The 576,716-nt window shown below is 40.7% G+C and overlaps 4 protein-coding genes and 2 long non-coding RNA genes across 13 annotated transcripts; 2 read left to right on the forward strand and 4 right to left on the reverse strand.

Annotated features, from left to right (window-relative positions):
- Positions 1–6,573: 6,573 nt before the first annotated feature.
- nin (ninein (GSK3B interacting protein)) lies at positions 6,574–155,722 on the reverse strand. Of its 5 annotated transcripts, none has more exons than XM_073039825.1 (29): positions 155,466–155,721; positions 139,012–139,218; positions 115,763–115,856; positions 97,826–97,983; positions 78,178–78,220; positions 76,826–77,016; positions 72,177–72,317; positions 68,338–68,505; positions 67,989–68,125; positions 66,138–66,278; positions 63,828–64,002; positions 62,436–62,546; positions 58,461–58,550; positions 48,720–48,858; positions 48,274–48,395; positions 46,764–47,302; positions 43,923–45,605; positions 41,660–41,785; positions 38,118–38,187; positions 28,649–28,852; positions 24,616–24,729; positions 24,400–24,513; positions 23,833–23,979; positions 23,101–23,280; positions 22,032–22,172; positions 19,633–19,746; positions 14,728–14,928; positions 10,222–10,335; positions 6,574–9,891 (listed from the first exon to the last, which is right to left on the reverse strand). In XM_073039825.1, the coding sequence occupies exons 2-29, from the start codon at positions 139,192–139,194 to the stop codon at positions 9,679–9,681; spliced, it is 5,853 nt and encodes a 1,950-aa protein (XP_072895926.1). In that variant the 5' UTR covers positions 139,195–139,218; positions 155,466–155,721; the 3' UTR covers positions 6,574–9,678. The 5 variants fall into 5 exon arrangements, 4 of the variants coding, with proteins under 4 accessions (XP_072895926.1, XP_072895925.1, XP_072895928.1 ...); XM_073039824.1 differs by having other exon boundaries at positions 139,012–139,221; XM_073039827.1 differs by lacking the exon at positions 28,649–28,852 and having other exon boundaries at positions 139,012–139,221; positions 155,466–155,722.
- pygl (phosphorylase, glycogen, liver) lies at positions 155,512–291,752 on the reverse strand. The gene is made up of 22 exons (XM_073038980.1): positions 291,516–291,752; positions 274,803–274,904; positions 270,788–270,866; positions 269,888–269,991; positions 261,152–261,283; positions 254,554–254,665; positions 250,981–251,063; positions 238,441–238,584; positions 229,302–229,394; positions 228,700–228,846; positions 226,556–226,719; positions 218,534–218,648; positions 210,645–210,746; positions 210,403–210,550; positions 207,251–207,309; positions 199,208–199,349; positions 185,280–185,487; positions 181,111–181,245; positions 180,347–180,413; positions 178,355–178,504; positions 168,918–169,009; positions 155,512–155,716 (listed from the first exon to the last, which is right to left on the reverse strand). Exons 1-22 carry the CDS (start codon positions 291,747–291,749, stop codon positions 155,512–155,514), a joined length of 2,817 nt encoding a protein of 938 aa, XP_072895081.1. The 5' UTR covers positions 291,750–291,752.
- Positions 291,753–310,442: 18,690 nt separating this feature from the next.
- Positions 310,443–373,141, reverse strand: trim9 (tripartite motif containing 9). Of its 4 annotated transcripts, none has more exons than XM_073039829.1 (11): positions 372,243–373,141; positions 348,539–348,634; positions 347,448–347,570; positions 334,406–334,516; positions 333,960–334,113; positions 329,963–330,120; positions 328,032–328,170; positions 327,544–327,567; positions 316,627–316,930; positions 315,072–315,184; positions 310,443–313,262 (listed from the first exon to the last, which is right to left on the reverse strand). In XM_073039829.1, the coding sequence occupies exons 1-11, from the start codon at positions 373,137–373,139 to the stop codon at positions 313,117–313,119; spliced, it is 2,265 nt and encodes a 754-aa protein (XP_072895930.1). In that variant the 5' UTR covers positions 373,140–373,141; the 3' UTR covers positions 310,443–313,116. The 4 variants fall into 4 exon arrangements, with proteins under 4 accessions (XP_072895930.1, XP_072895931.1, XP_072895932.1 ...); XM_073039830.1 differs by having other exon boundaries at positions 315,022–315,184; XM_073039831.1 differs by lacking the exon at positions 327,544–327,567.
- Positions 373,142–458,310: 85,169 nt separating this feature from the next.
- LOC140724961 (uncharacterized) lies at positions 458,311–484,974 on the forward strand. The gene is made up of 4 exons (XR_012098226.1): positions 458,311–458,441; positions 474,787–474,880; positions 483,553–483,602; positions 484,909–484,974. It is a non-coding gene; the product is annotated as an uncharacterized lncRNA (long non-coding RNA).
- A 5,728-nt stretch (positions 484,975–490,702) lies between these two features.
- On the forward strand, positions 490,703–506,860 carry tmx1 (thioredoxin-related transmembrane protein 1). The gene is made up of 9 exons (XM_073039833.1): positions 490,703–491,572; positions 491,949–492,064; positions 494,035–494,080; positions 496,510–496,638; positions 499,116–499,161; positions 501,545–501,646; positions 501,843–501,912; positions 502,506–502,708; positions 503,335–506,860. The coding sequence occupies exons 1-8, from the start codon at positions 491,409–491,411 to the stop codon at positions 502,682–502,684; spliced, it is 852 nt and encodes a 283-aa protein (XP_072895934.1). The 5' UTR covers positions 490,703–491,408; the 3' UTR covers positions 502,685–502,708; positions 503,335–506,860.
- Positions 506,861–520,223: 13,363 nt separating this feature from the next.
- Positions 520,224–550,386, reverse strand: LOC140724962 (uncharacterized). Its single transcript, XR_012098227.1, has 3 exons — positions 550,341–550,386; positions 526,120–526,192; positions 520,224–520,313 (listed from the first exon to the last, which is right to left on the reverse strand). It is a non-coding gene; the product is annotated as an uncharacterized lncRNA (long non-coding RNA).
- Positions 550,387–576,716: the final 26,330 nt, after the last annotated feature.

Genomic DNA, 576,716 nt, shown 5'->3' on the forward strand with positions numbered 1-576,716 from the left:
AGACTCCAGGTGTGGCCTATTGTTGCTGGTTCTTTTAAACCGTTACAGGTACGTAACAGTCACATTTATCAGTTCATCATATTAGCGGGCACAGAGCGCAGCAGCCAGGCAGTCTTCATAGCCTCAGCACCATGGAGAGAGGAGTGACCATTGCAGAGAACAAGCAAAATCAGCTCTTGCCCTGGATCCCAACACTCCGTCTTTTCAGTCTATCTGGGTCAGTGTTTAAATTGACTAAACAACCGAACAGTAAAAGACTACTGTGCCCTGGAGAGAGGAACGAACACTGGAAAGCAAACAAAATCAGCTTTTGTCTCCAATCTGGGCTAACATTTAAATAGTTTAAACAGTGGATCGTACCTCGCACTGGGACATGGCTGTAGCGAAAGACTCTTGGTCTAGACCACACTACCCAGCGACTCGATCTGGGCCCAGATTTCACTGCCCAACGCAAAGCTGCTCATAAACTCTTCAGATTACTTTGGTGCCCAGAGCAATCCAATCTTGCACCTGGCCAGTTGTAACTGCATCAACTTGTCCAACCTCTTGTCAAAGCACATCTATAATGGGGTGACCAAAACTGTATGCGACCTCAGTAGATTTTTGTAAAGCTGCAACATAGATTCCTGACTTTTGAATTGAATACCTCAACTAATGAAGGCAAGCATGCCATATACCTTCTTAACCACCCTATCAACCTGTGTAGCCACTCTTAGGGAGCTATGGACTTGGATCCCAAGACCCTCTGCTTATCAACACTTTTAAGGGTCTTGCCCTTATCTATGTACTGTGTCTTGACATTTGACCTCCCAAGGTACAACATTTCACATTTGGGTAGGTTTAACTTATGATTGTGCATAGTTCCGGCACAATCCCTGCATTCTTATGTTGCACTTTGTTAGTGGAGGTAGAAAATATGTCTTTTTAAACTACATTATTAACCTGTCCTTTTGACTTAAAGGACCTGTGACATACAGCAAAGTCACCCTGATTCTCCATATCACTCAACACCCTCCAGTAAATGTCATTAAGTTACATTCTCTGGATAATGTTACATTTTATATTTCCAGCCCACCAGACCATCTATATCTGATAAAGCATTTAATTTCATTATCAGTTTCACAAACAATTTTCTCATTCAACAGCAAGCTACTTTATCAGCTTCATATATTTAAGTCTAAGATATTAAATAAATCCATAAAATACTCGGGACTGTGTTTTCAGCCTTGTGGAACTCTGCTGGTAGTAGCCTTCTAGACACAAAGACAACCATCAAAATTACCCTTTTCTTCCTGCCACTAATTTTGGATTCAATTTCCTACTCTCCCTGGAATCCCAGTGTTCGGGATTGTTGGACATGGGCAGCTGAAAATGTGGATAGTAGGCACTTATACAAAGGAGAAGCAATCTTGAAGAACAACTGTTCAAATTAAAGTGCAACCAGTAATCAGTTTTGAAATTAAAAAGCACAGCTTTATAAACAAACAGAGCAACACACACACACAATGCTGGAGGAACTTAGCAGTTTATTCAGCATCTATGGAGAGAAATAAACAGTTAATGTTTCGAGCTGAGATCTTTAATCATGAAGGGTCCCAGACTCATAAGTCAACTGTTTTTTGTCCACTATAGACCTGTTGAGTTCATCCAGCAGTTTGTATGTGTTGAAGATTTCCAGCATCTGCAGCATCTCACCTACAGAACACAGACTACTGGTCACACAGCAGGAAGCTGCTTAAGAGATATAGTTTGCAAATTACATTACCATGAAATATTCTTGTAAGCATCAGCAAACATAGGGTAAACACAAAGTGCACTGCAGATGCTGTGGTCAAAGTCCTGACGAAGGGTTTCGACCCGAAACGTTGACTGCTTCTTTCAACGGTTGCTGCCCGACCTGCTGAGTTCATCTAGCATTTTTGTATGTCTTGAGCAAACATAGGGTAATTGGCCTACATCAAAACAAGTATCTGACATCTTCATGAATTTTGAATCATGGTGACAGAGATCAGGAAAGGTTTCAGACCAAACTTATTTTGTCACTTAGCATATCAGACCTGGTCATAGATGTACTTATTCTGTCAACCATAATTGGTACTTTTATGTACCCAGATAGTTAGCTCCCACCAGTTTTGGGTGACTGGGGTTTACGTTCTCTCAAGCTTTTGGATCATCCACATGAATTACTTTGTCCCTGCTAAGGTATTTAAATATTTAGAGGTGTCTAGTTAGTTACAATGTGCTTCCATTGTAAACTGATGACCTTTTCTAAGATTAAAAATATTGAAGTAAACAATGTTATTGTAGCTATTGAAATGTTATGAATAACTTGCGCTTTTCTTTGTTCTCACGAGCATATAAACAAGTCTTATTTTGAGTTTTGAAAGGTTTTACAGTGATTCTTCCAGGAGCCAGATTTCCACCAGTCTCCCCCGAATGCCAGTTGTTGAGCTGAATAAAGACTATTATGAAGTTTGGTCCACAGTCTTTATTCACATCACAATACCCGCAAGCTTTTACTTTTTTTGGACAGTTTACTAAGTGAGACATTGAGAAATACTTTGCTAAAGTCCATGCAGACTAAATAAAATTTACTGGTCTCATTGACCCTTCTTGTTAAGTTCAAGTTCAAATTTATTGTCATTCAACCGTACACATGCATATAGCTAAGTTAAACAAATGAGTCCAAGATGCAAAATACAGCACATATATCACATACAGCATCTAAAATAATATTAACACAATAATATTGACATAATAAAACTATTCCGTAGATGTATATGTTGATGAAGTGTATTTACGACATACAGTTACTGGCGCTGTTATAAATAATGTGTACTGGGTGTCCTGAAGACTCACAGCCTGGGGGAAGAAGCCCTTAACCAGCCTAACAGTCTTTGTTCTTATACTGTGGTTCCTTGTGCTTGGCAGTAGGAGGTCAAAGAGATTGTGGGATGGTTGTGAGGGGCCTTTGACAATGCTGAGGGTTCTGCAAACAGTGCTTCTGGTATATGTCCTGGACATGGGGGGTTGTGGAGAATGACCCTGATGATTCTCTCAGCTGAACTCACAATCTGTTGCAGGGTCTTGCAGTCAGATGCCTTGCAATTCCCACACCAGATAGCAATACAGCTGGTCAGGACGCTCTCAGTGATGCTGCTGGAAAAATTGTTGGGGGATGGACAGAACCACACTCTCCTCAGAAAGTGGAGGTGCTGCTGTGCTTTCTTGACTAAAGAGGTGGTGTTGAGAGACCAGGTGAGATCATCCATGACAGGCACTCTGAGAAACTCGGTGTTCCTGACTCTCTCCAGGGAGGTGTAAATGATGTGTAGTAGGGAGTGGTCAGTCTGCACCTCTCTGAAATCCATTATCACTTCTGCGGTCTTGAACCACGTTGAGACTCGAGTTGCTATGTTTGCACCAATCCACAAGCCATCCTTTGTTATGTTCACAAAAAATACAGTCTTTGAGTCTGTACAATATTCCCTTATCAGTTTCATTGTGAATGTCCCTGAATTATCTGTGGATTTCTAAATGCAGGTTTGTGCTGTTCCTGAGAATTGATTATAAATCATTTCTCCAACACCAAGACTAAATTAACTAAAAATTAAATAATTATGCATATTATACTATGTTCACTTTTAAAACCATGGTACAATTTCCAATCTCTTGGTACCACTTGTAGCTGAGAGAACGAAAATGATGGATAGCAATTAGAACATAGATCATTGCAGAACAGTACATGCCCTTTAGCCTGTATGCTAACCTACTTTAAGATCATCTAACCCTTCTCTCCCATATATCCTTATAAAGCTTCACATCCTTCTTATAATGAGGTGACCATAACTGAACGCAACACACATAGTAACAGAATTTTATAGAGCCGCAACATTACCTTGTGGCTCTTGAACTCAATCCCCCAATACACCATATACCTTCTTAATTACCCTACGAACTTGGGTAGCAACTTAGAGGGATCTATGGGCCTAGAACCCAAGATCCGTCTGTTCCTCCACACTGCTAGGAACCCTGCTACTAACCCCGTATACTGCCTTCAAATTTGACCTTCCAAAGTGAATTACTTCACACTTTACTGCGTTGAACTCCATCTGCCACTTCTTAGTGCAGCTCTGCATCCCATCAATGTTCCGTTGTAACCTACAGCAATCTTCTACCCTTTCCAAAACAACACCAATCTTCATGTCATCTGCAAACTGACTAACCCACCCTTCCACTTCCTCATCCACAACATTTATAAAGATCACAAAAAGCAGGGTTCCCAGAAGAAATCCCTGCAAAACACGAAAGTTTTACAATTTTTTCTTTGCCTCTTTTACCATCCTATGATATATTTCATGGTAGCCTGTCAATCTATTTTCAAGGATGATAAAGTCTTCAAAACTTCCATTTTTGCTGTTTATCTTATCCATTATTTTAGATTTCTACCTTACCTAAAATGTTGGTACAATCCCTCATATTTGGGAGATCAGTCACAAAATATGCATTAAGAACCTTACTAATATCCTGTCAATATCTTACCCCCCATACATGTTATTTTTTTGGCCCCCGACCCTTTTTTTCCTTGGTTCTACTCTATGCATCTGTAATGTATCTTTGGATCTTATTCTGTTTTAGTTGCCTACATTTGTTAATGCCCTTTCTTTTTTTTCTGATTTTCCTTTTAATTTCACTATTAAATTTTACCAGTTCTTCAAGTCTTTCTGTGGCATGAAGCAGAGATACGGTATTGGTTGTGATAGTGTACCACTTTAAGAATTTAATTAGTATTTGGACTGTGATTGGTTTGCAGCATTGTTCAGGCTGAGGTACCATTACGGTAAATCAATGCTGAGTTCCCTTTAAAATCCCTATATCTTTTCTATGTTGTGGTGCTTAAAACCATTCAAAGTATTTCAGGAACATTCAATGTAGAACTTTGTATAAATGCACCAAACCACTGTTCCCTTGAACTCCACTATACCTACACATCATCTGCATTCCATTAATTTTGTTGTTTATATATCTGAACATGACATTTTGGTGACCCATGTACATAAATCTTCACTTATGTTTCATAGTTATGAGAAGAATGTGAAAGGAGGCTCTCTGATTGACAGTCACAATTGAAAAACAGAGGCCCATTACCCAATTTGTGACAGTAGTGCATCAATATAAATGGATATTTTGGACAATCAATGTGAGTTGAATGGTCACTAGCAAGCTACTGTACAAGTTAGACATTTGATGAAACCTCCTAATAATAGATACAGCTTAACTTTATAACCCTAGTTGTCTTAGAGACAATTAAACAGAAATTATCCACATACATGAATTCACCATTACCAACACCGTTTATTCTTCTATATAACCAGACACGCGTTCTACTGCCTAGTACAACTAACTGTGAAATACTCTGTTGATGGACAAGGCATATAAGGATAATGCAAGCTAATGATATTTCACGTTATGTCAAATCATAATATAAAGGGACTGGAAGCATATCCCTATGAAGATCATGTACAGTAACAGGGTATTGAAACACTGAGAAGTGTTCCCAAACATACAGATCCTGAAATCTAAAATGATTTTGTATTTATATGGCTGCTTTCATAACCTTCAGAATAGTTCATAAGACTTTTGCTAATAATAATTGATTTGCTATGGCATTTCAACCAAGGGTGGACCTCAGGTTACCAGATTGTTATGAATGTACCACAGCTCTGAGGGGCCGAAGGGTGCAGGACCAGCCCCCTCCTTCCGGAGAATCGCAAGATCGCTATTAATTCGGGTCTTGGACCCAGGAAATGAGAGACAATGCAACGGATTTGACCATTGTTCTTAGAGACACCTGTGTGAATTGCAACTCTATAGTACGTGCCAGCTATCAGGGACATGGACACCCTCGGGCAATGTGGGGTGGGGACTGTATCACCCTACCTTGAGTGACATCTACAAATCTGCCAATCACGATAAAAGGAGACTGCAGGAGGCAGTACGCCAGCGGTGCACCAGACGGAGACACCATCGCTCATCGCTCCCGTAAGGACGGGAAGCTGTTCGGGAGCCACGTGTGATTCGGTTTCCCCTAGCTAGGGAATCGAGTGGCTGATAACCCCGAAAAGGATTCCGAACTGACAACGGGGAACTCACGTTCCCGATTCAACGATTTGAGTCCAACAGGCTGGCAAGTTTATTTTCTCTCTCCAACACGTGAGTCCCAGCGGTCTCCGAAAGGCTAAAAGCCTGCATGAACTTCAGAGACTTTGATATTTCCATCGGACAATAGTTTTACCCCTAGAGAAACGATAGAGCTACTTCGTATTGTTGATTATTACCATACCCGTGCTTTAGATTTGAGTATTGACGACGTATATTATCTGAATGTTTGTATTAACCTTACTTTTGTGCTCCTTTATAAATAAAAACGTTTAAAAATAGTACCATCAGACTTCAGCGGACCTCTCTATCTTTGCTGGTAAGTGACCCAGTTATGGGGTTCATAACAAGATCAAATTATGCAATTAGATTAAAAATGCAGACGCAACTCAGTTTTCATTTTGAAGTCATTCATTTTGTTCTCATTTTCATATATTTTAAATACAAATGGAAGGAATTATGTTTCAAAGGACAATTCCATAACTCAAAATATTTTGGGCGCACAATTGCAAAAATTCTTTTTAAACACAACATTTGCAATTTACCATGTGTACACTGCCATTTGACATGGATGCTTCACTCTGTACACCAAATGTTGTACAAAGTAGAGACTTTGTTTTAATAGAGTTATCAGATAAGGGAACAGTCATGAAACTCCATGTTTTCAGCTTTTCATCTGTGTTTTTCTGGGTATGACAAAGGGAAAATGAATAACATAAAGGCAACTCCAAATTACAGCAAATTACTCCAAATGTAAGTGTTTCCAAAATTGTTGTTTCAGCTTCTATCTGAAAAAAAATGAGAACCAAGGAAACATTTCAATTTCATCCAAGACAGGTTTCTCATCCCACTGTTGACCATTGAATGGTTCCCTACTATGATAAAATAAATTGACCTCACAATCTACCTCGTTATGATCTTGCACTTTATTGTTGACCTGCACAGCACTTCCTCTGTAGCTATTATACTTTATTCTGCATTTTGTTATTGTTTTACCTTATTGTGCCTCAATGCACAGTGTAATGATTTGTCTCTGTGTACAGTATACAAAACAAGCTTTTCACTGTATGTCAGTACATGTAACAATAAACCGATTTCAGTTCACCCATGCTCTAACAGCAAAATGGTTCGACATCATTCTTGATCAAGTGCGGATTCCACAGCAACACCTCATAAATCAGAGTGAGCAGGAGCACCCACGCCAAGAATGGGGAATATCTCAAATATATCTCGTCAGGTACCACCTGGGCAGCATTCAATTCCATTTGCCGCCTGACCTGCTGAGTTCCTCCAGCACTTTGTGTGTGTTACACTTAAAATGACCACATTTGTAAACTAAGAAAATCGACCATCTGTCCTAACCATCAATTACCTTTGCAAGATAAAATATACTTTATAATACTTTTTATATATAATACTTTAAAATTCACTGTTCCTGAAACAAAAAGGTAATTTTAAAATATAGGGAAGACGGGCTGTGGCAATGGGTTCATCCTCATTGTTAGCTTTCCTGCTTTTTCTGTCAACCCTTTTAGGTCCCAATTGATTTCCTGCACCTTGTAGCCATTCTATAGGAACGCTGTGAGTAATCATCTTGTTTCCTTGGGGAGACTCTCTGAGTCCGAAATAGTTTTCACATGGTTAATCAAAATTGAAAGAACCGCTCTACATTGGGAGGTGATGGTGGCTCTTACTGTTGAGATACAAGTCTGTGTAAGTGGGTTTCCGATAGACACCATATCTGAGGCTACCAGTTTCCGTCATATTAGAAAGCCCAGGAACGGGAGGCAGTCATTGTTCTCCATCTCCCTTGTGAATTGGATGTTTGGATGTATACTGTTCAGATGGTCGTGGAACAATTGGAGTGCCTGGAGTACCGAGTGGCTGCAAGGTGAAGGAAATCAATCAGGCCCACAAAAGGGCTGACAGAGAAACCAGGACACCAAACAATGAGGAGGGACCTGTTGCCACCACTGGTCTTCCCTACACTTGCATGGTTTCTGGAAGGATCACCAGGATCCTGAAGAAATACCGGATTAATGCCATCCATAAACCCATAAGGAAGCTCAAGTCACAGCTTATGCTGGTCAAAGAAGACCTCGGTCGCAGGTTGCCTGGCGTTTACAGGATTCCCTGCGAATGCAGAGCAAGGTATATTGGCCAGAAAGGAAGCACAGTGGAAAACCACATCAAGGAGCACAGGACGTTCAGGCTACCCGAAAAAATTGGTGGTAGCAGAACACTGCATTCACAATGGCCATAGGATTGACTTTGATGGCACAAAACTACCGTGCCGCAGCAAAGGCTTTTGGTACTGCCTGGTAAAGGAAGCCATTGAAATAAAACTAGATGAGAAGAATTTTAACAAAGATGAAGGTCTCACTCTAAGTAGGAACTGGAATTCAATTGTAAACAAGGTGGGAGAGCGGAAACCTGATTGGATGATGACTAACCAATCAGGAGGGACGGACTATGGGGAAATAAATGCCACTGAACTAGACGTGCCCATTGCTGAGAAGGTGGCAGAGCTTGTCATTGAAACATTGGTTACAAATGATACCTGTATCTGGCTGGAAGCCTGATTCAAGTTGGTTTTTGTGATTCTGAAGAATGCTTGCTTTTATATATCTAAATTACAACAATATTACATTCATGGGAATAATTACTGGTTTAATTTGGTGAGACCGTGTAGGAACATGCACTGGATTTTTAGCAATGCGTGAATGAATTCAATTGCGATGCATAACTTACAACATATTTGCATTGTTCCAGTCAGCATGAAGGAAATATTGTTTTCTGTATGCAATAATGTTTATTTTGTACAAAATTAAATATTAGATAATATGACCCTTATTGAAATTTTACATGTTAATGGGCTTTCCAGAAGATGTTAACATTAATACTTTAACTGGTTTGATTTGATTGTTATGCATAGTATAATTTTAAATATCAATACATACATTTTTTTCCTCAAGAATACATCAACGTCTTCATTGCACCACATTTATATTCTGGTTTACAAACTGTATAAGTTAAAAAAAAATGCATACTTTACATTTAAATTATCACCATTAATACTTTGGATTAAACAAAAGGCAAAGTTGTCCATATTTACAAACACTTTTTTTTTGCCATAGTAAAACAGGTAGTTGCTTTTGATTGGCTCTTCTCTCCCCAGTTACAGTACTTAGTCTTTGGCCTAAAATGTTCGAAAACTAAGCAACTAGATATCCCGCTCACAGACAGCAGTTTTATCCAGAGTCAGTTTATCATTGAATGCAAACTTTCCTTTGGAAATTAAATAATGAAGATTGAAGTATTCCAAACAGTTCAAACAACTGCCACTAGGGCATTATTATGTACGTAATGTTCAGTGCCTTTTCCTTTCTGTAACCCTTAACATAGTGGAGTCCTGGAAAATGTAAGCACTCAATAAATATTCAATCCATAAAGTGCATTAGTGTTCAAGCTTTGTCCTTCTTTGTACTGCAGCTCTTGGTACTTTACTTATAGAAAGCATTAAGATGAATAACAATTCGAGGTTGCAGACAACGATGGTGCAGATAGGTCCTTGATTATTTTATTAAGGCCAGCAATATTTTCTTCAAGCAGGTAGTTTTTCTTCTCTGATGTCTTCTGTCTTTGTTCAGACATTTCAAGGGCCTTGAGGAGTTGGGCATTTTCAATGTACAAATCCTTTACTATTTCATCCGCTTTAATGTTCTTTGACAGCTGGGAATCAACAGATTTTAAAGTTATATTTTCCACTGTTTTTATTGTCTGTTTAAAGAGATGTGCTTGAAACAAGTGGGGGGGGGGGGGATCTTTAATAGACATTTCTTATTTCATCTGTGAAATGCTATTTGATTTGATTAAAATAATAACTTGGTTAATTTAGAATTAAGTTATTGTTTTCCCTCTCTGCATATTTCTTTTCATAAAGTAAGGAATAATGCAAATTATGTTTATAGAGCAGAAATCTTGCACCAATTTGTCTCAGGCTTTATTTGTAATTGGAACAATGAGCAATCTAACCACAACAATAGATCAAACACAACATACTTGTTCCTTTAGTTGATAGACCTTGTCCTGAAGCAGCAACTTAAGGTTTCTTAACTTATTTTCAACATCTTGCATCCTCTCCTCCATCTTTTCTAGCAATTGTTCATACGCCTCCTGAAAGAAGGGATTATAACCATGGATTTACTACTGATCATAAAACAAAAACTTGATGCAATATTCTTATTTTTGAAGTTATAGAGCTATAAGTTACAAAATTTAACTTAAATTTCTTATTTGATAATTTGCTTATGTCATTTTAGTATAAATTGTGAAGGGCTATGGTGATATCGAACACAGGCCTGTTCCTGAGCTATGTAACACAGGAGCCAATCTCTTTTACCTACATAATGTCCATATCAAATTCAGGTTTATTATCACCGGCATGACGTGAAATTTGTTAACTTAGCAGCAGGTCAATGCAATACACAATCTAGCAGAGAACAAAATAATACTAATTAATAAAATAAAAATAATAATAATAACTAAACAAGTACATCAATTATGTATATTGAATAGATTCAAAAAATGTGCAAAAACAGAAATACTGTACAGTCGGCCCTCCTTATCCGTGGGGGATTGGTTCCGGGACCCCCCGCGGATACCAAAAAATGTGGATGCTCAAGTCCATTATTTAACCTGTCTCAGTGCGGTGGACATTAGGACCCAGTGCAGCTCTGAATCTGCAGTGTTTCTGTTCACGAAAATAATGATGATCACGACTGAAAATAAAGTGGAGGTAATAAAGCGATTGGAAAGAGGTGAAATGCCATCGGTCATTGGAAAAGCGTTAGGCTACATTTGGTCAACAATCTGAACAATTTTAATGGAGCATGTGAAAGGTCCTACCCCGATGAAAGCTACAATTATTACTAAGCAATGCAGTGGTTTAATTATTGAAATACATACGTTTCTTAAGTGTTTTATATGCATAGAAAGGTAAAATATATACTATATACTAAGACAAACGTTTGACTAACTGACGCTAAATAATACTGGATGTACCTGTTCCGACTTCAAATCCAACTTAAAGACAGACTCAGGAACGGTACTCATTCATAACCCGGGGACTGCTTGTACTTTAAACTCATCTCTAGATTACCTATAATACCCAATACAATGTAAATGCTATGTAAATAGTTGTTATACTGTATTGTTTAGGGAATAATGACAAGAAAAAAAAGTCTGTACATGCTCAAACAACGAGTACTAGAGAGAGAACTTTTGGGTTTTCCTGATCCGCGGTTGGTTGAATCTGCGCATGCAGAACCCGCGGATAAGGAGGGCCGACTGTATATTAAAAAAAGTGAGGTAGTGTCCAAAGATTCAATGTCCAGTTAGGAATCGGATGGCAGAGGGGAAGAAGCTGTTCCTGAATCGCTGAGTGAGTGCCTTCAGGCTTCTGTATCTCCTACCTGATGGTAACAGTGAGAAAAGGGCATGCCCTGGGTACTGGAGGTCCTTAATAATGGACACTGCCTTGCTGAGACAGGTAGGTGTATCTTTCTCACATACACCTGTCTATCTAAATCGTCCCTTAAATATCTCCAATGTTTTTGCCTTTACCACCAGCCCGGGCAGTATATTCCACACACCCACCATTCTTTGTGTAAAAAAAACTTGTCCTCCACATCACTTTTGAAATTACCCCCTCTCACCTTAAATGCATACCCTCTGGTATTAAACATTTCAGCCCTTGGAAAATGATATTGTTTGTCTACTCTACATCTATGCCTCTCATAATCTTATAAATCTATCAGATATCTCCTCAGACTCCACTGCTCCAAAGTAATCAGCCCAAATTTGTACAACTTCCCGTTATAGCACATCCTCTAATCCAGGCAACATCTTGGTGGATCTTTTCTGCCCCTCTCCAAGCCCCTGACATCACTCCTATAATGAGGCGACTAGAACTGTATGCAAAACTCCAGATGCAAGCTAACTAGAATTTTATATAGCTGCAACATAACTTCCTCACTTTTGAAATCATTGGCCTGAGTAATAAAGGCAAGCACACCACTCTATCAAAGTGTAGCGACTTTCAGGGACCTATGAACCTGGACCCCAAGATCCCTCTGCTCATTAACACTGTTCAGGATCTTGCCCTGAACAGTGCATTGCCTTTTTACTTCTGACCTATCAAGGTGCAACACTTCATATTTGGCCAGGTTAAATTCCATCTGCTATTTCTCTGCCCATATCTGCAATTCCTCTATATCCTATTGTATTCTTTGCCAGTCTTTTACACTATCCACAAAACCACCAATCTCTATAATGTCTGCAAACTTACTAACCCACTATCTACACTTTCATCCAGGTCATTTATATACATAACAAACAGCAAAGATCCCAGTACAGATCCCTGCCAAACACCTCTAATCACAGATCTCCAGCTTGATTATCTATCTTAATGCTCTTTAAGACACCCAATACAACTTTGCTCATTACCTCAAAGTGTCCTAGCATATCAATACACTCAACACTGACATCACTATCCTCCACATTCTTCTCCTTGGTAAATACTGATGTAAAGTACTCATTAAGGACCTTGCCCACATTCAAAGTACATTTATTATCAAAGAATGTATAAATTATACAACCTTGAGATGTGTATCCAAGCAAATGTTTCTCTCTCTCCCCCCCCCCCCCACTTTATCCTTGAGTGGTCCTACCCTCTGCCTAGTTGTTGTTTTGTTCCTGATGTATAGAATGCCTTGGGATTCTCTTTAATCCTGCTTGCCAAGGACTTTTCACGGCCCCTCCTGGCTTTCCTAATTCTTTTCTTGAGTTCTTTTCTGGTTTCTTTATAATCTTCCAGGGCTCTGTTTGATTCTAGCTTCTGAAGCTTTACATACTTTTCCTTTTTCTTCTTGACTAAATTCATCAACTTCCTCAACATCCAAAGTTCACATACCTTGACATCCTTGTCCTTACTTCTGACTGGAACATACCTCCCCTGTACTTTGTCCAGTTGGTCTTTAAACACCTTTCATATTATAGATGTGGACTTGCCCAAAAACAGCTGTTCCCAATTAACTCTCTCTAGTTCCTGTCTAACACTCTTGTAATTTGCCCTGCTCCAATTTAATACTCTCCTGCAAGGTCTGTACTAACCCTAATCTCTAGCTATCTTAAATCTCAAGGAGTTGTGGTCACTGTTCCCTAACTGTTCAGCTGCTGGAAGTTCAGTCACCTGGCCAGACTCATTACATAACATCAGGTCCAGTACAGTCCCACTTCTTGTTGGACTATCTACATATTGATTTAAAAACCCTCCCGGATGCACCTAACAAATTCTACCCCATCCAAATGTTTTGCACTCAGAAGGTCCCAGTTGAAATTAGGGACGTTGAAATCCACCATGACAACAACCCTATTGTTTTTACACCTTTCCTTACTATGCCTACATCTCTGTTCCTCAATGTCCTGGTGGCTGTTTGGGGGGCGGTGTGCGGAATCTGTAGTATAATCACAGAGTGGTTGCATCCTTCCTGCTTTTGAGTTCTACCCATATAGACTTAGTGGACGAGCCCTCCAATATGTCCCCTCTGAAAGCAGCTGTGATATTATACCTGATTAGTAATGCAACTCCTCCACCTCCCTTTCTATCTTTTCTGAAACATCAAAACCCTGGGATATTAAGCATCCACTCATGTCCCTCTCTCAATCAGGTCTCTGTAATGACCAAATAAGATTTTTCGAATGATTTCTCTCAACTATCATATAACTATATTTAAAAGAATACTTTGCAAGTTCTTCAGAAAAAAAGATTTAACAAATCAAATTCCTGCATAAGAAATATAATTTGTATAATTTATAACATGTTCAAAAACATATGCAAATAGTCTGACTTCTGAGAACATTTTCTACCTCTGATAAAAAGCAGTTTACAAATGAAAGCCTTCACAGTACTAATTTTCCTGTAGGTATCAGCATGTACTGCTTCCTGCTTGACATGCAAGAACAGTTTAAAGAATGCAAATGGCACACTTCACCTTATATTTTTTTAAAGGACACAATATTCCACACAACTACAAACAACCACTTCAAATAGTATTATCAACAAATCAGATTAAAAGTACTTTAGAAATTAAAGCCACTAAAAGGAACACAAAAATGGAAAATCATATTGTTGCATTTTGGTGAAAACGTGATCTATTTCCGTGAATGAATAACAAGGCAATCATACTAAGACCCAGCTTAAAACACACAGTTGCTTCTTGGTATGCGAAATGTGATGATTGTAGTGGCAATTCCCATTTAGATCTCCGCCAGGAATTTGCAACAGTGAGTCAAAATACATTTTGCCCACTGATCCAATACAATATACAATTGTATTTAATACTGCCTCACTTATTTCTAAAGTGAATTTGAAGTGATAAGAATTGCTAGTTTGAACAAGATCAGGGATTCCCAACCTGGGGTCCAGGGACCCCTTGTTTAATGGTAGTGGTCAATAACATAAAAAAGGTTGGGAACCCCTGATCTGGATTATCGCTTCATGTTTACCTGCTGAGTATTGCTTTCTGCAGCTTTTGCGTCCAACTGATCTTGCAGTTGATGACACTGAACTTCCTTGAGATTCAGCCATTCCTGAAGTTGTACTAGTTGCTCTTTAGGCACCATGGAGCAGATACGTTCCCGCACTTGTTGAAGTTCTTGAAGATTTTGTGTCTGGCTCAGTGTCAGGTTTGAATTTGATTGTAGCAGCTATGCAGAAAAATGTAATCAGTAAATTAATGATTCACTTATTGTACTATATGCTATAGCTAATTACACTGTGATACTTTGATTCAAGCTCTCCTCTCTCATGCCACCTCAATTCTGTTAAAAATCCAAACTTTCAAAAAGACATGTTAACACAGAAATATCAAAACAATTAGAGGTAAGAAAAAAATTAAAGACCGCACATGAAAGGATGCTCTGCCATAAGGTAAATAAAGGTTTTAACAATTACATAAATTGAGTTATCTTTTATTAGCTGAATTACTGTTTAACTTGATTAATAAAACCATTTCATTTTACCTGCCAAATCCTCATTCCCTTCTGTCATATCATCAATGTAAACAATATTATTATTCACAAGATTCACAATAAATTATATGAAATTAAGTTTGTTTTCAAGAACACTTTAAAAATGAACTCGCTCTTTAAGTCCTTCAGTATTTTTAAGCCTCTATATGATGTGTAGCATTTTTAAAAAAGGTATATCAGTTATAAATGTTTTACCTTCCATGCTTCAAACTGTTTTTGCATGAGATCAAGCTTCCGATTTTTTTTACACTGCCACGTGGCTAAAATTGTGACTATAATAAAAAAAAGAGAACTCCTTCTCAGATACTTCAGCCAATGGTTTTAGCCAAGTCTTACGCACTTACAAATTTCAGCTTCTATTGGAAATGGAAGTATGAGTGTATTGTACACAAACGAGAATACCTTATTTAGTGCTTTGACTTTGGAAAAGGTAGTGTTCTAATTTCCAGGGAATCACCAGAAATCTTACTTGTATTCAGTAATCAAGGACTACTAGTGTGAATGAGGGTTTATTCCCTATAAACCAAAGTGTGACATTGTATAGTTAATAAATCAACTTTAGAATCAACACTAATTCCTTCTCTGAACATTTTCCTTCTACTCCCTCATGGAGTATGGCCATAAAGGTGATGTATTATGTTAGCCAGAAACAAAATAAGAAGGCAAATTTTTACAATGTTTTGCCTTAGTGTTTAAATTTTCAACTATTACTCCGTGACTAGCCAGCAGAATAACACACAACCTGGAAAATTCCTCCAATCGACTCATGTTTATGCTGAGTAAGCTGGTTACAATCAGAGTCATATTTAGAGAACAACTGGTTTCTGGAGTTAGTATGACCAGTGATTTAATGACTCAACAAATCAGGAATGATGAGCACTATGTCACATCCACTTAACTTTGACATGCAATTAAGCATAAGCTCTTTAATCAGTCTGCTAAGTTAGTTCATCATACTTCAACTTATCCTGCAGATTGACCAACATCTCACCTTCTGTCCATCCAGCTGATGTTTACTCAGCTAAAGCTACCATGGGATTGGTGGTGGTGGATAATTAGTCCTGCAAGGTTGTCATGAAGACTGGTTTTTATTGATGGAGGGAGTGGAGGAGTAAGTGTTTGGATATATTTGTCAGATGTGAGGACTAGTTGAGTCAAGATGAGCCTTCCAGTAACAAGACTGCAACGTGCTGTTCTTCCTGACTTGCCTTATTGAAGTAATCAACATTTTCTTATTTATAATACAATTACTTAATTGTTAAATATGTTTTCATAAATAACAAATGGTATTAAAATGTTGAAATAAAGAACATCTGTTGCTAGTTGTAACATAATCAATCAAAATGCTAACTATAATCACAAAATAAAATATTTATTTCTTAAGTTTCTTGAACCTTTGCAAGCACTGTGAGATTGCTAAATTCAATTGCATAGTGTTATGATAAAATACAAATATGCACTGGAAATTAGAGCCTTTTTTCAATAGAACAAATTGTTATGTTTTGGAAATTCCAAAACACAAAACTAACTGAAAGAAAAACACGGGGGAACTGGGATAAATGTGGACTCTTTGTTTTGACTTTTAGCGAGGCAAGCACATATGATGCGGTGGCATAATCACATCCACAGCATAGGAAATTTTAAACTGTCCCATTTAGGTCTAAGGATTTCTTACTCTTGTGGGATAATGTCTTTCCTGACAAGAGGGTGTCACTCTGCTTGACTTGTGGCTGTGAAATAATCTTAGGTTCTGGGGCTTGCTCTGTGGTGGTTGTAGGAGTTGAATCTGGGACTGCAGGAAGTGATTCTGGCAGCTCTACACACCTTTCATCTCCTTTTTTCTTTCTTCTCCAAGATGCTCTTGGTATCTTCTGAACATGCAGTCCATTTATTTTTGTCTGCCCAATATTCTCTTTGTATATGTCCTACTTTGTTATATGTTTTGCAAGTCTTGCCTTTACATCTGCATTGGTCTTGTGTATGGGAGGCCCTGCCACAACAGTAACATAATTTGTTTGGCCAGGCAGATTTCTGTTTTGACTTTGCAATTTTGTTCATTATCACTTTCATTCCTGACTGCAACTCAGTTGTATCTCTGGCTTGCTATTGATACAGCAATTTCAACTGCTCTTTTAAATGTGAGTTGTGATTCAGTTAGGAGCCATTTTTTAATACTTTTTGCAGGATTCCACAAACTAAACAATCTCTCAGCGCATCATTAAGCCCATTCCTGAACTAACAATGCTCAATCTCTTCATTTCAGCTATGTAAGCGGAAATGGGACCCGCTTATGAAACCTGAAGTGTTTTGTAATCAACAATAGTTTTGGTTTAAAATGTTCCTGCATTGCTTTCATGATATCAGCAAAGCTCATTTCAGCTGGTTTGGTTGGAGCAGTGAAATGTCCAAGCCACCTGGATGCTCTTCCAGAATCAGAATTGGGTTTAATATCACCGGCATATGTCGTGAAATGTGTTGTCTTTGCGGCAGCAGTACAATGCAATACATAATAATAGAGAAAAAACATGAATCAGCTGGCAGAGAAGCTATTCCTGAATCACTGAGTGTGTGCCTTCAGGCTTCTGTACCTCCTTCCTGATGGTAGCAATAAGAACAAGGCATGACCTGTGTGATGGGGGCCCTTAATGATGGATGCCACCTTTCTGAGGCATCGCTCTTTGAAGATGTTCTGGATACTACAGAGACAAGTGCCCATGATGGAGCTGACTAAGTTTACAATGTATTGTGGCTTATTTCAATCCTGTGCAGTACCGCCCCCCCCCCCCCCACCCACTCCCACTCCATACAAGATGGTGATGTAGTCAGTTGGAATGCTCTCCATAGTACATCTGTAGAAATTTGGGAGTGTCTTTGGTAACATACCAATCTCCTCAAACTCCTAAAGAAATATAGCTGCTTTGTAGCTGCATCAATATGTTGGGTCTAGAATAGATACTCAGAGATGTTGATACCCAGGAACTTGAAATTGCTCACTCTTTCCACTTCTGATCCCTCAATGAGGACTGGTGTGTGCTCCCTTGTCTTGCCCTTTCTGAAGGCCACAATTGGTTCTTGGTCTTACTGATGTTGAGTGCAAGGTTGTTGCTGCAACACCACTCAACCAGCTGATATAACTCACTTCTGTATGCCCTCTCATCACCATCTGAAATTCTGCCAACACCACCAAAACTGGAATTCGTTTCTCAATGGCTTTAAAAATATCTAAATTTGCTTAGTGGTGTACAATATCCAATTATCCCTTGTTCAGTTAAGTGTGTTTATCTTTCCAATGTAGTTAGCTATTTCTGCAATTTTTAATTATGATTATTATTACCCAGTACTTATTGTTTATAAATCTGTGAGTTTTGTCCATTTTCCATTACATTTTAAAAATCAAATATCTTGCTGTGCTTCCGAAGAGGGGAAAAAGAGGTAAGAAAGAATGTGCTGCTCTTCAACAGGTAGGCAGTCGTCTCAGGTTCACTTTAAAACTTACACATTGCCACTGTTATGTTTTGTAACTCCAAAACATCAAACTTGGGGGGGGAAATGCAAGGAGTCTGGGATAAATGTACATTTTGTTTTTACGTTTAGTAAGACATGCAAATATGGCACTGTGGCGTAATGACGTGTGTCATTCATGTACTTTTACATATAAACTGTAATATTACGTAAACAACAAAGAATGCTTAATCAAACAATACATTTACAATATTGTTCAAATAGTTACTGAGAGTTTAAATACACAATTAGATTATGGGGTGATATGGAAGGGTGGAAAGGGTAGTAAGAAATTCCTTCAGTAGCTGAGAGATTGACAATCACCTCTGTAAATGTACAAGTTGAAAGAAAATTAGAAGTAATGGCATCAGCAATTACTTTAAAAAGTATGTTACGAAGTTGTTGTTTTCAATTACACATTAGTGATTTAGTAGACGCATAATCGATATGCAAAATTAAAAATCAAAACAGAAATTGCTGGAAGCAGTCAACAGGACAGGTAGCATTCATATGGTGAAAAATAGAGTCAACTGATCATTTGTCAATATAAACTGATAAAGAGTCCTTGAACTGAAACACTGATTCAGTTTTTCTTACCACCTGCTTCCTGACCCACTTTATGCTTCTAGAATTTTCTACTTTGATTCAGATTTCCTGAATCTGTTGCTTTTAATTTCAAAATATTCAGGTTTAGATTGGGCAAGTGAGATTAAACTTTAAGAGTAAAACTTGACATAGAATGACTTGTTCCAACATTGTAGATTTAGTTTTTGTAAACAATAGATAATCTGAATAAGGTTTAGAACAGCTTTACCGAGAATCTTTGCACCCATGTTAAAGGATGTAAAATAACTTTGATGTGGTTTTTCTCACGCATACCTTTTCATTAGTCTCCAATAGTTGGCTTTCTAGGGTAGCTTGTTTCTGTCGCAGCATCTCATTTTCTACATTAAGGACTTTCAGTTCATGTTCAAGTGAGGACATCAGACTTGTCTGTTGGGATAATGAGGTCTCTGTGTTACAGCAGAGCAGACCAAGAAATAATTTGAATTTGACTTGGCTTTTAACTGTTGGTTGCCATCAAGATCATAATATGAATATGTGGAGTGCATATCCAAAAGTATTTACAAAGCTTTACACCGTCAAGGCAAACAGCCCGTTTGACTGATATTTTCTCCACCAGCAGAAACTTTCACTTCCTCCATCACTTAAGTACTATGTTCAATAGAAGCACCATACTACCATGAAGAAGGATAAGGGTAGAGGTGATTGGGACAACACATTTCCCTCCAAACCACATCTCATCCAAATTTGTAAATACATCACTGCACCAAATTCAATGCAAAGGTAACCACTCCTCTGGCAATGCCTCTTACCCCTAGACTATCATATTTTTCTCCATTGCTTATGTCCCCATCTGTTTCCAGTAAACCATCTACATTTCCTGCAATGGTTGCAATGCAGTCAGTCCTGTTTATGTCAACCCAATGGTCCATCTTCATCATCCCATATTTCATGTTAACATGCTGATAATCATGATAATGTACATCTACAAAATTGACCTTTTTGGTACCATCTTGAATGTATGATAAATATCATGTATTCTACCCGCTTTTCAAACACAATTTTTCAGGTAGACCAGCACATTGTTCATCATAACATTTAGTTTTTGCTACAAACTTTGGCATCTCAACTGTTGATTATATGATAGATAGATAGATAGATAGATAGATAGATAGATACTTTATTCATCCCCATGGGGAAATTCAACATTTTTTCCAATGTCCCATACACTTGTTGTAGCAAAAACTCATTACATACAATACTTAACTCAGTAATAATATGATATGCATCTAAATCACTAACTCAAAAAGCATTAATAATAGCTTTAAAAAAAAGTTCTTAAGTCCTGGCAGTTGAATTGTAAAGCCTAATGGCATTGGGGAGTATTGACCTCTTCATCCTGTCTGAGGAGCATTGCATCGACAGTAACCTGTCGCTGAAACTGCTTCTCTGTCTCTGGATGGTGCTATGTAGAGGATGTTCAGGGTTTTCCATAATTGACCGTAGCCTACTCAGCGCCCTTCGCTCAGCTACCGATGTTAAACTCTCCAGTACTTTGCCCACGACAGAGCCCGCCTTCCTTATCAGCTTATTAAGACGTGAGGCATCCTTCTTCTTAATGCTTCCTCCCCAACACGCCACCACAAAGAAGAGGGCGCTCTCAACAACTGACCTATAGAACATCTTCAGCATCTCACTGCAGACATTGAATGACGCCAACCTTCTAAGGAAGTACAGTCGACTCTGTGCCTTCCTGCACAAGGCATCTGTGTTGGCAGTCCAGTCTAGCTTCTCGTCCAACTGTACTCCCAGATACTTGTAGGTCTTAACCTGCTCCACACATTCTCCATTAATGATCACTGGCTCCATATGAGGCCTCCATATCTCTGTTCCTGTTTCTGATTTTGGTAAATGGATCACACTAATCCTTGTTTGAGGTTTAAATTTTCAGCTGAGAAGCTTCTCAGTAATATATCAGAGCATTGGCTCTGTTTTCTAAATTCTCGTGGATCATGTCTGTCTTGTTCTCCATTCCACATCTCATCATTCTATTCCTTGCCTCTGCTATCTAAACCTTGAACACTCCACTATGATGCTGTTTTCTTGCTCAGTTCTATCTACTCCTCTGCAAAGTGATTTGGATACATAGTTACATAAAACATTGTAGATATCCAGAGCAAGCTGATTGTTCAGTACCCTATCCATAACCATTCACTCTCTCCACCACCACTGTATTGAGGCAGCTGTTCGTACTATCTACAGAAAGCACTGCAGTAACTCAAGAAAGCTCAGTAATAATGATGACAATAATAATAATAGTAATAATAATTTAATAATAATGACAGTAGCTTTCAAACCCACAACCTCTATAGCAATTAGAAGAGCAAGGTCAGAAACCGTATGGAAATACGACTTCTGGGATTTTGCCCTCCATGCCACACACAGTTCTGATTTAAAAAAACATACTGCCAATCCTTCACAATTACTTGGTCATAACCCGAAATTTCCTCCCTAACAACATTTTGAATATACACAGACATCGAGAAGGCAGCTCACTACCGCCTTCTCAGGCGCAATTAGGCGTGAACAATTAAGTGTTGGCTTCGCCTGTGAAGCCCACATTACTAGAAAGATTTTTTTTTAAAGTCTAAAATGTTGTTCTCTATTGTGATAACATCTTAAAAAGAGTGATTTTGCTTTTTGTCATTACCAACCTTCCTGGCGAGATCTTTCTGAACCTGATCGTATTCTCTCTTCATGCATAGTTTTTCCTGTTCAGCAGCTTTAAGTAAGGTAGACTTTGTGTAGTGTTTCTGGTGTTTCAGTGTTAAAACTGCAGATTCCAGTTGTTTGATCTGTGAAAAGAGAGAAGACCAGCACTCAAGTTTTGAAATGCACAATTCTATCCTATGCAGATTTCAAGCCAGGTCCAACTTGCTCTTAAAGGTACTTGTTTTTGTACAGATGTTTTTCCTGTACTTAATTATTAATGGCTGAAGTGATATAGAGACTGAACTTGTCAGAGTTTTCACAAATTGATCAGTGCTGTGTGGTCCACTTTCAGTAGCAAATTTTGCACTGTTCTCATTTAATAAATAATTGCCACGGTATCCACAATTACAATCAAGCATCCATGTGCAGTCTTTGGATTGACCTCAGCAAAAATGAAAACCCAACAGGACTTTGAACATACACAAGACCAACAACATAGAAAATGCTCAAGCTAGTAATGGTGAAAAGAGAGAACAAAATTGGTGAAAAAGTGATGAGTGAACAAATTGGGTGTTACATAAAATTTCAAAGACAGAGTACAGAGATGAACAAAAGAGTTCATGGAGAGAATCCCAGAAAATCAAGCCAGAACTACAGAAGGCTTTGGGCTAGAAAGTAACTCCTACAATTTTAAGATAAAAGGATGCAATGCTGATGAGACTGTACGTTGCTCTATATGTAAATAATAAAAGGTTTACTCTCTACCTTTTTGCTTTCACTATGCCCTTCAGTTGAAGGGCATATCAAAATATCTCTCTCTGTGCTAAATATCCTTCTTTTTCATTGGCAGGAAATGGATCATTTGAGTTTAAGACTGTTTTATGAATTTCAGTAATGGGTTGGAATGGGGATTATGAAAAATAGGAGAGAAAGGAATTCAAAGGATAAAGCAGACTTTTAGTACTTCTAAAAAGTCTCTTCAATATAATTGAACATTGCTGAAAGAAAAATATCTTGAAAGTTAGCAAGCATATGCCAACTGAGAGGCTGTTTGATTATTTTCTCCATTACCTTCTCCCTGGCAATGTGCAGCTCTTCTTTTATGTGCTGTTCCTCTTTCTGCAGCCTCTCATTTTTGTCCCGCAGTAATCTCTGTTCTTCTTCCACCAGCTGAGCCAGATCATCCTGATAGAACTTTTTCTGCTGGTGTTGGAAATCTGCAGAATGCAAATTAAGCTCCAGCTCCTGATTCTGAAAAGCACAAGAAGAAATCAGTGACTTAATCAAATAATCAGAAATTAAGTCCTTATTGAACGTTTTGCAATAGGCAATTGATTTTGTATTCCTTTCCCTCCTCTATCATACCCATTCCAACCACATAGCATGGGAAGAAGTCCATTAGAACATTCAGTCCTCACTGGATAAAAACTTCCGACACTCCCACCTCCCCACTATTTGTACTTTTGAAGGAATGACATTCGGAATGCACGCCTACGTAGATGTAGGGAAACACCAGCTCTTGTGCACCCATTGGGTTCTGTATGAACTTATTGACAGAGAAGATATGTTTGGCTGTACACCTGATACCAAGAAACTCTAAATAGCAAGGATCAGCTGTTAGTTGAGAAATAGGAAAGGAGAAAGCATGGAACATGGCAAGGGAAGAATAGTGAAAAACGCTATGATTGCACTTTACAGTGAATCTCAGATTAGAGATCAAAATGTATCTATGCACATGATTAACTATAGAAATATTTTAAAATGCTACAGCAGAATTCAGAGAACACTTCAGTGGAGTTATACCTTGTCTTTGGTAGTCTGTAGCTGTTTGTGCAACAACATCACTTCTTTTTTCAATGCCTCCTTTTCCTGTTGAGCTACCCGGAAGTCTGATTTTAGTTTTGCTGTCTGGAGGTTGAAATTTTGTAAACGTTCTTCCAGATTCTGTACCTAAAGTACAAGGCATTTATCTTATTAAACTTATTCTGTTAAATTTAGCAATTAACATTTGAAAGATTATTATAACTGACAACAGATACAATGTATTTCAATGCTTCATTTGCTCCTGACGACGTTACTCTTAACAAAGCTACATCTTAGTGCAATTTCCTATGGATGGTCCCAGTACACAAGGCAAATCTATGCCACCAAATCTGTGTGATCAAAATGCAACAGGCAGTGGGTACGTAAAAAAGGGATTTCTCAATGGGATTGCTGTGAAAGATGACTCAATCCAACTTTCTCATAAATGACATCTCAGAGAAGCTGAGGACATAGCCTGAAAGACAAGCTCCATGTTTGTTATTTTGAATGTAGTACACACGGAGTATAAAAATACTACTTTTTGTTCCCCCAATTCACTTACAATACCTGTTCTTGCGATGCATTTAGCTGGGCAGTTAATTTTTGAACTTCTTGTACTGAATTCTGCCATTCTTGTCTGAAATTTTCAGTCTGCACCTCCACAATGTTCATTTTGGCAATCTGTGTGTAATTATAGGCGTACAGTTACAAATGATTATCCAGACAATTGTAGGCAATTAATGAGCAGCCTCTGATTAGCATCTATCATTAAATATGTCTCACCTTTTCAATGCATCGGTTCACTTCATCGTTCAATGTTTCTTTCTCTCTGATCAACTTTTCATTTTTGTGTCTTAAAGCAGTAACTTCATCTTCCAGTTTGTTATATTTGCAGAACTAGAGTTGTAAAATATACATAGTGATTTTTTTTACAAAATGGACATTTATAAAATTGCAAAGATAGTCTTTGATCAAGAAGCACTTGCTTTAATTATTGACATTTACTTCCATTCCTGAGTCAATGAAAAAATTAAGATACAAAGGCAATTTCAAAGCATTACAGTTCATAGCATCTGTTAATAATAATTTTTACAGCAGGAATTCACGAAGGAAAAGATGTGATGGACTTTATAAAGAAATAAAACATTAACCTAAGACAATATGTGGAAATGCTGTCAGTAGAGGTAAAGTTAGAATAAAATTGGTGGGGTCTAACTTAAAACATCCAAAGCACACAATGAAAGAATGATGTAATGCATTAGAAAGAAGATTTGATAAAAGTACAACACAAAAGCGATAACCTAAAATTGTGACTAATAATGCAGAAGGAAGCTGGGTGATTTAAAAAAATGTGGTATTATGAGAATATAGATCAGGCCTGTTTATTAGGATTTATAAATACATTAAAACTAATAATTATCAATAAGGGTATGGTTACAAAGTTCAAAATAAATTTATCACCAAAGTACGTATATGTCACCAGATACTACCCTGAGATTCATCTTCTTGCAGGCATTCACAGTACAACAAAGAATCGATGAAAATCTACCCACAAAGACTGACAAACAACCAGTGTGCAAAAGAAGATGAACTACACAAATATAAAATAATAACCTCCACCAAATAAATAAACAACACTGAGAATATGAGTTGTAGAGTCTTGGAAAATGAGTCTAAAGTTTGTGGAGTCAGTTCAGTATTTAGGTGGGTAAAGGTATCACGCTAGTTCAGGAGCCTGATAGTTGAAAGGTAATAAATGTCCCTGAACCTGTTGGTGGGGGACTGAAGGCTCCTCTGACTCCTTTCTGATATCAGCAATGATAAAAGAGCATCACCTGGATGGTGGGGAGGCCCTTCACAATGGATATGGTTTTTTATGGCAGCGCTCTTCGCTGATGTGCTTGATGTTGGGGAGAGCTTTACCTGTGATTGACTGGGTTGTATTCACTACTCTTTGTATGCTTTTCCATTCTTGGGCATTAAGGAATGAAGGTGATAACAGAGTAGATAAAGAAAGCATTGGATAAGTAGTTAAGTGGTTGCATCCAGAGGAGTAAATAAAATCTACAGAGTTAATCTAACACATGGAAAAGACCTAACGAAGTAACAAAGGCTAACGAGAATGAAATTTGCAAAGCCATTAATCTAACTAAAGAGCTAATGAGGAAAATAGAAATGAGAAATTCAATATGTCAGCTGTGGCTTATTGACAGCACTCATGTCTGTCACTTGGCTTGTTTTCAGGTCACACTTGACTCTACAGAGATATTCCTGTGAAGAACTGTCCTGCCTTTCAGCTGTAGTGTTAAACTGAGATGCCTCTGCCAGCTCAGGTGGATATAAGAGATCTTTTGCACAGTTTTTAAGATGGGCTGGTATGTTACTTTGACAACCTAGCTAATGTTTACCTCATAATTATTTTTTTTCTGCTCTTCTTTGTGGGATGAAAAAATGAGCTGGAGTAACTCAGAAGCATCAGGAATAGTAGATATAAAGGGTCTCCAGTAAAAACAGCAACTGTCCATTTCCCTCCATTGACAATGAGTTGCTCGAGCAGCTCAGGTTTTCTCTTCATGGTGTAGTTTTTGCCAGGATACTGACTCTCCAGATACAGCTGTATTTTTACTACAATCAGTTGATACACCTCGACTACATACAGGTCTTGAAAAACAGGTCTCTATTTAACTAATTATGTGACTTCTGAAACCAATTGGCTGCACCAGTGATGATTTAGTGTGTCATATAAGGGGGGGGGAATACTTATGCAATCAGTTATTTTGTGTTTTATATTTGTAATTAATTTGGATCACTTTGTAGAGATGTGTTTTCACTTTGACATGAAAGAGTCTTTTTCTGTTGATCAGTGTCAAAAAAGCCAAATTAAATCCACTGTGATCCAATGTTGTAAAACAATAAAACATGAAAACTTCCAAAGGGGTGAGTACTTTTTATAAATACTTTCAAAGTTATTCAATGTGAAAAGAATGGCTTTCAGCAACCTCTAACAGATCGGATAAAAGGATTCAGCTCCAAACATAGATTGTTCATTTCCCTCTACAGATGTGAACTGAGTTGCTGAGTTCCTCTAGCATTTTGTGTGTGTTGTTTTTACAACCTCCGTCATTTTCTTTCTTTTCTAGGTATGGCTGTGGCCTTTGTGGAGTTTTCTTTCTGGACCCCTTTGACTTCTGTTATTCCAGAGTTTCTTTTTGCAACATAGTTAATGTCAGACATTCATTTCTGCACATCTCTTCATATTTCAATTAGGCTGTAATGTGGACAGGAGTCTATTGGTGCTGGTAGAACTGAAACTCAAAGTTCAAAGTAAATTCATTATCAAACTACAAACTGAATGTCAATGATCTGTTAAGTGCCACTCAAAAGCATTGGCATCAATGCATTCAATCTTTTCTTCAGTCATGGGAAGTTCACAGCTTCTAACATTCTGTTTTTCAGAAACTTGCTGTTACATGTTTGGATAAAGTCAAATGCATTTCTCACAAATCATTTCCCCGCACTCCACCCTCTGCCAAGTTCATTCATTTCACACGTGCAGAAGATTTCCTGGCCATCTTGTTGAAACTATTTAAATACAGAGAGGTCTCTCAAATCAGCACCATCCACCAAGCCAAGAAATATCAGATAACTTCTAATGTTTCTTTTATTTTCAAAGCTCTTCTTATAGCTTAATAACTAACAACTGTGACAAGTTCCCCGTGTGTCAACTTATCTGACAGGTTTGACTATTTCGGATTCATTCTCCTTCATTATCATTTTGGAGTGAGGTTTCTACTAGTTTTCCAATTAGCAACATGAAGTCAACTGATCTGCATTTACTTGGTTTAACTTGGCTTATCCCTTTTTAAGGCAGAAGTGCAGCATTCACCATTTTCCAATTCTTGTTTCTAAAGATTTTGTTAAATGCATTAAAAGACCTGCATTTTTCACAGTACTACAAGGTGCTTTGCAGTTAGTGAGAGCCTTTTGAATCATCAACAATTTTGCAATGTAGGAAACAGCAAAATCCTACAAAGAGAGACATTAGAAACTGCAGATGCTATTACACAACGACACCATGCACTGCGGAGATTCACACATTTTTTGGCAGCACTGTGAAACCCGTGACTAGAGGTGTAAGAGCAGTAGACATGGAGTTTGGAGATCCACCAGACATCTGTTGCTGCAGTATCATCCAGCTGGAGTTTTGACTGCTTTGGAGGTTTCCTTTTGTTTTGTCAGTTGTTTATAACCTTTTGCAACTCTTAGGATGGATAGTTCAGATGTTGTCAGGGAAAGTGTAGTGCTGTGAATGGGATTAAGGACACAGTTCCAATAACCATGTCATAGTTCTGGAGTTCTTTAAAGTGCTGCTTCTAACAGATGCTGGCTGCCTCTCTGATCCCGAGTCTCAGCAGGGTAGATCTTTGGGTATTCGGGTTGTAGTTGGTTTTCGAAAACACTGAATGCACCATGTGTACCATGGATATTGGGTGCTTGTTTGACAGCCCAACTCTTTCTATCTATCACTTGTCTCTGATACTGTGTACTCCTTGCTGGACTTTGCCATTCAGATGTCTTTAAATCTGTTTCTAGACTAAGAATGCCTTGCATTAATGATGAACGCAATCATTGCTACTGGCCATTTTCATCAAATCAATCTGATATGGAATATATGAATATATATGAACATATCAATCTCATATGTTTTTTGATATGGAATCCAAGAGTCTTTTATAGATCTAAATTTTAGTGTCAATAAAATGATTGTTATCAAATAACATAAATACAAATGTATTAGTGATCTATGGACCCTTACTTGGTTATTTTCATTTTCTTGCATTAAATAATTTTTTTCATCTTCCTGCTTCTGTAAATTCCCTGCCTTTTTCTCCTTCTGACGAATTAGTTCAGCCAATCTCTGCTTCAGTTCCAGTACGTCAGCTTGATTCTTTGAGTTTTTGTGGCATAGGTCCTCATTCTCAGAGTCCAGCTGCTGGTTCTGGGATGTCAGCTCCAACACCTGATTTGGTGCAAAAAAGAGTTTTCAGTATTTTTTTTTCTGAATGGTAATATGGTAAACTGGACACCAAGGTTTAGGGTGTAGTGGACAGCGAGGAAAGCTGCAGCGGGCTCTGGGCCAGCTGGAAAAACAGCAGATGGAATTTAATAAACACAAGTGTGCATTTTGGGAAGACACCCCAGGATAGGACTTGCATGCAGGGCACTGAGAAGTACGGTAGAACAGAGGGATCTGGGAATACAGATCGATAATTCCTTGAAAGTGGCTTTCAGGTAGATAGGGTTGCATGTTGGCCTTCATAAACCAAAGCATTGAGTACAGCACATTAGGATGAGACTTAATTTGGAGTATTGTACACAGTTCTGGTCACCTATCTACTGGAAAGATGTCAATAAGATTGAAAGAATGCAGAGAAAAATCTACAAGGATGTTGCTGGGACTTGAGGACCTGAGTTACAGGGAAAGTTTGAATAGATTAGGACTTTATTCTCTGGAGCTTAGAAGAATGAGGGGAGATTTAATAGAGGTATACAAGATTATAAGAGCTATAGATAGCATAATAAACAGGCCTTTTTCCACTGAGGTTGTGTGAGACTAGAACTAGAAGTCCTGGGTTAAAGGAGAAGGGTGAAATATCTAAGGGGAACATGAAAAGGAGCTTCTTCACAGTGTGATGAGAGTGTGGAATGAGCTGCCATCAGAAGTGGTAGATACAGGTTCAATTTCAACATTTAAGTGAAATTTGGACAGGTACATGGAAGGGCGGGCTATGGTCCAGGTGCAGGTTGATGGGACTGGGCAGATTAATAGTTTGGCATGGACTAGGTGGGCAGGCAGGCCTGTTTCTGAGCTGTGGTGTTCTAGGATTGCTTGATTCAATGAACTGTTCCCTGAAAGTTGCATTGCAGCTACACAGGGTGGGAAGGTTGCTTTCGGCACGCTGGCCTCTATCGATCAGAACGTTGAGTACAGAAGCTGCGATGTAATGTCACAGTTGTACAAGATGTCGGTGAGGCTACATTTGGAATACTGTATTCAGCTTTGGTCATCATAACATAGGAAAGGTGTCCTCAAATTGGAAAGAGTGCAGAGGATAATAGTGTAGATGCTGCTGGTTTAATCACAGATGTATGAAATTATGAGGGTCAGAGGTAGGGTGAATACATTCAGCCTTTTTCCCTGGGTTGGGAAATCAAGAACTAACAGGGCATAGGTTTTACATGAGACAGAAGAGAATTAATAGGAACCTGAGAAGCAACCTTTTCATCCAGAGGGTGGACTGTCTATGGAATGAGCTGCCATATGAAGTTGTTCAGGCAGGTACATTAATGACACTGAGAAGACACTTGGACAGAGACATGGACACAAACATTTAGAGGGATATGGGTGAAACAGAGAAAATAGGACCGGCTAAGATAGATGTCTTGGTCAACATAGAGCCATTGTTTCTATGATTCCCTGTCAGGAGCAATCACTTTCACAAATTACTACTGCAAAACTCATCTCAGATTGAGAAAGCAGCAATTATTATGTCACACATTGAATAAAAACAAAGATTAAATGCCTAGAACTGAAGTTAAGCATTAAGAATTAGTAGATTATAAGAGTTTTAAAGGTCCCTTCAATTGAAATGTCAGTTTTCAGAATAATTCTCAAAATCTAGCTAATACACTGCAGTATAGATTTGCAACTACTGATTAATATCTTCTTATAAATTCAACTTCTTTATAAGAATACAAGCTGATTTTCCCCCTTTGCTATTTAACATATGCAGAAGCAAAGGACTGCTTTTGCTTATCAATTACAATTTTTAAAAATTCAGAATGTGGTGGAATGATCTGATAAAAAGATAATTGACATATTAACTTGTTTCTGTCTCTGCAGCTGCTGACCAACTTAAATGACTACTTCCAGCATTTGGTCATCAAGCGTTTTTATGTTTTGGATAAACAAATTGACTATAGTCCTTTTTTTAAAATCAACCTTCCAACACACCGACCAGCCTCTACTCACTCTGGGAAATATTATTAAAATACTATTTCATTAAAATAACACACCAAAATGATGGTGGAACACAGCAGGTCAGGCAGCATCTATGACACTTTCATTAAAATAAAATTCACATCTGATCACATTAAACAATGACTGAGTGCTAATTAGCATGCAGTATTTACTATGGGTGATTTATCCGTGGATGCCAATTTATATAATGGAACACTTATTGTACCTCAAAAGTATTTAATTTGCTCTATAGTTATGGAAGGGAGAGTTTCTTTTACTGGCATTAAAAGGCCACAGGTTCATGACTTTGAGGTGGTAGGTTATTGAAACGTCAAAGCTGACTGTCCAGGCAGGCCCACTGTCTCTGCCTACTCCTACCTTACTGAACTTGTGTCCGCATACCTCGACTCCATTCTATCCTTCTTGGTTCAGTTCCTTCCCACCTACATCTGCTGAACTTTACATGCTCTCAACCCCATGCTATACCAGTGACCCCTTCTCGTGTCTCCAACGCTCCTCCTCCTCTTGGACACCCCACTCTGGTTCTCTGCCTTCTCTAGATCTTATCACCTCTAAATGCCAATGACACATCAACCAGCTCAACCTCAGCACTCCTCTCCCCTCCTCAAACCTTAGCCCTTCTGAATGAACACAGCACATTACAGGCCCTTTGGCCCACAATGTTGTGCCGACCATGTAACCTACTCTAGAAGCTGCCCAGAATTTCCCTACCACATACATTTTTCTAAGCTCCATGTACCTATCTAAGTCTCTTAAAAACCCTATTTTATCTGCCTCTACCACTGTCACTGGCAGTGCATTCCATGCACCCATCACTCTCTGTGTGGAAAAACTTACCCCTGACATCCCCCTTGTACTTATTTCCAAGCACCTTAAAATATGCCCCCTCATGTTAGCCATTTCAGCCCTGGGAAAAAGCCTCCGACTATCCACATGGTCAAAGTCTCTCATCATGTTATACACCTCTATCGGGTCACCTCTCATCCTCCAAGGAGAAGAGGCAAAGTTTCCCAACCTGTTCTCATAAGGCATACTCTCCAATCCAGGCAACATCCTTGTACATCTCCTCTGCACTCTTTCTATAGTGTCCACATCCTTCCTGTAGTGAGGTGCCCAGAAATGAACACAGTTAATGCACTGCCCTCTACTCTCTCCATTCCAATTCCAACTTTACCATCAAACCTGCAGACAAAGGGGGTGCTGTTGTAGTGTGGTGGACTGACCTTTAACTTGTTGAGGCCAGGCGGCAACTCAGACACCTCGTCTTGCTTACCCATTGAAAAGTACCCCACTCTGGAGCATTCGAAAATTGCCACAACACTATCACTAATCTCATCAACTATGGAGAACTCCCATATGCTGCCACCAAACTCACAGTTCCCTTACCCTGCACTGCTTGTTTTACCTCCTACCCTACATCTACAAGCCTGACTTTCTGGGTAGGCCCACTGTCTCTGCCTGCTCCTGCTTCACTGAACTTGTGTCCTCATGCCTTGACTCCATTCTATCCCCGTTGGTTCAGTTCCTTCCCACCTACATCCTTGATACTTCACGTGTTCTCAATTTCCTTGACAACCTTCAATTCCCTGGCACTGACCGTCTCATTTTCACAATGGATATCCAGTCCGTAAATACTTCTATCCACCACCAAGAAGGCCTTAAAGCTCTCTGCTTCTTTCTCAACAAATGACCCATCCAGTTCTCCTCCACCACCAGCTTCCTCTGTCTAGCAGAACTGGTTCTCATCCTCAACAATTTCTCATTCTCAGTTCATGTTCCAAGCCTTCCCTGGGAATACTCTTCCTGCACTACACTGCCGACTGCATTGGTGCTGCTTCATACACCATGCTGAGCTCCCCAATTTCATCCCAACCTCCACCGTGCCCTTAACTTCACTTGGTCTATTTCTGACACTTCTCTCCTCTTTCTCGATCTTTGTGTCTCCATCTCTGTCTACTGACATCTTTTATAGACCCACCAATTCCCATGGCTATCTTGACTAGACGGCTCCTGGAAAAATGCTATTCTTGGGAGGGGTGGGGTGATAATGTTTGGGTGCATCTCTTTCATGAATGTGAATTGTACATTTGATACATTTGTTCTGCACTGCACAATTCTCCTTTACACTATGTTCTCTTTATTTAAAAAAAAATAAAATTATTGTCAAGTAAAAAAAACCACTATTCTCTTTTCTCAGTTTCATCATCTCCTGTGCATCTGTTCCCAGGATGAGGCTTCCTTTTCCAGGACATCGGAGATGTCGTCCTTCTTCAAAGAATTATGTTTCCCTTCCTCCACCATTGATACTGCCCTCACCTGTATCTCCTCCTTTTCCCAGATATCCATACTCACCCCATCTTTCCGCTGCCTTAACAGGGATAGAGCTCCTCTTGTCCAACCTACCACTCCATAAACCTCTGCATCCAACACATCATACTCCGCAACCTCCGCCATCTTCAACATGGTTCTACCATCAAACACGCTGTGCTTTCCATAGGGATAACACCCTCAGTGATTCCCCTGTCCATTTGTCCCGCCCCACTAATCTTCCCCCTGGCACATACCCCTGCAAGCAACAGAAAAACTACGTCTGCCAACTCACCACCTCCTTTCAGGGCCCCAAACAGGTGAGGCAACACTTCACTTGTGAGTCTGCTGGGTTCTCCTATTGTATCCAGTGCTCCCGATGTAGCCTTCTCTATATTGGCGAGACCGAATGCAAATCGGGGAACTGCTTTGTTGAGCACCTCCACTTTATCTGCCAAAAGCAGAATTTCCCCGTATCCAACCATTTTAAATCTTATCCCCATTCTTGTTTGAACATATTGATCTATGACCCTCTCTTCTGCCACAACGAGTCCTCTCGCAGGGTGGAGCTTTCAGGTAGCCTCCAAACAGATGGCATGAACAATGATTTCTCCTTCCAGCTATTGTTTTTCTTTGCTCCTCCTTCCCTCTTCTTCTATTTCCCTTTCTGTCCTCTTACCTCTTGTCCTCACCTGCCTATCACCTTCCCCAGTGCCCCTCCTCCTTCCCCTTTCTCCCACAGTTCTCCCTCCTCTCCTATTAGACTCCATCTTCTCCAGTCCCAACCACCTGGCTTCAGTTATCCCCTTCCAGCTGATCGTCCTTCCCCTCCTCCCCACATTTTTTATTCTGGTGTCTCCCTCCCCCCCCCCCCCCCACTTCTGTTCCAGTCCTGAAGAAGGGTCTCGGCCCGAAACGTTGACTGTTTATTCATTTCTATAGACGCTGCCTGACCTGCTGAGTTCCTCCAGCATTTTGTGTATGTTGCTCAGGTTATTGAAGTGATTTAAAAAATGACACATGAACAAAGCCTGCCAATTACAATGGTTCATAGGGAGAGCCAGTTCCAGATTCTCATCACAGGAAAACAAACTGTTGGAGGAAGTCACTGGATCTGTAGAGGCAAAATGATGGTCAATGTTTTGGGTCGTGACCCTGGTCAGGACTCTCCTAAAACATGAAACACTGACCAAGCTTTTGTCTTTAAAGATGCTACTTGACCCACTGAGTTCCTCCAGCAGTTGATTTTTGTTCCAGATTCCAACATCTGCAGTCTCGCGTGTCTCAAGATTTCCAATACCAGCTGTGTGAAGGAGTGTTTCCTGAAGTAGATGTCATATACAATTTACTCCTCCCATCCCACTTCCCCTAGCAGAGGGATATCCCATATATCCCATTGTATATTGTATATCCCATCAGATTCCTAAAACAGAAATTAACCAGCACATCATTTATTTTGAAAGCAAAAGACTAAGCAATGCAATGAGCAAATGAGCAATCTGCTGGAAGAATTTGGTAGGTCAAACAGCATCTGTGGGAGAAAGGAATTGCTAAATGCTGATGTTTTGACTCAAAGTATTGCATTAGGACTAATGCAAGGAAGAAAGGAGATAAAGAGAAGTGGTGGGGAGGGGGAGGTTTGCATATCAAAATGATAACTCAAAAAATTGGTGGAAATCGAAACTTATTCTTATACGACAATCCACTTTGACAATATCAGTGACAGAAATCACCAACACAATGACAGTCCAGGGACAAGGATTCATGTGTTGGCTATCATCAATGCTCAGGATTATATCAGGAGATGTGAAAACATTTCCTGATATAATCCGGTCAAGCAATCCAACCAATATCCAAGTCAGCAAGTTGGCTGCTTCATGTACCAGTGTGAATTCTGAGCCCAACTGCTCGTGGGCCTACATAGTAAACAAAAGGTAGACCACAAGGACACAGCAGTGCGGCTCATCGGTCAGAGAAGCTGCGGAAGAGCCTGGCTTTCGTGGTGTCTCAGACTGCGAGTGGGTCTGCTGGGAATTGGTGGTGGTCAGCGATGTGATAACTCAAGGACAAAGTCCAGGGAGGGCCACATGTTCTGTGCTGCAGTTACAAAACAAAATGACCCAGAAAATATTCCTCCTTTAATTTGAAATCCCAGAAATGACAATGCTCTTTCTGAGCCAACATAAATAATACATAAAACTTCTCTGAGCTTTGCTACGAGTGGCTTCCAGCAGCTGTTCTACAGATTAAGCAAATAAATACTGTATGTGTCACAACTCCATGTTCCAAAACTAACCCAGTAACCCTGATTATATACTTAGAATAAATCAATCAATGGAGAGCTTTGCTCAGATTTATATTATTAATAAATGGGATAAAATATTTAGGTATTAGAGTTGATAATGATGTAAAAAATTTATATAAACAAAATTATTTGCCATTATTAAAAAAAATAAAAGAGGATCTTGATAAATGGATGACGTTACCAATAACATTAATAGGTAGAGTTAATGCTGTAAAAATGAATATATTTCCTAGATTGCAATATTTATTCCAAACTTTACCAATATAATTGCCTCAGAAGTTTTTTCAAGAACTGAATAAATATGTAAGGAAATTTCTTTGGAAAGGAAAGATGTCAAGAATATCATTGGAAAAATTGACATGTAAATTTGATTTAGGAGGGTTACAACTTCCAAATTTTAAGAATTATTATAAAGCAAATCAACTTAGATTTATTGCATCTTTTTTTGATGAAGAAAAACCGGCATGGATTAGAATAGAATTAAATAAGGTAGGAGAAAACATACCAGAAGATTTTATATATAAATGGGAATCCAAATGGATATGGGAAAAAAAAGAATCTCCTATATTAAGACACTTGATTGATTTATGGAATAAGGTAAATCTGCACAATGAGATAAAGAAATCTTTATTAGCAAAAAGAACTTTAATTCAAAATAGGCTTATTCCTTTTACAATGGATAATAAACTTTTACGTAATTGGTTCCAAAAGGGGATTAAATATATAGGTGATTGTTTTGAAGAAGGTATATTGATAGATAGATAGATAGATAGATAGATAGATAGATAGATAGATACTTTATTCATCCCCATGGGGAAATTCAACTTTTTTTCCAATGTCCCATACACTTGTTGTAGCAAAACTAATAACATACAATACTTAACTCAGTAAAAAATATGATATGCATCTAAATCACTATCTCAAAAAGCATTAATAATAGCTTTTAAAAAGTTCTTAAGTCCTGGCGGTTGAATTGTAAAGCCTAATGGCATTGGGGAGTATTGACCTCTTCATCCTGTCTGAGGAGCATTGCATCGATAGTAACCTGTCGCTGAAACTGCTTCTCTGTCTCTGGATGGTGCTATGTAGAGGATGTTCAGAGTTTTCCATAATTGACCGTAGCCTACTCAGTGCCCTTCGCTCAGCTACCGATGTTAAACTCTCCAGTACTTTGCCCACGACAGAGCCCGCCTTCCTTACCAGCTTATTAAGACGTGAGGCGTCCCTCTTCTTAATGCTTCCTCCCCAACACGCCACCACAAAGAAGAGGGCGCTCTCCACAACTGACCTATAGAACATCTTCAGCATCTCACTACAGACACTGAATGACGCCAACCTTCTAAGGAAGTACAGTCGACTCTGTGCCTTCCTGCACAAGGCATCTGTGTTGGCAGTCCAGTCTAGCTTCTCGTCTAACTGTACTCCCAGATACTTGTAGGTCTTAACCTGCTCCACACATTCTCCATTAATGATCACTGGCTCCATATGAGGCCTAGATCTCCTAAAGTCCACCACCATCTCCTTGGTCTTGGTGATACTGAGATATTGATATCGTTTGATCAATTAAAAAATAAATATAAAATATCAAACAACACTCTTCTCTGTTATTTTCAATTAAAGGCTTATTTATGAGAAAAGCTGGGTCAAACAATGTTGATGCCAAAACCTAGTGAAATAGAAATATTAATTCAAAAAGGAAAAATTAAAAAATTTACATCCTGTATGTACAATTTGATTCAAAAACAGACAATTAAATCAGGAATTCATAAATCAAGACAAAAATGGGAATCTGATTTGAATATTAAAATTGATGGAAAAAGCTGGTCAAGATTATGTTCTGATAGTATGATAATTACAATAAATGTTTGACTTAGATTAGTACAATATAATTTTTTACAACAATTATATATAACACCACAGAAAATAAATAGATTAAATTCAAATATGTCTGACCAATGTTTTCGATGTAATCAAGAAATTGGTACATTTTTACATTCTACTTGGTCTTGTTTTAAAATTCAATCATTTTGGATAAATTTAAGACTTTTATTGGAACAAATTACTGGAGTACAACTCCCACATAGTCCAATATTATTTTTATTAGGAGACATTGAAGGGACAATACCGAAACTTAAATTGAATAAGTATCAGAAAAAATTTATAAAAATTGCATTGGCAGTAGCCAAAAAAGTTATCGCAGTTGGAAATCTGATTTATATTTAACTATGGATCATTGAAATAATGAACTATATAGTTGTATTCCACTTGAAAAAATTACATACAATCTAAGAAATTAATATGATGTATCTTTGAAAATTTGGCTCCCATACCTACAAAAGATAGGATTAAATACATAGGTCCTTAGAAGATAAAATTATAAAGTAATTGGGGAAAGTAAAAATTAAAATTAAAATTATTTTGAACTCCATGGAGCATGTGGGGATCCTCCGATATCCAGGCAATCTTTCTCTTCTTTCTTTCTTTTTTTCTTTCTTTAGATAAGGGTTAAGGGGGGAGGGGGGAGGGTTAATACCATTTTTTCTCTTTCTTACTATTTTATCATTGTAATTTTCTAAAAATTTAATAAATAAATTAAAAAGATTTATATTATTATAAGAGATGAGAACATACCTGCTTGTTCAGAACTTCTATCATTTTCTGAGCATTTAGTTTGTCTCCCTTCAAATTCTCCACTTGTTGCCTGTTAGAAAAGTACACATTAGCTCTGTGTTCTACTTTCTATCAGAGAATATACCAGAATTTAGAGCCAATTATTAATATTACCAAAATGCCTGCAGTTTGATCAATATTTTGCTCATGATCATAAGGTCAAAATATGACAGACATCCAAACAAATAACCAGCAAGGGCAAGCATTTTCAGTCAAAAGCGTAAATGTAGCCTACAACAGTCAGACAGGAGAGCACACAAGCTATCTGGTTATGCTCAAGTGGTCTACTGAATTAAATCATTTGCAGGGATGTTATGGATGTTAGCTGATCATTGGAATTTCTGAGATGATGTAAAGCTGTTGTTTGACTTGCCTTAGTTGGTGTGGTAATGGGCTTAATTAAACCTGGTTATTCTCACAGAGATGCCACTTTTCAGTGTGAGAATGAAAACCGTGACTTGAATTACTGTTGATGACATTTGGAAGGGTTTTATGCTCCAAAGAAAAATACGAGAGAAAATGAAAATACTGTATAAACAAAAATCAAGAAAGCAGATCTCCTGACAGTCACTGAGGCACCCAGATATGTGAACAAAATTGCTCTACTTTAACCACAGTTAGGTGAAGAAAACATTTTTTGTTTTAATTTGTACAGCATAAAATTATAAATAATACATTATAATATTCCAATATTGTTCACATCAAGACTACAGAATCTAAGGTTACCTCTTCTATTGCTTGTATTCTAACTATCCAGTGTAAACTCAAACACATTTTATTAGATGTCTACATATTCACTGAACATTGCATCTTAAATTATTTGTGCAACAAATAGCAACATAAAAATGTAAGGAATTTGCATCTTCGTTGGCCACGGCTGAGGTACCAGAAGACTGGAAGATAGCCGATATTGTCACCTTGTTCCAAAAAGACAGTAAGGTTAAGTGTGTAGCCTCCAGGCCGATGAGCTTTATATTTACGGTAGGGACGTTTTTGAAGAAAATTCTGAGGAACAGCATTTATGTTGACTTGGAAAGACAGATTGATTAGGAGGAGCAAGCATGGTTTTGTGAAGAGGAGACTGCACAACCTGACTGAATTTTTTGAGGAGGTGACTGGAAACACTGAGCAGTGTGATAGACATTGTTTACATGGATCTTAGTGAGGCTTTTGACAAGGTCCCACATGGTAGGCCGGTCTAGAAAGTTATGGCACAAGGTATCTTACATATGTTAGCAAACTGAGTGATAGGAATGAGAGGTACTGCTTTTGGGTGTTTTATCTTACCAGGAATGTGTAACAAGTGATGTACCTCAGAGACTGGTGCTAGGATCTTTGTTGTTGTAACATATACATAAACTACTTGAATGAGAGTGTAGTAGATTTGATTAATAAACTTGCAAATAACATGAAAATTGGTGGAGTTGTAGACAGCGTAATTGTAGGGTTGTCTAAGGCTACAGTTGAAAAGTTGGACAGAATAGTAGCAAATGGACTTTTATCCAAATAAATATGAGGTAATGCAAATTCTCATAGTACATTGCAAAAAAATTGCAGATTTATTGTGGAATTCCATAGCTCCCTAAAGGTGACGTCACAAATGAACAGGGTAGTGAAAAGAACATTGGTATGTTTAATCTTTAAAGACCAAGATATTGAATATAAGAGTTGGGACATCATGTTGCAGCTCTACAAAACATTAGTTGGACTGTATTTAGAGTATTTCATCACCGCACTATAGAAAGGAAGTAGTAGCGATAGAGAGAGAGCAGAAGACTCACCAGAATGTTGTTTTGAATGGAAAACTGTAGTCATAGGGCTAAACTGGGTTCATTGCATTTGGAACATAGACTGAGGCATGACCTTATAAGGGTTTATAAAATTATGAGTGATATAAGTTAGTTATATATGTTAGATAGTCAAAAATGTTTTCCTTGAATGGGGGGGGGGGAGGTCTATAATAGTGGTCAGTTTAACAAGTGAGGAGAGAAATGTAAAGATGATCTGAGGGGTATGTTCTTCACACAGAACATGGTGAATACCTGGAATGACCAGCGAAAAGGAGGATGTGAGACAGATATAATTATGATATTTAAAAAGATTTTGGACAGGTGCTCGAAAGAAAAGGCCAGGAGAGATATAGACAAATGGGATTACTGTAGACAGGCACATTGGTCACAGTGGATGAGGTGGATCAAAAGGACCAGTTTGAGTGCTGTACATTACAACGCTTATGTGATTCTAATTAGAATTCAAGTGCAATTGCAAAACAAAGCTCATAAGTAGTCTAAAATAATTATGTACTATTTATTAATATGGTGTAGGATAAAACAAGAAGCTGATGACATTTCCCTGTACAGCAATGTTCAGTATTCCACCTAGTAAACGAGCAACTTGCTGAAAGGTATTCACCAATAATTCTTCAATTATCACCTGATATCATAATCCTAAAGGGCTCTACTGTGGGGACAAAAAGTTGGTGAGACTCCCCAGCAACTCAGACTGGAGTTCATGTCCATTCTGATGGAGAATGGGTATGAGAAACTATTTTACTTGTAAATTTAGATTCTGCATTTTCCAGCATCTGCATAATCTCTTGAGTTTATATTTCACTTGTAAACACTTATTTAAATGTCTTGAAGTATTTAAACAGCTTCATTTTAGGTCATTAAATTTTAATACTCTATTTTTCAGTAGTTTAAAAAATATTTTAATTAATTTTTAAATGTCACCTACACTATAATTTTTTTTAAAGAGGTTTGTCAGTCTGGGACATGGCTTCACCACCTGTCAAAGGGTTTTCTGCAGTGTTGTGACCGGAGCTTGTTCAGACAAGCACTTGATTGCAGGTGCTACAGAAAGTCAGGTCACAGTACAGGGTCTAATTCTTGCAAGTACAATAGCCAATCAGTGGAATCGCAGGAGATACAGAACTCTGCAAAAGTCTAAGGCACGTGTAAAGAAATTCTCTAAAGTGAAGATGCTATCAAAAATAGTGAAATGAAAAGTTTTTAAATATCAAAAACTAACTATAAAGAGCAGTAATCAGTAAAAAAAATCTAAACCAAGTCAATATATGGTGCGACCACCCTTTGCTTTTAAAATTTCATCAATTCTCTCTTAGGTGCACGGTCGTGCAGTTTTGTAAAAAAAAATAAATTGGCTGGCAGATTGTTCCAAGCATCTTGGAGAACTTGCCACAGTTCACCTGCAGATTTTGGCTGTCTCACTCGTTTCTGTCTCTCTAGGTAATCCCAGACAGCCTCGATGTTGAGATCAGGGCTTGTGGAGGTCATACCATCTGAAACCATATAAAAAAAATCTAGGGTGCCCAATACCTTTGCACAGTACTCTAAACGGTAACTTTAATTGTGATTAGTGTTAAAAGTGGCAAGTTTGGTGTTAATCAGAAATTACGTGATTTTTTTGTGTGGTGCTATTATTTTGTATCTAATTTGAAGAGATTAACAGAGAGACATGCTGAAACTTCTGCAGCAGCTTACATTAACTCCTGTTGTGCTTCATTCATTTCTAGGATCTTCGACAGATAGTCTTCTTTGTCCGCCTTTGGTGTGGTCTTTTGATCTTTCCATATATCACTCCTATCGGCGAGTACTTCCAATTCACTACTATGGATTAAATAGGAAAGACTGTAGTTATTTGAGCAACACCACTGAGTTATTGGCAGATGGACAATAAGTAAAGAACTAAACAGAACTTGCGTGAAACTTTTATAAATCACTGGTTGTGCCCCAATTATTTCCTGTGTCCAATTTTGATTTCAAGTTTTTTGGAAGGCTGTCAAGGTCCTTCAAATGGCACCTTGGAAATTGATTTGAAGCCAGGGCCTTCTTTTACTATTACAGAACTGAGGTTTAAGTCTTCACAGCAGAGGAAGTTGAGGGGAAATAGAAGTGTTTAAAACTTACAAGGATTTTTATATTGTAAGTGGAAATAGTATTTCCATGATAGAATATTTGGTAATCAGAAGACAATTTTGAGAGAGTTAGCAAATATAAAGTGTGAAAAAAATTTAATGAGTTGGTATTATCTGGAAAACTTTAGTGGTGATTTTCAAAAGTAATTTGATATTTGCATAAAAAGTAATAAAAAATGCAGGTAAATAGGTAAAGAGCAAGGCTATGGGGCTAATTGGATAACTATTCCAAACAGTTGGTACAGGGAAAATAACATACCTCAGTTCTGCAAGCTTTTATGAAAACATCTTTTGAGCCTACTTAAGAGGGCCCTCAGTGTGCCAGAGAAATAGTTATTTAGATTATGTGCTCAAATATCTGGACCAGGGTTTGAACCTATAACCTTCTGATTGTGAGGCAAGGTTGCTTTTGATAATTTAAAGATGACAGGCATAATAGTGTTTTGAATTTTGTCAACTGCAAACAAATAACAATCGTTCTTGCATTTTAGGTGGGTTTCCACGGACCAATGCAGATGCATTAAAACCGACACAAATACATGAAAAAATGTAAAAGCTAATGTCATAATTTTTTGCCATTTATCTCATAAAGTGCAGTCAGATATTTATCTTTATTTTGGGGGGACAAGATGGGAACATGCAAATGGGTAAAAAGGACAGCATTCAGGGTGATTATACATGCAGTTCTGCATTTCATCAGAGTGCAAGAAGTTAACACATCAACATTCACCTATCAGTCATGCTTTTGAAAAATGAAACAGGGTGATGCAACTTGCATAACATGGTATAGCATCAAGATTTTTAAAAAGAAAATTCTTTTTCACTCATGCTTTGAATGGACATTCAAATTTGTACTTTGTACATTCAAATGGACATTTGTACTTTGTGTCTACAACTGCTTGGGTATTAATAAAAGTTAAAAATTCCAGCCTATTCCAATCAATGTTTAATTTATTTTATAATAAAATATTGGGACAACATTATTCACTATGATATTTGCATATAAACCCTAGGGTTAAATGGTGTCGAGAGTTTATGGATTTTAGGAAACTAGGAATAAACTCTCTCCTAAAGCAAGCAATTTAAGATCAAGGCATCATTAATTTTCAAGTCTAGTTTTCTTATAACTGTTCCTTCATAATTTATGTTTTAACAATGATAGATATAGTGGTTTCTTTTGCCCGTACTGCAAGCATAATTCAGCCTTAATCTTCCTGTTTGAAAAAAATTGTACGTTTCTCCCCCCCCACTCCAATTATCCACTGAGTTTCCAAGATCCTACAAGGGCCTTTCAATTATAAAATGAGAAAGTCATAACAGCAAAAAATCTAAAACCAAAAAAAAAGAAACTTTGTGAAATTATTGATATCTAGATAGAGATACTAATACGGGGCAACAATTTCACTAAAGTAACCATTTGATATATTACAACATGCATGGTTACAATTTTTGAAATTGTCCCACCTCAAAGCAGAATTAGCATTCAAAGGGCATTCACAGCAGTCTATGAGAACAGCACTTTCATACAGCAACAAGTCATGCCTTTAAGGAGGTTAAGCATTCCACTCATTCATAATCAATGGATGAAAAATCTAGCATTACAATCCAGCAGAAATTATGTATAAATGTATCATAACAGAACTTAACCAACAATGCACCACCTTAAACCACTATCGTATCCAGCTTACCACATTTCACAGACGTCAGCTGTCCATGCGTTTTGGGGAAAAAAAGCATTGAAGATGTTTAATTTCACATTTTGATCAAGTGATGTTTATCACGAGGAATGGGAATTTACTAAAATTAAATAAAATCTCCAACATCATTACCTCTGCATTCGAGTATGCAGCTGATCAAGTTGCTCTTGCAGTGTGGAGACAACAACTTTTAATTCAGTATTCTCCTTTTCAATTTGAGAATTTCGATTGTGGAGTTCTGAAGTGGACACAACCTTCTCTTCCAGGTATTTGGTTCTTTCTTGCAGACTTGTGTTCAGAGCCTTTAATCTTACTACTTCTTTCTTGGATACTTCATGTACTCTTTCTAAATCTGCAAGAGCCTTTAATTTGTCCTGTAACAGTTCACCTTTTTCTTTAAGTTCTACACATTCCTTCTCCATTTCCATTTTTTCATTCTTAAGCAACTCAAAAGATTTCTGTAAGTTTGAGAGCTCCAAAGTTTTTTCTTCCAATGCCACTTCACTGTCTTGCAAAGACACAATTTGCGACCTTGCTTCTACTAACTCTTTCTCAGACTCTTCCTGCCCCTTTGTTAGAACTTCTACTCGCTCTTGTAATTGTTCAACTTTTTCTTGAAGTTCCAGCTTTCTGCTTATAATTTCAGTCTTTTCATTCTGAAAGAACTCGATAGTTTTCTGCAAGTCTGAGACATCCAATGCTTTATCCTCTAGTTCCTTTATTCTCTCTTTCAGAACAGAATTTTCTAATCTGATTTCTTTCTCAGAAAGCTTACACACAGCCTCTGAATGTGAAAGAGCTGTAACCTTACCTTGTAGTATCTCAACCTTTTCTTGAAGTTCAATGTTTACCTTCATTAATTCCACCTTTTCTCTCTTAAGTAAGTCATTAGCTTCCTGCAGGCTTAAGCATTCTGCTGCTTCGACTTTTGATTCCTCTATACTTTCCTTTTGTTCCAACAATTCAGTGCTTAACTCTGCATTTTCCGTCCTAATTTCCTCATGTAATACTTTTGACAGAGGCATCCTTTCTTCTTTCAGCTGAGATATCTCCCCTGACTGAGAAATTCTACCTTTCATCTTTTTATCCTCTCCCCCTGTTTCATTATTAACCTGCTGCTCCTCACCAAAGGGGTCTATGATTATTTCCAAATTTCTCTCTTGCAGATCAGAGACTTCAGAAAAACATTCTTTCATTGTTTCAGATTCCTCCTGTGAAATCCCAAGTTGATTAGAAGTCATCCCACTTTTTTCTACCAATTTGACTTTCTCCAATTTCAATATTTTTTCCTCATTCTCAGATTCTACCTTCTCAGAATGTGCCATGGACTGATCTGCCTTCCCTAGAGACATAACCAATTGTTCTTTCTTCTGTAATTGTAATTCCTTCCTTAAGTTGATAATCTCATTTGTCAAAATACTCTCTTTTTTAGAGGCATCATCTTTTAATTCTTCTAGTTCCTTCTGAAGCTGCTGTTGTTTAAAAGCTGATTTATTTAATTCTTCTTTGTAGGTTTTCTCTAATCTGTCTCTCTCCTCAGCTAAAGTCTGAGAAAACAGAGACTTCTCATCTATCAACATTGCCTTAAGTTTTTCTTTTTCTTCTTCATTTTCCTGTAAAAGCTCCTCTTTTTCAAATTCCCACTGGCCTTTCTCTTCATAAAGCTGCTTTTCAAGATCCTGCAGTTCTTGCTGATATTTTTCTCGAAGCTCACAAGTTTCTGCTTTGAGCTTAACTTTGAATGTTTGCTGCTCCTTTGCAAACTGGGCTTCCATCTCAGAAATCCTCTGGTTAAATTCATCTTCTATACTTTTCCTATGTGATAAACAATTAAAACATCAGCCTCAGATAGGAAAACAGAAAGTGAGAGCATCACAATTAGCCTGGGCCTCGATTATAGAAAAGTGAGGAAAATTTCACAGGGAGCCAATTTCTCAGTGCCATCCAATTGTATTAACTCAAACCATGCTTTATAGATAAAACATTACAAGTGATTCCAGTGCAACTACACATAAGCTATATAGTAAAAAGAACATACAGAAAGCTAGAGCTAACACCAAGCTATCCAAAAGCACCCAAGGCCTCTACAACCAAGGAGAATATGGCCAGCAAGAGCATGATAGCAACTGCTTGCAGGTTTCCTCTCCACGTCACATGCTACTCTGACTTGCAAGTATATCACTGATCCTTAACTATCATTTGGTATAAATCTCAGAAATCCCTACCCAATAGTATATGTGAAAGTAACTACATCAAAAACCCTGCAATGCAGAGATTCCTAACCTTTTTTATGACATGGACCCCTATCATTAATTGCATGGTTCAAGGTAATGTCTCACCAACACTTTCTCAAGAGCATCCAAATCCTCAATAAAGCATCATCACAGTTCAGTGCAATGAATGACAAAATTTAAAAACAAGTTTTAATTTAGAAGGTAGAAAATTATCAGAGTCAGAAAAAATATGCAAAACAAATCTGATAATATTAATGTGAAAAGTTCTTAATATGAAATGTTGATACATCTGAGTACTAATAAAATATTTTAATGTTTACACTCAGATCAAACTGAATGCAAAAGCTTATTTTGTTCATGCTAAAAGAACCAGAGATCTTTCCCGAGTACAAAAATATAGTGAAATAAAGAACTTTAAATATGGAATTATAGATCAACATTTTAAATTTCTAAAAAGTTTTGTTGGTTGTAATAAGATTGGATCAAATAAACCTCCATTAATCTGTTTCAAATAAACTCAAATCCAAACAAACCATTGACTATTATATTCTACAAATTATCAAGAAAATTGACTCACCAAAAAGCATAAAAGCTCAAGAATAAGTTCACAATTTAGATCAGAAAGCATTAATAAATCCAAGATTCGGCATGCTTTCCCCTTTCATGATTTTCTCCATGTCCTCCATAGTTTGATCATAGATAACAAATTTTCTGAACCAACCTTTCCCAAAATTCTCACCTTTGCTGCAGCAGCTCATTTTGCTTCTGATGCAGAAGATTCTGTTGTAACCCCTCTTTCTCTTGTTGAAGGTTTTCTGTAATCTCAGAAATTTGTCTGGAGTAGACCTGCTTGAGCTCCATTTTTTCCTTTACAAATGCTTCCTTCAGTTCTCTTCTTTGCGCCTCCATTTGTGCCTCAGTAGTACTCAGCTTACCTAACAATTCTTCCTTCTCTTTGTAGAAAGACTGGATTGCTTCCTCCATTTTGTTCCGGGTTGTTTCTTCATGTTCCTGCTTCAACTGCTTCTCTAACTGTGCTTTCTCTATATTAAATTTATCCAGCAGTTCATTCTTTTCTTGTCTATGTTTACATTCTATTGAATGTTGTAACTTTTGAAGGGTTTCAATTTCTCCTTGAAGATATGAAATATGACTTTTGAGTTCTTTAATTTCTACTTGCATTTTTGAAATCTCTCTGCTGTGCACCTGGTTAACACCCTCTTTCTCTACTTCATATTTTACTTTTGATTCTTCCATTTGTGCCTCATAATAATTTATCTGAAAAGGAGAAGTATCATAGACAATTACTGCACTGTCAATTTTGACACTGATATACTGCATGGACAGGCATGTCTATACAAAGACACAAATGCATGCACTTCCCCCAAATCTTCCCTACCCAAGCCGCCTCTAACTTTCTGAACTCTGTGAAATGTAAGAGCCAGGAAGGACAGCATTCTCATAAAGTTATCATTAATCCCAATAGAGTCATAGAGCACAGAAACAGGCCCTTCAACCTATCTAGTCCATGATACCCTCCCTGGTCCTCAACCCATCTACCTGCACCCAGACCATCACCCTTGATATCTGGCTATTAAAATTCAGGTAGTTGAATATAATATCTTGCAATAACAATCTAGAAACTGAACATATTTTATTCTGATCAGTGAGCTGTTGCACTGTTAGAAATAGTCTCATGTCTCACACTTTTCTGATCGATCTAATTTTGATCAACAAAAATGCTAAATGCCATAAGGTGGAATCTGCCTCAGAATACTATGAGGTACATAATTTTGTTGAAAATTCCATAGAAACATAGAAAGCCTACAGCACAATATAGGTCCTTTGGCCGACAAAGCTGTGCTGCACATGTCCTTAACTTAGAATTTACCTAGGGTTACACGTATCCCTCTATTTTTCTAAGCTCCATGTACTTATCCAGGAGTCTTTTAAAAGACCCTATCGTATCCACCTCCACCACCGTCGCCAGCAGTCCATTTCACACACTCACCACTCTCTGCATTAAAAAAAACTTACCCCTGACATCTTCTCTGTACCTACTTCCAAGCACCTTAAAACTGTGTTAGACACTTCAGCCCTGGGAAAAAGCCTCTGACTATCTACAAGATCAATGCCTTTCATCATCTTATACACCTGTATCAGGTCACCTCTCATCCTCTGTACACCCCTATCAGGTCATCTCTCATCCTCCATGTCAATCTATTCTCAATAACTAGCAGTTCACTTGCCTTTGCTTCTAATTCAGCCTTCAAATTATGAACTGCCTGTTGATGTTGTTCTTTAATTTGTTCAATGGCCATTTCTGCTTCCAAGCTCATGTTTAGTGGATTGCTTTCCTCGGGATCAAAAGCTGAAAAAGAAAGAGACAGGATTTGGCAAGGCAGCCTAACTTGATATAATTATTAGTTTCCTGTCCTTACACAAAAGGACTGGTTTAAAGTGAAGATTCCGAGATGAGTTCAGGACAATGATAAACAACACAAGAGTACTTGTGGTTTCACATTAACGTGATTGAATGACAACAAAGAACTTTAACTGAACCAGAACTAATATTACTTACATGAAAAATTACGTCACTACAGTACTTCCTTAGATCATTAAAATGTGGCTAAAATAAAGAAATTGGAAGAAGCCAAACTGACTTCAGAAAGTCTCCGCAAGCTTGGCACTGTACCTTGATCATAGTCTCCTATTTCATTCTTGCTCTCCATTTCCTCAGACAAAGAACTTCTTAGCAACTGTTTAAAACATTTCCCTTGTGTCTGATATGCTTGTAGTTCTGATTGGAGCTCATCAATCCGGTCCTGGAGCTCCTACATTAAACACAAAAAAGAAATGTGTATCTCTCATTTCATAGTGATGAACATACCTTGAGACTCTAACTATGAAGAAATCAATAACACCTGTTTTTTTAAATGAAAACTTCTTTTAAAATTAGTTTTTTATTTGCCTCTCAATAACGCCATCTATTCCCAAACTGCAAGTGATCATTTATAACCAGTTCTTTAGAAGCTAAGTGAGTGTACAAATCGGTTTCCTTCTCAAAGGGAACTGACACATATATGTTTTGATCTTCAGAGCTTGGCTCATTTGGGGAAGCACAGTGGTACAACTAGTAGCAGCACTAGAGACCTGGCTTTAACCCTGACTCGGAGTGCAGTCTGTGTGGAAGTTGCATGTTCTCAGTGTAACCGAGTGATTTTCCTCAGGGCACTCTGAATTCCTCCCACATCACACATACATGTGGGTTGGTAGATTAACTGGCCACTATATGTTATCTCTAGAGAGTTGTAGAATAGGATGGAGCTGATGAGGATGTGGGGACAATTAAAAATGGGACTAATATAGGATTAGTGTAAATGTGTGGCTAGGGTCAGTGCAGATTTGGTGGTGTGGCTGGGGTCAGTGCAGATTTGGTGGTGTGCTGTGTTCAGTTCTGGTCACCTCACTACAGGAAAGATGTGGATACTGTAGAGAGAGTGCAGAGGAGATTTACAAGGACGTTGCCTGGATTGGAGGGTGTACCTTATGAGAATAGGTTGAGTGAACTCAGCCTTTTCTCCTTGGAGTGATGGGGGATGAGAAGTGACCTGATAGAGGTGTATAAGATGATAAGAGGCATTGATCGTGTGGATAGCCAGAGGCTTTTTCCCAGGACTGAAATGGCTAACACAAGGTGGCATAGTTTTAAGGTGTTTGGAAGTAGGTACAAGGGGGATGTCAGAGGCAAGTTTTTCACAGAGAGAGTGGTGGGTGTGTGGAATACACTGCCAGCGACAGTGGTAGTGGCGGATACAATAGGGTATTTTAAGAGACTCTTAGGTAGGTACACGGAGCTTAGAAAAACAGAGGGCTATGCAGTAGGGAAATTCTAGGCAGTTTCTAGAGTAGGTTACAAAGTTGGCACAACATTGTGGGCCGAAGGGCCTGTAATGTGCTGTAGATTTATGTAATGCCCTGGTTAAGATTTCTACTGCTGTGTCGTGAGATAGTTTAAATTAGCAATTTTCTGTAAAAGCAGCGTGCCATGAGAGAAGGTTCTAGAGAGCTGTGGGGGAAGACTTTTCTGAGGGACAGTAGTCTGATTTTGGGTCTTTTGGCGGGAGCTGCGGAGTGTGGCACAAGCGAAGATGGACCACCAGAATGTCGTTGGAGGGAGAGTCCTCATTGCAAGAAGTGCTTTGTGCAGATGAATGGCTCCAAGGAGGCAGGGCCTATACTCCTGAGAGAGTCAGTTCATTCACCATGTCTTTGGGGGGAGGTTGGAATGTGGTGGATGCTTTCACACAGTCTGTGGGTCCAGTGCATGAGGAAAGAGATACACCCCCAACTACTCCAGTATAAGCTCCAAAGTGGTTTAACTGTAATGGGCCCTTTTATTTTTCTTTTCTTTTACTGTAATCATTTGTTAAAGTTGAAAATTTTGTAAGTACACTTTCTTTATAAGCTGGTGCACGATCTGTCATTTCTGGGCTACCGATATCCGTGTATGGGCAGTATTTACACAGCAGCCACTCAAGTCAAGGTTGTTTGGTTAAACCCCAAATCATGCTGACCCTAGATGCGTAACGTTTATGAAAGCTGGCCTTCTCACTGGCTGTCAGCAGAGTTAGCCAACGAGCCAAGTCTGTGTACGAGCCCGGGTGAGACGGTTACAGTGGGCTGAAAAATCTGTTTTCATGCCATATCTCTAAAACTCTGTGCCTCAAGATACAAGAAAGTTTAATGTCATTTCCAGGACACAAGTGCAAGGGAAAACAAATTAATGATTACTCTGGATCCACTACAGCACAAAACACATACTAAGATAAAGAACTAAAAGATAAAAAAATAAAGAACACAATAAATATGAATACATAAGATGGCTTATACACACAAATTGATTGTATGCCCTTCCTAAGCACAGAAGAGCCTGTACATAAGATGACTCTGACAGGAAATGATAAAGTAGTGGAGGGGTGGGTTAGTGGGTGGAGGTGGCGATCAGCCTCATTGCTTTGGGAAAGTAACTGTTTTTGAGTTTGGTGGTCCTGGCGTGGATGCTACATAGCCTCCTCATGATGGGAGTGGGACAGACAGTCCATGAGCAGGGCGGGTGGGGTCCTTCATGATGTCCCTGGCCCTTTTCTGGCACCTTTCCATATATATCATATGAGGAACATTTGATGGGTCTGGACCTCCACTCACTGGAACTCAGAAGAACGAGGGATGACCTCGCTGAAATCTGTTGAATGGTGAAAAATCTTGATAGAATGGATGTGGAGAGAATGTTTCCTAGGGTGGGAGAGTCTTAAGGGGCATCCTTTCAGAACAGAGATGAAGAGGGATCTCTTTGGCCAGAGTCTGTGGAATTTGTTGCCACAGGTGTCTGTGGAAGCCAAATCATTGAGTATATTTAAGGCAGAGATTGATAGATTCTTGATTAGTCAGGGCATGAAAGGATACGGGGAGAAGGCAGGAGATTGGGGCTGAAAGGGAAAATGGATAAGCCATGATGAAATGGCAGAGAGTCTTGATGGGCTCAATGGCTTAATTCTACTCTTATATCTTATAGTCTTACAGGTCATTGATGGTGCGTAGGCTGGTGCCAGTGATGTGCTGGGAAGTTACAACTACTTGTCGCACAGCCTTCCTGTCTGCTGCCGTGCAGTTCTCACACCACACAGGAATACAGCATGTTAGGATGCTCCCTAGACTGCATCTGTGGAAGGACTGTTTACTTTGCTGATATCATTAATAGGATGGGATCAAAGTCTCTTTCCAACACATTATTTGGCAACACACATAACGCTGGAGGAACTCAGCGGGCCAGGCAGAATCCAGAGAAAAGAAGTACAGTCGACATTTCAGCCCGAAACCCTTTGGCAAGGGTTGTGAACTTTTGCAAACAATTTGACAACTGTTATTCTGGAGCTTTAATCTGCAGCTGTAACAAGTGTTATGAAAGTACCACAGCTCTGAGGGGCCGAAGGGTGCGGGACCAGCCCCCTCCTTCAAGAGAATCGCAAGATCGCTATTAATTTGGGTCTTGGACCCAGGAAATGAGAGACAATGCCACGGAGTTGACCATTGTTCTTAGAGGCACCTGTGTGAATTGCAACTCTATAGTATGTGCCAGATATCAGGGACATGGACACCCTCGGGCAATGGGGTGTGGGGATGGCCTCACCCTACCTTGATTGACATTTACAAAACTGCCAGCCATGATAAAAAGGAGACTGCTGGAGGCGGTACTCCAGCGACGCACTAGACGGAGACCATCGCTCATTCCTCTCGTAATAACGGGAAGATGCTCGGAAGCCACGTGTGATTTGGATCCCCTAGCTAGGGAATCGAGTGGCTAATAACCCCGAAAAGGATTTCGGACTGACAACAAAGAACTCCCGTTCTCGATCTCATGCTTTGTCCAGAAGGCTGGCAAGTTTATTTTCTCTCTCCAACCCGTGAACACCCAGCGGTCCCTCAAGCGGCAAAAAGCCTCCATGAACTGGCGAGACTTTTATATTTCAATTGGACAAATCGTTCAACCCCTAGACAACGATAGAGCTAATTTCTTATTGAGTAGTACTACCCCTGCGCTTTAGATTGAGTATTGACGACGTATGTTATCTGAATGTTTGTATTAACCTTACGTTTGTGCCCCTTTATAAATAAAAACATTTGAAAATGGTACCATCAGACTTCAGCGGACCTCTCTATCTTTGCTGGTAAGTGATCCAGTTACGGGATACGTAACAGCATGGGGCCTCGTCTCGAGATTTCAAACCAAAATTGGGAGGGCAGTGAATTGGGTTTGTAAGTCAAAAAAAAAAAAATAAATTTGGATCTGGTACGCAGGTAGTCAGACGGGAAACCAGCAAAGATGGACGTGGATGAATTTATGAAAAACCTGACTGTAGAGGCGCTAGAGGCGGCCACCAAATCAGACTTGTTAAATTTGGCGAAGGGATTGGACCTCACAGAAGTGAGGTCGTCCATGAAAAAGCGGGAGGTGCGAGGGGCCATAACTCGGTATTACATTGGGAAGAATGTGTTCGAAGCTGAGGTATTGGAAAATATCCCTGAAAAAGTATCAGCGAGTGGAATGGATCAGCTAGAGTTGGAGAGATTAAGGTTGGAACATGAATTTAAAATGAAGCAGCTGGAAGCGGCTGAGAGAGAGAAAGAAAGGGCTGAGAAAGAAAGGGAGCAGGCGTTCCACAAAAGGGAGTTAGAGGTGAAACGGGACCAGGAGCTCCAACTAAAGGCGTTAGAGGTGGAAAAAGAGCGGGACCAAGCTGAAAAGCAAAGACAGCATGAAATTCAGCTAAAAGAGCTAGAAGTAGCCGAGAACGAGAGGGAACGAGCCGAGAACGAGAGAGAGAGAGCTGAAAAGCAAAGAGAGTATGAGGAGAGACGAGAACAGAGGGAACATGACTTGGAGATGGAGAAGTTAAAGAAAGAGCGAAGAGATCTCGGGTTAGATCGAGAGGAAAGGTTTAATGTTAGTCGGGAGTTGAGGGTAGTACCTCCATTTGAAGAGTCGGATGTTGATAGTTATTTCTTGCTTTTTGAAAAGGTGCCAGTAAATCAAAAGTGGCCCAAAAAGCAGTGGGTGGCGTTGTTACAAAGTGTGTTAAAGGGGAAGGCACAACGAGCATATGCAGCCTTGGCCGTCGAGGAAGGGGAAGCGGAGAATTATGCCAAAGTAAAAGAGGCCATTCTCTGGAGTTACGAGCTAGTACCTGAAGCGTATAGACAAAGGTTCAGAAATTTACGGAAAGAGTGGAATCAAACGTATACCGAGCTAGCCTATGAAAAGGGTGTGCTCTTGGACCGTTGGTGCTCTGCGGAACAGGTGGACGGGGATTATGGGCGTATCAGGGAGTTATTTCTGATTGAGGAATTAAAAGGGTGTGTTCCGGAGGAGATCCGGATGTATTTGAATGAGAAGGCGAATAAGTCCATCTCAGAAATTGCTAGGTTCGCAGATGAATATGCCCTAACCCACAGGATAAAGTTTTCCTCGCCAAAAAGTTACCCGAGAGACCGTCGGAACGGTAGGGAAAGCCCGCCGGCGAAGGGAGAAACTCCGCCGGGAGCTAGTAGGAAAAGTGAAGATAGCAGGCAGGAAACCTGGAGATTTCCTGGTTTTACCTGTTTTAATTGTGGGAAGGTGGGACATATTGCATCAAAATGCCCCGCTCCGAGGAAGGAGCCAGAAAAAGGGAAAGCAGCTATCCCTATAGGCTGTATTGCGTTGATCAGAAAATCGACGAGAGGGCCCCAGTTAGATGGAATACAGGAGGGGCGGGAGACGTTTAGTTCCGAAGGAACCGTGTCTTTGAGGGAGGGAGACCCACCAATTCCCGTAAGGATTTGGAGAGACACCGGGGCGGAGCTATCATTAATTAGCGGTAACGTGTTGAAATTCGGGCCTCAGATGGGAGAGGTAGCCCTGAGAGGCATAGGAAAACGGACCTCAGTGGTGGTGAAGGCCCTTATTAAATTCTTTACCACAGTGGGGCTGCCTAAGGAGATACAATCGGACCAGGGAAGTACATTCATGTCTAGCGCATTTCAGCAGATGATGACCCAGTTAGGGGTAAAACAGATTCTGGCCTCTGCGTATCACCCGGAGTCCCAAGGAGCGTTGGAAAGGTTCCACGCTACCCTAAAGACCATGCTTAAAGCTTATTGTCAGGAGAACGTTCGAGACTGGGATGAGGCTTTACCCCTTTTGTTATTTGCCGTAAGGGATACTGTCCAGTGCTCCCTGGGGTTTAGTCCGTTTGAGCTCGTTTTCGGTCACAGGCCCGGGGGACCTCTAACCCTACTGAAAGAAAAGTGGTCTAGCCCGACCGTCCAAGTCAGTGTGATCGACTATGTGCTGAAATTCCGGGAAAGGCTGCATAAAGTATGTGCCTTGGCAAGAGAAAACCTTAAAGACTCTCAGGAAAAAATGAGTCAGTGGTATAACCCGAAAGCGAGAGCCCGAGAGTTTCACGTAGGCGACCAGGTCTTGGTCCTATTCCCGGTAGTTACCCACCCCCTGCAGGCGAGGTTTCAAGGACCATATACAGTGCGTAAGAAAATAGACTCGCTGAATTACGTGATCGAAACCCCCAACCGGCGAAAGCCGACCCAGTTAGTTCACGTGAACATGATAAAAAGGTACCATGAACCCACCCCCGCGGTGGTTGGTGCGGCCATGAAAGCCGATGAGGTAGAGGGGGATGGTAAAGAGGGACCAGAACGGTTTGAAAAGATAGGTATAGTCCCCACCAGATTGGAGAACTCTGTAGTATTGGCAAGCCTTGCGGAGAAAGTTAGCCACTTAAAGCCTGAACAGCGGGAGCAGGTAATACAGCTCATTAACCGGCATGCAGACTTATGTCCAGATGTTCCCCGAAGGTGTAGTGGGACGAAGCATGATGTGATAGTTACTGCAACCCAACCTATAAAACAGGCCCCATACCGGATGAATTCTGAAAAGAGCCAGCTAGTAGAAAAGGAGATTGAACATATGCTAGCTGCTGGGATAATCCGCAAATCCTCTTCCGCGTGGGCTTCTCCTTGCGTGGTTGTCCCAAAGCCGGACGGGACCATAAGATTCTGTACCGATTACCGGAAGGTCAACGCGGTCACCCAGACAGATGCTTACCCTATTCCCTGGGTGGATGATTGCATTGATCAAGTGGGGAAGGCGAGGTACATCACAAAAATTGACTTGTTAAAGGGGTACTGGTGCGTTCCGTTAACGGACAGGGCTTGAGAGATTTCAGCCTTTGTCACTCCGTCCGGGTTGTACGAGTACAACGTTATGCCGTTCGGGATGAAAAATGCCCCAGGGACATTTCAGCAGATGATAAACGCTGTGATAAAGGGGTTAACCCACACCAAGGCTTATCTTGACGATGTGGTGGTTTGGAATGACACCTGGGGGGGAGCACCTGGAGGCTGTAGAAAATCTGTTTACCCGCATGTCGGCAGCCCACCTTACAGTAAACCTCGCAAAGAGTGAATTTGGTCATGCCACGATCACCTATCTGGGGTATGTGGTGGGAGAAGGGCAGTTGGCCCCTGTGCAGGTGAAGGTCCGGGCTATTTCCGAGGTCCCTGTACCCTACAATAAAAGGGCCCTGAGGAGATTTTTGGGCATGGTGGGATACTATCGGAAATTCTGTAAAAATTTCGCGGACATTGCGCTCCCCCTTACAAAACTCCTCCGGAAGGAGGAAAAATTTGAGTGGGGTCATTCTTGTCGGGATGCCTTTGAAAGATTAAAAGCCATATTGTGCCATCACCCTGTGTTAAAAGCACCCGATTTGTTAGCCCCTTTCTCCTTGGCGACGGACGCCAGTGATGAGGCTGCAGGAGCAGTCCTCTTACAGCAAGCCGGGGATGGAGTGGAGCACCCGGTAGCATATTTCTCTCGGAAGTTCAATGTACACCAGAGGAATTACTCTACCGTGGAAAAGGAATTGTTGGCACTTGTGTTGGCGATACAACATTTTGAAGTGTACATTTGTCCAGCGCAAAAACCCCTAGTGGTCTATACCGATCACAACCCGTTGGTATTCCTGGCCAATATGAAAAATAAAAACAGGAGGTTATTAAGCTGGAGTCTGATGCTGCAAGAATTCGATATTAAGATACAGCACATTAAGGGGAGTGATAATGTGCTAGCGGATTGTTTATCTGGATGCTGAATTAAATGTATAACTGAGTAGCTCTGTAGTGAAACGAAAAGCTTGTGTATTGTGTTAGCTTCTAAAAATCCAGTAGGACTCTGTATCACTTCGTTTCCACCACTGGTGAAAACGCTCTGAAGAAAAGGGGTGTTATGAAAGTACCACAGCTCTGAGGGGCCGAAGGGTGCGGGACCAGCCCCCTCCTTCAAGAGAATCGCAAGATCGCTATTAATTCGGGTCTTGGACCCAGGAAATGAGAGACAATGCCACGGATTTGACCATTGTTCTTAGAGGCACCTATGTGAATTGCAACTCTATAGTACGTGCCAGCTATCAGGGACATGGACACCCTCGGGCAATATGGTGTGGGGATGGCCTCACCCTACCTTGATTGACATTTACAAAACTGCCAGCCATGATAAAAAGGAGACTGCTGGAGGCGGTACTCCAGCGACGCACTAGACGGAGACCATCGCTCATTCCTCTCGTAATAACGGGAAGCTGCTCGGATGCCACGTGTGATTTGGATCCCCTAGCTAGGGAATCGAGTGGCTAATAACCCCGAAAAGGATTTCGGACTGACAACGAGGAACTCCCGTTCTCGATCTCACGCTTTGAGTCCAGAAGGCTGGCAAGTTTATTTTCTCTCTCCAACCCGTGAACACCCAGCGGTCCCTCAAGCGGCAAAAAGCCTCCATGAACTGGCGAGACTTTTATATTTCAATTGGACAAATCGTTTAACCCCTAGACAACGACAGAGCTTATTTCTTATTGAGTAGTACTACCCTTGCGCTTTAGATTGAGTATTGACGATGTATGTTATCTGAATGTTTGTATTAACCTTACGTTTGTGCCCCTTTATAAATAAAAACGTTTGAAAATGGTACCATCAGACTTCAGCGGACCTCTCTATCTTTGCTGGTAAGTGATCCAGTTACGGGATACGTAACACAAGATTCCATGAAATTATTTGAATTAAGACGGGAAGTCTTCTCAGCATTTTAAAATTTTACTGCCCCATCCATTAACGATAAACATATTAATGATCAACTGTCCCTTTGATGTTTTATGATCTTGCTGTGAGCAAAGTGGTTGCTATGTTAAATAGAATTACAAGACTCATTGCAATTCAGTTTAATCACTCCAGTGTGCATTCGTCTGGCAAGGGCCTATGTTCTTAATATTTTCCCATGAGCCTTTCTTGTTCTCTATCAGATGCTTCTATAACCTCTCCTTTGACCAAAAATTGCATCACTGGCCCTGATTGCTTCAATCTTTGTAGAGCTTGTTTATTAAATGCTTCAGTAAAATTAACTGGGACATTCTGAGACATTGAAAAGGCTATGGAAATGGAACTTCATGTTGTTAAAAGCAATTCAAATCTTCCCCAGCAACGCATCTCTGCCTGAGAACATTGATCACTCAGTATAGCAGAAGCACTGCCTTCTGTACAGCTTCTGAAACTTAGTTCTATTAAAGTCATTTCCAAAAAGAAAAAAAATAATACTACGCCAAGACTTTAGCATCATTAACCATGACCATCACCAAAGCTGTTACCGAAAGACCTTTCTGAGAAACACAAGAAAATCAAGCTTAAATACTACAGAAACAATAGGACAAATCCACAGAAACACAGAATGGTATACAACACTTTGTCAGCTCATGTATCTAGTTACATCTTTTCTGATTTAGTTTACAAACAAACACTGTTCTTCATCAAGTCCAATTCCTATATTACTTACTCTAAATTGCTGTTCGTATTCTTTTCGTATTCGTGCAAATCTTTCCTCATGCAAGAAGAATTCAGCAGTTGTTGGATCAAGGTCTCCAAACTGTTGACAGGAGATGAGAATATATCATTTCTAATATAACTTAAAAATTGAATCCATCTTTTTACACATGTGCACAGCTTTCATTAACACTTCCATTTTTGTTGAATATGCTCCAGACTTTTATTGCAAGGCTCATATAGTATCTCAAGTAAACATACTTTACTCGAGATATTAATATCTCAAGTAAACCACATCTTGGAGCAATGATGTGGTGGCCATTACAGAGACTTGGGATGGCTCAGGGACAGGAATGGTTACTTCAAGTGCCGGGTTTTAGCTGTTTGAGAAAGGACAGGAGGGAGGCAAAAGATAGTGTCACGGCTGCAGAAAAGGTGGACGCCATGGAGGGATTGTCTACAGAGTCTCTGTGGGTGGAGGTTAGGAACAGGAAGGGGTCAATAACTTTACTGGGTGTTTTTTATAGGCCGCCCAATAGTAACAGGGATATCAAGTAGCAGATAGGGAAACAGATCCTGGAAAGGTGTAATAATAACAGAGTTGTCGTGATGGGAGATTTAAATTTCCCAAATATCGACTGGCATCTCCCTCAAGCAAGGGGTTTAGATGGGGTGGAGTTTGTTAGGTGTGTTCAGGATGGTTTCTTGACACAGTATGTAGATAAGCCTACAAGAGGAGAGGCTGCACTTGATTTGGTATTGGGAAATGAACCTGGTCAGGTGTCAGGTCTCTCAGTGGGAGAGCATTTTGGAGATAGTGATCATAATTCTATCTCCTTTACAGTAGCAATGGAGAGAGAGTGGAACAGACAAGTCAGAAAAGCGTTTAACTGAAGTAAGGGGAATTATGAGGCTATCAGGCAGGAAATTGGAAGCTTAAATTGGGAACAGATGTTCTCAGGGAAAAGTACGGAAGAAATGTGGCAAATTTTCAGGGGATATTTGTGTGGAGTTCTGCATAGGTACGTTCCAATGAGACAGGGAAGTTATGGTAGGGTACAGGAGCCGTGGTGTACAAAGACTGTAATAAATCTAGTCAGGAAGAAAAGTGACAAAAGGTTCAGAGAGCTAAATAATGTTAGAGATCTAGAAGATTAAAAGGCTAACAGGAAGGAGCATAAGGAGGAAATTAGGAGAGCCAGAAGGGGCCATGAGAAGGACTTGGCGGGCAGGATTTAGGAAAACACCAAAGCATTCTGCTCATATGTGAAGAGCAAGAGGATAAGATGTGAAAGAATAGGACCTATCAAGTGTGACAGCTGGAAAGTGTGTACGGAACCGGAGGAAATAGCAGAGGTACTTAATGAATACTGTACCTGAGTATTCACAATGGAAAAGGATCTTGGTGATTGTAGTGATGATTTGCAGCAGACTGAAAAGCTTGAGCATGTAGATACTAAGAAAGAGGATGTGCTGGAGCTTTTGGAAAGCATCAAGTTGGCTAAGTCACCGGAACCGGATGAGGTGTACCCCAGGCTACTGTGGGAAGCGAGCGAGGAGATTGCTGAGCCTCTGGCAATGATCTTTGAATCATCAATTGGGATGGGAGAGATTCCGGAGGGTTGGAGGGTTGGGGATTTTGTTCCTTTATTCAAGAAAGGGAGTAGAGATAGCCCAGGAAATTATAGACCAGTGAGTCTTACTTCAGTGATTGATAAGTTGATGGAAAATTTATGAATATTTGGAGAGGCATAATATAATTAGGAATAGTCAGCATGGCTTTGTTAAGGGCAGGTTGTGCCTTACGAGCCTGATCGAATTTTTTGAGGATGTGACTAAACACATTGATGAAGGAAGAGCAGTAGATGTAGTGTATATGCATGTCAGGAAGACATTGGATAAGGTACCACATACACGGCTTGTTGAGAAAGTAAGGAGGCATGGGATCCAAGGGGACATTGCTTTGTAGATCCAGAACTGGCTTGCCCACAGAAGGCAAAGAGTGATTGTAGAAAGGTCATATTCTGCATGGAGGTCGGTGACCAGTGGTGTGCCTCAGGGATCTGTCCTGGGACCCTTACTCTTTGTGATTTTTATAAATGACCTGGATGAGGAAGTGGAGGGATGGGTTAGTAAGTTTGCTGATGACACAAAGGTTGGAGGTGTTGTGGATAGTGTGGAGGGCTGTCAGAGGTTACAGCAGGACATTAATAGGATGCAAAACTGGGCTGAGAAGTGGCAGATGGAGTTCAACCCAGTTTAGTGTGAGGTGGTTCATTTTGGTAGGTCAAGTATGATGACAGAATGTAGTATTAATGGTAAGACTCTTGGCAGTGTGGAGGATCAGCGGGATCTTGAGGTCCGAATCCATAGGACGCTCAAAGCAGCTGCGCAGATTGACTCTGTGGTTAAGAAGGCATACGGTGTATTGGCCTTCATTACTCGTGGAATTGAATTTAGGAGCCGAGAGGTAATGTTGCAACTACATAGGACCCTGGTCAGACCCCACTTGGAGTACTGTGCTCAGTTCTGGTCGCCTCACTACAGGGAGGATGTGGAAGCCATAGAAAGGGTGCAGAGGAGATTTACAAGGATGTTGCTTGGATTGGGGAGCATGCCTTATGAAAACAGGTTGAGTGATCTTGGCCTTTTCTCCTTGGAGCGACGGAGGATGAGAGGTGACCTGATAGAGGTGTATAAGATGTTGAGAGGCATTGATCGTGTGGATAGTCAGAGGCTTTTTCCCAGGGCTGAAATGGTTGCCACAAGAGGACACAGGTTTAAGGTGCTGGGGAGTAGGTACAGAGGAGATGTCAGGGGTAAGTTTTTTTACTCAGAGAGTGGTGAGTGGGTGGAATGGGCTGCCGGCGACGTTGGTGGAGGCGGATATGATAGGGTCTTTTAAGAGACTTTTGAATAGGTACATGGAGCTTGGTAAAATAGAGGGCTGTGGGTAAGCCTAGTAATTTCTAAGGTAAGGACATGTTCGGCACAACGTTGTGGGCCGAAAGGCCTGTATTGTGCTGTAGATTTTCTATGTTTCTTTTTTTTAAACTTTTATTCACAAAAGGAGCATTTCTTTTTTCTACAAAAAATGCTGGAAATTGAATATTGCAGATTGATAGGTCTTACTGAACAGATACTACACGAATCAACTGAAGCACAGAGCAAAATGTGTAGCTAGGTCTAGACTGTGTTGAGGAAAGGGGTGTGGTGGATAGGTTTTGTGGGAAGCCAAGAGAGGCCTGCATAGGAGCAGATGACAGAAAAGACTGAGATTCAGTAAGAAGAGGGGGTTGACCACTGGACATAGGAGCAGAATTAGGCCACTCAGCCCATCGAGCCTGCTCCACCATTCCATCATGGCTGATTTATTATCCTTCTCAACCCCATTCTGCTGCCTTCTCCCAGTATTCTTTGACGTCCTGACTAACCATAACTGGACTAGAACGTCTAAAGGAGTGTGGGATTCACTGATTACAAGAAGCCTCAATGTTCAGGAATACGCAGCGGGAGGGGTTGGTTGCCATGAACCAGAAATGAAGTTTATGGCTAGGAATTTTAAGTGGGTGGTCAAGGAAAAGCCAGGATGAGGGAAGGATTGGCATCAGTCAGGGAGAAAAGGAGTAGCTGGAACGGGGATACATTTATGGAGATAAGTTTATGGGAATTAGTGGAGGAAGTTGATGTGCAATCATCACTTGGGGTGGGTAAATGGGTTATATCCAGCAGCTCAATAGAGTTGGGCTGAGAGGACAGTAGAGATTTTGCCTTCCTGGACATGGTGTAACTGGACAGGAATAAGAAGACAAGCAAGTTGATAGATGGGTCAGGACAGTGTTGGGGAGAGATGAGTAGGTGTTAGAATGGGTAGGTTGGTGGCATAAAAACTTATAGGCTGGTAGGGAAAACTTTAAGTAAATAATGTAAGACACATTCAATTCTGCATTTCTCCAAAAATGGGCTCAGACAAATCCTGTCCAATTACCTTATCTTTCAAAATGGTGTCCAGATTCTTTTGCAGCTTCTTTGCTAGTTTCTCAGATTCAAACAGCTTCTCTGAATTTTCTAAAAGCTCCTTCTCCAGCCGACTGTTTTCCTTTAAGACATGAAAAGCCACATCAGGTAAAGCAGAGGTCACTGATGTTCAGAAAGAATATCTTAACAAACAATGAAAAGCGCGAAGTGGAAGGTCGTGTTAGCTTTGTGCGGATATTCAGTATTTAAATTCAAAACTGAGAAATTATGATACATGATTGATTAAATGAATTTGATGTTCTTTTTATTGTAGATGAAATATATCATCAGTCAATGCTGACCATCAAACACCTGTTAACAATATTTTGTCCTCCCCACCCATATTCTATCAATTGCCTACACATGCCACATTGTGTAAGGTGTTTTTAATTTCTGCATACTCTAGTTAACAATGCATCACTCATACTCATGTTCTCAGTATTATTTATTATTATTACTATTATTATCATTTGTTTTTATTTGCACAGTTTTGCATAGTGATTGCTTGTCAGACTGTGTGTGGCTCTTCACTGATTCCCTTGCATTTCATTGTTCAACTCTGGGCACATGCAGGGAAATGAATCTCAGGGCAGTATATGATGACATATACTATACATACTTCAATAATAAATTTACTTTGAACTTTGAAGCATATGTGTGAAAATGCTTAGAGGCTCTTCATACCTCTTGTGAAAGATTACAGTCTTCTTTCTGGAGGTAGAACTCCTTCGCGTTCACACCCAGGCAGCACAGTAACGTGGCTGGCAGTTACTTCCTCACCTCTCCAATAACTCAGGCACAACCATGACCAACAGTGCTGCCTGTGTGGCGTTTCTAGCATTGGGACTTCTGGGTGCTTGTTTCCTCTCACATCACTAAGATGTGTAGATTGGTGGGCTAATTCATCACCTCAAATTAACCTTTGTGCGTTGGCTGGTAGAATGTGCGGGGCGGGGAATTAGATGGGAAAGTTGGGAGAATAAAACAGGACGAATGTAGAGTCAGTGTAAACTTCTGTTTGATGCTCAGCAATGTCCAGTGGGCTATTGCGATGTTATATGCCAGACTACAGAGAACGATGGGGAACACAATTTGAATGAACGATATAAAATTCTGAAATTACTACCAATGTTACTAGACTTTAGGGAGGCCAGGGTTTAAAGATGTCTCACAGAGGATAAAGATCTGCAGAATCTACTGTCTGCACATGAACAAAACAGAAACCTAACACAATGTTTCTCAGTTCCAGCAGTTGGCCTTAGCTATTTGGTGTGGCTGAAATGTAGTCCTTTGTAATACAACCCGAGAGGCAGAAATTCTAAAGTGTTTCTCTGAAAGAGGAATCATTACAAAAAAGCTTCACCTTTAGTGTTAGTGTAAGTCGGTCCCTGATGTATCCTTCCTCTGCTTTCACTTTTTCAACCTCTTTTTCAAGTTCTATTCTTTGCTTATTGGCCTGATGAAAAATCTGGTCCTTTTCTTTGGTTAGATCCGTCTTCAGAGCAGCGAGACGATTCTTGTATTCTTGCTCTAATTTACTGAGCAGACAAGAAGACAACAATACAAGTAAGTGCACTCTTTTTTTGTTTGAATTCAGGTGTTTCAGAATGCTAGAGTACTTTTAGACATTTGAAAAATGCACAGACCTATTTACACGCTGAACTTTGAAACTGGCTTCTCCCAGTAGCACTTTAAGAACTTTCCTGAGAGCTTTTGTTACATAAACACAAGAGATTCAGCAGATGCTGGAAATCCAGAGTAACACACACAAAATGCTGTTAGAACTCAGCGGCTTAGGCAGCATCTATGGAGAGGAATACTGTGCACAATTGACATTTCTTGCCAAGACTCTTCATCAGGACAAGAAGAAACTTTTGCTACATGCTGCTCCCAACAGACTTTTATTTTCCTCGCTCCCATGGATATGCAAAAAACAATATTGGAGGCATTTTGTAGAATATCATCTGATGGCCGATCAGAAAAATTGTAGTTTCCACTATTGATGGCAGATTTTCCATTTTCTTTATGCTTCTCAAAGGTCTAACACTAAATGGAAACCTTATGGAAACACTTTTACTCAAAATTAAAATTTAAAATTATTTCATAACTGATGTACTTTTTAAAATTAGGTAAAAAAAGCGATTTGAAAAGGATCTAGTGCCTTCCCGGCGAATATGATAAATGAACTGTTCTCCGGCTTCCAGCTGGGTACAAGTATCAATTTTAACCGATGTTTCATAGAAACATAGAAAACCTACAGCACAATTAGGCCCTTCGGCCCACAAAGTTGTGTCGAACATGTCCCTACCTTAGAAATTACTAGGCTTACCTATAGCCCTCTATTTTACTAAGCTCCATGTATCTATCCAAAAGCCTCTTAAAAGACCCTATTGTATCCGCCTTCACCACCGTTGCCGGCAGCCCATTCCATGCGCTCACCAATCTCTGAGTAAAAAACTTAACCCTGACATCTCCTCTGTACCTACTCCCCAGCACCTTAAACCTGTGTCCTCTTGTGGCAACCATTTCAGCCCTGGGAATAAAGCCTCTGACTATCCACATGATCAATGCCTCTCATCATCTTGTACACCTCTATCAGGTCACCTCTCATCCTCCGTCGCTCCAAGGAGAAAAGGCCAAGTTCACTCAACCTATTCTCTTAAGGCATGCTCCCCAATCCAGGCAACATCCCTGTAAATCTCCTCTGCACCCTTTCTATGGCTTCCACATCCTTCCTGCAGTGAGGCGACTAGAACTGAGCACAGTACTCCAAGTGGGGCCTGACCAGGGTCCTATATAGCTGCAACATTACCTCTCGGCTCCTAAATTCAATCCCACGATTGATGAATGCCAATACACCGCATACCTTCTTAACCACAGAGTCAACCTGTGCAGCAGCTTAGAGTGTCCTATGGACTCGGACCCCAAGATCCCTCTGATCCTCCACACTGTCAAGAGTCTTACCATTAATATTATATTCTGCCATCATATTTGACCTACCAATAATACTCTACCATCTTCATCAGGGATGATGCCTGGACAGGTCTAGTCCAGTGGTATTTGTTTGTACTGTTATTTCAATGGTTTCCTTTACCAGGCATTGCCATTGGTGCGACACAGTAGTTTTGTGCTGTCAAAGTGAATCCTTTGCCATTATGAATGCAATGTTCTGCTACTGCTGATTTCTCTGGGTAACCCAAACTACCGTGCTGTGCTTTTGGGGCCACCTGGTGAAGGAAGCCATTGAAATAAATCTAGAGGGAAAGAATTTTGGCAAAGACAAATGTTTCACTCTAAGTGGGAACTGGAATTTGATAGTAAGCAAGGTGGGACAGTGAAAACCTGACTGGATGAGGACTAACCAATCAGGAGGGACGGATGACGGGGGTATAAATACCACTGTTCTAGACATACCCAGGCATCATCCCTGATGATGAAGGCAGAGTTTGTCATTGAAATGTCGGTTATAATCAATATCTGTACCTGGCTGGAAGCCCGAGAAGAGCTCATTCAAAAAAACAACTTGTTTGCCGTAACTGAAATTATTATAAATCAAAGAGCATCATAGAATGGAAAGTTTAGAAGGTGATGCCATGCCATAATCCATTTATTATCTTGTTAGAGATTTTAATCCAGTATATTCATGTGACAGAGACATGAAGATGTCAAATACCGGAGATTGCATTCATTGAGGTGTTCGATAGCAGCATGGCGGTCGTCCACCTCTGAAGCCATTAGGTTTTTCAACTTCTCAGCCTTTTCTAAATCCGTTCGGAGTTTCTCTTTTTCTCTTAAAACTTGATCAACACGCTCCCTAAAAAAAGAAATAATTGCCAGTTGTTTATTAAAATGAGCTTGATTTTTGAACTTTGGCACAAAAATCATTTTACAGAAAGGAATAATGATTTCATGAAATTAATGGAGTTGTTTATACACGATATATTTCATTTTGCTATATTTAACAAAGAAATGTGTTTTACTGAGAAGAGTGATCACAGTCTCATTATTACATATTTGTTTATTTACAGTTGGATTTTGTGAACATGGTGCTTTGCTCACTTATAGGTCAGGAGACAGACATTCTGTGTAGGATTTCCCTGTATCTTGCATTACACAGCTCTGTTCAAATGACAATACAAAGTAGGACGAGTTTGCCGTAAACTATTACATAGTCAATAGGGAGAAATATCATATTGGCATACAAGGACATTTTCAAAGATTACAGAGATTGGGGCAGTAATTCTGCTTCCAGCTCTATGAATGTTGCCTCAGCTTTGAAGAATCAGATCAGATTAATATATTTATCAAATGTACATTGAAACATGCAGTGAAATTTGTCATTTGCATTAACAATCAACACACCTAAGGATGTGCTAGACGCAGCCCGCAAGTGTCGCCACACATTCCAGCACCATCGTGGCGTGCCCACGTTGCTCAGCAGAACGAACACACACACACACACACATCCCCCCCCACCCTCCAACCCCAGGACTGGACTCTTCATTCCCCGGAATTTGGCCATCAAACTCCAGAATACTAGGGTAATAAATTTAACCTTCTGACGTGCATGTAGACTATGGCATCCCTTTTGGGCAGTTACCCTTGTCCATCAAGATCGAAGAAACTAGAGGTTGAGAAAGTGTGGATGAATGAGTGAATTGCTGTCGTACTTTTTGTAGGTAGTACCTAGGACAGCCACAGGAAAGGGCAGATGGGTGCTTATGGTGGCAGCTATCAGTTAAATGCATTGCTGCATGATTTCAAGCTTTTTGGTTGTACTTGGAGTTGGCACATGTGCAAATGGAGTGCTTTGTCTAGTTAAGATTCTGATCAGTGGTGATTCTTCGGGTGGTTGAGGTCTTTGGCCTCCAGTGACTACACCTACCATTTTGTACTTCAGTGACTGCAGTCAATAAAGAGATTTCTCAGGACTTGGGCATTTGGAATTCACTGTCTGATTAGGTGAAGCAGAAATATCTCATTTAAAATATACTGCATCTACCTGGATGAGCAGTTGGTCTGGAGAAACTATCATTAGAGTTGGGAAATACGATCCAATTAAATTTTATTTGCTGGGACAAAAATAATGGGATGTGTAGTCTCCTTCTATGAACATTGAAGATAAATGACAGCTAACCCTGACCAACACATCACATCTCAAAACTAACTGCAGCAAGATCGGGGTGTACTGTCTCCCTGCACAGAATACTTACTGAATGTAACGCAAGAATATTCCTGGCAGTACACTTAGGCATAATCAGATACTCATAAATTGACATTGTTACTTGTTACTGTCTTAGCATTTTATCTGCCATTTCAAAATTATGGGCCAAAAAATAACTAATAAACTGTATAACTGCTTATCTCTCACATACATATCTAGAAGGCAAAAGCTCGATTACCCTAAAACAATGGGTTTACTGAGCTGCACATGAATTTGAAGAGGTGCAGACACACATTAAAATAAATCCCCACAGATTCTTTAATTCTATTGTTTGAACCAGAAAGGAAGCAATTGACTTACATTAAGTGTCTAATCTCATTTTTGAAGCTGGCCAGAACAGCTCGGTGGATTCCGCTCTTTGTTATCAGAAGCTCGTTCTCCAAAGCCAGGGTAAGTTCTGACAGATTGACCTTCCCATACAGAGCAAAATCCAAGGTCTGTAAACAATGATCATTTATGTTAACTGCCATGCAGTAATGTAGTTGCCTCTACCACTACACCAGGCAATGCATTCCAGGTAATCACATCCCTCACATCCTGTTCATGCACAACCACCACTGGTGAGGTATTTGCAACATTCAAAGGAAAACAGAAACAAGTGAAGATATCTCGGCATGGCCTTCACGCAGAAAAAGATGGCTGCCCGTACCTTTAGAACTTCGAGGCCATTTTCAATTCCTTCATTTTGCCAGGCATCCAAGATCTGATCTGCTGAGGTGTATCCTGTCCCATCATCCAAACACGAAAATAGACGAAGACCAATAGTACTGGTCATGGCAGAGGGGGTAGCAGTGCGCCGTCCACTCTCATCGAAAGGCTTGCACGTGAACAGAGGGAGAAAATTATACAACGACACGGCATCTGATGTGAACTTGAATTGGTGACAAAGCATGCCTTCTTGGATTGCCTATGGGCAGGCAAGCTCTTACTCAATAAATCATAGATTCGGGCTCATTTATAATATTGATCCACGTGCATCACTTACTTAAGTTTTTTCAAAATTATTAGCAAATTCTGTTGTCCAAACTATACCTGAACACCAGAATCAGTCCTCATCGTTCTGGCATTTTATCTGTCATTTCAAATTTATGGGCCAAAAATAACTAACTTATAATTTGTATTACTACATATCTCCCATATACCTTCCCTTATCCTATCACTTTATCAATTAAATAAGATTTGCAGTTTTGTCTCTTGGTGGAGAAGTAGGTAATCCTGTTCAATTGTAAGGATTCCTCTCTCAGACGGAAATGAGTTTCTAATGCCTCAGATCCATCCTCATTTCATGGGGAACTGGATGGTGCATGCATGTGTGTTTTGTGATTTTCCTGTGCAGGCTCAGTTGCTATGTAAATTCAAGGCACAGATTAATGGAATTTGAAGACAGTCAAGTTAGTCTGGGAAGGCAGAGTTGAGGATTGGGATCTGAATGTTACGGTGAGTACAAAGCACCAAATGGTCTAGTTCTTTTTCTTTACTTGTGCACATAGCTTTTGGATTACCTTCTGGTTTGTGTGACTATGCTTACCTGTAGTCGTCCACACAACTTCAGGTTTAACGTGCTGTACTTAGAGCATAGAACAGTACAGCACAGGAACATGCTCTTCAGCCCACAATATTGTGCCAAACCAGCTAAAGAGAAATTTTTAAAAACCCAAAAACTAATCCCTCTTACATACACAATGTCCATCCATATCCCTCTATCTTCCACATATTCACATGCCTTTCTAAATGTCTCTTAAAAGCCTGTAATGTAGTTGCCTCTACCACCACAGCAGGCAGTGCATTCCAGGTAATCACATCCCTCACATCCTGTTTGAACCTAGCCCCTTTCACCTTCAATGTGTGCCCTCTGGTATTAGATATTTCTATCCTGGGAAAAAGATACTCCCTGTCCTCTGTATCTATGCCTCTCTCTAACAGATCTGCCCTCAGACACCGCTGCTTCAAAGAAAACAACCCAGGTTTATCCAGCCTCTCATGATAGCAGACACCCTCTGAACCAGACAGCATCCTGGTAAGCCTCTTCTGCACCCTCTCCAAAGCCTCAACATCCCTCTCATAGTGGAGTGACCAGAACTGTGTGCAAAACTCCAGAGGTGGCCTAAGCAGAGTTTATAAAGTTGCAACATAATCTCTTGACTTTCAAACTCAATGCCTTGACTAATAAAAGCAAGCGTTCCAAAGCAGCATAACTTTAAGAAATGCCCTATTTGTGCATGAATTGTTGGGATCATGTACTCTAAGGTTACATGAGTCACCCAGATCAAATGAACTGCACCCTAGGGTTTTGAAGGATGTAGCGGAAAAGATTGTGGAGAACTAGTAATGATCTTTCAAAAATCATGGGACTCAGGCATGGTGCCAGAGGACTAGAAAATCGCTTTTAAGAAAGGAGGAAGGCAGCAGAAAGGAGATTATAGACCAGTTAGCCTGACCTCAGTAGTTAGGAAGATGTTGGAGTCAATTGTCAAGGATAAAGTTATTGAGTACTTGGTGACACAGGACAAGATAGGGCAAAGTCAGCAAGCATGGTTTCCTTAAGGGAAACTCTTGCTTGACCAACCTAATGGAATTTTTTGAGTAGATTACAAATAGGATAGATAAAAGGGATACAGTGGATGTTGTACAGTTGGACTTACAGAAGGCCTTTGACAAGGCGCCACACACGAAGCTGCTTACCAAGTTAAGAGCTCATGGTATTATGGGAAAGTTACTGGCATGGTTAGAGCATATGGCTGATTGGCAGAGGCAGCGAGTGGGAATAAAAGGATCCTTTCCAGGTCGGCTGCCAGCGACTAGTGGTGTTCCGCAGGAGTCGGTGTTGAGACCACTTCTTTTTATGCTGTTTATCAATGATTTAGATGATGTAATAGATGGCCTGGTTGCCAAGTTTGCAGATGATATAAAGATTGGTGGAGGGGTAGGTAGTGTTAAGGAAACAGGTAGGCTGCAGAAGGACTTAGACAGATTAGGAGAATAGGCAGGAGAGTAGCAAATGAAATACAATATTGGAAAATGCATGGTCCGCATTTTGGCAGTAGAAATAAATGTGCAGATTATTTTCTAAATGGGAAGAAAATACAAACATCTGAGATGCAAAGGGTCTTGGGATTCCTTGTGCAGAACAACCTAAAGGTTGGCTTGCAGATTGAGTTGGTGGTGAGGAAAACAAATGCAATGTTAACATTCATTTCAAGAGGTCTAGAATGTAACAGTAGGGATGTGATGCTGAGGCTTTATAAAGCACTGGTGAGGCCTCACCTTGAGTATTGTGAACAGTTTTGGGCCCCACATCTAAGAAAAGATGTGCTGGCATTGGAGAGGGTTCAGAGGAGGTTCACAAGGATGATTCTGGAAACGAAAGGTGTTCTCATACTACGAACGTCTGGGTCCATACTTGCTGGAATTTAGAAGGATGAAGTGGGATCTCATTGAAACCTTTCAAATGTTGAAAGGCCTAGACAGAGTAGATGCGGAAAGGATGTTTCACATGGTGGGGGAGTCTACGGCAGGAGGACACAACCTCAGGATAGATGGGCATCCATTTAAGAGAAATTTCTTTAGCCAGAGGGTGGTCAACTTGTGGAATTCATTACCACAAGAGAGTTGTGGAGGCCAGGTGTATTTAAGGCAGAGATTAATAGGTTCCTCATTGGACATCAAAGATTACAGAATGAAAACCGGGGAGGGGATAAAAGGATCAGCCATGACTGTCTGGTGGAGCAAACTCAATGGCCAAATGACTTAATTCTGCTCCTATGTCTTATGGTCTTATTATCATGATTTTTAATTGAACAACTTTAGGATACAATATTGAGCTTTAGGTTTACTGCAGCACACAGCTTGAGTGTACAGTTTGATGTTCTATGATATGAACCATGTGTATAATCAGATTTTGAATTCCTAGGCCACCACCTGATACAGTGCATCTAATTTGATAGTAGGAAATATCCAGATTCTTGCATGCTAATTGTAATTGCTGCTTTTAATATTTATCAGCAACTAATGTGGGGTCTGGAATTTGGGCAAGAAATTGATGGGTTTGATCCTTCAAGCAAAGGTATATTCTGGAGAGAGGAATGTTGTCCACTGCTTGTATTGATGCAAATATTCTGCCAATACCTGAAGAAAAGAATATAACAGAAAAACAGAGACATACTTGTATCTTTACCTACCACTTGCTTAACTTTGGAACATGCAATGCAGAATCAATAGCATCATTACAGAAAAAAAGAGGAATCATTGGCAATCATAATTTTAGTGAAATGCCTGCCAATATTTTGGTAAAATTATCAGCACTGAAGAAAACTTTTGAAAAGCTTGATGGAATTACTTTCTGCCAATCTCAATGGACGGAAACTGCAGAATGAACGAGGAGATGATTTTTGTTCTGCTATTTTATATAAAAATAAAGGTTAGAAGTATACTTCAGCATATTGTAGTGAAGCCTGTAGAATAGCACATCATTGTTTGTAGATCCATTACCTGCAAGGAATGATGTCTCTTTAATTGCCTATAAGGAGTAGAAGCAGAAGGTGGTGCTGATTTTTTTAAGATTCCATGAAGAAAATCCTCAAGACGCATTAATCCATCTTCGTCTAGGTTTTGAAATATGTCATCCAGGACCTATTATAAAGAAGTGAGCACTGAAAATCAAATATTAGCATGAACATTAAAACACCCACAGACTCTGCAAACACATAAGACACAGGAGCAGAATTAGGCCATCTGGCCCATCGTCTGCTCTGCCATTCAATCATGGCCGATCCTTTTTTTCTCCTCCTCTTTGAAAATTGAAAACAATTGTTTTCAAGGTATTCTGTAATTTCTAATCTAGTATATTCTCACAAAATTACAGCATCTGATTTTTAGATGTTATATGTGCCCATCTTAGAACTTCCATCAATACAATTGTGAATTTTCATCAGATTGTGCATTTCCTGCCAGTTAATGCTAATGTAGACGTTCTCTGATCATAAATTGGATCAATTGTTCTTGGCAACCTTTACAACAGCTCTTGGGAGCAGATATTAAATTATAACATTATATCATAGGAGCTTTATTGCAGTAGCAAGATCATCCACAGACACTGCAAAATACTTAGCTGTTACTTAGACTGAACATTCATCAGAACACAGCCCCAGACAAAAAGCCCAACTGCAGAGTAATGGAGGAATTGTTCCTGAAAGCTTTGATGTATCATAAAGAACTGCCTCAAAAGAATCAATAACAATTTAAACTCTGCTTGGGAATTTACATCTAGGAGGGTGAGTCTTGAAAAAATTACATATTCCAAATGTAATAGTGCCTTTTCTAACTATGGGGTAACATAAGCACTGATGCACCATTGAATGTGTGAAATGAATGTATTTGACTTCTACTTGCGACCATAAAGCGGAAACTAATAAATTCAATGCTGAAGCCCTGTGCTTACAAACAAACTCATGTGAATGTATATTAATGGGACAACTTCATGGATGGCATTCCTTTCAAATGAATGATAAGAAGAAGAGTTCATGTTGGAACCTAATCCATAGAAAGTGCATAGGTCTTTTAAGAAACAAAATATCTTCATATATCAATGTTATCCTGAAAAGGCAGCATGCTAAATGGTCAGTGTAAGCAGTAAAATATGGTACATCTTTCCAAGCAATATTTATACAAACCACTAGGGGGAGCCAACACCCCTAAGCCAAAAAGAACATTAAGAGGAGAAAATTTAAAGTGCATCATTACTCAGTTGGGAAGGATCTGCCAATACTGTTCTTTGTTTAATTATCTCTGTTTGAATAGGTGAAGCAAATTTAACCTAAGCTGTTTGATAGATTGTTCCAAAAAAAATTTACCCAATACATTAAGCTTGGCCAAATTTCTCAATATGTCAGAAGCAATCTGATTCTAATCCTGGCATCAAGTAGCAGAACGCTGCCCACAATCAGTGATACTCAGATCCATTACCCTCACCAAGTCCCGCAAGTGATCAGAAACTGAACTGGATGAGTCACAAGGCGCCGTTGAGAGTCTGGGTAAGTGACTCACCTCCTGATAACCATCTTCAATCATCTACAAAGCACAATTCAGGAACATGATGGCATACTCTAAATGTCTCTCTAAGTGCATGTAGATCTGTCAACATGCTGACTTGCTTCTCTCTTTGATTTTTAGCTCTTATGGATGTTTGCTGTGGCAAGAGGCTACTGTGGGAGGCGAGGGAGGAGAGTGCTGTGCCTCTGGCAATGATCTTTGCATAAGGTTGGAGGGTTGCGGATGTTGTTCCCTTATTCAAGAAAGGGAGTAGAGATGGCCCAGGAAATTACAGAAAGTGAGTTCTACTTCAGTGGTTGGTAAGTTGATGGAGAAGGTCCTGAGAGGCAGGATTTATAAACATTTGGAGAGGCATAATATGATTAGGAATAGTCAGCATGGCTTTGTCAAAGACAGGTCATGTCTTACGAGCCTGATTGAATTTTTTGAGGATGTGACTAAACACATTGATGAAGGTAGAGCCGTAGTTGTACTGTATATGGATTTCAGTAAGTCATTTGATAAGGTACCCCCATGCAAGGCTTGTTGAGAAAGTAAGGAAGCTTGGGATCCAAGGGGACCTTGCTTTGTGGATCCAGAATTGGCTTGCTCACAGAAGGCAAAGTGTGGTTGTAGACGGGATCATATTCTGCATGGAGGTTAGTGACCAGTGGTTCTGGGACCCCTTCTCTTCATGATTTTTGTAGATGACCTGTATGAGGAAGTGGAGGGATGGGTTAGTAAATTTGCTGATGATGCAAAGGTTGGGGGTGTTGTGGATAGCATGGAGGGCTTTCAGAGTTACAACAGGACATCGATAGGATGCAAAACTGGGCTGAGAAGTGGCAGATGGAGTTCAACCCATTTAAGTGTGAGGTGGTTCATTTTGGTAGGTCAAATATGATGCCAGAATATAGCATTAATGGTAAGACTCTTGGCAGTGTGGAGGATCAGAGGGATCTTGGGGTCCGTGTCCAGAGGACACTCAAAGCTGCTGCACAGGTTGACTCTGTGGTTAAGAGGGCATACAGTGCATTGGCCTTCATCAACTGTGGGATTGAGTTTAAGAGCCGAGAGATAAGGTTACAGCTATATAGGACCCTGGTTAGGCCCCACTTGGAGTACTGTGCTCAGTTTTGGTCGCCTCACTACAGGAAGGATGTGGAAGCCATAGAAAGGGTGCAGAGGAGATTTACAAGGATGTTGCCTGGATTGGGGAGCATGCCTTATGAGAATAGGCATATAACCATATATGGTTATATGGTTAATAGGTTGAGTGAACTCAGCCTTTTCTCCTTGGAGCGGCAGAGGACGAGAGGTGACCTGATAGAGGTGTATAAGATGATGACAGGCATTGATCGTGTGGATAGTCAGAGGTTTTTTCCCAGGGTTGAAATGGCTAACATGATAGGGCACAGTTTTAAGGTTCTTGGAAGAAGGTACGGAGGAGATGTCAAGGAACATTTTTTAATGCTGAGAGTGGTGAGAGCGTGGAATGGGCTGCCAGCGATGGTGGTGGAGGCTGATACAATAGATCTTCTAAGAGACTCCTGGATAGGTACATGGAGCTTAGAAAAATAGAGGGTTATGGGCAACATCAGGTAATTTCTAAGTTAGTACATGTTCAGCACAGCATTGTGTGTTGAAGGGCATGTATTGTATTGTAGGATTTCTGTGTTTCTAGGAGAGGCCAGCATTTGTCATTGAGATGTTGAGGACAAGTGTGTTCCATTACCATCGTACTGATTGTTGCTTTTCTCGAGGCAATTCCAATGCAGTGAAGAAGCAAAGGCAATGAAAAAGGAAGACACATTTCCCGGTGAAGACACTGTGCAGGTATTAAACTACACAGCCGACACATAAAAACTTGTCTCGTTTTTATCATTTTACAGCATAGAAACAGGCTCTTCGGTCCACTGTATCATCAAGTACCATTTACACTAATCCTTCACTAGTGCCATTTTAATTTCCAACATTCTCATCAACCTCTCTGCCCCCCAATCCACCTACACACTAGGATATACTGACAGTGGCCTGTTAACGTCCCAAACTACAGCATATCTTTGGGATATGGGAGCAAAAAGGAAACCTAGAGAAAATACCTTTGGCTTCAGGGAAAAGAGCAAGCTCCACATACAGGACTGAACGCAGGCCACCTCATCTCCACTAGCTCTACATTTGTACGGAATCTGCCTGAACTGAATGAAAGCAGCTCTCTAGGGACAGTGTATTAACGTGAGGCGGTACATCACTTCAATTGTGCAACAAACTGATTTGTACGAATGGGGGGGAGGGGGAAGAGATTAAGAGAGGTTAGCTTTATTTGTCACATGTACATGGAAACATGCAGTGAAATGCGTTTTTTTTTTACATCAATCCAGATCAGTGAAAATTGTGTTGGGGCAGCCTGCAAGTGTTGCCATGCTTCCTGTGCCAATGTAGCATGCCCACAACGTACCGGCCTTAACCCACACGTCTTTGGAATGTGGGAGAAAGCTGGACGATCTAGAGGAAACACACATGGTCAGAGGGAAACAGGCGGCAGTGGGAATTGAACAGTACCTGGTGATCTTTAACAGTGTTACACCAGTCACTATGCTACCGCGTTGCCCTTAAGGTATCACACTGCTGCTTTTAAACAAACCCAGTGCCTCATTTATAGTGGCAAATATAGAATCCTTCTCAGCATAAAGAGAGTTGAGAAGGCACATAGTTTTGCAGTGTGAGTTCACACTCACCTCCAACGTGCTGCCGGAGATGCATTACTAAATAAATAGTAATTTTCTGTTGAGCAAAAGGAAAATGAAGGGGATATGTAGGGTATTGCCAATACTGGTGTGTTGCAAGACTAACTTGCCACTTATAATTTCAAGTTCCACACAATGTGACTTTGGGACAAAAACTGCCTCCCTGATTGTTCCCAGAGCTGAGTCATCAGGAAAATTGGATACACCTTCAGCTCCAAGCGAATTCCTCCAGAATTTGCAAGTGGCTGATGATCATATTACACGGGTATCAGGCTGTCTGCTAGACATGACTTCTTGTTCTGTCTACACCGAATATGGACTGCTGTTCACAGATTAGTTAGAAATGATGTTAAAAGTCATCACCTCTGCATCTACATTCTGAAGCCCACATTGATCACATATGGAAATCAACTCTTTGCTGCTCAGGTAACTGTCTTTGGTGACTCCAAGCTCTTCAGAAACCGTTTGAAGTCGTTCTTCAATCCATTTGGGACCAGCACCAAACACACACTGAGAAGTAGTCACGTCATCTGGGTTCCAAAATCCCAACTGACCTGGAAAACATGTTCACAATGTTTACAGTGGCTTGCGAAAAGGCAGAGTTGATCAGTGGACATTACTCTAAACCAAAATAACCATGAATGAAGGTGAGAGAAACTTGAAATCAAATTTACTACTCAGATCAAATTCTTCATTGCATTTACTATTTTAATAGTTGATATTTACTGCCATTGTGAATAGCAGAAAATTCCCTCATTTGATGCAGTATCTTCTCTTGTGTTCTTCATCAGCTTCTACACACCATACATATGCAGACCACAGCCACTGCTACAACCTGGATATGGAGATATCAGCTGTCTCCAATGAACACTGGCCATTCTTTATATTGAGTACGTCAATGCTACACTGAACATTTCTCAAGTGAATATGATTAGTCTCAGGGGAGTTAATATTCTGGTGGAATGGGTATTTGGTTGTTTCAGAACTTGAGATCAAAGGCAGGCACATCTCACTTATTTATGACATTGCTCAATTGCTCCAAGGGCTTCGCTTCTGTAGCCACACTTAGCAACAGTGCCCATCCTTCCAGTCTGAATGAGTTTATCAACTTCACCTTTGGAAAAGCTACTTGCACTACGGTCAACTTTGCAAAATTCTCTCTACAAACATATGGGTGACTGGGGTCTAACAGACAAGTTGGTCAATAGCCTGATATCCTGAGACACACAATATCATACCTCACAGACAACATACCAACTCCATCTGGCCCATCAAACAGAAAGCAAATCAAGGGTGGAGTAAAGGCAGAATGGAGTAGCCTTGGGAGTCCTGAACACTTATTCCAGACTATATGAAATCTCTTGGCATTAAGTCGCACGCAGCTATGGAAACCCCTTTCTGATTACAACCTAATGTGCATTTCCATCTGATGAATCAGCACTCATCCGCATTGAATAGCACTTGGAAGAACCAGAGAAGGCAATACAGGCAGAGAATGTAGTCAATGTCTTTCGCCAAGCATCACCACTGATTGAACTATCCAAGCCCTTAACCATGTGGCTGGCGTTCCAACTCCGCAGCAAATAATGAGCAAACTAACAGAGAGAACCAACCTACCCCGCATCAACCTTACTAACGTACTTGTCGCAGATGAGTAAGAAATAATGCCTTTCAGTTGTTGAAGAATATTTTCTGAGTTTGTTGATCACTCTTACCTTCAGCTTCGTATTCTTCCCTTTCAGTGGAAGCTTTCCAGTTCTAAATACAGAAACAAACCAGTTTGTTTTAAGCATTAACCAGAAATATATCCGCTATACATGTGGAACACAGTACTTTTCACAAGCTCTCAAAGTGCCATAACCAATGTAGAACAAACTTTAAATATTTTTTTATTTTTATATAATACTTTATAATTGTTGAAAGTTGTTTTTTGTTGCATGCTGCACCAACACACCACAGCAAATTCCTGACACATGTAATGGTGAATGAAGTTGATCCTTCATCCCTGATCCTAGACGTATAGTAAGTTTTACAAATAAGATAGACCAGTTGAGTGCTGCATGGGTTCACTAAATGCACTGGAATTAATGACTGGTTAATCCATGTTCGTGGTGTCGGTTAAGGATGAACTGTTTTCTAAGGTCCAGGGAGACGTACGCTTTCTCCTCCCTGAACTATACCATGGGATCTTTATATCCCTGTGACAACAGGGACAACATTGGGTGACTGCCTTTACTAAATGATATTAATACTGGTGGTGTTGCATTTCTTGGAGTCATGCAACATAAAATCGGGCCCTTTTGGTCATCAAGACCACTGACAATCCAACATCCAGATACACTAATCATACTTTATCATCTCCCCACTTTCTTATCAACTCCCCACAGATTATTCCAATTGTGTGAAGAGTGCCACACTTCTGTTGTTCATCACCACAGGGGTTAATTATCCAGCTCAAACATGTACTTTCAGCATGTAAAAGGATGCAGATGTGCCTCATTTATGAGTCTCCACTTCAGGAAGTTTGCAAGAAGCAGGAAATATGAAGTGATAAAAGGTAATCTAAAGATCACTGAAGGTACAGCAACATTAAAAGTGGATTGGGAGTATATCAATGGCAGGAAACTAGCCTACTTGATATGGTCCAAGAATTACCCTGCACTACATCTGGTTCATTCAATTCAGTTCAACGTCAGCTACGATTTTCAACTGGAACTTTGTAAAGAGACACTCACAAATTTCTACAGGTGTACTGTGGAGAGCATTCTAACTGGTTGTATCACCGGTAAGGAGGGGCCACTGCACAGGGTCGGAGAAAGCTGCAGAAAGCTGCAAATCCAGCCAGCTCCATCCCGGGCACTAGCCTCCCCAGCATCTAGAACACTTTCAAAAAGTGGCATCCATCATGTAGGACACTCATCACCCAGGACATGCCCATTTCTCGTTGCTACCATCAAGGGGGAGGTACATGAGCCTGAAGACACACACTCAATGTTTCAGGAATAGTTTCTTCCCCTCTGCCATTTAGATATCTGAACAGACAATGAACCCATGAATACTACCTCTGTATTACTGTTTTTATTTATATATATAATTTATAGTTTTTATTATTACATATTGCAATGCACTACTGCTGCAAAACAACACATTTCACAACATATACCGGTGATTTTAAACCTGATTCTGATTCCAATTCTGTATACTGTTTATCAATTAATTCTCCAACTCATTTCACTTAAAAGACACTCAAATGCTGTGATTGCTCGGTCCCTCTTTCAACCCTTCTGCAAAAATGTTGCATATTCTTAACAATCTTACCATTCTCTTCTAAAATAAACATGAAAATGCAATTCATAATCCACTGTAAGTTATATTTATACATACTGATTTTCTTAAAGATGTATTTGAAGTATTTTTAATAGAAATAAATGGATCCAATTGTGAACATGATAGAATAAGTAGGTTATTTGCCATTACAAGTGGCCTGATGCACAACAGTTATTCTCTAGAATAATTGTTTGGGGTTTTATCAATTTTCTTTTTGGGATCCAAAGGTCAGAATTTCAAGGGTTCTCCTGTGATGATATTTTAGGGACATGCCTTCTAATGCTAATATGGTTCCTGACCAAATCACTTCACTTTGGTGGTAGCTCAAAACGAAGAGCACCGTCATCAACTGCAACACATTCAGCTTTGATAAGAACGTGCAAAATCCTTAGATTATCACCTGAGTGATGATGCTGATCTGATCAAACAATTTCAAAGTAAGACCTGCTAAATTAACTCTAAGTATCTTACATCCAAATCAGCACTTAACATAATGCAGTGACCTGTGAAATTGTAGCCATAAAATACAGTGGACGGATGCTAATCTAAATGAAAATGGAGGCGCGGTTTCCATAGATACATAGTGGTTTAAAAATTAGAGCAGATGGTGGAGTATTTCAATTACCCTAGAAATTACCTCCGTCATTGAGTATTATCCTAGAAAACAATTTAAAAGTCATACATTCATCTGAGTCCTTGGTACCTTCCTAAACTAATATATACAGTGTTTAATGGAACCATGATCCAGGCCATATTAATTACCTTTAGAAAAGGAATCTTGCTGTGCTTCATAATCCAATGAGGAAATTCCTTTTGTGAACAATGCTTATCTCTATTATGCAGTGCATAGCTAAAGGGTACATGTTCCTTTTGTACACAGCATGGCACAAATAAATAATGCTCCGGAAACAGATTTGATTTGCCAACTAGGCAAAGAAAGCTCCAGATTAGTTCTGAAATTACAAGATTACACAGATCCTCAGCACACTTGATTTCAATTCTAATCCACAGTGAGACAACAAACCTAGTTATAATGTTTATAAAAAGATTGAAATAGAAAAAATATTGAGTAGAACCTTAAGAGGATGAAGTTCAATCAGAAATGTGTTAAGTGATAAACTTTGGATGGTCGAGCTTAAGGACAGGGTACAAGGTTAACAGCAGAATTCTCAGCAGTGTGGAGGAACAGAGGGGTCACTTTGATAGGGTGGTTAAGAAGGCACATGGTGTGTTGGCCGCTGTCAGTAGGGAGATTGAGTTCAAGAGCCATGAGGTCATGTTGCAGCTCTATAAAACTCTGGTTACACCAAACTTACTGTGTTCAATTTTGGACACCTCAATATAGGAAGAATATGAGGCTTTAGAGAGGGAGCAGAGGAAATTTACCTGAATGCCATCTGAATTGGACAGCAGGTATTATAAGGATAGGTTGATCTCCTTGGATCAAAGCAGGATGAGGGGTGAAGAATAGAGATGTACAAAATGATAAGATACATAGATGCGGTGAATAGCCAGAGAATTTTTCACAGGGCAGAAATGGCAAATACGAGGAACTACGGTTTTAAGGTGATTGATGGAAAATATAGGGGGAATGTCAGAAGTAAGTTTTTTTCGGAAAGATGTAGAATCTTTAGAGAGGGAGCAGAGGATATTTACCAAGATGCTGCCTGGATTAGAGAGCATTCTTATGAGGAAAGGTTGAGTGGGCTATGGCTTTTCTCTTTGGGATGAAGGAGGATGAGAGGTGACTTGATAAAGGTGTATAAGATGATAAGAGGCATAGACAGAATACAAGAGGGCATAATTTTAAAGTGACTGGAGGAAAATATGCAGGGGGGGAGGTGAGAGGTAGCTTTTTTACCCTACACAACCGGCAATTATTTACTACTTTAGATGCAAAAAACTGTGATAGTTGCACCACAGCCTGGTATGGAAACACCAATGCCCATGAACCAGAAAGCCTACAAAGAGTAGTGTACAGTACAGGAAAAACCCTCCCCACATTATGCACATCTACAATGCTGCCACAAGAAAGCAACATTCAAGGACACCCACCATCCAGGCCGTGCTTTATTCTCACTGCTGCAATCAGGAAGAAGGTACAGTAGCCTTGGCTCCCACTCCACCAGATTCAGCAACAGTTATTACTCTTCAACCATCAGGATCCTGAACTATAGTGGATAACTTCACTCACCTCAACAGTGACTGATTCTGCAACCTACAGGCTCACTTTCAAGGACACTACAACTCATGTCCTCAATATAATTCTATCTAACTATCTATTTATTTTTCTATTTGCGCAGTTTGCCTTCTTTTCCAGATTCACTGTTGGTCTGTCTTTGTGTAGTTTTTCATTGACTCTTTTGTGTTTCTTTGTATCTACTGTTCATGCCCACTCAGGGAAGTATATGGTGACATATACTCACTTTGATAATGAATCTACTTTGAACTTTGAATGAGCTTACTGACAGATGCAGACAGAGGAAATCCAAAGAGTGCATGTCTGTGCATCTGGGGTTGATATTTCACATTGTACAGGGCAAGATGAATGTGGCCAGATAACTAACTCGCTCTTTTATCTGTACTTTTAAAGCATGGAAAAGTATTTACAGAAATCAGACCCATTATTTTTCCACTGACAGAGATTTCAGGTGGTTTTATTTAGGTAGTTGGTGGTGTTTTCTTATATGCACCATGAACATAAATTGGCTGACTGCTCTCATTCAAAAATGATAATTTCAATAAACACAATGAACAACAGTCAGATCAGCTGAACTGAAATTCTGTACTTGTGGAAATGCTAATGACACAGCAGTGACACTCAATACCACTACTGCTGTTGGGTATTTGGCAAGAAGCATTCAGGCATGCTACACTTGAATTAATACATGACCAGCTATTTCATTATGTAAAGGTAGGTTTTAAAATTCACTGTGCAATGAATGAAGTAGATTTTGCGATCAGGAATGAACCCTTACTGTGTGGGAAGCAAGTGTTCAAATATCACGTAAGGCATGTCATGAACGAATAAATGTATGGTCAGTATTTATTGCAGTCCATGCATTGAATTTATATTATTCAGATCAATACATGCACAGTTGAGCTAAAGAGCAGATGGCACAGTTTAGTATGCTGGACCATATCCTCTGCACTGAAAAAAAGCACATGCTACAATTGACATTGTTTACTTGTCATTGCCTCTCTTAACAATTACACATAAACTGACCAACCTCTTGCACTCCACCATCTGCTTCATAGAACCAGCTCTTTATTCTTAAGTTAGGGATAGCAGACAATCGTTATAAAGAGCTAGCCATTCTCAGCAGCCTATTAACATAACACTACGGTAGCAAAGAGCATTACATGCAGCATTATCACACTGATGTTTGGAGATATGAAGAGAAACTTTTAACTTAGTATTTACTATTTGTAAATAGTTTGATAATGCAAACCTGCACCCTTTAAATCTGTGATAAATTTAGTACTGCAGAATAGCTGTGGATTCCTGTGTGAAAGAAGTTCCTGATGGTCATACAATTTCACTTATACTTAGCAACAATGACCGTGTCATAAACTAGCAAGTTACACCAGCAACCTCTGGTCAGGCTAACTGCAAATTTTACGTTTTCATACTTGAATATCAAGAGATATTTCAAAGGGTCAAAAAGAACATTCAAAAAATTTACAACAATGATGAATATTTCACCACCTCACACAAGCATGATCATCAAATCATAGTATTTATGTATAAACTTAAAGACATGGCTAATATTTATATAAGGACACGGTTTCCTCCATTTCAAGACCAATAATACTTAATATTTACATAGAGCAGAATGAAATCTTGACTTTGCGTGGTCTCTGGCCAGGAATTTCAATGTCCTTCACTAAGAGTGGCCTAGCTGGCAGATTTGGGCCATGAACAAACCAACATGATGCTTAACCCCATTTGACCTCATTCTCACAAACCTGCCTGCAACAGATGCACTTTTCCTTGAAGCCATTGCTCAGGCTTTGGGAAGCCTCCATTTCAAAGACAATATCTCATCTTGTTGCATGCTAGACTGGGCAGAGACAGAATGGTCCTGGCAGCTCAAAAGTGGGCATCCATGAGGTTCAGTGGATCATCAGCAGCAGAACTGTACACCACTACAGTCTGTAAGCTTGTAGTTTTGCATATCTCTCAATTTACCATTATTATCAAAACACAGGGTCAACCCTGGCTCGCTAAGAGGAGTAGAGGTCATTCTGGGAGCAGCACCAGGTACATCCGAGAACGAGCTGCCAACTTTGCAAACTGTACTGCACATACTAAATTGCAAAAACCGCATGCATTAGACAGAACCAAATGATCCCACAAACACAAGGATCAGATCGAAGCTCTGCTATCCTGTAACATTAGTCTTCATTGGTGGTGGACAAATAAAGAGCAAGCAGGTGAGAAACTCTGAAGAATATCCCCATCCTCAGCTGTGGTGGGACTTAGCACATGATTGCCAAAGACAAGGCTGAAGTAAACAGAAACATAATCAGTAAGGGCTGAGTGGATGGCCCACTCTTGTGTCTTCCCAGAATTCCCACCCTCACAGAGATCATTCTTCATCTAATTAGTTTCCCTGCCTGTGAAGTAAAGTGATAGCTGACAGTACAAGATATAGCAACACTTATGAGACCAGACAACATTCTGACCCACAGCACAAATGCAATTAGCTTATTGTTGGGAGAGAAAAACATTCAATTCTCTGTCTGGTTTGCTTTCAACACATGAGTTTTCAGAGTGCATGAGATAAGATTTAAAGACACAATGTGGACTTATTTTTGTGTTTTAATGCCTTTCTGTTTCCAAACCACCTCATTAGCATTTGTAATATATCCTAAGGTGGAGCTTTGATATTGCTGAAGCAGTTGCAAGTTCTTATTTATTTACAAATTGAAAGGGATTCATTAGACATGCTGCTTGCTTACTGATATAGAACGGCACAAAACAAGGTTACCAACAGCTAATTATTATATCATCTTGCTAACCTTCACATATATATTCCCTAATCACATAATTATAAGCACATGCACATCAGCAGTTTCAGAATATATTCTAACCCTTTATAGACCTACAAGAAACCACCACGTACTTATGTCACACACATAATTAGGTCATTACATAACATTTGACTTAATTGACATACAAATATAATCACATTGCTGCACCTAATATTTACTTTTATTAATATAATTGAATCAGCTGTTCTTTGAAGAATCTACGAATGCTTATCTTGAATTTGACCAGGCCTCAGCAATGATACAGTTTTACACTTCTGTCAATTTCACACAATCACAACTTTCACTAATTTGGCTGTAATATTATGTCTTGATAATTTAATCTACTTGGAAAACCACATTATATCTGCTTTGGTTATTCCAATAAGTAATTTTGATAAATTACTAATGTCAGAATAGGCAACTTTGCAAGAAGATATTGAAAATAATACTAAATTAAATGAAAGGAATAATAAAAATGCCAGAAACAACTCCAGGTCTACATCATGGTTGCATTTTGAAACCAGCAGAGGACACAGAAATTAATGCAGAATAAGAAGATGGAAAATAAGAGTAAACTGTAATAACGTAAACACAACCTATTGGAGATTCAACTCATGCATAAAAAAAACTTTGAGGGGCAAATTTGTATTCCTTATAGATAGAAATTTAAGAGTGAGATGGGGATAAAAAAATAGTAGTGAAATTAAACAAATAGTTATGTTTCTTCACAGAGAAAACCTTGCCAGAAATATTAGAGAGCACAGGTCTTGCGAGAACAAATGTTTGTAAAAGTACTAGAGAAGATGGATAAACAACCTATCTGCAAAAGACAACAGATTGTGCAAATACAAAATAATAATAATAATAAACAAATAAATATCAAGAACATGAAATGAGTCCTTGAAAGTGAGTCCATAGATTGTGGGAACAGTTCAGTGTTGCGCAGGGTGATGTTGAGTGAAGTTATCCCCTTTGGTTCAAGAGCCTGATGGTTGAGGGGTAATAACTGCTTATCTACCTGGTTCTTCCTGATGGTAGCAGTGAGAAGAGAGCATGGCCCAGATGGTGAGGGTCCTAGATGTAGGACACTGTTTTCATGCAACAATGCTCCCTTGTAGATGTCGTCAATGGTGAGAAGGAGTTTACCTGTGATGAACTAGGCAATATCCATTTCTTTGGGAAGAGTTTTCCATTCAAGGGCATTGGTGATTCCACAACATATCATGATGCAATCAGTCAAAATACTGTGCACCACATATCTATAGAAGTTTGTCAAAGTTTTAGATGACATACCAAATCTTTGCAAACTTCTAAGAAAGCAGAGGTGTTGTACGGCATTTACGTGCTGGACCCAGGACAGATCCTCTGAAATGATAAAGCTCAGGATTTCAAAGTTGCTGACCCTTTCCACCTCTGATCCTCCAGTGAGAACTGGCTCATGGGCCTTTGGTTTCCTCCTCCTGAAGTCAATATTCAGCTCTTTGGTCTTGCTGCCATTAAGTGAGAGGTTGCTGTTGTGGCACCACTCATGGTGGCTAAATCAAGTTGATCATAAGATTATGTTCTAATCTTGAACTTTCCAAGTTTAAATAAAAACCTAGAATATTTGCTTTGACCCATTTTGAAACATTGTTCTGAAATAGGCAACGTTCATCTTTCTGGAGTTACTTCAGTGCTGTGGTGGATCCTACATTCGATACATCAGCAACAAACAGATAATAAATAGTTTTAAAAAGAAATGTACATCAGTCAAGAAAGAAAATTAACATCTATATTTATGTAACTGTCAAGAACCAAAGCTGCAAACCTGTGCTTGTTAAACATAATTTATCAGCAATATTTGAACATTTATCAATGTGTTTATTACATTTTGGATGAGATATTAGTGAAAATACAGTCTGTGTTAACATCTTGCGTGTACATGGCATTTTCCCCAATTGCTTTTTAATACTGACTCTCTTACCTAAATGTGCTTTGTTGGAGTAAATTTAAATAGATGTGGATTTTGCTTTGGTATGGGAGCATACAGGAGTACGATAGCATTATGAGATATTGTCGTGCAGCGGTCACTTTACTGGATAAGCAGCCAGTCTGGACCATTGGTGAGCTCAAACCCCTTTGCAATAATAACCACAAAATTAAGGGGCTGTCTTAAAAATCCAACTGGTTGGCAAAGGAAGGAAATTGACGTGCAACTCTAGAAAACTAATGTGTTTGATTCTTAGCAGTGTTCTCATGGGCAAAAAAATTGCAGGCATTTCCAATGGCGTCCACACTAATTAAAATAAAACTCAGTTACCACTGCACAGGTGGACCTTTAAACTATTCTTCCACAGGAATACTGTGAAGTTCAAAATAGGAAGCTTGAATAATTTTGTATGTAAATTTGTCCTTTAGGTTTAGTAAACATACCAACTAAGCATGTTGTAAACCGAATTGGGGGGGGGGGGGGGAAGAGGGAGTGGGAGGGACAGGGAGGGCGAGCGGGGGGTGTGGAGTGTGAGAGAAGGTCAAGGGGGAGTGGGAGATGAGAGAGAAAGAATGGGGAGGGGAGAAAGGGACAAAGGAAGGGGGAAAGATGAAAGAGAGTTGGAATGAGGAGAGGGGAGGGAGGGCGTGAGGGGACAAGAGAAGGGGAGAGGAAGAGGTGGAAGGGGGTAGAGAGGGAGAGAAGAGAGGGGGACGGAGGGAAGGGGACAGAGAAGGAGGAAGAGGGTGTTGAGGAGAGAGAAGGGGATGGGGTGAAGGGTGTTGTGGGAGGAAAAGATGGGGGACGGAAGGGAAGAGAGGGGTAAGAGGAGAGAGTGGGGGAAGGGAGAATGGGGGAATTGGGAAGAGAGGAAGGGGAGGGAAGTGGAGAGAAGGGGAGGGGGACAGTGGGGAGAGGGAAGAGAGAGGTTTGAGTAAGGGGGAAAGTGGGGCACAATGGGCAGTGAGAAGGGTAGGTGGAGAGGGGGTGAGAGGCGGAAAGCGGAAGGAGAGATGGAGTAATTTATATAAGGAGCAGAATTTGAGATTGCATTAATTTCAAAGGGGATTCTTGGCCTGTAGACTGGAAGGTAAATTAATGCCTGATTATTCTTTTCACTTTAATTTCTTGTATTATTTATAAATATTTTAGAGTATTTTAATTAACTTCTCTCTGTATTTATCTTTAAAAGCTTTGTGTTTTCTCTATTTGATAACAGATTTACATGTCTCAGCATGTAAAATTTTTTTTGAAAGTTTAAGAAGTTACTTCTTTCGCAAGGAGCAAAGCTCCACCCCTAGATTTCCTTCTCTCAGGAGGCATGCCATGAAACTTGAGAGAGCAGTGGAACTGGAAGATAGTATCTACACATTTGGACTGGAAAATGCACAAATGGGGGAGTGTGGGGGGGGGGGGTGGTGGTGTTGTGAGACACAGAATATGCATCATGGCCTGCTATGGAAACACCAATATCCATTTCCATACAAGGACACTGATGCACCATCAATAACTCTCTCTGAGACGTAAAGGCGAGATATCGGCTTTTATTGACTGGAAGAATGAACAAGCAGTGGTTGACCACCATACTACATCCTGGAGACAGAGAGGCCGGGCTCAGGCCTCAATCGCCTTTATACCGGGGTCTGTGGGAGGAGCCACAGGAGCAGTCAGCGGGGGCGAGTCCAGACAGGTATATGTAGTTCACCACAGACACGGCCCAGTCCATCAAAGGGAAAGTCCTCCCCACCATTGAGCACATCTACTTGGAGTGGTGTCGCATGAAAGATGGCCCATCATCAAGGACTCCCACCATCCAGGTCATGCTCTCTTCTCGCTGCTGCCATCAGTAAAAAGGAACAGGAGCCTCAGGACTCACACCACCAGATTCAGGAACAGTTATTACCCCTCAACCATTTTGAACCAGAAGGGATACATCACTCAACTTCACTCACCCCATTACTGAACTGTTCCCACAGCCTATGGACTCACTTTCAAAGACTCTTCATCTCAGGTTCTCAATATTTATTGCTTATTTAGTTATTTTTAATTATTTCTTGCTGCTCAAGCTAATAAAACCTGAGGTATGGGCACATCCAAGCATGCTGATTTCTCAATTGCTACGTACTTTCGGATTATTCTAGTGGTATTTAGTATTGTGGCTTTCTGGAGATTCACATAAATATTGCTGTGTAGGCCTATTTGTTTAATGCTATTGTGTAGTGTCTCTGGGATGGTTCCAGTTGTAGATATTACTATTGGGACAATGTATACACTGTACATGTTCCAAAATCTTTCAATTTCCTCTTTTAATTCAACATATTTCTGGTGTTTTTCACTTACTGGTTTCTATATGTCGTGTGTTTGGAGTGGCTGAATCTATTAAGCAAATTGCTCTTGCTTGTATATCCTGTAATATTTTATCCAGATTGTCCGATCTGTAATAATGGATCGGTCATAATGTAATTTGTAGGATTCTGACTCTAAAACTCGATCAGGCTTGTATTTATAGTAAGGTATGGTGTCTTTTTTCTAAGTTTGTATTTTAAAGCAAGGTGTTGGTGAATGATGTTCGCCATCTGATTGTGCCTGTATAATTAATCATATTCGGTTAAACTGTTGCAGGATCCTGTAATGTGTTGGATTGTTTCTGATTTCTCTTGATATTTTTGCATTTATTCTCTTGAATTTGTTGGTGTTTTATTATGTATTTTGATATATTTTGGTGTTAACCTGGATCGTCACGAGAACCCCATCTGTTTCTGGCAAGAAGTCTCCAACTCTGAGCCAGGCTTTCGAAGCTTCCTTGTCAACATCTAGTCTGATCAGATCATGTGATAGATAGATAGATAGATAGATACTTTATTCATCCCCATGGGGAAATTCAACTTTTTTTCCAATGTCCCATACACTTGTTGTAGCAAAACTAATAACATACAATACTTAACTCAGTAAAAAATATGATATGCATCTAAATCACTATCTCAAAAAGCATTAATAATAGCTTTTAAAAAGTTCTTAAGTCCTGGCGGTAGAATTGTAAAGCCTAATGGCATTGGGGAGTATTGACCTCTTCATCCTGTCTGAGGAGCATTGCATCGATAGTAACCTGTCGCTGAAACTGCTTCTCTGTCTCTGGATAGTGCTATGTAGAGGATGTTCAGAGTTTTCCATAATTGACTGTAGCCTACTCAGCGCCCTTCGCTCAGCTACCGATGTTAAACTCTCCAGTACTTTGCCCACGACAGAGCCCGCCTTCCTTACCAGCTTATTAAGACGCGAGGCGTCCCTCTTCTTAATGCTTCCTCCCCAACACGCCACCACAAAGAAGAGGGCGCTCTCCACAACTGACCTATAGAACATCTTCAGCATCTCACTACAGACATTGAATGACGCCAACCTTCTAAGGAAGTACAGTTGACTCTGTGCCTTCCTGCACAAGGCATCTGTGTTGGCAGTCCAGTCTAGCTTCTCGTCTAACTGTACTCCCAGAAACTTGTAGGTCTTAACCTGCTCCACACATTCTCCATTAATGATCACTGGCTCCATATGAGGCCTAGATCTCCTAAAGTCCACCACCATCTCCTTGGTCTTGGTGATATTGAGACGCAGGTAGTTTGAGTTGCACCATATCACAAAGTCCTGTATCAGTTTCCTATACTCCTCCTCCTGTCCATTCCTGGACGCCTTCCATGGAGGGTCATGTCCCTCCATTGGTTAACATTTCCTTCTACAGTGATAATTTCTTCATTTTTCTGGGTCGTGCTCACATTTAAGTTTAGTGGTGTGTACGTCTCATCAGAATTGCATACGCTCATGTCAAGTGCTGAATCCTGTTTTCATTTTTAAAAATATATATCCCTAGAAGTCTTATCTGACCGTTGTGTAAATTTTTTAATGTCAGTTATTCCTCTTCCTCCTTCTGTCCTAGGTAGTGTTAATCTAACTGTGTTCGAGTGTACACAGTGTTTTCTAAAATTTGTCATTTCAGTTATTTTTCTTTGCAAAGTTTCTAGCTCAGTTTCAGACCAAGATATTATACCAAAAGAATACACTAATACGGTTATAGCGAAAGTGTTTATTGCCCTTGTTATATTTTTGCAATTGGGCTCTGTTTGGCAGATTTTCTTAAACCTTGAAGTAAATTCTGACAGAAGTTTTTCCTTTATCACACTATGATCTATTTTCTTTGCTGGTTGATATCTCAGATACTTATATATTTCACATTCATCCATCAGTTGTGTTGTATCCGGCTGCTCTGTTTTATATTCCACTAGCTCCATTGCACCTTTCTTTATGTTTAATGTTCTGCACTTATCTACTGCGAAGTTTATATCTACAGGTTTAGAAAACAGTTCTACCATTTGAATTAATTGCTTTAGCTTTATTGATGAAGGAGTGTACAATTTCAAATTGTCCATGTATAATTTGTTTGCTTGTTTCTGACTTGATACCCAATTTTTGTTCGATTCTGCGATTCAGAGAGCGGGGTTAAAGTTCGACAAAGCCACAGTGGGCTTAGTGTCACGCTGGCAAATGCTTCCGTTTATTTGGATATTGGTGGTTGTTCTTTTTTTGTTAATAGATTGGTGTACTATAATCACCCTATGCTTCATCAGATTTCACAAGTATGGGATGTAGTTCATGTATTAACCTGCAGTGTGGGACAGGATCAAATGCTTTTTTGTAGTCAATATAACACATTATATTGTTTTCAGTTCAAGCTGGTAAAACCTGAGGTACAGGTACAGCCAAGCATTTCTCAATTGCTAGGAACTTCTGGACTATTCTATTATTATTATTATTATCACTTTTTTTGTATTTTCACAGTTTGGGTTTTTTTGCACATTGGTCGTTGCCTGTCCTGTTGTTGGGTGTGGTCTTTCTATTGTATTTCTTGTATTTACTGTGATTGCCCACAAGAAGGTGAATTTTATATTATCAAAGTATATACACTTTGATAATAAATTTACTTTGAACTTTGACTCTGGACAGCAGGTCCAATACAGTAGGTTCAGACTTGGAAATATGATCCCACAGTTGTTAGATGCGGATTCTTATCCATTCAACAGTAGTGTCAGCACACATCTTTGTGATTCACCTTCCATCACGGGCAGGAGGGATGGGAAGTGAATGAAGCCACATCTACATCCTGTTAGCAAATAAAATTCTAAACACACACAGGAAGTGTTAGAACACACACAGCAAGATCACTCCCCTCAAAACAAGAAAAATATAACAGGCTGACAAGGTAGAGTGAGACGAGGCATTTGCAGTTTGCATTAGTTATGGAGACTTCTCTGTGGACTGTCACCTTGTCGTGGTGGAGGAGCTTGTGTGGTCCTGAGATCCCGAGAGCGATGCCGTCTGGAGCTCTGCTCCTGGTACGGTCACACATGGTGGTAAGGTCGAGGGTGAGGTCCCTGACAAAGTACAATCCAACCAAGACCTCAACAGTGGAACAGGCAGACGAAGTTACTTTGAACTCAACGGCTGTGAAGGCGGATGAATGCTGCAACAAATCCATCAGCTCCAATCGTCGTGGTTTCCGTGCCATTGGAATCGGTTGGTTGATTTGTGAAGTATCGTGTGCTTCTTGGAGTGCAACATCAAGTACATGTTAAACAAATACACACACAGGCGTCTTCGCTCTGTGAAAAAGGAATGAAGATCATCATCCTTGACCTCGAGGGATAGCCACAACGACAACGAGTTATGGAGAAGTTTGAGGTGTCTTAAAAATAACCTTAAAAATGATTAACTGTTACACTGTGTTCAAGAATGCCTACTGTGCTATTTCATGCCCATATTTTGGAAAGTTGATCGCCTGGCTGTACTTCTACTCCAAGTATAGGCAGAGACTGAAAACTGCAATACCAGTAACGATGACCAAAAAGGTCTGGACCAGGAACACACAGGAGTGCTTTGAATCAGGTGGACTGGACTGTGTTCAGGCAGTCATCTTCAACACTGGATGAGTATGCCACAATTGTCACCAACCATTAAAACCTGCATGGATGAGTGTGTGCCTTCAAAGACTTGCTGTACATTCCCAAATCAAAAGCCATGGATGAACCAGAAGGTTCGTAGTCTGCTGAGGGCTAGACCTGTGGTATACAAGTCCGGCGATCCAGGTCTGTAAATAAAGCCAGGTACGACTTGTGGAAGACCATTTCAAGAGCCAAGAAACAATTCTGGGAGAGGTTGGAAGCAACACTGGATGCATGTCAATTCTGGCAATACTTCCTACAAGTGAAACCTAATAGCATGGATAGCAGCGAAGCTTCACTACCAGACGAGCTCAACACCTTTCATGCTTCCTTTGAAAGGGAGAATAAAACCACAGCTATGAGGATCCCTGCAGCACTCAAGGACCCCGTGATCTGTCTCAGAGGCCGACGTCAGGCTGTTTTTCCAAGAGGGTGAACCCTTGCAAGGCAGCAGGGCCAGATGGAGTACCTGGTAAGGCTCTGAAAACCTGTGCCAACCAACTGGTGGGAGTATTCAAAGACATTTTCAATCTTTCACTGCTATAGTCGGAAGTTCTCACCTGCTTCAAGAAGGCAACAATTATACCAGTGCCTAAGAGCAGGGTGAGCTGCCTCAATGACTACTGCCCAATTGCACTCACATCTACAGTGATGAAATGCTTTGAGCAGTTGGTCGTGACTAGACTGAACTCCTGCCTCAGTAAGGACCTGGACACACTGCAGTTTGCCTATCATCACAATAGGTCTACAGCAGACAATCTCAGTGGCTCTCCATGCAGCCTTGGATCACCTGGACAATGTAAATACCTATGTCAAGGTGCTATTTATTGACTATACTCAGCATTTACCACCATCGTTCCTACAGTCCTGATTGAAAAGCATACAAGAGCAAGGTACACCAGTTAGCCCAGTGGTGTCACAGCGACAACCTTGTCCTCAATGTCAGCAAAACCAATCAGCTGATTGTGGATTTCAGGAAGGGCAAGACGAAGGAACACAAACCAATTCTCAGAGGGATCAGAAGTGGAGAGAGCGAGCAATTTCAAGTTCCTGGAAGGCAAGACAATAGCTATATTTCATTAGGAGTTTTGAGCTGACTTGGTTTGTCAACTAAAACACTCAAAAACATTTACAAATGTACCATGGAGAGCATTCTGACTGGCTGCATCACTGTCTGCTAATGGGGGGGGGGGGGGGGGGTTACTGTACGAGATTGAAATAAAATAAAATTAGTAAAATTAGTCATCTCTATCATAGGTACCAGCCTCTGCTGTATCCAAGACATCCTCCAGGAGCTGTGCCTTCCGAAGGCAGTGTCCATCATTAAGAACCCCCACTACCCACGATATGCCTTCTTCACACTGTTACCATCAGGAAGGAGGTACAGAAGCCTGAAGGCACACACTCAGTGATTCAGAAACAGCTTCTTCCCCTCTGCCATCCGATTTTTAAATGGACATTGAACCCATGAACACTACCTCACTACTTTCCAAATTTCTGTTATTTACACTATTTATTTTATATTAGCTATTTAATAGACATATATACTTGATGTAACTCAGGTTTTTTCCCCTCTATATTTATTTATCATGTATTTTATTGTACGGCTGCTGTAAAATTAACACGTTTCATGACATATGCCAGTGAGCAACAGGTAAAAGAAATGGGTAGAGATTGACCTGTTCTCGCTCCAAATTAGTCTTGTTGGAATTTTTTAAAATCAGTAATGAGATCTCAACACTTACTGGAGGATCTGGAAAGCATGCTGTGTAGCAGCATGTCAGTTGCAAATGCACCATTCAAATAATAAGGGAATACAGTAGATCTGCTGGCTATTCTCAAACCATAAATGGGGAAAATTTATGAATGAATTAACGTACCATGATGAATTCAAAGATAAATCTTCTTCAACTGAGAGGACTATTTTCAACTTGGCTTATCTGGTACAATGCTCTTCAAAATCATAATATTGTATTAAGCCACATATACTGGAGCCAATAAATCTTGTTCACTTCTCAGTTTCATCTCTTTAATGCACTGCATTGTGCTTTCCAATGAAATATTACTCTAATATTTTATCTGGCATCCAGTACATGCAAATGATCCAACAATATCCAAATATTGAATGAAGGTTTAGCAAATTAAAATGCTAGAAATATTCAGCAGGCCGGACAGCATCTGTTGAAAGGGAGAATGAGGAAATATTATCAACCTAAAACATTAGCCATTTATCTGTCAACGGCTGCTGAATGACCTGCTGAGTATTCCCTGCATTTTATGATTTATTTCAAGTTCCTAGCATCTGCAGTGTTTTGCTTTTCCATTGATTGCACTGCTAATTAACATGATTACCCAAGACCAATTTAAATTATTTCTAAATCTCTCCAATGATTTAAACAAAAATGTGCTGACCGACCAACTTGATTTCCAGCATTTACTATTTTTATTTCAGACAGTGAATAAAGCAGTCCGGACATTGACTTGGGCAATTTATTTGTAAAATCAGATTGCCAGAATTTTGTACATCAGATGAGACCTTCACCATTATGTCAGTATGGTGATTACTGAGCTCCAAATTTAATTTCATATTTTAGTATAACCATGCAACCATATCTACAGCCTACCGTTCATGGAGTTTAGATATTAATTAAGAGGTGCCAAGCTTCTAACCAAAAAAAAGCTACAGCAGTGAAGCAACTAGGCAAACACAAAGTGGCACAAGTACACAGCGTTACCACATAGTCCCCTGATAATCTACATGTACTGGTGTCAACTAATTACAGCCAGTGTTGCTTTAACAACCAAGTTGCAACATTTAAGCATCTTATTTCATGCAGGAATTCTAGTTGTCCTTGGTCTCTATTACTGATACAACATCCCTAATGTAGCCCTGTTACAGTGTATGTCTTTATTCACTATCAAGACTTGTTTAAAAGACACATTTGATTCAGACCATTTGGTATCTAGTCCATTCCTAAATTTAAGCACTAAGTAGATCTAACTGCATTTAGTAAAAATCTACACATCTGTTCTTACTGCTGCCAATATTTTGATTGTACAGAAATGATATTCAGTTCCCCCATTGCAGATTCTCATATCCAATTTGATCATGTGGATGGATTCTCGCTACATAAATCTTACTATTACTGTATAATTGGACGGTTCTTAGGACTGTTTCTACAAGTATGCCAGCTGTGATATTCTCTCTGCTATTTCCTTAGTGATGATGGGATGTAGGATGTGGGGTCCACTGGAAAGACCATCACTTGTTGCCCATCTCTGAAACGCTGAGGTCACATGGGTGGTATGGAATCCCTATCTATGGGTAACCCCATTTCACAGCCATCCTGATAACTGAAATTCACCCCTACAGAACTCACAAATCACAAACCAAAAATTTAAGATACGGAATAAAGCTTTTTCTCTTTGAATTTATTTTTATAAAATGTAAATAAACATTTATTCCTAACTTTTATGTCACATTGCATGTGTGGATGATGTGGCTTTGTATTTTGAAAAATCATGATACAGGCTATTTTCTAAGAACACAAAACTCCATCATGTTGGGGGGGGGGGGTCACCTACAGACTAGGTAAGGGCAGCAGCTTTCCTTCTCTTCAGGATACAAGTGAATCAGATGTGTTGGTAACAGTAATCCAATAGTTTAATCATTAACATTATGAAGCTAGCTTAAGGGGGAGGGGGAAGAGTATGGTAGTATAGAGATTAGAATAATGCTGTACAACACCAACTGAAAGATCACAATATAAATTCCTGCTGCTGCCTGTTAGGAGTCTGTACATTCTCCTTGTGACCATGTGGTATTTTCCTCTGGGTGCTCTGGTTTCCTCCCACACTCCAAGCACATAGGGGTTAGGGTTAGTAAGTTGTGTTGGCACCAGAAAGATGTTAACACTTGTGGACCATCCCCAGCACATCATGGACTGTGTTGGTCGTTGATGCAAACAATGCATTTCACTGCATGTTCAATGTACATGTGACAAATAAGGCCAATCTTTAATCTCTTCCAGATGTATTTATTTGAACTTAAATTCCCCAGCTCCCGTGGTGGCACTTAAACCCCCATGTTGCAATCAATATTGCTGAATTCAGTGGCTAGTTCAGTAGGTTATCCATTATGCGAGAAATCTTTTTGCAACATTCAGCAAGATTAATGTTTATTTTCCTTTATTTATTTCCCATTTCCATGTGACATAGGTGGCCTATTGACCCGTCAAATCTATGCTTGCTCACAAGCAATCTCATTTCCTTTTTAATTAACACTGCAACCTTTACTCCTTACGTTCCCATGAAATTTTACCACATGACTATACCACAGGGGTAATTTAGAATGGCCAATTAACATAGTAATATCACTTACCGGTACTTGGAGTTTGGGAAGTGACTACACCACTAGAAGGAAGTTCATGTGGTCACGAGGAGAAAGTGCAAACTGCACTGGAGGTACAAGTTCTGTCACTGTGTTACACTCCATTCCCCCTTTAGTTTATTGCATTCAATCTCTGAAATTCACTTACAAATTGTGGGCTGGCTTACAATTTTAATTCTTCTCCAGGTGGCCTTGTGAAGCCTGGAATCCAGTAGCTAATTTATGACCTAATCAGGGCGCATCAGCTAAGTACTACATGCTGCACCAATCTGTTTTACTTCATAGAACATTTTCTTGTTCCAAAAGAAGTGATCAATGTCATCATTTACAAAGTTTGGAACACGATACAATACTATATTTGATGCAGATGTTCATTTATCCTCGACAAGTACAGTGCTTTTGAGGGGACTTGGAATATAATGTTAAATAAAATTTGGACGGTCACCCTTTGAATGTGAGGCATATTACCAATTTCTGCCAAAACACAGTAGATTCTAAATTAGAAATGTGAGTCTGATAAATTATTTCTTACTTCTTAATCTCAGTCCATTCAGGAAATGGAATGACCTTTGAACATACAAAAGGCATGTTCACAAATAAATTCTGGGCTGAAAATGTAGCTGCAGCACAAATAGGAATTTCAGACATCCCACCTCAATATCATCCCCAGAAGGATTGTGTTCTGGCTGCCGTCCATCGGACTTTGGTGCCGTGCCAGTAACTTCCTCCAGTGAATCCTGAAATTCTGGCGCCGTTCTTCGTCCATATCGTTTTCCATCCTTGACATACTTTGGCTGTACCTCGGTGGAATCTGTAAGCACACAATACAGCTTCATCATCCCAAACCAAATCTTATTATTACAAGTTTTCACTAAAGTCCATGCTTATCCAGATCAATCTCTATTCTGGCCTGAAAGCTATTAATATTCCGTGCAACTACAACAGTTGGACAGAGCCGAATTCTATTCGAAATGCAAGTAAAAACTTCACAGAGAAAATGGATTGTAATTATAAAGACTTGAATATGGTGAGAAGGGAAACCATCTCCAGCCAGCCTTGATGGGACTTAAATCAAATAATATGATTGAAAATGCAAATATTGCTAATTGTATGATCTGCACCTCCAGATGTTACCTCAAAGTAACCAGCCTTTTGGGCTATCCACAATATAGTGAATGTTCCATAGAAATGTCCATTCTTTGAGTAAAACCTGTATCAGAAACAAAAGCCTACAACTTGGCATTTTATTGGCTAGATGTTCAACTGAAGGCACAGTTTATTCATGCGAGTTTGCAGACCATCATCTAAAACTAGAGCAGCTACATTATATGCCGGGAAGATTGATTGTCGAATACATGCAATACTGTTATTTCCACTTTATTACCGAGAGTCACAGAACAGTACAGCACAGAATCAGATCCTTCAACCCATTTAGACTGTGCCAAACTGACTACTCCCTGCACCTGGACCACACCCCTCCATACCCTTATCATCCATGTACCTATCGAAATTTCTCTTAAGTTGAAATCAAATCCACATCCATTGATTTTGCTGGCAGCTTATTCCACACACTCACCACCCTCTGAGGGAAGAAATACCACCTCATATTCCCCTTAAACATTTCACCTTTCACCCTTAACCCATGACCTCCAGTTCTAGTTTCACCCAACCTCAATGGAAAAAGCCTGCTTGCATTTACCCAATCTATACCCTTCATAATTTTATACATCTCAATCAAATATAACTTCATCCTCCTTTGCTCCAGGGAATAAAGTTGTGACCTACTCAGCCGTTCCCTATAACTCAGATCCTCAGGCCCTGGCAACATTCTTGTAAATTTTCTCTGCACTCTTTCAATCTTAGAGTGTTGACCTTATCTGCACATAATACTCCAAATTAGGCCTTGCCAATGTCTTGGCAATGTCGTACCAATCTTGGCATCATCTGCAAATTTGCTGATCTAATTTATCACATTATCATTCGGATTGTAGATGTCGATGACAAACAACAATGGACCCAGCACCAATTCCTATGGCACTCCACTAGTCACAGGTCTCCGGTCAGAGAGCAACCATTGAAGGATAGCGAATGTTATTTTATTGTTTAAGAAAGGCTCCACTCTCTGGCTTCACCTGTGAAGCCAATGTATCATCCAATTTACTATGTCATCTTGAATACCAAGTGACCAAATTTTCTTGACCAACCTCCCATGCAGAACCTTGTTGAAGGCCTTGCTAAAGTTGATGTAAACAATATTCCTGGTAGCTTCCTCGAAAAATAAAAGATTGGTTATACACGACCTACCAGACCCAAAGCCATGCTGACTATCCCTAATCAATCTCTTTCTATCCAAATACTTACATATCCAGTCCCTTAGAATACCTTCCAATAACTTACCTACTATTAATGTCAGGCTCAACAGCCTATAATTATTTTAGAAACTTTCTTAAACAACAAAATGATTTTAGCTGTCCTTCAAACCTCAGCATTTCACCTATGCCCAAGGGCTTTTTAAAATATCTCTGCTAGAACTCCTGTAATTTCTTCACTAGGTTCTGATAGGATCTGAGGAAACACCTCGTCAGGCTCTGGGGATTTATCCACCCTAATTTGCCCCAAGACAGCAAATAAACTCTCCTCTGCAATCTGTAAATGGTGTACGACCTCACTGCTCCTTTGCCTCACTTCTATAGGCTGTCTGTCTCTCAAGTACGTAAATACAGATGTAAAAAATATCCATTTTAGATCTCTCCCCTTCTCTATTGGCTCCATGCACAGATAATCACTCTGGCCCATTTCTTTTAGATCTCTGATCTAAATATAGATTGTGCAGAGAACTCACTTTGCGTGACCAATCTATTGTTAGTTTCAATTATACAGGGAATCGAGAGCTTCAGTCACATGAAGCATTGGTGAGACCGCATTTGGAGTAGTGTACACAGGATTGCTCTCTTAGTTAAGACTGGATGTTAATATATTGTAAACAGTTCTGAGGACGTTAACAGATATAGACAGGTTGTCGTCTGAGGAAAGGTGAGACAGGTTTAGCTTCTTTCTGCTGAGGTTTAGAAAAGTGAAAGAGAGACTTGATTAAACAAGCAATAAATTCTGAGGGGTCTAGAAGTATGTGGATGAACCTGGAACAAGATGTCAACATTTAAAAATAAGGGTCATCCGTTTAATACAAGATGAAGACTTTGGAACTCTCTTCCTCAGAGTGACAAATGTGTCTTGAAATGTTTTAAGACACACGTAGATCATTCCTGATGAGAGTGAAAGGTGAGAATGTGTCCACGTGAATGCAGGGTTGAGGTTACATTCAGGTGAGTTTAAAATGCTAGCGTGGGGAAGGGGTTATGGTAACCATGACAAACGTACGTAACGTTGAATCTTTTACTCCATTTCCTGGCCGGCTGCCATCCAGGTTAAGAGGTCAGTGGCTGTCATGAAGGAAAACTCTCACTGGAAAGCTACTGTCAGTTGTGGGAGAAGAGGTTGAGACAGTCAGGATGGGGATGGTGTTTGATCATTCAAAGAAAGATTGATGGGGGAGTGGGTATATGAGGCTGTCCACGTGCCCCACAAGCAGTACTAGATAGTTAAATAGCCTTCTATTGAAACATAGAGGCTTGTGTCTCTACAGTTGCTAGCTTACCCCAAGCACAGGGAAAACAAGGCTGTAGCTTATCCTAAACCTTGGACATTAATGGAGCAGTCAAAACATAACCCACTCCGCCATCTCTACAACCAATGCTTGGGAATACTCTTTTTGTTAAACGTATTATGTAAATACAAGCAACTTAAAACTTAGGGGGTAATAAAAAGAGCACCTGAAGTGCTATGCTCTCCAGTCCAAGCCTACAAACATTCACAATTCTTAAGAAAGTAGAATTGTGGTGCAATAGTTTGTCCTGCTGCCTGACGCTCCGGGGACCTGGTGTGACACCCGGACCTCGGGAACTTTCAATCACCGTGGCATCTGCACCTTCTCCCTGGGACCACCCGGGTTCTGCTAGGTGCATCTCTCACATCCCAAAGATGAGATGGTGGTCAAATGCTGCTGTAAATTAGTCAAAGTTCAAACAAATTTATTATCAAAGTACATACATGTTACCACATACAACCTGAGGTTCATTTTCTTGTGGGCATACTCATTAAATCCATAATAGAGCAATAACCACAGTAGATTCAATGCAAGACCACACCAACTTGGGCGTTCAACCAGTGTTCAATAAATAAACAGTTCAAATACAAAAATAATTAATAAATAAATAAGCAATAAATATTGAGAACATGAGATGAAGAGTTCTTGAAAGCGAGTCCATGAAAGTGAGTCCATGGGTTGTGGAAACATTTCAATGATGGGGCAAGTGAAGTTGAGTGAAGTTGTCCCTTTTGGTTCAGGAGTCTGATGGGTGAGGGGTAATAATATTCCTGAACCTGGTGGCAGGAATCCCAAGGCTCCTCTACCTTCTCACTGAGAAGAGAGCATGGCCTGAGTGGTGGGGGTCCCTGTTGATGGTTGTTGCTTTCCTGCAACAATGTTTCATGTGTATGTGCTCAATGGTGCTCATGACGGACTGGGCCGTATCCACTACTTTTTGTAGGATTTTTCGTTCAAGAGTTTGATAAGATAATGTCGATGTACCTTTGGGTGACTAACTTACAGCGGCAGAGGAGAGAACAGGACCCTGACGACTATGTGTGCAGGAAGTGTGTCCAGCTGCAGCTTCTGGCAGACCGCATTGAGCGTCTGGAGCTGCGACTGGATTCATACTGGAGCATCCGCGATGCTGAGAAAGTCGTGAATAGCACGTTCAGTGAGTTGGTCACACCGCAGGTAAAGGCTACACAGGCAGAAAGGGAAGGGGTGGCCACTAGACAGCGTAGCAGTAGGCAGGTAGTGCAGGAGTCCCCTGAGGTAATTTCCCTCCGAAATAGATATACTGTTTTGGATACTGTTGGGGGAGATGTCTCATCAGGGGAAGGCAGCAGCAGCCGAGTTCATTGCACCATGGGTGGCTCTGCGGCACAGGAGGGAAGGAAAAGGAGTGGGAGAGCTATCGTGATAGGGGATTCGATTGTAAGGGGAATAGATAGGCATTTCTGCGGCCGCAAACCAGACTCCAGGATGGTATGTTGCCTCCCTGGTGCAAGGGTCAAGGATGTCTCTGAGCGGCTGCAGGACATTCTGGAATGGGAGAGTGAACAGCCAGTGGTCGTGGTGCACATAGGTACCAACGATATAGGTAAAAAATGGGATGAGGTCCTACAGGGTGAATTTAGGGAGTTAGGAGATAAACTAAAAAGTAGGACCACAAAGGTAATAATCTCTGGATTACTACCAGTGCCACGTGCTAGTCAGAGTAGAAATAGGAGGATATTTCCAATAAATACGTGGCTTGAAAAATGGTGCAAGGGGGAGGGATTCAAATTGCTGGGGCAATGGAACGAGTTCTGGGGGAGGTGGGACCGGTATAAACAGGACGGTCTGCACCTGGGCTGGACTGGAACCAATGTCCTAGGGGGAGCGTTTGCTACTGCTGTTCAGGAGGATTTAAACTAATGTGGCAGGGGGATGGGAACAAGTGCAGAGAGACAGAGGGGTATAAAATTAGGGTAGAAGCAAAAAGTAGTAAGGTGAAAAGTAAAAGTGGCAGACAGGCAAACCCAGGGCAAAAAGCAAAAAGGGCCACTTTTCAACATAATTGTATAAGGGCTAAGAGTGTTGTAAAAACAAGCCTGAAGGCTTTGTGTGTCAATGCAAGGAGCATTCGTAACAAGGTGGATGAACTGAATGTGCAGATAGTTATTAATGAATATGATATAGTTGGGATCACAGAGACATGGCTCCAGGGTGACCAAGGATGGGAGCTCAACATCCAGGGATATTCAATATTCAGGAGGGATAGACAGGAAAGAAAAGGAGGTGGGGTAGCATTGTTGGTTAGAGAGGAGATTAACGCAATAGAAAGGAAGGACATTAGCCTGGAGGATGTGGAATCGATATGGGTAGAGCTGCATAACACTAAGGGGCAGAAAACGCTGGTGGGAGTTGTGTACAGGCCACCTAACAGTAGTAGTGAGGTTGGGGATGGCATTAACCAGGAAATTAGAAATGCGTGCAATAAAGGAACAGTAGTTATAATGGGTGACTTCAATCTACATATAGATTGGGTGAACCAAATTGGTAAGGGTGCTGAGGAAGAGGATTTCTTGGAATGTATGCGAGATGGTTTTCTGAACCAACATGTCGAGGAACCAACTAGAGAGCAGGCCATTCTAGATTGGGTATTGAGCAATGAGGAAGGGTTAGTTAGCAATCTTGTTGTGCGAGGCCCCTTGGGTAAGAGTGACCATAATATGGCAGAATTCTTCATTAAGATGGAGAGTGACATAATTAATTCAGAAACAAAGGTTCTGAATTAAAGAAGGGTAACTTTGAAGGTATGAGATGTGAATTAGCTAAGATAGACTGGCAAATGATACTTAAAGGGTTGACGGTGGATATGCAATGGCAAGCATTTAAAGATCGCATGGATGAACTACAACAATTGTTCATCCCAGTTTGGCAAAAGAATAAACCAGGGAAGGTAGTGCACCCGTGGCTGACAAGGGAAATTAGGGATAGTATCAAGTCCAAAGAAGAAACATACAAATTAGCAAAAAAAAAAAGCGGCACACCTGAGGACTAGGAGAAATTCAGAGACCAGCAGAGGAGGACAAAGGGCTTAATTAGGAAAGGGAAAAAAGATTATGAGAGAAAGCTGGCAGGGAACATAAAAACTGACTGTAAAAGCTTTTATAGATACTTGAAAAGAAAAAGATTGGTCAAGACAAATGTAGGTCCTTTACAGTCAGAAACAGGTGAATTGATCATAGGGAACAAAGACATGGCAGACCAATTGAATAACTACTTTGGTTCCGTCTTCACTAAGGAGAACATAAATAATCTTCCGGAAATAGTAAGGGACCGAGGGTCTAGTGAGATGGAGGAACTGAGGGAAATACATGTTAGTAGGGAAGTGGTGTTAGGTAAATTGAAGGGATTAAAGGCAGATAAATCCCCAGGGCCAGATGGTCTGCATCCCAGAATGCTTAAAGAAGTAGCCCAAGAAGTAGTGGATGCATTAGTGATAATTTTTCAAAACTCCTTAGATTCTGGATTAGTTCCTGAGGATTGGAGGGTGGCTAATGTAACCCCACTTTTTAAAAAAAGGAGGGAGAGAGAAACCGGGGAATTATAAACCGGTTAGTCTGACATCGGTGGTGGGGAAAATGCTGGAGTCGGTTATCAAAGATGTGATAACAGCACGTTTGGAAAGAGGTGAAATCATCGGACAAAGTCAGCATGGATTTGTGAAAGGAAAATCATGTCTGACGAATCTTATAGAATTTTTTGAAGATGTATCTAGTAGAGTGGATAGGGGAGAGCCAGTGGATATGGTATATTTAGATTTTCAAAAGGCTTTTGACAAGGTCCCACACAGGAGATTAGTGTACACACTTAAAGCACACGGTATTGGGGGTATGGTATTGATGTGGATAGAGAATTGGTTGGCAGACAGAAAGCAAAGAGTGGGAGTAAATGGGACCTTTTCAGAATGGCAGGCAGTGACTAGTGGGGTACCGCAAGGCACAGTTCTGGGACCCCAGTTGCTTACAATATATATTAATGATTTAGACGAGGGAATTAAATGCAGCATCTCCAAGTTTGTGGATGACATGAAGCTGGGCGGTGGTGTTAGCTGTGAGGAGGATGCTAAGAGGATGCAGGGTGACTTGGATAGGTTAGGCGAATGGGCAAATTCATGGCAGATGCAATTTAATGTGGATAAATGTGAGGTTATCCACTTTGGTTGCAAGAACAGGAAAACAGATTATTATCTGAACGGTGGTCGATTAGGAAAAGGGAAGATGCAACGAGACCTGGGTGTCATTGTACACCGGTCATTGAAGGTGGGCATGCAGGTACAGCAGGCGGTGAAAAAGGCAAATGGTATGTTAGCATTCATAGCAAAAGGATTTGAGTACAGGAGCAGGGAGGTTCTACTGCAGTTGTACAAGGCCTTGGTGAGACTGCACCTAGAGTATTCTGTGAAGTTTTGGTCCACTAATCTGAGGAAAGACATTCTTGCCATAGAGGGAGTACAAAGAAGGTTCACCAGATTGACTCCTGGGATGGCAGGACTTTCATATGAAGAAAGACTGGATCAACTAGGCTTATACTCAATGGAATTTAGAAGACTGAGGGGGGATCTTATTGAAATGTATAAAATTCTAAAGGGATTGGGACAGGTTAGATGCAGGAAAATTGTTTCCGATGTTGGGGAAGTCCAGAACGAGGGGTCACAGTTTAAGGATAAAGGAGAAGCCTTTTAGGACCGAGATGAGGAAAAACTTCTTCACACAGAGAGTGGTGAATCTGTGGAATTCTCTGCCACAGGAAACAGTAGAGGCCAGTTCATTGGCTATATTTAAGAGGAAGTTAGATATGGCCCTTGTGGCTAAAGGGATCAGGGGGTATGGAGAGAAAGCAGGTACAGGGTTCTGAGTTGGATGGTCAGCCATGATCATACCGAATGGCGGTGCAGGCTTGAAGGGCCGAATGGCCTACTCCTGCACCTATTTTCTATGTTTCTCTGCTCAGATGGGAGTCCACTTGGGCTTGGGGCAAATGATCTTCTTCTGTGTTGCCCTAAGTAAGATCTAGCATCTTCGTGGTGCGCAATGCTTTTGTATGGCTTACCTGCTGGCTTGATTGTTTAAGGGAGATACACAGCTCTGGTCGGACAATTGATTCCCAGTAAAAATTTCTGATGGACATAATGTGTGGAGATAGAAGTGGAATGGGTGCAATATCATAAACTGTCTCATACTGATACTTATTAAAAATGTTCCATGGAAGACATGATTGCACACAGGAAGGAAGATGATATGATCTAACATGCTACAAAAATGTAGCTTCCTAAAAAAAGAGGAAGAGGGAGGAAAACATTTATGGCTTGCATAAACATCGATGAGGTATAAATAAAATACTGAAATACTACAAGTAAAATGAAGTTACTTCTGTAAACACAAAAGATTCTGCAGATGTTGGAAATCCAGCAACACAGACAAAATGCTGGAAGCAGTCAGCAGGTCAGACAGGTATGGGGGGGAATAAAGCGTCAACATTTTGGGCTAAGACTCTTCATCGGAAAAGGACGGGGGAAGAAATCAGAATAAGATGGGGGGGGAAGGGAAGGAATACAAGTGGCAGGAGATGTGTGAAACCAGGTGAGGGGGAAGGTGGGTGGGTGAAGGAGGGGACACAGAGAAAGTAGCCAAAAGGTGATAGATAGAACAGGCTGAAGGAGGAATCTGACAGGAGAGGAGAGTGGACCATGGGAGAAAGGGAAGGATGAGCACCAGATGAAAGTGATGGGTAGGTAATTAGAAAAATGGAGCCACAATGGGAATGGAAAAACTGAGAGGGGGAGAGGGGAGAAATTATTAGAAGTTCCAGAAATTGATATTCATATCTTCAGGGTTGAGGCTACCCAGAAGGAATACGAAGTGCTGTTCCTCCAACTTGAGAGTGACCTCATCATGGCAGGAGGGGAGGCGATGTACCAGTATGTCAGAATCGGGATGGGACTAGCGGGAAAACCTGCCTGTTGTGGTGGACTGAGTGGAGGTGCTCGACAAAGCGGTCCACTAATCTACATTGGATCTCACTATTGATTTTACATAAGCCAACATAAATGAAATTAGAATGGGACAAATAATAAAAAAAAGCCAAAATATTAGTGACCTTTCATACATTTCAATTGCAGTTAAGTCTGACATCAGTTTCAGAACACCTTCTTAGATCTAAAGTGGAAGAGGAAGATAGAAAACATGATGTCTCGTTGAGATAGAAAATCCCATTGCTGCAGGCCACTTTCCAGAGAGCGGGGTTATCAAATTACTGGAAGTTGACACTTAGTCAAATGGTACTTCTTTTACTGTCAATAGTACTTTCACTGGTACTCAAAGGGAGGGAACAAATATAGTTCTATAAAGGTAATCCAAAATGTTTTATTTTAGTGCTTTCAAATTAACTAGTCATTCTAATTTGCAATTTAATCTAAAACCTCTGTTAGAAAGTACATTTATTTTCCTATTTAAATTCCAGAAGATTACAAGGGGACTCAGGTTATATCCAGTAAGCCATATAATAAGTAATAGTTAGGTCTTCTCTTCCCTCCCCCTAGATGCTCCCTGATCTGCTGAGTGACTAGAACTTTGTTTCATTTCAGATTTCAGCATCTGCAGCACTTTGTGCTCGGATTGGGGTAACAAGAACAGCAGCATTGTTAAACCCTTGAATAAATACTTCAAAGTCAGCGGTTGGGCAAGGCTCTGTACTTAAATGGCCCTTGAGAGTAGAAATATGTGATGAATAAGATCAAAGTCAGAAAGCATACCAAATGCTCAAGATAGGGGTTCCAACCTTTCTCATGCCATGGACCACTACCATCAAGCAAGGGGTCCTTGCACTCCAGGTTGGGAAACCCTGCTCTAAGACATACTGTCGCTTCTTGATTAAGTGCTATAGGAAGGCAATAAAGCCAAAAATAAACTGTATATGGGCTGTATGCTTTAATAGCCATTCCCACAAGTTATTGTTTAATTGCCAGACAACAGCTGGCAAAGCACCCGAGTTAAGCTGTCTGTACCACCAAGAAACTGCATTAAGTCAGCTAACAAGCACTATGAAGTTAAAACCAAGCGACTTATTTTATACTGTAACATGCTGGTAATTCAGGAATTTTAAAATACAAGTGAAATAATAATCCAAATATTTGGCAGGATTAACATAGTGTGCCCCAGAAGGCCCTAATCTCAAGCGATTACAAAATGCAGGGGTAAAGAGACAGCAAAGCAAGACACCTGTGGTTATTTGTGCGATTTCTGTTAGACCTGAAGGGGTGTGGGGTAGAGTTATTCATGTCTCATCTGATAATTTGGTCACAGGCCCAATACTGAAGAGTTACAAACAACTCTTCAGCAGTAATTGGTCTCACTTGCAAATACAATAGATTCTGGTTAGTTGGGCTATCGGTTAATTGGGGCAGCCATTTATTTGGGACAACTCTTAAAGAAAAAAAAATCAATTGAGAAAGTAGCTGGATTCCCTTTGTTTATTTCAAACACTGTGCCACTTAATCGGGACAGGAGACTGTTGCAGAACAGTTTCTAGGTAGAGTTAGAGCGATCAATTTCCAAATAGTGTCAGGTGTGTGTGCGCGCTTGTGTTCAAAATTAAGCAGTGATGTTTGTCATTGAAAGTTTGTGAGAAATAAGCAGTAAGACAGTTTGGAACTGTTTTTGATCAATGTTTCAAGCATTCAGGCTTGGAGATGCCAGAACCATCTAGGAATAAAAATGAAGCAATTTAATTACTTGAACAAATTAGAAACTAAATTAGAAATCTGAAGGTATCGACAATTATCTTTAATGTTACAATGATGCCTGTGCTGATTTGTTCATGTTTAGTCAATCAAAATAACATGGCAGACGAATTCCTCTGTTGATAACTATTGGGAACTAGTACAGTTTTACAGTACTGTAGTATGATAGTGTGTTAACTTGTTCTGGATTTGATTCAAGTACATAAATTGTACTCAGTTTTCTATACCTTTTCAACTATTTCCATGAAAATTTGGCTAATCGGGACAGCCGCTTAATTGAGCCAAAATGTACAGGTCCCAATGTCTCCCAATTAACTGGAATCCACTTTACTTGAGTCAAATTTGATACAAAATTATCCCTTTCCAGTTTCACTGTCACTCAACGGCAAGGAATATTTAGACAATTTAAATTAGACTTTGTTGGGAGCCAAAATAGATCACGCTTAAAAATAGTGGAGAATTACTTCAAGCCACTCTCAATCTCTATGAAGGATTGAACAACTAGCTAACAATGGGAAATATGTAAGTGTGAAATGGATGAGTCACTGAACATGCTGACAGCTCATAAGGGTAGTCTTTAAATGGACAAAGGTGAAGCTGATGAAAGTAAGGCACCCAAAGTAAATATAAAGGAATAATGCAGATGTAAATGTACAAAATGTGTAAAAAGTAAACAAAGATTAGAAAGAGTAAGAGGAAATATAAATAAAATGACAAAAGTAAGCTACTTTTTTTTAATACATAACATTAAAGGGAATAGGGAAACAATTAAATCACTTAACTCATACATTTAGATAAATCATTGGAGATGATAAATAAACTTAGTATTTCCACTTGCAGGTAAAATTAAATACTCAAAAGGAAACAATTTAAGGAGAATGTTACTAAAAACAGTAATGTCACCAGGCCAAGATGATAAAATATTGGACAGATCTTTATCAGGTCTGTGGGAGTAGAGCAGGGGACAGGAGTCATGAAAGATATTATAGGCTTCACCAAGGATAAGGAGGAAGAGCATGTTGGGTATGGGATATTGTATCAGACAAGTCACTTAAATCTATAGGAGATATAGGAAATGAAAAGAAACCTTCTGGAATAATAGGAACATTGGAAAAGTTTGTAAAATGGTCAACTTAGGAGTCGTACAAATTACAAAAGAATGATGCGAAAATTGGTCAATAGTGGAGGTGGTTTAAAGGTCATGAGCAGAAACAGATCAGGGAAGTGATAAGATTATGGGACATAGTTAGCTGGAGCAGAGATAAACAAACACAGATTGTAATATAGCTTTAGTGCAGGACAGCCAATCATGAGATAAGCAGAGTCACAACAGAAGGGCCACTCATTTGCAGGGAGAATGGGGGTAATGTCTGTCTGGTAAAGGAAGGCAAGGTTCCAGTTTCAGGCAATTAGAGGAAACCCCTCGGAGATATAACAAACAAAGTTCAAATAGGACAAAGAAAAGTGGATTATTGATGAAATTCTGAAATCTGCATATAGTTACATGAATATTGTTACTTTTCATGTAATCGTCATTGGAAAGAGGGGGTTTCACTCAGTTCTATTGCTCGAATAGAAAAGCCAGCGGTGGCTTGCTGCAATGAAAAAGAGCTTTGACCAGCAACCAGTTGGCATTTGGTGTTGATTAGCAAGAACAAATTAAAAGGCGGCGGGGCAAGCACAGCAGCTGTCGTCTGAGTGGTGATTTCGAATCTTCAGCTCTTCGAGGCTTCAGTAAAGAGAAAGCAAAGGGAAGGGAAGAGAAGCAACAGGCTAGTTTTTTTTCTGTCCTCCTTGATACCTGCTCAGCTGGGGCAGTAGAGATGCCAGGCAGGATAGTGGAATGTTCCTCTTGCGGGATAGAAGGTCGGGGGATCTGGTGACTACAGCTGTGAGATGTGCATCCAGATGCAGTTTCTAACAATCCACGTTAAGGAGTTGAAGCTGGAACTGGATGAATTCCGGATCATTCAGGAGGCTGAGTGGGTGATAGATAGGAATATGTAGAGAGGTAGTTACACCCAAGATGCAGGACCCAGGAGAATGTTTACTTAAGACAGAGGTTTAAAGATTCTCAATCTATGAGGTCATGAAGGCATACTGTGAGAAGACAGGAGATTGGGCTGAGAGGAAAACTGAAACAGCCACGATGAAATGACAGAGTAGACTCGATGGACCAAACAGCCTAATTCTGCTGCTACATCTTATGGTCTTATTGTAAACTGCTGGAATTTTTTTGGATTGGGGGAGTAGCTCTGAGCTTGCTCTCTCCTGTGCTCCCCAGCTCTGATTGGTAGATCCTGCCAGTTCTCACTCCATCTCTTTCCTCTAACCTCCCGGTCCAGATGAAGGGTCTTGACCTGAAACATCTGCTGTCCATTTTCACCTGCTGCCTGACCTGCCGAGTTTCTCCAGCCCCTTTGTGTCTTGGCCCACATTTCCAGCATCTCCAATCTGTTGTGTCTCCTTGGAGAACTGTTGGGCCACATGCGCACATACAGGATTAGTGCACATAGGCATTTATGGCCAGCATGGACAAAGTGGTGTCTATTTCTGCATTGTGCATTTCTACAATTCTATGTTAGGAAAGAACTGGCAGAGCCCCCCAACAAAACTTTTACAAAGTCTTTGAGAAACACGAACAGAACCAAAGGATCACGGAATTTGTTTCCCGGATACAAGTGGTTAAGTGCAGGAAAATACTTTAATGTTCAAAAGAGCTGAAAAAGCCCTGCAAAATATACTTGAAGGACCACTTACTGATTATGCTAGTCCCTTGAATTTAACCAAAGATGAAAGTTTTCACAGCAGCCTAGGACTACGCAACAAGATAACAACCAAGGAACAAATCCGCAATGGATAGGTTTGTGAACTTCAATTTAAAAAAAACATGGATCTCTGTTGCATCCAATAAACATGCCCCGTCAACAAATACACGTCTCTAATGTTCCAAAAACATTAACAAGTGTCAGTAAACACTATAAAATGGCTATATATTACAATATCAGCTAACAAAGTACTTCTATTGAACAGACTGATAGGTACAAACGGTGATGGGTTTCGAAATCATTAGGTGCAGCTGTGAGAACAAAGACTGCTCTCTAATAGAGTAGCGCACTGCAGGGAACCACTTGACACAAGTGGTCTGGAAACTGGGTATATTTTTCATTACAGACAATGACTGGCTCCTCACTGAGCACATGTCTAGAGAAGTACTTGTTTGAAAATATTTGAAATGGGGCCTTGGGTTGACCTCCCGGTTAACTGCAAATAATGACGAGCGAGTGTACAGATAGTACATCCAGAGCCAAGACAGCATGGCTTGAGGAGCGTTTGTACAGTTGTCTTGGGTCACCTGCAACTGTGATCTGAAAGTGGAATAGTGACTTACAATGGCCAGAGTATCGATTGCATTTTTGACTGGTATAATACAACTTCAATGATAAAATACTTAGCAAGCCAGGCAACATCTGTGTAGGAAAAAACAGATTTAATGGTTCAGGTCACCAGCCTTAAGGGACCCTAGTTGTCCAACTTGGTGTAAATCACAATTTGCTCTCTTATTTGGAACAGAAGTGTTGGAAAGACTTGGGCTAGAGACTCTGAGCACCAGAAAGTGGAAAGTGTTTCATTCATGGTAAAAGGGAAATGAACGAGGCAATAAATATTATCCATTAATTCCTCCTTCAGATGAAGGGAAACTTTTAAAGCCCATGGCATACAAGTAGTGGCTGAATCAGGAACAAGCAGAAAATGGTTCTGTCGCATCTATAGGGAGAAGCACTGTCGACGTTTTGGGTCGAGACCCTTCATCAGGACTAACAAAAAAGAGATAGTAAGAGATTTGAAAGTGGGAGGGGGAGGGGGAGGGGGAGACCCAAAATGATAGGGGAAGACGGAGGGGGAGGGATGAAGCTAAGAGCTGGGAAGTTGATTGGCAAAAGGGATACAAGGCTGGAGAAGGGGGAAGATCATGGGACGGAAGGCTTGGAAGAAAGAAAGGGGGAGGGGAGCACCAGAGGAAGATGGAGAAAAGGCAAGGAGTGATTGTGAGAGAGAAAAGAAAAAAAAATTAAAATAGGGATGGGGCAAGAAGGGGAGGAGGGGCATTAACGGAAGTTAGAGTAATCAATGTTCAGGCCATCAGGTTGGAGACTACCCAGATGGAATATAAGGTGTTATTCCTCCAACCTGCGTGTGGCTTCATCTTGATAGTAGAGGAGGCCATGAATTGACATATTGGAATGGGAATGGGTCATGGAATTAAAATGTGTGGCCACTGGGAGATCCTGCTTCCTCTGGTAGACAGAGCGTAGGTGTTCAGCGAAACATCCATTCGTCCCCCCATCCCTTCCCACCGATCTCCCTCCTGGCACTTATCCTTGTAAGCAGAACAAGTGCTACACCTGCCCTTACACTTCCTCCCTCACCACCATTCAGGGCCCCAGACAGTCCTTCCAGGTGAGGCGACACTTCACCTGTGAGTCTGCTAGTGTGATATACTGCGTCCGGTACAGCCTTCAATATATTGGTGAGACCCAACGCAGACTGGGAGACCATTTAGCCGAACACCTACACTCTGCCAGAGAAAGCAGGATCTCCCAGTGGCCACACATTTTAATTCCACGTCCCATTCCCATTCTGATATGTCTATCCATGGCCTCCTCTACCGTCAAGATGAGGCCACACTCAGGTTGGAGGGACAACACCTTATATACCGGCTGGGTAGCCTCCAACCTGATGGCATGAACATTGACTTCTCTAACTTCTGTTAATGCCCCTCCTCCCCTTTTTATCCCATCCCTTATTTATTTATCTATGTATTTATTTAGCTATCTATTTATTTATTATTTTCCCCCTTTTTTTCCTCTCACTTTTTTCTCTCTCTTTCCCTCTCACAATCACTCTTTGCCTGCTCTCCATCTCCCTCTGGTGCTCCCCTCCCCCTTACTTTCTCCCTAGGCCTCCCGTCCCATGATTCTCTCCCTTCTCCAGCTGTGTATCCCTTTTGCCAATCACCTTTCCAGCTCTTAGCTTCATTCCTCCCCCTCCTGTCTTCCCCTACCATTTCAGATTTCCCCCTCCCCCTTTCAAATCTCTTACTATCTCTTCTTTCAGTTAGTCCTGACGAAGGGTCTCGACCTGAAACGTTGACTGTACTTCTCCCTATAGATGCTGCCTGGCCTGCTGTGTTCCACCAGCATTTTGTGTGTGTTGCTTGAATTTCCAGCATCTGCAGATTTTTTCGTGTTTGCGTTCAATATTTTGAAGTCCAAGCATATAAGCAATAAAATACCATGTACTCTATAAGCACAGGCTGGGAGAAGGATTATAAACTGCAACATCAGAGGGAACTATAAAAATGTAATAATAAAAGAAAGCAATGTGAATGTTTATAAAACTGATTAGGGAGTAGAAATTGAAATCTGGTCATATAGACAGGATGAATTATTTCAGAGCTTGCTGCTACTGATGATACCTGGGGGGGGGGGGGGGGATCATTTAAGTAACACTGCAGGACAGCACTGATTACATAGACGGCTCATCCAAGGTGCCCCATGGATTTGTTCACTGTTCAGCTATCCCATTTTAGAAGAAGATTACAAAAATGGAAAGCATACAGCCAAGATTTATGGGTTTGAGGTTATAAAAATTAATGCTTCTCAGTAGAATAGTGTTGAAAATTGGAAATATTTTGGCAGGTTGTAAAATAAAGTGGCTGAAATACAGAATGAAAACTACCACGAGAAGTCATAATAAGTGGCGTGACAGTGGGGTGACTGCTGGAGCCCTTGGTTTGTATAATTTATAAAATACAGTGTATTATTTGGATGAAGGCACCAAGATGTAGCTGCTACATTTGCTGATGACAACGATAGGTAGGTTAAGCAAGTTGTTAAGGTGATGTAGGGAGACTGGAAAGCGACATAGGAAACATGAGCAGGCACAGATTAGGCAAATGGAATATATGCTGAAGTGTAAAATTTTCTATTTTGGCAGGAGAAGTGAAAATAGTATATTTTGTAAGTGAGAGATTGCAGAGCTCTGAGTTGTGGAGGGATTTAGTTACTCTAGCATACCATGCACAAAGTCTGGCATGCAGACACAGAAAGTAACTGTGAGAGATAGCAGAATGTTATTGTTTATTGCAGCAGAGTTGAATAATTACACAGGGCACGAGTAATACAGGATATTGGTATCTTTATTTAAGAAAGGCTATTTTTGTTTTGGAAGCAATTTAGATATGGCTTAATTGGAATGGACAGACTGTTTTATGAAGGAGGATTGAACAAACTAGGTTTTATCTGCTAGAGTTTAAATAGGTTCACAGTCTCACACAGCATGGAAACAGACCCTTAGGTCCAGTTTGTCTCTGCCAAACAAGATGATTAAATTAATTATCTAATCTAATTTGATCTGCCCGCATTTGGCTCATGTCCCTCAACACCTTCCCCATCTAAGTACCTGTCCAAACACCTTTTAAGCATTGTAATTGTACCTGCCTCTTCCACCCTCTCTGTGTGGTAAAACTTGCCCACCAAATCCCCCCCTCACAAATTTCTTTTGGGGTAATGTGGATCCTTTGATTCCATATAATAAATTACTGAAATTCTCAAGCTGAGCAGCATTTAAGCCTTCAAATACACACAGAATAAAGTAACTAACAGCAGCAGTTACAGTTCCACTCTCTCCTAGCTTGAAGTCATACTTGGGCAGCAATTCCTTTAATCACTCTGCATCAGAAGAGCTATTTATAATGAAGGAATCATCCGCGTTAATCAGAGACCCAGTGTTAGCAGAATGTGAACATGTTATGGTGCAGGCTGTGTGTCCTTTTCAAACAAACCGCGCGTTGATTGCAATGTGTTGTTAATTTATGTTTCCAAATAAAATATACTTGCTCGCACTCAGAGTAGGTGCTCAGGTGATGTAAGTAACTAAAAGGCTAATACGCTCTGTTTATCAACAAAAATATATTCTGTTTTGATCTTCCCAATACTCGACCTTGTGGAAGGTAACACACTGCAAATGTTGCACTAAGATGATTTCATTCTGACAACACTGCATATGAAATTCTGTAAGCCTGGAACAAAGTCCACGTGTTGAAGATGTGTTTGATGTAGTTTTCTTGTCATCTTTTTATCCACTTACCTAGTTCTTGATAACTGTCATCCCCTGAGAAATTCCCTTCAATAGTAGTCGACAAAATAAAGATCAATGCCTCTTTAAATTGTTCAAAATGTACCTGAAAAACAGGATTGAAACAAAAAAAGGTGTTAAATTGATAATTTAAAAACAATTGCATATTTAAATATGGACCGAGAATGGCACAAAATGACGGATGCATAATGATCATCTTCACCGTTCAAGTTTCCCATGCAATTATATCCCCCAAAATGAAGTCCGCACTTTGTAATTTGGTGGCATGTTCCTTTGGAGGGACAGGTGAAAAATCACAGGGAAAGGAGCTGGTCACCATTGGCAAGATGTAAACAATAATTGCACACTTTTAAAACTTAATTTTAAAAAGACGGAAATAATTGTGACAAGCATTTTACTGTAAATGTTCTACAACTTGAATTTTCTGTCTAATAGACCTTATGAAAGGCCAAATAAGTGCCAATCAGTTTAGAATAATTTCAGACAAGTCATTTTGAAATTAAAATTATACTTATGTACAAGTGAGCAGTTGTGGGTTGCATTTCAAAGGATATGCTGGCATTGGAGGGGGTGCAAAAGGATATTTTTGAGAAATATTTGAGAATTATTCTATGAAAGAATTAACATGAGATTGATTTGTTGGCCCTGTGCCTGTTCTTGCTGGAATTTAGAAGAATGAGGGGATATCCCATTGAAACCTACTGATATTGAAAGGCCTCGATAGGTGGAGTGGATGTGGAGAGGGGTTTCCAATAGCAGGAACGTTTAGTATAATTAAAGAGGGTACCGCCTCAGAATAGAAAGACAATACTTTAGAACAGAGATGAGGAGGACATTCTTTAGCTAGAAAGTGGTGATGCTGTGGAATTCGTTGCCACAGATGACTGTGGAAGCCAAGTCATTGGGTATATTTAAAGTGGAGGTTGATAGGTTCTTGATTAGTAAGGGTGTCAAGGGTTATGGGGAGATGGCAGGAGAATGGGGTTGAGAGGGATAATATATCTGTCACGATCAAATGGCAAAACAGATGTGGTGGGCCAAATTACCTAACTCTGCTTCCATGTCTTAATGCCTTATTGTCTAAGTTGTTTGCTAATATTACTGTTAAAACATCACCACTTGCAGTTTCTTAACCATTAGGTTATGAAATAGCAAGTGCACAATCAGTAGTTCAATTTTGAGCCACGAAGTATTTAGTTACAGTGAACACTGGCTTTTGAGAAGCCAATTTCTAAGAACTATGCTGATATCTTTCATAACAGCAGCTTAGGTAGCTTATGCAATTTATTTTTGTGCAGTGTTCTTATGACACAAACACTTTGCAGTATTCAATACTGACCAACAGAAACCTACGTACTTAAATAAGGAATCTAGAAAGTTAAAAGAGGCTAAAAGCACAGCAGATGGTGATACCTGGAGCAAGAAACACCAAATACTAGAGAACTCACTAGGTCAATATCCTACTGACCAGTGGAGTTTGTCCAGAAGTTTGATTTCTGCTCTGTGAAAGCAAAAGGCTGCAATAAATACTTCATTTCTTTCAGGATAAGTCAACTTTTATTGTCATTTCGACCATAACTGCTGGTACAGTGCATAGTAAAAATGAGACAATGTTTTTCAGGACCATGGTGTTACATGACACAGTACAAAAAACTAGACTGAAATACGTAATAAAACACAGAGAAAGCTACACCAGACTACAGACCTACACTGGACTGCATAAAGTGCACAAAAACAGTGCAGGCATTACAATAAATAATAAACAGGACAGTAGGGCAAGGTGTCAGTCCAGGCTTCGGGTATTGAGGAGTCTGATAGCTTGGGCGAAGAAATTGTTACATAGTCTGGTCGTGAGAGCCCGAATGCTTCGGAGCCTTTTCCCAGATAGCAGGAGGGAGAAGAGATTGTATGAGGGGTGCATGGGGTCCTTCATAATGCTGTTTCCTTTGCAGATGCAGTGTGTAGTATAAATGTCCATGATGGCAGGAACAGAGACCCCAATGATCTTCTCAGCTGACCTCACTATCCGCAGCAGGGTCTTGCGATCCGAGATGGTGCTATTTCTGAACCAGGCAGTAAAGTATGTTGTTAAAGACAGTAATTGTTCTCAAGTCAGAATAGTTGTTTATTCCTTAAAATTCCACTCAAGCACTTTACAGTACAATAAATTAGTGTTTAATTCAAGATATACTCTAAAAGAGTTCAAAATCAAATTCCAAAATAAACAGTGAAATTAATATTTTTATAACATTCAGTGGAAATTAGAACAAATTATTATTCAGATGTCATTTAAGATAGATTATAAAGACACAATTTGATTGAATTTCATTTACAATAGTTTGCTCTGAATGAGTTTAGTGCATAATAGAAAACTGAAGTCAATATTCTGTTTGACAATGATTCCTTAGCAATTCAATACCGATTTAAAATGAGTACCTCTCCATCGCATCATTGGCCTGAAATCCTAGAAAGTTTACCCTTGAAGTTACTGCTGACTACTCTGCAGAACAAGTTTTACAAATATGTTAATAAAGTGAAAGTGGATTTTATTGTCTTAAAAGTAAAATGTAAATTACTCTAGCACACAGCAATTTCTAATGAACCATAGAACATTACAGCACAGAAACAGGCCTTTTGGCCCCTCTTGGCTGTGCCGAACCATTTTCTGCCTAGTCCCACTGACCTGCACCCGAGCCATATCCCTCCAAACCCCTCTCATTCATATACCTGTCCAAGTTTTTCTTAAATGTCAAAAGTGAGCCCGCATTCACCACTTCATCTGGCAGCTCATTCCATTTACCTTGTATGTTCTACCTTGGTTTGACCTTCCGAAGTGCAATACCTCACACTTGTCCGCATTAAACTCCATCTGCCATTTTTCAGCCCATTTCTCCAACTGGTCCAAATCCCCTCTGCAAGCTTTGAAAACCTTCCTCACTGACAACTACACCTCCAATCTTTGTATCATCAGCAAATTTGCTGATCCAATTTCCCACATTATCATCCAGATCATTGATATAGATGACAAATAACAATGGACCTATCACCGATCCCTGTGGCACACCACTAGTCACAGGCCTCCACTCAGAGTAGCTATCCTCCACTACCACTCTCTGGCTTCTTCCATTGAGCCAATGTCTAATCCAATTTACTACCTCTCCATGTATACCTAGCAAATGAATCTTCCTAACTAACCTCCCATGCAGGACCTTGTCAAAGGCCTTACTGAAGTCCATGTATACAACATCCACTGCCTTCCCTTTATCCACTTTCCTTGTAACTTCCTCGAAAAACTTTAATAGATTGGTTAAACATGACCTACCATGCAAAAAGCCATGCTGACTTTTTCTAATAAGTCCCTGTCTATCCAAATACTTGTACATCCTATCTCTTAGTATTCCTTCCAATAATTTACCTACTACCGATGTCAAACTTACCGGCCTATAATTTCCCTGCTTACTTTTTGAGCCTTTTTTAAACAACAGAACTACATGAGCTATCCTCCAATCCTCCGGCACCTGACCCATGGATATCGACATTTTAAATATTTCTGCCAGGGCCCCTGCAATTTCAGCACTAGTCTCCTTCAAGGTCCGACGGAATACCCTGTCAGGTCCTGGGGATTTATCTATTCAGATTTGCCTCAAGACAGCAAGCACCTCCTCCTCTTTAATCTGTATAAGTTCCATGACCTCCCCACTTGTTTGCCTTGTTTCCATAGATTCCATTCCAGTTTCCTTAGTAAACACAGATGCAAAAAACCCATTTATTATCTCTCCCATTTCTTTTGGCTCCATACATAGCCGACCACTCTGATCTTCAAGCGGACCAATTTTAACCCTTACTATCCTTTTGCTCTTAACATAACTGTAGAAGCTCTTAGGATTATCCTTCACCCTTACTGCCAAAGCAACCTCATGTCTTCTTTTAGCTTTCCTGATTTCTTTAAGTATTTTCTTACTCTTTTTATACTCCTCAAGCATCTTATTTCCTTCCTGTTGCCTATACATGTTATATATCTCTCTCTTCTTCTTTATCAGAGTTCCAATATCCCTCGAGAGCCAAGGTTCCTTATTCTTATTCATTTTGCCTTTAACCCTGACAGGAACATACAAACTCTGCACTCTCAGAATTTCTCCTTTGAAGGCCTCCCACTTACTAATCACATCCTTGCCAGAGAACAACCTGTCCCAATCTACGGTTTTTAGATCCTTTCTCATTTCTTCAAATTTGGCCTTTTTCCAGTTTAGTACTTCAACCTGAGGACCAGATCTATCTTTATCCATGATCAAGTTGAAACTAATGACATTATGATCACTGGAACCAAAGTGTTCCCCTACACACACTTCCGTCATCTGCCCTAACTCATTACTTAATAGGAGACCTAATATTGCATCCTCCCTAGTTGGTACATCTATACATCGATTTAGAAAACTTTCCTGAACACATTTCACAAACTCTAACCCATCTAGACCTTTAACAGTATGTGAGTCCCAATCCTAATGTTGCAGACAGTTTGATTTATTTTAACAACTTGGATCAAAGATTGATTTTGCCACAAGAATTAAAATAGATTTGGAATGAGGTTTATTATTACTGACTTAAGTGATTTGAGAGAATCAGGGACAGAAGCAAGTGTCGTAACTATGACCAAAGAAAGTGCTTGGGAAGCTGAAAGATCTGCAGGTAGCTAAGTTGACTGAACTAGTAGGACTACATCCCAGGGTTCTGAAAGAGATAGCTGAAGATATTGGTAGTGATCTTTCACTAATCACTAGATTCTGGAATGGTTCTGGAAGACTTGAAAATTCACAAATTACACTCCACTCCAAGAAGACAGGGAGGCAAAAACACAGGAAGTTAGAGGCCAGTTAGCCTGACTTCAGTAGTTGGCCAGATGTTAAAATCCATTATCAAGGATGAGGTTTCAGGTACTTGGAGGCATGTGATAAAGATAGGCTCAAGTCGTCATGGTTTCCTTAAGGGGAAATCTTACCTGTCAAATCTATTGGAATTCTTTGAGGAAGTAACAGGCAGGATAAAGAAAGGAGAGTCAATGGATGTTGCTTACTTGGATCTTCAGAAGACATTTGACAAGATTTTGCACAAGTTTGCGGATGATACAAATATAGATAGAGGGGTGGGTGGTATTTAGGAAGCAGGGAGTCTGCAGAAGGACTGGGAAAAGGGGCAAAGAAATTGCAGATGGAATACAATGTAGGGAAGTGTATGGTCATGCACTTTGGTAGAAGGAAAATGGTGTAGACTTATTTCTAACTGGGGAGCAAATTCAGAAATTAGAGGTGCAAAAGAACTTGTTTGTCCTGCTGCAGGATTCCTTCAAGTTTAACTTGCAGGTTGAGTTGGTAGTAAAGAAGGCAAATGCAGTATTAACATTCATCTTGAGGGGATTAGTCACGATGTTAAGCTGAGGCTTTACAAGGCATTGGTCAGATCACATTTGGAGTATTATGAGCAGTTCTGGACCCCAAAACTCAACATGGATTTGCTGGCAATGGAGTGCATCCTAAAGAAATTTATGATAATGATCGCAGCAAAGAAAGGGTAAATGTAGGAAGAGTGTTCAAAGGCTCGAGGCTTGTACTTTACTTGCTGGACTTCAGAAGAATGGGGAGGGGAACTCATTGAAAACTACTGTACACTGGAATGTTGGATTGAGTGGAAGTGGAGAGGATGTTACTGATAGCAACAAGAGTCTAGGAACCCAGGGCATAGCCTCAGAATAGAGGGACATTCCTTTAAAACAAAGATGAGGAGGAACCTCTTTAGCCAGACGATGGTAAATCTGTGGAATTCATCACTACAGACTGCTGTGCAGGCCAAGTCATTGGGTATACTTAAATTAAGGGTGACAGAGGTTATGGGGAAAAGGAAGGGGAACAAGTTTGAGGGGGGAAATGAATCAACCATGATCGAATGGCAGAGCAGATGCAGTGGGGTGACTGGCCTAATTCTGCTTCTTTGTCTTAGGGTGAAATTTTTTGATAGCTGGTACCTCTACCAAGACCAAACACAGTTATCTTCCCCAATTACAGTGGCAAAAATAAACTAGTATCACTCACTTCTTTCAAATGCAACACATGCATTAACAGAAATAACACAAACCTGACAAAGTGATGAATCAGTTGAAGTTTGTTTAGAACTACAACAAATCTGCATTGCTTAAAGGTATTAAATGCATACTGAACCAGATATGTATACCATCCCATGATGGCTTATGGCACTGGAAGACAACTGCTCCAATAACCACAAGAGAAAGTTCACCTCCAAGTGCAGTAAAATTAAAGTATATCATTAGATCTCTCCATTATAAGAGTCACACACTTTTAAACTCATGGCAGACACATTACAGAACATATATTGAATACAATAATTCTAGGTTCCAGCGTGTGTTCCACTAGGGTATTAGAACTTCCTTAATGTGGTTTAACAGTTCAGTTAATCATGGACTAGGCTTTTAATCTAGGTTATGGACTGCGAACAAGGTCAATCAACAGAACACAGCCCATGACAACAAATCACTGATCCAATCTTCTTTAGCAACAACAGCAGATGTTGCGTGACCACGGAAAAGAAAATTCTTGAGCAGTATGCCCTTCCCATTGAAAAGGAATACCTATTGTTGGTGAAAATCAGCCCATCTCCCGGGCTTTGCAGTGCATAATTCTGTGTATTCATTGCATAATGTATTCACCCAGTCAGTGCCTGCTTGACCAAAATGTGGGCCTGCAGTAAGAGCAGCTGCACGGCGACAGATGGCTCCTACTTCAACCAGGAACAATTTCAGTAGCATCATTTCAAAATAAACCACACACACGATAAAGGATCTGGCTGAGGAGAATCATGCAGAATTTAAACAAAAAAAAAACCCCCAGATCTTTGCACTTAGTTACAGTTACTGGGTTTTGAACATACAATTACTGCAGAGTACATTTGAATTCCACTGAAAATATCAAAAGTAGTTTCGGGAATCACGTGGTCTCAGTGCAAGGGATATGCCCAAGGATATCTGCTCCTGATTGCCAAGCGGCTGATTCCGACTCTAAAGCACAACAATGTGCAGATCACTCAAAACATGATAGGCAATTCCACAACCAACAGTTTTAACAAAGGCTTATATGTGCACAACCAGGAGTGTATTGAAGCGTCAAACATGTGAATTTTATTTATTGTTAAATACTTTGTGACCTTATTAACCCGATTATTAATGAGAACGTCTTAAATGTCAACTAGCAAGAGTTTATTTTAATCCTAGCATATTATTCCTGTATCTCATATGCTACTTTTCAGAGGGGAAAAAAGAGCAAGACAGCACTTTTGCCAGGGTTAAAATCTGAACCCCATGAATAAAAGAACAGATTTAAGAAGCAGCTAAGCCTTTTTTCGAAGGCTATAACTTCCACCTGGCTTTTTACTGCCTTTTTGTGATTCTGTTTCCCAGCGAGCCAGCTGTTAATGGGGGTTGGGATTTTATGAGAGCAGCTGTCCCCTCAGATATGTCACAATTCTGCCAATGCCATCGGAACACCTTGCAATCTGAAAAAAAGATTCAGAGAGATATTATTGACTGCAACTAAAGCAGAAACCTTTAAAAGGTCATTTGCTAATCGGTCCTCATTCTGATTGCAGGGGACCATCTGCCTTGCACTTCATGCAAATATTTGCTTCAAAAACTTCTCTGCAAAATTTGTTGAAACTAATATTTTGTTATTCATTTTTGAAATAGAATACATGAGAGAATCCAAATCTTCCATCTCAAAGTGTCTGAAAAGTAAGAGCTTTGTATCTGGCACCATCAGAGCAGGTGCCTGCACGAACACCGTGCCTGAAGCATTCATTGGGCAACCCTGATCTATTTGCAAAAATAAAATCCTTGCAAGCACTGTCTCTGGGTGCAAGGAGGATTAAGCAGTGAACTTGTGGCTGTCAGAGAAAAATCAGGACAGAACACAACCAAGTCTTAGGAGGGATGATGGCACCTAACGGCGACTCCTTTGCTTGCATCTTCAGAAACAGATCTATTTTTATCTTCGATATCTCTTTTCTCCCCTCTTTCAAGGTTCTTTTGAAGACACTGACCTGGAGTTACACGCCGACTTCGGTTCTTTATGTAAACGGGACCTGCTCTTGGGGCCTCACGACTGGCCACTTTTTGATATTCCAAGGATGTGACCTGGAGAACTAGCGCGCCTTCAGGGTGCCGGATTTTCGTGGCTCTGGAGGTGAGTGGATTCAAGGCTGGTGCCGCCGCCTGATGCGTCCTGGGAGATTGAAGATCTTAAGCAGCGAGCTAGCTGCGTGCCCAGCGACCCAAGTTCTTTGGGCACAGAACTTGGAAAAACTGATGCAGCAGAATTTTAAACACTATATATCAATGAGTTGCTTTGTTATGTCTCCCCGAGACATCTTTTTCCCTTTTTAGGGAGAGAGAGAGAACCTGTGGCATGTTGAATTACGGGGTGAATGAGTAGTCTTTGGGGTACTGCAAATCTGTGTCTTTATTGATGCTTTGCTGCATGCTTCAGTGCTTGGTGGGGGGGTGCTGATGCTTTTTTGCTGGTGAGGAGGTCATTGCTATGATGCTGCTTCTGTGTGGGAGGGGGGAAAATGGGGGGGTCTTTGATTTCTAACATTTAACTGCCATTCATTCTTTGGGGCACTCCTCTGTTTTCGTGGATGTTTGTGAAGAAAAAGAATTTCAAGACGTACATTGTATACATTTCCCTGACATTAAAAAGTATCTATTGAAGTCAGAAGAGCCATCTGGATATCAGTAGGTTAACCTCTTCACTTCCCTTTCTCCCTATCCTTCAAGTATATTTTATGTAAGAGGGAAGGAATAGGCGATATTTTTAAATTATTAATCTGATGAATAACACTGGTTTCCATTAAATATTTAGACAAAACATAGGAGCAGATTTAGGTCATTTGGTCTGCTCTGACATTTCGTTCTGCAGATCCATTTCCCTCTCAACCCCATTCTCATGCCTTCTCCCCATAACCTTTCATGCCCTGACTAATCATGAACCTATCACCCTCTGCCTTAAATACACCCAATGACGTGGCCTTCACAGCCACCGGTGGGAATGAATTCCAGGGATTTGCCACCCACTAGCTAAAGAAATTTCTCATCTCCATTTTAAATGGATATTCCTCTAGTATGATGCTGGGTCCTCTGGTCCTCGACTCCCCACCAAAGGGAACATGCTCTCAACATCTACTTTATCTAGGTTTTTCAACATTTAATAGGTTTCAATGAGATCCCTCCTCATTCTTCTAAATTCCAGCAAGTAAAGGCCCAGGGTAATCAATTGCTCCTCATGTGACAAGCCCTTCCTTTCCGGAATCATTCTCGTGAACCTCATCTGAAACCTCTCCAATGTCAGTACATCCTTCTCAGATAAGGGCCTAAAACTGATCACAGTATTCCAAGTGAGATCCACCAGAGCCTTATAAAGCCTCTTCATCAAATCCTTGTTCTTATAATCTAGTCCTCTTGGAATGAATGCAAACATTGCATTTCCCTTCTTCACCACAGACTGAACCTGCAAATTAACTTTTAGGAAAACCTGTACAAGGTCTCCCAAGTCAATTTGCACCTTGGATTTTGAATTTTCTATGTTTGAAAAATAGTCTCTGCTTTTATTTCTTCTACCAAAGTGCATGACCATACACTTCCTGACTTTGTATTCCATCTGTCACTTCTTTTTGCCCATTCTCCTAATCTAAGTCCTTCTACATGCTCCCTGCTTCCTCAAAACTACTTGCCCTTCCATCTACCTTCGTATTCTCTACAAACTGCCACAAAACCATCAATTTCATCATCCAAATCATTGATATTCAATGTAAAAAGTTGTCCCAACAGAGTAGTAGTGGCAGAATACCACTACTCGCCAGTAGCCAATCAGAAAATGTTCCCTTTGTTCCCACTCTTTGCCTCTTGCCAATTAGCCAATGCTCTATAGATGATAGCATCTTTCCTGTAATACCATGGGCTCTTATCTTGTTAGGCAGCTTCATATGCGGCACCTTGTCAAAGCCTCTGAAAATCCAAGTATACAACATCCACCGATTACCTTTTGTTATTTCCTGCTTAATATTTCCTCAAAGATTTCCAATAGATTGGTCGGGCAAGATTTTCCCTTAAGGAAACTATCCTGACTATGGTCCGTTTTATCTAGTGCCTCCAAATACCTGGAAACCACATCCTTAACAATCAACTCCCAACCACTGAGGTCAGGCTAACTGGCCTATAATTTCCTTTATTCTGCCTCATTCCCCTCTTGAAGAGTGAAGTGACATTTGCAGTTTTCCAGTCCTCCTGAACCATGCCGGAATCTATTGATTCTTGTAAGATTATTATTAATGCCTCCACAATCACTTCAGCCACCTCTTTCAGAACCCTGGGGTACAGCCCATCTTGTCCAGGTGACTTAATTACCTTCAGACCTTTCAGTTTCACCAAGCACCTCCTCACTAGTAATAGGAACTGCACTCCTGCCCCACTGATACTCTTGCACTTCCAGCATATTGAGAGTGGCTCCCATGGTGAAGACTAAAGCAAAATACTATTCAGTCCAATCCGCCAGTTTCTTGCCCCATGTTACTACCTCTCCAGTATCACTTTCCAGCATCCAATATCTGCTCTCACCTCATTTTATTCATCTGAAAAACATGTCTGGTACCATCTTTGATATTGTTGTCTAGCTTACCTTCATATTTTCATCTTTTCCCTCCTTATGACTTTTCCAGTTGCCTATGTTTCGCAATTCTCTAACGTCCCATTAATTTTTGTTCTATTATATGCCCTCTCTTTTGCTTTGCTGTTGGCTTTGACTTCTCTTGTCAGCCATGTCTTTGCCCTTTCAATCACCCCAGCTTTAAAATACTACTACTTCTTTGGGATGCATCTATCCTGCACCTTCCAAAATGCTCTCAGAAATTCCAGCCACTGCTGCTCTGCTGTCATACCTGATGGTGTCCCCTTTCAATCAACTTTGCCCAGCTCCTTTCTCGTACCTCTAATTCCCTTTACTCCACTGTAATCCTGATATATCTGACTTTAGCTTCTCCCTCTCAAATTGCAGGCTGAATTACTACAATTATGGTTTATCATTGCTCAGAACACCGAAATGTCATTCATATTTAGCATTGCTGATCTCCAATTCTATTCACGAGGTTGCTATCAATCTTGTGCTTCATTTAAAGCAAGTGGAATCATTCAATTCAAGATCAAGTAGAAATATGGTGCATAGCAATAATTATTAAATTGATACAGGATTTCTATATATCACAGTAAGATTTTCATTATGCCAGCAGCACATATAATATGACCTGTAGTGCTTAATACCAGCTGCTGATACAAAACTATTAAGCAAACAAGCTCACCATAACTATGAGGCAAATTGCTCATATTTTTACTTTCAAATTGAGATTCAAATATAATTTATATAACTCCTGAAAATCTTCAATGGTAGAAAAATAGTTAACTATAGCTACATTTTTAAAATATAAACAAAACATTAAAAATGCGATTTGATGCCAGAGTGAAGCCAGCAGCATTCAGGAAATTTTAAAGAGATTACTCTACTGATTTATAGGTAGCTCTGCTCTAGAAATTTAAAATAAACTAATTCAATCTAACGTTGTACACACCAGTACATTCCTGATTTGCACCAGGCATATGGTGAAAAAGTTTTGGGGGATCAGTTAATGAGTCACTTATAGTAGGATTAATCTTCTTTGAACTATTCTTGTAGCCAGATTATTGTTATGCCTGGTCCAGTTACATTTCAGGTCAATGATGGTTGGGAAATTTGCTGATGGCATTGCTTCAGGTAGTCCTCCGAGAAGCAGTGAACCTCTCTTTCTGTGGATTGGTAGTTAACTCGCTACTGTATATTACCTATTACTATGGGTACATAATCCAAGTGGAGTTGTTGGAGTGTATCAGGGTGTACAGGAAACTAAGGGGAACATGGTGTGGATCTAGTGGGCTAGACAGCCTCCAGTGACTTAATATGCAACTTGTATTAGATCTCTCATTGCACTGGAGCAATACAACAATCTTTACCTCTGCAAAGTCTTCCAAATCATTCGGAGAATAGGTTAACTAACGTCAGTGTTCTTTTACAAACTAACTAACACAAGTTCTGATCTTAACCAACCAACACTAGTGGATGGGCTACATTCTCTGCACACTTACCAATTGCCTTCGAGCAGCCAGACTTTGAAGTCTATCGTGGCAAGTCACTTCCAGGAAGAAAGAACTTTGAGGACATTCTCAGAATATCCTTGTAAAAGGGGAATTGGAATATTAATGTCACTTTTCCAGGATACAATGACAAACCTTAGTCTTGGAGGCCATCCGTAAAGATAATTTCAAAAATGCATGTACTTTGAGGTAGTACAATGGAAGAGCACCAACATAATGAAAAATATAAAGTTGGAGTTACAGAGAAGAAAGTACTGTGCAGATAGACCAGGTGAAAGAGCCATGATTAGCTATGTAGTGTTGTTAAGCTTCATCTGCTCAAGAGTCTAACAGCAGCAGGATAGGAGCTGTCACTGAGCCTGCTGGTGCATGCTTTCAAGCTTTTGTTTCCTCTACCCATTGGGGGCGTGGGGAAGGAAGGGAACAGTTAAAATGAGAAAGTTCGGGCTGAGAGTCTTTGGTTACCCCAGCTACTTTTTCTGAGGCAGCATGGTGGAAAAAGATTCCAAGGGAAGGAGGATAGTTTTCATGATGGATTGAATTGTGTCCCAACTCCCCGCAATTTCTTGCAATCTTGGCCAGGACAATAGCCATACCAGGCTGTGATGCATCTGGATAAGTTGCTTTCTAGGGTGTACCCATAAAATTTGGTGAGGATCAATGGGAACATGCAGTACGTCCTTAGCTTTCTGATGAAGTAGGGGTGCTGATATGCTTTCTTGACCAGAACATGGTTGGAGCCGGATGAAATATTGGTGAGGTTTATATCTAGGAAATTGAAGGTCTCGATCATCTCCACCTCAACACCATTGGCACATTTGGGGACAAGTCCACTGCCCTGCTCCCTGATTTGTTAATAATTGCTGACATTGAGGGGAAGATTGTTGTCAATACACCATGTCACTAGGCTCTGTCTCCCTTCCTATATTCTGACTCATCATTGTTAGGATCAGGCCCATTTCGATGGGGTCATCTGTGAAAGTGTAAATGGAGTAAAGCACATTTTGACCATGCATTCATGAGCAAATATGATACAAAGTAGGGGGCTGAGAAGACAGCATTGTGGGTCACTTGTGTTCTGGATAACAGTGGCAGAGATGTCACTAACTCTCTTTATTGTTTGTTAGGAAGACATGGTTCCAGTTGCCAAAAAGGTAACTCATGGAAACGTTTGGCCCAAGGCCCCTCAAAATGTGAGGAGACACCTGGAAAGGTGCTGAAAACTTAGAAACTCTCCTACAAGAGGACATGGAGGCCTAGGGCAAGCAGCAGGAGCAGCCAAGAGCTCAATCAAACCCAGAACCCTGCAGCACATCACCTGTCTCAATGTCTCACTAGCCAGGTCAGTGTGCACAGATGTGAAAGCAAGCCATCCTCAGCCCTGAGAGACTGATGGCTCCAGTGTTAATTGCTATTTATCAGTCTAGTCCTGATCACTGCACATCTTGTTTCATAGCGATAAGGATGGTCTTTTATCTGAGAAACCGCAAATTGGAAATTCAACTGTGCAATCAATAATTAACCCCTCAAGTGCCAACTTTTGGAGATTCAAGTCATTTATATAGCAGGACCCCAATACTATGCTGAGGAAATGGTGCCATGGCTGGGAGAATGGAAACCAGGAGATTAAATCTACTTGTATAATCCTTCTCTGGGAGGGGCTCTGCATTCTTTCTTACTTGCAGTTATTTTTAGCATGACAAATGTCAAGTCGAATTCAAAATGCCTTCAGTATGTCTAAAGGTTCACATCTGAATGGTTGAGTTCAGAGAAGTAATCTGTCTATTTTCAACTCCCCAAAGTCTTCATTGATAAATACCCTTGGTCACAGTTATGTGTACTGAAGATTTGGCAAAAACTACAGTGAGGTTTGCAAATAGGTCAGTATATGCAATGCTTATGTATTTAGAATATTATTTCTTTTAATGTAACTGTTAATGCGAAGCTGGATTAGTGGTAACTGGACTAAGAAAAACAGAACAAATATGTCCTTTTACTCTAAAAATTTATCAGTGTAATTTCCTCGTCATCTCACTTGATGCTCCAGCCAAGTAAGTAACCAGCTGGTAGAGGCAAAGGTGTGTGTGGGTGATTGGGTTGTGATGGTTAGGCCCAACATGCAGATTGAAAATAACTTGCTTCCATTCTGATTTTATGGTTCTGAGGTGGTCTCCAGTTACCCTGGGCTCCTTGCCATTAATCCAGAACTTGTCCTACGAAGCCCATGTGATAGCAAGTATGCAACACCTCTCATATTAAAATACACAACACATAGGCAGCCATGATGGTCAGAGAATGGAATTGCAGCATTTCCAGTGACAAACCTATCATTGCTTGGGAAGTCGGATGCTTTTGGCATTAACATTGCTCATCTTGGACAAGTCTGTGGTTCCCCCATTGAGCTCATCAACCACCTCAGAAAACACAAAATCAAATTGGAAGCGAGTTATCTTTAATCCCGGGGGACTGCCTAAGAAATGTAGCTTGATCAAAAGGGGTCATCTTTTGACTAATAGAGTACAATTCACAACTCGAGTCTGTAGAATAGTGAGTTCAAGCATAGCTTTAAGGATTTAGACTTTCTCTTTGTGTAAGCATGGAAATATATGTTACTTGCTGCATATATTGCCTTTCAGATAAATTGACTGATTGTCACACTCAATCACCATCAGTTAATCCTGGAAAGACCCAGATACAAGGACAGGAAAAACCTCAAGGGTAGAAGAGTTTGGACAAAAGTCAAACGTCTTGTTGTAGCATGCTAAATCTTGCTTACATAACAAATGCAAACTTATTAGATACAGACGATGGGAGCTATTTGGATGAAGCACTGCAGAATTGGTAGAACTTGTAAATAAGTAACATGCACATCTTCAATCTCTGCTGCACATACAAGGAGCTCAAGTGTTGTAAACCATGATTCAGTTATGTGTTGAAGTCTACACAGTTGGTACACTTCCAGCATGAGGCTGTGCATTAGGTATGTGACTAGGTACGGTTTGTCAATACATAACCGAGTATTAAATGTCAGACTTCAAGCACAAAAGGCTGAACAATGATGGTTCTTTAACCCTGAAGGCTCAGAGTTCCTTTGACTAATAGTGAACAAATGCTGAAAGGATTAAGATGTGACAATGCTGTTTACAGACATATGGTGCAGGTAGCTATTTGTTTATGATGGTATCCAGCAAAATCTCCATAGTGATGAGTGGCTTGGTAAACGTCACCCAAGCACAGACATTCACTAGATTTCACATTTCACATTTGACCAAATGGAACTATTTCTTCAACATACATTTGTGAATTGAAACAAGTGTACTACAAGAGGCAAACAAAAATGAAAAACAAAAGACAACTTCCTGCCTTTCATAGTTCATTTTTTAAAAACTGGAATAGCAGCGACCACAGCAAATTACTTACAATAGCAAATAGATAATTATGAGCACAGGGGAAAAGGATAAAAGTGCACAAAAGGACTACCCAATTGAGCATAAACAAACCACTCAATTAAGGATTTATGCAAGTTACTTTGTACCTTCAAAGGCTCCTTAAACAGGTGAAGCATTAATACCAATGTGTGTTTTGTGTACAGAGCCCTCACAAGGGCTAAGGCGACTTCTTAAATGGGATCAGCTTCAGGGACTTTGAATGCTCGAAAGGCCTTTTATGAACCAGCTCTACCATTATAGAGATAGCAGGGGAAACCAGCCAGATCTCAGATCAAATGGAAAATATTTCCCTGGCAGAAAGGATTTAGTCAAGGGGTGTGTTTTGGTGTTAGGGTGAGCTGTCAGGGGGTGTGGGGGAGGTAGTTATTGGGATATTTGTGTACTGCTGGCAGTAAGGGGCAAGTCATTGATATTGGAAAGGGAATGTCTCTGACACAGAAGACACACATTGAGGGACTGGAATTAACAGTGAGGACTATGTTTAAAAGTCATTAAAGAATTTAGCAATAAGATCATTGAAGTATCAACCTCCATGACAAGGTATTGTAGCTGGCTTTGAATTTACATTGATGTGGGCCAGTGCTGAAGCACACTTATGTCTGTGTGCCCTGTGCATGTTACAAGCTATGTACATGCCAGTGCCATAGCGCGTGTCTGGGCAGATCTGTGAACACATACGGAATTCTGAAAGCAACTTAGCACCCTCCCGGAACAGTGCAGTTTGGATTAAGAAATTGATTCTGATTCAAGACTTTGGCATTGGTCTATACAAAAGGATTTCTTGATATTAGACATTCCATTTACCCTGCAAAATGTTTATTGGAGAAATGTAGTGTAAAACAATTTTTCCAAGGTGTCAATGTTTTAATAAATAGACCCATTAAGGCACTGTAACCTAGTTCTTTGTGCTTTACATAAATAAATCATACATAAAACCAATTTTACCCAGATCAAATTGCAGCAGGAAATATTTCTGAACAAAATCATATTCAACGAGAAACTGGATCGAGCAATTCTGCTGACATTTTCCGAACATCACTGGTATACATAACGAAGTCGCAAGTCGTGCACATTCCTCTCCCCCCCACCCTCCCCCCCATTTCTGCTTTAGACTCTCTGTGCACCTCTGACCCAGGTTGAAACCTCTCAGCACAATATGTTAAAGTTTGCCATTAGCTTAAAGCACCAACTCTGTAACATCAACGTTGTCCACATAGCATCTGCCAGTCTGAGATTTCAGTGGTTGGGATAATGGCATCTACATCAGTGATGCTCCCATCCCCATTCAGGGGCTTTGTTCAGATCCGAGCTGCAGGCTAATCACCAGCCCTGCGATCAGCATGCGCCTCGCACTGGCTGGCAGCCCCTCACAGCGTGCGAGATGATCCAGGCAGACCACGCTGTGAGGGCTGCCCAGACGCACAACATTGCAGTGTCCCCGCGCTCCTCAGTTTCCCCCCATCTCCTTGGCAACCTTTGCTGCAGCTGTTCTGCAGCTGCACGAGACCACTTCTTTACAATTCAGAAATATTTCCCTGTGGCCAGCGTAGCAAAGGCATGGAAATGTAAACAAGTCCCATTGGGAACATATTACCACTCATTTTAGAGGAGCACGTTATCTGCAAACTGCCAGATAGTTTCTAGGCTCAGGCTTTTTGACAGGAAATCTGTTCATTTTGCTAAGACTGTCAATCAGGAAATTTCTTCTGTTGAGTACACTGAATTGAAGTGAAATTAGATTAATGCAAGAAATCCAACTGCTGTAAACAGAATCAAGCCATTCTAAAAGTGTAAGGCTACATTCTGCCAGCTTTGCTCCAGAATCATTGTAGCTAGCAGCCCCATGGCTACTTTGGTAAAGTCTGCATGAGACAAAGCAGTATCATTCAGAACATCGGAAGATCACTTCCTCAGCGTTTGTCAGAGTGACCACTGATCTTTCATCAAGTAATTACAGTTCCCATCCATCATCAAGTGTGACTGACACCTCCAACCCCACCTCCTACTCACCACAGGACCTCCTTCATCCATGACTCTGCTTAATTTTAAAGCACATCAGCAAAAAGGGCAGAAGTACTTGAAGTTTTTTTTGTGTGTGGCTGTACTACTGCAGGACTCCAAGTCTTCATGACATTTAAGTAGATAAATGCAGCAAGAAAAGAACATTAACAGCTTTGTTGTGAATAAATAAATGTCACCTCACAGAAGTGTCAATATTCAAGCTTTGGTTTTTAAACACAATAAAAATAACATTTTCCCCAGTAATGTGTCTTTCCTTGCCATCTGTTGCTGTGTTCCCTGTGGAGTTTGAAATGTACAAACAATATACATGCAGGAATTCAAAAACACCTCAAATATAAGTCTGCAGTCCAAACATTTAATGGAGCCAGCAACAAAATTTAGAATATTTCACTTTAAAAACGATGGCTTAGAGTTGCAAGTGGGGTGGGGTGGTTAGCTTGTTGGGTAGTAACATTGTAATATCACAAATGCTGACAAAAATATTAACACTAAGCTGTCGCACTGAACTTTCACACCATGATACAATGCAGGCAGCAAATTCTCAGTCATCTTTACTGTTGCAGGTACATTTTGACTGCCCACACTTCTAGAGCTCTCTAGAGTAGGGCTGCCACATGATTAGAGATTTTTCATTTAGTTAAAGTGCAACATGTTCCATTTTTGAGCAGTGGTCTCATTAATCACTCAGCAGAGCTTGCTATTTCTCCAAACAAGGAATCCAGCCCTTCAGTAATGTATTCTCCTCACTCTCATTTGTCGCCATAGTTCGAGAGATTTATTTGCCTGCAATACTTTGAAAAGCAATATATTGTGTTTAACATCTACTACAACCTAAACATTTCCTCCTGAAAAAAAAATTGTAGATTTGGGATTCTGTTTCTACAAACAGAGATTTTATCCAAGGTCTCATACAGAAAGCTTTTGTTTGTGAAGGCCTTCTGAAATCAGCTTTCTATTGTTATAGTCAAACTTCCTAGGTCAGGATCGTGTGTAGAAAATCCAATGCACGGGGTTTTCTGAACAACACAAATATTCTTCCTTCTGATGAAGGCATCACTCCATTCTCTCGTTATCATTTATCATAAGTACAAATGTTAATATGCCACAATGGCAGAATACAGACTTGTAATGCATTTTATGTCCAAATTCAGCAATGAGTGTCTAGTAACTAACCTTGGACAGCATTGTCATTTTATGACCATGTGAATCAATCATTTTTCCCTCACCGGACTACTAGTTCAGATAAACAATGGACTAATATTGTTTGACAATTGATTTATATTGAAAAGTCAACAACAAACCAACATATTTAATGATGATCTCCAACAAAGGTAAACCTGGCAACTTCATGTTTGTCATCTTCCTTGCATGAGATAGTAGCCTGATCAAAACAAAAAGCTACTTTGTCAAAAGCCTTGCTAAAATCTATGTAGGTTACATAAATATATTGTCATCAACCTTCCTTGATACCTCACAAAACAATTCAATCAAGTTGGTCCAAAATAACATTCCCATAGCAATCCTATGCTAATAGTGCCTTTTTAAATGAAGGTTTCAGCTGTCCATTGGAAAAGTTCCCAATAATCTGGCCACTACCGAAGGTAAACCAAGTTCATCTGTTCTTCTCCTTTTTAAACAAGGTCAGCTGTCCATCAAAAACAAAATGACCACTAATAAAGCCACAGAACAAAGACGATCAGTATCGCTAACAACAGCGCATTGCTTCCTGGGCTTAATGCATTCTGTACTGGTTTGGTCACCAACTAGCCCGACAGTCCGCATAATAAAAAAACTCCACTCACTCCAGATATTCTCTCTTCTTTTCTCCCCTTTTCCATCAGGCAGAAGATAAAAAAGCCTGAACGCACTTGTCACCAGGCTCAAGGACAACGTCTACCCTGCCGTTAGAAGAACTTTGCATGATACCAGATGTCTCGGCTTCACAATCTATCTCAATATATTCTTGCACCTTTTTGTCCACCTGCAGTACTCTTTCTCTGTAGCTGCTACACTTCATTCTGCATTCTGTTATTATTTTACCTCATATATGTCAAACTCAAGGCCCGCGGTGGAATTATCTTTGGCCCGCGAGATAATATCTAATTACTATTAAAGCTGGCACCAGTAGTCGAAGCGCCTATGGCGTATGATATGGCTAATACTGAGTTTATTCAGGTACCAGGTTTTCAGGGTTTTTAGTGTTTATTCGGCAGTCTTGCTCGGCAGTCTTCTTCATAAGAAACGGAATTTGTAAAGTGAAACACTTTGTAGTTATAGCAGAGACTGAGACACATGAGAGCAGGCTGAAAAAACGGAGGCAACGAAGGCTGCGTTCGCACGCGTCCGACTGATCCGGCCCGCATGAAGCTGCATTTTGCTCAATCCGGCCCGTGACCTAAAATGAGTTTGACACCCCTGTTTTACCTTGACTACCTCAATGAACTATGGAATGATTTGATGTCTACGAACAGAATGCAAGGCCATCTCAGTAAATGTGACAAAAATAAGCCGATCCCATTTCCTCTGGCATCATTAGTGTAAACAAGGAGGCCTGAAGATTGTAGCCACAGCTTGCACACCTTCCTCTTCTGTTCCTGTCAGTAGGGTGGGATACATTTCTTTTGGATCTGGTGAATGATGACAGTTCCATCTGTAATTTCACACTCTCTAACTTACTGCAATATTGGCAACAATCCCTCCAATGAAAGTTTTCCCAAATTTCTCCACATGTTGCGTGTCCTAAACAGACCTTGCAACTTTCTTAGTTATTGTCTCACCACCCAAGGAGCTGAGGCCCTGAACTTTTCTTTGTAGGAACACCTTTGGCCTGAGATGAGAAGTTCTTTCCAGTCCACTTTTGGTAGATTATATATTTTTTAAAATCTTTCTCACACTGGTTTTACTTCCATTTAGAACCATTTCGATCACTATGTTGAATATAACTGAATTAGGAAATCTCCCACAAGAGAAGTGATCTCCAAATCAATGACATGCTTCTATTTGTAGGTTCTGATAGGGCTGATGAGGCCTGTGTGGATCGGTGGGATATTTGGGAAGATGTCCTCTTTCCTCATATCCTTCATGTGATGATACTGATAAGTTGGAATGTTTACTACCTTTCCGAATACTTCTCCAAAGCTGAGCAGTTACATACCGGGGGTTTTGATGAATTTGTTTCTTAACCAAATAAAATGTGAGAATATCACCGAGACATTTTCTCAGTTCTGGAAAACTCTTCAGGCTTTGGAATTCAGAGCAGCAAATTAATTTTGTGCTGCTGGTGGCAGCCCGGTGGTTGGATGTGACCCACACTGGAATTGGCTCAGAGTCTAACAGAGCTTTGATGATGGTGTTGCTGGTCTCAAGGAGGACATAGGCATTGATTTGCTCATCTTGCTCATGGGTTGGAAGGATTTTGCAGAGGCAGAATTGGTGGTACTTTTAAAGTGCTTTCAGTACCTGCTGCAGGTCTTTCTCATCCCTGAAGCATCCAGGAGGACAAAAATTCAGTATTTGGTGTCAAATTTGAAGTAATGGATTTCAAACGTTTTTTTTTTCTTACCCCAGTTGGCAAATTGGAGCAGTGGAAAGCTTTGCCTTTAGTTTCAGTTTAAGTGAGTAGTGGTTCCCAAGATACGGAAAGTGGATGCAGCTGTTCCAGGATCTTACAACAGATCTGGATTTTTAGGGGAAGAGTGTTGTGTGGTGGAGTAGTTAGCAGAGAAACTTGCTTTTCCTGATGTTAAGTGTGAGGCCTATTCTCCTGGAAACTTCATTTTAGGGTTTAGACTTCAAATGTACACTTGATGCAGGTTAACAAACTCTACCCAATCTACGATTTTTTACAACTTTACATCCCTCATCTGGTCGGTTCTCAGCCGTTTTCACTTCAGAGAAAACAAACCAAGTCCATTCAACCTTGCCTCATAACTGAAGTCTTTCCGGGCAATTTCCTCATTGAACTCCTGTGCACGGTCTCCAGTGCAACATCATCCTTCCCGTGGTTTGATGCTTAGAACTGTACATTATATTCCAAGTGTAACATAGGCAGTGCTTTGTAAAATTGTAATATAATGTCTTAACCTTCATATTGTGCCTTCCTCACCAACCTGTCTGCTTATGTTTCAGGTCTTGAATTTTTAGGATTCCCTGTTCGGCAGCATTCCTTGGTGCCCTAGCACTTACTGTACATGTCCTACCCGTTTGACTTCTCAAAATGCATTACTGCACACTCGTCAGATTAAATTCCAACTGTCAAGGGTTTGCTTAATTTTTGATCTGGTCTACATCTTGTTGTAGCCTTGTACAACCTTCCTTGCTACCCACAATATCACCAACCATCATGTCATTCACAAGCTTACTAATTGTACCTATGACACTTACATCCAAGTCATTAAAATATATTATGAATAACAAAAGTCCCAGCAACAATACACACAAGTCACAGAACTCCAATTAGAAAGGCATCCTTCAACCTCTATCTTACAACCAAGCCAAATTTGAATCTGATTAGCCAAGACACATTGGTGTGGTAAACTACGTATACCTGTCTGGACATGCCCCTATGCTGACTGCTCCTGTGGCTTCTCCCACAGACCCCTGTATAAAGGCGATTGGGGCACTGCTCCTCCCCTCAGTCTTCAACATGGTCGTGCTCCCTTTTTCCGCTGTTAATAAAAGCCTATTGTTCACTTCCAGTCTCCTAGAGTTATTGATGGTGCATCAATTGGATCCAATGTGCAGCTTTCCTTCTGAACTAGCCCACCACATTGACCTTATCAACTGCCTTACTAGTACTTGATAGCATGGAGCCAAGGACACTCACATCACAAACAGCCTAGGCCGACGAGATAATTGCAATGTTACTTCCAACAAATGCCGCCTGACCGTCTCTCTTCTGATAAAACTTTCCTCCATTCTTGCCTCTCTACAGGTTGTGTCCCGAGATGTCGGAGCTGAAAGTTTTAACATTATCGGAGGAGGAGCACACTTGCTTGGGCTCTTTCCATTCACCATCAGTTCTTTAGGTCACATTTCTTTTTGTTGGATCGTGGCCCTCAATTGCCTGAGCAACTGCTTTCCTTTTTCCCCCTGAGTGACCAGGGCGACAGTGGACTTATCACTAGCAATGCCAAATGGCTACCAAGGACAGGTGGTCAGACTCTTCCTTGTTGGAGACAATCAGGCACGTTTGTGGTCTGAATTTTATGTTATTCAGATCTTGCAGGCATGGAATGCTTCACTTACATCATCCACAATACTACGGACTAAATTAGGCTCTGCTCATTGTGATCATCCAGCAACCTCAAGTATATTACACTATTTTCAGAAAATATATTATAGTAATGATGATCAACATCGAAAATAAGAGTTGAGAAAAATAACATGGTGATTTCAGATAGATAACGATAAGGAAGGAAGTGCAAAACTCCACCAGTAATGTACTCATTCTGAGATGGTAATCTAATCGGGTCAGTTGTAGGAAAGGCTTATAATAACGATGCTGTCACTGCAGAAACAAAACGTGCTCTTACCCTGCCGGAGAGATTTTCTTGAAGGAGGGTCTGCAGCAGCACTGGAGCAACTTCTTGTAACTGCAGCATATGACAGAGGTCAGTCAGCTCCTCGCGGCCCAGTGACCCAGAGCCAATGGTATCGAAGCTGTCAAACACCTCCTTCAGCCTTGCCTCATACTTATCTTGCTCGACTTCATCCATCCCATAGCACACGATGGGCAACACCTGCTGAAAGACGGAACAAAACCTTTAGCCAAACCTTCCCTAAAAGAAAAAGGGGAATGTTTAGCATTCATGTGCCATGGGAATCAAAGGGCAGGTGGTTCATTCATGACTAAAACGAGAGTTAAATAGGGGCAGAGGGAGGCAAGTAACAGAATGCAGAAAGCAAAGCAGAAACAGCAGGGAAAGATTTAAAGAGAGTTATTCAGACTGGCAGACTGCAGGAAATCCCTTTATCAGAATGATGAGGAGTCTTCAACTTGAACTCCATTTCACCTTTTACCAATACTGTCTGAGCTGCTAAGTGCTTTGAGCATCTTTGTTCTTGCTTCTGATTTCTAGCATCTGCATTTTTAAAAAAAATCTTCAGCCATAGGGGGAGGGGGTAGTGTTGTCTGTGTTCCATAAGTTAGTGCTGGGACCACAACTGCTCAAATTGTAGTCTGGCTGTGGCAGATTGAAAACAGGGTAATACAGAGGATGACAGACACCAATGCTCAAGAGGTGAATGGATTCAAGGCTGAGATCAATATTTCCTTGGACTCAGAAGGAAGCAAGTGATACAAGCCTAGAATTAGAATTTTAACTATTATACAATTTCATATATGTACAAGATACACTTTTGAGCAGGCTTTTAAGTATCTGTGGCCGTTTCCTATTGAAGTTCCACCTTTGGGAAATGCCCACCCCAATATATCCCCCGAAGGCCGAATGGTCTACTTCTGCACCTATTGTCTATTGTCTCTAATGGAAACTCCTTCTCCTGTTTCCCTAACATGACAATGTCATTGGCATGGACTACTTAAATCAACCAAAAGTTTGAGAGGTCATCACTTACTGCCTTCATAGTTAACTCTAAATTCAAATAGCCTCAGATGAATAGATTCTGCACCTTTTAAAATATTCCCCATTTTATTATTTTCATGTATGAAAAGAAACAAAATAGAAGTAATTTTAAAATTAAACATAAAGTGCTAGAAAACTTGAGAGGGCCAGCAGCATCTTGGAAAAGGGAAACGGTTAACCTTGTAGGTCCAATATCCTCATCAGAACTTGGCGGGGGGAGAGATGGGGTAGGACAACTTAACTTTTCAGCAGTACAGAAACTGGGGTAGGGATGGGTAGAGCAAAGGAAATATACTTGATCGGATGTGACCATAATAGCTAATACAGCAATGACAGTAGGTGTAGGAATCAGATAATTCTTCTCTGAAAATTTTATTTCATTCCCAGTGGGCTTTTGGTATAAGTCTGTAAACCAATAGCAGAAATCTGAACTGCAGTTATGCAAGCCCAATGCTGTTGATTTTTGGAATCCCCACCAAATAACATCACATTTTTGTGTTTTCTCTTCCCGTTGGCATCATCTTCCTAGCACAGATTTTAAAACTTTTATAAAAAGGGGGTCAACTCATGACATTTGTTTAAAGCAACAATGTCCAAACTTTGGATTTTTTTTTTCTGATGACTTCTGATTTGGTGTTGGTATTAGTGGTAGCCCTTTCTCAGTGAACCAGTCATTTGGGATAATTGTTGTTTGGGCAACAAAACAACTTTTAGGCATAGAATCAGCCAAGATCTTATTAAACAGCAGAGCAGACTTGACAGACCTAATGATATTCCTGCTCCAATTTCTTTTATACAATATGGAGGAATATTAATACATTTCCAGAATGGTTGTTATTGTTAAGGACCATCATTAAGGCCCTCCCATCACCCAGGACATGCCCTTTTCTCTCTGTTACCATCAGCAAAGAGGTACAGAAGCCTGAAGACACACTCAGCGATTCAGGAATGCTTTTTCCCCTCTGTCATCTGACTCCTGAATGGACACTGAACCCATGAACACTACCTCACTTTTATTATTTTTGTTTTTGCACAATTTTTAATTTAACAATTTAATATGCATATTAATATATATTTACTGTAATTAATGTACATTTATTTTTGCTATATTATCATGTATTGCATTGTTGTATTGCTGCTAAGTTAAGAAATTACATGGCAAACGCCAGTGATATTAAACCAGAATCTTATTATTGGCAAACAAAATTTGATGCAAATTTGAGGGGCTATATTTGGTTAATTAGAATTTGAAGATAAATATTCCTTGGAAAATGAATCTGAAAGGACTGAAGATGCACAATGATTTAACAGCAGATCAGTGGTGATGCAGGTTAATAAAGTGTTTCAAAGGGAAAATGAAGCAATTACTGGAAGGACAAAATTTAAAGCTGAAAAGTTACATTATTTTTCTTTAACACAGTGCAGGTTCAAGTACTGTGAACAGTGCAGTAGGGAAATTTGTTGCTGATCACAAATGCACGCAAAGTACCAACAAACATTTGTCACTTCTGCACATGCACAAGTAGATGTCTTCAATGTGAGAACTACAATTAGTGGCTGATGTTTGACTCAGGCAAACAAAGATGAATTACTGTCCCAGGCTTTCTACATTATTAAATACAAAAAGGCTGTGGAGAAGATGCCAAAACAATCTACAAGGCCTATACCAGATCTGAAAGGTCATGCTGCAACGGTACAGGGCACTGGTGAGGCTGCACCTGGAGTACTGCGTGCAGTTCTGGTCTCCTTACATGGGGAAGGATATACTGGCTTTGGAGGCAGTGCAGAGGAGGTTCACCAGCTTGATTCCAGGGATTGAAAGGGGTTAGACTATGAGGAGAGATTGAGTCACCTGGGATTGTACTCACTGGAATTCAGAAGAATGAGAGGAGATCTTATAGAAACATACAAAACTATGAAAGGGACAGATAAGATAGAGGTAGGAATGTTGTTTCCACTTGTAGGTGAGAGTAGAACTAGGGGACATAGCCTCAAGATTCGGGGGAGTAGATTTAGGATGGAGATGAGGAGGAACTGCTTTTTCCAGAGAGTGATGAATCTGAATTTTCTGCCCCATGAAGCAGTGAAGCAAATATATTTTAGGACAAGATTGGAAAGACTTTTGCATAGTAGGGAAATTAAGGGTTATGGGGAAAAAGGCAGGTAGGTGGAGATGAGCCCATGGCCAGGTCAGCCATGATTTTATTGAATGGTGGAGCAGGTCTGACAGACCAGATGGCCTACTCCTGCTCCTATTTCTTATGCTCTTTTGCAAGTCTGTCACAAGCTATTGACCAGATTATGGCTTTTTAAACAAAATAACAAACATTTAAAGCTTTTTGAAGAGTTAATGAGTTTAGAGAAGACATCTCTGCATGGGGATATCAAAACAAGGAGATATTAAGTTGTCTTAAATTACTTAAGCCAATGCAAACAACCAGTTGCTAAATGAAGGATGGAATATCACAACTGAGCCTGCTGAAGATAGTTAGGCTTTCCTGAGGAATTTCTGCTCTGATGTCCTGGGACTGTAATAACCCAAAAAAGGAATTCAGGAGAATATCTTCATCAAAATATTAAAACTCTCTGCCTCAGGGGAAAAATGAGGTGAATAGCAGAGAGACTTACAAGAAGAAGCTGACTAAATATGTATGGGAGCCTGGAAGAAGGAAATGCTCATGCAAGTTATGAAGTATATGAAGTGTGAGGCATGATCTTGATAGCGTCCATTTCTGTGCTACAAATACAATGTAAAAAGTGCTATCTGTTATATTCCCATAAGCTAGGCTAAAAAAGTATCATACACTGCACAAGTTTCAAAGCAAATGGATACAATGTTAATGTTCCAATATTTTCCTGATAAACCATATTGCAGATTCATAGGATCAACCAAATGACAAGGTGGGATTGCTGAAAATATACCACCTGTGGTGTATGTCTGGATAACCAAAACTTTATACACAATAGTATAAACATGGAAACATTAAACTTTAGAAATAAAAGAAAATGAAAGCTCTCTTCATCTTAGAGCAATTACCAACCCAACAAAGTCAAAAATCAGAATCTGAATTCAAATCTTCTCATATGCCAATCATCGATATGCACACATAGCCTAGATTCCAACTTTTTTAAAAAAAAGTTGATCGTCAGCTGTGGTTGTATATTGCCCTGCAGATGTCATTGTCTTATATGATCTGTTGGCTAATGAAAGCCAAGCAGTTCAGATCCAGAGAAAATGCTTAAAGCAGCTCCTTGTAGCATTCAGCTATTGAAGCCCAGCCCTCCATGTTTGGCTGTTTTGAACAGATGCGTTCAACTGGTAGGGAACTACATTGCAAACCTTTATGTTTATAGTCCAGAATGTACCCAATTTGTAATTTCTTTCTTTGTGTAAACCTTCTGTTGCTGCAGCACAGAAGCTACACAGCCGTGCTGGAAACATTTCTGTGGGAATCTTAGCATGAGGCATGCTCAGCTGCAGGTAAAAGTGCCATTAATCGCAATACAAAAAGATTGTCAGCATCAGCAGGACCCAAACTCATTTCTTGCTTGCTGTATTGATAGAATAGACTTAATAGTCATGGCTGCAATTATTAATGTAATCAGGGTTTGAAGAGGTTTCTAAATGACACCAGCTGCAACATAATATAGTGCTGGATACATCTGAACACCCTTCTGAATACATTAGAAGGCTACGTGACTTAAAGTGAGTGGTGTGGGGACAACAAGCTACCGTGCACAATACCACCTCTGTTCCCAATTTCTAATTATAACTGTGCAGGCTTAGCCCAGACAACGGAGTGGAATATTGTAGGACACATACAGATTGTAAATGAAGTGTTGAGGAAATTATTTGGCATACATTAAAAGGGGAATAAGATCAAAGCAACAAAATGAAGTGGCAGCATCCCATTAACCCCATTATAAACTTAGTCATGCCTGTGCACAAGGAGAAACAGAAGCAGAAGGTCATTCAGCCCTTTGTACTTCTCTCCCAGTTAACAGGATTGTGGTGGACCTGCATCTTCAGGTTCATTTTCCTGTACTCATCTACCATTTCTTGTTTTATTTATATCTAAAAATGATTAACATCTGTCCAGGACGTGCTCATGAATGACTCTCCAAAAAGGGAAAGAAACCTAAAGATTTACTGCCATCTGAGGAAATAAACTCTCATCTCAATCTTGAATGGCTGGCCTTTCATTTTGGGATTACAAACTACACTGCTAGACACCTTTACTCGAGGAACATCACTCCAGAATGTAGCTGGTAAGAACTTTATAGGCTTCACTAATATAGCCGGGGGAACAGAGAATTGTGCCTGTTGTTTCTGGCAGGAGGGAAAATAGTGTGGGTCTCCTCCCCCCGCCCATAGCCTTAAAAGTGTGCCCCACATGCTTAGGCAATTGTCTAGTCCATAAGAAGAAGACTATGTAGTCTTTGTGAGAGTCACTGCTTTAACCCTTTTATTTAAGGCCTTTTGCTGAACTTGAGTTTGTGGTACTTGTATGGTTAGTCTCAAATTTCCATGTAAACATGAGGCACTGATGTGCTTTATTATACTGGTGTAGTAACTTTACCTAACACACTTTACTCAGTCTGATGAAAACTCAGGAGCTGTATTTTATGTGAAATTTGACTTGCCTCTCCATGTGCAATGTTCCTAGCAAAACTGCTGCTTGTTCATAAAAGTTGCTATGAACAAACTATCTCATCAGACTGCCTGCCTTGAGGAGGTACAGAACCAGCCTATAATCCCATCTCAGTGGTTACAATAGACTCACCTTTTATTCTTTTAAACTGAAGTATAGATTCATTCCACTTAATCTCTTCTCTTGGGATAAAAAATCTCCAAAAATCAATCTGGCAAATCTTTGCGCTCTTTATTGCAAGTATATCCTCCTATAGGTAGGGAGATGAGGTCTATTCACAATGTGCCGGGGCAGCCTCACTATTCCTCTATAACTCAGCAAAATGTCTGATGAACATTCTTTGTCCCTGAATGTTAATTTGGTTTCTCTATTTTTTGTATATGCTGCCTGACCTGATTGTACTTTCAGTTTTTAAAAAAATTTCAGATTTCCCGTATCTGTTGTTTTGTTTTTGATTTTCATTTGGGAATTATTACACTTGGTTCTGTCATCCAAATCATTGATAAAGATTGTGAACAGCTGGGGCCCCACCATTAATCCTTACAACATCCAATTAGTCACAGCCTCCCAACCTGACAACAATCCCCTTATTCACACTTCTCTGAGTCAGTATATCATCCCCAATCCCATTTACTCTAATTCTGTCCAATTTTATCAAAGGCCTTCTGAAAGTTCAAATGTACCACATACACTGCTTCCCTCTCATCTAATCTGTCAGTTTTAATCTCAAACTCACAATAGATTTGTCATCTTTTCCTCGTTTGTTAACAAACTGTATTTCATCTGTTATATCCTATTAGGATATTTTACCTTTCCTGTTAATCATCAGTTCCAATATTTCCCCCTCTGTTATGCTAATTGACCTATGGCTCTTCATTTGTAGAAACTAATGTAGAACAGATGTAATTTTGGAGAATGACAGCCAATGGATCCACCATCACCATTGTCACCTCTCTCAAAACCTTGTGATGCAGGTCATCAGGTTAGGGGTATTTTATCAGTGATGACTTTCTCCAATATTTTCCACTGATGCCCAATAGGGATTCCTGTAGGTTAACAGTCTTGATTGTATATGTGGATGACTATGGTTTCAAACAGAAGGCAGGGCGCAGACGTGTGCTGTGAACACTAGACCAGACTCCACTTAGGAGATTCAAACTCATTGAAGTTAATTTACCTGAATTTTGATAAGCAGTTTAAAAAATGCACCCATCTTGTTATAACACCATGTGCATAAAACCTGAATTACTACCACTTGGAATCTAAATCTGAATGAAGCACTACCCTGTGAAAAGTCCCAAGTTAAATGTGATCACCCAGGGATACAGTGGTCACCCAGTGTCAGAACTTTATATAAATCACCTTTTTTTTTCCCCTTTCAATTTTCAGGACTTGGTTTGTCAGAGGCAAGCCTGCATTTATTCCCTATCCAAATGATCAAATAAAACCAAAGGTACTCCTTAAATCATATTTTGAAGTGAAGTGGATTGCAAATCAGTTGCAGGAAGTATTCACTTTAAAATAGGAGGGATTTTCATCTTAGTTGATACAGCAGGGTAATTCCAAGATGAATCTATTTTGTTTGAAAAGGAAGGAGCAAAGTTCCATTCTCATCAGAATCTCTTCCTCATTCATACATGAGCTCTCAAGCATTCTCTCCCCCAGTCACACACAGACACTCCGATAAACTGGATAAAGTGAATTTGAAAATAGTCAAAATGGCAAACTCATTTGCCAGTCTAATATCTCTGTCTCATAATTACCACACTGACACACACATAAAAAGATACCCAATGTATAATGTCAGTTAAAGAATTCTTTTGGTGGGCAATCAATCAGTAAGAATGACATTTAATTGAATGTTATCTTTGAATGGGTAAAATGCAATTTTTGAGCCCTATAGCAAGTTCAGACATATCAGACCTACCTCCTGCTAAGAATTTGTACGTCTTTCTCATTATGCATAAATTATTCACAGAGATTAATATGAAATGGAGCATGTCATGCTCTATTAGACTTTCATGAAAATATTAAATAGTAGTGATTATGTCAGTAGACTGGGACATGTAATTGTCCACTAACAAATTTTAAAAAAGAATTCAAAGAAGAAAGCCATGCATTTCAGACAGACAATTGTCATTTAATAGTTGGGGGGGGGGGGGATGGAATTACAGTTTTCCCCCCAACAGTTTGAATTGAAAAATATTAATTTGTTTAAAATAAGCTTATGCAGTAAGATGACCTGAGACTAAGTATTTGCTGGAAATGCCTTTTTTAAAATAAATGCTGCTTTTTGTTCATCTGGTCCATTTAAAAAGACTTTTCTCAAGTCTAGTAAGCAATAAAGGCTCTTCCCGGTATGCCCTTAAAGATAAACTACAGTATTCAGTAGTCTAGATTACTATCATTGTTTACAAGTTTAGTTCATCAATCTGAGCGATCTAAAATCCTGAATATGCTTTTAACTGCTTCTTTAAATTATCTGTTGCTTTCTTTATCAGAATACATTTTGTGCGAGCTGATTACTTTTTACATTAAGAAAACATTTTCCAAATACTGATCTACAAATTCCTTCTTGTAGATTGTTATTTACACATTCTTTTCAAACTCTCACTATTCAGTTGCAAATAAATTTCCAACTGTCCTCACTCTGTACCCTTCGCTACCTCATACCTGTCTACATGACTAAATCAACTTCCTTGTAGTGAGAATATCCACTTCAGCACCAGTGAAATTAATAAATGTTTCCAAAGAGATCCCCTGGTCTTCCAATGATAGAAACATTTTGGGTCATGCTGTGTAGAACGTTGCAATGTCATGTTCAACCAGGAATTACTGCAAATTCACTGGAGTCAGATCAGATTTTCCTTACAACCAGAAACAGGCTCAAATATCAGAACCAATTGGCTTGAATTAGCCGTTGGACCTAATCAACAAAATATTTTTGTAATCCAAACTTAAAATAAAATTTCACAGGTTATTTTGTCAGCACTGTTTTATCAAAAATCACAATATCATTTTACTTACTAATTAGCTTATAGACATAACTAAAATCACACTATAATTTGCTGTCCTTATGGTTTTTGAGCACCGGCAAGATGCTTCTGCATCTTGTTTCAGATGAAAACTAAAATAAAAGATATGGAGTTTAAAAACTTGTGTAAGATGCCTACTGGCATTTCCAAACATTAACTACAACGGGCATGCTCTGTTGGTGCCAGAAGCATGGCAACACTTTCAGGCTTCACAGTATAATCCTCGCCAATCTGATTTGACACAAATGATGTATTTCACTGTATGTTTTGATGCCCGTGTGACAAATAAAGCTAATCTCTTTATCTTCACTGTATATCAATTATCTCCCACAATGAATTTGCTGGAAACTGGTTTTCCTTTGAGATACTGCTTCAAGACCAAGGTAATATTTTTTCTACTGTTTTAAATATTTTCAGTGAAGTGTATAAATCTAGAGAAGTGCTTTAGAGAAGCACACTTTCATAAATGTGCAATGGAACCTGTATCCACCACTTCCACTGGTAGCTCATTTCACACTCACCTGAGGGAAGAAGTTCTTCCTCAAATATTTCACCTTTCACCCTTAACCTCTAGTCTCCCCCAACCTCTACAGAAAAGGCCTGCTTTCGTTTACCTTATCTATACCTCATATAATTTTGTTTACCTCTATCAAATTTTCCCTCATTCTCCTATGCTCCAGGGAATAAAGCCCTCACCTATTCAACCTTTCCCCAAAACTCAGGTCCTCAACTCTCAGCAACATCCAGGCAAATTTTATCTCTACTCTTTCATCATATTGGTACATTTCTGGTAGGTGGGTGACCCGAACTGATATGCATTTAGAAGTGTATGACTCCATTCAATTGGAAAACTGGAAGCGACGAGCATCTGCACTTATGTTTTTACAAATACAGCTGCTGGCCACTTAGGAGATTTGCTTGGAATCAACTCCTGCACTGAACCTGCAGTACTCATTACGGTTGAGGGATAAATATCCTGTAGCAATGCATCTCCACTTATAACATTGTATTCAATGGGAAATAGCATTTTGCATTACAGAAAATTATTTACAGTTTTCTAGGAAGGCTACTCCTCTGTAAAAAGGGGTGCGTCTGTACCAAGTGTTAGGGGAAAAGTTAAAAGATTTGAAAGGAAAGTGTTTTTCTTTAAAAGAAAAATGCCCAGGAATGGCAGGTGCCTGGAATGTGCTGCCAGGTGAGGTGTTAGAAGCAGATATGGCAACAACATTGAGGCTTTAAACAGACCCATGACGTGGTAAAGAATAGAGGGATATGACCCTTGGCAGCAGATACATTTGGTTTAGACTGGTTGGTTGGCAGACACACTGTGCTGAAAGATCTGTTCCTGAGCTAGGCCATTCAACATCTTTGTTTAATTTACTTCATACTTGATTTTAAAGTTTTGTGCACATAAACTTTCTATTGATGCCTCAATGTACAGTAGTTTACAGATTACTTTCACACTAATGACAAGAATGCAATTTAAAAGCACTATTTAGAACATGGTAAAGCTGTTTACAAAAAGAAGTTCTGCATATTTCATCTCATTTAATATGTGTAGCTCATAAAATAAACTGGTTTTATTGGTAAGGATAATGTGAAACTTTGATTTGGGTCACTCAAACACAGCATGAACAGAACAAGCCAAAATGTTTTGTTGCCTCATTTTTTGAAAGCAGTGCTTTGATATAATAAGCAATGGCCAGAGTCATGAAAGTTTTCATCCCTGGATAGTCACAGTTTTGAAAAATATAATTATCCTGACACTCATTACTCCAAACAATGAAGCGTTGATTTATTTGACTGGTTTGTTCCACCTGCAGCTCAAAATGAAATGGCCCTCTAACTAGAAGGGTTATTGTTAGTCAAGTTGAAAATTAGGCCATTTGCCTATTTAGCTTAATCTGTCACAAACAATCTTAGGCTGCATATAACTTGTATTTAACAAATAAACCCACATCTATAACCAACTTGCAGCTTCAATTGATTTTTATTGGTTTTGATTTTCACAGTAATATTTAATTTTAGCACTGATATTTCACCCAGCAAACAGCAGGCATCAACAACACTAGCTGGCCTATTAGCAGGCTTTTGTTGCCTGATGATAAATTGTTGTTTTGACAAGAGTAGCTAGAAAATTAGCACCGCTTCAAGATTTTTATATCTACAAAAAGAGGGTCTCTTTTTATCTTGATTAAATAGAAGAGTCATTCTCACATTTAGGTCAAAGGTTTTGATGCTTTTAAGTCTCAAGGCTGAAATATGCCATTGTAAAACATCTTTCTTCATTATGTTTTGGACCATAGCAACTCAGTGGAATTGTAATGTTTCAATTTGCAGGGTAATTCAAAGATGCTAAATCTCCCACACAGCAGGCTACCCTAAAATGATTTGGTGATGAAAAACTGCAGGTAGAAATTGGTTAATTAGTGACAATTACTAGAAGTGACCAATTTCATGAGGGACGTCGAAGAGCATTTGTTGTATTATTGTTCTCATACAATATGTGGATAACATGGAGGTCTGCCCAAACAGGTGTCAATGCCTTACATATGCTAATAAGGAGTTTTATATCTGATGTCAAAGCCTTTGAGAAATAAAGCTACTGTGAGTGGAAGAGACATCTGTCCGGTCAGTGTTCCTTAGCACAGATGTGGTCTGCTGAATGCCATTTTAGAACAATTAAAATTTATGTGGGGCTAGGAAGAGCTGGAGTCAATGTCAATCCTGTTCTTCTCCTCTCATTCCATTTACTGACATCTGCTGCCAATGTGACCAAATGCCAAGTTCCCGAGCTGAAATGGAAAGCAGTTAATGAAGATGTGATAGGTGCTATCAACCCATTCAAATGGCCTAGACCAGGCCCAGTGACAATATCAATCTGGTCCCATAAATCTCCATTCTGCTGCTATCCATCCAGATTCTGGGTTTGGAAAGGAACCCTTTGAATGAGCAGCTAATTAGTGCATTGAGCTCGCTAAAGTCAAGCTCAACTTAGGAAAAACAATGTTGTTTGGCTGTTGTTTTCAATGGGTGTTTTCACTGCTGCCACAGGATAAGTGAACAGGTTTAACAGCGGATGTGATTTAAATGCTCACAGAACTGTAGTCAGACTTACTCTGGAATAATAACTGGTTTCACATTTTCTCACGTAAAATGAATGACTGCCTTAATGTGTTAACCATCAGTTAGTGGCCATGTTCTTCAGAGCTGTAAGGCTGTTTGAGACACCATTTACATTGCAGCCTTTAGGCCAGCAACATTGGGCTTTTCCAAAAGGTTGTGGGGCTGCAAAAAAAAAAATCATAGGTTTTCTGCGCATGCTTTATATACAATCTTTCATCATTCCTCCTGTCACTATTCCTTTGTTCTCAGTCCCCTTCCCTATGAGTATAGCTCCTTTCCCTTTCATGTTCTTTGCCCTGTTTGCTTAATACACATCTCATCTTCCAACTTAGCCGAAGAGCAATGGTTTAAGTGCCCACATTTTCTTTTTCTTTGCTGTATGCACATTTCATTTGTAATTTGCTGCAAAATGATTTCTGATCTCTCTCACGTTCAACTATAGGAAAAGGAGGATTCCATAGCCAGCAGCAGACATGGGCGAATAGTGCATTCGGACAATGAGGTCTTCTCGACTCGGACAGGACAGTACCAAATCATGGTAAGAACATGAAAACATCAATTGAACCACTGAAAATATTAAAACAGAGCTAGGCAGGGAGAGCAATAAAAACAAGGGCAGTTTATAATTTGTGGAATTAAGAGGAGTGGGAGCTCACTCCTTTGGACCTGCTGATCCGTATACCTCTAGTTTCAATAATATACAGTTCCTCCAACCACTGCGCTAGTGGAACCCCTCCTTGGGAAGAGTGAAAAACAAGTCTGATCTCCAATGCATTTATCATTTGCAAGTATACTAATTACAAACAAGGGTACTAATTAAAAACTGCCTTTGTTTTAAACTTCTACTTGAAGTATAAATAAATGACCCAATTTTAATTACGTTGAAGAGCTAACCCATTTGTGAAATCATCAGGCACACCATCAAACAGTAGCAACAACCTCTCTCAGGAAAAGGAAATATTTCAGTGGGTGACATTTCTCTCAGTAACAGGGCTACTACTTAATATAAAGCAACAGTGACAGCAGCTATGAGGGAAGTAAATGTGACTCGGTCATCTCATTTCTTTCACATGCACCTAAAGCGATAAGAGGAGTGAATGAAACGAATAATTCACATCCAGCAATGGATTTTAGGTTTTTTAAAAAAAAACTGTAAACGTTACTTCTCCTGCTCAGAAAATAACTCAAGAGTAAATGGCACACTGCATATTGCTTCCCACCATTCGGAATGGATTTTGAATTTTAAAAAAATCAAAAGAAAAGCCAGTAACAATGTCCTCGCACGGCATATAAACTAGCAAAAATTTTTTTGAAGTTCAACACACAGAAGAACAAACCATGAAGCATATAGAAGAGGATTAACATGGGAATAATAAAAGCCGTGAGAACAGGTTCCAAAAGCAGTAATCTAAGGCCTACAGTAATGATCTGGAAATGTATAAATCACATCAACAGCAGCTGTTGAATCTAAATTAGTTTAATTAAATAAATTTGGAATAAAATGCTTGTGTCAGTAATGACAATCCTGAAACTACTTGATTGACATTTAAACTTCATTAATGTCATGACAAAATAACAGAGCCTAGCCAAACCAGCAAGGTTCTTCTTTTTAATATTTGGGGACTTTTGTCAAAATTGGCAGAGTTGTCCCACAGACCAATCAATGAAGAGTCGGACCAAGTTGTCGTCAGGTATTGTAGTTTTTAGCCAACATCCCCAACTACTCCAAAACCATCACTGGGTTTTCCCTGTCTCACAGAAGGGCCAGGCCTATTTAAGGCAGCAGTAGACTGCAGTGTCAGGGTGGAGATGTTCCTAGAATGTTCAATATTGATTCCAGATCATATGAAATCCCAGCACATCAGATCAAATTCAGCCAAAGAAAGCTTTCTCCTGACCTTCCTCAATGACGAATTAGCACTTGCCTATAGTGACAGTAACAACAGTGAAAGTGGCAAGGACATGGCACACGAGTGGGGGTCAGCAAAAGATGATCTTTCCAAACCCAGCCTTGAAGACACTGATTTCAAACTACTCCTGTGGCAGATATGGTGGAACTCAATAAGATGAGAAACCTACTTTGACTCTATTCTCACTAATTTGTGGGGTGCACCAGTACCAAGCATTCTGGGAAAAAAAAACTAGATGCCAACCTGAGGAACCTACAACATGCGACCTCAAAAACAAATAAATCAGATTAAAGTCTGCCACGTCCAGTCATGACTAGTAAGCAAGCAATGAGGGGTAGCAGCTCAAAGAGCATCCCCTTTCAATGCAGGCAGAGGCAGCACGTGTATGCAGATTAGAAGTGTGATGTTAACAAGCCTCCACTATAACAGAAGTCCATCCTTAGGAAATACAATTCATTCCTTACAATAATGCCCCACTTGCTTTATCCAGATCAAGATAGAAAACTATATACTCCCCATTATTTTGTACGTTGTAGAAGGGTAATTAAAAAAATTATTGATAAGCCTTAGAAATCAAAGAATAATTTATCTTTCTTGATTTTGGGATATCATGGACCATTTCCAGATAATGAAACCCTGTGAGAAACAACTATTGTACCATAAATCTCTGGAATTCTGTCTTCACAGGTGGTGGAAGCCAGATTTAAAGTTGAGACAGATAAATTTTTGTAAGATTGAGAAACGGAGCCTCAAAGAACTGGCACAAAAGAGTCATTAAGGCCAGCATATATCAGTCATGATCATACTGTACAATGCAACAGTTTTGAAGGGCCGAGTGGCCTATTCCTTCTATTTTTCTTGAGTTCTTCTTATTATATAGAGAAATGTACCAGCCCTTATAAACAGAAATCCTACAAAGACAAACAAGGTATGGCAATTGCCCTTTTAGTGAACTTGATTATGGTTGAATATTGGCAAGAACACAAGGACTTTTTCCAGTTTCTGAGAAGGGGTGAATTTAATTGTTTACAAAATTTTAAAATCAGCTTTGAGAAACAAAACATCCACTGCTCCACTAAGTGATAACAATGGAAAACAAATCCAAAAATATCTTTGAAAGAGGCAAGAAAAAGCAAGCAAAATTTCCCATTCTCCCCACCCCTGCCCAATGGTAGCAATATTACAATCCACTGCCAAGGCAGGTTAGACAAGAGGTTGCACAGACATAAAGATCCTTGAACTAGCAAAATATTCCAAGTCACATCAAGAGAGTACCAGAGATATTGTACTGTACAGTGTTTTAAAAAGAAAACTGATAGATATTCAAAACAGAAAGAAATGTAAAACAACATCCAGATGAATAACCTAGATTGATCAACAACAGGTACCAATGCTTATGGGAACACAAAGAGGTTCTGAATGTTCTTGGCGTCCTCATTTTTAGAAAGAAATTGACATGTGAGCTCATTAAAGGTTAAATTACAGGCTTTATGATCAACAAATGTAGAAAGGAATCCATTTCAGTTCAATACCAGATTTAAATCATAAGCATTGGCCAAGACTCTAGGATTATTTCTCTATTCTTCTTTGAAGTAGAGATTTGGATCCACCCGAGAACAGGCAGGGGTTTCTTGGGTTTGTTGTCTTATCCAGGTTCAGGTGCAAGTTGGTGGAAAGCAAGAGTATAGGCCCAACCCATACTCATCTCAGAAAATGTAAAACTTGACAATTGGTTTCTTGCTCACATAAATTCATCTCAACATTAATGATATATGCACGGGCAGGTTTAAATTTGCCCACAAGCCACCAGTCTTCCCCAGGAGAGGACAGGTCCAGTGCGGCAGCACTCCCTCAGTACTGGAGCGTCAGCCTTGGCTTTGGTGCCCCAGTCTCTAGGGGGGCAATGAACGCGGATTTGAGAGAGTCAGAGGCAAATACTACTCTTGGAGGCTCAGCTGTCAGCTCATTTGTTCATCGAGCGAACTGTGCAACAGTGTGTTTAGCGAACACCTGCAAATCCCATAGCTGCGGTATACAAGAACAGACTGATAAACTGTTACAAATTAGAAACTTGGTCGCTGTATACGGGGTGGAATTTGAGTAAGGGACAATCAAAACAGAAATCATTTTACACGTGAAAGATCTAAATGAAGGTCGTCTGGCAGCGGCTACGGTCTGAACCCGCTTCCAGAAGTTCACCATACAACGACACAGTCGAGCATTGGACCACTCGCAGGAAGGATGATTAATCATATTGGGAGTGCATGGGGGTTGCAACGTCTCCGAAACACAGATGGATGCAGGGAGGGACGCTGAACAAAACTAGCTCGCCCAGAAATGCCGGCTTCAAACAATTCAGCTTCATCATAATTATTTTTAAAAGATATTCCCTGTTTAATCAAGCATACACACAGGAAGCTGCAATCTAGGTCAGCAAATCTAAAGACAACACAATTATCAGTACAAGGTAAACACCATACACCCAATAAAATGTAATAAACTTTAAAGGGGTTACACGCTTTCGCCGAGCGTTGAGAGAAACGCCCTGACTGCCCTTGACGATCCCCACTACCGAAAAGCAATTTCAAATGGACACTTCATGCAGCTGTTGGGGCCGGTAAAAAATGTGCAAAATTCACTCCACGGCTTGAATCTCATTCAGCAGCTAAAACAACGCTTACCAACTGCTCCCAGATTTCACTCTACTTCCCGGCCTTCCCCCGCTTGTCAACCGTCTTCAGCTGGAGGGCAAGAGATGCCTAAACAGTCGGAGCAGTGTCGGGGGCGAGCACTTTCCCGGGCATCAACGCTGGCTTTGACCAGACAGGGAGGCTGATCAACCTCCCGCTCGCTCCCTCTGTGAGATCTGCCCTCGCCTTGCAGCTTTTCAACGGTTTCTGTCAAAGGAGGCGGCTCCTGCATATCCTCTGCGCTTTTCAACGTAAAAGGTCAGGTTTAAGCACTGAACCATGTGACACTCACAGATGGGCTTTTGCAGGCGGGCGGTTTGCTTTAAACAATTTTCGCTTTCTCACTATTTCAGCGCCTTCTGCGGACTGGAAGACCAATGTACTAAATCGAAAGGAATAAGCACAATAAGCTTGTTGTTTTTGTTTCTCTTTCCTATATTATAACGATAATAAACGTATTCTCGACTGAACAGTTTAAGGGAAAGAAAATGATCTTATAAAAATAGATTCATATTATTCCTATGATTGAAACACGTATCAACGACTAGCTCCTCAAATGACTTCGTGTGTGCTTGAAACTTGGCCAATACTGGTCGAGATTACGTTGAATTAGCTGATTGTAGTCAGGTTAAATTCAACACTCTTGTCTGGGGTGGGATGGTGGATACTGTCTGGTGTTGTAGACACAAGGCACTGCAGATATTGTAATCTGGAACATCAAACAATCTGTCCAGATGCCAGGTTTAGACTGTTGACAGTGCCTCCCCTTCACCCCCGCCTCACCCCGCCCACAGATGCGGCTCTCAAATAAGTACCTCCAGCAGACTGTCACTATCTAGTGTTGGCTTCTCATCCAGTAATGCTCAGCTGGAAGTGTGGGTGCTTGACTTTAAACATCTGCAGAATTCACTGGGATAGTTCCCAGCCAGATATGAAGGTACTGTTTCATGAGGAATACAACCAAGTTTGGAGTTAATACTTTGAAGGGAATGAATGGAGAAGAAAAACTTGCAAAATGTTCACCTCATTAGTTTTCCAGAATCGTGACCCAATGTCAACACCTTCTACAAACAAGAGAAAATCTGCGGATGCTAGAAATCTGAGCAACACACATGATATGCTGGAAGAACAGCAGGCCAGGCAGCATCTATGGAAAAGAGTGAACAGTTGACGTTTCGGGCTGAGACCCTTCATCTAGACTGGAGACAAAAAGATGAGGAGTCAGAGTAAGAAGGTGGGGGAGGGGAGGAAGAAGTACAAGGTAGTGTGTGATAGGTGAAACCGGGAGAGGGGGAGGAATGAAGTAAAGAGCTGAGAAGTCAGTTGGTGAGAGATACAGGGCTGGAGAAGGGAGAATCTGATAGGAGAGGACAGAAGGCCATGGAAGAACAAAAAGGGGGAGGAGCACCAGAGGGAGGTGATGGGCAGGTAAGGAGAGAAGTTGAGAGAGGGGAATGGGGAATGGTAAAGAAGAGGAAGATTAGCAGAAGTTCAAGAAATGCCATCAGGTTGGAGTCTGCTGGGATCATCTACTGTATCCGGTGCACCTGGTGTGGCCTCCTGTATGTTGGTGAGACCCACCCAATGCAAATTTGAAGGCCATTTTGCCAAACAGCTATGCTCTGCCTGCCGGAAAAAGTGGGATTTTCCAGAGGCCACCCATTTTAATTCTACTTCCCATTCCCATTCTGACATGTCAGTCCATGGCCTCCTCTACTGCCACTATGAGGCCACACTCAGTTTGGAGGAAAAACACCTTATATTCTGGGTAGCCTCCAATCTGATGGCATGAACATTGATTTCTCAAACTTCCAGTAATGCCACTCCTCCCTTCACCATTCCCCCATTCCCATTTCCCTCTCTCAACTTATCTCCTTCCCTGGACAACACTTCCCTCTGGTGCTCCTCCCCTTCCCTTTCTTCCATGGCCTTCTATCCTCTCCTATCAGGTTCTGCCTTCTCCTGCCCTTTATCTCTTTCACCAATTGACTTCCTAGCTCTTTACTTCATGCCTCCTCTCCCGGTTTCATCTATCACCAACTACCTTGTAATTCTTCCTCCCCTCCCCCACCTTCTTACTCTGACTTCTCATCTTCTTTCTCCCATCCAGATGAAGTGTCTCGGCCCAAAACGTTGACTCTTTTCCACAGATGCTGCCTGGCCTGTGAAGTTTCTCCAGCATTTTGTGTGTGTCAGCACCTTCTTGGTGTTGGGGAAATGGGAAAACAAACCCCTCCAAGAAAGGCAACAGATGTTAGACATTAGCCTTTACTAACTGATCTTTGAAAGTGATCCTCATTGTAGGATGTAAAGATTTGCTTCTCTGAGACTATAGCAGCTGCTAAAGAATAGCGACATGGTACTCTCCATAACTTAATGCTGGTAAACCTACAAAAAAGTAACACTTTCAAGCAGAAAACATTATTTTAGGTCTATTATGATAAAAAGAGAAAGGGGTGAGAGAATGCAGCATATCAGGCAGTAACTGTAGGATGGGTAACGGAGTTGATGTTTCAATTTGAAAATCTTTAATCAGACCTTATTCTGCATGTTTATTTTTACACTGCATTTTTATCTGTTAATATTATCTTATGTGCTAAATGTAAGGTACCTCCTATACCTGATAAAGTGGCCACAGAGTGTATGTTGATGGTCTTCTGCAGCTGTAGTCCACCTACTTCAAGGTTCGGTATCTTGTGCATTCAGAGATGCTCTTCTGCACACCGCTGTTGTAACACATGGTTGTTTGAGTTACTATCGCCTTCCTGTCAGGTTGAACCAGTCTGGCCATTCTCCTCTGATCTTTCTCATTAGCAAAGCATTTTCACCCACAAAACTACAGCTCACTGGATTTTATTTTTTGGTTTTTTTTTGCATCATTCTCTGCAAGTTCTAGAGACTGTTGTGTGTGAAAATCCCAGAAGATCAGCAGTTTCTGAGATACTCAAACCATCCCTTCTGGCCCTGACAATTAGTTCATTCAATTACTTAGAATGTATTTCTTTCCAATTTTGATATTTGGTCTGAACAACAACTGAACCTCTTGACCATGTCTGCATGGTTTTATGCATTGAGTTGCTGCCACATGATTGGCTCATTAGATATTTTTATTAACAAGCAAGTGTACATGTGTACCTAATGAACAGGCCACTGAATGTACTGTGTTTTGTACCTTGGGCCCAGAGGAAAGTTGTTTGGTTAACTGTATACACGTGTACAGTTGAATGACAATAAACTTGAACTTGAAGTTAATCTAATTACCCTACATTCACATTCCATAGAGAGGGATGTACAGAGGCCTGTTTGATGGCAGACATTAGTAGAAATTACAATCTAGTGAGCAATGTCTTGTGTCTGAATTTTTGTTTTAATAACAAAAGTAAAAGCCCTGTCCAGATTTCCTTCTGAACACTAGAACACCAGAATACTATAGCACAGTACAGGCCCTTCAGCCTTTGATGTTGTGCCGACCCATATAATCCTTAAAAAGAAGTACTAAACCCACACTACCCCATAACCCTCTATTTTTCTACCATCCATGTATCTGTCCAAGAGGCTCTTAAATACCCCTAATGTTTTAGCCTCCACCACCATCCCTGGCAAGTCATTCCAGGCACCCACAACCCTCTGTGTAAAAAACTTACCCCTGATGTCTCCCCTAAACTTCCTCCCTTAACTTTCTACATATGCCCTCTGGTGTTTGCTACCCGTACCTGGGAAACGGGTACTGGCTATCTACCTTATCTATGCCTCTCATAATCTTGTAGACCTCTATCAAGTCCCCTCTCATCCTTCTACGCTCCAAAGAGAAAAGTCCCAGCTCTGCTAACCTTGCCTCATAAGACTTGTTTTCCAATCCAGGCAACATCCTGGTAAATCTCCTCTGCACCCTCTCCATAGCTTCCACATCCTTCCTATAATGAGCTGACCAGAACTGAACACAATACTCTAAGTGTGGTCTCACCAGAGATTTGTAGAGTTGCAACATGACCTCTCTATTCTTGAACTCAATCCCCCCTATTAATGAAGCCTAGCATCCCATTGGTCTTCTTAACTACCTTATCACCCTGCGCAGCGACCTTGGATGTATGGATTTGAACCCCAAGGTCCCTCTGTTCATCCACACTCTTCAGTAACTGACCATTAACCCTGTACTCAGCCTTCTGGTTTGTCCTTCCAAAATGCATCACCTCACACTTATCAGGATTGAACTCCATCTGCCACTTTTCTGCCAAACTCTACATCCTGTCTATATCCTCTTGTAATGTTCGACAACCTACAGTTCCATCCACAACTCCAATCTTCGTGTCATCCGCAAACTTACTCACCGATCCTTCCGCCTCTTCATCCAGGTCATTTATAAAAATCACAAAGAGCAGGGGTCCCAGGACAGATCCTTGCAGCACTCCACTAGTCACTGACCTCCAGGCAGAATACTTTCCTTCCACTACTACCCTCTGCTTTCTTCCTAACTGCCAAGGTTCCACTGATCCCGTCCCATGACTTTCTGGATGAGTCTCTCATGGGGGACCTTGTCAAATGCCTTGCTAAAATCAATTTCTTTTGTTACCTCTTCAAAAAACTCAATTAGGCTCGTGAGGCATGACCTTCCCATCACAAAGCCATGTTGACTATCCTTGAATAGACTGTACTTTTCCAAATGCTCGTAGATCCTATCCTTAAGAATCCTTTCCAATAGTTTGCAGACCACTGACGTAAGACTCACCGGTCTATAGTTCCCAGGATTCTCCCTATTACCTTTTTTAAACAAGGGATCTACATTTGCTATCCTCCAATCCTCCGGCACCTCCCCTGCAGCCAAAGAGGATTCAACGATCATTGCTACCGCTCCAGTGATCTCTTCTCTCACTTCCCACAACAACCTGGGTTATATCACGTCTGGCCCTGGGGACTTATCAATCGATGTTTTTAAGAAGATCCAACACTTCTTCTTCCTTAATCTCCACATTGTCCAACACACAGACCTGTTCTATTTTGACCTCACCCTGATCAAGGTCCTTTTCACTTGTGAATACTGAAGCAAAGTATTCATTTAGGACCTCCCCAACCTCCTCCACCTCCAGGCACATGTTGCCCTCTTTATCCTTTAGCAGCTCCACCTTCGTTCTCATCATCCTCCTGTTCTTCACATACGCATAGAACACTTTGGGGTTCTCCTTAATCCTACATGCCAAGGCCTTCTCATGCCCCCTTTGAGCTCTCCTAAGTCCTTGCTTCAGCTCCTTCCTGGTTACCCTATATTTCTCATGAGCTCCTCCTACTTCCTGCTTCTTATATCTAACTTATGCTTCCTTTTTCCTCTTGACGAGTTGCCTCATGTGTTTCGTCAACCATGGTTCCCTTTTCCTACCATTTGATCCTTGTCTCAGTGGGACAAACCTATCTTGAACCCAGCTCAAGTGGTCCCCAAACTTCTCCCACTTTACTTCTGTGCTTTCACCCTTGAACATCAGTTTCCAAATTACTCTCGCTAGTTCCTGCCTCATTCCGTCATAGTTAGCCCTTCCCCAGTTAAGCACTTTCCCATTTTGTCTGTTTTTATCCTTTTCCATAGCTATGCTGAAGCTAAGGGAGTTGTGGTCACTCTCACCAAAATGCTCCCCCACCAAGAGGTCTGCCACCTGACCAGGTTCATTACCCAGAACTAGATCCAATATAACCTCTCCTCTCGTCGGCCGGTCCACATACTGTGTCAGGAATCCTTCTTGAACACACCTGACAAATTCAGCCCCATCTATCTCCCTTGCAGTCAGGAGGTGCCAGTCAATATGACTGCAATAATTCTGTTTGCACTATTCTTACATTTGCTTATGAACTGAAACTGGATAGAATTTTGTGGTGATGCAAAAAGTCTTCAAGGGATTTAAACAAGTTGAGTAGTGGGCAAATACATGGAAGATGCAACACAGAACATGGAACAGTACAGTACAGGAACAGGCCCTTCAGCCACAATGTTGTGCCAAACCAATTAAATTTCTCATGGTCTGGCCCATGAAGTCTGCGTTCCAGTTCACAGTCCGGTCTGTGGACTCCGGGTTTTCTGCCTGTCCGTTGTTTCAGTTGGGCTTAAACACAGGCACCTGATTCTCATACTGGGGCTGGAATATACAAATGTTTGTAAGTGGGCCTGGGTTTGAGTGTGGTGGCTGGTTTGTCTTGCTGGTATCCTGGCCTTGCCTCTGTTGGGTAAGTCAGGCTGTCTTTGCTGTTACCCTGAGGCTGGACTGTTCCCTTCCTTCCCTCTGAAGCCTGACCTCTAGCCCTGCTGGCTACCTACGTCTGCGTCTTTGCCTGAATCGCCATCAAGTTCAGCTGCTAGAATGAGATCAGAGCCTTGCCATGCCAACAGAAGGAACTATCTATTGTTGAGCTCGAAACTGTCTCTTTATGTCCCTGTGCTTAGTGTCTGTGTATGAGTCCTGGCCCTATGTCCTGTCCTCAAGGAGGTGTCCCAACTCTGTGTAAAGCCCCGGCCCTACATCCTTTTCCTAAGGAGGGGTCCCGGCTCTATGTCCCTGTGCTCAAATCCAAGGCTCAGAGGAGGTTCCAGTCCGTGTCCAAGTCATAGCCTAGGCCCTGAGTCTTGGTCTCGTCTAGTGTCTGTGTCCGGCTACACCGCTCCCCGCATCTGCTTAGCTTTCCCTCGACCTAGGCTCTGCATTCCTGCTCTCCCTCGACCTAGGCTCTGCGTTCCTGCTCTCCCTCGACCTAGGCTCTGCGTTCCTGCTCTCCCTCGACCTAGGCTCTGCGTTCCTGCTCTCCCTCGACCTAGGCTCTGCGTTATTGCTCTCCCTCGACCTAGGCTCTGCGTTCCTGCTCTCCCTCGACCTAGGCTCTGCGTTATTGCTCTCCCTCGACCTAGGCTCTGCGTTCCTGCTCTCCCTCGACCTAGGCTCTGCGTTCCTGCTCTCCCTCGACCTAGGCTCTGCATTCCTGCTCTCCCTCGACCTAGACTCTGCGTTATTGCTCTCCCTTGATCAAGACCAAGTCTGAGCTTCATGTCCTCGTCCAGCCCTGGAGTCCCGCGTCCTGCCCCGTGTCCAGTCCTGTTGCCTTGCCACGTCCAGTCCTCGCCTAGATCCGGAGTCTGAGCCCGACACAAGACCCAGGTTCCAGGTCCCTGTCCAGTCTCTGGCTCGGAGTCCTTGTCCAGGTTCCTAGTTCTTCGTCCAGGTCCCACTTTCCTACTCTCCTAGCCCATTGTCCAGGGCCTGTGTCTTGTCCAGCGTTGTTTCTTCCCCACTTCCCTTGCTTTGAGACACCTAGTCCTCTCCCTAGTACGTCAGTGTCTGTGAGTTGCATTTGGGTCCATTCCCAACGCCCAACCTTATGACAAAATTAGTAATTAAATGTCCAACTAAACTATTACCTTCTGCCTACAATATGTCCATATCCTTCCATTTCCCTCATGTTTGTGTGCTTATCCAAATGTCTCTCAAACATAGATAGATAAATGTGAAATTATCCACTTTAATAGACAAAATAGAAAGATGGAGTATTATTCACGTGGTGATAGATTGGGATATGCGAAGGAGAACAAAATAACATTACTATTGATCCAATGCAGCAGAAAAAAACACAGTAAGATAAAGAACACAATAATAAAAAATGCACAATAAATATAAACACATAAGATGGTTTAAATATATATAGATTGATTGTATGTCCATAAAGTGACATTAGGCCCAGGAGTGTCTGTACATAAGGGGACTGACAGGAAATGATAAAGTAGTGGTGGTTTGGAGTGTGGAGGGGTGGGTTAGTGGGTGGAGGTATTGATCTGCCTTACTGCTTGGGGAAAGTAATTATTCTGGTGGTCCTAGTGTGGATGCTACATAGCCTCCTCCCTGATGGGAGTGGGGCAAACTGTCCATGTGCAAGGTGGGTGGGATCTTTCATGATGTTGCTGGTCCTTTCCTGGCATGTTTCCATATTTACGTCCTTGATGGTAGGTAGGCTGGTGCCAGTAATACATTGGGCAGTTCTGACTCCCCATTGTATAGCCGTCCTGTCTGCTGAGTGCAGTTTCTGTACCATGCAGTGATGCAGCCTGTTAGGATACATCTGTGGAATGACGCGAGTATAGATGTGCATAGTACAGCTCTCTTTAGATTCCTCAGAAAGTCGAGGCATTGATTGCGCAGAATGTGTTCTGGGGCCATGAGATGTTGTGTGAGATGTACACTCCTGGGAGTTTGAAACTGCTCGCAGTCTCCACACTGCTGTGCCAGCAATGTAAAGGGGAATGTGAGTTGTGGGTGGTTAAGAAGTATTGAGGTAAGCACGTAGATTGCCGATGCATAGAAAGCAACAGGCTGATACATGGGAATAACATGGAGGTCTGTGTTCCCTGTGTAGGTTTGTGGGCAGAATAACAGTTCAGTATGGACTGGATGGGCCAGTTTCAATGCTGTAGTGCTTTACGACTCTATAAATGGGAATGTATTGATTACCTGGACTGGATGGGCTGAAGAACTTGTTTCTATGCCATATGACTCTATCAATCAGGAAGGTTGTATTAGAAGAGATTGGATCAGGTAGGCCTGTATTCACAGAGCTGGATGTTTCACCTGCCTGGGAAAAGTGCTATAAATAGGGTTCACTATCTTTGGATACCAAATAAGCTGCTTAGGAACAAGATGAGGATTTAAAATTAAATAAAGAAAGTATTTAAAGTAAAAAGCATAATTAAATATTTAAAAACTTTTAAACTATGAAGAGAAAAACAAGAATATCTAATTAAATATTAGCTCTCAACTGCCCCTGAGAGAAACATTGGAAAGGGGGGATAAACAGCAGAAAATGACATTTCCTAGGGAGTTCTGTTTGGTTTGGCTTGAATTGGATTGTTGAAGATTCAAATAAATTTATTGTCAAAATACATATATATTTCCATATACCATTTTGAGATTCATTTTCTTGCAGACAGTTACAGGAATAAAATACAATAGAATTTCAAGAGAAGTTACTCATAGACAGACAAAGACTGACGACCAATGTGCAAAAGACAAACTGTGCAAATAAAAAACAATGCTGAGAACAAGAGTTGTAGTTGAGGAGACAACATAGACACAATTTCTTGGTTTACTTGGGTCTGCAAGAGCACCTATGCACATGCAGAAAAACCTTTAAAATTAGCATTCATATTGAGAGTATGGCTATTGAAAGAAACATTATCTTGGATTTCACTACTAAAGTAAAATATAGTAGCAGAGAGGTTTATGAAATTTATAAGATGCTGTGTAGGTCATAATTGGAGTAATGCACTCAATTCTGGCCATCACATCATGCTCAGAATTTTTAGAGAGAGAAATTATAATTTGTTTTTAGTAAAAAAGTAGAGAACTTGATGTGACAAAATTACAATTGATTTAGAATATTTGATTACCTGGATCCCAAGTTTTTTTTGTGTGGAAATGGCATTGTTCTGAGTGCTGGCATAAACTTAATAGGTCAAATAATCTCTTGCTTTGTTGAAAGGAAATTTGAGCAATGTGGGAAAGAAGTGGCTAGTGAGACAATAGATAATCTGGTTATTATTGTTCCTCAAAATTCCATGAATTCTGGTATGATTCTCACAGACTGGAAAGTAGTAAAACATGTTCCCACTATTAAAAGAAGGGAGAGTGAAAATGTGGTTCCATTGTCCAATTAGTTTGTCATAATTAATAGGAAAATATGTGAGAATCTATTATTAAGGAAGTGGAAGCAGGAGATTTACAAAACAATAATAGGACTGGGTACAGTTAAAGTGGAATTATGTAGTGAAATCATATTTTAAAGAACTATTATACTTTTTGAGATTGTAACAGGCAGAATAGATAAGGGGGAAACTAGTAGGTATGGTATATTTGGACTTTCAGAAGCCCTTCAATAAAGTGCCACAAAATAAGTTACTAAATAAACTTAGAGAATAAAGGTTTTGAAGTAATATAGCAATGTGGACTCAGGGCCCATGACAGGAGTATCACTCCAAGAAAACTCACCATCAAGACACAAACCACAATAAATGCCACTTGGGTAAAATTTTGCAAGTAGATTGTAAGAGTATACTGCAAGAAGGATCAAAAACTTAGGAAAACAGATTATTAACAAGCCCTTCCGTAAGGAGTCTCTGTATGTCCTCCCCGTGAAACGCGTGGGTTTTCTCCAGCTGCTCTGATTTCCTCCCACAGTCCGAAGACTACCGGGTCGGTTAATTGGTCATTGTGTAAGGTTAATCGGGGTTGTCTGGGGTTGCTGAGGTGGAAGGGCTCAAAGAGCCGGAATGGCCTCCTCCACACAGTATCACTAAATAAAAAATTAAAAAACTCAAATAAATTGAGTTTAAAAAGTTTTCTTCCTGTGCCTGAAATATTAACAAGAAATTAAGGAGCCAAGCTTATTAAAATGTGATAATCATCTCCTGCTGGTAACTGAAACCTTAATTATTTATTGTAGTCCCTCTTAGAATTGCACTAAAATATTTCTTGATTCTCAGCTCAGTGAACGAGATGCCTGCTGGTTACTTCAGATCTTGCAGAGTAGAAACTTGGCTTATTTTAGCTCAGTAGCACCACCATGTGTTTAAATGTAAAATTACATTGTACATTTCATTTTGGAGGTTACAAAAACAACTTTGATCAAGTTCAAAGTAAATTTACTATCAAAGTATGTATACCATATACAACCTTAAGATTCATTCTCTTGCAGGCACCCACAGTAAAATAAAGCAACAATGGAATACACGAAAAACTCCAGATATCAATGTGCAAAAGAGGAAAATCATACAAACAAAAACAAATAATAGTCAGGAGCTGTAGAGAAAGTGAGCCCACAGGCTGCGGAGTCACTTCAGTGCTGAGGCAAGTGAAGCCAGGCTAGAAGCCCGATGGCTGCAGGTTAACAGCTGCTCCTGAACCTGGCAGCATGGTACTGTACCCAAAACTCCTGCACCTACCGCCCGATGGTAAAAGCAAAAAGAGAGGGAAATGGGTCAAATGCAGGTAGACGTGATGGGCTCAGGTAGGGTTTCTTGGCTGGCACGGAGTAGTGGGGCTAAGCATTGGTTTGTTTTTGACCCTTGAACCTCAATGGTTTAATCTGGTTCAACACTTTAATCAGTGCTCCCTCTTTCAGCTCTCACTCTCTTGCCATATAAATGCTAATACAGGACATAAACCTTGGCTAAGTTCATCCTTTACTTCTAAATGAATATTATTTATCAACCACCTATGCTATATGTAGCTCATCTAAAATGTCACACATTTATTCAGTTTATGTTCATTTTTACCAGAACTAATATTGAATATGACAAAACAATCTCATATCACTCTAAATGTTGTGGATGTCCACTAAGCCCCATAAATGTACTTAACCCCAACTTGCGGTTATGACATGACAGGATAGTAACTGGAGGTGTTGCACTAAATGCTTTATGTACTTTGAAATAGAGGGAAAAATGCTGATTTGCAAGACCTGACCAACAACTTTGAAAGTCAATACATGCACGAAAAAGTCAACAACTGAAAAGCAGCTTCATTGAGTATTTTGTAACCAGGTATTTCTATAGTCACTAAGTGGTGGCTCTGGCAGTAATCTAGAGATCACTTAAAAGCAACTTGCAGGTGCTATACTCCTTTTCTGCATAGATTGTTAGTACTAATATGGACTACCACCTTTGGCTGTCCAATCTTCTCCTCCAGAACCTTTAATTCTGGTGCCAGGGAGGGAAATGGAACGACTATTGAAATAATCTGCCTACTCGCATATCCACATCATCTCCTACAACTATTGATTTTTCTCTTCCATTATCAGTGAGTCACCATTGAGGTATTGTCTTGCTCTGGCTGCACTCCTTCGGGAAACTCTCCCACCTGTACTTGGAACTAGTTAGACAGCAAGAAGCCCTTGGGGATATTCTGAAATGTTTTGCCTGACAGACAGGATATGGTCTCTCTCAATTGCATACAGTTGATCCGATAAACATGATTGATATTCATGAAAAATAATTTGAGATTTCCAAAAACCATTCCTGCATAATGGCTGAAGCTCAGGTTGCCAGAGCATTGAAACCTGGAAGGAAACAGAACCGGCGGGTACGATGACGATGAATGCCGGAGCTAGGCTGGGGCCGGTGGACGTGACAATGCCAAAGTGTGGGGTGGGTCATAACCGGTGGGGTGGGGCCAGTGGCAGTGGGTAGCAAGGTGGGCTGTGATCAGGGTTGGGTCTCTGCAGGAGGGTATGGCCAGGTATCAGCTCTTTGCCGGGAGGCAGGGCTTCCTCTGTTTAATGAGAGCGACGTTGTTTCATGTATTTTGCGATCTCAATCTTGACCTCCTCTTTTGGGTATGAGGTGCTAGGCTAGGCAATTGCCAGGCTAGCTTGAAGCGGGAGAGAAAGGTCTGCGAAACGCCAAACATGGAAAGCCCTACAGCAACTTCATGAACCCATGGGTACAGGGAGGGTAACCCATCAAAGGAGTTCTTCTTGGTCATTTACCCACTTCCAATATTCCAGAGGAATCTTTCCTGTGGTTCTATTAGCCAGCTCCACTAGCTGTTCTCAGTGTTAACCACTGGTTGATATTGGTAACCCAGCCAATTATAAAACCATAGATATTTGTGGCACAACAGGTCGATTGGCCTATTATAATCATGCTGGTCAAAAATGCAAAATTTTCAGTTTAATCCTGAAAAATAAATTTTAAAAAACTGTTAACAGTGAAATAAAGAGAAAACTCTGGAAATACCAATATATCAGACATCATCTATGGAAAGAGAAACAGGATTATTGTTTTATTTCAGAGACCTTTTTTCAAATATGATTTATCTCATTTTCAAACTCTTGCTCCAAAACCCTGTAAAGCAGGTTTCTGTTTCCACCAATGGATTGCAGGCACTTGTTAACTGCAAAATTCTATGCGCAATTGCCTTGTAAAAATTCTTTATTATGGTATGTAATTTTAAAGTAAATTTTATGTTTACTGTTGTGGCAAGGCCAGCATTTATTTCTTATTCTATGATGCCTATTAAAAAAAATTTACGACAAGTTGTTGTGTTGAACTATCGTAGCCTGTGTGATGAAAATACTCCAGAGTGCTGTTGGTTGGATAATTCCTGTATATTAGAGTGATTTTTGGGTTTACGACATATACATTTAGCAATTGACTTTGCCTACCAGTCTTCACATCTGAAAATGTTGTGGATTTGATTTGGATTGCAGTTCTGAACAATGGGTTCCTAAAAGCAGTGAATCCCAGTCCAGACAATGCTGATTAAAATTTATTTGGATGTCTGTGGTGTAGATGTGAATCAGAAGGCGTGAAGATTGTATGTGATTTCTGTGGTGAACTACATATACCTGTCTGGACACGCCCCCTCTGCTGACTGCTCCTGTGGCTCCTCCCACAGACCCCTGTATAAAGGCGATCGGAGGCACGGCTCCTCCCTCAGTCTCCAGGATGTTGTGTGATGGTCTCTTGCTGCTGACTGCTCTCTTCCAGCAAATAAAATTGATGCATCATCAATAACTCTTGGAGACGTGAGGCGAGATATCCCCGGGGGAAATGGACAGGTGGAGAGGGAGAATGCCACAGTGTGGAAGGCCACATTTTTAGCCCTTAAGTCAAAGGGGTTGCCGGTCTCTCGCTGGCAGGAGGTCCTCCCTGAGGCACTCCACTCTATCCACTCCCTGTTATGCACGTCCACCGATGCCACCCCTCATGAGCGCCTCTTTTCTTTTCCCAGGAAGTCTGCCACTGGGACCACCCTACCGGCTTGGCTGATGTCCCCAGGGCCAGTGCTGCTCTGGAAACATGCGCAGAGCAATAAATACTCCCCGCTGGTCGAGAGGGTTCACCTACTACATGCGAACCCCCAGTATGCCTATCTGGTCTTACCTGATGGGCGGGAGGACACAGTCTCCATCCACGACCTGGCGCCTGCGGGAGCAGCAGACCACCACCCCGAACAATCCAGGGTAACTATGAACCCTGTACCCACCGAGGTGTATACCCACCTGACACTGCGCACACCAAGCCCTACACAGACTCCTCACGACACTCCCATACCGGGCGCCTCGCACATGCATGAGGGATCACTGACGCCTAATGGGCCGACACCTCAAGTCGGGCCAGAACCAGCGCAACCACCGTCTCCAGTGTAAACACCATCGGCACCGGTGCGATCACCACCGGTGCTACGTAGATCGCAGCGACAGATTCGACCACCTGATAGACAACCTGTAAATATACTTGAAAGAAACTTCGCCCCATGGGGACTCTCTTTTAAAACAAAGGGGGGGATGAATGTGGTGAACTACATATACCTGTCTGGACACGCCCCCGATGACTGCTCCTGTGGCTCCTCCCACAGACCCCTGTATAAAGGCAATTGGAGGCACGGCTCCTCCCTCAGTCTCCAGGATGTCGTGTGGGGATCTCTTGCTGCTGACTGCTCTCTTCCAGCGAATAAAAGCCTATATCTCGCCTCAAGTCTCCGAGAGTTATTGATGGTGCATCAGTTTCAAAGAAAGTATTGTCCATACATTGTAAATATGGAGTTGTCCTTTGATGTTTGGCACATAAAGTATCGAGCCCCATGTTGGGCCAGTGAGACCTTTCGACTGAAAGAGTCTCCATATGATGCCTATCTTGTTTTGTCAAATAAAGAAGCTGCTTTGTATCTACCAGTAATTTTCTCTGGTGAATTCATTCATGCAACAACACTGTATTTAGTTGCTACTGACAATAAAGAAATTCAGACATATCTAGGTTATGATGATGTGTGCCTTGCAGAAGAAAGTGCAACTGATGTTGTGACCAAACTACCAATTCCATGTTTTTACTTTGGTGATGGAGGCTGTGTTATTTGAGCGTGGCGGTGGACGAACCCAAGTGCAGAACAAGGGTGTGGAGGCAGAATCGGGAGGCGTTATTAACGTAGCAAGCATGTAGTCGGTATCCAAGAGTGATACTTGACCTAGAACTGGTAGTCCTAAGACACCAGAGTCGACCAATGAACTAGCAGCTCCTTGTTGTGATCACAGGGTTTTTATACTGGATTTGCTGATGGAAAGCAGGTGCTTGTAGTTAGTGGAACCTAGGAATGATTGGAACTAAATGAGGTGATTGAGGCCCAAGTCCTGAGGTAAATAGCCAGGTGGGTGATTGCCAGAAGGGACCCTGATAGGCTGTGGGTTTGGGAGGTGTTCTCAAGTCAATTTTGTAGCTGGTGCTGATTGCAGGCATGGTATTCTGATGGTAGAGGGAGTGAATAGTTTAGATTGTGGATGGACTGCTTTGTCTGGGATGTTGTTCTCTAGGAGCTGCACTTATCCAGAGAAATGTAGATGACTCTATTTCATTCTTGATTTGTGCTTTGTGAATGGTGGAAAGGCTTGGAGAAATTGGAAGGTATCACTCATTGCTGGTTACATAGCCCTGACCTCATCTTTTGAAAAAAAATCTCAAACATATCATTGAATATAGTTTCTTATTGTTAAAGTGTACTTATGTATTCACCCAGGTAATGTTAAAACAGCTGCCTGTGAGTTTAAGAGAAAATGATGATATAATTTTACATAGGTGGTGTAGAAAGAAGAATTGCAAAGTTCAAGAAAGGACATCAAACGCTGGTTGTATGGTGAGGAAAGATTTTCGAGAGTAAGGTAACGGCGCTGGTTAGTGTGGTTGTGTGAAGTCCTGTATTGGCCTAGTAGATTAGTCTTTTGTAATTTAAACTCCAAGGCAATATATTGTAAAAGTTTATTTTTGTCTTTATTGTTTCATGACTGAATTTACATAGCATAAGTAAGGAGAACTTGTTTCGGGATCTAGCTATAGGTGTTTGGAAGTTGAGCATGTGAGTGCCAAACTGAATGTATCTCTCAGTTAAATGAGATGTATGTATTCATTTTTTTAATGTGTATAAAGTATGGGATTGGTGGGATTCTAATGTTGTTTATCTTTTTTAGAATTGCCACCAATATATTGCTTTTGTATATTTTGCTTTATTTATTTTCATACTGCATATGTAACAGGGATGTGGACCAAAATTAAGCTGAAACTGTAACAGCAGGAGCTGTGTTTTAAAAAAAAATCCATTTTGTCATTTTTAATAAGATACCTTCTTTCTGCATTAAACCACCTAAATGAATTAAAGACCCGCAAAAGTATATGTTGTGCATTGCACCCCAGGCTACAAAACACCTATTAACATTTCTTTTATCCCTAGCTGGATTTTCATCAAGTATATACAGTAAGTATGAAATGTTTGATGTATGGAGACTTGAATCACCAGAACACAAGTCACCCAAAATATGTAGTGAGCAGAGTGAACATTTTGAGCTGTCTAACAAATGAACAAAGTTCTGGAGATAGCAATTTAACACTGGTGTTGATAGTAGTTTGTGCAATTTAAGCAGTTTTAGGTGCTATACATCATTTTGAATATATTAAACAGTCCTATTGAATCATAGAACATCGCAGCAGAAATAGGCCCTTCATCTCATTGATAGATAGATAGATACTTTATTCATCCCCATGGGGAAATTCAACTTTTTTTCCAATGTCCCATACACTTGTTGTAGCAAAACTAATTACATACAATACTTAACTCAGTAAAAAAATATGATATGCATCTAAATCTCAAAAAGCATTAATAATAGCTTTTAAAAAGTTCTTAAGTCCTGGTGGTAGAATTGTAAAGCCTAATGGCATTGGGGAGTATTGACCTCTTCATCCTGTCTGAGGAGCATTGCATCGATAGTAACCTGTCACTGAAACTGCTTCTCTGTCTCTGGATGGTGCTATGTAGAGGATGTTCAGAGTTATCCATAATTACCGTAGCCTACTCAGCGCCCTTCGCTCAGCTACCGATGTTAAACTCTCCAGTACTTTGCCCACGACAGAGCCCGCCTTCCTTACCAGCTTATTAAGACGTGAGGCGTCCCTCTTCTTAATGCTTCCTCCCCAACACGCCACCACAAAGAAGAGGGCGCTTTCCACAACTGACCTATAGAACATCTTCAGCATCTCACTACAGACATTGAATGACGCCAACCTTCTTAGGAAGTACATTCGACTCTGTGCCTTCCTGCACAAGGCATCTGTGTTGGCAGTCCAGTCAAGCTTCTCGTCTAACTGTACTCCCAGATACTTGTAGGTCTTAACCTGCTCCACACATTCTCCATTAATGATCACTGGCTCCATATGAGGCCTAGATCTCCTAAAGTCCACCACCATCTCCTTGGTCTTGGTGATATTGAGATGCAGGTAGTTTGAGTTGCACCATATCACAAAGTCCTGTATCAGTTTCCTATACTCCTCCTCCTGTCCATTCCTGACACACCCCACTATGGCCGTGTCATCAGCAAACTTCTGCACATGGCAGGACTCTGAGTTATCTACGTCAAACTATTCTGCCTATAGTCCCATGGATCTACAGCTAGACCATAGATTTCCATACCCTCCCATCCATGTACCTATCCAAATTTCTCTTAAATGTTGAAATCAAACCTACATTCACCACTTCTGCTGGCACCTCATTCCCCATACTCATCACCTTCTGAGTGAAGATGTTGCCCCTAATATTCCCCTTAAACATTTCACTTTATACCCTTAACCCATGACCTCGAGTTCTAGTCTCACCCAACCTCAGTGAAAAAAGCTTGTATACATTTACCCTAACTATACCTTCATAATTTTATATACCGCTATCAAAACTCCCCTCATGAATTCCAGAACGATTCAACCTTTCCCTGTAAGTCGGGTCCTCAAGCCCTGGCAACGTCCTTGTAAATTTTCTATCCACTCTTTCAGTCTTATGACATCTTTCCTGTAGGTACTGCATATAGATATTTGCAGCACAACAGGTCAATTGTCCTTATGATCATTCTGGTCAAAAGTGGACAGCGTTTAATCCTGAAAAATAGATTTTAAGAAACTCCTGTCAGTAAGATAAGGACAAAACCCTGGAAATGCCAATATTTCATGCATCATCTATGGAAAGAGAAACAGGGTTATTATGTCCAGAACTGCCCATAATACTCTAAATTTGGCCTCACCAATGTCTTATGCAACTTCAACATAACATCTCAAATCCTGTACTCAGTACTTTGATTTATGAAAGCCAATGTGTCAAAAGCTCTCTTTACGATCCCAATATGCAGAGCCTATAAAAAAAGTATTCACCCCCCCTTGAAAAACAGATCTCTACAAAGTGATCTAAATTAATTACAAATATAAAGCACAATATAGTTGATTGCGTAAGTATTCACCCCTTTAATATGCCACACCAAATCATCACTGGTATAGCCAATTGGTTTTAGAAGTCACATAATTAGTTAAATAGAGACTGCCTTGTGTAGTCAAGGTGTTTCAATTGATTGTAATAAAAATACATCCGAATCTGCAAAGGTCCAACTGTTGGTCAATCAGTAACCTGGCAAAAACAATTTCATGAAAACAAAAGAACATTCAAAGCAACTGTGCCAAAAGATTATTGAAATGCACAAGTCAGGAGACGGATGCAAGAAAATTTCCAAGTCACTGAATATCCCTTGGAGTACAGTTAAGTCAATCAGCAAGAAATGTAACGAATATGGCACAGCTGTAAATTTGCGTAGAGCAGGCCATCATCAAAACGTGAGTGACCATGCAAGAAGGGAACTAGTGAGGGAGGCCACCAAGAGACCTATGACAGCTCTGAAGGAGTTACAAGCTTCAGTGGCTAAAATGGGAGAGACTATGCATACAACAGTTGTTGCCCAGGTGTTTCACCAGTCACAGCTTTATGGGAGAGTGGCAAAGAGAAAGCCACTGTTGAAAATAATTTCACATGAAATCTTTGCTAGTTTGTTAGAAGGCATGTGGGAAACTATGAAATCAGCTGGAAGAAAGTTCTATGCTCTGATGAAAACAAAATTGAGCTTTTTGGCCAGCAGCTAAATGCTATGTTTCATGTAAACCAAACACTGTGCATCAAAAACACACCATCCCAACTGTAAAGCATAGGTGTGACTACATCATGCTATGAGGATGCTTCAATGCTGCAGGCCCTGGAAGGCTTGTGAAGGTAAAGGGTAAAACGAATGCAGCAAACTACAGAGAAATCCTGGAGGAAAACCTGATGCAGTCTGCAACTTGGGAGATTTGTTTTCCAGCAAGACAATGAATCCAAGCATAAAGTCAATGCTACATAGGAATAGCTCGAAAACAAGAAAGTCAATGTCCTGGAGTGGCCAATTGAGAATCCAATTGAGAATTTGTGGTTGGACTTGAACGGAGCTGTTCACTCACAATCTCCATGCAATCTGAGAGCTTGAGCAGGTTTGTAAAGAAGAAAGGGGAAAATTGCAGTGTCCAGATATGCAAAGCCTATCCACACAGACTCAAGACTGTAATTGCTGCCAAAGGTGCATCTACTAAATACTGACGTGAAGGGGATGAATACTAATGCAATCAACTATTTTGTGTTTTATATTTATAATTAATTTAGATCACTTTGTAAGAGATCTGTTTCCACTTTGACATGAGTCTTTTTCAGTTGATCAGTGCCAAAAAAAGCCAAATTAAATCCACTGTGATTTCATGTTGTAAAACAATAAAACATGAAAACTTCCAAGGGGGCACTATACCTGTGATACTAACTTTGAGGAATTATGGATCTTTATTGCCAGATCACCCTGTTCTATCACACTCCTCAGTGTCCTACTGTTCACCATTTATGTCCTAGCCTGATTTGTCCTCCCAAAGTGCAACATCTTGCACTTACCTGCATTAAATTCCATCTGTCATTTTTTAGTCCATTTCTATAGCTGGTCCAGATCCTGCTGCAAGCTTTAATAGCCTTCCTTGCTGTCCACTACATCCTCAATCTTAATCTGCAAATTTGTTGATCCTGTTTACCACATTATCTCTAGGTCATTGATACAGACAAACTAACAACAGACCCAGTGCTGGTTCCTGTGGAACACACTAGTCACAGGGCTCCAGTCAGAGACGCAACCATCTACTACCTTTCTCTGGCTTCTCTCACAAAGCTGATGTCCACTCCAATTTACTACCTCATCATGCATGTTAAATGATTGAACCTTCTTGATCGATCTCCCATGTGTTCGTTTGTCAAAGGCCTTGCTAAAGTCCATGTTGACAACATCCCCTGCCTTGCCTTCATCAACTTTGCTGGTAACTTCCTCAGTCAGAAAAAACCCACTTTAAAATTGGATATGACCTACCACACACAAAGTTCAAATTTAATTGTCGTTCAACCATAAACGTGTATATAGCTAAATGAAAGTGTTTCTCTGTGGTCAAGTTCCAAAACACAATATATACGTTCACAAACAGGACACAACACATATAGTTCTGACAGCACATTCAGCCACAAAAATAATGTTAGCACAATTTCTTGAGTGGCATTACCTGAGGATTGATGGTGCATGAGATGTTGTCCTGAAGCCATATTTGTGCAAGAATGGGCACACAAAAGTTCCTCAATTTGAGCTGAGTCAGCCTCAGATGTAGGCAATCCAACTTGTTTTCAAGGGAGTGAAGACTGGAGAGCAGCCTTGATGGCGGAGCTGGCCTGCAGGGGGCAGCCCTAAACCAGAATGGATTCCAGCATGCCTTCTGCGCCTCTGTTCTCTCCCATACCACTTGCAGTGCCCCCCCGGGTGTTTGTAACAGGTGACACCATGGCATGAGGGCCTGGTCCGTGCAACCACCAAGGCCATGTTGACTAACACTAGTCAATCTCTGTCTATTCAAATACTTATATATCTTGTCCCTTGGAATATCTTCCAATAACTGATGTCAGGCTCACCGAACTATAATTTCCCTGCTTATTCTTAAAAACTATCTTAAACAATGGAACAACATTAGCTATCCTCCAATCCTCTGGCACCTCACCCATGGCTAAGGAAGTTTTAAATACCTCTGCCAGGGCCCTTGCAATTTCTGCATTAGCTTCCCACAAAGTCCAAGGGAACACCTTATCCATCCGAAATTGTCTCAAACAGTAAACTTTATAAGGTCCTCTGTAATCTGTATATGGTCCATGACTGTTTTGCCTCACTTCTATAGACTGTCTGTCCTCAAAGTAAATACAGATGTAAAAAAATCTATTTAAGATCTCCCACAACTCTTTTGGCTCCATGCATAGATGACCACCCTGATCTTCAAGAGGACTAATTTTATCCCTTTCTAACCTTTTGCTCTTAATATATCTGTGGAAGCCCTTGGGATTCTCCTTTATCTTGTCTGCTGGAGCAATGTCTTACCTTCTTTTAACCCTCCTGATTGCTTGAATCTTAACTGCAGTATTGATGACATACTACAGCAGCACAGATACCATGCTTACTTTATGCCTGCCTTGAGAGAAGAATAAAAATCTTAACCTTGGTTACACATTTGTGCCACATCTGTCTTTTTGCATTGTATAGTTAAATGAATGAGACCAGTCTCATCATTGACTAAGCAAGTTGTTTATTTTTACATCAAATACATGAATGAACAGAGTACAACTTTCACAGATATTTCAAATACAAAAATAAACTGCTTTAGGCCGCTGTTATAATACGCAAAAGCTACTTTGATGTCAACTATTCTATTATCATGTGTCACCTGTAATTGTCACCAGCTTCTCCACCGCCCCTCAATTCTGGATACTTCAGATTGACTGGCCACTGCTGGTGGCAGAAGACACCAGAGAAAAAATAAATTGTATTGCAGACCAGACTCAAGAGCAAAGGGAAAAGCTTGGGGTGAAGGAGGTGCACAGGTAAGGAAGGTTTTCAGGCTCTAGATCAAAGTTTTAGAATTAATGTACTGAAATGTTTGAGAAAGATGACTGTTTGCAGATATTGACATTAGTAAGTTGTTTACAGGCAGTAGAACTTCAAGTCAGTTTCAAGGATGAAACTCGATGAAATGTTTAAGCATCTTAAAGCTATCAAATGTTAGAGGATTTCAATATACTGACCATCACACAAATGCATAAAGCTAATTTTGTAATAGTGGAAACAAGTTTTGTGATAAAGTGGAAGAAGTCAAGTCAAATTTATTAAACCAAATTTGCATATTTTTGCAATCAGTGTAAACAAGAAGCTAATTTAGCAATAACGTGAGGAGAATTTGCTGAAAGTTGAACAGAATCACTTTAATTTTGGTAGTTCTGACTAATGAGCATGGAGTAATGCTTTAACTGATGTATAGTTGTGTTTCTATAAATAAACTACCTCATACATACTTTTCAAAATTTAATGAATATAAGAACAGCATACAACTTACACATCACACCTTGAATCAGATGAAAAATAAAATTAAGGGCAGAAATGGTCATCAAAATAACAAATTCATTAACTGATTAGGAAAAATATTCCTGTAATGTAATGGAGTTTCCCAAATGTTTTCACTTGAGATTATAGAAATATACCATTTACACATGGTGATTGAAAAAATAAATAAAAATCTTTGTCATTCTCCAAATTAGATACTGGATTAATCACCCAGAAATGGTAATTGTTATTTTCTTAGCCATCCATTTACAACTAAACTGTGAAATGTCATGTTTAAACGTTCTTTACAATGAAAATGTTATTTTTTAAAAGGTAAAACTGCATTTAGTAAAAATGCAGCATATGCTTTTTTATGAGATGGTCACAAAAGAAACCTACCTGACAGCTACTAGAAATTAAGTCCTCTAAAAACGAAGTAGTTTCCAACTGTGAATAGCAAACAATCTCAAACATTAAACAAATTCCAACCTTAAAAAGCTATACTTGGTTTTAACAGCTTATAAAAGACAGCGAGGTTGCTGTTATTTCCGCTCTGCACCTTTTAACACAAAATATTCAAGGTTTCAGGAGTTCTAGGTGTCTTTTGGTTTATTAGGAAGAGGGATCTTCAATGCTTTAGGTTCTACACCCCAGATTTCATGTGCATATTCAGTGACAGTACGATCACTAGAGAACTTCCCAGAGGAAGCAATGTTTTTTATAACCATTTTGGTCCATTCTATTGGGTTCTGTAAAGAGATTTTATACATAGACATATTAAAATTGCAATATTTGGTTATGCACTTCAAAAGGGGATATATACGTAAGTATACATTACCAAATCTCCACCCCAATGAGCTGCTCTGCTCATAAATGGCTATGCCCATTACACATGCAGGCTTAATTTGAAAATAAAATAAGATAGGACAGTTGTCTCAATGTTCCTTTCTCAGTTTTCTCCTCATATTTCTAAAGTGTATAAGTAGAACTGTGTGGAATTCATTGCCGTGGATAGCTGTGGAGACCAAGTCAGTGGGTGTATTTGGGGTGAATGTTGGTAGGTTCCATATTATTAATGGCATCAAAGGCTATGAGGCAAAGGCAGGAGAATGGAGTTGAAAGGGAAAATAAATCAGCCATGATTAATATGGAGCAGACTCTATAGGCTAAATGGCCTAATTTGCTCCAATGTCTTATGGTCTAAGTATGAGAACATCAAAAAGCCAAGTGTTGTGGATTTACTTTTTCTTCACCTAGTTAACTGAACTACAGAACAGTAGGTATACACTGAGGGAGAGTTTAGTTAACATCAATAATTACATTCTTCTTAACTTCCTTAGTCCTTAAAAGGGTTGTTCATACAGTCAGCAGGCAGGAATTTTTCAACAAGAAGTAAAATCTTTGATCTAATTAAATATAAACTTTAAAAATTTTTTGCTAGGGTTTGATCACAAACACTCAATTTAAGCAGTTGATTTGATAATATTTGGCCACATTTTTGGTCTTATTGTTGTTAAGACTATTCTTACTGTACTTATTATTTGCTTAAATGAGTTGGAAAGGGGGCAGATATATTGACATTGGAGACACTCAAGATAAATTCACTGTGCTAATGAAAATATTGTCCTAATATGAAAAGTTTAAAAAAATAGATCAATGTTCTTTGGAATTTTGAAGAACTAGAGGTGATCCTATTGAAGCATATAAGATTGTGAAAAGGCTGGAAACAGATGTTACGAAATTTCCACAGGTGGGAGAATCTTGAATGAGGGGATACAGTTATAGAAATAAAGTCTGTTATTTAAAACTAAGGCATTGATGCACCATCAATAACTCTGAGACATGGGTTAAGGTAGGCTTTTATTGGCTGGAAGAAAGCACAAGCAGCAAGTGACTATCACACGATATCCTGGAGACTGAGGAAGGGTCTGTGGCTCCAATCGCCTTTATATCAGGGTCTGTGGGAGGAGCCACAGGAGCAGTCAGCAGGGGGGGGCATGTCCAGACAGGTATACGTAGTTCACCACAGGCATGTAGGAACTTCATCCCACAAATGGTGATGAATCTTCGAGGGTTTTGTAGGCTAGACCATTGCGAATATTTAAATAAGTATAAATTCTTGAAAGTTTAGGAAATTGAAGCTATTGAGAATCGGCACAGAGAAGGAGATAAGGTCTTGGGCAGATTAGCCATGATCATATCAAAGGGTGGGGCAGGATTGAGGGGTCAAGTAACCTACTCTTGCTCCTTTTTAAAATGTTTTTACACACAAAATCCACTCAACAGTGTATTTTGATGCCACCAAACTGGCAATTGTAGCATTATTGATTCGTAATGAGTGAACATTACTCCCTTGCTATATTGGGAGCTTGTGTCTCCATTCTCAACTGAGAAACAAATACGAATTTCAAACCCCACATCCTGTCTTCCCTATTTGGTATAACTACTTAATATATTCCTTTATGACTTGCAACCTGAAAATTTTTCTCTTATCTGGTACTTTGATAAAGATTGAAAACGTGGACTGGAACAGAAGGCTAAAAAATTAAGCCTTACAAAAAAATAAAGACTCAAGAGTAAAATAATCTAACCTGATATAACTGGTTAACTTTCTCCTGAGTTTCCACGTATGACTGAAAATCAGCAAACACTTTGAACCTAGATGTAAAAGAGTAATTAAAGAGTGTTTATTTATCCATATAAGGATAATTGTTAATGAATTAGATTATGAACTAGCTACAATTGTACAGCAATAACTACACTGTACTTGTAACAAGTTGAGGTTGATTCTCCAGTTACTATTGCTGACCATATACTGTACTGTGTTTTGAAAAGAGGGGAATGTTTTAGCAACATTCTTGGATTCAGTTTGCATAATATCAATATTGATATCAATGACATTAATATAATTACATTGATAGTGTCATTGCATGGAAGCTGAGTGACAGATGTAGATACGTGCACGTTTGAGGTTATTTAATATTGGCAGAAATTATGATTGAGTATATATGACAGATCAATTCTTGAGACATGAAATTTGATGATTATTCTTTGACATTAATCACCATGTGCACCTCATCTGTGTTGTTTGTGATGTCAATTCTTCAAAGCTTAAAGCCTTCCATCTCCTGCCCAAGTGGCAGTGGGAAAGGAAGTTAAGTAATCTAAGTTTGGCTTTGGTTAGCGTTGGTTAATTTCAGCTGGAGTTAGCCATGTATGAAACTGGACCCTATGGATAATACCTAAGGCATTGATCAGAATTTGAATCATGATGATGTCATTAAAGCAGAAATGTTGTGTGCATCCTGCACCAGGTGAAAAGGTAGTCAATGATTTTTAAGGTTTCAGTAATTACCTATCATGGTGAAACAGCATAGTCAGAATATCTTTGAAAAGATCAGGCTGATTCGGAGAAAAATATCCACCCGCAATCTGATCGATCACCTGCTTCAATTCTGGAATCTTTTCATAGAACTCTGTGGCATTATATCTGTAAAATTATCAACATAAATTAGGAACATGTGTTCTTGGTAGACATGTGGTAGTAAGGACCAAATATGCCAGACTACTGAAATAATAATCTGAAAAACAGCAGAAATATTAGATTTTTTATGATACTCAATTTTAAGTATATATATTTTTATTTTTCAGCATCAGACTTCCTAATACTATGTATTTATCAGAATTCTATCACCGTAACTAGGAAGGGTTAACAGCAAAACTGGGAGGGAGCTGGGGAAATGAGGCTACAAGGTGAGCCTGGTAAAAAGTGCAGTTAACACAACAAACAAGGCTACTTGTTATTTCCAACTTTAACTTTCCAAAGGGGTACAATAAAATCTACAGCTGCCATAAAATTGCAGTATGTCTAAGCTACTGTCTACAAATTCTGTTTCCAACCTACTTGTGATCTGATTAAGCATTTATTTTTCCATCTTTTAAGAGGAGAAAGGTCATGTAGAGGCATATGAGCAAATCAGGAGGCTGAAAGATACTGTATTAAAATGAGTTTTCTGGACTTAATATAAGGAATCATTGGATAGGGAATAAAGACAAATCATGGAGAATGAAGACACACTATAAATCTGAAATGCTCAGCCTGGAAGAAACATGTGGAGCAAAAAGTTACAACCACATCCTTTGCCATTTTCTCTCTCCTATCTATTGCTTAAGCACCCTATTACCCTGGATAAATTTGAACTAAACCTTTAAAATTAACCTACAAGAGAGAATTATTTATACAGATGATTCCATTTTTTGACTTTGCTTTGTGTGTGTATATATATATACACACACACACACCCTATACTCCCTTTTCCATCTCATTTCCTGTATCCACATATCGTAAGGAATAATGGAAAGTGTATGTAGACTGTGAGGCCTGATGCAATCTCACCAGATTGTTACCATAATATTCACTTTAGATTGGATATTATGCACAAAATGATAAAACATTGGCTCTGTTTTCTCTTTATTTTGGCATTGGACTACATTAAATTGGACTAATTTTGTGTCAACGATATACTCGGCGTGAGTACAGAAACGGACAGAATCCCGGGCACCACCATTCAGCTGATTATTTATGTAACAGATTTTCCCCCAAGCCATCAGACTACCAACCTACTGACCTCTGCTGTGCCTATTGTCTTGTTTATTATTTATTGTAATGCTTGCACCGTTCTGTGTACTTTATGCAGTCTAGACTGCAGTCTGTAGTCTAGTGTAGTTTTTGTGTTGGTTTACATAGTTCAGTGTAGTTTTTGTATTGTTCATGTGGCACCATGGTCCTGAAAAAAGTTGTCTCATTTTTACTGTGTACTGTACCAGCAGTTATGGTCGAAATGACAATAAAAAGCAACTTGACTTGACTTGACTTGATTACCTGACCTGTTGACATTTCTCATAGCTCTGCAATTTGCAACCTTTTTTAGCTCATCGTTTAAATTTTTTTTACCCCAAATCTCAGTATCTTTTTGTGGCACCAATTAACAGTAAAGAGAGGGCATATAATAGAGCAAAAATTAATGGGAGGTTAGAGGATCAGAAAGCTTTTAAAAATCAACAGAAGGCAACTAAAAAAGTACTTAAGAGGGTAAGGATGGAATACGAAAGTAAGCGAGCCAATAATATTAAGAGAATACCCAAAGTTACATAGCGTAAACAAAGGAGAGAGTGGACGTCGGACTACTGGAGAGGTGGTAATGGGGGACAACGAAATGCCAGATGAACTGAATAAGGATTTTGCATCAGTTTTTACTGTGGAAGGCACTAGCAATATGGTGAAAGTTCCAGGTGTCAAGGGGCATAAAGTGTGTGAAACTACCATAACTAGAGAAAAGGTTCTTGGGAAACTGAAAGGTTTGAAGGTAGATAAATCACTTGGACCAGATGGTGTACACCCCAGAGTTCCGAAACTTGTGGCTGAACAGATTATGGAGACGTTAGTAATGATTTTTCAATAATCACTAGATTCTGGAATGGTTTTGCAAGACTGGAAAATTGCAACTATCACTCCACCCTTCAAGAAGGGAGAGAGGCAGAAGAAAGGAAACTATAGGCCAGTTAGTCTGCCCTCAGTGTCTGGGAAGATGTTGGAGTCGATAACAAAGGATGAAGTCTCTGGGTACTTGAAGGCATATGATAAAATAGGCTGTAGTCAGCATGGTTTCCTTGAGGGAAAATCGTGTCTGAAGAAGTAAAAGCAGGATAGACAAAGGAGAATTGGTTGATGTTGTGTACTTGGATTTTCAGTAGAGCTTTTCACAAGATGACACACATGAGGCTGCTTAATAAACTATGAGCCCCTAGTATCACAGGAAATATTCTAGCATGGATAAAGCAGTGGCTGATTGGCAGGAGGCAAAGAGTGGGAATAAAGGGAGACTTCTCTGGCTGGTTGCCACTGACTAGTGGTGTTCCACAGTCTGTGTTAGTACCAGTTCTTTTTATGTTATATGGCAATGGTTTGGATGATGGAATTGATGGCTTTGCAAAGTTTGTAGACAATATGAAGACTGGTGGAGGGGCAGGTAATTTTGTGGAAGTAGAGAGGCTACAGAAGGACGTAGACAGGTTAGGAGAATGGGCAATGAAATGGCAGATGGAATACAGTATCGAGAAGTGTATGGTCATGTACTTTGGTAGAAGAAATGAAAGGGTAGACTATTTTCTAAATGAAGAGAAAATACAAAAAACTGAGGTGCAAAGGGACTTGGGAAGCCTTGTGCAGGATTCCCTAAAGGTTAATTTGCAGGCTGAGTCTATGGTGAGGAAGGCTAGTGCAATGTTGGCACTCATTTCAAGAGGAATAAAATATAAAAATAAGGATGTAACGTTGAGACTTTATAACGCACTGGTGAGGCCTCACTTGGAGTATCGTGAGCAGGTTTGGACTGCTTATCTTAGAAAGGATGTGCTGAAATCTGGAGGGTTCAAAGGGGGTTCCAAAAAGTGATTCCAGGATTGTCATATGAAGAGCGTTTGATGGCTCTAGGCCTGTATTCACTAGAGTTTAGAAGAATGAGGGGTGACCGCAATGAAACCTATGGAATGGCCATGATAGAGTAGATGTAGAGAGGATGTTTCCTATCATGGGAGAATCTAAGACCAGAGAATACAGGCTTAGAATAGAGGGGTGTTCTTTAAGAATGGAAGATTTTTTTTAGCCAGAGAGTGGTGAATCTGTGGAATTCTTTGCCATCGCAGCTGTGGAGACCAAGTCTTCAAGTATATTTAAGGCAAAGGCTGATAGATTCTTGATTGGTCAGGGTATGAAGGGATACGGGGAGAAAGTAGGAGATTGGGGCTGAGAGGACAATTGGATCACCCATGATGAAATGGCAGAGCAGACTTGATGGGCCAAATGGCCTATTTCTACTCCTGTATCTTATGGTCTTATTTGACTGAAAATCTGGACCTATAACTGTCCTAGTAATCCACTGGCAGGATGATTTCTGCAACTTATTCTTGCAGTAATTTTGGTCTCACTACTTCTTTGTCTTTATGATCTAAACTGCCCCTTCACCAACTCCCCTGCTTCTACCTTCTCTGTAATTTGATAGTAACTTGCTTGTCTTTATTCCCCCATTTGAACAATGGGTCTACAACTTGAAATACTAATTCTATTTTCCTTTCCAGATGCTGCCTGACATGTTGAGTATTTCCAGCAGCTTGTTTTTTTTCATTTTGTGTCACGATTAGTACTTGTAAAACACAAAGCTGATGGGTATGTGTAGTCATTAAAATGATGCCTAGTAGGATTATTACTAGCTGATGATGAATAAACAATAACAATGTCAATTTTAGTTAATGGGCTATCAGTCACGTAACTTGTAATGTGGGCTTTATAAACCAGGTTTGAAATGTTAAAAGATTAGTGATTATTTAACTACAGCAAAGGATACTACCATATACATTCACTATTTCACTTGTTTGCAGAGTTATTCATTGTAATAGAATCCAAACAATTTTTCATTCACTACAAATGAAACATGTTAACTCTTACGATTGTTACTGAAAACATACCCCTTCCTGTCCAGTTCCTGTACTTCGTGAATCCTCATGCCAAAAATGAACAAATTGTTTACACCAGCCTCCTCTGCCATTTCCACATTTGCTCCATCCATAGTGCCAATAGTCAAGGCACCATTCAACATGAATTTCATATTCCCTGTGCCAGAAGCCTCTGTGCCAGCTGTTGAGATTTGCTGTGACAGGTCAGTTGCTGGGATGACTGCAAATAAGTCAAATGAAATTGATTTAATGCTAAGGAGGATCAACTTCATTCACCATATACTTACAGTTATTAAGAATTTGCTGTGGTGTGTTACTTCAACAAGCAACAAAAACATACTCAATTACAAAAAATAAAGAATTATATAAAACTAAGGCTAGAGGTTAAAGCATGGATATGGAATAAAATGTGTGTAAATTTCGAGGGATTGATACAGGGGTGGAGTGAAATGATAGCGTTAAACGGCGACTCCTTTGCTTGCATCTTCAGAAACTGCTCTATTTCTATCTTTAATATCTCTTTTTTTCCTTTTCAAGGTTTTTTTGAAGACCCTGACCTGGAGTTACACTCTGACTTTAGTTCTTTGCGGGAATGGGACCTGCTCTCAGGGCCTCACGACCGGCCACTTTTTGATATCCCAAAGCCGCGGCCTGGAAGACTAGTGTGCCTTCAGGGTGCTGAATTTCCATGGCTCTGGAAACAGGCTGATTCAAGGCCAGTGCCTCTGACTGAGGCATCGTGGGAGATCACGGAACATTGGATTATCTGCCGTGGGTTGTATGTCCAGAGACCTGAGTGTTTTTGGGGCCGACTGTCTGGGTGCAGAGCTGGGAAAATGTGATGCAACAGACTTTTAACATTATAAATCAGCGAGTTGTTCGTTATGTCTCCCCTCTTGCTGTGAAACAGGGACACCTCTTTTTCCCTCATTAGGGAGAGAGGGAGCCTGTGATATGTCTAATTACCGGGCGAACAAGTAGTCTGGGGTACTGCAAGTCTGTCTTTATAGATGCTTTGCTGCATGCTTGAGTGCTCGGTGAGGGGGGGGGGGGTCACTGTCTTGCTGCTGCTTGTGCATGGGACGGGGGAGAGGGGGGTCTTTGGGGGTCTAACGTTTTAGTTTCATTCATTCTTTGGGGTACTCCTGTTTTCATGGATGTTTACAAAGAAAAGAATTTCAGGATGTGTATTGCATACATTTATCTGACATTAAATGTACCTATTGAAACCTAAATACCAGCATGTGTTTACAATGTGAACAGCATTATAAAAAGTGACTTCAAGTTTACAGTACAGTGATGAGGGTAACAGATAGAAGGAATGGGAGAGAATGAACTAGATTGGCTTATTAGATTAACTGGTGGGGGAAGAAAGTTTTTAAGATGGAGTGAAGTTTTTGTTTTAATAGCTCTTGGTGTTTTCCAGAAGGGAGCTTTTGGTAAAGGTACTCTGCTGGGGTGGGGGGTAGTGTCTGCAATTTTTTCTGCCTGCTCCTTTGTCCTGGACAGATACCAGTCCTACAATTATGACAATTTGCAGCCAATGACCTTTTCTGGTGACCTGGCAGTTCACTGTAGTTTTTTTATATTGTGAGAAGATGCTTCACCAAAACAGTCAGTAATGGCTGATGCGAGGATGCTTTCTTTGATGGCAGTGTAGAATTGCACCAGCATGCTCTACATAAGATGTACTTCTTGCAGCAGTTGGATAGCTCTTCTGTTAATGAAGGAAATTCTCTCATGAAGGATGGTTCTCCCATAACGACATGCAAAATAATGAGGCTCAGGAATCTGAATGTTGAAATGGTGCTAACTGTAAAGTTGTTGACAAACGGCTGGAGAGGAAACACATTTTTCCTGGAGTCAACATGCAACTCCTTGATTTCGAAGGTGTTCAGTTCCACATTGTTGTGATTGTACCAGGACAACTACCTTGGGGTCTTGGCCCAAAACATTGACTGCTTGTTTCCACGGATACTGCCCGACCTGCTGAGTTCCTCCAGCTTGTTGTACGTGTTGCAGCTACCTTGTTTACTTTCTGGTGGTATTTTGATTTGTCGCCTGTGGTGATTAGTCTGATTACAGTGGTGTTGTCTGCAAACTTTATCAGTTTAACTGATAGATCACTGGAGATTCCGTCATTGGTGGAAGAGAAAATAGGAGAGGGGAGAGAACACATCCCTATGCTGAGAGCTGACTGAGTGAGATGTGGAGATGTGCTTGTCCAGTCTTGCATACTGTCAGAGGGAAAGATTGTAATCCACCTGCAGATGGGTCCTGGTACATTAAGTTGGAGAGTTTCTCTTGCAGAAGGACAGTATTGAAGGCTGAACTGAAATTAACAAAGAGAATCCTGACATGTGTACCGGGGAGGGGGGAGGCAAACTGCTGTAGTATGAAGTCCAGCCCAATGTTAACAGCAGCATCTACAGATCTGCTGTATACAAACTAAAATACATAGTGAAAGGAACTCAAATGTTATCAGAACTAAAGGGAATAATGACTTAGAAATTTAATAGAGCATACCTCTGTTTCTGGCTCTTTGTGGACATCTAAAGCTCACACAGTTTGTGAGATGGAATCTCTGTAAGCTCTTTTAGAACAAATACACTCAGTGGTGAATTTATTAGGTACCTCCTGTTGTAACACGTGGCTAATGGAGTTGCTGTTGATTTTCTGTCAGTTTGAACCAGTCTGGCCATTCTCCTCTGACCTCATTCACAAGGCATTTTTGCCCATAGAACTGCTCACCGTTTGTTTTTTTTTGCACCAATCTCTTTAAACTCTAGAGACTATTGTGCTTGACAATTCCTGGCAATCAGCAGATTCTGAGACACTGAAACCACCCTGTCTGGCACCAATAATTATTAAGTGGTCAAAGTCAGTAAGATCTGATTCCTTCCCCATTAGGATGTTTGTTCTGAACAACTGAACCTTTTGAGCATGTCTGAATGCCTTTGTGCATTGAGTTGCTGTCACATGATTGGCTGATTAAATATTTGCATTAACAAGCAGATATATCTAATGAAGTGGCCACCGAGTATAAAAAGACAATTTTCTAGGCTTTCCTGGCAAAGTGAATGTCTGTTCTTCTTACCTGCTATTTCTTCTAAAATAGTTTACAGGTATTCCATCTCATAATATGTGTGAAGCTTAGATGTCCATGAATGCTTCCTATGCCATTTGAATCATGATAATCCAAGCATGCATTGACAATTTCCTTGTGTCAAAGACTGTACAGTCATATCAGAAGAAGCTTGATGCTTTGATCAGAGTAGATGATACAAGTTCAAAAGGGCACCTCTTTGGATGTAAGCAGTAAAACTTCTGAATCATGTAGTAAATTTAAAAATAGATGCCAAATATTATTACAGACCTCTTTGTGATCCTCAATTTTTATGTGTAGATACTGTACCTTGAAATAGTTAGATACTTTAAAGTGGCAGTAAATTTGGATGGAGAAATCATAAAAGAATTATTTTAATCTTTTTTTTTATCATTTATTGAAGTTGACACTGAGATGCATGTACAGTATATTTAAGAACAGTTACACTCCACGTTTTAGTGAATACCTTTACTGTGCATGCAAATATATGCTACATAGTTAAAGAATGCTAGCCTAGGAAGATGTGCCTTCAATATTTCATTAGGATCATTGTGGGAAGGATTAATATTTATCCATGGCATTATTAACTTTATTCATAAAATGAGCAATTCAAAGATTTCTGTAGGTCAAAACATCCTGACTAGCTTGAATGCTTCATTGATTTTAAAGAGCACAATTAATCAAAATACACTGCACTAAAACACTGATCATCTGGCACACTTAGAACATTAGTGGTATCAAATTTGCAGATTATAATACTGTGTAACCAGCTTAAATGAGTGCAAAAACTATGGTGCTGATAAGTGAAAATCGAAGATGGGAACTAGCGTTTTGGTGAGTTAACCGAGTGTGCTAAACCAGGACTCCAGTGAGTGGCAGTAAAGCATGACAAGTGTTACCTGGTCAGAAATGTAACTTTTCTGACATCGTTAAATGATCATATTTATTTTGGTCACTAAACTGACCAGGTAGTAGGAATTTTCAGTTTTGCTCATCCTGGTATACTCTTGTTGGATTCTGATGCTTTTAGTATAAGGTTTTTCGGAAGTCAGGAAAGAGGTACAAAACATTTGAGTTATTGAGTGTTAGTAGAACAAAGAGTTGAAAAAAAGGACATGATAGAGACCTCCTAATTGAAGAGAGACAAACCTTGAAGCAGCCGTTTTATACTACAAAGATGAAAGTCGACCAATGAGAACACCCCTATTCAAAAATGCAGCACCACAGAAGCTTCCAGAACTTTCTAGGATCATACTAATGTAACCATCAGGAGATACACTGAACAACTGCATATACTGTACATACTGTGACCATTAAGAAGCATACTACACAGTTACATGTATATAAAATACAAGCAGGCAATTAAGGTGAAGCTGCAAAGAACAATCTACTCCTACAAAGTCCCCCCCTTGATTCTAAATCACGTATTTATTATTATTCCCTCTGAAAATTCAAAGGTAGAAAAACTTGAATCTATGTTATGCATAAAATAATCAAAACGAAATATCAAAGGGTATATATTCTTTGTATTCATAAAATTATATCATTGTTAGATACAATAGTAAGCACACTTGCGCGAGTTTGAACTTCTATTAATGATCACCCTTAAACTTCTTTTTCTTCTTCATGTGCCTTGCACGTTACATGCTTGGGTGATCATGGTTCTCCACATCGAACGATCCCTCGCAGGGTCAGTGATACCTTGCACATCTGCTAGTTCTTTCACAGTGTCCATATATTTTCTTCTTTGCCTTCCTCTTCCGCGTTTCCCAGGCATACGGCCTTGTAACGTAAGGCATTCTATTTCTCCCTTTCTGAAGACAAGACCCAGGAACTTAAGTTTCCTCTCATTTAATATTCTCATTAAAGATATTTTTGTGTGGGCACGTTGGAGTACTGTCTCATTAGTTACCCTATCTCTATATATTTTCAGCATTCTTCATTTCTGTTGCTTCTAAGTTTCTTTGGAGTTCTGGTGTTATAGTCCCTGTTTTGGAAGCATACAGTAAGGTTGACCAGATGCAACATTTTAGTCGTCTAAGCCTTGTTGTCATAGAAATGTGTCTGCTGGTAAAAATGGGTTTCAATTTTTGGAAGTTGGTTTTGGCAATGGCAATTCTTCTTTTTATTTCTACTTTACTTCTAGCATCTTGTGATATAAAGCTACCAAGGTAATTAAAGCTGGTCTTTTGTTCAATCTCTTGGTTACCAATGTACAATTAGCAGTTGGGAGTATCCTGCTGTTTTGATACTACCATACATTTGGTTTTTTTACAGTTGATGGTTAGACCAAAATTTGTACTTGTTTGTACTACTTTGTCCAGGAGGATTTGTAGATCTTCTGCGGCAATTGTTATTAGGGTGGTATCGTCTGCATATCTTATATTGTTGATGTTAACACCTCCAATTTTTATCCCATCTAGGTCTTCTATTTCTCTGAGAATCATTTCACTATAGATATTAAATAATTCCAGTGAGGCAACGCATCCCTGTCTCACTCCTCTTTGAATTTTAGTCCAAATGTTTATATTATCATCAATTTTTACCGCCACCATTTGATTCCAATATAAATTTTGAAGCAGTTGTTGGTCCCTTCCACCAATGTTTAGTTTAGTGAGAATTTGAAATAATTTTTCATGTTGCACTTTGCCGAATGCTTTAGTGAAATCAATAAAACTTAAAAGACATCATTTTGATATTCAATTGCCCTTTCTGAAAGCATTCGTAGTATGAAAATTGCATTCCTAGTTCCACTACCCTCAAATTAATAAAGGTAAATTATGATAAGGCATATCAGGACAAATAATATGACTAGTAGCATTGAGTAACCCCAGCTTCAAGGACTTAATCCAATCAAAGAAATCCCATCTATCAAATTGATGTATTTTAGCTGCTTCTTTATGGATAAGATCAGCCAAATCAGCTGTCTTCAGAATCGTCAGGCATTGTATGTAAGTACAACATTCCTTGCCTGGAACTGCACATGTTCCCTGCTTAACTGCTAAAAGATCTAATTCCATGTGATTTTCAAGAACCATCTTGTGCATGACAACCATTTCTGTTGTTACTTTTTCTAAGGCATCAACAGTGTCATTGCTTACTCTTTCTAAAGCTACAGCAACATTTTAATCTCTCTTGTACTCCATGCAACAGCACAACATGGGAATAAAATATATGCAAAATGACCTCTTTCTGAAAAGTCTTGTTTACTTCTAGTCTCAGGAGGTAAAGGTAAGGTAAGGTAAGGTAAGGTTGGTGGTGGTGGTGGTGGTGGTGGTGGTGGGGGGGGGGGGGGGGGGGGGGGGTGTGTGTGTGTGTGTGTGTGTGTGTGTGTGTGTGTGTGTGTGTGTGTGTGTGTGTGTGTGTGTGTGTGTGTGTGTGTGTGTGTGTGTGTGTGTGTGTGTGTGTGTGTGTGTGTGTGTGAAAACATACACCAGGTAACAAGATTCTAACCAATTATGTATCAGAAAGGTATAGATCCTATTCTGCACATTAAATACATGTTATTCTATGAACTTAGACCATTTCTTATTACTAGACAGGAGCTTTGCTTAATTGTAATATTTTTCTAATGGATATTGTCAATGAAAATTCCAGAGTCATTACCCCATTTTGGACAATGTAAAGTGTAACTGTATGAAATATGCCCTATTGGTATGATATCTGAACTGTAGCAAAAGGGAGCTTTTATAGTGAACACACGAAAAGGCTTAGGCTTTTTCATTGAACATTAGATGCTGATACAGAGATATTCCAGGATAAGACACGAATAGGGTCAGAAATGATATGATTCCCTAAATCATGCTGATTATATTTACATAAATGATTCAATTTAATATGGTATGTGGGGGGCATATTGTATATTTATATCTCCCCTGAGAATAATGAACTATTAGCATATTGTCACCATTGCCATTGCTGGATTGTTTAATAAACAGGGCACAAGTTGGTTCTGGATCTGCTGGAATGCCTAATGGTATTTTGAATTCTGTGGTATAATAGCATTGCAAGTTCATGTGATACTCGCAAGTATACGTTATGAGACATTTCAACAGGCACATTGTGAGTAGGAAAAATTGGCAAAAATATAACAACAAATAATATTGGAATCAACTTCATAATGTCCAGTAATTGTTGACTTCGTTTGAGTCTTCTGGCTGGTTAGTGATTTGCTCACTGTAATCCACCAGTGTAGGCACTGGGTCAAGAGGTTACTACTCTAGCATGTTACCCATACATTTATTATACTCGTTGGATACCACTTTAGCTCAGTTGCAGTGGCTGGCATTCATCCACTTCTACCTTCTATTTTCACTGCTGAGTTGGTAATTAACAGCACTTGATTGAGCTCCCAGTGGTTCCTGATGTGGCTTCTTAATCAGGACCCACTCACCAGGAATCAGGGTGTGTCTCTCCAAGCAGCAGAAACCTGCTGAGAAGCAGACTGGATAGCTTGAGTTAATTTCACTTAGTAGCTAACTAAGTTGTTCCTTGATGTGTATGTCAGCCCCTCTGAGACAGAGGGCTCCAAGCAGCAACACAGGACATCCTGTTATCACTTTGAATGGACTTCATTTGGTTTTCTTGTTTTAAATTGTTCTGATGCTACATAAGACCATAGGAAGAGTTGTAGGTCATGGTATACCTTATTTCTGATACTTAGTCTCCGTTTGATGGTTCCATTCATTTGTTTGACTTGTTCTGATGACGCCTGGTGATGTGGACAATGAAAACACCATTCAGTGTTCTTTAGTCAACATGATTCCTGAGCAAACACTCCCAGTGAAATGGGTTCTTTGTCAGATTCAATATGACATGGCAATCTCAATACAGTCCTTGATCAGAGTTTTTGTTGTATGTATGTGGCAATGGCTCTCCTTGCTGGAATAGCTTCCACCAATCTTGAAAACTTGTCCACTAACACTCACAGCCTTGACACTTCTGCAAATAAATATAGTCCACTTGTAAATGTAAACCGGACCAGGTGGGGTAGAAGCACTAAATTGTGGTAACTTTTCTGCTGCTATGTATTTGTTTTCTAACATGTTATGCATCTCTCAAACATTTGTTGACCTTGTGCCGTGATCTTTGGATTCCACCACCACCACTGGGAGAATCTGTCAAAGACTTTTTGCACATCAATATGTCCTAAGAAGTGGATCAGCTGTGCCAGATAAGGAAGCAACATAGTTGGAGTTACTAGTCTATGACTAGTACCACATCTCCAAACCCCATTACTGCTTAACTTTCTCCATTCAAAACCTCTTTTCCTGGTTGGGGCATTGAGCTTGCAATTGTCTGAATATCTTTTATGTATGCTTGTCCAAAATACAGTTTAACATCTTTTCTATAATTCTAGTCGTTGGGTTCTTGGTACTTATTTTATGTTTTTTACTTCTTCCTGTGCAACCCATTTTGCAATTTCATCTGCAAATACATTTCCACAGCTTTCCATTGTAGTTATTTTGGAGTGGCTTTGAGATTTTAACATAACAACTTCTGACACCGGTTGTATGACACCCAATTGTTCATGTACTAGTTGGCCATTCTTGATTGGGGTTCCTACTGCCATAAGCAATCCTGTTTGTCTCTATAAGTTTCCAAAGTTATAAACAACTCCAAAAGCATACCGAGAGTCAGTGTAGGTATTAGCTGATCTTCCTTCTGCCAACTTGTAGGCTTCAATCAAAGCCTTTAGTTCTGCCCGTTGCGCTAAGGTGTCAGGAGCCATGCTTCCTGATGCCAGCACTTCAGTTCCAGAGACTATGGCCCATCCAACCATTCAAATTCCCCTCATTCATTGAGGAACTATAAGACATAGGAGCAGAATTAGGCCATTGGCCCATTGAGTCTGTTCTATCATTCAATTATGGATGATTCTTTCTTTTCCACCTTCCTCAGCCCCATGTCCTGTCCTTCTCCCTGTAACCTGTGATGCCATATCCGATCAAGAACCTAATAAGCTCTGCCTTAAATACACCCAATGGTCTTGCCTCCACAGCTGGCTGTGGTAACAAATTCCACAAATTCACCACCCTCTGGCTAATGAAATTTCTCATTTTGGTTTTAAATGGATGCCCCTCTATCCTGAGACTGTGCCCTTTTGTCCTAGACTCCTCCACCATGGGAAACATCCTTTCCACATCTACTCTGTCTAGGCCTTTCAACATTTGAAAGCTTTCAATGAGATCACCCTTCATCTTTCTAAATTCCAGGAAGTACAGTCTCAGAGCCATCAAATGTTCCTTGTATGATAACCGAAGTCATCCATGTGAACCTCCTCAGAACCCTCTCCAATGCCAGCACATCTTTTCTTAGATGAGGAGCCCACAACTGTTCATAATACTCAAGGTGAGGCCTTACAAGTGCTTTATAAAGCTTTAGCATCACAGCCCTGCTCCTGTATTTTTGACCTCTTGAAATGTATGCTAACATTGCATTTGTGTTCCTCACCACCAACTCAACATGCAGTTAACCATTAGGTTGTTCTGCACGAGGACTCTCAAGTCCTTTTGCATCTCAGATTTTTGGTTTTTCTCCCTGTTTATAAATAGTCTGCACAATTATTTCTACTATAAAATGCATGGCCATGCATTTCCAACATTGCATTTCCTTTGCCACTTTCTAGTCCATTCTCCTAATCTGTCTGTCCTTCTGCAGCCTATCTGTTTCCTCAACACTACTTGTCCTTGTCCAATCTTTGTACCATCTGCAAACTTAGCAAGGAAGCCATCTTTTTCATCATCTAAATAATTGATAAGCAGCACAAATAGAAGTGGTCCCAAAACTGTCCCCTGTGGAACACCACTAGTCACTGGCAGCCAACCAGACAAGGATCCTTTAATTTCCATTTGCTTCCTCCTGCCAATCAGCTAATGCTCTAACCAGGCTAATAACCTTCCTGTAATACATTGAGCTCTTAACTTAGTAAACAACCTCATGTGTGGCACCTTGTCAAATGCCTTCTGAAAGCTCAAATACACAATATCCACTGCATCCCCTTTATCTATCTGACTTGCAGTCTCCTCAGTAAAATTCTAACAGGTTCATCAGACAAAACCTTCCCTTAAGGAAACCATGCTGACTTTGTCCTATCTTGTCCTGAGTCCTCCATAACCTCATCCTTTACAATTGACCCCAACATCTTCCCAACCACTGAGGTCAGGCTATCTGGTCTATAATTTCCTTTTTATTGCCTTCTTCCTTTCTTAGAGTGGAGTGTCATATGGAATTTTCCAGTCCTCTGGCACCATGCCCAAGTCCAATGATCTTTGAAAGATCATTACTAATGCCTCCACAAATTTTACTGCTACCTCTTTCAGAACCTTAGGGTGCAGTTCATCTGGTCTGTGTGTCTTGTGTACCCTTAGGTCTCACATACTCCATTTTGTGCTCCATTGCTTTATTTTTTTTAAAATGCGCTACTAGTTTGCATATTTAATTTGTGCTCTACTGGCTTGCCTGTGGCTCCAGCAGCTTGCATTTTGATTTTACAAATGTTTTTTCTTTTTAAATATTTTTATTGATTTCTTACAAAAAAGAATAGAGTACAGGAGGATATATATCATATATCAATTACAATATATTTGAATCACACTTATAGTCTCATTACCCCATATTCAAGTAAATTAAATTGAATCGTAATATTTTAAAATAATAATTTTATTACAAATGTTTTTTTCAAAATAGCAACACAGTAGTTTCCTCAATCATACTTCTATCTGATGATGTATTGAAGCCAGAACTAGGTTTTCTCTCAGTTTGAAATGGAGGAAGTTCATGCCCCTTTGTGCGCTAAAAATTTCTTACTTTGTCTGCGATTCTTCAAAGTCTTTAAAACTTCATAATTGTGCTTGCCGACTCTACCAATTGTTGGATTCTTAAGTTTTTAATCCAAGGTTCTTTCAGAAGTTAAGAAAAAGGCACAAAGGTTGTTGCTTCACTATCATTTTATTAAGTGTTAACAGAACAAAGAGAGTTGGAAAATGGACAACCTACTAACTGAAGAGAGGGAGAAAAGAAAAAGGCTAAAGACAGAAGACAGCGCTCAATGTGGGGCAGCACACAGTACTGTGCATGCTACATACAATACTATGCAAAAGTCTTAGGCACATATTTATAGCTAGGGTACCTTACAGTGTTGAACAACACTTATACAGTAATTTTATGTATTGTACTATACCACTGCTGCAAAAAAATCATTACGTCTGTGTGTGATGATAAATCTGATTCTGATATGGGTCCCTATTGTGGACTGAGAGTGGGAAGGGGGCAGGGAGATGGGGAATCATGGTTGGGGGAGAGGGGAGAGGGTGGGAAGCACTAGACAGACATTCTGTAATGAATCAGAATCAGGTTTATTATCACCCGCATGTGATGTGAAATTTGTTAACTTAGCAGCAGCAGTTCAATGCAATACATAATCTAGCAGAGAAAGAAAAAAAAATAAAATAAAACATAATAATAAATAAACAAGTAAATCAATAACGTATATTGAATAGATTTTTAAAAAAACGTGCATAAACAAAAATACTGTACATTAGAAAAAGTGAGGTAGTGTCCAAAACTTCAATGTCCATTTAGGAATCGGATGGCAGAGGGGAAGAAGTTGTCCTGAATCGTTGAGTGTGTGCCTTCAGGCTTCTGTATCTCCTACCGGATGGTAACAGTGAGAAAAGGGCATGCCCTGGGTACTGCCTTTCTGAGACACCACTCCTTAAAGATGTCCTGGGTACTTTGTAGGCTAGTGCCCAAGATGGAGTTGACTAGATTTACAACCTTCTGCAGGTTCTTTCAGTCCTGTGCAGTAGCCTCTCCATTCCAGACAGTGATGCAGCCTGTCAGAATGCTGTCCATGGTACAACTATAGAAGTTTTTGAGTGTATTTGTTGACATGCCAAATCTCTTCAAACTCCTAATAAAGTATAGCTGCTGTCTTGCCTTCTTTATAACTACATTGATATGTTGGGACCAGGTTAGATCCTCAGAGATCGTGACACCCAGGAATTTGAAGCTGCTCATTCCCTCCTCTTCTGATCTCTCTGTGAGGATTGGTATGTGTTCCTTTGTCTTACCCTTCCTGAAGTCCACAATCAGCTCTATCGTCTTACTGACGTTGAGGTTGTTGCTGCAGCACCACTCCACTAGTTGGCATATCTCACTCCTGTACGTCCTCTCGTCACCACCTGAGATTCTACAAACAATGGTTGTATTGTCAGCAAATTTGTAGATGGTATTTGAGCTATGCCAACCACACAGTCATGTGTATACAGAGAGAAGAGCAGTGGGCTAAGCACACATCCCTGAGGTGTGCCACTGTTGATCGTCAGCGAAGAGGTTATGTTATCACCAATCCGCACAGACTGTGGTCTTCCGGTTAGGAAGTCGAGGATCCAATTTCAGAGGGAGGTACAGAGGCTCAGGTTCTGCAACTTCTCTATCAGGATTGTGGGAATGATGGTATTAAATGCTGAGTTATAGTCGATGAACAGCATACTGACGTAGGTGTTTGTGTGGTTTAGGTGGTCTAAAGCCATGTGGGGGGCCCTGGAGATTACGTCTGCCGTTGAGCTATTGTGACGATATGCAAATTGCAATGGGTCCTGGTCCTTGCTGAGGCAGGAGTTCAGTCTAGTCATAACCAACCTCTCAAAGCATTTCATCACTGTCGATATGAGTGCAACTGGGCGATCGTCATTAAGGCAGCCCACATTATTCTTCTTTGGTACAATTCTTACCATTTTAAAGCAAGTGGGAACTTCTGCCCGTAGCAGTAAGAGGTCGAAAATGTCCTTGAATACTCCCACTAGTTGATTGGCACATGTTTTCAGAGCCTTTCTATGTATTCCATTGGGACCTACAGCCTTGCAAGGGTTCACTCTCTTAAAAGACAATAAACCAATTGTTTGGAATCTAATGACCATGCCTGGTGTCTCAGGGCTGGGTGTGTCTGTACCCGTGCCATCCCCCTCCCTCCCCCCACCACCCCGTCACTCCCTCCCTGTGTAAATATAAAATATATATATATATATATGTACACATATATATATACACACACACAGCACCTAAGACTTTTGCACAGTATTGTAGATAAGAAAAACTCCATTCAAATGTACAGTCGAATCAATGAATGAGAAAGCCCTATTCAAATAATACAGCATCAGAGAAGCTTCCAGGACATTCTAGGATCATATCAATGTAACCACTAGAGAACACACTGAACAACTGCATATACATACTGTGATCACTAGGAAGTATATAATATACAGTTAGATGTATCTATATAAAGTCAAGCGAATAATTAATGTGAGCTGCAAAGAAAATAAATTAAACAGTCAAAAAGAAAATCTAATTCAACACTCTTGACTCTGTGAATTCAGTGTTCTAAATTTGTGTTTTTTATCGTTTCATTAAAACTCAAGCATTAGAAAACTATGAATAGAGGGTTTGTAACTCAGAAGTCAAATCTTATGTAAGAATAAATAAATGAAATAATAAATCCATTAAAAATTACACATAAAACAAAGGTATGGTTATCAAAGAAAATAAATAGAAATAATATAAAAGAGGAAAGAAAATTCATTTTTGAATGTGATTGTACCAAAGTGATAAAAACACTTCATCAACTCACTTTATCTCAGTTTGGGTCCTTTTTATCTCCCCAAGACCTACTCCTTTTTCTTTCGTGTAGTATACTCCATTCAATATTCAAATAATTCTTGTTGATATTTTCTATGATGAATATACTCTATTCTAGTTGCAAAATATTCTATCACACAACTGAAAAAATTAACAAACAAATGAACAGAAATATAATTTTGCCATTTAGTAGTACCTTTCTCGGCCAGCGAAACTCTGTAGTTTTCCAGAAAAATAACCTTCAACTTCTTGTCAACTACAGGGTCATTGTTCACAACTTGTGCCACAGATGTGATAAGTTTAATAATCAATTTAGCCATATGATAGCCAGGAGCAGCCTAGGAAAGAAAGAAATTCAGTAACATATGAGTCATCAAAAAGTCTGTTTTATTTTAATCTTGAACGGTTGAATTTAATTAATACTAAAAGTTAAGGGAATACTGAATATTTTGTCCACAAAACATTCTAGAATATTCTCTTAATTAGAATATATGTTTTAAAATTCACCAGACAATTTAATAACACTCAAATCTAGTGTGGGATTGTTTCAAGACAGAGAGTAAGCAGAGATAAGGTCTTCCTTCTTCCCCAGTTAAACTCAGTGGCCATAAAGAAAACCGTGATAATACAATTACTTCTGGATGGATTCATATAATTAACTAATAAACTGTAACGAGTACTTGAGGCTATTAATGGACAATGAAATTTGTGAATCAATGATAGAATGATATGATAACTGGAGAAAGATGTTAAGTATGCCAACTGGCACTAGGTTGTCCAGTCAAGGTGTTAGCTTAGTTGAAAGTTCAGACTCGGGTCCATGAGATAAATGGAGTGATTTTGAGTGATCAGTGCAATACAACTGAACAAAAGCAACTTGTCTGTTTAGCTTGTTACAAACAATTTGGGAAATGATTGCATGTAAATACAAGAGATGACCTCAAGTTTGGCAATGGAGATAATAAGTGAAGAAGTTGGAAAAACAAGTACGGATCTGGAAAAGAAGTGGATAGCCTTTTAATTGGTTGTAAATGAAAAATGAGCCATCTGGAGTATATGCAAAAAAAATACAAAGAGACTTTACAACGTATTGCAGCACATCTCCTGACATCAACGATGGCATGGAAGAGGTAATCCTCCATGTTTGCAAAGGGAGTCAGGAAAACCTGACCAGCTTTCAAGTCTGCAGGTAATTAATATCCCAGCTTAATGATACAAAGTAAGTGTAATAGTTCATGTTAAGTGATCAATATATACTAATATCTGTGTTAACATAGTAGCTTGTAAGTGTTGTGAGATAGTGGCAGACAATAAAATCTTGGTCTGATACAGTGAGGGGTGATGTAGCATTAAGTGTTAGTACTTATGAAAGACTGGGCCCCAGTTTTGGACATCTTAATTGTATTGTTACTAGGAGTTACACTGAATGAAACAAGGAAGAGATTGTAAATTTCAAAGCAAAAGCAACAAAGACTCTTAAACTCTTTGCATGTCACTATTCAGCAGAAAAGATCACGTGGAAATACAAACATAAACATAAGATTCTGTAGATGCTGAAGATCTTCAGCAACAGACCCAAATTGTGTTGGGCCACACGTGTGATAACTCTGGTATAGGACTGTTTACTTTCCTTTGTTGCGATACGGAATGTCCACCATTTCCAGCTAATCAGGATAGGTACTTTAGAACCATTGTGCTATGAACTGAAAATACAACGTCTCCTGTCTCTCTTGCTTTGATCACTTCTGCTAGCCAATGATCCCAACCGTTTAACTCTTGCCTTGAAGTTTTATGCTTTGTTGAATTTTTAAACTTCAGTCTATGTAGTAACAAACAAAAAAACTGCTGATACCAAATGAAACTAAACCCTTCTGTTTGAGCATGGTCTGTATCTTTCCATTCCTTGCATATTCATGTGCCTATTTAAGAACCTCTTAAATGCCTTTATTGCATTTTTCTCCACTGCCACCCTACCCTGGCTGTGTATTCCAGGCACCCACTACTGTTTAAAAACAAATGTGCCCTGCCCATCTCCTTTGGATTTACCACTCTTACCTTAAATGCAAGCCCTCTAACATTAGATATTTTGACCCTGGCAAAAAGATACTGGCTGCCCACTATGGCTTTCATAATGTTACAAACTTCTATTGGCCTCCTTTCAGCCTCTGCTGCTTCAAATGAAATAAAAAAACACTAGTTTTTCCAACCTCTCGTTAGAACATGTGCTTTCAAATCCAGGAAGTATCCTGATAAACCACTTTTGCACTCTCTCCGACACCTCCATATCCTTCCTGTAATAGGGTGAACAGAATTGAAGACAATATGCCTGACACAACCGAACCAGAGTTTTATGAATCTGAAATATAACTTCCTGATTCTTGAACTCAGTGCCTCAACTGATAAAGGCAAGCACCTTCACCCACCCTATAATGCCTTTGTGCATCAACAGTCTTGAGAGTTTAGCCATGATCCATACCTTTACACAGGAACTCCTAAACTACAGCACCTCACACCGTAAGACATGGGAGCAGAACTAGGACATTCAGTCTATTGTATCTGCTCTGCCATTTGATCAGGGCTGATTTATTTTCCCTCTCAATCCCTTTCTCCTGCCTTCTCTCCGTAACCTTTGACACCCTTACTAATCAAGAATGTATCAAACTCCACTTTTAATATACCCAATGACTTGGCCTCCAGAGTAATCTGTGGCAATGAATTCCACATATTCAAACTTGCCTAGATTATACTCCATTTGTTATTTCTCTGCCCATATTTGCAACTGATCTATATCCCACTTTGACAATATTCTACACCAGCGTTTCCCAGCTTTTTTTTTGCTAAATGCCCCGCTAAAGCACTTTCATACTTGCCTACACCTCTCTTAGGTACAATATACTTTTTGGCACCCCCATAGTGTAAAAATATGTCTACCATATGGTAACATGAGAAAAATGATTCTGCTTTAAATTTTATTTGTTTTATTCAATATCAATGTGATCCTTGAGCTTGATGGTTTTTAGCAAGAGTTGAAATACTTGGTTCCAGTTGCGACAGCACAAGCCTCAAGTTCCCATGCAAACCAATGTCCAAGCGGTATCTGTTTTTTTGTATGTGGTTCACTGCACTGAAGCCTCTTTCTGATGCACTTTCTGTAGTTTCTGTTTCTTAACAGCTTTAGAATTCAAGGATTCACCACTTTTCAACTCTTAGAGATCGCGCTGTATGTATGTATTTATCCAAAATTAACAGGGCTAAATCAAAATAAAAAATTAACACAAAATAGGAATGCCTATCTGATGTTGACAATGGCAGCAAGTCGGCATGGGTGGAACAATGGTAGTGGTATGAAAAGGAACAGCGATGGGAAGATAAAGACGATAATAGCGTAAATTACATTGACAAGGATTGAGATTGGATTTTAATGTTAGTTGGGATAGAGCTGGTGTTTGGCAGACTAACTTTATACTATACCAGTTAGTTCAATTAACCAGTCACATAAGGTCTCATAATCTTGGATGGTTCTTGGATGTACATATGAAGCCCAAGCTGCTTTGAACAGTTCAAGAGGAATCCTCGGGGTTGGCATGTTTGGCTCTATTTAACCATTTGGGTTTATTTAACCTGCTCTGTACCATTGTGCAATCTGTTTTCTGTAGATCTGCAGAGAACGTTGAGTGGGTGTAATTGACTTACCGACTTTCTATTTATTTATTTACAGGATGTGGGCATCGTCAGTTAAACCAGCATTTATTGCCCATCCCTAGTTGCCCCTGAGAAAGTGGTGATGAACCACTACAGTCCCAGAGGTGTAGCTATACCTACAGTGCTGTCAGGGAGGGAATTCCATGATTCTGACTCGGCAACAATGAAGGAATGGCAATATTTTTCCAAGTCAGGATGGTGAGTGACTTGGAGGGGGATTTTCATATAGTGGTGTTCCCCGGTATCTGCTTTTCTCATCCTTCTAGATCATAGTGTTCGTGGGTCTGGAAGGTGCTGGCTTAGGAACTTTGGTGTGTTGCTGCAGTGCATCTTATAGATAAGTACACACTGCTGCAACTGTTCATTGCTACTGGAGGGATTGGATGCTTGTGGAAGGAGCATAATCAAGTGGGCTGCCTTGTACTGGATGGTGTCAAGCTTCGTAAGTGTTGATGGAACTGCATTCATCCAGGTGAGTGGCGAGTATTCCATTACACACCTGACTTGAGTCTTGTAGATGGTGGACAGGCTTTGGGGAGTCAGGAGAAGAGTTACCCGCCGCAAGATTTCTAGTCTTTGACCTGATCTGATAGCCACAGTGTTTATATGGCTAGACCAGTCAGTTTCCTGTCGATGGTAACCCCCTAGGATGTTGATAGAAGGGGATTCAATGATGGTGAAACTACTGAATGTCAAGGGACGATGGTTAGAGCCTCTTTTGTTGGAGATGGCCATTGTCTGATACTTGTGTGGCTCAAATGTTACTTGCCACTTGTCAGCCCAAGCCTGGATATTGTCCAGCTCCTGCTATATTTAGGTATGAACTGTTTCACTGTCTGAGGAGTCATGAATGGTGCGGAACATTGTGCAGTCATCTACGAACAACCCTGCTTCTGATCTTGTGACGGAAGTAAGGTCATTGAGGAAGTAGCTGAAGATGATTGGACCTAGGACACTTCCCTGAGGATGAGATGATTCACCTCCAACCACCAGAAACATCTTCCTTTGTGTCAAACTGTTAAATTGCATGAACTCGTTCAATGCTGCAAGTCAAGGGGAAACTGATGGGCACCCTGGTTGCTAGATTATGCATTTTCAATAATGTTTGATTGGCTGTAAAGGTCGAATGAGATTACCATGTTTCAGACGTGTTGTGACAATGAATGTTTGCCACCTGTGGAGCTATGGTTCTTCCTGTGTTCCAGTGCCTCATCCTTTTTTTTGCAAGTCCCTGCTCTACTAACAGTAGATCAGGTCTCAAGCCTCATTAGGATGCCGCTTACTGCCTCCCCCCAAGAATCTTGAATGCCCCCCCCCCCGACAACTTCTATTTCCCCTAACACCCCCTTAGGATATGTAACCACCCCAGTTGGGAATCACTGTTCTACACTATTCACAATGTCACCACTTTTGTGTCATCTGTGAACTTACCAACCCAGCAATTCATATTTTCATCCAAATCATTTTATATATAGTAAACATTAAAGGCCCCAGTACAGATCCCTGTGGAAAATCACTAGTCATGGATCTCCAGCTAGAATAAGACCCACAACCACTATCCTGTGATTTACGGGTAGGCCAAATCCGAATCCAAATGTGGAGCCCATGCATCTTAATTTTCTGGAATAGCCCACCATGAGGGACCTTGTTGAATGCCTTACTAAAATGCATGTAAACAACATCCACGGTTCTACCCTCATCACTCATCTTTTGTCACCTTCAGAAACTTAAATCAAGTTAGTAAATCATGCTGACTGTCCTTATTAGGCCAAGATTTCCAAATGCTTATAAACTGCATCCTTAAGAAGCTTCTCCATTAGTTTCCTTATCTCTGACGTGAGACTCGCCCTTCTATAATTTCCAGAATTATCCCCATTTCCTTTCTTGAAGTTTAGCACAATATAGCTTGTTAATAATTTAATCCAATGGAAGTTGGAAATGGTAGTTGAAAATGGTTCATGATTGGACATCGCTGCATTTACACTAGTCTGTCTGTCTGCCCATTATACCACTGGCATTTAGGGCAGCAATGAAGGTCCTCCATCTCTGGCAGTGGTCGGGGGTTCTTTCATCATGTCAGTCGCTTCCTCTTAGTTTTTAGTACTGTCAGTCACGTAAATCCTAGGTGGAGACTTGGGAATACCGTCACACTCAGATGTAGGATCCTTCATTGCTGGTTCTGTAACAATTTTGTTTTACCAGTCAGGGTTGTTAGCCCTGAGCTGAACCCCCAAACCTGGAGAACCGATAGGCCACTTTTAGTCTGGTCTCTACCCATTGAGATGTTTGGCATGGCTGAACCTACCAAATGCCCTGACTCCAGCCAATGTAGCTCTCTGGATCATTGAGACACACAAGCCTTCAAATCACAAGATGTAGCCCTCTTGAAAGATTTGCACTAGTTGCATCAGCCAATATTGACAATCCAGAGAAAGAAAGCCCACTTATTCGTACTACGGGCAAGTAATTAATTCCTCCTGAAAATGTTTTCAGGAACAATATTTGAATTCTGTATTGCAGCTTTAGAAAGAAATCTGCATTTTTTGTTTTGTTTATAGCTTATTGGAATAGAAAATCTTAATATGCAATGTCACATTGAACAAAGAGTAACTGGGTTAAATTTTTCCCTATGGAAAAACCACCTATTCTGATGCGACAAGATGCAGATATTCAGGGAGGAAATTCCATATCTTGGGGACAGAGCACCACAGAGAAAGCTAACTTGGGTACAGCAATAAAATTCAAACATAATTAAGAGGCCAGAATGATAGAATGGCAGATAATTTTGCAGGTTATATGGCTGGATAAAATTAAACATACAAAATTGAAAGCTATTGGTCAGAGAGGGGTTGGTGGTCTGAAAATAAGGGTGAAAATTTAGAATAGAAGCACTGGTTAATTAGGATGTATGTTACCAATGAAAAAGGTAACATGAAGAAAATTCAATGTGATTTAATTTTCTGGATGGCTTAACCTTGAATGAACTCAAAGTTATGGAAAACTGAACTAATAAAGCTGAGCAGAAGTACATTGAAATAGTCACGACTAAGGATATCAACAGCAGAAGAATTGAGGGATTAAATATAGATGAGGGATTAAATATAGAAGCAGGAAGGTATAATGATCGAAACCAAATTTGAACACCAATTTTCAATAGTGTGAGGCATGGACTCAACGGCCACATGAGGGATTGCTGTACAGTTTGGTAGACAGAAAAATGACTCATCAGCCACCAGTGAAGGGAAAACTTCTCTTCACATAATCTCATAAAGAATTCAGTTTACAAGTTGTCTGCGAAGGTCCATCACTATATCTCATTCAATTTCCAAATATTGCATACATGCAAAGAAATAAACTCACAACTCTGTAATCAAAGTAACTTAAATTTTAACAGCATTCACTGGGGCCATAATAAAGTTGTTCATATATAGCATCCCCTTTCTGCCAGATAACTTACAAGTTTTGGGCTACAATTCTTAATGTAGGTTAACTGATCCCTAACAAGAAATAGGTGCCTACAATGATGTTGGTTCTGATCTTCTAACACTACCTTCCAAAATCTTTATTTGCCCCCCATCAAAATAAAAAGCAGCACTTTGCACAGAGTTGTGTATAATTATTAAAACTAAAAGCTTTACATAAACATACACAGAATTTACAATTAATAAACATCAGACATCAGCAGAAGTGCAGGACATAAATCTCTTGTTACAGTAAAGCTTAATAGATAACTTGAAGAACATGGCTTAGTTATCTGGGACCGATTTGGATCAAAATTAATATTAAAGCTGGCTTTTTGGCAGGGCTTGTGTAAAAGTAATACATATGAGAAAGAATTTACATAATAGGTGCATTTGATCATGTGTGGTTTAATGTTGATGACAGCTTTGTAAAATACATTTTATTACCATAAAAACACATTTGTTTCAAAAAAGCATGTCAATATTTTAAAGCAATATAGCTGTAATTTTTAATGAATATTTTGTTTTCCCAGACTATTAAAGATTGGGGAACAAAAGCAAGAACTGTTCTGACAAAGGGTCACAAACCCAGAACAGTCACCATTTTTCTTTTCACATACTTTCTGCTTTGCTGAGTTTTTCCACTACTTTCTGTTTTTGTTTGCTTTTCAGCTCCTACAGTTTTTCTTTGAGTTTCATAAAGATTGGGGAAAGCGCTTAAAGAAAAAAACAAGGATTTTCTCAAAAAATTTCACTTGTAATTTAAGTCTACTCAAGTGTAAATCCTGGTGTGCTACTAAGTCATACATCATGATAAACCCACACCAGATCCCCTGAAGGTGCGAGGTTCTCTGTGCTTTTGAGATAAATAATTTAGTTGGTATAGGAATAATATTTGGCCAAGTAAATTAAATAACATACTTACACTACATCTCTTCCTCTGGTAGAATTTACAGTTTGAGATTAGCATGGAATCTCACAAAGAACCACAACTAATCTAAATAAGTACTTGTTGGAATTGGGGTAAAGAGCTGTGATAGTTGTAGCAGAAAAAAAAATAAAGAAATAAACCTTACCTTGCCCCCTATCATAACAGTTCTTGGAACAAATGCCTTGTTTGGGTCCTTCCTAATTCCTTTATACAAGATATAAATCAATATGAAATGTAAACATAAATAATGTCTCTGTTAGGCTTAAGAATTGTACGTGCATTTAGCAGTTATTATTGGTATAAAATACCATAAAAGAAAAACAATGGAACTGTCTGACCTCCTGTCTTTACTTCTAACCCCAGCCTACAGACCAGCAATAAGGAACGCAAAACCAATAATGAAGTCAGTGACAGTATGGCCTGAGGGAGCTCTATCACTACTTCAGGACTGCTTTGAGTGCACAGACAGGAACCTGTGCATGCCAAGTAATGCATGATTCTGAAATTGACTTAGGAATACTCCATCATGGTCATGCACTATATCAAATACTGTGTAGACCATATTATCTGCAATAAAAACATCTGTGTATTCCTGAATCAGAAGCCATGGATGAACAATGAAGTCCAGAACCTGCTCAGGACTCAGGATTCAGTGATGCTGCAGCATAAGCGAAGCCAGTTCAAACCTTAAAAGAGGCATTAAAACCGCCAAGTAACGATACAAACAACAGATAGAGACATACTTCAATAACACCATCAACCCCTGATGCTCATGGGAAGTCATCAGGTCTATCACTGACTATAAAGAAAAGATCTGGCCTGCAAACAGTGACACCACGCTAGCTGTGCAGCTAAATAACTTCTTTGCTCAGTTTGACAGGGACAACAGTGAACCAGTGATGAAGGCCTTGACACCTGGGGAGGACATAGCGCGGACACTGAGTGCACGAGGTGAGATGTAACCTCCGCTGTATTAACACACGCAGAACAGCAGGATCAGATAGCAAACCAGGGAGGGTCCTCAGAGACTGCACTGACCACTGGCTGAGGTTTTTTACTGGAATCTATAACCTCTCTCTGTTCCTTGCAGTGGCCCCTGCATGCTTCAGTCCTAAAGCAGTCAGCGGCAACATGCCTCAATGACTACAGACCAGTTGCATTCACCCCCACAGACGCCAGGTTGATCTGAACAAAGACAATAAAGTTCTAACTTTATTTATGTTTCTATTCAATACCCACACATGGTACTAATTTTTATATAAAAATTGCACACTAAAATATTATTACAACTTTCTTGAATACAAAAAAATGTGTGGCAACCAATTTAGTTCCAGTGACTTTTGCTTTCTACAATCGATGATAGAAATTTAGATCTCTTCAATTCGTTTTATGTCTAAAAATGGAAAATTGAAAATAAACTTTGTCCCCAAGCTTTTAACAGAAGCAACCAACTAGAGTGTAACAAAAAACTTTAAGGAGAATATTTCAATTCATGTACAGCTTAAGAACAGAATAATTTCAAGCATTTTATATGTATAGTCTCTACATGGAAATAATATAATCTAAATATGGTTTCCACACCGTCACAATATAATTCATTATATAACATATACATTAAGAACTTAAAGTACTGTAGGTCTACACCATCAGCGAGTTGCTTGCTGGTGGAAAATATGAAGGAGCTGTGCAATGTGCCGTGCCTGAGTCAATGGAGGCTTACAGTCAGATAGTGAGCGGCCGTCATGGTCTCTTTACTTTTGACCGCGTGACCCTTTTGGACGTTGCTAACCTGGTATGCCGCAAGTTTGATTCACTCAAGTTTTATTAACTAAGACAGGGTCGGATGGTGGAGGAGCTGTGAGGACTCAGTCACGGCAAAGACTAGGCCACAAGCAGCTGCGGGTCACCTCTTTTGCAGCCACTGGGAGAGAGGCGACTGAGCCGGGCACTCCACCAGGGACAGCATCCAGGCTGAACTCAGGGCCGCCACAGTGTGTGCCTGTGTGAAGACACGCTCTTTTGTGGTCAGCTGCAGATTTTTGGCAGCACTCAAAGGACTCAGGGCCTCAAGCAGCGGGATCACCTGTTTTATAGCCGCTATGTGAGAGATGTCTGGTGCACTCTACCGGGCCGGAGTTGGGGCTACCCTCACAGTGTTCAGTCAGCTGAAGACAAACTTTTTTGTGGTCAACTGAAGATTTCAATGGACTAAGTGTCTGGACTACAGTGCCTATAAAAAGTATTCACCCCCCCCTTGAAGTTTTCTTGTTTTACTGTTTTACAACACTGAATGACTGTGGATTTAATTTGGGTATGTTAACACTGATCAACAGAAAAGACTCTTTTGTGTCAAAGTAAAAACAAATTTCTTCAAATTGGTTGAAATTTATCCCAATTAATAAACACAAAATAATTGCATATGTATTCACTCTCTTCAAGTCAGTATCTAGTAGATGCACCTTTAGCAGCAATTACAGGCTTGGGTCTGTGTGGATTGGTCTCTATCAGCTTTGCACATTGGACACTGTAATTTTCCCCCATTCTTCTTTATAAAACTTTTCAAGCTCTATCAAATTGCATGAGGATTGTGAGTGAACAGCCCTTTTGAAGTCCAGCCAAAAATTCTCAATTGGATTGAGGTCTGGACTCTGACTTGGCCATTCTAGGACATTAACTTTATAGTTTTTAAGCCACTCAAATGTAGCTTTGGCTTGAGGTCATTGTCTTGCTGGAAAACAAATCTTCTCCCAAGTCGCAGTTCTCTTGTAGACTGCATTAGGTTTTCCTCCAGGATTCCCTGTATTTTGCTGCATTCATTTTGCACTCTACCTTCACAAGCCTTTCAGGGTCTGCTGCAGTGAAACGTCCCCACAGCATGATGCAGCCGCCACCAGGTATTGTGGTCAACTGAAGTTTTCATTGGGCTGGGGGTACCTTACTAACAAGTATATTTTGTGTAGATGTATTTTTTTCTGATATTCTACATGGGCTTGCAGTCTTGTATGTGTGTGGTGTGGGCCTCAAGTTGCAATGCTTGGGGGAGGGGGCAGTGGGGCATGGTGTCCAGGCTGGTGGTGTTGGGCTCTATTGTAGTTGACTGTGGATTGATGGCACAAGTTGTTTTTACTCTATTATAATGATTGTGATACTATTTTAATGTGTGCTTTGTATGTGACTGTACTGTGTTTTGCATCCTGATCCCATAGTAATGCTGTTTCAATTGGTTGTATTCCTGTATGGTTGAAATGAGAATTAAACTTGAATTGAATAAACTTGGTTTTGCGATTTCAGACTTACGATTGTACATAACAATAATGTAAAGGCAATTCATGAGTTGTCGTTTGTACTCGTGGATTCGTTTCACATGAACATCAAACATGGAGGATATATCGACTTGAATCCCATAGTTGCTTTCTAGCATGGAAGCAAGTTTTGTTTTATTTGCCTATTGATAAAAGAGTAGAACAGTAAGAACTGTTCCTGTATACACAGAACTAGGTTTACAGAATGCAGAACTTGTACATTTTAAATTTCTATACCTTTTTCACTGATATAACCTCCTGAATGAATTGATCATTATTCACCAAGTTATGCAATTTCTGAAGGTTGCTCAGTTCTTTAATATAGCCCGGTCCTATTTTCTGTAAGATATTAAATGGGTCAAAGTAAATTCACACTTCTCTTATATTTATAACAGATCTATATGTTCCATTGCTTTAAAATGGACTGTTATTAAAAAAGTCTTCACTTAAGTAGAATACATGCAAAATTATATCAAAGCTATAAATAAACATCAAGAAAAACAAACATTTCTTATTTTTGAAGTTTAAGTATGAGCATGATCAGTGTTACTACTTTTAATTCTAAGCACTATCAAAATACACAATAATTTAATAAGTTTATAGATATCATTTTGTTAGCTCTGTAATTCATAATATTTTGAATATCTATATGTTAAAAGAAAAAATAATTGCAGTGATGTCATTCTCCATTGTAAAGTCACCATTAACACTTATTTGAGCTATACTATCCACTCCCCATAGAAAATGTTAAACTACATTCCTAAATGTTTTAGTAAATTTGACCTTCAAGTTGCAGAAAATCATGGGTAATCATTAAAAATGTATCATTTAGAACTTCAACTTGCTTAGCCACAGGTTTTCCCCATATTATTTTAAGCCGCTAAACACAGTGGCTTGCAAATGCAGTTCTATGTAGCTTGAACAATGAAGATCATTTTGCAAAATACTTTGTAGAATCTTGTGAAACACCGGAAATTGTATATTTCTAAACAAGAAATAAATATAGTAGAGAAAGAATGTTCTCTTTCCAGGATGGAGGGACTGCAGCTGCTAACAGTGACCTATTTAAATCTGGTCATGCTCAAGCAATGTTTGATGGGGATACATGGGTTGTCCAAGAAGCTGTGATCCGCCTACATTCAAATACATTTGTTATAAAAGTTGAAAATACATCATTCTGAACTTCTGCTTGCTCAGCCCACAATTTCTTTCCATGTTCAAAATGATCAAACTTGATTACTATGCCCTATTACCCAATCAGTTAAAAATCTAACTACAATGTTTTATTCTGAATGTGCTGGGTTATATATTTATGGCTTATAGTTTCTCATGCATGCTTCGTGTAAATGGCAATCTGCTCCATCTGTCTTTGGCCTTCCATGGTGTTCCAAAGTTCAATGAAAACTTGAGGAATAGTATCTAAGTTTCTGACATGGCATTACTGCATCTTTCAGCACATAATAATGTTCAAAGTACAAAGTAAATTTATTATCAAAGTACATATATGTTACCATATATGACCTTGATATTCTTTTTCTTGCAGGCATTTACAAGAACAAATAAATATAACAGAATTTTATGAAAAACTGTAGATAAACACAAGACTGACAAACAATGTGCAAAAGAAGACAACTGCAAATAAAAACAATATTGAGAACATGAGTGGTAATGAGACCTTGAAAGTGTGTTTATTGGTTGTAGAATCAGTTCATAGTGGTGAATGAAGTTATCCACACTGGTTCAGGAGTTTGATGGTTGTAGGGTAATAACGGTTCCTGAAGCTGGTGGTATAGGACCTAAGGCTTCTGTACTTCCTGTCTGAATGGTAGTAGCAAGAACATGGCATGGCCTGGATGGCAGAGATCTTCGATGATGGCAGAGTTCCATGTAAATATACTCAGTGGTGGGGAGAACCTTGCCTGTGATGGACTGTGCTGTATCTACCACTTTTTGCAGCTCTTTCCTTTCCTGAGTATTGGTATTTCCATACTGGGCCGTAATGCAACCAGTTAGGAAAAACCCCACTGTGCATCTATAAAAGTCTTTTGTGACATGCCAAGTCCATGCAAACTTCTAGGAAAGTAAAGGCTCTATCATGCCTTAAGTGCTGGTCCCAAGACAGATGCTGATATGTTAAAGGCAAGGAATTTAGAACATAGAAATCTACAGGACATTACAGGCCCTTTGGCCCACAATGTTGTGCCAGCCATGTAACCTACTCTAGAAACTGCCTAGAATTACCCTACCACATAACCCTCTATTTTTCTAAGCTCCATGTACCTACCTAAGGGTAATTTAAAAGACCCTATTGTATCTGCCTCCACCACCATCACTGGCAGTGCATTCCACGTACCCACTACTCTCTGTGTGAAAAACTTACCCCTGACATCCCCATTGTACCTACTTCTAAGCACCTTAAAATATGCCCCCTCGTGTTAGCCATTTCAGCCCTGGGGAAAAGCCTCTGGCTATCCACATGATCAATGCCTCTTATCATTTTATACTCTTCTATCAGGTCACCTCTGATCCTCCGTCACTCCAAGGAGAAAAGGCCAGATTCCTCAACCTATTCTCATAAGGCACACTCCCCAATCCACGCAACATTCTTATAAATCTCCTCTGCACTCTTTCTATAGTTTCCACATCCTTTCTGTAGTGAGATGACCAGAACTGAGCACAGTACTCCAAGTGGGGTCTGAACAAGATCTTATATGCTGTAACATTACCTCACGGCTCCTAAACTCAATCCCATGGCTGATGAATGCCAACACAGCGTACACCTTCTAAACAACACTGCCAACCTGTGCAGCAGCTTTGGCACTAACCCTAAGATTTCTCTGATCCTCCACACTGCCAAGAGTCTTACCATTAAAACTATATTCTGTCTTCAAATTTGACCTACCAAAATGAACCACTTCATACTATCTGGGTTGAACACCATTTGCCACTTCTCAGCCCAGTTCTGCATCCTATCAATGTCCTGCCATAACCTGTGACAACCCTCCAGACTATCCACAACACCCCAACCTTTGTGTCATCAGCGAGCTTACTAACCCACCCTTCTACTTCTTCATCCAGATCATTTATAAAAATCACTAAGAGGAGGGGTCCCAGAACAGATCCCTGCGGTACACAGCTGGGAACCAATTTCCATGCAGAATATGAACCCTCTACAACCACCCTTTGCCTTCTGTGTGCAAGCCAATTCTGAATCCACAAAGCAAGGTCTTCTTGGATTCCATGCCTCCTTACTTTCTGATAGAGCCTTGCATGGGGAACTTTATCAAATGCTTTACTGAAATTCATATACTTTACATCCACTGCTCTACCTTCATCAGTGTGTTTTGTTATATCCTCAAAGAATTCAGTCAGGTTTGTAAGGCACAACCTTACAATCTATCCCTAATCTGATTATGTCTCTCTGAATGCTCATAAATCCTGTCTCTCAGGATTTTCTCCAATAACTTGCCCACCACTGAAGTAAGACTCACAGGTCTACAATTTCCTGGGTTATCTCTACTTACTTTCTTGAACAAGAGAACAACATTTGCAATCTTCCAATCCTCTGGTACTTCTCCCATCCCTATTGATGGTACAAAGATTATCACCAAAGGCTCAGCAATCTCCGCCCTCACTTCCCACAGTACCCTGGGGTATATCTCGTCCAGTCTCAGTGAATTATCTAACTTAATGCTTTTCAGAAGCTGCAGCACATCCTCTTTCTTAATGTCAGTATGCTCAAGCGTTTCAGTCTGCTGTAATGTCATTCCCACAATTGCCAAGGTCCTTTTCCCTGGTGAATACCAAAGCATTCATTAAGTACCTCTGCCACCTCCTCCGACTCCATGCACACATTTCCACTATTGCTCTTGATTAGTCCTACTCTCACACGGCTCATCCCCTTGCTCTTCACATACTTGTAGAATGTCTTGGGGGGGGGGGTTTCCTTAATCCTGTTCACTAAGGCCCTCTCTTAGCCCCTTCTAGCTCTCCTAATTTCATTCGTGAGCTCCTTCCTGGCGAACTTGTAATTTTCCAGAACTTTATCAGTACCTAGTTTCTTGAAACTTTCGTAAGCTTTTTTCTTCTTACCTAGATTTTCCATATCCTTTGTATACCATTGTTCTTTTACCCAACCATCCTTTCCCTACCTTAATGGAATATACCTATGCAGAATGCCATGCAAATTTCCCCTGCACATTTGCACATTTCTGCCATGCAGTTCCCTGAGAACATCTGCTCCCAAGTTCCTGCCTAATAGTATATTTCCCTCTACTCCGATTAAATGTTTTCCCAAATTGTCTGCTCCTATCCCTCTCTAGCACTATGGTAAAGGAGATAGAAGTTGTGGTCACTACCTCCAAAATGCTCTCTCATTGAGAGATCTGACACCTGACCAGGTTAATTTCCCAATACCAGATCAAGTACAGCCTCTCCTCTAGTTGGTTTATTTACATATTGCATCAGGAAACCCAACAAACTCCACCCCATCAAAATTGCTTGCTCTAAGGAGATGCCAGTTAATATTAGGAAAGTTAAAATCTCTCATCACAATAACCACATTATTGTTGCACTGTTCCAGACTCTGCCTCCCTATCTGCTCTCGATGTCCCTGTTACTATTGGAGGAATCTTTTAAAAACACCCAGTAGATTTATTGCCCCCTTCCTGTTTCAGACTTCCACCCACAATGACTCAGTAGATAATCCCTCCATGACTTCCTCCTTTTCTGCAGCCATGACACTATCCCTGATTAGCAATGCCACACCCCCGCCTCTTTTGCCTCCCTCCCTGTCCTTTTTAAAACATTTAAAGTCTGGCACACTCAGCAGCCATTCCTGACTCTGAGACATCCAAGATCCTGTAATGGCCACAACGTCATAGTGCCATGTATTGATCATGCTCTAAGTTCATCCGCCTTGTTTATATGATCTTCCTTGCATTAAAATAGACACGTCTCAAACTATCAGGCTGAGTGCATCTTTGCTCTATCATCGGCCTATCCTTTCTCACAAACTCCCTACAAGCTGTCTCTATTTGTGCACCAACTGCCCCATCCTCTGCCTCTTCACTTCGGTTCCCTTCCCGCTGGAAATCTAGGTTAAACCCTCCCCAACAGCACTAGCAAACCTTCCCACCAGGATATTGTTCCCCCTCGGATTCAAGTGCAACCCGTCCTTTTTGTACAGGTCACAGCTGCCCCAGAAGAGGTCCCAATGATACAGAAATCTGAATCCCCACCCCCTGCTCCAATCCTTCAACCACGCATTTATCTGCCACCCCATTCTATTCCTATACTCACTGTCGCGTGGCAGCAATCCCGTGATTACTACCCTTGAGGCCCTGCTTCTCAGCTTCCTTCCTATCTCTCTGTATTCTGCTTTCAGGACCTCCTCCCTTTTTCAATCTATGTCGTTGGTACCAATATGTACCATGACCTCTGGCTGCTCGCCCTCCCATTTCAGGATATTGAAATTGGACACATTTGGAAACATCATGAACCCTGGCACCAGGGAGGCAACCTACCATTCATGTTTCTTTTTTGTGCCCTCAGAATCGCCTATCTGTCCCCCTAACTATATATAGAGTTCCCTTTTACTGCTGCCATCCCCTTCTGAGACACAGGGCTAGAGGCATGGCCACTGTTGCTTTCTCCAGGTAGAACTCCCCCCCCCCCCCAAAAGGAAATAATTTATCATTAAGGCGGATGGCCACAGGGGTGCTCTGCACTATGTGACACTCTCCCTTCCCTCTCCTGACAGTCACCCACTTATCTGTCTCCTGTGGCCCCAGTGTGACAACTTACCTGTAGCTCCAATCGATCACCTCCTCACTTTCCTTAACAAGCCAAAGGTCAGTTCCGTAACTTGGTTTCTAAGAAGATGCAGCTTGATGCACCTGGCACAGATGCGACCATCATGGAGGCTGGAAGTCAGCCGGATATCCCACATCCAACAACCAGAGCAGAAAACTAGCCTCACAGTCATACCCACTATTCTTAAGTTAGAGGAAAAAAGAGATATGAAAGTAATGTACTTCCTTACCTCACTTAGGCCCAACCTCGCTGAAGCCACAATGAGCCAAAGCCCTACTACTCTGCCTCATGCTACTGCGACAACTGCTCCGTTAGGCAGTGTCTCCTTTTTAGCCAGAACCTTCTCAGTGACCTTGCATGATGACGAGCAACTGCGTCTGTGCACTTCACCCAATTGAATCTCGCGCTGAAAGGAACTCCTCACTTCTTAAATCCTCTCAGTGGCCTTGCACAATGACGAGCTACAGTATCTGTGCACCTCACCCAATCGAATCTCCTGCTGAAAGAAACTCCTTGCTTTTTTAATCTTCTCAGCGGCCTTGCGTGATGACGAGCTACTGCATCTACAAACTTCTGCCAATTAAATTTAATGCCAATGACCCTCTCCATATCTGTTCCCTTAATGAGGACTGGCTCATAGAGTTCTAGCTTCTTCCTCCTGCAGTCAATAATAGGTTCCTTGGTTTAGCTGACATTAACTGAGAGGTTGCAGCCATGGCATCACTCAGCCCAGATTTTCAATGATCCTCCAATATGATGATTTGTCATCACCCTTGATTGGGCTAACAGTAGTACTGTCATCAGCAAACTTAAATATGGCATCAGAGCTGTATTTAACCACACAATCTTAATAATGAAGTGAGTAGAGCAGGGGGCTAGGCACAGAGTGCTGAGGAAGACATGTTGTTGTCAATCTGTACTGACTGGGGCCTGCCAGTGAGGAAACTGAAGATCCAGTTGCACAGGGAGGTACAGAAGCTCAGTGATTAGTTTTGAGGGGATGATAGTGTTGAATGCTGAGCTGTAGTCAATGATTAGCATCCTGACATATGCACCTTCATTATCCAGATGTTCCAGAGCTAATGAAATGGCATCTGCTGCTGACTGTTGTGACAGTAGGCAAATTGGAGCAGCTCCAGATGACTCATCAGGTAAGAATTGATATGCTTCATGAGCTGAAAACCTCTCAGAGCACTTCATCGAGTTCAACAATTTCAGATAGCAACACACAAAATGCTGGAGGAACAGTGGGTCAGACAACATCTGTGGAGAGAAATTGACAGTTGACATTTCAGTTCAAGACTCTTCATCCCAGACCTCCATAGATGCTGTCTGATTCACCCAGCATTTTGTGTTGCTCCAGATTTTCAGCATCTGCAGTCTCTCCTCTTTTGACAATTTCAGATACATAGCTTTTCCCATTCAGCACTTATAACGAAACGTACATTAATTCAGTTTATTGTTCCAAGATGTTGCCTAGTCAGTTGAGATTTAGGCATGCAATGATTTTATTTTAGATCTGCAGAGCATTGCTTTCCTTCTTATTTTAATCTCACAATTTCAGCAGTTTTTAAAACATGTTTCTCAGTCCTCTCCTCTACTTTAATCCATCTTTTTCCTGACACAGGTAAGTAATGAGTCTTTACCAGCCTCACAGCTGGCATTACTACCACTTCTGTCATTGAGTCTCTTCTCATCTGCACCAATTTGCATCATTTCCACCTCTTTACCCCTTTTACAACTTCAAACCACTTTGAACTATCTTTGCCAGTGCTGATGAAAACTCGTTGCTCTTGCCATAATGCTCACTCAGTATTTACAGCATTTCTTCAATTTTTTACTAGCAATTTAATTCAACTGAAAGATTGTTTAGGTCACTTCAGTTAAGAGTCAACCACAATTTGTGTGGGTAGAAGCCACAGATTTTTATATCAATCAACCAACCTCCCTGTCAGGGAAATAAAATCAAACGACAAATGATTCCACTATGAAATAAAAACTGAAAATGTTAAGAACATTCAGCATATCAGGCAGCATCTGTAAAAAGAGAAAGCAGTGTTTCAGATCAGAGACCCAATGTGAGAACTCTGATTCTGCCTTATTTGCTGAGTAACCAAACAGATCATAAAAGGACAAAAATCAGCTTTTAACAGATTTCTGAACTCGCTGGACTGGATTGGCTTTACGCTAATTTTTTTGATCACCAGGAGTGAAAAGTATAATTGTGTGAGGTATCTAAAAGGGAGTTTAATTTGTTATCATCTTTATACTGCTGAAACTTACAAATTAAATCTCAGAAATATGTTACATACCTCAGCTATAAGGGCAGCCAACGATGGATTGCAAAGCAAAAGCCATCTCCTTGGAGTGATTCCATTTGTCTTGTTCTGAAATTTTTCTGGTTCAATGTCACTAAAGTCTTTAAAACTAGGTGATAGAAAAAAGACAATAAAAAATCACTAATAAGAAAATATTTAAATCTCAATATTTTAAATTTTAATTTATTTCATAAAGATTTACACAACAATAATAAAGCTGATTGAGATGAAATCAATTAAAGGAATGTTCTGGGATAAGGTTCAATCATGGCTGTATGCTATAGCATTTCTGTAAAAAATATTAAGATAAAACTGAAATGCAGCATATTTCAGAACACTACTACTTGCAGGTTCTTGACACAAGAGATTATCATTTTGTGTCAACTAATGCCAAATGGAAGAGAAAAGGAGAATTTGGTATCTTTGGCAAATACATAAAAACTAAAATTAAAAATGAAAATCAAGGATATATTATATACACAGAAACTGCTAGAAACACCTAGTAGCCAGGTAGCACTTGAAGAAAGACAAAGAGTAAATATTACAGGTTGATGACCTTGAACAGAACTCTGACAAAAGACCGACAACCCATTTCTCTTTCCGTGGTTGCTTTCAAACACAGATTAAGTGACTCAGAGGTAAACATATGTAATTTGGAAGAATGATCACTTAGAACAGATTAATAAATGCCAAATTAGAGAAATAAGACATTGGTTTCAGAAAGAAGTACACACAGAGATAAAAATAGGACAATAAGGAACAGTGAGCAGCAAAGTCATCCAGAGATAGAACATTACACCACAGCACAGGCCCTTTGGCCCAGTGTCGTGCAGACCTTCTAATCTATTCTAAAATCAATCTAACCCTCCCCCCGCTACATAACTCTCCATTTTTCTATCACCTATATGATAGTTTCTCAGATGCACCTAATGTACCTGCTTCTACCACCAACCCTGGCATGACCCAGGGTCATGGACTATATTTTATTGTGTGACTGTACGTTGCTGATATCTAATACACACTTGCTATCATATATGTGCCTTGTGCTATGTGTGACTGCTGGTACTGTATTTTTCACCTTGGCTCTGGAGTAATGCTGTTTCATTTGGCTGTATTCATATATGGTTGAGTGACAACTAAACTTGAATTGAAATGAATAGTATATAAAAAAAACAAGAGTGCAGGTAGATAGTAAGACATAAGATCCTAATGAGTAGATTGTGAGGTTAAGAGTTCATGTCATCATACTAGGGAGCCATTCATTAAAATTATAATAGTGGGATAGAACACACTTTCGGGCTTTTGTATCTTCTTCCCAATGAGAAGGGGGGTGGTGAGGAAGAAAGAATGCCTTGGTTGTATGGGGTTTTTAATTGTTTTGGTCATTTTATTGAAGCAGTTAGAAGTGCTGACAGTGTCCATGGAGGGGAGTCCATTTTCTGTGACGTGCTGAATTGTGTCCACAACACTTTGTAGTTTTTGATGGTTTTCGGGCTGATATGGCACTTTGCTGTCTCCAAGAGAATTCAGTGAGGAATGTACAACTTGGAGACAAGGCGCGATCCCATAATCAACTCCATTTTTCGCTGATTAAGATTGCAAAATTGAAATCAATGAGGATGAGAGCGGGAAGTGAGTGGGTGTCAATTACTGTCTGCCTGTGTTTGATCGGTTCCTCTCTCTCATGCTCAATGCTGTCCAAGTCTTAGGTATTGGGCAAAGTCTAATTGATGTGGTTTGTGGATTGAACTCAGTATTTCATGTTATGTGTGTTCCTGGTTACTCCTTTTCTTATTGTTATTTTGTGCGAGGCAGGCTGGCTCTGCAGCCTGCAGTCAATGAACGACACAGTACTAATTTGAACTGAACATTCCTAGACTGTTTCAATGACTCAGTAGTTTGATGTTTTATATTGTTTTTCACTCATTTCTCTTACTGCATGCACAATTTGTTCTTTTTATTGCAGTATTAAATGTTTTCTTTGAATTGATTGCATGATGTTGCTTTGTTTTGTGGTTGTCTGTAGGAAGACATATCTCAGGGTTGTATATTGCATACATACCTTGAGAATAAATGTTCTTTGACTTTTTGCGGTCATGGGCAGTAGTTATCATACCAAGTCATGACGTATCTGGATAGGATGACTTCCATGGTGCATCAATAAAATTGGTAAGGATCAAAGGGGAATGCCAAATTTCTTTAACTTCCCAAGTAAGTAGAGGCACTGGTGAGCTCTCTTGGTAATGCTCACTCCTAGGAACTTGAAGCTCTTGTACACAGCACGCTGATGTAAACAGCATATGTACTATGCCCGTTCCTGAAGTCAATTATTTGCAAGATGGTGGCGCGAAGCAGCTTGCAGCAGCCACTCCAGAGCTGATTATCTGTTATTTGTGAAGCTGGGTGCCGTGCACAATCATAATTGATTGAAAACGGACATGGGAGCATGGAGGAACATCGGGAAATCTCCAGGAAGACCTTCTTCATTGCTGCTGCTGCTGTGAGGTCCGGGACTCTGCTGGGAAGAACAGGCCCCCAGTCCTCGGGGTCGCATTGCTGATGGCCATTGGTGGGGCCATCTTAATACGCTTGGCAGAGGATGGTGCTCGGAGAAGCTGTGCCGAAGGGGATGGTCATTGGCTCGGAGGTTCGACGGACTTGGAGTCTGCTGCGGTCAGGTCGCTTTCGGTGTGTGCTGCGTCTGCGAGGCTGGGTTCGATGGAGCTTTCATTGTGTGCTGCGTCTGTGAGGCTGAGTCGAGCGGCGCTGTGGAAGTCCATAGTGGGGGTATTCCCTTCTGCTGCCGGCATGGGATGGCGAGTCTGTTGGGACCCTGGGGACTTGTGGAAACTGTGTGGTGATTTCTTTTGAACCTATAGTCCTTTAACATCTTTGGACTATTTTTACTGTGCCCATGGTCTGTTTTTTTTTTATCAATTATGCTATTGTTTGCACTGTTAGAACTATATGTTGTAACTATGTAGTTTTGTGCAGGTCTTGTAGCTTTAGTTTTTGGTCTTGTTTTGTCTGGTGGACTTGGAGCTCCTTTCCGGGAATGTGCTAAGACGGTAGCGCGATATTAATACGCAGCAGCCTCTCCGGACTCTGGATTGGGGATTGCCAAATATTATGTGGATTTTCTGGTGTAGTCAGTTTTGTCATATGCTTTTGTGATATCATTCTGGAGGAATGTTGTCTCATTTTTTAACTGCATTGCATTTGTGGTTTCTAAATGACAATAAACTGAATCTGAATTTAAATCAATGAGTGGCACTTTTGTTGACATTGAAGGGAAGGTTGTTGTCATGACATTGTTACCAAGCTTCCTATCTCTTTCCTGTATTCTAACCTATCATAATTTGGGTTTCGGACCACTATGGTGTTATCATCTGCAAATTCATAGATGGAATTAGAGCACAATGTGTCCACGCAGTCTTGAAGATGATCATGGTGGTGGTGTTGCTGCTTATCTTTAATGGCTGTGATCAGGAAGTCCAGTTGCAAATGAAGGTGTTGAGTCCCAGGTTTAGGACTCTGTCATCCGATTAGGTGCCTCTGTCATCCGATTCCTAAATGGACTTTGAAGCTTTGGACACTACCTCACTTTTTTAATATACATTATTTCTGTTTTTGCACATTTAAAAAAATAATTTATTCAATATATTAATAATTGATATACTTGTTTATTATGTTTTATTTTATTCATTATTATTTAATTCTCTCTCTGCTAGATTATGTATAGCATTGAACTGCTGCTGTTAAGTTAACAAATTTCACATCACATGCTGGTGATAATAAACCTGATTCTGATTCTGAAATGCTGACATCCACGAACTTGAATTTGCTCACCCTTTCCATTGCTAATCACTCAGTGAGGATTGATGGGTTCTCAGTGAGGATTGATGGGTTCTCTGAACTTCCCCTTCCTGAATTCCACAATCAATTCCTTGCTTCTACTGACTTTGAGTGCAAGGTTGTTGTTGAGATACCACTCAACCAGCCAATCTATCTCATTCCTGTACACCTCTTGTCACCTTCTGAGATTCTGCCAATAATAGTGGTGTCAATTACAAATTTATAGTTCTGTAATTGCGGATTCTGAAAGGATTCATTTGAGAATCACACACACTCCAGAGATTGGTACCAGAATAATTCACTGATGTTGGTTCATTTATTTTGCAGAGACAGATTTGCTGATAGGAATAAATAATGCTGAGGGTGTTGCATGACTTCAAATCAAGTCACTTCTATTGTCATTTCTACCATAACTGCTGGTACAGTACATAGTAAAAATGAGACATTTTTCAGGACCATGGTGTTACATGACACAGTACAAAAACTAGACTGAATTACATAAAAAAAACAGAGAAAGCTACACTAAACTACAGACCTACACAGGACTGCGTAAAGTGCACAAAAACAGTGCAGGCATTACAATAAATAATAAACAGGACAATAGGGCAAAGTGTCAGTCCAGGCTCTGGGTATTGAGGAGTCTGTTAGCTTGGGGGAAGAAACTGTTACATAGTCTGGTCGTGACAGCCCAAATGCTTTGGAGCCTTTTCCCAGACGGCAGGAGGGAGAAGAGATTATATGAGGGGTGCATGGGGTCCTTCATAATGCAGTTTCCTTTGCAGATGCAGCGTGTAGTGTAAATGTCCATGATGGCAGGAAGAGAGACCCCGATGATCTTCTCAGCTGACCTCACTATCCGCTGCAGGGTCTTGCGATCCGAGATGGTGCAATTTCCGAACCAGGTAGTGATGCAGCTGCTCAGGATGCTCTCAATACAATACCTGTAGAATGTGATGAGGATGGGGGGGGGGGGTGGTGGGAGATGGACTTTCCTCAGCCTTTGCAGAAAGTAGAGATGCTGCTGGGCTTTCTTTGCTATGGAGCTGGTGTTGAGGGACCAGGTGAGATTTTTCACCAGGTGAACACCAAGAAATTTGGTGCTCTTAACGATCTCTACTGAGGAGCCGTCAATGTTCAGCAGGGAGTGGTCGCTCCATGCCCTCCTGAAGTCAACAACCATCTCTTTTGTTTTGTTCAAATTAAGAGACAGGTTGTTGGCTCTGCACCAGTCTGTTAGTCGCTTCACCTCCTCTCTGTAAGCTGACTTGTCGCTCTTGCTGATGAGACCCACCACAGTTGTGTCATCGGCGAACTTGATGATGTGGTTCGAGCTGTGTGTTGCAGCACACTCTTAAACTTCCAAATACTAATCTCTGTGAACATTAGTTATATCAAGATATGTGAACAGGTAGTAAGTATTAGGTAGCAGTGAGAACACCAATGCAAAACCTGTGTTGCTTCTGGAGTAGACTGAAGGATCACAATAGAATCCTGCAATAGGGTATCAATAAGTCTACCAAAAAGTTGGTAGGCCCTGGAAACACATGCAACAGATTTTGTGTCCGCTTGCTTTGCTTTGGAAAAGAAGGGATAACTGGATACACATACATTGGTGAAATACTGTTCCTTACGAAGGGTCTCAGCCCGAAACGTCGACAGCGCTTCTCACTATAGATGCTGCCTAGCCTGCTGTGTTCTACCAGCATTTTGTGTGTGTTGTTCCTTAATCTTTACATGTTTACAGAACAGCATGGTTTGTACAGGTGGAGAGAGTTTATGGATGTCACACATATGATGATTCTTCTTCCTGCAATAGATTGATCAACACTTCTCCGCTTGACCCAAACATGGACATGTGCAAGTGATTTTTTTGTTCCACAGACAAATGAAACAAACAGCTGCAGCAGCAGATTTCCTGCTTTAAAAAAAGACTGAGTTCTTCAAAGCTTCCCAACTGACAGCCAATGGAGATCTATGGCAAGACTTGTCTAAATGCATCTTGAAATCAGCTGACAGAGTAATTCATCTTATTTATCAATGCAGATGTGGACTTGGAGCCTAATTGAATGGCAATTTGAGTTCCCTGACAAGTACTGCTATCTTTTTGGGCTGTAGCATATGTCAAACGTTTGCTCATGTCCCTTAGTGTGCCATACCAGTGGAATATGGGAATCTCATGATTCTTGAAAGATCACAAAATCTCCACAATCTCTTCAGCTGCCACTTTCAGGAAACTGCTATTCAAAATCCTCAAACATTGTGGCACTTTTTCCCTTTTATTGCTCAGTAGATGGAGTAATCTGGGCACATTCCTAATTCTAGTGAGACATGACAAATCCTGGTTTTCTTGTGGTGCAATGATTACAATCCCTTCTGGTTTTACAGAGGTAGAGCTTTGCTTTACTTTGCGATTGGTGACTTCAAATTACATAGCCCAACAGTAAATCCTCATCACAAAAATTAACTTCACTACAATCTATGGTTCTGCCTATGGAAGTTATATTAGTTTAATAGATAATGGAAATGTTGCATGTGGTATTTCTTAGAAGCCTTGGGCTAGATTTGATTTTTATACAATGACATAGAGATCACATTAACAAGCTGTTTCAATGACACTGAATCTAATTAGTGAACTTCAGAAATCGAATGAAACGCTCAGAAATGGGAGATACAAAAATTAAAGGTGGGCTATGAGGGAGAATGGAAAACAGGCAAGACCATGCAGGAAAACCCAGTTGTTGATATCTACATTATTTTGTGGATCGCAAAAGTACTCTTGCTTCCATTAAATTGAAACAAAATTACCTGTAGGACATTAAAATAAATACCCTATAAATGTAAGGCCATCTTTATTTTTTCTCCAGCTCTGATGTTGGATCATTAGCTTGAAGTATTGACTCTTTTTCTTATTTCACAGTGTAGTCTGACCTGCAGAGGTCAGCTTTTTCCATTATATTTTGGATTTCTATTGTATTTTTCCTTTACATTACCCTGGGGATATTCTTTGGCTGGACAGTTTTGGACAGAGCACAATGCTTGCACTATCATGTATATTTCTAGAATAGCAATCTTGAGCATTTCAAATGATCCAGCAACCAAGTGATTCCCCACAAGTTTATCTTTTAAAGAGATATTTGCCTCTTGTTGCCCTCATCATCAGTAATGCAAGAATGGCATGTCAAACAGTGTCTTTCAAACAAAAACAAATTTGATGACACAAAGGTTGGGGATGTTGTGCATAGTCTGGAGGGTTGTCAGAGGTTTTAGCAGGACATTGATAGGGAGCAGAACTGGGCTGAGAAATAGCAGGTGGAGTTCAACCCAGGTAGGTGTGAAGTGGTTCATTTTGGTAGGTCAAATTTGAAGACAGAATATGGTATTAATGGTAAGACTCTTGGCAGTGTGGAGGATCAGAGATTTCTTGGGGTCCGTGTCCATGCTGTGCAGGTTGACAGTGTTGTTAAGGAGGTGTATGATATGTTGGCATTCATCAACTAAGGAAGTGAGTTCAAGAGCCATGAAGTAATGTTATAGCTGTATAAGACCTTGGTCAGACCTCACTTGGAGTATTGTGTTCCGTTCTGGTCACCGCACTACAAGAAGGATGAGGATACTATAGAAAAAGTGTAGAGGAGATTTACAAGGATGTTGCATGGACTGGGGAGCATGCCTTATGAGAACAGGTTGAGTGAATTTGGCCTTTTCTCCTTGGAGGGACAGAGAATGAGAGGTGACCTGTTAGAGGTGTGTAAGATGATGAGAGGCATTATGTGGATAGCCAGAGTCTTCTTCCCAGGACTAAAATGGCTAAAATGAGAGGGCATAGTTTTAAGGTGCTTGGTAACAGGTATAAAGGGGATGTCAGGGTGGTGGGTACATGGAATGCACTGCTGGTGACGGTGGTGTAGACAGATACAATGGGGTCTTTTAAAAGACTCTTAGACAGGTACATGAAGATTAGAAAAATAGTGGTCTATGCGGTAGGGTAATTCTAGGCAGTTTCTCAAGTAGGTTACATGATCAGCACAACATTGTGGGCCAAAAGGCCTGTAATGTACTTTAAATTTTTATGTTATAGATACTTACAAAGTGATAAAATTACTTTGAAAACCATTGATAGGTTACGGTATATATAAAAAAATTATTCAGGAATATCCTTACACCTGTTCTTTGATGAGTTTGGAATGAATCTTGGCTACACCATTCACTGCATGTGAACCCACAATGCAGAGGTGTGCCATATTTATCTTCTTTTCTGTACCCTCTTCTATCAGACTCATTCGAGTTAAACGCTGGTCATCTCCAGGATAGCGATTTTTGATTTTCTGTAGAAGACAGTTTAAATTGCAGTAAACAGAATACTGTTTGCGAATGAATACAGTCATTAGATTCACACGGCATAGAAACACCCCCTCTGACCTATCACAGAATGCTGGCCATCAATGACCAATCAATACTGATCCCATTCACCAGCACTTGGTCCATACCTTACTATGAGTAACCCCACTTTTCCTTTGGTAATGCATTCAAGTCTTCAACCACTGGATGAAAATACTTTCCTGTAGATCGCTTTAAATCTTTTACTCCCCTTAAACCTGTTTCCTCTGGCCTTCAGCACCTCTGCCATAGGAAAAGTTTCTTACTCTCTAATTATGTATGTAAACCTTTATCAAGGAGCCTAAGAACTACATCTGCCCATCCACTTCCTCCCTCACCTCTATTCTGGGCTCCAATCATTCTTTCCAGGTGAGGCAACACTTCACCTGTAAATTTGCCATTGTCATCTATTGTGTTCGGTGCTCCAGGTGTGGTCTCCTCTACATCGGTGAGGCTGTCATAAGTTGAGAGACCACTTCTCGAGCAACTCCTCACCATCTGCCACAAGTGGGACTTCCCGTTGGCAAAACACTTCAATTCTGATTCCCATTCCTGTTTCAGTGAGGACACCCTCAGGGTGGAGGAGCAACACCTTATATTCCATTCGGTATCCTCCAAACTGATGGTATGAATATCAATTTTCCGGTGAACAAAATTTACTCCCCACTCAAATCTTTTACTTCTTCTCAGCTGCCTATTACGTCCCCCTGGGTCTCCTCCTCTTTCCCTTTCTACTGCTAACCACTTTACTCTCCTATCAGATAATTTCTTCTTCAGCCCTTGACCTTTCCCACCCTTCTGGCTTCATTTATCACCTTCAAGTTGGTGTCTTACCCCTCCCCTGGAACCATTTCATTCAGGCGTCTCCTCCCTTCCTTCGCAGTTCTGAAGAAGGGTCTCAGCCCGAAAAGTCGACTGTTTATTCTTTTCCACAGATGTTGCCTGACCTGCATTTGTGTGTGTTACTGAAACATCTTCACCCTTTCTTCTTTCTTCCTCACTTAGCAGTTTCAGTGTACGCTCTGCTTATTCGCCTCATCTTGTTGCATATTGGGAAACAAACAGCAAGCACGGAAACCTTACAGTTGAGATGTTGCATCATCTGGATGCCTCACCTTAAAAAAAACTATAGAAAGTACAATATACTTGTAGAACCATACCAAGGACCAATCAGCTGAAACCATTAAGAACCAATGCGTAAGTAGCCAATGACTGCTTTAAATAGTGAGTAGCTCTTCCTTGCGATGTTAATTGAGAACACTTCTCAACCCCCTAATTCCATCACGGAGATGGATCAGGACCATAAAATCTATCTTCAAATTAAACATCCTTATATTGCTGTTACCTCAAAAGCAGAAAGATGCAAATTACAAATATTCAAAAATTGGAAATCCAAACAAATTTGATGCTTTGCAAATCCAAATCCACTTCTGGAGACAGTATCAGAGTTAATGCTTCAAATCATACCATTTTCACCGAGATATCAAGCCAAACACACATTCTGCCTGCTGATTGATGATGCTGAGTATTTGTAGCATTTTTTATGTTTGCTTCTTCAGAAGCCTTGAGCTAAAATGTTGGCAACCAAGAACCCGTTAATGAACCGAAGATTATGATAATTCACCACTGCTTTAAACAAGGAACACACATTAAACATGTATAAATAAACATATCTTTCCCGTTAAAATAAAATATAGAATCTATATAAAACAGAAACATTGGAAGTAATGAGGTCTGTGAAAGAAACATACTGTCATTATTTCCATAATATCATTGCCAATATACAAGGGAACAGTCTCCAGCATTAGTAGTAATACTATGCTATCTATTACACTGCCTACATCTGCATTATTCCCCATTTTCCCTCAACAAAGGATTGAAAAACAAAATTAACATATTTATTTAAGCTAGTAGAATCGCACACTTACATCCAGATGCCTTCTGTTAATTTCATATATAATCTCCATGTGCCTAGGTAAGAGTTTCTCAAATAAATGCACAGGCCAACGTTCAAGGGCCTCAGGCAAAACTGTGTGATTAGTATATGCAAATGTACTCTTGGTGATAGTCCAAGCCTGAAAAATAATAAAAATATTTTACTGCTCTATTGATTTCACATTTTAATTCATGGCACTGTACTTAATGTTTAACAAGTTTCAGCATTCAAAGTGCTTTCACCAAAATGTGAATTCTTGTAACTGTATTTTTTCTTGGTAATTTGAACTTTGCCATTTTCAATTTAGGTTGCTCACATTGATCAAATCATGGGATTTACTGTCATAAGGAATTAGATCAACTGAAAATTAAGACTACTGAGATTCTTATATTTTTAGCTTGAATCCAATTCCACTAACTTGGATGAGATAGGATTAATATTGTCACTACCAAGTAAACCATTGAGGAACTTGGTTAACTAAGGAAACTTTCATGTTGAAAGCAAATTGGTGTTTAGGGTCCTTTTGTAGCCACTGGTCTCATATTTTGAAGCTACGAGGCTCTAATACAACTTACGTTGTTTACATGGTCTAACCTGATCCCAATCAAGCTTCTCAAGGTCCAGTAAAATCCTCATTAACTCAGGAATCGCCAAGGCAGGATGGGTATCATTCAGCTGAATTGCCACCTACAAATAATATAAAGGGGAATCATAAACATAACCTTATATTATTCATATCCATCAAGGACAAAATTTTAGTCTTTGTGCAATGCTCAAATTGATTAGAAAAGATTCATTACTGTTCAGGAATAGTACCTCTGTCCAACAAAGCACTGTGTAGTTTCCTGGCAACATTGTGGTTTGCCATTCCGCTCAGTTTGCCCTCTTCAACAGAGCAGGGAGAATATAGGGGATGGAATCAAAATCAGGCTTATTATTATTGAAATGTGTTGTTTTGCGGCAGTAGTACAGTGCAAGCTATATAAATGACTGTAACATGAGTAAGGGCTGGCTATATAGAGTACGCAGGATGAAGATCTCCAATAATAACATAGTTATTAGGCTACATCTGCAACTATGTTTCCATCTTGCTCTTCTTTTACTGTGCTTCATTACATTACCTAGATTTTCCAGCTTTTGCTCCCACTCTGTAACTTTGTTTTAATCTGTCACAATTCTTCTGGAGCATAAACAAAAACTGCAGTGCTGAAAATCTTACATGAAAAACATTCTACAAATTTTGCCAGTACCTTTTGTTTGTGTAATCTCCCTCACTTCCTTCTCCCCTCTGTCCAATCACAATATTCTTTTCCTTGATTCTGACTGGCTTAAAAAGGTTCAGTACGTAAAAGCTCCAGTTTTAAAAGATTAAACTGTTTCCCTCCCCACTGATGTGAGATACCCAGCAGTTCCATCATTTATTCCATATTTCTAAATTGCTCCACTATACTTGATATGATTATTTTTCCTCTCAAGTGCTAAGCAACAGTATAAGCTACCTGTAAACAAATGCTAATGTCACAAAATAGTAAAATAATTAATTGTTGCAGCAGATCAAATGTTTAGGAACACCATATTTACTCAATGGTCACTTTATTAGAATACATCTGCTTGTTAATGTAATTATCCAATCAGCCAATCATGTGACTGTAACTCAATGCATAAAAGCAGATTCAGTTGTTGTTCAGATCAAACATCAGAATGGGGACAAATGTGATCTAAGTGATTTTAACTGTGGAGTGATTGTTGGTGCCAGATGGGATGGTTTGAGAATCTCAGAAACTGCTGATCTCCTGGGATTTTCACACACAGCAGTCTCCAATTTACAGAGAATGATGCAAATAAACAAAAACATCCAGTGAGCAGCAAGTCTGTGGGTGAAAATACCTTGTTAGTGAGAAATGTCAGAGAAGATTAGCCAGACTGGTTCAAGCTGACAGGAAGGCAACAGTAACTCAACCACATGTCTCACCTGAAGAATGCTGCCTCATTTGCCACAATGCTGTTTATTGACTTCAGCTCAGTTTTTAATATGATCATACCTCAGAAGCTGGTGGGTAAACTGTCCTCGTTAGGTCTCAACACCTCTCTCTGTAACTGGATCCTGAACTTCTTGACAGAAAGGCCAGTCAGTCTGTTTTGGCAGAAACATCTCTAGCTCCATCATGCTGAGTACCAGCACCCACTGCAGTTCACACCGCTGACACAAGACTGCATTGCCAGATCGAGTTCAAACCGAATCATCAAGTTTGCTGATGACACAACAGCGGTAGGTCTCATCAACAAGGAGGTAGAACAGCTGATAGAATGGTGTGAGCACAGCAACTTGAGTCTCAATCTGGACAGGACCAAAGAATTGATTGTGGACTTCAGGAAGGTGCAGGCTGAACACTCCTCACTGCACATATATGGCTCCACCATAGAAAGGGTTAGGTGTACCAAGTTTCTGGGAGTGCACATAATGGATGATCTTACCTGGTCCATCAATACCACCTTTTTGATCAAAGAAGCACAGCAGCATCTCCATTTCCTGAGGTGATTGAAGTGAGTGAGGCTCCTCCCCCCAACAATCCCACCCCCCACTTAACTAATTTTTACAGCGCGAGACTGTCCTGACCAGCTGCGTCACCATCTAGTATGAGAATTGCAAGGCATTTGACTGTAAATCCCTACAAAGGATTGCGAGAAGTGCTGAGAAGATCATCAATTGGGTCTCTCTTCCAGCTATTAGAGATATTTATCAGGAGTGTGTGCAGGGCTCTTTGCCAGTAAGCTCTTCCATCTGTCCAACAATTTCTTTGACTCCCTACCATCAAGCAGAAGGTACCGTAGCATTAGGACAAATATGGTAGGTTAAATATGATGGCAGAATATAGCATTAATAGTAAGACTCTTGGCAGTGTGGAGGGTCAGAGGGATCTTGGGGTCTGAGTCCATAGGACACTCAAAGCTATTATGCAGGTTGACTCTGTGGTTAAGAAGGCATATGGAGCATTGGCCTTCATCAATGTGGAATTGAGTTTAAGAGCCGAGAAGTAATGTTGCAGCCGTATAGGACCCTGGTCAGACCCCATGTGGAGTACTGTGCTCAATTCTGGTCACCTCACTACAGGAAGGATGTGGAAACCATAGAAAGGGTGCAGAGGAGATTTACAAGGATGTTGCCTGGATTGGGGATCATGCCTTATGAGAATAGGTTGAGTGAACTTGGCCTTTTCTCCTTGGAGCGACAGAGGATGAGAGGTGACCTGAAACAGGTGTACAAGATAATGAGAGGCACTGATCATGTGGATAGTCAGAGGCTTTTCCCAAGGGCTGAAATGGCTAGCATGAGAGGGCATAGTTTTAAGGTGCTTGGAAGTAGGTACAGATGAGATGTCAGGCGTAAGTTTTTTACACAGAGAGTGGTGAGTGCATGGAATGGGCTGCCAGTGGCGGCGGTAGAGGCAGAAACGATAGGGTCTTTTAAGAGACTCCTGGATGGCTACATGGAGCTTAGAAAAACAGAGGGTTATGGGTAAAGCCTAGGTAGTTCTAAGGTAGGGACATGTTCAGCACAGCTCTCTGGGCCAAAGGGCTTATATTGTGCTGTGTGTTTTCTATGTTTCTAGGACATAAACTGTTAGGATGGAAAACAACTTCTTCACCCAAGCTGTAAGACTACTGAACTCCCTGCAACCATCCAGGTCTGATCACGTATAAAATGTCAGTACTGTTATACTGTTTACTTTATAACTTGTATCATATATGACCTTATTATTTGTTTATTTATTTGCGGTAATATTTATGTTTTGTGTGCGTGAGTTACAGTGTATGTACTGTGTTGTACACCTTGGTCTGGCCTAGAGGAACTGTTTCTCGTTTGTCATATACAGTTGAATGACAATAAACTTGAACTTGTTACAATGGTGGTATGCAGAAGAGCATCTCTGAATGCATGACATGTTGAATCTTGAAGTGAATGGGCTTTAGCAGCCGAAGACCACAAACATACACACAGTGACCACTTTATTAGGTACAAGAGGTACCTAATAAAGTATACTGTGCAACCCAATAAATGTTGGTCACAGCATAAACATCTGCAGATTCCTAACATTAAGGAATTGTTCAAACAATTACAAGGGGCATAGATAGGGTCAACATACATTTTCTTTATTTCGGGAAGGGTATCTAAAAACTAGAGAGCATAGGCTTCAGGGCATGAGTGAAAATTTTAAAAGAGACTGGGGAGGGGGTGGGGGTTGGAATTGTTCACTCAGAGGTTGGTTCATATATGGAATGAACTGCCAGAGAAAATGGTTGAGGCAGGTATGAAAACATCCAAAAGACATTTGGATAAGTACAAGGATATGAGTGATTTAGAGGGATATGGCCAAATATGAGCTTATGGGACTAGCTTGGTGGGACATGGTCGAGTTGGGCTGAGGACCCATTTCAATGTTGTATTTACTCTATGGCTCTAATGCATTTATTAAACATTTTCCAAAGATTTGTAACATTGTGAAGTTTTTGTGAACAAGAGGTTTTCTGAATTCCAGTCAACAATTTTCACTCAAAATATTCAATAAGAAAATATTAGACCTAGAAAGTAGACCTATTTGCAGAAATCAGCACAGGGCCTTTTTCTAGTCCATTCCTTACACTCCACTAACAGTGCTCTAGAGGATAATGTGAGAGGATCGCTCTGTTAACCTCAACTGTCAAATTTCATCCAGTATGCAGAGATCATTTCCATATTTAAAGGCTACTTTTACAACAATACCCAAAACCTATGCCGATTCATCCTATCTTCTTGATAAGTTGGTTTATTATTGTCACATATACTGAGGTACAGTGAGGAACCTGTTTTGTATGCCATCCATACAGATTATTCCATTACAACAATGTATTATTGTAGAATAAGGGAAAACAATAACAGAATGCAGAATAAAGTGTTACAGTTATAGAAAAAGTGTAGTACAGCCAGACAATAAGGTACAAGGTCACACAGAGGTAGATTATGATACTGAGAGCCAAAAGTTACTGCATTTTCTGGTAAAATGAAAGCACCAAGAGTTAAAAGAACCTTATTGTAACAAGGGGGTGATGGCAGCAGGTGAATAGCTGAAGGTATATCAGTATTTTCATTTTCTTCTTTCACGTCAAATTTGAATCATCTATGGAGAAACTAGACTCTTTAAATGGTTTCTCTTGCAAGACCAACTCTTACTATTGAACGATATTGTGCAGACAACATTGTAGACCCTGGCTAGTGTGTTCTGAAGTCTGTGACACGTTTTTTATGTTAAGTGTAGATCAGTAATAACATCTCCTTGTTGACAATCAACATAGGTGAATTTTAGTTCAAAGTAAGTTTATTATCAAACTGCACATAACACCATATACAACCCTGAGATTTGTTTTCTTCTGGACATACATTGTAAATCTAGGAAACCACAATAGAAACCACACCCCTCAGTACGGACGAACAGCCAATGTGAAAAGAAAAACAAACCATGCAAATACAAAAAAGAAAATAATAGATAAATAAATAAACAAACAAACAAGATACAAATATCTCAAACATGAGAAGAAGAATCCCTGATAGTGAGTCTGTGGGTTGTGGGAACAATTCAGTGATGAGGCAAGTGAAGTTATCCCCTCTAGTTCAAGAGCCTGATGGTTGAGGGGTTGAAACAGTTCCTGAACCTGGTGGTGTGGGTCCTGTAGTTCCTGCAACTTCTTCCTGATGGCAGCAGCAAGAAGAGAGCATGACCTGGGGGTCCTCGATGATGGATGCTGCTTTCTTGTCACAGTGCTCCACGTAGCTGAGCTCAGTGGTGAGGAGTGCTTTACCCGTGAAGGACTGGGCTGCATTAACTACTTTTTGTAGTATTTTCTGTATAAAGGCATTGGTGTTTCCATAGCAGGCCATGGTGCAACCAGTCAATACATTCTCTGCCACACATCTATAGATGTTTGTCAAAGTTTTAGATGCATGCTAAATCTTCACAAACACCTAAAGAAGTAGAGGCACTGCTGTGCTTTCTTTGTAATTTCACTTATATGCTGGGCCCACGACAGATCCTCTGAAATGATAACACCGAGAAATTTAAAATCACTGACCCTCTCCACCTCTGATCCTTCAATGAGGATCTCCAGTTTCTTTCTCCTGAACTCAATAATCAACTCCTTGGTCTTGCTGATATTGAGAGAGGTAGTTATGGCACCACTCAGCCAAGTTTTCAATCTCCCTCCTAAATGCTGATTTGTCACCACTTTTGATTCAGCCAACAGCAGTGACTTAAATATGGCACTGGAGCTGTGCTTAGCCTCAGAGTCATAAGTATAAAGTGAGTAGAGCAGGCGACTAAGCCCACAGCCTTGTGGTTCACCTGTGCTGATGAAAATTGTGGAGGAGATGTTGTTGCCAACCTAAACTGACTGGGGTCTGCAAAGGAGGAAATTGAGGATCCAATTGCACAGGGAAGTATTGAGGCCAAGGTCTTGAAGCTTATTGATTAATTCTGAGGGGATGATAATATTGAATCCTGAGCTGTAGTTGATAAAGAGCATCCTGGTGTATGGATCTTTGCTGTCCAAATGTTCCAGTATTGAGTGAAGAGCCAATGAAATGGAATCTGTTGCAGACCTGTTGTGCCAGTAGGCAAATTAGAGTGGATCCAAGTCACTTCTCGGGCAAGCCCAGTTGTTACTTATGTTGTTTGATTTCACTTTGTAAGAGGTAATAGCATTCAAATCCTGTTGAGTATCCTCATGACTCAAGTTTGTCAGGAATTGCCACTTCACACGTGAGATGGCTTTCCAGAGATCTTACCTGGACCTTTGGTACCTTGGTTGCCATACCTGAATGCCACTGACATGCCCTCAGCAGATTGTAGATCTCATGGTCTATCCAGGGCTTCTGAATGGGAAAGTCTCTGAATGATTTTGTGGCTTCACACTCTTCTATAACTGTTCTTATAAAGTCCGTGACAACTGTCGTCTATTCATTCAGATCCTCTGTTAAGTCCTTGAATACAGCCTAGTCCACTGACTCAAAGTAATCCCGTAGCCACCCTCGAACTCCAGCAACCACCTCTTTGTTGTCCTTAACTTTGGAGCCTTGCTCTTTAGCCTCTGCCTGCATTATGGATTCATACTTAGCCACCTGCTCTACTCTCTCTACATTCATGACTGTAGCAAGGCACAGCTCAAATACCATCCATTAATATGCCAATGAGATCACTGCTGTTGGCAGAATCTCAGAAGGTAACATGGAGACATACAGGAAAGAACAAGATAGATTGGCTGGTTGTGTGGTGTTGCAGCAACAACCTTGCACTCAATGTCGGCAAAATCGAGGAACTGATTACGGATTTCAGGAAAGGGAAGAAAATACACTAGTTCTCATTAAGGGGTCAGTGGTGGAAAGGGTGAGTAGCTTCAGGTTCAGAACATAAACATCTCGGCCTATCTATCCTGGGCCCAACAGATTGATGCAATCACAAAGAAGGCATCCTAGCAACTATACTTCATTGGGAGTTTGAGAAAATTTAGTATTTCATCAAACTCATTTGCAAATTTCTATTGTTGTATGATAGAGAGCATTCTGACTGGTTGCATCACTGCCTGGTGTGGAGGCTCCAATGCAAAGGATTGCACTGGAGGCTGCAGAGGGTTGTAGACTCAGCTAGCTCCATCAAGGGCACCTTCAAAAGATGGTGTCTCAAGAAGGTGGCATCCATCATTAAGGACCCTTATCATCCAGGACATGCACTCTTCTCATTACAACCATCAAGGAGGAGGTACAGGTTGAAGACCCACACTCAGCATTTAGGAACAGCTTCTTTCCTTCTGCCATCAGATTACTGAACAGTTCATGAACCCATGAATACCACTTCACTGTTCCTCCCGTATGCACTACTTAATTACATTGCAACTGACAGTAATTTATGTCTTGTATTGTACTAATGCCACAAAACAAACAAATTTCATGACTTATTTCAGGGATAATAAACCTGACTCTGAAAACCTTTCGGCCTGGCACCTATAGTATTTAAGTCCGCTTCAAAATATGGACAGGGTCAGGAATCTGGAGTGCCAAAGGACAACTGCATCATGTGAAGACTGTTTGCATTTGCATATTAATTGCTTAATGAATGGGTTATAAAATTTACCATTCTAGCAAATGGTAATTTGTTAGAAATTTGACACCCACTCATAGTTAGTAGGGAGTTATCTTCAATTTACAGACTGCACCTGGCATAATGGATAATGTCCTACTAGGATAAAAAGGATGTTCTAATTCAAAGAGAACCTGATCATTTGACGTTAACAAATTTTAGAAAACACATTTTCTATTTTTTATCATTTCCTGTTGTGCTCAGATATTCAAAAATAAACTCCCCAGTTAAAAGTTAAAGTACTATCTTGCTTTTGTCAGAATTTATTTCTTCTTCCCCTTCATCACACAGAGGTGCTTAACAAGCCAATACATTATATAACCTTTCTACTTATTCATAATTTGGTTAATGGCTCTTAATTATCCAAAATCAGTCTGCTTCAACAGTAAATGCCTGAGATACCAACTTTCTAACTTCTGGAAACAGTTTCAATAATCCTTGACACTTCTCTTCCCTCATTGGTTTTCCATCCCAAATTGCTGTGACTTGGCATCAAATGTGTCTTTGATATCTCCTGTAAAGTAACTTCCAATACTAACACTAACAGGCATTACATGAGTTGTTGATACTATGGTTCCAATTTTTGATACTCTTTCAGCAAAGAAGGAAATATATTTATATGAAGGCACTGGATCAGTATCGCTAACAGTAATCAACTGATATGTCTACACATTTTTGTTTTCCTGGGTTTATTACCATAAGTTTACATTGATCTTCCAATAACCTTGAAAATTTTCAAAAGGCTTGGGGAATTGAGAGTTGCTAAATGTGAAAATATCAATGCAGGTTAGTAAATATAATAACAAAAGTGCTATTTTGTTTGGCTTTCTTAGATCTTCCCTTTAAAATTAAAAATAATTATTTACCATTTGGCTGGTGAGTAAATCAAAAAATATTTGATATCAGCAGCTGGAGAATTTGAAGAGACCTAGAACTCAGAGTGTGCAAATTGTATAGAATGAAGCAGTAGTTGTGGAAATTTTGATATTTGTTAGACACTGTCCACGTGAATGATCTTTCATACAATGCCAAAGTAGTGACACTCATTTTATCATGACACTTACACAGGGTTCCCAGTTATTCTGGTCGGTGTAGGCTAAAATCAACAAATAATTCCCTAACAGTGGCTATTCCTCTAAATGGAGAAAATAAACAAAGTTCTTTGGAGGTTGAAATAAAATGCATATCAATTGGAACTATAACAAATTTTATATACTTTAATAGATGCTATCAACGCCTGAATAGGCCTTTTAGAAGGATGCAGAAATGTAAATGTGGCATTGTGACTCGTCCAATTTGACATCTGATATCTTTGTCATGTGTGATATATTTTTGTGCTGTGGACATGCACTCACTAAGCTAATGAACTAGCAATAGCAATTTTAATTTTGCATTGCATCGACTCAATCAGAAAAGGATAATACAGTTTACGTTTGGTTCTAGATACCAGGCATGGACATGGTGGGATGAAGGACATATTTCTGACTTGTATTATTCTATAATTCATTCCATCAACTGTTTTCCTTTCAAACAATAAACCAGCTATGTATTGAGTTACCAAAACTCACCTTGTCAGCGAAGGAATCATAACAAATCCTAATATTATCCTCACAACCAAACTTAGAAGACTTGAAACGACGAATAATATCTTGGAGAGAGGCAGCCACGACAAAATACTCCTGCTTCAATCTCAACTCTTTGCCCTCAAAAAACTGAAAACAGAAACAAGAGAAATATATTCATTTGCATAAAATGTAAAAAAATGTATTTAATCCCTTTTTAGATTTCTGTCATTGAACTAAACCTCAATCTCCTTTAAAATTATTAAACTATATTCTTCTTCGCTGCCCTTAAAATGAACAATTATTAAATACGTTGACAACTTTGTAAGTTGAATGTGGTTTGTTCCCAAATATCTCCAACATTACAAATAATTATAAGACTATAACACATAGGAGCAGAATTAGGCCATTTGGCCCATCAAATGTTCTCTGCCTTTCTGACATGCCTGATTGATTAACCCTCTCAACTGCATTCTCCTGCCTTCTTCCTATAAACTTTAATACCATAATGAATCAAACTTTGCTTTAAATATATCCAATGACTTGTCCTCCTCAGCTATCTGTGGCAAAAAATTTCAAAGGCTCGCCAACCTCTGGCTAAAGAAATTCCTCCTTAACTCTATTCAGAATGAATGTCCATCCATTCTGAGATTGTGTCATCTGGTTCGAGAATCCCCACTATAGGGATTTATGCCTATTCTATCTAGGCCTTTCAATATTCAGTAGCTTTCAACAAGATCCTTTCTCATTCTTTTGAACTCCAACAAGTACAGGCCCAGAGCCATCACAAGCTCCTCAGATGTTAAAACAACACACACAAAATGCTGGTGGAACACAGCAGGCCAGGCAGCATCTATAGGAAGAAGCACTGTCGACGTTTCGGGCCGAGACCCTTCATCAGGACCAACTGAAAGGAGAGATACTAAGAGATTTGAAAGTAGTGGGGAAGGGGGAAATGCAAAATGATAGGAGAAGACCGGAGGGGGTGGGATGAAGCTAAGAGCCGGAAAGGTGATTGGCGAAAGTGATACAGAGCTGGAGAAGGGAAAGGATCATGGTACGGGAGGCCTCGGGAGAAAGAAAGGGGGAGGGGGGAGCACCAGAGGGAGATGGAGAACAGGCAGGGTGATGGGCAGAGAGAGAGAAAAAAAAACAAACAACTAAATATCACACACAAAACATTGGTGGAACACAGCAGGCCAGGCAGCATCTAGGCAGGCCAGCACAGGCAGGCCAGACCTGACGAAGGGTCTTGGCCCGAAATGTCGACAGTGCTTCTTCCTATAGATTCTGCCTGGCCTGCTGTGTTCCACCAGCATTTTGTGTGTGTTGTTTGAATTTCCAGCATCTGTAGATTTCCTCATGTTTGCTCCTCAGATGTTAAACCTTTTATCTCTGGGATCATTCTCAAGAACTCATCTGAACCCTCTCCAACAGCAGTACATGGGGCCCAAAGTGCTCACAATACTCCAAATGTGGTCTGACCAATGCATTATAGAACCTCAGAATTAAATCCTTGCTTTTATATTCTAATCCTCTCAAAATGAATGTGAGCATTGCATTTGCCTACTGACTGTTTAACTTAATTACAGCTCTTCATTTTATCTATATGATAAAGAAAAATGAAGAGGTGCAATTAAGTTACACAATCAAAACGAGAAAGAAGATAAATACTACAAAAGAACATATCAAGCTGTTCAAGGTGATCAGTAATCTTTTCTTCTCCAGTTAAAGTTTAACATAATCATTATGAATGAGTTGGTATTTTTGAATTTTTTTCATCATCAACAATCCATTTAAAATTTAAAGTCAGCCAAGGGAAAATAAAGCCCAGATCAACTCAGCATGTTGGCAGCAATGGAAAGTGAACCTTCATCAGAATCTTCTGCCTGAAATGCTAACTCTGTTTCTCTTTCCACAGATATTACCGAACCTGCTGAATGTTTCTAACATGTTTTATTCTGAATTCTGACTTCCTATATTTGCATTTTTTTTTTAACTTTCAAGTGAACATCACGTGCACAGCATTCTGAAGTGGGAGGGTGATCAGCCAGATGTCGTGGTACACATCGGTACCAAAGACATAGGTAGAAAGAGTCAGGAGGTCCTGAAGAGTGAGTACAGAGAGCTTGGTAGGAAGTTGATAAACAGTATCTTGAGGGTAAGAGTAGGATGCTCTAGCAGATGAACACGAGGCTGAGAAACTGGTGTAGGGGGCTGGGTTTCAGATTTCTAGATCATTGAGACCTCTTCTGGGGCAGGTGGGACCTGTACAACAGAGACGGGTTACACCTGAACTACAAGGAGACCAATATACTTGCAGGGAGGTTTGCTAGTGTTATTGGGGAGGGTTTAAACTAGATATGCAGGGGGATGGGAACCCGAGTACCAGAGTAGATAGTGGAATGGGGGTAAAAATAAATGATGTTAATAGTTCATGCAAAGTCACAAATAGTAAGGTTGTGTGTGGTGGTAATAATCTTCTGAGGTGTGTATATTTCAATGCGAGGAGTATTGTGGGAAAGGCAGATGAGCTAAGGGCCTGGATTGACACATGGAATTATGACATCATAGCCATTACTGAAACTTGGCTACAGGAGGGGCAGGATTGGCAGCTCAATGTTCCAGGGTTCTGATGTTTCAGACATGACAGAGCAGGGAAAATATTACAGCAGTGCTTTGGCAGGACAGATTAGAGGGCTTGTCTACTGAGGCCATATAGGTGGAGCTGAGAAACAGGAAAGGTATGACCACATTAATAGGATTGTATTATAGACCACCCAATAGTCAACGAGAATTGGAGGAGCAAATCTGCAGAGAGATAACAGACAACTGCAGGATTGTAGGGGATTTTAATTTTCCACACATTGATTGGAACTCTCATACTGTTAAATGTCTAGATGGGTTAGAGTTTGTGAAATGTGTTCAGGAAAGTTTTCTAAATCAATATATAGATGTACCAACTAGGGAGGATGCAATATCAGATCTCCTATTAGGAAATGAGTTAGGGCAGGTGACGGAAATGTGTGTAGGGGAACACTTTGGTTCCAGTGATCATAATGTCACTAGTTTCAACTTGATTGTGGATAAAGATAGATCTGGTCCTAAACTGTTCTAAAGTTCTAAACTGGAAAAAGGCCAAATTTGAAGAAATGAGAAAGAATCTAAAAAGCGTAGATTGGGACAGGTTGTTCTCTGGCAAGGATGTGATTGGTAAGTGGGAGGACTTCAAAGGAGAAATTTTGAGAGTGCAAAGTTTGTATGTTCCTGTCAGGGTTAAAGGCAAAATGAATAAGAATAAGGAACCTTGGTTCTCGAGGGATATTGTCAATCTGATAAAGAGATGTATAGGCAACAGGGAGGAAATAAGATGCTTGAGGAGTATAAAAAGAGTAAGAAAATACTTAAAGAAATCAGGAGGGCTAAAAGAAGACATGAGGTTGCTTTGGCAGTCAGGGTGAAGGATAATCCTGGTCCTCTTGAAGATCAGAGTGGTCGGCTATGTATGGAACCAAAAGAAATGGGAGAGATATTAAATGGGTTTTTTGCATCTGTATTTACTAAGGAAACTGGAATGGAGTCTATGGAAACAAGTAGGAAGGTCATGGAACTTATACAGATTAAAGAGGAGGTGCTTGCTGTCTTGAGGCAAATCAGAGTAGATAAATCCCCAGGACCTGACAGGATATTCCCTTGGACCTTGAAGGAGCTTAGTGTTGAAATTGCAGGGGCCCTGGCAGAAATATTTAAAATGCCGATATCAACGGGTCAGGTGCTGGAGGATTGGAGGATAGCTCATGTAGTTCTGTTGTTTAAAAAAGGCTCTAAAAGTAAGCTGGGAAATTATAGGCCGGTAAGTTTGACATCAGTAGTAGGTAAATTATTGGAAGGAATACTAAGAGATAGGATGTACAAGTATTTGGATAGACAGGGACTTATTAGAAAAAGTCAGCATGGCTTTGTGTACGGTAGGTCATGTTTAACCAATCTATTAGAGTTTTTCGAGGAAGTTACCAGGAAAGTGGGTGAAGGGAAGGCAGTGGATGTTGTCTACATGGACTTCAGTAAGGCCTTTGACAAGGTCCCGCATGGGAGGTTAGTTAGGAAGATTCAGTCGCTAGGTATACATGGAGAGGTAGTAAAGTGGATTAGACATTGGCTCAATGGAAGAAGCCAGAGAGTGGTAGTGGAGGATAGCTACTCTGAGTGGAGGCCTGTGAGTAGTGGTGGGTCCATTGTTATTTGTCATCTATATCAATGATCTGGATGATCATGTGGCAAATTGGATCAGCAAATTTGCTAATGATACAAAAATTGGAGGTGTAGTGGACAGTGAGGGAGGTTTTCAAAGCTTGCAGAGGGATTTAGACCAGTTGGAGGAATGGGCTGAAAAATGGCAGATGGAGTTTAATGTGGACAAGTGTGAGGTATTGCACTTCGGAAGGTCAAACCAAAGTAGAACATACAAGGTAAATGGTAGGACACTGAGGAGTGCAGTAGAACAGAGGGATCTGGGAGTACAGATACATAATGCCCTAAAAGTGGCGTCACAAGTAGATAGGGTCGTAAAGAGAGCTTTTGGTACATTGGCCTTTATAAATCAAAGTATTAAGTATAAGAGTTGGAATGTAATGGTGAGGTTGTATAAGACATTGGTGAGACCAAATTTGGAGTATTGTGTGCAGTTTTGGTCACCTAATTACAGGAAGTGATATTAATAAGGTTGAAAGAGTGCAGAGAAGGTTTACAAAGATGTTGCCGGGACTTGAGAAACTGAGTTACAGAGAAAGGTTGAATAGGTTAGGACTTTATTCCCTGGAGCGTAGGAGAATGAGGGGTGATTTGATAGAGGTATATAAAATTATAATGGGTATAGATAGAGTGAATGCAAGCAGGCTTTTTCCACTGAGGCTACGGGAGAAAAAAACCAGAAGACATGGGTTAAGGGTGAAGGGGGAAAAGTTTAAAGGGAACACTGGGGGGGGGGGGCTTCTTCTCGCAGAGAGTGGTGGGAGTGTGGAATGAGCTGCCAGATGAAGTGGTGAATACGGGCTCACTTTTGACATTTAAGAAAAACTTGGACAAGTACATGGATGAGAGGGGTATGGAGGGATATGGCCCAGGTGCAGGTCAGTGGGACTAGGCAGAAAAATGGTTCGGCACAGCCTAGGGCCAAAAGGCCTGTTTCTGTGCTGTAATGTTTCTATGGTTCTATGAAGGCAATGTAACTTGGAAGGCAAGTATGTAATAAATGAAATGTCATTTAATCTTTATTAGGTGCATGTGAGGGAGTAAACATTTAATCTTGGCAGATCAAGAGAAATAGAAGAAATCTGAGATTCATCCTCAAAGAACAAGCCTTCAGTTCCCACCCCCACCCAGTTCCTTCATTTTATTTCTCCTTAAGATTTTTATCACTTTATTTTCATATGATTAAAATCACCAGCAGTTGTGATTAGCCTTGTACTCTTTAAGCTGAACTCCCTGTATACAATAAATCATTGGAGTTCACAAATGAATATTCATTTGCTATTGACCCTATGACCAATGTGATCAAGCATAATGATTTCCCATTACATCAAGTTTTCAATTTTATGAAATAAAGAAAATACATGAAACAAAGAGTGCTTCCATGCCTATACAGTAAGATTATACAGTGGAGGATAAATGCGTGGCTGAGGGATTGGAGCAGGGGGCTGGGATTCAAATTTCTGGATCATTGGGACCTCTTTTGGGGCAGGTGTGACCTGTACAAAAAGGACGGGTTGCACTTGAATCCCAGGGGAACCAATATCCTGGTGGGGAGGTTTGCTAAGGCTTTTGGGGAGAGTTTAAACTAGAATTACTGGGGCTGGGAACTGAACTGAAGTGATGGAGGCAAGAGAGATTGGCTCACAAATAGAGAAAGCTTGGAGACAATGCGAAAGGGAGGATAGGCAGGTGATAGAGAAGGGACAAGCTCAGACTGGTGGTTTGAGATGTGTCTCTTTTAATTCGAGGAGTATTATGAATAAAGTGAATGAGCTTAGAGTGTGGATCAGCACTTGGAGCTATGATGTTGTGGCCATTACAGAGACTTGGATGGTGCAGGGGTGGGAATGGCTACTTCAAGTGCCAGGCTTTAGATATTTTAGAAAGGACAGGGAGGGAGGCAAAAGAGGTGGAACTGTTGATTAAGGATAGTGTCACAGCTGCAGAAAAGAAGGAAGTCATGGAGAGGTTGTCTACGGTGTCTCTGTGGATGGAAGTTAGGAATAGGAAAGGGTCAATAACTCTGCTGGGTGTTTTTATAGACCACCCAATAGTAACAGGTACATCAAGGAGCAGATAGGGAGACAGATTTTGCAAAGGTGTAATAATAACAGGGTTGTTGTTGTGGGAGATATTAATTTCCCAAATATTGATTGCCATCTCCCTAGAGTGAGGGGTTTAGAGGGGATGGAGTTTGTTAGGTGTGTTCAGGAAGGTTTCTTGACACAATATGCAGATAAGCCTGCTTGATCTGTACTTGGTCTGGTATTGGGAAATGAACCTGGTCAGGTGTCAGGTCTCTCAGTGGGAGAGCATTTTGGAGATAGTGATCACAATTCTATCTGCTTTACCATAGCATTGGAGAGGGATAGGAACAGACAAGTTAGGGAAACGTTTAATTGGAGTAAGGGGAAATATGAGGCTATCAAGCAGGAACTTGGAAGCATAAATTGGAAACCGATGTTCTCAGGGAAATGTACGGAAGAAATATGGCAAATGTTCAGGGGATATTTGCATGGGGTTCTGCATAGGTACGTTCCAATGAGACAGGGAAGGATGGTAGGGTATAGGAACCGTGGTGTACAAAGGCTTTTGTAAGTCTAGTCAAGAAGAAAAGAAGAGCTTAGGAAAGATTCAAAAAACTAGGTAATGATAGAAATCTAGAAGATTATAAGGCTAGCAGGAAGGAGCTTAAGAATGAAATTAGGAAAGCCAGAAGGGGCCATGAGAAGGCCTTAGTGGACAGGATTAAGGAAAACCCCAAGGCATTCTACAAGTATGTGAAGAGCAAAAGGATAAGACATGAGAGAATAGGAACAATCAAGTGTGACAGTGGAAAAGTGTGTATGGAACTGGAGGAGACAGCAGAGGTACTAATGAATACTTTGTTTCAATATTCACTACTGAAAAGAATCTTGGTGATGGTGGGGATGACTTGCAGTGGACTGAAAAGCTTGAGCATGTAGATATTAAGGAAGAGGATATGCTGGAACTTTTGGAAAGCATCGTTGGATAAGTCACTGGGACCGGATGGGATGTGCCCCAGGCTACTGTGGGAAGCAAGGGAGGAGATTGCTGAGCCTCTGGCGATGATCTTCGCATCATCATCGAGGACAGGACAGGTTCCAGAGGATTGGAGGATTGCGGATGTTGTTCCCTAATTCAAGAAAGGGAGTAGAGATAGCCCAGGAAATTATAGACCAGTGAGTCTTACATCAGTGGTTGGTAAGTTGATGGAGAAGATCCTGAGAGGCAGGATTTATGAATATTTGGAGAGGCATGATATGATTAGGAATAGTCAGCATGGCTTTGTCAAGGGCAGGTCGTGCCTTATGAGCCTGATTTAATTTTTCGAGGATGTGATTAAACACATTGCTGAAGGTAGAGTTGTAGATGTAGTGTATATGGATTTCAGCAAGGTATTTGATAAGGTACCCCATGCAAGGCTTATTGAAAAAGTAAGGAGGCATGGGATCCAAGGGGACATTGTTTTGTGGATCCAGAACTGGCTTGCCCACAGAAGGGAAAGATTGGTTGTAGATGGGTCATATTCTGCATGGAGGTCGGTGACCAGTGGTGTGCCTCAGGGATCTGTCCTGGGACCCCTACTCTTCGTGATTTTTATAAATGACCTGGATGAGGAAGTAGAGGGTTGGGTTAGTAAACTTAATGATGACACAAAGGTTGGGAGTGTTGTGGATAGTGTGGAGGGCTGTCAAAGGTTACAGCGGGACATTGTTAGGATGCAAAACTGGGCTGAGAAGTGGCAGATGGAGTTCAACCCAGATATGTGTGAGGTGGTTCATTTTGGTAGGTCAAATATGATGGCAGAATATAGCACTAATAGTAAGACTCTTGGCAGTGTGGAGGATCAGAGGGATCTTGGGGTCCGAGTCCATAGGACACTCAAAGCTGCTACACAGGTTGACTCTGGTTAAGAAGACATATGGTGCCTTGGCCTTCATCAATCATGGAATTGAATTTAGGAGCTGAGAGGTAATTTTGCAGCTATATAGGACCCTGGTCAGACCCCACTCGGAGTACTGTGCTCAATTCTGGTTGGCTTAATACAGGAAGGACATGGAAACCATAGAAAGGGTGCAGAGGAGATTTACAAGGATGTTGCCTGGATTGGGGAGCACACCTTAAAGGTTGAGTGAACTTGGCCTTTTCTCCTTGGAGTGACAGAGGATGAGAGGTGACCTGATAGAGGCATACAAGATAATGAGAGGCATTGATCGTGTGGATAGTCAGAGGCTTTTTCCAGGGCTGAAGTGGCTAGCATGAGAGGGCATAGTTTTAAGGTGCTTGGAAATAGGTACAGAGGAGATGCCAGGGTTAAGTTTTTTACGCAGAGAGTAGTGAGTGCGTGGAACGGGCTGCCAGTGGAGGCAGAAAAGATAAGGTCTTTTAAAAGACTCCTGGATAGGTACATGGAGCTTAGAAAAATAGAGGGCTATGGGTAAGCCTAGGTAATTCTAAGGTAGGGACAAGTTTGGCACAGCTTTCTGGGCCAAAGAGTCTGTATTGTGCTGTAGGTTTTCTTTGTTTCTATGTTTCTATTACAAACTGTTAGATGGTATTTTATTTTCAAATAATGAATGGTTGTAGATTCCATTGGTAAATCCAATATTTATTTCTCTTGACAAGTTGGGTGACCTGATTTATCTGTGTTATGAAAGTACTCCCAGAGTTTATAATTGAGAATTCCAGGATTTAGGAAAAAGGCAATGATAGATGGCACTGTACTTCCATATCAAAATGCAAGGCAAACTGTAGAGTAACTCGTGATAGTGTTCCAACCTGCCTGCTGTCCTTCTTTACAAGGAAGTTTCATCTTTATTATTTATTATTTATAGATTCAGCACGGTAACAGGCCCTTCTGGTCCAACGAGCCCATGCCTCCCAATTACACTGATGTGACCAATTAACCTCCGAACCTTTGGAATATGTACTGTACATCTTTGGAATATGGAAGAAACCGGAGCACCCGGAGGAAACCGACGTGGTGAATGCGTAAAACACCTTACAGGCAGTTACAAAACATATCTTTTGCCTGGTTATCTGCTGTTCTAACAACAATGAAAAGTGTTGACACTATCTAGAGCAAAGCAAAATGTTTCTCTTCACCCTATCCTTACAATCAACATTCACTTGCTCTGTCATTAGGTACACTGTGACTTCAGTGTACACCATCTGTGAAATGCACTCCAGAAACTTGTCAAAGCTTCTTTGACAGCACAACCTGTTATCTGGAAGAATAAAAGAAGCAGGCAAATGGAAACACCACCACCATCTGTAATTTACATCCAAATCACAGGCTGTTCCAACTGAGTTTATGCATTTTTGATAGGTTAAGCAATACAATATTCTTACGTAAAATCTTTTGGGGTTACCTTCATCATACAGACTAAGTGATTCTACTAAGTGACTCACCACTACCACCTCGAAGCTTATGAAGAGACAGGCATTAAAAGCTCACTCTGTAGTAGATTTTAAAAAAGAAAGTAACCAGATGACAAGGATTCATACTGCACAGGGTAGCAAATCATTTACCTTGGCACATTCATCCTTAATAATATATAAGTAATTATCAAGAGTAACTTTCATGACTTTGCAAACGCATCTTAAGATCATTTCAAAGGATTTCCAAGCTGCTGAATGTGCAATTGGCACACAAATGAAAACAGGCAGCAATTCTCCCCCCCCCCCCCAAGTTACATTTACACCCAGAACAAAGCTGAAAATCTAGTTATCTAGTTTGTGAACTTTGCTGAATGCATATGCATATGGATGCAAGCAGAGATGGCTTAGGGGGTGTTCTGTATCAGTTGAGAGCTGTTGCGTTTGTCAGCTGGAGTCTGTCGCCCTCTAAGAAAAACGATCCCATTTCTGGCATTGAAATGGGCTATGGTGGATCAGTTGAGTGGCTACCTCTATGGTGCCAAGTTTGCAGTGAGGACAGACCCCACTGAGAAGGGCAGTGTTTCAATTCTTGTGGGGGTCTTGTTCGGGACTGGCTGCTGTGTGATTGCCCTGAGCATTGAAACAATCGGTTGTGTGTTTGAGTCAGTGCTGAACAATTGTCCGGTAAAGTGATTGCAGTATGTGGGTATGGATGCTGCTGGGGTTGTGCAGTGGTGTGACTCCACGGGGTTAGGGTAACAAATCTGTGTGTGTTGAGTGGAGTAGGTATTCGCACTCTTGATAAATTGTTAATTCGACTTTTAAGTTCTGTTAAAGCTGTAGGGAAAGTTACCATTGTGGGGCTGAGGTCTGATGAAATGACACGCACAGACTTAGTTTTAGTTCAGACTAGCACTGACGTAACAGCAGTAAAATTGCCTGGTTTTATTGAGGCCCCAGGACAGGGACCGTGGACTGTCCATGCTTTCCAGGAGGAGATTGTGGCAGAGTTGAGAACTGAGATGTCTCGGTTGTTATCAGCTGGTGTGCCCCCCCATCCCCTGTATAATGGAGCTGATAGGGAGGCGGATAAGGGGATGGACTATACAGAGGGCTGCCAATAGCTAGGTCCTGCAAGAAGGGGAGCAGCTGGTATAGTCTGTTATAACTGTGGTGAAGGGGGCACTTCAGGTGGGAGTGTGAACAATGGGAACCCCCTTGGAGAGTGAGCCCCCGGGTACCTAATCAGAGAGAGTCGATGGGAAAACTCAAAAGAGACCCAGTGAGGGGATGGCCTGGTGTATCGGGGGCAACACATTCCCAGCAATATATCTAGGAACGCCCTAAAGCAAAAAACCAAATGTCTGAAGGCTTAGTGGGACCAAACTCCAGTGTATCACTATAGATAGAGGGTGTTTATGCTAGAGCCATACTTGACACAGAGTCACAGGTCACTTTGCTGTACCATTCATTTTACAACCAGTATCTGACGCATTTACCATTGATGCCACTCAGTTCCTTAGAGATCTGGGGTCCTAGTGTGGGTGATCATCCGTATGATGGTGGAGTCAGTGAAGCTGGAGTTTTTAAAGGCTGATGTGAGAGTGGCTGAAGTCCTTGATACATTAGTGCTAGCTCGTCTGGACCCTGTTCAGAGAGAGGTCGCTGCGACTGGCCCCTGCAGAGGTGGACAATGTTCAGCAGCATTTGTGTAAGTTGAAGGAAGCTTGGATCATCACTGAGTCCAGAAGCCCCTATGTGTTCCCAATAGTAGTGGCCAGGAAGAAGAATGGGAAGGTACGGATGTGTGTGGACTATAGAACTCTGAACAGGTGTACCGTCCCCAACCAGTATACAGTCCCAAGGATCAAAGACGCGCTGGCCTGTCTGAGTGGTGTGAAGTGGTTTAGTGTGCTGAACTTGAGGAATGGATATTACCAGATCCCCATGAGTGAGGCTGACAAAGAGAAGAAGGCATTTATATGTCCACTGGGATTCTTCCAGTTTGAAAGGATGCCCCAGGGCACATCGTGAGCCCCTGCGATCCCCCCAGCATGTCATGCAGAAAACAGTGGGGGACATGAACTTGCTTGAGGTATTGATGTATCTGGATGACCTCATAGTGTTTGGGTTATGGTTACAGATAATGGGTGCTTTGGAATGTGAACCGTCTAATGACGGGAGAGTGTTTTCGTGCTGTGTGCCTGACACCAGGGTGATCTGGGACTTTGGTTCGGCAGAAGATGAAGAGAGAAGACGCCGGAGCAGAGCCATGACCTGATGAAGGCCGGGGAGATCGAAGGAGGATTGGCAAAGGGGAAACCGTGAGCTACAACTTGCGCACATTAAACTGTTTCAATAAAATGGCCCTTTTCTTTTTTTGCTTTTTCTTCACTAACCCTGTAGTCAAATTAAGAATTATATAGATAAATCGTTTAAATGTATGTGTGTACTGTCTGTTATTTTGTGGCACTGATTTGTAACAGGGTAACAAATTTCACAGCATCAACACAAACAGGGGGGTTTAGGGCTGGACTTGCATCTCAATCTCACCCGTTTGGCAGGGCCAGAGATTGTCTTCCCTAGAGTTATGCAGACAACAGAACATAAGGGTTACACACATAATACACAAAAAAATGAAGGAAAATAAATAACTCAATAAAGATTTAAAAATTTAGAGCAAATCTATAAATCTTGAAACTGATGCTAATTAATAAAGATATCTAACCTCATTTAACAATTTATATGTACTTCAAACTTAATTTTCATGAGTCCTCTGCATGGAGAAATTAGCTTAAACTGCAATCAAATAAAATCACTAATATTTGTCTGCATTATGCAAATATATAGTAATGTAGAAAACCTTTAGAAAATAGTCTTACTACCTACATTGTCATTTGGGTAGAGGACTCTACTAATATTTTCAGCAATATTTCTGTCCAGCACAGCTTGGATATAGTCCCCAACGTTAACTGTTGAGAATGAAAACAATGCTAAATGTACATTATAGTGGCATCTGATATCAAACATAGGTTATAGTGGCATACTTCGGCATAGCTGCTAGAGGAACACAGTGAGTTAGGCAGCATACATAGAGGCAAAGAATTAGTCAACATTTTGGGTTGAAACACTGCATCAGGACATAACAGAGGTCTTTAATGACAGTGTCAAATTTCAGGCCAATCATCTTAAGCTAAGCCACAGGAGTTCTTTCAACCATTTAGACCAAAGTTACAATAAAGTTTGGTGCTCCATGTACTCTCTGTCCATGCACCCACTACTCAGTGTTAAAAGCTTACCTTTGACATCCCCATATACTTTCCTACAATCACCTTAAAATCATGCCCTGTTACGATACGTGGGGGTTTTGACACAAAGAAAAATCTGCTGGAGTCACTTTGCACTTCCGTGATGCGTCAATAATCAAACATACAAAAAAATTAGCAAAAATAGTGAAAAGAAAACTGCTAATATTTACAAAAAGTTATCTACCGGAAAACAGCACTCCCTATAAACTCATTAGAGTCCTAATTCATGTAAGCATCCCCTACACCCCTTAAACCTACTGGGTTCACTAGAAAATATACTTTGTGACATATTAAAAAATGCATTTAAAGTGTCTTGAGCAATAGCAATAGCATCCAGTATTCCAGATGATCTGCCCAATTTCAATCATCAAAGTCCCAAATAGTCTGGATTATTGGAGTTTCACTGTACAATGTAAGAGATCATGAAATTGGCAATTTTGGCAGAACAAATGTATTTTTAAAAGTATTACCTGAATTATGATAGATTGCAGAGTTCCAAGGTGCACACTTCACATAAGGCTAGTATGCAATTACAACAAGTAATAAAACTAATAGAATCTTTGGTGTTAATCTGCTGACTTCAAACCTTTCTGCTTCCTAAGCAATTTCTCCTTTGTAGTAGTCACTTTTTCTCCCCTTGAATGTCTCAAATTTCTGGAATGCTGTTGGTGTCTTCTATAGTAAAGGTTGATGCAAAATACTTACTAAGTTCATCTGCCATTTCTTTATTTTCAGTGTAATTTTCCAGTAGTCAGATGTTGCCTACTCATTTAATTTTATCTGCATTCCTCTTTAGCCTTCTTATATTCTCTTCAGAGCTACTATTCTTTCTTTCTTTGTGTCATCAGCTAATTTAACAACCATACTTTGGACTCTTCAGCAATACAAACTGTAACAAGTCAAAACACAACACCAATTCCAGTAGCAGGCTACTTGTCAAATAGAGTCATATAACGCTACAGCACAAAAACTTACCCTCTGGCACATCTAGTCTGTGCCAAATCATTAATCTGTCTTGCCCTATCAACTTGCCTCTGCATCATAGCCCTCCATAACCCTCCCATCAATATGCCTGTCCAAATTTCTCTTAAATGTTGAAATTGAGCCCACATCCACCCCTTCTATTGGCAGCTCATTCCCCACACTTCCAACCTCTGAGTGAAGAAGATCCTCCTCATGTTCCTTTTAAACACTTAATCTTTTACCCTTAACCCATGACCTCTAATTGTAGTCTTACCCTATCACCCTATCTATAACCCTCATAATTTTTGCATAACTCTATCAAATCTCCCCTCAGTCTTCTATGTTCTAGGGAATAAAGCCCTAACCTATTCAACCTTTCCCTATAATTCAGGTCCTCAAGTACTGGCAACATCCTTATTTACATCCTTCCAATAAGCAGGTGACCAAAACTGTACACAATACTCTATCTTAAAGGATCACCCATGATTAAATGGCAGAGTAGACTTGATGGGCCAAATGGCTTAATTCTTCTCCCATGTCTTATGGTCTTCTGCAATTTCAACATAACATCCCAAGTCCTGTACTCAGTATATTGATTTATGAAGGCCAATGTGCTGATAGTTTTCTTTACAACCCTATCTACCTGTGACACAACTTTCAAGGAATTATGGATCTGTAATCCCAGATCCCTCTGTCCTCAGTGCCCTGTTGCTCACAAAGTTAGACCTATTCTGGTTGGTCCTCCCAAAATGCACACTTCACACTTATCTGCATTAAATTCCATCTGCTACTTTTCAGTTCATTTTTCCAGCTGGTCCAGATCCTGCTGCAAGCTTTGATAGTCTTCCTTGCTGCCCACTACACCCCCAATTTTGGTGTCTTTGGCAAATTTGCTGATCCAGGTAACCACATTATCATCATGATCATTGATATAGATGGCAAACAACAAGGCCAGCACCGATCCCTGTGGCACACCACTAGTCACCGTCAGAGAAGCTATCATCTGCTATCACCCTGTGGCTTCTCCTGCAAAGTCAATGGTTAAACTAGTTTACTACCTCATCTTGAATGCCAAGCGGCTGAACTTCTTGACCAATCCTCCCATGCAGGACCGTGTCAAGGCCCTGCTAAAGTCTATGTAGACAACATCCATTCCTGGTAACTTCTTCAAAAACCTCTATAAGATTAGTTAGACATGAGCTACCATGCATAAAGTCATGTTGATTATCCCTAATCAGTCCCTGTCTATGCAAATACTTATATATTCAGTACCTTAGAATAATTTCTAAAAACTTTCCCATTACTGATGCCAGGGTCACTGGCCTATAATTTCCTGGTTTATTCTTAAATCGTCTCTTAAACAACAAAACAACATTAGCTGTCCTCCAATCCTCTGGTACCTCACCTGTGGCTAAAGATGTTTTACGTGCTGTATCTCTGCTAGGGCCCCTGCAATTTCTGACTATATAGTCCAAGGGAACACCTTGTCAGGCCCTGGGGATTTAACCACCCTAATTTGTCTTAAATCAGCAAACAACGGAACCTCTGTAATCTGTATAGAGTCCATGACTTTGTCTCACTTATAGACTGTCCATCTCCTGAGTAAAATCTTATCAAAATTTAACCAGAGACTCAGTTATCCTAATATTTGTTGATTGTTAGCCGGTTAATCTAACCAAACCAATATGATAACCTTATACATATTAGTTTTTATTTTCATAACTTTTGATCAAAAAGACCTACAACATAATATGAATGAATGAAAACTATAAAATAAAAAGCTTTGAAAATGCAAAGCTGTAAATCAACATACACAAAGAAAAATGAATTATGAGATTGTAGCATGTAAAATTTACCTGACAACTTCTGAATTCTAGATTTGAGAAAAATCTTCATATATCTGTACATAAATGCATAGTCCACAGCATCTACAATCTTAACATTAGAGCTTTTATCTCCTGATATACTAAAATAAAGTTTATTAATAAAGAATAAATTACTTAAAGATCTTATTTTGAATTCATAAAACTATAGAATGTTAAAGCACAGAAAATGGCCATTTATATCATTGTTTATGCCACTACTTATCTAAAGAGCCTAATACAACCTATGTAGCTATTAACTTCTAATGCCTAATATTATTTTGCAGTTTGCTTTGTGGAATCAATATTTATTGTAATAAACAACTTACAGTGATGCAAGTGGAAATCATTTGGTGCTTTGGCAGACCACAGCCTCAAAGTATTCACAGTATTGTTTAGATATCCTGGAACTGGAGTATCATATGGTATGGCAAGAACTACCTGCAGGATTAGCAGCAGAACAAAACATTACATTTTGGATGAAAGGAAGACTGTTCAGTTCTGAAATTGTGGCTGTTAATTGGTAAGAGGCTCACTGAGATTCAAGGGAAATTTGGACAGAGTATTAACAAGGCATTGATTGATCTGACGGAGTCACATGTGGACAAGCTTATTGAATCATCCCAGATTAGAGTAGATAAATGCTTGAAGCAGAGATGGTCACAGGGTCATAGGGAAGGAACTTCGGATTATTCAGTAAAGAACAATTACATTAATGGTTAAATTCTTCCGTTCAATGTTGTAAGATAATCTGACATTCAGATTATGAGCCTTTTATGAAAACCAAATTAAATTTGGACAACAAATTATTTGCAGTGCACCCTAAGCAAGCAAGATGCTTAAAGAGGGGAATTCTGAAGGATTAGTATCACACATAATTGAAAGCACTGAACAAAAATGTAAGGAACCATTTTTTGTTAAATATTACGGTAAGTACAATTTCTGTGAGTGTTTTTTAGAAAGTATAAATAAGAACCGCACTAGAGATTTGTAAAAATTAAGGTGCCAACCTGGCATTAATTTCAACATATAGATGTACACATTGAAAGCAGTAGATTGCTCAGCCCCTCAAGTTTGTTCCACCATTCAATAAAGAACTAACTTCAATTTAGCTTCACAGTCCTTTCTACCCACAATAACTTCCAACTCTTTATCTACCAAGCTTTAAACATTTTCAAATGCTGCTTCTGCTCCCTTTAACAGAGGAAGTTCCCAAAGACGAAAGGCTTTCTGAGAGGAAAATCACCTCATCACCATATTAAACAAATATTGATTAATTTAAAAAAATCTATCACCTTTAGTTCTGCATTATCTCTACCTTATCAAGACCCCTTGATATCTTATGCATTTCAAATCATCTCACTCTTTTAATTTTCAAGTCAAGGACACAAACACAGTTTGCTTCATTACTTGAGCTGGTGATGTAGCAAAGGTTCCTAATTAAGACAAGATAGCGAGTTTCAACTTCACAGCATAGCCAGGAATGCCATGCATCTATTTTCTTGTTTCTTAACCAGAACTCCATCCCCATTACTTATATTGTTACACAAGTACAAATAGGAGTGGGTACACATTGTGGTGTGCTGGATGCTGAACACCAGAGCTATGTTAAAACAAAAGCAGTACAAAATAGAAATGTTTTTACAATCAATAAATCAAAGTTCTTCAGGTGTTTGGTCAAGTCCAGTTAAAATACTGGTAAGCCATTAAACAGCTTACAAGAGAAGTAGATTTCAAGAGAAAGGTGTTTAGGACATTTAGAGGTCAAGGGGGAGGAAGTGAAGGGCCTCCTAAGGAGTATTAAGATGGATAAGTCCCCAGGGCCTGATGGGATTTACCCCAGATTATTGAAGGCAAGAGATGAGATTGCTGAGACCTTGGCCAGTATCATTATGTCCTCTCTAGCCACAGGTGAAGTCCCAGAAAACTGGTGAGAGGCTAATATTATACCTCTATTTAAGAAGGGAACAAGGGAAAATTGCTGGAGAAAATTCTTAGGGATAGGATATATGAGCATTTGGAAACCTTATTAGGGACAGCCAGCATAGGTCGTGCCTTACCAACTTGATTGAGCTTTTTTGACAAGATGACAAGAGGGATTGATGAGAGTACGGCAGTGGATGTTATCTACATGGATTTTAGTAAGTTGTTTGACAAAGTCCCTCATAGGAGGCTAATCCAGAAGATTAAGGTGCATGGGATCCACAGTGAATTGGTTGTTTGGATTCAGAACTGGCTTGTGCATAGAAGACAGGAGATAATGGTTGAAGGGACTTAGTCAAGTTGGAGGTCTGTAATTAGTGGAGTTCTGCAGGGACACGTGCTGGGACCGCTGCTGTTCGTAATGTATACAAATGACCTTGATGAAAATATAGATGGGTGGGTTAATAAATTTGCAGATGAAACCAAGATTGGTGGAGTTGTGGATAGTGTAGGAGACTGGCAAAGAACATAGCACAATATAGAGCAGTTGCAGATATGTGCTGAAAAATGGCAGATGGAGTTTAACCTAGATAAAAGTGCTGTGTTGCACCTCAGTAGGGCAAATGCAAAGAGACAGTATACTGTTAAGGGCGAAGTCCTTAAAAGTGTTGCTGAGCAGAGAGCTCTTGGGATCCAAGTTCACAGTTCCTTGAAAGTGGCTACGCAGATCGAAAAGGTAGTTAAGAAGGCTTATGGAATGCTGGTTTTTATTAGTCAAGGCATTGAGTTCAAAAGTCAAGTGGCTATGTTGCAACTTTATAAAAGTGTGGTTAGGCCACATCTGGAGTATTGCATATGGTTCCGGTCGCCACACTATAGGAAGGATGTTGAGGCTTTGGAAAGGGTGCAGAAGAGGTTTACCAGGATGCTGCCTGCTTTAGAGGACATGTACTATCACGAGAGGCTGGATAAACTTGGTTTATTTTCTCTGAATTGACAGGGCTGAGTGGAGATTTGACCAACGTTTATAAGACTGAGAGGCATAGGTAGAGCAGACAGAGAGTATCTGTTTCCCAGGGTTGAAATGTCTATACTAGAGGGCATAAATTGAAGGAGAGTGAGCCTAGGTTCAAGGGAGATATGAGGGGTAAATTATTTTTACTCAGAGAGTCGTGGATGCCTGGAATGTGCTGCCTGGTGTGGTGTTAGAGGCAAATACATTAGAGACTTTTAAGAGATGTTTGGACAGGCACATGGATGTAAGGAAGATGGAGGATTATGGACATGGTGTAGGTAGGAGGGATTAGTGTTTGGGTGTTTTTGATTTGCTTTTTAATTGGTTCAGCACAACATTGTGCACCAAATGGCCCGTTCCTGTGCTGTACTCTTCCATATTCTATTTTTAAAAGCCCCATGATCACTTTTGGTGCAGTTTAAGATATTCCAAAGAGAAGGCTGAAGCAATTGAAATCAGCCAGCAGTATTTAGTACCTGTTCTATCTGGTACATCCAACACAGTGAGCTTTCATGAACTACTGCAGTCTCTAGTGAAGTTATTCCCACAATATTTGGAGTTCCAAGATTTAGACTCAGTGGCAATGAAGAAAGAGCTATGTATTTTCTTATTAGGATGATAAGTGATTTGAAGGGAAATTTCAGGTGGGGATATTCCCTCTTTCCAGCTGTCCTTATTTGTAGAGGTCGTGGTTTTGGGAACTGACATCAAAAACCCGAATTCCAGATGTAAGGCAACACTAGATAGCATTTCATGAAATGAGTTATCAAGGACTCCTAGCACAAACAAGAGAAAATCTGCAGATGCTAGAAACTGAGCAACACACACAAGATGCTGGAGGAACTGGAGGAGCAAGAGGAATGATTAATGGCTATGAAGCTACAGAGAAGGAAGGAAATTAAAGGCACAGAGAAAAACAAAAACACCCAATGTCGATGTTAAGCCATATATTTATTTTCTATCTGTCTGTATTGTATTTTGTGTAGCATGTTTACTTTGGATAATCTGTCACGTAGGCTGGGTGTGGTAAGAGCAAATGAGAATAGTTACCTATTTGCACTTTGTCTTAGTTGGTTTAGTTTAGTTGACAGGGAGTGAGTCAGGAATGATTTTTTTTGTTGATTGCTTATTTGGGCTCTGCTTGGTTTCGCTTAATTACGCTAATTTGAATGCCAATTAGTCTCATTTTGCTATATCTCTAATGTAGTTTTGTTAGTTTTTTATCATGATAAGATCATTTGTCTTTTCAGGTTTTGTAACAATAGGTCGAATATACTTTTTTCAATGGAACTCAGTTATTTGGAAGTGTGACATATAATCTCTTAGCGGTTTGCTTTCAAGTAACCGCTACAGTTGTATTATCTTGAACTTCATTCATAGCTGCAGTAAAAGCTCGACAATCTTCTGTAATGTTAAGAGGCAAAACACACTGGAGATTCCCTATAACAGGCATCTCAAAACACAAAGAAGGATGTGTTTTACTGTTAATTGAAAAACATGAGATTTATGCTGGCTTGAAGTGTTATTCTCTGAACACTCGTCTCATAAGATGGCCAGACTATACTGATGGTGGCAGAGAATTTCATCATCAATGCCAGTTTCATGAAGAAGTGCTCTTGAAATAAGGAAAATGGTCCAGAGTCTCATTGCTAACCTGCCAGAATGTGGTGTTTTACAGTGTGGGCAGATTGCTAGGGAACTGTTGTTTTGTGGATATTTTATGTATGGCCCATTCTCTCATACACATCATTGAATAAATTAACAATGACTCCTAACTCAGCTTCAAAATGCACAAACACAAATTTCATCTCCAAACTGGAGCTTGATGATTAAAGTTGGAGTGACTTTAGCAATGGAGTGAATGGAATAGAAGTGATTAGAATAGAATAGATTTTCTCATTTGTCTTATAGCATAGCTGTACTGCATTGGGAAGCACATTGAAAGCAAGATGCCATACTGTGATGAGAAAGATTGGAGAGGTAACATTAATCTATTTTGGAATGGATCATTGATCGACTCTGTTAACTTCCATACCACCGAATGCAGACAAATTTTTAATTGTGCCAAATTTGAGAAGGATGCTTTGTTGACAGAGTCAAAAACTTCTGAGCTAAAAAAATGTTAAACTATTAATGCTGCCCCTTCATTTCTTTTAGGATTGACACAAGGCGAGGATAACGTCCACTCTACCTCTCAATGGATAGAATCCACACTGCGATTCCTTAACACCAGGAGGAAGCAACTACAGAGCCTTGTGTTCCAGACAGAAGATAAAGCTCTCTGTCAGTACTTTTCTGAAAATGGTCACAGTCACTAAGTATCTAAGGTCCCTGGCACATCCTCCACTTCCCAGAGGCAGGAGATGAGACCATGAATTTATGCTCAAAGCTCCCCTCCAAATTTAGAACTAAGATGGCTGTGGACACCGAGTCACTAAGCACATACAACACATATCGATAGATTTTTGAGCATCAATGGAATCAAGTAATAAGGAGTTAGTATAGGAAAAAGGTGCTGAAGTGGAAGATCAGCTGCAGAATAGTCTTACTGAATGGTTGAAATGATACCTGGGCCAAAAAAAAGCCTGCTCTGACTTCTAATTCTTGTATTCAGTATCTTTTGAACTAGGGATTTTGTGGTTCTTCAGTTGACATGCAGATTTTTCAAACTCTTGTTATCTGGGGAAGCGGTGAGACTGAACTAGTTAATGTACAGTAGAATGTAGTCAATTAAGGAAATTTCCTTTCAGCAGACTGCTTTTTCTACATTCAAGTTGGCCCACTGGTTGCATATTTACAGTGGAATGATAAAGAGAGATCAAGATATCAGAGACTGATGGATACAATTGTTATGTGGCGTTTGGTCCGTAATGCCCACACATATCCACTTTTGAACTGCCAGATTCATTCTGACTAAATTCCATTTTAGCATGATGATAATGAAGCCTGAATTACATTCAGTTAGCGTAACAGACATGGCACCTTATTCACATGCCAAGAGCAGGTATCTACATCAGATACTTGAGTCTGAGTTCAGTAATAGGAAAAAATATATAAGATAGATTGAAGAAAAGATTCAAAGATTTTTTCTATCTTGTCAAGCTGTAGCATTTCATTGACTCACTGAATCCAGCCTTTGGATTGCAGTGAGCCAATGAAATGTTACAGTTTGTGACTGGAGGTAGCATTGTAAAGCTTAAGCCGAAGTGTCAGGAGTACCAGCCACCTCAGACCCAATAATGAAAACAAGCTGTACTTGATCTGTGGGGAATCTAGAATTAAAGAGGATAGTTTCATGTTAAAAGATGCTCTTTAAGAATGATACTCCCTTTTCGGAGTTTCATTGTTGTAATTCTCTACCCCAGCGTAGCGTAGCATTCGGCACAATGCTTTACAGTATATTCTCCCCGTGACCCTGTGGATTTCTTCCAGGTGATCTGGTTTACCGCCACAGTCCAAAGACATACCAGTTGGTCATTGTAAATTGTCCCCTGATTAGGCTAGGATTAAGTCAGGGGATTGCTGGGTGGTGTGGCTCGAAGGGCCGGTAGGGCTACTCTGCGCTGTATCTATATAAATAAACTACCAAGTTTGTCCACCCCGCTACAGAAATATGAGCTAGGCATAGGAAGTTAAACAAACTCCACCTAATGGAAGAATGCTTTGAACTTTGTGGCTTCTCACACTGCTAACTATCAATACAACTCCATTTCTTAACTTTTTCTTGATCAGAAGTATTAACTCCTGCTTGATCTATCGAGTTTTTCCAAAATTTTCTTGCTTTTCTTTCAGATTTTCAGCATCTATAGTTTATTGCTTTTTGATTATTGTCTCATTAAATATTTAGCTAGCAGTCCAAGTTATAAAAGAACAACCTGAATATAGCTCATATCAAATACACACGATTGTATTTATGTTTGATTTCACATTATAAACACCAATTCAAAAATACTAAATGACTATTGTAAGTCAAAAAAAAAGCACCATACCTCTGTGTCAATCCATTTGGCACCATCTCTAGTATGTTGTACATAACCATAGAAATGAATCGGTAATACATACTCAGGCCGAGCCTTTTCCCAAGGGTTACCAAGTTGCAGCCAATGATCAGGTTCTTCTACCTATAATCAGGCAAAATAAAGCTTTAATAGTATTCCCTTGTGTAAGTAATCACACTGCGCCTAAATGTAGTTTAAATGGAATATTTATTACACCATCACTCTGTCAGATTATGCAGAATGGCAAATTAAACATTATGTAAGCAACTTCCAAATGCACCAATCTTCCTACTAAAGAATCAAGAATAATTTTCCTTCTGTGGTGAGACATTCCTTTGTTAAACTACTTTTAGAAAGAAGAAGCATGGTAATGTAATTGCAAGTAATGAATATGCATTTCTGATCTGACCACTTCAAAGTTCAAATTAAATAGTGTGTGTGTGTGTGTGTGTGTGTGTGTGTGTGTGTGTATGACACAATATACAACCCAGAGATTTATTTTTGCAGGCATACTCAATAATCCATAATAGAAACAATGAAAGACGGCACCAACTTGGGTGCTCAATGTGCAAAAGACAACAAACTGTACAAATACAAAAAGAATGAAATAATAATAATAATAACCATTAAGTGAGCAAAAAGTATCAAGAACATGAGATAAAGAGCCCTTGAAAGTGAGTCTGTATGATGTGGGAACATTTCAGTGAAGTTGAGTGAAGTTAATCCTTTTTGATCAAGAGTCTGATGGTTGAGGGATAATAACTGTTCCCGAACCTGGTGGTGTGGACAAGATAGCGCCTGCAAACAACACTACCTTCGGTGACATCTTCTGGATAGTCTCAAAGCTTTTATGTCCTTTTTACTTTATTCTAGTACTGTTAGAGACTGTGACCTACAGTTTGAAAATTGATTGAGTGATCTGATGCTTTGCTGTCTTTGAGAAGATTCTAAGTGGACAGCAGCCTTGAGGCCTAAAAAAGGAGTGCAAGCCAATGATCGACTATTTCTCGATGATCTTGGTTGTTCAGCGGCATCTGCCAGCCTCTCACTCGCTGCTATTGAAAGGTGTCTTTGTGTGATGGTATCTCGATCACTGATGCCAGAGGAAGGAGTCTGTGTGTGACAGTCTCTTGCTCGCTGCTCCCTGGAAAAGGCCTTTGCATTCAAATGGTCTCTCTCTCCCTCAAAGCAATTGGAAGATGGTACCAAAGTTCTGCAATTTATGGATTGGACTGTACCCTAGATTGGACTCTTCTGATGTTTTTTATATCTTTTGTTTATCTCCATTGTTCCTTTAGCCATTTGCGTGATTTGTTTGTTTTTTTGCATCTGTGTGTGTACATGCTTGTGTGGGGGGGGGGGGGGCTTGATGTTCTTGTTGCCGTTTGCATGACTTGCTTTTTTGTGCATGGGGAGAGGGTTTGATGGTTTCCTTTCAATAGCTTCTATGGTTTTCTTTGTTTCGTGGCTGTCTGAGAAAAAGAAACTCAGAATTGTATACTGCATACATACTTTGATGATAAATGTACCTCGAACCTTGAATCTTGGTCTGAGTCCTGAGGCTCCTGTATCTTCTTCCTGATGGCAGCAGTGAGAGGACAGCATGGCCTGGGTGGTGAAATCCGCTGCTTTCCTGCGACAACGCTCAGTGTCGCTCACTTGTTTATTTATTATTATTGTTATTTGTCTCTCTGCTAGATTATGTATTGCATTGAACTGTTGCTGCTAAGTTACAAATTTCACGTCACATGCCGGTGATAATAAACTGATTCTGATTCTGTAGATGTGCTCAATGGTGGGAGGGCTTTACCCATGATGGATTGGGCCGTGTCCACTACCATTTGTAGGGTTTTCTGTTCAAGGGCATTGGTGTTTCTATACCAGGCTGTGTTGCAGCCAGTCTTCCCACACATCTATAAACGTTTGTCAAAATTTTAGACGTCATGCCAAATCTTCGCAAACTCTAAAGGAAGTAGAGGAGTTGATGTACATTCTTTATAATTGCACTTACAAGCTGAGCCCAGGATAGGTCCTCCAAAACGAGGACACCAAGGAACTTAAAGTTGCTAACCCTCGCCACTTCTGGTCCTCTGATGAGGACTGGCTCATGGACCTCTGGTTTCCTTCTTCTGATACTGAGGAAGAGGTTGTTGTTAAGGTACCACTCAACCAGACTTCCAATCTCCCTCCTATATGCTGATTCGTCACCACCTTTGATTCGGCCTATGACAGCAAACTTGAATATGGCACTGGAGCTATGCTTGGCCACATAGTTATAAGTGTTAAGTGAGAAGAGCAGGAGGCTAAGCACACAGCCTTACTGTGCACCTGTGCCGATGGAGATAGTGGAGGAGTTGTTGTTGCCAATCCAAACTGACTGGGGTCCACAAGTAAGGAAACCGAAGATCCATTTGATTTGTTTTGAGAGGATGGTAGTATTGAATGCCTATGAGGAGAGGAGAGATTGAGTCCCACAGCTGTTCCTCTGCCTCCTGTGTCCACCCCTTTGTTGTCCTAATCTCTGGAGCTTTGGTCTTTAGCCTCTGCCTGTGTGCAGGTAGGAGAAGTACAGCCAAGTGATCAGATTTTCTGAAATGTGGTCTGGGCATGGAACAGCAAGACTTCCTTATCTTAATATAACAGCAGTCTAGTGTTGGGACCGCTAGTGCTCCAGGTAATATGCTGATGATAATTGGGCAGAGATTGGTCAGGGGAGTCCCTGACTATGATTTGAAATGGGTTGGGATGGATGGTTTCTTGTTGGAGACAGCATTATACAGCATCTCAAGTGCTTGATTTATAGTTGCCTGCTGGTGGTATGTAAACTCTAGTAAGGATTACGAACGAGGGAGGGAGGCAAAAGAGGTGGGGGCGTGGCACTGTTGATCAGAGATAGTGTCAGGGCTGCAGAAAAGGTGGACGCCATGGAGGGATTGTCTACTGAGTCTCTGTTGGTGGAGATTAGGAACAGGAAGGGGTCAATAACTTTACTGGGTGTTTTTTATAGGCTGCCCAATAGTAACAGGAATATCGAGGAGCAGATAGGGAAACAGATCCTGGAAAAGTGTAATAATAACAGAGTTGTCATGATGGGAGATTTTAATTTCCCAAATATTGATTGGCATCTCCCCACAGCAAGGGATTTAGATGGGGTGGAATTTGTTAGGTGTGTTCAGGAAGGTTTCTTGATACAATATGTAGATAAGCCTACAAGAGGAGAGGCTGTACTTGATTTGGTATTGGGAAATGAACCTGGTCAGGTGTCAGATCTCTCAGTGAAGAACATTATGGAGAGAGTGATCATAATTCTATCTCCTTTACAATAGCATTGGAGAGAGATAGGAACAGACAAATTAGAAAAGCGTTTAATTGGAGTAAGGGGAATTATGAGGCTATCAGGCAGGAAATTGGAAGCTAAAATTGGAAACAGATGTTCTCAGGGAAAAGTACGGAAAAAATGTGGCAAATGTTCAGGGGATATTTGTGTGATGTTCTCCATAGGTACGTTCCAATGAGACAGGGAAGTTATCGTAGGGTACAGGAACTGTGGTGTACAAAGGCTGTAATAAATCTAGTCAAGAAGAAAAGAAAAGTTTACAAAAGGTTCAGAGAGCTAGGTAATGTTAGAGATCTAGAAGATTATAAGGCTAACAGGAAGAAGCTTAAGAAGGAAATTAGGAGAGCCAGAAGAGGCCACGAGAAGGCCTTGGCGGGCAAGATTAAGGAAAACCCCAAGGCATTTTACAAGTATGTGAAGAGCAAGAGGATAAGACGTGAAAGAATAGGACCTATCAAGTGTGACAGTGGGAAAGTGTGTACGGAACCGGAGGAAATAGCGGAGGTACTTAATGAATACTTTGCTTCAGTTTTCACTATGAAAAAGGATCTTGGTGATAGTTGTGATGACTTGCAGCAGACTGAAAAGCTTGAGCATGTAGGTATTAAGAGGAGCTTTTCAAAAGCATTAAGTTGGATAAGTCACCAGGACTGGATGAGATGTACCCCAGGCTACTGTGGGAGGTGAGCGAGAAGATTGCTGAGCCTCTCATGATAATCTTTGCATCATCAATGGGGTTGGGAAAGGTTCCAGAAGATTGGATGCTGTTCCTTTATCCAAGAAAGGGAGTAGAGATAGCCCAGGAAATTATAGACCAGTGTGTCTTACCTCAGTGGTTGGTAAGTTGATGGAGAAGATCCTGAGAGGCATGATTTATGAACATTTGGAGAGGTATAATATGATTAGGAATAGTCAGCATGGCTTTGTCAAAGGCAGGTCATTCCTTACGAGCCTGATTGAATTTTTTGAGGATGTAACTAAACATATTGCTGAAGGAAGAACAGTAGATGTGGTGTATATGGATTTCAGCAAGGCATTTGACAAGGTACCCCATGCAAGGCTTATTGAGAAAGTAAGAAGGCATGGGATCCAGAATTGGCTTGCCCACAGAAGGCAGAGTGCTTGTAGATGGGTCATATTCTGCATGGAGGTCAGTCACTAGTGGAGTGCCTCAGGGATCTGTTTTGGGACCCTTACTCTTCATGATTTCTATAAATTACCTGGAAGAGGAAGTATAGGGATGGCTTAGTAAGTTTGCTGATGACACTAAGGTTGGAGGTGTTGTGGATAGTGTGGAGGGCTGTCAGAGGTTACAGCGGGGCATTGATAGGATGCTAAATTGGGCTGAGAACTGGCAGATGGAGATCAACCCAGATAAGTGTGAAGTGGTTCATTTTGGTAGGTCAAATATGATGGCAGAATATAGTATTAATGGTTAGACTCTTGGCAGTGTGGAGGATCAGAGGGATCTTGGGGTCCGAGTCCATAGGACGCTCAAAGCAGCTGCGCAGGTTGACTCTGTTTTTAAGAAGGCATATGGTGTATTGGCCTTCGTCAATTGTAGAATTGAATTTAGGAGCTGAGAGGTAATGTTGCAGCTATAAAGGACCCTGGTCAGTCCCCACTTGGTGTACTGTGGTCAGTTCTGGTCACCTCACTACAGGAAGGATGTTGAAGCCATAGAAAGGGTGCAGATGAGATTTACAAGGATTTTGCCTGGATTGGGGAGCATGCCTTATGAGAATAGTTTGAGTGTACTCGGCCTTTCCTCCTTGGAGCGACGGAGGATGAGAGGTGACCTGATAGAGGTGCATAAGATGATGAGGGGCATTGATCATGTGGATAGTCAAAGGCTTTCTCCCAGGGCTGAAATGGTTGCCACAAGAGGACGCAGGTTTGTGGTGGGGAGTAGGTACAGAGGAGATGTCAGGTGTAAGTTTTTTACTCAGAAAGTGGTGAGTACATGGAATGGGCAGCCATCAACAGTGGTGGAGGCGGATACGATAGGGTCTTTTAAAGGACTTTTGGATAGGTACATGGAGCTTAGAAAAATAGAGGGCTATGGGTAAGCCTAGTAATTTCTAAGGTAGGGACATGTTTGGCACAACTTTGTGGGCTGAAGGGCCTGTATTGTGTTGTAGGTTTTCTATGTTTCTGTGCAACTCCCTAGGTAAATAGAATGGATGGCATTTGATCATTACGTGTTCAAGTTCAGTGGGACATGAGTTTGGCAAAACTGCCACATTGGAGCACAACCAAGAGTTTATCATGAAACACACACCACTACCTTGTATTTATTAAATAAAGGGGATGTTTCAATTTTTGTTGTGCTGATTGCTGTTATAATTCTCTACTTGTCCTTCCTGAAGGAAGAATAGGAAGCTCTTTTCAATACAAAAGCCAATAACATTAGAGGTGAATACCAACTCTTAAAATTGGAGGACAGCAGCTTGATTATTGGATGACAATCATTATTTAAGGGTTCCTATTCATGTTTCATTATTTATGGAATTATTGGAAAGTAATCATCTTAGTTTCAAGATACCAGTTGATGAGACTCAATAGGTCATAACTTTGGCTCAGTAATCTTCAGCTACTTTATCTGGGACTGACCATCCCTCCACTGTTAAGGTGGGCAAGTCAGTGGCATGTGGAATCTTACAGTGTAATGTGATGAATTTTGGAGATGTTTAATAAAGGTCAGGCCCTAGGGAGTACTTGGTGTTGTCACGGATGTGGTGGATCAAATGGCCTATCTCTGTGCTGTATGATTCTAATTTCATTTACCTTTCTTTCAAGTGATAAAGATGACAATCAATCGGCTTGATTAGTAAGTTAATGTGTTGTATGTAGCAAGGTTAGTTGGACAATAGGAGTGGCTCATATCTCTCTATTTATTTCCTATCCACATGCCTGACCAATTTTTTTAAACATTGCAATTGAACTTGCCTTACCACCTCCTCTGGCAACTCATTCCATATGCCCACAAGCCTCTGTGTGGAAAAACTTGCCCCTCAGTTCCCTTTTATATATTTCCCCACTCACCTTAAACCTACGCTCCCAAGACTAAGACTCTCTTACGCTGAGAAAAAGACTGTGACTACCTACCCTTGTGGAAGTCATAACAAGGCAAGTGTTAAAATAATGACCAGACACAGATATTTTACAGGTGGTGTGTTTTCAACCCAGGTGAGGAAGGTCTCTGAACAGCAGTTTCCCGCTGCACAGCATGGGGCTGGGCCCATTTGGCATACCAAGACAAAATAAAGATGCAGTTTGAACCTAGTTATGGCACTTATGGAACTAGGATGGCACTTACTATTATTCAATTATTTTACTAATTCTGAAGTATTATTGACCTTTAACATGTAGATTCTATTGGCTATTAATATCTGTATTAACATAGTGTTATTGATGATTAATTATGCAAATATGGAATTTGTACATCCACATGGTTACCAATTGGTCAATATCTCTATCCATGTAGTCAATTTCTGTATAAAAATGGCATTTTTTTGTTCAAACTTTAGACTTTGGTGACAGAGGCCATGCTGTTCACCTTGTGCATAGGTAAATAAAAGTGTGATTGAGGAATTAGTGCAATTTTTAAGGGTCCAGTTAATTTGTGACAACATCCTATTTATGCCCCTCATAACTGTATAAACTTCTCCTGAGGGTCAGCCCTCAGGTTCCTTTACTCAGGGGAAAACAGTGCCAACCTATCCAATCTCTCCTTATAGCTCAAACTCTATAGTCCAAGTACCATCCTTAAAAATCTTTTCTGTGCCCTCTCCAGCTTTATTATATCATTCCTATAGCTGGCAACTGGAACTGCAAACAATATTTGAAGTGTGGTCTCACCAATATTTTGTACAACTGTAAAGGCTGATTTATAGTTGTGCGTCGCATCTACACCGTACCTACACTGTACCCTACACCGTAGGGTGACATGCACCTCCCCAAAAAACTCACTCACGCGTTGCGGCAATGCAGACTGCAACAACTGTGATTGGTCCGCTTGGTAGCATCGCATTTCCTCCTACACACTTCCGGTTGCTTCATGTCTGTACACCGATGCAAAATAGATGAACCAAATCGTCAAATCTACCTGCCAACATGCAAAAATGTTTGAAATGCATTTCCTCGTCCATGTCTCTCATGAAGAAACTCAACACTGTGGCATAGAAACCCCACCGCCAACTAGCGTTTTGTCGCACACCAACGCATGCTCGCTACGGCGTAAAGTGACGCAGAAGTAAAAATCAGGGCTATGGCATAGGCTGCGGCATAGCCCGTACGCACAAGTATAAATCAGCCTTAATGTGACACCCAAATTCCTGTACTCAATCCCATGAAGACAAGCATGGCATTTACTTTCTTCACCTTCATTGCCATTTCAGCAAAGTACACTCAGCAGCCACAAATATCTAATCATCCAATCACGTGGCAAAAAGCACACAGACAAGGTTAAGTGGTTCAGTTGTTGTTCAGACCAAACATCAGTGTACGTATTTGAAAGCTTGGATTTCTCTGTTCAACAAAACTCCTCAGTACAAAAAGAAGTAAAAATTACAGAATCTCATCTAAATTTGTGATTGTTTTGCTAGAGTTATATAAAGTATTTGAATAGTTATCTAAGCCAGTAATTGAAATGAAAATGTATTTTCCAGGTAGCACAAAACAATCATGTAACGAAATTATAATGATTCATATTTGAATTTCAGACTGCAGTGTACTGCATTCTACTGTAATTGCCAATTTTGCATCACAACATATTTAGAGTCTTGTCAATGGACCAAACACAGCAAACAGGACCAGCTTAGACAGATATCTTTTACCAGCATGGATAAATTGGGCAGATCAGCTTGTTTCCATACTTTATAACTCCATGAATCTATGAAGAATTAACAGCAAACCAAAAGAGGCGTTTGATGACACAAATTTTGAACTGTAGACTTTGCTTAACCAGAAGGCAAACTGATTAGCAAGCACAAGAGAGGTTCTGAATAAAATTCGGCGTGGGTGAAAATCCAGTTAACAGAATTTTTGGTAGTTTTAAATTTATGGAGAAGTAAACTTGTTATGCAGAAGTTATTTCACAAATGGATTCTGAAGTTCTGCAAATATGATGTTATGTTCTGTAATACAATGTGAGGGCATTTTGTATCTGAACAAAATATGTGTACAATGTTTCACTTATTAACTTAAATAAATGGAATGCACCATCATTTTCTGTATATGGCATTCTGCTGATGGCAAAAGGGCATAAAGGTTTCTAGTCTGTGTTTGCAAAAACGTTTCAACTGCAATATTAGTAAAAAAGTAGTAGTTAGTAAGTCTGAACTGGAACTAAGACAGAGAAAAGGTAATTAATTAATTCAAACACCAACCTGCCACCCATCTTTGATCTTCTGATTAAAAATGCCATATTCATATCTTATGCCATACCCATATGCAGCTAGGCCCAGTGTTGCCATGGAATCAAGGAAACAGGCTATTGGAAAAGTACAAGAGGAACACAATTTAAAAATGGAAGCAAAATTTTACCAAAAATTCGCAGGTGATAGTCCACATACTAGAATTACAAATCACAACAAATTAAACAGTTTTACCTTATTAATATGCTAACATTAACTCAACAGATGAGATTATATACTTCAATGAAATGAAATGCCCCATTAATAAACAACACTGCAAATTCCACGATACATGTTGGTAGGATATTCCTACAGAATCAACTAAATGATACAAAGAATAAATGTCAGTTTTTACAATGCCCTCAGAAGATGGACTTTTGTAAAAATAGACACCTGTATTCAGTAGTGACTTGGGAGCCCAAGTTAACCTCATTACCCAAGATATTATTCAATTACCAAATTATTCAACAATTTTCAGCTGTATATGCATTTTTCCAGGGTTAGCTGACTTTCTGGTTGTCTTTTTTTTCCAAGTATTGTTTTGTATTTATGTGAATAAATGTATCCTAACATATAGAACTTCAAACTTTCTCTTCTTTGAAGAAAGTAAATTTATATTGTGAGATACAACGGGAACTTGTTCATGCTTTGGGCACAGTAGGATATGAAACGCTGCATCTGACAGGGCAAATTTGTGAAATGACAACATTCAGTTATCCCACACCTATATATTTGTGAGAACTATGAATAGAACTTCCCATAAAAATAAGAAGTCTCCTATTGAAGGAGCACCAATATTTTAAATTGAAAAGCAGATAGATTTCTCTATCTTAGGGATGCATGGAAGGTAGAAATGTGGGAGAATAAAATTACCTGCAAGCCTTCCTAAGCCTCCATTACCAAGACCAGCATCATTTTCAATTTCCTCCAATTCCTCAATATCTAAACCCATCTGTAGCAAACAAAGAATACAATAACATCAGACACAGATCCGAGGAACCAATTCTGTACATCCATTTCAACATTAAACTGACTTCAAATGATTTAGATGAAACCAGAAAGGCAGTAAGGATAAGATCCAAGGCATAATTTTATATAGCAATGCAATTTATGCAACCCTTTTACATTTAAAACCATTAAAATAAATCAGAATAACCATCTCAAAACCAGCATATCTCCCAAATTCTTTTGCTTACAATAAACTGTTGTCAATATGCCCCACCCCAAATTAAAGACAAGTACATCACTGCCAAGATGAATATTTCTGCCACTAACCCAGCATGTCAATAGAATGTATATCATAAATCATTCCTGAATTTGTCTTTCGCCATGTTTTGTAGATAGCAATTTCACCTGGATTTTTTTCTCTCTCTTTCTCTCTCTCACTTAGTTCTGCTCACAGATTTTGTTCCTGAAAATATCAGTCAAGTGCATAATAGGGGAAGCATAATGGCAAACTGGTGGTGATGCTGCCTCACAGCTCAAGTAACCTGGGTTCAATCCTGATCTCCAATGCTGACTGAATGAAACCTGGAACTCTCCCTGTGAACACACAGATTTCTTCTAGGTCCTTCAGTTTCCTCCTGAATCCCACATGTGTTCATTGCTCCTGTGTGCAGGTGAGAGATAGAATCTTTCAAGTTGGGGGGCAGGGATTAATGGGAAAGAGGAAACAATAGATTATTGAGAAAATTTGTAGGGTGCTCTGTAAACTGGCAGGTTGTGCGAAATTCAAATCTTTTATCAAATTCAGCCAAGTACATATATAAATGGTTGTAACAAACAAAACACAAATTCTTATGTATTACCACAAATTAAGTGAAGTGGCCTATCCAACTCTTAAAACAAGTGTACAGTAATTCTTGCATGCTCATTTTTCTTGTTTCAAAACTAGGCCAAATATAATTTGAGGGTTCTAATTTTATATTCTCTAGTACCCTTTAAAAGAAAAAGAATTGTAGTAAAGGGCAAATTTAATGTCAGTTTTTATTTATGAGTAAAAAAATATCCAAACTCTTTATAAAATTAACAGGTAAAATAAAAATCTGAATCATAAGATAATGGTACACATAGCCAAAGGCTTTGTTATAAAGCTTGGTTTTAAGGAGCACCTTATAAGAGGAAAGAAAAAGGTGGTTATGAGTGAAAACTCCACAGTTTTGGTTCTGGGTGTGGTAGTGAGGCAGTCCATAAACTTCTTTTAGCCCATTATCAGTAACTACAATGCTACATTACTGGTGAAGTAAAGGGGAGGCAGTACTCTGAGCAATTAGAGCTCAACTGCATAAGAACATAAGAAATAGGAGCAGGAGTAGGCCATCCAACCCATTGAGCCTGCCCCGCCATTCATGGCTGATCTGTCCATAAAATCAGCTCCATCATCCCCATAACCCTTAATTCCCTTACTATGTAAAAATCTATATAACTGTATCTTAAATATATTTAGTAAAGAAGCCTCAACTGCTTCCCTGGGCAGAGAATTCCACAGATTCACCACTCTCTGGGGAAAAACTGTTTCACCTCATCTCCATCCTAAATCTTCTCCCCTGAATCTTGAGGCAATGTCCCCTAGTTCTAGTCTCACCTACCAATGGAAACAACTTTCCTACTTCTATCTTATCTACCCCGTTCAAAATTGTGTATGTTTCTATAAGATCCCCTCTCATTCTTCTGAACTCCAGAGAGTATAGTCCCAGGCAACTCAATCTCTCCTCATAGGTTAACCCCTTCATCCCTGGAATCAACCTTGTGAACCTGCTCTGCACTGCCTCCAAAGCCAGTATATCCTTCAAGTATGAAGACCAGAACTGAACACAGTACTCCAGGTGTGGCCTCACCAGTATCCTGTATAGTTGCAGCATTACTTCCCTGATCTTGAATTCAATCCCTCTAGCAATGAAGGCCAACATTCCATTTGCCTTCTTAATAACCTGTTGTACCTGCAAGCCAACTTTTTGCGATTCATAAATAAGCACTCCCAAGTCCCTCTGCACAACAGCATGCTGCAAGCTTTCACCATTTAAATAATAATCTCCTCTTCTATTATTCCTTTCAAAGTGGATGAAATCGCATTTACCAACGTTGTATCCCATCTGGTAGACCTTGGCCCACTCACTTAACCTATCTATATCCCTCTGCAGACTTTCCACCTCCTCTGTACAATTTGCTTTTCTACTCAGTTTACTGTCATCAGCAAACTCAGTCCCCTCTTCCAAACCATCAATGTAAATGGTAAACAGCTGCAGGCCTAGCACTGACCTCTACAGCACCCCACTCACCACTGACTGCCAACCGGAGAAACACCCATTTATACCAACTGTCTGCCTTCTATTGGTTAACCAATCCACTATCCATCCCAATACTCTTCCTCCAACTCTGCATCCGTTTCTTATTTATAAGTCTCTTGTGCGGCACCTTATCGAACGCCTTCTGGAAATCCAAGTATACGACATCAACCTGTTCCTCTCTATCTACTGCACTCATTATGTCCTCAAAGAACTCCAGTAAGTTTGTCAAATAGGACCTGCCCTTTCTGAATCCATGCTGCATCTGTCTAATGGAACCACTCCTTTCTAAATGTTTCACTATTTCTTACTTAATGAAAGCTTCAAGCACTTCCCCGACTACAGATGTTAAGCTAACTGGCCTATAGTTGCTCGTCTTTTGCCTACATCCTTTTTAAAAAAGTGGTGTGACATTTGCTGTCTTCCAATCCTCAGGGACCTGCCCAGAGTCTAGAGAGTTTTGGTAAATGATTACCAACGCATCTACTATAACCTCCGCCAATTCCCTCAGTACCCTGGGATGCATCCCATCAGGACCAGGGGACTTATCTACCTTCAGGCTCTCTAGTTTGCTCATCACTATCTCTTTAGTGACAGTGATTTTATCGAGGTCTTCACCTCCCATTTCGTCTATAACATCACTATTTGGCATACTAGACGTGTCCTCCACCATGAAGACCAACACAAAATAGTCGTTCAAGGCCTCAGCCATTTCCTTATGACCCAATATCAATTTCCACTTCTTGTCTTCTAAAGGACCTACATTGACTTTAGCCACCCTCTTCTGCTTTATATATTTATAAAAACTTTTGCTATCTGTTTTTATATTTTGTGCTGATTTACTTTCATACTTTATCTTTCCTTTCCTTATTTCTTGTTCAGTTGTTCTTTGGTGCTTTTTAAAGTTTTCCCGATCCTCCAGTCTCCCACTACTCTTTGCAACTTTGTACACATGAGCTTTTAATTTGATACTATCTTTTATTTCCTTAGTTATCCAAGGCTGGTTCTCCCTACACTTACTGTCCTTACTTTTGACTGGAATATACTTTTGCTGAGCACTGTGAAACATCTCTTTGAAAGTATTCCACTGTTCCTCAACTGTCCTACCAAATAGCTGCAACACGATGAAGCTGGATGAGATGAATTTAGACTGCACTATCAATGTACTACCCTTGGATTGGAGGAAGACAGAAGGAATGGGATGAAAATGAGTTCTGGAAATATGATTTAACAACTAATTGAAAATGGAAAAGCAGAGGAATCTGGGATCACAGCGCAATCCCAGGATCAACATTTGAAAAGAAAGGGTAGCTTCAAATCTGACTGAGACTAATCATCTTGTGTCTTGATGAACTGAGGAAGGTGTGAATGCTTGAAGGGCGCCTTTACAATTAAGAATTTGAATTAAGCTAAATATACCTTTCAGCAGTTGTCAGTGATATCTCTCAATACTCAGCATAATACTTGGCAGCCAAAGCTGTACTGCAATGATTCAAACTGGGTGTCCAAATGATGTAGTACAAATTTCCCAAAAAGTAATAATATTTGAGGTTAATAATATAATGCTTTGTAATTTTTTCTTTAAAAGAAAATCATTTACTGACCTGGTACATAGCTTCATCACATGAACTTTCTATACCCAAATTAATCATCGTATTCTGCAAGGTGCGACCCATGTAGAACTCCAGAGACAAATAGTAAATCCGCTGAAAAATAGTTATCTATTATGTGCAAATGCAAATTAGACATCAATACTAAGAACTACATTTTACATAAATTTCATGCTGATTCTGGAATCATCAAACAATAAAGCCCATTGTACCTCTGTTGAGCCTTTGAAAGAGTATCCAGTCAATCCCATGTTCTATTCTTTGCTATAGCCCTGAAAATCACGTGGATTTTTTTGTGCATTGATTATAAATCTTTAAATTAATGAAAACATGTTTTCTCCATCTATTCTATCAAAATCCCTCAATTTTGAGCTGCTCCATTAAATTCCTACTATTTTCCTTTGCTCGGAGGAAAATAATCTCATCTTCTCTAATTTAAAGAACTTCCGTGTCTATCACTGGTATCGTTCTGATAAATTTCCTACACCAATCTAAAGCATAGTGTCCAAACCCTATCTTAGCTGAATACTATGCTAGGATTTATATAGGTCCATTTCAGCTTCCCTAAATTCTGTATCCTCTGTCCTACTTGTAAAGTTCAGGATCCCATGTTTATTGAAGAAAAATTAATTTCTTCTGTAACCTACAAAGATGGACTTGAGTGCTTCTGTAATCTGTTCATCTGTGTACCTTGTAAATAATACAATTTACCTGACTCTCCCCAGTTTGGTTTGCAAAGTGAACTGCTTCACACTTCGTTATATTTAATTTGATCTGCCATTTTGCTATCAATTTTATCTGCTTATGTTCTTCTCAAATATGCTAAGAGGTTCTTTATTTGTTTCCAAATGTCCATTATCTGAAAATGTTTTAAGTTATGCCCCTTAAACCAGACCATATATAATACACGAAGGGTCTCAGCCTGAAACGTCAACAGTGCTTCTCCTTACAGATGCTGCCTGGCCTGCTGTGTTCCACCAGCATTTTGTGTGTGTCATATATAATACAATAAGCTCTGGGCCTCAATACTATGTCCAGGCAAATATAATTACAGTGGCATGCAAGAGTTTGGGCACTCCTGGTCAAAATTTCTGTTACTGTGAATAGTTAAGTGAGTAGAAGATGAACTGATCTCCAAAAAGTCATAAAATTAAAGATAAAACATTCTTTTCAACATTTTAAGCAAAATTAGTGTATTTTTTTGGTACAATTTTAGAGTGAAAAAAAGGAAAGGAGCACCATGCAAAAGTTTGGGCACCCCAAGAGACTTAGCTCTCAGATAACTTTTACCAAGGCCTCAGAACTTAATTAGCTTGTTAGGGCTATGGCTTGTTCACAGTCATCATTAGAAAAGGCCAGGTGATGCAAATTTCAAAGCTTTATAAATACACTGACTCCTCAAACCTTGTCCCAACAATTAGCAGCCATGGGCTCCTCTAAGCAGCTGCCTAGCACTCTGAAAAATAAAATAAATGATGCCCACAAAGCAGGAGAAGGCTAAAAGAAGATAGCAAAACATTTTCAGGTAACCGTTTCCTCAGTTCGTAATGTAATTAAGAAATGGCAGTTAACAGGAACGGTGGAGGTCAACTTGAGGTCTGGAAGACCAAGAAAACTTTCTGAGAGAACTGCTCATACGTTTGCTAGAAAGGCAAATCAAAACCCCTATTTGACTGCAAAAGACCTTCGGGAAGATTTAGCAGACTCTGGAGTGGTGGTGACCTGTTCTACTGTGCAGCTACACCTGCACAAATATGAACTTCATGGAAGAGTCATCAGAAGAAAACCTTTCCTGCATCCTCACCACAAAATTCAGCATCAAAAGTTTGCAAAGGAACATTTAAACAAGCCTGATGTATGTTAGAAACAAGTCCAGTGGACTGATGAAGTTAAAATAGAACTTTTTGGCCAAAATGAGCAAAGGTATGTTTGGAGAAAAAAAGGTGCAGAATTTCATGAAAAGAACACCTCTCCAACTGTTGAGCACAGGGGTGGATTGATCATGCTTTGGGCTTGTGTTGCAGCCAGTGGCATGGGGAACATTTCACTGGTAGAGGGAAGAATGAATTCAATTAAATACCAGCAAATTCTGGAAGCAAACATCACACTGTCAGTAAAAAAAAAAGCTGAAGATTAAAGGAGAATAGCTTCTACAACAGGATAATGATCCTAAACATGCCTCAAAATCCACAATGGACTACCTCAAGAGGCACAAGCTGAAGGTTTTGCCATGGCCCTCACAGTCCCACGACCTAAACATCTTTGAAAATCTGTGGATAGACCTCAAAAGAGCAGTGCATGCAAGACAGCCCAAGAATCTCACAGAACTAGAAGCCTTTTGCAAGGAAGAATGGGTGAAAATCCCCTAAACAAAAATTGAAAGACTCATAGCTGGCTGCAGAAAGCGTTTACAAGCTGTGATACTTGCCAAAGTACTGATCATGCAGGGTGCCCAAACTTTTGCTTCGGGCCCTTTTCCTTTTTTGTTATTTTGAAACTGTAAAAGATGGACATAAAAAAGTAATCTTGCTTAAAATATTAAAGAAATGTGTCATCTTTAACTTTATCCCTTTTGGAAATCAGGTCATCTTTTACTTGCTTAGCTATTCACAGTAACAGAAATTTTGACCAGGGGTGTCCACTTCTGCATGCCACTATATATAGTTTCCTCCAGGGCAATTTGTATCCAAGCTGCAACTTTAATTCTAAACACAAGGTTTTCAGATGATTCTCTGGAAAGTTTAAACTCATTTTGCAGGGGGCTGAGAACCAGAGCAAGAGGTCAGTAAGGGAAGGATCAGACTGGAAGGTAGATGGCAGGAAAAGTATTGAAAGGCAAACTGATAATAAGAGGTATGATGGGTTAGATAGTTTGAAGTGTGCATATTTTAGTGCTAGGAGTAAATTGGGTAAGGTTGATGAACTTAGAGCATGGATCAGTCCATGGAACTATAATGCTGAAGCCATTACTGAAACTTGGTTGAGAGAGTGGCAGGAATAGCTGATTAATGTACCAGGTTTTCAAAATTTTAGAAGAGATAGGAGATGTAAAAGGGGGGGGGGGGGGGGCTGGAGTTGCACTCAGGGACAATATCATAGCTTCACTCGGAGACATAACGGAAGGGTCAGACACTGAGTCTATTTGGGGGGAAACTCAGGAATAGGAAGGGTGCAATCACACTAATGGGATTGTACTACAGACCCCCTAATAACCACTGGGAGATTGAGGAACAGATAGGTAATCAGATTAAGGAACTGTGTTAAAATAACAGGCTGTTGTCATTGGGGATTTCAACTTCCCTAATATAAACTGGGACCTTCTTAGTGTAAGGGGTTTAGATGGGGCAGAATTTGTTAAGTGTATCCAGGAAAGTTTCTTAAATCAAAATGTGAATGGCCTGACAAGAGGAGTGGCTGTACTGGATATGGCGTTGGGTAATGAACCTGGTCAGGCACTTGACCTTTCAGTAGGTAAACAGTTAGGAAACAGTGACCACAACTCCTTAACTTTCAGGATATCTATAGATAAGGATAGGTATGGTCCTTGTGGGAGAGTTTTAAATTGGAGTAGGGCAAATTATGAGGGCTTTAGGCAGGAACTAAGTAGTGTTAATTGGGAACACTTTTTCTCTGGCAAGTCTACATCAGAAATATGGAGGGTGTTTAAAGATCATTTGCAGAGTACAGGAAAGGTATGTTCCTGTTAGAAGAAGGACAGTGATGGAAAGATTAAGAGACCCTTGGATGTCCAGAGATGTGATGAATTGAGTCAAGAAGAAAAAGGGGAAGTATATTAAGCTTTGGAAGTCAGGATCAAATAAAGCACATAAGGGGTGTAGAGAAGCCAGAAAAGAACCAAAAAAGGGAATTGGGAATGCCAGAGGCCATGCAAAGTACCTGGCAAGTAGGATTAGGACTAAGGCATTCAATACATACATCAAAATTAAGAGGATAACTAGGGAGAGGAGGTGGAACCACATAAGGATAAAAGGGGGGAACATTTGCTTGGATGCAGAGAATATAAGTGAGGCACTTAACTAGTACTTTTCTTCAGTATTTACCACGGAAATACTGAAGAAATGGAGGACCAGGAGATCAGTGCTGTGTGTATAAATACATTGGGGCATTTAGAGATCAAGGAGGAAGTGTTGGGTTTCCTAATAAGTATTAAGGTGGCCACAGTGCCTGATGGGATTTACCTCAGGTTATTGAAAGAAGCAAGAGACAAGATGCTGGGTCCTTGACCAGTATAGTTGTCTCCTCGCTAACCACAGGCGAGGTCCCAGAGGACTGGCAAGTGGCTAATGCTGTAACTCTATTTAAGAAGGAAACAAAAAAAAAGTCCTGGGAACTATAGACTGGTGAGTCTCACATCAGTTGTAGGGAAACTGCTGGAGAAAATTCTTAGGGATAAGATGTATATGCACTTGTAAACACATGGCCTAATTAGGAAGAGCTAGTATGGCTTTGTGCATGGCAAGTCATGCCTTATCAACTTGATTGAGTTTTTTGACAAAGTGATGAGAAAGATTGATGAGGGTAGGGCAGTGGATGTCGTCTATGTGGATTTTAGTAAGGCATTTGACAAAGTCCCTCATGGGAGGCTAATCCAGAAGATTAATACACATGGGTCCACAGCAAATTGGCTGTTTAGATTCAGAACTAGCTTGCACATAGAAAACAGAGGGTAGTGGTTGAAGAAACTTATTCGAGCTGGAGGTCTGTAATTAGTGGAGTTCCAAAGGGATCTGTGCTGGGACCTCTGCTGTTTGTAATGTATATAAATGACCTAGATGAAAATGTAGATGGGTGAGTTAGTAAATTTGCAGATGATACCAAGACTGGTGGAATTGTGGATAGTGTAGAAGATTGGCAAAGAATACAGCACGGTATAGATCAGTTACATATATGGGCTAAGAAATAGCAGGTAGAACTTAACCAGAATTAATGTGAAGTGTGGCACCTCGGTAGGGCAAATGCAAGGAGACAGTACACTGTTAAAAGTGGCTACACAGGTTGATAAGGTGGTTAAGAAGGCTTATGGAATGCTTGTTTTTATTAGTTCAGGCATTGAGTTCAAAAGTCAGAAGGTTAGGTTGCAACTTTATAAAGTCTGGTTTGGCCACATCTGGAGTATTGCATATAGTTCTGGTTGACCCACCATGGGAAGAATGTTGAGGCTTTGGAGAGGGTGCAGAAGAGGATTACGAGGATGCTGCCTGGTTTCGAAGGCATGTACTATCACAAGAGGCTGGATAAACTTCGGTTGTTTTCTCTGGAGCCTCGGAGGTTGAGGGGGAGTCTGATAGAGGTTTACAAAATTATGAGGGGCATAGAGTGGACAGAAAGTATCTGTTTCCCAGGACTGAAATGTCTAATACTAGAGGCCATGCATTGAAGGTGACAGGGGGTAAGTTCAAGGGGGATGTGAGGGGTAAGTTTTTTACTCAGAGTCATGGATACCTAGAATGCACTGGCTGGTGCGGTGGTAGTGGCAGATATATTAGAGGCTTTTAAGAGACGTTTGGATAGGCACATGGACATGGTGTAGGTAGGAGGGTTTAGTGTGTGGGTGTTTTTGATTTGCTGTTTAGCTGGTTTGGCACAACACTGTGGGCCAAATGGTCTGTTCCTGTGCTGTACTCTTCTGTGTTCTATGTTTTAAAAGAATCTGCAAATGCTGGAAATCTAGAGAAACACATACAAAAAGCTGGAGGAACTCAGAGGCTTAGGCAGCATAAACAGTTGATATTTCAGGTCAAGTCCCTTCATCAGGACTGGAAGGAAGGGGAAGTAACCAAGGTGGGTGATGGAGGATGAAATGAGAAGTTGAGAGGTGATAAATGGAAAAGGGAGAAGCCTGAAGGAGGAGGAATCTGAACTGGACCATGGGAGAAAAGGAAGGAGGAGGGGCACCAAGGGGATGTGATTGACTGCTGAGAAGAGAAAAGAAAGGAGCAAAAGTGGGGAATGGATACAGAGGGAAGGGGGAAAATAGCAAACTCCCCACTCTCCACTTTCTGCAGAGATTGCTCTCTCCATGATTCCCTTGTCCATTCAGTCCCTCGCCACTAATCTCCCTCCTGGCACATATGCCTGAAATCAGAAGAACTGCTACACTTGCCCATTCACCTTCTCTCTCACCTCCATTCAGAACTGCAAGCAGTCTTTCTAGCTGAAGCAACACTTCACCTGCGAGCCTGTCAGAGTCATCTATTGATCCAACGCTCCTGATGCAGCCTCATCTACATCAGTGAGACCAGATGTGGATTGGGGGACTGCTTATTGAGCACCTTTGCTCTGTCTTCAGAAAGCGGGATTTCCTGGTGGCCAACCATTTTAATTCCAATCCCCTTTCACATTCTGACTTGTCATCCATGGCCTCTTCTACTGCCACAATGAGGGCACCCTCAGGTTGGAGGACCAATACCTCATATTCTGTCTGGGTACTCTCCAACCTGATGGCATGAACATCAGTTTCTCCAATTTCTGGTAATTATTCCCTCACACTCCTTCCTCCTCTTTCATTCCCATGACTTACCTCTTCTCTTCTCCTCAATTGCCAATCTCCTCCCCATGGTGCCCTTCCTTCTTCCTTTTCTCCCATGGTCCACTCTCTTGTCCTATCAGATTCCCTCTTCTTCAGCCCTTTTCCACTTATTACTCCCAGCTTCTCACCTCATCCCCTCCCCCACCCTACCTTCCCCTTCACCTGTCTTCACCCATCACCTGTTTGTATTCCTTCCCTCCTCCTCCTCCTTCTTATTCTGGTTTCCTTCCCCTTCCATTCCAGTCCCAATGAAGGGCTTGAAACATCAACTTGCTTATTCCTTTCCATAGATGTTGCATGACCTTTTCTGTTCCTCCAAAATTTTGTATGTGTTACTTTAATTCTATTGCGACTTCAATTTTGCTAGCATCGTTTCTACGATGCACTTTATGAATATGATCTACACAATATCACATGGACTGCCTACATTTTAAGATTGTTAGTTATCATAGTTTGGTTTTCTGCATGTCAAAATATTTTTTCCATATTAAAAAGAGAAATGCCAGTTTTGTAGTTTTATACATTTAATCAGCAATTACTTTCAAGCAGGAGTTATTGCTTTGCTGAATATGATGGATATCCGAACACACTCTCTAACTCCATGAACAGGCAGGATTCATTATTTACAATCCAACTAAAAAGCTTCCCCAAATAGTAAAGGAATTCAAAGCCATTTAGATTTAATGCCATGTATACATTATTTCCCACTGTTGCCATTTTTGAAACTTAATGAAAAACTGAGAAAGTCCTACAAGTGAGCATTTCAAACAAATTATATTTTAAATTTATGTTACATCTCCATCTAAATGTGTCATGTGCAATCATAGTAATTTATAATAAATAGAACAATCAATGTAATATAGAGTACACTTAAATCAGCCTGAATTCATCGGTAGCACAGAGGTAAGAAGCTGTCCTGGAGCCTGATGGTCCTGGCTCTTATGCTGCGGTACTGCTTCCCGGGTGGTAGCAACTGGAATAGATTGTGGTTGGGATGACTTCGGTCCCCAGTGATCACACAGGCCCTTTTTACACACCTGTCTTTGTAAATATCCTGAGTCATGGGAAGTTCACAACTACAGATGCACTGGGCTGAACGCACTACTCTCTGCAGAGTTCTGTGATTAAGGGAAGTACAGTTCCCATACCAGGCAGTGATGCAGCCAGTCAGTATGCTCTCAATTGTGCCCCTGTAGAAAGTTCTTAGGACTTGGGGGCCCATACCAAACTTCCTCAACCGCCTGAGGTGAAAGAGGCGAAGTTGTGCCTTTTTCACCACACAGCTGGTGTGTACAGACCACGTGAGGTCCTCGATGATGTGGATGCCAAGGAACCTGAAGCTGTTCACACTCTCAACCCGAGATCCATTGATGTCAATAGGGGTTACCCCATCTCCATTCCACCTGTAGTCCAAACCAGCTCCTTTGTTTTTGTGACATTGAGGGAGAAGTTGTTTTCTAGACACCATGGTGTCAAAGGAATGACTTCTTCCCTATATTATTTAAGATAAGGCTAATCAATGTAGTGTTGTCAGCAAATTTAATTAGCAGATTGGAGCTATGGGTGGTGATACAGTCAAGGGTATACAGGGGGTAAAGGAGAGGACTCAGTACGCAGCCCTGAGGGCTCCTGTATTGAAAGTCAGAGGGTTGGAGGTGAGGGAGCCCATTCTTACAACCTGGTGGTGATCTGACAGGAAGTCCAGGATCCAGCTGCACAAGGCAGAGTCAATGTTTTTGAGCTTCTTGTCAAGCCTGGATGGAACTATGGTGTTGAATGATGAACTGTAGTCCAAAACCAGCATTCTCACATAAGCATCCTTCTCCAGGTGTGGAAGAACGGTATGTATAGCAGTGGCTATTGCGTCGTCTGTCAATCGGTTGTGTCGGTATGTGAACTGTTGGGGATCCAGTTTGGGTGGTAGCAAGCTGCAGATGTAATCCTTGACCAGCCTCTCAAAGCATTTGCTATTATTGAAGTGAATGCAACAGGACGCCAGTCATTCAAGCATTTTACCTTGGTCTTTTTTGGTACAGGGACAATGTGGATAATTTGATGCAGGAGGGCACTCTATACTGGGAGAGGGAGAGATTAAAAGTATCAGTAATCACACCTGCCAGTTGTGCTGCACACATCCTGAGTACTTGCCCTGGAATGCCGTCTGGTCCCGCAGCCTTGCGACTGTCCACTCATTTGAAACATCTGCGTATCTCAGCCTCAAAGATGACCAGGTTGCAAGTTGTAGCAGTGGCTTTCCTGGGATGCTCTGTTAGCGACATCAAATTGAGCACAAAAGTGATTGAGCTCATCTGGGAGAGAGGCCGCAATGTTGGCGGCACCACAATGTTTGGCTTTGAAGTCTGTAGCCCTCGCCACAAGTCACGTGTGCTATTCGTTGTGAATCTTGGCTCAGTCTTCTCCCTATATTGTTGTTTTGCAGCCTGGCATGTCATTATTCCATTAACTGAAGACTGTCTAAAAATTACGAATACAGGTAAATGCAGACTTGTTGATCTTTCTTGTAGTCTTAGTAGGCACTTCCCATGAATGAACTGTGGTAAACAGAATTATGTGTGTACATAATGTGTTCAATGAATTAGAGAGAGAATATACTTATTCATCTGTTTTATCTCAAGGACTTCTCAGTTCCCGGAGAATTTCAATCCAAACTGAAAGCCTTTCTTTATTTCAACCTCTTCATGATCAATGAACAAGTTCGAGAGAGGAAATGTGGCAGTTAATTTTAGCAGATTAAATAAAAAAACAATGCCGTCATACTTTGAAAGATGTTAGTTGAGAGATGTGTGATATTCAGAACAGTGAAGAAACTGTTCACATTTTCTTTGGATTTTGTGTGACCTTTTATATTAGTGCAAGAAAGAAGCTGTGACCTTACTTGTACTTGTAAGCTGCCACGGAAATTGGTAAACACACCGGTGGCACCTCCAAAAATGGAAAACTCCATAGTGTGGCCTAAATTATATCCTCCTGACCCAAGACATATGTCCAGACTAACATGAAGCTTAGGTGACTTAACTGTCCCTTGTAAATTTAGCGAAGTACCCGACATAGAACGTTGGACGATGTACGAACCAAAGGAAAAAGAATGTTTATTATAGGATAATGCTCATTTCTCTTTTTAATGTCAAGCAACCTGAGCTAAACGTATAACTGAAGTTGAATGATGAGCAAGACTTCTTCCACATTACTCAGTACTAAATCACAAACATTCTATTTTATGCCAAGTTATTTAACTTTCTGGAATGGAGCCCAATAATTTTGTATCAGATTCCTGTTCTGCTTCAGACCACTAAGCATTGTACTAAGTATTACATGGTTTGTGCCTTGTTAGAAGTTATTTTGAGGATATTTCTAAAACTACGGGTGAGCAGAAGGCCTAGGTCAAGATGATCAGGTAGAAACCCAGAGCCTAAATTGGGAAGAGACTGGGATTAAGAGCCTGGAGGATCTTAGGTGCATATATTCTCTTATATTCAGTCACAGAACACCACAGAACAGAAAAAGACCCTTTGGCCCATCTAGTCCATGCCAAACTAGTATTCTGCCTGGTCCCATCGAACTGCACCTGGATCACAGCCCTCCATACCTCTCCCATCTATCCAAATTCACTTAAATGTTGAAATTTAATCTGCACCCACCACTCTGACAGGCAGCTCATTCCACACTCACCACCCTGAGTGAAGATGTTCCCCATCATGTTCATTTCATCTTTTGTCCTTAACTCAAGACCTCTAGTTTCAATCTCACCATTAGTCTACATAAAAAATTTATCAGTCCCAACTTTAAAAAAAATCCAAATTGAATCCCAAAATTAACACAACACAAAATTATCTAATATTAAATTCTCTCTCCATTTATTTTGGAGCTATTTATATCTGTATTTTAAGATGTGCGGGCAGTTTCAAATTTCATTACTCCAGTAATATTGCTACTTGGGAATCTACTCATGACAATAGTATTTGGCTAGTCTTCTCCAAGCCATTGCACTTTTCTCAAAAGTTGCAGTGCTGTATCAGGAAATAGCTAATCTTCCGTTTGTATTCTTTTATTCTACAAGGAAGATAAAATCTACCTTCAATTAAATTGAATTTAAAAAAAGTTTACCAAACATTCCCGTTTATGAACTCTTTACCCCTGTTGATGAAGGCAAAGCCTTTTTGATTTGTTCTTCTCCTTACAAAAATGTTTGTCTGTTGATGCACATACATGTTGCCTCTGGGAGACATTTCCATACTGTGGAAACCATTGTTCTGATTATTATCTTCTAAAATTCTACACTCTCAAATGGCTGTTGCAGATTGGAGAGTGACAAATTAATTATTAATTAATGGCTCCATCTGTCTAAATAGACAATAGATGTGCCCTTTTTTGGGGCGCAGACCTGGGCGATGATCGTGGAGATCCTGGGCTGCCCAGACATCAAGACCCCCCTCTTGGATGTGGTCCAAAGGAATGCGAAGCAGTACATTTGGCATCAGCTTGGCTGCAGGAGCTGCCGTACCACCTTAGGGGATCCACTCCGAATTTGTGTAGGGTTTACTCTTTAGCCTTCTCTTTTCTCGAAGATACCCACAATGCAGTGGGGTCGGTAACCCTGAAATGGGGCCCATACCGGGTACTGTCAGCCGGAGCCAGCTGAGCTCCGGCTGACAGGATTCGTGTAAGGCTGGGTCGTCACACCCTGTAGTAATGACATATGGAGCTACTAACCACTACCTATGACAAATGGGACCCCATTAATTAAGAAACGGGAGAGAGAAAATAGGGAACTACAAACCTCTTAGCCTGCATCTGCAGGTTGGAAAATGTTGAAATTTATAATAATGAACGTGATATCATTACACTTAGAATAAGCAATAATATTATTGAGCCAAGTTAACATGGAATTGTGGAAAGGAAGTTATGTTTGACTAATCTATTGCCATTTCTGCAGGATGCATCAACTAAAATAAATGACAGTGAAATCAGAAGATGTGATGTACAGTGGGTTCTGGTTAACTGGGATACATGGGAACTAGTACATTTTGGCCCAATTAGCTGAAGTTCATAGAAATATTTAAAAAGGTATAAAAAAAGACAAACTACTGTTTAACTGAGTAACACATTATATATTTAAATGAAATACAGAATAAGAACACTACCAATATTACTACAGTACTATAAGACTGTGCATTAGTTCCTTATAGTTAGCTTGGTAGTTGTCCATCATATCCGTCGATGACAGGAAACTTGTGTTGGAGACTTTTTTAAAGCAGAAATGCTGTTGCACTGGGACAGTTCCACTCTCTTGACCTTGGAAGTCCAAGTCCAGTGGTACAAAGGTTGTCACAACTGTGGTCTTCCTTGGTTGCAGTGGTTGACCATAACTTCTTCTGTGCCTTGTCACACCCTCCACTCTCCAGAGCATTACAGAACCGCCTTCCTGGCCACTGGATCTCATTTACCCACCTAGACGAAGCTGACTTCTCATGCTAGGACAGGTATGTCCCTATCTCACCAGTGCATAACCTTCCAGCTACCATCACCTAGTTTAGCCCGCCTGTTGAAGTTGTGTACTAGGGTGTGGCTGCTTTTGTATGCAAACAGCTACTTGGAGCCACAGGAGAGAGCTGAGTGCATGCTGCCATGTTCTTTTGATTGACTGCAAAATGAACAAAATCAGCACAGATACATAATATAGATAATGGACTGCCTTCATACAATTTTCAATTATTGCATCCTTAAATCTTAATTTTCATTGTAACATTCTTGCCAATACCTTCGAATTCTTCATAGTTCCTAACTTGTTGCAGTAGTGAATTCAATTAATTTTCACTCCTGGCTGTGTCTGGCATCTCCAAGTTTGAGTGTGTAAAACCAGTGAGCCAAACAAGCCTAAATTGTCTTATGGCTTATTTCTGACTGATTATCGGAAACAAATCACTACTTTTTGAATTGAATTGACTTTATTTCTTATATCCTTCACATACATGAGTAAAGATCTTTATGTGACATCTCTGTCTAAATGAGCAATCATAGTAATTTATAATAAATAGAACAGTCAATGTAACATAGAATACACTCAAATCAGCGTGAGTTAATCAGTCTGATTGCCTGGTGGAAGAAGCTGTCCTGGAGCATGATGGTCCTGGCTTTTATGCTGCGGTACCTTTTCCGGGATTGTAGTAGCTGGAATAGATTGTGGTTGGGTGACTCGGGTCCCCAATGATCCTACAGGTCCTTTTTACACACCTATCTTTGTAAATGTCCTGAATCACGGGAAGTTCACAACTACAGATATGCTGGGCTGTCCGCACCACTCTCTGCAGAATCCTGCGATTAAGGGAGGTACAGTTCCTATACCAGGCAATGATGCAGCCAGTCAGTATGCTCTCAATTGTGCCCCTGTATAAAGTTCTTAGGACTTGGGGGCTCGTACCAAACTTCTTCAACAATCTGAGGTGAAAGAGGCACTGTTGAGGGAGAAGTTGTTTCCTAGACACCACTGTGTCAAAGGAATGACTTCTTCCCTATATTATTTAAGATAAGGCTAATCAATGTAGAGTTGTCAGCAAATTTAATTAGCAGATTGGAGCTATGGGTGGTGATACAGTCAAGGGTATACAGGGAGTAAAGGAGAGGACTCAGTACGCAGCCCTGAGGGGCTCCTGCATTGAAAGTCAGAGGGTTGGAGGTGAGGGAGCCCACTTTTACAACCTGGTGGTGATCTGACAGGAAGTCCAGGATCCAGCTGCACAAGGCAGGGTCAAGGCCAAGGTCTCTGAGCTTCTTGTCAAGCCTGGATGGAACTATGGTGTTGAATGATGAACTGTAATCCAAGAACAGCATTCTCACAGAAGCATTCTTTTCCAGATGTGGAAGGACGGTATGTAGAGCAGTGGCTATTGTGTTGTCTGTTCATCAGTTGTGTTGGTAGGCAAATTGTAGGGCATCCAGTTTGGGTGGTAGTAAGCTGCAGATGTAATCCTTGACTAGCCTCTCAAAGCATTTGCTTATTATTGAGGTGAGTGCGACAGGGACAATGGTGGATAATTTGAAGCAGGAGGGCTCTCAGCACTGGCAATAATGCTGCACACATCCCGAGTACTTGCCCTGGGATGCCCTCCGGTCCCGCTGCTTTGTGACTGTCCACTTGGAAACATCTGTGTACCTCAGCCTCGAGATGACCAGGTTGCAGGTTGTAGCGGTGGCTTTCCTGGGAGGCTCAGAGTTAGCAACATCGAATCCAGCACAAAAGCGATTGAGCTCACCTGGGAGAGAAGCCGCGATGTTGGTGGCACCACAATGTTAGGCTTTGAAGTCTCCGATGGTATGCAGCCCTCACCACGTCGTGAGCTATTCGTTGTGAATCTTGACTCAATCTTGTCCCTGTATTGTTGTTTCGCAGCCTTGATAGCTTTGTGCAGATCGTAGCTGCGTTTCTTGAGTTCTAGCTGATCTCCAGCAATACAAGCTCTATGTCACCCGCCAAATGCTGCTTGCACGGAACTACTGATCCACGGTTTCTGGTTCAGGAAGACCCCGACCGACTTCTGGGGGATGACATCATCGATGCACTTCCGGATGAAGCACGGGACTCCTTCAGTGAACTTGGAGACATCCTCATCATGGAAGACATTCCAGTCGACGACAACAAAGCAGTCCTGTAGCATGGAGGCCGATTGGGCAGACCAACAGTGGACGGTTTTAACTATGGCAGCCTTTTGTTCCAGCCTCTGCCTGTACATCGGCAAAAACACAGGCAATTGACACCATTTTAAAACTTTGCTTTAAGCATGGTGTAGTGTCCCATGGCAATACACACTAGTGCATGCATCTGACTCTATTTAGAAACTGTTTAGCAAGTGGCATAGTGTTGCACATAAAACAAAGGAAAACCTGGCTATTTTCTTAATTAGTTTTTGTTTGAGTTGTCCCAAATAAGCAGCTGCCCTGATTAACCGCTGGCCAAATTAACCATAATCTACTGTTTTTGGATTTTCTGAAAGTTTTTGATATGAGAGGCTGGTGAACATGAGCACACGGAACTGGGTGTGGCAAGCAATTAGGAAGGCAAACTGTACAGTGGCATTTTTTGATAGAGGAATTTTGTACAAGAACAAAAGAAATCTTGCTGACATAACTAGACTATTGCATACAATTTTGTCTCATTAGCCAAAATAGGATTTACCAGCTATGGAGTGCAGTGAGAAGTCAAAGTGGCTCTTTGGAAAAACATGACTATCAACTTCCTGTATGATGGCAGCACATTCAGCTGTAGCGGCTTCTATGGGGTCAACCAAAGGTGTTATTGTCCTTTTAATACTTAATTTTATGATCACAAGACCCTGCCTGACATCAAGAACTTAAAGTGCTGCAGATCTACCCCATCAGCAAGTTGCTCATTGGCAGAGAAAGTGAAGGAGCTGGACTTGGTGCAGATCATGCTACTGGCTGCGTCAGAGAGATGTCGAAGGAGTTGGTGCATGAAGACAACCTAATGGTGAGTGATCATCTTAGTCGCTTTTCTTGTGATCGCAAGACCCTGTTGGACATTGTTAATGTGGAATGCTGCAAGTCTTATTCCTGATTTATTGGCAGATGACAGGAGAGCTGCGTGGTCTTGGTGGCAGCAAGGACTAGACCTCAAACGGCAGTGTTGCTTGTTTACAGCTACCCAGGAGAGGCGTCGGAGTCAGTGTGTTCCATCGGAGGACTGTTGCACGGCGTCCAAGATAGAATCAGTGCTTACTGCCTCCCCCCCACCCCACCCCCCCAGCATTTGCTTGGCGGAAGACAAACCTTATTGTGTTCGACTGCAAACCACTCCAACATTCACGGACTCAGGGTCTTAAGACAATTACTTTTGTTTGATTGTATTTTACAAATATCATATATGTGCTTTGTGTTGTGTGTGACTGTTGGTACTACATTTAGCACTTTGGCTCTGGAGGTTTCATTTGGATGTATTCATGTACTGTTGAATGATAATTATATTTGAACTTGACCAAATGAAAAAAGATATAACTACCCCCTGATCTCCAGAATTTAGAAGAATGTAAAGTGACTTCAACAAAACACAAAATTCTTAAAGGGATTAAAAAAGGAAGTTTGCTTCTGGTTGAGGAGTCTTGGATGAAAAGTCACAGTCTAATAAGAGCAAATCATTCAGGGCTGATGACAGGCCAAATGTCTTAGCACTGAGGATGGCAAATCTTTGGATCTTCGTTTTATTTTTATTTTAGAGTTACAGTGAGGAATAGGCCTGTTCTAGCCCTTCAAGCCAAGCTGGCCAACATACCACAACAGCCCTCAATCTAACCCAACTAATCACAAGACAATTTACAATGACCAATTTAACCTACTAACCTGAACACTCAGAGAAAGCATTCAAAAGAGATTCGTACCTCTCTAGGAATCAGAAATTTGGTAGTATACCTGGAAAACTCATTGAGAAAATTGGTCAGAAGCTTGCTGCAGAGACACCAATCACTAAAAAGATTTCTTCCACATTTTCTTAAAATCTATCTCCTCTACCTTCTTCATTTTCATTGGAAAATTGCTGATATCAGATTAGATTTGTTTAGCTTCATTTATCATTGAAGCATACAGTGAAATGTGCCGTTTACTCTAAATCAAATAAGCGAGGATTGGTCTGGGCAACAGCAAGTGTCGCCACACTTTCGGCGTCAATACAGCATGTCCACCGGTATGTTGGAGGAAACATCTCATCCCGGAGAGAAGGCAAAACCCCCTTCCAGTCAGCAGCGGGAACTGAACCCAGCCATCTGACAGCCGGCAGCTGTGAAGCACTGCGCCGAACGCTACACTTTACTTTCATCGTAATTACCTGGAGGATTCCATCATTATGTGAACCTCATTACAGCAGTTTTCATGTACCTGTTCCCCCATGCTAGACGCGGCCATCACCCAGACTCTTGTAACTCGGAACCCCACTTAGAACAATTCTGCTGCCATCTTATTTAAAACAAAACGAAAAGCGCGTACTGTGAGCAACACCTTAAGGTGCAAATAAATACTACTGGTTGCGAGTATTAATCTTGGGGCCAATCTTAAGTGCCTCTGAACGAAGAGTAGTTTCTACCCGATGGGCTCTAGCTTATAGTACTGTCGTGGTTCGGTGTCTTTTTTTTTACCTTGGGGTCCTTCTCAAAATAGTACTGCTGGGTGCGTATCCAGCGCCCCACTAGATGGTCGCGGACGATGTAGGCCAGCGCGAAGTAGTAGTCTCTCAAGTGGGCCACGTTACGGTCTTTCACCAGCGTGAAGTGCAGGTGCCTATTAAATCCCATTTTTAATCCCGCCACATCCTCCAAGGTGTGGATCTTGCTGACGGAGATCTGCCTTTTTCTATCGCTCCTCTCGGCCATCGTGCGGCTACTGCTCGTCGATGATCTGCAACTCGAGCTTCGTCCGTTTATGCCGTTTACTTCAAACTGCCGCCTTCACCCGGCCCCGCCCAATTGGCTCAACCCCATTGGACCCGCCCCACAGGGTCAGCCCAATCAGATCGGAGCCCCCGTAAGTCCTTCCCACACGTCAGTCCCGCACTTGGCTTGTGATGTGAAGAGTCAACCGAGAGAAATGAGTACAACAAAGGCTAATGTAACCGGCTGAAATTTTACCTCTAGTACTGAAGATTTTCATTTCACAATTAGCTGCACAATATAGCTAAACTGTCTATAATAACATAGGCATCTCACCGCCAATATGTAAAAGTGACCATTTCACAAGAGCTGAATGACTACCATCCAATCATTCACTCTACTCAGTTATAAGCAAAGTGATGGAAATTGCTGTCATCAGTGCTGTCTAGTAAGTTACTCATCAAAAATCTTCTCACCGAAGGCCAGTTCACACTGGACAGGTACAACTTGGCTCCAAACCTTCTAATAGTTTTGTTCAAACTTGGCATAGAGAACCAAATTCCAGAGTTGGGAAGAGAGTGAATGCATCATTGAGATAGCATTTGATTGAGTATGGTGTCAAGCAGTCCTCAGTTGAAACTGAAGCTAAAGGGCTTCAAGGATAAAATATTCCCATGTTTAGAGCCATACCTTACACAAAGAAAGATGGCTATATTCAAGGTCCATTATCTCAGTTGCAATTTAGCTACATTCATGAGAAGTAGGGCTGGATATTTGTACTTGTGTGTGATATTCAATTATATTTACAACTGCTCAGCTATTGAAGTTGTCTATGGCTGAAAACACAGCAAAGCCCAGGTAACATGAGCTGAAAACTGTCAATGGTCATTTTCCCCACAGAACTATCCGGCAATGACTGTCTCTGACAAGAGAGAGTTTAACCAGTTATACTTGATATTTCAATGATTTTATCATTAATAAACTCCCCATCATCGATATGGCCTTTAGTATAGCAATGGACAAGGATAGCAGCTGACAATATAGGAAAGTATTTAAATAGGAAAGAGCTAATTGCAATGGCATTATGCAGGAACTGGGAGTGTAAATTGGGAACAGGCATTCTCAGGAAATGCACAACAGGAATGTGGGGGTTGTTTAGAAAGCACTTGCTTGGGATTCTGTATAAATTGTCTCACTGAGACATAAAGGATGGGAAAGGAACTATGGTTGAAATGAGAGGAGGAATATTTAATCAAGAGGTGAAAGGAAGCATGCTTAAGATTTAGGAAGCAGAAATCTGGAAGTGCTCTTGAGAATAATAAAGTAGCCAGGAAGGAGTCCAGGGGAGATAGAAGGAGACAAGTGGATTTGATGAGTGGATTTAGGGAAAACTCCAAGGCATTTTACAAATACATGAAGAATAAGAGGATGACTAGACGGGGTAGGACTGCTCAGGGATAAAGTGAGGAATATTTATGGTTGGAGGTAGGGGAAGTACTTAGTAAATATTTTGCTTCAATGTTCACCAGGGAGGGGGATTTTAAAGAATGCCTAGAACAGGTTAAGAAAGGGGTAGTGTTAGAACTTCTGAAAAACATTAGATAAGGTGCTGGGGCTGGGCAGGATATATTCAGGTTACTGTGGGAAACTAAGGAAGAGATTGCTAGAGTGTTAACAATGATCTGAACTCCCTGCTGCATTGCCTTCTAAGTATCACTGGTTAATCTGTTCTGAACCTTTAATTTATGCACTTTAGTTTGTTTATTTATGTGTAATCCATCTGTAGAGTTTATCCTTACTTTCATGTTATTATGTGTAATGTGTGCTATGTATACTTCAGTGCTTTATACACTGGTTTGGAGAATCCTTGTCTTTGATGGTATATATATATATAGTAATAAACGTGACTTGGGAGTACAAGGATAATGGCAGGATTCTTAGCAGTGTGGAATAACAGGGAACTTGGGATACAAGTCCATCGATTTCCCCCAAAGTTGCAGCACAAGTTGTGGTTAAGAAGGTGTATGGTGTGCTGGCCTTCATTAGTCAGGGACTGAATTCAAACACTGTGAGATAGTGTTTCAGCTCTATAAAGCTCTGGTTAGACAGTGAGCATGCAGAGGAGAGTTAATAGGATGGTGCCTGGAGTGGAGAACATGTCTTATGAGCAATGGTGAGCAAGCCACTGCTTTTGTCCTTGGAGTGATGGAGGATAAGAGGTAACTTGATAGATTATAAGAGGCTTAGATAGAGTGGATAGCCAGCACCCCTTCTCCAAGGGTGGAAATTGCCAATAACAGAGGACATACATTTAAGAGTGGAGGAAACTTTAGGGGAGATTTCAGAGGTAGGTTTTTAAGTGCTTAGAATGCACTGCTGGGGGTGGACATAGAGACTGATAAAATAAGGATATTTAAAAGATAGATACATGGAATGTGGGAAAATGGAAACTTATGACTGTAGGAAGGAAGAGCTAGATTTATCATGGAGTAGGTTTATATTGGTTGGCGCAACATCATGGGCTGAAGGGTTCATACTGCTCTATATATGTTAATGCAATTAACCAGAAATGCAATTGGGCTAGGCACATAAATACCATTGCTACATGAGTTGCAACCATATGATAACATATGACTTACCTATGGAAGCAAGTCAGGAATTTCAAGGATTACACTCCACCAGCAGAGATGAGTGCAGCTCCAACAACTTTCAAGAAGCTTCACTCTAATCAAGACAAGGTAGCCTGTATAATTGGTGCCCCCTCATTATGGAGATCGATGAACTAACTAACCACAAAAGTAAGTTATTCCTGGATGGGAAATGTCACCTTTCCTAAACAGGATATAAGAAAAGCATTGGAAGCTCTTGAAAGAAGATGTCCAGATGTAAACCCAGGTGCTAAAGAACAGATGGTGAATGGAAAGAGCAGTAAACAACCTATGAAACACCAGCACTGTATATCTACAGTCCCAATCCACTGACAGCTTGGGACAGGGGAACTCATCATGGCCAGGGAGACAGAATGAAACACTTCCAAGATCTCCTCCAGCATGGATCTCTTCTTGATCTAAACACATTCCATCCCATAGCAACTAATTCATGTTATTTTCAAACTCAAAAATAACAAACCCTCAGTATAGACTCATTGCCATGTCAGGGGAGTAAACTGTTCACCCAGAATGATTGCAATTTCTAAGAAGCTGTCATCATGACCATCTTTGAAAAAAGAGATAAATCTGACTATGGTAGTCATAGAGGGGCCGCTTGGCTGTCCATCAAAGGGAAAGTTATCACCAGATTACTTCCGCCCAGTAAATCACAGTATGAATTCCCTCCAAGCAGAAGCACCATGGTTATGATCTTCACCACCTGTTCCAAGAAAAATGTAGGGAACAACACCAAGTGGCTTTTTCTTATCCAAGGAAAGCCTCTGATTCCATTAATCAGGAGAGACTATAGGTTATCCTTCTCAATATTAACTGTCTACAGAAACTTCCTGTGTTATTCCTGGTTCACAGTGACACATAAGCCTCAGTGAAGGCTGCTGTCAAAATATCTGTGTCGTTGCCCCAAAATGGTTCCAAGATTACAAACCTCAGTAGTCGTGCTGCAATATAAGGATATTTGCACAAGCTTAGAAATGAAGCTCCAAGTATTCATCAACACTTTGACTAAATATATGAGATGAAAGGTCATACATTCCTAAAAGTTACAGGACACATACAAAAATTGAGGTTAGGAAACTGTTGTAATACACTCTGGTGCTGACTTTGGGGAGTGGAGGGATAAAGCAGTGGCTGATTGGCAGAAGGCAAAGAGTGGGAATAAAGGGAGCCTTTTCTGACTAGCTGCCGGTGACTAGTGGTGTTCTACGGGGTCTGTGTTGGGACTGTTTTTTTTATGTTATATATCAATGATTTGGATGATAGAATTGATGGCTCTGTTACAAAATTTGCAGACAATACAAAGATAGGTGAAGGGGCAGGTAGTTTAGAGGAAGTAGAGAGGCTGCAGAAGGACTTGGACAGATTGGGAGAATGAGCAAAGAAGTGGCAGATGGAATACAGAGTCAGGAAGTGTGTGGTCATGCACTTTGGTAGAAGAAATAAAAGGATAGATTATTTTCTAAAAGGAGAGAAAATTCAAAAATCAGTGGCACAAAGGGACTTGAGAATCCTTAAACAGGATTCCTTAAAGGTTCATTTGCAGGCAAATGCAATGTTATCATTCATTTCAAGAGGACTAGAATATAAAAGTAAGGATGTAATGTTGAGGCTTTATAAAGCACTGGTGAGGCCTCACTTGGAGTATTCTGAGCAGTGTTGGGCCCCTTTTCTTAGAAAGGATCTGCTGACGTCGGAAAGGGTTCAAAGGAGGTTCACAAAATGATTCCAGGATTGAACAGCTTGTCATATGATAAATGTTTGATGGCTTTGGGTCTGTATTCACTAGAATTCAGAAGAATGAGGGGTGAGCTAATTGAAACCTATTGAATGTTGAAAGGCCTTGATAGAGTGAATGTGGAGAGGATGTTTCCTATGATAGGGGAGTCTAGGGCCTGAATGGAGATTAGGAGGAATTTCTTTAGCCAGAGAAATTCATTGCCACAGGCAGCTGTGGAAGCCAAGTCTTGATGTATATTTAAGGCAGAGGTCAAAAGATTATTTATTGGTCAGGGCATTAAGAGATATGGGGAGAAGGCAGAAGATTGGGGCTTAGAGGGAAAACAGATCAGACATGATGAAATGGAGCAGACTCGATGGGTCAAATGGCCTAATTCTACTCCTATATCTTATGGTCCTATAACACAATCAGGAGAAAACCAGTTCATGTTTAACAAACCTAATTGAATTTTTTTGATGAAAAAGGAAATGTCATCTATGTGGATTTTAAGAAAATATTTGACAAATTGTCATATAAAGTCTGGATAACAACACTGTAACATGAATAATAGGTTGAGGGTCTAAGTGGCTAAAATACAATGGCATAAAGAGAAAAAACAGCATGTTATGGCAGATAGTTCTTTTTCAGATAAGAGACTGTTTAACATTGAGAACTGTCATTCTCCAGGATGACTCAATACCTTTTTAAATACAGAGAGGCCAAGATACAAGCCCCCCCACTTATGGACACCCATATACTCTGTTTAAATATAAAAGGCTGCCAGGTACCGTTCTAGAAACAGCAGAACTAGTTTCCTTTCTCTCTAGTAATTGTTCTTTCTCATCAGTCTTGTGTTTTGCTATCATTCAGGGGGTATGGCTATAATAGCGAGTGATTTTTGTGCATTTTCCAACTTATGGACAAAATGTACTTAAGGATACCTGTAAAGACACACCTCATTTATTACATGCGGACAGCCTATAGTTTGATTAGTGGAGGATAGAGCAAAATTTCAAAGTTGGGTTGTGATACTAAATTCAGAGGAGTGACAAACAATGAGTTTAATACCAATTGGCAGTATATCCAAGCAGAATAGGCACACAAGTAGCAGATGGAATTCAACGTTCTGGTTTCTGGTAAGTTAGTGGCATGCTCAATTGCACAGGCTTCTGCAAAGTCATCCAAAGGTATTATGTCTTATTTAAATGTAGTTTTACAATTGCAAGACCCTGCTGATCATTAAGTACTACAGGTCTAGCCCATCAGCACGCTGCTTGTTGGTGGAGAAACTGAAGGAGTTGACTTGGTGCAATTGTGCTGCTGCTAGTGTCACAGGCATCGGAGGAGTTGGTTCGCGAAGGCAGGGTGAAGTCTAACAGCGAGTGATCATCTTATTCACTTTCCATATGATCGCAAGACTCTATTGGACATTATTAATGTGAAATGCTACAAGTCTGATTCACTGACTTATTGGCAGACAGCGGGGGAGATGCGTGGCCTCAGCTGTAGTGAGGACTGTGACCCCAAGCCGTGGTGTTGCCTGTTTGTAACCACCCAGGAGAGCAGCGTTGGAGTTGGTGTGCTCCACTGGAGGTGGTGTTGCACAGTGACCAAGCTGAAGTTGGTGCTTCCCCTTAATGTTTGATCGGCAGAAAACAAACCATATTGTGTTCGACTCCATAATTCATGGACTCAGGATCTTGGCTATATATTTTTGTGTGACTGTTTTAAACTGATCATATTTTACTATGTGCTTGCTATCTTATGTGTGCTATATGTGCTTTGTGCTGTTTATGACTGTTTGTACTATGCTTTGTACATTAACCCTGGAGTAACACTGTTTCATTTGGCTGTATTCTTACATGGTGAAATGACAATTCAACTTGCACTTGATTATAGAAAATGTGAGTTAATGTACTTTGAATGAAGGGACACAGAAAGGCAACAAAGAATCAGGGTCAGGTTTATTATCACACACTTATATGACGTGAAATTTGTTGTTTTGAGATAGCAGTACAGTTCAGGACATAAAATTACCATAAAAGAAAAATAAATATTGCAAAAAAAGGAATAATGAAGCAATGTTCATAGGTTATTGGACTGTTGAGAAATGAGATGGTGGAAGAGAAGAAACCATTTCTAATCAGTATTCAGTCTTTTTTACCTCCTTTAATGACAAAAAGAGGGCATGTCCAAAATGGTGAGGGTCCTTAATGCTGGATGTCACATTTTCGGGCACAGCCTCTTGATGATTCCTCAATGGTGAGAATAATTGTGTCTGTGATGCAGCTGGCTGAGATTACAACCCTCTGCAGCCTCTTGAGCTCCTGTGCATTATTGGCATATTTATTAATAGTGAAATATTGCATATAGAAGCAGGCAGGACACATTGACAGATTAATCAGCAAATTACATTTTGGACTCCATTAGTAGAAAGTAAAAACCAATACCATTTAAGGTCCGCTGGAACTAACCAAACCTTTTTCCTTTCTGGTCTGCTTGACCTCCACACTTATTCCTTTAAGGTCTGCTTGACCTTCACTCTGCTAGGTCCTAACCCAATGTGCTAGTTCAGCTCAGAATCATCCTACTGTCTCCACACTTCTTCCTGTTCCCTGCTATCTCTATGCCCTGCCTTCTTAGCTGGTCTGACCTCACCCTTACTGGTACACTGGCTCATCATCCTGCACTTCTCTCTTCACAGTTAGCCTCACTCCACTGCCACTTCACACTATATCACTGTGCCTTTATGTCCCCCTGAACTGCGCCCTTCTATATTCCCTTCAGATACACTTAAGCCCCACATTCCCCATTTTCAGGTCAATCTGAACTCCACATTGCCACATCTGCACTCAGTTCACCAGTTCCACTCAAAACTATCCTCTTGCCTCCATGCTGCTCCGCCACCTCTGTCACCCTTGTGGTTTGCGCAGCTTTAAAGATCGTCAGGCTTCACCCTCCCTGGTGCGCTGGCACTTCACTACACACCTCTTCCCATTTTGCAGTCAACTTTAAATCACCCTGTTTCAAACCAGGCAATTAACATTGTGCATTTCTGGTCATCTCTGTTCCTGGCTAACCCTTCACAGTCTGCATGATTCCTCTCGATTTATCGTATTTAGGTCCATTTAAACTTCACTTACGTGGCATCTCCCTGCCACACACCTCCTCTGTATTCTGAGCATCCAAGGCTTCACTCTAACTGCTACGCTGACTCATCGCACTGCACCTCATCACATTTTGTACTGACGTCCAATCACCTTGCGGCTGAGAGTAGTCGCACATTCCTTGGGCCTCTTCACACTGTGCATCACAGTCTGCTAGCCCATCATCCTTTCACATCTGTTTGAGCCCCAATCTGCTGGTCCCGCACCCAGTTTGCCATATCCACTCAGGACCTCAGATTCAGCCCATCTCTGTATTCCTCCCTGTCATCCACCTCTCTGCCCTCTGCGTGCACTCTGCCTTCTCAATCTGCTCATCCTTCTTGATGCATCCTGCACCTCCTTACATTTCACTGTTGACTTTCGATCACCCTTTTTGAAACTGAGGGCGATTACAAATGCGCACTCCTTCGCTCTGCCCACTTCTGTTTCTGGTTCACTGTTAAAACCAACAACTTTGCCATCAGCCTCTGCAGTTAAGCCCCCAATTCTCCTGGGCATCTGGAGACTTGCTCAGTGTGCAGCACCAGCAATTTGCTCAGTAATACTGCCCTCGTGATTGTAATTGTTCTCAAGTTCCAGATTCCTTTTCAATTCTTGATCTATAGCCAATTTAGCATTTTACTTGTACCCCTGTAGTGAAGGCTGATGTGAAAGATGTTTACTTGATCTGCCATTTCCTTGTTTTCAACAGACTCATTTTTTGTCAGTGAGCTCTTCTTTAATAGCTCCGTTCAATGCAGGTTGGCATAGAACATAGTAATCCAACAGCACAACACAGGCCCTTTGGCCCACTATGCTGTGCCAAACATGTACTTACTTTAGAAATTATCTAGGGTTACCCATAGCCCTCTACTTTCCAAAGCTCCATGTACCTATCCAGGTGTCTCTTAAAAGACCCTATCGTATCCACCTCCACCACCATCTCCAGCAGCCCATTCCACACACTTACTCTGCGTAAAAAAACTTACCCCTGACATCTCCTCTGTACAAACTTCCAAGCATCTTAAAACTGTGCCTTCTTGTGTTAGCCATTTCAGCCCTGGGAAAAAGCCTCTGACTATCCATATGATCAATGCCTCTCATCATTTTATACACCTCTATCAGGTCACCTCTCATTCTCCGTCGCTCCAAGGAGAATGGCCCTTCCAGTCTATCCTGGATAATGGATTACCTGACTGGCAGACCACAATTTGTGCGGCTTCAGAGCTGTGTGTTAGACGTGGCTATAAGCAGCAACAGGGGTCCCACAGGGGACCATATTGGCTCCCGTCCTGTTTACTCTGTATGTATCGGACTTCAGATACAGCACTGAGCCATGCCATCTACAGAAAGTCTCTGATGACTCAGCAATAGTTGGGTGTATATAGGGAGGACTGGAGGATATATACACGGCCCCGGTGGAGGACTTTGTCGAATAGTGCAGGCTGAATCTTCTGTAGTTCAACATCAGTAAGACAATGGAAATGGTGATGGACTTTAGGAAGGCTAGGCCTGCACTGCTGTTACTGATGGTGATGGTGTGGATGTGGTGAGTACCTGGGGATGCACCTGGATGACAGACCAGCACAGAGGCTGTGTACAAGAAGGGCCAGAGACTCCTCTACTTTATGAAGAGATGAGGTCCTTTGGAGTATGCAGGCCTCTCCTTCACATGCTCTACCAGTTTTAACCAGTACAAAACCTTTATGTGGCAGTGTGCTGGGGTAATGGCATCAACACAGGTGATGCCAACAGGCTCAATAAACTGGTTAGAAAAGCTGGCTCTGATATAGGAGTCAAACTGGACACAAAGAAAGTGTGGTAGAACACCTGACCCTCCAGAAAGTCCTGGCAGTTATGCACAATGTTCCTCACTCTCTACATGCTACCTTAGCTGAACAGAGGAGCACTCTTAGTAATAGACTAAGACAACTGCACTGCTCCAAAGTGCGCTACATGAGGGCATTCTTACCCTGGCCATTAGGCTCTTTAATGAGTGCAACTGTAGCTGGGGAAGTGATGATCCCCTCCTGTTAGACTGTTATTAACCTGTTTAACAGAAACTTTGTTTAAGCTTGGTTTAATTCTGTTTACCACACCCTGCTATCGCAGACACCCTGTGCAATACTATACAATACTATATTCACTTCTTATCTAGACAGTGTGAATGTGCACCCATCGCTGTATAATATTATGGTAATTCTTGACCTACAGTCTTATCAGTGTGAACTTGTAAATCTTGTAACCTTTGATTTGTAAATCGTGTACATCTTATTTTTAAGGTAACTTGTTTTTCTATTCTATCTTACTACTTTTCTAGTATTTATACATCTGTGCACTTGTAATGCTACTATGGCACTGTAATTTCCTTTGGGATCAATGAAGTTTCTCTCTATTTACGTATCTAAAACAGAATAAGTTTTTTATCATTCTGTGTAGTTTGAAAAGTTATTGTTTTTGTGACTCTCACTTGACCAATCCTTTCCTTAATTTGCCAGATCGTCTTGATTCTGTGCTCTCGTAAATGCTCTTATTTTAAGTTTAATATGTTCTGACACTGACTCATCTTTCTCTTTCTCAAATTGATATAAATCCTATCAATTTGTAATCATTTCCACTTTGGAATGCCTTCATTATGAGGTCACTAGTTAACACCACTTCATAGAATAATAGCAAATCTGTTTTCTGGTTGGCTTCAAAACATGCTTTTCCATTAAGTTATCCTGTTAATCAATGGGCTCTTCATTTAGACTATAGTTGTCCATCTGATTTTTCCAGTGTGTAGACAGATTAAAACACTCCATGATTATTATCCTATTGTTTCTGACAAGTTTGAATTTATTCTCTTGTTTACTCTGTCCAGCTATGTGGTTGCTTTTAGATGATCTATACACCATCACACAAATTACTTCATGACTTTATTGTTCATCTCTTCCCAAATCACTTCCATATCTTGATTTCCTGAACTTGCGTCTTCCTTCTGTTCTGTAATATGCCCAGAAGCTAAAGCCAGAATTACCTTAATGGAAAAGCCCCACGCACTACAAATTCAGATTAACATAGGCGAGGTTATTCTCCTTCAAGCAAAGGAAGGTGAGAGGAAATTTGATGGAAATGTACAAGACTATGACAAGCTTGGATATGGTACACAAATCTATTTCCTCGAGCTGATAGTAAAAGGAGGAAAGGACATAATTCACAGTTTTATGCCCATAGAGATGTGAAAAAGAATATTGTTTTGTTACACACAGAACGGTGAGGACTCTGAAGTCACTGCATACAAGGATGGTAGAATGGTGAAAGTGTACACAATTTTAAAAGAAGTCTGAAAACCATTTAAGGAAAATAAGGTACCTAAAATTGTTACAAGAATAGAGCAGAAGAATGTGACTAACTGGATTGCTCTGTGGAGATCTGGTGCAACTCGATGGGTTAAGTACAGCTTTCTATGCTGTCGTGACTCTGGGATTTTCAATAATTTTAAAACTATCATCACAGACAGAAAAGGTGTCATTAACTATGAATTTTGATGAGATGTTAAAACCAGCTTATTAGCATCTCTGGTGAATGTTTCATTTTGTACTAGTTTTGCTCTTGTTGTATTTAACATTGTTAAATAGCATCCTCGTTAGCTCCAAAATTTGCTCACAACCCGTCTGCTGAATCTGTATGGATTACCTGTTTTCCAATGTCGCGTGATTATGTCATTATGGATGTAAAGCTCAGGTTTAATGGACTGTGCAGCAGAGGTTACAAAGGTCACATTGGTTAAGTGCACAAAATGGCATTTTAGTCATTGTTGAACTAAAGGCAATAGATTATGCATGCAATGCGTAATTGTGAGTGTATCCTTGAAATGAGCATTGCAATTTTGCCTAAATCAGTGTAACAGTTGAGATCATTCTCCTTTCACACTTACAGAGAACAGGTGCAAAAAGGAAGATAACATTAAGAGATATGTCCTCAATGAGCACTGGCTTGCAGATTTCAATGTGAAAGGGAGGTAGAACATAGAATAGTACAGCACAGTATGAGCCCTTCGGCCCACAATGTTGTGCTGACCCTTAAACCCTGCCTCCCATATATCCCCCCCACCTTAATAGAACATAGAATAATACAGCACAGTACAGGCCCTTCGGCCCACAATGTTGTGAATTAAGTGTGAGATGCAGTAAAGTCACACAGACTGCATCTTCTGGTATCTCCTGTAATGTGGCAAAAGCTTATTTCCACCCTTTGGAACTAATACTGTTGCAAGCCTTTATAGAGTCCTTAAAAAAGACTTTGAAAAAATGTAATGATTGGTCACATCCTTTTCAGCCATATTGTTGAATGTATCTTGAGATAAAGCCATTGAATGCATTTGGTGCTTCAAGGATGCAACCCTAGTTGATGAGCACAGATTAAAAATGTGGTGTAAAAGTTTTCAAAAATATGTTTCTTTGTGAACCATGAAGAATTGAAATGTACTTCTTTCATGAATCCAGTTGTAAACTAAGATTATCAACGTTGTTCCAAAGAGTGCTATGAGGTCATTCTCACCCTCGGCCATTAGGTTCTATAATGAGTCAACCTATAATCGGGGAAGTGATGACTCCCTCCTGTCAGACTGTTATTAACCTCTGTTTATCAGAACTCTGGTTAAGCTCTGTTAAGCTCTGTCTTATTTTTAAGGTGACTTAATTTTATTCTTTCTTACTTCTCTTCTAATATTTGTATATCTGTGCATTTGTAATGCTACTGTGACACTGTAATTTCCTTTGGGATCAATAAATTATCTACCTATCTGTCTCACCTGCTGATGAATCTTTAGTCTTTGACTAATGGATAATGTTCTCTTTGTGACCCTATTTCTTATTTACTTGTCCATGCAGTATGCACATTAATCACATTACAAATTAGCACATGCAAGTACATTTTACAAGATTTAATGTGAATTCTCTGGGCCAAATACAGATGCAGCACCAAAACCTTGCTACATCAAGGTGTCATCATTTGCCATAGCTTTGCCCCCTTCCTGAGTGTAGGTTCAATGGAGTGGAATCCACTAAATATTGCCCAAACTATGGGGTACACCTTAGACATACTTCAAGGAAAGATCCGTCATTTTAGTCAGGTAATAGAACATGCAGCAGATGATTAAAAAAGAATTACAACTAAGAGCAAATGAAGATTGTATTTGCTTTGATCACTTTGAGGTGAGGAAGAGGAACACTACAAGGCAAATTATATGCATGTGCTCATATTCCTTTGGAATACATAGGTGCCTGTACTACTATGCTTGTATCCTTTCTATAGACATATGCTGAGATTGATGTAAGGACAGGAATCCCAACACAGATATTCCAGTGGCATATCTCATTTGAATCTTAGTATCCCTTGTCCCAGGTTGCAACATGGACAAGCCACACTTGCAGAATCGCTGAGCAGAACCAAGAAAGAAGCAAGAATTTGTCTTGTCCTCAGACAGTTGTCAAACAATGTAGTAGCTGGCAGAAACTGGGTACCACAGATACTGAAGAATAAATGGATGATGTGAGTTCATTGTAACACACTGACCTGTCCAGCGGGTTTGGAAAGAAATATCCCTCATGTTTCAAAGGAATTCTGAAATACCACAAAAGTGCAATATACATTCACTGAACTTTTAGAAAGGTTGCAGAACAGCTGATGATCTCAACCCCCATGGAGGAAAGGAGGTCACTTTCTAATGCCCAGAAAGATCAGTCAACTTCACCTCGCCAGGCATGGTGATTGGTGCTCTGCCTGAAGATACAACACAGAATATAGATCAGTACGGGACTGGACAGTCCATTCTGCCCACAATGTTGTGCTGATATTGATGCCGATTTATATTATATGAACTCTGTTATCACCCATGTCCCTCCATTTCCTTCAGTCATGTGTCTATCTAAAAGTCTCTTAACTCCACCAAAATGCTTGCTTCTACTACCCCCTTGGTAATCCATTCCAGGTACTTACTCTGGGTAAAAAACTTGCCTCTCACATCACCTTTAAACTTCCAACCCTCCCTTCCCTACTAATTTTAAAATCATGTCCTCTGTTGTTGACCTGGTGAAAAGATTCTGGCTACCCTATCTCTGTCTTTCATAACTGTAAGAATCTCTATCAGGTCTTCTCTCAGTCTCTAATGCTCTAGGGAGAGCAATGCTAATTTGTCCAACCTTTACTTATAGGTCACACCCACTAATCCAGTTAGCATCCTGATAAACATCTTCTGTACCCTTTTCTGTCAGCACAGCCTTCCTATAATGGGATGACCAGAACCAAGATGACAACAGATTTGTAACACCACTATCTTTGTAAAAGCCTAGGTTAGGGTACATTGCTCATCAGCAGCGAGAAGCAGGAGCATGGCCTTCTGGAAATCCTTGATCCCTTCTTCTCCCACTTGCATTTGGCCTCTGTCTTCTGGTTTCTCACTTCGAGATCTCACTCACATATCACACTTGTGGTGACCACCTATGAAATATTAACATGCGACAAGCTCAAGGACAGATTCTGTCCCACCCTTATAAGACGATTGAAATTGAACTCTTGTAAATTAAAGATGAACTGTTGACCCAATTATCGATTTCATCATGGTCTTGCAACTTGTGGTCTGTCTGCAGTGCACTTTCTTTGTAAGTGTAATGATATATTCTGCATTTTGTATTGCTTTTCCCTTCTACTACCTCAATGTACTTATGTTGTGAAATGATGTTGTGACTGAATATGGATGGCATGCAAAACAAAGTTTTTCAGTGTATCTTGATACCAGTGACAATACTAAACCAAATACTAAGAGCTTGAGGAGTCATTGGAACAGCATATTGTAACTGCTCTGGCAGCCATGAGTCATAGAACACTACAGCTTAGGAAGAGGCCTAAGCATCCATAAATACATCAAAGTAGTATTAGGGAAAAGCAATACAGAATGCAGAATATAGTATTACAATCATGGGCTCCAGGTAGACAAGGTGTTAGACCATGATGAATTATATTGTGAGGTCAAGAGTTCATATTTATCATAATAGTCATTGATTACCACACCAATGACATAACTCCAAAGTGATTGTATGCCAATTATGATACTGCAAAATAGCCCAATGATCACAATTAAAAATGAAGAAAGGTCTTGGTCCAATTCATTTCCATAGATGCTGCCTGGCCTGTTGAGCTCCTCCAGCATTTTGTGTGTATTGCTTTGGATTTCCAGCATCTGCAGATTTTCTCATGTGTATAAATACTTGTTCTTACATTTACTATTCATAATTTACAACTAATGTTTTTCTGAGATTCAAGAAATATGAACCATTATATGATTAACAGGATCTGATAGGTTGAAATATCACATGCAATAGTTGGCCCAAATGGTAGTGTTTCAAGAGAAAACTAGAAAATGGATGAATTACTGATTCATTTGTGTTAATAGTCAGATGACCCTTTTCTTTCCCCAAGTTGATCACTGTGAGGTTTAAACATAGAAAACCTACAGCACAATATAGGCCCTTCAGCCCAAAATGCTGTGCTGAACATGTCCTTACTTAGAAATTACCTAAGGTCATCCATAGTCCTCTATTTTTCTAAGCTCCATATACCTATCAAGGAGTCTCTTAAAAGACCCTATCATATTCCCCTCCAGCACCGTCGCAGGCAGTCCATTCCACACACTCACCAGTCTCTGCATAAAAAACTTAACCCTGACATCTCCTCTGTACCTACTTCCAAACACCTTAAAACTGTGCCCTCTTGTGTTAGCCATTTCAGCCCTGGGAAAAAGCTTCTGACTATCTGCATGATCAATGCATCTCATCATCTTATACACCTCTATCAGGTCACCTCTCATCCTCTGCTGCTCTCAGGAGAAAAGGCCGAGGTCACTCAACCTATTCTCATATGGCATGCTCCCCAATCCAGGCAACATCCTTTTAAATCTTCTCTGTACCCTTTCAATAGTTTCCACATCCTTCCTGTAGTGAGATGATCAGAGCTAAGCACAGTACTCCAAGTGGGGCCTGACAAGGGTCCTATATAGCTGTAACATTACCTCTCGGCTTTAAAACTCAATCCCACGGTTGGTGAAGGCCAATGCACAGTACGTCTTCTTAACCACAGAGTGAACCTGCGCAGCAGCTTTGAGTGTCCTATGGACCTGGACCCCAAGATCCCTCTGATCCTCCACACTGCCATCATATTTGATCTACCAAAATGAACCACTTCACACTTATCTGGGTTGAACTCCATCTGCCACTTCTCAGCCCAGTTATGCATCCTATCAATGTCCCGTTGTAACCTCTGATAGCCCTCCACACTATCCACAACACCCCAAACTTTGTGTCATCAGCAAATTTACTAACCTATCCCTCTACTTCATCATCCAGGTCTTTTATAAATATCACGAAGAGAAGGGGTCCCAGAACAGATTCCTGGACACACCACTGGTCACCGACCTCCATGCAGAATATGATCCCATCTACAATCACTCTTTGCCTTCTGTGAGCAAGCCAATTCTGGATCCGCAAAGCAAGGTCCCCTTGGATCCCTTGCCTCCTTACTTTCTCAATAAGCCTTGCATGGGGTACCTTATCGAATGCCTTGCTGAAATCCATATACACTACATCTACTGCTCTACCTTCATCAATGTGTTTAGTCACATCCTCAAAAATTCAATCAGGCTCGTAAAACATGACCTGCCTTTGACAAAGCCATGCTGACTATTCCTAATCATATTATGCCTATCCAAATGTTCATAAATCCTGCCTCTCAGGATCTTCTCCATCAACTTACCAACCACTGAAGTAAGACTCACTCGTCTATAATTTCTTGGACTATGTCAACATCCTGTCTTGAATAAGGGAACAACATCTGCAACCCTCCAAACCTCTGGAACCTCTCCCATCCCCATTGATGATGCAAAGATCATTGCCAGAGGCTCAGCAATCTCCTCCCTCACCTCCCACATTAGCCTGGGGTACATTTCATCCCTTCCCGGAGACTTATCCAACTTGATGCTTTCCAAAAGCTCTAGCATATCCTTTCTTAATGTCTATATGCTCAAGATTTTCAATCCACTGTAAGTCGTCCCCACAATTTCCAGGTCCTTTTCCGTAGTGAATACTGAAGCAGAGTATTCATTAAGTACCTCCGCTATCTCATCCGGTTCCGTACACACGTTTCCAATGTTACACTTGATTGGTCCTATTCTCTCACGTCTTATTCTCTTGCTCTTCACGTACTTGTAGAATGCCTTGGGGTTTTTCTTAATCCTGTCCGCCAAGGCCTTCTCATAGTCCCTTCTGTCTCTCCTAACTTCATTCTTATGCTCCTTCATGCCAGCCTTATAGTTTTCTAGATCTCTATCATTACCTAGTTTTTTGAACTTTTCGTAAGCTTTTCTTTTCTTCTTGACTAGATTTACTACAGTCTGTGTACACCATGGTTCCTGTACCCTACTATCCTTTCCCTGTCTCACTGGAATGTACCTATGCAGAACACCACACAAATATCCCCTGAACACCTGACTGAGCCAAGTGTTAGGCTGCTTGAACATGTATATTTGTCTCTTACTGCACTGTATGTAGGACTCTCCTTACTATTTGAAGACAAAATCAGGCAGAGTATGCACTGTGCATATTAGCAGTTGTTCAGCTTTTGTATGACAGACCCCGTCTGGAATATTGCATTCAGATTTAGCTTCACATCTAAACAACTGGCTTTGAAAAGGATACAGAGCAACTTAATCAAGGCTTAGAATGTTACATTTTGAGTACATGGGAAAATGTACAGCCATAGAGTCATAGTGTGCTACAACCAGAAACGGGCCTTCAGGCCATCTAGTCCATGCTAAATGGTTATTCTGCCTAGTATCATCGACCTGCACTTGCACCATAGCCCACCATAATCCTCCCATCCATGTACTGACCCAAACATGACAGGATCTCCCGGCTGCCACCCACTTCAACTCTGCTTTACCTTCCCATTCGGATATGTCCATACATGGCCTCCTCTACTGCCATGAGGAGGCCAAACTCAGGTTGGAGGAACAACAACTCATATATCATCTGGGCCCCTTGGCATGAACATCGAATTCTCCAACTTCCGGTAATTCCCTCCCCCTCTCTTCCCCCATCCTAGTTTCACTCTGCCTCCTCTTCCAGCTGCCTGTCACCTCTCTCATGATTCTGCCTTCTTCTACTACACAGTACTTTCCTCTTACATTCCTTCTTCACCTCTCCTGCCTATCCCCTTCCTGCTTCCCCTCCCCACCCCTTGATCTTTCCTCTGATTGGTTTTTCACCTGGCACCTTCCACCCTCCCCCCACCTTCTTTATAGGGTCCCTGCCCCCTCCCTCTTCAGTCCTGATGAAGGGTCTCGGCCCAAAATGTTGACTGCTCGTTTCCATGGATGCTGCCCGATCTGCTGAGTTCCTCCAACTTGTTGTATGTGTTGTACTGATCCAAACTGCTCAAGTATTGTATTTGAACCCGCCTCCACCACTTCTGCTGGCAGCTCATGTGGCTTCTAATTGTTTTCAATCATACAAATGTGATACAATTTCAGTGGGGGAAGCACTCAGTTTGATCAGTGTGCAAGGATTGATGCCATTTGCACAAGCTCAAACTGGCAAATGCTCTGTGTGCTCTAGCACATTGCCTGCACGCATTTTGTGTACTACATGGACCATGATCTTTTACAGACACCTTGACCATGGGATAGGTAGAACTTCTAGCCTAAAATACTTACGTAAAGACATACAAAAAAAGCTGGATGAACTCAGCAGGTCGGGCAGCATCCATTGAAACGAGCAGTCAACGTTGACCTGCTGAGTTCATCCAGCTTTTTCTGTATGTCTTGATTTGACTACAGCATCTGCAGTGTACTTTGTGTATACTGACGTAAAGAATGTTTATTTGATCCTATTAGGTTTTAATTACTTTTCAGATGTACAAAAGAGGTATTTATTTTTGTTGCTGACCAGAAATGTAATTTAAATTATGCTACGAATTAATAAAGTTTATTCAGCTTCATGCCATAACTGACATTAACCTGAATGATTAGGAGGATTAATTAATTTTTGAACAGGTGAAATCTTTGAACCCAACAAAACCAGTAACTCTTACCAGCAAAGAACAAGCAGCTGTAGAGATAAATAGAGAAGTAGTATTATAACTTATAAAAGTTTATTGGAACAGCAAACAGGAGCAATTTCATCATTATTGATAACAGTAAACAATATAATCAGCTTGCTGTATGGTCATGGGCTCATATTACAATATACTACAAATCTAGTAAGCTTGATAAGCACCATGTTGGTCACCAATTTCAACACTGTGAAAAATGAGAAATTTGTGGTCCAGCCAAATTGCCAAAATACAGACTGTTGTTGCTCCGCAACAGTGTTCATGATTTATAATGATAAACTTAGATGAACCCCAGTAAAAGTGTACTGGGAAGATAAATATTCAGATTATACAGTTAAGTCAAACCAGATCAAAACACTAAAGTTTAATGTTTTCCTTTCATTTTAATTATTCCTGCTTTTAAAAGGTATGGTGCTACAATCCCATCATCTAAATTCCTCTTCTACTAGATTGGCACAAAAAGGATCTTAGCAACTAAACTCATTACACCTTTGTCTCGATGGTCTAGAAATCCTTCAAAATAGTTAATTAGCTGTTTAGAATTCTAACATGCGGCATGCATATGTTATCAGCACTTTGATACAAGACTTCTGATGTAGAATCAAAATTAAGGTTCTTAAGGTTAAACACAGTGTTGCATTGTCCTTTTAAAGTGATGCCTGGTTGTTTGAATTACCAATAAGTTTGGTTTCTATCTTTGCGTTACTTAATAATATTAAGAATTTGTAATTTCCTGAGCAGATGAGTTGCTAAACAGTTTTTTTTTCTCTGAAAGCAAATTGCTGTGCAGATTAGCCTGCACTTCGAATATTTAACAATTTCTGTGTTTTGCTGAACATTATGTGAGAGCAATGGCAGCTGAACAAGGTAGTCAACTTCCAAATATCTATTCCATTGGACCCAAACAACACTTTCAGTCCATTTAACTTGGAGAGTAACCATTCTGAAGCTGGGTACTATCTGAACCCACAATTTAAATTATTTGGGTAGAAACATTCAATTTATGCAGAAGAGGGTGCAGGGATGGTCAGCAATGACAAGTATTCTAATGATAGATTTGAACAATTCCAGTTGTGTACATGAAGTACTGAAAATCCCATTTGACAGAAATATAATCAATGGTTTATATTATAACCTCTGCACATTATAACTTTAATTTTATTATATATATTAGTTAACAAATAACAGGCATCTGATGTACACCTAAAATTATTGCTTTAGAAAAATATGTCCAGAAATTTATCTATGGTCAATACCGCTTAAAGCATAATGTAATAGTATTAGCATTTGTGTGATTTAGTCAACTTCCAAAACTCAGTTCCAGCGGAACCTAAGGCTATACATTCTCTCCTGCCTCTGAAATTGGGAAAAAATGAAACTAAACTTTGGAAGTAGAATGGTTACTATGTGTTCTTTTATAGAACTACCAAATAAGGGATGCATTTCTGGCACGTACTTTTAAATGGTTAATCTATATTAACTTAGATATCACTTAGATATCTATTTAATTGTTTTAAGTGGAAGGAAGTACATGTGAGAAACAACTTCCGTAAAAAGAGTGAAAGCCATTGGGCAACAAAACTGAGAGAACTTAAGAAAGAAAGTATGCTTCTGAAAGGGGAAATTTGAAATCCAATTCAAAGTCAAATTCAATGGCAGAATTTGAGGCAAAATAAACTTAGGCTTTCATGCTAATAATATATGTATTCACTGTGCAGTGGACATTTATTTCATTAGCTAAACTATTCAAGGTACAGCATGATGAAATATTTTTTAAAAAATGAGTTTTAGAAATTATAGGAGAAAAGCTACACAAGTTCAACCTACTTGACAAAGCTCTTTAGTCTGTGAAATTTAAAGGTTTTAAAATAATTTTTCTTCCAAATATCATCTCAAGGACAGGTAAAACCAATTCTGATTTGTACTCATCTGCTAACCAAATAATATCTGATTGTCTGACTTTCCTTTACTTTAGGAAGTGTATGCTCAATTCCACATATGTGTAATAATCAAGTCCTTTTTATAAATTGCACTCCATCTAACTTGTTAGAGAAACATTTTTATTATTGGTTCAATATTCTGCAAGCTGTATATACAGAAATATTGAAATAATGATCCCATCAGGTTTAATGTTTCAATACACTAGACTATTTTGTAAAGTTGGTTTTCTATAAGCTAGGCTAAAGTGTATGAGAATTTCCTGACAAATGGGCACTTAACATTGCAATCTGAACAGGAATTTAAATGGCAGTGGACAGATTGTCTGTTGATAATTCAAACAACAGTTTTGGAATGGTGTTAAATAAAGATTCAAAGGCAACAGTACAGGATAAATCCTGGAGGTTAATAGCAACTGTGAGTACCTTGCAATGTAATTGCTTGCAAATATAGTATTTTTCCATAATTACACTGCAATGCATTGTTCTTTCTCTTAATTCTTAATTACAGTAGCTAAAACTGTGCACAGCAATGAAAGCAGCACAAGAAAAACCATTAAAAATACTTGACATTAAATTACTTTAAGCTTCATCAATGCTTTCACAATTTTAGTTAGCACAAAGCATCAAAGTAACCACATGTTCCGGTAACAATCATGTACGTCACAACTGTAATGTACTTAACTATTTTTGGTTTTCTTCTAGTCATTAACATCAATAACATACTTGTATCAAGAGATGTTGAATCCTGCAAGAATCTTAGCAGTCTACAGGATTCCTGTCACTTGGATCCCAAGCAAGTTTTTGCATAATGACCAGAATTAAGATGTTCATGGCTCTCTTGATGCAGGAGTAGCAGCGGCAGCACCGGAGTGGGGAATTTTCAAACCAGTGTGGAGTGTTACCTAAGAGAAAAGGTCAAAATAACACATGAAGCATAATTTGCATTATTTTTTAAATACTTGTAATAAACAACCAACACTCATAGAAAAAGTGCACAAGACACACACACACACACACACACACACACACACACACACACACACACACACACACACACACACACACACACACACACACACACACACACACACACACACACACACACACACACACACACACACACACACACACACACACACACACACACACAAATCCAACCACTCAAGCCGATAGTGAGATAATGAGATTTATGTCCACAAGAGCATTTGTCCACCTTGAGCCTGATTTATTTTATGCTTAAATGTTGAATAATGTGATTGGTAAATAAAAATAGCAGAAAAATTAATGGAAGGCTAAATTAATGATAGAACAGAAAGCCTACAGACTCACAATGATACTGGAAAAGATGCAAAATCATTGCAACTAACAAAAGCATATTTTTCCAACTATATCTCTGGTTGAATAAACCATAATTTAAAAGCTAGCAGTATATTTTCCAAGTCTTTGCAGGTAAGGGATACCTGAAATGCCTGTTTGTATGCTGGAGTTGGAGTCAGTGGAGCTTTGATTTTCTATTACCTTCCGTCTCTTGTGCATATACTATACGTATATAATGTCATGTGTAAAAAAGCATCATGAAATTTACAGAAATAATATTTTGCAACTACTACAATCAGGATGGACAAATCAAAATCACCTTATAATTTAGCATAACTCTGATAATGGAAGGTTAGATGACTAGACAATCTCCATGTTACACCTCCACCGAACTGTTACACTGGCTATTCACTAATCCACATTTGCATTGATTTAGCAGTTGCAATAGACATACCCAAATAAATGAGTATTTATTTACTCATTTACTCTTTTCCACAGTTCTGGCACCAACATCCAGACCTCACCTTCTAGATGCACACAAGTCCCGTCTTCCACACTTATACATACCCCGACTTCCACACTCATACACACCCCGTTTTCCACACTCACACAGAACTCAATGTTGCCAGTTTTGGCAGGACTGCATAACAAATTTGGTTAAAATTATTTTGAATATTGCTAACTTAAAAGTGCTTCTCAGTATTTGACAGCACATTTAGTTATTTTAATTTTCTATACAGATATATAACCTGCCACAAGCCTGGGTGAAATGGTGAAGTTTAGGCTGTGAAATTTCTGCATTGTAGCTATTGTTTTGACTCTGATTTGCTTAGTGTGTCCATTAAGAGCCATTTTCCCTGATGCATCATCAATAACTCTCTCTGAGACGTGAAGGCGAGATATCAGCTTTTATTGACTGGAAGAAAGAACAAGCAGTAGTTGACCACCATACTACATCCTGGAGACTGAGGGCCAGGCTCAGGCCTCAATCGCCTTTATACCGGGGTCTGTGGGAGGAGCCATGGTCAGTGAGAGGGGCCACAGGAGCAGTCAGCAGGGGGCGTGTCCAGACAGGTATATGTAGTTCACCACATTCCCCTTCTTATATATTTATTCACTAATATTAATGAGCTGGATGCTCTGCAAGGTCAACTATTATTGCCCATTCATAATGCTTCTAGGAAATTGAATTCGATCAACTTTGCGTAGTATTGTTGTCCTTTTAGTGAAAATGCTCCCACAGTTCTGTTGTGGAGAGGATTCTCAGGGTTTACATCAAGTGGCAATGAAGAAATGGTTTTTCCAAGTTAGGAAAATGTTTGTAAATGACACCACCAAACACACCTGTACATTTCTATTCAGGCTTACTGCTGGGAAGAAGAGGCCTTCCAAACCTTCAAAGGCAACTGGTCCCTGTTGTTCATCGTTAATAGAAAAGGTAAGTGTTCGTCTGTTGAAGTCCAGCAGCACTCCAACCGTGACTCCTTTTGCAATGCCTCCCTCAGTTCTGCGGCGGGGGAAGGAGAGAAAATACTCATTTGTTGGGAGCATAAAAATGAGTTTTACAATTCCAGCTGTTTTATACATTTTGAATCATACCGCACAGAATATACAGGACCAAAATCATTCCATGCAAATCAGGGCCTCAAAACAAAAGCTAATTCCATGTTGCATCTCATCTGGTCTATTCTTTTATACCAAAGTCTTATCTAAGACTCCATTATATAAATTTTCCTGCTCAAATTTCTCTATCTCTACTTGACAAGTGGTTAGGATCATTTGATAACTCTCAGTTATGAAGAAAATAAACAAAAGATTAGTTCTTCTTATTTATCGTCAAGTCAAGTCAAGTCACTTTTTATTGTCATTTCGACTATAACTGCTGGTACAGTACACAATAAAAACGAGACAGCGTTTTTCAGGACCATGGTGCTACATGAAACAGTACAAAAACTACACTGAACTACGTGAAAACAACATAGAAAAAAACTGCACTAGAATACAGACCTACCCAGGACTGCATAAAGTGCACAAAACTGTGCAGGCATTACAATAAATAATAAACAAGACAATAGGCACAGTAGAGGGCAGTAAGTTGGTGTCAGTAAGTTTATCTGGTAAAATCAACCTTTGATTAGAAACTTTGTTGAAGGAAGAGATTAAACAGCTTGGAAGGTTTATGGCAGGTGAAGAAAGTTCTGGAATCCTCATTAAATTTAAATGTAGCAGCCCAAAACAAAGTTATTTTGCATAGAAAATGGTTGGTTCCTGTTCTTTTCTCTGTTTGCCAATTTCAGCAGATCAAGATCTAATGATCTTCTTTTTCTCCTACCTATTCTAGTTACATGTTTTTATCTGAGTACATAATTCATCAGCTCAGACACTTTGAGCAGAACTGAGGCCCTACATCAGCACATTTTCTTTTTGCTACTGATGAAGAAATTAAGACAATTTGTTGCTTTGAACACAATGCATCTAATTTGGAAGAAATTAGTTGCAGCGAGCTGAATAGTCTTTTCCCAATCCTTTATATTTTTCTTTTACAGATAACAAATTCAACATGATAAAAGAAACGTATGTAATTTCTTAATGGATGGATTGAATTAGTTGTTGAAATGATAGTTCCCTTGGAAGTCATTACAGAGGAAGCTTCACCTGTCTCTGTGACTTTGTAAAAGACAACCACAAAAAAATGAATATCCTCTTTTTGCTTAACTTATGAAAAAAAATTAGAATAGAAGGACAAGAAATTAAGTTAACTTGTGCCATTTTTTAACATAAATGGAAGAGAAATAGTGAAAATCGCCAATTATGAATACAGGTCAATACAGTGATCTCTGCATTTTAACTCTTGAAGATTGATCTGACTTCCTAGCAGTTAAGGTCAATAACTCTTCTAAGAAACCTCTTGAATTAAATCCAGTACTCACTGGCTTCATGATACTTTACCTGTTAGTGTGAGAGTTGTTATGCATAAACCAGCTTCGGTTATTATCAACATACATTGCCCAGGCCTTATCATCCTTTCCTAACATGACATCTTTCAAGACATCTAAACGAGCCACACCAAAAGCAGGGTCAGGATGGTTGTCGTAGCGATCAATATTCAGCTCCCAATAATGGATACCTCTGGAAAATCCGGTGTTTCCTAGTACTACCCTGTCATCATAGCTGTTGCAGGTAACAGTGAGGTTGTCATTAGAGAACAGAATGTCAGGGTGAGCTGAACCTGAATCAAAAGTAAACCAGGCAACTGAAAAAGAAAATAAAAATATTCTTACTATGAATGTAACACAATTCCGAATTAAAGTTCCATAAAGTTTTAAGACTTGCAATCTCACATTTTTATAAGGAAATATAATTTCACTAAGAGGCATTAACAGACAAATTACTAATGCTACTAGAAATAGCATCAAAAGTACTTAGGGTAAATTATAGAGCATTAAAATCAGTGATTTTACCAGAAATAGAAACAAAAAAGTATTTGAAATATTCACCAGGTCAGGCAGAGCTCACAAAGGAAATAAACACCTGTCATACCTACTAGGTATTCCAAGAATTTTTAATATTTATTCAGATTTCCATTACCTGCACTAATTTTATTACTGTATAGAGTATTTTGACAGTTTCTCTTTGTTCTGATGTCAGTATCTGATTTGCATAGAAGTTTTACAGCAAATCATTGTCTTCCTGAAATTTAAAAAACTATACAATAAACACAAATTTATATACTGAGAGGAGTCAAGTTACTTTCTATTCATAAGTACTCAAGGATTACAAATCAGCTTTGAATTTATGTCTAGGCTGAATAAACAAATAATTACAACTGTTCCCTTCCTAATGATCACAATCTTTCTTTTAGTCATAGAGTGAAAACAGCAAAGAAATAGGCCCTTAGTCCCAACTGGCCCATGCCAACCACAGCATCCTCACTGCTGGTCCTAATTGTCCATGATCGGCCCATAAGCCACCAAGACACTCACCTCCACGTACCTATTCAAAATGCCTTTTAACTCTTAAATGTTGCAATTGTACCCACCTCAACCACTTCCTTTGTCAGCTCACTCCAAGTACTTACTAACCTCTGTATTATGAAGTAAACACTCAGGTATCTTAAATCTCTCTTCTATCATTGTTTTTTAGTTTTAGAATCCCCAAACTTGGGTAAAGACTATGACTGTCCACCTTATTCATACCACTCATGATTTTATAAACTTCAGTGAAGTTACCCCTCATCCTCCTGTGCTCCAGGGAACAAAAAATACCACATGGCCAACCTCTCCCTATAACTCATGCCCTTTAGTCCAGTTCACCCTGCCCCTCGAGAATTTTCTGCAGCACCTCAGAGAGATCCTTGACCCTGACACCCAAACTGATCCACAGGTAACCGAGTAGAAGGAAGACTCACTTCTCTGCAAAGAGCTACCAGTTGCTAGAATGCCCATTTTTATTTGATATTTCTGGTAAATGAAAAGATAAGGAGAACAAACGTATCACAAACAATGATGTACCAATACATTTACTGCACCTGGAGAGGTGATTCTTTAAGTTGGTTAACATATAATGGCCATAACATACTTAATGATGCAAACATCTATAGAAGGTTTTATATTGGGTTTGAATGACAACAATCAACAGAATGCATTGCAATTAAAGTACAGTCTCAAAGATTTAAATATTCTTTTTGTGATGAAGGCATTCAAGTCTTGAGCATTTGAATACCTTGAAGTTTACACTCAATCTTTCCATTTATAACAGATCTCTCAAAAGGGAGATAATGTGGAACACCCTCTTGAAATCCAGTTGCTCATAAAAAATTGCTGGTTCTCATATTTGCCCCAGAAAGGTTTGTAAGCCACAGTAGTAACCAGTGGCTCTACAACAGAACCACAATCAGTGAAGACCCATGTTAAGCAGATTTGCATCACTGCCCCAACATTATTAGCAATCTTTCATGTTGTTATGTTGTAGTTAACCAAAACAAACTTCCTGTAGACGTGGAAGTTCTGTAATTTTCAGAACTAATGGGAAATTGTTCAATTAAAATCCCAAATCACAGTAGATGAGGTCAAGCTCTAAGATATCAATGACTGGTTTACCAATGTGCACAAGGTCAAAGTCTTCTATCAATTTGCCCTCTGCTGCACCATTGTGTACACTTACAAAGTTTGACAACAACACCCTGGAAAAGTGTCTCACTTCCTATATCTTGGGAGCCATCTCTTAATGAAGATTAAAGAAAAAGATACTGCCAGTCAATACATCAGTCCTGGCATAGACTATTTTGCAGGAGTGTTTGTTGCACCCTGTTATATATGAGTCAGTAAGAACAACAACAGAGCAGTAGGATTGAACATTTTTATTGAGTCGTGCTAGCTGCTGTACATGCTGGGCAACCTAGTGTTGCAGCCACAAACCAGGCTTGCCGAGACAAGAACATGCACACTCAAAAGCCCTCGCGAAAAGAGAGCTCTCTGTGGCCCAATCGATTCTCCGTGCAACCAATCAGCCTTATGCGCACATGCCACATTCTTGCAATCCATTCGATATGGTTCACCCCCAATATGCTTCTGAGACCTGGACTAGCTATAGCAGGTTTCTCAAGCTGCTACTTTTTATTTAATTTAATTTTTTATTTGTAATTTATTTTATTATTACTATTGCAATGTACTCCTGTCACAAAAGAACAAATTTCATGACCTATATCAGCGATATTAAACCCTATTTTGATTCTGATAACACCAATGCTACTGCCACCAAAATCTTCCAAATTTTCTGGAAGGTTAAGAGAACCAAAGTCAGTGGGCTTGCCCTGGCCAACATCTCTAGCACCAAAGTCCCAATCACTTGGGTAAGCCATGTCATTTGCATTCCACAACAGTTTTGGAACAGATAATACATTCCACGTTCTTTATTTAAGAAGGATATTACCAGGCAGAAAGAGGAAAAAGATTTAAGGATGTATCTAAAGTTCCCCTGTAGGAGTGTAACATCCCCTCCAATTCTTAACAGCTCTGGCTCTCCTACCCTACTGTGGAAAAATGCACACTTCTCATACTGGTAAATTAGTCAACTCAGAACACACAATAATAGAGTGGGCACAAGGCAACTTTGATTCTGGGGTTTGTTTATGAAGAGATTAAAGGCATCACATGAATGATGACTGCACCACACAATGTGCCTCATAGTCAATTATAATTTACTATTTTCAGTTCCCAAAGTCCATCTGCATCATCAGTAGGGACTTCAACCAGCTTTTCTCAGTCTCACATGTATTTATAAGCATAGTTATACTAAAGATAATCAATGAACATAGCATAGAAAAATCTAAAAATTTACCATGGCAAATGAACCAGATTTTTTTATGATGTTCTGAATCAGATGAATAGGAGAAAGTTACTGGATATTAGCTGCCTGTGTTCAAAAAGGCATTTAATACTATCTACATAATAGACTAATTTATAAAGTGTGCACCCTCAGGATAAATGGCAAACCTAGACTGAATGGTGGCTGGAATACTTCTACACCCCAAATTTTTAAATTGCTTCATCATTAGTGGTCATGTTAATAAACTACAATTTCCTTTAGACCTTTGAATTTCCATTCTACCTCACTATTCCTCTTCATTTATGACTCAATTTAAAATTAGCCTTCTCAGACTATGATTTTTTTCCCAATACTTAATTTGGTTTTGAAAAGCATTATTTGGTATTGCTCTTGAAATTTATTATATGTAGTAAGCAAATACATGCTATTGTGTACAGTTAAATTGGAACTGATAGCTGGTATTGAATTCCATTGGATATTGATACTGGTACTCCTGTGGTTTAATTCTAATGACAAAAGCATAAATAATGTAGGTATTGGCCAAAAGTTATCTAAAATAAAACCACAAACACGAGAAAATCTGCAGTTGCTGGAAATTCAAGCAACACACACAAAATGCTGGTGGAACGCAGCAGGCCAGGCAGCATCTATAGGGAGAAGTGCTGCCGATGTTTCGGGCCGAGACCCTTCGTCGGGACAGCGCTTCTTCCTATAGATGCTGCCTGGCCTGCTGTGTTCCACCAGCATTTTGTGTGTGTTGCTTGATTATTACCAAATAGTTTTAATTAATACTAGATGATATTATTTGACAGAGGTAAGCCATAAGAAAGAAAATAATATAGTAACATATTTAAGGCGACATCATTGAATGGGGTGTTCAAAGTGATATTATTAAAGCAACCAATTTAAATGTTTTCAGATAGATAACAATAAAATAATGGGTAATAATAGATTTGTTGCCCTGAGGATATTAATAGTCAATCATTGTGTGGACCACACTGTGGATAGATCAGGGCTGACAGATTTCCTTCCTTGAAGATAAACACATGGGATTATAGTTAGGGCATGATCTCCAATGAATACACTGAATTATTGAATTCAGTTTAAAATCTTGTTGTGGTTGGATCTGAAGTCTCTGCTCTATTCTTTGGTGTTTTTTTTAAAAAACAGTTTGAGGAAATATTCTCCCTTTGTTCATTGTCGGATCTTTCTTCAGATGTTATTTGCTGTATAGCTGACCCATGATAGTTCTGCTTACTATGGTTACTAACAATTAAAAAAATCTTATGTCCAGAAAATGTCATGTCTGGAATAACTTCACACTGGCAAAATAACGACAGATATTAGATTACCAAAAGGAAGATAGATTTTTGATTAATTTTCTTATATCTTAGCAGTACAGAAAGTTTGGCTGAGTCACCATAGGCAGTGTTAATGTAAACCAAGTTACTTCCGTAGGGAAAGTGCTGAAGCAAAAATAAATCATATAATACATTGACATTTCCCTATTCAGTGTGCTGACATAAAAAAGCAACATTGTAAGAGCTGTTGAAATCCTCTACATTTCAATAAACTTGAAATGCTTCTAGCAATGAGATTGCCTTCACTTACAGAATGAACTTCCTTTTTCTCCTGAAAGAGTGCCCTGTCCAGTTTTAAATTAATTATTAATACCACCATCTATTCAGTGAGAACATGCAGTAATGAACGTAATTCATACAATGGTGGAAATATTGGTTTAGAATTCTTCTACTAACCCTCTTGAAATAAAACTAGTTAACACAATTGTTTCCTTTGAGGCTGTTCAATTATTTGATTAAATATGATTCGAAAGTGTCATAACAAGTCAACAAGGTGATTTCATTCATTTCATTGGCTCTTCACTCAACTCTGGAACAGCTGGACAATGAAGATGCAAACATCAGGATGCTCTTTGTTCAGCATTCAACAATATCACCCCTTTGGAAGCTCCAAGAACGGGGCCTTTGTACTCCTTGTGCAACTGGATCCTTGATTTCCTCACTGGCAGATCCCAGTTAGTACAGATTGCAAACAACATAACTGCGTGAGTGCTCCACTTTCACCATCAGCACAGGCGCACCACAGGGCTGTGTGCATAAAGACCCCTGCATTACTCACTTTATACAAATGATTCTGTGGCTTTAATGCCATATTTACACTTGCTAATGACACCACTGCTGTTGGCCGAGTCAAAGGTGATTGGAAAATCAGCATACAGGAGGGAGATTGAAAATCTGGTTGAATGGTGCCACAACAATGACCTCTCACTCAACATCAGCAAAACCAAAGAGTTGATTATTGACTACAGCAAGAAGTTGGAGGACAATGAGCCAGTCCTGATTAGGGGAATAGAGGTGGAGAGAGTCAGTAGCTTTAAATTCTTTGGCAGAAACATATCAGAGGATCTATCCGTGAACCAGCACTTAGGTGTCATCACAAAGACAGTGCCTCTACCTTCTGAGAAGGTTGCATGGATTTGGCATATCACCATAAACTTTGGTTGACAAACTTCAAAAGATGCACAGTGGAGAGAATCCTAACTGGGTTGCATCACTGCCTGGTATGGAAAGCCCAACGCACAGGGAAGTAAAAGGCTACAGAAAGTGGTGAATGCAGCCCGGTCTGTCACAGGCAAAGCTCTCCCCACCATTATGTATATTTACATGGAACTCTGTCACAAGAAAGCAGCATTTATTATCAAATACCTCCACCATCTGGGCCATGCCCTCTTTTTGCTACTACCATTGGGTAGTAGCTCCCATGCTACTAAGTTCAGGAACAGTTATTAGCCGACAACCATCAGGCTCCTGAACCAGTGTGGATTACTTCATACATCACTCCGAACTGATTCGCTAATCTACAGACTCATTTTCAAGGACTATTTATAATTAATGTTCTCATGATTATTTTTATTTGTCTTTTGTGCATTAGTTGATTATCTACAGTTTTTCATAAATACTATTGTATTTCTTTATTTTTCTGTAAATGCCTGTTAAAGCTGGTATATGGCAACATACATGTACTTTGCTAATAAATTTACTTTGAACTTTTTTGTCTTTATCTACATTATGTAAATTGTGATTTTGGTACCATAACCAGATCATTAGTTTGATTTAATTTTTCCACCATGGTTGATGAGAACCCAACTTAACCAACATATTTAACTCACACTGTAATTTTGTGGTTTTATCTTTATTTTAAAATGTTTTATTGAAATGTTACACATGTAAAACTATAAGCTAAGCAGTAATTATGGTATTCATATTAGTTGTTAATTGTCACAGCTCCGATGGTACAAGATCTTCCTGCACAGATGAACTGAACTTTCTATGCACTTTCATATGCAACACCTACTCTTTTACATCACCCTTTCCCACAATCTACCACAGCATCCAAATGAAGAAGCGATTTTACCCACTACTACACTGCATTCAGTACTCATGAGGTGGTCTCCTCTACATGAAAGAAATCACATACAAGGTGACTGCGCTAAGCTTCCAGTTGTCTGTCATTTTAATTCCTCTTCCCGCTTCCACTATGACCTGTCTAGCTGTGGCCTCTGGTACTGTTCCAACAAGGCCCAAAAAAAGCTTGAATGACACCAGCTCATCTTCTATCTGAGCACACTGCACACCCAGGTAACTTACTTTTTCTTCCTGTATTAGAATGGATTAGTTTTGCTGGAAAGTCCCACAGTTAACTCAGTTTTTCTCTCTTCACAGACAGAGTCTGATGTTTTGGTTCATTTACTATTCTCCTTTTGGTTTCAAGTTCAACAGGAGCTCTGACCTGTATTTCAAAACTTCACATGTTCCTTTGGTTTCTTTCATCCTAACTGTCCAGATGACAGACTTTGCTCTCTGCACTAACCATTCAGCAGCCAGGAGATCATTCTTTATGGTGGTCTTCTGTGTTCTGATTAACTTGGCCACAACCAAGTTTAGCCATTGTCCTCTGAGATGGAGCAACGGTAGAATCAGAAATCAAGAAAGCACCATTATTGGGGTGAGGACCATGAGGACTGAAGGAAAGGTAAAGGAGAAGGTAATAGCCATGAAGCCATAGCCTGAGTAATAGGATGTCCATCCCAAGCCAGAATACAGTTCTGGATGTAAAGTGACATTTGATCCTGGGAAGATTTTCATCCAATGACATTTATAAAGAAATAAACTTCAGTGATATAATCAACCATTACCATTTTGCAACTGCTGATGGTTTTAAGGTGGCAGATGTTCCCACCAAAAGAGCATACTGAAGCTTCTATTTTTCTCTTCCATCTCACTAAAACATTGCAACAACTACTTACTTAGAACAAAGGAATTGTTAATAAATCAAGACTGACATCATGAAGTCTTGAACAAATATACACATTACTCCAAATCATCCACACATAACCTTCACTGTTCATGCTTACTGCATCTTGAATTATCTCAGAGGCTGAATAACATCATGATAAGAAGCTACTCCTAATGAAAAATCTTTCAAGAGTCCTTTAAATAGCCCACTGAAGAATAGCTGAGGTCAAATTCAGTAATGGATATCTATGATCAGAACAATAGGAGAAGCAGAGTTATTCAATAAGATTAGAAAAACACGATTCATTGCTTGGGTCGCAGCAGCCTCCATTCATCATTTTATTTGTCAAGGAGTATACTTATGTGTCCCCTTGGTTTCATGCAATATTCCAGACAAATCTCTTACACTGCAGCCCATGGCATAAGCACAAAAAGAACTAAGATTATATTTTAGCAACTGCACTCAGAACATAGGTATTTGAAAATACTTGACATGGAAGCTGTGGCAACATGTGTTTTGGGCTCATATATCTATCATTACCATTCTATGTTTCCTTTCAATCCTTCAGTCTCTACCCTTCTGAGACTTACTCAAACAGCAAGGAATTAGGGAAGGCCTGTCCTTCTAATGTGTAGCATCATCTTAAATCTTAGATCATTCCTATATTTCAAAAGGCATCACAACTTATTGCATATTGGTTTACCTCTGGGACAGGGTTCATAAAGATGTCATTATTGATTTTTGAGAATACCTTATTCTATATTAAGCTTTTACGTTAAGCTTTTGAACCAGCTATATTTGTTAAAATCATTCTGTATTAAGGAAATAAGATAATAGGAGGTTGTCTCTGACTCAGTAATTTATCTCTGATGTCAACCTTCCCAGAAAGAACTGGGTAGCTGCTTTTGACAGGATTTGGCTCCTCAGACTGCACAACTAAACCATGGTCAGTTACATTAAATGGCTCCACTGAGCATGAACTACACAAATGGGATAAAAACAATTCTAACAGAAATAAATAGCTGGATAAGAAAACCAAGTAGATTTTGCTTCATTGTTTTATCATCATGTGTGCCACTGCATTGCCCTGCTTCCCCTATGGCAGTGGTTCCCAACCTTTTCTATGCCATGGACCCCTACCATTGCCCAAGAGGTCCGAGGACCCCGGGTGGGAAACCCCTGCCCTATAGTTACAACTGTGCTAAGCTTTGAAAACCTTGCCATGGTTAGTAAATTGACTTTGGATACTCTCTATGCTTCCAGATTATTGCATTAATTCCTTATACTCAGCTGTGCTTGGAAATCAGACAGCTTCTGGTTCAGGCTTAGCAGAGATCTGGAGAATTTGAAGTTGTTTTTAAGAGTTTTAGCCCATTTTAGAGGCAAAATACTCCTCTCTCTGTTACTGTTTTCCCTTGACAATGACACTGTCTGGCACAACAGATGGACATTACTCCAAGCATTTTACTGCATCGTGTTTCCCTTGGAGAACAATGTTCTGTTAAGAAGGCTCACCCAACTCCTCCAAGTCAGCACTACCAACTTCCATGGAGCTGAGCCAGTAGCTCTCCTCCAGTCTGACCACAGCCTGTTTGTGCCAGGCATCACTCCTCATCAAATATACCCTTCTACTCTAATCTCTTCCATTACAGAGCCTGTATTGCAGCAGTGCTCTGCGAGAATCAGCATACTTGTGTAGTCTCTTCTGTAGCACTCAATGTGTGTATCCCTTCTTGCCCTCCAGAGGTTTCTGCAGGCCCTCTGAGGTTGCAGGCTGAACTTAGACTCACTTCCTCCTCTCCAGGAAATTCCTCAAAATGAAAGGAATACACAGTAGATGGCTCCCCAGCAATGATCACTACCAAATATTAAATCTCAGAATTATGCTTACTTCACAATGTCAATAAGAACATTTGCATTAAACTGCAGCCAGCATTTCTCAGCAATATAATGCCTTTTAGACATCCTTTAGATAAACAACATGCTGAAGTTAATGGGATAATGAACCAGGAGTGGCTGCTACTATTGACTACACCTACAAGAGATTAGAGCTTACACTGAAGGCTGAAATCCATTATAACTGTCCAAGATTTTGAGTTTGTGCTTCACTACAAGCTTTGAATAGATGATAAAGTTGCAGCCATTTTAAGATTAATGTTCCATCAGTGCTTCATGGTAGAGACATCCTTAGCTATTGCTCTCTTAAGTTTGTATGGAAAATATATCTGCATGCATGTGCACTGGAAGCACCTGACTTAAACATATTCATGTTGAAATGTATGGGTGTTATAGTTTGTTCGTGCATGTCACAGGAATATGTTTCTTTCCCCTTAATACATTGTGCAGAATTGTGAAGGAGATACAGATGTAAAATGTAGTATGAATGATATAAATGATTTGAGGTGCCTTATCCATAGGACATTGTGCACCTAGTCACATCTAGATACAATTTATTACTGATGCCCGAAGGCTTTGCTCATTGCCAGTGTTTGAAAATAACATGTTGTATATGGGTACACTTCTTACAAATTAGCAATTTTGGTACTAATGAGCAAGTTTACCCAGATGCAATAGGTCACAGACACTCTCAGCACCTGGTGCCTTGGGTTTGCCAGTCCCAACAGCAAAAAGGTGCCATACCCTTCACTTCAGAGATGTGAACCCATTCTCATGAACTGGGCCACCAGCTATTTACTATGCCAAGTGCCTGCTCTTGAGCTAACCTAATGGGCCTTCTTGGATAATTCTATTAAGTCATCATGAAGTAAAAGAAAATGAATAATGGAATGATGTACAATGTCTATTGTTTCATGAATTGGCCAGTGTGTGTTTAGTGCAGTGACTGTTAAAGATCGATGTGCATTTGCATTTGTGTCAGAGAATGAGCAGAATAATAATATTTGGAGACAGTTTGCAGTGAGTGAGAGACAGAAACAGAGCAAGAATGCCAGAGTTAGACAGAGAGACTGTTAATCTGGTAATTATTGAAAGGAGCAATACACTGTATTAATTTGCTATGCACTTGTGAATGCCAAAACGGTAGTCTTTTAATTACATAGGTTGTTTATTTTCTATACCACCAAAAATGACAAGATTAACAATATTACCATTTCCTTTTGATATTTCAATACTGCAAATTTTACAAGTAGATAGCAGACAAACAAATAAGCAAGCAGTGACCAGGCCACTGAAGCAAGACAGTCATAATAGTAACTAACTTACACTGATTGTATGGACAGCTGATATCTGTAAAATACAACAGGGATTTCTTTAGAAAAAAATGCCTTCCAGTGCTTGGCAAAATACACCATAACACTTTATTTAGTTTCACAGATTCTTTAAAAACAATGTTGCAGTGTTAAATGTCAATGGCAATAATACAATTATTGTACAAAAATGTTTTGCCATACACATGGTTTAGTTTTAATTTTTTAACATTTGCATATATATTCTAAACAAAAGCTTTTTTATAAATGACTAAAAGGCTAAGTTGATTAAGACTATGACATTAGCTTCTATAGATTACAATCCATGAATGCGGCATTCCAAATATGACACTGCATCACAACCCTTTGCACAAATTTGCCATTTATTGTATTGCCTTAATATGTGACTTTTTCAAAAACAGCTTTCTACTTATTTTTATGCATATAAATCCCATAAATGTGTAATGTTTAATGTATTTTAAAGCATCTCTGTTGAAACCTCACCCTCTGAAGTCTGCAGTACCAGTGTCTTGCTGTATGGACCAACTCCTGCTTTGTTGAAAGCTTTCACTCTGGAACTGTATGTGCTGTTGAAATGTAGGCCATCAACAGTGCACATCGTTTCTTTTCCTACATAGACCTCCTATTCAAGAAAAGCATAAATGTATTTCAAAGAGTAAAATTGACTGTATGTCACCTCTAGCCCATGGTCTTCAGTTGTGGACTTACTGAGAAATACTTTATAGTTGCACCTTAATTTTCTTTGAGTTCTTCCTTGATAACAACAATGCATGCTTAACCTTTTTTCCTCCTGACTTACCTTTATTTGCTTTGTTCTCAATATTCCATTGTTACCAACAGACTAACAAAATTCATTTGCCTATAAACTATATCAATTATGCTAAAGAGGCATGCTTAAATTAAAGTAATATTTTGTACCCCCCAACATATGGTAAGAAAAACAGACAAATTTGTTTGCAAACATAATTTTCTTTACCCTTATGATTAAACAAAAATATCACAGTGCATTTAAAAGAAGTGCACTGAATAGGTTTTGTAATACAAGTACAAGGCTCCACTTAAAATCTCATCCAATATGGGTTCATGATAGAGAGCAAGATCAACTTTGCATAGAGGCACGGGAAACAATGCCTGCCTTAATAATAATTTCAAATGTCTGCTTCTTTTGATAATGGACAAGTCCATCGAAAGATAATTACAGTATCTGTCTTTGGTTGATGGTTAAAATTATTTGCAGAAATGGAGAGATATGAACTAACACTGCTCTAATTTTATTTTTAGTTTGTGTCTTTCTAAGCAGAGACAGAAGTCACAAAGGCAAGGGAAGAGTGTGAGAGTATTGGATTATTACCCTGCCATGTAATTGTTATCCACTTAATATAGATTCAACATTCAAGTTCTAAGCATTCTTCTTCCATGTAAAAGTTGCAAAAATTATATTTCACCAACAGAATTGATTTTGTTCTCATATTTAATTCAGTTAATGGATAAAAATGTACTGAAAGCAGCCACTCTGAATTTAGCACTATTGCTCAAACTAAGAATGACTGCATTATGGAGAGAATTCACATGCAGCATGGGTACATTTGCACCAAAGGCTAAAACAATGTGCTGGGAGTTCTGCCTCGTGTATGAGTTAATTATCAGAACAACTCAGTACTTGTTAAAAGAAAATCCAATTTAATGACTTCAATCATGTTTAAATTTACAGTACTTTATTAGAATCCTGATTGAAAAGTGCATTTTCAGAGCAAGATTTCCTTTATCTAGCAATTGTAAAAACAGTAACTTTTCAGAACTAAATTCACATTTATCATGTTCCTTTGAAACTTACTCTGAATGTGGTTGTTTTGTGCTTTGGCACAAATAACAATTGAATTATCAGTGGTAGATTTACATTTACCCTGGGCAGTCTTCTGCTCATTTAAAACACCTTTTTTGCAAAAAGGTGTGAGATGTTCTATGGTTACATTAAGCTGCCAGACCAGCCTCCATGTCCATAGAACACCTCACAAACTTTTTGGCTCTGTGTGCCTAAATGGTAGGCATCTGAAGCAGAAAAAGTAGTACTAGCGAAGCCTTTGCTGTGTAACATGCATGTGACTTAACTACACAAATCATATTTACATCTCTCAGTTATTTTTGTAGAGTTCAATGAAAAGGGAAAATAGTACCCAACTAAATTTGCCTAAATGATTTGATAAATCATAGCAGCAAACACTACTTCAAATTGAGATACATTATGAGGGGATGAAGTTAAAATGAGTAACACAGCCTTCATTCACAGCAAATATTACTGGATAATTATTTCACATTCAAACTAATATCTACGTGTATAGCTGGTGAATCCTTGTGACACTAAACATTTCACAGTTCCTTGTTCATTAAAATGTTTTGCGTTTTACAATACTCACTCTAAATTGGCCACCGTTTCCATCATCCAGTTCTAGAATGTAGCCCTCTACTTGAACTAATGAAAATGGTGGCTGTTTCCAGGACAGTGTCGCACTGTTGCTGCGAGTACAACATTCCTCCAGCTGCAAGATTGGGGCTGATGGCACTGGAGGGGAAACTAAGCAGAAATTGTGTAATCCTCCAGGAAACTACAGGAAATTATACTCAATGGCACTTCACTAACCATCTGGGCTTAGCCAGGTGACCATTAAACCATCATCACTAAATTAATTCAGAATTTCAGGAAATATTTATATGGCTGAATTGTTTTGAAGGTTTTACATCCTTATTAATGTCTATGCCAATCAATGTTTTGTGGTTTATGTGTGTTTGGAAGCGAATGCGAATCACAATGTCTAATTGCAATTTGTTTTGGGCTCTCTGGCTAAGCCCTAAATTCTATCTTTTACACAACATTTAACAGTGCTATGTATTGTTGTAACAATTACACACTATTAAGAGGTTACTAATGTCATAAAATACCAACCGTTTTATCTTTAAAACTACAGTAAATAGATGGAAGTTATAAATTTAACTGCTGGTATTTTTTTTGATGGAAATTATTTCCACTTGTCTGTAAGATATTACAATAAAAAAGCAAATCAAAAAAATTACCGAATAGATCTTACTGAATATTATACATAACCCCTTGATATTCAAAACCAAAATGTAAAACCTGTAAAATATTGCACAACATTCTAAATTCTTAAAACTTCTCAGCAAGAGTGAAATATTCTTATTTCTGGAACCAGTGAGAAGCCTAACACACAATAAAAGGATAGAAAATGAATATTAATGTAAACATTAAAAAAGTTCACAAAGGATCTATGAACTCCAGATTTGAACAATTTCATTTGAAAAGCAAGTCTGAATCTAATTATTTATTAGGTCTCAATACAAGATGATTCTGACAGCCAGAATTTGCTTATAATATTACAATTTAGCTAAATGTTTGCCAACATTAGTTAAAAGTTCAAAATTCAGACACAATATTCATTCCCATGCACATATCATAGATAATAATGAGATTTCATGTTCTTAAAAATGCAATTCTGTTTAAAAATTCAGTTTAGATTGTATCTATAAGGACCTTCAAAGTACACATGTGCAAAATCAAGCCAACCCTTGCTGGTACTTGGCCATCTCAGTATAAATGCTATTTTCTAAGTACCAATTTTAAAATTTTCACTGGGAAAAGAGTAAATTGAAGGAATTCCCTCAAAACAATCAGATTCATTTGTCTTAGTCACTCCAACCACAATCTACTCCAGCTGCTACCATCTGGGAAATGGTACCACAGCATAAAAGCCAGGACCAACAGGTTCCAGGGCAGCTTCTTCCACCAGGCCATCAGACTGATTAACTCAAATTGATTTGAGTGTATTTCTATGTTACATTGACTGTTTTATTTATTATAAAGTACTATGATACCACATCATAGATGGAGATGTAACGTTAAGATTTTTTTACTCCTCATGTATGTGAAGGATGTAAGATATAAAGTCAATTCAATTCAAGGAACTTCAGTTTTATGAAGCAGTAAATAGTTTAGAGAGTTGAGGAGTGATTGAAAAAAGTAAAAGTAAGGTTTAATATACTAGAAAAGATGTCTTCTTTGGTGGGGAAAATTAGCAAAATAATGTATTTGTTAAATTAGACCCGTTCCTTTTAAGAGAGAAATCGTGAATCATCTTTTCACATTAATGGTAATATTTTTGTGAATCTGGATCAAACATCTCGAATGAAAGCAGAAGATCCATCTTTTAGTTTGAAAGTCCATAACAAAATCCAGGATAAAGTCACTAAAATAATTATCAGCAAAACATGCATTTCTTATCAATAGATCCTGAACTATTTGAAACAATAAACCAATAAACCAACATTATTTCAATACTAGTGAAACAGAGCACAATCTTATTCTTCAAAGCTTAACTTAAAAGTAGACTATATACTCATACTATCTTCTAATCAGGCATGCAAAAACTATGCACCTAAATGGAATTGTCCAGTTCACATCTATACATGCTCAACTCCTACTGTAGACCACGCAACTGGAATCTTCATGAGTATTGAAATTGTTGCTCTGCAGAAGATGGATAATCACAACCTTCTCTCTTCTTTTCCCCCCTAACCACAGCTCGGTATCAAGGCTTAAATCGTGCAAGCCAAAGTTCTCCATCCATGACCAATGCTGCTTTATGAGGATCCAAGAAAGGAGTGTTGTTCTATTGTTCCCTGAATGTTCATCTCATGCACCTGATGGCAGCTCCAGTGTAAATTTTCAGTAGTTGCTGCAATGACCAGGAAGAATCAGAAAAAAAAACGGTGGTCTTGGTGACTGGTTTTAATAACTCTACCAAATTTACACTGGGGTTGCTGCAGATGCACAATGTGGAGAACTCAACTTCCATCAACAGAAGATTCTACTCATATTACCATGCTAATTCAGAGAGGATTCATATTAAGTGGTCTTGTCACTACTAGTACACTCATTGGCCATCTTTAATTGAAATCTGCTTCTGCATCAATTTTTGCCAGTGCATGCCTACAATTCAACAGACTAATACCTTTTCTTGCTGCCAAAAAATGACATTTATGGTAATATTTTATCCCCCATTGCCAATGTTGATTTCAAATAATGTTGGAAATGTCCTCCCTTTTAAGGCCCTCTATTGATCAGGGTCTACCATGGATGCTATGTCCTAGCTGTCCATGAAAGCCAGAGCAGAATGATATGAAGAGCAAGCTGTGCCTCTCCATCTAGCTGATGAATCCAAAGGAATGGCAGGGGCCGATACAGTTTGGCACCAGTGGCATCTGCCTAAAGCAACTTCTTTTTAAGTCATCAGTAACCTGCCTTTGCCCCGCCTCCTGTCAACAGAAACAATTCCACCAGGCTCAGTGGCAAGCCACTGTGAAGGCCAGGAGATGGACTTGATTGTCAGCGGCTATTCGAGACACATGCCTTTGGGAGCATTTAATAGGTAGTGGGAGCTTATCCCCACTTCTCCCCCCCCCCACCCCCACCCTCCCAGCTATGACAATCTCAAGGAAATATGGCAACCTTAAGTCTCCCCTTATGCCTCTGCATTTCTAAAACTGGAATTTTCAAAATGCTTTTGTTATTGCAAAAAAAGGACTAATTTGTAGAAATTATCATCAAAAATAAATTTGTGAACTGTTATTGATTTGATTATATAATAACATGTAAAACTGTTCTTCCAGTCTACTTCAGCGTTCATTAACAGGGATAGCATCAAAAAAACTATCAAAAGGGTATGCAATGGGTGTTTTAAAATGTTCATTAGAGTGCCAAGTTTTTTCAGTATTTTTAAGAGTGCACATAATTAACAGTAATACTATGGCACAGTATTATTCATTGTTACACATTTGATTTTATTGACATATCAGATCCAATACTAAGTGTATTTTTGGATAGCAAAGGCCACTTCCAGTTGAATTCACTGTGTATTAGAATCAGATCAAAACCTCCATCATGAAACACTATCACATTGTGAAAATATGTATAATCAAATTCCATAGAGAAAAATGTTCCTTAAATAAAATCAATTGGATGACCAAGGATTTATGTTAGAGTTAATCATATTTAATTTTATGATAATTTTTGCTTTTTCCAAATCAGAGTCTCTCGGTTCATGTAAAAATGTTGCCCTGCCTCCTTCATCAAGAAATTTCAAATACAGGTAATTGTTTTGTTAATGGCAAAATGATATACAGATTTTGTTACTTCATCATTTTATTACTTTAAAGGCTATTACTGAAAACCAATTTTAATATAATTTACAATTTTAAGATGGGAGAATGCATCTTTTTCTGAAGTATAGGAATGCAGGGAGAAACACATGAAATGGCCAACAACCAATGAATATATTTATGAATAATCCTTTTAAAGAAAATTAAAAAATATTCAGTTTGTTTTGGTATACTGATCCTTACCTTTCATCTGCACAAAGTCCAGCTGTAAGATAGTTTGCAAGAGTGGTGCATTGTCCAGGGTTAAATCAAAGTCAGTATTCAGCCGAGGTTGGAGTATGCCTTTTCCCCATTGTTCATCGATAAAGAGTACACGCTTTATTAAAGCATCTGAAATCTGAAAGCAAAGTACACTCCATTACAACTACAAAAGTGGATTTCAAAGTTAAACTTAGGACACAATATGCTTTCAGTTATTTTTTTTAAAAAGTGGATAATGTTCCTACAAAGACAACAAAGGCAATAAGACTCTCATTATGAAGTCTATGGTCTATTGGTACAGGATAGTTTAGCAACTGGACAAGCACATTCTGTACCTTTTTATGAGTGTCAGCACCAGAATTTTTGGCTGTGGCACCATGATAACAACATAATTACCAACTATCATTCAATCAGGAATAAGCTTCTACCTGTAAAAAGCCACTGGGGTCATTCTCTTTAATCACTTCCAGACAGTATTCCATCAAGCCAGTTGTTTGGCGCAGCTTGACTGTACAATGGCTGATTTGATCTCTGACCACCTACAAGGAAAATAAGGCTTCAATTTTGTTTTTTAAATGTACGAAGTAGCACTTTAAGGAATATGGGAAAAGGTTAGCATTCTACTTAAATCTTAACAGCCGTAGTGCTTCTTACCTTCTTTTATGGTGATATTGAAGAAACTTTGACATAGCTTGCTATGGAAAGATTGGTGCACATGTTAATGTAACTTGGTTATTCAATGTGAAATTGAGCCAACTTAATATTTAACCCTGAACTTTTCATTTGAAATACAAACTGCAGGAGATGAAAAGCACTTCTATTGATATTTTGCCTCGATGGTCAGATCATCCATGATCTTATTGAATGGTGGAGCAGGCTCGACGGCTCAGATGGTCTACTCCTAATCCTATTTCTTATGTTCTTATGTTCTCTAGGGAAGTATCCACAATGGTTGATGATGGAAATATGAAACAAAATGTGGCACAGTGCTTGATTAAAGAGCACTGGATACTTTCTAGACCGGCTGCAGATCTGAACTGGCTCTGTAATTGTGAACTGCCTTTCAGGGACACTGTGGTTCATGCTCTGTGTGTTATTTGTTTACTTCTTTATTGTTAACACGACTTGTTCTTGAATGTTTGAAGGTCTTTGTTTTGTGGTTTATTTTCTCATGGATTCTATTGTGTTTCTTTGTTTTGTGGCTGCCTGCAAGAAGATGAATATCAAGATTGCATATGGTATACACACTTTGACAGTAAATGTACTTTGAACTTGAGGTTGGAAGAGTGCGAATAGTGGGGTACAACAAAGATCAGTTTTATGCACTATGCTACTTGCAACCTGGATGAAAAGATCCAAGTGTTCTGACTCTACAAAGCCAGGTGGAAAAATTACCTGTGAGGAGGCTGTGAGTTTGCACAGTGATACAGACTGTTTAGTCAAGTGGTCTTGAAAATCCTGGATGAAGTACATACTGGGAAAAATCTGTGTTTATGCACTTTTGCAAGACACAGAAAAACAAGTTTACGTTGTTACGTAAACCCCGTAACCAGGTAACTTACCAGCAAAGATAGATGGATCAGCTGAGTCGGATGCTACTATTTTCAAACGTTTTATTCAACAAGGGCACAAACGTATGGTTAATACAAAACATTCAGATCGTCAAAACTCAATCTAATACACCGGTGTAACCATAATCAATCAGAAATAAGCTCTACAGTTGTCTAGGGGGTAATACTGAGTCCAACGGAAGTCTAAAGAGTCACTCAGAAGTTTGCAGGCTTTTTCCTTTATAGTTTAGAAAAGATGCACACTTGCCCGTCGTCTTGGCAGAGCAAATCCTTGGAATCAGGGGAGCAGACTTCCCCGTTGTTATTTTAAAAGCAGTCTTTCGTTGGTTTTAGCCACAGATTCAAATTCGGAATCTAGCGTATGTGGCTTCCTTCAAAATGGCGTCCCGCTCCCACGGGAATCGATCTCGTGTCTCCTGGGTGCGTCTGCTGAGGTGCACCTGAGGGTCCTCCCCTCAGACCCGCCTTTATACTTCTTCACGGGATCGCAGGTATCAATCAAGTTGCAGGTAATGCGATCTTTCTCTCAACCAGCCCACTTTGCCCGAGGGCTTTTCACGTGGTCTCCATGAGACAATAGTCAAAGTCACCTTTATTCTGCTTCTTGGGAGAACGTGGTCTTCCGCACGTCTCTCTCTTTTGGGTCAGCTGACCCCCCCTTAACTAGAGTTCTTGCGATTTTCACAAAGGAGGGGGCCAACGGCATAACACCTCCCCCCATAATGGGTTTTTAACCAGCGGTTAAAAACAGGTTGACACCGGATTTTTTTTTCTCTCTCTTTTTTTTTGAATCTACATACTACACAAGCTTTTCTCTTCACAGAGTACTACTGTTATACATTCAAGTCAGTATCTAAACAGGTAACAAGTACAGTGCCCCTTTTCTTTAATACCTTACCCTACCGTGCCATACATCGTATACTTAATTCAGCCCCTGGATAAACAATCCGCTAGCACATTATCACTCCCCTTTATGTGCTGGATCTTAATATCAAATTCTTGTAGCATCAGACTCCAGCTTAATAACCTCCTGTTTTTATTTTTCATATTGTCCAAGAATACCAGCGGGTTGTGATCGGTATAGACCACTAGGGGTCTTTGCGCCGGACAAATGTACACTTCGAAATGTTGTATTGCTAACACAAGCGCTAACAATTCCTTTTCCACGGTAGAGTAATTCCTCTGGTGTCTATTGAACTTCCGAGAGAAATATGCTACCGGGTGCTCCACTCCATCCCCCGCTTGCTGCAATAGGACTGCTCCTGCCGCCTCATCGCTGGCGTCCGTGGCCAAGGAGAAGGGGGTTAACAGATCGGGCGCTTTTAACACCGGGTCATGGCACAATACGGCTTTTAACTTTTCAAAGGCATTCTGACAAGAATGACCCCACTCAAATTTTTCCTCCTTCTGCAGTAATTTTGTAAGGGGGAGCGCAATGTCCGCAAAACTTTTACAGAATTTCCGATAGTATCCCACCATGCCCAGAAACCTCCTCAGGGCCCTTTTATTGGAGGGTACCGGGACCTCGGAAATAGCCCGGACCTTCGCCTGCACAGGGGCCAACTGCCCGTCTCCCACCACATACCCCAGATAGGTGATCGTGGCATGACCAAACTCACTCTTGGCGAGGTTTACAGTAAGGTGGGCTGCCGACATTCGGGTAAACAAACTTTCTACAGCCCCCAGATGCTCCTCCCAGGTGTCATTCCAAACTACCACATCGTCAAGATAAGCCTTGGTGTGGGTTAACCCCTTTATCACAGCGTCTATCATCCGCTGAAATGTCCCTGGGGCATTTTTCATCCCAAACGGCATAACGTTGTACTCGTACAACCCAGACGGGGTGACAAAGGCTGAAATCTCTCAAGCCCTGTCCGTTAAAGGAACGCACCAGTACCCCTTTAGCAAGTCAATTTTTGTGATGTACCTTGCCTTCCCCAGTTGATCAATGCAATCATCCACCCGGGGAAGAGGGTAAGCATCGGTCTGGGTAACCGCGTTGACCTTCCGATAATCGGTACAGAATCTTATGGTCTCCTTTGGGACAACCACGCAAGGAGAAGCCCACGCGGAAGAGGATTCGCGGATTATCCCAGCAGCTAGCATATGTTCAATCTCCTTCTCTACCAGCTGGCTCTTTTCAGGATTCATCCGATAAGGGGCTTGTTTAATAGGTTGGGTTGAGGTAGCTATCACATCATGTTGCATCCCATTACACCTTCGGGGAACATCTGGGCATAAGTCTGCATGCCGGTTAACGAGCTGTATTACCTGCTCCCGCTGTTCAGGCTTTAAGTGGCCAACTTTACCCGCAAGATTCGCCAATACGACAGAGTTCTCTAATCTGGTAGGGACTATACCTATCTTGTCGAACCGTTCTGGTTCCTCCTTACCATCCCCCTCTACCTCATCGGCTTTCATGGCCGCGCCAACAACTGTGGGGGTGGGCTCGTGATACCCTTTTATCATGTTCACGTGAACTAACTGGGTCGGCTTTCGTCGGTCGGGGGTTTCGATCACGTAATTCAGCGAGTCTATTTTCTTACGCACTGTATATGGTCCTTGAAACCTCGCCCCCAGGGGGTGAGTAGCTACCGGGAATAGGACCAGGACCCGGTCGCCCACGTGAAACTCTCGTTCTCTCGCTCTCTTGTTATACCACTGACCCATTTTTTCCTGAGAGGCTTTAAGGTTTTCGTTTGCCAAGGCGCATACTTGACGCAGCCTTTCCCGGAATTTCAGCACATAGTCGACCACACTGACTTGGGCGGTCGGGTTAGACCATTTTTCTTTCAGTAGGGTTAGGGGTCCCCTGGGCCTGTGACCGAAAACCAGCTCGAACGGACTGAACCCCAGGGAGCACTGCACTGTATCTCGTACGGCAAATAACAAAAGGGGTAAAGCCTCATCCCAGTCTCGAACGTTCTCCTGGCAATAAGCTTTAAGCATGGTCTTTAGATAGATAGATAGATAGATAGATACTTTATTCATCCCCATGGGGAAATTCAACTTTTTTTCCAATGTCCCATACACTTGTTGTAGCAAAACTAATTACATACAATACTTAACTCAGTAAAAAAAAATATGATATGCATCTAAATCACTATCTCAAAAAGCATTAATAATAGCTTTTAAAAAGTTCTTAAGTCCTGGTGGTAGAATTGTAAAGCCTAATGGCATTGGGGATTATTGACCTCTTCATCCTGTCTGAGGAGCATTGTATCGATAGTAACCTGTCGCTGAAACTGCTTCTCTGTCTCTGGATGGTGCTATGTAGAGGATGTTTCCAACGCTCCCTGTGACTCCGGGTGGTACGCAGAGGCCATAATCTGCTTCACCCCGAGCTGGGTCATCATCTGCTGAAATGCGCTCGACATGAATGTACTTCCCTGGTCTGATTGTATCTCCTTGGGTAGCCCTACGGTGGTAAAGAATTTGATAAGGGCCTTCACCACCGCAGAGGTCCTAATACTACCCAGAGGCACGGCCTCGGGAAATCGTGTAGCGGCACACATCAGGGTCATGATATACTGCCGCCCACTCGCAGTTTTAGGTAAGGGTCCCACAAAATCCACAATGACTCGGGAGAAAGGCTCCTCACATGCGGGAATAGGTCGGAGGGGGGCCTTAGGGATAACTTGATTCGGCTTACCCACCACCTGGCAGGTATGACATCTTTTCTCAGATTGGGCCAATAGAATTCTCTCTGAACCCGCTCCACGGTCTTCTTTATTCCTAAATGCCCGCCTAAAGGTCCCTTATGGGCTAAGTCAAGAATGTCGTCCCGATATACTTTCGGGTCTACTATCTGATGTAGCACCGCCCAGTCCTCATCGGCCTGCACCGCAGGGGGTCTCCACTTCCTCATCAACACGCCCTCCTGGAGATAATAACCCTCTGGCTCTGCCTCCAGTTCAGTCTCGGAGAGAACCGACTCTCTCAAGGCTACCAGCTCCTCGTCACCATTCTGTTCCCGTACAAACTCTCTTCTGGCTAAGGACCGGTCTACCTCTTCCCGATTTCCCACTCGTTCCTCCCTACTCTCCGTTTTCCTTTCCTCGGACTCTCGTTGGTACAGAGTCGGTAAAAAAGTTTCGGCCAAATCAAAACTGGCCAGATTCCACCCGCTTTCGGTCTCAGCGGCCCTTTTCGACATGCTGCGAGTGACCGCACATGCGGGATAGAATTTTTTTTCTGAGGGAGGGTCTTCAACTCTCACGGGCTGGGTGGTCAGCTTCACGGCGGCACCCATCTTCCCACCCGCTAGGTCGTTACCCAGAAGGACGTCCACTCCTTCTCCTGGCAACTCCGGCAGGACCCCCAGATCTACTGGTCCCGACTCCAACTCACAATCTAGAAAGACCCTATGCAAAGGCACGACCTCGGTTCGGTTCCCGATACCTCTAAGGGCTACCTCCCCCGTGCGAGGGCCGAATTTTAACACATTACGGCTAATTAACGATAGTTCCGCCCCCGTGTCTCTCCAAATTCGTACGGGAATTGGGGGGTCCCCTTCCTTCAAAGCCACGGTTCCTTCGGACCTAAATGTCTCCCGCCCCTCCTGTATTCCATCTGTCTGGGGCCTGCTTGTCGATTTTCGGATCGACGCAACACAGCCTATGGAAATAGCTGCTTTCCCTCGTTCCGACTCCTTCCTCGGAGCAGTGCATTTTGATGCAATATGTCCCACCTTTCCACAATTAAAACAGTTTAAACCAGGAGATCTCCAGGTTTCCTGTCTGTTATCCTCACTTTTTGTGCTAGCTCCCGGCGGAGTTTCTCCCTTAGCCGGCGGACTTTCCCTACCATTCCGACGGTCTCTCGGGTAACTTTTTGGCGAGGAAAACTTTGTCTTGTGGGTTAGGGCATATTCATCTGCGACCCTAGCCATCTCTGAGATGGACTGATTCGTCCTCTCATTTAAATACATTCGGATCTCTTCCGGAACGCAACCTTTAAATTCCTCAATCAAAACTAACTCCCTGAGACGCCCATAATTCTCGGCCACCTTTTCAGCTGTGCACCAACGGTCCAAGAGCACACCCTTCTCATGGGCTAGCTCGGTATACGTTTGATTCCACCCTCTTTTTAAATTTCGGAACCTTTGTCTATACGCCTCAGGTACTAACTCGTAACCTCGGAGAATGGCCTCCTTTACTTGAGCATAATTTCCGTCCCTTTCCGGAGGCAGCGCGGTATATACCCGCTGTGCTTTTCCTCGTAACACACTTTGTAACAACGCCACCCACTGCTCTCTGGGCCACTGCTGATTTCCTGCCACCTTTTCAAAAAGCAAGAAATAACTATCAACATCCGTCTCCTCGAACGGGGGGACCAACCTCAACGCCCGACTAATATCAAACCCCTCCTCTCTCTCTTCCCCATGAGTTCTTCGCTCTTGCTTTCGCCTGTCCAGCTCCAATTCATGGCTCCTTTGTTTCTCTTTCTCTTCTGCTCCTATTTCTAGCTGCTTTAGCTGGAGCTCATGATCCCGTCCTATCTCTAATTCCTTTAGTTTGAACACATGCTCTCTTTCCACAGCCCTTTCCTTTGCGGCTCTCTCTTTTTCCCTCTCGGCTCTCTCGGCTTCTTTTTCCCTCTCAGCTCTCTCGGCTTCTTTTTCCCTCTCAGCTCTCTCGGCTTCTTTTTCCCTCTCAGCTCTCTCTGCAGCCTTCTCAGCTGCTTCTACTTCTAGCTGCTTTATTTTAAACTCATGTTCCAGCCTTGCTTTCTCCAACTCTGCCTGATTTGTCCCACTCACTAATCTCCTTTCGGGAATATTTTCCAAATCCTCAGCTGCAAACACCTTCTTCCCAACGTAATGCTGTTGTATGACCCTTCGCACTTCCTGCTTTTTCATTGCTGGCTTCACCGCTGTGAGGTCTAATGCCTGCGCCAAATTTACCAAGTCTGATTTTGTAGCCTTCCCTAGCGCCTCTACCGTCAGGTTTCTCCTAAATTCCTCCACATCCATCTTTGCTGGTTTCCCGTCTGGCTACCTGCATAACCAGATTTAAGTTTGGACTTACAGCCCGATTCACTGACCCTCCCGTTTGGTTTCAAATCCCGGACGAGCCCCCACTTGTTACGTAAACCCCGTAACCAGGTAACTTACCAGCAAAGATAGATGGATCAGCTGAGTCGGATGCTACTATTTTCAAACGTTTTATTCAACAAGGGCACAAACGTATGGTTAATACAAAACATTCAGATCGTCAAAACTCAATCTAATACACCGGTGTAACCATAATCAATCAGAAATAAGCTCTACAGTTGTCTAGGGGGTAATACTGAGTCCAACGGAAGTCTAAAGAGTCACTCAGAAGTTTGCAGGCTTTTTCCTTTATAGTTTAGAAAAGATGCACACTTGCCCGTCGTCTTGGCAGAGCAAATCCTTGGAATCAGGGGAGCAGACTTCCCCGTTGTTATTTTAAAAGCAGTCTTTCGTTGGTTTTAGCCACAGATTCAAATTCGGAATCTAGCGTATGTGGCTTCCTTCAAAATGGCGTCCCGCTCCCACGGGAATCGATCTCGTGTCTCCTGGGTGCGTCTGCTGAGGTGCACCTGAGGGTCCTCCCCTCAGACCCGCCTTTATACTTCTTCACGGGATCGCAGGTATCAATCAAGTTGCAGGTAATGCGATCTTTCTCTCAACCAGCCCACTTTGCCCGAGGGCTTTTCACGTGGTCTCCATGAGACAATAGTCAAAGTCACCTTTATTCTGCTTCTTGGGAGAACGTGGTCTTCCGCACGTCTCTCTCTTTTGGGTCAGCTGACCCCCCCTTAACTAGAGTTCTTGCGATTTTCACAAAGGAGGGGGCCAACGGCATAACAACGTACACCACGGAACAAGCAAGCATTGATAAAGGAAACTATCTTGCTGTGACCTTGCAGTTAAATAACAAATAAAAAAATTCCAGAATAAAATATCAGCTATGTTATTCCAGACCCAAAGCAATGTGGATAATTCTTAATTGCCTTCTGAAGAGATTTATCAGACTACTCAATTCAGATGAATGCCTTTTACCTGCGATGTCCACATCCATTGAAAAATAATAAAAAGCAGGTCTTCAGAGAATCAAATGATCTGCTGGCCTTTGTTACAAGGGGCCTGATGCACTTGTAGTGCTATTGTGACACTTATTTCCTTTGGGATCAATAAAGTATCTATTTATCTTTCTGGCTGGAATTTTACATAACCTATAAGTCCTTGTTTAGTGTAACACTGTCACTTATTGGCATTATACTGAAAAATAATGCAAATGCTTTGCAATGTCATATAGATTCATTACATTACTTCCTGGGTTGTTCTCTGGCAGGAGATTGAACAGGAATGTCCTACAGTTACTGGTGCTTAGAAAAATGAGAGATCTAGAAGAATCAGGAGATCAGAACAGATTTTAGAATTAAGGGACATAGTCTCAGATAAAGGAATCAGCCATTAATAGGGCACCGCAGTAGCAGAGCAGTTAGCGCGACACTATTACAGTTCAGAGCGCCGGAGTTTGGAGTTCAGTTCTAGCATTGTTTGTAAGGAATTTGAAACCCAAGACTGCATGGGTTTCCTCCCTCAGTCCAAAGACATACTGGTTAGTTGGGTAATTGGTACTTGTACATTGTTCTGCATTTAGATTAGGGATAAATAGGGTTGCTAGGCAGCATGGCTTGTTGGGCTGGAAGGACCTGTTCTGTGCTGAATCTCTAGGTAAATAAAAGTAAACTAATGTATGAATGAGTAGAGATTAAAATCCTGTCTCCAAACCGTGGCGTATCTAAGGTATGGCAGGTATGGCATGTGCCCTGGGTGCCACTTGAAGGGGGGGGGGGGGGGGGGCGCCACTGAGCAGTTTCTATTAAAGTCAGACAAGCCATCCTCGGATAGTGGAAAATGAATTTTCGTGAGAAGCACTAGGTTGGATTATTTTTGAGAATTGTGTAAGAAGACCATGAAACGTTTCTTCATGAAGAAGAAGGAAAGTGGAGCTGAAGTACAGAAAAGATGAAAGTTGGAGGCGGAGGAAGCCAAGAAGTCGAGCAAGTTCTTCATGCCCTTCTTTGAAAAGCCCGGAACAAGTAGTTTGACATGTTCCATGGAGTTGCCTGCACCTGCTACAAGTTTGATAGAATCCGAAGGTGGATCAAGTACAAATGCGTCACAAGCCGAGGTGGAAGTCAAGTCAGATAAATCAGAGTATGATGAGATTAAGAGTGAGGCTGCCACAGAGAACGTGGATATGACAGGAGGGGAAGACGATGGTGGTGGTGGTGATGTTTAGTTTAATGACGAGATATTACCTGACAAAATTGAACCTCACAACACTGAACCTAGTGAACTGGATGGTGTTAAAGAGCCTCCAGCTGTCATACCAGAAGTGATTGAACAGCATGACATTGGACTTCTGAAGTTCGACAAGGATACTGGAAGAGCAATTCTGCCTGATGCGTTGAGAACAGAAATAATAAAGCTGTGTTCAAAGTATTTCCAGAACACTGAGGGGCCTTTCCTACCAACAAATTTGGATTTACTATGTATGCTCAATACAATACTATGTTTTGGGAAATGGTCGTGGTGAGGAAGTGACTCACTTATGGCTGGTCTATTCCCCTTCCAAAAACTCTGCATTTTGTACCTGTTGTCTTTTCTATTCCCGGTCAGACCATCAATCCTCATTGGAGCAGGAAAGTGGATTCAACCAGTGGAAAGCACCTGAAAGGATTAGTGTTCATGAAAATGCCAAAAATCATCGGGAATGCTTCACACAGTGGAAAGAAATTTAGCTGGAAACAGAGGAGTTATTGACACGGTATTTCAGTCACAGATTGAGAAGGAAAAGCAGAAGTGGCGTGATATCTTGACGAGAATCCTTCACAGCATAAAATTCCTTGTGACTCAGAACCTGGCTTTGTGAGCACACAGGGAGTCACTTCAGCTAAACGATGATTCCAATGTGGGAAATTTCCTTGGCTTACTGAAACTACAGGCCATCTTTGACCCTGTCATAAAAGAACACCTCACTCATTTGGACAGTCATCCTGGATCCACGTTTTATATTTCACCGGGTGTCCAGAACGAATTCATCCACATGATGGCATCCACTGTTTGCCAGAGTTTACTGAGAAGCATTCGTAAAGCCAAATACTATGGTCTCATGTTTGACTTGACTCCTGATCAGGCACACCGTGAGCAGATGTCAGAAGTAGTGAAGTACGTGGAAGTTGATTTTTTTTTAAGAGGAAAACAGTTTGTGTTAGAGAGTCCTTCCTTGGTTTTATCCAGATAAACCAGAAGGATGCTGAGAGATTGATTGAAGACATCTTGAAACAGCTAGAGAAGGACAAAATGGAGCTACAAGATTGTCGGTCACAATGCTATGACAATGCTGCTGTGATGGCTGGACACAGAAGTGGTGTTCATCAAAGAATAAGTGAGAAAAACAACATGGCAGTGTTTGTGAGTTGTGACAATCACTCACTCAACTTGGTGGGTGTACATGCAGCCAAGCAGGATACAATGATAGTCACGTTTTTTGGAACCATCGAAGCTCTCTACGTGTTTTTCTCTCATTCAACACAGTGCTGGGAAAAACTCCAAAATGCCATGCCTGTGGTTGCACAGGCCTGGTGCAGAGCCAACAACCTGTCTCTTAATGTGAACAAAACAAAAGAGATGGTTGTTGACTTCAGGAGGGCACGGTGCGACCACTCCCCGCTGAACATCGACGGCTCCTCAGTAGAGATCGTAAAGAGCACTAAGTTTCTTGGTGTTCACCTGACGGAGAATCTCACCTGGTCCCTCAATACCGGCTCCATAGCAAAGAAAGCCCAGCAGCATCTCTACTTTTTGTGAAGGCTGAGGAAAGTCCATCTCCCACCCCCCATCCTCATCACATTCTACAGGGGTTGTATTGAGAGCATCCTGAGCAACTGCATCACTGCCTGGTTCGGAAATTGTACCATCTCGGATCGCAAGACCCTGCAGCAGATAGTGAGGTCAGCTGAGAAGATCATCGGGGTCTCTCTTCCTGCCATCATGGACATTTACACTACACGCTGCATCCGCAAAGGAAACAGCATCATGAAGGACCTCACGCACCCCTCATACAATCTCTTCTCCCTTCTGCCGTCTGGGAAAAGGCTCCAAAGCATTCGGGCTCTCATGACCAGAATATGTAACAGTTTCTTCCCCCAAGCTATCAGACTCCTCAATACCCAGAGCCTGGACTGACACCTTGCCCTATTGTCCTGTTTATTATTTATTGTAATGCCTGCACTGTTTTTGTGCACTTTATGCAGTCCTGTGTAGGTCTGTAGTCTAGTGTAGCTTTCTCTGTGTTGTTTTTTTTTCGTAGTTAAGTCTAGCTTTTGTACTGTGTCATGTAACACCATGGTCCTGAAAAACATTGTCTCATTTTTACTATGCACTGTACCAGCAATTATGGTCGAAATGACAATAAAAGTGACTTGACTTGTTAAATCAGAGTCCAAAACCAGGTGGAGTGCAAGGACAGAAGCAGTGAAGCCTGTCAACAAGCACCTTGAGGAGATACTTCAAGTTCTCCGGGACATGAAAGAGAATGAAAATGAGACCAGTGAAACAAGAAGTGACGCAAAGCAGCTGTACAACTGCATGTTGAGTTACAATTTTCTAATTTTGCTAGGATTTTTGAACAAAGTACTCATTCACATTGACCGTATTCAAAAGCAGCTGCAGGATCCTAGCATGAACTTCCACGATGCAGTTCTGGATTTGAAAGCCCTCCGAGATGGTATGAACATCGAATTCTCCAACTTCTAGTAATTCCCTCCCCCTCCCTTCCACCATCCCACTTTCACTCTGCCTCCTCTTCCAGCTGCCTATCACCTCTCTCATGATTCTGCCGCCTTCTACTACCCATAGTGCTTTCCCCTTACATTCCTTCTTTACCTTTCCTGCCTATCTCCTCCCTGCATCCCCTCCCCCACCCCTTGATCTTTCCCCTTACTGGTTTTTCACTTGGCACCTACCAGCCTTCTCCTTCCCACCTTCCCCTCACCTTCTTTATGGGGCCCCTGCCCCCTCCTTCTTCAGTCCTGACGAAGGGTCTCCACCCGAAATGTTGACTGCTCATTTCCACAGATGCTGCCCGACCTGCTGAGTTCCTCCAGCGTGTTTGTACGTGTTGATTTGACCACAACATCTGCAGTCTGCTTTGTTTAGCTGTAATTAAGTCACTTGCCACTGATCCCAAAATCATTTTCAAACTTGAAAGTAAATATATTATTAACATAGATATATGTCACCATATACAACCTCGAGATTTGTTTTCTTGTGGGCATACATAGTAAATTGAAGAACATATTAGAATCAATGAAAGACTGCTCCCAACAGGAAGGACAACAACCAATGTACAAAAGACAACAAACTGGAAATACAAAAGGAATGAATGAATGAATGAATGAATGAATGAATGAATGAATGAATGAATGAATAAATAAATAAATAAGCAAGCGATTAATATAGAGAACATGAGATGAGGAATCCTTGAAAATGAGCAAAAGGTTGTGTGAACAGTACACAGTGATGGGGTGAGTGAAGTTGAATAAAGTTATCTCCACTGGTAGAAATTTTGTAAGCAAACCACAACACATCGCATGGTTCACAGGCACTATTTTGTAACATCATTGTAAGATCATTGTCTGACTTAAGCGTATATATAGCAGCAGAATAAAGTAAAGGAATTCACATGTCTGTTGACAATAGTAATAAAGATATCAAGATCACAAATTAAAGGAACATTTAAATTACATTGATGTAATATAATATTCACATTGACAGAACATATACCTTTTTGAAAATTGTAGCAATGTTATCACGACAGTAATACTAGAATGGAAGGAATACTGTAGCAATAGGACAAACCTTGAGTTTGTGTTCATGTTCTTTGGTTACTCGTGAAAGCAACTGACACTTCCTTCTGTTCAGAGCTTCAATGAGAGCATCGCACTGAGCAACAAGACAAGCTTCAAACTCGACACTGTTTTCCTGTACACAGCAAATGCAATGAATTATTCAGATAATCAGCTAAATTCAAATACAAAATAACACATCCAACAATGGATTGTTGTAATATATATTTCAGAAAATCATTGCTATCTGAAATACACGAAATCACATATATTCAGACTATCATTCTTTGAGAAACGTTAATTTTGTATTTCACTTCTTTGTTTTCAATCTTACTAATACTAAGAGTAAAATCAGCCATAAACAAAATGCAAAATCAGGAGAGCAGCAAAATCAATTATGTTAAAGAAGGTAAGAGATGATGGCATGGCAGAGGGCCAAGCAATCAAAGAGTCAATGAAGCAACAGTATTTAACATTCCAAAACAATACTTAGAAATAGAGAGAAGGAAACAGGGAAAGAAAGAATTAAACTAAAGGGAGATGCAAGAGTTTGCAGAGGACAGAAATGGGAACATAGGCAGTAAGGATTGGGACTGGAGGGTGACAAATGGGGACAGAGAAGCTACAAGTATTGGGAGTAACAAGCTGTTGGAGAAACGTAGCGGGTTGAGTTTCTGGTGGAGGAATAACTGATATTTAGTCAAAACCCTGCAATGGGACTGAGAGTGGAGAGGGGAGATGGCTATTATAGTGTTGAAACTACAAGTTTCCTAAAGTGTGTAGACTATTTGATCATTGTACTGCAAAGCCAGGGAACAGAGGAATCTATAATATTTTGGCTGAAATCAGTGAGCTCCCATGCATCTTTTTCTGTTTATCAACTAAATTTAACTTCCAGTCCATAGCTAACTTACCAAAAAAGGGACAGCCTTGACCAAATGCAATCAAAGCTACACCAAAACATTTACTTCCAAGTGCACTTTATATCTGGTAAAATATTAACACATTAATCAAAATTCCAAGCAAACATAAATTGAATAAAGACATGATCCACTTTAAACAGTGAAGTTAAATAAAGTTTCATTTCAGTTGTTAAATTCATACCTGAATTTGTTGCACCATGCTCCTCAGCAGTGCCAAGAATTCTTTGGCCTCCTTTGCCTTTTCTGACAATCCATTCAATGCTTGAGAGAGCTGATTCTAAGACAAATGTACATATGAGATAAGGCAAAACCTTATCTTTAACCTTTAACATTTGAAAACCTTAACTTTCTCCTGGGTTATGAATTCCTGTCCATATCTTGGACATAATTGCTTAAAAGTAACTACAGATGAATCTTAAGCAAATGATTAGAAATGCAAATTTTCATGGTCATATTACTGTTCAGTTCGTGAATCATGTTTTTCTTCTCAAGCTCTTGTCCTTTCCATCTATCTTGCTTCACCTATAAACCTCCAGCTAGTCTTTTTCCTCTCCCCCCCCCCCTTTTTTTTATTCTGACATCTTTCTCCTTCCTTTTCAGTCCTGAAGAGGGCCTTGGCCTAAAATGTCGACTGTTTATTCATTTTCACTGAGGGTGCCTGACCTGCTGAGTTCCTTCAGCACTTTGTCGCTTTAGATTTCCAGCATCTACAGACTTTCTCATGTTTAGGATAAATCAAGTGATTTGCAATCTGCTGAGAGCTACATCAATACCATTTAGAACTGGTGATCCAGGGAAGTAGAAGAAGACCAGGTATGACCTCCAGAATGCCATCTCATGTGCAAAGTGTGAATTCTGAACTAAATTTGAATCAGTGACAGGGTTTAAATGTGATCACCTCTACAAAGAAAAACCAAGCAACATAAATGGCAATGAAGTTTCACTCCCAGATGAGCTCAATGCCTTTTATGCTCACTTTGACTGACAGAACTTGGAAGCACCTTCATGAACTACCACAGCCTCGGAAGACCCTCTGAGGCCAATGTGGAAGCATCATCATTAAGCTCCAGAATCTGGGCCTTGGCATCTCCCTGTGCAAATGGATTCTCAATTTCCTCATGAGCAAACTCCAATTAGGATGGATTGGCAACGCCACCTCCTGTGCACTCATGTGCAAATACACAGGGGGATTTGTGTTTAGTGTCTTACTCTACTCACTTTATACTTGCCATAGTTAATGCCATGGTTAAGTTGGAAGGGAGATTGAAAATCTACTTGAGTGGTACCACCACAAAAACCTCTAATTTAGCATTAGCAATACCAGAGGTTCATGAGAGTCTTCCTTAGGGGAATGGAAGTGGAGAATTTCGGTAGCTTTAAATTCCTTGGTGTTATCGGATCAGAGGATCTGTCCTGAGACCAGCCCACAAGTGCCATCATGAAGAGGGCACAACGGTGTCTCCACTTGCTTAGAAGTTTGTGTACTTCTGGCATATCACGAAAAACTTCAACAAACCTCTACAGATTCACAGCAGAGTGTATTCTAAACACAAGAGATTCTGCAGATGCTGGAGTCAACATTATTTCTTTATTCCCCTCCGCAGATGTTGCCTGACTAGCAGAGATCCTCCAGCATTCTCTGTGTATGGTGGAGAGAATCCTAATTGGCCTGGTATGGCCTGGTATGGAATCGCCAACACCCACAAATGGAAAAAGCTGCAGAAAGTGGTGGATAGAGCCCAGTTTATCACAGGCAAACCCTCCCCAGTACGAATTCATTTACATGGAGAGCTGCCACAAGAAAGCAGCATGCATCACCTAAGAGCCCCACAATCAGGTCATGTCCTCTCCTCACAACTACCATCGGGCCAGAGGTAAGGAAGCCTTAAGTTCCCTACAGTAGGTTCAGGAACAGTTGTTACCCTACAACTACCATGCTCCTGAACCAGCGAGGATAACTTTATCCAGCACTATTATGAACTGAGGCACAGACTCACTTTCAAGGACTCTTTGCAACTCATGTTCATGGTATTATTTTCATTTGCAGTTTCTCTTCTTTTGTACAATGCTTTTTTGTCAATCTTTATCAGTCTATGTCTATTTTTTCATAAAATTCCATTATATTCCCTTTTCCACCATAAATGCCTAAATACCACCCACACACATACACACACACACACACACAGTCGTTCTGCTGTCATTGCGCTGAGTGTACGCACTTCCGTGTCTTCCCCGTATATCCTCAGATTCGACCCACTGGTTTCCCTCCGGATTGGTGCATGCGGTCAGAGTCAAACACTAAGGTTTGGTTTGATTTCCTTCTTTCTTTGTACTCGACTGCAAGCGTACGATTGTGTAGAGCGTTCTGCTGCAGCTTCCCGGCAGTCACGTGGCCTCCATTAGATCCTAACCTGAGCAGAAGGGTTGATTTTACGGTGCCTTTCCCACTATACACGATAGAATATTCCATTCCTTTAGATGTTGTTTGTATACTGTATTTAAGGTAGATACTTCTGTTTGTTTTGTAATATTGTTGTAGCTACATTGTGGGGTGCATCATGTGTAATTTTGAGTTAACTTTATTGGTAATTAAAGATTGTATGTGCCTGTGCCTATCAAAAAGGAGCCCTTATCCCTCAGTATGAGAGAGAAAGGTAGGGAGTTCACACTGGACAAAATAACTCCAGAGCTATTATTGTGTTTTCCTGTAGATATCATTTTGTAAATATTGGCATTTTGTTTTTCACTAATTTTTATGCACCTAATAAACTCCCTTGCACTAAAGGGAAAAGTGACTTCAGCCATTTTTTCTTTGGTCATAATCCATGTATCTAACAGTAGTATATGGTAACTATACACACTTTATAATAAATTTACTTTCAATTTGAACTTGAAATTCATAACCATGTTGTTTTTCATTTATTATTGCATTAACACCAGCTCTGCAATTTGACCTTTACAATCCAGCTATTGCTACACACAGCAACTACCTCACCAACCTAAACTACTTAAGAAAAATTACTTAGGGATTTATCATGCTGATAACTTCACAATCCTAATGACTAAATTGTGATTGTATCTTTTCCTTTCCTAATAAAATCAGCTCCCATTCTTTCAAACTGCTCAACGGCTCCTCTGACGACAACTAGGAATCAGCCTCATTTCAATTTTTTTCCATATTGTCATGTTTTGTTGCACCATTAAGTCCATATTAACTCTGGGAATTTCTGCCCAAATTCACCCCCCCATTTCCCTGTGACCTATTCTATATTACATTTAAATAAAATCACCCCAATTACTCTACCAACTTCCTACATTTAATTCACAGAAGCCAATTAACTGACTGGCATTCCTTTATGTTGGAGGAAAATACAGCTCTGAGGTAAACTTGTGCAGCTACAAGGAGAATGTACTCAGAGAAAGGTTACTCCATCACTGAAGCAGTGTGGCAGCAGCATTAATCGTCACACCACAGAGCCTCCCCATATCAGAAATAAAACTAACAAACCTCTTCTGAGCTCTCAAATAGAAGTACATCCCTCCTTAAGTAAGCTTATTGAAAGTAAAGGCAATAGCTCAGGTGCAGTCTCAGCAATGCCTTGTGTTGCTGCAGTAAGCCATCTCTATCTTTACATTTCATCTCCTTTGCAATAAAGTATAGTACTTATTAAATAAAAACAATATAAACAGTTTTTTTAAACACAGAGTGATGGGTGCCTGGAATGGGGTGGTGGTAAAGGGAATTTTAAGAGACTTTTAGATAGGCACATGAATATGAGGGGAATGGAAGGATATGGGCATTGTGCAGGCTGAAGAGATTAGTTTAGTTGGCCATTTGGTTGCTAATTAATCGGGTTGACACAACATTATGGGCCGAATGGCCTGTTCCTGTGCTGTACTGATTTACGTATGTTCTATGTTCTATTTAGTTTTACAACTAATTGAAATATACTGAAGAAACTAATTTAAAAATTACATACCATATCAAAAACCAATTATATCAACTAAACCAACTCTATGTAAAAAAGATTGACATCTAATGTTCATGAATGAGCCAAAACTCAATTTGACAACTGCTAGGAATTTATCCAGTTACATTTCAAAAATCCAAGTATATGACTTTTCATTATCTTTACAAAATATGATTTTTTCAAAAGTGCATTTAACGTAAAATCAGAGCTACCTAAAACATTACTTGAGAAAATAGTTGTCAATGAGTGCCCCTTGGAAATCTGGTCATTCCATCCTGTGAGAAGTAACAGAAAGGGTTAAACCTTTTTTGTTTGTCTCCTGCCTTTAGAGAGCACTGTTGTAACACTACTGTATATCATTCACTGACTGCAGGGGAGATCTTTTTGACACTAGCACTAGAGAATTGTATTCCCAACTGTTCTTTCACCAAAGATTGTAACATTAGAGTGGTACCAGGGAGAAGGAAAATCATTTTCTCTTATGTTTAATCATGTCAACCAATAACTTAAACTGTAATTGATGTTATAACCCAACATGTGTTTCTACTATTACACTAGTTTTGTTCAAGGTGATACTTCCTATCTGGTAGACAAATAACTCCGACTTTATTAAACAAAGCAAAGCAATTTGACATATATTTTGTAAAGTTCTTGTTTTCTGATCCATAGATAGCTTTACATGTTTTATAAAACCATGGAATGCTTGTTTTACAGATTTTTTTCGGGACAATTTTCCTACTGGTAGAAATAGTAGTCAAATAGACCACATCAAAATGAAGACGTACATAAATAGTAAATCTTAAATTGCATCTTCAGTTTTTTTCACTATTACGACATAAAGATGAAATATAAATTGTCAAATGACCATGCATTTTCTCAATTTTTGCAAGTTCATGTGATATCAATTTAGAAATTAGTTCTGAGCTTCTACTGAAGTATTTTAACAAAAAGAAAGGTGCCAATGAACTAGCAATAGGAGAGACAAATTAATCAGCAAATTTAAAGTCATGAAATTAATAGGAATTTGATTACAAGTCTAGCAAAGAGAGAAAAAGCTGAGTGGGGAGAGCATAAACACAGAAAATTCTGCGAGTAACACCCACAAACTCTGCAAGGGCTAGAAATCCAGTGCAACATGCTAGAGGAACTCAGCAGGTCAGACAGTGTCTATAGAAATGAATAAACAGTCCTGATGAAAACATCGACTGTTTATTTACTTCCACAGAGGTTGCTTGTCCTGCTGAGCTCTTCCTACGTTTTGCGCCGAGTTGGGAGAGGTCACTTTTCAGCCCAAAGGAAAGTTCACTGTGATGTTCCCATGTGCTTTAATAAAAAAAACTGCTTTCATTGTTGTGCAATAATTACATTTACTTGGATACTTGAACAGCTGTGACCTACTGGGCTGCAATCTAATGCTGGAAGGTCCTGGACTTGAAACGTTCACTTTCTCCATAGAGTGTCTCCAATAGTTTCTGCTTATATTTCTGATTTACAACATCTGAAGACCTTAAGGTTTTTATAGTTTTAGGATACAAATTTTGGGGAGTAGAAGGTAAGATCAGAGGGTGGATAGTATAATCTTTCTTTGTCAGTAGCATCAAATAATCAAGAGCTTTTAAAAGAACTCAACTGAGCATGCACCTCAGTTTTATTATAACAAAAGCTACCAAATACAATCAATATGTTTTGGTTATTGGGAACTGGTGAGTTTTAAGGAAATTAATACTGAAGCACATATTTTAGCAAACATTCTATAGCATCATAGTAGATGGTACTGTGTTCAAATAGACAGCAAAATTTTTACTGATATGAATTTCAATTTGGTAAGAGATTCACAATTAAATAAAAATAACTATCTGCACCTTGCATCTCCATTCCAAGTACTACAACACACTCCATTCAAGTCTCACTCCCATAGTTATTATTACCCATTTCAATTTTTGCCTACCTTTCTAATATCCAGCTACTTCATTATTGAGTAAATGTCTGAAGCCAGTTAATTATTTTTACAATTCTCTTTTAAGAAAGTTGTCCTCAAGTTGATGAGAATACATTGAAAGATCAGTTGTGTGTACTGCATACAAACCATTTATAATGAGGTATTTGAACTGGTTAGATTAACATGACAAAAATCCTCTGCAAATTGCTTTTATGGCTTTAATAGATTACCCAAAAATAAAATGACGCAATACACGATTTACTAATAATCAATTGTAACATCTTTCAATTCATGCAAAGCAAGTGGATCAGAATACACCAGGAAGAACAACCAAGATTCCTGCTATCTGCATGAATTTTATAGCTTCCAACTGATCTGTGAAACTACCTTCATGCCTGAAACTCTAAATACTGCTGAATGCCATTAAAACCTTTGAAATCTTAGCATAATCAAATCACACACTTGCCTACTACATTAGTTAACAGCGTCCACACCTTAAACATTTACTATAATGCCTGCAATTTAGATTTTAATAATGATAAAATATTGTTGACCTCAGAAAACATTTAAAGAGAGCTATGTGAGGTACAACTACTGCTTTGCTAATAAAAACAAAAGTTACTGTAAATATTCAGCAGATCTGGCAGCACAAGTGGTGAAAGAATCAAGAATTAACATTTCAGTTCAGGTGTGGAAAATTGAGAAAACGTACACATTTTAAATTGCAGAGAAGAATAAGGTGCAGGGGAGGAAATGTCTGGGTTGGGCAGGTAGCAAAATGCTTTTGGTGGTGTCCACATTATAGATGAATGAAGGTGGTTAGGGAGAGAAAAGAAGAAAATATTGGAACTGCATATTGATGAATACAACAGTTGCTCGAAAACTGAAACACAAGAAGAGACACAAAAGAGAATGCTGGAAAACCCTACAAAATCAGGCAGCATCTGTAGAGAAAGCTGTTGAGTTATAACTACAGGATGATCTTATATTGCAACTGGTTGGTTCTGACAAACTGGAAAGGCTGCTTATGGGAACTTGTTGAACTCCGTATTCAGTTCCAAGGGCTGCAGCACACCTCAATGGAAAATGAGGTGCTGTTCCTTCAGCTTACTTTGCATTTATTGCATCAGCGTAGGAGGACAATATTAGAACGTCATACAGAAAGTATTTCTTTCTTCTTACTGATTTCCTCAGGATCAAAGCTTTGTGGAATCAGAGAGAAAGTCAATGTGGGAACTTTAGACATTTACGTAGATGTGCAGGTGCCCAGTAGGGTCAGCGGGTAGATAATTTCCTCAATTTAAACTTCTATGTGCTCCCACTGCATGGATTCAATATTTTCAGTACCATTCTGAATATGGTACTTGAGGAAGATATTCCATAGACTCAACTGAATGGTGGAGTTAAAAGCTTGACGTGTACATCAATATATATGAAAGGTATCTTGCCTACCTGCTGCAGTACCCATTGGAGGTGCTGCAGGTCAAGAATATTTAAGAGTAACAGCAGGACACCTTGGAGTGGGGAGGTTGAACAGCTTGTTGTTGAATACACATCTGTATGAATCACATAGGTTAAATATAGGGATGAGGTTCTACAAGCTGAATAGCAGAAATTAGGTGCAAAGTTACAAAGTAGGACCTTGAAGACAGTCATCTCAGGAATACTCCAAACAGGAAGATATTGGATAACTATGTATAGGAAGGATTCAGATTCCCAGGACCTTGGGACTAATTCTGGGGAAGGTAGGTGACACTGGAACCAGTTTTGGGAAAGGTATGTCTCGTACAAATTTGATAAGGTACACCTGGTCACAACAAGGAGCAATGCTGTCATTTGGGGAGGATTTTGCTGTTACTATCAGGGCAAACATAAGCAGGCATGGCAGGGAAGGTAACTTGGGCAGAATGATAGAGGACAAGGTAAGAAATGAAAGACAGCAAAAGCAGCAGCAAAGGTGGAAGGGGGGGGGGGGGGGAAGGTGAGAGCCAAACAGAGTGCAAATAAGAGAGGACACAATGCTAAAAATGAAAGTCTAAATGATTGTGCCTGATGTGTGGAGCATTCAGAGCAAGGCTGTTAAACAAAGTGCAAATAAATATAAGCATTTCTGATACTATTGGTAATACAGAGGCATATCTGGAGGTGACCAATGTAAATTGACCATCCAGGTGTACTCAGTATGTAAGGACAGGAAAAACGGGGGAAAGGAAGTTGTTAGTGAAAAAGGAAATTTTCATGTCGGAAAATGCACGGTCATGCACTTTGGTAGTAGAAATAATTGTGCAGACTATTTTCTAAACAGAGAATCCAGGAATCTGAAATGCAAAGGGACTTGGGAGTCCTTGTGCAGAACACCCTGAAGGTTAACTTGCAGTTTGAGTCGGTGATGAGGAAGGCAAATGCCATGATAGCATTCATTTCAAGAGGTCTAGAATACAAGAGCAAGGATGTGATGGTGAGGCTTTATAAGCACTGGTGAGGCCTCACCTTGAGTATTGTGAACAGTTTTGGGCCCCTCATCTTGGAAAAGATCTGCTGGCATTGGAGAAGGTCCAGAGGAGGTTCACAAGGATGATTCCAGGAACAAAAGGGTTATCATACGAGGAACATTTGATAGCTCTGGGTCTGTACTTGCTGGAATTTAGAAGGATTTGGGGGCGGGGGGGGGCTCTCATTGAAACCTTTCGAATGTTGAAAGGCCTAGACCAAGTAGATGTGGAAAGAATGTTTCCCATGGTGGGAGAGTCTAGGATAAGAGGGCACAGCCTCCGGACAAAAGGGCACCCTTTCAAAACAGATTTGGAGTAATTTCTTTAGCCAAAGGGTGGTGAGTTTGTGGAATTTATTGCCACATGCAGCTATGGAAGCCAGGTTATTGGGTGTTTTTAAGGCAGAGATAGATAGGTTCTTGATTGGACATAGCATCAAAGATTATGGGGAGAAGGCCGGGAACTGGGATTGAGGAGGAGATAGGAAAAAGGATCAACCATAATTGAATGGTGGAGCAGACTTGATGGCCCAGATGGCCTAATTCTGCTCCTATGTCTTGTGGTCTTATGGAAATTATTGTAATTGCAAAGATTTTCTGATTGGTCTCAGAAAATCATGAAACAGAATATATTCAGTTGAAACTAAGAAATTAAGGAGAAAACATTGGTGGGGCTTGACTACCGGTTCCCAAACGATCATGTAGAATAGGGTTTCCCAATCTGCGATCTATGGAACTCTCAGTTAATGGTAAGGATCCATGGCAGCTAAATGGTCGGAAACCACAGAAACAGAAGATGGAATTACGCAGAAAATTAGAGGCACATGCAAGGAGGATACAGCTGAAGTCTCGGATGTCTTTAATCTACATATAGATTGGTCAAATCAAACTAGAAATAATATTGTGGTGGACATATTCTTGAGTATGCACGCAATAGATTGTTTTTCTACTAAAATGTGCTGATGAATGATAAACAGGTTATTCTAGACTGGATATTGCACAAGAGGAACACCATCTTGTTATGTAGGGTCATTTAGGGATTACAATACATGACAGAATTTTCTTTAAGATGGAGAGTTAAGTATTAGAATCAGATTCCTCATCCTCAACATAAAGAACTACAAGGATATTAGGCAGGAATTGGTTATGAGGCGCTATTTGGGAATGAAAGATAGGTGAAGTTAAAGGCTGGAATAGATCAGTAAGTCTAACATCACCAGTAGGGAAATGTAAGAATCCATGACAAAAACAGAACTTGGAAAACATATATTGGATTGGATACAGTCAGTTAGTAGTGTTACATACCATAGGATATTTGTTCCCAATTAAAGCTGGACTTAAACTAAGAAAATCAATGTTCCTATTAAGAAAAGTCAAATTTGCTCCAAAAATTTTCTAAGAATCAAGATTTTAACAAAATTATTTCTGACACCACACGACATTCAAAAAAATGGTAGCCTAACTTGAGATACATCTCACTTTTTCTACTGTCCATGAATTTTTCATGCAATTCTAACCACTCAGGTTATGCCTAGGAGCTTTAATTAAAACAATCCAATTTCTTGCAGTTATATCAATCTGCAAGTAATTTGATTGTGCAGAATAAATTTACATTTATTTAACAGTTGGCACATCAATATGAATCATATTATTCCTCAAGATAATACATTAGCAATGAATGATGACTTGAAGATTATGAAGCAATTTCTGCATTTGTAACAGAAGATAAACTGCTCCTTAATCTCAGTTTGAGCTAACATAAAATACGTTACCTAAATTGCAGATTTCTCAAAATACTCATCACTTTGCATGATTACTATGAAACAAAGCATGTTTGTATTAGTCAGCTCTATACATTCCAACAAACTATATGAATGGCAAACATAAAAATTTCCAGATAATCAATTATTAAAATTTTACATGCAATAATTTTAACAAATACCAAATTGTATTGTATTCTCATTTTGTTTTGTTATACTTCTCGCTGTTCATTTCTGATGGACAATCCAACCGATCTATTTGTGTAGATAAGCTATCAACTTACAACTGCTAACAAAGTTATTTTACTGCAGACCACTACTGAAACTACAGAATAAATTAGGAATGTCTGAAAGGCTATTACTTGCTTGAGCTTCCATTTGATCCTCAGAAACCAAAAGTCTTCATTATTCTAAACCAGGTGTTGCAAAGCAAATCAATAAAGAAATGCTGCATTATACAGTTCTTTTCTCCTTGTGGTGGGGGAAGGGGTGGAAGAGGGCATTTGGAAAAAATAAATCAGATCATGAAAGGCTTGGATTAGTTGCAACAAATCTCTGGCTGAACAGAGCAAGCAGGCTTTTAAAATTAGAGATCCAGCAAATGAGACAGTATATTGCTTTACTTCTGTAGCATTAAATAATCAGAGAGGTTGTAAATAATTTTCTCTTACAGGTCTTGAAACCATTTCAATCTCATTCCCTGATGCTACAATTCTCATAACCCATCTCTGAACATAGATATGAACCTGCTGTATTTTGGCACAAAGTCAACAATAATTTCAAGGCTTTGTCGCAAAACAAAGTAAATAAAATTGTAACTTCAGCATTCTCTCATCTCCCACTTTATTTATAGAAACATAGAAAACCCACAGCACAATATAGGCTCTTCTGCCCACAAAGATGTGCCAAACATGTCCTTAACTTAGAAATTACCTAGGGTTACCCATAGCCTTCTAATTTTCTGTGCTCCATATACCTATCCAGGAGTCTCTTAAAAGACCCTATCGTATCCGCCTCCATCACCATTGCCGGCAGCCCATTCCACACATTCATCACTCTCTACATAAAAAAAACTTACCCGACATCTCCTCTGTACCTGCTTCCAAGCACCTTAAAACTGTGCCCTCTCGTGCTAGCCATTTCAGCACTGGGGAAAAGCCTCAGACTACCCACATGATCAATGCCTCTTATATATCAATTCATGCACAGTGCAACAAAAAAAAAACAAAATTTACACATGTAAAAGTATTTGGGGCAAAATCAAGATACTGATTCATCCAAAGCCTGAACTGAAATACGTATTTTGGCTACCCTGCAGTTATGATCAAACATAGAGAACTTCAACCTGCCTTTGCAGCATTGTTAAATTATCAGAACTAATTTATTGTCATCAAAGGTCTTACTGCAGTCTTGTGTTTTTTTTTTGAAATAACAAAGCTTTTTGATAATCGTGATGTTGCAAAGTCCATAACATAATTGAGCACAATTCAGACTACATCAGATTCAGCTTTAAAATAATGGTGGATTTTGCTAAAAGAAAATTCATTTGTATAGCTCTCAAATCATCTCAATATGTTTCAACCAAATGCCCATAATTATTTTTGACGTTAGTTCTCACTCTAGTGGGAAAATGTGCACATAAAGTCACACAAGCACTAAGGTATATGATAAAATAATTATGAAATATTGCTGACTACTAAAACAATTATGTTATTCAGTTAAAGTCCTAGCAACAAAAATGCAGTCTAAATAAGTGGCCATAACTACAATGTATTAAATAATCTAATTATATGTTGAACCCAATTTCATTATACATAGCGATTTCCATGCAAAGTATGCTCTTTCTTAGGAATCCTCATCTTTCCTCAAATCTAAACACTTTAATGCACTTATTTAGGTTTGAGGAAATGTTTCGTTTCAAAATATCTCAGTTCATTAAATCTAATGCAAAATGTTTATCCCAAATTGAGGCAAATTGTAATTTTCTATTTTGGTGCCCACATCCTCTAAACAATGAATAATAAGATCATCAAATGTCAGAAAAATTCAATGTAAATCGATTTGTTATTTTAATGATTTACAAATTCTGGGATCATTTGTGATAACAGAAAGATTTATATTTCTATGTAATATTTTTCCATTGGTGATCAAATGCCTGATGGGGATCACTTAGCTTTTTTCCCCAAAGAAAACAAAGTAATATTTGTTCAATTTTTAAATTTGATTTCTAGTGACTAGTTCTCGGGGGGTTCATTTAAAATGAGGTTTAACCAATGAATAATATCCCTTGTCCAAAGCAGCACCAAAATTAATTTTCTTTCAATTTCCAATTTCTCCTAGGCTTCATTAAAAATACATATTACTCTAATGACCATGAAATATTAGCATGTTGTGATGAAATAGGACAGTTAAATACTTAATAAAATCACAAAGATACCAATACTTAAATAGTCCCTATTAACAAGACTGAACCAGTAAGAGACAAAGCTGACACAGAGTACTATAGTCTGACAAAAATGAATCATTAGATCTAAAATTACAAACCCTAACCTTTAGAATTATAACCATTATTGGCCAGCAAGTGACATGGTGCATTCATTCCAATGAACACAATGTACCAGTGTACTTCGTTCTGAGCTCTTAATTGCCCCACACAGTAAAGTCATGATTCTATTTAGATGGTGACAATAATGGAGGGAGGGGAAATGGACCTCAGGCTATGATGTAGAATAGAGTCAAACAAGGTTATATGCAGCTTTACCCTCTCAACTCACATCCCATCTCATCACTTTTGTCAATTGTAAAAGCCCTGAAACCAAACAAAATCTTTCACAAAAGAAAGTATTGATCCATGCCCTCCTCATTTCAGTCTTACGTCAAGCAACTCCATTACTGTAGATCAATAAAATATTCCAGTAACCATGATATCTTTTTGACTGAATACTAAACAAGCTTTTTTTTTTAAACTTACTGCTTTAAGGTTTACGTTGTTGGCCCGGAAGCAGCACTGTGTGAATCAATGAAGGAAAGGCAGATGCTGGAATATGGAGCAAAAAAAAAGCTGCTTGAGGAACTCAGGAGGTCAGATAGCATTTGTGGAGCGAAACAAGCAGCCGACAGACCAGATGAAGGGCCTTGACCCGAAATGTCAACTGTCTTTTTCCATCCAGAAATGCGACTAGTGAGTGGATCAAAATGCTTCTCTGCAGCAGGGAGCTGTCAGTGGTTCTGAATAAATAGGTAATGACATTTGGACAAACGAGGCAAATGCCATACAATGAAAATGGATCAATCTTTTTTGAAAATATGTGCACATTTGAATATTAAACTGTTTTTCAATAATTGCAGCACAGCATTTATGTACAATCTTAAGGAAGATGGATAGCTTGTTTTAAGAATATTAAAGATTAAGGAGGATGAAATTAGAGTAGATGGCTCACATGGAGCTCTTGACTCGCTGCTTGCACTGTAACATGCTATATTCTATAACCACCCTGCAACTAATTAATGATCTTTTAAATTCTAATTAATGTGATCTTTTAAAAAATGCAAAATTCTTGCAAATAATCTTTCCCTTTTAAATCATAACATGTACTCAAAAGTTAAAATAAAAACACCAAAACAAATTACTGGCAATGGGGGAAATCAATGCAAAATGTCTGTGTTGATATTCTGTGTAGTGAGGGATGAGGATTGGGGTTCAGAACCAAGGCATATTTTGTTTTACTTTTGAGTTTCCCTCCATAATATTTCTTGAGCCTTCTTCCTTTTCCATACTAATAATTTTTAAACATACTGTCCACTCCTTTTCCTTCAACACCCACCACCCTCATCCCCACAACCCCATAAAGCTCCCAATGATGATTCTATTCCTTTGAATGGTGCCGTAACCTACTTACAGGCTATAAGATATAGAAGTAGAAGCAGGCTATTTGGCCCATCTAGTCTGCTTCATTATTCCATAATGGCTGATTGATTATCCCTCTCATAACCTTTGACACTCTGATGTTCTTACTACTCAAGAACCTATCAACTTCCACTTTAAGTATATCCAGTAACTAGGCCTCTACAGCTATCTGTGGCAATTAACTCCACAGATTTATCACCCTCTGGTGAAAGAAATTTCTCCTCATCTCTGTTCTAAAGAAGTGTAATTCTATTCTCAGGCTGTGTCCTCTGTCTTAGACTCTCCCACTATTGGAAACAACTACACCACATCCATTCTATCTAGGTCTTTTAATATTCAATAGATTTCAATGAGACAACACCCCCCCTCCCAAGTTTTTCTTAACTCCAGCAAGTACAGGTCCAGAACCATCAAACTGTCTCCATACATTAACCCTTCCTGGGATCATTAACCCTTCATTTCTGGGATCATTCTTGTGAACTTCCTCTGGACCCTCTCCAATGGCAGCACATCATTTTTTTAAAATTACATATGGGACACAAAACTGTTTACAATATTCCAGATGTGTTTTGACCAATGCCTGTAAAGTCTCAGCATTACAACCTCATTTTTATATTCCAGCCCTCTTGAAATGAATGTTAACATTGCATTTGCCTTCCTTCCTTACTACAGGACCAGATATTCAATTTCCTTGTTCAAAAGACCTCTTCTTAAAAATTTTAACTCTTCAATCTTGAAGTCCTTAACATCAAAACTACTTAAGGTCACTGTTCCCATTGATCCCAGGTTCGATCTCCCCAATTTATCCATGACTTAACTCTTGCCAGTGCACCCATATGAGAAGATCACAGGCCTATCTGCAGATGGGAGCCCTGTGTGGCTATTCCTAATCCCATTGCTGTGAAGTGGCTATAAATCAGAGTCTCTGATATACTGGTTGGCAAAATTCCACTAAACTTATAAAGACACAAACTCACAGATGATCTTAATCCTGGAGCGTTTTCCTCTAATAGATGTGAACCACAACACTTGGATATCAAGTCCTAGTTTTACTGTAAATGCAAGAAATAAGAACCCTGCTATTTTAAAATGAAATTGGGGATCACGAAATCTCACAATATGGCCAATAGTTCACCATTTCTGAACTATATATATACTGCTACAAATGATTTCTGAAATTCGTGTTGTTTTTAAAATCCATCTACTCAACTCAAGAAACAGACTCATTATTAAAATATAGTTTCACATACTCCAACTCCAATATTTTTCTGCCTTGAAGCTACTATACTTCCACACCTATGGCTAAGCTGTGTGGAAAATACCACCTTATTCACTGTGGACTGAAGGTTGAACATACATTCTTTTGATATTCCCAGAAATAAGAATAATACCAACATATGACATTCTTCTTCAGCTCTATCTCTTGTGCCTATCACCTCCCGGCTTCTTATTTCACCTCTTTTCCCCAACCTTGTTTCATCTATCACCTGCCAGCTTGTGGTCCTCCCCTCCCCCTCCACCTTCTTATTATTTCCCCTTCCTTTCCAGCCTTGATGACAGGTCTCTGCCTGTAATGTCAATGGTTTATTCACCGCTATTGGTGATGCCTGACCTGGAGTTTCTCCAGCATTTTGTGTGTGTTGCTCAAGATTCCCAGCATCTGCAGAATCTTGTGTTTTTAATGTGAAAATTGTTGTTTTGCAGCAGCAGTACAGTGCAAAGACAAAAATCTATATAAGGTACAAAAATAAATCGTGCAATAAAAGGAAAATTGAGATGGATTCATGTACTTTTCAGAAATGTGATGTAGATTGACAAATGAGATTCAGAACACTGACCACTTTTCCATAAACTAGCTGACAGGTGCCAAAGTCAACTATGACATAACCACCTGATTTTGTGAAACCTGCAGATCTAAGAACTAAACTGAAACCATGATACTCACTGTCTGAATCTGTTGAGCAATCAAAGCCTTGCTCAAGTGACACCATTATTCGCTGTCACTTTTCATGCTCAGCAGCCTTTGTGTAGCAGCATATTGCAGGCAAAAAGGTGTCTGCAAAAATTTCAGCCAGCGGTCTTTTATTCCAATGGGAAAATAGCCCTAACAAGAGAAAATCTGCAGATGCTAGTAATCTGAGCAACACACACAAAATGCTGGAGGAACTCAGCTGGCCAGGCAGCATCTATGGAATAAAAATACAGTTGATGTTTCGGGCCAAAACCCTTCGGCAGGACTGGGGAATAAAAGCTGAGGAGTATATTTAAATGGTGAGTGGGTGAGGGGAGAGAGAACCACCAGGTGATAGGTGAAAGTTAATTGGTGAGAAGAGGTGAGAGAGTGAAAAGGGGATGGGAGATGAAGGAAGAGGGGGGTGGGGTTTGGTGGGCATTACCAGAAGTTTGAGAAATTGATGTTCATGCCATCAGGTTGGTGGCTATCCAAATGGAATATAAGGTGTTGTTCTTCCAAGGTGTGGCCTCATCATGACAGTGGAGGAGGCTATGGGTGGACGTATTGGAATGGGAATGGGAAGTGGTATTAAAATGGGTGGCCACGGGGAGATGCCGTTTGTTCTGGCAAATGGAGTGTAGATGCTTGACCAAGTGGTCTCCCAATCTATGTCAGGTCACACTGATGCACAGGAGGCCTCACCAGGAGCACTGAACACAGTAAATGACCCCAACAGACTCACAGGTGAAGTGTCACCTCACCTGGAAGGACTGTTTAGAGCCCTGGATGATGGTGAGGGAGGAGGTGTAGGGGCAGGTGCAGCACTTGCTCTGCTTGTAAGGATAAGTGGCAGGAGGGAGATCAGTGGGGAGGGGCAAATGGACAAGGGAGTTGTGTAGGGAGCGATCCCTGCAGAAGGCAGAAAGTGGGGGAGGGGGGGAGGGAAAGATGTGCTTGGTGGTGGGATCCCGTAGGAAGTGGCGGAAGTTTTGGAGAATTATGTGCTGGATGCTGAGGCTGGTGGGGTGGTAGGTTAGAATAAGAGGAACCCTATCCCTAGTGGGATGGCAGGAGGACGGGTTAGGAGAAGATGTGCGTGAAATGGAAGAGTTGCAGTCGAGAGCAGCGCTGATGGTGGAGGAAGGGAAGCCCCTTTTTTTTAAGAAAGGAGGACATCTCCTTTGCTCCAGAATGAAAAGCCTCATCCTGAGAGCAGATGCGGTGCAGATGTAGGAATTGAGAAAGTGAGATGGCATTTTTACAAGTAGTAGGGTGGGACAAGGTGTAGTCTAGGTAGATGTGAGAGTCCGTGGATTTGTAATAGACATCAGTAGATAAGCTGTCTCCAGAGGTACAGACAGTGAGAAGGGAGGTGTCGATAAAAGAACAGGTGAATTTGAGGGCAGAGTGCAGGTGGAAGTTGAAGGCAAAGTGGATGAAGTTGACAAGTTCAGCATGGGTTCAGGAAGCAGCACCATTACAATCATCAATGTAGTGTAGGAAAAGTGTGGGACAGTCACCAGTGTAGGCTTGGAACATAGACTGCTCCACATGGCTGACAAACAGGGACCCATGCGATTGCCCATGGGTACCCCTTTTGTTTGAAGGAAGTGGGAGGAGCCCAAGGAGAAATTATTGAAAATAGCCCCCTCCCTCCAGCCAAAAGTGGTTGCTCCAGCTCTCAATGTCAAGATAACAACTGAAAACAGAATTAGAATGCTACTTATCAAACAGTTACAAACTGGATTTAAAAAAAAAATTAATTTAGAGATACAGCACAGTAACAGGTCCCCTTCTGACCCAGTGAACCCATACTGCCCAATTACATGCAATGAGACCAATTAACCTGCATGTATTTGTATTGTGGGAAGAAACCAGAGCACCTGGAGGAAAGAAACCGATCATGGGGAGGAAGCACAGCTCCTTACAGACAGCAGCTGAATTGAAGCCAGGTCACTGGTGCTGTAACAGTGTTACAGTAAATACTACACAATCATACCACTGGAATCCCCGTAAAGAAGCAGACAATTACAACATTAATATTCACAAAACTGGAAATATGAAACAAGTTATTACAGAATTCTGGCAAATTTTCAGATTGCTCCAGTATATGACAGCAATTTACACGTTATATCTTGAGACTCACCATGATTCTTCATTTTGTCCTCAATAAAATGCTCTTTCCATTACTGGCCTTTATGAATTACTTCACACAAAATGCTGGTGGAACGCAGTAGGCCAGGCAGCATCTATAGGAAGAAGTACAGTCACTTTCAAATCTCTTACTATCTCTTCTTTCAGTTAGTCCTGACGAAGGGTCTCGGCCCGAAATGGCGACTGTACTTCTTCCTATAGATTCTGCCTGGCCTGCTGCATTCCACCAGCACTTTGTGCGTGTTGCTTGAACTTCCAGCATCTGCAAATTTTCTCGTGTTTGCGTTTATGAATTACTTTTCATTTTCTTATGCATGAACATTTTTCAAAGTTAACTAAGTATAAGACCCATCATATAACTTATTTATTTTAACATTCAAAGGAAATGGTTACAATAATTTTATGGAACATCCATAAACCATTATAGTATTATGTTTCTCGTACATATCTAGGTACAGGAGTTCTGACCAAATGTTCGTCTTACTAAATTTCAAATTAAACCCTGTTAAGGATCAAGCAAAACTATTTTCTTTAGGTGACCTTCTAAAAGATTGACTACCAAAGGTTGAAGGAAGAGCCCTGATGGGGGAAGTTACATGTCAAAACAGAAAGCAAATAAATGTCTTCTCACATACCACTAAAAAAAGCTTGTAAAGACATTGCAAGGCGTCACTTAGAAGATACAGTAAAGATGTGGAAGAAGGTCTTCAGGTCAGATGAGACTAGAGTGGAATTTTTTGACCTGAACACTAAGTGGTATGTGTGGCGTAAATATAATGCTGCGCATCAGTTAGGTAGTACATCCCTACTGTAAAACATTGTGGAAGTAGCATCTTGTTAAGGGGATGCTTTTCAGCAGCAGCAACTGGAAATCTGGTCAGGATTGATGGAAAGATTAATGCTTCTGAATACAGAGAAATACTACATAAAAACCTGCTAGCCTCTGCTAGAAAGCTTAAGCTGGGCAGAAAGTTTGTCTTTCAGCAGGACAATAACCCAGACTACACTGCCAGAGCAATCATGGAGTGGATTGGAATGAAGAAAATTGATGTCCTTGAATAGCGCAGTCAGAATCTTGACTTTAAACCGATCAAACATCTCTGGCAAGACCTCAGACTGCTAACTAGCACTTCTCCTCAACTACCCTGGCATAGCTTGAGCAATTTTGCCAGGAGGAATGGGGAAATCGTGCTCCATCGCATTGTGCAAAGCTAATAGACTTAACCAAAAATACCAGTGGCTATAATAGCTTCAAGAGATGGTTCAACTGAATACTGACCAAAGGTGGATGAATACTTTTGAACTGCTGACATTTCAGTTTTTTGAATCTTTAGTTGTTCATGCTTTACAATTGTTCCTCTTTTTTCAGCTCTAATGTGAATAAAGGAGTATGTGATTCACAAATAAAAATTCTCAGTTAAATTGATTGAAGTCCCTGGTTGTAATACTCATTCATGTGAACTGGGGACAGAATACTTTCACAAGTCACTGGATGCTTTCTCCCTGAATTGATCTTAAGATTGGATGAGGTGGTTAGAAAGAGGGGAAAAAGGAAGGAAAAGCATTGTAACTCCTTTCCCTATACTTTCATGGTAGAAAAAATGGCTGGGAACCCCTGCCCAGGTGAGATATTAAATGAGTTTTTTAAAAAAAGGAATGATCAGTAAAACATCAATCGTCAACTTTCGATGGCAGCTTAAGCTTCCAATCTTCAAATAGATATACATACAGAGTGTGTTTTTCAGCTGTTTTCTGGACCAAGATTGGCAGATTTTGTTGTGTGGTGGTTGGCATCTGTCTGTCTCAAAGGACAATGGGTGATGATCATCATCACAAGCCTGGCTGGAAGGTCTGGAGATCCTGAGATGCCCAGTCATCAAGACCCGCCCCCCCCCCCCCCCCCACCTCGGCCTCACCAGTGTAGTCCAAAGGAAAGCTTATAAGCAATACGTTTGGCACTAGCTTGGCTACAGGAGCTGCAGGAAGGATGCTCAATGATATCCAGCCGCCTTAGGAGCTCCATTCCAGATTTGCTGTCGGGGTTTACTCTCGTAGCATTCGTCTCTCCCGAGGCTGCTCACAAGACAGAGGGGCTATTTACCCATAGGTGGGGATCTGTTCAGCCCGAGTCTGAAAGGAGTTCAGGTTCCGTGTGTTGCCAGCAAGGAGGTACTACATGAGGCTTGCTGTTGGAAAGGCTATGAAAGACTCACACATTCAGCTCTCCTTTTCGCAAGACTGCTAGCCAGCTGTGGAAGCGGAAAGTGAGAGTGATACGATACTACCACACTAGATGCATCACATGCATCTGTTGTATGACCACATATGTAATCTGAATCTGATTCAAGTTAGTGTTGAATAAGGTGCAAATGTCAAGGAGAAAGTACTTTGCTAAGAAGACCCATCTTGCTATGGAGACCATTCATTAACTATGTCAAGGATTTGGACTTAACAGAAGATTAAAAGAGTATTACTTTCTGTAGACAATACAGCTTCCAAAATTTGTAGAAAATTTATATTATTTATTTATTGATTTTTGAATTGTATTATAAATACCTGTTAAATTTTACACATTTTTTATATATAGATGACCACTTGTTGAAATAGGAGAAGCACTTTTTGTGTTTTTTTTGTGTGTTGTTGTCTTGTTTGTTGTGTTAATACAGCAACTTATGTATTTTCTGAATAATATAAGAAAGTATAGGAAGGTAAAAGCTGTATTTTGTGGTATTAAAATGCAAATAAAAATATTGTGGGGGAAAAAAGACATTTATGAACAGGTTAAATGGCTATCAGAAAATTAATCCACAACTATATGCCTTTGCCTTATATTGTGTATCCCTATTCCACTGGCAAAACAAAGGTCATTAGAACCATAACTCCTTACAAAGGCAACTGTTTTCCAGCAAATTAATCAACATTCTCCCAATGTACTTTCAACATCAGAAAACTGTATTTATGCAGCCTGACACACATTTCCATTTAGATTAGGTGGCCACGCAGTTTACAGTCAAGGAAGAATATCCAGACCTTAGGTCAAGTAGAAGCCCTATTCTATATCTACTGGAATTTGGGCTTTAGTGCTAAACTAGTTTCTATATGCCTCTTTTGAAAGTGATAACAGGTTTAAAAGGCATTGCTCAAGTCTCTCAGCCCCTACATTAAGCAAATATTCATATTGGGCTGTTTTATAGACAAATGACTGAAAAACGTGTTGAAAAATCTAACTAAATTATCAATGTCGACACTGATATTTGCAATAAATCCACAAATTTTTTATATATTCACAAATACCATTTTGTAAAACAATATGAATAAGAAGGCCCCAAAAATGGATAAGAAGTCCCAATAATGTGCATAAAATTCAATTAGCGATTAATAGAAGTAGCTATCTTAAAAAATCTATTCATAGGAATGGCGGCATACAACTGCTTGAAGTTTTCTTTTGTACCATATGCAAATGCAGCCAGTTTCATTCTAATTAGCATCATCAATGAAGTAAATGGCAACAATAAATTATACCCCAAACTTTAAAAAGGCAGTGGCACACTGACATTAAATATAAAGTAATAGTGAAACAAAAATACCAAAAACGGAAACTAAAATTAATATTTTTCTGATATTAGAAATGTTTATCAAACTCTGCTTATTTTTTATGGCCTACACTATATAGTATGAAGTGAATAGTAACAGGAGACTAATGGAATTAAACTAACCTCCATAAAGTGCCAAGAATGGAAGAAAATGAGACTCTTCTCATTAGCTTACAGCTGATGGCTGTGAACAATATGGGTCATAGGCTGTAGCGGGGGTTGGGAAAGCAGAACCACATTTGCTTTGCTGTGCTCCAAACACACTTTAATATCAGCAACTACAAAAGACAGGCCATCTGCTAAGTTGCATGAAAGAATCTCTAAGAGATCTTAGTAAAAAAAAAACCCAGGGAAAAACTGTGGAATATTTGCTGAGAGAGTATAAGAAAATCTGCTATTGCCAACCAAATCCAACAACACCAATAGCAGATTTTTCTACACCATCTCAACTCCACCAACAAATGTAAAGCTAATTGTAATTGTCCAAAAAATAAAGACAGTTAATTAATTTTCTTCAGAATTATAAGTATTGGGCTGGCATTTATCCTGATAAAAATAGTGTGTCTGTAAAGTGGTAACTAATAGGATTCTGAAAGGGCCAAAATTGAAACCCTAAAAACCTTCCCATTAAATGATTTAACTGTACTTACGTATGCAATACAAGTAGTTTCCATTTTTTTCTTTGAAACTCTGCTGCGGATTTTTAAAATATCCACCTGACAGAGCAGGGTGAGCCTTTGTTTAATATTCCCACTTAGTACTGCAGCAGAACCTCCGCGGAGAATTTTGTCTTTACGACTTCAGCAGTGGCTGTGGATCCAGCTTTTTCCAGCTCCAGTGGGTGTGCTATCAATGGAGCCAGGATGACATCTTTTAAAAACAGCCAGTATCGCTCTACCCGTTAACTCATTAATCAGATGGAGCTGCGCTTTTGCAATTTTTTTTGTTAGACAAATTAAAATTACAATTTGAGCAAAACATTATCGGGAAGATGTAATTGCACTTGAGGGAGTGCAATCGAGATTTATGAGAAGATACAAGGGCTGAATTTGTTTTAATCAGGAGGAAAGGCTGGAGATGCTGCCATTGTTTTTAGGAGTGACTTGAGGTAGACATAATGGACATGGATTGAGTAAATGGGAAAGACCTTTATACCTTAACATATTACTCTGTATGTAGACAAGGTCAAAACCCCGAAGCATCAATTTAAAAAATATTGAAAGATTGCCTGGAGGAGGGATGAGAAGCAGCTGTTTTTTCATTCAAAGGTTGGAAGGGTCTGGAATACAATGCGCAGAAGGGTTGTAAACGCAGAGTCGCTCGTAGCATTTAAAAGGGTACATGAACGTGTGAACGTGAATAACCAGCAGGATTATGGACATAGTGCGGGGCATTCCTTGCTGGACAGCTCCTTTTCCAGTAACCTCCAAATGTGTAATATATTTTCAGCGAGTATATTATTCTACAAAATTGTACAAACAATTTTATTCACTGAAATCACGCTCCTTTAATTTTCTAAAGTACCCTGCAACCGGAATATACGGAAGATTCCTGCAGCGTAAAGCAGCTGCTGCTCTCAGCTCGAAGACTTGAATAGCTGTCACTACGAAACGGCAGGATTTGTAACTGGGCACATTATGGAAGAAGGAATGACACGCCGTTCGAAATTCACGCTGTTAAAGTAACTCCCACCGTCACAAGCTGGCCAACAACAGCATCATGTAAACCTTTGCAAAACGATTGAAATAAGAATTATTTGGAAGCAGCAAATGATATATAATTAACCTACAGCTGCATGACTCCATTCGGTGAAAGGAGCACCACAACAATAGAATGCGTTGTTCCCTTTCTTTACTGGGGAAGGGCACCGTACAGAGGAAAAATAAGAAAACTATCTCTGGTTATACTGCACAATCCTAAATGTGCGGGGGGGGGGGGGGACCAGTGACCATTCCTATAGGATCAAGATTTGCGGCGCTCACCCCCAATAGTACGTTAGGACACTAACGAGGGCGGCGGGGTAATGCTGTGAAGAATCATTGTCAGTCAGTTGTGAAGAACCAAACTAAGACAGCAGGCAAGAGGTAACCCAATTTTCTGCCGTCCTAATTCTCACCTTATGAAGTTTCCACATTGCCCCGAGCGGCTTCATTTCATGACTATCATGCTTGCCCTCTTCCAGACACTGGTAACAGACGGGCGCCTTGCAGTTGACACAGTACATGCTGTGGTTCTCCAGCTCATGGTCGGTGCAGGTGGAGATCTTGCGCGGGCTCAGCCTCCTGCAGATCCTGCCTTGTGCCGGCGGCACCAGGCGATGCTTGACCAGCGGCCCGCGGGGAGGATGGCACCTCAGGCGACAAGCCTCGCAGTAGAAGACATCGCACTGCTCGCACATGACGGTGGCTTCCTTCGGCGCCTTCTCGCACAACTGGCACTTGAGGGCCACGGCCCTGCTTTGCTGGTAACGGTCAATGATGCCCTCGAGGACACGGTTCTTGGGAAAGCCGCGGAGGCCCCGCTCGTCCAGGATCAGGCTGCGGTGGCACTGCGGGCAGGTGATGCACGAGTTGCGGGGAGGCACGGCCGGTGACGGCGGGAAGACCCTCACACCGTTCGGTGACCTCTGGCAAGGAGTGGTCGGCGCACTCGCGAAGCCGGCGTACGAGCCGTAGCCACTGTCGGCCTCGCTGTACAGGCTCATCTTGTCCAGGTCCAGGTAGTCGTAGTCGGATCCCGAGGCACGGCTCTGAGGGGACTCGGCTTCGGGCGTCTGGACCAGGATGTTGCGAGCGCAAACCAGGCACAGGTTGTGAGAGCAAGGCAAGATGATGGGCTCTCGGAAAAAAGAGCCGCACACCGGACATTTGAGCTCCTCTTCCATTTCATCCATTGGGGGTAATTGCAAACCCGGCGGCAGAGCGCGCCGGTCCCTGAATTCAGCAATATTGAAAGCTTTACTGCTGCACACAAGAGATCGCAGGCAGCTACCTCCGCTGCAGTCGCCTCGCATTAAACCCTTCACCTGCTGTTCCACCCACCGCCACTCAGCGACTTTTTGATTGGCCATCCCATCCGGGCGGAATTCAAATTCGCCTGCTCATTGGTGAGCTCGGACTGTCCATCCTCGCGGCACCGCAATCGGTATATAAAGGTTGGAGAATAATAGATTACATAAAAATCTCGCGGTTCAAAAATGAGAGATAGCAAAGTGCAAAAGTTTTAACTAGAGCTCTGGGCTTGCTTGGAAATATCACTGTTGAGGTCGCCTCGCTAAATATTGTTGACAATAAATAATCAATTTGGCGCATGGTTTCATGAAACCCGCTAAGAGTGAATATTCCACGTCCCACATTTTCATGTTATTAACCCCTTACAGAATTTTCAACTGTTCGCAATTTCAATTTTCAATTGTTTACAAGTAGATGAAGGTTGTGCACGCATAATGGCAGTGAATCATATTTGACCAAAACACTGATGAATGCAAAGAATAGATATTTTTGTACAAATTTATATGTGGGCACTAATGTTGTCTCATAACGACTAGTGTTACCCTATAGGTATATTTAACTGAAGCCTTCACGTCTGCTTTTCACGGTACTTTTACACAGTATATTTAAATGGTCAACCAGATTATTGAGAAATCACAATTGCACACAGAACAATTTTTAAAATCGAATTTATTTCTTTCAAACACGAACGACACAGGCGTTTTATTTAGTGTTTCTAACCCGATAAAATTAAGTGAATTACTGAAAGACAGTTTCTTCTTGGAAAATAACAGGGACATGATCAATCGTTGTTTTACATGAAAGTTTATTTTCATCGAGACCCTTAATTGGCGCATTTCGACCTGTGAGAAGTCTTTCGGTATGAATATATTAATGGACATTTTGGCAGAATTGACAGGGTTTAGAAAATAAGTCAATTTTATTTTGAGATTTTGCTAAAGGATACTTTGTTGTATTTTAGAATGCCGATTATGTCGATGTTTCTTTCAGTGCCAGGTTAATTTCTGTGATTTAGCTAATTTCAATTATTTTTTATTCACGTGATTAGGCCTCCTTATTCCCAAGAAGGCAACCAGGAATAAGCCAACGAGGAAATGAGAAGAAACGACGTGGTCATTCTTTTCATTGATTTTAGACTTGAAGTGAGACCAAGTGAGTTCTTGGCTGTGTTCCTGGCATTAAGATTTTTCAGCATTTAATAGTTTAATACGTCCACAGTTTAAGAAATCTCCACAGCAGCCAGATGTTGATAACTTCAATTGTCACCCCAAAAACGTAGATGGGTTCTCTGAAGAGAAACTGAGTCTCCGTTGAAATTGAACAAGTTTGTTGATTGATTCCTTTGAGAAATATAGGCTAAATTTATTTTGGCAATCTAGTGGACGAAAGCTGAATGCACATTATATTATTCCACCATCTATTAATGTAACTAGTGATACAAACAATGGGAGAAAACATAACATTACCTTTAATGTACCTTTATGTTTTCCGGGAATTTTTTCGGAAGCCAGAATTGTGGTAGGCACCAACATTTCGAAAATAACATGCAAAACATCAAAATATTCCAAATTCATGCTTCAGATGCCCCAGGACTCGAGCCGTTCGTCTGGCTTTCATCTGCCTCAATATTTTGTGGATAAGTCAACATCTAATCGTGTAAATCAGCGCACAACTTTTTTGAAGTTCGTGAACTCACTGGTCAATATGCATGGTCAGGCAAGCAATCTGTTCGTACGGAAATCGTTAGAAGAGGTGCGTTTTCCGTACGTGTCAAAGATGACGATGATGCCACAATGTGGATGTCATCGATAGACCCTCGAGGGACTGCAGTTAATGGCGGCGGAAAGGGAATTCTTTACTGGAGATGTTCTGGCTTATTTCAGGAGGATATGAAAGTCCTCCTGACAAAAGGTGTGCAGAAGTGATTTACTTCATTATTTCCAGAGGTGAAGAAGTTCATCTTCGATATTTGGCTGGTGAAGTTGGGGCTATTCTCCATGGAGCAAAGAAAGTTGAGAGTAAACTTGCTGAGGAGTGCAAGAATAAATGTTGGGGCTAGTGGCAATTGATTTAAAAGTGCTGGACAAAAGATAGAATGGGAATTAGAGGCACAAGTTTGCTATGAGAGAGTGATGATGATATGGAGCACAGGAACAGTCTGGAAAGTAGAAAGTGGACCAGTGTCTACATGAAAGAATGAGGTGATCTCAAAAGGCAACCATTTGTGGGACTACAAGCAAAACACAGCAAAGTCAACTAGAATAGCTCCTGGAGGGACAGCAAAATATTCTGTGCTTTAAAAAAACACTAGATAAAAAAGCATTGTGAGAGATCAGTAGGTGAAGGGATGTGAGCTTTAGGAGATTAACAATCCAAGACAGTATGGAAATTAATTTTCAATAGTATGTAATTTCATTTTGTTTATTACGGTAATAACTGAGATAATATTTTCCTTCATGTTACAAGCAATGTACATTTGAACAGGTCATCAGTGTCTTCTATAAAGATATTAATTATAATTCATTAATACATACATGTTGTAAATAATATGCAGGTGTGATCTGTGACTTTGTGAACTTCTTCAATGACTTAATCTGATTAATTGGACCTCACATTTAAGTAATGGTCACATAGATGATTAAAACAGCAAAATCCTTCTGTCACACATGAGATGAAACAAAGTATCACTTTTCAAATAACATTCCAAGGCTAGCGGCCAGAATGGCTTTCACTTATTATTCTTATGTATGGGCTTCCAGAATGCTGTCAAAAGTGATATTGATATTACAAATCTATTCAATAAATTGTGAAGGAGTACCACATTTAAGTTGTCAGGGAAGGGGCTTGGGAATCCTCATTTTGCATCGGACTGCATGAAATTCCTCAGGGAGACCGCTGACCTTCTGCCTAAACTACCTAAAGTTTTCACATGAGGTGTATGGAATATTTATCACTTGTCTGGATGAATTCAAATTAAAAGTTTGAGAACATCAGCACAAAATTATTTATCCACATCCCAAAACATGCATTCCTTCTACTACCAGCTTATTTTAGTTCCAATTAGTGCTATCTATGACTAAAGGAAAATCATTAATGAAGCAACTGGAGATAGATGGATTTGGGCCATTGCCCTTAGGAAATTCTGCTGTGATTTCTTGATGTTGAGATGATTGACCTGTAAAACCCATATATATATTCATTCATGTGAGATGTGACTCCAATTACCAGAATGTACGCCCCTACATGCCCACTGACTTAGGTTTTATCTGGTCCTGTGATCACATGCTCAGTTAAATGCTGTTTGATGTCTAGGTAGATCACTTCCACATCACCTCTGGAATTCAGCTCATTAATCCAATTTTGAACATAGAACATAGAAAAATACAGCATAAATCAGACCCTTCAGCCTACTATATTGTGCCATCCTTTCAACCCACTCTAAGATCAATCTAACCCCTCCCTCCCACATAGCCCTCCACTTTGTTTCATCCATGTACCTATCTAAGAGTTTCTTAAATGTTTCCAATGTCACTGTACCTCCCTCTGCAGCTGGATCCTTGACTTCCTTACTGGGAGGCCACAGTCTGTGCAGATTAGAAATGGCATCTCCTCCTCACTGACAATCAAGACTATTGCACCTCAAGGATGCATGCTTAGCTCACTGCTCTACTATCTCTACACTCATGATTATGTGCCTAGGCACTGCTCACATGGCATCTATAAATTTGCTGACAACACATCTATTGCTGGCAAAATTTCAGGTGTTGATAAGGAGACGTACAGGAGCGAGATAGATCAGCTGGTTTAGTGATGTTGCAGTGACAATATTGCACTTAACATCAGTAAAATAAAGGAATTGATTGTTAACTTTAGAAAAGGGAAGTCAAGGGAATACAGACCAGTCCTCATCGAGGGATCAGAAGTGGAAAGGTGAGCTGTTTCACGTTCCTTGGTGTCAACATCTCTGAGGATCAATCCTGGGCCCAACATATTGAAGCAATTACAAAGAAGGCACAACAGCAGCTATATTTCATTAGGAGAATTGGTATGTCACCAAGGATACTCGCAAGTTTCAAAGATGTACTATGAAGAGCATTCTAACTGGTTGCATCACTGTCTGGTATGGAGGGGCCACTGCCTCACTAGCATCGTGGATACCTTCAAAAAGTGATTCCTCCAAAGTTTGGCATCCATCATTAAGTGCCCCCATCACTCAGGATGTGAAGACACAAACTCAACATTCAATAAAAGCTTCTTCTTCTCTGCCCCCAGATTTCTGAATGGACAATGAACCCATGAACACTCACCACTCTCTGTGTAAAAAAACATACCTGTTATCCCCCATATACTTTTCTCCAATCACCTTAAAATTATGCCCTCTCATATTAGCTATCTCTGTCCTGGGAAAAGTCTCTGGCTGTCCACTCATTCTATGATGCATATCGTCTTGTACATCTTTATCAGTTCCCCTCTCATCCTCCTTTGTCCCAGAGAGAAAAGCTCCAACTTGCACTACCTATCCTCAAAAGACATCCTCTCTAATCAGGCAACATCCTGGTTAATCTCCTCTGTACCCTCTGTAAAACGTCCACATTCTTCCTCGAATGAGGTGACCAGAACTGAACACAATACTTCAAGCGTGGTTTAGCCAGGGTTTTATAGAGCTGTAACATTACCTCACGGCTCTTGAACTCAATCCCCTGACCATTGAAGGCCAGTACACCATAGGCCTTCTTAACAACTCTATTAACTTGCATGATAATATTGAAGGATCTATGGACATGGACTCTTGTTGCTTTCTGTAATTGTGGAGATCTTAGGAGGAAGCCAAAATTAATCATCTGCCTGGCACTCCTGGTTGAATGGGATTGCAAATACTTCACTCTTGTGTTTAACATTCATAGGCTAGGCCGCATAATATTTTAAGACGGAATGGTACTGGAGCCTCCTCCTCCACTATATGCAGCCAGATGCAGAGCTTAGTGATCCATTGCTCCTGAAATTGTTTCATTAGACCTGTGGATGCGTAACTGTGCCTAATTCTTTTTTGCTCCTTTTTTTAACACATGTAGTCCAATGGAGTAGCTTAGTCAGGTTGACATTTCACTTTTAGATATGCCCTTTTCTGCTTATCGCTGAACCAAGTTGATCTTTTGTCTCACTAAAGTGAAGTATAAGCTGTGCCCTGTGGTGGAGTGCATTTTTCTGCCAGATCATTTCTAAGTCTCTTACATTTAGTGTAAAAGCCTGAGGGCTGAGGTCCTCAGTGTGAAGACTAAATTTTGTCTCTTCAAAAACTAAGTTGGGGATCACCCTTACAATGCTGTCATGGACAGATGCCTTTTCCACAGGTAGATTGGCGAGGATGAGGTCCAGTTGATTTTTGTTTGGTGTTGGTATTTCCATTACCTGCTGCAAACCCAATCCAAGAAACATGTCCATTAAGATGTTATCAGTTTTGTTAGTGAAGATACCGCCAAGACATGGATTTTGAAGAGCTCACCCAGAATGCCTTCTGCTTCTTTGCTACCATCTCACAAATTCATTCACTCAGTTGTTATTATCATAGAGCAATGGGTGTTTCTCTGCCATCAGTACATGAAAAGTAAGTAATTTAGGAAGCATCTGTGTTGTATATATGGGCAGAATGGAACATTATAGAGTCATAGAAGTTATAGAGTTATAAGCATAGAAATGTGGTCCATGCTGACCAATATGCCTTAATCAAGCTTGTCCTGTTTACCAGTGTTTGGCTTATAACTTCTAAACCTTTCCTATCCATGTACCTGCCCAACTGTCCTTTGAAAGTCCCTCAGTCATTTCCTATGAAAACATACATGCCACCCTTTGTGGAAAAAAAAGTTTCCCCTCACTGAATTATATTCTTATTGATAATAATAAGATTGAAAATGTGATTATAGCTCATGCATCAATTAAAAACAAGTGCTCAATACTTATAAGGCAACACGAGTGAATCTGCAGATGCTGGAAATAAATAAAAAACACAAAATGCTGGCAGAACTCAGCAGGCCAGACAGCATCTATGGGAGGAGGTAATAACGAAGTTTCGTGCCGAAACCTTTCATCAGGAGAGAAGAGACCCTGATGAAGGGTTTCAGCCCGAAACATCGTTATTACCTCCTCCCATAGATGTTGTCTGGCCTGCTGAGTTCTGCCAGCATTTTGTGTTTTTTTTTTCCCAATACTTATAATTTGAATTCATCTTATTAATTTTGAGAGCACAAAAGATTTGTGATTGTGAAATAAATTGACCCAGCAGAGAATAATAGTACTGCCTGCAGGTTTCTGAAAAATAATTTGCATCAAAGATGTTTGTCTACATGAAGCCTCAGATAATAGCTGTAGCACTGCAGGTGATTCATAGTGCCTCATTCTCTTCCTTTGAATTGGCTTGCCACTACTTCCTGCTAATTTCTCTTTTCCTATTATCTTTATGTTTCTTCCGTTTGAAACTTAATAATGATCTGCCAGTTTGTTCTCTATTATATCATAAAAAGTTTCCATCTCATTCTAGTGTGACCAAAGCTTTGTGCTATCTTATTAATAATCAGTGATCAAGCATCATCGTAGGTACTTTGTTGAAAGATAAGTCACCACAAATAAATTCATATCCATTTGGATAATCTTGCCTCTCTTAATCAACAGTTTTCTTTTTTTTAAATTAATTTTTAAATTAGTTTTTCAAAACATTTTACAAAATTAAAAACCCCAAATCCCAATGAGGAGCATCAATACAGTGCAAGATTAAGCATACAATAACAATGTGCTACAAAGGAAGAGAATTTAACAAAAAAGCTCCTAAATTAAAGACAAGTGAGCTTAGTATCCTCCCCAAGCCCCACAACACAAGAAAAAAACAACAACTCCAGACCAACCACCACACAGTATAAAGAGTATAAGTCCGGACAGTCAAACTCCCAGACTGTGAATACACTTAGCAACAGAGGATAATAATGCCTACTACCAGAAAAAAAAGGGAGCTGAAAGCAAGGGACCGAAAAGAAGAAAAAAAACGGAAAAAAAAAACCCCTAGTCAGGAGGAAGGTTATGAAAGTACTCGATAAAAGGTCCCCAGACCTTATGGAACTTTAGATCCAAATTAAGAACTGAATAATGAATTTTTTCAAGGTCCAAGCAGGCCATAACGTCGTTAAGCCATTGCGCATGAGTGGGCGGGGCAACATCTCTCCATCTAAGGAGGATCAAGCGTCTCGCCAGGAGAGAGGCAAAGGATAGTATTCGGCATTTGGTCGGACCCAGACATAAATCTGTCTCGCCCCAAAAACCGAACAGAGCAATTAAGGGGTTAGGTTCTAGGTGCTGATTCAGAATACCCGATAATGTAGTGAAGACATCTTTCCAAAATTTCTCCAAGCTAGGACAGAACCAGTACATATGGATGAGAGAGGCCACGCCCCTCTTGCATTTATCACAGAGCGGACTAATGCCAGGGTAGAATCGAGATAGTTTAGATTTAGACATATGGGCTCTATGAACAATCTTAAACTGTAAGAGTCAATGGCAAGCACAAAGGGAGGTTGAGTTAACCGATTTGAGAACTGAGTCCCAGCTCTCCTCGGATAAGGAGATATTTAAATCCTGCTCCTAGGCCATTTTAATTTTATCCACAGGGGCCCGTTGTAAGGCTGCTAGTTTATCTTGGATAATTGAAATTAAACCTTTACCTAGTGGATTAATGGTAAGAAATAGGTCCATAGCATTTTTCGCAGGCATTTCAGGAAAGTTAGGAATTAAAGGAGCAGTAAAGTGTCGGATTTGGAGATATCTGAAAAAATGAGCGTTAGGCAGGTTGAACTTAACGGAGAGCTGCTGAAAAGAAGCGAAGCGATTATCAATGAAGAGATCTTCAAAATGTCTAATGCCCTTCCTGTACCAAACATGGAATGCTGAATCGTACGTTGTAGGTAAAAAAAGGTGATTATGTGCGACAGGGCTAGAAATGGAAAACCCCTAGAAACCATAGCATTTCCTGAACTGAGCCCATATACGCAAAGTGTGTCTAACCAGAGGGTTAGCTATTGATCTGGGCAGACTGCTAGGGAGTGCAGAGCCAAGAAGTGCAGATATAGATAATTCTTTAGTGGAGCTCAACTCCATTGCCACCCAGTTAGGGCACTCGGGTTGACCGTGGAAGAAAGACCAGAAAGCAGCACAACGTATATTAGCTGCCCAGTAATATAAGCGAAAGTTAGGTAAAGCCATGCCACCCTCTTTTTTAGATTTCTGGAGGTGGATTTTATTAATTCTAGAGCGCTTATTCTGCCACAGATATGACAAAATAATAGAGTCTAAGGAATCAAAAAAGGATTTAGGAATAAAAATTGGGATAGATTGGAATAAGTATAAAAATTTGGGGAGAACATACATTTTAACAACATTAATACGACCTACCAAGGACATAGATAGAGATGACCATTGTACCAGACTCTGTTTTATAGTATATGAAAGATTGACAAAGTTTTTACGAAAGAGATCTTTAAACTTCCTTGTGACTGTAATTCCAAGATAAGTAAATTGATTATGGACTACTTTAAAAGGGAGATCATGAAATATTAGTTCTTGTGCTTCTTTATTAATTGGGAAAAGTTCACTCTTATGTAAGTTGAGTTTATAGCCAGAGATCTGGCTAAACTGGTCAAGAAGTGAAAACATTAGAGGTAAGGATGTAGACGGATTTGAGAGAAAGAGTAATAAGTCATCAGCATAGAGAGAAACTTTATGCTCAACACCCCCTCTCCAAATCCCGGTCAATTCAGGACAATTTCGAAATGCTATCGCCAGAGGTTCTATAGCCAAATCAAAGAGAAAGGGACTTAAGGGGCATCCCTGACGGGTGCCATGTTTGAGATTAAATACTTGGGATTTCTGAAAATTAGTTAGAACAGAAGCAGTAGGACACAGGTACAGCAATTGGATCCAAGAGATGAAACTTTGGCCGAGGTCAAATTTTTCTAAGACTGCAAAAAGGTAGTTCCACTCTATACGATCAAATGCTTTCTCTGCATCAAGGGAGATAACACATTCAGGAGTCCCAGTTGGAACTGAGTATAAAATATTAAATAGATGCCGAATGTTAAAAAAAAGGGAGACAGTTTTTAATAAAGCCTGTTTGGTCATCAGAGATAATGGAGGGAATAATGGTTTCTAATCTATGAGCCAACACTTTAGTTAAGATCTTTACATCAACATTGAGCAGAGAGATCGGCCTGTACGAGGAACACTCTGTTGGGTCTTTGCCCTTTTTTAAAAGAAGAATAATAGATGCCTCATTGAAAGAGGGTGGCAATTTGCCGTAATCAACAGTTTTCACCTGCAAGTAACAAGAGGATTATGAGATTGATGGAAGGAATATTATCCTTATTTATTATTTTGTCATTGGTAAGTTGGAAACTGGCAGAAAAACTGTCAATCTATGTTATTTTTTCTTTCTTGTTCCCCACATGATCGCAGATTCTCTTTGTTCTCCCACCTTACGGCTTCTCTGCAACTTAAGACTAAATTCTAGTAAAAGGTCATTGAGCTAGAGACATCAACTCAGCTTTTCACGCCAGATATTGCCCAGCATATTACTATTTTCTAGCATTTTCTTTTTTTATTTCAGATTTTCAACATATGCAGTTTAAAGGCTGATATTTATTGGCTAACCAATGGAGTTGCAGGAAAGATATTTGAAAATAGGTATATATTAGATTCAGACACCAGTTTCAGGTCATAATATATGCAAAATCTATTTTTTTCTAAAAGAAATATCAGTACAGATCTGTTCTTCAGTTGGTTCAATGACATAATTCACAACATTGTCTGTGATCTCATTCTCCGTATTACTAATAATGAATTGAGTTATGCAGTCTATATGAAAAGTAAAATCACTGATAATTATTTTATTACATTTTCTACAGGATTTTCTCAGTAGCAGATTAACTATATTCTCAATTTTGTTGCTGCTGTTATGGGCGCTTGCAACAATGTTCACTTGTCCCCTGTTATTTCTTCCACCCAGACACATAATAGCAACTGTTCTTCTAGATCTAGATCATTCTACTTTTTGTCTGAATGTTATGCCTAAATATAGAGCCACTTCTCTCTTCCCTTCCTTTTTGCCAGCCCTTTCTATGTATCAAGTACTCTGGAATGTTATTTCCCAACAATGCTAATTGTGCAACTCCATTCAATAATAACTAAAAGAGGGAAACAGGAATGGGGAATGGTGTACTTCCCATTCCCATTCTGACATGTCAGTGCATGGCCTCCTCTACTTCTGTGGTGAGGCCACAGTCAGGTTGGAACACCTTAAATTCCATCTGAGTAGCCTCCAACCTGATGGCATGAACATTGATTTCTCGAACTTCTAGCAATTTAGAACCCCCCCTCCCCCAACCTTCACCATTCCTCTATTACCATTTTCTTCTCTCACCTTATCTCCTTTCCTCCCTACCACTCCCTCTGGTGCTCCTCCCCTTTCCCTTTCTTCCATGGACTTCTGGCCTCTCCTATCAGATTCCCCCTTCTCTAGCCCTGTATCTCTTTCACCAGTCAACTTCCCAGCACTTTACTTCACCTCCCCCCCTTCCAGTTTCACGTATCACCTACCCCCTTGTACTTCTTCCTCCCCTGCCCCCACCTTCTCACCCTGACTTCTCCTCCCTCTTTCCAGTCCTGATGGAGGGTCTCGGACTGAAGCGCAACTGCTTGTTCTTTCCCATTGATGCTGCCCAGCCTGCTGAGTTCCTCCAGCATTTTGTGTGTGTTGCTTTTAATCTTTGACCACTTAGTGTGGAGTTAACTATTTACAGATGTTGCTCTGATCAAAGTCTCTTCCTTGTTTCATTCTGCTTAGCTTTATTCATATTATGAATTTTTCTGTGCTCCTGTATTTTGATACTTTTAAAATTTTCCACCCCTCCCTCTTTAGAATTGCAAGGCCTGTTTATAAACCTGTTTATGATAAAGCAATTGGCTCAGCCACAGTGTGCAGCTGGGTATATTCATTTCCAAGAGGAATCTTGGGCTTTACAGTCTAACTGTGATGGCTGTAAAGGGAAAAAGGACTGCTGACGTTTATATAACATCTTTCATGTCCCATTTAGCAAAATCAAAATTCTTTACATCCAATGAAGTTCTTTGGAAATATATTTAACATTATCATGAAATATGAAGGTCTTCAAATATTAATGTGATAATGACTGGACAATCCGGACAGTCACATCAGTTCAGGAAAACCAGTGCACTGGAGTTAACTTCCCATTTTTTTCTTTTTTATTATTATTATCATTTAAGTGAGGAGACAGGGACTTAGTTTAATGTCCCATCAGAAAGGCATCAGCTCTGACACCCCCACAATGCCAAATTTTATAATCAAATCTCCAGGAAGGGTTTGAATCATACTCCTCTGACTCAGAAGTCAGAGAACATCCAGTTGTGTCACAGCTGATAGTTTGCCAGAATTTTCAGGGATATGAAGAAATAGACATTTACTCTCTGGAAAATTAAGGTTAAAGAAAACCCTACAAATGCTAGAAATTAAAAATAAACAGAAAATGCTGGAAATACTCAGCTGGTGAGGCCACATCTGTGGGAAGAGAAACAGTCAATATTTCTGGTTGAAGACCCTTTGTCAGAGTTCATCATTTTATTCTGAAGGATGAACCTTCCCCTGAAACATTAACTCTGTTTCTCTCGTCCGAAGATGCGGCCTGTGCTGCTGAGTATTTCCAGTACTTTCTGTTATTGTGCTGACCTGAACTGCTACTCGGCCTGAGAGGCAGAGAGAACAAATGGCCATCACTGCAAATTTCAGTAGCCTAAAGCGCAGTCTGAGGGAGTGGGGGAAGAAATGCCAGAAGAAGATGGTGCTAGTGAACAACGCTTCCAAAGACAACGTCCTCAAGACGGGTCACAAAGCAATTCCTTTCACTTCTTTTTACTTCAGAGATGGTTCTGCCATTAGAGCCTATTATCTGCAGTCTGGTGGTGTGAGTTCACACCACACAATCTGTCTCCGAGAGTTTTCTACCAGGCTGCGACCAAATCTTGGCCAATAAGCCAAGACTCAGAGTGTGGGCCCATGATCGACTCCATCCCTCGCCGATTAAAGTGCCAAAGAAGATTGAAAGCATCAAGGAGGGTGTGGAAGCAAGAGAGTGTTCGGTGTCATCTACCAGCCTCTTGCTCGTTGCTGCCGGAGAAGGTGTCTGGGGGCGGTGTCTTTCTCTCTTGCTCGCTGCTCATGAGGAAAGGTCCTTGTGTTCATGTGATCTCTCTCTCGCTCAATGCTGTTGGCGGATGGGGTTGGAGCAAGGTTTAATCGATGCGGATTGTTGATTTGGACCCAATGCAGTTTCTATGATACGTTCTATTTCTAGTTCTAGTTCTTGTTGCTCTTTTTTTTTGTTTCTAGTTTTGTGTGACTTTGAATCAGGGTGGCTTGTAGATAATGAACACTGAGCTGAACAGTGCTGAAATTTGCTTTTGTGTTTTCACTCCTTTTTATTACCGTTTGCATGATTTTTTGCGTACGTTGTGGGGAGGGGTGGTTTGACATTTGATGTTTTTCTTTGAAAGGGTTGGTTTCATGGTTCTTCTTTGTTTTGTGACTGTCTGTGGGGAAGACGAATTTCAGGATTGTCTACTGTATATATACAGTACTTTGATAGCAAATGTATTTTCAACTTGAACTATAGAGATTAAGATTTTAATATCTAAGATTTAAGACATTGAAGGAGACAAATCACAGGGAGAGAGGTTCTGGTTGGAAGAAGGTTTAGGGTGGTGGATATATTCATAGCTTGATGATCTGGTAAGATCATGGCCCTCATTGGCTGGCCTAGAGGACAGTGGATTGAGCAGAGGAGGGGTAGAGATCATGAAGGATCTGGAATCATTATCAGAATCAGGTTTAATATCACTGGCATACATTGTTTTCTGGCAGCAGTACATTACAATGCACAATACTTTAAAACTATATAAATTACAAGAAGAAATAAATTTTAAAAATTAAATTAAATAAGTACTGCAAAAAGAGGAAAAAAACTATTGAGGTAGTGTACATAGGTTCATTGTTCATTTGGAAATCTGATGGCAGAAGGGAAGAAGCTGTCCTTAAAATGTTGAGTGTTTGCCTTTAGGATCCTGTACCTCCTCCTTGCTGGTAACAATGAGAAGAGGGCATGTCCTGGGTGATGGAGTCCTTAGTGATGGATGCCAACTTTTTGAGACATTGTCTTTGAAAATGTCCTCACTGCTTCTGAGGCTAATGGCCACGATGGAGCTGGCAACTTGAGTTTGCAATCTCCTGCAGATTTTCCTGATCTTGCGTGGTTGCCCCTCTATACCATACAATGATGCAATCAGTCAGAATACTTTCCACAGTATACCTGTAGAAATTTGTGAGAGTCTTCACTGTCATACCAACTCTCCTCAAACTCGTAGTGAAATATAGCCACTAACATGCCTTCTTTGGAATCGCATTCAGTATGTTGGGCCCAGAGAGGGTGACCCCCCCAGGAACATGAAACTGCTCACCCTTTCCACTGCTGATCCCTCGCCTTACCCTTCCTGAAGTCCACAATCAGTTCCTTGGTCTTACTGACATCGAGTGCAAGGTTGTTGATGTGACACCACTCAACAAACTGATCTATCTCACTCCTGCACACTTCTTCATCATCATCTAAAATTCAGCCAATAAGGGTTACATCATCAGCAAATGTATTGATTGTGTTAGCCACACAGTCATGGGAGTAGAGAGAGTAAAGCAGTGGGCTAAGTGTGTATTCTTGAGGTGCATCTGTGTTGATTGCCACAAGGAGAAGTTGTTACAGTCTATCTGCAGTGACTGTGGTTTCTCAATAAGGTAGTCAAGGATCCAGTTTCAAGAGGGAGGCATGGAGGCCCCGGTTATGGAGCTTATTGATTAGTAATGAGGGTACGACAGCATTGATTGCTGAGCTGTAATCAATAAACAGCAGCCTGACATATGTATTGCTATTGTCCAGGTGATCCAAGGCTGGGGGAAGGGCCAGTGAGATTGCATCTGCTGTCCGTTATTAAGGACCTCCAGCATCCAGGGCATGCTCTTCTCTCACTGTTACTATCAGGTAGGAATCAGAATCAGAATCAAGTTTATTCTCACCAGCATGTGCCGTGATATTTGTTAACTTAGCAGCAGCAGTTCAATGCGATACATAATCTAGCAAAGACAGAAAAAAATAGTAATAATAAATAAAATTAAAAATAATAATAAATAAACAAGTAAATTACATATATTGAATAAATTATTAAAAATGTGCAAAAACAGAAATACTGTATATTAAAAAAGTGAGGTAGTGTCCAAAGCTTCAAAATCCATTTAGGAATCGGATGGCAGAGGGGAAGAAGCTATTCCTGAATCACTGAGTGTGTGCCTTCAGGCTTCTGTACCTCCTACCTGATGGTAACAGTGAGAAAAGGGCATGCCCTGGGTGCTGGAGGTCCTTAATAATGGACGCTGCCTTTCTGAGACACCGCTCCCTAAAGATGTCCTGGGTACTTTGTAGGCTGGTACCCAAGATGGAGCCAACTAGATTTACAACCTTCTGCAGCTTCTTTCGGTCCTGTGCAGAAGCCCCTCCATATCAGACAGTGATGCAGCCTGTCAGAATGCTCTCCATGGTACAACTATAGAGGTTTTTGAGTGTATTTGTTACAGAAACCTGAAGGCACACACTCAGTGATTCAGGAACAGCTTCTTCTCCTCTGCCATCCGATTCCTAAATGGACATTGAATCTTTGGATACTACCTTACTTTTTTTTAATACACTGTATTTCAGTTTTTGCATTTTTAAATCTATCCAATATACATAATTGATTTACTTGTTTATTTATTGTTATTATTTTTATTTTATTTATTATTATTATTTTTTCTCTGCTAGATTATGTATTGCATTGAACTGCTGCTGCTAAGTGAACAAATTTCACGTCACATGCCGATGATGATAAACCTGATTCTGACCTATTGTGGAAATAGGTAAATTGCAGTGGGTTCAGGTCCTTGCTTATGCAGGAATCAATTCTGGCCATGACCAACGCCTCAAAGCACTTCATCACAGTAGATGTGAGTGGAACCGTGCTTTAGTCGTCGAGGCAGCTCACCCTGCTCTTGAGAATTGGCATGATTGTTGCCTTTTGAAGCAGGTGAGGACCTCCGACTGCAGCAGTGAGAGATTGAAGATGTCCTTGAACACTCCCGCCAGTTGGAGGGCCCAGGTTTTCAGCGCCCCTTCAGGTACACCATCAGGGCTTGACGCCTTGTGAGAGTATACCCTCTTGAAAGATGTTCTAAGGTCAGCCTCTGAGACAGAGATCACAGGGTCACCGGATGCTACAGGGATTCGCACAGAGGTAGCTTTATTCTCCCTTTCAAAGTGTGCATAAAAGGCACTGAGTTCATCTGGGAGTGAAGTATCACAGCTATTCATGACATTTGGTTTCGCCTTGTAGGAAGTTATGGCTGCAAACACTTTTGTGTCTCCAACTCCAATCAGAATTGGTTTTTTTTGCTCTTTGCCTTTTGTTGGTCATACCTGAACTCCTTTTATAGTTCTGGATCACTGGTCTTGAATGCCACAGATCTGCCTCTCAGCAGCTTACAAATCTCATTTATCCACGGCTTTTGGTTTGGGTATGTCTGATATATTCTCAATGCCACACACTCATTTACACAGTTCTTGATGAAGTCAGTGACAACTGTGATGTATTCATTCAGAATCGAAAATGTTGAATACTGTCCAGTGCATCGACTCAAAGTGTCCTGCAAGCGCTCCTCTACCTCCCTTGACCATACCTTCATGGTCCTTACCACTGGTGCTGTGGTCTTTAATCTTTGCCTATATACTGGGAGCAGAAATAGAGCCAGGTACAGTCAGGTAATCAGACTTTCCAAAGTTAGGGAGTGTGATAATATGGTAAGTGTTCTTGATGGTGACACTGTTATACCATCATCAATATATCATCTGAGTGAGCTCCACAGATGATATGTTGGTGGTAATTGTCACCTTGTCTCTCCTTTCTTCAAGCTAGTTGAAATCCTCCACATGGAAAGCATCAGGGTGTGCTATTTTGTGATCATCAAGGTGATCAGCTCCTCCAGTGCCTACGTGATGTTGGCCATAGTTGGAATGTAAACAGCTACCGGGATAATGGCAGAAAATTCCCTCAGCAGATTAAATGGAATGCACTTGACTGCATGCCCTGTTCTCATTGTTATCATCAGGAAGGAGATACAGAGGCTGAAAACACACACTCAGTGATTCAGAAACAGTTTCTTCCCCTCTGCCATCCAATGTATGGACATTGAACCCATGAACACTACCTCACTACTCTTTTCTTTCTGTTTTTCAACTTCTTATTTAAGTTAACTACTCTATCTATATATATATATACATACACACACACACACACACACACACACACACACACACACACACACACACACACACACACACACACACACACACACACACACACACACACACACACACACACACATATATATATACACACACACACTTACTGTAATTCACAGTTTTTTCAATATTATCATATATTGCATTGTACTGCTCTCACATTGTCCTAAAGCTAGATCTAGGATGAATGTACAGTTTGATACATGGCTGAGGAGTTGGTGTAGGAGGGAGGACATAAGACTTTTGGATTACTTGGCTCTCTTCCAGGGAAGGTGGGACCGGTACAAAAGAGTCGGTTTGCACCTGAACTACAGGAGGACTAGAGGGGGTGTTGTGCAATGAACCAGAATTGATCAGAGAGCTTAAGGTAAAAGAACTCTTTGGGGAATGTGATCATAATATGAACAAATTCACCCTGAAATTTGAGAAGGAGAAACTAAGATCAGATGTATCAGTATTACAGTGGAGTAAAGGGAATTACAGAGGCATAAGGGAGGAATTGATTGGAAAAGAACACTGGCAGGGATGACAGTCGAGCATCAATGGCTAGAAATTCAGGAAGCAATTCGGAAGCACAGGATATATACATCTCAATGAGGAAGAAGTATTCTAAAGGAAAGATGACACAACTGGCTAACAAGAGAAGTCAAAGACAACATAAAAGCCAAAATTAGTGGGAAGTTAAAGGATTGGGAAGCTTTTAAAAACCAATGGAAAACAACTAAAATTTCATTAAGAAGGTAAAGATGGAATACGAAAGTAAGCTAGCCAATCATATGAAAGAGGATACCAAAAGTTTCTTCAGATGCATAAAGTGTAAAAGAAAAGCAAGAGTGGATATCTGACCACTAGAGAGGTAGTAATGGAGGACAATGAAATGGCAGATGAACTGAATAAGTATTTTGTGTCAGTCTTCACTGTGGAAGATGCTAGGAGTATGATAGAATTTCCAGGTGTTGGGGGCATGAATTGTGTGAAGTTACCATAACTAGAGAGAAGGTTCTTGGAAAACTGAAAGGTCTGAAGATTGATAAATCACCTAGACCAGACGGTGTACACCCCAGAGTTCTGAAATAGGTGGCTGAAGAGATTGTGGAAGCATTAGTTATGATCCTTCAAGAATTACTAGATTCTGGAATGGTTCCGGAAGACTGGAAATTTGCAAATATCACTCCACTCTTCAATAAGGGAGAGAGGCAGAAGAAAGAAAATTATAGGCCAGTTAGTCTGACCTCAGTGGTTGGGAAGGTGTTGAAGTCCATTTTTAAGGATGAAGTGTCAGGGTACATGGATCACATGATAAAATAGGCCATAGTCAGCATGGCTTCCTCAAGGGAATATCTTGCCTGACAAATCTGTTGGAATTCTTTGAAGAAATAACAAGCAGGATAGACAAAGGAGAATTGGTTGATGTTGTGTACTTAGCCTTTCAGAAGGCCTTTGACAAGGTGCCACACATGAGGCTGTTTGACAAGCCATGAACCCATGGTATTACGCAAAAGATTCTAGCATGGAAAAAGCAGTGGCTGATTGGCAGGAGGCAAACTGTGGGAATAAAAGGAACCTTCTCTGGTTGGCTGCCGATGACCAGTGGTGTTCCACAGGGGTCTGTGTTGGGACTGATTCTTTTTACGTAATATGACAATGATTTGGATTATGGAGTTGATGCCATTGTTGTAAAGTTTGCAGATGATATGTAGATAGATGGAGGGGCAAGTAGTTTTGAGGAAGTAGAGAGGCTACAGAGAGACTTAAATAGATTAGGAGAATAGGCAAAGGAATGACAGGTGGAATATAGTGTTGGGAAGTGTACGGTCATGCACATTGGGAGAAGAAATGAAAGTGTTGACTATTTTCTAAATGTAGAGAAAATATTTTAAAAACTGAGACGCAAAGGGATTTTGGAGTTCTAGTACAGGATTCCCTAAAGGATAATTTGCAGGTCGAGTATGTGTGAGGAAAACAATATTAGCATTCACTTCAAGAGGACTAGAATATAAAAGCAAGTTGAGACTTCACAAAGCACTGGGGAGGCCTCACTTGGACATGTGAGCAGTTTTGGCTCCCTTATCTTGGAAAGGATGTGCTGAAACTGGAGAGGGTTTAAAGGAGGTACACAAAAATGATTCCGGGATTGAATGGCTTGTCATATGAAAAGCGTTTAATGGATCTGAGCCTGTATTTATTAGAATTGAGAAGAATGAGGGGTGACCTCATTTAAAACTATTGAACGGTTAAAGACCATGATGGAGTGGATGTGGAAATTATATTTTTTTTGTGGTGGGAATATCTAAGACCAGAGGACACAGCCTCAGAATAGAGGGGTGTCCTTTTAGAACAGAGATGAGGAGGAATTTCTAGCCAGAGAATGCTGAATCTAAGGAATTCTTTGCCACAGGCAGTTGTGGAGGCCAGGTCTTTATATATATATTTAAGGCAGTTGTTGATAGATTCTTGATCGGTCAGGGGAGAAGGATTGGAGATTGGGGTTGACAGGAAAATTTGATTCAGCCACGATGGAATGGCAGAATGGACTCGATGGGCCAAATAGCCTAATTCTGATCCTATGTCTTATGGTCTTATGTTCTAAAGTTAACAAATTTCACAACAGATTAAACCCGAATCTGAAGCCGAAAGACATTCCGGGTTGGGTGAACAGACTGAGATAAGTCCGTGCATCGTGATTACTTAATCATAAAGCATACTCCACCTCCTCTACCTTTCCAAAAACTCAGATGTTCTCAGAGACCCAGAGATTGGGTCTTTATGGTGAATGATGAAACCCTTCATAATTGATGTAGTTGGTGAGTGTGCATTAGGCTTGAGTTGGAAATGATTTGATCTGGAAATCATGGATGGAGTGGTGTTTGTATGTTGAGGTTGGAAGGCTCAGCAAGGATTATAAGGGAAGCGCCACAGAGGGTAATCGTTTGGCTTAAATATGGAATATATGAATGGGTTTCTCCTGTGTGATTCAATGGCATAGTGTTTGCTCTTGTAGATCACCTTTAACTGATGAAGAAGCAGGCTTCATAGCATTATGAAATCCTTTTTTTGTGTGAAGAGGCAGCACTATCAGCAATCATGCAGATGAGGACATAATCATGTCAGTGCTGTCTAGATGTGCTTTACACATTGTTAAATGACACTCTATATGTCCAGGCTCTGCTGTGGATTAGCTTGTCAGTTGCAAGCTGACTGCAGAATCTGGAAGGAACTGCAGCTATGAAACTTGCAGTGAATCTTCGATTTTTGCTTATGATTGATTTTTTCCCCACTGAAATTGAACTACACAATCCAATTTAATAGCATTTTATTTTTCAGCCAAGTATCTTCTTCTGCTGCCTGAGGTACTCCCACGCAGCAATTTCTTAAACGTACTTGAAGCAAATTATACTTCGGTGTCGCACAGCTACTATCAGTATGTCTGAAAATGCATGAGCTTCTCAATGTTAAGTGCCATCATGACAACAGAATCTATGTGCATCAGATAATCTTTACAGCATGTGACTTTTAAAAAATACATCTCATTTTTATTTATTAAACAAGGTGTTTATGAGATGTAAGTCTCAGGGCAATTAAAATAAACCCTTAAAATTAATGAGTTTTATTTTGAGCTGTAAAATAGTAAGAAATAAATTATACATATATCAAGTCGCCAAATTATTTTGGCATCTGATTGTATCAATATATTAACTCCTGTAGGAGACCACTTTGGTCAACCTGAAGAGTTAAAAATTAGAATTACGCATTATCACAACTTAAATTTTTAAATCCTTCGCCACTTCCGGTATTATCTTCACTCACTTTTATATCTTTCCTCCTTCACTAGCCTCCCCACAACCACTCCTCTATTAGTTGTGGACCATTTCTGACACTTCCCTCACCTCCTCAGTCTCTCTGTCTCCTTCTCTGGAGACAAACTGTCAACCGACAACTTATATAAACCTCACGATTCCCACGGCTATCTTGACTACACCTCTTCCCACCCTGTCTGCTATAAAAATGCTGTTCCCTTTTCCCAGTTCCTTCACCTCCACTGCATTTCTTCACAGCTTTCCTTTCCAGAGCATCAGAGATATTCTCCTTCTTCACAGAATGGGGTCTCCCTTCCTCCATCATTGATGCTACCCTCACCTGTATCTCCTCCACTTCCCGAACATCTGCACTCACCCCATCTTCCTGCTGCCTTAACAGTGACAGAGTTCTCTCAGCCTTACCTACCAACCCATGGGCCTCTGAACCTAACACATCATCCTCCGCAACTTCCGCCACCTACAAAGGGATCTTACAGCTAAACGTATCTTACCCCGCCCCTCCCCCCTTTCTCCATGCATCACTCCCTCTGTGATTTCCTTGTCCATTTGTCCCTCCCAGCACTTATCCCTGCAGGTGACTTAAGTGCTACACCTGCCCATTTACCTCCTCCCTCACCTACATTCAGGGTCACAAACAGTCCATCCGGGTGAGGCAACACTTCACCTGCAAATCTGCTGGGATTGTTAGGTGCACCCGGCGTGGCCTATTCTACATTGGTGAGACCTATTGTAAATTGGGAGATCATTTCGCCAAGCACCTCTGCTCCATCCGCCAAATGCTGAATTTCTCAGCGGCCAAACATTTTAATTCTTATTTCCATTCCTGTTCCGACATGTCGGTCACGGCCTCCTCTTGTGCTAAGATAAGCCACCCTCAGGGTGGAGGAGCAACACTTTATATTCCGACTGGGTAGCCTCCTACCTGATGGCATGAACTTCAGTTTTCTTTCCAGTAAAAAAAACCCTCCCCTTCCCCTCGTCTTCTGATTCCCACTCTGGTCTCTTACCTCATCTCACTTGCCTATCAGCTCTCCTGGGTCTCCTCATCACTCCCTTCCTTTTTTGGGCCACTCTCCTCTCATCAGATTGCTTCCTCTCCAGCCTTTTACCTTCCCTCCCTACCCACCTGACTTCACCTATCACTGTCTAGCTATCCTCCTTCCACTCCCTCCATCTTTATTAATCTGGTGTCTTCCCCCTTCTTTTTCAGTCCTTTTGAAGGGTCTTAGCCCAAAACGTTGACTTTTTATTCTTCTTCATAGATGCTGCCTGACCTGCTGAGTTCCTCCAGAGTTTTGTGTGCGTTGCTTTATTTGTGGAGTGACCCATTGGAAACTTAAAAGCCTGAGTTAAATAGAATTCCAATTTGGGTTTTCAGGTTCTAATCGCTAGCATTTAGTTGTATTAATATCTACACCCATTTAATGAATAAGTCACAATTTGGAACATTAATATATTAAAAAATACATGCTGCTAGATAAAGACATGGTGCGTGTGGGAAGTCTTGGACAACTGCTTTCGTCATGAGAAGCTTTACTGCTACGAGAGTAGTCCAGAAGAGCCCATTCTTGTCCTGAAATTTGCACAGAAGAATTAAAGTTGTAGATTCAGAAATTTTACATGTATTATCAGATTCCACCTATATACTGCGCAGTGAATGAGAACCAGGATCATAAGCTGTTAAATGACCTCATAATAGGGGAAAATAGTGGTCCATAACATTGCTACATTACCGTTGCCATCATGAACTATTCTGAGTCCGATATTCCTTTACTCTATCCCAAGAAAGCTCATGGGGTCCTGTGCACTTTCTAGCATCAGCGTTACCTGGCATTACCTCTATGAGTGGAAAAGTGCACAGTGTAACCTCAGCAAAACTACTCCTTCAACGACTGCCAGTTGCATTGCGTGAATTCTTGCCTTCATATATCCATGGAAATGACCCTGACACAGGAACTTCAGCAACAAAACAGAGAACATTGGAAACATTCAGCAGGTCAGGACACAAGTATGGAAAAAGAAAAGTTAATGGTTTCAGAAGATCTTTCATCTGAGAGGTTAAAGCAAGAAACAGCACAGGGAGTTTGGAAGATGTTAGGTTGGAGTAAACAGGGAAATGGAAAAATGGAAGTAGTTACATCCGTGACAGTGGTTGTTGGTCTGGAGAGGGTATGAGGGGGTCTAGATAGATCAGAAATACTCGAGATAGGATATGTAGTCTCGTGTCTGGGATGAGATGGTTAAGAAAAGGGACACAGATGGAAGAAGTTGAGGCCTGATTGTTTAGATTCAGAGAGGGGAAGATCAGAAGGGATGTGGAATTTACAGCAGGATGTGAGCTGGGAGGAGAGATGGGGTCTGAGGAAAATAAAAGAGGAAAACAAACCAGCTGGAATTTAAGAGATGCTGAAATTTGAGATCTTTGAAAGGATAAAAAAAAAAGGTTCTCTGTGGTAACACTGAAATGTGGTGAAAAATAAATTGGAGTGGTGAAGCAGGACAGCTTCCTGATGGAGGAAGTCAGTGCTTTTACAGAGAAAGACCAAGAGCATGCAAACGTTGACATGAGGTGTTAAGTTGGATCTCAGGATTCGAAGGGAACATTCTCTCAAGAAAAACTGTACAGCTTGAACATACTATGATCCACAATAGATCTGAATTGCAGAGGCTGGATTTTATGTGGGGTTGAGTCGGAGCCTGAAATATTTGCTGGATCAGATATAGCCGTGGTGATGAATAATCTTCATCAGTGCCTTAGTGAAGACAAGAAAAGAAACAAAACATAATACCGAGGGCAAGCAATGCAAAAGAGATGGATGAAGACAGAAGTCAGTGCTTTAATGGTATCTTCATTATTGCAGGTGATTTTAACCATGTGATCCTAAAGACAGTTCTGCTTAAATTCCACCAGCATGTTGATTTTGCTACCAGAGGTGGAAGTACACTAGACCTGGTTTACACTAACATTCCTATAAAGCAATCCCTCAACCCTGCATTAGACTCTCAGATCATTTATCTGTATTGTTAATTCCAGCATACAAGGCAGTGTTCAAATGGGTTAAACCAGTTGTAAAGGTGGTTAAAACATGACCTGAGGGTGTAATCTCTGCACTACAGGACTGCTTTGATAATACCAACTGGAGAATGCTCAGGAAAGCTGTTGTCTATGGCAACCATGTTAACATTGAGGAATATGTGGATTCTGTGACCAGCTACATAGAGAAGTGTACAGAGGATGTTACCGTCACAAAATACATCTGGGTGAGGGCAAATCAGAAGCCATGGCTTATTGCAGAGATCCATACCTGGCTGTCCCACCTGGCAAACGGGGTCTCATATGCCAGACTGCTGTTTATAGACTTCAGTTCAGCATTCAACACCACCATACTCCAGAAACTGTCCTTGCTGGATCTCAACACCTCCCTCTACAATTGGATACTGGACTTATTAACAGTAAGGGCACAGTCAGTTCATGTGGGTAGCAATGTCTGTCGTCCCACTACGCTGAGCACAGGCTCTCCCCAAGGCTGTGTGCTCAGCCCGCTGTTGTTCACACTGCTGGCACATGACTGTGTCGCAGGATCCAGCTCAAACCGTGTCAGCAGGTTTGCGGATGACACAACAGTGGTTGTCCTTATCAAGAGTGATGATGAAATGGAGTATAGGGAACAAGGGAGAGGCTGGTGGATTGGTGTGAGAAGAACAAACTAAGCCTGAACATGGAGAAGACAAAGAAAATCATTGTGGACTTCAGGAAGGTGCAGATGAACCATTCCCCTCTGTGAATACGTGGCTCCTCTGAGGAGAGACTTAAGTGTGCCAAGTTCCTGGGAGTTCACATCACGGATGACCTTGCCTAGTCCCTTAATTTCACCTCTCTGAGCAAGAAGGCACAGCAGCACCTCCACTTTCTAAGATTGAGCCAAGGAAGGCTACCCCACCCATCTTAACTGGGTTTTACAGGAGCGCCATTGAGAGTAACCTGACAAGTTGCATCTCCATCTGGTATGGGAGCAGTCGAGCATCGGACCAGAAGTCCCTACAAAGGACTGCGAGAACAGCTGAGAGTATCAGAGGTGTCACCCAATCATACACAGGGACATTGATCAGGAGCGCTGCATACACAGGCCCCTTAGTGCTATTAAGGATCCCACCCATCCATCCAGCATCCTCTTTGACTTTCTACCATCAGGCAGGAGACTACCATGCATAAAAACAAGAATGGTCTGGAGGAGAAACAATTTCTTCCCCCAGCCATTAGGATTCTGAATTCTCTGCTGCATTGTATTTGAAGTATTACTGGTTAATCTATTCCATACCTTACAATATTTAAAATTAATGCATTTTAGTTTGTTATTTAGACCATAAGACATAGGAACAGAATTAGGCCATCAAGCCCATAGAGTCTGCTCTGCTATTCAATCATGGCTGATCCTTTTTTACTCTTCCTTAACCCCATTCCCCGGCATTCTCCCCATAACCTTTGATGCCGTTCCAACCAAGAACCTATCAAGCTCTGCCTTAAATATACCCAATGAATGACCTGGCCCCCACAGCTGGATGTGGTAACAAATTCCACAAATTCTCCACCCTCTGGTTAAAGAAATTTCTCTGCATCTCTGTTTTAAATGGACGCCCCCCTATTCCAAGGCAGCACCCTCGTTCTAGACTTCCCTGCCATGGAAAATATCCTTTCCACATCTACTCTGTCTAGGCCTTTCAACATTTGAAAGGTTTCAATGAGATCCCACTTCCAGGAAGTTCCAGGAAGTACAGTCCCAGAGCCATCAAATGTATCTCATATTATAACCCTTTGGTTCTTGGGATTATCTTTGTGAACCGCCTCTGTACTCTCTCAAATGCCAGCACATCTTTTCTTAGATGAATAGCCCAAAAGATCACAATACTCAAGGTGAAGCCTCACCAGTGCCTTATAAAGCCTCAGCATCACATCCCTGCTGTTGTATTCAAAACCTCTTGAAATGAATGACAACATTGTATTTACCTTCCTCACCAATGGCTCAACCTGCAAGTTAATCTTCAGGGTGTTCTGCACAATGACTCCGTAATCCCTTTGCATCTCAGATTTGTGAATTTTCTCCCTGTTTAGAAAATAGCCTGCACATTTATTTCTACCACCAAAGTGCATGACCATGCACTTTCCAACACTGACCAGTTTGCCAAGTCAGTACAGGGTGCTATGACTACCTCCTCACAAGGAGATACTGCAACAGAACAATGGTCATATCTTCACAACACCATCCGCAAATCAGCACTCTCTATCTTTGGAAGAAAGACCACAAAGAGCAGTGACTAGTTTGAGGCAAAGTCCAACATCATGACTCCTGTCATCAAAGCCAAGTGTGCAGCTCTCACAGAGTACTGTACAAATGCTCACCATCCAACCAAACACTCCAGGCTCTTCGAGCTGCTAGAAGCAAAGTGCACCAGACTGCAATGCAGTGCGCAAATGAGTACTGGCTCCAGCTCAGTGAGGACATTCAGACAGCAGCTGTGACAGGCAACATCAGATTGATGTATGATGGTATCAAGAAGGCCCTTGGCCCATCGCAGAGCAAGACAGCACCCCTGAAGTCATCCAGCAGTGAAATAATCCCCAATAAAAGCAAGCAGTTGGAATGCTGTGTAGAACAGTACTCCGAGCTCTACTTCAGGGAAAATGTTGTTGTTAGCTCAGCCATTGATGCCATCGCTTGTCTACCAGTCATAGATGAACTCGACTCCGAACCAACCATTGAGGACCTCAGCAAGGCAATAGACAGTCTGGTCCCAGGGAAAGCTCCTGGCAATGATGGGATTCCTCCAGACCTGATCAAACAATGCAAGAGCTCACTCCTCCAACCTTTACACAAGGTCCCTGTCAGTGCTGGAAGGAAGGAGCGGTACCACAGGATATGCATGACTCCAAAATCGTCACTTTGTACAAGAACAAGGGTGATAGGAGCAACTGCAAGAACTACAGGGGTATTTCCCTCTTGAGTATTGTCAGCAAAATCTTTGTTCGTGTAACTCTGGCAAGTCTACAAACTCTAGCAGAATGGGTCTCAACGTGTTTTTCGCTCGAGGAGGTCAACTGTCGACATGATTTTCTCACTCTGTCAACTCCAGGAGAAGTGCAGGGAACAACAGAAACCCCTCTATGTCGCTTTCATCGACTTGACCAAGGCATTCGAACTTGTCAGCAGGGATAGGCTCTTTCAAATTCTCCTCAAGATCGGCTGTCCCCCGAAACTCCAAAGTATCATCAAGTCATTCCACGATGACATGAGGGCTACTGTTCAGTACGATGGCAGCTCATCAGAACCACTTGCTATTTGTAGTGGAGTCAAACAAGGATGTGTGTTGGCCCCAACATTATTCGGCATCTTCTTCTCTCTGCTATTGAAGCACACATTTGGGTCATTGACAGAAGGCAGCTACATGCACACCAGGTCTGATGGGTGGCTGTTCAACCCTGTGTGCCTGAGAGCAAGAACAAAGGTGCAAAAGATCTTAATGCGTGACATGCTCTTTGCTGATGACGCTGCTGTAACCTTGCACACCAAGCAGCAACTACAAGCTCTCATGGACCGCTTCTCTAAGGCATGCAAGGACTTTGGGCTTACCATCAGCCTAAAGAAAACAAATGTCCTTGCCCAGAAGGTAGTGGAGACACCAGTTATTACCATCAACAATTACGATCTAGACGTGGTCCATGAGTTCACGTACTCTGGGTTGACCATTAGTGACACTCTCCCTCAATGCTGAAATCAATAGGCGTATCGGCAAAGCAGCATCGATCCTTGCTCAACTCTCCTTGCGGGCCTGGGAGAATCCAAAACTCACTACAAAGACCAAGACTGCCGTGCACAATGCATGTGTGATCAGCACCCTCCTGTATGGTAGCAAGACTTGGACCATCTACTCCAAACAGGAGAGGAAACTCAGTAGTTTTCACCTGCACAGCCTTCGCTGCATCCTCGGAATCACCCGGAAAGACAAAATCCCAAACTCTGAGGTCCTCTCCCACGATGGACTTCCCACAATGTTCACGCTTTTAAGACAATGCAGACTGCGTTGGCTGGGCCACGTCCGTCGTATGAAGGATGGTAGACTGCCAAAGGACATCCTCTACAGAGAACTAGCAACAGGCATGAGGAACGTTGGTAGACCCCAGCTTCGCTTCAAGGACCTCTGCAAGCATGACATGAAAGCTTTAAAAATCAACACAGAGTGCTGGGAGGATACAGCAGATGACCACAACAACTGGCGAGGTACTCTTCAGCAACACCTAGAGCAAGGTGAAAGAGTGATCCTGAGTCAGATGAGGAGTGGAGAGCTGAACGGAGAGCACAGCGGACAGTGGACAACAGTTCCATGATGCCCTACACATACAGCAACTATGGCAGAGCCTACCGTTCCAGGATTGGCCTCAATAGCCACAGTCGACACTGCTCGACAAACCAGTGACTACCAGAGGCACAGTACCCATGGTCAACCCATAACTGATGGAGGCCACACATTTAATTTGCCACTTTCTTGCCCATTCTCCTAATCTGTCTAAGTTTTTCTGCATCCTTCCTGTTTCCTCAACACTACCTGCCTCTCCACCAATCTTTGTCTCATCTACAAATCTGGCAAGAAACCCATCTATTCCATTATCTAGGTCATTGATATACAGCATAAAAAGAAGTTGTCCCAACACAGACCCCTGCGGAACACCACTAGTTACTGGCAGCCAACCAGACAATGATCCTTTTCATCCCACTCCCTGCCTCCTACCAATCAACCATATGCTCTAACTGTGCTAATAACTTTCCTGTAATACCATGGGCTCTTAACTTGGTAAGCTGCTTTGTGTATGGCACCTTCTCAAAGACCTTCTGAATCTACTGCATCCCCTATATCTATCCTACTTGTAATCTCCTCAAAGCATTCCTGCAGGTTCATCACATAATGTTGTCCTATCTTGTCCTGTATCACCAAGCACTTAAATACCTCATCCTTAACAACTGACTTTAACATTTTCACAACCATTGATGTCAGGCTAACTGGTCTATAATTTCCTTTCTATTGCCTTGCTCTTTTCTTAGAGAGTGGAGAGGCATTTACAATTTTCCAGTCCTCTGGCACCATGCCAGAGTCCAATGATTTTTGAAAGATCATTACTAATGCCTCCACAATCTCTAATGCTACCTCTTTCAGAACACTAGGGTGCTGTTCTCTGGTCCAGGTGACTTATGTACCCTTAGGTCTTTCAGCTTTCAGAGCACCTGCTCCCTTGTAACAGTAACTGCACCCACTTCTCTTCCTTCATACACTACAACATCTGGCACACTGCTAGTGTCTTCCACAGTGAAGACTGATGCAAAGTATTCATTTAGTTCATCTGTCATCTTCTTGACCCCCGTTATTATTTCTCTGGCCTCATTTTCTTGTGGTTCTATATCCAATCTCATCTCTTTTATTTTTCTCATACTTCAAAAAGCTTTTACTATCCACTTTGATATTGTGACTCATCTTATTAATGTGTGACTCATCTATAGATTTTATCCTTACCTTCATAAGTCATCGTGTGTTATGTGTTTTACACCCTGGTTTGGAGAAGCATTGTCTCATTTCTATATATATGTGTGTGTGTGTGTGTGTGTGTGTGTGTGTGTGTGTGTGTGTGTGTGTGTGTGTGTGTGTGTGTGTGTGTGTGTGTGTGTGTGTGTGTGTGTGTGTGTGTGTGTGTGTGTGTGTGTGTGTGTGTGTGTGTGTGTGTGTAGTTAAATGAGAACAAACCTCACTTGTCACTAATGTCAGACAAAACTGTCTTTTTATTAGGGATCAGCATCTTATAACAAGAAGAAGTCAATTACAAGTAGAGATTTCATTTATCCTGCATTTTCTGACTGCCTTTAAGAAGCAGAAAGGAGATGGAGATTCATCCCTCTTCCATTTTTCAGTCTATTCAATTGTGCAGTTGTTGACATGAAATCTAGCCCTAAGTCAGCTGTTTGGCAGAGACTGCTTGGCTCAATACTCTTCCATTCTCTATGCCTATGAACTTGTTTCTAAAGGGCATGAACTAAACTAGAATCATAGAGCATTCACTGAGATAGAAAAGATAGAGAAGAAATTCTTTCAGCCATTCACTGGTCAGCCAATCAACTAGTATCATTTTAACTATTTTGTCAAAGTTGAGTTTCACCCTTCTCCCCTTTTGCAGAGATGATACCCCTGTAATAAAGAGAGATTTTTTATTTTTATTTTGTTTCTACAAACAATTATTCTTAAAAACTTGTTTAGCATTTGTAAAACAGAGGACGAGGTATTAATAAAATTCTCTATTTTCTTCAGTACATGACTTTCCTTTCGGTTAGTAACATTTCATGCATGATCCCTCTAACTCTGCTCAAGGAATTGTCAATTTGCTGCATCATTAAATTTCCTAATTTAACATTTTTAGGTGATTTTTAATTAACAATTTTGTGGAGAGCAAGCTGGATCATACTCTCAGTGGGCTATAAGAGTGCTTTTTGAGCAGGTTTTGAATCAAGTATTCACATTTAATCTGAGATTAATTGCTACCCTGAATGAACCTTTTTCTCTGTTCATTATTGACATGTATTATTTCAAATACCACCAGACAAGAATAATGAGATTTTTTTAAAAATGTGACAATTAAAGAATATCGGAGAAAAATGAGGCACCAGCTAGAAGCTATGCCTCTCTGCATGTGCCTACAAACATCCACTTCATGGTGATTTGCAGTTCAGTCAGGCACTCATGCACCACCACATAGATATGTGTTGTAAGCATATCTCAAACAGCTAACAAACAGCATAGGCTGTGTGGCACATCTCAAATGATTCCATGAAATACGGACTTATATTGCCTTGGATATCTGAGACTTGAAATTACAAGCTCATTGAGTTCTTACGCAGGGTAGCTCAACAGACTTCAATCTCAGAGGCACTAGAGTTTAAAAGAGGTACAGCTTGGGGCTGGCTGATGAGTTTCACTTAACAGAACCCTAAAAGAAATATATTGGCAAACTGTCGGTTAATGGTTCATTCGCTAATAAGCTAATTTACAGCAGTTAATAAGATAAGTATGGCCAAGCAGAGCAGCCATTTTGAAAGGTGCTGCTATCTTGTCAAAGTGTTGTTGGTTGTGTAGGTGTGCTTTTGGGCTTTGGTGAGGGTGGACCCTTTCTTGTTTCAAGAGCTTGTTAGTCATGCCCAGGTGTGCTCAGACCTATGTCATGCTCCTCCTGTGCAATGTGGAAACTCAGAAGAGCTGTAAGAGTCCAGCCCACATGATGGGACTGAAGCTGCACATGGACTCACTTCGGAGCATCCGTGATACTGAGAGTGTTGTGGATAATGCGTTTAGTGAATTGCTCACACTGCAGCTTAAGAGCCCAAGGAAAGGGAATGAATCCAGTGGTCACCTCCCTCCAAATCAGAACAGAATCAGGTTTATTATCACCGACACATGTTGTGAAGTTTGTTGTTTTACAGTGTACTGCATAATGCAAAATCATGCACTTGGGTTGTAGAAACAAACATGCAGACTATTTTCTAAACAGGGAGAAAATCCAGGAATCTGAGATGCAGAGGGACTTGAGAGTCTTTGTGCAGAACAACCTGAAGGCTAACTTGCAGGTTGACTCGGTGGTGAGGAAGGCAAATGCCATGATAGCATTCATTTCAAGAGGTCTAGAATACAAAAGCAAGGATGTGATGCTGAGGTTTTATAAGGCACTGGTGAGGCCTCACCTTGAGTATTGTGAACAGTTTTGGGCCCCTCATCTCAGAAAAGGTGTGCTGGCATTGGAGAGGGTCCAGAGGAGGTTCACAAGGATGATTCCAGGAATGAATAGGGAACATTTGATGGCTCTGGGTCTGTACTTGCTGGAATACAAAAGAATGGGGGGGGGGGGGTGTCTCATTGAAACCTTTTGAACGTTGAAAGGCCTAGACAGAATAGATGTGGAAAGGATGTTTCCCATGGTGGGGAGTCTAGGACAAGAGGATACAGCCTCAGGATAGAGGGGCACCCTTTCAAAACAGAGATGCGGAGAAATTTCTTTAGCCAAATGGTGGTGAATTTGCGGAATTTGTTGCCACATGCAGCTGTGGAGGCCAGGTCGTTGGGTGTATTTAAGGCAGAGATTCATAGGTCCTTGATTGGACATGGCATCAAAGGTTACGGGGAGAAGGCCAGGAATTGGGGTTGAGGAGGAGATAGAGAAAAGGGATCAGCCGTGATTGAATGGTGGAGCAGACTCAATGGGCTTGATGGCCTAATTCTGCTCCTATGTCTTATGGTCTTTTTAATAATTATAATAAGAATATTAAATAAATAGTGCAGAATAGTGACGTATGCTGCGTTGGATATTGTTGCAGGAGATTGCTCAGCAGGAGAAGGCAGCAGGAGCCAAGGTCCTGGCACAAGAAGGTAGGGAAAGAATGGCAGAGTCATGGCGGTAAGGGATTCCATGGTAAGGGGAGCAGACATGAGCTTCTGTGGCCACAAACAGGATTCCCAGTTGGTGTGTCGTCTCTCGACTGTAAGGGATTTGGAATGTCTTGAAGCAGCTGCAGTGCATTCCAGAATGGGAGGATGAGCATCCAGTTGTTGTGGTAGGTACCAACGAGATAGGGAAAAAAACAGAATGTGGTCCAACAAGCAGAATTTAGGGAGCCCAATATAATCTCAAAAGTAATAATGTCACGATTGCAACTTGCGCCATGTGCTAATGAGAGTTGGAACAACAGAATAGTTAGGTTCATTATGTATCTTGAGCAGTGGTGGAAGAGGAAGGGTTTCATATCTTTGGAATATTGGAACTGGTTCTGGCTGAACCTACAGACAAGATGGTCTACACTTGGTTAGGACAGGGCTCAATGTCCTCGGGCATTGTTTGCTAGCTGTTGAGGAGGGCTTAAACTAATATGGTAGGGGAGGTAGAAAGAAGCAATTCAGTGACCAAAATAAAAGAGAAAAGTAAGAGTAGAGTACAGAAAAATCAAGTACAAAGGATCAAAACGTTACTAGATTCTATAAGGACACTAAGTGTAAAGGCACTTTATCTGAATGACTGTAGCATTCAAAACAAGGTCAGTGAACTTGTAGCACAAAGCAGTACAAAGGAATATGACTTAGTGGCCATGACAGAAACATAATTGGGAATTAGATATACAAGGGCATCAGGTAATACAGAAGAATAGACAGGAAAGCAAGGGAGGCGAGGGCAATGCCCTTAATTAAGGATGAAATCAGGGCCATACTGAGAGACAATATAAGATCTAAGGAGCAGAATGTTGTTTCAATCTGAATAGAGACTAAGAATTGAAAAGGGAAAAAAGAATTACTGATGGGAGTTGTCTAGGCCTCCAAATAATAACATTGCAGTGGCATGAGCAGTAAGCCAAGAAATGTCAGCTGCATGACAGAATGCAATGGCGGTCATCATGGGGGCCTTTAACATGCACAAAGATTAGATGAATCAAGTTGGTCTCCTGCACAGCATCCATCTGCACAGAAGCACCACAGGCATGTGTACTCAGAACCCTGCTTTACTCGCTTTACGCTTACGACTATGTGGCGAAGTATAACTCCAACACCATATACAAGTTTGCTGATATGTGATATACGAGTTTGCTAAAGACAACCATTGTTGTGGGCAGTATCAAAGGGGGTAATGAGTCAGCATACAGGAGAGAGATTGAAAGGTGTAATAGCAACAACCTCTCACTCAATATCAATAAGACCAAGGAACTGATTGTAGACTTCAGCAGAGGGAAACCAGAGGTCCCTGAGCTAGTAATCATTCGTGGATCAGAGGTGGAGAGGGTCAGTAACTTTAAATTCCTGGGTGTCACTATCTCAGAGGACCTGTCCTGGACCCATCATATAAATATTATTGTGAAGAAAGTATGACAGCACCTCTACTTCCTCAGGAGTCTGCAGAGATTCAACATGCCATCGAAAACCTTGGCAAACTTCTATAGACGTGTGATGGAAAGTGTGCTAACTGGCTGTATTACAGCCTTGTATGGGAACACCAATGCCTTTGAGAGGAAAATCCTACAAAAGGTCGTAGATTTGGCCCAGTACATCACGGATAAAATCCTCCCAACCATTGAACACATCTACATGAAACATTGTTGTAGAAAAGCAGCATTAATCATCAAAGATCCTCACCACAGGCTCTTTTCTCACTGCTGCCATCAGGTAGAAGGTCCAGGTGCCTCAAGACTTGCACCACCAGATTCAAGAACTGTTACTACCCCTCAACCATCAGCCTCTTGAACAAAAGGGGATAGTTACGCTCATTTAAGCACTCTGTAATAGTGTTATTTCATGCTCATTATTTATTGCTATTTATTTATATCTGCATTTGCACAGTTTGTCTACAGCTAACTCTTCATGATGTTTACAGTTTACAGTTACTGTTCTATAGATTTGCTAAGTACGCCCGCAGAAAAAGAATCTCAGGTTTGTATGTGGTGACGTGTATGTACTTTGATAATACATTTTTCTTCGAACTTTGGTTGAGGCAGTCTTCAGAAGGACTTCATAGAATGCATTTGTGATTGCTTTCTTGAACAGCATGCTACTGACCTAAAAGTTAAATGTTGTCCTGCACAATGAGCCAGATAAAATTAATGATCTTGTAGTTAGGGATCACTTTGCAAAGAGTGATACAATATGATTAACTTTCTCACCGAAGTGAGACCTCAATACAATCACTATCATTAAGGAGTTAGTGCTGAGCAGACTAGTGGTCCTGAAGGTAGACATGTCCCCTGGTCCTGATGTAATGCATCCCAGAGTACTGAAGGAAATGGTAGAAGTTATTCTTGAGGTGTCTGTGATAACACTATTTTTCTGATATCTCTATTTTTCCCTTTCAGAGTTCTTTTGAAGTCCCTGACCTTGGGTTACACACTTACTACAGTTCTTTGCGGGAATGGGACCTGCTCTCCGGGTTCCACGATTGCCTGTTGCTGTTTGGTAAGCCAAAGGCTCGGCCTAAGATTCTGGCTCAGATTCGAAAGCCTAGGATATTGGGGTTCTGGAGACGGGCGGATCGAGGGTTAGTCTCACAACAGGAGACCCGTGTGTCATCAGGCGAGTCGGGTATCTGTGACTGTGGGCCCGGAGATCCGGGATCTTTGCGATCTTCAGGCACAGAACTCGATAAAAGTGACATAACGGACTCTTAACATTGTAAACCAGCCAGTTGTTTGTTATGTCTCCCTGCTTGCTGGGAAAATGGAGAAGGGAGTGAGAACCCTGTGGTATGTCGAATACCAGGTGAAACGCGAAGTCTTTGGGGTAACTGCAAGTCTGTTGCCTTGCTCGCACTTGACTGCTCAGTGGCAGTCACGGCGCTTTTCCTTTGCCGGTGAGTGGAGGGGGGATTTTTGCTTGCTGCTGCTTGCGCCTGGGAGAGAGGGGAGCTGGGGGGGGGGGTCTTTGGGGTTCTAGCATTTAACTGTCATTCATTCTTTGTGGTACTCCTCTATTTTCATTGATGGTTGTGAAGAAAAAGCATTTGAGGATGTATATTGTATACATTTCTCTGACATTAAATTGTACCTTTGAATTTACCAAGGCTCTCTGTGCAGGTGCTAGTGGAATGGAAAACTCCAAATGTACATAAGGGAAGCTAGCACGGCTAGACGACCCAGCCCACTGAGCCTGCTCTGACATTCAGTAAGATCTAGCTCCACCTACCTGCCTTTCTCCCACAACCCAGAATCTCCTATTATGCAAAGATCTATCTAACTGTGGCTTAAGTATATTTAATGAGGTAGCTTCTACTACTTCCTTAGACAGAGAATTCTACAGATTCATTACTCTCTGGGAAAAGCAATTTCTCCTCATGTATGTCAAAAATCTACTCCCCTGAATCTAAAGGCTATGCCCCCTAATACTAGTCATTGTTCCCTAGTTTATGCCACTGCTTAAAAATGGATGTGGGCAAAAGGCAGGTGTAGTGGCAAAATTGATCCAAAATCAAAAACAAAACAATTGCTGGCAGCCTGTGACCCTACACAGATTTATTATACTTGCGTGACACACCCACAGTTCCAATGATTGCTCCAAAGAGTTGAATTCCCTTTTCTGATCCTTTATTAGCAATTAGCAAACATACAATTAAGCATTATTGAGCAGTATCTCAGCAGTAAGCAAAGATATGACCTCTGCAGTCCCAAGCTACAAACTACTCCGAAATAAACATTAATATGCAACTTATTCCCTTTGCTTTTACCACGGCCCCACTAATGTGACTAGTTACCATAATCAACAAAATAAAATTTCAGCACAGAACACGTGGTCCCTACTGTGGGTCCCTACAGTTAGCTTAATGTTCTATAGTTGGGAAAATGCTTGAACCTATCATCAAGGAAGAAATAGGTAGACATCTGGATCAAAGTGGTTGGATCATTCAGACAGAGCATGCATTTAGGAAAGGCAGGTCCTGTTTGACAAATTTACTGGAGTTTTTTGAGGATTTAGTGCTTGCAGTAGATAAAGGGGAACAGTTGGATGTTGTATACTTGATTTACGGAAGGCATTTGATAAGGTGCCACGTAACATGCCACAGAGGAGGTTCATCAGGTTGATTGCAGAGATGAAAGGGTAACCTCAAAATTCAAAGTAAATTTATTATCGAAGAATGTCATTAAATCCAGCCCTGAGATTCATTTCAACTCCTGCCTAAATGCAAAAAGAAATAATAATAATAATAGAAAATAAATAATGAATACAGAAGCCGTGAGATGAAGTGAATCCATAGGTTGTGGGAACTGTTCAGTGATGGGGCAAATGAAGTTATACATTCTGGTTCAGGAGCCTGATGGTTGAGGGGTAATAACAGTTCCTGAACCTGGTGGAGTGAGTCTCGAAGCTCCTGCACCTTCTTCCTATGGCAGCAGCAAGAAGAGAGCATGAGCTGGTTGCTGGGGATCGCTGATTCTGCTTTTCTGCGACAACGTTTTGTGCAGATGTGCTCAATGGTAGGGAGGGATTTACCTGTGATGGACTGGGCTGTATCCATTACTTTTCGTAGGATTTCCATTCCGGAGTATTGGTATTTCCACACCAGACTGTGATGCAGCCCATCAATGTACTCTTCACCACACATCTATAGAAGTTAGTCAAAGTTATAGAAGACGTGCCAAATGTTTTCAAACTGATAAGGAAGTAAAAGTGCTGCTGTGCTCTCTTTGTAATAGCACTGATGTGATTGGCCCAGGACAGGTCTTCTGAAATGATAATGCTGAGAAATCTGAAGTTGTTGATCTTCTCCACTTTTTATCCCCCGATGAGGACTGGTTCATGAAACTCCAGCTTCCTCCCCCTGAGGTTAATATTCAGTTCCTTGGTCTTGCTGACACACAACAAGGCACCTCTCAGCCTGATTTTCAATCTCCTTCTAACATGCTGATCTGTCACCATTTTGATTCGGTCTAGATCAGTAGTGTTGTCAGCAAACTTGAATATGCATTGGTTCTGTGCTTAACCACTCAGTTATAAGTGTAAAGTGAGTAGAGCAGAGTGCTAAGCACACAGTGTTATGGTGCACCTGTGCTGTTGGAGATTGTAGAGGAGATGTTGTTGCCAATCCAAACTGACTGGGGACTGCAAGTGAGGAAATCGAGGATCTAATTGCACAGGGAGGCATTGACGTCAAGGTCTTGAAGCTTGTTGATTAGTTTTGAGGGGATGATAGAATTGAATGCCTATGAGGAGAGGAGAGATTGAGTTGCAAGAGACTATACTTGCTGGAATTTAGAAGAATGAGAGGGAATTTTACAGAAGCATATAGAATAATGAAAGGGATAGAAAAAATAGAGGCAGGAATGTTTTTTCCCCACTGGTGGGTGAGACTAGAACTAGGGGACATAGCCTCAAGATTCCGGGGAGTAGATTTAGGACAGAAATGTTATCAAAGTTTACGTAGTAGGGGTATTAAAGATTAGGGGGGAAAGCAGGGAAGTGGAGCTTGTCCACAGCCAGATCAGACATGATCTTCTTCAAGTTCAAGTTTATTGTCATCTGACAGTAAATATATACAACCAATCAAAACAGTGTTCCAACAGGTTTCCCATCAGCCAATGTCTCCCTCCCTCCAAGGCCTACTTGACGGCAAGTAGCTCTCTGTCTCCTACCCCTTAACAGTGCTGTGTAGAGTTGAACTTGCATGAGAAGAAGGTGGAAAGGTGTTCTCCTGCCCAGTCCTCACTGAGAGAGGATGGCCCTAGCGCCCATGTCATATGCATCTACTTCTAGCGCAAAAGGTCCAGAGGGGTTCAGATGGCAGAGAATGAAAGCAGTGCTGAAGCATCTCCTGAGCTTTTTGATAGCATGGTCTGCAACTAGGTGACTTCCTGAGGGAGGTGGCAGGAGTTATTATTTGGCTGTATTTCCTGATGAAACGGTGGTAGGAGTTGGAGAAGACAAAGAAGTGCTGTAACTGTGTGAGGGAGCACGGTCGGGGCAATTCAATGACAGCGCACACATTCTCTGGGTGCTTTGGGATTATGGGACGTAACCCAGGAAGGAACTGACTGAGTGTGGAACTGATATTTCTCCAACTTGCAGCAGAGTTAGTTTTTGCGAGGGCCTGAACACCTCCCTCTGCAACTGGATCCTAGACTTCCTGACTGGGAGACCTCAGTCAGTCCGGATTGGGAGCAGCATCTCCAACACCGTCACACTGAGCATGGGGCCCCCCAGGGCTGTCTGCACAGTCCACTGCTGTTCACTCTGCTGACCCACAACTGTGCTGCAACACACAGCTTGAACCACATCGTCAAGTTTGCCGATGACACGACCGTGGTGGGTCTCATCAGCAAGAACGATGAATCAGCTTACAGAGAGGAGGTGCAGCGGCTAATGGACTGGTGCAGAGCCAACAACCTGTCTCTGAATGTGAACAAAACAAAAGAGATGGTTGTTGACTTCAGGAGGGCACGGAGCGATCGCTCTCCACTGAACATTGACGACTCCTCCGTAGAGATCGTTAAGAGCACCAAATTTCTTGGTGTTCACCTGGCAGAGAATCTCACCTGGTCCCTCAACACCAGTTCCATAGCAAAGAAAGCCCAGCAGCGTCTCTACTTTCTGCAAAGGCTGAGGAAAGTCCATCTCCCACCCCCCCACCATCCTCATCACATTCTACAGGGGTTGTATTGAGAGCATCCTGCGCAGCTGCATCACTGCCTGGTTCAGAAATTGCACCATCTCGGATCGCAAGACCCTGCAGCAGATAGTGAGGTCAGCTGAGAAGATCATCGGGGTCTCTCTTCCCGCCCATCATGGACATTTACACTATACGCTGCATCCGCAAAGCAAACAGCATTATGAAGGACCCCATGCACCCCTCAAACAAACTCTTCTCCCTCCTGCCGTCTGGGAAAAGGCACCGAAGCATTCGGGCTCTCACGACCAGACTACGTAACAGTTTCTTCCCCCAAGCTATCAGACTCCTCATACCCAGAGCCTGGACTGACACCATACTGCCCTATTGTTCTGTTTATTATTTATTGTAATGCCTGCACTGTTTTGTGCACTTTATGCAGTCCTGAGTTTGTAGTTTAGTGTAGTTGTTGTGTGTTTTTTCTCATTGTGTTGTTTTTTTATGTAGTTCAGTCTAGTTTTTGTAATGTGTCATGTAACACCGTGGTCCTGAAAAAACATTGTTGTGGCGACCCACTTTCTGTGCAGGCAAACCGGCTCACAAATAGCCAGCGCGCGGGGGGAGACTTTGGTAATACACCTCTGATGTCATTTCCACCCGGAGAGGGCGGGCACTAGGGATTAAATGCCAGCGCTGCGAAGTTTGAATAAACTAGTCTCGAAACGACTTACCGACTGCATGTCGTTATTTCAGCGCTGTGTGTAGCACATCGCTACATTGTTGACCCTGACGGTCCAAACGGGATTTGGACCAAAGATGACCGACTCTTCATCTGTTCATGCAGTTTCGCTAAAACTGCTGACTTTCTGGACGCTGCGACCACGCGTGTGGTTTAGCCAAGCAGAAGCCCAGTTCCAGATTCGGCAGATATCCTCTGATTCCACGCGTTACTACCATGTGGTGAGCGGCCTTGACCAGGAGACGGCCGCCCAGGTTGCGGATTTCATACAGTCGCCCCCGGAGGAAGGCAAATATGAAGCATTCAAAGTGCTGCTCATTGAGACCTTTGGCCTCTCATGGCGTGAGCGGGGTGCCCACCTGCTTCACCTGGACGGTTTGGGAGACAGACTGCCGTCAGCATTGATGAACGAGATGCTGTCCCTGGCTGACGGACACAAGCCCTGCCTCATGTTCGAGCAAGCGTTCCTGGAGCAACTGCCCGAGGACATACATCTGCTGTTGGCCGACGCAGATTTCAGCAACCCCCCGGAAGGTGGCGGCCCGGGCAGATGTGCTGTGGAAAGCCAAGAGGGAGAGCGTGGCGTCCGTCAGTCAGATTACCAGGCCACGCGCCCAACAGCAGACCAGACCAGGCCCGGCAGGGGGGCGCACACAACACAGAGACAGGAGTGAGGAGGCCAGTGAACAGTAGTGTTTCTACCACCAGCAGTGGGGCACAGAAGCCCGCTGTTGTCGCCCGCCCTGCAAGGGCCAGGGCCAGCTGCCTCTTGTACGTCTGGGACAAACAGTCGGGACGCCGCTTCTTGGTCGACACCGGAGCGGAGATCAGCGTCTTGCCCCCGACGGGGTACGACACCCGCAACAGGAAGCCAGGACCCACCCTGAGGGCCGCAAACGGCAGCATGATACGGACCTACGGCACCCGCACAGTGCAGCTGCAGTTCAGCGCCAGCCAGTTCATGTGGGACTTCACACTGGCCGCCGTGGCCCAACCACTCCTGGGGGCGGACTTCTTGCGAGCTCACAGCCTGCTGGTCGACTTGCAAGGGAAAAGATTGGTACATGCCGAGACTTTCCAGACGTTCTCCCTGGGTGAAGCCAAGTTGCCGGCCCCACACCTGGACTCCATCACGCTGTTGGACAACGAGTTCACCAGAATCCTGGTGGACTTTCCATCGATTCTGGCACCCCAGCTCACGGCAGCCATGCCCAGACACGGGGTTCAGCACCACATCCCGACCAAAGGACCACCCCTCCACGCCTGCGCACGAAGGTCCCCCCCCGGAAAATCTCCGCCTGGCGAAGGAGGAGTTCAAAAGGATGGAGGAATTGGGGATTGTACGGAGGTCCGACAGCCCATGGGCCTCTCCCCTGCACATGGTGCCCAAAGCAGCCGGGTGTTGGAGACCATGCGGCGACTACCACAGGCAAACAAGGCTACAACTCCAGACCGCTACACCGTGCTGCACATACAGGACTTTGCAGCAAACCTGCACGGGGCAAGAATATTTTCCAAAGTAGACCTCGGCCGGGGATACCATCAAGTCCCGGTGCACCCTGAAGACATCCCCAAAACAGCACTCATCACCCCGTTTGGCCTGTTCGAGTTCCTCCGAATGCCGTTCGGCCTGAAGAATGCCGCACAGACGTTCCAGCAGCTAATGGATGCGGTGGGACGCGACCTGGACTTTGCGTTCATTTATTTGGATGACATCCTTATAGCCAGCAGTAGTCACCAGGAGCATCTGTCCCACCTCCGCCAGCTCTACTCCCGCCTGAGTGATTTCGGCCTCACGATCAACCTGGCCAAATGCCAGTTCGGTCTCGATACCATCAACTTCCTGGGCCACAGGATTACCAAAGACGGGGCAACACCTCTGCCTGCCAAGGTAGACGCGATCTGCCACTTTGCCTGGCCCAACACGGTCAAAGGCCTACAGGAGTTCGTTGGTATGGTGAACTTCTACCACCGTTTCCTCCCCTCAGCAGCCCGTATCATGTGCCCTTTGTACACCCTGATGTCAGGTAAAGGCAAGGTCATTACATGGATGTTCCGACCGCACTCACGGTGGACGCATCCGACACAGCAGTCGGTGGGGTGCTGGAGCAGCTCATCAAGGGGCACTGGCAACCCTTGGCGTTCTTCAGCAAGCACTTACGACCACCCAAACTCAAGTACAGTGCTTTTGACCGGGAGCTGTTGGCACTGTATCTGGCAATCTGGCATTTCAGGTACTTCTTAGAAGGTAGGCCATTCACCGCGTTCACGGACCACAAACCGTTGACCTTCGCGTTCACGAAGGTGTCCGATCCCTGGTCGGCTCGCCAGCAGCGACATCTGTCCTACATCTTCAAGTACACGACGGACATCTAGCATGTCTCAGGGAAGGACAACGTCATGGCGGACGCACTCTCCAGACCAGCTGTCCAGGCCCTGTCCCTGGGGGTGGACTATGAAGCACTGGCGGAGGCGCAGCAGGCAGACGACGAGATGCCCAGCTACAGGACCGCAGTCTCGGGTTTGCAGCTGCAGGACTTTCTCGTAGGCCCAGGTGAGAGGACCCTCCTGTGCGACGTGGCTACCGGCCAACCTCGCCCCATCGTCCCGGCAGCCTGGAGGCGGCGGGTTTTCGACTCCATACACGGTTTGGCACACCCATCTATCAGGACAACCGTCCGGCTGGTCTCCAGCAAGTTCACGTGGCACGGACTTCGCAAGCAGGTCAGTGAATGGGCCAGAACGTGAGCGCAGTGCCAAACAGCCAAGGTGCAGCAGCACACTAAAGCCCCGCCGCAGCATTTCGAACCCATTCACCGGAGGTTCGACCACATTCATGTGGATATCGTGGGCCTCCTACCAGTGTCCCGAGGAGTGCGGTACCTCTTAACTATGGTAGACACTTCTGCCGATTCCTGCGCCTGAGCACTGATCGCAACCTGGGTAGCACACTTTGGGGTACCGCCCCACATTACCTCCGACAGAGGCACCCAGTTCACCTCCAGCCTGTGGTCGGCTGTGGCCAGCCTGTTGGGAACGCAGCTACACCACATTACTGCCTACCACCCACAGTCGAACGGACTAGTGGAACGCTTCCACCGTCACTTGAAGTCAGCTCTCATGGCCCACCTGAGAGGACCTAACTGGGTGGACGAGCTTCCCTGAGTCTTGCTTGGAATTTGCACAGTGCCCAAAGAGGATCTGCATGCCTCGTCGGCTGAGTTGGTGTATGGCGCACCCCTGGCCGTCCCAGGAGAGATCATACCAGCCCCAAGGGGGCAAGAGGAAGAACCCGCAGCAGTCCTAGACAGACTACGTGAAAGGCTCGGCAACCTGGCCCCCATATCCATTTCACAGCACGGACGGACCCCGACCCATGTACCCAAAGACCTGCAGAACTGTAAGTTTGTGTTCGTACGAAGGGGCGGACACTGGGCACCGCTAAAGCAGCCGTACGAGGGGCCGTTCAAGGTGATCAACAACAACGGGTCCACGTACGTTCTGGACATTGGGGGGAAAGAGGAGGTTTTCACGGTGGACTGACTCAAACCAGCCCATGTGGACTTGGTGCAGCGAGTCGAGGTTCAGGCACCGCAGCGCAGAGGCAGACCGCCCAAACAGAGGCTGATCCAGACTGTGGACATTGGGGGGTGTATCGCCAGTTCTGGGGGAGGGGGTGGTTATGTGGCGAACCACTTTCTGCGCAGGCGAACCGGCTCACAAATAGCCAGCGCGCGGGGGGAGACTTTGGTAATGCACCTCTGATGTCATTTCCGCCCGGAGAGGGCGGGCACTAGGGATTAAATGCCAGTGCCGCGAAGTTTGAATAAACTAGTCTTGAAACGTCTTACCGACTGCGTGTCGTTATTTCAGCGCTGTGTGTAGCACTTCGCTACATTGTCTCATTTTTACTATGTACTGTACCAGCAGTTATGGTCAAAATGACAATAAAAGTGACTTGACTTGACTTGACTTGACTTGAAGGATTGAACGGACATGATAGACATAGCCTAGGGGTCCTTGGAGAAGATGAGGATGCCGTTGAGATAGATGAACACATATCTGTGTAGCATGTCTCAGAAGATCTTGTTGAAGAAGTCTTGGAAAATGGCTGTACTGTTGGAGAGCTAGAAGGGCATCACCAGGTACTCACAAAGACCAGTATGTGCGATGAATGCCGTTTTCCACTCAACCTTCTCTGGTTGCAGATCGGGTTATATGTGCTCTGTAGATCCACCTTGGTGAAGATCTGGGCACTGCGGAGAGTATTGAATGCACTATCAATCAAGAGGAGAGGGTAGAGTTCTTAACGGTGATTTTGTTGACTACACAGCGGTTGATGCATCCACAGAGGCTTCCATCCTTTTTTTGACAAAGAAGGATCCTGCACCAGCTGGAGAGTGGAGTGGTCAATTGAAGCCATGTTGTAGCGCTTCAGTGATATAGTCATTCTTGGCATGGCTGTCAGGAGGGGACAGAGAGAACAGATGTCCTCAGGAAGGGGTGGTGCCAGGAGGAGGTTGTTCACACAGCTGTGTGGTCTGTGAGGTAGCAGGGTGCAGGCTTCTCTTTTATTGAAGGTGATGGCTAAGTTGTGATTTAACTGTGTGAGTTTGGTGAGGTCAAGAATTTCCTCTGTCTCCACAAATTTTTGGGGTGAAGGCAGCTGAGGTTGCAGGTAGTTCCCCAACTGAGGACTGCACTGGATGACCAGGCAAAGAGAGGGTCATGAGTGGAGAGTTTGGAGTAACCCAAGTTGAGAGGATCATTGAGTGAGTCAATATGGAGGAATGAGATGGATTCACAGTGCTCTCCAATGCTCATGTGCACAGGAAGTGTCCGTGCTCTGACCATCCTGGATTTCAAGGGACATCTGTCAAAGGCTGTGATGCAGAAGGCCATTCAGTAGGGAGTCCAAGCTGCATACACAGTCCGGAAATTTGCCTGCTGCACCGGAATCCATCAGAGCCTCCTGCGTGCGTAGAGCCATCGGGATGTGGAACAGGGCAGAGAGCTAAGGTGTTAGAACAAGAGGCTGGCGGGTGCCTACTAGATAGAAGGCTCCTCATCTCTACCTGGTGGTGCTGTTTTCCCAGATACAATTGGCATTTGACGCATGGGTAACTGGCAGCTCAGTAGTAAGTTGCTTCTTCACTGATATTCACACTCTTGGGTTAAGGGAACTCTTCCTAAATACACGGGTGCTGGAGGCTTTTGAGATGAGGGTCTTGCAGCCTGAAATTGTTCTGCGAATGGAATTGGACTTCTGGCTGATGGTTTGGGGAGTTTTCCCATAAGACACTTGTCAATTCGGAGGGCCAGATTAATGAGGCTTTTGAGGTTGGTAAATATTTCCCAGGTAGACAGCTCATCTTTCAAGCACTCTGAGAGACTGTGATGATAATGGGTCATCAGGACTTTGGCATTCCAGCCACACTCTGCCACAGGGGTCCTGAATTTCACCGTGTAATCCAGCACCAAAGTATCTAATCCACTGCCCACCTTCCATTTCCCAGATGGTCGAAAACCACATATTTATTGCATTTATTTCATTGCCCCATTTAGCAGCGGCTCAGGTCAGAGCTCGTCCCGTCAATAGTAAGAGATGATGAAAGCAATCAAGTCTGTAGAATACAGAGATGGCTGGAGCTCAATACCCAAGGCACATGGTGTTAGGAAGTTGTAGTATCAGGTTGGAGATCTATCAAAGCATTCAGGCACTGGAATCGAGGGCTCAGAGCGAAGAGGTTGACTGTTGCAGTGTTTCTGTATCGTAATGGAGAGTTAGAAGATTGTGGCAAGCAGATGATCAATGGTTTCCTGCTGCTTCTGAGTCACATGCTCATGTCAGTGGATGACTTATTTTAGGTGAGCATAGTCTGCTGGGTCAATTGTTGGTTCAGTTATTCTGTCAGGAAATGTAGCGCAGACTTGACCTAAACACAGAGCAGCAGAGATGATTTAGCAGTGAGCAATAACGTGAATCATGAACTACAAAATGACAAGCCAGGAGGGGCCACAAAACAAGAGAACAGATACTTAACACAGCAAGGTAGCAAGGTAACTGAAGGCTACAAGCAACTGGTTGGAGCTGGCTGGTTCAATGGGTGAACAAGGACTGTGGATGAGATCTGGGTTTAATAGGCTGCAGGTGATGAGTTGGAAATGAGTAGCAAGAGACTCCTGTTAGCTGGGTAAAGACTGGGAGGAACCTGCTTGTGTTGCCCTGACACCGGATGGCCTAGTCCTGCTCTTATTTCTCATGTCCTCTAAAAATAGCTGAAGGTGGATCTTCTCTGGTGATTTATAAAGTCTCTGTCCTAAGCAAGGAGTACAGTATATATAGCATATATGGGTTTTATAGGATATATTTTGAGTATTATTTGACTCAGGTTATCTTTATCACTGGTAATGCTGTTCAGTGTAATGCATGCTTTATGTAATAATTTTAGCTATCAATGAAATTGTTACATGAATATGCACTACACTGACCTTTAACTAATTATTTTATGTTGTGTGAGAGAGAATGGCAGCAGTTAAAATTAGTATATTTAAAATATTCAATATGTTAATCCGACTCCTTAGGCCCTTTATGTTCTACAACCAACCATCATTACATTGAAAATTTAACTATACCATTTATACCGGTTCCTCAATAGTCACCCTGACAGAAAACGAGTTACCATAAACTACAGAATTCTGTAACATCTGGTAACTTGCTTTCTCTCTCTGCATCAGAACTATTACGTCAATCATCTGAGATACTGGTTTAGTTTTCCTTCTCCATTAGTACAGCCAGACCTCTTGACAATGCCCTGTATTTTATAATATTTTCTTGTTTTTATGATTGCCATCCAACTACACCCATTCACCCATCAACCACTATGTATCCCTACGACAACCCTGCCCAACCCAGAACCCCCCTAATACAAATGTTAGCAGAATTCTGAAATAGTTCATGCAGGAATGTGTATTCATGGTAACAGATGTTAAAAGGTACTCTAATCTCAGACTATTTGATTAGCTTTATTATAGCAAGGAACAGAATGAATAACTACCATCAAAAGAAAGTTAAAGAAAGTTATTCTGTATAAATTATCTATGAATGAAAATTATTCATTATTTTCTGGCATTGTACAGAAAAATGTGGTACATTCAACAACTTTTCAAATACTTTTGCAAGTTGTCTCCATAAATTGCACCTTATTGTATTTTTAGCCTAATTTCCTTAAAGGAGAACACCTGAAACAGTTCCAAGTTATTACAGCAGCTCTACAGCTGTCATCATTAATTTTTCCACTTGAACTTGTGATATTAAAATAAGAGAAGTTATCTTCAGCACCATAGTTTTTGTGCAGAAGGCCAAGTGTGCTATTAAACACACCTTGGAGGGCAGTTCACTAGAAACATGTTTTACTTCATTATGTCTATTTGAACAGGGCATGGAAGGACGGCGTGGGAAACAAAGACCCATGTCTTCCACATACTTCGCTGATGTCATGAGCACTCCCTTTAAGAGTGCAGGCTACCCTTTGAATTTCCAGAAACATTTGGTGAACCTACACTGGGGATAATATAGACTATAGTTCTACAATAAAACTGAAATTTGAGTTAACAATTGTATTTTCTCATAAAACATGAATAATTCAACAATGTTGAGTAAGTATTGCCTAGAAAATTGTTCTTTCATTTTCCCTTATGGTGTTTTAAGCATTTGGTGTTATTGAGAACATACAGATTAGAATTGCTGTGATAGAGGTGAAATATGACAGGGTTTCTGTTTGCTCACAGTTATACTTGGCTGGTTGGTTGGTTGTCCATCTTTGTGTGCAGTCTTTCATATATTCTATTGTATTTCTTTTCACCTACTGTGAATGCCTGCAAGAAAATTCATCTCAGGGCACTATATGACGACACAGAATACCTCCTCACTAGGCACAGCAGTGTCTACACATCCTGGGGGGGATTGAGGTGTGCAAAGCTTCCTGCTCCCATTCTACAGGAGCACCATTGAGAATGTCCTCTCTGACTGTACTGTATCATTGGCGTCGTACAGAAGCTGCAAGGCATCGGACTGCAAGACCCTACACAGGACAGTAAAAACCAGGGTCTTCCTACCCCCTTATTTATGACATTTACCTGGAACATTGCAGACAATGTGCCTGAAGCATTGCAGACGAACCCTGCCACCCATCCCACTATCTTCTTGATCCACTATCGTCAGGAAGGATGTAGAGAAACATCAGGACTAGGACTGCCAGGCTGAGAGACTAATGAATACCAATGAGGTCTCATCACTAAGATAGTGAGCTGTTTACTGTACTGTTTACTGCTTACTCATGCTGCGCTCTACGTGCATTTTGAATTATATTTCATTAACTTATTTACGGTAATATTTTGGATAATGTGTTGTGTGTGATGTTTATTTGTTTTCACACTGTGGTCCAGAGTGTTTTGTTTAGTTGTATATATGTACAGTCAGATGACAATAAACTTAAGCTGAACATATATATTCTTCGATAATAAATTTACTTTGAACTTTCTGATCTATATAAATTATAGCTTTAACAAACAAAAAATACTGGAGAATGCATCAATGTTTTTTTGTGATTGCAATGTATCATCTGTACAGAAATGATAATTACCGCCCCCACGTACATTTGCTAACATCCTTTCAGTGCTTATCACACAATCCCTTTAAACAGCAGGTTTACATCTGAAACTGGCCTTTATGCTCGTCTTATTATGCACCAAGCTTAGCAAAAACATTTAAAAAATGGGATGGTAGGGTATTCAGTGCTTCATGCCTGCCTTGCAATTCAACAAGATCATGGCTAATCTTATACCCCTCCTACTTTCCTGTATTAAAGTTATAATCCTCTATTTCTGTAAATCCAATAACCATTAAATTTTTGTCTTAAAAGTACTCAGTGATGGTGCAGTCCTGTTGTGCAAAGACTTCCTCAGATTTGCTTCCCTTTGGTGAAGGCATTTCTTCTCATCTTCGTTCTGATTGATACATTACTTGGTTTGAGACTTAAGAACTTTTTTTAAAGCTATTATTAATGCTTTTTGAGTTAGTGATTTAGATGCATATCATATTATTACTGAGTTAAGTATTGTATGTAATGAGTTTTTGCTACAACAAGTGTATGGGACATTGGAAAAAATGTTGAATTTCCCCATGGGGATGAATAAAGTATCTATCTATCTATCTATCTATCTTTAGTGCTAGACATTATCCCTCTATCCCATACGAAAGAATGGATTGCAATCTGAAAATTCTCTTTCCACAGGTGCTGCATGGCCTGCTGAGTGCTTCCAGCATCTTCTGTTTACATTTCATATTTCTATTACCTTTTTTAATGTGACCCCTGTATCTACCCTGTGAAGCTACTTAATCATTTTGTATTTTCATGTTCTTGTACTCAGTGATGGTACAGGCCTGTAGGAGGGAGGGGTTAGATTGATCTGAGAGTAGATTAAAAGGTCGGCACAACCTTGTGGGCCAAAGGACCTGTAGTGTGCTGTAATGTTCTATGTTTTTACCATGAGGCAGAAATTCCAAACATCTCTTCACGTTTCTGAGACCACTTTTGTGCTCCTTTCCACAGGGCCACTGCCTACATGGTCAGGAAAATTTTCATTCTGAACATTTCCTTTGTAAATGTCAGGATCCAAATTACTAGTAAAATAAATTTGTAAGAATATAAGAGTATAAGAAATAGGAGCAGGAGTAGGCCATCTGGCCCGTCGAGTCTGCTCCGCCATTCAATATGATCGTGGGTAATGTGGCCGTAGATTCAGATCCACATACCTGCTTTTCCCCTGCTATGGAAAAATCGAACTGTGTCTTAAATATATTTAACGAAGTAGCTCTATTGCCTCTCTGATCAGAGAACTCCGCAGGTTCACTACTCTCTGGAAAAAGCAGTTTCTTCTCATTTCCATCCTAAATCTATTCCCTGGAATATTGAGACTATGTCTCCTAGTTCTAGTCTTACTTGCCAGTACTAACAGCTTTTCCTCCTCTCTCTTATCTGTGCATTTCATAATTTTATATGCTGATGTAATATCCCTCTCATTTTTCTTGTAGAATTTATTTCACACTGCTACCAGTTGTTCATGTGCATGGAATCCCAATTGCTGTTCTGAGAACCAGCCACTAGCTTTGTATAGATCCAGAAAGATGATTATTTCAGGTTAATCATTTGCTGCAGTAATCCCAGAGCAAAAGGTTTTAAGGCTTTTGTGACAGTGGCAGTCACAGATGTTGCTATGCATGTGAAGTCTCGGTTTAGGGCACTCCTATTATTACTATCTTTGTAAATCAAAGCATTTTTGGAAATTATTTTTCTGAGGAATGTGTGCTCCGCGCACAAAATGCATGTGAGAGTACTGATAAGATAAGGGTAAAGCACAGTGTAACCTACCCAGATTTCCTACACTGTCAATCCTTTCTCAAGTAAGAATAAATAATGGGAATTCTCAATAAAAATACCAGGGCTCGAACATTTAGAACAAGAAAACAGCTGATCTTTTTAAATGCAATTAACAAATTGGTTTGGATAGTAGAACAATTTGTTCAGAACAAAGGCAAATGTAATATCGGGAAAAACCAATATTCATTCCCGTTTACTTGGCTTGTAAAGGCTGCTCAGTCCTTCCTCTTAAACATGACTATTTATGTACCAATCGGTGTTCTGAATGACTTTTCTGTGTTGTCATAGTTAATGAAACAGAATGCGGTCAGGAAATCATTGTATCGTCTCCAAATAATATGCATGCATCACCTCAATCATACTTTTTATAAACTAACTTCCTTACTCCTTCCTGCCACTGAGAATCCATCCATTTGATCTTTGTTAACTGTAAGTATTTAAAACTTTAAATTTATTTCAGCATTGCATGGTATATTTATTATAGATTACCAGCAGCTATTTTGTTTTTGATGTGATAAATGAAATTTAGAACAGTTGGGTTTATCCAGAGGTGAGAAATATCTCAATTATGTCCAGTTCACATTGATGGATCTGAGTGAAGTTCAAGTGTAGCAGGAAACAACTGGACTGCATTAATAAGAAAAGGATGAGAAGCATTTATATAGTGTATCTTCTTTGATGATCCCTCAAAGTGTTTCACAACTGAAAGAAATCGCGAAATGTTGAAGAAAACATGGCAAGTTACTTGGACACTGCAAGGTGCCACAAATTGCAATGTGGTAACAAGATGAGCTGTGTTTGTGATCTGATTATTGGCTAGGACTCCTGGCACAAGGCATCTACTTTCAAATAGTACTGCAGGATCTATTTCATTCCTCTAAGACTGTAGATGTAGCCTCATTCCATATGAGTTGCTCTATAACACAAGAAATGAGTGAATGAGCAATTACATTTTAATCATATATTACCTCAATTAAAATAGTCTCCTTGACTTAATAATTTGGATTTATCTCATTTGTACCTTTCAACAAGAGCCTATCTGGAAAATAATCAAATGAGACTGATTACTGAAATATTTCCTTACACCTCATAATTTCTTTCTAAGTGAATAAATTGATACTTCCATTAAAATAACATGTCATTCAAACACATTTTGATGCTAAAATCATATTTTGAGTTTAAAAAGTTAGATGTATAAAAAAGCTAACAGAATCAGAATCATGCTGTATATTACAAAATTTCGTGTGGTTTTGTGGCAGCAACAGTGCAAAGACGTAATAAAATGAACATAAACGTTAGAGCGAGTGAGGTGGGATTCGGGTATTGTTCAGAGTCTGATGGCAAAAGGGAAGAAACTGTTCTGAAAACATTGAGAGTGCATCTCAAGCTCCGATATTACTATCCCAGCAGTAGTAATGAGAAGAGGGTATTTCCCATATGGTGAGAGCCCTTAAGGAGAGGTACCACCTTCTTGAAACACCGCCGTTTGAAGTTGTCTTTATGGTGGGGAGGTTTGTGTCCATGATGGAACTGGCTGAGTCTAAAACACTCTGGAACTCCTTGGAAACCTGTGCACTATTGGAGACTCCTGTGATCTAAGCAGTCAGAATGCCCTCCACAGTACCTATGTAGAAATTTGAGAGAGTCTTTGGTGATATACCAAATCTCCTCCAGCTCCGAATGAAGTATAGCAGCTGGCATGCCGTCTCTGTGATTGTGTTGGGCCCGGGATAGATCCACCGAGATGCTGATGCCAAGGGATTTAAAACTGCTCACCCTTTCCACGACTGACCTCTCAATGAGGACTGGTGTGTTTTCCCAACTTTCCCTTCCTGGCAGTCAGTACTTATTACCCATTCCCTAAATGTCACTGAACATGGTGTTTGGTGAGGCTATTTTAAAGGCCAGTTAAAAAGTCAATGAACTTGATGGCCAGATTAGATAAATTTGGTAAACTTTCTTCTCTAAAGAACGCCAGTGAAATGGATGCATTATTGCAACAATCCAATGATATAGTTGCTTGATACTAGATTTTATTTCTTAACAATTAAGTATTTGACTTTCCAACTGTCACATGGAATTTAACATATACTACCCAATTTTAAGGCTTTGAGAGTTTATCCCAGTACGTACTATAGTGTCATATCACTAGCTATAATAAAATTGTGCAATTTTCTAAAATAAGTAAGTGTTGATTTGAAAATTCAATAAAATGGTTATCAAGAAACACCTATAAACATACATCCCATTTTCCCAAAATTCTAAAGTTTTAAACTGAGTGAATTTACACTTAGTGGCTACTTTATTAGTAAGTAAATAAATGATAAGTACTGTATACATAACAAATAAATAATACAAGGGTTACAAGAATCAATCCCCTGTAATAACGATCAGGGAGGCACAGAGAGGATCTGTAATTACCGCCAAGTACTGTTATTGTTGCAACGGAAGAACATGCGAACTTACACAACTGAATACTTGTGTGCACACCAACTAAGTTTTCCAGACCTTCCATGAACAGTCAAAGAAGAGAAAAGATAATCTAGTTAAAAAGAAGCTTCCTGTGCTGGCCACATGTTCCTTGTAGTCCCGTTTTGAATCTCCATGTCTGTGGGACACCTCACATCCATGATGGTGAATCTCTTACAGAGCCATCTCTATCTTGTATCTGAAAATCTCTTGTTTTATATCCATTCTTTATTAGTTGAAATGTTACATTCCAGTGTCATTGGTTGTAGGTCATGTGTCTGACCTTTTGTGGTGAACTACATATACCTTTCTGGATTGCTCCTGTGGCTCCTCCCACAGACCCCTGCTGACTGCTCCTGTGGCCCCTCCCACAGACCCCTGTATAAAGGCGATTGAGGCCTGTGCCCGGCCTCATTCTCCAGGATGTAGTGTTGTTCATTCTTCCAGTCAATAAAAGCCGATATCTCGCTTCTTACGTCTCAGAGTGAGTTATTGATGGTGCATCACCTTTAACACCTTTTTACTGGCTCTGCTCCAAGCCAACATCCATTTATTGCCCTCATCCCAGAAAATGACAATCAGTAATTTATGGTTCTTTGTTCTCAGTCAGCAACCAGCTTGAATCACGTAGTGCAGGCATCAACCCCAACAGTCACAAACCTGCATGTTATATCCAACCAAAGGAACACCTTGCAAATAACTTCTTATTTAGAAATTATCCCTACTCTAGTAGATTTTCCGAGGCACTGTTGTGTCTACTTTAAAACACTGATCAAGCCAAGCAAAGAGCTCACAAAATGGAGGACATAAAACAGTTCCACAAAATGGCAGCCTCTATGCCCAAGCATCTGGCAAGAACAATTGATTTGTAGACTATAATTCTTTCTGGCCAACAGAAGGTACATTAGTTTGTGTTACAATAAATTAGGGAATATTTACATGACATTTAATAGAAGATTGGTTTACAGAATCTATAAAAAGGTGAATCAGTTTATGGATTTTGCAAATGTAGTGCTTTGCCTCAATAAATTCCTAAATGCAGGAAAGAACTGGAGTAATCCAAAAGCAAAATAAGATGCAGGAAATTTGTAATATAATTGAAAATGCTGGAAATATTTAACAAGTCTGGCAGCATACAGTATGTGGAGAAAGAAAGAGAATTAATATTTGATGACATATTCCATGTGCAATATTAACCTTCTATATATTGGTATTACAAATAAATACTGATGAGTAGTCCAGTTAAAATGTAACTGTCAGGTTACTTTCTTCTGCACCATTATCTAATTCTGAACTCTGCCATGAGAAGATTATCAAGCAGAGAGAGGGAAAGATTCAACAATGTCTTTCAAAAACACAAGATACTCTGCAAATGCTGGAAATCTAGAGTAAAACACACAAAATGCTGAAGGAACTAAGCAAGTCAGACAACATGTGTGGAAAGGAACAGAGTGGACATTTCGGGCCAAGGCCCTTTATCAGGACTGGTGATGCACCATCAATAACTCACTCTGAGACGTAAAGGCGAGATATCGGCTTTTATTGACTGGAAGAAGGATCAAGCAGTGAATGACCACTATACTACATCCTGGAGACAGAGAGGCCGGTCTCAGACCTCCATTACCTTTATACAGGGGTCTGTGGGAGGAGCCACAGGAGCAGTCATCAGGGGCATGTCCAGACAGGTATATGTAGTTCACCTCCAGACAGGTATATGTAGTTCACCACAACAGGAAAGAAAGGGGAAGAAACTACAATAAGAAGGTGGGTAGAGAAGAAGGGGAAGGGAAGGGAAGGGAAAGGGAAGAGTTGTAGTTGGGGGGGGTGGGCTTGCCACTTTCCGCAGGGATGGCTCCCTTCATGATTCCCTTGTCCATTCATCCCTCCCCATTTATCTGCCCACTGACCCCATTCTGGATACGACCTGGAGGAGTTTCAACAACCCCAGACTCATTTCAGTGGTGGGGCAGTTTCCAGGGAGTTGGGGGAGTCTGCAGACATCATCTTTCACCAATTAGTGGGATAAATTAATGGTTGCCATGGTAACGTAGCGGTTAGCGCGTCGCTATTACAGCTCGGGATGTCGGAGTTCAGAGTTCAATTCCAGTGTCATCTGTAAGGAGTCTCTGTCTGTCCGCCCCATGGAATGCATAGGTTTTCCCAGGGTTCTCCGGTTCCCTCCCACTGTCCAAAGACGTACCCGGTGGGTTCATTGGTCATTGTAGATTGTCCCATGATGAGGGTGGGCTTTTTCGGGATTGTCGAGGGTTGCAGAGGCAGTGTGGCTCAAAGGGTCAGAAGGCCCTACTCTGTGTTTTATTGCCAAAACAGATTTAAACTTTTGTTGAATGTCGGGAAACAGGAATAATCTTGGAAACGACAGTGTGGAATGAGCTGCCTGAGCAACTAGTGACGCCATTTCGATTTTAACGTTTAAGAGAAGTTTGGTTGGCACATGGATGGGACAGATGGACGGCTATGGTCCGGGTGCAGGTTGATGGGACAAGGCAGTTGAAATGGTTCAGCATGGACTGGATGGGCCGAAGGGCCTGTTTCTGTGCTGTAGCTTTCTGTGACTCTGTGACAGTTTTATCCCTCCAACCGGAAGAAATACGACATCTGCCCATTCACCTGCTCCCTTACCAAGGTATACTGTTCACATTTTAACTTGTATCGTAAATGCACATTATTATTTGTTAATATATTAGTGATAACATTACTTTCTGTGTTGTGTGAAAGTTATGTGTACTCTGTACAAAGGTGCAAGAGGAATTGGGAGTCCTTGTGCAGGCTTCTCTAAAGGTTAATTTGCAAGTGGAGTCGGCGGTGAGGAAGGCAAATGCAATGATAGCATTCATTTTGAGAGGGTTAGAATATAAAAGCAAAGATGTAATGTTAAGGCTTTATAAGGTACTGATGAGGCTTCATTTGGAGTATTGTGAAGAGTTTTGGGTCCCTTATCTAAGAAAGGATGTGCTGACATTGGAGAGTGTTCAAAGGAGATACACAAACATGATTCTGAGATTGAAAGGCATATCATATGAGGAGCATTTGATGGCTCTGGGCCTCCACTCACTGGAATTCTGAAGAATGAAGGGGGACCTCATTGAAACATATCGAATGTTGAAAGGCCTTGATGGAGTGGATATGAAGAGGATGCTTCCTATGGTGGGGGAAGTCTAAGACAGAGGACACAGCTTCAGAATAGTCAGCTGTCCATTAGAATGGAGGTGAGGACGAATCTGTGGAACTGATGGAATCTGTGGTGAATCTGTGGAACTGATTGTCGCAGGGGCTGCTGAGGCCAAGTCATTGGGTATACTTAAGGCAGGGGTTGATAGATTCTTGATTAGTCAGAGCATGAAGGGATAAGGGAGAAAGCAAGAGATTGGGGCTGAGAGGGAACATGGATCAGCCATGATGAAATGGCAGAGCAGACTTGCTGGGTCAAATAGCCTAATCCTGCTCCAATATCCTATGGTGTTACGGCCTTATAAATCAGGATCAGGCTTATTATCTCTGTTATATGCTGTTAAAAAGAGAGCAAAATCAGTGTTCATGGTTTCATGGACCATTCAGAATTCTGATGGTTATGGGGAAATGTTTTTTTTAAAACATTAAAATTTGTGTCTTTAGGCTTGTATACCTGCTTCCTGATGGTAGTAATGAGGAGAGGGCATGTTCTGGATGATGGGAGTCCTTAGTAATGGATGCCACGTTTTTGAGGCGCTACCTTTTGAAGATATTCTCGATGGTGGGAAGGCGAGTGCCCATGATGAAACTAGCTGAGTTTACAGCCCCCTTCAGCTTTTCCTGATCCTGTGCAATGACCCTTCCATATTAGGCAGTGATGCAGCCAGTTAGAATGCTCCCCTGGTACATCTATAGAAATTACAACACAAGAAACTGGAATGGAAGCAAACCATCCCAAAGAACTGCATAAGGGAACTGCGAGGGCATGCACTTTTATCACTGTTAACGTCAGGAAGGAGGCACACACTCAGTCTGCGATTCAGGAACAGCTTCTTCCCCTCTGCCATCAGGGAGGAGGTACAGGAGCCTGAAGGCACACACTCAGCGATTCAGGAACAGCTTCTTCCCCTCTGCCATCAGGGAGGAGGTACAGGAGCCTGAAGACACACACTCAGCGATTCAGGAACAGCTTCTTCCCCTCTGCCATCGGGGAGGAGGTACAGGAGCCTGAAGACACACACTCAGCGATTCAGGAACAGCTTCTTCCCCTCCGCCATCAGGGAGGAGGTACAGGAGCCTGAAGGCACACACTCAGTGATTCAGGAACAGCTTCTTCCCCTCTGCCATCCGATTCCTAAATGGACATTGGACCCTTGGACACTACCTCACCTTTTTAATATATAGTATTTCTGTTTTTTACGTCTTTTTAAAATCTATTCAGTAGACATATACTGTAATTTATTTATCTTTTTATATTTATTTATTATTTTTTTCTCTCCTCTATATTACGTATTGCATTGACCTGCTGCTGCTAAGTTAACAAATTTCACGCCACATGCCACTGATAATAAACCTGATTCTGATTCTGTTAAGAGTTTACTCTGACATCAATATTGTACCAACGCATTTTAACATTCAGATTATGGCTGGATTTATTTCTCATTTCATTTTTTTCACATAAAGATTTAGTAAGAACCGAGAATGCATTCCTGTATTTTAATTTTGAATCTCACTGGTAAGCTATCCTGCTTCTCGATGGTTCTCATTTGCACATTTTCCATTAGAAGTGAGCAAACATGCAATAGCTTCTTATGCAGCAGCTATCTCAAGCCCTAACCCATAATTTGTGCTATTGTTCTATTCTCAAGTCATAGCCACGGTAACAAGAATAGTTATGCATCCACCTTCATGAATATTAACAGAACTGTAACAAATGCTATCTGGCAGCCTATTTGTTTGTATTCATTTTATAATTTTTTACACCAGATTCACTAATCTCTCAGGCCTAGATCTAACTTCCCACAGAAGCCTCCCGCAGATGTCATGAGTTGCTAAAACTTGGACTTGAGGCATATTTGATGTGTGTATGCTATGAATGGCAATTAGGAAGTTACAACAAACACATCATAAAGTTGTTTTAAAAACTTTTTATTGTTATTTGTCTTTTTTTAAAAGTGTTAAACTCAACCATTCACAGACAGCAGACTCACAGCTGCTGTATGATTCACTCACAATCTGTTGGCAGCTAGAATGGGATGAGAGGGACTCAGACAACTTGGGGAGGTGAATGCAGGGCTCAGTAATCATAAACGCAAGAAATTCTGCAGATGTTGGAAATCCGCAGAATCACACAAAATGCTGGAGGAACTCAGCAGGCCAGGCGGCGTCTATGGAAACGAACAAACAGTTGATGTTTTGGGCTGAGGCCCTTCTTCTGGACTGGAAAGGAAGGGGTAAAACACTAGAGTAAAAAGGTAGGGGGAGGGGAAGAAGGATAACTAGGAGCTGATAGACACTGCTAAATGCTGCATGTGTCTCGTGGAGTAAATTTCCTGCCCCATCCCTTATGGAGTGCTCCTGATGGCCCTTCGATTTTGGTGTCCGACAGCTCCATGATCAGTTGGAACTGTACTTACAGCAGCGTGCTGGTGCTGCCTTTTCTCCTGAAAATTTCATGAGATGTGTTTTTACAGCATAAAAATAATGCTTTGAGTTGTGAGGGGTGGGGAGTGGTGTATCCTGGGCTCACACAAAATTCACCACTTTCTGCAGAATGTGTTCTTTTTACAGTCGTTTGGTCCAGTTTCTGTTCATTACCTTCAGTACAATGTGCTTGTTTTGTTATGAATAAATTTTCAGAATCAGGTTTATTGTCAGTGACACAGGTCGTGAAATTTACTGTTTTGCAACGGCAGTACAGTGCAATTCATAAAAATGACTATAAATTATAATAATAAGTAAATAATGCATAACACAGCGAGGTAGTGTTCTTGGATTCATGGACCATTCAGAAATCTGTTCTTCCCCACCACCATCTGATTTCTGGAGCTGTTTGAGTGCAAGTCTTCAAGCTCCTGTACCTCCTCCCTGAAGGTAGTAAAGTGAAGAGGGTGTATCTCAGATCCTGGCTCAAAACGTCATCTGTTTATCATTTCCATAGATGCTAACTGATCTGCTGACTCCCTCCAGCATATTGTGTGTGTTGCTCTGCATTTCCAGTACTGTATTTGCAGAATCTCTTGTGTTTAGAAGTTCCTTAATGATAGATGCTGTCTTCTGGAGTACTACTTCTTGAAGATGTTGTGAGAGTTGGGGAGGGTTCTGTTCATCATGGAGCCAGCTGAGTCTTTAGCCCTTTGCATCCTCTTGAACATGGGGGTTGGATGCAACCCATCAGAATGTACTCCAGTGTATATCTGTAGAAACTTGCAAGTGTCTTTGGTTACATGCTCCTAATGAAGTAGAGTCGCTGGCATGCCTTCTTCATGATTGCAACAATCTGGTTAGCCTAAGATAGATCTTCTGAGGAGTGTCACCTCCCTGAAGTTCACAATCATTTCCTTGATGTTGCTGATGCTGAGTGCAAGGTTGTAGTTCTGACACCGCTCAACCAGCTGAGTTATATCATTCCTGTACACCTCCTCATCACCATCTGGGATGCAGCAAACAGCAGTGGTGTCACTGGTGAATTTATAGATGGTGTTTGAACCATTTAAGACTTTAAAGGTTACAGGTCATTACCTTTTAATCTAATTTCTTTAGTTAAACAATTGAAATGAATGGGTTGATAGACTTGCTGTATGTGGAAAATACCTTTGGCAAAATTAAACCTGCTCTAGAACAAAGCATGATGGGAAATGTCAGATCAGAGGGACTTTGACTAGAAAAGAATGTAGACAATTTAAAATGAATGAAATATTATGTACCATTTATTCACAAAAACAGGTTATTGGTTTGATTTCCAAGTGCAGAACAGACAAACTTGGAGCTCTTTCATTTCTAATATATACGTATGATACTGAATTGGTCTCAGAAATTATTAGTTGCTAGGGATACTCTTGTTTCTTTAAGGATAGAAAATCTTTTTCAGATTGAATTCCTCCATTTGTAAATCCAGTCATCATCAAAATTAAGTTAAGTAGAAGATCAATCATATTTTTCACCAGCAATTTTTATAAGAAAACATATCTAAAGTCTTCATTGATATTTTATAAAATAATATCCATGAGCTTTGACATGAACTTGTGTATTCATGGAATGTCTCCCTAGTGCCTACTGTTCCATTTCTGTTGAAGCAGAACTCCACTCTGGAGTAGTCATTTAGTATAGGTTATGTACTGCTCAACAGCTTTTAATTCATAGCTATTAGCAAAGAAAATGAGCACATTTTAATTTGATCCATCAATCACACTCGTTCTTTTGAATATCAAAGTAACAGCTCACTTCACTGAACAGTGCAAAGCGATGTTATTTGATACTAGGTCACCACTACCTTGCTTCACCCCAGCTGGAATAATCAGAAATAATTGCTTGGGATCTTCACTGCAATAAGCAATCTCATAAACACAGCAGAGATATCTGCCAAACTAATTTGCTTCTGCTGGAGGACTGCTTAAGAACAAGCCTATTGGCACAAAACTGCACTGTGGCGGACAGCAAGTCTCTACAAGTAGTCAAATCTGCCCAATGCATCACTGGCACCAGCCTACCGGCCAACAAGGACATGTATATACAGAAAGATGCCGGAAAAGGGCCAGTAACATCATGAAGGATCCCACTCATCCTGTTCATGGACTCCCATTGGGGAGGAAGTTATGTAGCAACCATGTCAGGATGCACCAGACTCAAGCACAGTTACTTTCCCAAAGCAGTAAGGATGATCAACACCTCTACCCACTATCTCCACCACTGCTTTAGTATGTCCCGTCAGTCAGCTTATGTACAGGCTAGCATCACTTTATGTACATACAATCAATCTATGTATATAAGCTATCTTATGTATTTATATTTATTGTGTTTTGTATTATTATGGCATCCTTTATCTTTTGTGTTTTTTTTGTGCTGCATCAGATCCGTAGTAAAAATTATTTCATTCTCCTTTACGCTAATGACCTTAAAAAGTCTTGAATCTTGAGACAACTAAGTTCTAAGTTTCTCTTATTGCTAGAATCTATATCTTTGCAGCATCAGGTGATGCGAATAATGTGCTTTCGCTCCTGTTACAGCCACCGGTTTGGGTTGATTGCTCAATGGATAATAGGCAAGCAAGTCAAATAATACTGCAGTTTCATGATGTTGTTGCCATACCATAAGACATAGGAGCAGAATTAGGCCATTCAGCCCATCGAGTCTGCTCCAACATTCCATCATTGCTGATCCCAGATTTCACTCAACCCCATACACCTGCTTTCTCGCCATATCCTTAGATGCCCTGACCAATCAGGAAACAATCAACACCGCCTTACGTGTACGCATGGACTTGGTCTCAGCCGCAGTCTGTGACAGAGCATTCCACAGATTTACTACTCTCTGGCTAAAAAATTTCCTCCTTACCTCTGCTCTAAAGGGTTGCTCCTCAATTTTGAAGCTGTGACTTCAAATTCTGGATACTCCCCCACCAGAGGAAACATCCTCTCCACATCCACCCCATCCAGTCTTTTCAACATTCGGTAGGTTTCAATGAGATCCCCATGCATTTTTCTAAATTCTAGTGAGTACAGGCTCAAAGCTGCCAAACGCTCCTCATATGTTAACCACTTCACTCCCAGAATCATCCTCGTGAACCTCCTCTGGACTCTCTCCAATGCCAACACATCCTTTCTGAGACAAAGGGCCCAAAACTGTCGACAGTACTCCAAGTGTGGCCTGACTAGTGTCTTATAAAGGCTCAGCATTATCTCCTCGCTTTCATTTTCTATTCCTGTTGAAATAAATGCCAACATTGCATTTGCCTTCTTTACCACAGACTCAACCTGTAAATTAACCTTCTGGGAGTCTTGCACGAGGACTCCTAAGTCCCTCTGCACCTCTGATGTCTGAACCGCTTCCCCATTTAGAAAATAGTATGGCACTATTGTTCCTTTTACCAAAATACATTATCATTTCCCGATACTATATTCCATCTGCCACTTTTTTTGCCCATTCTTCCAACCTGTCTAAGTCCTGTTGCAATCACATTGCTTCCTCAGCACTACCTACCCCTCCACCTATCTTCATATCATCCACAAACTTTGCCACAAAGCCATCAATTCCATTATCCAAATCTTTGACAAACAATGTGAATAGTAGCCGTCCCAATACTGACCCCCGCAGGACACCACTAGTCAATGGCAGTCAACCAGAAACGGCCCCTTTTATTCCCACTCGCTGCCTCCTGCCTGTCAGCCATTCTACTATCCATGCCAGTATTCTTTCTGTAACGCCATACCAGAGAGTTGGTAAAGAGAGAGACAGAAATGCATGCTCATTGTTCCAGGGTTTCAATGCAGTAGAAAAGATAGAGAAAGAGGTAAACGTGTGGGTTCAGGCTGTGGGGGGAGGCAGGAGTTGTGCTATTCATCAGGGACAGCATCACAATGCACTCAAAGGGGACAAAATGGAGAGCTCGTCCACTGACTCTATATGGGTAGAACTCAAAAAAGGGTGCAATCACTCATTGGGATTATACCACAGATTCCACCCCCCCCCCCCACCCCCCAGGACACTGAGAAACAGATATGCAGACAGATTAGGAAAAGTGTGACAACAACAGGTGACTTCTTACTGCAAAAGGTTTAGACAGGGCCGTATCTGTTAGATACATCCAGGAGGATTTCTTAAATCAATATGTGGATAGTCCAGCAAGAGGAGGGGTAATTGTAGACCTGGTATTGGGTAATGAACCTATCCAGGTGACTGACCTTCCAGGGGGAGACAGTATGGCAATAGTGGGAACAACTCCTTAAGTTTTAGGTTAGCTGTAGATAAGGATTAAGTATAGGCCCTGCAAGAGACTATTAAGTTGGAGAGGGTAAGGCCATTCCTGGATAAAGGAGGGAATATGTGCTTGAAGATGGAGGATGTGGGTGAGATCTTAAATGAGTAGCTTGCATCAGTATTGCAGTCAGTGGGATGTTGAAGTGTAACATGGAGACAAAATCAAAAAGGGTGATGACTACAGGACTGAAGGTGCTATACTTGAAGGCACACAGTATATGGAATAAGATCCTCAAGACCTTCTTCAGGGGCACCATTGAGAGCAACTTGACTGGCTGTATCGCTGCCTGGTATGGGAACTGCACCAACCTTGATCGCTGGTACGGAGAGCCCAGAACACCTGTGGACATGAACCTCCCTCCACTGAGGACATTTACAGCAGCAGGTGTAGAAAGCAGGCTGGAAGATCATCGGGTCACCAGTCACCCCGACCATAAACTGTTCCAGCTGCTTCTGTCTGGCAGGCAGAACCGCAGCATTAAAGCCAGGACCAACAGGCTATGGGGCAGCTTCTTCCCACAAGCCACTAGACTTTCAAATTCTCATGTCTGCACATTCTGACGGAGTCATAATGCAAAGATATTTACTCCCTCAAGTTGTGGGATGGATGTAAAATTTAAATAAATTCAATTCAAATTTAGATGATCTTGTAGTGCTGTTACAGATTAGCAGGTATGATGTGGATATCTCTGAGTCATGGCTGAAAGAAGATCATAGTTGGAGGCTTAACATCCAAGGATATGTATTATATTGAAAGGATAGGCAGGTAGGTAGAGGGGGTGGGGTGGCTCTGTTGATAAAAAAATCAAATCAAATCCTTAGAAAGAGGTGACATAGGATATGAAGATATAGAATCCTTGTGGGCAGACATAGGAAACTGTAAGGTGAGAAAGGCATTGATGGGAGTTGTATACAGGTCGCTGAACAGTAGTCAGGATGTGGGTTCTAAATTACAACAGGAGATAGAAAAGGCATGTAAAGGTCAAAGTTCAAAATGCATTTTTTATCAAAGTATGTACACATTATACAACCTTGAGATTTGTCTCCTTAGAGATAGTCACAAAACTAGAAAACCAAATGAACCCCTAAGACAGACAAACATCCAATGTGCAGAGAGAGAAAAGAAACACATTGTACAAAAAATAAAAGTAGGCAAATAGCATTTAGATTGAAAGTTAGTCCTCAGACAAAAAGCCTGGAGCCACTGAAGCAGGCCACAGCTTCTACCTCAGCTTCAGTGCAGTGCAGAGGGGAGCAAGCAATGCAGAGCAGCGAGCTGAACCATCCTGACCCTTGCCCCTGGTCCCAACACCCTGCCTTTTCAATCCATCTCTCCTGGCGTTAAAATTGTCCAAACATCAGGTCGTTCCTCACTCTAAGACCTCAGTTCTGTGGCATCGATACACTCAGGCCTGCCCCCTGCTACCATGTTTTGGCCTAAACCTGACCTTTCCAAGCTGGCCTGCCGCTTAGATTGATCAAACCTTGCTCTCAGGCCCCGAATCTGCCTCTCCTCCATTCCGACTTGGCTCTGCTCCACTCACCCAAACTTCACCTCAAATATGTCTCAAACTGTCACAACTGCTCCTCGAAAATGCCTTTACTTTGCACTTCCACAATATGACTCTCGACTCACATTCACTCGCCTTTTCATTATCTGCTGTGATCGTTTACCATAATTTTCACAGCAAAAGTGTTGTTAATAAAGTATTTAGTTATATTTCTTGTTTTGTTAACTGACAGTAAGTTGTTGCTCTGGCAACTTAAATTGACAATGTAAACTGAGTCTTCTTAAAAAGGGCAATGTTGCAATAGCCATGGAGGATTTCAATATGCACATAGATTAGGAAAATCAGGTTGGTGCCAAATCCCAAGAGAGGGAATTTGTAAATGTTTATGAGATGGCTTTTAAGAGCAGCTTTTGATTGAGCCCATAAGAGTAATGGCAATTCTGGGTTGGGTGTTCTGTCATAACCCAGGTTTGATTAGGGAGCTTAAGGTAAAGGAACCCTTAGGAGACAGTGATCATAATATTACAGAATTCATCCTGCAAGTTGAGAAGGAGAAACTAAAATAGGATGTATCAGTATTCTAGTGAAGTAAAGGGAATTACAGAGGCATGAGAGAGGAGAAGTTGATGGGAGGATAGTGAGGCTGGTGTTTCTGGGGGAAATTTGAAAGGCACAGGAAAGATATATTGCAAAGATGAAGAAGTATTCTGAAGGGAGGATGCGGCAACTGTGGCTGCCAAGGGAAGCCAAAGACTGCATAAAAGCTAAAGAGAGGGCATATAATATAGAAAAGAAATGGGAAGGTAGACAATTGGGAAGATTTTAAAAACCCACAGAAGGCAACTAAAAAGGCATAAAGGGAGAAAAGATGAATAATGAAGGTAAGCTAGCCAATAATATAAAAAAATATAAAAAGCTTTTTCAGATATATAAAGGGTAAAGAGTTATGAGATTGGACAATGAACCACAGGAAAATTACACTGGAGAGGTAGTAATAGAAGTGACAAACAAACTGAATAAGTATTTTGTGTCAGTCTTCACTGAGGAAGACACAAGCAGAATGCCAGAAGGTGAGAATGTCAGGGAGCAGAAGGGAATGTCGTTGTTATTACTATGGAGAAAGTGCCTGGGAAGCTGAAAGATCTGAAATTAGATAAATCACCTGGACCAGATGGACTACACCCTAGGGTTCTGGAAGAGGTAGCTAAAGAGATTGTGGAGGCATTAGTCATGACCTTTCAAGAAGCAGTAGATTCTCAACTGGTTCCTGTGGTCTGTAAAAATTGCAAATGTCTCTCTACTCTTTAAGATGGGAGGGAGGCAGAAGAAAGGAAATTATAGTCCAGTTATCCTGCCTTCATTAGTTGGAAAAGTGTTGGAGTAGATTACTAACAATGAGGTATTGGAGTACTTCAAGGCACAGGATAAAATAGGCCTAAGTCAAAATGTCTTTTTTGAAAGGGGAAATCTTGCCTGACAAATCTGTTGGAATTCCTTGAGGAAGTAACAGGCAGGATAGATAAAGGAGAGTCAGTGGATGTTGTTATTTGTATATTCAGAAGGCCTTTGACAAGGTGCCACATATGAGGCTGCTTAACACCATGGTATTACTGGAAAGGTACTAGTATGGACAGAAGAATGGCTGATTGGCAGGAGCCAAAGAGTGACCAGTGACTAGTGATGTGCTGCTAGAGGTTGGTTTCGGACCACTTCCTTTTACATTATATGTCAATAATTTAAATGAAAGAATTGATGGCATTGTGGCCAACTTTGTGGATGATATGAAGACAGTTTGAGGGGTAAATAATGTTGAGGAAGCTGGGGATCTGTAGAAGGACTAGGAAATCTATGGAAATATGTGCTGGTTAATGGAGAGTGTCTGGAGGAGGTTCACAAGAATGATCCAAGAATGAAAGGGTTAACACATAAGGAGTGTTTGATGACTCTGGGCCTGTACTCGCTGGAGTTTAGATAAATGGGGGGGAGGGGGGGGAGGATCTCCTTGAAACCTGTCACATATTGAAAGGCTTAGATAGAGTGGATGTGGAGAGAATTTTTCATATAATGGGGGAGTATAGGACCAGAGGGCACAGATTCAGAATTGAGGGATGTCCATTTAGAACAGAGATGAGGAAAAATTTATTTGGCCAGGGGTCAGTGATTCTGTGGAATTCGTTGCCACAGATGGCTCTGCAGACCAATTCCTTGGGTATATAGTTTTTGAGGAGGAGATTGATAGGTTCTTGATTAATCAGAGTGTCAAAGTTAGTGGAGAGAAGGCAGGAGAACGGGGTCAAGAGGGATAATCACTCAGTCATGATGAAATGGTGGAGCAGACTCGATAGGCCAAATGGCTTACTTCTGCTCTTATGACTTAGGAACAAAATTGGATTGTTTTCCTTGGTGTAGTGGAGGCTGATGGCAGATCTGATGGATTTTATAAGATCACAAGAGGCATAGATAGAATAGATGGTGCCACCATTTTCCCAGGTTTGAAAGGTTGAATACCAAATGGAATATGTTTAAGTTGAGCGGGTAAGTTCAAAGGAGATGTGCAGGGCAAGTCCACATTCACAGCGATAGGGTAAACAGTTCCAAATGTCAGATATAATTTCAATGAGTTGTAATGGATAGTTATGATTTATATTTTCAGGTACACTGAAACAATGTTTACTTTTAAAGTTTAAGGAATTGAATTACTACTTCTGAAGAAAGATCATTGACTTGAAAAGTCAACTCTCTCTTCTCTGCTGGGCATCTATGACATTGTGTATTTTAATTCCTGATTCCCGGCATCTGCCGTGGTTTGATTTTGCACCTGCCACTTATCCCATTTTCATGAGGAGATATCATGAGTGGTAATTTGAATCGTCTTCATTTTGTGAACACAAGCAATTTCTTGTGGAATATAGGTTCTGACAAGTGGCTGGTAACAACATAGATTCAGCTGTGGGTTGCCAATTCTGCAGACTAAGTGGTTAAGTGTTATATAATTAATTGGCATGAATCTTCTTGTATGGCACAACATAAACCAGAGAAAATAGCTCTTGAGAGTTATGTAAAGACCATTTAAATTATTTAAGTACCAAAGGTGGGAAGTATTTTTTTTAATAAGCTTCTATTTTCTGAACTGGCACCCCCTCACCACCCCCCACCAAACACACGTTTTATTTGGTTTTTGTTCATAATGCCAGCATGAAAATCTAGCTCCTTAAAAGCACAATTTATTTTTAAAGCACATTTTACTAAAAATTATACCAATACTACTCCCATCTCCTTGGTGAGGCCACTCCTGTAACAAATCCAAAAGTACAATCAGTCATTAGTTTGATGTATGCATCTAGAAGTAGATTCAATATTATATAAGTAGGGATTTGATAGGAACACAATGGAAAAGCAGTGATTACTTGGACATTACTAAAAATATATTGTTAAGTGCAAAATTATAGCCTTGGGATCAAGAATAGTTTTCCTCCACCCTGGTTTTGTAGTTTCTAAGGCAGTTATTGAGGCCATTGTAGAAACGTAAACTGTTCCACAGATGGGATAGGCACAGTACTGGGCTGGTGGATGAGTTATTTGTAAAGTGAGCATTTCTTCCACCACTTACACAAGGCTCCGTGCGCTCTTGACATTGGACTCATTGTTCCCAGTACCATCACAGATGCTCTCACTCCACCAGAGCTTTCCTGGACTCAAGGGTTATTGCATTTCTACAAGGAAGTTAAGCAAGAGAACGTCTGCAGATGCTGGAAATCCAAGCATCATAAACAAAATGCTTGAGGAACTCAGCAGGCCAGGCAGCATCTAGGGAAAAGAGTACAATTGATGTTTCAGCCTGAGACACTTCTTCAGGACTGGAAAAAAAAGCTGAGGAGTAGATTTAAAAGGTAGGGAGAGGGGAGAGAGAAACACAAGGTGATAGGTGAAACTGGGAGGGGGGTGAAAGGGTGAAGTAAAGAGTTGGGAAGTTGATTGGTGAAAGAGACACAGAGCTGGAGAAGGGAGAATCTGATAGGAGAGGACAGAAGGTCATGGAAGAAAGAAAAAAGGCAAGGATTACCAGAGGGAGGTGATGGGCAGGTAAGAAGATAACGTGAGAAAGGAAAATAGGAATTGGGAATGATGAAGGGGAGGTGGGTGCCATTACTCGATGTTCATGCCATCAGGTTGGAGGCTACCCAAATGGAATGTAAGGTATTGCTCCTCCAACCTGAGTGTGGTCTCATCACAACAGTAGAGGAGACCAGGGGCTGACATGTTGGAATGGGAATGAGAAGTGGAATTAATTTGGGTGGCCACTCGAAGATCCCACTTTTTCTGGTGGACAGAGAGTAGGTGCTTGGCGAAGAGGTCTCCCATTGGGTCTCACCGATATACAGGAAACCAGACCAGAAGCACCAGCTACAGCAGATGACCCCAACAGACACACAGGTGAAGTTTTGCCTCACCTGGAAGGAATGTTTGGAGTTTTGAATGGTGGTGAGGGAGGAGGTGTAGGGGCAGATGTAGCACTTGTTCCACTTGCAAGGATAAGTACCAGGAGGGAGATCAGTGCAGAGGGACGAATGGACAATGGAGTTGTGTAGGGAGTGATCCCTGTGGAAAACAGAAAGTGGGGTAGTGAAGGATGTGCTTGGTGGTGGAATCCTGCTGGAGATGATGGAAGTTACAGAGAATTATGTGCTGGATGCAGAGGATGGTAGCTGAGGACAAGAGGAACCCTATCCCTAGTGGGGTGGCAGGAGGATGGGGTGAGGCCAGGCGTGTGTGAAATTAAAATAATGTAGTTGAGGGCAGTGTTGATTGTGGAGGAAGGGAAGCACCTTTCTTTGAAGAAGGAGTACATCTCCTTAGTTCTGGGATGAAAAGCCTCATCCTGAGAGCAGATGCAGCAGAGATGGAGGAATTGAGAGAAGGGGATGATGTCTTTACAAGTAGCAGGGTGTGAAGAGGTGTAGTCCATGTAGCGTGAGAGTCAGTGGGTTTATAATAAACATCACTAGATAAGCTGTTTGCTGAGATAGAGACACAGAGATTGAGAAAGGGGAGGGGGATGTCAGAAATGGGCCAGGTAAATTTGAGGGCAGGGTAGAAGTTAGAGGTAAAGTTGATGAAGTCGCCAAGCTCAGCATGGATGCAGGAAGCAGCACCAAAGCAGACATCGAAGTAGCATAGGAAAAGTTAGGGAGAGATACCAGTGTAGACTTGGAATATAGACTGTTCCATGTAGCTGACAGACAATCCTTAAATAGTTGTCTTGGAATCTCTTCCCATAGCAGCAGTCAGAATAGAACAACTGTTCTGAAAGTTTGGGAGTTAGGCATTGGGCATGCAAACAATGGGAAGTTAAGAGGTAAAGGAACAGGGTTTAGAATGAAGAGGTAGTGTTGTCTCTTGAAGAATGTTAAGGTGTTAAGTCCTCAGGGCCTCATGGGGTGGCAAGAGATGAGACTGCTGTCGCCTTCCCACCAATGCCTGTGAGGAGTTTGTATGTTCTCCCTGTGACTGCATGGATCTCCCCCAGTGCTCTGGTTTCCTCCCACAGTCCAAAGATGTACCATTCAGTAGGTTAATTGGTCATTGTAAATTGTCCCATGATTAAGGCAGGATTAAATTTGGGCAATAGTTGGGCGGCACAGCTTGAAGGGCTGGAAGGGCCTATTCTGCGCTGTAGCTCAACAAATAACTAAAGATCTTTGTGTCCTCTCTAGCCACAGGCAAGATTCCAGAGGAATAGTGAATTGTTAATATTATTCTGCTATACAAGGAGGGAAATGGGGGTTATCCCAGAAATTCTAGACCAGTGAGACTCAGATCAGTGTTAGGGAAGTGACCGGACATGATTCATAGGGATAAAATTTTGAGCATTTTGAAAACTTGGACCTAATTATGGCCAGCCATTGCAAATCATGTCTAATGAACTTGACTGAGTTTTTCAAGGAAGTGTCAAAAATGATGAATGAAGTTAGAGCTGTGGGTGTTGTCTACATGGATTTTAGTCAAAGTCCCTCATGGTATTTCATCCAGAAGATTAAAATCTATGCGTTCCATATATAACCAAACAAAACAACGTTCCTCCGGACCACAGTGCACCCACATAACACATCACACACCGCACAGAAAATAAAATATTACCACAACTACAGGATGTTAATAATATATAGTTCAAAGTGCATGTAGTGGGCAACACAAGTAAACAATAAACAGTAAACTGTACGGTAAACAGTAAGCAGCTCACTGTACTAGTGACGAGACCCCAGTGGTGGCAGGGTATTCATTAGTCTCACAGCCTGAGGGAAGAGGCTGTTATCCAATCTGGCAGTTCTAGTCCCTTTGCTTCTGTACCTCCTCCCTGATGATAGTGGGTCAAGGAGATTGCAGGATGGGTCCTAGGAATCCTCAACAATGCTTTGGGCCCTTCGATATAATGCTCCTGATAAATGTCACAAATAGGGGAGGGAGACCCTAGTGTTCCTCTCGGCAGATTTACTATCCTCTGCAGGGTCTTGCAGTCCGATGCTTTGCAGCTTCTGTACCACACAAAGATTGAGCTAGGACACTCTCGATAATGATCCTGTAGAAAGTTGTTAGAATGGAGACAGAGAGCCTTGCACAGCTCAATTTCCTATATATATGAACCATAGAACCATAGAACATTACAGCCCAGAAACAGGCCTTTTGGCCCTTCTTGGCTGTGCCGAACCATTTTTCTGCCTAGTCCCACTGACCTGCACCTGGGCCATATCCCTTCAAACCCCTCTCATCCATATACCTGTTCAAGTTTTTCTAAATGTCAAAAGTGAGCCTGCATTCACCACTTCATCTGGCAGCTCATTCCACACTCCCACCACTCTCTGCGTGAAGAAGCCCCCCCTAATGTTCCCTTTAGACTTTTCCCCCTTCACCCTTAACCCATGTCCTCTGTTTTTTTCTCCCCAAGCCTCAGCGGAAAAGCCTGCTTGCATTCACTCTATCTATACCCATCATAATTTTATATACCTCTATCAAATCACCCCTCATTCTCCTACGCTGCAGGGAATAAAGTCCTAACCTATTCAACCTTTCTCTGTAACTCAGTTTCTCAAGTCCTGGCAACATCCTTGTAAACCTTCTCTGCACTCTTTCAATCTTATTAATATCCTTCCTGTAATTAGGTGACCAAAACTGCACACAGTACTCCAAATTCAGTCTCACCAATGTCTTACACAACCTCACCATTACATTCCAACTCTTATACTCAATACTTTGATTTACAAAGGCCAATGTACCAAAAGCTCTCTTTATAACCCTATCCACCTGTTAGGGATAGGGAATTCCCTTTTAGGGAATTATGTATCTGTACTCCCAGATCCCTCTGTTCTACTGCACTCCTCAGTGTCCTACCATTTGCCTTGTATGTTCTAGCTTGATTTCACCTTCCAAAGTGCAATACCTCACACTTGTCCAAATTAAACTCCATCTGCCATTTTTCTGCCCATTTCTCCAACTGGTCCAAATCCCTCTGCAAGCTTTGAAAACCTTCCTCACTGTCCAATACACCTCCAATCTTTGTATCATCAGCAAATTTGCTGATCCAATTTACCACATTATCATCCAGATCATTGATATAGATGACAAATAACAATGGACCTAGCACTGATCCCTGTGGCACACCACTAGTCACAGGCCTCCACTCAGAGTAGCAACCCTCCAATACCACTCTCTGGCTTCTTCCATTGAGCCAATGTCTAATCCAATTTATTACCTCTCCATGTATACCTAGCAACTGAATCTTCCTAACTAACCTCCCATGCGGGACCTTGTCAAAGGCCTTACTGAAGTCCATGTATACAACATCCACTGCCTGCTCTTCATCCACTGTCCTGGTAACTTCCTCGAAAAACTCTAATAGATTGGTTAAACATGACCTACCACGCACAAAGCCATGCTGACTTTTTCTATTAAGTCCCTGTCTATCCAAATACTTGTAGATCCTATCTCTTAGTATTCCTTCCAATAATTTACCTACTACCGATGTCAAACTTACTGGCCTATAATTTCCTGGATTACTTTTTGAGCCTTTTTTAAACAACGGAACTACATGATCTATCCTCCAATCCTCCAGCACCTGACCCGTGGATATCAACATTTTAAATATTTCTGCCAGGGCCCCAGCAATTTCAACACTAGTCTCCCTCAAGGTCCGAGGGAATACCCTGTCAGGTCCTGGGGATTTATCTACTCTGATTTGCCTCAAGACAGCGAGCACCTCCTCCTCTTTAATCTGTATAAGTTCCATGACCTCCCTACTTGTTTGCCTTGTTTCCATAGACTCCATTCCAGTTTCCTTAGTAAATACAGATGCAAAAAACCCATTTATTATCTCTCCCATTTATTTTGGCTCCATACATAGCTGACCACCCTGATCTTCAAGAGGACCAATTTTATCCCTTTTGCTCTTAACATACCTGTAGAAGCCCTTAGGATTATGCTTCACCCTGACTGCCAAAGCAACCTCATGTCTTCTTTTAGCCCTCCTGATTTCTTTCTTAAGTATTTTCTTACTCTTTTTATACTCCTCAAGCATCTTATTTCCTCCCTGTTGCCTATACATGTTATACATCTCTCTCTTCTTCTTTATCAGAGTTCCAATATCCCTGGAGAACCAAGGTTCCTTATTCTTATTCGTTTTGCCTTTAACCCTGACAGGAACATACAAACTCTGCACTCTCAAAATTTCTCCTTTGAATACCTTCCACTTACTAATCACATCCTTGTCAAAGAACAACCTGTCCCAATCTACACGTTTTATATCCTTTCTCATTTCTTCAAATTTGGCCTTTTTCCAGTTTAGAACTTTAACCCAAGGACCAGATCTATCCTTATCCATGATCAAGTTGAAACTAATGACGTTATGATCACTGGAACCAAAGTGTTCCCCTACACACACTTCCGTCACCTGCCTTAACTCATTTCCTAATAGGAGGTCTGATATTGCATCCTCCCTAGTTGGTACATCTATATATTGATTTAGAAAACTTTCCTGAACACATTTCACAAACTCTAACCCATCTAGACCTTTAACAGTATGGGAGTCCCAATCAATGTGTGGAAAATTAAAATCCCCTACAATCACAACTTTCTGTCTCCTGCAGTTGTCTGTTATCTCTCTGCAGATTTGCTCCTCCAATTCTCGCTGACTATTGGGTCGTCTATAATACAACCCCATTAATGTAGTCATACCTTTCCTGTATCTCAGCTCCACCCATATGGCCTCAGTAGACAAGCCCTCTAATCTGTCCTGCCAAAGCACTGCTATAATATTTTCCCTGACTAACAAAGCCACCCCACTACCCTTCATCCCTCTGCCTCTATGAGCTAGTAAGTTTCCAGCTGATACAGAGAATGTTGGTGTGGAGGATAGCGTAGAACATTGCCAAAGGATTCAGTTGGATATAGGTCAGCTGCAGATATGGTTTGAGAAAAAGCTGATTTTTCAACCTATATATGCATGCAAATGTGAGCAGCGATTAGTGTGTGTAGCACAGGAAAGAGCATCAGCAGGTATGAAGCAAGTATTTTTAGGAACGTGTTATATAAGCAAGTAGCAGCATCGATAGGTGCAGTATTATAAAAGCAAGGGATAAACATGCACAATACTTGTCAGGAAATGTAGAAGGGATATGTCCCAAAAGCAGAGCAGCAGATGATTTAAGCAGTAATCGATTCTTTACGAATAAACTGCAAAATAACAGGCCACGAAGGACCACAAAACAAGGGAACAGATGCTTAACGTGATAAGGCAGCCAGGTGACTGAAGGCTAGGAACAATGTGTTGAGGCTGGATGGTTCAATAGGTGAACAAAGGACGATGGGTGAGAGTTGGGTTTAAAATGGGAGGAGTTTTGGGTGAGTCTGTAAGTTGGAATTGGATGGACTCGCGGTGCTCTCCAATGCTCATGTGCACAGGCCGTGTGCACACTTTGACCATCCTGGACCCCAAGGGACATCTGTCAATGGCTGTGATGCAGAAGGCCATTCAGTAGGGAGTCCAAGCTGTACATGCTGAGCTCTGTCCAGAAAGAAGTCTGCAGCAAAGCAACGTGTGTGTGTGTGTGTGTGTGTGTGTGTGTGTGTGTGTGTGTGTGTGTGTGTGTGTGTGTGTGTGTGTGTGTGTGTGTGTGTGTGTGTGTGTGTGTGTGTGTGTGTGTAGAGCCCTGAGGATGTGGAGGAGGACAGAGAGAGAGAGAGTGAGTGAGGCTGTGGTGTCACAGTGTGAGGCCAGGGGAAACTTACCAGATGGAAGGCCCCTTGTCTCTACCTGGTGATACTGTTTACCTGGATGAAGTGGGCACATGATGCTGGGGGAGATCACCGACTCCACAGTAAGTGCACGGGCTGTTTCTCCACCTTAAGGGAACTCTTCCTAACTGCATGGATTCTGGAGGCGTTGATGATGAGAGTTCTGCAGCCTCAAATGATTCTGGGATCAGAACTGGAGTTCTGGCTGATGATTAGGAAGGTCGTTCCAGAAAACGCTTGTCAATTCAAGGGCCAGAATGATGAGGCTTTTGAGGTTTGTGGGCATCTCCTGGGTAGACAGCTCGTCTTTCAAGCACTCTGAGAGGCTCTGATGGTAATGGGCCAGTAGTGCTTCCACATTCCAGCTGCACACCACTGCGAGGGTCCTGAATTCCACGGTGCCATCTGGTCTTAACACAAGCGAAGTATCTGATCTGCTGCCCCACTTCCACCTCCCAGATGGTTGAAAGACCAGTGCATCTCAGTGGTGAATTCCTCATATTTATTGCAAATGGGGTTTTATTGTCCCAGTTAGCAGTGGCCCAGGTAAGAGCACATCCAGTGAGGAGAGAGATAATGCGGGCCATCTTGGCTCAGTCCATAGAAAACAGAGATGCTGAAGCTCAAGGTTTAAGACACATTGGGACAGGAAGTTGCGGCATTGGGTTGGCGACCCGTTGAAGTGTTTGGGCACCAGAATCCAAGGCTCCTAGGGAGTGGCAGTTGATCCATGTTAGCTGGTGCAGTGTTGCTGTATCGAAATGGGGAGTTCATTGAGGATGGGGAGCAGATGGCCAAAGGTTTCCTGCTGCTTTGGGATTGTGTACTCCAGTCAATGGACAACTTTCTTTAGGCGAGCAGACTTCTTTGCTGGGCCAGTCATTGTTCACCCACACTGTCAGGAAATGCAGAGGAGGTTTGACCCAAAAGCAGAGCAGCAGAGACTATTTTAGCAGTAAACAATATTTTACAAACAAACTGCAAAAGAACATGCCACGAGGGGTCACAAAACAAGAGACAACAGATACTTAACATGACAAGGTAACCAGGTAACTAAAGGCTAGGAGCAACTGGTTGTGGGTGGCTGGTTTGATGGGTGAACAAAGACTGTGGATGAGAGCTGGGTTTAAATAGGCTGCAGGTGATGAGTTGGAAATGAGTGGCAGTTGACTCCTGTTAGCCGGGTGGAGACTGGCAAGTACTTTTTCTTTTGCTATGAAAACATGGAAAATATCTTTTGCCTTAAATGTGTTTCAAGATATGTAGCTTGGTTTCTTTCTAGGTTTTTGTGAGAATATGTGGTATTCCAGTAAAAATATATGAATATTATTTCTGCTGTGTGTTATCAAATTATCACATCAGTTCATGCTTCAAAATATATTCAAAATAAAGATGGTAAATATTTGTTTTTAAATGCCACTCAGCATTTCACTCCTCCTGCTTGAAATTCAGGTTGAGCCAAGACTCTTTAAAGTACAAGAAGCCAATGATAATGAAGCCTGATATTGAAATTCAGAATTAATCACATAATAAATACACATGGGGGCTAAGATAAAATGAGAATATTTAGATTCTGTCACATGATATGGATGGGTTGAGAGATTCGGTGAAAATATGACAAATGGAATTTAATGACATATATAGCTTTGATTAACTTCTATTGGTGTATGCTGGAGAGTATATTGACTGGTTGTATTGCGGCCTGGCATGGAAACACTAATACCCTTGAACAGAAAATCCTACAAAAAGTAGTGGATACGGTTCAGTCCATCACGGGTAAAGCCCTCCCCTCCATTGAGCATGTCTATACGGAGCTTTGTCACAGGAAAGCAGCATCCTTCATCAGGGACCCCCAACACTACCACCCAGGACATGCTCTCTTCTCGCTGCTGCCATTAGGAAGAAGGTGCAAGTACCTCAGGACTCGCTCCACCAGATTCAGGTACAGTTACTACCCCTCAGCGATCAGTCTTCTGAACCAGAGGGGATAATTTCACTCAACTTCAGTTGCTCCATCAATGAACTGTTCCCACAACCTATGGACTCACTTTCAAGGACTCTTCATTTCATGTTCTCGATATTTATTGCTTATTTATTATTATTAATATTATAAGGAGATAAAAGGTATCAGAGGGAAACAGGAATGAGGAATGTTGAACGGGGGGGGGGGGGGGCAATTACCAGAAGTTTGAGAAATCGATGTTCATGGAGGTAACCCGATGGAATATAAGGTATTACTCCTCCAGCCTGAGTGTGGCCTCTTTGTGGCAGAAGAGACGGCGCCAGAGTCTTCATGGACCAGAGGTTCCCCAGACTCAGGGGATATTACACTTCTATAAGGAAGCTATGGGCACAATCTTTAAACAAGGGAATGTCTGCAGTTGCTGGAAATCCAACCAACACACACAAAATGCTGGAGGAACTCAGCAGGCCAGGCAGCATCTATGGAAAAAAGTACAGTTGATGTTTTGGGCTGAAACCCTTCTTTAGGACTTGAAAAAAAGCTGAGGAGTAGATTTAAAAGGTGGGGGAGGGGAAACACAAGGTGATAAGTGAAAGCTGAAGGGGGAGGGATCAAGTAAAGAGCTCGGAAGTTGATTGGTGAAAGAAATACAGGGCTGGAGAAGGGGGGAATCTGATAGCAGAGGACAAGAGGCCATGGAAGAAAGAAAAGGAGGAGGAGCACCAAGAGGAGGTGATAGGCAAATAGGAAGATAAGGTGAGAGAGGGAAATGGGAATGGGGAATGATGAAGGGAGTGAGGGGGCATTATCAGAAGTTTGAGAAATCGATGTTCATGGTTGTTCCTCCAACCTGAGTGTGGCTTCATCGTGACAGCAGAGGAGGCCATGGACTGACATGTCGGAATAGGAATGGGAAGTAGAATTGAAACGTGTGGCCACTGGGAGATCCCGCTTTTTATGGCAAATGGAGCGAAGCTGCTTGCCAAAGCAGTCTCCCAATCTACGTTGGGTGTCACCACTATTCAGGAGGCCATACTGGACACAGGATGCTGGAGGATATAGAATGATATGGAGGATATGGAATGAGAGGTCAATTTGTTTGGTGTCATAATGTGCTTTTATTTTTTCTTAGTTAAATATGTTTTGAAAGTTTGGTTATGGCTAGAATCAACTCCTGACTAAGTAAGGATCTAGACCCACTGCAGTTTGCCTATCTAGGTCTACAGTGGATGCAATGTCACTGGCACTTCACAATGCCTTGGATCACCTGGACCAAGCTAATGTGCGTTGACGACAGCTCAACATTCAACACAATTCTGATCAAAAAGCTTTAATTCCTCACTAGAAGACCACAGTCTGCACTGATTGAAAAAATCATCTCTACCTTACTGACGATCAACACTGGTGCACCTCAAGGATGTGAGCTTAACCTGCTGCTCTACTCTCTCTCCACCCATGCCTGTGTGGCCAGGCACAATTCAAACACCATCTATAAGTTTGCTGATGGTACAACTATTGTTCGCAGAATTTCGGATAGTAAAGAGAAGGTGTACAGGGGCGAGATATATCAGCTAGTTGGGTGGTGTCACAGCAACCGCCTTGCACTCAACATCAGTAAGACCAAAGAATTAATTGTGGACTTCAGAAAGGGGAAGACGAGGGAACATACACTGGTCCTTATTGAGGGATCCGAAGCGGAAAGGATGAGCAATTTCAAATTCCTGGGTGTCAATGAGTATCTATCCTGGACCCAAATATCAATGTATTTACATAGCAGGTATGACAGCAGCTATATTTCATTAGGAGTTTGAGGAAATTTGGTATGTCAACAAAGACACTCACAAAAACACTGCAGACAGTTGTAAACTCAATCAGCTCTATCATTGGCACTAGCCTCCCAGCATCCAAGAAATCTTCTAGGAGCGATGCCTCAAAATGGCAGTGTCCATCATGAGGGACCCCTATCACCCAGGACGTGCCCTCAGGGAGGAGGTGCAGGAACCTGAAAGCACATACTCAACCATTCAGGAATGGCTTCTCCCCTCTGCCATTAGATTTCTGAATGGACATTGAACCCATGAACACTACCTCACCACTTTATTTTCTCTTTTTGCACTACTTATTTAATTTAACTTTTCCTTATATATATGCTTCTTACTGTAATTACATTTTTATATATTGCAATGTATTGCTGCCACATAACAGCATATTTCACACCATATGCCAGTGAAATTAAACCTGATTCTGATTCTGATACTTTGAAATGCTCTGTGCCTTTATAAATATTAATAGTATAATTAATGCTGGGATGTTTAAGGGTTGTTTTCCATTTCGGTTGCCCTTTTGGACAGAAGATTAACCTTTTGTGTCCCAACTTAAGTGCAGTGAAGAGATCAACCTCAACCAAACGTGCTTGTTGCGATGTGTTAAGCAAATGCTGAGGAAGGCATTGCATTAGGTATAATTCACAGGATAAAAACATAATCTTTGTTTATGGACAGGGCGCACTCTCACAATTTTCATGCAATGATTTTCATTCCTTGTACTGTTCCCTAAAATCAAGCTAATTTGTGACAACAAGGAGAAACGGAAAACATTTATTTGTGTTAAATTAAGAATATGTTCGGGACCAGATGACACCGTGACTCACAGGATTGTTATTGCACTTCCACTGAGCTGGGCTGGAATCCATCTTAGATTGGAGGCTTGAAAATCTCCTGAACTGAAAAGCATTGTTGCCAAAATTTTGTACAACCTAAAATGTTGTTTGAGATAGGAAATGGAGATCGAACACATGCAGTCATATCCTTCCCTTTAGATTGAGGTTGAAGCCCATTGTAAAAATAGAGGAAGTTTTGTTTCCTCATTACCCTTCTGACATGGCTTCAGAGCACTCATTGCTGAGGGAGGGTGAGAAATGATACATTCTTTCAGGAATCACATAGATGAGCGTCACTTGTTTAAGTAGAATAACAAACTCAGTAAATTTTTCATTCCCTTTCTAATGAATAGCAAATTGCTTTAATAAGATTCCATTGATCGTTGTGTTATTTCTGGTATACATTAGAATAAATTAGTTTGTTTGTCTGTTGACAGGTACATACATTTGGTTATGTTAGTTAACTCTTTAAATGTCAGAAATGTTCAAAAGAGGAAACACTAAAAACACGGTTTACTTAATAGAATTTAGTTTCTAAAAACCTAGTAAATAATAGGTGACAAATGAACAAAAGCTGAAAGGATAATTACTTAGCTTGCCTTGCTGATTAATGGCATTGACAAAATAATGGCCGCCCACTTCTATTCCTGTTATAATTGGACCTTCATTGCCTTTTTGAACATGTTTTTCAGCTTTAAGATGCTTTCTGCTAATAGGTCAACTCTGTTGGAGGAGGATATTAAAGCAACTCCAACCTGCTCTAATTGGTATATTTTCCCAGATGCAAATTACAGTTACATGCATGTTTACATTCACCTACCCCTTGTGATCATCGGAATACAATTGAGGTTATATTTATGGTAGAAGAAGTAAATTATAGACTATTAGACAGCAAGAACACTTTGTTTTATTTTAGTGTCCCCTATAACGAGATCAATTGATAAGTAACTGATTTTGAATCATCAGCTAGAAAAATACCACTGTCTAAAAATCCTTCAGCAGATGCTGTGTAAAGGAATTTAATCTAAAACCTAATCAGAACGCAACTGAGGTGGGTTATGCTGCTTCCAGAATTTGTCCAATATTTGTCTATGTTATGGTCCTGTCCGGAGCCTGCTTTCCGGGTCTTGATCCAGTCTGCGGACTCCGGGTCTTGTAGCCGTCCCTCCTTTCACCCTTAAGCCCAGATAGGATCATCTTGGCTTAAGGAGGTGCACCTGAGACCTATCGGCTTGCAGGTGGATATAAGGTGCTCTGGGACTGAGTCTAGTTGGGGGTTTGTGGTACACATGGTTAATCATCTAGTTTGGGAAGTCTGTTCTTGTAGTCACCCTGGACTGAGCTCCCTTCTGATCCCTTGCCTCTGTTGGGTAAGCAGGCTGGACTGCTGTTGCCTGGTGGGGGGACTCTGACCCTTTCCTACCCCTCTCTTCTGATGGGTTGGGCCCTGCAACTTGCCCAGGTGCTCTGTGTCTTGTCCAGGCCCATGTGTTCCTGCCTGGGAGGTGGCCCTGTCCAGAAGTAATGTGACCTGCCCAGGGGGCTATCCTCCCAGTATTCCTTGTCCCATAGAGCCTGCTTTTGCCATGAACTCTCTGAATCCCAGGATCACTGCTGCATGCCATGGTCTCCCCATCTTGTTCTATCCTTTAGTTGTTCCTGTCCTGCCCCTAGTACTTCAGTGCCTGTGTCCTGTATTTGGGTCCAGTCTCCATGTCCCCCTAGTGACAGTCTATGGCTTGCAGCATGTGGCTTTGTTGTTGGGGTGGTTGTGAGTGGCTGGACATGCAAGAACTGGTTGTGGGCCCATGTTCAAATGCACATTTCACTTGCTTTTTGAGCCCCAAAAATATTTTTAGGCACATAGAAACAGAAAACCTACAGCACAATATGGCCCTTCGGCCCACAAAGCTGTGCTGAACATGCTCTTACCTTAGAAATTACCTAGGGTTATCCATAGCACTCTAATTTTCTAATCTAACTCATGGAAAAGAATCTCACACCTCAGCCCTTTTCTCCCTTTATTTACAGGTAAGTTCAAACAAATGTATGCTTCTAGATGAAATATTTATAATCTCTAACATGACTAAGTTAATGCTGTTTTGCTGAAATATATCTGGTTTCTGGATTATTAAAAAAATTACTTTCAAGAATGAAATAAATATTCCATGTTAATGCCTTCTGTTTATACCCAACCAGAAAGGTGTTCTTTGATTCTATTTCAATGATAGCTCTTCTCATACCTTTCCAAATTTTCTGACATCTCCAACTGGCAATGTTTTTTTCTGCTGGAAACGAAAGAAAGCTGCAGGTTCTGGAAGTCTGAAATTAAGAACAGAATGCAGGTAACTCAGTCAAATCTGTTTTTTCTTTCCACAAATATTGCCTGAGCAGAGTTTGTCCAGCATTTTCTGCTTTATTATGGACCTGTTTTGCTTTCTGTAGAAGGTGGTGTGTGCAGTTTCAACGTTACCATGAACACTGAGCTTGCAGCTATAATATCACAGAAATTTACAAAACATTGGCCCATTGTATCAATACCACCTGTATAAGAAGCCATTGAATGAAAAACATTAATATTGAGTGTTTTTAAAATGTTCTCTTTTTCCTCAGATACTGATTGCATTTCTATAGGTGGTAATAGTATAAGTTAACCTCAGTTTGTCAACTTTATGCAAAAACCTAACTTTGCTGTGATAGCAGTCTTCGTGATTAGAGCTGAGTCATCGCCTGCTTTGACATGAATGCTTTCAGCAGGAGTCCACGAGAAAAAAATTCCCTCTCCAGCAGAACATAAGACCAGAGACCACGTGATTTTACCAGGGTCAACAAGTTAATTAGGTTTGACAAGGAGGCTTCTGTTTACCCCGCTATAACCCATCTAGCCCCCAGCTCCTCCCTTCAGCCCTCGCCCTTTGTCTCTCTCCAAGGACACTGGAGAGCCACTGACCACACACACATGGACTGAAACCTCTAAGGAGAGAGCTCGGCTGACTTCACCCACTTAAGGCTGTGAGCTTGGACAGCATCAGCCCAAGAGTACTCAAGGTGCATGCTATTCTGCTGGGTACAGGCTTTCAATGCATCTTTAACCTGAGCCTGGAGAGGGTCCCTGTGCTGTGGAAAACATCCTGCCTAGTTCAGGTATCCAAGAAGAAATGTCCTACCATGCCCAGTGACTACAGACCTCATATGTTATGAAATCATTAGAAAGGCTGGTCCTGACACACCTCCAGACCATCATAAATCCATCACTGGACCCCCTGAAGTTTGCTTACCAACCACATATTGGAGTCAAGGACGCTATTATCTTCCTGCTTCAATGGGCTCACACTCATCTGGATGAGCCAGGGGACACTGAGAATCATGATTTCTCCAGTGCTTTTAACACAATATCACCTCCTTTACTAGGGAGTAAACTCACAGAGATGCAAGTGGATGCTTCACTCACGTCCTGGATTACAGACTACCTGTCCAGGTCGCCAGTTTGTGATATTGCAGACCGTGTATCAGACACTCTGCTTTTAGCACAGGGGCACCTCGGGACTGTCCTGTCTCCCTTCCTGTTCACCGTCTAAACCTCAGACTTCATACACAACTCCAAGTCCTGACACCTGCCGAGGTTTTCGGACGATTTGGCAGTTGTGGGCTGTATCAGCCGGGGTCAAGAGGCTGAGTACAGAAGAGTGGTGGACAACTTTGTTGAGGGGTGTGGGCTGAATCACCTACAGCTCAATATCACTAGGACAAAGGAGTTTGTGGTGGACTTTAGGAAGTGAAAACGCCCTCCATTCCCATCTCCGTCAACAGAAGTCATCTGGGACTACAAATACCTGGGAACTCAACCGGACAATAGACTAGACTGGACTAAAATTACAGGAGCTCTATATAAGGGACAGAGCCCACTGTACTTCCTGAGGAGGCTCTGGTCATTCAACATCTGCAGTACTAAGCTGCAGATGTTCTACAGCTCAGTGGTGGCCAGCATTCTGTTCTACACTGTAGTCTGCTGGGACAGCAGGGCGAGAGCAGCTGACACCAAGAAGATGGATAAGCTCGTGAGGAAGGCTGGTTCTGTTCTGTGGTGGAACTGGATTCCCTGCTGGTTGTGTCTGAGAGGAGGATGCTGCAGAAACTATGCAGCATTATGGACAATCCCTCTCACCCCTTCCATGGACAATCAGAGGAGCACCTTTAGTAACAGGCCGATCCTACCAAGGTGTGTCAATGAATGCCACAGGAGGTACTTTCTCCCTGCGCTATAAGTCTACAACTCCTCTTTAAGTATACAAGTATATGATTTAATTGCACATCTGTATTTTGCACTATTACCTTTTAATGCATATTTTGTATTGTTTATTGTACCTCAATAGTTACATTTAGTATTTTAAGGTATATATTTCTGATTGAGCAACCTTGCAACAATAATTTCCTTTGGGATAAATAAAGTTTTATCTAATAAACAAGACCATTAATAACTGCTGAAGTGACGGTGATTAAAGCCAGCAGAAATTGGAAACAATTTTAAAATATTTTGATTTTGATGGCATTATACAAAACTGAGAGGTACTGTACCTCACCACTGTACTGGGAAAGTGTGTAACCACAAGGATATATACATATTGCAAACTTGTAAAAGAAAGCTATTCAAGTAGTTCTAAAGGGTAAAAAAATTTTTGGAAGTAGCTATTGTCAAAAAGTTGCTATATGCAATCTACATCATCATTCAGCAAAAGAATAATGTACTTTTGCTATGAGGACAATTGCTATGAGGTTAGACTTTGTCGATTCCTCTAGTCAGAGTTGGCATGGAAACAACCCTTTTCAAATTGATGGGGTTAAATCTTCAAAGGTATAAATTGCATTTGTATTTGTTCATAGCAACAAAACAATCTGCAGTGTCTTTCCAAAATCTGTATATCAAAGTGAGGGCTTATCGTAAGACAATGGTGTGGCAAAAATGGGATGTATATTTCCCATGATTATCTGGCCATTTGTGGACACTGGCTTGTGCTGAGAACTCTGTCTCATAAAATTACTACATTCATCTGCGGTATGCTACTGTTACATCTGATAGCATCTAACACTCGGCAAATTTGAAATACTTTATCAATATCGTCTGAGCACTTGAAACTCATTCCTCTCATCTCCGTTCCTGCCCTCCAATGCCCCAAACGTTCTTTTCATGCTTAAAAGGTATACTCCTTTCAAATTTATATAATTTTTTAATCCAATCTCTTCTACTCTGGACAGACCAAGCATAACTAGGGTAATTACTTTGTGGAATGCCCTTCATTAATTCTGAACAGAACTTTGAGGAAGGATATAGTTGGGAGTTTAACATTCAAGGATACATACTGTATCAAAAGGACAGGCAGGTAGGCAGAGGGGGTAGCATGGCTCTGTTGGTAAAAAATGAAATCAAAACCTTAGACAGAGGTAACAGGATCAGAAGATGTAGAATCCTTGTAGCTAGAGTTAAGAACTGCAAGGGTAAAAAGACCCTGATGGGAATTATATACAGGCCTCCGAACAGTAGCCAGGATGTGAACTACAAATTGCAATGGGAGGTAGAAGAGGCATAGCAAAATGGCAGAGTTACAATAGTCATGGAGAGATTTCAATATGCGGTAGATTGGGAAAATCAGATTGGTACTGGACCCCAATGGGGGAGTTTGTAGAATGCCTACAAGATGACCTTTTACAGCAGCTCATGGTTGAGCACTCTAGGGGATCAGCTATTTGGATTGGGTGTTGTGTAATGAAACAGTTTTGATTAGGGAGCTTAAGGGTAAGGAACCCTTAGGAAGTGTTGATCACAATATGATAGAATTCACCCTGCAATCTGAGGGGGAAAGGCTGATGTTAATATATCAGTATTACAGTCAAGTATTACAAAGGTATGAGAGGGGAGCAGGCCAAAGTTGATTTGAAGGGGACACTAGCAGGGATGGACTCCAGCAATGCCTGGAGTTTTGGGGGGGGGGGGGGCATTTGGAAGGCTCAAGATAAATACATCTTAAAGAAGTATTCTAAAGGTTATTTTACAGATTTTTGCAGTGGCAAGGGTAAAGAATGCTGCACTCCCCACTGTTTAGTGCATTGTTCCAGGTTCTACCAGTGAACAAGGCTAGCTGGTCACCTACCAACAGCACCCCAGTTTATTAAGATCTTACAGGTATCAGATTAACAATGCACTGGTTCCAATCAATCTACATGACAGACTTGTTAAGGTGAGCCCTGAACAAGGCGTATAACTAGCTGCTAAACTGAGACCAAAATAATCCTGTTTACTTCTTCTGAAGTGAGATAACCATTAAGTGACTGTAAGACATCATAATGGAAAGCCAAGGAAAGGCGTTAGTTCTTTAGATTCTTACAACAATAATTCCAACATTGTTTTTGCAACTTATGGTTATATAAAAGATGACCACAGACAGAACCTCACCTATGGTGCTCTTCCATTCTGTTATATAATTGCATTGGTCACTAATGTAATTTAGGTTTCTGGCTCAACTGTGTGTTTACGTGAATGGATTGGTGCCAAGATCTGATCTGAAGTCCTTGAAAAGACTTCTGTAAAAATCACTATGCCATAGTAATAGTGCAGTTTCCATAGCAATGAGAGTTGCTGCCAATTTGCAGAGCAATATTCTGACATTAAAGCAACATTAATTCTGCAGCTCCTATCAAGCTGTGATTGTTCACTCCCACCTAACATGGAGCCTGTGACCAGCGTGAATGTGAAAAATGGATAAAGGGAAGGAAAAGATGACTTCAGTGGAGCAGTTTCAAGACGTAACTAAGATGTGAATGCCTACGAGAAAATGAATCTCAAGGTAGTATATGCAACATATACGTACTTTGATAATAAATCTACTTTGAACTTTGTTTATCATGTTACTTAGAGGCAATCGTGATACATCTCATGAGTGGTGATGTGGCTCACTCAAGGTGGAAAGAAGGCTTTTACACAGTCTTATTGCATATTATAAGTAATATTCCTAGATAAAATATATATATATATATATATAAATAGATTTAGATTGGTAAGAAGATTTTAAATCCTACATTTGTATTGGATGACATTAATTAAAAACATTGCCCCATCTATAATTGAGGATATTGGATAATCAATCCTGTAATTCTGTCTGCTGGAAGCAGATGGATCCCCCTTGCTTCGACAGTCTGAGGTACCCACCTTCTTAAAGCAGACTTCACTTATACAGGTGCATAAGAACATGGCAACCTGTCATCATGACTATTGCCCAGTAGCCCTTACATCTAGAGTGATGAAATGTTTTGAGAGGTTGGTGATGAAACACATCAACGCCTAACTGAGAGGTGATTTGGATCTGCTCCTTTTTGCCTCCTGGACCACCAGATCAACAGTAGATGCCATCTCAAGTGCTCCTCACTCAACCCTGGAACATGTGGACAGCAAAGAGTCATACATCAGGATGCTCCTTATTGACTACAGCTCTGCATTCAGTACTATCATCCCCTCAAAACTAAGCTTCACGACTTTGGCCTCAATACCTCCTTGTGCAAATAAATCTTTGATCTTCTCACTTGCAGACCCCAGTCAGTTTGGATTGGCAATAACATCTCTTTCACAACGACCTTCAGCACAGATGCACCACAAGACTGTGCTTTGCCCCCCGCTCTACTCGCTTTATACTTATGACTGTGTGGCTAAGCACAGCTCCAGTGCCATATTTGTTTGCTGACGATCCACTGTTGTCGGCAGAATCAAAGGTGGTGATGAATCAGCATATAGACAGGAGATTGAAAATCTGCTGAATGGTGCCATAACAACAACCTCTTTCTCAATGTCAGCAAGACCAAGGAGCTGATTATTGACGTTAGGAGAAGGAACCAGAGGTCCATGAGTCAGTCCCCATCAGAGGATCTGAGGTGGAGAGGGTCGGCAGCTTTAAATTCCTCTGTTATCATTTCAGAGGACCTGTCCTGGGCCCAACACAAGTGTAATTATGAAGAAGGCACAACAGTGCCTCTACTTCCTTCTGAGCTTGCGAAGATTCGGGATGTCATCTAAAACACTGACAAACTTTTATAGATGTGTGGTGAAGAGTATATTGACTGGTTGCATCATAGCTTGGTACAGACACACCAATGCCCTTGAATGGAAAATCCTATAAAATCCTACAAAAAGTAGCCCAGTCCACCAAGGGTAAAGCCCTCCCTACTATTGAGACCATCTAAATAGTGCATTATTGCAGGAAATCAGCATCCATTATCCGTAACCCCTACCACTCAAGTCATCTCCCTTCCTGCTCCTGCCTTTGGGGAGAAGATACAGGAGCCTCAGGACTCACATCAACAGGTTCAGGAACAGTTGTTGCCCCTCAATCATCAGGTTCCTTATTGTGGTTGTTATTCTATTATGTATAGAATAATAGAAGAAAATGAATCCTAGTGTTGTATATAGTGACATATAAGATATTTGATAATAAGTTTACCTTGTACTTTGAACTTTGTTCAGATGCATAGATTAGTGACAAATCATTGTGTTTGCTGATGACATGCTCAGCTATTCCATGAAGAAAGCAGCTGAAGAAAAACATGATTTGTTTGACCGAATATTTGATATGTGCACCCCTGAATAAGCAGATGGAAACTTACTGAGACTCTGAGGTGACGAAAGAAAATGGAGAATTTTCTTGACATGAACACATCAGGAACTGATTTAACTCATTGGGTAAAATAGAACACCTCCATATAATTTAAAAGAAAGCAGAGGTTTTGTATAGACAAGTTAACAATTACATAACCACATCATTGATGGAAATGTTTTACTTTCCTGATATCATGTTGTTTTTATGAATTAATTGTACTTTATAATCGGCGGGGAATCAAAATATCGCCTACACCCTCCAATCCAACTCCATATGGATATGAATAATGCATGAATGATGCAACCTCGGTGAATAATACAAGTTTAAAAATAACTTTACAATAGTTACATAACTTCTGAAATTGTCGAGGCAATTAACTGTTCAAAATTTTCCAAATGCTGTTCAGGTATGTACTTATTATCTATTCTCTCTAGTGTTTTGTGAATTGCATTGCATTTTACTCCTTGCTCCAATAATCACAATTTTCTGTGAAATCTTTTATGGCTGAAGTTTCTCTCTATTTGGCAATATTTTTGTCCTATTACCCAAGAGAAATTCTGCAGTTGCCTTGGAATTATCAGTGAAGTGTACAGTAATGTTGCTTTACATGATTGCAAGCTTGTCATTGGATGAGTTGGAGTAAGAATGATGTTTAGTGATCAATTATTTTATTTTCATTCTTATTGCTTGATGTGTTCCGTTTTGTTGCGTTTTATGTTCTGCTGAGCATTGTGGGTATGCTATGTTGGTGCCAGAATGTGTGGTGACACTTGCAGGCTGTCCCCAGCACATCCTTAAGCTGTGCTGGTTGTTACTGCAAACGACACATTTCACTCCGCTTTAATGAACAAATGATAAATAAATTAATCTAAATCTGTACATCTTTTCTGAGAGAGCATATCTCAGATAAAAGGAAGGGTCTTCTAGGCATCTGCTCCCTCAGTACTGTTCAAATTGACGTGCTCAAGTCTCTTGCGCAGGACAGGAACTTAAAATCTGCTGACTTGTGGGTGAGAGCGCCTCTCACTGAAACAGGAAGGCTAAACATATAGCTGACAATCACTTAATGTCAGATGTTGCCGAAATAGTTCTTCTGTCTATATTTGCCATTCTTGTGACAGTTAACAGACTTTACCAGCCTGAATAAGAGGAGTCCTATGGCTGAAGAAAGACACACAGCCCTTAAAACATCCCTAAAAGTTTTGACAACTGTTAAAGCCCCACCTTAATTACTTACATTTAAAAACTTTAAAAATAGTTAATTGAAACACCTAAAACTAGAGGTAAGTAATCAAAACTATGAACCTGAACTCAAATAATTAAGAAAAAGGATGATACCGCCTTCTTTGCCTCCAATACCTTGGTCCAATAATCCCATTAGAATCAATAAAGTCTTGGATCCTGCATTATTCAACCTGACAAAGAATCCAAGAGGTAAAAGTTCTACTGCAGCAGTTAGAGCTCTACATTTTCCATCAGTAAGTCTAGGAGTTTTGCATGAAGTCCTTCACTTACTGTTATTTAAATATCAAAATGTTGGTACATCCAACAAGATCCAGCCAATATTTCAAACAGGTTAATGTGTCCTTTCAAATGGAAGCACACATGAGATGCTGAAGATTATGGTAAACATTCAGATGCAATACAGTTATGATAAAATTCAAAGGTTTCAAAGAATTCAAATCATTTATTAACATAGAATGTGTAAATTAAACAACCTTGAGATTCATTTGCTTACATCAGCCATAAAGGAAGAAACCCAAAAGAACCCAATTTTTTTTAAAAAAAAAGACCAACACCCAATGCACAGAGAAAGAGAAAAAATCCACAAAACATGCAAACAATGAAAGCAGGCAACAGCATTTTGAACCACATTTGAGTCCATGAGCTTGGAGCAGCGAGTGGGCCCATCGCCTCAGTATGGTTTTCATTTTATAATGTTTTAATGTATTTCAACTGAGTGAATAGATACACAGATAGCTTATCTAGTGGAAATGAAATCTGAATTTATTTAGATAGATGGTTGGCAGTATTAGCCATTCATGAGAAACACATTGATTAGCTTATCCAATTGTTGTTCATGGAGCTGGTCATCTCCTTCTGCTGATAGGATCAACCATTTCAATTATGGAATAATGAGTAGATAAATGCTGATTTTTATTTAAGGACAACTGATTGAAAATATTGTGAAGAATGTTTTTAATTTAATTTAGTGGAAATAAATACCAAATAATAAGTTGTCCTTCATAAATTAACTTGATTCAGCCATTTCACCAAGGATGATTGTTTTTTTTTCATATACAATATAAATAAATGGTTGCAAATAGTGACACACGTGTTATTCCACAGTATAAAGTGTTAACTGCGCAGTTTTTGTTTTCCATATAGTGATGATTTTGAATGGGTTAATACTCTATGGCAAGTGAGTCCATTCTTGTATAGCATTAATTGGTATTAATGACATATACTGTATATTGATATATGAACCTACAACTTGTAAGGATGGGGAAGCAAAACTTTTATCTCTCATTATTAATACAGTAAAGTAAAAACATAGAAACTTAGAAAACCTACAGCACAATACAGGCCCTTCGGCCCACAATACTTTGCTTAACATGTACTTACCTTAGAACTACCTGGGCTTACCTATAGCCCTCAATTTTTCTAAGCTCCACGTACCTATCCAGGAGTCCCTTAAAAGACCCTATCGTCACCACCGTCACCGGCAGCCCATTCCATGCACTCACTACTCTGTTTTTTTTATTAAAAAAAAACTTACCCCTGACATCTCATCTGTACCTACTTCCAAGCACCTTAAAACTGTGCCCTCTTGTGCTAGCCATTTCAGCACTGGGGAAAAGCCTCTGACTATCCACATGATCAATGCCTCTCATCACTTCATATTATCTGAGACAAATGATTTTATTATAGCACCAGGTGTAGTTATCCAGGATATTGCACCCCAGAGAACAATCTCACTTAATTTAGCTTTTTCATGTAAATCTTTCATTCCTGGTATCCATCATAAATATCTTCAAAGCACTTTCCAATCTTAATAACAAGATGCTGGAAACCTTGTCATGCCAGGTTATCATAATCTTCTAAGAAAGCGGAGGCTCTGCCATGCTTTCTTTGTAATTGCTCTTATCAACTGGTCCCAGGAAAGGTCCTCTGAAATGTTAAGACTGAGGAATTTAAAATTGCTGATCCTCTCCACCTTTAGGTTCCCAATGAGGATAGCTCATGGACTTCCAGTTTCTTCCTCTTATAGTCCATAATAAGGCCCCTAGGTCTTGCTGACATTGAGTAACTGGTTGTGACACCACTCAGCCAGACTTTCAATCTTCTTCCTATACGCCATCAATTCCATCATCTAAATCATTGACATATAATGGAAAAAGAATTGATCCCAACAGAGACCCCAGTGGAAAACCACTAGATGCCAGCAGCCAACCAGAAAAGGCTCCCTTTATTCCCATTCTTGGCCTCCTGCTAATCAGCCACTGCTTTATCCATGCTAGAATCTTTCCTGGAATACCATGGGCTTGTAGCTTGTTAGCCAGCCTCATGTGTGCCAAAGGCCTTCTGAAAATCCAAGTTTACATCATTAACTGATTCTTCCTTTGCCTATCCTTGTTATTTTTTCAAAGAATTCCAACAAATTTGTTAGGTAAGATTTTCCCTTGAGGAACCATGCTGACTTTTATCATGTGCCTCCAAGTACCCTGAGACTTCATCCTTAATAATCGACGCCAACATTTTCCCAACCACTGAGCTCAGACTAACCAGCGTGTAATTCCCTTTCTTCTGCCTCTCTCTCTCCTTGAAGAGTTGAGTGACATTTGCAATTTTCCAGTCTTCCAGAACCATTCCATATCTCGTGATTCTTGAAAGATCATTACTAATGCCACTCAATCTTTTCAGCCACCTCTTTCAGAACTCTGGGGTGTACACCGTCTGGTTCAGGTGACTTATCTACCTTCAGACCTTTCAGTTTCTCCGGAACCTTCTCTCTAGTTTTGGTAACTTCACACACTTCATGCCCCCGTCACCTGGAACTTCCAACATTTTGCTAGTGTCTTCCACACCTAACATAAAATTCTTGTTCAGTTCTTCCAGCATTTTGTTGTTCCCTCATTGCTACCTCTCCAGCGATCCGATATTCACTATTGCCTACACTTTATGCGTCTGAAAAAAACTTATACTGTCCTCTTTAATATTATTGGCTGGCTTACTTTCATATTTCATCTTTACTTTCTTAATGACTTTTTAAGTTGCCTTCTGTTGGTTTTTAAAAGCTTTCCATTCCTCTAAATTCCCACTAATTTTTATTCTATTAAATGCCCCCTCTTTGGCTTTTATGTTGGCTTTGACCTCTCTTGTTAGTCATGGTTCTGTCATCTTTCCTTTAGAATACTTCTTCCTCTTTGAGATGTATATATCCTGTGCCTTCCGAATTGCTTCCAGAAATGTCAGCCATTGCTGCTCTGCCATTATCCTTGCCAGTGTTCTTTTTCAATCAATTCTGGACAACTCCTCCCTCATGCCTCTGTAATCCCCTTTCCTCCACTGTAGCACTGACACATTTGACTTTTGCTTCTCAAATTTCAGGGTGAATTCAAAGGTTCAAAGGTCAAGTTTAATGTCAGAGAAATGTATACAATATACATCCTGAAATGTCTGTTCTTCGCTAAACATCCAGGAAAACGGACAAGTGCCCCAAAGAATGAACGGCAGTTAAACATGACAACCCTGAAGATCCCCCCCAGCTCCCCCCCCATGCATAAGTGGCAGTGAGCAGCAATCCCCCCTCCCCCCACCAGAAAAAAATGCGCATTGGTACTATCGCCAAGCCCAAGTGTGCGCTAAGCGATAGCAAAGACACAGTCCAAAGTTACCCAAAAAGCTCTGCATTTCATCCCACAACGAAAGACTTTCCGGCCTCCCTGATGACACACGAGACTCTGGCCGTGACACCGACCCTTGATCCGCTCCTCTCCAGTGCCTTGAGATCTTAGATTTCCGAACATGATCAAGATCCTCAGGCCAAACCTTCGTCGTGTCGAATAGTGGCCAGTCATGGAACCCTGAGAATGGGTCTCATTCCTGCAAAGAACCGAAGTCTGCGTGTAACTCCATGTCAGGGTCTTCAAAAGAACCCTGAACGGAAAAACTAAAGATACTAAAGGCAGAAATAGAGCTGTTTCCAAAGATGCAAGCAAAGGAGTCGCCGTTAGAGGCCATCAACCCTCCTAAACTCCATTATGATCACTTTCCCCTAAGGGTTCTTTTACGTTAAGCTTTCTAATCAATTCTGGTTTATTGCACAGCATCCAATCCAGAACAGCTGATCCCCTAGTGGGCTCAACCACAAGCTGCTGTAACAGGCCATCTCATAGGCACTCTAGAAATTCCCCTCCTGTAATCCAGCAGCAATCTAACTGGTCATTGAAGTCCCCCATGACTATCGTAACCTTGCCCTTTTGGCATGCACTTTCTATCTCCCATTAGAATTGCAGGCCACATCTATTGCAAGAAAAAGAGCTTTGACCAGTGACCAGTCAGGGTTTGGGGTTGATTAGCAAGGACAAATTAAAGGAAGGTGGGGGAAGCACACCGACTGTTTGAGTGGATAGAGTCAGAATGCAGATTTTGAAGCTTTAGCTCTTCGAGGCTTCTGTGAAGAGAGGCTTCCATCAGAAAAATCAAAGAAAAGTTCTGTGTTAATATTCTTCCCCCCCATCCCTTTTTTATATCTGCTCAGCTAGGACAGTAGATACACCAGCTGGATGCTCCTTCTTCAGGGCACGGGAAGGCAGGGAGACCTCCAGTGTCCCTGATGACTACAACTGTGAGAAGTGCATCCAGCTGCAGCTTCTAACAATCCGTGCCAGGGAGTTGCAGCTGGAACTGGATGAATGCCAGATCATTCAGATCATAAATGCAATGCTTTCTTGCTTTGAAGTGAGGCTTAGCTCTCCCCACTGAGTCTTCAGTGCTTTCCACACTGCAATGCATCCTTGCTGTTGGATACCAACTTGAAACTGATTCAGGATCCACTGACGCCAAAGGGTGCAGACTTTTAATCCCAAGGATGAGGATCTGAATTTTATTGGCATTGTTTTAACGTAGGGCAAAGTAGAAACAATTGAGGTTTGGAGTATAGCATAGTGATTGGGCACAGCCTGAGGCGCAAATGGAAATGGTAAGTGGACCTGACAGACCAGAAAGCCTTTCTTCAATCAACTAATTCATTGGTGTCCATCTGAGCAGATGGATATTGTGCAGTGTGAATATACAGTAAGAGCCGATAACCAGTTTGTACTCTATTATATGTGAGTGAATTGACCCAGTAAATCAGTTAAGCTTAAACACTATCCAGGCAAAAGTCCAAAAATTATTGCTAACTCTTGCCTCAAGGTTGCAAATAAGTCACACACAATGTATTTGTTCTTGAGAAACCAGAGTACAGATTTCATTCTCTGGTAAGAGTTATGTGAAATTCATGGGGATAATGGCTTCGGGGAGGTGCAGGCAATGAAAACAGTGGGAAATTTTACTCTTAGATTTCGTCTGCATGTACTGTCTTTCATTTGACCTGGTTTGAAGAGTCAGCCGGATGTTTCTTGAGGGAAAAGTCACCCTGAGTAGCAGTAAACTATTACCATCACCTTCTGGAACGTTTGTGACAGTCAGACCGTGATTAGGGGGAATACCTGGAGAGAATTGTGATCTGGGGTTAAGAAAGGACATTCTGCCAGAGGAGAGAAAAGTGTTTTTTTTTCTGGGGTCTCGAGGAGCATTCTACATTGCTTTCAAAGTCTAATCGATGTTGCAGGATAAAGCAGGTTCAGGTATAGTTATGCAAATGTCTTACCAACCAGAGATCGAGACTCAGGATCCAGAGGCATGGGATCAAATTCTACCATGGTAGTTGCGGGTATTTCAATTTAATTAATCAAATAAATCTGAACTATAAAACAGGTGTTCGTATTAATCATAAAACTAGATTGTTGAAATACACCTAATTTATTAATATCCTAAAAGAAATTATACCTATTACCCATGTGGTTGTGTCTTAAGTCTCTCTACAGTTCAGTAGACCCTAGAGGAGTACTGCATCTGACTTGTTTTCAGACCAGGGAATAGCTCTGGAAGTAGAATGGAGCTTTAAATTAAGAAAGTAGAGGATGGGTCCTAGTGGAGCAGAATGTGGAATCCCAAAGAGCAAAGGCAAAGAAGTGGTGCAGGAAAAAGATTGGGGCCTGGATAACCCAATTGCTTCAGGCAAGTACAGAGTTTCAAATCAAAAGAGTACATTGATGCACAATGTTCTGGTAAGAAAAAAATGATAATAGGGCAAATAGGACCAAAAAAAAAAAAAAATGCCTATGAACATTAAAAAGGTGCAGAATATCCAAGGATGAATAGAAGGGAAAGGTGCTCTTAGTAAAGGATGAAATCAGATCAAAAGTTGAAAAGAATATTCATTTAGAAAGTCATGATCTGGATTTAGTCTGGATCGAGGTAAGAAGCGCAAAGGAGCAGAACAGACTTGTGGTTGTCTTATTGTCACTCAGTGGCCACTTTACTAGGTATACCTGCTTGTTGATGTGTTAACACATTCGGATATGGTCTAACTTCGGGTAGCATTTATTGCTTGTCTTTTCCTTTAAGTTCTTCAGCAGTTCTCATTAAAGTCATATGAGAGAGAGAGAGAGACTGAAGCACGTCAGCAGTTCACTGACTTTAATGAGAACTGCTGCAGAACTTATAGGAAAAGATAAGCAATAAATGTTAGGCCAATAGGGCCATTAATTAAAGCTGTCAAGCAGAAAGTTAATGCCAACACTGTGGCTGGAAACTATAACTAATACAAAATGAATACTACTCCTTGCCAGCACCTGTTGTAACAATAGTCTGCTTTCCTAGACGAGGATGAGGTTAAGCAAAAAGTGTAAAGGTTGCTGTAATTTTGGTCAAGTTTCCACAATACTAGAATGAAAAGAGGGAGTTAAATGCCACCATGATGGAACACTAATTAGCTGGAACGTGCATCCTCATGAGCGTGATTGTTCAGCCTGTTTCTCAGCCTGCCTGTGCCAATGTGTAGACCTTGCAGTAGAGTCCATGTTTGTGACATTAGGCAAATATCTTTAGAATTCCTTAGAAGTTTATGAAGTTTTGAAATGACATGTAATACTTTGACAAACTTCTAGAGATGTGTGGTGGAGAGTACATTGACTGGTGGCATCACAGTATGGAATGGAAATGCCAATGCCAACGCCCTTGAATGGAAAATTCTATAAAAAGTAGTGGATATTGACCAGTCCATCACATGGAAAGACCTATCACCACTGAACACATCTTATGGAGCGTTGCTGCAGGAAAGCAGCATCCATCATCAGGGACTCCTTCCACCCAAGACATGCTCTCTTCTTGCTGCTGCCATCAAGAAGAAGGCACAGGAGTCTCAGGACTCACACAACCAGATTCAGGAACAATTATTACCCCTCAAACAACAGGCACTTAAACCATTATTCAACTCCACTTGCCCTATTATTGAAATGTTCCCACAACCTATGGACTCATTTTCAAGGACTCTTCAACTCATGTTCTCGATATTTATTGTTTATTTATTTATTATTTTTTTCTTTTGTATTTGCACAGTTTGTTGTCTTTTGCACACTGGTTGTTTGTCTGTCCTGTTGGGTGTGGTCTTTCATTGATTTACTGAGTATGCCTGCAAGAAAATATCTTCCTTGATAATAAATTTACTTTGACTTTGAACTTTGATATCTAATCAGCTAATTATGTGGCAGCAACTCCGTGCATAAAAGCACCGCAGACATTGTCAAGAGGTTCAGTTTTTGTTAAGATCAAACATCAGAATGGGGAAGAACTGACATTAAATCACTTTAATGGTAGAATGATTGCTAAGACCAAACAGGGTGGTTTGAGTATCTCAGAAACAGTGGATCTCCAGGGATGAAATCACATCTGAAGAAAAAAAAGATGCTGAGACAAGATCTTTCAATGAATCATTTCAAGGGACTTTTATTATCATCATAGTAAATTTATTATCATAGTACGTCTATATCACCATATAGCACCCTGAGATTATTTTCTAGTAGGCATTCATAATAGAACAAAGAAATGCAATAGGATCAATGCAAAGCCACACCCAGAGACTGACAAACATCCAATGTGCAAAATAACGTAACTGTGCAAATCAATCAATCAATAGATATATAAGTGGCCAGATAGACAGACACTTAAATAAATAAATAATACTGAGAACGTGAGGTGTAGAGTCCTAGAAAGTGAGTCTATAGTTTGTGGAATAAGTTCAGTGTTGACATGAGTGAAGTTATCCATACTGCTTCATGAATCTGATGGTTGAAGGGTAATACCACACGGGAGTTTATCACTGAGAGAGAGCAAATTCAGCTACTTGGCTATTCTTGGGTTAGGTTAGGCAAAATTAGTTAGCTGCTATCTGCTAGCAAGTTTGTCGGGCATACTGCATATTGCATTTGATTAAAGAAAAACTAGCAAAGAAATATAAAATTAATGCTCAAAAAATGGAAAACACAACACAGATCTCCTAACTTTGTATTTTTAAATGTGTTAATATGTCAAGTTGAATCAAAGTAAACCACACCAAATGTCAGATTAATGCGTTTGTTAAAATACTGTCAGCAGATTCCTGGTCAGGGGAAGAAATCCCCTCTAGAGAATGAGCTCCATCTGACGATGTCAGTTAAACATGGGTAGCGGGGTGAGGTGTAAGGCGCTCCTTCCCTCCGCTAGCCTGCAGGTCAACCATGCGTAAGTGTAGCACCTGCGTAGCCCCATTCAGGGTCACACGAAATCATGGAAGCAGGGGTGGATGGTCATATGAGCAGCTGTTGCATATCACAAGTCCTGTATGCAAGCATTGACGCAGGCAGACAATCGCTGAGAAGTATAGATATTGGCTGGCCCACCGTCTTGCAAAGACACTGGCCAGAAGGAGGCGCAGACAAACCACTTCTGGAGAAAAAGTTGCCACGAACAAGGATGTTGCCTGGATTGGGGAGCATGCCTTATTAGAATAGGTTGAGTAAACTCGGCCTTTTCTCCTTGGAATGACGGAGGATGAGAGGTGACCTGATAGAGGTGTTCAGGATAATGAGAGGAATTGATCGTGTGGATAGTCGGAGGCTTTTTCCCAGGACCGAAATGGCTAGCATGAGAGGACACAGTTTTAAGGTGCTTGGAAGTAGGTACAGAGGTGATGTCAGGGGTAGGTTTTTTACGCAGAGACTGGTGAGTGCGTGGAATGGGCTGCCAGTGGCAGCGGTGGAGGCAGAAACAATAGGGTCTTTTAAGAGACTCTTGGATGGCTACATGGAGCTTAGAAAAATAGAGGGCTATGGGTAAAGCCTAGGTAGTTCTAAGGTAGGGGCATGTTCAGCACAACTTTGTGGGCCGAAGGACCTGTATTGTGCTGTAGGTTTTCTGTTTCTAACGATCATGGTCAAGGCCATAATCGCCCACGTCATACAACACGGCGCATAATAATGATGACGAGGAAGTCTTTTAAACATTTAATATAATTCTTGGAATCAGATTAACAATGAAAGAAAGTTATGAAGTTCATTCACTCCATTTAATTTATATTGCATGTTAACTTCCAAAAATAAAAAAAGAAACAAGAACTTTCAAGTTGCCAGTATCAGAATGTGAATTTCTACCCTTCAAATTTCCATCGATATCAAGGTGGGGTAGTTTTTAATGTTGAAACTCATTGGAATATATTTCAATTACTGTGTCAAAATAAACTGATGGATGCATGTGCTAATCTTTTATCGGAAGGGATAAAGTGCATACGGTGTAATTTTGAAGCCAGAATTCTGTTCCTGCAATGGCTTAGACAATAGAACAATGCACTTTAGATGGGACTGGGATTCCACATTATTGTTTTGAAGGGAATAAAACCCTCCACAGGATCTGAATTCATCTTAATATCTTGCTAATCTATTTGCAATTTAAAGCAAATCTGTTTGAAATTCAAATGCTGCATATTGCTTGAAGTTAGTGGAGAAATATAGATTTTGCTAACCAGCTGAAATAACACAGTTGTTGAGGCAAATTGGACTCTGACTAACGCTGTCCAATGCTGATTATTTTTGGTTTCTGTAATCCTCCCCTCCAATCCCCACGGTTATGACGTCTGTACATGGCTTACATAAAACTGTTGCACACGTACATGAGGTATGTGCTTGTGCGTAAACCAATAAATTACCAGGGAAGGAAGGTGACAACTGAATAAAAATTACAAGACCAGATGGTTTCCTGGAAGGATGCAGTAGCCAGTCTGTGTGGGAGTTGCAAAGGGGAATGTGTTATGTATAGAGTGAGATTTGCTCAGCAGCCGACTGCTGTACATATTAGTGTACATTTTAAACAGCCAGAAAGCTAACTCAATGTGCCTGGTTTTGCTAGGAAATTTAATATTGTAGATATATAGTGGAGTAAGAATACTAGTTCTTGTTTGAATTTAGTATTAATTTCCTCTGTGATACTTGGTAGAAAAATAATTAATCTATTGAACATGAAAGCTGCTTAATAGCCATCACATTATGTTTGTATTGATTAGAACAGAAATTTTGGACAATAGAAATTACCTAGAAACAAGGAAGGATAGTGACTTTCCATGATTCATAAGAACCGCTTATCTCAAGAAGGTAATGAAGAATTATTATTTCCTGTTCTTGCTGGTCTCAACAAGACTAGTTTGTGGGCTACTTTGATAAGAATAAAGATGCACAAATGAGATTGCCACCAGAAGAACGTCAAACCAATTTAAGTTCCTAGTAGGTCAGGCTACTGTTGCGATCCCATACACAAATAAACAACACGGGATGTGTTGGGCCAATTATCACATGATCACCAAGTAAAAATCAAGGGCTTGAACCTGCGTGCTGTCATGGCTTGCAATGTGAGGTCATACCACAGGGTAGTCCGAAGCTATGTAAATGATGCAATTTGAATTGCATCTGGTAAAGTTTAGTGTATAACTTTATTAAAATATTTGAAGTCAAGTTATACATTAATGAATAGAAGTGTAGCTGGAATGGCTGAGGAAAACTGTTAACTACATAATGCAAGTGATGGAATAGTCAAGGTAGTCAAATTCTTCACTTAAAAGTTTCAAGAGACATTTTTATTATCAAAGTACTTACTTGTCACTATATACAACCCTGAGATTATTTTCTCATGGGCATTCACATTAGAGCTCAAGAAGTACAATAGAATCAATGAAAAATGATGCACAAAGACAGAAAATCAACCGATGTGAAAAAGAAGGCAAACAGTGCAAGTACAAAAACAAAACAAAAGGTAAAACAACAAATAAATAGCAAATAAATAATACTGAACATATGAATTGTAGGGTCTTTGAAAGCGAGCTTATAGCTTGTGAGATCAGATCAGTGTTGAGTGAAGTTAACCACTTTGGTTCAGGAGCTTAATGGTTGTATCATAATCCTGTTCCTGAACCTGGTGGTGAGGGTCCTAAGGCTCCTTTACCTTCTTTCCAATGGCAGAAGTGAGAAGAGAGCATGGCCTGGATGGTGAGTGCCGTTGATGATGGAAGCATGGCCTGGATGGTTTATGGTGGCGTAAAAGCATATTCTTCGTTTATTGCAACTCCCGATCTCAGGCTCTGTTCAATGTAGGAAGACCATTTTCCTGGCCATGAGCGTCTGATCTGATCTTTGGTGAAAGTGTCACAATATCCCACAAACCATGATTCTTGTGGAAAATCCACCCTTCTGATCCCAAACATTGATGAAGATTCCACCTAAAACCTCCTAGTGGCATTGTTCAGTCCAGAAATGAGGTTTAGGGCCTGGAATTCTGTCACCAGAAGCCGGTCTTTAAGAATGAGAAAGTGCTGTGGAAGAGGGATGTGGGGGGAGGGGGGGGGGGGTTTCGATACTGACTGGAGCCTGGAAAGTGGTAGGACTTTGAGCATTGTTTGGGGCCTAGAGAAATGGCTCAGTTTAACCTATCACCAGGTTGAACATTTTCCCATTAGTCTTGTAGATTAGTTTCATAACAGTGAGGAGCTGATGCAACCTTATGGCAAAAAAAGATGGGCAAAAGTGTTGGGCACGATATTGTTTTGCTTGATATTGAATCTGTTGTAAATCCATTGGTTAAGTTCATGCCTTATATACCCCAATGAAGCAAACATATGTAAAGAAAAAATGTCTCGGGTATCTTCCCTGCCCTTTCCAATTCGAGGGTGAAAGGTCTTAATGATATAAAAAATGGCAGTAGATGGCGCTGCTCAGTGCATCTCCCTTGGACAGTTGTGTGGTGAATCATGTCCACAGTGCCTCCGGACATACCCCTACTGTAACTCTGGGAACAGCTCTTTAGGAAGAACCCTGCTGGCAGTTTTCTCTGCGGCAGCCATCAGGGAGATCACTCTGTAACTGAACTTGTCTTCTTTCTAAGGCACAGTTACAGAGTTTCAAATCTTCCATCAAAATGTGAGTGACGTTGTGGATTAATATGGCACTGATCTTCTGGTTTGAGATGGCACCGGTGATGCCCATTGAATATTCATTGGTGGAAAACAAAACAAGGAATCCAACTAAATACTTTATTACTAACACTTTTACTGGTAAAATTTATGGTAAACAATCACCGCAAGCGATAGAGAGGTGGGTGGAGGCGTTGAAGAGTCGAGGGTTGAAGTGAGCGGGTATGAGGTGAAGCTGAGGTGAGGTCGAGGCAGATTCGACGTGAGCGGAGTTGAGGCAAAGTCAGTTGAGTGGAAGCGAGGAAGAGTTGAGGCACGTCCACCCAAACCGAAAGTGAGGAAAGACCCGAGATCTGATTGATCTAAGCACCAGGTTGATTTAGAAGTGTCGGATTTGGGGCAAAATGCGGCAGCGGTGTCCAGGCCCAGAGCATATGAAAGTGACAGGGCATGGGTCATAGAGCGAGGAACGACCCGATGTTTGGATGACAAATGCTGGACCAGATTTAAAAAGCAGCGCGTTGAGACCAAAAACAAGGCTCGGACTGGTCCTGCTTGCTGCTCCACTATGTTTACTTGGCTCCATGCTAAAGAAATGGCTGCTCCAGGCTTTGTGTCTGTGGACTCACCCTCATTCTCAGTGCTATTTTCTTATTCTTATTACTTGCATGATCTGTTTTATTTCCCTGCACATTAGGTGTTTGATTTTTTTATGGGTTCTATTGGGTTTCTTTGTTTTGTGGCTGCCTGTAAAGAGACAAATCTCAAGGCTGTATGATGTATACATACTTTGATAATAATTGTACTTTGAACTTGCGACTGAAGATTATCAATGACGGTATTACAATTTCATTGTGGTTCCTGGGGCCTTCCCATTCTTTTGTAGACATATGACCTTTGACCTCTTGAGAGTCAAGGTTGGTGCAAAAGCTGGATTCAATATTTTGCTCTAGAATGGAATAAAGGGCACCCACCCCAAGGCCATCTTTGTGTTCTCTACAACAGACAATGTCCTGACTCTCAGTGGTTGGGGATTTGGCGTTTGTGCTAGAAATGGCTTTAACACCACTGAAGAATCTACACATCACAGATGGAAATAGTGAGTATGTGTTTGTCAGTATTTGTTTCTCATGGAACAAGTGAAATTCTATCACTCCTACTGGAGCCTTAGGCTCACCAGTGTAGCTCCTTCAAAGTGGACCTCAGTTGTCAAAAGGGAAGCTGTTATGTTCATTTTGTTCATGAATGGGATACATGTTCCTGTAGGATACACTTTTTCCTGGAGGGATACTTAAGAAACATAAAAATTGAAAGGAGTAAGTCTCTCAAACCTTTACTTCCATTCAATAGGACCATGCCTTTCCACAGTGACCTTTCACCCCTTAGCTTACTAAGTGCCTATCTTTCCCTGCCTTAAAAATAATCAAAATCTTTGCTTCAACTCCCCTTTGAGGAAAAATAGAGCTCCAAATACTTCAATCTTCTGATGTCATTTCATCTGAACTAAATGTAACACTTTATTTTAAAACAACAGCACCCAGTTGTAGTTTCTTGCACAAAAGGATACATATTCTCCACATAGACCCTCAAAACCCTCAGAATCTTGCAAGCTTCAATACATATTTTAAAGCTCTTGTAGATTATTAGGATTGAACAGGACATACTATTATTTTTAAGCTAATTTTTTAATGCCTTAGCTTTTGGAAGTGAGTGACTGGCGGGGGTGGAATGTCTCATGCACTGACACATAATAAGTGTGTGTGATCTGCTTAGTGACAGAGTGGGAGATGTTACGTGGGAAGATTCTAATTAAGGGATCCTGCAATAGATGTTTGATTGGCTGGCATTCTATGTCTGTGTTAACCGTGAAGTTGAACGTTTGCACCAGCATTTAGAATATAAAAATATAGTCTCTTAATAAGAAGATGAAGAAAAAAATTATCACTTCATTAAGTGAAAGTGTTTAATATTCTGAAGTAAGATGTGTTCCCGGAGTTTCTACTGCCCTAGATCTTAGTGTCATTTGCTGTTTAGAATATAGCATGCACATTTCACATATGTACCATGACTAAACTCAGAGTGGTTGTTAAAAAGGACAGCAAGTTTTGTTGTCCAAAGCTTTTAAGTTGTTTAAAAGTAAAGTGAAACTATTGCATAATTTAAAAATAACAGTAAAGCGTTTGATCCAGATGGGTTTAATGAATACAGCATATATTTTTAAATGGGCTAAATTTGAAATAATTCCTAACAACAGGAAGCACCATGTATTGTTAAACAAAATGAAATTTTAATTTATAATTTCTGAAAATATTTCTGTTCAGATATTTCTGAGATGCATGCTCTGAACAGGACAGACTTTATTCTGTGATGCTGGGGCATGTTTCCAAGTATGACTGGACTCCCGTGTACTTTTTGCAGTTCTGTGGCAGATGGAACATTTTCTGGCACACGTTTCTGTTGAGCATTCACATTGTGTTTGGCTGTGAACCCTCCTGGTAGGAAATAGTTTTATTTTGTAAGCTCTTCAATAATGCCTGTGTATTATGATTAAAAGAATTGCACCAGTTCAGCATTCCTTTAGTTAGCCATCAAAAGTTAGCTAGTTTATTCATTGCAAATATAGAAGTTAGGAATAGAAATATGCAGAAAGGAATAAAGCAGTTGTGAAACCACATCATTGAATGATACGAGCAGGAAACTAACACAAAGGCTTATACATGACTTTATTCTAAAATTTATGCAATGTGCGATTAATAATAAACAGAAACAAAAATGCCACATAAAAATATGTCATAATTCAGTCCTAGTGCATGTTTCTACCCAAAACATTGAAAATTGCTTCCTCTACAAAAGCTGCTCAATCCAGTAAGTTCCTTCAGCAGATTGTTGTTCCAGAACCGTTCCCTCAAGCTGCGGGGGTGCGTGGCCACACGGGAACTGAAATGCTCCAGCGCACCGAGCCTTTGTCGCTGTGCAGCTGGCATTTTCTATTATACAACCCGGTGTGCAGTTTTCAGGCCGTGTAAAACTTTCCTGCTCACAGTAATCCACAGTTGACGTATCCGCTGGAAAAACTATTACAGGGAACGTTGCTCCAGGTTCCAGAAACAGTAGTCTTTCGTCTCTACAAATAAAATATTTGTGTGTATGTTATGTGAAATCACATTTTGCCATGGAGTGAATCAGAATGGTGCTACAGTGGCATTTCTAAAATGATAACAGATCATAGAAAAGCAATAGAGACAATACTTCAGCTGGTTTCTAGTACACGTATATTATGTAGTGCCAATTTGAATCATTTGGTAACCTCCTCTCCTAGCAGTTCCTAACAATATCAATTTATATTTGCATTGGTCCAGCTCTTTTCATCTTTCAGCAAAAGCAATGGGAGGTGCTCACCATTAATCTCTGCGCAACGTCCATGTTCAGTTAGCTTTTATTCCCTTTACGTCTGCAATACCAGCAAGTGTGTGTCTCATTTCCTCATTAACAATGTGCCTGTTGTATTTAATCCCATGTGCTGTTATCTTGTCATTGTTCCCATTCCGGTTCCATTCAGTTCACAGATTTACTTCCAAATGACAGAAAGTAACATCCCAGTGAGCCAATGGCTTCTGTTACATTTAGCCCAAAAGCCACTGTAATTTATATGTAAATCTGGTTTCCTTGACAAGAATTATAGTGTTATTTTTTGTAAATGATGATGTCACAGAACAAATTTAAATTGAGGTCTTCCCCTCAGCAACACTAAAAATAATTAAGGAACATCACTGAGATCCTAAGAATGTTAAGAAAAAAATTTCTATACTTGAGTGCTTTGCTCCTCATTTGAAAATGCCATAATGAAAAATTGGTATCAAGTGTGATGGCCTATTAATAAATCATAATGGGAAATTAGTTAGATTTTCCCATTCTTAGAATAATATTTGTTGGCTACAAAAATGAAGCTAATCACATTTTGTGTTTTAAATCTGTAACATATATTTTATTTCATCAGAGTTCATGATAGCCAATAATAATGATAAGTTCTTCGTCGACTAAAGATTCAACAGTGAATCAGACCTAATAAAAACTGCGAATGTTAAAAACTTCAATGGATATAAAGGTTATTAAATGTCAAGGAGTATTATACCATATGTTTAAGAATCAGAGTCATGTTTTACAGCATAGAGATGTGCCCCTCCATCCAACTTGTTCATGCTGACCAAATTGCCTACTGGAGCTAGTCCAACTTCCCTCAGTTTGGCCCATATTCCTCTATCCATGTACCTATCTAAATGTCTTTTAGATGTTGTAATTGTAATCGCCTCTACCAGTTCCCCTGGCAGCTCATTCAATATACACACCACTCACAATGTGGAAAAAGTTGCTCTTTAAGAACCATTTAAACCTTTCCCTTCTCACTTTAAATGTATTTAGATCCCTTACCCTGGGAAAAAGACTGTGACCATTCACTTTACCTATTCCCATCATGATTTTATATACAAGGTCACCCCTCTCGAAGGAAAACAGTCCCAACCATCCAGTTTCTCTTTATACCTCAACCTTTGCAGTCTGAGTAACATCCTTGCTAATCTTTACTGCACCCTTTCCAGTTTCACGACATCCTTCCTATAGCTGGCTGATCATAACTGTACACAACAAGTACAGTGTGAGTCTCACCACCACCTTGTATAGCTTTAACATGATATCCCAACTCTTGTACTCATTACTTGTACTTTACGAAGAAAAGTTGACAGACAAGGCTTGCAACCACTGGAATTTAGAAGGGTGAGAGATGTTTTAGCTGAAATATACGAGGTTCTGAGAGTTTTAAGGGTGAATATGAAGATCATTTGTGTTCTGGGAGAATCTGGAACTAGAAGTGGCAGTTTTTAAACAAAAAGTGGTCATCTCTCTTGTTCACCAGGTCATCTCTGCAAACCTTTTCCTCAACGTGTAATGGAAGCAAAGTCTTTGCATATTTTTAAGGTATACTTGCATTCATTCTTTATTAGTAAGAAGGTGAAGATTACCAAAGGATGGCAGGAATACAGGGCTGAGCTTAAATAAGATATCTCATAATCTCAGTCCAAACTGCCCTAATTGCACAACAATGTGGGCAAAAGGGCCTGTACTGTTCTATATTCTAACGCATGTGCTAAGACTGTGATCCCAGAAAGGACACAAAGATTTTGGTCAAGACCTCAGCAAACTCTTGCCTCTCTCAATAACCTGGGGTATATCCATCAGGCTATGGAGACTTATCCACCTTAATGGTCTTTCAGAGATACAACACTATCCCCTCCTTTACTTGGAAATCCCTGGCATAATAATACTCTCAGCACTGATCTCCCTGTCCTCCACATCTTTCTCCACGGTAAATACTGATGTAAAATACTCATTAAGAACATCACCCACATCCTTTTCATCCAAGCAGATACTCCCCCTTTATCTTTGAGCAGTCCCACCCTCTCCCTAGTTATCCTCTTGCTCCTGATTTACAGTATGTATAGAATGCCTTGGGATTCCCGTTAATCCTACTTGCAAAGGACTTTTCATGGCTCCTCTTGACTTTCCTAATTCCCTTCTTGAGTTCTTTTCTGGCTTCTTTTTCATCCTGAGGGGTTTTATTTGATTCTACTTACTAAGTTTTACATATGTTCCCTTTTTTTTTTGTCTAAATTCATTACCTCCCTCAACATCCAAGGCTCTCTTACCTTGCCATCCCCGTCCTTTCTTCTGATGTCCCGTACTCTGTGCAGTTGGTCTTTAAGTACTCTCCATGTTGGATTCAACTTGCCCAAAAACAGCTGTCCCCAGTTAACTTTTCCTAGTTCCTCCCTAATACACTAGTAATTTGCCCTGCTCCAATTTAATACTCTCCCATAAGGTCCGTATTTATTCTAATCTACAGCTATCTTAAAGCTTAAGGAACTGTGGTGACTGTTCCTTAACTGTTCACCCACTGACAGGTGGGTCACTTGGCCAGGCTCATTACCCAACGCCAGACCCAGTACAGCCCCTCATCTTGTTGGACTAGCTACATATTGATTTAAGAAACCCTCCTGGATACACTTAACAAATTCTGCCCCATATAAACCATTTGCATTAACTGAATCTTTATGTCAAATGAGTGAAAAACATGGTAAGTATAATTGAATAGAAGTGCTTTGTAAGAAGCTTTGAAGTAAAATGAAGTAGTATCAGTGACACTTCTCCTTGGGAAATATTCCTTATGTTGGACAGTTCTCTGAGACAATGCCACCATCCTAACCCTGAGGAGTTATGACATGGACTTTACAGCGACCTCTAGTGACTTAGATGAGAAAGACAGGGCTGAAGCGATAGGCTTGGCAACCCTGTCACTGCTTGCTCCAATAAAGGCCAAAGAAGTGAAGAGAAGGACAAAGACTGAAGATAGAGTGTATGAATGGAGACATTTGGTTTTTCATCAACCACCTGACCCAGAAAAGATTGATAAATGGCCCAAAGAAATTCCATATCTTAAAAAAGGAAGCTTAAATACCTAAGCTTCAATGAATTACTAACGTATACAAATAGCTCCCATAAGATTGCATCTAAACTTTGGCTACTATGTTATCTTCTCAGAAAATCTGACATTTGACTCATAGAGTTGATGACAACATGGGAGATGATAAACTAAATATACTAGGAGGTTGGGATGCTCTTATAAGAGATGGTTGGAAGAAAAGGCCCCAATGCAGACTGATTGAAGGAAAGTAGTTGACTGCAAACAAAATGTTTTGGGGGATGTTTCTGAATATGAGAAACACTGCAGGACAGCACAGTTAAGTTATCCAGGAGTTCCAGGAATAAATGAAGATAGCATAAAGGACTCTACAGATGGTCCCTAGTAATCAACTTTTATGGATGGGTTGAAACCAGATGTTGCCAAAATGATGAAGCTGACAAAACTAAACTGGAGTGAAGTTGGTGTTCCATAGTGTAAATCAGTGCAAGCCGCCAAACAAGTGGAACGAGATATCAAAGCCAGAATAGGATCATTACAGGTGGGTCAGTTACCTGTTGATGGACAGCCACTGATCATGGGTCAACATTCATTGCTTGCTCGTCAACAGTCATAGCTGTTGCAGGTGAGTCAACAGGCAACACTCGTGAACCAACAGAAAAAGCAGGGCTGGAATGCACGGTGCGCACCACAGCAATCCCAGTCTGAGCCACACCTCCGATGCCAATCCCTAAAACAGAATGTCACTTTTGTGGTAAAAGATGATACTGGGCGAGAAGTTGTTGACATTAGGAAACAAAGTGGACAACAGAAACAAGCACAACAACAAGTTCATTCCCTTGCCTCGCAAATGTTGAGAGATCCTGATCTGCTGTCACAGCTTCAACAAGCAATTTTGAATGAAACGGACATACTGTTGAATTCAAAAATGACTATCCCTCCCCTGCAGCCCTTGCTTGCCCTGATAGAGCAAAAATCAGGCCACTTGTATGTTAACTTACTGCTTGGGAATGAATGTGCTGAATTTTTATTGGTCTAGGATGACTGTGCAAAGATAATAACATGCCATGAAGATGCAAATTGTTACGAGGAAACACCTCTATTGAACACAGACCAGATTTTGTACACCGATGACTCCTCAATGATTGGGAGAGGAATTTGAATGGCTGGATGTGCTGTTGGTTCTGAAACTGAAGTGCCGGTGTCAGAAATTGTGGCCCATCATACCTTAATGCAATAGGTAGAGCTGAAATCCCTGATGGAAGCCTGTAAGGTGACAGAAGGAAGATCAGCTAATATCTGCACTGATTCTCGACGTGCTTTCAGATTTGCTCTTGACCTGGAAGCTTATGGAGACAAAGGAGATTTCTTACATCTGTAGAAACCCCAATCAAGAATGGCCAACTAGTACAGGAGCTCATGAATGTTATACAATTGCCGCCAAAAGTAGTTACATTGAAATGTAAAATCCACTTTAAAATGACTATAATGGAAAGCTGTGGAAATGCATTCGCAAATGAAATTGCAAAAAAGACAGCACAGGAACAGATAAAAGAAATAAAAGAAGCAACAGAAGTAAAGAAGGTCAAAGAATTAAAAGTAGTATAGAGAAGACATAAAGTGAACTTGACATCTAAAGTTATGGAAATGAAGCTGAAATCTGGAAGTATGGTTGATCGCCAAGCTTTTGAAATGTTTACAGATGTTTTAGCTTCAATCAAGAAACCATTATCAGTGCGCAGTTGAGGATGCTGTCTTCTCAGAATGCCAGCTTATACACTCCTCCAGGGTCTGATTGGATATTGATTCGACATCGTGAACTGGTTGGTTGGTTCAAAACACTGAACGGTTTATCAGGAGAAGGTTCTGATTGGCCAGCTTTGAGGAAGGTCCATTAGAAATGTTTGCTTCGCTGTCCAGATCTACAAGATATTTGAGAGATGCAAGCTCAACGGTCAGACCAAGAAAAGTGACTCTGCATGGAGAATGGTGGAAGTTAAACAGTGATGGGGCTTGGAGATATGGTACTAGTCACAGACTAGTAGCTCCAACTACGTTGCTCCCTCACCTGGCACAGTTGATGCATTCCCTAGGATATACTGGAGTGGAAAGATGATCCACTGATTCTTCCAGTGGTGGTGGAATCTGAAGTTCAGGGCATAGGCTCAACAAACATCTGAAGGATGCATGACAGGCAAGAAAACAAATCCTGGATTTTCGGAAAAGCTACCACAATTAAGTGCTCCTGCCCCACTTCGACCACTTTTATATCTACAAGTGGACTGCGTTTCTTTACCAAGGATGCTCAGATGTAGTGGAAATGTTTTCATGGTTGATGCAAGCTATTCCGGCAAAGAAAGCCACTGCCACCACACGCTGCAAACATTTTAATCAAGGCCTATATTCCTAGATGGGATTTCCCTGTCACACTGACTCTGACCAAGCAACTCATTTCAATTCTACTTCCTGTCCCCATTCCGACATATCAGCCCATAGCCTCCTCTACTGCTGCATTGAGACTGCACTAAGGTTGGAGGAGCAACACCTTATATTCTAAATGAATATTAATTTCTTGAACATCTGGTAATTGCCCCCCACACACCATTCCCCATTCCTGTTTCTCTCTCTCACCTTACCTCCTTACCTGCCCATCACCTCCCCCTGGTGCTCCTCCCCCTTCCCTTTCTTCCATGGCCTTCTGTTCTCTCCTGTCAGATTCCCCTTTCTCCAGCCCTTTATCTCTTTCATCAATCAACTTCCCAGCTCTTTACTTCATCCCCTCTCACCTACCACCTTGTAGTTCTTCCTTCCTTCCCCCACCTTCTTACTCTAACTTCTCCTTTCCCTTTCCAGTCCTGATGAGGGGTCTCAGCCCGAAATGTCGACTGTTAACTTGTTTGCGTGTTGCTTTGGATTACCAGCATCTGCAGACTTTCTCTTGTTTGTGACACATTTCACCAGGAGTGTTTGTCAAGAATGATGTCTTCTGGTGAACATTGAATGCCTTTTTATTGTGCACATCACCAGGTTCATCAGTACAAGTTCAATGAATGAATGGAATCTTCAAACAACAACTCACTAAGTATCATGAAGTACCATAGCCTACGGCTCTTCCTATGGTCTTATATATCATCGGAGCAACCCCACACAAGAAAGCTAAATTAAGTCTATTTGAGGTAGAAACAGGGTGACCCAAGTCACTGTTTGTTCTCAGAGAGGCTGATGTCCATATTATGGCATTTGGTTTAGTTAACTATTGTGTGAAATTAACCCACACTGTACAGTCTGCTTCTCCACAGGTTTCTGTTGCTTGGTGATCCAACAGAAGGAGGACATACCCTGATCCCTGGTGAGTGGGTCCTGATTAAAGCGCTGAGGTAAATGTGTTAGCAACCTCTGACCCAGTGCCTACGCTTCTGGGCTACAGTGAGCAAATCACTAACTAGCCAGAAGACCTTTACTTTACTTTATTGTCACCAAACAATTGATACTAGAGCTTACAATCATCACAGTGATATTTGATTCTGCTCTTCGCGCTCCCTGAAGTACAAATCGAAGTAAATATAATAAAAATTTAAATTATAAATCATAATTAGAAAATAGAAAAGGGAAAGTAAGATAGTGCAAGTCAGGTCCGGCTATTTGGAAGGTACGGCCCAGATCCGGGTCAGGATCTGTTCAGCAGTCTTATCACAGTTGAAAAGAAGCTGTTCCCAAATCTGGCCTTACGAATCTTCAAGCTCCTGAACCTTCTCCCGGAGGGAAGAGGGACAAAAAGTGTGTTGGCTGGATGGGTCATGTCCTTGATTATCCTGGCAGCACTGCTCCGACAGCGTGCTGTGTAAAGTGAGTCCAAGGATGGAAGATTGGTTTGTGCGATGTGCTGGGCTATATTCACGATCTTCTGCAGCTTCTTCCGGTCTTGGACAGGACAACTTCCATACCAGGATGTGATGCACCCTAGAAGAATGCTTTCTATGGTGCATCTATAAAAATTAGTGAGTGTTTTAGGGGTCAGGCCAAATTTCTTCAGCTTTCTCAGGAAGTAAAGGCACTGATGGGCCTTCTTGGCAGTGGACTCGGCTTGGTTAGACCAAGTCAGGTCATTTGTGATATTCACCCTGAGGAACCTAAAGCTTTTGACCTGTTCCACCTGCAACCTGCACACCACTGATGTAGATGGGGTCATGCAGTCCGCTACTCCTTCTGAAGTCAACACCCAATTCCTTTGTCTTGCTGACGTTGAGGGATAGGTTCTTGTCTTTGCACCATGCCAACAGGTTCTTAATTTCCTCTCTGTACTCAGACTCATCATTACTCAAGATACGGCCTGCAATTGTGGTGTCATCAGCAAATTTATATATTGAGTTCGATGGAAACTTGGCTGCACAATCATGGGTGTACAGTGAGTACAGCAGGGGGCTGAGTACACAGCCTTGTGGGGCACCGGTGCTCAGAGTGATTGTAGAGGAGAGCTTGTCCCCTATTTTTACAGCCTGGGTCCTGTCTGTGAGGAAGTTGAAGATCCAGCTGCAGATCTGAGTGCTAAGACCCAGGTTCCGGAGCTTAGGAATCAGTTTATTTGGAATGATGGTATTAAAGGCAGAGCTGTAGTCAACGAAAAGGAGCCTTACATATGCGTCTTTATTCTCCAGGTGTTCTAAGGAGGAATGTAGTGCCAGAGAGATGGCATCTGCTGTTGACCTGTTGCTCCGGTAGGCGAATTGCAAAGCGTCGAGTTTGACCGGTAGGTTATGGTTGATGTGTGCCATAACCAATCGCTTGAGCAGAGTCGATAATTACTGGACATTATGAAGTTTAATCTAATATTATTTGTTGTTGTTATATTTTAACTAATTTTTCCTACTCACAATGTGTCAACTGAGATGACTCATAATATGTACTTTCAGGTATCACATGAATTTGCTGATGCTGTTAATGTCCCTGTGGTTGGATATGTCAATATATATCACATACTTCAAAATATTCACCAATGTTACGCATTCCTGCAGATTCAGAACAAACATGCACCCTTTTCCTTAAGCCAAGTTCATTATCACAATCCAGCAATTGATGGTTCTTCAAAATCATATGGCATCAGATCTTCTCTTGGCAGTTAAGAGAACCAGCTAGAAAAATGAACAAAAAAATGGCAGATGGAATTAAATGAAAATTTGAGGTGTTGTACTTTGGGAGGACAAAACAGGCTAGGACATACAGAGTGACAATAAGATAAAGGATCAGAATTAGTCCATCGAGTCTGATCCACTATTCTATCATGGCTGGTTCATAATCCCTCTCAACCCTATTCTTCTGCTTCTTCCTTTAACTTTTCATGCCCTGACTAATTGAGAATCTATCAACCTGTGCTTTGAATATACCCAATCACTTGGTCTCCACAGTCACCTGTGGCAATGAATTCCATAGATTCACTATCTTCTGGCTAAACAAATTTGTCATCATTTCTGTTCTAAATGGACATCCATCCATTCTGAGGCTGTGTTCATTGACATCTTCAAGGAGCAATGCTTCAGAAGGACCCCCATCACCGAGAGTATGTTCAGTGTTTAACACCATAATTCCTACAGTTCTGATTGAAAAGCTACAGAACCTGGGTCTCTCTACCTCCCTTTGCAACTGGATCCTTGTCTTCCTAACCGAAAGACTACAATCTGTACAGATTAGTAACAACATCTCCACCTCGCTGACAGTCAACATTGGCACACGTTAGGATGTGAGCTTAGCCCACTGCTCTACTCTCTATATACACATGACTGTGTGGCTAGGCATAGCTCAAACACCATCTACAAATTTGCTGATTAATCAACCATTGTAGGCCAAATCTCAGAGGGTGATGAGAAAGCATATAGGAGCGAGTTATACCAGCTAGTTGAGTGGTTTAGCAATAACAACTTTGCACTCAACGTCAGTGAGATCAAAGAGCTGATAGTGGACTTCAGAAAGGGTAAAACAAGAAACACAAGCAAATCCCTATAGAAGGATCAGAAGTGGGGAGAGTGAGCAATTTCTAACTTGCTCCCAACATATTAATGCAGCAATAAAAAAAAGCAAGACAGCGGCAATATTTCATCAGGAGTTCTAAGAGATTCGGTTTGTCACCTAAAACATTCGAAACATTTTCAGAGGTACCGTGGAGAGCATTCTGACTGGCTGCATTATTATCTGTTATGGGTGGGGGGAGCTACCGCATGGGATCATAGTAAGCTACAGAGAGTTGTAAAATTAGTCAGCTCCATCATGGGTACTAGCCTCCGTAGTATCCGAGATATCTTCAAGGGGTGATACCTCAGAGAGCAGCTTCCATCATCGAGGATCTTGTTCACCAAGGACATGCTCAGTACTTCTTTAAAAAATTTCTGTTTTACCACTACTTACCTTACATTAACTATTTAATATAGATATATATATACTCACTGTAATTCAGTTTTTTTTCTATATTTATCACGTCTTGCATTGTAGTGCTGCTGCAAAGTTAACAAATTTGATGACATATGCCAGTGATATTAAACCTGATTCTGATTCTGGTCCTGGACTCGCCCACTGTAGGAATAATCCTCTCTACATCCACACTATTCAGATCTTTCAATATTCAATAAAATTCAGTGAAATCCTCTCTCATTCAGAGCTATCAAACGCTACTCATATGTTAACCTTTTCGTTCCCAGAATCATTCTCCTGAACCCCCTCCAACGCCAGCACATTTTTTAGATAAAGGGCCCAAAACTACTCACAATACTCCAAGTGCATCTGACCAATGTCTCAGCACTACATTCTTGCATTCATATTTTCCTCGAAATGAATGCTAACACTGCATTTGTCTTCCTTACCACCAACTCAGCCTGATGTTACCCTTTAGGGAATCCTGCATGAGGACTCCAAAGTCCCGTCATACCACTGATTTTTAAAATTTTCTCCCCACTTAGAAAATATTCCACACCTTTATTCCTTCTACTAAAGTGCAGGACCATACACTTCCTTATATTATATTCCATCTGCCACTTCTTTGCCCATTCTCCCAATTTGTCTAAAACCTTCGGCAGATTCCCTGTTTTCTCAACATAACTTGTCTCTCCACCTAGCTTCATATCCTTTGGAAACATGGCTACAAGGCCATCAATTCAGGCATCCAAATCATTGACACACAACGTGAAAAGGAGTGGGCCCACAGTGACCACTGAGGAACACCAGTAGTCACCAGCAGCCAACCAGAAAAGGTCCCCTTTATTCCCACTCTTCTTGTCCTGCCAGCAGGCAATCTTCTATCTATGCTAGTATCATTCCTGCAATACTGTCTGCTCTTACCTTATAAAGCAGCCTCACATGCAACAGTCTGTAAAATACATGACATTTCCAATCCACACAGTCTGAGGTCTCCTGGTGAGGAAGTTCAAGGATCCCGTTGCAGAGGGGCGAACAGAATCCAAAGTTTCTGAACTTGTTCATAAGAACTGAGGGTAAGATTGTGTTGGACACTCTGTAGTCAATAAAACCAGCCTGACGTAGGTATTGCTATTTTCCAGGAGATCCAAGGCTGAGTGGAGAGCTAGTGAGATTGCTGTAGGCCTATTGCGGTGATAGGCAAATTGCAGCAGGTCTAGATCCTTCCTTAGGCAGGAGTTGATTCTGGCCATGACCAACCTCTCAAAGTACTTCATCACAGTAGATGTGAGTACCACTGGGAGACAGTCATTAAGGCAGATCACCCTGCTGTTCTTGGGCACTGGAATGATTGGCGCCCTTTTGAAGCAGGTGGCAACCTCTGCTGCAGCAGTGAGAGATTGAAGATGCCCTTGAACACGCCCGTCAGTTGGTTGGCACAGGTTTTCAGAGCCCCACCAGCCACACCATCAGGGCTTGAAGCCTTGCGAGAGTACACTCTCTTGAAAGATGCTCTGATGCTGGCTTTCGAGACTGAGATGACAGGGTTGCCAGATGCTGCAGGTGTAGTTTTATTCTCCCTTTTGAAGTGTGCATAAAAGGCATTGAGCTCAGCTTGATATGAAGCATCACAGCCATTCATGGTAGGTATCGCTTTGTAAAAAGTATTGGCCTGCAAACCCTGCCTGAGCTGATGTGCTTCTGATCTTTTTTTCTACAACCTCAATCAGAATAGTTTTTATGCCATTGAAACAGCTTTCAGTAAGTCGTACCAGGATTTCGTGTATAGTTCTGGATCACAGATCTGGCCCTCAACAGACTCCAAATCTCTTGGTTTATCCACAGCATTTGGTTTTGGTGTGTACGGTATATTCTCAAAGGCACACACTCATTCACAACAGGCCTTGATGAAGTCAGTGCCAACTGTGGCATATTCATTAACTCAAAGATGAGTCCCTGAAGATTGTCCAGTCCACCAACTCAAAGCAGTCCTGTAAGTGCCTCTCCGCCTCCCTTGACCATATCTTCTTGGTCCTCACAGATGTTGCTGTGGCCTTTAGTGTCTGACTATACACAGCAGAAGAGCTCTTCTACCGATCACCTCCCAGATCTTATATCATCACTCCTCCCCTACCAGCCTACTCCCTCACCTGGTCTCATCTACCGTCTGTCACTTGTACTACTCTCACCTTTTATTCCACCTTCTTCCCCTTTCCTTTCCAGTCCTGGAATGAGGTCTGGGCCCAAAATGTCGACTGTTTATTCCTGTCCATCCCCTGCCCTGACTGAGTTCCTCCAAAGTTTGCGTACGTTGCTCTCAGATGTCAGCATCTTCGGTCTGTCCCGAGTCTGACTAACCCCCAAAGCTCAGATCAGTCTGATTACTCCCTGCCCCACTCAACGGTCTCGCAAGCAAGGGAAAATCCGCAGATGCTGGAAATCCCAGGAACACACACACAGGAGCTCCGCAGGCCAGGCAGCATCTGTGGAAAAGAGTCAACAGCTGATGTTTTGGGTCAAGACCCCACATCAGGACAGGAAAAAAAATAGATCAGCACGAAGGTAGAGGGAGAGGAGGAAGAAGTACAGGGTGGTAGGTGATAGGTGAAATTGGTAGAAGGGGAGAGGTGAAGTAAAGAACTGGGAAGCTGATTGGTGAAAGAGATACAGGGCTGGAGAAGGGGGAATCTGATAGGAGATGGAAGAAAGGGAAGTGGGTGGAGCACCAGAGGGAGGTGAGGGGCAGGTAAGGAGATGTGAGAGAGGGAAATGGGAATGGTGAAGGGGGAGGGGGCATTTACTGCAAGCCATTAGGTTGGAGGCTGCCCAGATGGAATATAAGGTGTTGCTGCTCCCACCTGAGTGTGCAGCAGTAGAGGGACCATGGACTGACATGTCGGAATGGGAATGGGAAGTAGAACTGAACTGTGTGGCCACCAGGAGTTCCCACTTTTTCTGGCAGATGGAGCGTAGGTGCTCGGTGAAGCAGTTTCCCAATCTACTTTGTGCCTCACTGATGCACAGGAGGCTGCACTGGCAGCACTGGATACAGTAGATGTCCCCAACAGACTCACAGGTGAAGTGTTGCCTCACCTGGAAGGAATGTTTGGGGCCCTGAATGGTAGTGAGGGAGGAGGTGTAGGGGCAGGTGTGAAACCTGTCCTGCTTGCAAGGATAAATACCAGGAGGGAGATCAGTGGGGAGCCATGAATAGACAAGGAAGTCACATGCGGAGCAATCCTTGTGGAAAGCAGAAAGTGGGGGGGGGGGGGGGGGGAGGGAAAGACGTGCTTGATGGTGGAATCCATTTGGAGATGGTGGAAGTTACAGAGAATCCCAGCAGAGGTTACTGGGATGGTAGGTGAGGACGAGAGGACCACTGTCCCGGGTGGGGTGGAGAGAGGATGAAGTGAGGGCAGACGTGCGTGAAAAGGAAAGAGATGCGGGTGAGGGCAGCATTGATGGTGGAAGGAAAGCCTCTTTCTTTGAAGAGGAGGACTCATTAGTTTTGAAATGTGAAGATGGAGGAACTGAAAGAAGGGGATGGCATTTTTACGAGTGACAGGGTAGGGAGAGGTACAGTCCAGTTAGCTGTGAGAACCAGTAAAAAATATCAGAATATACACTTTCTCCAGACATAGAGACAAAGCGATTGAGAAAGGGGAGGGAGATGTCGGAAATGGACCGGGTAAGTTTGAGGGCAGGGTGGAAGTTGGAGGCAAAGTTGATGAAGCTGTCAAGCTCAGCATGGGCTCAGGAGGTAGCACCAATGCAGTCATCGATACAGCGGAGGAATATTGGGGAGTGATACCAATGTAGGCTTGGAACATACCTTGTACCATGTTGCCAACAAAAAGGGAGGCACAGCTGGGACCCATGTGAGTACACCTTTGGTTTGGAGGAAGTGGGAGGAGCCAAAGGAGAAATTATTGAGAGTGGGGACTAGCTCTGCCAGAGGAGAGCGGTGGTGGTGGGGAGGAGGGGGGAACAGGTTGGGTCTGTTATCTAGAAGAAAGCAGAGAACTTCTGATGGGGGATGGAGGTGTATAGGGACTGGACATCCATGGTGAAATGGGATGTCGGGGCCAGGGAACTTGAAGTAATTGAAAAGATCTAAAGCCTTTGAAGTGTCATGGATAGGTAGAAAGGGACTCAACCAGGGGGTTAAAAAAGTCGAGATATGCAGATATAAGTTTGGTGGAGCAGAAGCAAAAGGTCTACCTGGACAGGCAGGTTTGTGGATCTTGGGTAGGAGGTAGAAACAGGAGGTTGCAAGGTAAGGGAACTGTGAGGTTGCTGGCAGTGGATGGGAGACTGTTTTCTCTTTTCCATGGATGATGCTGCCTACTCAGTTACTCCAGCATTTTGTGTATGTTCCCTCAACAGTCTATCCAGCACCTGCTGCCCTGTTCAGTCTGTCCAATCCCCACTGCCCTGATATCCTCTCTGTCCAATCCCCACTGCCCTGATATCCTCTCTGTCCAATCCCCACTGCCCTGATATCCTCTCTGTCCAATCCCCACTGCCCTGATATCCTCTCTGTCCAATCCCCACTGCCCTGATATCCTCTCTGTCCAATCCCCACTGCCCTGATATCCTCTCTGTCCAATCCCCACTGCGCAGACCTCCCTCTGTCCAATCCGGATTGCCCTGACCTTCTGTCCAATCACTGACGATCTTCTCCCTCCCCGCCGTATTTGTATCGAGGCTGTTCGCGATTGCGTCGGTGACATGCGCAGCACACATTTTGAAGAAAATGGCGGTGGTCGGAGTTGGGGCCTTTGGGCGGCCGGTACGCGCGTTTGCGCTGTTGATCTTCTTATGGTTGTTGCCACTTCTGCAGGCCGAGAGGAATTTGGTCAAAGTCATTACTGACCACAACTGGAAGGAGATTCTCGACGGCGAATGGATGGTGGAGTTGTAGGTATCACGATACTGTTAGCCGCGCTGAGTGGCCGTGGCGATTCGGGGCAGGCACACGGCCCTGACCCCGCCTCTAGTTTATCACAGTTGTGGGGAAGCCTGTGCTGAGAGGAACTCAGCAAGACTGTCGAATCCAGGAGATATAAACACGTTGTAGGTCAGGATCGGGGCTCAAACTAGTGACCGGCGTCCCAGGTCGGGCATCTGCTTGAACTGGGAGTCACTGATCACTGCAGCCTTTAAACCTACTTTTGGTAAATTGTAATATTTAAATTGCTCAGTAACATTTCTGAAATAAAACTAGTAAAATACATACGACAAAAGAATGAGCTAATAGTCGTGTGTGTTAATCAGTGCCTTGTTTAATCTCTAGTTATGCCCCCTGGTGTCCTGCCTGTCAACAACTTCAGTCAGAGTGGAATGAGTTTGCAGAGTGGAGTGATGATCTGGGTGTGAACGTTGCCAAAGTGGATATAACTGAACAGCCAGGTATTTTCTTTGATTACTTGCAGTTTTTTTTTTGCTGATGAGGGAAATAAAGTATCTTTATAGTAAAGATTAAACCGTTTTTGAGAGCAAAAAAAGCTTATAAAGAATGGTATTTGGGAGATGTAGCTGTTGAGGTGTTAGACTGCATTTTATCTGGGGAGTGTAAATGTTTGTTTCTATATGTTGCAAGGTTTGACATACTAGTGTGTACCTGCTGTGAGTTGCTATTCATTGAGTCATAGAAAATACAGCACAGAAACATGTAGTCTTAAACTATCTACTCCCATCGACCTGTACCTGGACCACTGCCCTCCATATCGCTGCCATTCATGTATCTATCCAAACTTAAAATGTTGATTTTTTTTTTTCTGGCTGGTCCAGATTGCGTTGCAAGCCATGATTGTCTTCCTCATAGTCACCTCCAATCTTGGTGTCATCTGCTAATTTGCTGATCTAGTTAACTGCATTATCACTGATATGGATGACAAATAACAGCAGACCACCACTCTGGCTTCTCCCACAAAGCTGATGTCTAATCCAATCTACTACCTCATCTTGAATGGCAAGCAAAAGAACCTTCTTGACCAACCTCCCATGTGGGGCCTTGTCGAGTGCCTTGCTAAAGTCCATGTAGACAACATCCACTGCCTTGCCTTCATCAACTTTCCTGGTAACTTCCTTGGAAAAATTACATAAAATTGGTTAAACACATCCTAGCTCATGCAAGGCCATGCTGACTATCCATGGCCATCTAAATACTCATATCTGGTCCCTTAGAATACCTTCCAACAATCTTATCCCTCAATTCCACCCATAAAGCCTCACTAGACAAGTTTTTCAGTCTGTCCTAAGTGTTGCAGTGACATTTTCCTTGACTAGAAGTGCCACCCATCTGCCTTTAACCTCTCCTGCTCTGTTTAAAGCAGTGGAATCCCAGAATATTGAGTTGTTTGTCTTGCCCCTCCTGCAATCACTTGTTCTTTTCAAGATATTGAGTCTTCTAGAGATTGAGTGTGCAGCAGATTTGGACATAATGCTGCAATTATAATTGAACCAACATTTTATAACAATTTGGATTGATTTTCTTATTTTTTCCAGCTCTTCCTCTATTAATAAAGCCCTTCTCAATTGTCCTACCGCATCTGTGATTGTGTACATATAGCCACTTCAGATGTGTCCCTTGTTTTTCCTACTACTGTATTATCACTTTGCATTTCACTACATTAAACTTCATCTACTTCTTACCCCCTGTTTTATGGAAGTCAGCATCCTTAATGTTCTGTGCTACCTGCCCATCTTGAAATTGTGTACCTTCTATGCAGAAAAAAAATGAAGAAAATGAGTGATTGGTGTATGAACCCTTGATGAAGAGCCTTGATAAATGCATGTCACTTTGTTCTTTGTCCAGTTCACCCAAGTTTCTTCTATCAAAGCCAATTCCATATTAATGTTGTCAATGGCCTTTCTTTATTCTGGAGGTTTCAGTTTTGATGGCAGATTCATCAAGCATAATTTGAAAGTCCATGTACACAGCACCATCATTGTGTGCTGTCCCTGTGATGTCCTTGTGCTATAGGAAGAACCTGAAGCACCTTAAAAATAAGTGGTTTTGTACGTTAGTTGTCCATTGTAAAATTGCTCCCAGTGTGGAAGTAGGTTCTGGGCAGAGTTATAGGACTGTGAGCTAAATTTTTCAACAACGAATGAATATAACTGGTGGACTGAAGGGTGGACTGAAGGGTGTGTTTCAGTTTTGACTGTCTCAATGGCTTAAGTTTGTGAGGGAATCTATGACTTCCTCTTTGGGGGGGTGGAGCGATAACTTGATAACTTGTGGAAAGTATGTGTTAAAAGCTGGCAATACTATTTCTATAGATTTAGTTTAGTGTATTCCCAAAAATTAAACTACATAATTCTGATTTTTCAATGATTTGCATTTTTGTTGTGACAAGTATCCTTTTTAAAAACAGGTCTGAGTGGTCGATTCATCATTACAGCCCTTCCCACAATATACCAGTAAGTACATTTTAAGGTTTTCTTATTGTGCATTTTTAAACATTTTTCCATGTAATTTCTATGTATTTTGATATATTGAATCTGCAGTTAGAAAATCTGGAAGTATTTCTTCCCATTCTTGTATAGCACTTAGATACTTTCAGCAGTGATTTCTTTCTTCCCTGTCCAAAATTGGGCCCAAATGAGTCAAATGCTCAGCCACCATATATTCATGAAGAGATGACTATGCTTTTGGATACAATATCAGATCAGTTGAAATTAATACTGTTTATGCAGGACCGTGGTATCTTATTCCAATATTGGTGTCCTGTGCTTTCTCATGTAATATGTGTCCAGTAATTTAACAATATTAGGACTTGGATAGCAATTACATCATAATACTTGTGCCATTCAGATATATTAACTTGGATTTTAAACTAATAGTTTGCTAATTCACAATAAAGTAATAAACTTGGGCTAGAATATATATTCCGTGCAGACATTGTGCAGTCCAATGTTGTTTACTTTTGTAATGCTCAATTAATACTATGTAAAGGGAAAAAGTCAGGCATGGGGAACTTGTAAGCTAAACACTGAATTCGGGGTCATCTATTGATAGACTAGTCCCAAGCCTGGCTGTGAAAGGAGGAGAGTTGGGCATAGGGCTAGTAACCCCATTCCGTTTTTTAAAAAAAACAGTTGCAGAAAAGTCAACGAGAGAGAGGGAACAAACACGAACAAAGTGGTATGGATGTATATGTATAAAATAAGTAATGCAAAAAGAGACCATAAGAAGAAAAAATAGTGAGGTAGTGTACATGGGTTCATTGTCTATTCAGAAATCTGATGGTGGAGGGGGAAGAAGCTGTTCCTGAAACGTTGAGTGTGTCTTCAGGCTCCTGTGCCACCTCCTTGATGATAGCAATGAGAAAAGGGTGGGACCTGGGTGATGTGAGCTCTTAGTGATGGATACTGCCTTTTAGAGGCAACATTTCTTGGAAGTGCCCTCTGATGGGGAGACTAACAGATGAAGCTGGCTGAGTTTGCAACTCTTTGCAGCATTTTCTGATCTCCTACAGCGGCCCCTCCATACCAGGCGGTGATGCAACCAGTTAGCTCTCTGCCGTACTCCTAATGAAATGTAGCCGCTGTTGCGGCACCTTTGTAATTGGATCAATATGTTGGGCCCAGGGTAGATCCTCAGAGTTCCCCAGGAACTTGAAACTACTCGCCCTTTCCACTGCTGATCCCTTGATGACGACTGGTGTGTATTCTTTTGACTTCCCCTTCCCGAAGTCCACGATCAATTCCTTGGTCTTAGTGACTTTCAGTACAAGGTTGTTGCTGTGACACTACTCAATCAGCTAATCTATATCACTCCTTTATGCCTGCTCATCACTATCTGAAATTCTGCCAGCAATGGTTGTGCTGTCAGCAAATTTATAAATGCGGATTGAGCTATCCGTAGCCTCCCAGTTGTGGTTATAGAGATAGTAGAGCACACATCTGGAGGTGTGCCTTTGATGGTCAGCACGGAGGGGATGTTATTTCCGACCCACACTGACTGTGGTCTCCTGGTGAAGGAATCAAGGATTCAGTTGCAGAACAAGATAAAAGGGCCCAGGATTTAGAGCCTGTTGATTAGTACTGAGGTTATGATGGTGTTGAACACTGAGTGTTAAACAGCAGCCTTGTGTAGTTGTTGCTATTGTCCAGGTGATCCAAGGCTGAGTGGAAAGCCAGTGAGATTGCATCTGCTGTAGACCTATTGTGACAATAGGCAAATTGCAAATTACTATTCAACTGGACTGAATTATCTTGGGTAATTCCTGGAGTTTTTGAAAGGTGAAAAGGTACTTCATGGTCTGATTATGTAAAAAAAAAAGAGAAACATTATTGAAGCAATTGAGCCAGTAGTTGTCAACTTCGGTCAGTTAAGTTGTGATTTAAATTTGTGGTCAGAAGGACTTCATTACTTATTCCAAACAAGTGTTAATCTGCGGTAAGCAAAAGGAAAATGAGTATAACTCATTTATTTTTCTCACTTGGAGATTATTTTATAATTTGTTATGGCAAAAGTGTCCTTACAGGATCTTCTGTAAGTTTCCTTAGATAACTAGATGCTGCTATGATCTGAATCATCAGTAATTTTAACCATTTTTTATAAAAAGAACATTTAGTCTGGTTCTATCATTATAACCAGATATTTTTCATGTTACATGTGTCCAGTTTTAATCAATTATTTCATTCTTTCTTTCTTCTAAATCTGTATGTTGATAAGCAAGCTAAAGTGCAATTTATTTTACCTCTTGTTTTTTGCATAATATACAGTATGTTTTGAAGACAAAGCATTGGAAGCTTCTATGTTGCCGCTTATTTAAGTGATATTTGTATTTTGTGATTGTGAAAGCATGAAAATTACCTGTGGTATTGAATCTTTTTCCCCGCAGTTGTAAGGATGGAGAATTTAGGAAGTATCAAGGTCCTAGAATGAAGAATGATTTCATTGACTTCATAGATGGAAAGAAATGGGAAGCCATAGAACCAATGTACTCTTGGTTACAGCCTTCCTCCTTTTTGTAAGTTTATGCACAATTCATTGGTTTTTTTTAACAGTAGTTAAACATAGAAGCATAGAAAACCTACAGCACAATACAGGCCCTTTGGCCCACAATGCTGTGTTGAACATGTACTTTAGAAATTATCTAGGGTTACCCATAGCTCTCTATTTTTTTCTAAGCTCCATTTACCTATCCAGGGGCCTCTTAAAAGACCCTATCATTATCTGCCTCCACCACCATTGCCGGCAGCTCATTCCACACATTCACCACTCGTGAGTTTTTCAAAAAAAAGCACTTGTCCCTGACATTTCCTTTGTACCTACTTCCAAGCAGCTTAAAACTGTGCCCTCTCGTGTTAGCTATTTCAGCCTTGAGAAAAAGCCTCTGACTATCCACACAATCAATGCCTCTCATCATCTTATACACCTCTATCAGGTCACCTCTCATCCTCTGCCGCTCCAAGGAGAAAAGGCTGAGTTCACTCAACCTACTCTCACAAGACACGCTGTCCAATCCAGGCAACATCCTTGTAAATCTCCTCTGCGCCTTTTCTATGGTTTCCACATCTTTCCTGTAGTGAGGTGACCAGAACTGAGCACAGTACTCCATGTGGGGTCTGACCAAAGTCCTATATAACTGTAACGTTACCTCTTGGCTCTTGAACTCAATCCCACGGTTGATGAAGGCCAGTGCTTTGTGTGCCTTCTTAACCACAGAGTCAACCTGCGCAGTAGCTTTGCGTGTCCTATGGACTTGGACCCCGACATCCTTCTGATCCTTCACGCTGCCAAGAGTCTTACCATTAATACTATATTCTGCCATCATATTTGACCTATCAAAATAAACCACCTCACTCTTATCTTGGTTGAACTCCATCTGCCACTTCTCAGCCCAGTTTTGCATCCTATTGATGTCACGCTGTAACCTCTGATAGCTCTCCACACTGTCCACAACACCCCCAACCTTTGTGTCATCAGCAAATTTACCAACCTATCCCTCCACTTCCTCATCCAGGTCACTTATAAAAATCACAAAGTGTAGGAGTCCCAGAACTGATCCCTGAGGCACACCACTGGTGACTGACCTCCATTCAGAAAATGACCCGTCTGCAGCTACTCTTTGCCTTCTGTGGGCAAGCCAATTGGATCCCATGCCTCCTTACTTTCTCAATAAGCCTTGCATGGGGTACCTTATCAAATACCTTGCTGAAATCCATATACACTACATGTACTGCTCTACCTTCAATATGTTTCGTCACATCCTCAAAAAATTCAGTCAGCCTCGTAAGGCACGACCTGCCTTTGACAAAGCCATGCTGACTACTCCTAATCATATTATGCCTCTCCAAATGTTCATAAATCCTGCCTCTCATGATCTTTTCCATCAACTTACCAACCACTGAAGAAAGACTCACTGCTCTATAATTTCCTGGGCTATCTCTACTCCCTTTCTTGAATAAGGTGTATATTTTTCCTTAAATGTGTTATTTAAAGTAGTTTTTGGTTTTGTTCGTTATAATTTGGTTATGAAATGGCCTCCAATTGAAATTACATTACTTGCTTGAATTTAAACGATGGGGAATGTAGACTCCATTGATGGTCCTTAAGACTAATTGTTAATTTATAGATAAAATTTCAAGTGTTTAAAATCTTCTGGAAGCATCCTAACATCACCTTAAAGTTAATAATATTTAAGGTGTAAAAGACAGAAGTTATTAAAAATGAATTTTTGAAAATCTGTCTCATTTTCCCCTTATGTTTTGATTAATTAATTTTGTGTTACGCTGTGTAAGTTCATAGTCAAACTCACTGCTGAAATAAGTTTGTTAAAATGCTTAAAAGTGCTTATCAAAGAAAATAACTTGTCAGGCTATGAAACAATGCCATAGAAATTTAAAGTAGAATGAGAAGTATTAGTGAATTGGTTTTCCTTTTGTTACCCATTTCCAAGTAAGTGGTTGGTAGTGTATGGAATATTGTTGAAAATCACTTTCCGTGTAGAAGGAATGGACACAGTATGCACTGTTCTCAATAAGCATAATAAGAACACCAAGGATAGAATTGCTGCAGAGTAATATGGAAAAACTATTTTCAGTCCAATATAGTGAACAACTTTTACAAAAAAAAATATAAATTTAGAACACAATCCCAAGTGTTGGTTGTGATTTCTAATTGCCATGATATGACATAACAATAGCACTCATCTTTGGGCTTAAAATTAACCTTGTTATCAAATAGGCTTGGTTTGTGGGTTCTCTGAAATTATTTCATACTTCTACTCATCTAAGCATGCATTTGTTAGTTTATGAAAATCGATAAGAATTGCCTTCTTACAGAACCTGTTCCATTTGAAAGTTGACTTAATTTGAAGTGATCAAATAATGTTGGTTGGAATTATGAAGTACAGATGTGTTTAAGTATACATCATGAATTATTTGCTGACACTTTTAATCCTAATTGAATATTACTTATGACCCTGTTGTAATGTCATTGCAGGATGAGTGGCATGTCAGCATTATTTCAGCTGTCCATGTGGATTCGTGTAAGTTATTATCTGATGCTAGTTGAGTTGTAATGGTGTAATTTTTGCATCTTGCTTCTTTAAAAGGCATTTAATATTTAGGCAATTTTAGTGTGTATAATCGGGTCAAATTGATGTTGATATTGGGGGCTTATTTTTTATATTCTAGCTTAATATCAGCTCAGTTTAGTTTATAATTTGAACTGCCATTACACTGTAATACTGGATGAACTAAGGGTTATTGTTCCTAACTTTAATTCTTTTTGCATTTGTTGAAGTTATAATTACATAACTGGGGGGAAATGGAACTGCAGGTAGCTTAGTACAGATAACTAGACAAAGATGAGGCTGCAGATAATGAGGATGTAAACACAAAGTACACTGCAGATGCATGGGCACTAGCCCCCGGCACGCCATGGACTCACTTGCTTCTGACTCGGACCTCAGTTCTGGCACCCTGCAGGCCACAGGCTCCGACACCCCCAGCTCTAGATCCAGCTCGGACTGAGATGCTGACCCTATCCAGACCGGGACCACTCTTACTGCCGCTGGGTCCTACCGCTCGTCTTATTCCTCTACTACTCCCTCTCCTCCTCACAACTCCCAACCTTCCCTCCACCCCTCAACCCCCCTCCATTCCTCTGATCCCTCATCCTCCCCTCAGCCAGCTCTCCCTCAACATCCTAACCCCCCCTCTCCCTCCTGAGACCTCCCACTCTTTACCCTCCTCTGACCCCAGCCCTAACCCTTGCCATGTCTTCACCATCCCCTCTCTGAGGCAGAGCATTCTGTCCTTAGCAAGGGCTTCACTTTTGTCCCCCTCCGTCCACTCCTCAGTGAGTTCCGTGCCTGCCATAATGCTGAACTCTTCTTCCGTCGCCTGTGTCTCCGAGCCTACTACTTTAACAAGGGATCCCATCCCCCTATTGATGACCCCTTCTCCCGTCTCCTGGACACCCCCACCGGGCCTTCTACCTGCACTCGATCTTTTCATCTCCAACTGTCGCCGAGACATCAACCGTCTCAACTTCACCTCTCCTCTCTCCTGTTCCAACCTCACTCCCTCTGAACACACTGCACTCTCCGCACTAATCTTAACCTCACCATCAAATCCACAGACAAAGGTGGTGCTGTAGTAGTCTGGCGGATGGACCTCTACCTCACTGAGGCCAAACGGCAGCTCTCTGACACCTCCTCTTACTTACCCCTGGAACAGGACCCCACCAAAAAACATCAAACCATTGTCTCCCGTACCATCACTGCCCTTATCAACTCCGGAGACCTTCCATCCTCAGCCAAAAAACTCATAATTCCCACACCCCGCACTGCACACCTCCTCCCCAAGATCCACAAGCCTAATTGTCCTGGTAGGCCAATAGCTTTGGCCTGCTCCTGACCCATCGAACTTGTATCTGCCTACCTGGACTCCATTTTGTCACCCATAGTTCAGTCCCTCCCCACCTACATCCGGGATGCATCCCATGCCCTCCACCTCTTCAGTAACTTCCAGTTCCCTGGTCCTGATCGCTTCATTTTCACGATGGATGTCCAATCCTTATACACTTCAATTCCCCATCACGAAGGCCTCAAAGCCCTCCGCTACTTTCTTGACAATAGACCTCACCAGTTCCCCAAAACCACCACACTCCTCCGGTTGGCGGAACTGGTACTCAGACTTAATAACTTTTGGCTCTTCCTACTTTCTTCAGACTAAGGATGTAGCTATGGGCACTCGCATGGGCCCCAGCTATGCCTGCCTCTTCGTGGGTTATCTGGAACAGTCTATGCTCCAAATCTATACTGGTACTGCTCCCCAACTTTTCCTTCACCTCATTGACGTCTACATTGGTGCTGTTTCCTGCACCCATGCTGAGCTCGTCAATTTCATCGACTCTGCCTCTAACTTTCACCCAGCCCTCAAATTCACTTGGTCCATCTCGGACACTTCTCTCCCCTTTCTCGATCTCTCAGTCTATATCTCTGGAGACAGACTGTCCATTGACATCTTCTATAAACCCACTGATTCTCATAACTACCTCGACTATACCTCTTCCCACCCTGCCACATGCAAAAATGCTATTCCCTATTCCCAGTTCCTCCGTCTCCACCGCATCTGCTCCCAGGATGAGGCTTTCCATTCCAGGACATCTCAGATGTGCTCTTTCTTTAAGGATTGTGGTTTCCCTTCTGCCATCATGAATGATGCCCTCACCCGCATCTCCTCCATTTCCCGCACTTCAGCCCTCACCCCATCCTCCCGTCACCACAACAGGGACCGTGTTCCCCTTATCCTCACCTACCACCCCACCTGTTTTTCTTTTCAGATTTCTAGACATTGTTTCCATGACTGATCTCATTATCTTAATGTGTATTTTAAAATGCGTTTAAAATGTTTATTTTTCAGCACTGCCATAATTACTTCACTGAAGATATTGGCATACCTGTTTGGGGATCATATACCATTTTTGCTTTGGTGACTCTGTTTTCTGGCCTTGTGCTTGGATTGGTAAGATATCTAAAGATGGCTTTCATAGGTTAATTTATGATGTAGAATGGTTTCAACTCAGATCTATTTTGATTGAAAAGATGCAAGCGTATTTATAATAAATGAAACTAAACATCATGGTTCAAAAATTCAAGTTCAACATAGAAAATTCTTTTGAATTTATTAAATTTATTTCAAATATCTGCATTTGTTTTAGATTCTGGTCTTTGTGGCAGACTGTGTATTACCATCCCGGCGATATAGATATCAACCTCATATTTCTCAAAGTGAGTCCAATTTTCTTCTAAGAATGTTTGCAGTACCTATGAATTTCAAGTACAGGGTTTTTGAAAATGCACTTAAGAAAAGGAGCAGAAGCTAGTTTCAAAAAATTATCTTTCAGTTCCAGTAGATTGTGGGTCCATTATATAATATTTCAGGTTCCTTATTGTTAACAAATAATTTAGACTGCTTAGACTAACATGTTCTTCCTAGTAGCTTAAGACACTTATGGTCTCTCTATTTCAATTGTGTGAGCTATTTTTTCCCCTGAGTATTTTGCTCTCCTATCCTTATATCACCCCCTATTCTTGTGCATTCCTGATCGCAGTCGATCCCTACTGATTTTTTCAAATTAGAAAAAGCTCTCAACTGCCTACCATCAGCTTTCTCTGAAGAGCATTATTGCTACTTCCTTTCGAGTAGTAACACTGACTTGTACCATCCTTTGCAGACATTTTGATTAATGTATCTATTGATCATTAACTCATTCTCATCCTTAATGTTATATTTAACAATGAACTAAATAAATAGTTTGTGATGATGCTTTTTTAAATTACATAAATTGAGTGTGACATTTTTTTCAATGAAAAAATGTCAGGAACCAAGCCAAAGGATGGACAGTTCCAGGATGAAGATGAGGAAGATCTGTGTTCTGAAGCAAAGCTGGGCAGTTGTAAAAGAATTGAGACGGATATGGTGAAAGGAGATGGGGATCATTCACAGGATACCGTGAGAAAACGCACATTGGAATACAATAGCAGAACTGATGATTCCTGATTCTAGGGCAAATTGAAGTAAAAGGTGACTAAAGCTATTGTCCTTCCATAAGGCTTTGAACTGTTAGGTAATGAACTTTTGGAAAAAGACCACAGTGAAGTGCAAGGTCACCTGCGGCAGATAGCAGTATTGTATTAAATTGACTTTTTTTGTTCTTGTGGGCTTTGTTGCAAAGTTACAAGGCTTTAATATTGAGCCTTGTATGTTCCTTTAAGACTTTCAAACTTTCAACTGTATAGTTAAAATGTCCTTTGTACTATTTTGATGGAAGAGTTGAAATGTCACATTTATTAAATGAATACTGTGGCAGTATCCATGATCAAGTTCTGAAAATTCCAACCTTTCAAACTAAATGTAAAACATTAGCTTGAAAATGGTACATATGCATATAGCAGCTAACTTTCTGCAGTACACTTAAAAGCCATCGTGTATGTGGTAGAAGGTACTGATTACGTCTGGTCATCCATCTGGATTGTTCTATTTTCATTGGAAAACCAGTACTTTGAAATTAGGTATTTCTCAACACATTTAAAAATTTTTTAGCTCATCAGCCACTAATTGGATTCAAAATTCTTTAAGATTGCATTTAAAATAGATAACAATGTTTCCAGTTATTTTGCATTTATTTTTATTTTATTTTATTTTCCTAGGTTTCTTGTTCCTGCTCATCCTGTCTTTGCCTGCATCAAAATTTCTATTTCACGAACTTGCTTAAGCATAGCGTGTTTGGGTGTCATTTCAACCAAAGCGTCTGTTTACAAGGATTTAAGCATCTAAAAGTAATAACAAAATTAGCTGATCTAATCACGATAAACAAAAAATTCTGCAAATGCTGGAGATTTTGAGCAACACACTGAAAGTTGGAGGAACTCGGCAAGTCAGGCAACACCTATGGTGGGGAATAAACAGTTGACGTTTTGGGCCAAGACCTTTCACCAGTCCTGTTGCTTAGTGTTACCTTGATTGTATTCTGAATCAGTTGTGATTAATAGTCACAAGTTATTGGGAGACTAAAGCTTATGTACTGAATATTTCATTGAGTGTGTAGCAGGAGAACTACTTTAAACCATTGTCATTTAATCAGAAGGAAATGAATGTTTGAAGACCAAATGCTTCAGGTGCTAATGCTTCATGTTTAAAAAAAAGTACCTCAACTGCATTTAGCTTCTCATTTGGATGTTTATTAGTTTTAAAACTTGCAATTTTTGGCTAATGTGCATTTTCACTTAATGGTGAGGATTTATTTTGTAATGAGGGAAAATAATTTATAATGTTCATTTGTGTATAAAAATATTTTCAATGTTAACATTATCATTCTTGAAATATCTTATTTTGCTTTCAAGTGTTTAATTTGGGTTTGTGAGACATTCAACAGTACCATTAAAAACTTGACATATTGGTGTGAGTTACTATTTTGTAGACCAGGTTATCAATGCATAAAAAATACTCCCAGTTGTTTGGACCATGCATATCTGCATGAATGTGTATAATTTCACACTGACATTACAGTATGTGGTTGTATATTGCCTTATCCATTTATATTTAACTGCCAAAAATAGATACAAGACTTTTTTTTGGATATGTTGGAATAACAGATTCTAATGTCTATTAAATTTGAAAATTATCCAGACATACTGGGCTTCAAGTGAACTGCTGTTTTTAAAAGGGAATTTGAAGTAAAAATCTGTAAATAGTTTTAGTTCCTGTAAAATTGTACATTTTCTTTTTCAAGATGCTTAACAATAAAGATAATGTTAGATTGACTTTTACCAAACCTTTTATGTTGAGATAAGCTGTTTTTATCAATAATTTATATAAAGCCACTTTCAATAATTTGCTTTGCTCTGCTTATTTCAAATCTTTGGGGGAAAAAGTATAAACATTAAATTGATCTTGTATTTAATTGCTGTGGGCAAGTTATAGTATGTCTTTGGCCTGGACAATCTATTGACACAAAATTTGTAATCCAATTTAACTATGATGTACTCAAGGCCTCTTGGTGAGATATGAATATGATGGCACCATGCAGTTGTGGAGTTCAGAGATGGTCTTTATTTTGTCTGGCAAGCAGCATTCCTTTTTAAAGAAAGATGCAAAATGCATTATCAGAGGATTGGGACATTTTCAAAATCTGATTACGTTTATGGTAGACTAAGAATAAACTAGGTAGCTTAATTGCATTTAGCTTCTCAATGGATGCTTATAAGTTTTTAAAATGTTGCAATTTTTGATGGATGTTACTGACAATTAACTCTTATCCAATACACCTGTGTTGTCAGTGAGTTGGAGATTCAAAGTGCTGATGTTACATGAGCTACTGCAATAGCTGCTATATTGAACTCTGCAGCCTTTTTTATTCCAATAATGTGAGATTATTAAACAATGAAAGTAACAATTTACATAATTTTACTATAGGAAATATGAGTTGTACCTTTAGATTGGATTCAATATTTAATTTGGAGATGGGACTGGGGATACTGGAATCTGTAGTAACAAACTTGGTGGATTGCACAACATCCTGTGAGAGTAAAGGAATTGTTATTATCTCTGTTCAAACCCTGGGTCAGGTCTTTGCTCCAACAGATGCTGCTTGACCTGCTGAGCTCTTCCAGTGGCTTGTGTGTTGCTCAATATTTAACTTCGAGTTGTGTTTCAAAGTTTGAATGTTTTTTTACTGCAAACTAGTGAGTGTCCAGCGAGAGAGACTGATGCATCCAGTGTAGACCTTTAGTCAGAATTGGAAGACAGTACAGCTGGGCAGTTATTTGAAATGGAGAAATGAACAATGTCTCCATTGTTTGGGGCATGAAGGAATCTGGTGAGAAGGCAGGAAATTGTGGCTGAGAGGAAAATTGGATCAGCCATGATGAAATGGCGGAGCAGACTCGATGGGTCAAATGGCCTAATTCTCCCATATCTTATGGTCTTATTATTTCAGGATAGTAGTAGAAAGACCTGCAAGATGCTAACTGGAAAAACAAGTTTTAAAGTGCTTGAGGGCTATTAAACAGGTAACTGGAAGCAGAGTGAGACAAAGATATTTTACATGTACGTGAATAACTAGAGGGGACTGGTTAATACAGAAATAAACTGCATGGTCAAATCAGAACATGGTGCAATGTTCTGGGAGATTGAAAAATAATAATGCCACGTGCATATCAAGTTGGAATTTAAGGACTACTCAATATTAAATCTAGAGGTCTGGTCTGCAAAATCCCAAGTGGTCAGATGGAATGTTGTTTCTCCAGTTCTGGTGGGTCTTGAATTCAACATGCCATAGACAGAAACAACACTTCAAACTTTTTTTTGATTCTTTAATCAAAGTACTTGAAAAAGCAATTTATAATTGTTTACTTTCCCAAAATTGTGAGACATGGGGCCAGAGCTCTGGTAGACCTTGGTCAGACCCCACTTGGAGTACTGTTTTAGTTCTGGATGTGGATACTATAGACAGAGTGCCGAGGAGATTTACAAGGATGTTGCCTGGATTGAAGGGTGTATCTTAATGAGAATAGGTTGAGTGAACTTGGCCTTTTCTCCTTTGAGTGACAGAGGATGAGAACTGATAGAGGTGTATAAGATTATGAGGGGCATTGATCATACGGATAGCCAGAGGGCTGAAATGGGTAACACGAGGGGGCATGGTTTTAAGATGTTTGGAAAAAGGTATTGAGGGGATGTCAGGGGTAAGTTTTTTTCACACAGAGGAGTGGGTGTGTGGAATGCACTGCCGGCGGCGGTGGTGGTGGAAGCAGAAATAAGGTCTTTTAAGAGCTTCTTAAATAGCTACATGGAGCTTAGAAAAATAGAGGGCTAGTGCTAGGAAATTCTAGGCAGTTTCTAGAGTAGGTTACATGGTTGGCACAACACTAGCCAAAGGGCCTGTAATGTGCTGTAGATTTCTGTGTTCTGTACATGAAGTGCAGGTAAATTGCCTCATTAAGTACTGGTCTGTTTTTTTGCTAAATAAGTTTGTACTTGTTCCATTGTATTTTTGAAAACTATGTGAGAGCAATGTGCAGATCTCTCTCTAGATGGCACTGGAGTGTAGCATTGATAAATGTTCTTGATGTAAAGTCAGTAAGAATTTCTCATTACAAATATAAGAATTTGACATTCTAAATATTGTATCTTCAGTTACAAAATTGCCCTTTTAATAAATATGACTTTAATGGACATTGGTGTCTGACTCCAATTTTCACTTGTAGTTGTGTGGTTTTGATTGCAAATATGACTGGGATAAATATTTCTATACCAGTAGTGTAAAGTTTTGCATTTCATAGATGTTGAATGTTTTCAGTAACTTTAAATTCCTTGGTGCTATCATGTCAGAAGGTCTGTCCTGCACCGGCATGTAAGTGCCAAAGAAGGCACGACAGCACCTCTATTTTATTAGAAGTCTGTGCAGGTTTGACATATCATTTAAAACTTTGACAAACTTTTATAGAGTCACAGTGGAAAGCATCATGGCCTGGTGTGGAAACACCATTGGCCAAGAATGGAAAAACCTATAAAAAAAAGTAATGGATACAGCCCAGTCCCTCACAGGCAGAATGCTCCCACCACTGAGCACATCCACAAGTAGTGCTGCCACAATAAAGCAACCCCATCACCACCTAGGCAATACTCTCTTCCTGCTGACATTGAGATGCAGGTACAGGAGCCTCAGATCCCACCCCCACCAAGTTCAGGAACAGTTATTACCCTTCAACTATCAGGTTCCTTAACCAAGGTGCAGAGCCTGTAAAAACTACCCCCGCACCCCGGAAGTTGGAATTTTTCATGTTTTACTGCTTTACAATATTGAATCAGAGAATTTAATCTGTCTTTTTTTGACACTGATCAACAGAAAAAGACTCGTGTCAAGGTGAAAACAGGCCTCTACAAAATGATCTAGGAGGGGTGATTGATAACTTCGTGACCCAAGGTAGGAGTCAATTTTAGAAAACCTAGCACATTTATTTTTCAATACAGTCCCCTCCTACATTTACACACTTAGTCCAGCAGTCGTGGAGCATACGGATCTTGGACCTCCAGAAAGTGTCCACAGCATGGGTGATTGATAAGTTCGTGGCCTAAGCTAGAAAGAGATGAGTTATACAGATCTCGTTACGTGCGCACGCAGTTCAACGCTTTGAGTGATTATGCAGAAAGTTTTAAGTTAATAACTCATCTCCTTCTGCCTTAGGCCACGAACTCATCAATCACCCCGATGACTTATTAACTTCAAACATTCTGCATAATCACTCAAAAGGTTGAACTGCATGTGCATGTAACGAGAGCTGTATAACTCCTACCTTAGGCCATGAACTTAACAATCACGCCTTGTATAAGACCATAAGAAAGAGGAGCAAAAATAGGCCATTCAGCCCATTGAGTCTGCTCCACCATTTAATCATGGGCTGGTCCAATTCTTCTAGTCATCCCCACTCCTCTGCCTTCTCCCCATACCCTTTGATGTCCTGGCTAATCAAGAAGCTATCTATATCTGCCTTATCTACACCCAATGACTTGGCCTCCACAGCCGTTCGTGGCTACAAATTCCACAGATTTACCACCCTCTGACTAAAGTAATTTCTCTGCATCTCTGTTCTAAATGAATGCCCTTCAACCCTAAAGTTGTGCCCTCTTGTCCTAGAGACACCCCTACCATAACTTTGCTATATCTATTCTGTTCAGGCCTTTAATTACTTAATTAATTTAAATTAATTTCTAAATTACAAATATAAAGCACAATAATTGATTGCATAAGTATTCAGCCCCTTCAAGTCAGTATTTAGTAGACCTTTGGCAGCAATTACATCCCAGAGTCTATGTGGATCAGTTTTGAACATCTGGACACTGTTAAGCACAATTCTTCTTTACAAAACTGCTCCGGCTCTTTCAAACTGAATGGGGTCCATGAGTGAAAAGCCCTTTTCCAGTCACAAATTCTCAATTGGATTGAGGTCTGGACTCTGACTTGGCCTCTCCAGGTCATTAACTTTGTTGTTTTTAAGCCATTCGAGTGTAGCTTTGGCTTTATGCTTGGGGTCATTGTCTTGCTGAAAAACAGATCTCCCAAGTCACAGTTCTCTCGCAGACTGCATTAGGTTTTCCTCCAGGATTTCCATGTATTTTGCTCCATTCATTTTACCCTCTACGTTTACAACCCTTCTAGACCTGCTACAGTGAAGCATCCCCACAGCATAATGCAACCACCATCATGTTTCACAGTAGGGATGGTGTGTTTTTGATGATGTATGGTGTTTGTCTTATGCCAAACATTGTGTTTAGCCTGATGGCCTAAAAGCTCAAATTTGCTTTTCTGAAACCATAGAAACTTCCTCCAGATGATTTCAGTCTCCCACGTGCCTTCTGGCAAACTGCATACAGGTCTCCAAAAACAGATCTCCATTTAACTAATTATGTGACTTCTAAAACCAATTGGCTGCACCAGTGGTGATATGATGTGTCATACTTAAGCAATCAATTATTTTGTGTTTAATATTTGTAATTAATTTAAATCACTTTGTAGAGATCTATTTTCACTTTGACATGAAAGCTTTTTTGTGATCAGTGTAAAAAAAAGCCTAATTAAATCCACTAATGTTGTAAAACCATAAAACATGAAAACTTCTGGGGGGGGGGTGTCAATACTTTTTATAGGTATTGTATCATGTGTGAAGAAATCCATTGAAAAGTACAAGCTTAAGTTTATTAATGGATGATATGAAGGACTTTTTATGTCTCTCTATGAAGATGTGCATTTCAAGTTTCTTTAAAGATCTGTATTTTGCTAGTGTGTTCCAGGTAACTTTAATAACAACTCTAACATTCATTGTTGTGACCTATTGCATGGAATCTATCACATAAGTTATGTGCTCCTTTACTGCTGATCCATGATGATCTGATGCAGAAGGTGAGGAAAAGGATATCCTCATACAGAAGGAATACAAGGAGGTATTATTCAAATGGATTATGGGAATGAACGATCTTAAGTGAGTCTATTGTATTTGAGTTGAAGTTATAGAATTGTAAAGAGATACAGCACAGTCCCTTTAACCCACTGAGTCTATGCAGACATTAACCATCAATTTATTATTACTGCTACGTTAATCCCATATTATATCCTCTCCACATTTTCATCTATCACTACCAATCATGCAAACAGTAGGGGCAATTTAATTCACTAACTGATACAGCTTTGGACTATGGGAGAAAACCAGAGCAACTGGAGGAAGCCCACTTGGTTACATGGAGAATGTGCAAAGACTACACAGATAGCATCCAAGGTCAGGATTGATGCAGGTCTCTATCGCTGTGAGCCAGTGGCTCTATTTGCTGCATGACTGTGCTGCCCTTTGAGACAGTTTGATGTTGATACTGAGTACATGGCCGGTGTTTCTGAAGTTTTTATTTTTACTAATGTCCCCAAATTTGCCTGTTGCATCTGATTTCTTACAAAGCATTTGATGAGAGGTTTGATTCTAGGACTGTTGATTAGGTCGCATTCAGTGCCTATAAAGAGTATTCAACCCCCTTCCCTTGGAAGTTTCCATATTTTATTGTGTTACAATAGTGAATCACAGTGGATTTAATTTGGCTTTTTAGACACTGATCAACAGAAAAAGATTCTTGTATCAAAGTGAAAATAAATCTCTACAAAGTGATCTAAATTAATTACAATTATAAAACACAAAATAACTGATTGCACGAGTATTCACCCCATTTCATTTGACACACCAAATCCTCACTGGTGCAGCTAAGTGGTCTTAGAGTCATTTGGTTAAATGGAGATCACCTGTGTGCAGGCAAGGTGTTTCAATTGATTGTACTAAAAATACACCTATATCGGGAAGGTCCATTTGCTGGTGTGTCAGTATCCTGGCAAAAACTACACCATGAAGACAAAAGAACACTTCAAGCAACTTTGCGAAAAGTATTGAAAAGCACAAGAAAGGAGATGGATACAGGAAAATTTCTAAGTCACTGAATATCCCTTGGAGTACAGTTAAATCAATCATCAAGAATGGAAAGGATATGGCACGGCTGTAAATCTGCATAAGTAGGCCATCCTCAAAAACTGAGTGACTGTGCAAGGAAGGGACTAATGAGGGAGGCCACCAACTATGCCAACTCTGGAGGAATTACAAGCTTCAGTGGCTGAGATGGGAGAGGCTGTACATACAACATCTGTTGTCCAGGCGCTTCACCAGTCACAGCTTTATAGGAGAGTGGCAAAGAGAAAGCCACTCTTGGCTAGAATTTGCCAGAAGGCATGTGGGAGACTCTGAAGTCAGCTGGAAGAAGGTTCTATGGTCTGTTGAAACCAAAGTTGAGTTTTTTGACCATCAATCTAAATGCTATGTTTGGCGCAGGGAAATGCTGCAGGAAGACCTGATGCAGTCTGCAAGAGAGCTGTCAGACAATGACCCAAGCATGAAGCCAAAGCTTCACTTTATGGCTTAAGGACAACAAAGTTAATGCCCTGGAGTGGACAAGTCAGAGTCCAGACCTCAATCGAAATGAGAGCTTGTGGCTCGACTTGAAAAGAGTTTTTCATTCATGATCCCCATACAATCTGACAGAGCTTGAGCAGTTTTGTAAAGAAGAATAGGGAAAAGTTGGAGTGTCCAGATTAGCAAAGCTGATAGAGATCTATCCACACAGACTTTGGGCTGTGCATCTACTAAATACTGACTTGAAGGGGCTGAATACTTGTGCGATGAATGATTTTGTGTTTTATATTTGTAATTAATTTAGATCATTTTCTAGATATCTATTTTCACTTTGTCATGAAAGAATCTTTTTCTGTTGATCAGTGTCAAAAAGAAAGCCAAATTAAATCCACTGATTCAATGTTGTAAAACAATAAAACACGAAAACTTCCGGGGGGAAGGGGGGAGTGAATACTTTTTATTGGCATTGCATGTAAGAGGAAAAATAAGTAAAAGTGTAGTACATCTTTTTAGAGAGGAAGAGTGTGCATGTCTTCCTAATTATGGGATTGAAGTTAGAACTAATCGAGAACGGATGTCTGAAGAGCAGAAACAGACCTGAGCAAGCATGTAGTTCAATCTTGGAGGCTATGGGATAACACACTGTAAAGGTTATGGGTTCATTTGCAGTGATATTGGGGAAGGATTTCATTACTGCAGTTAGGTTCAAGTCTGTGGCACTGTATAAATTGCTGTTAATAAAGTATTGATATATAGAAAAGCAATGGCAATTTAAGACCATCTGAATGGCAGGTTGCAATCAACATGAGCAGCTGCTTGTTTGGCTGAGGCAGTGCAAGAGTTAATAAGAGCTCTGAACCTCCCTGGACTTTTCGGCAGGCTGCAATCATCGTGAGCAGTTGCTTGTTTGGCTGAGATGGAGCGATGTTTCAAAAGAGCTTGAAGACTTTTGGGAGCTTTAGCTGGGCTGCGTCATAAGCATCTCTTAGGCACTCAGTAAAGAAGCGACGATTGTTGGAGTGGACAGCATTGGAGTGGTCAGGCTTTGGCTTAACAGGCTTTGGCAAGAACAGGTGGAGGCTCTAAGTAAGTTTCTAATAAGACTTTTTTCTCTTTCTTTGTCTATTAGTGCATAGCTGGTGCAGTGGGAATGGATTCAGGATTAGTAGTATGTTTTTCGTGCAAGATGTGGGAACACAGGGAGACCTCCAGTCTCTCTGATGACTACATATGCATGAAGTGCATCGAGCTGCAGCTCCTTGGAGATCGTGTTAAGGAACTGGGGCTGCACACCGATGGCCTCGATGCAGATGAGGATGTGATCGATAGGAGCTGTAGGGAGGTACAGGAGCAGATACCTGGGTGGCTATCAGGGAACAGGCAGACAGTGCAGAGTACCCCAGTGGCCGGTTTGAATACCTACCACGGAGAATCCACAGCGACCAGGTCTTTGGCACTGAGTCTGGCTCTGTGGCTCAGAAGGGAAGGAGGGTGAAGAAGTGATGGCAGAATCCATAGAGTAGCAGACTGGAGATTCTCTGGATGTGAAAGAGCCACGTGGATGATATGTTGCCTCCCAAGTGCCAGGGTGGGGTATGTCTCAGTTTGGGTCCACAGCTTTCTAAAAGGAGGGAATGAGCAGCCAGAGGTTATCATACATATTGTACCAACAACATAGGTAGGAAAAGGGAGGAGGCACTGAAGAGAGAATGTAGGGATTAGATAGAAAGCTGAAGAACAGGACCTCCAGGATAGTAATCTCTGGATTGCTGCTAGTGACACATGCCAACGAGGCTAAGAGTATGATGATTTGACAGATGAATGTGCGGCTGAGGAATTGATGCAGGGAACAGGGTTTCAGATTTCTGGATCATTGGGATCTCTTCTGGGATGGTATCCCAAAAAGTGATGGACTTCACCTGAACCCAAGGGGGGCCAATATCTTTGTGGGCAGGCTTGTTAGAGCTGTTAGGGAGCGTTCAAACTAATTTGTCATGGGGATGTGAACCCGAATGATAGGGCTGATGATGTGGCAGCTGGTTTACAAGTAGGTGCAGTGTGCAATGAGACTGTGAGGAAGGACAGACAGATGACAGGGCAAAATTGCTGTCTCTGGGGTGAGTCAAAGTGTAATATGAAGGCAAAATCAAAAAGGGTGATGACTACAGGACTGAAGGTGCTATATTTGAACACATGCAGTAAATGGAATAAGGTAGATGAGCTTGTAGCACAGTTAGAAATTAGCACTTATGACGTGGATATCTCTGAGTCATGGCTGAAAGAAGCTCAGAGCTGGGAGCTTAACATCCAAGGATACACACTGTATTTTAAGGACAGGCAGCTATTCACAGAGGTGGGATAGCTCTGTTGATAAAAAATGAAATTAAGTCCTCAGAAAGAGATGACATACGATCAGAAGATGTAGAATCCTTGCGGGTAGATTATGATTTATGATTTTTCTGAAAATCATAAAATTTTACCTCGCAGAATGCTGTCTCCTGGGTGTAAATTAGGAATGAAATAGTAGCATCAATTTAAAGTTATCTCAGTTTCTTACTTTAGAAATTGAAGCTACAAGAGTAAAGAGATGGGAGGTATACGCAGGCCTCTAAACAGCAGGCAGGTTGTGGGATACAAATTACGACAAGAAATAGAAAATGCCCGTAAAAAGGTCAATGTTCTAATTGTCATGGAGGTTTTCAATATGCAGGTAGGTTAGAAAAATCAGGTTGGTGATTGATCCTAAGAGGGAATTTGCAGAATGTCTACAAGATGGCTTTTTAGAGTAGCTTGTGGTTGGGCCACTAGGGGAAAGGCCGTTCTGGATTGGGTGTTGTATAATGAACCAGATTTGATTTGGTAAAGGAACCCCTAGAGAGAACTGTGCCTTCCCGCTCCATCAGGAAGGTAAAATGGGAGCATTCTCAGAGAATTTACAGTGCGATACCAGAGGTGCATGTGTCAGGGAATTCAGAGGATTACGGACTACATCTACCCTGCATGTGTGACCGGGATGTTTCACTCCCTGAGAGGCTGAATGTCTTCGAAGCCCGGTTTGATGTGCAGAGCAAAGTGCTGGCAAGGAAGGCACCCCTCCCCCAGGAGAGCAGACAGTCTGTCTGGTTGAAGCTGACATGAGGAAGACCCTGGCCAGAGTTAACCCATGCAAAGCTGTGGGGCCCAATAAAATGCCAGGTTGGTTTCTGTAAGACTGTGCAGCCCAGCTGATGGAGGTGTTGATGGATTTGGTCAACATCTCTCTGGAACAACGCATTGTCCCCTCAGTTTTCAAGGTGGCAGCCATCATCCAGTGCCAAAGAAGGTGATAGTAACCTGCCTAAATGACTATCGTCCAGAAGCATTACCATCAACCATTATGAAATGCTTTGATTAACTGGTCATGGAGTACATTAAAGCCTTTCTCCAGGCTACACTGGACCCTTTCCAGTTTGCTTATAACTCAAATCGATCCACTGATGATGCAATAGCCTCTGCCTTCCATTCTGTCCTGTCCCACCTAGAAAGTGGGGTCTCATATGCCAGACTACTGCTTATAGAACTTCAGTTCAGCATTTAATACCGTCATACCTCAGAAACTGGTGGGGAAACTGTTCTCACTGGGTCTCAACGTCTTCCTCTGCAATTGGACACTAGACTTCTTGACAGTAAGGCCACAGTCGGTCCGTGTGGGCAGCAATGTCTCTAGTCCAATTAAACTGAGCACTGGCGCTCCCCAAGACTGTGTGCTTAGCCTGCTACTGTTCACCATGGTAACTCATGACTGTGTTGAAGGATCCAACTCAAACTATGTCAACAAGTTTGCGGAAGACGTGGAGAAGACAAAGGAAATGATTTGGGACTTCAGGAAGGTGCAGACAAACCATCCCTCTCTGCGAAGACATGGCTCCTCTATAGTGAGGGTGAAGTACACCAAGTTCCTGGGAGTTCACATCATGGATGGTCTCACCTGATCCCTTAATATCACCTCCCTGAACAAGAAGACACAGCAACACCTCCACTTCCTAAGAAGATTGAGGCAAGCTAGGCTCTCACAACCCCAACCCCCCCATCTTAACTGGGTTTTACAGGAGCACCGTTGAGAGCATCCTGACAAGTTGTATCTCCATCTGGTATGGGAGCAGTTGAGCATCTGGCCAGAAGTCCCTATAAAGGTCTGTGAGAACAGCTGAGAGGATCGCAGGGGTCTCCATACCACCCATCAGGGAGATTTATCAGGAGCTCTGCAGATGCAGGGCCCTTAGTGCTATTAAGGATCCCACCCATCCATCCAGCATCCTCTTTGACTTCCTACCATCAGGCAGGAGACTACCATGCATAAAGACAAGAACTGTCAGGATGAGAAACAACTTCTTCCCATAGGCCATTGGGCTTCTGAACTCCCTACCACATCATATTCAAAGTGTTCCATGCCTTACAATATTTAATATTAATACACTTTAGTATGTTATTTATGTGTGATTTGTAGATTTTATCCTTACCTTCATAAGTAACATGTGTTATGTGCTTTTCAGCCTAGTTCGAAGAAATGTTGTCTCATTTCTATATACATAATATACATTATATACATGTATGTAGTTAAATGACAATAAACTTTGCTTGACTTTATCATAGTATGACAGAATTCACCCTGCAGTTTGAGAAGGAGAAGCTAAAGTCAGGGGTATCAGTATTATAGCAGAGTAAATGGAATTATAGAGGCATGAGAGAGGAGTTGGCCACAGTTGATTGGAAGGGGACACTAGCAGGGATGATGGCAGAACAGCAATGGCTGGGATTTCTAGGAGCAATTCAGTAGGCGCAGGATAGTTACGTCCCAAAGATGAAGAAATATTCTAAAGAGAAGATGAGGCCAATGTAGTGACAAGCTAAGTCCAAGATGGCATAAAAGCTAGAGAAGGCACATAATATAGCGAAAGTTAGAGGATTGGAAAGGTCAGCTAGCCAATAATATAAAAGAAGATACCAGTTATCCTGACTTCAGTGGTGGCAAGATGTTAGAGTCCATTATTAAGGATGAGGTTTTAGGGTATGTGGAGGCACACAATAAAATAGACCAAAGTAACCATGGTTTCTTCAGTAGGAAATGCTGCCTGACAAATCTGTTGGAATTCTTTGAGAAAATATCAGGGAGGATACACATACACAAATTCCAACAGATTTGTCAGGCAACATTTCCCATTGAAGAAACCATGGTTACTTTGGCCTAGTTTATTGTGTGCCTCCACATACCCCAAAACCTCATCCTTAATAATGGACTCTAACATCTTGCCACCACTGAAGTCAGACTAACTGGTATCTTCTTTTATATTATTGGCTGAATGTTCTTTACTTAGATTTTCAGAAGACCATTGACAAGCTGTGTCACATAAAGGTGTCATTTCATCATCAGATGAAGTATTCATGGATTTCAAATGAAAATTATTTTCAATTTGGTTTAATGTGTTTTTTTCTGTTACACTCAAGATGTTTTTACACTTGGCAAATATCTCTTATAGTATTTATCCTTCCATAATGTTAACACTTGTCATTTCAAATTACAAGCTCTTTTGCATTTAATTTGAAAAGACAAGTGTTCTCTTTATAACAGTTTGACATTGAATAAAAATGTTGTGACTTCACATTTGCCTCTATGTAATGCCTTCTCTGGTCAATATTTAATACTTATGAAGTTATAAAGCATAATGTCCAGATCAATGAACAGATAGAATAACTAAAATGATCAGATTTTGTAAAAAATATTTTTATCAGATCAAATATTTTTGTCAAAATATACCTAAATCATGGCAAGTGATATTTGATTACATCAACAGCTAGTCTAAAACCCCCGGGGTTTCTTTTGGTTCTGACGTAAATTGGTTTTCTGGCACTGTTTGGATTTAGCAGCTGCTGTCACGTAATTTCTATTGCTGAAAGCTCTCCTTGTAATCGAAATCTCTCCAGTGAAGAACATTATAGGATACGTTTCATATGTTTCTTTAATATACCCTATGATACATCTTTTCAGACGTATTATTTTTAGCCTTTGAAAGGCTTGGTGTTGTTCCTATTTATCTTGTTTTTACAGGTCTCCAATCATAACATTCATCACTAATGAAAAGAAATTGTCCTGCATAATTTTATAAAGGATCTTTAAATACATCAGGAGGGATAACATAACCTATGTCAGTTTACCAAAAATGCTAGTGTCAGTGCAAGAGAATTGATTTACTTAGTGACAAGTGACTGCGTCAGTGACACATCAATATTTTTCTTTTTCTTGGGGCAAATGTAAACTACTGTATTAGCTGTTAAGTTTATCTGTGTTAGACTACACACATAAATTCAGAGAAGCATCAGCCTCTCTCGACATACAGGATCTGATTGTAAGGTGTTTCGTGGAACCGGAATATTTTCATCTCCATGTCACAAACTGACTTCACTGATCTAATTAATGGTGACTTGGTCATAACTAACAGGGAACACAATGGAGCCGACTGTCACAAAATGCACTTTAGAAGTAAAGTAATTTAGTGATTGAAGGGAGCCAATAGTTATTGTTTCTTTTTTAAAAAGCTTGTGATGTGAGCTTACAGTCCCGACGAAGGGTCTCAGCCCGAAACGTTGACAGCGCTTCTCCTTATAGATGCTGCCTGACCTGCTGTGTTCCACCAGCATTTTGTGTCTGTTGATGTGAGTTTAAATGTGAGTTTAAAGTCTGCCATGAATATTTTTAAAAAGAGTCTGTAACTAGTAAAAAATGATAGCTGTTGTTTTGTCTCCAACTGTTTGAGACTTAAGAGAAGGAAACATGCAACTTTACTGGAGCTTTCAACATATCACACACAAAGTTTGGAACAACTGTCTCTGAAGTAACCCAGCAACCAGAGTGAATCTGCAGAAGGAAAATTGCCAGTGATGCCCACAGTCAAATATGAGCTCAATAGTTAGAAATTTTTGGCTTCTGCTTAAGGTTAGTAAAACCTTGGAGCAGTAAACTGCAGATGCTGGAAATGCAAAACAACCAAAATGTTGGAAGTCTTCAGCTGCTCAGGCAACATTAGCAAATGAGAAACAGTTACCATTCTTGCTGAACCTTCAGAAATGGAAAAGCAAATGGGTGCATGTGTTTTATGTTATACAGAGGGGTAGAGGGAGAAATAGGGGATGTCTGATAGAGGGCAGACTACAGCTGTTGTGATAACTTCTTTAAAACCAATAGAAGAAACAAAATGCTAGAAAAAAATTGAAATGAAGATTCTGCCATGAGGGTTTATCTGAAAGTATAAAACTAGATATTAAGCCTCAAATGTTGTAACATTTTAATTACACAACATGGAAATAGGTCCTTTGATCCAATTATTCATATTGATGAAGGTGCTAACTGTGTTTGGCCTATGACCTTCATAATATGCTTTGAGGTTGCTGAATGCAGATTTGTAGACTGATTCCATTTGCCTAGAAAGAGTGCTCTGGTGTAAGCTCAATGAACAGCACTTTTTTTTCTTCTAAAGATGTGGATGAACCTTAGTTTCAATTTTTCACTGTATAATTTTTTACAATTGATAATTTTTATACTTAATGTTGCTGTGACAACTTTGGTCTGTATTACTATTGTTCTACTTCCCCACCTTTGCGGCTTAAAATTTATGTGCGGTTCTGATGAAGGATTTCAAAACAAAATCTCGTTCTTCTCCACTTCATGGAGGCATATAAGATGATGAGAGGTATAGATAGAGTGGACAGAAATAGCTTCCTTGGTTGTGCTCTCCAATTTTAGCTGCATCCTGTGCTGATTCCTACATTCAATTGTCATGGTGATAGTCCCTGTATTACAAATGTAGAATTTCAAGCAAGATGTTTGAGTCACTTAGACTACCAGCAACTGTGATAGGCAAAATGTATGGAGGATTATGCATTCATGCTATGGAGAGTCAGAGAACAGTCTCAATAACGTCTTAATAACAGTTGTATTGTGTTACCTAAAATGTAATTGTAGGAAATGTAAGCTATGGAGGGAATGGCCCCATTTTGTTCCTATCAGTTAAAAAAGCTACCAGTCTAATGACAAAGTCTCTGCCTCTGAGTCTCTTTCTGGTAGTGTTTTGCAGTCTCCTACCACCCTTTGGGTGGAAATAAGTTTTCTTTCTCTCTCCTCTCATCATAATGGTCACTGTATATCTTTACTGTTTGGTTTTTGACTTTTTTCTATAGGAAATAGGTGCTCTCTGTGGCTTTATCTTCTAATTGAACCTTTATTTAAGTCTCCCTTCAGCCCACTTTAATCCAAAGAGAACAATTCTAATTCATCTAAATTGCCTTCATAACCTTTCCAGACCTGGCAGCATCCTTGTAAACCTCTTCCAGCGGTTACTTGGAAACAAACCAACAATCACTGAGAGAATAACCCAGGATACTTGACACTAAATAACAAATTTCCAAATCGAAAAATTACACTTGATCCTTTATTATGAAACCAACAAAGATGTGTATCAGTAAAAAAGCTATCAAAACTAAATTAGCGATATAGCAATCTTAGCGTTCAAATCAGCATAACTAAACTTTCTAATTAGCAATATAACTAAGGGATACTAAGTGTAATTAGCAGTCAAACTAAATTGGCAAAGTTAGTGTATTTAAGTGGTCCAATAACGTTCCAATTAATGGTAAACAAATACTTCATTCCCCGACTGCCTCTACTATGTAACTATACTCATTTTGCTAATACCACACCCCAACTCACAAGACAGATGACCAAAATAAAGGTGCCACAAACTACAACACAGACAGAAAACAGATACATGGCTGCAACCAACAGAAAATTGATACGTGCAGTCACTGGAGAGTTTTGATGAACTTAGAAAATTTTGGAGATACTTATCACGGCACCAAGAATTGATAGTGTTAATATTAATGTCAATTAGAATATGGTGACATACAAAATAAAAACCAAATCATCAAAGTAAATTGAAATGTCATCACTAAACCTCAAGAAAACTAGCAAGTGATTAACCATGGAAGGTAAAATAAGAAGACACCTTTTAACTAGTTATATGCCATGACAAGATTAAATGAACCTAAAATTCTTACTTTATCTCTCCTACCTGGATAGGTGTTAACCACAAGCATTCCTCTTAAGTAGCATCTGACTCTCAGAATTGAAAATGGCCTCTAGATCTCGGGAGATGGAGCTGTGGCAGATATGAGAAAGGTAAGTGAGATTATTTATATGTGAGACCGTACATGATTGCATGCATCTGGATGAAGTGCTTGCCAATTCACCAGGTTCTTTTACTGGAGGCTGCAGGAATGACTCTTTAATGAGTGATGAGTGAATGACAAAGAAAGATTAATAAATCCTACTTGGCATACAAGGTGAGGGATGCTATTCCTAATATTCTTTTGTATATCACAAAACCTTGTTTTTTTGTGTATTTGGTTGTGTTTTTGTCCTGAGACCGAAAATAGTCAATGTACAATTCAGATAACACTGGACAACAAAGATTTTGCTTCCTGAATACTTTTGGGTGTATCTTATGGATTTTGGGCTTCTGATCATGAAGATCACCTTGAAATATCTTTATCGTGCACCATTTTTAAAAAAAATCACCTATACTTGTTACTTAATTCATCATTCAAGTCAGGATAACTGATGCCAAGATTAAGGAAGGTATTTTATTTTTTTGTTGGTCCACTAATCAAACAGGTCGTCAATGACAAGCAATTTAAAGAACTTCTCATGGGATCTGAGAAAATTGTCTGGAAGGCATTCAAGGATGTTGAAAATTTTGCAATGATAGAGCAAATGATACATGTAGATGGTTGACAACATGCTTCAAGCATACAAATCATGACGTGCAACATGTTGCTAAAAATTCATTCTCTGCATTCCCATTTAGAAGTCTTCCCTGCAAATCCTGGCGCGGTTAGTGCGAGCATGGTGAAGGGTTTCTCCAGGACATTGCGGTCATGGAGAAACAGTATCAGGGCAACTGGAATCCGTCAATGTTGGCTGATTATTGTTGAACACTTAGCGAGAAGCCTCAGACATTGAGTATAAACAAAAGTCATCAACAAAACACTTTTAACTTAGTTGAACTATTGCAAAGCTTCAGCACCATTAGGCAATTAAATGCATTACATTCAATAAAAGTTTAATTTCTTGTTTCTCCAAATTCCTACGTGATACAAGTAATCTGAAATCATATTTGTGCTCCGCTTCAAGCAGCTTATCATAACCAAAAACAAAATCTGAGGAAGCGACACTTTTGAAAAAACTTATTGTTCGGTATAATTTTCTATCAAGTCATGACATGTAAAGAATCCTGAAAGGTGAAATCCTTTTTCACACCATTTTGGTTTCTCATGGATTAATAAACATTTTGCAACACTATGATCAAAAGAAAAGTGAAAAGATTCAGGTAGGTTTAGAAATGCTGCAAATGATAGTTAAGCAATATCCCAATGTGGAGGGTTAACAGACTTCAATGGTCTGGAACAAATAACTGCATAGACATATTTTTTGCTTTACTCATTGATTTATGATGTTATGACTTCATAACTGTTACTTGGTTGATTTTGTGTGCTGGTTAAAGTGGATAACATCTGTGACATTGTGCATGCAGAGAATATCAAAAGCTCAGACATCAGACATAGGCTTTTTAATAAATATGTGATAAAAATCAGACCAGGTTAAAGTGTCTGAGCAGTGTGACATGGAACAGGTACTGAGCACTTATCTGTAAGAAATCAGCTATGTCTGAATCCCTGTCCCCACTATCTCAGCACTGGACACCTACTAACATCTCGATTTCTCTCAGCAAGCATTCAGCAGTATATTTTGAGCTGAATGGGAGATCTTCCTTTGATCAAATTTAGAACACCTTTTTTTTCTGAAATATCACTGTTTTTAAATTTCCTATTTTGTACTTGGTGTGAAACGACTTGTTAGGGCCCATCTGTTTTCCAAATGTATCTTTTGTAAAATAATGTCTCAAATTTCTGTTTTCTTTTTGTTGTATTCTTTTTAGGGACATTTCTTCAAGATTCCTGAGGTCTTCTCCCAACTAACCATTAAAGTTGTTTGGGTAGACTGTTATTTTTTTTAAACTTTTTTAGAAGGTGGCATATTTGTACAACTGGTAGAGAAGCTGCCTCACAACTTCAGCTTCCTAGGCTTAATCGTCTGCTCTGGTGCTATCTATCTGTGTGTAGTTCGCATTTTCTCCCTGGGGCCACATGCTTTCCCTCTGGCTGGGTTAGTTTTCTCTCACATCCTGAAAGTGAGCAGGTTGATTGGTTAATTGGCCACTAGTGTGTAAATGAATGGCAGAATCTGGGGGAGTTGGGGAGAACTAAATTGGGTTGTGTGGGATTAGTGTAAAAATGGGAGCCTAATGGTCGATGCAGACTCGATGAATTGGTTTCTGTGCAGTACCTTCCTGTGACTATGAGTATACATGCTCTTTTGTTTTATATCTGAAGGCTTATCAAATGAGCATTGTTTTGTGTGGTTTCAATCTGGTGCAAGAATGGAGAGGGGTTAAGGAACACATTGAGCTTTGGAAGAGAGCACTTACTTTTTCACAGTCTCTGGGTATTTTTTTAGTCCTTTATGTTGAGTGAGCAATGGTGGCAAAGTTGGCATTGTTTGTACATTCCTATCACCTTTGAACTGAGTGGCTTGTTTGGTAATCTGAGTACAATTAAGAGTTGCCTGCATCAGTGTGGCTTTGGAGTTGAGCCAGAGCAGATCATAGCATTTCTGAAGAATGGTTATAGACTCGAAGCATTAACCCTGTTTCTTTCTCTACAGGTGCATCATGACCAGAGTATTATGACTTATTTCAGATTACAGCTGCTCTCTCGGTCACAAACACTGACATGGATCACCTGTACATACTGTAACCCCTCCCCTTGCTGCCATCTTATGTCTGGGTAATGAATATTTCTTAGAAATGGAGCCCTGTCATAATTTGGGTGCTCTATGGCATTTCATAGAGAAAGAAGATGGCGGGTGTTGGAATCTGGAGCACAGTCCCACAACGTAGGCAGATTGACAGTTCCTTTCTCTCCACAGATGCTGTGCAGAGTTCTTCCAGCAGATTGTTTGTAGCAATTACACTAACTTGCTTTTACAGAAGAGAGTCACCTGTTGGTAATTTATTTTAATTTCACATGCAGTGAGCTGTGCAGACAGAACCCAACTCCTTCCTTTGGTTTTTAAAAAAAATCTTGATCGCCTAGACAGTTGTGTCTGAGTGAGACATCATACTTTTTTCTCTCATTTCATGAAAATTGAGTCAGCAGCATACACCGCTGGTCTAGGTAGTTGAAATGAAAATAAAACTCATGATGCTGGACTCATAGTGAGCCTCAACAAAAAGGTGTTCTGTTGGACCAAAACAGCTTTTCCTAACGTTAGATCCTTCTTTCACACTGCACCCTGTATAACAGGGAATGCTGAAATAGTTGCACTTGACAGCAAATATCTTTCTTTGTGACTCCATAATCCCTTCTGGGTGAAAATTACATACAGAGACCCATAATTAGAAGTTATGTAAAGCAAAGCATAGTCATATTTCTGGAGAGGCTCAGCAACTTTAAATGCCTTGGTGTTATCATTTCAGAGGACTTGTCCTGGATCCAGCACATAAACACCATTACAAAGAAGGCATGACAGTGCCTCTACTTTCTGAGAAACTTGTATCGATTTGGTTTGTCATCTAAAACTGATTATTGACTTCAGGGGGAAGAAACTGGAGGTGCTCATTGGGGAACTTTAAATTCTTTAGTGCTATCATTTCAGAGGATCTGTCTGGGGTCCAGCACGTAAGTGCCATTACAGCAAAAGTACAGCACTTCGATAGAAGTTTGCGAAGATTCGGCATGACATCTAAAACTTTGACAAACTTCTGTAGATACGTGGTGAAGAGTATATTGATTGGTTGCAGCCTGGTATGGAAACACCAATGCCCTTGAAAGGAAAATCCTACAAAAACTTGTTGATATGGCCCAGCTCATCAAGGATAAAGCCCTTCCCACCATGGAGTACATCTACACTGAGGGCTGTCACAGGAAAGCAGCACCTATCATCAAGGACAACCCCCCGCCCCCCCCAAATCCAGGCCATGCTTGCTTCTTGTTGCCGTTATCAGGAAGAAAGTACAAGAGCCTCAGGACCCACACTGCCACTTTCAAGGACTCTTCATCTTATGTACTCAGTATTTATTTCTTACTTATTTATTATTATTATTTTTATTTTTGTATTTTCACTGTTCGTTGTTTTTTGCACATTGGTTGTTTGTCTGTCTTGTGTAGGGTTTGCATGGATTCTATTGTGTTTACTGTGAATACATGCAACAAAGTGAATCTCAGGCTTGTATATGGTGATGTATACGTACTTTGGTAATAAATATACTTTGAAGTTTGATAACTGGTGTAGGACTTTTCCTTACTCTTCCAAACCACCTTACTGGATGGAGGTGATGGGAGCCTATGATTTAACTGGACAAATACTGTAGATGCACAATATCTATTTCTAATAAACTGTTGGTTGTCTATTTTCCAGCTTAAAACTGTCCCTTAGAAATCACAGCTACCAATAGTTTTGGATTTTATTTAATTGCTGTGAGTTTACTTTTCATTGACCAATCTTGAAAATCTAATCAGCTCATTCCAGAGAGCATGCTGTTTCCCTGATATCCTTTGACAGTCAATGAAAGAATGTGAGAAATCCCCCATTTGCCTGGAATATCTTTGCAAATCTAAAGCTAATCTGCTAGAATGGAAACTTTCCCACTGGAATCTGTTTGAATGAGCTGGATAAGAGCAGCAGTTTTTCAGATAAGCGACCTGCTTTTTGCTAATTTGTCTATGTCGCTTTGATCAGTGTGTGCATTTTCAAGGTAGATAAAGCAATAATTCCTGCTAAATGTCAGTGTTATCAATGGTAAGGACAGGCCAGTCGCTTTGACATTGGGTAATTCTTCATGCCAAATATAATGTTTGTGAATTTAGCAATTAAAATATTAGGAAAATAATTTATAATTCTATAATTTCTCATGTTTTGCTTCTGATGTTGGTTGTCTTTGTGGATTAAGAAATTTGATGACATTAAAAAACAAACACCATGTAGGTTCTACTATCTTGACCAAAACACACAATAATTTGTAGTTGAATGATCAGAATTAAAAATTTGAAAATGCTTCCTTTCTCATGTTTCACTCTGAGATACCTTTGTTTTAATTCATTTGGGAATTCCTGGCTAAGTAGGATTTCTTTTCCATCCCTAGCTGCCCTGAACTATGTTGCTTATGGGGTGGTATCAACTTAATAGTATGAATAAAGCAATGAAAATTATGCTTACAATATTTTTATAAGAATATTTATCTTCAGATTAATCAATTTATAGAAACTTTGAATTAAAAGCAGTAGACTGCGATGGTTTTTAATGCTGACTGGGTTTAGGATGAGCAGAAGATGACGTTAGTGCAGGATGTATTCAATGATTGAGTTATATCGAGCGGCTTCCCACTCAAGCACACTGAAGGTCGAAGCTGGTCAAAGGGGAGAAGTTTGCACGAGCAGTTTCTGACAAGAAGGGGCAGGTTCCTCCACAAACATTTGCATGGAGGTGGATTTCAGGAGGCAGGCAGAGCCTGTTGGAATTTTCCGATTCTGACCCCTTGAAAGACCCCTTGTACCTTTGAATACCTTTTTAAGGGATCTCTGAAGCGGATCCCATAAAAAGGCTTTAGTTGTTCAAGGCCTACTCAAAATCAAGTCATCAGCTTTCAATAGAATAGGGCTCCAATTAGCATACATTTTAATCTATCTACCCATATGGAAAACAATATGTTAAAGTTGACAGTGTCAGGCAATACACGTACATACTTCAGAGTAATTTATGGTTTCCCTCATTTGTAATTGCCTCTGCATGGTTTCTGTTAGATGAGCACTGTAAACATGATGTCTTTGTTTCAGTAAATACAATACCTTAGCAACGTAACTGGAGCATTCTTTCTGAGACATCTTTCCAATATCATACATAAATCTTATGGAAATCAATCTACAAATAAAAGTGAATAATATTTTCTTTATTCTTTTAATGCATGGTTCTGCACTCAACAATATGCATCTTTCTGTAAAACTAAAAATAGGTAATGTAATAAATGAAACATTTGGTGTGTTGGTTAATATTCAAGTTTACCTTGAAAGTACCCATAACTCTGCATGTAGCATTTTATTGCACCTATTCCAGAATGTAATAAATTATACCTCTGGATAGAAATTATCCCAATTTTTCCTTCACTTACACTTCCATTGCCAGCATGGCATCTTGAAGTAGTTAAGTTGTGGGCTGAGATTTCGAGCCTATTATTGAACACTGAATATCATTTTAAAAGAATAAAGAACATAGTTGTTCTCTGAAGTTTTATATTTCCTTGATTTATGTTTTATGTTGGAAAATAACTCCTGTGGTGACATTATTTATATCAAGTATTATTCAATTCATGTTGGAAACCAGAATCAGAATCAGGTTCAGTATCACCGGCATGTAATGTGAAATTTGTTAACTTACTAATATAGAAGAAGAAAATAATAATAATAAATAAATAAACCTTATTCAGTAGACTTTATACACTATACATTATCGAATAGATTAAAAATTGTGCAAAAAAACAGAAATACTATATATAAAAAAAAGTGAGGTAGTGTCCAAGGGTTCAATGTCCATTTAGGAATCGGATGGCAGAGGGGAAGAAGCTTTTCCTGAATTGCTGTGTGTATGCCTTCAGGCTTCTGTACCTCCTACCTGATGGTAACAGTGAGAAAAGGGCCTTCCCTGGGTGCTGGAGATCCTTAATAATGGACGCTGCCTTTCTGGGACACCGCTCCTTGAAGATGTCCTGGGTACTTTGTAGGCTAGTGCCCAAGATGGAGCTGACTAGATTTACACCCCTCTGCAGCTTCTTTTGGTCCTGTGCAGTAGCCTCCACCCCCCCACCCCCCATACCAGACAGTGATGCAGCCTGTCAGAATGCTCTCCATGGTACATCTATAGAAGTTTTTGAGTGTATTTGTTGACATGCCAAATCTCTTCAAACTCCTAATAAAGTATAGTCGCTGTCTTGCCTTCTTTATAACTACATCGATATGTTGGGACCAGGTTAGATCCTCAGAGATCTTGATGCCCAGGAACTGGAAACTGCTCACTCTCTCCACTTCTGATCCCTCTATGAGGATTGGTATGTGTTCCTTTGTCTTACCCTTCCGGAAGTCCACAATCAGCTCTTTCGTCTTACTGGTGTTGAGTGCCAGGTTGCTGCTGCGGCACAACTCCACTAGTTGGCATATCTCACTCCTGTATGCCCTCTCATCTCCACCTGAGATTCTACCACCAATGGTTGTATCATCAGCAAATTTATAGATGGTGTTTGAGCTATGCCAACCACACAGTCATGTGTATATAGAGAGTATATGGGATAAACACATTCCCTAGAGGTGCACCAGTGTTGATCGTCAGTGAGGAGGAGATGTTATCATCAATCCACACAGACTATGGTCTTCCGGTTAGGAAGTCGAGGATCCAATTACAGAGGGAGGTACAGAGGCCCAGCTTCTGCAACTTCTCAATTAGGATTGTGGGAATGATGGTATTAAATGCTGAGCTACAGTCGATGAACAGCACCCTGACATAGGTGTTTGTGTTGTCCAGGTGGTCTAAAGCCGTGTGAAGAGCCATTGAGTTTGCATCTGCCATTGACCTATTGTGGCGATAAGCAAATTGCAATGGGTCCAGGTCCTTGCTGAGGCAGGAGTTCAGTCTAGTCATGACCAACTTCTCAAAACATTTCATCACTGTAGATGTGAGTGCTACCAGGCGACAGTCATTAAGGCAGCTCACGTTATTCTTCTTAAGCACTGGTATAATTGTTGCCTTCTTGAAGCAAGTAGGAACTTCCACCCATAGCAGTGAGAGGTTGAAAATGTCCTTGAATACACCTGCCAGCTGGTTGGCACAGGTTTGCAGAGCCTTACCAGATACACCTTCGGGACCTTCTGCTTTGTGAGGGTTCACCCTCTTTAAAGACAGCCTAACATCGGCCTCTGAGACAGAGATCACAGGGTCATCAGGTGCAGCAGGGATCTTCACAGCTGTAGTTGTGTTCTCCCTTTCAAAGCGGGCATAGCAGGTGTTGAGTTCTGGTAGTGAAGCATCGCTGCCATTCATGCTATTGGGTTTCGCTTTGTAGGATGTAATGTCTTGCAAGCCCTGCCAGGGCTGTCAAACATCTGATATCACCTCCAAGCTCATTTGAAATTGTCTCTTTGCCCTTGAAATAGGCCTCTGCAAATCATACCTGGTTTCCTGCTCCAGGCCTGGATCACCAGATTTGAATGCCGCAGATCTGGCCTTCAGCACGCAATGTTCCTCCTGGTTCATCCACGGCTTTTGGTTTGGGAATGTGCAGTAAATCTTTGTGGACACATACTTATCCACACGGGTTTCAATGAAGTCGGTAACAACAGCAGCATGCTCATCCAGGTTCGACGATGAATCCCTGAATACAGTCCAGTCCGCCGATTCAAAGCAGTCCTGTAGGCGCTCCTGTGCTTCCCTTGTCCAAACCTTCTTGGTCCTCACTGCTGGTGCTGCATCCTTCAGTCTCTGCCTGTACTCAGGGAGTAGAAGTACAGCCAGGTGATCAGACTTCCCAAAGTGAGGGTGTGGAATAGCACGGTTGGCATTCTTGATGGTGATGTAGCAATGGTCCAGTGTGTTGTTTACTCTGGTATTGGAAGTGATCTGTTGATAGTAATTGCTTAGTGATTCTTTTTCAGACTGGCCCGGTTAAAATCTCCCAAAACAACGGTGAAGGGGTTAGAGTGTGCAGTTTCGTGCATGTTGATCCCAACGCTTGGATCATCTAAAGCCTGATTGACATTAGCCTGAGGTGGAATGTAAACTGCTACCAAAATGACCCCAGAGAACTCCCGTGGTAGGTAAAAAGGATGGCACTTAACTACTAGATATTCCTGGTCTGGCGAGCAGAATTGGGACAGCACTGATATATTTGTGCACCAAGAAGAGTTGATCATGAGGCATCCTCCTCCAACTCTGCTTTTGAGAGACTCTATAGATCTCTCCTGACGGTGTATAGTAAACCCATTGATCTGAATTGCTGCATCCGGTACGGAAGGAGTTAAACATACCATATAATACTCAAGTGATTAGAACAGTAATTCCCAATGGGGGTTGTTATGTGTCTTAAGGTGGCGTTAGGGGAAATAGAAGTTGTTGGGGGGATGGTCAAGATTTTGGGGGAGGCACGAGATCTGACCGACCACTGGTAGAGCAAGCAGTTTCAAGAAAAAAGGATGAGGCACTGGAACGCAGGAAGAACCATCGCTTTGCAGGCGGGGAGCACTCGTCGTCACAACGTGTCTGAAACTCGGCAATCTCATCCGACCTTATCAACCAAACAGACATTACTGGAAATGCATAAATTAGCAGCCAGGGTGCCCAACCGTTCCCCTTGAATTGCGGCACATTTCTTTGACCTTTTTGACACTGTAGTTGAATTTTTGCTCAAAGTCAGCAAGAGATTGGGAAACAAGATTGAACTTCTGTGTGAAGATGTGGCATATCTAACTGATCTGTATGACAAAATTAACTTTCTTAATATGAAACTGCAGGGTGAGAACTTGCAAGTATGAAAGTGCTTTGGGGGGCATTGGCCTAAAAAAAGGTTGGGAAACACTGGATTAGAACATTGGGTTGCATTAGTTCCAAATAAACTCAGCACAAGAGGCTACCACCAATTTTTCAAGTACTTAAGCAGATGGGAGGGATAACGCAAAAATGCCATTCACAAAAGGGAAAATTGAAAAGCCGGGACATTTTAACCCATTAACTCAGTTTATGATAAAATTTGAGCCTCTAAGGAAGGATGAACTTTTATAAACATTGAAAGAAATGCAGCTAATAGTGAATATTATTGATTTGTATAGCGTTGGCTAATTGACTGACTTAGTTGAAAATGAGGGTATGTCTAAATAAAAGGAATGTGCCCATGTGCAAAAGTTGGGGACAGCAGGTGTAAGCTCTGTTAATCCCTGGTATCGGACGTAAGGTTTCAATCAGAGTCACAGATTGATATAGTCGTCTTCTGCATTTATGTTTAGGTGTGAGTTATCATTTTGTTCATGTGTTTGTCCCTCAGGACCTTTCAGCATTTACTCTGTTCTTTACTTCACCGGCAGTTCCTTGGGACAGATAATGACTTGTTTCCAGTTTTGTTCTTGTTACTTCTGAGCTTCTGAAGCAAATGGTGAAAACCTAACCCTTTCTACCAATGTGACAGGAAGTGCCGGATTAGACAGGTGACGAGTAGTTTGTGAGGTGATGTGTTTCTTATCCCTTTACACCGGTCTCTGACTGTTTCTGAAGCACAGACCCAAGGTTCTCAGTATGATCCTGTCTGCTCTTTCACTTTGATGAGTTCTGGGTCAAGGATATCGAGAGTTGGCGGGATGTTGTATTTTTCTCACAATTACAATGAGAATCAGGTTTAATATCACTGGCACATGTCGTGAAATTTGTTGTTTTGTGGTAGTACACTGCAATACATAATAAACAATTACGTTACAAAAAGAAATATATATATAAACAATTAAATAAGTAATGCAAAAAGAGCAAAAAACAAGAAAAAATAGTGAGGTAGTGTACATGGGTTCATTGTCCATGCAGAAATCTGATGGCAGTGGGAAAGAAGCTGTTCCTAAAACATTGAGTGTGTGTCATCAACTTTCTGTACCTCCTCCTTGATGGTAACAAGAAGAGGTTACGTTCAGGGTGATGGTGGTCCATAATGATGTACGAGGCATCACCTTTTTAAGTGGCCTTGAAGCCGGGGAGGTTAGTGCCCATGATGGGGCTATCTGAGTTTGCCACTTCCGATACTGTCTCGTGGCCCCTCATACCAAACGGCGATGCAAACAGTTGGAATGTTCTCCATGATACATCTGTAGAGATTTGTAAGAGTCTTTGGTGACATACCAAGTCTCATCAGACTCCTGTTGTTGTTGTGCCTTCTTTACAATTACATCAATATGTTGGGCCCAGAGATGTTGACAGCAAGGACCTTTGCCCTGCTGATCTCTCAATGACGGCTGGTGTGTGTTTTCTCACTGTTACCATCAGGTAGGAGGTACATAAGTCTGAAGGCACACACTCAGCGATTCAGGAACAGCTTCTTCCCCTCTGCTGTCCATTTCCTAAATAAACATTGAACCCATGAACACTACCTCCCTTTTTAAATATATATTATTTCTGTTTTTGCATGATTTTTAATCTATTCAACATACATATACTGTAATAGTTTTACTTGTTTATTTTTATTTATTTTTCTTCTATATTATGCATTGCATTGAACTGCTGCTGCTAAGTTAACAAATTTCATGACAGATGCAGGTGATAATAAACCTGATTTTGATTCTGATTTTCTCAACTTCCCCTTGCTGAAGCCCATAATCACTTCCTTGGTCTTACTGGCATTGAGTGCAAGGTTGCTCTTTCGACACCCTTCGTGCAGTGGATCTATCTCACTCCGTTTTTCTCAGCAGACCTTTGATCATAGCCTTGAATGGCTTCCCATGTCCAGCTGGACACCTCTTCCAGTGATTGAACTTGGCATGGAGTGTTTATTTCAGGAGACTGGTGATAGGCAAACTCATGATGTGACCTGCTCAATAGATCTAACTAATTGTTGGCTATTTATTCTCTGAATGGGTGCATGTCATTTCAACTTCCTTTGACATTCCCCTCCCAACCTGCCCGTGCTTGCCTTCTCTATTGACAGGGTGATGCCTGACACAAACAAAAGGAACAACACTTTGCATTCTTCCTGGGTGGTCTACCTCCCAATAGTATGAACATTGAAATTTCCAGCTTCAGGCAACTCTTACCTTTTGTTCCAGCCCCTTCTCCTTTCCCTTCTGATCCACCTACAATACTCCATCTTTGTCCTTTTTCCCATAACCTCACCCCCCCAGCCTGCCTACTTTCAACCTCTCCCCCTCCTGGTTCCAACCATTTACTACCCACGTACTTCACCCACCAGGATTCCCCATACCTCCACTGTCCCCAGTCCTGGTCTATCTGCCTACCACACCCCTAATAACTTGCATTTCCTTCTTTACTTCAAAGTAAAATTTATTATTGTTACCATTTATATTACCATATACCACTTTGAAATGCAATTTTTTGTAGGCATTTTACAGAAAAATAAAGAAATATGCCAGAATTTATGAAAAACTGTAAGAACAAAGAATGAAAAACAACCAATGTGCAAAAGGAGAAAAATTGCACAAGTTAAAAGAAAAACAGAATAATACTAAGAACATGAGTTATGGAGTCTTTGAAAGTGAGTCTGTGGAATCAGTTCAGAGTTTGAGGTGTGAATGAAGTTCCCCACACTGGCTCAGGAGTCTGATGGGTTATCAGATTCCTGCACATGTAGCCTTAGTGTTCCTGCTTATCTCCCTCCTGGCTGTCTCTAGCTTCACCCTTCCCTTCCCCCTCACCTGGCTCCATCTGCCTGTCATTCTTCACCCTTCCTTGATCTATCAATCACCCACTGGCCCCTGTCACACCATGCCCATTCTCTACTTTATACTGTGTATTGGTCCCCATCCCGACACTCCAAAAACGTATGGGTTAGGGTTAGTAAGTTCTGGGCATGCTACGTTAGCATTGGAAACATGATGATTCTTGCCTCAGTATATATTCAGACTGTGCTGATCGTTGATGTAAATGACGCATTTCACCATGTTTCAATATACATGTGACAAATAAAGCTAATCTTTAAACTAATCTTTGATCTTGCTTCTCCATTCTTTAGTCCTGCTGTAATTTCAAACCGAAAATTTTATAATTCCTTTTCCCTCCTCTAGCAGATTATTTTTTTGTTATTTGAGCTTTCCTGGTATTCCCATGATCAATGGAATGCTTGCTCTTCACATCCTGCACATTCCACACTCAATTCTTTAATTCTCCTGTGTTCTCACTTGTATTATATGAAGTTTTCCAACCATATGCTTTGATGGAGTAGCACTGCCTGGAAGTACTTGTCAGACTGTCTGCAATGTGCATGTTTTAGCTGGGAGTCTGCTGAAGCTAACAAGTTAAATGACAATTCCAACTTGTGATAAAAGTGTGAAGATCTGTACACTTACTCAATGTGTGGCATATGTCTCTCTGATGGAATTACATCACTGTGCAGCATGCCAAGACATGGTCACATGCTCAGATCTCAGGGCTGCTCCTTGCACTGTGGGACGATAGCACTGGACAGGGACAGGCAACACGACGAGTGTGTGAGCAAGGCCGACTCCTTTTTGAATTGCAATGATGAGATGTGGAAGTTTGTTCTTTAAATCCAGTGCCTTTAATTATAGGTGCAGCTGTAGTGGCCAGAATGACACTATGAATCTCCAGACTGGTTTTGATGAAAGAAGTTTATGAAAAGTTGCTTTTTTTTTGTAGAAGTGAGTTCTTCTCTATCTAGGTGATGCACCATCAATAACTCACTCTGAGACGTAAGAAGCGAGGTATCGGCTTTTATTGACTGGAAGAATGAACAACACTACATCCTGGAGAATGAGGCCGGGCTCAGGCCTCAATCGCCTTTATACAGGGGTCTGTGGGAGGAGCCACAGGAGCAGTCCAGACAGGTATATGTAGTTCACCACACTAGGATACTCGATTTTGTACATTGGATGACAGTATTTATCTTTATGTTACTTTTTTTTGCTGTCAGCTCCCTCCAGACAGTCTTAAAAGAATCTAATGGCTCTTCCACAGCTATGATGAAGCCCCTCTCAGGCTGGAGGAGAAACACCTCATTGTGTCTGGATAGTCTCTAATCTGATGGCATTAATATCGATTTATCTAACTTCTGGTAATTTTCCCCCTCCCCCTTCTTTCTCTTTCCATTCCCCATTCTGGCTTCCCTTGTCTTCTCCTCACCTGCCCATCACCTCCCTCTGGTGCTCCCCCCTTCTTCTCTGTTTCCCATGGCCCACGCTTCTCTCCTTCTTCAGCCCATTACCTCATCCATCTATCACCTTCCATCTACTCACTCCACCACACACCCACCTCCCCCCTCACTTGGTCTCACCTATCACCTGCCAGCTTGTACTCCATCTCCTCCTACCGCCTTCTTATTCTGGCTTTTGACCCCTTCCTGTCCAGTTCTGATGAAAGGTCTCTGTCCGAAACATTGACTATTAATTCCCCACCTCAGATGCTGCCTGACCTGCTGAGTTCATCCTGCATTCTGTGTTAATGTGGCTCTTGCTCTTATTACCAGAAGCCTGTCTCTTCTGACCATCATTTGAAGTCAGAGTACCTCCAGGAAACCATCAGAGAATGCGAGGGCTCTTCTCTACTTATTAGCCCTTCCTGAGGATGACGCATCTGCCTCATTCATTACTTGAACTCTCTTTCCATCAACTCTTGGAAAATGATTTTACCATTTGATTGGGTGGTGTGTTCCAGAAGGGCAGTTCAGGAAGTTAATGGAGGTTTTATGTGCAGGGAGATGCTCATGGTTTACTAGAGTTCATCCCAATGTGTCCAGGAGAAGAGAGAAGTTTGGAACAGAAACTTTGAAATGAGTTAATCACGCTGGAAGCGAATGAAGTAGTTTTGGACAGAGAATGAGTGCTCAGGGAGAATGGAACTAGGAGCCTGAGAGAAACAACCATGACTCCGTGCTTTTGGTGAGTTTAGTTTACCAAGAGTGTGATGAGCAGAGATTTTTTGTGAAAGAAGAGAGGCAGATTTTAAAGTTTGTTTTATGAATGCTTTTCGCTTGAGCTCATAAGCTAAACTGACATTTAATAACAAGGTAATGTTGCACTGAACATTACTATGTCATGATATTGTCCTTTGTTTGGTATAGGAACACTTTGGTTGTCTCATTTTCAATTATTAATGATCAACTTCAAAATTCAAGTTAGTCATTCCTCAGTACAGGAGTGTAAAGGAGAACAAAATGATTGTTACTCCAGTTCTGATGCAGCATAAAAACACAATAAATATAAATATAGAAGCAATCTTACAAAACACAATGTACAAATAACTTGAGTGTGACTGTATATACTGAAGCTTAATTTATATAATTATATAGATATGTGATACTAGGTACAGCATTATAAGGCGACTCTGACAGGAAATGAAGTGACTCTTGGAAAGAGGAATAAAAACTTTATAAAAACTGTAATGATAGTAATTAAGGTCTAATACTTTCATCTCCTTGAGATGTATCGTTCTTTGTTTTGTCATTGCCATTTTAAAGTCTGCGAAGCAAATCAGTAAGTGGTAAGTTAAAGATTTTGATCAGATACAAGTTTTCTTGAAAGAACCCACTGTTGACTTTAAGCAGATCTCAGTTCAATGTTTATTCAGCATCATCATTCACCAGCAAGGATAAGCTTTTGATTGATCATTTCACAGATAGATCACAGGATAACTGTACAAGTGATAGCAAGCGATGCTTGTTTCCTGCTGCATAAACAGAAACTGCAGTGAAGGCCCTTGAGTTGTAAATTGCGAATGATGGGAGTATACTTTATATTCATTAATACAGAAGTAATTCGGAGCAGATGAGAAGGGTGAAGCCTTGCCGTAATCCACATTTTGCTGTATCCCAAGTTGAATAGCTACCGCATGACAGTTCAAGAGCTTTATTAAGATAGAGCAAATATTTGCAAAAGTGTATGGATAGCGGGATCTGAGCTAATATTTCTTTCAAATCTGTATGAACTGAATTGTATGTGCTTTTGTTTTTAACTTGATTTTCTAAAAATACTGGTTTGGTCTGGGCTTTTATTATTGAAGCAATAGACATGTCAGATACTGGGTATACGGGGTATACTGGAATCGTACAAATATTCGGTGCTACATAAGACCGTTTGGCTCATCCGGTCCATACTAGGCAAAAAGAGCTCATCATATTTCTTTGCATCTGATCTGTAACAGCATTAAAACACCAAAACATGTAATAATAAAAACTGGTGACATTTTCTGCCTTAGCCACTTTTCAGACACTGAGTTCCAAAACCTTCCCATAAGCCTTTGTTGTAAATACTTTTCCTCAATTCTCCCTTAATCCTTCCACCAACTACGTTAACACTATGTTGAAGCTTCTCATTTTCTCATCCACTTTCCAAAGGCAGTATTATGTTTTGTAACTTCAAAGCATTAAACTAATTCAAAGGAAGTCACAGGAGCTGGGAATGTGGGTCTAACTTTGTGTTTACTTTGAGTGAGGCACGCATGTATCATGTGGTGGCATGATGATGTATTTATACATGTGGATTATTCAAATTAACAAGGCATTATATAAACAACAAAGAATGTTTAATCAACCAGCATATATACAAAATTACTCAAATATAACTGAAATATTAAATACACTGCTCCCTGCTTAGCTGTAAACTTCAACTCAGTAGAGAATGCATCTCAAGAATATACAAAGTATATTATATTGTGCAACTACTATATACAGACATCCACAGTATAGTAAATTATTTTAGTTGTCCCATTCAGGCCTAAAGATTTAATCGCTGTGGAGGACTTCTTACTGTTGAGGGGCAACATCTTTCCTGACAAGGGGATCACTCTGCTCTGTAGGTGAGACTTGTGGCTCTGAAACAATCTCAGGTTCTGGTTAACTGAGACTGCAGGAAGCAGTTCTGATAGAGGTTAGCCACTTTTTTTCTTCTTTTTCTTCTAGTTTGTGCCTCTTGATCTTGGGAAGATGCATTTAATTCACTAGAGTACTCTCTTATTAATCCTTCTACGAGGGGTGATTCGTAAGTTCGTGGCCTAAGGTAGAAGGAGTCAATTTTAGAAAACCTACATCTACACACTTAGCCCAGCGGTCGTGGAGCATACAGATCTTGGACCTCCAGAAAGTGTCCATGGCAGGGGTGATTGATAAGTTTGTGGCCTAAGGTAGAAGGAGATGAGTTATACAGCTCTCGTTACATGCACATGCAGTTCAACTCTTTGAGTGATTATGCAGAAAGTTTGAAGTCAATAACTCATCTCTTTCTGCCTTAGGCCACAAACTCATCAATCACCCCTATGAGTTATTAACTTCAAACTTTCTGCATAATCACTCAAAGAGTTGAACTGCATGTGCATGTAATGAGAGCTGTATAACTCATCTCCCTCTACCTTAGGCCACGAACTTATCAATCACCCCTGCCATGGACACTTTCTTGAGGTCCAAGATTCATATGCTCCACGACTGCTGGACTAAGTGTTTAAATGTAGGAGGGGACTATGTTGAAAAATAAATGTGCTAGGTTTTCTAAAATTAACTCCTTCTACCTTCGGCCACAAACTTATCAATCACTCCTCGTAGATCATTTTACGATCTCATCTCTCCCCTTAGTTTCCTCAGCCACAATAGCATCTGATGAACTGTCTTTGCATTTACTTTTACAAGCAGCTTTTTGTCTTCCACTTGAGGTTCATGCAATAACCTTAATGCACGCAGAGTAGATTCTGGATCTTTATACTCACAAAAGCTGACTTTCCTGAAGCTCCTTGAACTTACAGCTTAAAACCAAGCCACATTTCTCAAGTCACTGCCTGATTAATATTATCAAAAGTTTTCTCAGATATGTTACCTACAAAATCTGTTGTTGTCGGACCACTGCTTTCGCTACTTTCATGATTTGTTTGAGCTGCGTGGTTCTTCCTTGGTCCAATATGCTTTCCAACCAGCACCAACAACAGTTTGTCCTCTGTTGGGCAATGGTAATGGTGTTCAGCATGGAGAAAGTTGCTGCATCACCCACTACCTTTCTTAATTCGCTTTCAGTTCACTTTATTATAGGGATATGGCATGCAGTTCACTTTATTATAGACAGATGGATCTCCAATCAAGCTGTAGCTGTCTCAGTCAATGAAGGCCCACAACAGGTCTTCCTGTTTTTACCACATACAAGCTCAGTTTGGCTTGTTGGTTGTTTCACTGTTATTAATGTCATTCCCACAGAAGTTAGCTTTTCTCCAATATAAGTTCTTAGTTGGATATATGCTAGCTTCAGTTTATTATCTTTTAAATGCCTTTCAAACTCATTTTGTGGAATGACTGAAACAGCTGGGCCAGTGTCCAATTCCATTTCAATTAATTTGCCTGCCACTTCTGGCATAGGCCGTATTGCTTGTCTATTGTTAATTTTCACACTGTAAATCTTAAGGCTATTCAGTCCTGAATCACTCTTGTCATTATCAGCTTTTTCCTCAATAGCATGCAGATTAATGCTCTTTCGAAATTGCAACTGGTCATTTTAGCTTTCTCTCTTCCCTGAGCAGTCCATGTATGTATTCTTATCTACCCGACATACTCTTTGTATGTGACCTACTTTGTTGCATTTTCTACAAGTTTGGCATTTAAATCTGTATTGGTCTGGTGAATGTGAGCCCCTGCCACAATGATAACACAATTTGTATGGCCAGGCCGGTTTCTGTTTAGATGTTGAGATTTTGTTCACGCTCACTTTCATTCCTGACTGCAACCCAATTGCATCTTTGTCTGTGGTTTCCATTGAAACAGTGATATCAACTGCTCTTTATAAGTTGTGCTTCAGTTAGCCACCATTTTTGAATGCTTTCTTGTAAGATTCCACAAACTAAACAATCCCTCAGTGCAACATAATGAATGTAACTGAACTGACAATGCTGAGACAACTTCTTCAATTCGGTCATACACGCTAAAATTAACTTTTAAAATGAATTTTAAAATTCCATTTATGAAACCTAGAGCATTCTGAAATCCACAATGGCTTCAGTTCTAAATGTTCATGCATTACTTTGACAATATCAGTAAAGCTAATTTTGGAAGGTTTAGCTGGAGCAGTCAAACTTCGAAGCAAATTCTATACCTGTAAACCCAATACACTCAGCAAAATTGATACTTGTTTCGCACTGGCTATTTCAAAATATCGTTGAATTAGCTGAGTATGCATGAGTCAGTTACCTGTTGTATAATAAAATTTGTGAATCTTTTTGACGTAGCCAGCCATTTCTGCTCTTTTTAAAATTATTACTATCACCCAGCACTCACTCTTTATGAACCCATGAATTCTGACTTCAAAAAAACTTGATCATGTCTTCACTTTTGAAGAACATGTGCTGCAATGCTTTTTTATCTGAAACAAACTCAATTGTCTCCGCACATTTCTGCTGGGCTGCGTTTTCAACTCGCCCTGTTTTTTTTCGTTTGAACATCTCGCTGTGCTTTCAACAGGTCGATATTTATCTCAGGCTCGTTTAAAAAATAACTTGCCACCAATGTTGTGCTTTGTAGCTTAAAAACATTAAACTAATTCAAAGGAAGTCACAGGAGTCTGGGAATGTGGGTCTAACTTCACGTTTACTTTAAGCGAGGTGTGTACGTATCACATGATAGTGTGGTGAAGTATGTAATTCACGTATTTGTACATATAACCTGTAATGGATTACTTAAACAAACAAGAATGCTTAATCAATCAATATATATACATGATTACTGAAATACAGTATAACTGAAATGTTAAATACCCAACATGTAGTATGTAATGTTGGGAAGGAAAGTGAAAACTGGGAACCATAGAGTATGAACATTTAAAAAATCTGAAATAAGAACAGAAAATGCTGGTAAAGCAACACACACAAAATGCTGGTGGAACGCAGCAGGCCAGGCAGCATCTATAATGAGAAGCACTGTCGACGTTTCCGGCCGAGACCCTTCGTCAGGACATTTTAAACAAATGCTGGTAAAACTCAGCTGATCAGGAAGCAACTGTGGAAAGGGAACAGAGATGTTTTTTCATGCCAAGGAATTTTCATTAGAACTATTGGCCAATTAGTGTGACAGGAATATGCTGAAATCAATTATCAAAGAAGTAGTGACTTGGCTCTTAGAGAATCATAGGATTACACCTAATCATTGTGGATTTATGAAAGAGAAATTATGTTTGAGAAGTCTAAATTTTTGATATTATAGTTAAAACAAGCAAAACAAGTACGAGTAATGAGTTAATATATGTGGTCTTTCTAAAGGTCTTTATTAAGATTCTACACAAAAAGATTATTAACATTGGAGTGTACATTATTGTGACTAATATACTACCATGGATTACGTATTAATAGATAGAAAGCAGGGTGGGAATGCGTGGTAATTTTGAAGATTAGAGACAACTTTCTCCAATTATTTAAAACTCTTATTATGACCAGATGTTGTCTAACTTGCCCAAGGAAGGATGTGGTTGCTATTGAGGAAGTGCAGCAAAGGTTCACCAGCCTGAGTACTGGAGGTGACATATATCTTGTATGAAAGAGTTAAGAAGGCTGAGGCTGTAGTCTCTGAAATTTGGAAGAATGAGTGATCTTCTCATTGAAATACACAAAATTCTTCAGGAGCTCCACAGGGTAGATGCAAGGATGATGTTCTCCTTGGCTAGGGTGTCCAGAAGCAGAGGTCACTGACTCAAGATCAGTGCCTTGCCTTTCAGGACTCAGACAGGAAGAAACCTCTTTACCTAGGAGGGCTGCAGAGTTTATTCAAGATAGAGACTGATAGATTTTTAAATAGTAAGGGATTAGAGGGATACACAGTTAGTGCAGGGAATTGGTGCTGAGTTAGAAGATTAAGCATGATCTTAGTGAACGGTAGCGCAAACATGAAGGAACAAATGCCTTAGTTTTCTGTTCCTCCTGATTATCAATCTCTAGCCTTGGCAGGAATCTGCTATCTTCCTCTTTGTGTATTGTTACATCACTCCTGCACTGTGGTGATCAGAGTTGTATGCTTAACTCTGGTCAAATTGTAAATTTTCACTTGCAATAATTTGCTTTGCAGGATGTACTTTATCTTATGTACCTCATTTTTTGTATAAAGTAACTAATTTCAGTGGGGAAAAATAAAACTATGGATTTTGATTGCCATTACTCCAGTGATATTTTGAAATAAAAACAAAAAGTTCAGGAAATGCTGCAATTTTTTTTGGACTGATTTCTGCATTATTTGAACTGAGAACTTACGCACACATCTAGGGAGCTCAAATGTGGCCCGGAATTCCACCTTACTATTCCTCACTCCTGGTCATGTGTAGTATTTTATTACTGAGTAAGGTAGAGTGGCCTTCTTGGAGGTAGAAGCACCTTGAAATTCGTTATTGTTAATGTTTGCATATATTATAATGCACTTTATTTATAGTCTATCAGAATCAGGTTTAATATCTTTGGCATATTATTTCATACTAGTGAAATTTAAGAGACTACTAGACAGGTATATGGAGGAATTTAAGGTGGGGGTTTATATGGGAGGCAGGGTTTAAGGGTCGGCACAACATTGTCTGTCGAAGGGCCTGCACTGTGCTGTACTATTCTATGTTCATATGTCATGAAATTGACATGAAATTGTCATGAAATTGTCAAAAAGTAGTGAGGTAGCATTATTGTTCAAGGGTTCATTGTCCATTCAGTAATCTGATGGCAGAGGGGAAGATACTGTTCCTAAAACATTGATTGTGTGTCTTCACAGTCCTGTACCACCATCTTGATGGTAGCAATGAGAAGAGAGCATGTCCTGGATGATGGGGTCCTTAATGATGAATGCTGCTTTTTTGAAGCATTGCCTTTTGAAGATGTGCTTGACGCTGGGGTGGGGGGGGGGGTGGGGTCGGGGGTGCAGTGCCCGTGATGGAGCCAACTGAGTTTGCAATTTCCTGCAGCCTTTTTCAATCCTGTGCAGTGGTCCCTTCAGGCCGGGCAGTGATGCAACCAATTAGAATGCTCTCCACAGTACAAATGTAGGAATCTGGAAGAGTCTTTGGTGACATATCAAGACTCCTCAAACTCCTAATTAAATGTTGCTGCTTCTTTGTAATTACATTGATATGTTGGGCCTGGGGTAGATCTTCAGAACGTTGACACTGCTCATCCATTCATGCTGATCCCTCCATGAAGACTGGTGCTTCTTTCCTGGACTCCCCCTTCCTGGTCCACAATCAACTCCTTGATCCTACTGACACCAGGTGTAAAGATGTTGTCATGACACTAATTCTATCTCGCTTCTGTAAGCCTCCTCAATACCATCTGAGATTTTATCAACAAATTTATTGATAGTGCTTGAACTGTGCTTAGCTGACATAGTGAGAGTAGAGCAGTGGTTTAAGCGTGCATCCTTGATGTGGGCCAGCTGATTGTCAGTGAGGAGGAGATGTTATTTCTGATCCGCACGGACTGTGGTCTCCTGATGAGGAAGACTGGATCCATTTGCTGAGGCCCAGGTTCTGTAGCTTGTCAATTAGTACTGAGGGGATCATGGTGTTCACCATCAATGCTGAACTTCTGAATGTAGCCTCTTATGTAATGCAGTGGTAATTTCTGCACAGTAAAATCCCACAGGCAGTGATGTGTTAACGACCAGATGCACTTTGCAAATGATATTGGTTAAGAGATAACTGTCTGGACTCTGGGGAAAATGGGTTTATGCTAAGTAGGATCATGACATCTTTTACATCCTGTTGGGGGGACATACAATACAGGACCATTGTCTCCCATCTGATCTACAAGAATTCACCTCTGTCACTCTTTCTACTCCATTCTAATGTTTTGGAGTTTTCACCTAGATCTTTTGCTCCACTCTTTCAGGAAGGGTTTACAACTACGCAGCTGTTTTGTGGTGTGAGTGCTACCAAGTAATCATGACCAAACCAGCTAAATCATGTGAAAATGGAAATTTTTGTCTGAGGTGGTTCAAGTGATACAAGTCTGCTGACAAAGCTTGATGCTATCAGGTATAAGGTACAGCAACCCTGGTGCCGCTTGATCGTGTGTTTAACGCTTCGCAGCTGTAGATCCGGGGTATTTCTTCATCTGCCGCTTTATTTCAGCGTAAGGTTTCCAGTTAAGTTCTGAAAAGCACATGTAAGAAGGAGAGAAAATATGGCTGGCATTCAGACTTGTCCTCTGAATAGGCCAACTATTTATCTGCAAATCTTCTATGGCACACTGTAATGATGACAATGCGTAGTGCCCCTCATGCATTGTGGTGAGAGAAAAAATAAGCATTTATTTTTTGTACTTTGTATCATAAAAGAAATTTTAATGAAATAAGGCAGGAATACGGATGATTTATTGAGACACCCTCACTAGTTGGGATATAATGTGAAGCACAATAATTATTCATGTATAGGGACTGCTCTTGGTGGTGGGAAGTGGGGGGGCTATTTAGAAATATAAAAAACACATGAGCATCAGATAATATTTCATATGTTCACTTAGATGTATATTGTATAGAACATGATTGATCAGTCCAAATAAATTATACTTGTAATAATTCCAATCATTTGTTATTTAGATGTTGAAATACTTTTCATTGAATCCTTTTCAACTAAATATTGTAGTTTTGATGTTTTTTATCCACGACTGGTGATAGGGGGTGGAAGTGTGTTTGCTGATGCAGTAATAAAGATCTACCAGTAAGACTGAGTGAGCACTAATAGAAAGCACATTCTTCTGAAAATCTTCCAGTTTTACAAAGGCCCTTTGTTGGTTGTTTTTATGTTAAAAGAACAGCTGTTAAAATGAGATGATAATAGAGAACAGATTTAGATAACAATCTTAAATGAAAAGGAACATTGTTCCAAACAAGTCATGTACTTTTAGCAAAATAAACCTATAACAATGTTTTTTAGGTCCATTGAGCTATATGCATTGAAAATAATGGAGACTGTTCATTCCATCGTGTGCATGCTGCAGTCTAAAGAACTATCCCCGACCTAAAGCAGTCCTGAAGAAGGGTCTCAGCCCAAAACATTGACTGTTTACCTTTTTCCATAGATGCTGTCTGACCTTCTGAATTTCTCCAGCATTATGTGAGTGTCGCTTTGTTTCTCGTTTGGTCCTGGAGCATCATATGTGTATAATTTTTAAGTGTATCAGGGATTTTTGCCTGCACGACTTTCTAACTAGAAATAAGTTACTTCAATTCCTTTTCACCTCAATTACTTGAATTCTGTGCTCAATTCTGCAAGGGGAACATTGACTCCAGAGGGCCAGTACCTTGTTAGTAAACTGAGGCATAGCAAGGTTCTTCAGTTCCAACAAACATGAATCTTGAGCTACTGTCGTGTTCCTGGCCGACAATGTTTGCAGAAGCTGAAGCCCTCAAGCTGCAAGTTTTGAATTTTGAATGATGTCTGTGCTTCAGGAAATGAGTACCACACAATTTAAATGTGTGTGCAAAGAGAGGAATGAAACGGCAGGCAGCAAGTGGAGGGGCGTTCTGGATCTTACCCTTAAGTTGGTATTCAGCATGGAATATTGGTGAGGGTGAGTTCCTCTTGGAAATACAGTTGGACTCGATGGTAGAACAGTAAATGCTTTAGCTGTTCAGCTGGGGGTGGGGAGAGGAGCCGTTTGGGAGGATGGGAGGAAGATTAGGTGAATGTATGTAGTTGTAATAGGGCTGGCAAAATTGTGATTCTATGGTGCTTTCCTGTTTTTGGTCAACTATGCCACTGAGTTGGGACAAGCTAAGAAAATCAGCCAGCTCTTGTGGTCAGTATTTGTACTGATAACAGTGAACTGGAAAAGAGATTAAAATACAATGCATCCAATGAAGAAAACTCTGAACTAGTCCTGGTGCACAGCACTGATGAGTAGAGAAATAGAACATAGAATAGTACAGCACATTACAGGCCCTTGGGCCCACAATGTTGTGCTGACCCTCAAACCCTGCCTCCCATATAACCCCCCCCCCACCTTAAATTCCTCCCATATACCTGTCTAGTAGTCTCTTAATTTTCACTAGTGTATCTGCCTCCACCACTGACTCAGGCAGTGCATTCCACGCACCAACCACTCTCTGAGTGAAAAACCTTCCTCTAATATCCCCCTTGAACTTCCCTCCCCTTACCTTAAAGCGATGTCCTCTTGTGTTGAGCAGTGGTGCCCTGGGGAAGAGGTGCTGGCTATCCACTCTGTCTATTCCTCTTAATATCTTGTACACCTCTATCATGTCTCCTCTCATCCTCCTTCTCTCCAAAGAGTAAAGCCCTAGCTATCTTAATCTCTGATCATAATCTATACTCTCTAAACCAGGCAGCATCCTGGTAAATCTCCTCTGTATCCTTTCCAATGCTTCCACATCCTTCCTATAGTGAGGCAACCAGAACTGGACACAGTACTTCAAGTGTGGCCTAACTAGAGTTTTATAGAGCTGCATCATTACATCACGTTTCTTAAACTCTATCCCTTGACTTATGAAAGCTAACATCCCATAAGCTTTTTTAACTACTCTATCTACCTGTGAGGCAACTTTCAGGGATCTGTGGACATGTACTCCCAGATCCCTCTGCTCCTCCACACTACCAAGTATCCTGCCATTTACTTTGTACTCTGCCTTGGAGTTTGTCTTTCCAAAGTGTACCACCTCACACTTCTCCCGGTTGAACTCCATCTGCCATTTCTCAGCCCACTTCTGCATCCTATCAATGTCTCTCTGCAATCTTTGACAACCCTCTACATTATCTACAACACCACCAACCTTTGTGTCGTCTGCAAACTTGCCAACCCACCTTCAACCTCCTTATCCAGGTCGTTAATAAAAATCACAAAAAGTAGAGGTCCAGAACAGATCCTTGTGGGACACCACTAGTCACAACCCCCCCAAACTGAATGCACTCCCTCCACCACGACCCTCTGCCTTCTGCAGGCAAGCCAATTCTGAATCCACCTGGCCAAACTTCCCTGGATCCCATGCCTTCTGACTTTCTGAATAAGCCTACCGTGTGGTACCTTGTCAAATGCCTTACTAAAATCCATGTAGATCACATCCACTGCACTACCCTCATCTATATGCCTGGTCACCTCCTCAAAGAACTCTATCAGGCTTGTTAGGCACGATCTGCCCTTCACAAAGCCATGCTGACTGTCCCTGATCAGACGATGATTCTCTAAATGCCCATAGATCCTATCTCTAAGAATCTTTTCCAACAGCTTTCCCACCACAGACGTAAGGCCCACTGGTTTATAATTACCCGGACTATCCTTACTACCTTTTTTGAACAAGGGGACAACATTCACCTCCCTCCAATCCTCTGGTACCATTCCCGTGGACAACGAGGACATAAAGATCCTAGCCAGAGGTTCAGCAATCTCTTCCCTTGCCTCATGGAGCAGCCTGGGGAATATTCCGTCAGGCCCCGGGGACTTATCCGTCCTAATATATTTTAACAACTCCAACACCTCCTCTCCCTTAATATCAACATGCTCCAGAACATCAACCTCACTCATATTGTCCTCACCATCATCAAGTTCCCTCTCAGTGGTGAATACTGAAGAGAAGTATTCATTGAGGACCTCGCTCACTTCCACAGCCTCCAGGCACATATTCCCACCTTTATCTCTAATCGGTCCCTTCACTCCTGTTATCCTTTTGTTCTTCACATAATTGAAGAATGCCTTGTGGTTTTCCTTTACCCTACTCGCCAAGGCCTTCTCATGCCCCCTTCTTGCTCTTCTCAGCCCCTTCTTAAGCTCCTTTCTTGCTACCCTATATTCCTCAATAGACCCATCTGATCCTTGCTTCCTAAACCTCATGTATGCTGCCTTCTTCCACCTGACTAGATTTTCCACTTCACTTGTCACCCACGGTTCCTTCACCCTACCATTCTTTATCTTCCTCACCGGGACAAATTTATCCCTAACATCCTGCAAGAGATCCTTAAACATTGACCACATGTCCATAGTACATTTCCCTGCAAAATCATCACCCCAGTTCACACCGGCAAGTTCTAGCCTTATAGCCTCTTAATTTACCCTTCCCCAATTAAAAATTTTCCTGTCCTCTCTGATTCTATCTTTTTCTATGATAATGCTAAAGGTCAGGGAGCGGTGATCACTGGCCCCCAGATGCTCACCCACTGACAGATCTGTGACCTGACCCGGTTCATTACCTTATACTAGATCTAGTATGGCATTCCCCCTAGTCGGCCTGTCAACATACTGTGACAGGAATCCATCCTGGACACACTTAACAAACTCTGTCTCATCTAAACCCTTGGAACCAATCAAGTGCCAATCAATATTAGGGAAGTTAAAGTCACCCATGATAACAACCCTGTTATTTTTGCACCTTTCCAAAAACTGCCTCCCAATCTGCTCCTCGGTATCTCTGCTGCTACCAGGGGGCCTATAGAATACCCCCAGTAGAGTAACTGCTCCCTTCTTGTTCCTGACTTCCACCCATACTGACTCAAAAGAGGATCCTGCTACGTTACCCACCTTTTCTGCAGCTGTAATAGTATCCCTGACCAATAATGCCACCCCTCCTCCCCCTTTCCCCCCTCTCTATCCCTTTTAAAGCACTGAAATCCAGGACTATTGAGAATCCATTCCTGCCCTGGTGCCAGCCAAGTCTCCGTAATGGCCAATACATCATAATTCCGTGTATGTATCCAATCTCTCAGTTTATCACCTTTGTTCCTGATGCTTCTTGCATTGAAACACACACACTTTAGCCCTTCTACCTTACTACCTTTATACCCTTTGTTTTGGTGCTCTTTCCTCAAAGCCTCTCTATATCTTAGATCTGGCTTTACTCCATGCACTTCTTTCACTGCTCTATTGCTCCGGGTCCCATCCCCCTTGCAAATTAGTTTAAACCCTCCCGAACCATGCTAGCAAACCTACCAGCAAGAAATAAAATCATGCATTTCAACATATGACCGAAGAGTTGATGAAGGAGAGAAGTCTTGGGTTATTGGGATGGTTCTTTAGGAGATGTGACCCGCATTAGTGATAGGGCCACATTTCATAGGTTTGCTGGTACTCGAGGTGAGCTGTTACTCTGCCCTGGCAGGGGGAGAAGTGTCCCCAGAACATTTTCAGGAAGCAGAAAGATCAAGTTAGGTTGGAAGGTAACAAAGCCAGGTAAACAAACTTGGAAGGCTAAGGAACCAAGCCTGAAAAAAACACAGCAAAGTTTGCCGGCATGTTGTGCTAAAGGCCAGGAAATGAGGCTGATGAACTGAGGCCATAAGTATGCATGGGGAAGAATGAATATCATGTCTGCTGTGGGCACATAGCTTAATCGAGAGCAGCAGGGTTGATTATTCCCAGATTAACTGCTTTCAAAGAAGACAAAAGGGAATAAAATGTAGGGGAAGTGTTGCAATATTCGGCAACGAAGTAATTTCAGCTATGAGTGGGATTTACATGCCAGAAAACTCAACAAAGTAGGCTTCATGGGTTGAAATGAAGGACAAACAGAGAGCAATTACATTCAGCAGATGCATGGTAATTCCCAATGTTACTGAGAGAAATATATAAACACACTGACGGCAAATGAAAAAAAAAATTGTTCACCAGAACGTCACAAACCTAATGGGGGGGGGGGGGGGAGGAAACAGTGCCAGACAGAGAAAAAAACAGGAACATGCTGGGAACACCCAGCAAGCTGGGCTGCATCTGGGAGAAGAAAAGGAGAGTTAACATTTTGGATTGGAGACCCTTTGTCAGAACTGGGGGCTGTTGATGGGGTGGGGGAATATTTCTGATAGAGTAGAACTGCGATGGCCATAGAGATAGGCTTTAATAAAGATTTTCTGGTCAATGATTGAATGGGAGCAGTTAGAGAAAACATACTCAAAACAAGATAGATAAGAGAGTTGGGGAGTTGTGAAATGCAGAGTAGGAAAACATGACTGATGTGTGCTTCATTCCCAGAGAACCATCCCACTCCCAGTCAGGCCTGTTGGTTTCTGGCTTCCTGTGCTGTTACAACTAGGCCTAATACCAGCTTGAGGAACAGCACCTCTTCTTCCATCTGGTTTACTCTCAAAGCCTTCCCCATGAGTGGGTATAGCCACAAGGCAGCAGAGGTTTGAGATCAGGGTTTTCCTTCTCCTAGATGAGCTGCCAACCATGGCTGATGAGCCTCATCTGCCTTTGTCCCTTCTGGAAATAGAACGGTCAGTAGAATGGTTCTGCTGGGCTTAGTAGCTAAGCCACATGTGAAGGCCTGGAGCTGAATGAGATTTTCAGAGGCTATTTGAGATGCATGCCATTGGGAACATTTAATAGGTAGTGGGAGCTTATACCCACTACCACCCCTGGCCATGACAATCTTAAGGAACCAACGACCAATTAAACCATTGAACGGTATGTCTTTAGACTTGTCTATATCCCCACTCTCTAACTTCTTCCATTCATTCATTGGATAGATAACCTTGTTTATGGCTTTATCTTCCATGGTCATCCCTGTTTTACCCCTTCTTCTGCCTCCCTGCAGGTAAACAAGCTTCTTTTGGGTCACTGACCTGTAACATTAACTCTTCAATCTTCTCACAGATGCCTCTCGACCAGCTGAGTACTTCTAGAATTTTCTGTTTTTTTTTAGATATCCAGCATTTGCAGTTTTCTCCCCCCCCACCCAGATTTTCAGTTCTAGACAGTGGGCAGATGGTAGGAGTATTATTTAGGTGGTGGAAAAATAATTCATTTAGACTTGATATGGAAGTCTCGGCTTTAAAGTTGTCAACTGGGACAATTCATTTTACTCCAAAGAAATAATTTAGCTAAGTTGGACTGATGACAATGGTAAACCCGTGTCAGAACGACACAATTATTCAACAGGTTAGATTCAAAACGGATGGTTTGAACTGTCAAATCCGAACCCCTCTGGGTATTGGGAAATATCTGCAGCAGTTAAAAGGCAAAAAAACCACATGAACCCGAAGTCAAGTGCTGAGAACGCAGCATGTCAGAAAGCCTCGGAGGCCTTGAAAAGTGGTGTTAAAAATAATTTAGGAAGAGGAAGAATGCATTGCAAGTCACGTTAAATAAAATCAAGAAAAGCTCAAAGGTGTTTTATAAATAATGACCAAGGACAGAATAGGCCCTTTTAGAGATCAAAGCAATAAATTTTATACAGAAGAAGATACGGGTTCGCTTCTCAGGGAATGCATATTTTCAGCCTTCACACAAAGGGACAATAAGGGTACTGTAGTTAAGGAGGAAGATTGTGAAATATTAAACATAATAAAAACAGTTAAAGGATGTTGTCTTGAAATGAGCTAAGTTGAATAAACTCCCTGGTGATTAAAAGAAATCTTGGAAAAATCAGTCTGTGACTTACAGTTTTTGACCTCTGGTTATAGACTGGAGAACTGCTGGTGTTGTTCTCTTGTTTACAAATGAGAGCAGGACATATTGAGTAATTTTAGACCAGTCAGTCTGACATCAGTGTTAGACAATCATTAACGTTCATATCCGCTTCTCAATATCTGATGTAAATTTCCTTTTTCGACCTTTGCTTATCCTGGATATCCAAGATATCCAAGGAGTTCCAGATTTAGGAGTGAAATAAGTTATTGTTTCATTCTGCATGCTTTGGCCTTACATCGTTTCCTCCTTGTATTATGCCAATGCTTGGACATTGGTTTACTTTGAAATAACTTTGTAGCTCAGTAAAATCTGTGCAAAGTCTGTGAATGTTGGAAATGCTAGGCTAAAACAGAAAATGCTGTTTTCTGAGATCTCTCTCTCTCTCTGTCTCTCGTGATTAGTGAGAGCCATGAGGAAGGTGTTGAAGGGCAGTTTGCTAACATTGTTCTCGTCAATAGGTCTAACGGCATTCATGTTGAGTGACGTGCTGAGTACGTTGTGGTTGAGAAGTGCAGTGGAAAAACCTGAGACTGTCATTGTTATAGATCACAGGAAGATAAGAGAATGGAAGGAAGGAATCCTGGAGCTGAAAGGAAGAGTCTATAGTTCCATGTAAGGACTCCTGGCCAAATAGAGCCAGTAAATGAAGAGTTCAGCATTATCAAGAAGGTATAAGGATTTGAAACCAGGGTTTATGCTTAAGGTTGATAGTTTGGAATTAGATCAAATGTGAAAATATGGCTGGACTGGTAACAAGGATGAAGGTGGGGTGGAGGAAAGTGAAATGGGGAATAGATGTGGAGGACAAATTCAAGAGCTGATGGAGGATGCAATACTTGAAACAAAGTGGAAGTCTTTTTGTTGAAAATATTCACAGTAAAAACAGCTTTTCTTTAATTGAAAGTTTTATCATGACGAATTGTTGTTCTGTATCATAATGTTACTAAATCTAACTAAATGATGAATAATGCAGCCAAAGTATATTCTTATTGATATTATTTCTACCTTCATAGTTTTATAGTGACCCCGAATTTGCCCTTTGCTTGCTACGTACTAAATGCAATGTTCCCAATGAATGGTACAATACTGCTTTAAAAAATTGTTTGTCTTTATCTTTGGGAGTTTGGTTGTGAAAGTCTGCTATTGCACGCTTTGTGGTACAGCTGTGTGTCAATAACGGTATGCAGAACCACATACAGAATTGAAAGGATGAATCTTTCTGATGTTCGATTGCATATTTAACAATTAATACATAATTTGTGAAGAAGAAGCTTACCTACTGATTGAAACTATTGCCACTGTAATAAATTAACGTCAAATCCATTCTACCTGACAAAATACTGGCAGACAGGTCAGGGCGCAGCCATTTGCCTTCTCCAAACACAAACAAGAGAACCAAGAGAAGCTAAAAGTGAATTAGTAAATAAAAGTTCCTGTGGAAAGGAAGTGGTGTTCCCTAGGTCACTAAGCTCATAGATCTAAGTCAAACATTGCACAGCTACTCACTATGATGAAGGGTTTCCCCTGAAACATTGATAGTTCATTCCCCTCCATCGATGCTGCCTGACCTGTTGAGTTCCTCCAGCATTTTGTGTCTGTTGTTTAAGATTTCCATCATCTGCAGAATCTCTTGTACACTCAGTAGACCAGATTTTATCTGTGTGGTGTGCTCTGACAGAGCAGCAATGCTGGTGATCGATAACATAGTTCAACCCAGATAGTGTGAGGTGATTCATCTTGGTAGGTCAAATATGATGGCGGAATATAGTATTAATGGTAAGACTCTTGGCAGTGTGGAGGATCAGAGGGATCTTGGGGTCCAAGTCCACAGGACAATCAAAGCTGCTGTGCAGGTTGACTCTGTGGTTAAGAAGGCATATGGTGTATTGGCGTTCATCAGCTGTGGGATTGAGTTCAAGAGCCATGAGGTAATGTTACAGCTATATAGGACCCTGGTCAGACCCCACTTGGAGTACTGTGCTCAGTTCTGGTCACCTCATTACAGGAAGGATGAGGAAACCATAGAAAAGGTGCAGAGGAGATTTACAAGGATGTTGCCTGGATTGGGGAGCATGCCTTATGAGAATAGGTTGAGTGAACTTGTCTTTTTCTCCTTGGAGCGACGGAGGATGAGAGGTGACCTGATAGAGGTGTATAAGATGATGAGAGGCATTGATCGTGTGGATAGTCAGAGGCTTTTTCCCAGGGCTGAAATAGCTAGCACGAGAGGGCACAGTTTTAAGGTGCTTGGAAGTAGGTACAGAGGAGATATCGGGGTAAGTTTTTTTTACGGAGAGAGTGTTGAGTGTGTGGAATGGGCTGCCAGAGAAGGTGGTGGAGGCAGATGCAACAGCGTCTTTTAAGAGACTCCTGGATAGGTACATGGAGCTTCGAAAAATTGAGGGCTATGTGTAACCCTAGGAAATTTCTAAAGTAAGTACATGTTCGGCACAGTATTGTGGGTCATAGGGCCTGTATTGTGCTGTAGGTTTTATATGTTTCTATGTTCTATGTAAATGTCTGTTCAGTGATATTTTAACCAGGTATTACATTAACAAATCTTTTCTGGTCTTCCCCGTAAGCCAATTTCAACTTAAGTATTTGAAGCGACACTCCGAGTATGAAGTTCTGATTGTTTTTGTTTGGAATTCAGAATACATCCAAAAAAAAATTAGTAGAATGAAGTCCAGGCATCTAAAGGCTATGGCTGATTGTGATAATCCCCACCTGCATACGATGCTGAGAGCTGTAAGGTCCTACGTGGAAATAACCTTTCCTACTGAGGGAGAAGTACAGAGCATTTAACAGCACAGGAGTAGGGATAATATAAGCCCTCCAGTCAAGTAGGATGTTGTCCTAAGGTGGTCGCTTGGGTATCTGTTGAGGTTAACCCGGGATCTACATATTCCAGTGCAGTCTGTGAGAGTAAATGGTGGCTATGGTTAATGGTTGGGCCTTTTGGTTCTTCAGTCTCTCCTTCGCAGCTGCCATTTGTTCAGTGATACACAGCGGAGGTTCATCTCATGTAGCACAGCTCCCTCTTGACAGATTTCCTCCAGTGTATCTATTGACTGCAATGTCTTCCCAGTTTTTAGATGTAATATTGAATTTCTTCTGGCTCATTTTGATGTTGTTTTTGAAGCTCTTCCCTTTGCTCACCAGGGGCTCATTGACCTTCCTTCAACTGGGAGTAAAGGATCTGGTTGGGGAGGCGTGAGTTAGGCATCTGAATGACACGGCCTATCCACAGCATGGGTCCTTTGCATACAATGCTGTGCCGACTATTCAACGATCCGCCGAGCCCTTCCCTCCTGTTGTGCACCAGCTCCGTTCTCCCACTGGGAAGGCAGATGGTTGTTTATCACCTGGTGATTCATACATCACAAATGAGCAAGTGCAGATCGTGGGGCTAGCAACTGGTTTCAGTTTCAGTCGACTGTTCAGCTAGTGATACACTAAGTGATGAAATGCTAAGAACGGATTCCATTTAGGGGGTTGGTGATTCTTCCCACCCGCCTCTTTGTCCTGGACACATAGAAGTCCTGAAGCCAATGGCCCCTTCTGTGATCCAAATCACGGCTTTGCTCTGAGCCTCCGATGAAGATCGAGACCCTTCACCAGCTTCAGGGGAAGCAGCAGCCAGAGTAGAGCTGTCCTATCAGGAGCACTGGGGAAGCCAACAGTATCCTGAGGTGGATTCCAGCACCTGGAAGATGACCCAGAGTGAGCACGGTGCACTGCCCTCAGCCCAACGCTGGATACTAACAAAGTATGCATCTGCACAAGAGACAAGGTGGAAAATACAGAATATATTCCAATAATTCTGAGAAGATGGCAGTATGATGTGATACAGCAAATACATTGCTGACAGGAAATTCCCAGCATTTGGGAAGTTCCCATGGTCTATCATTCAATATATCGAGAAGAAAGGTCTGTTTTCCACATCAGCCACACTCCTTGTCCCCAGTCTACGAATGGAACCAGTTGTGCAATGGCCGAGTATCCCTCTCTCAGCCTATTGTTCAGTGCCATTTCCTCACTGTGAAAGGCCACACCAGGCAACAACCAAAAGCAGAAAGTGGTGGGGAAAATTACGTTTTTAGCAATAAAACAACGTATGTATTGTATACACAAAATGCTGGTGGAACACAGCAGGCCAGGCAGCATCTATAAGGAGAAGCACTGTCGACGTTTCGGGCCAAGACCCTTCGTCGGGACTTCTCCCTATAGATGCTGCCTGGCCTGCTGCGTTCCACCAGCATTTTGTGTGTGTTGTTTGAATTTCCAGCATCTGCAGATTTCCTCGTGTGTGTACTGTATGTTTAAATATTTGTGCAGAAGCAAACCCTTACTCCTTTTTTCCTCCAAGCACTCCTACTTGTGGCATCTTTGGTCTTTGGTGGTTGCTTAGAGTAGATTCATGAGATTTTCCTGGCCAGAAACCTCCATATTCTGATGTCCACAAGGGTCCTGCCAAAGATTGGCTGCAGGAGCAAACCCAATCATCGGGAATCTGAAGCACAGAAACTGAGAGCACGGGAAGCAGACGTTCATTCAGGCAGCCCTGGAATGGAACTATCTGGGTTATTCCCTCTTCCCAACTTGTAAATGAACTATCACTGTTTTATGCTCCATCCTGTGAATTTGTATTTTGCTGATTGACGAATGGCTATTCAAGCTACTGCTCAAAGTGATGTGACAGTCGTGATTGCTGTATTTCATGTTCCCTGTACAACCTGTTCTTGCAATGGTGACGTTAGCACAAATGCTAATTTCATCTTCAAGCTCTTGCAAGACAGAGTGTGCAATGTGTTGTAGTACCTAGCACGTGCCTTACTTTTGCACCAGGCTCTCCTGTTTGTCAGTGGCTTCAATGGAATAAGAAGAAAACCTAGCCTTCCACTATTCCCTCCAGAAAAGAGTGTCCTAATTCCCATCTGAAAGACACAATTGACTCTGTTTCCATCATCCTGCCAACCATTATATTCCAGATTTCCCACACATCTACCATCCACTATCCTCCCACCGTCATAGCAGGGATAGGAATCCCCTTGACCTTATCTACCACTCCATGAGCCTCCAGATCCAGCACATCAATCTCCATAATTTTTGCCATCTCCATCGGGATCCTACCATTAAGCACATCTTTCTCCCACCTCTGCTTTCTGGAGGGATCGCTCTATATGTGACTCTCTAGTCCATTCATCCCTCCCCACTAATCTCCTCCTGGAACTTATTCCTGCAAGTGGAACAAGTTCTATACCTATCCCTGCACCTCTTGCCCCACCGCCATTCAGGGCCCCAAACAGTCCTTCCAGGTAAGGCAACACTTTACCTGTAAGTCTGTTGGGGTTGTCTTTTGTATCTGGTGCTGTCAGTGCAGCCTCCCCTATATCAGGGAGACCAGACGCAGATTGGGAGACCACTTTGTCGTGCACCGCGTTTTGTCAATAGCAAAAGGCAAGATCTCTGGTGACCAGCCATTCCAATTCAATTTCCCTTTCCCATTCTGATAAGTCCTTCTCCACTGCCATGATGAAGCCAAACTCAGGTTGAAGGAACAGCACCTCATATTCTGTTTAGGTAGCCTCCAACCCGATGGCATGAAGATTGATATCTCAAATTCCCAGTAATTTCTAACCCTCCCTCCTTCCCTCTTTTTCCACTTCCCATTCTGTCTCCCCTCTTACCCCTTCTCTTCTCCTCTCCTGCCCATCACCTCCTCCCCCTCCCCTTTCTTCCATGGCCCACTGTCCTCTCCTATTATATCCCTTCTTCTTCAGCCCTGTACCTCTTCTGCCTATCCCCTCCCAGCTTCTTAGTTCATACCTGCTCCCTCACCTGCACACATTCCCCCTCAACTGGTCTCACCTATCTCCTGCCAGCTTGTGCTCTATCCTCTCTCTCCACCTTCTGACTTATGCCCCCTCCTTTCCAGTCCCGATGAAGGGCCTCGTTCTGAAACATTGACAGTTCACTTTCTTCCATAGTTGCTGCCTGACTTGCTGAGTTTCTCCTCTAACGTACATGCTGCTCATCGCATTCCAGATGTTGATCACCGCCCTGCAAACTGCCTTTTCCAAAATCTCCCTTCTGTAAAGTGCTATAGGGCCACTTAAAAAAAACTTCAGGCCATCCCAAAAGTTCCTTTCCCCAGGCAGTTAATCTAATCAACCATTCTAGTTAGCTCCTCCCACCCATCTTCATCTATTACCCCTGTTACTGTTCTGCACTTTAAACCACTTCTTATAAATGCTAATTAAATGCTGGTATTTCTGTATTTATGCACATTTTATTGCATTTCCATACTTTAATCTCCAACTTTAATTTTTAAATATATTTTTTTATAATTGTTGAATGTTCTTGTTCTTTCTGTTGAATATCATGACCTGACTAACACACCACAGCAAATTCCTAATATGGGTTAACTGGGTCATCAGAATTCCTAATTCCAGTTAATTGGGCCATCAGTTACTCAGAGCAGACAATTATTTGGAAAATTCTTAAGGAACAAAAACTAATTGAGAAAATAACTGGAATTCCCTTTGTTTATTTGGTACACCTTGCTGCTTAACTGTAGCTGAACAGTTTCTTATTAACGTCAGGCGTGTGCACTTGTGTGGTTGTTAGACACAACACTGTTTAGAGCAAATAGTTTTTAGAAAGTGTCAGTTATGTGTGCTTGTATTCAGAAAACAGTGAATTTTGTCACTGATGGTTGGTGAGAAATAAGCAGCAAGACAATTCAGAACCGTTTTGATCACTGTGGTTTCAAGCATTCAGACTTGGAGATGCCAGAAACAGACCGGAGTGAAAATGAAATGACTATGTAGTTAGAAACCAAAAAGGAATTTGAAGGTATCTGCAATCGTCTTTAATATTACAATGAAAATGAATTTTTGGAGGATGCAATCATTGATAGCAATCTATGCAGGCAGTCCATTATCATCTGCATTGATTTTGTTCATTTACAGTCAATCAAAGGAACACAACAGCGTAAACTGGATAAATTCCTCCATCAATGACAATTAGGAACACAGTTTTATTGTACTGCAGTAGTGTTGATGGTGTTCTAATTTGTTCTGTATTTTATATAAATACATAATTTATTACTCGGTTAAATGCTAGTTTGTCTTTTCATACCTTTTAACTATTTCCATGAAACTCTGGCTTATTGGGGGAGCTGCTTAATTGGACCAAAATATAGTGGTCCTGATGTGTCCCAATTAATTGGAATCTACTACATGTGTCAATGTATATGGCAAATAAAGTTAATCCAAAGTTGTCAAGTCACCATCAGTAGAGAAGTATGAGCAATCCTGTCACAGAGGTAGACTATAACGCTTCTAAGCAGTGTTGGAATAACTCTGCATCACTTCTTCAGTTTATTAACTCTCCTTTATGCTCTCATCTTCCTGTCACTGCTGTGGACCTACGTCTACATCATTATAATGCAGTGAGTAACAAATCGAAATTGACACCCAACTTTCACGTATTGTGAAATGGAAGAGTCAGCTTATTAGAACTAACCTGCTGATGAGTTGTCACTTTCTAGTGTTTGGCTCCCTCCAACTCACCCTTCGTCACCACCCCCCCCCCCCCCCCCCCCCCCACCGCTCCCAAACTTCTCAATCCCATCCCTGTCTGTGCATTTGGGCTAAGAATAAAACGTGCAAATCATTTTCAGTGTGAGAGCCTGATTCAGAGCAAGTTGACGGGTACATTTGTCATAAAGACTCTCTCATTCTGCAATCCAGCTTATGTGCTGGCAGGACACGTGCCCCGAGAAGCTCCAAAAATACTCCAGTACACATAAAAAATTTTAAGTGTTCTAATCTCTTTAGATTTAGGTAAGGCCATGTTGTAGAGTGTGGAACAAGACCATTCAGCCTAGCTCATCTACACTGACTGGTAGGTACAGTTTCAGATCAACCCCATCACCCAGAACTTGGTTCACAGCTTGACTGTACATCAGAAGTTCAATTGTTCACCTTGACACTTAAATGCTGATAATGACTCAGCTTCTACCATTCTCTTGGCTGTACTTTCCAGGTACTCACCAGTCTCTGGGTTTAAAAACATTTCCTACATATTCCCTCTCAGTTTTATCTACTTTCTAATAAGGGCAAAAGTTTCCTGCACTCTCCTTATCTATGTTCCTCATAGTTCTATATCCCTCTGTCATGTCTCCCCTTAACCTCGTCCGTGCCGGGAGAAAAGGCAGAGCTTCTCCAATCTCTCCTCATAACTGAACTGGTCCATCCCTGCAATGACCAAGGTTTGATAAAGACAAATATGAGCTGCCTAATTCTCTATTCAATGCCCCAAACATTGAAAGCCAGTATCCCATGTGCCTTCCTGATCATTTTGTCTATCTGTATTGTCACCTTCAAGGATTATGAACTTGTATTCTATTGTTCAATACTTCCTTAGACCCTACCACAAATCTCTACCTGACATTTTTCAGCTGATTACACCAAAACAGAGAACAATCTGTTACCTAAGACTACTTTCCACACTATCACCAACTCCACCAATCTTTGCATCATCCATGAATTTACTGATCTTGTCTCCCACATCCATATCCCACAGCAACCACCCTGGTCTCATCACATATGAAGCGCCAGTAGCGTGTGCATATTGTTTACTTTTTGACTTGTGTCATAAATGAACCCTGTTATTTGTTAATTTACTTGTGGCAACATCACCTTATGTGTTGTGTGTGAATTAATGTACTGTGTTGGTGTTAGTGCTGGAGAGGGCGTAGTGCAGAGACGATTCACCAGGACATTGCTGGGATGGAGCAGTTCAGTTATGAGGAGAGATTGGAGAAGCTATGCCTTTTTTCCTGGTACCGAGGAGATTAAGAGGAGACGTGACTGTGGGATGTTGTTTTGTTTGACAGTATATTGCATGGAATTGGTTGAAAGACAATAAACTTGAACTTAAACAAGTCATTCACATATATCACAGACAAGGATCCCAGCACCCATCCTTGTGGGACACCACTAATCACACAGAACCAATCACTAGAACAACCCTGTACCATCATCACCTTCTGTCTCCTATCGCCAAGCCTGTTTCATTTAGTTATTTCATGTGATTTATTTTATTTAGAGATATGACACAGAAAAAGCCCTTCAGGCTCAACGAGCCATGCCACCCAACAAACCTATTAACCTAACCACAGGACAACTTACAATGACCAATTAACCTACTAGCCGGTCTTTGGACTGTGGGAGGAAACTGGAGCACCCCGAGAAAACCCACACAGTGACAGAGACTTGGATCTGGTTCGCTAACTTGCCCGAGATCCCATGGACATGGACCTTTTGCACAAGTATCATATCTAGAACCTTGTCAAAGGCTTTACTAATGACCATGTAAGTCTCATCTACTGATATGCCCTCATTGATACACATTGTTTCTTCTTTATAGAATTCAGTCAAATTGGTTAGACAGGATACCTCTTTGCCAAAACTACGTTGACTGTCTCTGCGTAGTCCCTGCTTTCCAAATTATCATTAATCCTCTCACTCAGCATTTTTCCAGTATCTTCCCTGATTGACATTAGGCTCAGATCTATAGGTACCAGGATTTTGCTTGTAGCCTTTCTTGACGAGAGAGACTGCGTTCACTGTCCTCCAGACATCTGATGTATCCTTTTGGGGAAGGAATATACAGTATATGTTCAATGGAGATATTCTACCTATTTATGTAGATTTCTCAATAGTTTGGCATCAAGATTATACTGGATATTTCTTTGCATCTGCAAAAAGGGAACTACACATTGCAATGTATTGGTCATCTCAAAGTTTTTAAAAAATCAAACGTCTTAAGTCTTTTTTCCCCTATCATTTTCTCTGCCATTTGCCTATTCACTTCTTATTGAAGTTGCTTTTATTAGTTGATTTACTATTTTTATGAACTGCTGGCTCCATCTTTATACACGTTGCCCGTCTGTGAGTTTGAATCTGTGGTACTATCTTTTATATTATTGGCTAGCCTACCTCCACATTTCATCTTTCCTCTGCTTATGGGTTTTTTGTTGCCTCTTCTTGTTTTTTAAAAGCTCCCCAATCCTCTAACTTCCCACTAATACTTGCTCTATTATATGCCCTCTGTTTTCCTTTTATGCTGTCTTTGACTTCCCTTGTCAGCCATGGTTGCCTCATCCTCCCTTTAGTATCCTTTTTCAACTTTGGGATGTAACTATCCTGCACCTTCCGAATTGCTTCCGAAACGCCAGCCATTTCTGCTCTGCCATCGTTCCTGTTAGTGTCTTCTTCCAATCAACTTTGGCCAGCTCCTCTTTCATGCCTCCATAATTCCCTTTCTCCACAGTAATACTGATACATCTGACTTCAGCTTTTCCCTCTCAAACTACAGGGTGAATTCTATCATGTTATGATCACAGTCTCCCAAGGGTTCCTTTACCTTAAGCTCACTAACCTAGGATTCACTTTCAATGACTCTTCGTTTCATGGTCTCAATATTTATTGCTTATTTACTTATTATTATTATTTTGCTCTTTCTATTTGTATTTGCAGTTTGCTCTCTCTTGCACTCTGGTTGTCCACCCTGTTGATATAGTCATTCATTGATTCTTTTATGGTGATTGAACTTACTGAGTATGCCCACAAGCATCTGGGTTGGAAATGGAGACATATACTGTATGTATTTTGATAGCAAATTTATTTTGAACTAATTAAATCCATTTCATTACACAACACCCAGTACTGAATTGCCTTTCCTTAGTGGCTCAACCACAAGCTCCCCTAAAAAGGCATATCCTAGGCATTCTACAAAATCCCTCTCCTGGAATCTAGCACCAACCTGATGTTACCAATCTACCTGTATATTGAAATTCCCCATGATAATTCAGACACTGCCCTTTTTACATAGCATTTCTATCTCCCATTGTGACTTGTATCCCACATCCTAGCTACAGTCTCGGAGGCCTGGGTATAACTCCCATCAGGGATTTTACCCTTCCAGTTCCATAACTCTACCCACAAGGATTCTACGTCTTCTAATCCTATGTCACCTCTTTCTAAGGATTTTATTTTTTTTACCAACAGAGCCACCCTAACCCTTCTGCCTACCGGCCTGTCCTTTTAATGCAATGTGTATCCTTGGATGTGAAGCTCAGAATTATTTTGTTCTTTCACCCACGACTTGGTGATGCCCATACCTGACAATCTGTAACTGTGCTACAAGATCATCTACCTTATTCTGTAAACTGTGTGCATGCAAATATAGCACTTTCTGTCCTGCATTCATTGCCCATTTTGATTTTATGTTATGTTTCAACCCATCCCACTGAGAGCAACTTTGCCCTACCCAACCGCCTGTCTTTCCTCACAGTCTCACTACACACTACGTCTACTTATATACCGACTGCCCCTCCTCACCCCTAGCACTCCAGTTCCCATCCCCTTGCCCAGTTAGTTTAAACCCTCTCCAACAGCTCTAGCAAACCTGCCCACAAGGATATTGGTCTCCCTTGGTTCCAGGTGTATCTGTCTTTTTTGTACAGGTCATACCTTCCTCAGAAAAGAACCCAATGATTTAGGAATCAGCAATCTTGCCCACTGCACCAGTTTCTCTCAGCCATGCATTCATCTGCTGAATCAGGCAGCAGTCCAGAGACCTTGGAGGTCCTGCTTTTCAGCTTTATATGTAATTGTCATATTCTGTCATCTGGATCTCCTCCTTTTTGGTAGGAGGTCCAGAAGAGAGAATATAATTCACGGATACCAATATGTACCATGACTTCCAGCTTCTCATCCTCCCCCTTTAGAATGCTGTGCACTTGATCTGAGACATTCCTGATCCTGGCACCTGGGAGGCAACATATCATCTGAGTGTATCTTTCACGTACACAGAATCTCCTGTGTGCTCCTTTAACTATGGAATCCTCTATTACCACTATACATCTCTCCTACTCCTTTACCTTCTGAGCCACAAAGCTAGACTCAGTGACGGAGACCCAGACACTACAACTCCCCCCCCAACCCCCAACAACAACTGTGTCCAATATCCTTTTCCCTCTCCTGACAGTCACCCAGGTACCTGCCTCCTGCAACTTAGGGGTGACTACATCCCTGTATTACTGCCTCATCTGCATGAAGGTCATCAAACTGCAGTTCCAATTCCTCAGCATGGTCTCTAAGGAGCTGCAGTTTGATGCATTTCATGGAGATGTAGTTATCAAGGAGACAGAGGTCTCCCAGAGTACCACTAACCCTGGCTCCATTCTCACTGCACTAGCTATGTACTAATAGACAAAGAAAGAGAGAAAAATTCAAACTAGAAACTTAGAGCCTCCGCCTGCTCTCACCTAAGCCTGTTGAGACAAAGCTTGACCACTCTAACACTGTCCACTCCTACAAAGGCTGCTCCACGTACAGCTCCTTTCATTTTGCTGGCCTTCGGTTCAAATTATAATTTGGTTTATCATTCTTCCTTCAAAAGTGGATAATCACATTTTCCACATTATACTCCATCTGCCAAACTCTTGCCCATTCACATTAACTATATTGCTTTGGAGACTTTGCATCAACCTCACAACTTTCTAAACCTCTTTATATCATCAGCAAACTTAGCTGCTGTACTCTTGGTCTTTTCATCTGTCATTAATTGATTAATTAATAGAAAACAGATTGTCAGCAAAAATGGGTCATTTTTTTTCATTGGCAATCATTAACTAATTTTAAATAGCTGAGACCACAGCACTAATCTCTGTGGCACCCGACTAGTTAATGTTTGCCAGTCCAGAAATGATCTATTTGTCCTCCGTCTATTTTCTGTTAGTTAACCAACTCCTTATCTATGTCAATGTGTTACTAACCACCCTATGTGCCCCTATATTATGCAGTAACCTTGATGGACATCAATTTTTCAACTACCTTTTGGAAATCGAAATAAAACATATCCACTGTTCCATTTTATAGTCCTTGTGTGGTACAAGTTAAATAATTATAACAAATTTGTCTAACACTATTTCCCTTTCATGAAACCACACTGTCTCTATGATAGTATTAATATCTTCCATATGTCATATCATTACCCTATTAATAATAGCTTTCAGCATTTTCCTCAGAGACAAATGTCAAGTAAAAAATTGGCCTACAAATTCCTGCATAATGTTTCCCTCATTACATGAATAGATGAGTTATATTTGCAATGTTCAAAGACCACTCCCAAATTCAAAACTTTTGTTAAATTGTGATGCTTTTACTATATCTGTACCCACTTTTTTAAGTTCTTAGAACATAGGTTGGGGTACTTTTGGCCATTGGCTTCATTAGGTTATCTAGTGCTTGACATCAAATTCCAACCAGGAGTTCCCATTGTTGATAAGTGTCATGCTGCTCTTTGTGTTACTGAGTGAACTGAGATAGGAGTGATCACATTTAGAATGAAAAGAACCAGATAATTTTGGAGCAATGTACTATAATTTCTGGAGATTTCAATCTGCTGATTTCAACATGAAATAAGAAGATTTCTTGTCTGGACCAGAGAGCGGGGAATGAGCCAGTGTACGGATATTGCTGGAGCGGACTTGGAGGCAATTCCGTGCAGTAGAACCAATGCGAGATGAGGTGGAGCCTGGGCCCAAGGGTGAGGAATGACCTGAGGTCTGGACGACTTAAGTGTCAGGCCAGATTGAAAAGGTCAGGGTTTTGGGGTTGGAGGAGAGGACCAGCTTGCTGCTCTGTGAGGTTTACTCATCTCTGCACTGAACTACAGCTTGCTGCTCCACAGTTTACCGCCCTGGACTCACACTCAGCATGTACGTTCAATTGTGAAGAGTGCACCGCAGCACCTCTCTTTTCTTAGGAGTCTGCGCAGATTTGACATGACATCTAAAACTTTGACAAACTTCTATAGATGTGTAGTGGCGAGTGTATTAACTGGCTGTATCACGTCCTGGTATGAAAACACCAATGCCTTTGAACAGAAAATCCTACAAAAGGTACTAGATTCAGCCCAGTATATCGCAGGCACAGCCCTCCCAACCACTGAGCACATCTACATTAAACGCCATCGTAGGAAAGCAGCATCCATCATTAAAGATCCCCAATACGCAGGTCATGCTCTCTTTTCGCTGCTGCCATCAGGTAGAAAGTATAAGAGCCTCAGGATTCACAGCACCAGGTTCAAGAACATTTACCACCTCTCAACCATCAGGCTCTTGAATAAAAGGGGGTAACTATACTCATGCCCCATTATTGAAATGTTTCTACAACCAATGTTCTCACTTAACGATTCTTTATCTTGTTATCTTCATTTTCGCGTTATTTATTGCTATTTATTTATATTTGCATTTGCACAGTTGTCTTCTGCACTCTGGTTGATCATTCATTGATCCCGATTATAATTACTATTCTATAGATTTGTTGAGTATCCTTGCAGCAAAACAAATCTCAGGGTTGCATATGGTGACATATGTACTTGATAATAAAATTTACTTAGTCTTGGTCTTACTCGTCCCTGTACTGAGCTGAGGTTGTGGCTTGCAACTAATGAGCTGCTGAATCTGCCAGGGTGTGACCGCTCTTTCGTGAATTCATTTCTGAGTGCTATTTGCTTACTTTTACTGTTGATCCGGTTTGTTTTACTGCTCTCTGCACACTGGGTGTTTGATTTTTTTTATGGGTCCTATTGGGTTTCTTTGTTTTGTGGCTGCCTGTAAGGAGACAAATCTCAAGGCTGTATAAAGTGTACATACTTTGATAATAAAAATACTTTGAACTTTGAAAACTACTTATTCAACCGTATTGAACAATTCAATTAAGTTTTGTTATTGTGAAATAATGTTTCTAGAAAAGCTGAATGCATGTTTTGCCAAAAAACTATAAAAATGCAGAGATTCAATCTATTATTGGAGAAGTAAAATCAATTTCCTTCTGTAATTCTAACCATGGCTTTAACTAAATTACTGACTACAGGAATCTTATAGATTCTTTCCTTCTTTAAGGAGCTTTTTCTGTAATCAGAACAAGAGTTTATCCAAGTGAACTGACAGCTTCAACATAAATTAAATTATCATCATATTTATATATCTTTAAAAAGATGGTCTTTTTAAAGATACATATATAAGATGTTAAACCACAAGTATTAAGTTGACTAACTGAGACCAAAGGTGGTTGTCTTGTTGTTGCTTTAAAATACACTATTAAATTTTCATTTGGGAATGGTAGCATTTTTGACATTATTAAAATGAACATTCAAGGAATATTTAATACTGGATGTAATGTTATGTTCTTCATAATTATGTAAATTATATTCTATTCCAGTGCAAAGTATCTTTGATAGTCTTTATATTTCATTAACATTGATCACTACCCATGGCATGGCCTACAGAGAGGGGGCGAAAGTGTTTAATGCCTGATGCCAGTCAAATAATCTCTTCCTCAATGTCAAACAAACAAAGGAGATGGTTACCAACGTTAGGACAACTGACAGCCCTCTTTACATCAGCGGCACAGCAGTGGAAACTGCAAGCAGTTTCAAACTCCTGGGAGTGCCCATCTCACACAAGCTCTCATGGCTGCAGAACACATCCTACATAATCAGGAAGGCTCAGCAACACCCCTACAGGCTGAAGGGAGCTGGACTATGCACATCAGTACTCAGGACCTTCTACGGATATGCAGTAGAGAGCATCCTAACATGCTGCTCCACTGCATAGAGTGGAGCCTGCACTACAGCACACAGGATGGCTCTACAACAGGTAGTTAAAACTTCCCAATGCATCACTGGCACCAGCCTACCCACCATCAAGGACATACATATGGAAAGGTGCTGGAGAAAGGCCAGAAAAATCGTAAAGGATCTGACCCACCCCGCTCATGGACTGTTCATCCCACTCCCATCAGGGGTGAAGCTACATAACATCCACGTCAGGACCACCAGTCTCAAAACCAGTTACTATCCCCAAGCAGTAAGGCTGATCAACACCTCCACCCATGAACCCAGCCCTCCACCACTGCCTTATCATTTCCTGTCAGGGTCACTTTATGTATAGACACTCCTGTACCTAGCGTCACCTTGTATACATACAATAAATCCTATGTATATAAGCTATCTTATATATTTATATTTACTGTTTTTTATTATTGTGTTCTTTACCTTATTATGTTTTTTGGTGCTGCATCAGATACGGAGTAACAATTATTGCTTTCTCCTTTACGCTTGTGTACTGGAAATGATCCTCCAAGAGAACCATCACCTTGTCGTGGTTTGGAGGCTTGTGTGCCTCAATGACCCGGAGAGCTGTGTTGGCTGGAGTCAGGGCCCTGTGCTTCGACTCTTGGTAGGGTAGAGGCCAAACTAAGTGTCATCCTCTGGTCCTCCAGGTCTGTGGGTTCAGATCAGGGCTAACAACGCTGACTGGTAAAGCAAAACTGTTACGGAAACAGCAATGAAGCATTTTTCTATATCGGTGTGCGACGGTATTCCTGAGTCTCCACTCTGGACTTGCAAGGCTGGCAGTAGTGAAAAGTAGTGATGCTACAGACATGATGAAGGGAGGCCTGAACTCTGCCAGAGATGGAGGACCTTTGTTACTGGAGGACCTTCCTATTTAATATCATTTCCAGTACTTACTGCCCGTTATGCCAGGCAGTAAATATCGGAAATAACATTATACAATCTTGAACCTTGAATCTTGAATTTACTATTTCAGCTTTTTCAATGTGCTTCCTCGGGTAATGTTAAGAAGCCACAGTGTATTATAATTGCAATTTAGCAGTGAAACAAACCCAAATTCTGTGACTTAACTGCCAACGGCAATATCTGATTTTACTTTCGTACTTTAAGCTGTAAATCAATCTCCTTCTGTTGTCAATTCATTGAGCCACTCAGTATAAGAAAACCCTCTGATCTACACCATTTTCTTTGCACTGTGCTCTCCATTCTCAGTCTATATACGTTGAAGTATCCTTCGGCTAAATGGGTAAGAGTTCTAAGGAGCTGGCTCTGGTCTGCACTGTTCAGTGATTCTACTGTATTTCAATATGGTCAGGATGGAATCATTCTTCACAGCTTTATTGGCATCTTGTCTTCATCAAGTTCCTGAGCTGCTCTTCAACCCAATACAGATGTGCCAACTAGAGCTAGGTAACCTTGCTATAACCTTGTATCCTTAATCTGATTTCCCCCTCCACATTGGGCTCATTGCTGTCAAAGCACTGGTAGTAGAAGGTCCAGGAGAATTTAACACATGCAGCTCATCTACATCAATCAGTTCTGCCCATTATCCTGATCAATCTTAAATTGACTAGGCAGAAAAATAGTTTGGCATGGGCTAGATGGGCCAAAAGGTGTGTTTCTGTACTGTACTGCTTTGGACTCCCTAATTCTCTCCTATTTTGAATCTATAATCTTCAACATTACAATGATCTCAGAATCTCATCTTTGCTGTGTGCATTCCTCTCCAAGCAGCACCTGAGTTTGCCTGATTCTTTATGTACAAAAGCTACATGTTCGTTAGGCTAAGAAAATGGAAATAGGAGTTAATGGTGGAGTTGAAATAAAAAGTTATTGTTGATGGTGTTGTCTGACTGCAGTTCGCTGTTCCATGGCCAAGAATTATTCAGCCCTCGCAACACATACTTGGTGTTTGGTGACCTTGGTTCTACTATGATCAAAGAAAGCTTGAGATAAGTTCAACATATTTCTAGTCTGATATACCTAATTAAATACAATATGAAGACAGATTTAAGTTTCTTTCTGCGTTTCTGTCAAGAGATTAAATACCAAAGGAAATGATTGAAACATGGGCCTCTGGCATTATTTCTGTCAGGTATATACATAAAAACTGTGCAGTTTAACCTTTGCAACCTGCTTGCTCACAGACAGGCAGGTTACAATATTGTCTTTATCTCAATAGGTTGGTTAAGAAAGTGACAGAAAGCCACATGTCTTATGTTTGACAGCTTTATGTTGGTTATTTTGCAGATGGTATAAAGTAATTCAGGCAGTAAACCAAATGAATCCTTTGTTCTTTGAGTCTTTGAAAACCACAAAGCTCTAAAGAATTCTTGATCCTCAAAGAATTAAATAGCTTCAAAGTTGTAGATTAACAATGATTGGCATTATGAATGCTTGCTAAGAAGGGGTAGCAATTGACTGTATTAAGTATGTAAGTTAGATATTAAATTTATTTCAGATTCTTCTAGGCCATGTAATTGGCACTGATGCATATCAAATTTCAGCAAGACCACAACATCAAAAGAGGCCATTATGCACAATTGTTTATTTTCCACAAGATCTTTCTCTCACCATATATTCTTTCAGTACCTCCTTAAGTTTTCCTGCTCAAATCTTTATCAAACTTCCTTTTAAATGTATCTTAACTATATGCCTCAGTTAGCACTCACATTGCACATCCTAAATGCAATATCAATGTTCTTAATAATTGGATTTATGATTTCTACTTATTGAATTCCCACAAGCAGAAGCATTTTCTCCATATTTATCCTACCAAGCCCTTAAAGACCGCTAACAAGCCACTGGAGCAAAGAATGTGTTTCAATTTCGCTTTTTATCTTCCTGGCACTAATACCAGGCTTGTGAATTATTTTACACCTTCTCCAATATCTCTTTATGACATGAGACAGAAAGCTGTGCAAAAATTATTCAAGTGTGGTCCAACCAAGATCCAATACCTGTCAAACATTACAACTTTGGGACTCTCTGCATTATGTATTTGCAAGTGTGATCAGGTTTGATTTAATTGGAGTTTATTTACTGTCTTGATTTAAAATTGTGATGGAAACAGGTGGGAAGCTATTCTGAGCAACACCCCCACTGTGAGGAACCCCATTGTGAAAGTAAGCTGAGTGTGCGCAGCGCTGCAAAGCAATGAGTTTGCTCTGTCTCTAGGCCGAACACAAGCAGCCAACGTGAACTGCTCAAATGTGGACGAGAAATGTGCAGGAGCTCCTATTAACAGGAGCTCAGCAGGCCAGGCAGCGTCTATGGAAAAGAGTACAGTTGCCACCTTGGCCTGAAACGTCGACTGTACTCTTTTCCATTGATGCTGCCTGGCCTGCTGAGTTCCTCCAGCATTTTGTGTGTGTTGCTTGGATTTCCAGCATCTGCAGATTTTCTCTTGTTTAGGAAGCTATTCTGACCCAGTCAACTGGAAACCAAAGTTATTTTAACCAGGTAACAAGAGCTTGATATCTAAAGCTGGCTGTCGGAAGTCTCCTTGGGATTAACTAAAGGCGACATTGCAAATTATTATTCATTTTGATGCATACTGACTTCATCTTATCCAACATGATCCCTGTTGTAAATCATTGATATTAGAAATTCAACAGAACAGGAAATCTTTCATTTGTTTTCAGATTACACATTTTGAGGATGCGACTAAACACACTGATGAAGGAAGAGTAGTAGATGTAGTCTATATGGATTTCAGCAAGGCATTTGATAAAGTACCCTATGGAAGGCTTATTGAGAAAATAAAGAGGCATGGGACCCAAGGGTTCATTGTTTTGTGGATCTAGAACTGGCTTGCCCACAGAAGGCAAAGGGTGGTTGTAGACGGGTCATACGGGTTGAATCTGTGAGGTAATGTTGCAGCTATATAGGACCCTGGTCAGACCCCACTTGGAGTACTGTGCTCAGTTCTGGTCGCCTCACTACAGGAAGGATGTGGAAGCCATAGAAAGGGTGCAGAGGAGATTTACAAGAATGTTGCCTGGATTGGGGAGCATGCCTTATGAGAATAGGTTGAGTGAACTCTGCCTTTTCTCCTTGAAGTGATGGAGGATGAGAGGTGACCTGATAATAGGTATATTAGATGATGAGAGGCATTGATCATGTGGACACTCAGATGCTTTCAATGAGACAGGGAAAGGATGGTAGGGTACAGGAACCGTGGTGTACAAAGGCTAATCAAGAAGAAAAGAAAAGCTTACAAAAGGTTCAAAAAAACTAGGTAATGATAGAGATCTGGAAATTATAAGGCTAGCAGGGGAGCTTAAGAATGAAATTAGGAGAGACATGAGAAGGCCTTGGCAAGTAGGATTAAAGAAACCCGAAGGCATTCTATAAGTACTGTATGTGAAGAGCAAGAAGATAAGACGTGAGAGAGTACTCGCATCATCAATGGGGACGGGACAGGTTCCGGAGGATTGGAGGGTTGCAGGTGTTGTTCCCTTATTCAAGAAAGGAAGTAGAAATAGCCCAGGAAATTATAGACCAATGAGTCCTACTTCAGAGGTTGGTAAATTGATGGAGAAGATCCTGAGAGGCTGGATTTATGAACATTTGGAGAGGCATAATATGATGAGGAATAGTCATCATGGCTTTGTCAAAGGCAGATCATGCCTTACGAGCCTGATTGAATTTTTTTGAGGATGTGACTAAACACATTGATGAAGGTAGAGCAGTAGAAGTAGTGTATATGGATTTCAGCAAGGCATTTGACAAGATACCCCATGCAAGGCTTATTCAGAAAGTAAGGAGGCATAGGATCCAATGGGATCTTGCTTTGTGTATCCAGAATTGACTTGCTCACAGAAGGCAAAGAGTGGCTGTAGACGGGTCATATACTGCATGGAGATCGGTGACCAGTGGAGTGCCTCAGGGACTCCTACTCTTCGCGATTTTTATAAATGACCTGGATGAAGAAATGGAGGGATAGGTTAGTAACTTTGCTGATGACACAAAGGTTGGGGGCGTTGTGGATAGTGTGGAGGGCTGTCAGAGGTTACAGTGGGACATTGATAGGATACAAAACTGGGCTAAGAAGTGGCAGATGGAGTTCAACCCAGATAAGCGTGAGGTGGTTCATTTTTGTAGGTCAAATACGATGGCAGAATATAGTATTAATGGTAAGACTCTTGGCAGTGTGGAGGATCAGAGAGATCTTGGGGTCCGAGTCCACAGAACACTCAAAGCTGCTGTGCAGGTTGACTCTGTGGTTAAGAAGGCATACAGTGCATTGGCCTTCATCAACCATGGGATTGAGTTTAAGAGCTGAGAGGTAATGTTACAGCTATATAGGACCCTGGTCAGACCCCACTTGGAGTACTGTGCTCAGTTCTGGTTGCCTCACTACAGGAAGGATGTGGAAGCCATAGAAAGGGTGCAGAGAAGATTTACAAGGATGTTGCCTGGATTGGGGAGCATGCCTTATGAGAATAGGTTGAGTGACCTTGGCCTTTTCTCCTTGGAGCGACGGAGGATGAGAGGTGACCTGATAGAGGTGTATAAGTTGATGAGAGGCATTGATTGTGTGGATAGTCAGAGGCTTTTTCCCAGGGCTGCCACAAGAGGACACAGGTTTAAGGTGCTGGGGAGTAGGTACAGAGGAGATGTTGGGTTAAGTTTTTTACTCAGAGAGTGGTGTGCACGTGGAATGGGCTGCCGGCAACCGTGGTGAAGGCCAACTCACAGGTGAAGTGTCACCTCACCTGGAAGGACTGATCTCCCTCCTGGCGGAACAAGTGCTACACCTGCCCTTACACTTCCTCCCTCACCACCACTCAGGGCCCCAGACAGTCCTTCCAGGTGAGGCGATACTTCACCTGTGAGTCGGCTGGTATGGTAGACTATTTCCGGTGCTCCCGGTGTGGCCTTTTATATATTGGTGAGACCCGATGCAGACTGGGAGACCATTTCGCTGGACACCTGTGCTCTGTCCGCCAGAGAAAGCAGGATCTCCCAGTGGCCACACATTTTAATTCCACGTCCCATTCCCATTCTGATATGACTATCCATGGCCTCCTCTACTGTCAAGATGAAGCCACACTCAGGTTGAAGGAACTTCACCTTATATACCATCTGGGTAGCCTCTAACCTGATGGCATGAACTTTGACTTCTCTAACTTCTGTTAATGCCCCCCCTCCCTTTCTTACCCCATCCCTAATATATTTAGTTTTTTTCCCCCTCCCCTTTTTTTTCTCTCTCTCTGCCCATCACTCTGCCTGTTCTCCATCTCCCCCTGGTGCTCCCCTCCCCTTTTCTTTCTCCCTAGGCCTCCCGTCCCATGATCTTTTCCCTCCTCCAGCTCTGTATCCCTTTTGCCAATCACCTTACCGGCTCTCAACTTCACCCCACTCCCTCCGGTCTTCTCCTATCATTTCGCATTTCCCCCTCCCCCTCCTACTTTCAAGTCTCTTACTATCTTTCCTTTCAGTTAGTCCTGATGAAGGGTCTCAGCTCGAAACATTGACATTGTCTCTTTAATTTCTAAAATGTTTGTGTTAAAGAAAATGACAACTTACTTGTTGACAAGCCTTGAAAGGATCTACCACACGCAAGGTTTTCCATGGAATCATAGTATAAATATCCTGATCTGAAAGCCACACTGGTATTCGATAATTCCACATTTCTGCAGCAGGTTTGACTGAAGAAGACCTGAGAATATTTAGATGTCACTGTCCCTGGTCTCAAAACAAATTAACGTTTGATCATCATTCCCACAAATAGCACTGGGCCAACTGTGTATTCATGTGTAATTTTGTTATGTTATGGCACCTTGGGGGAAATAGAATGCAGTCTTGTTATATTAACATCTTCAAACACCAGTGCTTCAAGAAAATGGCATCTATCATCTTGGACCCTCACCATCCAGGACATGGCCACCTCTTAAAGGCAACATTACAGAGGAGGTACAGGAGACTGAATTACCACACTCAACATTTTAGTAACAACTGCTTTCCCTCTGCCTTCAGATTCCTGAAGACTTCCTCCTTTTTCTTCTTTTGTACTATTTACTTATTATAATTTTTATGTCTTGCTCTGTACTGCTACAGCAAAGCAACACAACACATATCAGTGATAATAAACCTGATTCTGATTTTGGATTGTGGTGGATAGAAGGTTAGTCCATATTCCCATGTGTTGATAAAGATATTGAATATCTTACAACTACCTGTGTTGGCCCTTGTAAATGCTCAGTTCTTTTATGTGACCTTTTCACTTTACTTTTAGCACTTTTATCATAAGGATCCATTTTTAAACTGCATCATACAAAAGTTTACAAGTAATCATCATGCAGGAGCTGACAAAGTATTAAATAATTTATGACAATAGCATTTTTAATTGAGTAAATAACCTGCATGCTCATTTTTCTGAAAGCTAATGAGATTATTCATCTTTTATGTTAATATTTGACCTTCCTTTATGGTACATGCTAGCAACTAATCTCTCTCCTTCTCCCTCCCCCTTTCTCTTCTCCCCTTTCTCCCCCCCCCCTTTCTCTCCCTCTTTATCTCCCTCTTCCTCTCCTCCTCCCCTTCTCTCTCTCTCTCTCTTTCTCTCTCTCCCCCTCCCCTGAAACCTGATTGTATAATGTAACTAGTGAGATGCCAAAATCGATACCTTGGAAGCCCTACGTTTTTTTTGATGCGTGTGGTTCAGTATCAGTGAAGCTGCACTGATAAGGATGTTGGTACCAAGGAATTTGTGGTCATCTCTGTGGTGAGAAGATTCTAGATCAGTTCAGTAATTGCTTCAGTCGTTTCAGGATGCCTGCTTTTAGTGACTAATGAATTCCCCAGCGGGGTGCAGTTGTCGTCCAGTTGATCTCCATTTCCAGATAAAGAACCAATGTATTTAAAAAAGGAAATGCAAAAATGATGGTTTTGACTACTTTGGAAAACAAAATGGGAGAATTCTTAAAATGCCATGATACTTTGCTGAATAGTAATTTACTGCTGGCAAAGGCTAAATTGCAATTATTTGAAGTGCAGACATGCTTTACAGAATTGCAACAAATTTTCACAAACTTTCGTACAGGCAGAAGTAGTTCAGCAGTTTAGAAATATTGCTGGTGTATTGCATATAAAGATCCATACCATAAAAATCATTAACTTATCTTTTCTACGGTATATGAATTTCTGTTAATTATTATGACTTCTCAATGATCTATAGTTTGCTATAAATTCTGGTTGTGTAGGGAGCAGCAAAACATAACACAAATCTGCCTGCAGTGAACTATTAAATCGTGCGAGATAACTGCCAGTCTTGTGGATCTGTATTCAGTAGTTAACTGCATTTGAAAGTACTTGATGTCCTTGAAATGTTACATGCATGCTAAATTTGTAGATTATTGCTGAATGCTCAGGTAAGTCTCCTAAAGAATTTTATATCTAAGCCAAACCAGGATTTGGAAATCACCAAGTATAACATACAGTATTCTGTATACTCTAACACATCACAAAGAGTAATCCCCTCCAAAATGAGCTGTAGTTGAATTGGGGATCATTACATCACTCAGTTCAATAAGAGTTTGGATGCCAGCTCTTGCCCCTCATTGACTCAAGCAGATCAATTACTCATATCTTTTCAATTCAATTCAATTCACTTCAGTTTCTGTGAGGAACTTTGTTCGTGCAGTGGTAGGGAAAGCATCAGAGAGCTTGAGATACACAACATCACACTACATAAATTAAACACAATGTAGCTTGCTACTTGCCTCTTAAGCAGTCCATTGGGATCAACAGTAATTTGCATTCACTCCAGTTCCGTCGGTTTCAAAGTGTCCAAATTGGCCTGAGTTACAGGTGTGGCAGTGGGCACCTGATATGGTGGGTGGAGTTGCTAGAATTGTTCATTCCTTCTATATTTTTTGATGGGTCTTTGCATTTTTTTGCTAGAATCTTACTTCCCTAACCTGCACTGAGATTAGCATGTGACCATTTAGCAGATGTAGAATACAAATAAATTTCTGAGGGAAGATGAATTTGAGAATGATTCTCAAATTACTCAAAGCACATTGATGCCATGCTCTGCATTTCTTTTAGGTGATGAAGGTCATGCCCGTTGTGCATCAGATGAATGGAATCCACATCTTGATTTGGAAGCAGCTCTTTAGCTATAGGGAGGAGATGGCCAAAAGAGAGATCCTGGAGAAGGCCGAGAGAGATCCTGGAGAAGGCCGAGAAAGATCCTGGAGGTGGCTTTTCCAGTGACAAACGATGAGGAAGCCCTATTGTAAATGAATTTGCTCGTTTCTTGAAGATGGTCACAATTACGTTATATCTGAATTTCATTAGCATGTCATCCTCCTCCCTGACATGGGGAATAAGGTTGTGAATTGGTTTGTTGTCTTTCTTTTTGCCAAATCTTAAAAGTTAAAGGACACTATCCACTCCAGAGGCCTTGTTTTCCAATTGCACTTACAAATTCCTGTTCAGGATGGTGGTGAGACTGGAATTGGTATTGTGCTGTGGGATGGAGTCAAGGATATTCATGTCATGGACAGAGGCACAGTTGAACAGTTATGTCGTATACTCTGTCCACATGTCCTGAATGCTGTATTCCTTTTTGGTAAATCTTTGGTGTCTCGTCCATAAAAAGTCTTGACTGTGTTGAAGAACCAAAGCATTCATTGTTATTAGCTACCTACCAGGTTTCCTACTCTCTTTCTGCACACCATCATGAGTACTTTTATTTTGTTGGACTTTGTAAATGGACTTCAACTGCACACAGCTTTAATTTTTCCCAACTTAAGGCACAATGGAGATTCTATTCCAGGTTTATTAGCTCTGGTTCTACAGATCACCCTCCTTAAATCAATTATTGTGTTTTCTGGTGGAGAGTCTAAACGTGTGATCTTATGTTGTCTCTTCCTCTACAGTCCTCTGTCTGTATGGTGTAATCTCTTTTTTCTGCACAATCCCCTGCAATCCCTAGTTGCAGCCTTCCGTCTCTCGGTCTAGTGGCTGCTATGTGGGAATTTGACTTAATAAAATGAAAATTAAAGAGTTTTATAGGTACTCACCCTCCCAGTGATTCAGTGTTCCCTACCTGCTGATGTATTCTCACTGTCTCACAATACACATCTGGAGAAGAAGGATGCTTAAGTGAGAATGCTGTTCTTGGACTACAGTTCAGAATTCAACACCATAGTTCCATCCAGGCTCGACAAGAAGCTCAGAGACTTCGGCCTTCACCCTGTCTGTGCAGCTGGATCCTGGACTTCCGGTCAGATCGCCGGCAGGTGGTAAGAGTGGGCTCCCTCACCTCCAACCCTCTGACTTTCAATACAGGAGCCCTTCAGGACTGTGTACCGAGTCCCCTCCTTTACTCCCTGTATACCCATGATTGTTCCGCCACCCACAGCTCTAATCTGCTAATTAAATCTGCCGACAACACTACATTGATTGGCCTCATCTCAAACAATAACGAGGTGGCCTACAGGGAAGAAGTCATCTCTCTGACACAGTGGTGTCAAGAAAACAACCTCTGCCTCAATGTCACAAAAACAAAGGAGCTGGTTGTGGATTACAGGAGGAATGGAGACGGGCTAACCCCTATTGACAGCAATGGATCTGGGGTTGAGAGGGTGAACAGCTTTAGGTTCCTCAGCAG

This window comes from Hemitrygon akajei, chromosome 3, assembly GCF_048418815.1.
Source record: "Hemitrygon akajei chromosome 3, sHemAka1.3, whole genome shotgun sequence".
Taxonomy (NCBI): domain Eukaryota; kingdom Metazoa; phylum Chordata; class Chondrichthyes; order Myliobatiformes; family Dasyatidae; genus Hemitrygon; species Hemitrygon akajei.

Bases quoted from the DNA above. Each gene is read 5' to 3' on its own strand.
- pygl (XM_073038980.1), bottom strand. From the start codon at position 291,749: ATGGCCGAGAGGAGCGATAGAAAAAGGCAGATCTCCGTCAGCAAGATC. The intron at 269,992-270,787 runs GTAATTTTATTC...CTTTTCCAATAG, and splicing joins AGGCTTAGGAAGGCTTGCAG to CCTGTTTCCTTGATTCCATG. The intron at 210,747-218,533 runs GTATGTAACATA...AATATCTTACAG, and splicing joins TGGCTGCCCTTATAGCTGAG to AAAATAGGACCGGGCTATAT.
- nin (XM_073039825.1), bottom strand. From the start codon at position 139,194: ATGGATGAAGTCGAGCAAGATAAGTATGAGGCAAGGCTGAAGGAGGTG. The intron at 68,506-72,176 runs GTAATGGATCTA...TTCACGTGCAAG, and splicing joins AGAGACATCATTCCTTGCAG to CCTTTCGATGAGAGTGGACG. The intron at 41,786-43,922 runs GTAATGATGTTG...TTTAATCCATAG, and splicing joins CTGCATACTCGAATGCAGAG to TAGTGAATTGGAAGTACTCG.
- tmx1 (XM_073039833.1), top strand. From the start codon at position 491,409: ATGGCGGTGGTCGGAGTTGGGGCCTTTGGGCGGCCGGTACGCGCGTTT. The intron at 494,081-496,509 runs GTAAGTACATTT...TTTTCCCCGCAG, and splicing joins GCCCTTCCCACAATATACCA to TTGTAAGGATGGAGAATTTA. The intron at 501,913-502,505 runs GTGAGTCCAATT...AAAAAATGTCAG, and splicing joins TCAACCTCATATTTCTCAAA to GAACCAAGCCAAAGGATGGA.
- trim9 (XM_073039829.1), bottom strand. From the start codon at position 373,139: ATGCGAGGCGACTGCAGCGGAGGTAGCTGCCTGCGATCTCTTGTGTGC. The intron at 327,568-328,031 runs GTGAGGTTTCAA...TGTATTTTACAG, and splicing joins GGTACTGCAGACTTCAGAGG to ATATCAGCTGTCCATACAAT. The intron at 316,931-327,543 runs GTAAGTTAGTTA...TTTCTTTTTCAG, and splicing joins CAGCTGTCCATACAATCAGT to TTGCCTGGTTTACTTTTGAT.